Source organism: Triturus cristatus, chromosome 5_2 (assembly GCF_964204655.1).
Source record: "Triturus cristatus chromosome 5_2, aTriCri1.1, whole genome shotgun sequence".
In the NCBI taxonomy this organism is placed as follows: domain Eukaryota; kingdom Metazoa; phylum Chordata; class Amphibia; order Caudata; family Salamandridae; genus Triturus; species Triturus cristatus.
In genome coordinates, this window is record NC_140588.1 from 458,667,051 (window position 1) to 459,243,766 (window position 576,716).

Genomic DNA, 576,716 nt, shown 5'->3' on the forward strand with positions numbered 1-576,716 from the left:
GCGAGTATCTGCCCCATTCGCGCTGGGGCGGGGCACGCGACAGGGTTGTCCCCTGTCGCCTCTCCTGTTCGCCCTGGCCATGGAGCCCCTGGCGGAGTGGTTGCGGTGGCACCCTTCTATCCGTGGTCTCCGCTGGACCCCCGAGCATGAGGACCGCGTGTCCCTCTATGCTGACGATATCCTTTTGTATCTCGCCTCCCCGCGCAAGTCACTGATCGTCCTGGTTGATGTTTTGCGCTCCTTCGGTCGCAACTCAGGCCTGGTCATCAACTGGGCGAAATCCTGTGTCTATGTGCTTTCCGGGGAGGCCCCGGTCTTGCCACGGGACTGTCCGATCCAGATTGCCTCCCAGGGTTTCCGGTACCTGGGTATATATATCACTCTTGACCCGGAGGCCCGCTATGAGCGGAACTTGTTTCCCCCCCTCCAGCGTCTGAGGGAGGACGTGGTGCGCTGGCGGCGTCTGCCGCTCTCGCCGCTCGGCCGAGCGGCCTTATTTAAAATGATGTCCCTGCCGCGCTTCCTCTACGCCCTCCAGAATACCATGGACCTGGTCCCGGCACGCTACTTTCGCGAGGTGGAGGGCCTCCAGCGGCGCCTGTTCTGGGACGGGAGGCCGCGTATTGCTCTGGCTAAATTGACGCTCCCGTGGTACGATGGAGGGGTCGCCCTCCCGGACATCAAACGGTATTACTGGGCCTCCCAACTAGCTGCAATTAATCATGGCCTTTACGGGCCCGCCTTGAACCCGGCATTTGAGATGGACAGGACGCTTCTGCCCGGTGGCGATTATAATCGAGCGCTCTACTCTGGCGCGCCCGACTCCCGTTTGACGGGACCGACGCGTGTCATGGTGCGTGTCTGGCACGCGGCTAATGCAGCTATGGGGTGGAAGGACCGTTTGACCCGAGCGTCTCCGCTGTATGCATCTGAGAGGTTGGGCTCCCTGTGGACGTCGAAGGGCTTCGAGAAGTGGGACACGATCGGAATCAGCACGGTGGGAGATCTCTGGACGAGGGGGGGATTCAAAACTTTTGAGACGCTGCAGGCGGAGTTTCAGCTGCAGGGCAGTGAGTACTTTCGGTACCTACAGGTCCGCCATGCGCTGGGCTCCGTCTTCCCGGATGTTGCATCCATTCCGGAGTCTTCCCCCCTGGAGGACAGAGTGCTAGATGGCCATGTCCCGGACAGCACGATCTCCCTCATATACAAAAAATTGATTAACGATAGATCGTGCCTGCTGACTAGTCTCCGCGAGGCTTGGGTTGCCGACGGGCTGGAGCTGGACGACGAGGATTGGATCTCCGCGGTGGCCTCTCCGAAAGAGGTGGCCATCCCGGCTCGCCTTCGTTTCGTCCAGCTCAAGATCCTTCACCGGGTCTACGTGACGGGGCCAAGGCTTTTACGTATGGGTTTTGCCGGTGATGGAATGTGTAAGCGTGGCTGTGGTGCGTTGGCGACTTTCATGCATATACTGTGGGAGTGCCCGAAGGTGGAGCGATTCTGGCGTGGTGTGCATGAGGTTCTACGAATGGTTACGCGTGTCGCGCTGCTGCCTGAAGCGAGGAGATGCTTGCTGAATGTCTGGGAACCAAATGACTACTCGGTCCCGCAGGCGCGGTGGGTGACTCTGGGATACATGATAGCCAAGCGTGATATTGCCCAATTGTGGGGATCCCAGAGGCCCCCTGCGGTGTCGGCCTGGAAAGAGCATATGGATTGGTGTATGTTTCGTGAAAAGGTGGTGTATGTGGCGAGGGGTAAGCCTGGGGCGTGGATGAAACTCTGGGGCCCCTGGAACGCCTACCGCGGGGGTATTTGTGAGCCGCCGCTGCTACCGGCGGCCTCGCCGGCTCCGTCTCCCTAGATGGCGCCCCTCCCTTGGCCGCGGGCGCGCGGTCCCCCAGTCCCTGATCTACTCCCGTCCCCCTCTTCAGAATTTTGCTGCTGGTTTGGATCCCCCACTTATGGAGCACGTGTTGTCACTTTGGATCGAGGGTTGCCTTGCGGTTGTGGTTTGTTTACGTTGTTTTGCGTTAAGAAAATGGAACCGTACTGTGGGCATGGAGCTGTGAGGCCTGCACCATTGATCACTCCTGTCTTCCTACTGTGCACCGCTGAGAAAGCTTTTTGCTGTATGTATGTAATATGCTTTTGATGCGCTAGCGGCCGGCCGTGTGGTTGTAGGCCCATACCTGTAACTTCTATAAACTGCAATAAACGGTTTCAAAAAAAAAAAAAAAAAAAAAAAACAAGGTCAAACATATTAACCTGATTGATCTTCTCGAAAAAATGATGAGGTTATCAGGCCCCGTTTTAAATTGGTTTGCCTCATTCCTACACAATAGATCACAGAGAATCAAAGTCAACCATGCCCTTTTTAACAATACCCCGGTTTCAATACGGGTGCGTTGAGGATCTGCACTATCACCCACGCTCTTCAACCTGTACATGGAACCGCTTACTGAAATTCTGTACTGTTCAAACATATATTATCACATGTACGCAGACGACACTCAAACATAGCTAAACATTTCCTCACCTGACAATATCAAACTCTTAATTCTGCACTTGTGAAAACTCAACATTGGCTAACTCACAATCACCTTGTGCTAAATACCTTCAAGACGGAATTCCTACTGATTGCCCCCCCCCCACAATCATCCTTCCCCTATTCAAATTCAAGACTGGTTCAAACAACTGGCGGCTTTCAATTGCACTCCACATGTTGTGGATTCCGATTCCACCAGATCTTTAGGCATAACGCTAGACAAACACCTGAGCATGAAAGACCACATCAGTGCAACAACTAGAGGAACCAATCACCAACTCAATACCTTAAGGAAAATCAAACCGTTCCTGCCTCCTGATGACATGCAAATTGCAGTCCAGTCCCTTCTTATCTCCCACTTAGATTGTGGAATTGTGACCTTGGCTGGACTTCCCAAAGCTAGTCTGGCCCCTTTAAGGGCTACCCTGAACTCTGCTGTCATAATCATCACAGGTTCGAGAAAAACGTGATCACATCACACCAGACCTAATTGAACTCAAGTGGCTCCCTTTCGGAGCAATGATTAGTTTCAAGAGAGCCTGCCTGACACACAAAGCGCTACACTATAGCACTCCAGTCTATCTGGCAAAAAGACTTGAACTATCTGGTTTGAACCGAGCCCTAAGAAGTTATAATAAGCTACTGCTGTAGCCTCAAAAATTCATCAAAAAGAGAACTTACAGCCGATCCTTCTGTGGTCTTGCTCCAAGAATATGGAACTCTCTTCCTCCCAACCGAAATCAGAACTACCCCCTCGATCGCCACATTCAAAAATGAAGTCAATGGGCTGCTCCTGAATAGCTACTTACATTTATAGTCCTGAAGCCACCTAAACATACTGTACTTCCTGTTTACTGCACTGTTTATAATGTCCTACAATGCATTTTATAATGCTATTTACCTCCCATGACCTGGGCTATTCTTTATCTTCTCCTGCTTGCTTTCATGTTCAGCGCTCTAATACCCTGATGGTTTATGTTTGCGCTATATAAAACCTTTTAAATAAAAAATAAATAAATAGCCTTGGATTGACCCAGGTCATCCACGACCCTACACACTCCTCAGGACACATGCTGGGTAGCATTTTTACCTCCAGTAACCGTATCAAATACAGCCACATAACAAAACTCACATGGCCCATTCATGCCATTGTCTACTTCAGCATCTGAAGCTCCTGTACCGTCACCCCCAAGATGACTAGCCCCAGAGGTGGAACACAATCTCAGAGACCAGCTGGACAGATGCCCTAAACACCTCCAACCCTGCAACCGGATCACCAATTGTGTCAACAGCATTATCCCCATCAAGAACAACATCCAGAGAAAATCCTCAAAAAGGTCATCTGGTACACCCAAGAACTCAGAGCAGCAAAACAAGACAGCAAACTGCTGGAGAAGAGATTGTGCATCAGTAGGGACACCTCCGACAGGGCAGCCTTCAAGACCTTCCTCAACCTCTACCACCACCTGCTGAGAGCAACAAAGAAGACAGCCCTAGCTGCACACATCAATACTAGTGCCAACTACTCTAAGGAACTATTCAACATTGTTAAGGAATTCTCAAACCCAGCTATCAGCAAAAACAACATCACACACCCCAGGAGCTGTGCGACAACCTCACCGGCTTCTTTCATGACAAGATCACAACCATATACAGAAACTTTGAGCCCCAATCACACCTACGGACTTCCTCAAGAAATATGCCACCACTGCAACCAACGTGAGCCACAGACACCTGGAACCTTCTCTCCACCCAAGACACCACCTCCACCTTGAACTTCATCCACTCGGGAACTCCCACAGACCCATGCTCGTACCACATCTTCAAACTCGGAAACCAAAGGATCAGCCAGGAATTCATAACCCTGCTCAACAACTTTATCACCACCGCAACATTTTCGGAAGCCTGGAAACATGCTGAAGTCGGACACTACTCAAAAAACCCTCCGTCGATCCCAGCGAACTCAAAAGCGACCTCCCAATCTCCCTGCTCATATTCCCAGCAAAGGTACTGGAAAAGATCATCAACTAGCAACTCATGACACACATGGAGCAAACCTAGCTGCTCGATGCCTTCCAATCCAGCTTCTGCCCTGTTCGCAGCCACCGACATCCGAACCTTCCTCGACTGAGGAGAAACCACAGCTTTGATCCGCCTTGACCTCTCAGCATCTTCAACACCGTATCCCACCACACACTGATCAAAAGACTCTACCACATCTGTATCCAAAGGGATGCGCTCAGAAGGATCATCTCCATCCTCACCGAAAGAACACCGAGGATTCACCTTTCACCTCCAAACCCAAGGAGATCAACTGAGGTGTCCCCCTGGGCTCAGCCCCAACATCTTCAACGCATATATGGCCTCGCTGGCCAACATCGTCAGAGCCCACGGTTCCAACAGAATTGCAGAGGACAAGCAGCTCATCTGCTCACTCACTGACGATCCCACCACCACCACCAGAACCAACTACCACAGATGCATGACAAGCATCGCTGACTGAATGTACTGATCTTTGAAAACAGCAGGAACACAAGGAATGACTCCTGAAGGCCATAAGACCTATGACTCCCTCCCTCCCACTCCCTCCCATCACAACAGAAATCTCTGACTCATCATTGACAACAAGCTCACCATGAAATCACAGATCAACATTGGCTGCTCCACCTGCTTCCTCAGTCTATGCATGCTACATAAGGTCTTCAAGTGGCTGACCCTGTACACGACACTCACTGTGACACAGGCCCTCATCATCATCTGAATGGACTACAGCAGCACCCTCTATGTAGGAATCACGGCGCAACTTCGACAGAGACTTCAGACCATACAGAACGCCACAGCCAGACTCCTCTTCAGCCTTCCCCGACAAACCCACAACACACCCCACCTCAGGCAACTCCACTGGCTCCCCGTGCAGAAGAGAGGCCAATTCATGCTGCTGGTCCATGCACACAAGGCTCTACACAACCAAGGACCCACCTAAATTAACCATCACCTGAACTTCCACCAACTGTTGAGAAGACTACGCTCCACCTCCCTCTCAATTGCCCATACTCCGCATATCTACTAAAGTAGAAGTGGAGGAAGCTCCTTGTCCCACATCGCAGCAAAGACCTGGAACAGCCTCTTCATGCCACTCCAGACCATAACCTCAATTCTAGAATTCCGAATGGCCCTCAAGACCTTGCTGCTTGAATAATCGTTTGGGACCTGCAAGCCCCTGGATACCCTATCGGATGATTAGATGCGCTTTATAAATCCTGATTTGATTGATTGATTGATGTTATTTGAGCAACCACACCCTTGAATAGGTCTCTTTGCTCTGTAAGAGAAAAGAGTAAAGGCTGAAAAAGCAGCAGAAAAGTCTTGTGACGTAAAAGGCCATGTGTCAATCAAATGAGCACCTACAGCTGCCAAGTGCCTCATGTGATATAAGAAACCTTGAGTCAGTTGGCTCCTTTTAGCCAAAAGCACTCTACATTTTAGAAATGATAAGAAGAGAAGTGGGAAGTTTTGTAATAGTTGTGTTTGGCCAAAATGATAGATCCTATCATACTTTGTAAAGTGGCATTATATATTAATATATACCCAGGACCTGTAAGTCAATTGCTACTGGTAGACCTGTAGACTTATTGTGCCACCCACACAAGTAGTCCTTCAAACCTGTTTCAGGCTTGCCATTGCTGTGCTTGTGTGTGCAGATTATGCCATTTCGACTTGACATTTAAAACCACTTGCCAAGCCTTAAACTCCCCTTTAGACCAGGATGATTGTTCCTATCATACTTTATTATTCTGAAGCTTCATCTTTCCTCATTTAGATCCATCTGGGCTGACCTGGATTTGTCTTACAATGCTAAAAACTGTGAAATATTTTTAGGAACTGTATCTCTATTATAACTAGGAATTATTTTAGGGAAAGAGAATGTTGTGTGTCAGTGACACTTTTTGTTATTCTGTGCCGGGAGCTGTCTACCATCAAACCTTGTAAGCTTGGGAATCTGAGAAGTCTGTTATATGGCAATATTTTTATTTATCACTGCCCTCTGTTTCCACAAGGGGCAGTACCTGCTTTTAAATAAAGTCAGTGCTAGACCTGTCATCCTTAGGGGGGGTCTTTTCCCAGATGTTTTGCCTTTTACCTCCTATTTTCGCTGATTCTTTTTGTTTGCCTTAGGACTTTGAGCACTTTACCACTGCTAACCAGCGCTAAAGTGCATGTGTTTTTCTCCTCTAAACATGGTTACATTAGTGTATACCTAATTGGTATATTTGATTTACTAGTAAGTCCCTTGTAAAGTGGTACAACATATACCCAGGGCCTGTAAGTCAAATGCTAGTAGTAGGCCTGCACACTGATTGTCCCACCCACATAAGTACCAATTCAAACCTGTCACAGGCTTCAGTGGTGGCTGCCAGCCATGGGGGTGGGCAAATGAGGCAAAAATATATAAACTAAATTCACGCCGACATGCATCACATTATCATTTTAAAGTTAAAATGTTAAACTTTAAAACAGTAATGTAATGCATGTCAATGATTTAGGGCATAATAAACATAAAGTACATTTTTAAATTGAATTAAAAACACTTACCTTGCTGCGCGTCCTCGCTACATCCTGGTGTTCTTCTCTCCTCGGGCCAAGCAATTCACCTAACCAATCCTGATGCTGCTCTCATTCTGTTAGCCAGCATGATAGCAGTGCCTGGATTGGATGGAGCAGGCTCTCTCAGTGCTCCAAAGAGCACTGGAGACCGTTGTTCAGTCTCAACCCAGCTGTTCAAGACAGCTGGGGTGAGAGTTTAATGTACAAGTCTGGCTAAGCGTTGTAAGATGGCAGGCCAAAGAGACATGCACACTTTGAAGTGCCCAACCCATCACTCCTCTGCAGCTGCCTGTCAGCAGTGGACCGCACCCATTCTGAGACTCGGCTCGGAACAGGGGTTTTCAGAGTCAATGAAAAATAAAATCGTAATAATGTCTATTACCATTTTATTTTTTAATCTGGGGGCATTTTAACTAGTGGGGTAAAGCTCCTCTGCTTTAACAGAGGAGCTGCCCCTGCCAGGCTTAAAATTGGCGTGCCTGTATGTACAGTTTACTGTCACTTTGGCTTTGCATTTAAAGCTACTTGTCAAGCCTTAAACTCCCCTTTATTTCATATAAGTCGCCCTAAGGTAGGCCCTACATTACCCTATGGGCAGGGTGCTATGTAAGTAAAAGATATAAGACGTACTTTTATGTTTTGCATGTCCTGGTAGTGACTAACAGCCTATTTCAATTTTCACTATGTGAGACCTACCCCTTGCATAGGCGAGCATTGGGAATTCCTTAATACACTTTTAAGCCGTAACTCCTGATCAGAGAGGACTAGCTTTTTCATGTTTCGCAACTTTGGAATGGTAATGATAAATCCTCCTTACTGATGAAGTTGTGTTAGAACAGTCATCCTTAGGGTGGTCTTCCCACAACTTTTTTCCTGCTTTCCTCCACTTTTTGCTGTATCTGTTTGTTGGCATTAGGACTCTGAGCATGTTACCACTGCTGACTAGTGCTAAAGTGCATGTGCTTCTCCCCTAAAACATGGTGACATTGGTATATACCTGATTGGCATATTTAATTAAGCTATAAGGCCAAGTGGCATACCATATACCCAGGGCCTGTAAACCAGTAAGCCTGCAGCAATGATTGACCCACCGCCACAAATAGCCTTTCAAACCTGTCTCAGGCCTGCCATTGCAAGGCCTGTGTATGCAGTTTACTGCCACTTTGACTTGGCATTTAAAACTACTTGTGCATTCCCTCTAGACAGCCACACACACAGGAATGTGAGGCTCATCTGCATTCTGAGCACTCATCTGCATTTTGATGGACCTTCCTGGGCAGGGAGGAATGGGAGGAGCTGACACTTATACTTCAATAGGTAGTGTCCTGCCCACTCACAAAGCACTAATTCACCCTCCACAGTTAGCCTGGCTGACAGGACTGGGTTGAAAGGGATATTTGTGCACTTCAGATATCAGCTTCGAAGTCACCACCTACATAAAAGGCACTTTGGGGTATAAGTACTGAGTCTCAGACCCCCTTAAAGAAGACACTTCTGGATCTTGAACAGAACCTTTTGGCAGGGCAGTACTCAAGGTTGGCAGAGTCCAGCAGTGGAAGCAAGGTTGAAAGAAGTCTTTGATGGCCCTGAGGCTTCAAAACAGGAGGCAAGTCATCAAGCCCTTGGAGTGACTTAGGTGCTCGGAGGATGTAGAAATGCAGGTCAAGTCTTTCTCACTCCCAGGCAAGAGGCAGCAGGCCAACAGGGAAAAGCAGTTCAGCAGGGTGCCAGTCCCTCCTGGCAGCACATCAGTCCTTCTTCCTGGCAGAAGGTCTTCAGATCCGGAAGTGCACTGAAGTCAAGATGTCAAAGAGGTCCAGTACTTATACCCCTTTGAGTCTTTGAAGTGGGGGGGACTTCAAAGAGAGGCCCTTAAAGTGCACAAAGGCCCTTTCTTAACTGCCCTAGCCCCATACTAACTACACAGGGTATTCAGCTCTTTGTGTGGGGACAGGCACAGATCTATTCAGTTGCAAGTATCAACTCCTCCCTTCCATTCTTCCCAGGATGACCCATCAGGATGTTAAGGCCCATCAGGATGTGACTGGCCCATCAGGCACATCTGAACTCCCTTTGTATGTGGCTGTCTAGAGGGAATACACAAGGCCCAGCTATCACCCGCCCAGACGTGTATTGAGAGATCGGGAGAGGCATAGAATGGTTTCAGTAAGAAAAAGCCAACTTTCTGAAAGTGTATATAAAAAAGAGGGATTTGGGCCCCTTATTCACCAGCTTGCGTAGGCCTCTTTTATAGAACAAAGATGATAGACCTAGCAGTAATCTTTCAATTATAAATAACTCAAAAGTGATGGGACAAGAAACTGAATCACATTGGCCTTTTTTTTATTCCTGTTCTTTTAGAAATTCATTTAATCTGTATTGCAACGTTGTATCTTGTCATCAAAGGGCCAATATATGCTCTTTATTTAAAGATGGGCATATAACTGTACTTTTTTTCTGTACATGAACAATAAACGCAGAGCTATAACATCACATTTCAACATAGATAACATTAACATGCTAGACTCAGACATACGTTACAAAAATCATATTGAAATAAATAAATGCAAGATATGAGAAACAATTAGATGCAAATTAATAACATTTGTGTAGAAATGAATACACAAAACTTGTGAAATTACTTGAAGTACCAGTCACCTTTTCTTACCTGAACCCAGAGGTAATAAATCACTATTATTCAAAGGTTATAGATCACTCTTGTGGGCTGTTGCAGAGATATAGTTTCCGGTGGAATAGTCCTGGTGTGTGAAATTGTCCACTTAAATGTCTTATTCATGCAGGCTGTATCCTAAGGGAATATGTCAATGCATTTTGAACCTCCTATGATTCAAAAAGTTATCCTCAGGACTTGGGCTGGTTGTGTTATCTGAAAAAAAGCATAAATAAAATATTTTATTTGTGCTCTCCTTGCTAACCTGTTTCCTCATTGTTGTGAAAAGCAAAAATAATATAGATACCTTCTCCATTCCATGCTTTGATACTCGTGCAGGCTTTCGAAAGAAATCAACATTTGTCCTCTACCCCACACTATCCCCAAAGAAATTGTTGCATTTGGGCAAGCAGATTTGTCATCTTCGAAAAACAAGAAGGATTTTTGCAAGTATAACAAAACCAAAAATCAAGCACATTCTATTAAAGGTCTTAAAAATGATGACTCAATAGTGATTAAACAAGCCAACAAAGGCGGACCAGTTGTTGTGTGGGCTAAAGATGCATATTTGTATGAGGGTAAAGGACATGTTTCCAACCAGACATGGTACCGGGGAATTCCCAATGATCCCACAAAGGAGATACAAGAGGAAATTTCTAAGATTTTAGAGGACGGTTTAAAGGCAGACATCCAAGAGCCTAGAGAATTTGAACACTTGAAGATAAAGCACCCTAGGATCCCAGTGATCTACGTTTTGCCTAAAATTCACAAGGATGATAAGAACCCCGCAGGGCGCTCAATCTTCTACAGTTGCCACTCATTCTTTGAGCCCATCTTGCAATACATTGACATATTTTTAAAACCTTTCCCTACAGATGTTCCCTCCTATTTAAGAGCCACAATGGACTTTATAAATAGAGTGGAAGGACAGCAATTTTATCCTCAATAACAGTGGTTAGTGTTATTAGATGTCGTTTCACTTTACACACAAATTCCCCACGATGACGCACTAGAAGCAATTGAGTTTTATCTTGAAAAATGACCATGGCCACATCAAGTCTGACAAAATTTATGGTTAGCTTGGCATCGTTAGCTTTAAAAAAAAAAACTACTTTAAATTTGAGGAAGACTTCTTTTTGCAAACAAAACAGACTGCTCTGGGATGTCCCTTTGCGCCGTCAATGGCAGTATTATTCATGGCTGTGTTTGAAGAAAGTTTAATTTATAATAACAATCCATTTTCAGGGGCCACTAAACAATGCCTACAGTACATAGAAGACATCTGTTGCATATGGAGTAGCAATGAGCAGGTTGTGATGGCCTTCTATGATTGGCTCAACAACAGAAGTCCCAACACTAAATTCAGCCTTTCAAAGAGTAAAAAGAGTCTTACATTTCTAGATGTTATGTTATGTTAGTTGCATTTTAATGCGCACAGCTGCTCCAGCGAAGGAGCGTCCTGGCGCAGGGAAAGGTAAACGCAACACAACACTGGGTCCGGTAACAAAAAGCAAACAATAAAAGCTAGAAACAATTAAAACAGGAAGGTTTTCAGGGCCCTGCGGAAAGATATTAGGTCATTCGAAAGGCGGATTTCCAAGGGGAGCGCATTCCAGAGGGTTGCGGCTTTCACGCGGAAGGAGCACCCCCCATCCGGCTAAGTCTGAAACGGGGGACGACCACCAAGGACTGTCCAAGGGATCGTAGTGAGCGGGTAGGAACATAGGGAGAGATCAGTGTATTGAGTATTCCGGGTGCCAACTCTCTCAGAATTTTAAAAACCAGGCAGAGAGCCTTGAATTGGATACGCTTGCATATCGGGAGCCAGTGCAAGGACCGCAGGGTGTTAGAGGTAGGGCAGGTTCGAGGCAGACCAACCACCGCCCTAGCCGCCGCATTCTGGACTCGTTGTAAACGAAGAATCTCGGCTTGGTTCGCTCCTAGTAGGAGAGAACTGGCGTAATCCAACCGCGAGATGATCATTGCTTGAATGACCAGCTGTCTTGTAGGAGCATCGAAGAATCGCAGCAGGGGTCTTAGCCCGCGTAGTACTCCAAAACAGCAGGCCGCCACTCTCTTTGTATGAGTCACAAAGCTTAGCGTGTGGTCAAGCCATACTCCGAGATTCCTGAGTTCCAGGACAGGGGCCGGCACTGATCCCAGCTCTGGAGGCCACCATTCGTCCCCCCAGTGGTCCGCTTCCCTTCCAACGATCATCACCTCTGTTTTTGACGCGTTCAGCTGGAGACAGTTGTTATTCATCCAGCTGGCCACCTCTCTCAGTCCACTTCGGAACCTGAAGGCATCCTGCTTGGCATCCCCGCTGATCGTAACCGCCAACTGAGTGTCGTCAGCATAGGAGACCATGGTAAGGCCCCATTGCCTGACGACCTCAGCCAGCGGCTGCACGTACAGATTAAAAAGCGTGGGACTCAGCGAGGAGCCCTGAGGGACCCCCAGGTCCAAAGGATGGTACTTGGACTGAAAAGGAGGGGTGGCAACGCAGAAGGAGCGATCACTGAGGAAGGAGCGGAACCACTGCAGAGCTGAACCACAAATGCCAATATCCTGCAGGCGGTGTAGCAAGATGCGATGGGAAACAGTGTCAAAGGCAGCGCTCAGGTCTAATAAAATAAGCGCTGCCGTTTGACCTGCATCGAGCACACTTCGCAAATGCTCAACCATTGCCAGAAGGGCCGTCTCAGTGCTGTGGCCAGCACGAAACCCATTCTGCGTGGGATCCAGGACATTCACAAGGGTCATATGCTCCGTGAGGGCCCGATTTACATGGGCCTCCATAACCTTGGCCGGCCAAGGGAGCAAAGATATAGGGCGGTAGTTTTCAGGTCTCGATGGATCCAAAGATGGTTTTTTTAGGATCGGGGAAACCACCGCTTGCTTCCATTTGGCAGGGACCAGGCCAGAGGTTAGGGAGAGGTTAATCAGGGAGCACACTGCTGTGCGTCCCTGAAAAGCAACGTCCCTGAAAAGAGCAGATCTTACCGGGTCTGCAGGCGATCCAGACTTAACTCGCAGGGCCCACTTTGCGAACTCCTCATTGGAGATGGTAGGAAGGGAGTGCAGCGATGGACAGCTGCTAGAGCCGCTCCAGGGAATCACAGGAGACAGTGTGCTTGGAAACGCCAGATAGATCTTCCTGACTTTATCCAAAAAGAAGGTGGCTAGGGCTTCACAGTGGGCGGTGGAACTGTCCAACTGTGGGGGAACTCTCTTTGCCATTAAGTCTTTTATGGTTTTAAAGATGGTTTTAGTCGGGTTAAGGCTATTTCGGAATTCGGCTGCGTAAAACGCCGCCCGGGCCCTGCATATAGCTCGATGGTAAAGCTTAACTAAGGCCAGGTAGATGGATTTCTTGTCGGCATCGTACGACTTACGCCACACCCTTTCCGCCCGTCTGCAAGAGGACTTCATTGCACGCAGCGCACTGTCATACCAGGGGCTAGCCTGCCGGGGACTGGACTTGCTGGTGATGATAGGTACCAGGACGTCCAGCGCCCTGGTAATCCAGTTACAGAACCGGTCATAGCCCGAGGTGGCATTCAGCAGGGGACCTAATGGCTCAGCACCCATAATGCGGTGGAGGTCCTCTAACCTAAGTTTGTTCCAGTGGCGCCGGGGTATCCGCAAAGGAGGCGGTATAGTGGGATTGGCAGGGAGGGGAAGCCAAGCAGACACCAGATAGTGGTCAGACCATATCACAGGATCAACCGCCACAATCCGAACATCAGAGAGAGTGGTAAAAAACGGATCAAGGGTGTGGCCGGCCACGTGTGTAGGCTGAGAAATAAGCTGGGTCAACTGCAAAGCCTCTAAATCGGCCAAAAAACCACTGATGGCCAGAGACTCTAACCTATCAAAGTGGAGATTTAGGTCGCCCAAGATAGAAAAGTTTGCACAGCCGCTAGCCAATAGGCTCACAGCCTCCGGAAAGGCACCTCTGAAAGCTACATCGCTGTCTGGAGGGCGATAGACAACCATCCCTGACAGCGAGAACTGAGGGCTGATGGAAACCTTAAACAGCGCACTCTCACATCCAGCAATCTGCAAGACCGTCCAGGTACATGTAAAGGCGGATCTGATAAATAAGGCGATCCCTCCACCTCTAGAATGGCGGTTAGATCTGAAGCATAAATAGCCCGGAGGACAGGCAAGATTGACTATAGCGTCATCAGTATCTTGTAGCCAGGTTTCAGTTACAGCCAACAGATCTGGTGTCTTATCCAAAATGAGATCAGCCACAGACAGATGGTGTTTCACTAGAGATCTGGTGTTCAGATTTAAAAATCGTAGACCAGATCCCAAGCTACCAGGCAACGGAGAGAGACCAGGAGGAGCTCGTGGGGCGGGAGAAGTGGCGAGCTCGCGAATACCTACAGGCTGGTCCAATGACCATCTGTTACAAGCACACTGAAACGGGCCACACAGCGGATGGTGGGGTGTGGCAGAGCAGCGTGGGAGAGTATCTCTGATGGCAAGAAGCGAGGCACCGGAATACATAATCATCCTGACAGGGCGACAGCTACGGGCACACAAATATACACAAAGTAAAGATAAAAGATAAAGTCCCCCGCGTACCGCGCGTACTTAGCGCGGACGGGCGCAGACGGGCAGACTCTAGCTCGACTCCGGCGCGAGTCAGGCGCTACCGCTGCGCGTCACCGCTGCGCTAGCAGAGTGAGCTTTAAATACCAGCTCACCTGGGCTACATGAAGCGCTAGAGCGCTGCAGCAAGTGGCACAGGAGGCAGAGACCACCCCAAGATGGCGGCCAAGCGCCACGAAGAAACTACAAAACCGGTGAAATTCCGCGAAAAAACGCGGTGGGGGCACAATTTAAAATGCAGGTATGAGGCCAGAAACAGTTATACAAATAAAACGAGGCTCCAAACAAAAATAGTGAAAATGTCAGAAACGAGCTTTAAAATCAATAATAAGCGCAGCGCGCTTAAATGCGACTAGTATAGCGCATGCAGGCACCTTTCCCAAGGGAGGACAGTGGGAGAGCTCGCCTTAAATACCAGCTCACCTGGGCTACATGAAGCGCTAGAGCACTGCAGCAAGTGGCACAGGAGGCAGAGACCACCCCAAGATGGCGGCCAAGCGCCACGAAGAAACTACAAAACCGGTGAAATTCCGCGAAAAAACGCGGTGGGGGCACAATTTAAAATGCAGGTATGAGGCCAGAAACAGTTATACAAATAAAACGAGGCTCCAAACAAAAATAGTGAAAATGTCAGAAACGAGCTTTAAAATCAATAATAAGCGCAGCACGCTTAAATGCGACTAGTATAGCGCATGCAGGCACCTTTCCCAAGGGAGGACAGTGGGAGAGCTCGCCTTAAATACCAGCTCACCTGGGCTACATGAAGCGCTAGAGCGCTGCAGCAAGTGGCACAGGAGGCAGAGACCACCCCAAGATGGCGGCCAAGCGCCACGAAGAAACTACAAAACCGGTGAAATTCCGCGAAAAAACGCGGTGGGGGCACAATTTAAAATGCAGGTATGAGGCCAGAAACAGTTATACAAATAAAACGAGGCTCCAAACAAAAATAGTGAAAATGTCAGAAACGAGCTTTAAAATCAATAATAAGCGCAGCGCGCTTAAATGCGACTAGTATAGCGCATGCAGGCACCTTTCCCAAGCTGAGGATGTGGAAGTACAACCAGTTAAAAACGAATCATAACAACATTATATAAGAATGTAATAAAAAGGAAGGTTTGGGCCTGGCAAGTAGGTTAACTTGCCAGGTTGAAATGGCAGTTTAAAACTGCACACACAAGCTCTGCAGTGGCAGACCTGAGACATGTTTAAAGGGTTACTGAAGTGAGAGGCACAATCAGTGCTGCAGGCCCACAAGTAACATTTTATTTCCAGGCCGAGGGCAAATATAGTGCACTTAACTAGGGATTTATAAGTACATTAAATATGGCTAATGTGGATAAGCCAATGTTACCATGTTTTAAATAGAGAGCACATTAATTTTAGCACTGGTTAGCAGTGGTAAAGTGCCCAGAGTAATACAGCCAACAAAAGCAAATTCATCAAAAAGGGGAAGAGGAAGGCAAAAAGCTGGGGGTGATCCTGTAGAAAGGCCCAGGTCCAACACAACCCCCTCTAGCCTAAATCCAGGGTAGAATAATCAACACCTTGCTGGCCCACTGCTGCAGGGGCACTTGTCAGTTCTACGACTTACTGAACTCAGTTGGATCCCTCTGTCTCTACTCTCCTGACCCACTGAACCAATCCATGGGGAACCCTTCTCTTCATCTGTGGACCCCATCCGTGCTTTGTTATAAAGACAAATGGGGTGACCCTGTGTCCCTCAGAACCTGGGTATAAATGATAAGGAAGACAATGGTTCTGTCGGATATAACCAAACAATCACTTTGTTTACAGTAATTAATGAAAAACGTTTTTTTGAGGATGATTACAATCACAGGACCACATAAAGCTAACAACAAAAATACGGTATAAATCACAAAGACCTCCAATTGGCAGGGTGGAAAAATGTTCTTTTATATATAAATTACTTCATTTATATGAACACCCATAACAGTCTTCTTGCAAATTAAGGCTGCCAAAGTTATAAACATTGAGGTGAATTGGTGAACAAGTGACAAAGTGATCAAAGTGACAGGATTGATGTGCAATATATACAAAGTGAGTACATATTTTTTTTTTTTTTATATACAAAAATAAAAGTCGGCCAGTATTTGAAAGGGTACAATGACGCCGTTTCCCGGGGATTTCTGATTCTATGGGAAAGCGAGTCTTGGACTGGTCCTAGGTACTGTCGACGTTTTGACCTTTCATGTGCGATCTTGTATCGTCACCTGGGTCTTCATCAGGACTTAAATGTTAACAGTGGCAACCTAGCCAAAAGGTCTAGGATGACCCAATATTCAAATTTGGTAGATCCGGTGTATACATCCAGCGGAGTATCTGAAAATTCAATTATGAGCGGAAATGTTTAAAGGTACGTCAACCGGTGATTCGGTTGGGAGCGAAGACAGTTGGGAGACTCAAACTGCGTTTGGGAGGAGAGTAACATACTTCTATCCACAGCGCGGTGCTTGTTCCCGCGTCTCAGTCCACCTTTCGTTGCTAATGGAAACCCCATCCGTGCAGCACCTAACCTTAATTTGCTCACAGATAGATCCGATTAGGCAGACAGTACCGTTATGGCCAACAAAGTTATGTGGCCCATTCCATACCTTGGGTCTGACTTTTGTCCCCAACCCAGGGAAAACTCTATCCACAAGGACAACAGAGAGCACTGCCAGCTGTCAGTGTCCAGAGCCAGGTCAACCAGGAGTTGTCATAGCCCTGGGAAACAGTATCTGGACATGTGCTCCATGGCAATCAAATTTCACAGCCCCTCCATAAAGATTTTACCATGATACTCTTCACCCAACCATCCAGTGCATTATAAATGTAACCCACAAAATCCCCGCAGGACTGGTGAGACAGCTTCTGGCTACCCCTGAATCTCAAGCAGCACTCTTTTGGGGTGAATACATATCTCTTGATAAGAGTCTCCTTCACGGTAGGGTAACTCAGCCTGCACCCCTTTTCTAGGGCCAGTAGGGCAGTCCTACCATCACAACGTATATGCCTCTATAGTACAGCTCCCCAGTCATCCTCAGGGATCCTGTGTGCTTATAGAATGGCCTCATATGCCTCAACATGCCTGCCTATGTCATCCCCCTCCTTAAAGTTAGGTGCCAAGTCTCTGGGTGTGTGGACTCTTCTTTCAGCACTGGACATTGTACTTTCGCTACCACCATTCATGCCAGACTCTACTAGCTGTTTGACGTTCAAGTCCAGATCCTTCAGACTCTGTTCATTAGTCAGCAAGATCATTTTCTCGGACAAGGACCTCTTAGCCCCAGCTACCTCCATGGCAAATTTCTCCTTGGCTGGGTCTCTCTCACCCTCAGCCCTCCTCTCCTCCGCCAAGACTTTATCAGTATCAGCTCTTCTCTCCTCGGCAACTAGTTGGGCCAGCTGCAGCATCAGGTCCCTCTCAGCCTGTCTGTCTTTTAACTACTCAGCAGACAGCAGACAGGGTGTGTAAGGAGACACCGCTCCTGCAGGTGATGCAGCAGGAGACTCTTTCTCTGTGGGCTCTCCTCTCTCCTCTGGAGCCTCTACCAAGTCATTTGCCCTCCTTCTCAAAGCCAATGCCCTCTTGGGCATCTGGTTTAAGATCATCCAGGAAGTACGAAGGCTTTGTATTTTTCAGAATTCCAAAGGGGTCCTTCTTCTCCTCAGTGTCCTCCCCAGTGTTCTCTGTTATTGCCCAACCCCAGCGCTTGACCTCAAATGCATGAGGGGCCAGAAACATTGGAAAAGAAAAGCTCTGGGCAAAATTAAAATTGAAAGACTTGGGGAAAAACAAGTGAGGAAAAAAGAGTGGGTTGGCAAAACGTAAAGAAAGAACAACTATATAGACAAGACTAAAATGTGAACAAGATAACCTCAATTTATAAAATGTGTAAGAATAAAAGGAATATTTAAGAAGTTTTTAAATATAACTAGAAGCAGTTGTTTGTCCTGTGGATCATAAATAGTGCATCTGTTTTGCAAATAATACCTTGATCGTGCAACTCAATCAATCAATCAGGAACCGGTGAGCGCACTACACACCCATGAGGGTCTCAAGGCGCTGTGGGGAGGGGGGTTTCGGGCAGCTCCAGTCATCCGAAGAGCCAGGTCTTGAGGCTCTTTCTGAATGTTTGAAGTGTGGGGCTTCATCTGATGCTGAGGGGGACTGCGTTCCAAGTTTTGGCTGTGATGTAGTAGAAGGATCTGCCTCCTGTTCTGTCTTTGTGGATGCTGAGGACTTAGGCCAAGTCTAGGTCAGCGGAGCAGAGGTTCCTTTTGGGGCGTAGAAGGAGATTCTTTCATTGAGGTATTGGGGTCTGCTGTTGTGAAGGGCTCTTTTTTGACGGGGAGCCAGTGGAGGTCTCGTACGTGCTGGGTGATGTGGTCTTGTCGTGGGATGCTGAGTACCAGTCTGGCTGCAGCGTTCTGAATGAGATGTTGATTCTGGTGTAGAGAGCATTCCCATAGTCCAGCCTGCTGGTGATGAGTGCGTGGGTGACAGTCTTCCTGAATTCGGGGGGGGGGGGGTCCATTTCAAGGCCTTGCAGAGTATGCAGAGGGTGTTGAAACATGTGGAGGATACGGCGTAGATCTGTCAGTTCATGGTGAAGGAGGAGTCGAGTATGATGCTGAGGTTGTGGGTGTGGTCCATGGGTATGGGAGGGTTGCCGAGGGCGGGGGGCCACCAGGTTTCATCTCACGCAGAGGGGGTGGATCGAGGATGAGGACTTCTGTTTACTCCAAGTTGAGCTTCAGGCAGCTGCTGCTCATTCAGGATGCAACGTCTTTCATTCCTTCCTGGAAATTGTGTCTGGTGATGTTGGGTTCCTTGGGGGGGGGGGAGGATGAGCTGGGTGTCGTTGGCATAGGATACTATGCTGAGTCCGTGTTTTCTGATGATGGCTGCGAGGGGGACCATGTAGATGTTGAATAGCGTGGAGCAGAGGGAGGATCCTTGGGGTACTCCGTATTTGATCTCTGTGGGTACGGAGAGGAAGAGCGGGAGTCTTATTCTTTGAGTTCGGGAGGGGTGAAAGGAGCGGATCCAGTCTAGGGCAGTTCCCTGTATGCTGGCGTCGTGGAGTCTGGCAGCTGAATTGCGGTGGGAGATGGTGTCGAAGGCTGTTGAGAGGTGTAGTAGAATGAGAGCTGCAGTGTGGCCTTGGTCAAGGAGAGTGCGGCTGTCGTCCGACTAGGAGGGCGGTCTCTGTGCTGTGATTGCTGCGGAATATGGATTAAGATGCATCGAGGATGTCATTGGATTCGATGAAGTTTGTTAGCTGGATGTTGACGATCTTCTTGTTGACTTTGGTGGCGAAGGGAAGGAGAAAGATGGGCCTGTAGTTCTGGAGGTCTGTGGTGTCTGTGGAGGGCTTCTTGAGGAGGGGTCTGACTACTGCGTGTTTCCAGTCATCGGGGATCATGCCTGTTTCAAGGGTGCAGTTGATTGTCCGTCGTAGTTCTGGTGCAATGGCGGACGCGGTCCTGCGGAAGATGTGCAGCGGGCAGGAGTCTGTGGGGGCTCCAGAGCATATGGTCCTCATGGTCTTTGCAGTGTCTTCTCCAGTGATGGGTGTCCAGGCGAGCATGGTCAGCTGAGTGGTGTTGCTGGTGGGAGGTGTTGGGTCGGTGCCTTGGTCATTTCGTTGAAGTTGTTGAAGTGTCCTGATCTTGTGGGTGATAAGGAGTCGAATTTGTTGCAGAGGTCCAGGGAAGGAGGGAGTTAAGTTTAGAATTCTTACCATTTCTAAGTAGTGGGAGATAAGACTCTGTTGTGGTAAATGGTGCTTGCTGACAGAGAAGAGTGCAGAATATCAAACCTATGATTAGGACTCTGTTTGAATAGAAATTCAGGATTATAAGGCTGCAATGAACAAAATATCCGAACATGCCTTTGCAAAGCATATAGGTGTTGCCTGCAAGACTGTAGGCCATTGCCAATGTTCTAGCCATGCTGTGCAGTATCGTGGATGCTGTGAAGCATGGCTAAAACAATAAGTTGCTGCCTTGTAATTTTGTAGCCATGTGCATCTACAAAAGCACTCAGGCTTTGTTTTATTACCAAATCAAAGTGGTTTTGTACATGAGAAATAAGCAGAGCAAAAATGCTCTTTTCAAACGTAGCATGAGATGGCATAAAAAAATTATAACATGAATGAGCAGGCTGTAGGAGAGGGTGGAGCTGAAGCCACACAGTGGACAGGGGAGAAACAGCAAGGCGGTGGGGGAAAACCAGCACAAGGGAGAAACACAGGCAACAGAAAGCAACGTGGAGCCTGGGGGGTGGGGGGAGAAGCACATGGGTGGGTTAGAGGAATACGAGTGTGGATGGAGGGAGAAAAGTACATGGGTTAGACAATGCTATGGAAGGAGGAGTAAACCACATGTGGAAGACATCTGGAAAAAACATACACTTTCATGGAATACTTAAACAAAAAGAAAAAAGTAGATCGCTAAGAGCGAGCAGAGGAAGCATAGAAGCCAGCCAATCAAAGAGATGATAAAGAAGCTGTGCTTCATGGGGGTACAACACAAGATGGACCGGCGGAAACAAGGAAAGCCATCCAGTAGAAAGCAAGCAAATAAGAGTAACAGTAAATCCAAACTATGGTAAGCAATCAGTGGGCTTCAGCCCCTGCATGTTCTTGGTAAACCCACAATATGTCTTTCACAACCAATTCAACCTAAAAGCAGTAATGCCACATAAAATATTGTATGCAAGAATTGACAAAGAGTTTTCATGGCTAATTAGTATCCAAGGATTTTGATATCACAAAAAGTTTGATTGTGACAGGCTCACATTTTCATCTCATTACGGAGCATTGGTTATCTGGACTCATGTACATAAGGTTCTTGAAAATTCTCTTATTTGTGGCAGACGTGCACAAACAAGATGAGAATCCAACATTAGGATTTCCTCCACAATGCAATCCCTGTGGTGTGGAAAGTTCAACTGGTGAATTCACATCCAGATTTAGCAAATCCCTCATTAAGGATGTTTTCATTACAACCCAACCATAACTTTTATTTTTCCCCTCATTGGCCTTCTTCTTCTCCTTCATCTTATCGTTCACCTTCTCCTCCTCCTTCTTCTTCTTCTTTTTCTTCCTCTTCTCCTCCTAACTCTCCTCTGTCTTCTTTTTCTTCTTCTTCTTCCTCCTCTTCCTCCAGTTCCTACTACCACCTGACGGGCTTCGGTGCTTGAAAAATTTTCTTCATTCATGACCATGATCTGACTCCATCCTTATTTACCATGTCGGACCACTCCATTTCTGCTTCTTGATACAATGGAAACTCCCTTTGTTTAGAGAATAGGGGATACAGAATAGTTTGGTGAAGGTTCTTTGCAGAATGATCACTCATGGCTATATTTTTCCGGGACCATAGACACATTACTCTCTTTCCATCATCAAATTCACATAGCAGAGATTCATCAAGCCTTATAGACCTTATCGTGTTTCTAATATATATCCCCTCCAGTCTATAGTGCCTTCGCTGCACTACATATACTACATACACTACGTTCTTCCCCACTCACTCAGCCGGTCATACGCTTGATGGGCTCTTCACCAGCAACACGCAAATATCGCTAATAAAAACCATACCCCTGGCATGGACTGACCATTGGGTAGTCCTGTTCGATATTCAGATTAAAAAAACAGTCTTCCACGTACTATCCCTACCCCACCTACACAATTTAAAGCGAGGAGTTGCATGGATCAGCAGCTCCTTAAAACACATCGGTCATGCACTAACTACGACTCTACACCAGAACCTGTACTTGACTCATCCAATTATTCCGAATAGCATAATAATACCTTCAACTACTTAGTACCACTGAAAAATGTCTCCAAAAACAGAATTGCCCCATCGGCCCCCTGGTTTTCCGAGTCTCTCAGACTTGAAAAACAACGTTGTAGGAACCTCAAGAGATGCTGGCGCAGAGACTATAATATCACTGACAAAACCCTTTATAAGGAAGCAATCTCCAAGTATAAGCATCTCATTATCTTGGAGAAGAACAAATATTACCTCAATCAGATAGAATCAGCCCAAGATTCCACCAAGCAGCTTTTTCAGGCAGTCACTAATCTATCAGGGTCTGTGACAAACCCTCCAATAGCTCCCACCCATGACCTTTGCAATGCACTGGCCAGCTCCTTCCTAGACAAAGTCAGCAATATATACTTCAACTTCACCGCCCAACCTAAAATTGACTATCTGACAGCTACCCCTGACAATGAAGAAAATACCTCTTCTTTTTCGAATTTTAGCCAAGTCTCACCAAAACAGATCACGGACCTCATTTTAACCATTAAGTCAGGCTCCCCCACCGACTCTTGCCCTTCTGCTGTTTTAAAAATTGATTCCTGATAAACTAGCCCCAAATCTAACAAACATCTGCAATGCCATGTTTAACACAGGTACTTACCCTGCTACATGGATAAAGGCTATTATCAAGCCGCTGTGAAGAAGCAGCACCTTGATCCTTTAGACACAAAAAATTACAGACCTATCACAATCCTTCCTCCCCCCCCCCTCCTTAATAAGAGAAGAGGAGGCAGTGACTTCAATGCTGAAAGTCTTATGTACATATGTCTTACATAGTGTAGAAAACTATTGGCTGTAAGTGCAGGTTTTACCTGCATAAAAATGCTCAGATGGCTTGGATGTTTACATTGTTACAATATTGTAATTGACAATGCATATGAAATCATGCAGTCCCCTGTTCCAGATAGATTATTTGCTAAAAAATGTTGATATCTACCACAGTGAACTTTCGTAAAGTTGGTTACATTCTTGGGAGACCGACCTTTGCTGCACAATTTACTTGATGTATTATTCTGCATGTCTGACAGGCTCTTTATCTTTCAACAGTGCGACTGTGATAAGACCTCCCGACCAAAATAAGTAGCACATTAGAAAAAATCTGAAGAATGTAAATAAGACACACAGGGAGAAGAAAGAACAGCAGCACATTCTCCTGACTGCTACTGTGATCTTTAGTCAGGCTTGTAATGTCTAAAAACAAAGACTGTGAGCTTGATTCACAAAGGTGAACTCACATTTTTGGTAAGTTCACTCTTTTTCGGCATTCACAAACCATGATTTAAATGCTAACTTGAAGACTGCCGAGACTCAGATGGGGTGGAGAACTCAGCACATAAAAAGGTAGGCCTGCCCTATCTTTTTATGTTACAGTGGTACCACATTGCCACTACCAAAGTACCAGATGGGGGCATTGTACTGAGAACTGTGATGCCTGTCTTTTTACGTTTGGAGTTTTCTGCTACAAGTATGGAGTCTCCACAGTGATAAAGTTACTATTAAATCGGAGTTTGTGAATAACCAAAAAGAGTAGATTACACAAAAGTGTAAGTTTACCTTTGTGAATCAGGCCCTTATCATCGCAAAAAAAGAGAAAGGCCTGGTAGTTCAATTTTAAGCCCAGGGGCAGATTTACTGAGAGCTTGCGTTGTGCTTGCGTCACCAAGGCGACACAGGCCATTAACTAGGATTTACTAAGTCATACAAAGCCACCTTGTGCGGCTCTGCGTGGCTTAGTAAATCCAAAGTAAAACAAAACAGTGTATTTTGAAACCTTGCATTACCTTCTGCGAGGGTGGCATTCCATGTGTGAAGTGTGGGCGTTCCCAAGTATACACCCATGCTTTTTAACACAATCCCAGATTTGCACAGGCCTATAAACCTGGGACTGCAACAAAATGGTGCACTCCTCACCTCGGTGTACTGAGGAGAAATATCTTTATATTCCCTCATTATCTCTTCTTTGTAAATGTGCATTGAGCAGCACACATACAACGAGGAAATGCCTTTCAGGAATGTTTTTGTGGAGGAATGTGTCCCTTCCTGCACAAAAACAATCCCGATCATAACTATAGTTTACTCATAGTACCTGTTTTGGCACTAGCCAGCCTTAAGTGTGTCAGGGCTAGAAGACAGAAGAAATGCGTCATACCTTAGTACATATGGTGCATTACTGCTCTCTGCCTTTCATGCAATGCAGCGCAGTAAGTTGTCTTGCTGTGTTGCATTGCAAGAAATAAATCTGCCACCCAGCATGCAAAGATCTCTTAACAGGAGTTTAATTGAAATGACAATTTCAGTTACAATGAACTATATGTGTTCATCCTTAAAACAGGTAAATTCCACCTAATGGGTAAAGTTACATGTTTGCTATTAAATAGAGTCCAATTCACAAAGCCCTTTTCAGACTTACTCATGGCCAAGGTAGGAGAAGACGATTATTTGTCAGAGCGTTTCTCATGCCTAAATCTGACATAGATACTTAAAATGTATTCAACTCTGCATGTAACAGGCTGGTGATTCTCAACTCACTATAATGCGTAGAGGTATCACTTATGCAGAAGGATGCCTGCAGAGCTTTCCGTAGTTGTAAGTGGCCTCTTTGAGGGTAGAGTTAGACATTACCAGAGGAATATGAAGTGATGGACAGAGAAATACAATACAAATACATATACACTCAAGCAAGGGCAACGGTTGTATGACATTACCACAGGTGGTTTTACCACGCGCATCTTTACATTGCATGTTTAACCACACATGCCATTACCATGCTTCTACATTCATGAACATTAAAAGTACACTTACCACACTAATAACTCCCATGCAAACTTTCACCACACATATTATTATTTTGGATTTCTTTTACTTAAATGTTGTTTAGAGCATTCAGTTTTTTAAACGCTTTTAGTAAAATTAAAATACATGTTAAATGTTTCTTTTTACATATTCTCAAAAAAATGCCACCACCAAGATGGCAGATCTTGTACACAATGTAGGTTAGATAAGTGATGTGGAAAAAAAACCTCACCATCTCCTATACTAATGGTACCCTATGCACCAAGCCGGAAGAGTGGAAGCGGAGTCAGGCTATCCGAGACTCAAACCCTTGCCGGCAGACCATGCATGATGCCAGCGGAGCGAGTTTGGGACTACGACAGACGCTGCATAGGCTGTGAGAGCAGGGACCTTGCCGCTGCACTTGGTGAAGCCATTCTGGTCTCTGGCAAGTATTTTTTAATTAATACATTTTCTTATTAATACTCACCGACCCGCAGCACCTGAACACATTCCACTCCTCACAGTAGTATATTGTGTAGACTGCCAGTGTATTGACATGCTTGGTAATGTTTTGTGTATTTACAGTCATGTGTGAGATCGGCAGAGCAAGTTTGGGGCTACAAACAAACGCTGCATGGGCTGTGGTGGCAGGGACCTCGCTGCCACATGTGGTGTAGCTGCTCTCGTATCTGTCAAGTATTCATTAATTAATACTCACTCGCCTCACAGAGACAGGCTGCACCGACACCCTGTAAAGTTGTAACTCCACCACAAGAAAGCTTCATCAAACGCGTGGTCAGTAATGAGTAAGGATTTAATCACCTCAGCCATCAACTCATAGATTACAACTGCCAAACAGAATTCTGACATGTTTCACAAATAACATTCTACTTAGAACTTATACAGGCTGATAATTCTTAAACCTTAAAGTGACAATGTCACACATCTTCCCCCCTTTACAATAATAAACAGTAAACATCTCTACATAAACAGGATGATATACAAAGCAAAGAAAAGAATCACACATAGTCTTTCATGTATTCTGGAAGTCTCCGCAACCTCTGACTCCTTTCTCTAACGCCAGTAACTGTCCTAGGAGACCTAACTGAGGTGGAAACAGACGAACTCGCCAAAGAACATGACGAGTTGTTAGAAACCCCCTGCTCATTGAAAGAAGACAAATTGTGATTAACAGTCACAACACGATTTTTGTTCCAAATCCGGCCATCATCAGTTTTAACAGCATTTTTGAACAATTTGACTATTGACTTGCACCTAGAAAACTTAGAATCAGGTTGGCATCCAACCGGAGCTCTTATTTTCACCAAGTCCCCCACTTTTACCTCTTTAGACTGTACAGATTTCCTCCTATCAAAATAAACTTTCCTCTCTACCTGTTTATCTAGTTCCCTCTCTCTCCAGGAACCAATTTGGTTATCAACCAAACCTTTGTTAAACTTCATCCAACCTGGACACAACTTAGAATTAGGCGCCCTACCTCTGAAAAGTTCAAAAGGTGATCTCCCAGTAGTCATGTGAGGAGACATGCGGTAAGCTGTTATTCTTTCTTGCAACAACTCCTTCCAGTTTAGATTGTTTACCCTCGCAAGCTGTATACTCTCCTTTAAAGTTTTGTTTACTCGTTCCACAGCCCCATTAGTTTCTGGATGATAAATTGCACTTCTTTTTTGAACAATCCCACACTCACCCAATAAACTTATAAACTCTCTAGAGCAAAATTGAGGTCCATTATCAGAAAGAATACTATTGGGAAAACTCTCCCTTTTAAAAATCCCTTCCAAAAATTTGATGACACACCCCGATGAGATTTCTCTCACAGCACCCACTTCAATCCATCTAGAATACAGATCTAACACAACAATTAGATAGGGAGTGTCACTCACATCTTGTAAAGGGCCCACAATATCAATGGCTATCTCATCCCAAGGGTATTTCGGTAGTTTTCTACATACCATAGGAATATGCCTAGTCTTCAACACCTTATCACTCGCACAGCACTCCAGACAATCTCTAACCATTCTTTCGATTTCTAGATCCATGCCTGGCCACCAAAATTGTAACCTTATAAACTCTTTCGTTTTAACAATCCCAAGATGTCCAGAGTGAGCTAACCCAAGGAGTTTGCCCCTCATGCCCACAGGAGGAACAAGTCTAGTACCACGAGTAAGTAGACCCTCATTAACTGAGAGCTCATCTCCAACCAGAGCCCATGGTTTCTCCAACCGACCATTGCATCTCAAAGTTTCCATCACCTTCTTTATCTCTTCATCTTTCTCCAATTCCTCTTTCCAATCAGATTCACTTACGGCCCCTGATGTCACCTCACAAACATTAACAGAGTCCTCTTCTTTACTGACATCATCACTAACAACAGACTCATTAGGATCAACTAGCCTAGACAGACAGTCTGCACACTTATTGACCACTCCAGGAATATAGTCAACTTCAAAATTAAATTCTTGGAGAGCAATGATCCATCTCCTAATTCTCGAGGAGATAGCATCCAAACCTTTCTTTGAAAATACCTCTTTAAGTGGTTTGTGATCCGACAAGACCTTCACCCTGGTTCCCCAGATTAAATTCTTAAATTTCCTCAACGCCCAAAAAATGGCCAATGACTCTTTTTCAATCACCGAATAATTTAACTCAGGACCTCTCAAACACCTCGAAGCACACGCAATTAACCTCTCTGCACCATCATGCTTTTGGACCACCACAGCACCTAGGCCCTTCATACTAGCATCAGTGAAAATATACGTATCCTGTCCCGGAACAAATGCCTGTAGCGAAGGTGCTTTCATTAACTTCTTTTTTAACAAACAGAACTCATTCCCACACTCTACAGACCACCGAAAAATAACACTCTTGCCCGTAAGACTCCTTAAACTCTGAGTCTTGTCAGCGTAACCAGGAATAAATTTACTATAGAATTCTACCATACCAAGAAAAGATAACAATTCCTCCTTGTTGGTAGGCTCCTTCATATTCACAATAGTATCCACCAACTCCTTCTTCGGGAACACACCATGACCAGTAATGCAATGTCCCAGATAATTCACCTCCTCGACACCAAACCTGCATTTCTCTCTCTTTAATGTCAAACCTGATTCCTTCAATCGTTTTAACACGGCACACACCCTCGAGTAATGTTCCACCTTTGATCTTCCATAAATCAGCAAATCATCCTGATAGCACCTGACCCCTCCAATGCCTTTCAAAATCCCATTCATGATTCGTTGAAAAACTGCAGCCGCAGAAACTAAACCAAAAGGCATCCTACAAAATTTATATGTGCCCATTGGTGTCACAAAAGCCGTTAATTCCTGTGAAGACTCTTCCAGTTCAACCTGGTGATAGGCCGATGCTAAATCCAGCGTGGTAAAAAACTTTGCACCCTCCAAAGTCCCAATCATCTCATCTATATTAGGTAACGGAAAATGATCTACTATCACCTCCTTATTTAGAGAGCGTAAATCAATGCAAAGCCTAAGCTCTCCATTGGCCTTCTTGGCCACAACAATGGGAGCCAACCACTCTGTTGCTTCCACTGGCACAATGACACCCGACTCGACCAACCGTTCAATCTCTTTTTGCACACCGGCTTGCTCATTAATGGGTATCCTTCTACACCTAGCCACAACCGGAATCGCTCCTTTTCTCAAACGAATGCAATGTCTGTATCCCTTGAGACGACCTAGCTTGTCTTCAAACACCTCGGGAAATTGTTCAGCAAACATTGAGCCAACATCATCCACCTGTTGTACTTGAACTTGAGGAACCATGTTAGGATTCAGAGTAACCCCCAAAAGACGTTGATGAGGCCAACCCAAAAGCGCATCACCAGATTTGGCTACATACACCTTTCCAGCAATCATTCGTCCACACAACTCAATAGTTGCCAAAAAATATCCTAACATTTTAATGGTCGCCCCACCGTATCCTTGTGGAGATACATCACTTTTGAAAAGCTTCACAGAGCTAACAAAATGCTTAATGAAAACATCTTCATTCATCATCGTCAAATGAGAACACGAGTCGAATTTGAATTCTAATTCCACACCTTCAATACTTACTGGGTGTGAGGGATGAACAGCTTCCATAACATCAACTTGAAAGGTTACCACCTTGACCTGAGGCTGCACTTTTACTTGATCCCCTTTCCTTACTTTACTTCTGCAACACTTTGCAACATGTCCTTTCCTACCACACGTAGAACACGTTATCTTTAAAGCAGGACAAAAGGGTGCATTAGCTAGATGACCTAGCCTCCCACACCTATAGCACGTTGCCTTACTAAAACTCCCTTGTGTACTCTCATTACCCTGTATAGAGCTATCTTTCTCTTTTACATCTAAATCTTTTTTTACCACTTGACATACCACCTCTTCAACACTAGTACTATTTGCATTCGGTTTGTTTTTCTCCCCACTCAACTCATCAACACATTTCATCATATGTTCCACTTGTTTTGCAATAGTAATCACTTCCTCTAATGGTGGTTCATCTTTCAGCCAAAGTTCTTTCCTTATATTATCATGAGCACATTTCAAAACAAACTGGTCTCTTATCCTTTCTTCCGTAGCACCCCCAAACTTGCATGAGGATGCTAACTTCCTTAAAGCAGAAAGAAATTCCTCCACAGACTCATCCTTTTTTTGTTCACGCAGTCCAAAATGATACCTCTCCATGATAGTACTTAGACGTGGAAGATAATGCCGATCTAACTGTTCCATACAAATCTCATTTTCATTCAAGTTTCTCTGTTCTGCAACAGTAAGATCAGGTAAGTGTTCCAGAACCTCCTGACCTTCTCCTCCTAAACAATGCAGTAAGAGCGAATGCTTACGTTCCGCACTTAAATTAGTTCCACAAACTCTGGCGTAGTTCACGAATATTTTCTTCCACTTTTGCCATTTAATACTTGGTTCACCCGGACTTGACCAAAAAAATGGAGGTTGTGTAACGTTCTGCATATTAAATTACCTTGTTGCCAGTGCCTAAAAACTTTAAACCACTAATAACAGTTACCAGCGTTGAAAAAAATAATTAATTAAGATGCTGAAATCCGCAAATGGCCAATAAAATATAAATAAAGTATGTTTTTAAAGTGGTATGTATAACGCACCTTTCAATTATAAAAAAAATGAAAGAAAGTGCCACACTGAAATGTCTTGCCCACACGATTTCCAACCTGCTCAAACCTGTGCAGACAGAGACTGTGAAACGTCTTTTGTTTCCTCTCCGCTCACGCGTGAGAGACAGCCAACACCTATCTTGGATGATGCAGTACACGCACCTCTCACTTCGCGCATGTGTGAAAAACAGTCTATCTTTATTGAAGCATGCGCAAACACTGCGTGATTGGCCCTTCACAACACGCCTCCAACACAGTGTAAACACTGCGTGATTGGAACGTAGGAGAAACTCTTCACAACACTGGACATGCGCAAATGGTACGATGAACGTCACTGGAACGCAGAAGAAAAACGACTCCGTTTATTTGCTCTTTGGGCATGCGCAAATAGTACGATAAGCGTCACTGGAACGCAGATGAAACCATTCGCAAGTCTCCTTGAAAGAATGCCGTCACTGGTTGCCGCGCCCCCTTGAAAGACGCTGGTATATCGTCACTGGAACGCAAACCAGACCGTTACCATTCCGTCACTGAAACGCTTGCCTCTCGACCTTCGCCCGCTCTTCACACCCCTAATCCTTTAAGATTAGTCCTCAGCGTATCGTCAAAAGGCGTCGGACAAGAAGTCTTCTCACCACGATGATCAAAGAAGATGCGAGGCAAAAGTTCACTGCAATGAGACACACGAATCTGCAGGTAAGAATCTGATGCTCTGGATGTTGAGGTGATGTTCCCACGATCGTCGCCAATGTAAAGTTGTAACTCCACCACAAGAAAGCTTCATCAAACGCGTGGTCAGTAATGAGTAAGGATTTAATCACCTCAGCCATCAACTCATAGATTACAACTGCCAAACAGAATTCTGACATGTTTCACAAATAACATTCTACTTAGAACTTATACAGGCTGATAATTCTTAAACCTTAAAGTGACAATGTCACACACCCATCATATTTTCATTTATGCTTTTTTATACAGCTCATACTTTACCTGAAGGTGTCAGAGCGGTTTACAATAGATCCAGTTACATTAGATAAGGACTTCAGAGTACATAAGTTACATAAACGATACAAACAGAAAAAAACTCTAAACTCATATAAGAATGGTAGTAAGTACATATGTCTACTACAGATACTAGTGATTAGAGTTACATATGTACAAGATGCATATTCGCTCAAGATTACATTTTAAGAAAAGTTGAAGCGATTAGGGTTAGACAAATATATATTACATATTTTCACAGCATGGCCTTCTCGCCATTGCTGGGATTCTAGCGGTGCTCGTTCAGCAAGGTCTTCAGGGTGGTGTTGCACTCACAGGTGGTTGTCTTGGCTGTGGAGGGATCCCAGAGCTGGTGCTGGCCGTAGGGGAAAAGGCCGGGTGGTGGTAGCCGAAGGCGGCGTGCTGGATCCTGGGATGTCAAAGTGGGCCCTCACGTTCTACCACGGATCATCTGGGGAATGATCACTGGCCCCCAGGTGAGCGCACTAACCTCCTCTTTGCGCATGGGGCCCTCCTTTACTGGCTCCCTACATACAGTGTGCTCATGGTGTCTGAGGTCACACCACAGACACCATGGCTTTAGAGGGGAACCCACACCAGATGTACTAACTCACTGAGATACTTTTTGCAGACAAAAGCAACCACACATCACACCCCATAGTGTTACTCATTGTCCCTCTGATTCTATCACCATTTTATTATTTTAAAGAATATCTGGCTTGCCATTGGAACCCCCCCCCCGTACAATGAACCTGAATGTAAGGCTCAGAAGGACAGCATTTCAGGATCTGTGGCCCTTGTTCTTTCACCTGGTACCCGCTATGGTGAGTACAAAAGGAAACACTATTCATCCTGTCCTGGTGATATTTTGTGTAAAATGCCATTGTTTATTTCCATTGTAAAGTCATGCATGGTAATGACTCGCATTTATTTCTGTTGCAAAAACTTGCGTGGTGATGACTCATGTTGTAACTGTTATTCTGTGTAAAAAATGCTTGGTTATGTAGGTCAAAGTAAAAACCTTGTTGTGAATGTTGTTTCCCATGGGCAATGCATGCACACACATTCTCAATGTAGACCCATTGTCTTCGGATGCAAAAACCACTGGGGCCAACCACTCAGAAGAATCAATTTCTTCAATCACATCTAATCTCAATAGTTTATTCAGCTCCTTCTTCATAAGGCCCAACATAAGGTTTGAAAACATCCTCACTTATTAACTAAGGTTTGGTCTTGCTTTTGAGGATAATTTTGTGTTCAGATCCACTTAACAGCCCAAGTTCTTCCCTAAATACATCAGGAAAATCCCTCATCACATCATCATCCTCACTGATGTTCTCTATGAGCATGACTTGGTCTGTAGCATTAGGATTAGGGTAAATCCAATATTCTTTTGATGTCCCCAGTTTAGGAGGTTATCCCCATGTCTGAGTGCATAAACATTGCCTACAGTTTCATGCTCCCTAAAATGGATACTCATTATGGTGTAACCAATGATGTACATTTTGGTAACCCTGTATCCCCCGGGAGAGATGTCAGTGGACCACAGGATTATGTCATCCCTGCTAAATATATTTTCCCAATTTTTGTTCCCAGTAAGGGTAAAAGGAGAACTAGAATCAGCTAACACAGTAACCTCTTTGTCATCAACAGTAATCTGACATTCAGGCATTACTATTCGTCCTACATCTATTTCAACATTAGTTTGGCTTACAACATGCAACTGGCTCTCTGAAACGCACGAGATGACATGTTGATGCAAGTCTGGCTGTTCATCCCCACATTGCACTATAGTATTCCTACAAACTTTAGCCGGGTGTGCCTTTTTCCCCACACCCTCCACATATCATGTTCCTGGCATAATAATTGAGACTGCTGGTTAAGTGGTTGGGGCTGCCACAATGGAAACATTTCATTTTTTGAATATCTTTAGTATCTTTGGCTCCACTTCATTTACTCTTGGTACCATTCGCCCTGCTCTTAGAATTACAAGTACCCACTTTGTAAACTGGAGTGTCAAATTTGTCATCATCCTCACAGTAAATGTTAAGGTTGGCCACCTGCATCTCCTTAACCCACCCTGTTGTGTGCTCCATTCCTTCGACAATATCCACTGCATCATTAAGAGTGGGATTTTTAGTGAGTAACTTCTCATGCACTATAGCGTTGTTGGTGCAACGCAACAATTGATCTCTAATTAGCGACTCCATTAACTCTCCAAACTGACATGTACGCGCCAAACTTTTGAGTGAAGCTACATAGTTCCCTACCTTCTCTGTTTTACCTTGGACCCTAGAAAAAAAAATGTCTTTCCATGACAAAATTAATCCTGTTGCAGGGATTCTGCACATGCACAGAACTATGCGCAGGAAACCAGGACCTCGGTGTATTGCTGTGTATAAAAAAAAGCCCAGAAACCCGATCCGACTAGCAATAGTGTCTCATTCGTTCTCCGTGCTACAGCAAAGCTACCAATGATCAGACAACCTAGAACATGCAACTTAGTAAACTCTCAGGAATAGTGGGAAACAAGAACACTCTTTCATTCACACTCATACTTGTCCACAATGTGAGTAATCAGAGACACTGTATAGTTTAAAATGTTTATTTTTAACTAACATGCTCTGAAGGTGCAGTACTCTAGCCAATACGAGCAGCATAATGCATAAGTACAATATAATCAGCACTGTTACAATTCTACAAAGCACAAAAGGAGAAATCATATTATAATGACAGTGGAAACAGGAATATAGCGCCTTTTACCACCCTCCCTGTGTTCATGAGCTAGTTTAGAATATTTAAAGAAGACCGCTGGGCTTTGTCAGCGACACCCCATACCTACGAGATCAGATGCAATGAAGTACATCCCAGGATCGGAACAACCAGGGTTTGGACTCTCAATCAGCAAGGCAATCAATCAATCAATCAATCAATCAATCAATCAATCAATCAAATAATTTGTAGAGCGCACTACATAACCACAATGGTTCCAAGGCGCTGAGGGAGGGAAGAGGGGGTGCTGTAGCTACTGATCGAACAGCCAGGTCTTGAGTTGTCTCCAGAAGGTTAGTAGGTTATCGGTTTGTCGTAGGATGAGGGGGAGGGTGTTCCAGGTTGTGGCAGCGTGGTGGGAGAAGGATCTGCCTCTGGCTGTGGTTCTACGGATGTGTGGGATGGTGGCCACGGAGAGGTCTGTGGAGCGGAGTTTCCTGTTGGGTACATAGAAGGAGAGTCAGCTGTTGAGGTAGGCTGGGCACGTCTTGTGGAGTGCCTTGTGTGCGTGGATCAGGAGCTTGAAGGAGATTTTTTTGTCGGCAGTGAGCCAGTGCAGGTTCCTGAGGTGGGGGTGATGTGGTCGTGGCGCGGGACGTTGATGATCAGGCGTGCAGAGGCATTCTGGATTCTTTGCAGTCTGTTGATGAGCTTGGTCGGGGCACCGGCGTAGAGGGCGTTTCCGTAGTCGAGTCTGCTGCTGACTAGGGCTTGGGTGACTGTTTTTCTTGTGTCTGTCGGGATCCATCTGTAGATCTTGCGGAGCATACGAAGGGTGTTGAAGCAGGTGGAGGAGACAGCGTTGACTTGTTTGGTCATGGTGAGTTTCGAGTCGAGGATGACTCCCAGGTTTCGTGCATGGTTGGTGGGTGTGGGGGGTGTTCCCAGTGATGCGGGCCACCAGGAGTCGTCCCATGCTGAGGGGTTGGGCCCGAGGATGAGCATCTCTGTCTTATCTGTGTTCAGCTTAAGGTGGCTATCCTCCATCCATTCGGCAATGGCCTTCATTCCCTGGTGGAGGTTGGACTTGGCAGTGAGAGGGTCCTTGGTGAGGGAGAGGATGAGTTGCGTGTCATCGGCGTAGGAGATTATGTTGAGGTTGTGATGTTGGGCGATGCGTGCGAGGGGCTCCATGTAGACGTTGAACAGCGTCTAGCTGAGGGAGGACCCCTGCGGGACGCCGCAGATGATCTCGGAGGCTTTGGATCGGAACGGGGGGAGGCGGACTCTCTGGGTTCTGCTGGAGAGGATCCTGTCTCGGATCCCCGCGTCGTGGAGTCGTGCGCGTAGTGTGCAGTGACAGACGGTATTGAAGGCGGCAAAGAGTTCCAGAAGGATGAGGGCCGCCGTCACGCTGCTGTCCAGTAGAAGCCTGATGTCGTCTGTGGCGGCGATGAGGGCGGTCTTGGTGCTGTGATTGCTGCGTAATCCTGATTGGGAAGACTCCAGGATGCCGTTGTCTTCGAGATAGCGGGTGAGCTGGATGTTGACTATCTTCTTGATGACCTTAGCTGGGAACGGAAGCAGGGAGATGGGCCGGAAGTTTTTGAGTTCACTTCGGTCCGCCTTGGGTTTCTTTAATAGGGCGTTGATCTCGGCGTGCTTCCAGCTCTCAGGGAAGGTCGCGGTCTCAAAAGAGAGGTTGATGATGTTGCGCAGGTGGGGTTGTGATGGAGCTGCTGGCTTTGTTGTAGATGTGGTGTGGAAAGGGGTCAGACGGCGAGCCGGAGTGGATTGTGCTCATGGTCTTGCATGTGTCTTCAATGCTCACGTTGGCCCAGGTTGTCAGGGGGTCGTGGTTGGTGGGGTGCGGTGGGTTCAGCGTGTTGGGGCCTGATGGATGTTGGTGATTTTTTGGTGGAAGAAGGTGGTGAGGGAGTCGCACAGGGCTTGCGATGGCGGGATGTCATTTGCGTTGGAGCTGGGGTTGGAGAGTTCTTTAACGACGTTGAAGAGCTCCTTGCTGTTGTGTGCGTTGTTGTCGAGGCGGTCTTTGAAGTAGGTTCCCTTGGCGGTCCTGATGAGGTGGTGGTGACTTCTTGCTGAGCCATATGTTCTCCAGATTCCTGAAGGTGCGTTTAGACGCTAGGAGTTCTAGGGTGAAGCAATTGGCTCTCTTGCTGGTGTCTTTGAGGGTTTGTTTTTTCAATGGGGCTAGGGTGTTGGCGCAGTCGTTCATCCATCGTCTAAGGGTGCGCGCACCATCGTTGGGGTTGGCGGGGTTGGTCGGTGGGTTGAGTGCAAGGTTTGTCTGTAGTTGTACTTCGGTGATTTTGCCCCAGCAGTGACGGGGGATCTGTGGGGTGAGGTGATGTGTAACGGGTTTCCAAAAGGTGAAGTGGATGCAGTGGTGGTCGGTCCAGGTGGGTTCAGAGACGTGGCTGAAGGAGATGTGGGGGGCTTGAGGAGAAGATGGCGTCGAGCGTGTGTCCGGCGATGTGGGTCGGCATCGTGACGAGCTGTTCCAGTCCGAGGTTGGCGAGGTTGTCTATTAGGGTGGAGGAGTTGCTGTCATTGTTGTTCTCCAGATGGAAGTTCAGGTCTCCAAGGAGGATGTAGTCGCTGAAGGTCAGTGTATGTGTGCTGATGAAGTCGGCGATGGCGTCGCAGAATTGTGGTCGGGGTCCGGGTGGTCTGTTGATGAGGGTGCCTCTTAAGGTGGTCTTGGGGTCCGTGTGGATCTGGAAGTGCATGTGTTCGGCGGAGCTGAGGGTGTCGTCGGTGTTTGTTGAGACCCTGATGGTCTTTTTGTGGACGATGGCGATTCCTCCTCCAACTCCGTTGGTGCGGTCTCTGCGTGCGATCTTGTAACCGTCGGGGATGGCTATGGCGATGTCCGGAGAGGAGGCTTCGTTCATCCAGGTCTCGGTCAGGAAGGTGACGTCTGGTGATGCGGTGTCGAGTAGGTCCCAGAGCTCGACGGCGTGTTTGCGTGCGGAGCGGGTGTTGATCAGGATGCATAGGAGCTTGTTGCGTTCTGTCATTGCGGGAGTCTCTGTATCTTCGATGCAGGAGAAGCTGCAGTTCTGGCAGGTGAAGGGACCGTGGGTGCGCTTCGGGGTGGCCCTGCAGCAGGTGGGTGTCCGTCCTGGGTTGAGAGTGATGAGGGTGCTGGCGTCATATCGGAGACAGTCTTCATGGCTGGTGCGGGGGCCAGGGGTTCTGGCGCTGGGCGCGGTCCAGGCGCGGACGGGCGCAGATGGGCTTGCCTTAGTCACGCCTTGGGCGTGCCAGCGGCATGTCCGCTGCGCACGGCCACGCAGCGGCCGCCATTATAAGGGCAGGTGGGAGGGAGGAGCAGCTGGGAGGCGGGTGGTAGGCGGCAGCGAATGGGCACGTGGGGGCGGGCCGCAGGGGCAGCAGCGGCGGGAACTGCGGGGAATGGGCACGGAGGAACAAGAGGCAAAAGGTTTACACAATGCAAAAGATGGTTACACAAGGCAAAAGAGGGTTACACAAGGCAAAAAATGGTTACACAAGGCAAAAGAAGGTTACACAAGAGGGGGATAAGAATACAATGGTCAGTGAGCACAAAACACCAAGAGCGCTGGTGGAGCTGCAGCGGGGGGGAGCGACCTACCGAGCAAGGTCAAGGGTCGCAGAGCCCCAATACACAATAAACAACAAAATGCCAATACAGATGACTTCTTCTACCGTATTTTTCAATACATCACAATGAACCAAACAAAGTGACCACTAGAAATTTTTCTCCTCAGTTTTTGAATCTATCCAAATTTATTAAACCACAAAATCAATTAATGAGCTATTCAAAATCATTACAATAGTTTTGCATATCAACCAAATCTCACACATCACTATTTAACAGCTTTCTCATACTAACAGTCATACATTGGACACATTTCCTAATTTGATTCACACTCAACATTCCCACTTTCTCTCATTCACTCCAGCAGCCAAACAACCATTCTTCCTTTCACATCCCCAAACCATACAAAAACAGCAATTTCTTACACATAACAATATTTTTTAGAAAACATAAGACCTAAGGTGCATACATTTCCCAATAACTACCAGAACCACAAATAATTCCAACATAGATAAACACTCAATAGGTCAAAAAAAGACAGATCGACGCGTTTCGAACACCCCAATCCAATTGTTGGTGTTCTCCTCAGGACCAACAAGCTGCAACAAAAAATTCAAAATCACTCTATGCACTACAGTGAGGCCTCCTACCACCCTCTCTCGTCCCTACCCGGAGTCTCAGGCTTACCTTGATTTCTTTAAATAGATCAGCCGATCTATTTATCTGCTGGAAGTATGACTCATTCTCTGAAACAACAAATTAAATACCAACTGCTGAGAAAACCACTTTGCGGTAATATAATGCCAACATGCAGTGTGTTAAAAAGCAACAAGGTCACTTACTCTTGGCAATACAAGGCGCGATTTATTTTGAAACAGGAGAAGATATACGACGACGGCTTGCTCAAAAAGTGTAGCAGCCCGAGACAACTACCTAAGGGAAAGAATTATATATAGGCCACTTAGTCTTTGAGCTTGTTGTTTAGCAGAATAAAGCCCTTGTTACCAATATAGCAAGATGTTTGCACTTACTTGTCACAATCCTCTGAACGAGCACTCTTTACACACTCCCTTTCACGGTAAACAACCCATTAGTTGCACGTCTACTCTGCAATGGAACACGAGGAAAGAGACCGTGAGCTTCCAAAATAACCCACTAACATGGAAAACGAGTCACTCTTCCTCTTTACCCTCTGTGTTCAAAAACCGGCAGGACACCACGGGCAACCGCTTCCGGGTGGATGCAGGATGTAAGCTGTTTTATTTGCTTATTAGCATCACATGACCGCCATATTCTTCCGGAGAAGCGCAGCAGCGCTTTTGCTCATAGGAAATGTAGTCAATATACTTGTGAATATTCCAGTAGGTATAAACACTGGTGATGGTATGATAACACTCATTTAGTGGAAAAGAGCATATTCAGTGGCAAAAAGATCGTGTGTATGCTTCACTTTGATGGCCCATTTTAAGGAATGTATTTGACAATGAAAACCCATTTTGTGAGATAACATTGTCTCCCAGACGTCTTACCAAAATGAACGGCATGAGTGTGCTGGTGTGACAGCTGATGGCACTGTAAAAAGCCACACGCGATCGTATTAATACTTAGACTTTGTTCGGCCAAATGTACTAATAACATCTACAGTTGCTTTTGCATCATGGCGTTACTGTGGTCAGTTGTGAAAAATATGCAGGACATACTATCCCAACTTATAAATCTCAGATAATTTGTTTAGTCCATTTATTGCTGAATTGTATTTAACAATCAGCATTGCTTTCCTGCAAGTCAATTTTAATTCCAGATCGCCACCTCTTGTGTCTAGTTCAACTTTTGGCATCACAGCCCATTTGAGATCCTTTTCAGCGTGATTGTTTAGCTTCCAATGGTTCACCAATGGTGCTGTTTGCACATTTTTCCAGATTCGTGATTTATGTTGTGAGATTCTAAATCTCACTTCCTGGTTAGTTTTACCAATGTAAAGTTTCCTGCATGGGCAAGTTATCCCGTACACCACATTTTTTGATTTACAATTCCTAAAGGATTCTTGTTTCCAATAAATGGAGTTATGTGAGAACACTGCTCCTTCTTTTGTAGATTCAAAGCATGAACAAGTACCACATTTATGATGTCCTGTTACAAGAGGCAGACCTACATAATCTCGTACCGTATTTGCCTTTGGTTGAAAAACTGCTGCTCTTACGATTTGATTAGAGATACTCCTGTCCTTTTTAAATGCAAAAAGTGGTTTTAAAGCCAAGGACTTATCCACATGTTTAACTAGATGCCAATTCTGATGGATAACTTTCTTTAGATGGTTCGAGTTTTGACAAAAGGTTGACACACAAACAATTCTTTCCATGGGTGTTTTCTGTCTTCTCTCTAGCAATACCTCTCGTGGGGTAAACCAAGCCCTTTTCATCGCTCTTTTCAGCAATTTTTTTGGATATCCTCGATTCATCAAGTTGCCTATTAAGTTAGTAGCATGAAAGGTGTATTCATCTTTATAGGTATAGTTTCTTTTTATCCTTAAATATTGTCCATAGGGCAGGTTATCTTTTAGCCTTTTAGGATGATTACTTGAGAAATGTAGGGCTTTGTTCCTGTCTGTAAGTTTTTTAAACAATGTAGTAACTAGTCTGCCTTCTTCTGCATATATCTCTACATCAAGGAAAGTCATTTTAGTGTAAGAATGGTTCAAACTGAACTTAATATCCGCAGACCTGTTGTTCAACCATTCATGGAATTTAATAAGATCCTCAACTGTACTTGTCAAAACCATAAAAATATCATCAATGAATCGTACCCAACTCCCAATAAATTGGTAGAAGGGATTGTTGTTATATACAAATTGTTCTTCATATTTCGCCATGTAAAGGACAGCTAGCTCTGGGGCGAATGGACACCCCATAGCTACTCCTTTCACTTGGAAATAAAAGTCACCGTTTAAATTGAAATTGTTTTTTTGAGAGCAAAGCTAGCCAGTTGTATTATAAAATCTGTTGGTACTTGTGTTGGTTTTTCTCTACCATTCAGAAAGGCATGAATTACTGCTAACCCTTCATCCTGGGGAATTTGAGTATACAAAGACACCACATTTAATGTGACCAAAAGATGAGTGCCTTGAAAAAATTGTATTGCATCCAGCTTGTCGATAAAATCAGTAGTGTCTTGTAAGAAAGAAGGAACTTCAGACATAAATGGTCATAGAAAAAAATCAACAAACTTTGAAATTTGCTCCATCAATGATTCACAGCCAGAAACGATCGGCCTTCCTGGGGGTGCGGTCTCATTTTTATGTACCTTGGGTAGTACATAAAAAAGTGGAATCCTGGGGTGTTTGTTCTGCAAATCTTCAAATTCTTTTTTGCCCAGGAACCCCTGGTCAAACCCTTTTTGTAGAATTTCAAAGAGTGCTCCCTGTAATTTATGGGTTGGATCTTTACCGATTTTTCTACAACATTCTGCATCACCTAGTTGTATCATGACTTCCAACGTGTATTCTGTTGTTCCCCAGACCACAATTGAGCCCCCTTTGTACGCCTGCTTTATCGTTATGGATTGATCGTTCTTCTTTCTCTAATTTTGATGTATTATGTTTCACGAATATTTTTTTCTTTTCCATTTCTGCGATAGCTGATAGAACAGTTCTTTCGAATGTAACTACCTCCTTTGTGATCTTTGTTGAAGGGGAACAAAAAGACGATTTATTCCTTAGGCCTGTAACTTCCATACTTGGAGTGAAAGAATTTGCCGCAAAAAATGATTTTAACCATATTTTCCTGCAGAATATTGAGTGTGAATCAACTCAGGAAATGTGTCCAATGCATGACTGTTAGTATGAGAGAGCTGTTAAATAGTGATGTGTGAGATTTAATTGATATGCAAAACTATTGTAATGATTTTGAATAACTCAATAATTGATTTTGTGGTTTAATAAATTTTGATAGATTCAAAAACTGAGGAGAAAAATTTCTAGTGGTCACTTTGTTTGGTTCATTGTGATGTATTGAAAAATAAGGTAGAAGAAGTCATCAGTATTGGCATTTGGTTGTTTATTGTACATCCCAGGATCAGCACAGCTCTTCTATGTTGGAAAGGTTTTCTCCAAGTGCCTTCTCATGCACGTAATGCCATATTAATAAGCACCCGAGTTTCAGGTTGGCCGCTGTGCCTCATGTTATGTCTATGTGCGTGGGACTGACCAAAGTGACTCAACAGCATACATTGTTATTCGACCTTGAACACGCTGTGCAGACAGAGAGCACGTTGCCCAGCTAGATATGTGAAAGGTAGACAGTTCTCATGTGAAGCAGCATCAGCAAAGTATTTCACGAGAACAAAGCCATGTAGTGTCGTGTGCAAAAGCGGCAGAATGGCAGCCAAGCATATACTACTTATGCTAACTTAGCAATGTCTGCAGTTAACCCCATTTCCTAACTAAAATCCTTGGACCAAAATGTTTTTCTAGCATTGACATTGACATTTCAAAAATGTCTCTAGGATCTCCTTTGGCATGCCCTATGGTGATTTCGTCGAAACTCTCATATATATTATGGCCTTCAGTTCTCATGTTGTGTAGCAAAACACTTTGAATCCTTGCAGGCAATCATTTTTCACCTCAGATCATTACCAAATAGGAATCAAATAGTTTCTTCCATTTATTTCATGGCAAAATCGGGTTGCCTGCTTCTAAGAGGAACTGTGGGGGTGGAAGCATACTTGCTGCTGCCATAATGCAATCTGCTGTTATACAATATGTAAAAAATGTAATAGTCTGTAATTTCACAGTAAAAATGAAAAATTTGTTTATGAACACAAACAAACACATATTCACTGAAACAGTAAAGGTCAGCATGATTTTGTAGTTAGGTCTTGAAATGTGATACGCACTAACATTTAAAAGATGAAAAACCACTCAAATTCCACAACTATAGTTTAGTGAGTTCACTGTAACTTCTGCATCTGTATTGCACTGCTTATGACCTCACATATTACATGTGGCATGATTAATGACATAATCACTGATGCCATCGCAAATAATATCACTTTAAAAAAAATCTTTTTATTAGCATTTGATGTATAAAAACAATACGAGACGACAGCCTCAAACAGCAGTAGGCAGGTAGAAATGTGGGGGGTAGGGGAGGAAGAGAGGACGGGAAAAGGAAGCCACAGCCAGCATATAGTGTCATCACAATAGTTTATCAGAATACGGGCTTCATATTAAAAGTAATGCTCCAAAGTTCAGGCTTAATACAGACAAGGAATAATGTCAGAGGGTGTGATAGAGAAAGACATTCCATACAAAGCATGTCAGTGCAGACGGGGAATAGACAACAGAACACTGGTCAGCGTCACCCAGACAGGCCCCCCCAACACTGTTCGATTTGTAAATAGACAGTAGTAAGTATTAGCATGCACGTGAGATGGGGAAGTGTTTTGCAGCCAGGATGTGACTCTGGGTACAGATTTCCTCCCCAGTGCTTTGGAGCTTAGCCAAGAGCAGGAGCATAGCAGTCAGGCATCGATGTGCAAGTGGTATGTCTTTAACATAGCCTAGTAGGCTAATCATCACCGTTTGTGGCACGGGGTGACCTGTGATCTTTTGGAGAGTGTAGTGTACAGTATGCCAATAGACAGCCAAATATAGAAACTAAGCCTGAGGTTCCAAGCACCTCTCACAGCGTGCCTCCTCTTTAAAGACCATGTGTTGCAGTAGTACTGGTGTACAATATAGTCAGTGGAGGAACTTGAAATGTATGAGTCGCAGTATATAATAATATGTGAGAGATCTGCAGTTTGTTCCCAGCAGTATGTCCTCTGCTCAGTAGTTAGAGGTGGGTCTGTGTCCAGTGACCAGTTAGTGTGCGCAGTGGAAGTGCAAATTGATGCGTTATCTTGCATAACAGTGTAGAGGCGTGTGATCAGCTTGCAATGTGAGGTATTTTTCAGCATATGCTCCTATGCCTGTAGCATAGGCAGGGGCTATGGCATGTTGTGCTCAGCATGTGGCTCAGTACTGATGATATAGGAGGACGTCCAGTGCATGGGTATCTGTCATTGCGAACAGGGGGAGAAATTGTCCATCCAGGTACAAATCAGCATATTTAAACAGGTTTCGCCTATGTGATCGCGTCTTTGCGCCTTCGTCTGTAGGTTTGTATGTTTGATATACTGTGGTGAACCACTGTACCGGGGAAGCCAGGTCTGCCTCTACCACCAAGTGTGGCTGGAATTTGGTGGGGTACAACTAAAAATGTAGGTATTGGCCTGGGCACACCGTGCATATAACGGTCCGGTCCGGTGTGATGAGACTGCCCTGGCATAGAGGAAGTATAAGTATTTCCAACCATTTGTCGGCTGTTTATCGGCCCATGAGTGTGAAATCAGATTCAGTCACAGACATTGGAAAAATTGTGTAGATAGTGGAAGGGGGAAATTAAAAAAGATACAGCACTTTGGGTAATACCACCATTTTGGCTATCGCCAGGCATCCAGACAATGATGAGGGAAGATGGTTCCACACTGGGATTCTGGCTCCTAGCCAGGGCATTGCCTTGCCATAATTAGCACACCACAGTTCGTCCATGTCCTGGCTGAGCCAAATGCCAAGTTATCGCACTGTCTCCGTTGACCATCCCATTTCGGAAGTCCAATAGGAATATTCCCCATGTTTTTTAGGGGTATTGATATAGATTTGGACCAGGTGATATTTATGGCAGACAGCCCGCCATACTAAATGACTTCCCAAATAATGGGTTCCAATTTTTCTTGGGGTTTTTGAATATATAGTGCATTATCATCTGCATACATAGAGATTAATATCTTCCTCAGTTTAAAATTAAGCCCCTAATGGCTAATAAATTTAGAATACCAATAATGGTATTGGGCAGCCAGCCTCTGAGGGGCTTCATAACAATAGCAAATAAAGGACAACCTTGTCTGGTGCCCCGTGAGATAGCGAATGGATCCGATATCATCCCGTTTAAGTGCAGCCTAGCAGTTGGGGAAGTATGGAGCAATTTAACAAGGCTCACAAATAGAGGGCTTCAACCTAGGCGATGAAGAAGGACAAATAAAAGGGGTAGTTCTAAAGAATCTAACGCCTTTGTGGCATCTAGGAGGGCAGCGGCCATTCTATACATGACAGCAAACAATGTGCGAAGTTTGTGTGCTGTGGAACAGTAATGAATGAAGCCCGACTGGTTGGGACAAATTATATCTGGCAGGAGGAGATTGGTGATAAGTTTGGCAAGCATTTTGTTGTCTACATAGATAATGGTCTGTGGGAGTCACACTGGTTTGCTGGCTTGTCAGGTTTAAGTATTGTGACAATAACCACATCACAAAGTGACATTGGGAATTCAGTTAAGTTCAGTGAAGCCTGGAACATTGATAAAAGGTGGGGGATCAGTAGTGTGATGTATTCTTTGTATATGGAAGTCGTGAGTCCGTGTAGGCCAGGTGCTTTGTCATTTTGGAGGCTAAGTATCACTTGTAAAACCTCCTCTTCCATGAAGGGTGAATCTAAATGCAAAAGGATGTCATCTTGGTGAGTTTGGAAGTAGGGGTAGATTGGCATTCTGAACTGTCATCCAGGAGCTGCAAAATGTAGTCGTGACACTGGGTGTACAGAGCACATTAGCCAGTGTCTTACCGGGCTGAGCTCCCTCATCATACCAGCAAACCGTAGTCTCGTAGGAAAGGTAGTGCAGTGCACATCCTGCTTCCTCATTGAACACTTTGAGTTTTTCACATATAAGTGACATGCTGGCAGGAGCTTTTGAGGTGTAATAGGTTAGTTTGATCATTCGGAATTCATTTTCGAATTGAGCTAGATGCAATATTATCACCTTGAGGACACTTGCTTGTTTCGCAATACATGCCCCCCTGAACACGACCTTGAATACCTCCCAGAGGACCAGTGGGGAAGTGACTGAGGGGCATATGTATCAAGCGAATTTTTAATCGCAAACGCTGCGATTCGCAAAATACAGCGTTTGCGATTAAAAATTCGCAAAACGGGATGTATTATGCAAATTCCCAACGCAAAATTTAGGAATTGCTAATTTAGCGATTTCTTAATTTTGCGTAAGCATTTAAGAAATCGCAAATTGCGATTTCTTAAATGACATGTAAAAAGCACCCAAGTTGTGCGAATTATCCTTAAGAAATCGCAAATTACCATCAACTTCCAGTTGGTGGTAATTTGCGATTTCCTTTCAAAAAGCACTTTTTTGAATTTTACAAAGTGCCACGTGGCGCTCATACATGCCCTTAGGGCATGTATGTGCGCCATATGCACACACATGCTAATTTCAGGGGTGCATCAGGGTGTCATCATGACACCCTTGCACCTTTGAAATTATTCTCAAATAGCGATTAGCAAATTGCGATTCGCTATTTGAGAATTACTTCCCATTCATTCCTATGGGTCTCCTGGGCCATAGAAATGAATGGGCAGGTATTCCTTAATTGCGATTTCGCAATTTGCTAATCGCAATTAAGGAATTTTAAAAAATCGCAAAAAGTTTGCAATTTTTTAAATACATCCCGTTTTGCAATTCTCAAATAGCGATTCTTTAAAAATCGCTATTTGAGAATCGCAAATGGTGATGTTGATACATATGCCCCCTGAGTCCTTATTAGTTGAAAAATATTCAATGATAGCAGTGCGTATATCGGTGTGAAATACCTGGTCCCAGAGTGCACCAGGGGGCAGGTGCCAGGAGAATGCATGCGAGGTAGCTAGTGATAAGGAGACTTCTTGGAGTACCGGGGCATGGTCTGATAATGTAAGGGGACTTGCATCCCCGTTAGGACATCCTGGGATGTCATCTAATAGTCAATGCATGACCAGGTCTCATGAGTCAATGTGACACACGTTCCCACCTTCTGATTACTATTTAGGTATCTCCAAATGTCAACCAAGCTGTAATCGTTATTCACTGTATGAATTTGCGCAGCTGCATCGGGATGGAGTCGACGAGGGGCATCCCACCTGTCCAGCCTCGGCTCGAGGACTACATTAAAGTCTCCTCCCCTTATCACAATGGCAGGCCCCATGTCTGCTATCTGTTGCCACTCTTTTGCAGAGACTTCCAGGCAATCTGTATTTGGCGTGTACACAGAGGTGAATATGATTGATTGTTGATGAAGAAGGCCAGCTAGAAGGACATATCGTCCTTCTGATTCGCTCTTGACTTGAGTAAGTTGCCACAGGAGGCCCTTCCATATTTCATGGCGGTCCCTGGAGCATAATCTGAATAAAACGAGGATTGCATTTCTGCACACCAGCGTGCATGAAGGTAGGAGGAGGTCAAGGGGGTAAGGTGGAGTTCTTGCAAAAAGCAGATATCAATATGGTGTCTGGTAAGATAAGTGTGTATGAGACGGGCCTTACGTGGATTATTCATCACTCGGATATTCCAGGTCAGACATTTAATAACTAATATCATGGCTTCTGGTCTGTGATATCATGAGGTCAGAGATAAAAGTGTCGGAGTATGGAAGGCACTGTGAGCGATGTCATCAGTGATGTCACTGACCATGTCATGAGTGATGTAATATGTGACGTCATCAGCAGTGCATTGTGGGGGCGCGAGTTATAGTTATATCAACTAACTATAACTGCAGAATTTCTCTGATTTTGTACGAGTGAAATGTCCAACTAACTATAACGTCCCTGAAACCTATGTTTATTTCAGTGAATTTCTAAGGTTTTTTAAATGCTAATTCCTAACTATATAACATCTGTAAAACCTATGGTTTTTTCAGTGAATTTCGAAGGTTTTTTAAATGCTAATTTCTAAGTATAACGTCTCTGAAACCTATGGTTTTTTCAATGAATTTCAAAGGTTTTTTTAAATATCGAACTACTATTGTGTATTTGTCCTTAATACTATTTCTTCTAATTTTTCAACTACATAAAATAAACTGCAAAAGTACTATGTAACGTAATACATTTCACAAATTACAATGAGTTTTTAAATAATACAAAACAATTTAACATTCAGATAACAATTTTTCTCCCTTTTTTTGCTGTAATCAGTTACTACTATAGTTTCATCATAAACAGCAGGGGGAAAAAACAATCAACTACATTGTTAAAAAAAAAACCCTTATTCTCTCAAATATAATACAAAATCAACACAAATAACACATCCAATAGTACTTCAAATGTTCAAAGCTTACCTTTACTTCGTAGATTGCCTGCAAATTTACCCAATACGCCAGTTAATGTATCAAAAACTTCGCTTTGAAAGCATCCAGTATGAATTCCTTCAAGATCTTACGTAGTTTCTCTGCACAATTTTTCCAATACACCACATAATGTATCAACAATTTCGCTTTGAAAGCATCCAGCATGAATTCCTTAAAGATCTTACGTAGTTTCTCTGCACGTTTTCCCAATACGCCAGATAATGTAGCAAAAATTTCGCTTTGAAAGCATCCAGTATGACTTCCTTAAAGATCTATACACCTTCCCATTAAAGCCGAATAGTGTATCTAAAATCTTTGTTTCAGAAAAATTAGGTATCAGTTGGGTAATTCATAAGGCAATTTCGGCTTCATTTCCACGTGTGTATCATTACAGTGACTCCAACCATTATTACACTTTAAATAAACTGTATAATGTCCACTTGTAGTGGTACTTTCAGCATGGAAAACAATAGCAACTGTTGCAAAAGTTCTTTCAGAAATACATACTTGATCAGCAACAAAACTTTAAATTTTGGTTTCCACTTTTCTTCAATTTGGTCAACAGCGTTGAAACATTATAATCAAATATTTTCATATCTTTGTAGGCATAATGCTGATAGCATTCTTGATTTACAACGAGAACACATCATCTCATGATCAGCTTCTTTTTACTAATTTTGAAAATGGTACAGATTTGCAGTCAGGTTTTGTTAAATATAAAAATCATTCTCTATCAACTATAGTCCTTGAAGATAATAAACATTCTTCGCATTTATGTTCCCATTTGTAACTGAGTCCAAATAAACTCTCAATCTGAATTCTTTGATCTTCTAGTAATCCAAGCATAACCATCAGAAATTCTTGTGCATCTTGCTGTGTATTAGCACTGAACGTTAAAGATCCAGTACATGTATCCAACAGTTGGCGAATACCAGAAGCAGAATGAATCTTACTTCTATCAGTTCTCAATTCTTGAAATAAAGTGTAGAGTGCAGAACATAAAGTTTTTTCCTGACTTTCCATAATTTCACCACAAACATCTTCAAGATAAAATATAACATTTAGAATGACATTGCCATAGCAGTTGACAGCAGAAGCATTTTCTAATTGGTATCCAACAACATCATCACTTGTTTGTATTTTCTGCTTCTTTCTCATCTTTTATTTTCTGTTGATTTTCTTTCTGCTTTTCAACCATAGTTAACTCTTCAACATATTTGTGTTTTGAACACAAAACACGTTTCTCATAAAAAGGATATTCACCTAAATGGGGAGCATAAAGCCTTCTCAAACGATTATATTCTCTTACACAATTAACATTAGCACTAACCTTGTTCTCATCAAAATCAATTAAATATAAACCAGACAATGTTCTAGCTCGAGATAATGCAACATATACCATTCCCTCTTTAAACACAGTTTTTCCAACATTTACCAAAGCATTATCTACACTTAAACCTTGTGATTTGTGAATAGTTATTGCATATGCTAAATAGAAGGGAAACTGTTTTCTACAAACATACAAGTCTTTTACAAGCAAAAACGGTGCGGCAGAACGTGCAATCTGTCTTACCTCTGCAATCTGATCAAATTTAACTTTCAAAAATTCAATTCCATTTCTATTTTGATATTTCACAAAATCAACAACTTTCCCCATTGCTCCATTCACTAAACCTTCTTCTACATTCAGATTACGCTTCAAAATTACCTGACAGTTTAAACATAAATCTATTTTTTTTTCTAAGCCAGCAGTTTTTGAAAAGCTTATTTACCATGTTTGCTTAGAACACCAATTCTTACATCTTCTAGAATATTTCCATAATCTTCATCTCTTGCTTGTCGCATATTCTGAGTGAGTTCTTTATATTAAAAATGTAACCACAGATTCACATTTCCAATACTTCCCAAAGATTTCTTAGTGTCTTCATGTAGAATATATTTAAACACTGGTTCTCCTTTTACAGGGGTTAGTTGTAGCAGATCTCCAAATGCAATTAAATGTTTTTCCCCAAAGAGAACGTCGTAATCTGTTTTTAATACCTGTTGCATTCTTAAGTGTACAAAAGCAAGCATTAAGTTTGAGACCATGATCACATCATCACTAATTAAAAGTTTCATTTTCTTCAGCACTCTTGACACTTCATAATAAGCTTCTCCAGACAACTTCTGATATTCTAATTTATTATAATGCTCCACTGGTAACATCAATAATCTATGCAAAGTAACTCCTTTAACATTGTGTGCCGCTAATCCAGTTGGAGCTGTTACCACACAACATAAATTTGAACCAGTAGCTTTTTTAAGATAACTGGTCAAAACTTTAATTAAAAAACTTTTACCTGTCCCAGCTTGACCACTAATGTACATCAGAAGAGGTTTAAAAGATGAACACAGACATTCTTTTTTTTCATGCAACAAACCATGTTCTATCCGTTCTCTCACTTGCACATATATTTATTTCTGTTCAACATTTACTTGTTCTTCTAACTTTTCCAATGTTATATTCTCCTTGTGTGCTTGTTGCATTGCAATTTCGACTTCATGCATAGCAATTGCTGCTTCATTTTCCAGCATTGGTTGTCCAAGAGGATCTTGACTACATGGACCACTACTTTGACTATCTTGAGAACGTTCATGAGCTATTTCAGCTATAAGTCTGTTCAACTTCATCATTCGACATTTTTAAATATGTAGGGAAAATTGTACATTGAATGCTATCTTTACAAGCATTAAAAAAATCTTCGTAGCAGTCAAACTCTCCAAGTAATTCACTTTCGCTACACCATGGTTTAAACAGCTGCAGAAGTGCTAAATAGTAAAATTCTCTCTTATCTTGAGTTCCACAACTAAGTTTCTTGTGGTTTATAAGATTACCCTTTGCATGTTTTACTAAACAACCATGACATCCAACTACAGCAATCTTTCCTTCTTTTAAATTCTCTTTAACATTTCATTTGAAGCTGTAATGTTTAAGTACTTCAGACAGATATAGCTGTTCCAGATGTTGACTCCTTTTCGGATAGTATGTGTCCAACATATTAGTTTTAAGAATATCTGTACTATCTGGCTCATTTTCTGCTAATTGTTCAATTTCTTCCAATGATTTCAACACTCTATTTCATTTGCAGGCAAGATCTAAACTTACCAAAATGATTCCTCGTGCTTTTGAATATATATGTGAAGAACACAAGCGGTCTGAACATTCATACGATCCAATTTCTTGGTGGGAAAGCATTTTCAAACTATAGCTGTACAATGTTTTGCTAAGACTATTCTCTTGTGCAATTTCTTCCCACATTTGTTTCATCTCTGTTTTTTCAGATTTTGTTATGTACGATGTAACATAACGTGCAACAGCAATTGGGTTATCAGCAACATACTGGATGTCCATGTTCGCATTCCACATTTTTAAAATGACTGCATTGTAGTCATTGATATACTTTGACACTTCTGTTCTTTTTAAGTTGTAGGTATTCTTTGCAGATTTCCGAGTTATTGTGTGCCTCACAGAAGAAAAAAAAGAATTTACTCTTCCTTTACAAATGACTGGACGGGAAAACCAAACCAACATTTGGTGTAAAATTTTCCTCTAGACTTGTATTTTCTTCTGCAATACTTTCCACAACGGTGACTTTGGAAACGTAAAACTTGCTGTCTCAAGCTTCTATCTCCTCCTGCTCTTGGAATCTCACATGTCACATACTGTTCGATGAAAGACAATACTGTTTCATCAGAATCATTTCCAAATTTAGGTGCATCCTTGATCCATACTAGCATATGTATATGAGGTGCACCTCTTGCTTGATACTTCTTTCTCCAAAAGAAATCGGTAACTTCTCCAAGAGGTGGATTCTTTTTAATACAGATAAAAGACATCATACCTTGAAACTTATGATTAAAATATCTGCACACATTTACAGGATCCAATGAACACAGTTCACCAGGAGTCTTTATTTCAACATTTTTTACATTAGAATATTAGAATGTGCTTCTCTTAAAAACTCAAACAAATCTCCCCATGCATACTCTGCACAGCTAAGTGTGACAAACCATGTTGGTGTACCTAAGTTCCATAACATACACTTGAGTTTTCCATGACGACGATACCAATACTCATTTGTTCCACGTGGACATGCCATCAAATTGATTAACTGTGTTTCTAAATTTTCATCTGTTTCTTGAACTTTCTCCACAAATTCTTTCGCAGAAAGAAGTGATTCATGCACTCCAGTTTTAAGTATATGATTCACTGCATACGAGAGAGAAGACAGATCACTTTCAAACAAAAGGTGAAATATCTATGGAATGCACTGTCGAAATCTAGAATCTTCAGAATATAATCTTGTTGACCGATATTCTGAAGCTGGAATCGGTACAGGTCGGTCAGCATATCGTCCACCTTCTCCAGTAGGAAACAACTGTGGAAAACAACCAGCTTCCAAGCTTTTCTCCCATACACTCATTGGAGTTCCTTGTGCTTTTTTCATTCGAAATAGCTCAATGCTACTTCCTATCACTTCTTTTGAATGCAAAGGACATATTGTATAATGTTCATAAATCTCTTTCTCTATTTGACCACTTCATTTTTCAAAATCATCTTCTAAACGTATTACCTGTTCATCCACATTTACATTTTTGTAATAAATATTGTTCTCTATAAGATATAAGCTAGCCTTTTCAAATTTATTAACATCCTCAAATTCTTGCCATATTTTCCGACTCTTTGTGGGTACACCATTCACTAAAATAACTACTGCCTCATCTTCCTCCTTCTCTCCAACAATAGTTTCAATGTTTTTCTTAAAATCCAAAGGTAAGTACACCACTCTTCCTTTCAGCCCTCTTTGCAAGTCTGTTGGTGGCAGTTTACCTGTTTTAGGCTCCATCCAAATTATAGTTTGAAAAGGATGAACAGATTGAATTAGAACCGACTCATATGTATTCAATTTGGCCAGCTCCTGCGGAATAGCTACTAACTCCAACTTATAATGCAATGCTCTAGTAGGCATTTTGTTCTCTTCTAATTTGTTGTAACAATATTTACATATGCGTTGATCACTACCTAACTCAAATTGACCTTCAACAAACAAGTAAGTTGCAAATTCTTCCCACTTTCCATTGTTCTCCTTTTCAGTTCTCAAATACAAATCAACATTCCTACTTTGACTTTTATAATGAGTACGTCGACAACAAACACAAACATGGTTTGATATTTCAGAGCACATTCAATAAACTTTCCAATTTCTTCTTCAAACTGATCAGTGCTAATCACTTTCTCATCTCCTCCAACGTCTGTAATTGTCAAACTTTCACTTTCTATGAACTGCTCTTCTGAACCAAAATATTGCATTTCAATATCATCACACTTTTTTTGAACATCTGATAAAGAACCATATAAAAGACTTCCATTCAGTTCACTTAAACTTAATGCAGGACTTTTTACATAGTACAGTTTCTTTACAAAGTTCCGCATTTGGTGTACTGCTAACATCCTCAAATGATGAAAAACACTTTTACAAACTTTTCTTGAAAGACAAGCCAGAGAATGCCCTTACTTCTCAGTATATTCTCTTACATTACATGGATCTAGTCTTTGTAACAACTTAATCTTCTGTTTTATACTTTTCTGAGTATATTTTCGTAGCAAAATTCGCATTGTATCAATGGATTCCTGTCGAATACTACAAATGCTACTACAACTCCACTTATACACAGGAGCTCGTGGACGTCCCCCTTGCACTTCTTCAGCTATTAACTCTTCTGCACTTTTACCAACCATTTCCTCCTTTGGAAGAGGAACACCATCCTGAACTTCGTAGCAACGACCTCCAGTATCAACTGCAAATGATAAACTATTTTCCTGGAAGTAACTTTCCTCATTAAAAAAAGGCTCAGTACTAGAAGTATGTCTCCAATGTCCACTAAAGATTTTACAAAAGTTGGTTCTGTTCACAAGTCTTTTTTTTCTACTTTTGTCTTTCAATACTTTGACTATTTTATCCAATACTTTCATTCTCTTTAAAATCAAAATGAACAACTTCTGTTTCAAATTGAAAGCAGTATCCACTATACTTTCAATACGCTGCTTCTCTTTGAATTGGAACATTTTTCTTTTATATTTGCAGCATGTTTTCAATAAATTCTGAATGACTCCAGATCGAAAAATTCTCTGAGGAATTTCTTAAAATAGTTTTTGTCTCCGAGTACCAGATACTATTTCTTTATCATCTTTCCTTTTCCTCGTATTTGAAATTGAACTCTGCTGCATCTTACTTGAAAAAGTCTTCTTTTTGCTTTCTGTGATGTTTTTCTCATTAAATGTTCGTAATATTTTTTTCAAAAATTGTCTTTTGCTTTTACTCAAACAAACAGTTTCTCTACTACTCACATTTTTTTCCAATTCAAGATCTTTCCTTTTCTTCAAATATATATGTTTCTTCTCTTTTCTTTTTTTTTCACTTCTTCTAGGCATTTCCAAATTTCAATCCAAACAAAATAATTTTCAGAAAAACAAAAAATAGATTCAATCATTTTTCACATTTCTTCACTATGTTAAAATAATAGCATACAGGTGCAGATTCCGATCCGGGTAAAATTGTTTGCGTATGACTCGTATCCGTATAGTACCGTACAAACTGCGAAGTACGATTCATACGTGAAAAATACATACGAATTGCGTCGGGAAAATGGTCCGAGAGGGAGCCGTACATTTTTACGTCCGAATAGCGTCGGGAAAAGTGTCTGATAGGGAGCCGGACATTTTTACGTGCAAATCGTAAAACAGAAGTCTGAGCGCGCAAGTACGATCCGTACCGCCCGTCCGAATACACAACCGCATGTAAAAGGCCCTGTACGGAGCGAACGCCGTAGCACACATGTACACGGGTAAACTTGTGCCCGGATACGAGTCATACAGCCCCCCTCACCCCGCAAATGTCTGCACCGTACCCCCGTATGTCAGCACCGTACCCCCCTCCCCGCACCATACCCCAACACCGTAGCACAGCCCCGCACCTGTACGCACCGTACCCCCACCCTGCATGTACGCGCCATACCCCCAGCCCCCCCGCATGTACGTGCCATTTCCCCACCCCCATATGTATGCACCGTACCCCCAGCCCCCCCGCATGTATGCACCGTACCCCCACCCCCGTATGTACACGCCGTACCACCACCCCACATGTACGTGCCGTACCCCCACCCCGCATGTACACACCGTACCCCCACCCCGCATGTACGCACCGTACCCCCACCCTGCATGTACGCGCCATACCCCCAGCCCCCCCGCATGTACGTGCCGTACCCCCACCCCCCGTATGTACGCGCCGTACCATCAGCCCCCCGCATGTACGCGCCGTACTCCCAGCCCCCCCGCATGTACGCGGCATACCCCCACCCCGTATATACGTGCCATACCCCACCCCCGTATGTACGCGCCGTTCCCCCAGTGCTATGCGCTGGGGGTACAGCGCATACATACGGGGTTGGGGTTTTGGCGCGTATATGCAGGGGGACTGGAGGTATGGCACGTACATAAGGGGGTGGGGGTATGGTGCGTAGATGCGGGGGGGCTGGGGGTACGGCACGTACATACGGGGGTGGGGGTACGGCGCATACCAAGCCCCCTTTTCCTCGTGCATCGCAGCGTACTTAGCTTTTCCGGCACTTTTTGGCTCCCGTAAAAATATAGCCGTGTGGATTGCTGTGGGTACAAATCGTACTTGCTGATCCGTAAAATGCTGCATGACTCCGTGCGGACGTCGCGTACGCGCTGTCCAGGATCGGAATTGTATGTATTTTTTAGCCGCACGGTGTTTTTTACGATTCGTACGGAAATTGTATTTCTGTACGAATCGTACTTGCTGGTTTGTACGGTGGAATTCCCGGGTACGAGTCGTACGGAGAAAACGCTCCGTACGACCATTTGTACCCGGGTTTTACAGGATCGGAATCGGCACCACAATTGCAAGAGTTCCACTAACAACTTCCAGACCCAGTGCTGCAACGTGATGGAGCACGACAGATGAGCACTAGGATGACAAGTAGTTCCATAGAACATACAGCAAGTATTTATTTAATTATTTACATACTCCTTTTACAATTTATATATAACTGCACTACCTCATACTTTTCACCTCTCCGCCACACTGCACCACCCCACACCACTTTCTCTGCAACCCACCGCACACAACTTTACAAATAGTATTTTTTTAAATTTTAATCTATGTGCTTAGAATGATATTATCAACCAAACAGCACACATAAAAATGTCCATTATTACCTAACAATTTTATCAACAACTTTGCAAACATAACAATGCACCCAGGGCTTTAACTGGAGGGGGTGTCTGTGGGGATGTGACCATCAGCACTTTATTTTTGGGGGCCTCGAAACGGGTCTTTATTGGGCTCTATTTTCCGACCTCACAAACGTAATCCATTTTTTTTTCTTTATTGGTGACACTGTGAGAGCATGCACATTGCTCACTTCTTAGAAGTGCAGACAACATGCCAAGTGACTTACATTGTAGGAGAAGGGAAATCCTTTAAAGAGAGCCATTTCTCTCAGTATTTCCCTTCTCTTTTTGCAATGCACCAGCAACATCATCGTGGGGTGATTAGCAGACAGACCACCAGGTATGCAACGCCGATTGCCCCGGAATTTCTGACACAGCTTCCCGGGCGCACACACAGAGCCGCACCCGAGTACTTCACCGGTCTTCAAAACATCATTTTTTTGTAAAGGAGACTCTGTTCTTTTTCACCCCTTTTTACAACCCCTACATGCCCACTCTGCCTATTGCTGAACGAATTAGGCTACCCTGAAATTTCCCTCTGGTTGCGCCTCTGCAAATGACCACAACAAGGCAACTCCAGCACGAACCTGCTCTCACCTTACACACGGTCTTGTTTTAGTGCTACGAAAACACACACTTTGCCTGCCTCACTAGGTTCTCACACCCCCTCTTTAATATGAACATAAAAGCTTTCCAATTACTTTTTCATTCCTATACTGTACTTCACATGGAAATATAGAACTCAAGGTTCTCACCACCCCAAATTAGCTCTCTGGTATACTTTCTCAAATATAAGAAGTACAGGTATTCAGTATCTGTCAGTCACGGCCACTTTAAAACAGTGTACCTATAAACAACTCGACAAAACGTTATGTTTCTAAATTAATGTATTACACTTAAAAGCTCCTTTACATTTCTTTCACTAGATGTACCTTTGTTGAAAACACCACCAGAGAAGGGTGTTGAAGTACGCTCCACAAAGAGTTACTCAAAGCTTTGTTATTCTTTACTAAAAAATCTGCCTGTCAATGCTTTTCGCAAGCCTTTTCAACGCCTTAAGAGGGTAGCTGGATGAATATAATACGTCGTTTTTAAGATCGGGGGCGGACGATGCACGGAACTAAGAACGTATAGTTGAATAAAGGGCTAGTGGATGCATGGCCAGATGCATCAATCGATAGATACATAGATCAATGTATCAATGTATGGATGGATGGAAGGATGAATGAATGCAAAGACCAATACTTACGATAGACGGGTGGGCTGATAAATGCTTAGGATTGATTCTGGGACAGATATATCTATGCATATATCGGCGTATCGCTGCCTGAATGGTACAGTGCTTACTATAGGCGAGTGCGCTCATAGATGCTTAAGATAAGCGGACAAACAGATTTATGTATATATCTAAGTAGGAATATATGCATCAATTAAAAGATGGTTGAATGGCGCAGTGCTTAGGATGCATCGATACTGCGCTTTAATTGGGCCGGATCTGGGGACCGGCACTTATTTTCAGGCAGCCTCCAAACGACTGTCTACCAGGCTCTATTTTCGGCCCTCTCAAAGATAGTAATTTTTTTTTTTTATTACACTGCGGTGACAGCATGCACATCGATGTACGCATGCTTATTTTGCTCACTACTGAGAACTGAAGACATCACGCTAGGTTACCCACGTTGTAGAAGAAAGGGAAATCCTTTAAACAATGTTTTTTTCCGAACCTACGATAATTGGAGAGGATTTTCTAAAGCACACAATGATACTTATCTTGATTTAGACCACGCCCCAACTTGCATAGCCCACACCCCTTTAAGAGCTTTGCCCCCCCTTTTTAGAGCACCCCCACTTTGTTTCTCCCACTTAGAACCCTAACTACACCATAGTAACAAACAAACAGTGTAACCTTCCATTAAAACCTACAATGGCACCAAGTTTCATAATTTTCCATCAACGCTATCAGCCTTCTACCACAGTACAAGAGTGTCAATCAGCATGAAGATGTCTTATCCACAGAAATGTTGTGTAATTTCTGTACCTGTCTGCTGGAACACTCATCACCAAAATGTATTAAAACATTGGAATTTGCCAGAAAAACATATACCATACCATAAACCGATTCATAAATGGGCACACTGCCACTGTACCACCCTCTTCCCCATCCTTCCTTAACTTCACAAAATTAAAAAAAGAGCCACACCAAACCTAGTAAACACACTATACCAATACAAGAACTTAATTTCAACAATCCTCTACTGGAACGCTCATGAGCAAAGCGTATTAAAACATACAAATTTGCGGGTAAAACATATACCATGCCATAGGTAGGGCACTTTATATAAGTACTCCCAGTGGTACTACATCACCTTCAGTAGCTCGATATCTGCACGTTACTAAATTCTGTGTTTTAATCAGAAACATACCCACCTCCCCCACACCCACCCCCGCCCTTCCTTAACCGTACAAAATCAAACAGAAACCCCCACCATTCGTAGTAGCGCCACTATACTCATACACAGGCTTAATTTTAACAGGTGTGTGCCGGAACACTTATCAACAAAAAGTATTCAAACATGCAAATTTGCGGGAAAAACATAAACAATACCATAGCACGGTTAATAAATAAGCTCACTCAAACTACATTACCTTTACTAACTACACATGCCCACGTTACAAATGTCCGTCTTATAATCAGCAACTTACACACATCCCCCACCCCCACCCATACCCATGCTTAACCTTACGAAATCAACCAACGAGCCCTTGCACTCCCGTTACCGCCACTATAGACATAGATAGACTTAATGTCAACAGGTGTCTGCCGGAACGCTCATCAGCAAAAGCTATTAAAACTTACAATTTTGCAACTCAAACATACACCATACCATAAGACGGTTTATAAATAGTCACAGTACCACTACACCACCTCAACACCCGCCCTTGCTTAACTTTACGCAATAAAAAAAAGAGCCCAAGCAAACGTAGAAGCGCCACTATAGCCATACACAGCCTTAACTTCAACAGATGTCTCCTGAAAAGCTCATCAGCAAACCGTATTAAAACATGCAAATTTGCGGGTAAAACATATACCATGCCGTAAGGCGCTTTATAAGTGCTCCCACATCTCCACCTTACAATATTCTGTATTTCAAACAGCAACATAACTACCTCCCCCACATCCACCCCCACCCTTGGTTAACAGTACGAAATCAAACAGAAACCCCCCATTCCTAGTAGCGCCACTATACCCATACACAGGCTTAATTTTATCATGTGTCTACTGGACCACTTATCAGCAAAAACTATTCAAACATGTAAATTGGCGGGTAAAACATAAACCATCCCATAGCACTGTTTATAAATGGGCCCAGTGAAACTACATTACTTTTAGTATATACACATGCCCACGTTACAAATATCCGTCTTATAATCAGCAACATAGGCACCTCCCCCACAACCCACCAATCCTTTGCTTAATCATTACAAAAGCAAACAACGAGCCCCAGCACTCCCGTTACCGCCACCATAGCCATACATAGACTTAATGTTAACAGATGTCTGCCGAAACACTCATCAGCAAAACCAATTAAAACCTGCAGTTTTGCCACTCAAACATACACCATACCATAAGACAGTTTATAAATAGTCACAGTACCACAACACCACCTCAACACCTGCCCTTGCTTAACTTTACGCAATAAAAGAAAGAGCCCCAGCAAACGTAGAAGCTCCACTATAGCCAAACAGAGGCTTAATTTCAACAGATTTCTCCCGAAATGCTTAACAGCAAAACGTATTAACACATGCAAATTTACCACTAAAACATATCCCATGCCATAGGGCGCTTTATAAGTGCTCCCAATGGTACTAGATCACCTTTATTAGCTCGACATCTGCACGTTACTATATTCTGTGTTTTAATCAGCAACATAACCACCTCCCCCACACCTACCCCCGCCCTTGCTTAACTGTACGAAATCAAACAGAAACCCCCACCATTCCCAGTAGTGCCACTATACCCATATACAACGTTAATTTTAAACGGTGTCTGCTGGAACACTTATCAGCAAAAAGTATTCAAACATGCAAATTGGCGGGTAAAACATAAACCATCCCATAGCACGGTTTATAAATGGGCCTAGTCGAACTACACCACCTTTACTAGCTAGACATCTATATGTTACGAAAGTCGTTTAAACACTCTGTATAGTGTATAGCAGGGCATGGGGAGAGTAAACAAAGTTCTAATTCCCAAACTTTTGATATACAGTCCCTTTACTGTATCTATATTAAAGATATTAAATGGAATGAATACATTGACGAGTGTCTCAAAAGGGATAGTGAAGCTCACCATCAGTAAAACACGAACCACTTCAACTCCTACATATATCCACCACAGCGACACAGCCTGACAAATAGTATCACTTATAATCACATGTAGTTCTCTAATGTCAACAGTCATACAGAAAATATACCGCACATTTACATTTTTTTATCTCTCACACATTTATAAAACATCTCTTCTAAAGAAGCACTCCCCATCTACTTCTATTCCATAAGAACAGACAATAATTAATAAGTTTACTACCATATATTTTAGTATATCAACCTTTTTATTATTCACTAGTCAGAAACTACAAACACTATTCACTATACCCAAATGCAAACCAGAAACAATATTCATATTTATCTCAACTTAGGATCACATGATTCAAACTATGCGTACATATAAAAGGAACGTATCACTTTTCCTATCTCTATCTCCTCTCCATGTAATCTCCAAACACTGTACACGGCCCCACTGTACAACAACCTACCCTGACTTACATTCAAACCTACCTCTCAGTGTCAAAAATAAGACCACAACCTGTCCACATTACATTTCTGCATTTCGTTTTACTTAATAACACATACGTCTCCTACCACCACCCCCTCCACCCCACTATTGCCACAAAAAGTATCAGTTGCAAACGTGCGACATTTTCTTTATCTCCCCAAATACATTACAAACTCAAATTAACTCTGTACCTCATTTTCAAAACAATACAGTCCTATAAAGATGACAAACTACACTGCTCTGTGAAAAATTCTTAAACATATATAAAATACTTATATTACAACAGCTCAAATGTTATGCATATTTCATAACCAATATCAAACACCACACTTTACTAACACTATATACTTTCAAAATTAAAAACATCACCTCAAATACTTAATCAATACTATAAACACATAACATGCCTTTTTCATTTCTAACTCACCTTTGTAGTTGTTATCCAGATTTCAAATGACACACGCATACAATTCTCTCTTTCTCACATAGTACATGTAAAGCTCCGACTTCATCAAGAATGAAACCAAGAATGGCACAATTTCTCTGTCAGAATTCTTCATTCCTTCAACGACATTCCAAAACTTACCTCCATTGGTTAATTTTGAATTTTCCTTCAGAAAAACTACTTATTATCCCGCGCCACATACAGGTCACAAGTGCAACCTATTTTATCACCACACTTTCTGGAACCTTCTACGACACCTGCATGTTAAAAGTTCCTCATTTTTTTTAAACCTACCGATATACTTTTGCAACATTTTATTGAACATTTAACGGCACGTGCATGTTAAAAGTTCACAATAGGGGTCAGTAGTTCATCAGCCTTATTCCCAACCCCAGCAGCACCTCACCTTATGCCCCCAGCACCATCAGACCCGTAGAAGTCAGTGCTTTTCACTTTCCAAATACCAAATTCATTTCATACATTCGAATTTACCTGCACACTCCCTATATAACACCCCCTAAGCACCATACACAAATTACAATGTTCAAAACAAAAGTTCCTGTAAGAAGCTATAACTACATGCTGACACTACTTGCACAGATGTGGCACATCAGCCAGAGCACATGACTTCACAGCATATGATACACAGTTTGGATTCACGCTTTCATCCCCGAGTACGGCAGTAGTTCAGCTTAGCAGCATGAGACTCTACACACTACCGCACATATTTTCTGTACCGCAGAACTTTCAGACCAGTACGGGTCAGTAGTTCGTCCTAGTAGTTATAAACACATGCTGACACTACTTCCACAGCTGTTCTGCAGTGGCCACGGCACATGACTTCAAAGCATAAGACACACAATTTAGACTCACGCTCTAATCCCCGAGTCCCGCACCACCTCACCTTAGCAGCATCACACTCTAGGCAATACCTCACTTAATTTTCATAGCCTAGCACTTTCACACCGGTAGGTATGATTAGTTCACTTCGCACCCCCTCTATAGCACACCCTAAACACCCCACAAAGTTACAGTACTCCTACTTTCCTATTTCCCACTTTTTTTCGCCCTTTTTCCCCTTACTCGCTTCAACGGAATAACAAAATGGCGGCCAACACTTCCTCCTTCCATGAGACTCTAGACAATACCTCACATACTTTCCGTACCCAGGACTTTCACACCACTATGGGTCAGTAGTTCATCCTAGTAGGTATAAACACATGCTGACACTACTTCCACAACTGTACTGCATATGCCAGGGCACATGACTTCACAGAATAAGAAACACAGTCTGGGCTCACGCTGTAATCCTCAAGTCGCGCACAAGCTCACCTTAGAAACATCACACACTAGCTAATACCTCACTTAATTTTCGTAGCCTAGAACTTTCACACCGGTAGGTATGATTAGTTCACTTCGCACTCCCTCTACTGCACACCCTAAACACCCCACAAAGGTTACAGTGCTCCTACCCTCCTCTTTCCCACATTTTTCACCCTTTTTCCCCCTTACTCGCTTCAACGGAATCACAACATGGCGGCCAACACTTCCTAGTTGCAAACGCTCGCAGCGCTCGCAGCCAATCAGCAGCAAGCTCGTGCTCGTAACGCCTAAGCCAATCAGATGGCAAAATTCCCAAATATCGATATCTGTAAATTTCGATATTTCTCAAAAACTACTGAACGGATTTACACCAAATAAACAAAAGCATGCTTTCTAGACCAATACCCTTCTCCCTGCCAAATGTGGGGTAATTCCATTCACTCTTTCGACCTGTAGCCTTGTCTAAAGTTTCCTATGGAAATTAACATTGAAAAAACACATTTTGCAACCCTCCTTTTTTCTCGGCCCCCCTGTTGCAGGGATTCTGCTCATGCACAGACCTATGCGCAGGAAACCAAGACCTCAGTGAATTGTGGTGTACCAGAAACTCACCTCAGTTCCCAGAACCCCTATCTGCCTAGCATCAGAACAAGCGACTTAGCGTACTCTCAGGAATGGTGGGAATCAGAAACACCTTTTCGTTATTATTTTCATATCAGTCCACAACGAGTAATCAGAGACACAGTAAAGTTTAAAATGTTTATTTTTAACTACGTGCCCTAAGATGCAGTACTTTGGCTAACATAAGCAGACAAATGATTAAAATTAAAACCATCAGCATTGTTACAATACCATAGAAAATGAAGGGAGCAATCATGTTATAAATGATAGTGGAATAAAGCCACCCTCCCTTCACAAGTAAGCTAGTATTATGAAACTAATAGAAGGTCTCTAGGTTTGAATGGGGAACCCCATACCGTAAATATCAGCTTAGGAGAATCACATCACAGGATCAGCTCTGCGTCTGGAAAAGGTCTTCTCCAAAGTGTCTGAATCATGCATGCAAAATGCAATATTAAAGGCACCCGAGTTTCAGATATTTGTAGCTGTGTGCGTGTTATGGTTAGAGCGTGGCCGATCAACATGAATTCAAAAGCACACATTGTTATTTGACCGTGACAGCTTCTGCACGCAGTGTTCAGACTGAGGTTGCGGTGCACGTCTAGGGATGTGAACAACAGACCGTTCTCATGTGAAGAAAAAGCAAGCAAGCAGTTTTTGCATAATAACAGCTACCTGCGGTGTCGTGTGCAAAAGCTGCAAAAGTGACAAGATGGCGTTTTACATCTAAGACACTTATGCTAACATAGCAATGTGTGTACATGGAACTCCGTCTCCACTACACCCCCTTGATGAATCACCCCCAAACTTTCAACATAAGAGCTGATCTCGACAAAGAATTCATTTTGAAAATTTCATGAAGATTCATCAATCGGCGCCAAAGTTATTGGGAATAGAATGTTGCTATAGTAACTAGGCCCTAACTATAACTACCTACTGGTGACCGCTATAGTTATCTGGACATTTCACTCTTACAAATCCATAGAAATTCGGCCGTTATAGTTAGTTCAGCTAACTATAACTCATGCACCCGCAATGCACTGCTCATGACATCACATATTACATCATTCATGACATGGTCAGTGACAACACTGATGACATCACTAATGACATCTCAAATGACATCACTGATGACATCACCACGTGAAAATCTGATGCACCTCCTCACATTCTAATAAGACCTTTGATACACTCACTGTAATATACAGACTACCATTTTCTAAATCATTGACACACCATTACCAGTTACTACATACGCACTCACCAAGTAGCCCACCAGGTACATCCAGTAAGTGCCACAGACCTTTCTTTCAGAGAGGTGTCCTGAGGCCTCGCCCCTTTTTACACCATGCTGCAAGCGCAGCTTCTGGCGCACTGCTGCTCAGAGGATGAAGTCCACTTGTGTCTTGAGGTCCTCATGACACACGAGGACCTCATCGCCCCACCAGCAGTGCACCAGAAGCTGCATTTGTAGAGTGCTGTAAAAAAGGGCGTGGCCTCGGAGCACCTCTCTGCAACACAGCCCTGTGGCATTTACAAAAGGTACCTGGTGGACTAGTTGGCCCCCAGGGACCCTCAGGATTGAAGGGGAATTAATTCCTCAACTTAAAACGCACCACAGGGCGTGTTTGCACTGTGGTGCAGGGAGGGGGCGGGGCCTGATATGACAAGTGTACAAATGCGCCCTGTGGAGCGTTTTAAGTTGGGTGATTAAGTCTCCTTGAATCCTGAGGGTTCCTGTGAGCCAACTAGCCCACCAGCTACCTCCAGTAAATGCCACAGAGCTGCATTGCAGAGTGGTATAAAAAGGAGGCGTGGCCTTGGACCACCAATCTGCAACTCAGCTCCCTGGCGCTTACTGGAGGTACCTGGTGGGCTACTTGGCCCCCAAGGACCCTTAGGATTGAAGGGGACTTAATCCTCCAACTTAAAACGCGCCATAGGGCGTGTTTGCACACTTCTCAAATCAGGCCACTCCCTCTCCCTGCACCACTGTGCAAACGCGCCCCCTGGCGCAGTGTAAATTGGGGAAATAAATCCCCTTGAGCCCTGAGAGTCCCTGAGGTCCAACTAGCCCACCAGGTACCTCCACTAAGTGCCACAGAGCTGCGTTGCAGAGAGGTGTAAAAAGGGGCATGGCCTCGGACCACCTCTCTGCAAGGCAGCCCTGTGGCACATACTGGAGGTACCTGGTGGGCTAGTTGGCCCCTAGGGACCCCCAGTATTGAAGGGGAATTATTTCCCCAACTTAAAACGCGCCACAGGGTTCGTTTGCAGAGTATTGCTGGGAGGGGGCAGGGCCTCCGGCACAATGCCGGTCTTTTTTCTTTTTTTTAGAAGGGGAACGGTCTGGCCTCCCTTCTTTTTCATTTTTTTGGGCCCTGGGGACCCCATCCCCCAGGGCCTGACCCCTTTCTTTTTTAACGTTTAATTTTTTAACAAGGGGGGCTGCGTGGTCCCCCTCCTGAGGCCTCTATTGACACCGGGGATCCCATCCCCCAGGGCCGGCCTTTATTTTTTTTTATTTTGGGGGGAGGGGGCGCCATGTGGCCCCCCTCCTGGGCCACTTCTAGCCCCGGGCACCCCATTTCCCAGGGCTGGCCCTATCCATTGGGGACCGTGGGGAGAGCCCAAATGCCCCCACGGTCCCACCAGTCGCTCGCGTCCTGCGGGAGCCGGCATTGCTTTTCCACACAGGGAGCTGCTTACATGCAGCTCCCCGTGTGGAAAAGCAATCTGCTTTGGATTTTGGAACAGAGAGCAGGTTTCCCTCCTCTCGCTTCCAAAATCCAAATCAAGTTTGCTATGAAAGGGCGGGAGCAGCATGGCTCCCGCCCTGCCATAGCAAACAGCAGTGTCCCGGGGGTGGGCACCCCGGGACACTGCAGGAGCCAGCCCTGGGGGTGGCAGTCCCCAGGGCCATTGAGGGCTCCTGGAGGGGGGCTGCATGGCCCCTCTCCCTTTGTGAAAATAACCCCGGGGAGCTGGGGGTCCCCAGGACCCCCCATTTTACATGTTTAGTGCCCTGGGGAGGTGGCGGTCCCTGGGGAATGTGGGGGGGCTCGAGCCCCCCGACACAGGTCTAATATTTTTTTAAATACAAGCCCCGGGGGGTGCCGGTCCCTGGGGCTGCGGGGGTGGCTGTGTGCCTCCCCGCGAATATTTCAGAAAAGCCCCGAGGGGTGGCAGACCCTGGGGCTTGGGGGGCCTTGGAGACTCCCCACAAATTGAACAAGCCCTGGGGGTTGGCAGTCCCCGGGGCTGCAGGAGAGCCCCGTGCCCTCCCGCATATTACACACATAGCCCTGGGGAGGTGGCGGTCCTCGGGGTGACGGGTGCCCCGCAGCCCCCGCTAATATTTGTTGACAAGGCTCCCGGGACCTGGCCCACAAGGGGGCCTTAATTAAGTGAAGCGCGGGAGCCCACGCTTCATTTTTTAAAAATATTACATCGGGATTCGTGACCCCAGCGCGACCCTGATTGTACGGCTGCTCTTTTTAAGAGCAGCAGTAAAATCAGGGGTAAACCATGTTTGAGCTGTGGGTTTATTGATTGTGTTTTTTCTGGTCAACATATGTGAAACTGTGCTACAGACAGCTACAAAACTATTTAGGATTTTAAGTGGGTCAGCTTCAACAGACAGGCAGCAGATTGTGTTCTTATATGTATCAGTCATCAGGTTCATGAAGAATTTGTTCGGCTCAATGCTATGCCACTTCATATGGACACCCTTATTTACAAAATATTGTAAAGGGGGGTCTCTTCCACATCTTAGGGGTTGTTTGAAGAGAAAAAGAAAAAACAACACTAATAGGACTGTGATTGCTAAATATGGAAGAGCAAGTTTCATGCCTGACTAGTTTACGAACCAATTCTACCGAAAGTAAGGAAAATCTATTGTGCTACCTCTGCTCCTCCCAACAAATGTAGAAGTGTTAGAGGGGCCCAGACCATGCATTTGTAGTGAAAAGTGTGAATTCTATGTCAAGACTATTGGATTCAAGGCTTCCCCATATGATGTGTGTAAGAAGTGGCTAATGTTATCACCATGCCCATCCGTCATCCCACAAGTGTGATTTCCACTAAAGGGACATCTTGCAATATTAAAATCACCCGACCAAATAAGAGATTCATGGGTGCTTTCGCTATGCACTAGATCTCATATAGGTCTATCCACCTTGTTTATGATAAAAAAATGGTTGTGCTGAAAAATAGTGAAGAAATAGTTAATTAACAAAATATTTACCAAGTCTTACTATGACAACTTTAAAATCTGATAGCATGAGGGGGAGGCTATTTCCTTAACACTCGAGTTACTAGCGGACTAATACAGCTAAAACCCCCTTTGCCTTTCCTGATACTGAAGGGATGGCTGGAGTTCAAAAGGATTGGAAACTTTCTACACAAAAGTGTTCCAATGCCCAAGTCACTTGACAATATGTAATGTCAAAATTCTTGATGAAGAGTAACCAGTTGTCATTTTTTATTTCTGGTGAATCTAGGCTATATTCCATGATAGTAGCTGGGAGACAGGAGATATCTCAACAAGCCTCTGTGCCAGTCTATGATTGAATGAAACCTGGGGATGGCTTGGAGACACAGGCACAATTGCAGGCAAAATATCAGCATCAGGGTAAATAGAAGACATTGGCAGTCAATCTATTTCAGAGAGGCCGGATAGTGGAGCAAAATAATTGCTGGTGAGGATCGAAGACATAGACACATATATGTTTTTGGGACCTAGTCTGTACCAGAAGGTATCTGCAGCTGTATTAGGTAGTGGGCAGTAAAAAAAGACGAATGGGAGGACACGCGATTTGACTTGCTGGGTAGTTAAATAATCCAGACACGACAGCAGGGAGCATACAATATTTGGATCTTTAAAATGAACACCACGCAGTCCCCCTCAGAGGTTTTAATCAATGGGCCCTGCCAGTTCACTCTACAGGCCATGATGATACTGTCCGCAATGTCTGTCGACCACCCTGCATTTTCCTTACACCAGTGCGCGGCTTTGTGTATACGACTTAGGCTGTCCTCTACAGCTCCTTCATTCAGGCGAGAGACCCCCCTACAAAACAATCACTTAAGGGTACACTCCAGCAGGAGGTTTGAGTGAGACAACTGACTGCCTGCCGCTGATGCCACTGTGTGCTAGAAATGTTGCCTTTTAAAAGGGTTTGGGCAACAAGGATCCTGTACTCAGTCCAGTATATTTTTAGTTGGCTCTGTAATGTTAGTACTGTGTAGGACTACCCTGATTTGGTGGATATGAGGATGCAGCAGTAGCTGCATGTTGGATTGCTTGACTTGGGGGAAAGATTCCCATGTGCCCCCGAATTACCTGACAGAGTTTTGTTGTGCTTCTCGGCGGGAGCCTGAACTCTGTCAACCAGGTATGCGATCTGCCCCAACATGTCCAGTTAGAAATTTTTCAATATGGCCTCCACGCTTGCAAAAAATGGTGTACAGCAATTTTTTAAAGCAGTGGCTCTGTAATATTAGTACTGTATAGGACTACTCTGATTTGGTGGATATGAGGATGCAACAGTAGCTGCATGTGGATTGCTTGACTTGGTGGAAAAATTTCCCATGTGTCCCAAAATTACCTACAGAGTTTTGTTATGCTCCTCGGCTGGAGCCTGAACTCTGCCGGCCAGGTATCCGAGCTGCCCAAACATGTCCTGTTGGAAAATCTTCAATATGGCCTCCATGCTTGCAAAAAAGTGCTTACAGCTATTTTTTAAAGCAGTGGCTCTGTAATATTAGTACTGTATAGGACTACTCTGATTTGGTGGATATGAGGATGAAACAGTAGCTGGATGTTGGATTGCTTGACTTGGCAAAAATATTTCCCATGTGCCCACAAATTACCTGACAGAGTTTTGTTATGCTTCTTGTCCGGAGCCTGAACTCTGTCAGCCAGGTATCCATATAGCTGGGTCTGAACTGAGGTGGCGAAGTGAGCTAAAGAAGGATGATGGATTCGGCCCAGATCTGTGACTTGGGGTGAGTGTCTGATAAATTTCAGCACTCCGTCCATCATCTCTTTGTGTTTGCTTTGTTTGCCCTAAGTTGACAGGGTATGTCCAGACGTGGGTCCCTTGCTCACTTTGCCACTAGATTCAAGCTAGCCTGGCTGATGAAGGGTGTTACCCAGAAACCGGTCCCAGGATGCTTGTTTCCGGTTCAGGGAAGACCTGGCTTGGCAGTTCGGGCTGGACTGTTCCCATGAGGCACAGGGTCAAGACTGAATTGCATATAGCTGGGTCTGAACTGAGGTGGCGAAGTGAGCTAAGGAATGATGATGGAGTCAACCCAGACCTGTGACTGGGGGTGAGTGTCTGAAAAGTTTCAGCGCTCCGTCCATCATCTCTTTGTGTTTGCTTTGTTCGCCTTAAGTTGGCAGGGTATGCCCAGACGTGGGTTCCTTGCTCACTTTGCCACTGGATTCAAGCTAGCCTGGCTGATGAAGGGTGTTACCCAGAAACCGGTCCCAGGATGCTTGTTTCCGGTTCAGGGAAGACCTGGCTTGGCAGTTTGGGCTGGACTGTTCCCATGAAGCACAGGGTCAAGACTGATTTGCATATCGCTGGGTCTGAACTGAGGTGGCGAAGTGAGCTAAAAAATGATGATGGATTCAACCCAGATCTATGACTGGGGGTTAGTGTCTGAAAAGTTTCAGCACTCCGGCCATCATCTCTTTGTGTTTGCTTTATCCGATCTGCCCCAACATGTCCTGTTGGAAATTCTTCAATATGGCCTCCACACTTGCAAAAAAGGGTAAACAGCAATTTTTTAAAGCAGTGCTAAGATTGGCCTTTGTGATAGAATAGTTCCATACTGGCTAAGAGGGGCCAGGGTGGATAGTTCTACCTTCCTTGTCTGCATTGGCGGGATCCAATGCAGTATGATCAGCTGGGGGCACCTTTGATGGTTTCCCTTCACCCCACGTCCTTTTAGTGGTTGGTGGCTTATTGACTCCAAGTGTAGAAGGACCAGGGGAGACAGATAAGGTGTTGTCCAGATCATCATGCACAATACCAGGGCTTTTGGGTTGGGCCCTTTTTCGACTAGAGTAATAGATTTGGTGAGCAAAGTAATCCTCTGGGCATTTTCTTCCAAGACCAACTCTGACCCTATTATGACCCCTGGGAATTAACTCATTGATAACTTTGGTGGGTATGTCATCAACTTTTGCATAGCATCTATGCAGTCCTCAACCAAATTAAGCTCAGTGGAAATAGCCCTCATCGCAGTTTTAAGATATGAAGTAATAGAGGGCGAGAGAGAGAACCTTTGTCCCCTCAACTTTTGCATACGGATAGCCTCTTCTTCCCCATGATTGAAGAGGGTTAAAAAAACAGATAAACAGTTGTATAACTTCACTCAACCTATAGCTCCACAAATAACAAGGAAAGGGAAAGTAGCAGAAGAAACACAATCACAGTCAGCAACCTTTCGTTTCCTGACTTCAAGAGGGATAGAGTCAGTCCCAAGTGTCCAAATAGCAGAGAGCCAACAGTTGTGGCCCTGTCCAGCCTCTCCAGGCACAGACAGGCACAGATGGTCCTGCTCTTAGCTGAGTCTCAACCATGGCATGCGCCCTGCGCGTCTTGTCCTTCAGGTGCTGACGCAGCCTTAAGAAGTGCCCACCGGTACTAGACTGCTGTTTCCGCTCCTGCCGGTTCCCCCAGAGCTTCAGCTGCAAAAATCTGGCTCAATAAATATCAATCAAATCTGGCAGCTATGAAATCACAGCATTTTTTAAGAACAGCTTGATGAACAATCAAAACTGATTTAAAAACTTTCCTCTGCTGCACTGGAAGGCAGTGTATTTGCTTCAAAAAAGGCGGAAATATGTGTTTTTTAGGTATTTTGCATACTAAGCGAGAAGCCACTTTATGAGTCAAAGGTTTAAAAGAACTGTTAACAGTATGGAAATCTCATAATGTGGGATTGAATAAGAGCATCAATAACCAGAATGAGGTGACTTCTCTCAAGGAATGGAAGTATCTTCCAAATAGTTTTAAGAGGGAGGAAGCAAATGCTTGAAATTGTTTTTTATGATAGAGCAAAATGAATGATTAGCATCAAGATAAATTAAGTACAGTGACAGAAAGAGCTGGACAAGGGTTGATGACAAGGGGGCAGTACAGTGAATCAGAAGTTAAAATGCCAGCTTGCACCATCAGTAGTTCGGTCTTCGATCGATTCAACTTTATGAAGTTCTGGGATGTCCCAGTGCATAACAAATGTAAGGTGTAAAAAAGAGACAGAGTGATGGTGGAATCCTGCATGGTCCCAAGATCTACTGAGTGTCATCCATTTACTTGTAAAATTTGAAGTCGGCTAGGGTTAGAAGCTGAGCGATGTAGATGCTTAACTAAAAGGGGAGATACATCAAATCCTGAGGTGCACCACAATTGAGATCTTTGAGATCAGACTCTTATAGAGGAAGGGCCACAATCTAGTGTCATTCTGTTAGTGTTGCAGTTCTGGTCTGCAGAGTGCCATGAAGCTAACCCTATTCACCTCCACAGAGAGACTATGACTTCTAATTGAAATAAAAATCAAACCCGCACACGCAGAGGGGAAAAAAGTAACCGGAAGAGAGAGAAAACACTAGTGCAAGACTTGTCTCACTTCCTTCAGAACTGCTATGGAAGTCTGCAATTAAACTATACAGGATACAGAAAGAACCCTGTAATATTCATATCACATGTAATCCTTTTACCTAATTTCTCCAAATAAAAGGTCCTTAAATTCAGCCCTTTCTTCTTTAAATCTTAATGTGGTTCTCTCACTGGAAATGTAAGAAAACAATGGTTATTATTTGTCCTCTCGAAAAACGTTTCGGTGTAGTTTTTACATATGACTCTTATGAACTTATTACAGTGCTCAATGCACATAAGTTCAAAACAAGTTCAAGTGTTTAAATTCAGGAAAAAATGCTCTACGAACAATGTCGATGATGACAGATGACAGCCATAGTGCAAAATAAGAATGTACCATCAAAAATAATAATAACGGTGATGGCAAATAGTGAGCACACAAAATAGGTACAAATATATCTTGAAAATGGTAATGATCGTGAGAACGATTTGAGAAGACAAGATGGTAAAAAAGTAGGAAGTCAAAGTTCCAGTTTAACGTTCCTACCACAAGACACTGGCTTCACGATGATCCTCAGATGACTGCCAAACACAAACTGCTTTTTGGAGCGATGAGATTCTGAATTCTCTTTCCTTGTATGAGATGAAAATCCCAGATGGATGCTGTCTCCAAAATGCCTCTTCCCACTGGATTCAAGCTAGTTTAGTTTTTGTCTTTGCATTCATCACCGTTAACTTTCCTTTGATCCCGAACATCCTCATATCTAACTGCCAAATTAGGGTAAACATATAAGAAACACCATATTGACTTTTTATTTAATGTAACTTCACTATTATTAACACTGCTATATCGTGTAATAATGGCAGTTAGATAGGAACTAATGCAGTTAAAAGCCTGTGTCCGAAATACCAATTGCACTAAGCCTGTAGGTCAAAATTGAATGGTCGATGACATCAAATGTGACTGAAAATAAATAAATAAATAAATACATGTGACTGGATGTTCCAAAAGGATCATAGCCGCAACTATGCCCTCTGTCTTGCCCAAAAAATCAACCATTATCTGCGTCGAGTTCGTGGTACGTATTACATTAGATGGGCTGTCAAATCAAAAATAATAATTCATTAAATCTAATTCCAGTCCCATTAATAATAATACAATTTTGTTTTTCTAAACAGTTCTAAAACAAATCATGTCCATCCATATTTTAGCCCTTGGGTTCTCGCTATCTCTCCTCTCGTACCAACCCATAAATTGGCTGAAGTACAAGGTAACAAACCCTTAACGGAGGGTCCCATCTGCCATAGCAAGTGTTTTAAAGTAAAAAAAAAATGTCAGAAGAATGAGAAGGAGCATATGTTTATGTTCAAAAGAGAAAGCGATTAGAAGACAAAATGCGACTTTTTTTTATACAAATGTACAGGGTACGCACACCCAGGGTAATAAACATTACCGTCCGATCATCCCACACTATTTTATGGGGAATGCCTTTATTATCCTGTCTGTTAGAAGAACGATTGTAGACAATTGGTTGTAGAAAACAATTTATACATTCTGACTAGTATTTTGTTGTTAGTCTGTCCCGATATAATCGGTCTACCTTGTAGACGGGTTGCTTGTTTATGAAAGAACGTGATGAAGAATATATTTGCATGTCTGTCTGAGTGAGGACACAGGAAGATACTTGTATTCTGTGTACGATATTAGTCCCCTGTCTTAAAAATAATTTAATTAGTTAATAAGAAGGACCTCCTGCTTCATAGAGTTTTTGAATATGTTTTGCTAATATGATGTAGCGCCAAATTGTCTGTCAATTTCTGCATTGCAATCCTTTCAATTCATTGGGACACTGTTCCTACCCCCAGCTCATATTCCTCCAAACATGCTCTTTGCCCTTCTGAAGAATTCATAAGAATGAAATTCTGGTGTCAAAGGCTAACAACACTGGCTGCGCTTCAACACTCAAGTGACCACAAGCAGAATTGCATTTTATGGGCTTCCTTGAACTGCATTTACCATGACGCACTGGGGCGGACTGGGGTAGACCTGTGTCCAGTGTGTGACACCACTCTTAAGCAAAAGTAGAGATGCACTTGCCCAGCAAGCATGCCCGTCTCATAACAGGCCAATCATTGATATCTCACAGTTTGGAGAAGTGTAGTCGGTTTGATGCCCGAGTAGGCACTACTGTTTGTAAAGTTTGTCTCAACCTGTTCCCACTCAGTTACCAACAAAGGCATATGGGGCAGGGGTTGAAATCAAAATATTGCAAAGTGGACCTCAGCAGCATAGTAATATGTCTCAAAGTCTGAGACTGAAAAAACTCCTCTGTCATTATGCACAGTTAAAAATGTCATGGTTGAAATCAATGTGGACAGTATCAACCTTAGTTTGGAGAAAAAAAACTATCTGGTGCATGAGAGTATTAACCAAAAGGTCTCAAAATGTATGATTTACCACCATTTTATTTAAGGCCACTCTGGCAGTCAGCTCATTAGGAGAAAAATCTTGACTCCTCAGTATATTCATCGCATTACCAGACCGTAATTATCCACCAGGACTGTATCACAATCTCTATGTATCATAATGACCAAGCAACACACCGACTCTGTGCAACAGCATATCACATATTCCAATCCACTCTAACAGTGTCTCTGGTAAGCAAATTTACCCATAATTTCTCCTAGATAACTTTATCACCCAAGTGTTGCCAAAACCAGATAATCTCTCTGATGATGGTCACGGGATTTGCCTCAGGGTACTTTTAAAGATAAAGAAATATTGTTTGCGTATAGTAATAGTAAAAGTCTGTTGGCTGTGTCAGTTATACCTTTGGAGAATGAAGCTGCCACAGCCAGCATGCAAGCATTTCCAGCATGGTCACAAACAGAAATAGAGATCTGTCACGTACCGCTACATATTGAAAATGTCATTGATTGAAAGTATGGTTAAGTGGAGCTCCACCAGAAGTTATCACTGTACTAAAGCAGATAGCTAAAGCTTCAGTTGGTTTAACTGTGTTCAGGGAAAAATGAGCACCTTTGCTGACTTTTAGATGCTTGCCCGATTAAAGAAATATTAAATACCTTCCATAATGTGGAGTACTGACTCACTCAGCCCTCATTGATGTCAAAAGACTGTATTTGCTTCAGAGTGAAACATCATAAACATATGAGAAGGCTGAATTGTGAGCCTAATTAGCACTACGGTCAATGGGGAATGGGCTGTGTTTAGCAAAAGTTAACTCAGACACCCATGGAATGATAGTCATAGGCAGTAACCAGTGTTCTTGGAATCATGGTGTACCAAGGACTAAGAGGAGAAAGATCATGTTGAGCCTCCCAGGTAGATGGATTACACTTTATGTATTTCACATAAGTTCAGCACCTCGTAAGGCAAGTCAGTTTTGGGATGTAGACATTTATGAGTGTAAATGGGCGTACCCTGCACAAACAGAAGTATACCCTTGAGATCACCACATGTGGCATCATACTTAAAGTCAAGTGACTTATGGAAAATAGAACAGTCACCCGTAAAGAATTGCACAAGGTAAAAGGCAAAATACCTCTACGGCTCAAACAGCAGCAAAAATGTGATTGTTAGCGTGGGCCTAGTTGTCTCCTGCAGAAAGGCCACATCTATACCATGCCTGTCTAAATATGCAACAATCTGTTTCAGGGCTATTAAGACCTGGGAAGTTTCCCAGATATTAATTTAAGCATGTGGAATGTGTTCTATGCTGACTAATGACAATATATAATGGGTGCATGCCATTTAAGTGCATGCTGGACTTCTGCAATTCAGCCGACAGCCAAACATCCTGCCTGCAACAAATAGGATATAGACCACAAGCATACTCCACACTCACCTAAAGTGATCCCCCCAATCATCTCTGAAACACCTGACACAATAAATCCTTCCAATCAGTATTTAATTACTAGTTACTAGGCAGTACACACATGGTGGTGAAATTCAGTGTTATCTACCTAAAACCAGACATGGGCATGTAAGAGCTTGCACAGTGTAAAACTTAACATAACTTATAAAGAGCTAGTTCAAATGCCAACTGTAGAATCTATATTTTTTATGTAGAAACATCTAATAATGCAATGTGTTGGGTATGCACTACTCTTTGAAACTTCAGAGGCACTGAGTTCCTGGGTCTTCCCGTCTTAAGATTAAGAGTCATGCCAGGAGCTACAACACTAAATTTCAATGCACCTGTAACTCAATGTCAGTTGTGTCCTCTTGTGCATCTGGGGCAGCCCATCCCCCCCACCCCAACGTGCAAGTAATCAATTCCTCTTCTCCTTGTCAATACAGATTTTGATGATTCTGGCATCTTCAGTTGTGACCGCAATTCATTTTCCACTATAAGTAATTTTAAGTCAATGCAAGTACAACAGGGTATATTTATAGCACATACTTATATCCTGAATTTTGACAAAAGTGCTACTAGCTTCTTGTACTCCTGTGGAGAAATCTGTAGAGACAATGTAGCACCATTCTTGTGATTTAACAACATCAAAATGACAGGTTGAGGAGGAACCCCGAGTGCGGTTTCGGGGCAAGAACCAATGAGCTATTGCCATTATATATCAGGCAACATGTCAGGGAAGGGGGAGTGCCAGAGAAAGTCAGTGAGCAAGATTTTCACAAACACTTTAGGTTCCTTTATAGCAGCGTACCGGAGCAGTCCTATAATTCTAATGTTATTGCCATGGGAACAAATCTTGAGTTCTACATGTTTGGCTCAATGGTGTCAAGGACTTTTCACTAGGCCTGGGTGGAGTTCACGGAGTTCTGCTACTTGGAACTCTGTGAAGTGACCCAAAAACTCTGCCGCGCTACGCAGAGTTATGCAAGCGTGTAGAGTGCATTAGGTCATGCCGTCGCACTAATTTTTGCCGTTGGGTGTTTGTCCCATGCTGGAAAATCAGTGCGAACAGGACCATGCGCAACGCAAGAGAGCGCTGCTTCTTTCTGCAGCTCGAGTAGATATTCTACTTGAGCAGCAGCTTCCTCAATGCGAACGAAGGTTTCTCAATATGATCAGTAACAACTATCTGCAACCGCCCACTCTGAGTAATCTTGCTGAGAGTTGGTCTAGCTTTGAATTTTCCTCGCTTGCCAACTTGAAGTTGACGTGGGCGAGGAAACTCCAAGACTCCACATTCTCCACAGAGCGCAGAGTGCAGAAACCTGTGCGACCTCCTCGAACGAGGCGAAGTTCACCACCCAGGCCTACTTTCTACAACTGCAGGAGCTTCTCTTTACTGATATTGATGCCATCCTCTACTTCAGAAATGTGACAATCCACAATGCTGTGTTTATCTAGGCGGCCTTCATACGGTACAGTTGCAACATGGTAGTATATGTTTTATTGTTGATAGTTTTATGGTTATACTTCATCTCTAGCAAAAAGGAATATATTAGAGGGGCCAATATCAAACATCGTATCCGCAGTAGAGAGTAAGGTTAGCATTCACCCTAGAAGGCCTCCTGGAGTCAAAAGATGATCTTAGGTTATTTCTGAGCTATTTACTGATGATCTCAGTAGCTTAGTGCACAGTCGGGCACCGTCAGCAGGGAGGAGCCAGAATCAATTTCACTCAGCTAAGGTTTTTTACTGACCACAACATGCAGGGACCTGAAACCAGCAATATGCATCACACCCACTGTGGCAGGTACAGCAAATGTCCATCACTGCAGCTTCAGAAGCATCAGACATGGTGATGAAGCTGGGTGGATGCATGGTGGCAGGCACTGAGCTCCGTATTTAGGTGTCCATTCAGGTCAGCAGTTTAATCGTGCCCCTCTCATGGCATTCTTGTTGTGTCCTGTGAAAGGGCTTTGGAAAATTGACAATCCTACGCGGATGTCCAAAGCTCATGCAACAAATTAATCTGCCTATTTAGAGGCATCCCTTCATAAGGATTGTGCTGTTACTTACTCTTTTCATGCTCCTGAGTTATTCCTGAAATCCAGGAGTAAAATATAAATCAGGTAAGATTATTTTTGCTCAATTGTGAAATTCAGAAGTAAGCAAAGAGGAATACAGGAGTAATTCTCACCTATTCGTATCAAACCCTTTATGAATTAGGCAAACATTTTGAAGATCACCTGGAGCTGAACCCCCTCTCTTGAGCCCGATTCTTCAGTGTATCTTCAAGTCTTCTAATGTCTCTTGAACTGCCAAATCAGCACCATTATGTAATACCAATTGACGATTCTCAGGGGGGGTCTCTTTGAATTTTGCCAATGCGTAACTTTTGCCAAAAAACCATACATATCCAGCTGCCAAAGCCATCATTTGCAAATAATTTAGAAGTGGTTGAAGTGCCATGGTTCCACCAACAGAGACTCACTCTGCTGTATCAGACTTCAGAAATCTTTGACAGACCACCCACTTGCCCTGCCAACTTTGGGCAATTTATTGCAGTCCTTCCAAAGTACATTTTTCCCGCCCTGGACCTCCAGGAAAAGCCTGGTGGTGCTCAGGAAGATAAGCCACCAATGACCCTTATGTTCTGTGTTCAAACTCAGTGCCATACTTATGACTTGAGAGTTTGTCATTGACAAATTAAATGCTGTGCAAAGTGAAAGAAATAAAAACTGTACCTTCTAGACAACATTTTTTGGGGCATATTAACAAGGGCTTTATCTCCGCTTTTTTGGCTTTAAAAGCCAAAGAAGCGGAGATAAAAACATCGCCCTTTCAACAACAGGGTGCTAACATTCAAAATCGCATGTTAGCACCCTTTTTCACTACGTCTCCCTTTGCATCTCTAATGAGATGCAAAGTGGGCATTCCAGAGCAAAATAATAGGAGAAATGTCGCTAAGCGACGTTTCTCCTATTATCAAGCTTCACGCTAACCCTGTTAGAGACAAAGAAAGCAGAGCTAACCACGGTTAACGCTACTTTTTTACGTCTGCTAATTTTCAGACTTAGCCATGTAATCCAATGGGAGGTGGATTACATGGCTAAATCCACCATGGGCTATCAACAAGGATATCCCTATCCTTGTAGTTTTATCGCTGCATTACCAGCGATAACCTCCTAAAATGCCGCTATCGCTAGATTTTTTATCGCCTAGGCGGTTAGCGTTTGTAATAACGCGATAACCAGGCGATATTATCCAGCGATAGCGGGCGTTAAAAAAATTAACGCTAAGCGCCCTTAGCGTTATTTTCCCTGTTCCTTGTTAATATGCCCCATTGTCTTCAATGGACCGCCGCAGTAGTGAAAGCACAGAAGGGAGTGAGATGAAAGCCTGGGAGGCAGAGATTCAAATGATGGTGGGTGGTCTTTCGCTGGGAGAGTCGGTGCCACAGGCCGATCTGGTGGGCTGATGGACTTCCCTTCAATAACTAAATCAAGCTCTAAATATGTTAAAAAAATTCAATGCAATATACATATTAGTTAAGAAAGAGAAAACAGAGGAAGACAAGTGCAAACGCTTTTGTAGATGAACAGCCTTCCATTCTGTTCCCGAATGTAAGAGCCTGCTTTCTGAGAAGAACCACAAGGAATACATGTATTCCTGTGTTATGATCCGATAAGAAAGTGGACTGAGGAGAGGTGCGATAGGAGAGTATTGGTGTTTCCTCTCCAGCATTTCAGAGTTCCATTGCAAAAAGGGCTGGGGCTTTTCTCATGCAGTATCTCTCCCTGAGGGACGTCCATGCAAACACCATAAAAGTAGAATCTCAGTTTATAGATCCGTGGAGATAGATAAAACGTCCAACAAAGTCGACTATGTTGTTGGAACTTTTTCCAGTAGGTTTATGTTTCCTCACGTATGAAACCTCCGGAAGGGCTGCCAGATCTGTCAGACCACGTGTACAACTAGTGCCATCTCAGATGATTTTATGGAAGTACATTTAAGTCTCCTTACTTCATAAATCTGCATAAAGTAGTAGTTTTGACTCGAAATCGTAAATCAAATTTTCAATATATTTTTAAGCGCATTTAACTAAATAACACTAAAGAAGGTAGAAATTATTAAATAATTTTTTTAAAGTAGGATGGAAACGACAGAAATGCATTTTTCAAAAGAAAACAAACTAGATGATTTTCAAAGTGAGCTTTTAATGAGTTTCTTTCCTGACACATTGAGAACACAGCGAAACTGTAAGAAAGTGACTGTAACAGAACCAGTTTTTCACTGAAACCCATCCTACAACCCAGTAACAACAGTGAACTTCAAAAACTCAAGTCACCTAGTATAGAAGTGAAAAGCCAGAAAGCAGATACATTCAGGGTGAAGACCCACTCCATAACATCAGTGCACACTACCATACATAATGTTCCATGACCGCGCAGCTCATCTTATAACATTACATAACATGACATAACATAACTGTTGGAAAGTGGATTATTAGTAGGTGCAAATGTTATCTGCCACTAGCAATATGGCCACTAACACAGTATAGGGCTCAGAATAGGTCTTTAGAAAATTATTCCCATGCTCAACCCTTGGTAGCTTGGCTGCGAGCAGGCATGCTTAACTTCAAAGACAGGTATGTAAATATTTAGAAACACTAATTCAGTAAATAATTAAGACACAATGCACAATAAAAATCCAATACCAATTTATAAAAATAGTAAAAAAAGTATCTTTAAAATAGCCCCAAAACGACAAAAATCCAATGTAGGTTAACTGGAGATATGAATTTTAGAAGATTTAGCATTATCTAGCACATAGAAACCTATAGCACCTTATTGGGACATCTGGTCGCGATAGACCGGGTCAAAGTCAAATTTTCAGGTTGACCACGATTGAGCACTGGGTGGCTACCCCTCATGGTAGGTCTTGGTCAAAGTTTTTACCTTCTGGCTTAGAAACGTTTCCAGAGGGTACGACCCAAGGATCCAATCAGACACGCGGTTGAAGGCAGGCGGCTTGGCTTTCGCAGTTGCTCCCGGTCAGCTTTTCTTCCTTCTGACTTAAAAACTTTTACAGAGCTTTTTCTCGCAGAGTCCCTCGATGCTCTTCACCAGCCCAGATTCGGTGAGGGTACACCAGCCTCGCATTTCGACTACTCCTGGTCAAACACTGGAAGTAGGGTCTACGGAGCTTTTCAGCGGGACTAACCTGGACGGCAGGCCGACTCACGGTTGAAGGCAGGCGGCTTGGCTGGCCAGGTTGAGTCAGTCCCCTTGGAGCTTTTTTACAAAGTTGCTCCAAAGTTCTCCAAACTTCTGGGACTTCTTCTTGAAGTTCCCCAAAGGGTCCCAAAGGGTCCCAAACTCACTCCAAGGGTCTGGAAGCTCCGAGATGGTCCTTGAAAGTTGGAGACTTCAGATCCTACAATCCACTTGGACAAAACCCTTATAATTCCACTGGTAGTTCTCCAGGTTGAGGATTCTTGGTGGAGATGTTCCATGTGAGCTCTGTTAACCTGTAGCTTGCAGGGAGTCCACTCTTTAGTCCTTTTACAGCAAGGTAGTCCACAGGGTTGTAGCTCTAGATGGTGCAGAAGGTGCAATCTTCAGAGTGCAGGCCTTAGGAAATGTACATCAAACTTTTCAGCATAGCCCGTCTTGCTTTCTTAAGTTTCAAGCAGCAGATCTGAGAGCCTCTGCCCCTCTTAGATACTTATTACAAGTTCTGTGAGTCAAGCAGAAGGTCACTCCTGTCCAATGGGGTCTAGGGTACCACCCCAAGGCATGACCACTTCCTGCAGAATGTGGGACTAATTTGTCCCAGAGTGCACCAATTCTTCCAAATTTATAATGGCTGATTTTCCAGCAGGGAGAGAAGAGCTGAGTAAACCCACCCCTAGGATGGCTAATCTCTATAGTCTCTCCCCCTTGCATATGCTCATTCCTTCCTTAAGCTTAGCATCTGGCTGGAATCAAAAGAGTGGAGTTGTAAATTACACTGCTGTCTGTCCCTTCCCTTGAAGTCCATTACTTTAGCCTCCTCCCCTGCTCTGGCGTTCCAGTGTAACAGAACACTGCCCTCCCAGCAGAGCTGGTCAACCCCAGGGACTCTTTATCACCTCTTCAAAGGAGCCTGGCTAATCCACTTAACTCTGACCAATCAGGACAGACCACTAGAAGGCTGAATCTGGGCTTACAGACAAGATAGTCTTATAACGTCTTGCCTGTACATTTTAGGAGAAATTCAACAATATCATATTGTTGAGTTTATTAATACCACTCTGGGAAGTCTTTAAATGGTATTTTTAGCCTTCTCCTTCTAAGAGTTAGTAGTTAGTAACATCTTGCCATGTTAACCTATTTGGTAGGGGATGTGCAATGGGAAAAATGACTTGGGCCATTTTTCCAGCACGATGGCTTACAAAAACATATTTTATAAGTACTCTGCCTATATCTTCAGAACCTCTCACCCCTGGAACACCTAGGGGAGACTTTAGGAGTTCTAAATACGTAGAAATATTGCAGATCCTCCCTCCAAAGCACCAAAGTCGAATTTGTGCAGCACTTTATAACAATGTGGGGAGTGACATGTGCAATTTCACATACTCAGGGAATATAAATTCATTTTATAAGAGCCTGCCTTATAAATACGTGACCCCCACCCCTGGGACACCTAGGGGAGACCCTGGGGGTACCTAATATGCCCAAACATTGTAGTTTATCAATTTTTAAGTGCCCCAAACACCAAAGTCGAGTTTGGGAAAATTTACATTTTAAAAGCAGTCCCTACAACACAGGGCTACTTTTAAACTGACCTCAGGCTCAGCAGTGCACACATGCAAGTGCAGAAAGGGCTGCTGGCCTCTAAACTGCCATTCCTATCATATACTAGGGACTGAGAGGTAGCTTCAATGCCCCTACCCTCTTATGTACTAGGGCTTTATAGAGTAGGTCATGCCAATCACAGAGGTACCCCAACCCATAGTGTACCCTGGTGTATGTGGGTGTTTTCACTGTATTCTAAGTGTCTCTATCAGCACAGTACAGGCCCTGGGCCTGGTTAGGCAGAGCCCAAGGTCAGTTAGAGTGAGTTACCAGCAGTACCAGTCAGCAAAAAGTCAGGGGTGCCCAGGGCACATGATGACTTTGCAACAATAACATGCCATAGCATCTCTCCATCAGTCTCTTTTCTTACCATTACCCTCTCTCTAAGAGCAAACACTTCCTCATCCCACATTCTGCCTCCTCGAGCCTATGTCATCCGCTGCTCTTAAGACCTACATTTGAAAAACATGAGGGTCTTATTTGAAGACAAGTGGTGATCGGGAGAGGTAAACAAAAGGATTGCACCAGGCGTGTGGTGTTACTGGAAAATAGTTGGGGAATAGGCATGGGGGGCTTTAGCAGCACATCAGGGTCAGGCACATACATTTCGGGCCAGGAGAAGTATCAGCACTATATGCAGGCTTCACACAGTAGGCATGGTGTTTTGCAACATTTGTGTATGCTGATTCATACAACTTTGCACACGTATCTTGAGTCTCCTCACTTTCTTATTTTCTTCCTTTTCCATGTTCCCATGTATTTAGGATTTTTGGGTATATTGTTCCTTTACTTTTCAGTTGAAAAAGAGACTTACTTCCCAGTTGATGTTCAAAAGGGTTTTGAGAAGGTATCCAGGTGCCCTTGAGGGCTAGTCACGACAATATCTTGTGAGATACTGTAAACCATATTTCAGTTCCCTTTATTTGGGTGCTGCCCCTCTGTTCCTACGGCACAATGACTACCCCTTTTACTTTTAAAATACTTCATTAAGACATTCAAGTCCATTAAAGTAACAAGTGGAAAATATGAAGGAGTGTACAAGCATAAACTTTTTTTAATGTAAAATGTGCCCTACTAAACAACAACAAATTGTGCAGAGCACTCAATGCATATAAGACATACGATAAAGTGAGCTCATATTAATATATCATTACACTTAAATAAGCTAGTGCCATAGACTTTTATCATTTAGATTGCAACAAATGATAGTAACAGGCTTTACGCCTTAATTGTATGTATATATGCATCAAAGATTTTGACAGACTCATAGAAATTTTATGTCCTAAACTGGTCTTTTCTGTTTACAATATTTATCTTGGTGGCAATTTACAAAGGTTTAGAGCTTCCTGAGTAAAAAACGTAATGGCCTAGAATTGGCATAGATACATCTGCATCGTTGACACCCAAGTATAACGGAGGGTACGAGCTAAAGTGTTAATAAATATTAAAATGCCAAATTCAATAAATATTTAAATACCTATTGATTGCTAAAAGTACTGTGCAGATTATATCTTAGACTGAGTATCAAAATTGGTAGGATAGGTAATGGTTCTTGCAGATTTAAGTCATTATCTCATGTTGGCCCAAATTAAAATATCTGCGATTACCTAGCAGCCTCCCATTTATTTCTGTGAATTATTCGAGTTTATGCTAAACCAGGAACAATGAGATAACCTAACAGTGTCTATTCAACTCCCTAGAAGCCCCAAGGTGCAATCACAATTAGTTACTAACACTACTCAGAAGACCAAAAGTTAAAATACCAAACAATGAAGAGTCTTTAATAGTTATATTCCTTTGAGCTATCAGACAGTTTATATTGCTGTTTTGAATATAAATGTACATAGGGACATAAGTCAGTTCATGTGAAACATTTATTTCCACAAAATAGAATTCAGGTGCTCACACAATAAATGAAAGAGGTGTGACGTGCAGAGTGATGGTGAAGTTTAAAATAGCGGCATCGCATTGACAACAATAGTGTAAAACTCCTCAAGCAACTTTATAGAATAGGAAGAGTTTTGTTGTAAAGGGTCAACGGCGTTTCGATCTCAACTGTTCGAGATCATCATCAGGACATATAATGGGTGAGCAAGCTGAATTGATGCAATTATTCGTAGCGCAAGGAAGAGCAATTGAGGGCTTCAGATGAGGGTAGACGAGTTCACCCAGATTAATTCGCTGAAGGTACGAGCGTGAGAATATCACGTGTGTATAAACTTGAAAGGCAGGGTCAGCTGTATGAGTTGCGCTTAACGATTTGCTGCCAATATGTTTAGTTAAAGTCACTCCCAGTTCATATTTGGAAAGACTTGGGAGAGGATCTCAGCGCGTCATGCTGCTTGGGCGGTTCACATTTAGTGCGAGTTTTTTGCTCCTTTAAAATAGTTAATCTTCAACTCTCGAACCATAAGTGCTCTCCTTAGGATCACTTTATTATTGGACCTTTTGGCCACACACGAACCATTGTTTTTTTACCGCATATTTCACCCCAGGTTCACGTATTGTGGTACCCTTGTTTTTCTTAAAACTTGTTTTGAATATAAAGGCTGATAATTTGGAAGCCCACTGTGGAGTTGGCAATCGACTGTTTTTTTGCATAGCCCCATTTTTGTATCCAGGCAGTTTACAATAAGGCAGCCACACTCAAGGGGCCTGGAACAAAGGCTGAGAGTTTTCTATCCGCTCCGTCCTGGAATTTTATGAGACTAGCAATTGCTTGAGGATAAGCTTTTTTCAAAAGAATGGATGCTGTGCCCTGGTTCTGGAACCAAGTCAACCTGCAACTCCTGTCACTCTCTTTCACTCCTTTTTTCCCCATGGGCTTTTCTCTTGACCAAAAGTATAGTTACTGGTCTTGCCTAGGGTAACAATAAGGACTTGGATTATCTCAAGGTTTTTCTTCTTTCCTCCATTGCAAATCTGACAGTCCTTACAATACCATTTTGTCATTGACACCAAGTTATCATGATTGGATCTGGGCAGAATGATTTGCAGAAAAGGGAATCATGCAACACCCATCATTTTTTTAGTTCACCCATCAAATGAATTTGGGAGAAAATGTCGCCAACATCTCAGAACTAGAACCAGAAAGATTCTGCCAGCCAAACAGACTGTCTAGTGCATGAACTACCTACAAATTGTGAGAGCTGTTTTTTCATGGCAATACTTGGATTTCTGTAATATTACCACACACATGTTTAATCTGTGAGTTTTTCGTCTCTGGTAGGTAGATGTGGGCCACTTGGAATTTGAAAAATTAAACGACGAAACACATCCAAATACTTTGCGAAAAAATTGTCAAGCCCTTATCAAGACACTCACATTTAGTGAGTAATGCTTGAGTGGTCTCCCCCTGCAATCCCCTGTGTCTTGAAAAGCATATCCTTGCTTATCCTGATGACTCTGGGCCAGCACTACTGCATAACTCTTCAGGTGCCCCATGGACAAAGACATTGGAGAGTTTTAACCATTGGAGAGAAGCACAGACAGAAGGTAACACTGTTTGCATGTATGCCTGCGCTCCTCAATGTAGTGGTGGCCCAAGTACTAAACTCTGATAGCTTGTTGCTTCTGTCACCTCTCTTTTCCCAGAGTGACACAGGAAGAGGTTTACGCTGTGTGACCTCTATCACATTCCTAACACATTTCATCCTGGATAGTCAGAGCCTTGTAGGATCTAGATAACTGCTGTTTGACAAGAGCAGTCACACTGGCATGCCGGGGTCTTGGGAAGAGCTCTGGCAATTTGCAGAATGCTAGGGCCTGTCTCTTAAGAAACAAACAATGACCTGTATCTTCTCCTACAAGGTCAAACAGCTTAAGGAAATGGACAATGGGCACCACCTTTACTTCCCCTTCCTTCAACTCTGTCTGAAACTTATGGCTCAACAGATGAATGTATTAATGAGCGGAAGAAGCATAAATGATAAATGCAGTGCTAAAGCTAATGACAAGAAACTGCTCAAAAACCATCAATGGCATACATCTACAGACATTGTAATCACCTACTTTTCCCCTTCCTCTCAGGTGTACGAAATCTCTGCTACCTCCCACAACCATGCAACGATTTCTTCATCATGGAAATTTTAGAATGACTTGTAAATTTGACAACCTAACAATCATTTCCAGAATGTCCTAATGTTTTTTAAAAAAAGATATTTGGTCTTTTTGTAGCCCGTTGCTTTTATATAGTAAGTAAGTAATAGTTTATTAGCATAGTTAATTAAAACCATTGCAATTCATCCTTAAAAAAACACAAATATGCACACAATACATTATTCATCATTTAGGTAAAATTACATTCACATAAAATCTATATTTATAGTTCCTTTCAAAGATTCATGGGATTTGCTATGTTAATAAAGTTAAAAAATAGTAAACATATTGTTCTAAGTGTCCTCTGTATTTTTTGGAAAGGGATCAAATTCCAGTATTCACTCTTCGTCCACCTTCCTTAATTTCATACTTTATAAACTGCCAGTAAAATATTCAGCTTTTTTAGTAATATCTAAAAACATGACAGTGGTTCAATTTTCTGCATCTTTGTTTCTACCTCCTTCAAGAACTTCACCAGGCTACAGTTCAACTGTGGGTCGCTAGGTGTAAAGCAGGCAAGAACTGCCTGTCTTCGTGAGCGTATTCCACGCTGGTTGAAGTGGTGTTTCAATAGTCGTTTCCTTTCCACCAACAATTTCTCGCAGGAGCACAACAAATGTTCCATGTCTTCAGACGCCATGCCACATAAACGACAGAGGGGATCCCCATTGACCCTCAGCCACTGCGGAAAATGGCGTGTGCATGGTAACACACCCAGTCTGTATTTAAGGAACTTCAATTTTATATAACGTGAGTACCCGAGATCAAGATAACTCTGGTGGCCTTGTTTGGAGTAGGAGTTTAGTATAATCCACCCATGAGACCTCTTTGCAACACACGCTTTATCTTCAATTCATGAAAGGCGTTTTATTGTGCTCTTTACTAATTTTTTGATCGTAGAATGATTAGTAGGGGTGTTCCACAGCTCCTGTAACCCTAGATTCACTAGGCTATTTTTCAAATATTTGGCGGCTGGCGATGCCGGGTTCCGTTCTAATTCTAACCATAAATAGCTATTTAGGGTTCCTTTATTTGCCTTACGGACTTTATCCCAAGTCATTATGTATACACCTTGTCTTGCCAGAAACTGCTTCTGGCCTCCAAATTCCAGCCTAAGTTGAGCCGGAGAGGTTTGTTTTGGCAGGCTGAATATGGTTCTATATGCTGCTGCCACTGTTGCTTTTATTTACAGGGGCTGAATCATTCAGAGGAGGTTCACAGTACAATGCTTAGCAGAGATGTTGCTAGGCAGAGGATTCATGAGTCGTGTTGGGCAATCATCTCAGTGCTGTCTGGTCTTCACAGAATCATTCATGGTAAAAGGATGGGAATGGTGGCAAGTGTTGGATAATGCTCAAATTAGCCAAAGCTCCAATCTAAGCCTGATATAAAAGGCCAAAAGACTTTTGTTTAACTATTGCAGAGTTTGTGATAATAGTGAGTGATTGTGCAATTAAACCATCAGGCAGAGTAGCCTGAGCCACAGTAGGAACTTCACATATTTTTTGTCCGATACAAACAAAGGTAACAGTGTAACGATTATGGCACAGGGCATTGTGTGGGCAGAACTAGTCAAACCAGGAGGGAGACCTCGCCTGGGCCCCAGATGCCCCTTCCACAAGCAAAAGTTGTACAGTACTTGCTGCCATTCATTACTGATGAAACTAAAATATGGGTTGTTGAAGTTATGCTGGAGCGGAAGCCACAAAGGGGGAAGTCCTTAAAGTCATTAAAACTGAAATGGCATATTCACCAGACTGGCAATTAACTTCAAAAGATATACTCAAATCTGTTGTGATTTGGTGTATTTTGGTATAGCTACCCAAGGCAAGACATTAATTCCTTGTAATGAAATTTTAAAATGGTGGGTTTTTATACCAGGGCTTATTAAAAACATGTATCTCTGCTCATTTTCAATACATTATGTTTTACTTACCTTTTTTATTTGTGCTGACCGATGATGAGTTACTGCTGCAAGTATTTTAGTCTGGAATAAATAGTATTTTTGTTTGTTGTTTTTGTAGCCAGGCACTCTTGTTTACAGTGCCGCAGAACAGAATGTCAGCATTTATCTACAAAAGATGGCATCACAAAGGAGGTACTGCTTTTTTGAAACTGCAAGTGTTACAGTTGCAGGAATTTGTTCTCATACTGTACCAGAAATTTCATTTATGATTTCTTAGCTACAGTGGTGCCAGTAATTTTAGGAGGGAGGGGAGTATATACAGTACACAAACACACATACACCCACTCTCACACCCATGCATTCACACATGTGTGCACAACACACATGCACACATATACACACTCTCACAACCATGCATTCACACACGCGTGCACACACACATCCATTCACAACACTCATTACCAAATACTCAAATATACATGCAAGCACCCACCAAACAATAATTTTAGAAAAAATGACACTTACATGCAGCTGTGCCTCGTAGGTCCCTAGACGGTTGGGACTGTTGCCTTCCCTCACTGGAGGGAATGCAGCAGTCCCAACGTGCGATGGGGTCAGTGAGACTGCTGACCCCACCCCACTCTGTGACAAAGTGTCACTGATTGACACTAGGCCTAGACATTTCAGGGCTTAAAACTGAAGCACCCATGTCTGAAGCAATGAGGGACGCTACCCCTCACCATCGAGGGGGAGGGCCTCAAGGACATTTGCTGAGCTGAGGAGGTCACGCCCACAGGAGCTGTGATATCCTCATCCCAGCAAATTCCAGCTGAGGCAGAGACAAGCCTGCGCATTTAGCACATGTCTACGTCCTGTCTTCCTGACCTGAAAATGTTGAGTATCTGTAAGGGTGACCTTTGATCAGACTAACAGTCACTCTTCTTGAGGGGCAAAAGGTGATGGGGCATGGCCCCTCAGCCCCTAGAGACTGGTTGCAGCTGCTTAGCAATCTAAAATATTGTAAGCTTCTGACTTCTTGTCCACTTCTGTTTGGGTGGCTCTAGTAATGTAGCACCAAATGCAGTGTTCTGTGCTGCTACTGGCAGTTGAAGGCACCAAAAGTGTATGACGCGTGAAGTACAAAGGGTGCTGGTCTCTCAAGAAAAATATTGCCCTTTGTAACTTTGGGCTTGAGTTAGATATTGGAAGACATGTTACTCCATCACAACAGGGACGGATATCCCGTCCACCGAACTATAATCCCATAATATCCTATCAATATGAGCCCTTAATTTTTTTCATAAATGCAGCACTGGATGAAGACATTAGATCACCCTCACAACATTCAATTTCCTAATGTGCCAGGAAACTCCAATTGCAGGCCATTTCCAGTAGAAAAACAAAAATGGTCTTCATAAGTGCATGTGCATGATGGCTGTACATCCATTATTGTTCTACAGCACAGAGTTTTCTTGGCATGGAATGACATTGACATTACTGTAATGAGGAGATGATCATGTTCTCCTGCACTTGCACTACATAACTTTCCTGTAACTGGCAATTTCCCACAGCTTGTCCATATATGGTCTAAAGAGGTAAGTATTTGAAGTCTGAAAATGCCAGTCACTAAACAGAGATGCTGAAGTGGCCTCCAAAGGAGAGTGGGTTTTGCTTCCCTGGTGCACTCACATCTTCTGGAGTTGTGGGGATAAGACAGAAGGTTTGAGGGTTACTGCTGTCTATGAGACAAGTCTGTGTTAAATAAATGAACTTGCCACCCTATTATGAGGATGTTGCAAAATGGTTGTGAGTTATAAATAGAATTACTGAATATGCAAATATATACAATTTACATTACAAGGTTACAAGGATGAGATTTCCATTGCATAATTATAAAAAAAAACATATCAACAATACAAATATTACTTTATTAAAGGAAAATTACAAAATGTTAAAAGTGGGCATCGGGGATTGGTTATTCGATCTATTGCATATTTATTAATTTATCTATTTAGTTAATCTATTGGGCTATAGAGCACTTTACAAGTAACAAATGAACTATGAACAGTTACAAATGAAACTGGGAGGAGGTAGCATGGAGTTAATTGGGAAGGTATAGCCCAAAGAGATATGTTTAAATGTCTTTCTTGAAATCAAAACATTTGGAATTTAGAGTCTGATTTAGAGTGTTGGGCACAGGGTCCTCCATTGAAAATGCAACAGAGTGCTATGTCCACCAAACTGACAGTCCATCTGGAGGAGGACTGTCAGCTTTCTGGCAACAGCCTCTATTGGCCATTGCAGAAAGGACATTACACCACCCGCCCATCCTATTTAGGGTGGACGATGTAATGTTCTTTATTTTCTGTTCATCCTGGCAGCAAATAAATAATGACCCCCAAACCCAGGAAAACAACTTGCTGTTTTTTTCTAAAACAAAAACTGTGTTAAAAGTTTGTGGAATGGTTGTAAAACTGTTGGTTTTACACCCATCAAACCTTTTGTACCTTGACTGGAACTGCGCTGATGGAGTCTAAACTTGGTGGATGGTAGTCTATAATGGTGGCGGACGTAATGTCCTCCACCACCCTAATGAATGGTGTCTTGTCCAAACTCTCATTTGGGCTCTTAGGGGCTGATTACGATCTTGCTAGGAAAGCCCTACGCATGACTCCGATCTGGAGGGCTTTCCTAGTGAATATTGCTCCACGAGTCCGAGCGACCGATTACGATGCACCTGTAGGGTGACGGACTTGGTTCGCTTGGACTCCCAATGAACTCTATTGAAGCCTGTATACCGAACACAGGCTCCCACAGCAAAAAGGGGTGGGTGGGGAAAAGCGTCCACCCTGTGGCGGGCACTCCATCGTGCCCACCACACTGTGTTTAAATGGAAAGGGGGACCCATAGGTACCCCCACGGGACTGATTCGGAGAGCCTCGGGTGAAGGGGGGCCTGCTCAAGCCCCTGAAGTCCGATTCCCACAGCTGTTTCATCTTGCTGAGACCGAGTCGATACGGCTGTCTGTATTGTGCATCATACTCGCTCGTTCAGAAGCCAGCTCCATTGCGCGGCACGATTCGGCTACGAACGAGTCGGACTGACAGGATCGGGTTCGGAAATGATTCGGTCGACGTGGACGTGATCTTTGCATCGTACTTGGTCATTCGGAACGGGGGAAGATTCGGTCGGAAACATAGGCTCCGATTCAGATTTGCTCATTCCGGAATCCGTCTGGAGGCCCTTCTAACAAGATCGTAATCGGCCCCTTAGTCTTATGCAGTCTGCAAAAGCATCCCACAATCTAAGGGCTGGGCATGAGAGTGCCTATTTTACTGTTTTGGTTTCTTTAGTCGTGGAGATTTTGGGAATCAAATAATCTCCTCCTCTTGTTTTTCATTGACCTTCCATGAGTTTATGTTTAATGTTCATATATAGATGTGGATTAATTTATGTGTGATCTTAAAGCTACATTTTGGAGTTAACCTTTGGTTCAACAGATGAAGGTGCTGTAGGATTTGAAATATGTTATTAAGGCTCAAATTTGCAAGTGTTTGCATCGGGGTAAAGACAGCCCGAAGCAAAATCCTTTTGGGCATTTACACAGCCACTCAAAGTTCGATTTGAACCCAGATCAATCCAGATTCATAGCAAACAGGCATGCTGAGACAACACTAAAAGATGCTTCATACCTTAGGTAATATTCATTGGACATGAAAGGCTGCACTCTTATCACTCTTATTATTGTTCAATGCTGCTCCCTTTAAGACTCTAAGAGGAACTGAATAGGGGTCCCCACGATAACCCTTACTGTTTGTCGTAACCATGTAACTGTTTGAAGAGCAGATTCAGAGAAGAGTAGAGATCAGAAGGGTCCATATTGGGAGAGACAACATAACCGTGCAATTTTTGAAGATAATGTCCTAATGACAGTGACAAACCCCGACGGATCAGCTCCATTCATTCAACTGGAGGAATACATCTATGTGTCTGCTTTTAAAGACAATCTAAAAAAATCACAGGTGTTAAATATCTTACTTCTTGCAGTTACTTTACATAATTTCTATGCCAATGGGATGGTGCATAATATCGGAAATCAAATCACCCCGTCTTTTAAGAAACATACCTAGGTAATTATGGGCCACAATTAAAGTTTTGATATTCATGTTCATTTGATGCTCTCACTAACCTGTGGTTGTAGGCATTAATTTATCCATCAAGTTTATGCTCACCTATTTTTCCCAAAGAGATAAACTATATTTTGCTGGACTTGCACAACTATAGCCGTGAGGAGGCTCTAAGGATCATTAGTCAGACAATGGAAGAAATATCCTGTATTACATGTTTTAATGAAGTAATGCCAGCATTTTCACACTGACATAAAAACTGAGCACATTGTTCATCCACTGATGCCATTTTTGAGGTTAAACAGAAATCCAAATGAATATACGATTGCGGTGTGTACTAAGGTAAAATTAAAAGTTGATGAGTCAGGCTCATAACTATTAAATCCAAATTAGAACTATGATTACCAAATTGTACCACTGCAGTGGGGAAGGCCTCGGAACAACTTTCAACTTAAAGGCTGTTATAGTTTCACTAAATGATCTACCACCATATGAAGATGTAAATCTTTGCAGCGCATCTGCTCTTTGCAAAACTCTTAGGTGTAATGCAGATGGCATTTGCCAGATATGTTTCCCAAACCAAAGGTATAAGGAACGATGCTCATATGCTTGACAAACTGTAGTTCTATTTAGATGCCCACTAAATTTCTGTTTATTGCAGGGAAATCAGAATTTCATAGTTGTCACCTGCTAGACCTGACATCCTTGGCGTGTTATTCCCCAAAGCCTTTTGCCTTCACCATTTCCGTTTTGCTGACACTTTTTTTGTTGGTTTTAGGACTGTGCACTTTTCCATACTCAATAGTGGTAAAGTGCCTGTGCTCTCCCCCTAAAACATGGTATAGTAGACATCTACCTGAATTGTGCATTTAATTTACTTAAAAGAGATGGCACTACATGCACCCAGACCCTGTAAATTAAATTCTACCAGTGGGCTGCAGCACTCATTGTGCCACCAACGAAAGTAGCATTTTAACACATGTCTTAGGCCTGCCTGTACATCTTTTAGTGCAGTTTTAAACTGCCATTTTGACGAGACAAAATAAACCATTTGATAGACATAAACCTTAATTTTTAATACTTATAAATTACCCCTAAAGTAGACCCTAAAGGCTCATAAGACAGGGTACATTGTGTTTAACAAGTAGGACAAGTGCACTTAAATTTTACGTGTCCTAGAAGTGAAAAACTCTTGAAGTGTTTTCTACTGTTGCAAAGTCTATCTGTTTCATTGACTAACATTGAGCTATTACACTTAATAAGTGCTAACATTTGTTTGAGAGCAGATATAGATAGGCTGTTTACACTCAAATGAATTATAATTCAAAGTCCATTAAAAAAATTATATGGGGAGCTTTTTCACAATGTCACTTTTCAATTGCTTCAGATGTTAATGTAAACATTTTTCAAAGGAACAAATCAACATTCTACAGCAAAAATAATATTCAAGACATATCGGATTGATTTATGAATTAGTCATATTTGCCACTTTAAATACTTTGATCCTTATCAGAATCATAATACACTGAAAACAATATTGGATGCACATGAAAGTAAACAGTTATATCACATTTAGATTGCATTTTTCAAAAATAATTAACAACCACTAGTCAACAATAAATATTGTGTGTCCAGGATACTTGTATCACATCTAAATAGCATTTTTCAAAATGTTTAACACATTTCCTGTTTTGACACTCCCCTATCTATTCACAATAGTTCTCATTTAGGGTAAAACAGCTCATAAGAAAAGTACCCAGCCCCAGTGCCACATGGTGCCTTTAAACATAAAAAGGTTAAGTCTCTAAGGGGTATTATCACAAGAACGTGTGATAACTACCGCAAGAGTAGTTTAACCCAATCTCAACATCGCAGCCCATCCCGGGAAAATAACCTTGTATCAACGTGGAATTCACAACAAGGCGGTACCATGCGATAGTCTGCCGAAACCGCGGACAATGTCCGTGACACAACCACCTCGATGGAGATAAAAGCACAAACCACAACACCAAAAAACCTGCGATGGGCCAAAGCGCGATGAGGAAATCAGCAATAAGCAGTGCCCGGCCTGCAACACACTCCTGGCCGGAGGGAAAAATCTCCATAAAAGTAGAAAAAAACACCCAAAGACAAACTGACCAACACCATGGAGGCAGCCGGAGCAGGCGCAGAGGACAAGCGCAACCCCACAAGCACCCCGGACGACCAGCCCGGGACCTCGGGGACAAGGAAGGGAAAGGACAAGAAAAAGAGGAAGACGAAGCTCAGTCCGCAGGCGAACAGGATCATAGTCACGGAGTTGATGGAACACCAGCAACAACTGTTCATCACCTCCAACGTGTCATTGGGCACCAAAACTGGAATATGGCGGGACATCGTGGACAAGGTGAATCCCGTCGGAGAGCACAAGAGGACAATGGACGAGGTCAAGAGGCGATGGAATGACATCAAGCGGAAGACCAAGGAGAAACTCGCAGCCAACCACACAACCGCAACAGGTAAGTGACCACCAGGTACTGGGGGGACAGGTGGAGATGGCCACGATGACACACATGCACAATCAAGCATAGCACAGTGCACACCCTCAATGACTCTGGGTCATCGCCCAGATTCACAGACTGTCACAATTTACAATGCCATGCTGTTTGAATGTCGACATGTACCATACGGCTACATACATGTGGACACATTGCAACACACCATCTCCCCTTCACATTGCAGGGCCACCATCAACACCCCCTGCAGAGTAGTCCCAGCCACTCTTCACTGATGACGAGGAGGAAAACTCCAGCATCGGCACCCAAGCCCTCCTAGACATCATTGACATCATCCGCGACTCACCTCCAGGATCAGGGCTGACCAGCTGCATCGAGGAGACCCCACACACCACCCTAACCACCCAGCAGGAGGCACCCATGGCCCGCCAGTCTCCCAAGACCCCCAGGAACAACCCATGGCCTTCCAACGCCGTGTGCTAGAGGCCCAGAGGGAGACAGCTGAGCCGGTGCGTGTGGGGTTCGACCTCATGACTACCAAACTGGATGCCATCCATGGGTGTCTAGTCCCACTCCATGGCCTCCAACGAACCCTGACTGGCATTGCTGGAGTCCTGACGCGGAGAAAAGAACACCTGTCTGCTCAGAGGGGCTCCAGTGATAGCAGCGGGGAGTTGGCACACCTGCGGAGGCTCATGGAGGACATGGTGCAGATGGAGGCAGAAAGGATGGCAGCCACAGCTGTACATCAGCGAAATGCAGCTGGGATCCATCATGCCCTGCAGACCATCATCATAGCATTGCTGCCACAAGGCGTGGCGCTGATGAATGCTGCTGACCCCACACCATCAACATCTCCGACCCCTGGTGTGTCAGTGCCCCAGAGTGCATCAGGTGTATCCACTCCGGCACCTGATGTGTCACTGCCACACAGTGTGGCCAACAACCCTCCTCCAGCCCCTGATGTGTCAGTGGCACACAGTGCCCCAGCCGGTACTGCAACACCCACAGGTGAGGCAGAGCACACATCAGGGGATGAGGACGTGGATGGTTCATGATCAGGAGGCACTAGCATTCATTTCCGCCACTCGGCCTGTTCCTGCTTGATGCCGCACATGGCCCCATGACCTACCACTGACCCCGATACACTCCGATGCACTCACCTTGGACAGCGACATGGACTGCCATATCCTGTTTGATGACCAATGACACGGCGACCACACTGCGGACTGTACCCTACCTCTTCCACAGTACTTGTCCTCCCCGGATGGACTCTGGCGGGCTCTCCACGGGCCCATATTGTGTAGTGTGCTCGGCATTGCCCTGTACCGCTCCAGCTACTGGACTGCACTGGATGTGCAATAAACATCCAGTGACGCACTGCTGTGTTATGTCATTCATCATCCATGTATGAATGTGTGGGTGAATGTAGGGACAGTGATGTCCCTTGCGTCAATGATGCTCATCCTGTGGGATGCCATTCAGAGGGTGCTACATAGCATATTGTGTACCGGGTCCCATGAGCACTACAACGGGGACAAACGCATCAGTCACTTCCATGTCCGGACATGGACTGAACCACGCCCAGATCCCATGTGTCATTGTTGCAAGCCCTGCGCTGGTCCGGTGTACGGCAGGCCAGACCACTCCTCTTATGCTCGGAAGGGGGCCCTCATTGCTACCCTTCGCAGGCGTACTGGCTGGTGGTGTGCAGGTCACTGGTCTAGTTGTCAGCATGTCACAGCCACTCCCTGAGGGCAGGTTTGCACGCACACCACACCCATCTGGCACAGGCATCACAGGCCATGTGACTCCACCAACATAAGGGGCCGACAACGTCACATTCCCCTCTGCCCGTGGTGACTGCATGACGGACGCTCCACGGTTCTCAATCATAAAGGGCCCATGAGTTGTTGCGCACAGGGTCAGTGGCACACGAGGCCTTGTGGCTGTCATGGGCCTGCCACCACTTGGTGCTGACTGGGCTTGCACAGGGTTAGTGGCACCCGAGGCCTTGCGGCCGTCACGGGCCTGCCACCATGTGGCGCTGACTGGGCTAGCACAGGGTTAGTGGCACCCAGAGCATTGCAACCAGCACAGGCACCCCGCCACGGGACGGTGACTTTGGGTGCACTGAGTCAGTGGCACCTTAAGCTGCTGAGTGGGTGTGCAGCCTGCGATGATGCCCCGTCCCAGCAGTCCGGACAGCTCAGTTTCAGTGTGCCCTGCTGGACCACAGTGGAGGCCAGAGCCAGCGGGCAGCGCGGGCCTACCGCCACATGGCGTCACTTCCGGGATCGCAGAGTTGGTGGCACCTATTGGGCTGAGCAGGTGTGCTGCCTGCGATGAGGCCGGGTGCCCTGGTATGTCCTCTGCCATGAAGTAATCAAGATCCAGCACCAATTGTGAGACCTGGTGGCCTACGGAGCTGGGTGGCATGGTTTGGAGTGTGCCATGTCTGCGAGCCCGGACTTGTGGCCTACAGGGGCACGTGGTGGGACCTCCTGTCTGCACGCCGGTGGCGGAAGGTGAGCAGTGCGGCCTGGGTGTGCATGGGTGGGCATACTCCGATGGGCGGTGGGAGGGGTTGGGGTGCCTCTGTCTGGGTGTGCATGGGCGGGCAGGTGATGTTGTCTTGTGCGATTGTGTGTACTGTGCCAAACATGTATCTGGACTCTGTTTCAGATGATGGGTCTGTCTCAGATGTGTGACCTAATGGACTGCACTACATGCCGGCAAGTGGTTGGAAACACACCGGTGGCAGCAGGTGAGCAGTGTGGGCTGGGTGCACAGGGGCGGCACTCTCCCTCTCTCTCCACCTCTCTTCCTCTCTCGCTCTCTCTCTCTCCCTCTCTTCTTCCCTCTCTCTCTCTCCCACTTTCTTCCTCTCTCTCTCCCCCTCTTTTCTTCTTCTCTCTCTCTCTCTCTCCCTCTCTTCCCCTCTCTCTCTCTCCTCCTCTCTTCTTCTCTCTCTCTCTCTCCCTCCCACTCTCTTCCTCTCTCTCTCTCTCTCTCTCTCTCTCTCCCTCTCTTCCTCTCTCTCTCCTTTGCCCTCTCTCTGTCCTTTGATGTGCATAGGACACACCTTCTCATCGTGATTTTTGTCTTGCAGTCTTTGACCTACAGATTGGCCCGAGGGGAGCCGCAATGTGTCTTCATTTAATTTCTGTGTTCATTTTAATCAAGTTTGATTTGTTGCTTCGGAAATGAATAAGTGATGCTCATTTTTGTGACGACACATGCATGTCACCAGTTGTGATTCTGCGACATCATGCGGATAATTTTGTACGTGATTGGGTGTAGCTGATGTGGCATGTCTTTGGTTGGGGGGCCGGGAAGGGGGGTCCTAGGGGTGGTTGCGGCGGGTGTTGTTTCCCTTTTGTCCCTCCAGGCTGCATGTTCAGTTGCCCGGGTGCATCTGTTGCCCTTCTGATGTGGCTGTGGGCTGGTCTCCCTTTTGTGGTGCAGGCTGTGGTCCGACTTAGCACCAGGTCGGAGCAGGTGCTATTTTCCTGCTTATAAGGTGCCTTATAGCCTGTTTCGTGTTCTTATCCCAGGTCTGTCTGGTCGTTGTGAATGTTGTGGAGTGGTGTTGTCGTGGCTTTGGGAATGGGAACGCCTACTCTGCATTTCATTAGCGATAGTTGTGGGGGTAATCCATGGTGATGTTTTTTGCGGCTGCTATCGCAGGTAAACTGGTGCTGTGGGCTGTTAACATCAGCTTGTGAATGGGGCGATAAATGTATCGCAACATTGGCTGCGATAAAGTGCCGTTAACTCTGTGCTAGTTCCTTGTGAATATGCCCCTGAGTATTAAAGCCCCTAAGCATTCTTTGAGCCAAACCAACATGTTTCAATCTCCATGAGAACAATTAATCTGTGGTATCTTCATCCGGGCTGATACATATCTAACTCAGAACAGTTGGGTATGCCTAAAAAGGACCAATACACAGGCATTAATGGGAATAATTTGTGTGGAAAGACATCAACTTGGAATTACTGTTTGCAACAACATGCACCTACCAGTTCCTTTTAATATAGGTCTTGATATACTGTGAACACAAAAACAAAACTCAAGTCACTAACTAATGGATTACACATGCTCTGTTAAATCCCTTTACAAAAAACATCCAATGATCACAGTTAAAATAGGGCTCTCACCCAATTAGCAGAATCATTTTCGCTGTGGAAAAACAAAAGGTGAAAAAGTGGCATTTAAAAACATATTTAATCATTTCTGAATGCATTGGAGCATTTGTTATTCATGAAATTTATATATATATCTTACCTACTGCTGGTCACCAGTAGATACGTATAGCTAGTATTTAGTTTCCATAAGAAGACTTTTTTTTATTTTGCTAATAACTTTGACGCTGTGGGACAAATCTTCACAAACTTTTCAAAACTATCTTGCCAGTCACTTAAGCTACTGTCTGGAATGTTTCAGGATGATCTGTCAAGTAGGGGCCGAGAAAAGGGGGGGCAAAACATGTTTTCCACACACAATTTCCCATAGGGATGTTTGACATGGCTAAAGCCTGAACTGCTCAATGGAATTACACCAAATTCAGCAGAAACCTAGATCTTGGTCCAGAAAGAGTGATTTTTGTAATTTGGTGTAAATATGTTAAATAGTTTTGAAGTTATTGAACTAAAAAGATGTATGTATATTTAGAGACATGGATCCGCTGCTAATCCATATGCTAACAGCAATGCCATGATTGGATGGCCCCAAACTGAGAGGAGTAATGGCCGCCATTTTGTGCTTTGGGACTCAGCTCCTAGGGGTGATAATAACATTTTAAAGTGTAAGAAGGGGTCAAGTTGAGTTAGCCTGAACCTAGGGGACTAACGGAGGGGTCACTGTGGAACCCCTCATGGCCAAGAAATTGTCCAAAAATGTTTTTGGAGGGTCCACGGATCCAACACAGTGCTCAGTGTGACCCACTGTTTGCTCCACGGCAGAACTGTGGATCCAAACCCCAATTAAAAAAACATAAACCCACTCACAGACCATACACTTACTCACACACACACACACACACACACACACACACACACACACTCATTCATACACTCACATACTCACTCACAGACCCACAAAACCACTCACACATCTATTCTAATACTCATACACCTCCTTTCACACTCACACAACCATTCACACACCCACTCAAACACCCACTTACAGACCCACAAATCCACACACACACCTACTCACAGACCCACATAAGCATCACATACCCACCCACACAGTCACACACCCACTTACACACCCACCCAACCACTCACACACCCACCCACATACCCACACTGCCACTCACACACTCACTCACACACACATCCAGTTACACACCCATACAACCACACACACCCACTCACATATCTATACAGCCAATCACATACCAATTCGCAGACCCAAACAGCCACTCACATACTCACTCACAAACTCAAACAACTACTTACACACCCACATTGCAACTCACACACCCACTCACATCCTATAAAGCCACTCACAGACCCATGAAACCACTCACACACCCATACAGTCACTCACACACCCAATCACAGACCTACAAAACCACTCAGACACCCGCTTACACACCCACACAGCCACTCACACACAGACACACACACTCACACACCCACTTACACAAAACCCCTTACACACCAACTTACACTCATAAAGCCACTCACATACCCACTCACATACTCACACACCCACTTACACACCCATACATCCACTTACACCCCCATGCAGCCACTCACACACCTGCTGACAGAACTACAAAGCCACTCACACACCCACTCACACACCCACTCACACACCCACTCACACACCTAGTTACACATGCACACAACCACTCACATACCCACTCACACATCCATACAGCCAATCACATACCTACTCACAGACCCACACAGCCACTCACATACCCACTCACAAACTCACACAACTACTTACACACCCACATTTCAACTCACACACCCACTCACATCCTATACAGTCACTCACAGACCCATGAAACCACTCACGCAGCCAGTCATACACCCACACAGCCACTCCCACACCCACACACAGACCCATAAAACCATTCACACACCCACACACACCCACTCACACACCCACTCTCACACCCACTTATACACCCACACAGCCACTCATACACCCATAGAGCCATTCACACACCCACACTGCCACTCACACAGCCACTCACACACAGGCAGTGATATACTTAAAGAAATGCAATAACATATGTCAACACATAGACCTGGACAGTGGACCAATTCACCTGCAAGGGCACCAACTTCAGAGGTAAAACCAGTGTTTTGTAAATTGCCAAACAAATCCGTGTGCAAGCTTTTTTTTCTGTTTGTTTGAACTACAGGCGGGAACAAGAATGCCGGTAACGGAGTTGGGCTTATCTGACCACAACTCTAGGTACGGTGTATGTCCCAACACATATCTTTGTTGGGATCTCCTCGCGTGACAATCATATTGTTTTTTTGATATCCATTTTCCAAATAAAAAAGAACACCACCTGATTAGACAAGAAGAGAGACCCAATACTACATGATACTTTTTGATGGATTGAATAGCAACGTGATATACGATAGAGAAATTTGAGTACCATCTCCAAGAAATACTTCAAAGTGCGGTTACCTTTTCATGCAATTGTCAATGTAAATTGCTGACACTATAAATGTCCTGAAGAAAATCTGTTTATAGAATGAAACGTGTTGGCTGTGGTCCCTTAAAGGAATCAATAAAGAAGCAACATTATATATTTTGCAATACGGACTGAGTACTTTGACTTGTTCTGATTACAATTGGATATGTGGTGCAGCTTTGATATTGTTTGAAAATGCAATAACATATGTTTGTATTAAATGTGTTGTTGTTTTGGTATTAAATGTGTCCTTTTGGTTGAGAACGGATCAGTGGATCCATAAAATGAATTAAAAAAAAGAAAGACTGGGTGCATTCATTTATAGAAATGCTACATATGTTACCTTAAATTAATTTTCAGTTTTAAAATATATAATATGAATGAATGTGTGAATAAAATGTATTTGCAAACTTGTGAAAATGTATATTAGTAACTAGAACGTATGGGTCAAATTGTAGTACAATTTATATTTAAAAAACCTGTGAAATTCACTAAACAAACAAAGGTTACAGGAACATTATAGTTAGGAAATAGCATTAAAAAACCATAGAATTTCGCTGGGAAAAAAACAAAGGTTACAGGGACCTTTTAGAATATTTTCTTAAATAAGAAAAGGAGACAGGCAAGAGACATAGAGCAAAGAGCTCAGTGTAAACTTAGCAACTACTACACTCACTTTTCACCCAGGAGAAAGCTCTCAGCGGATAGTCCTGCCTCTTCTTAACCACTATTCTAAACACTAATTATCTACGTAAGATGTCCAACAGTGCAGGCTAGTCTATCTCAAACCAAAAAACTATTTGTCAACCCAGAAAGAGGTTTTAAGGCAGATGACAGCTTTACACAAACCACTACAACACACACCCAGTAGATAGGTCTTAGCATGCCACTGTGTGACAAACCACTAGCAAAATTATTCTTCATCCTGGAGAAAGGTTTCATCACAGAGATCAGTCTGTTGCAAACCACCACTACACTGAGCCACCACACTAGAGAGACATCTTAGTGAACTAAATGAATTAATTACAAACTACTACAACAATCGTTCATCACAATAGAAAGAGGTCTAAGCAAAGTGGTCAGTATGTCATAAAATACAGCTGTACTCAGCCATCACAGTGGAGTGAAGTCTACATGAGCAGCTTAGACTATCACAAAGCACTACCAAACACATACATCAGCAGGGGACATGAGTCAGCATAAATAGCACACCTATAGATCAGCGGATTGGCCAAATAAAATATATCTGGACATTTTTTGGGTCCATCATAAACCCCTCCATGTGTCGTATGAGGTTAGGATACCTGTTTCCTGACCCCCTTATGTAAGTTTTAATTCATGTTTTATCCCCGGGGCCCACATGAGAAACAAAATGGTAGCCGCAACTTTCTTTTCAAGTTGCAGTCAGCCAATCAGAGTCTTGCTTTGGCCTCTGGATCTCCGGATCGCCCGCTGATGGGTCCATGAAGAATCCATGTCCCTAGACGTGCACATTCTTTCTTTAATAACTCCTAAACTACTGAACAGATTTCCACACATTTGCAAACAGTGCTCTTTGTACACCAAGAGCTACCTTTCTGCAAAATGTGGTGTAATTCCATTCAGCGTTTCGGGATGTAGTCGTGTCTAAAAACAGCAAAATCCTGCAGACATTGCATTGGAAAAAAAACGTATTGGACCCTCCCTTTTTTTCGCACCCCCCGCTTGACAATTCACCCCAAGTCTTTCCATACAGCAGCTAAAGTAAGTTGTACATTAGTATTGATTTTTTTTTTAAAGATTTGTCATACGGCACCAAAGTTATTAGCAAAACAAATATATATATCTATATATCTACATATATATATATATATATATATATATTCACTGAAAAAAACATAGGTTTCAGGGGCGTTATAGTTAGCTGGACATTTCCCTCGTACAAAACCCTAGAAATTCCCCCGTTATAGTTAGTTCAGCTAACTATAACTCGCGCCCCCGCAATGCACTGCTGATGACGTCACATATTACATCACTCATGACATGGTCAGTGACATCACTGATGACATCACTGATGACATCTGAAATGACATCACTCATGACATCACTGATGACGTCATCCAGTGAGTGTGTGTTTCCATACATTTTAAATATGTTTAATATATATATAGGGAAGAACCTATGGAAGAATGAGTGGGTGTATAAGTGTGTGAATGGATGATTTAGTAGGTGCGTGACTGACTCTATAAGTGAGTCATTAAACGTATCTTACTGCAGACTAGTCACTAAACTGTGTGAATGTCTGTATCTGTCTGTCTGTTGGTGTATAAGCAGCTGCATGGTTTTGTGAATAGCTATATGAGTGTCTCTATGGGTTATTGATTGGTTGTCTGAGTATCTGTTTGGGTGCCTGAGTGTTTATGTGGGTGGGGTGTGTGTGACTCTGTGCATACATGTGTGAGTGGGTGATTCTATGGGTGCATGGTTTTAGGAGTGCATCTGTGATGGACTTTATGGTTGGGTGACTGTATGTATGGGTGTGTTAGTGATTGAATGTATATCTCAGTGGTACATGTGTGAGTAACTACATATGTGAAAGGCAGTATATATGTGTGTAAGAGTATATAAGTGGGTATATCTGAGAGTGTGTGATTGTGAGAGTGGCTGTATGGATGAGTGTGTGCTTGTATCAGTGATTGTATAAGAGCGTAAGAATGTGGTACTATTTTTATGAGTAAGTGAACTTGTGTGTGTATAACTGCATAGGTGAGTAAATGGGAGTGTGATTAATTATTTGCATGACTGAATAAGTGTGAGAGTACCTCTATGGATGATTGGTGGTGTGTGAGTGTCTATGTAGGTGCCAATTCCTAACTATAACACCCCTGAAACCTATGGTTTTTTCAGTGAATTTCAAAGGTTTTTTAAATGCTAATTCCTAACTACATCAGGCCTGAAACCTATGTTTTTTTCAGTGAATTTCAAAGGTTTTGTAAATGACAATTTTGAATGTATGAATTGTTATACTGATTTTTTTGATACTGATTTACTACATTTTTTAAACTATTTATTTTTAGATATATTTTTTTATTACATTATAATTATATTATACATTACAATACAAAATATACTTTCTCAGAATGAATTACTTTAGTTTAAATACTTGGCAAATAGGCAACAGACTTTTAAGTACAGTAGTTACAGTTGTTGCAATGGGCAACACAATTTCAAACACAAAGCAACATTGAGCTCAATGTTAATTTCTACTTAAATGCAATTAGTTACTTTATGGACTACTTTTCTAACCACAGGACTGGATCCTAGATTCAGTCCTTGTACATCTCCTGTAAACAGTTGAGTAAAAGCGCTTTGGTTACAGTAGTAATTTTTAAGGAATATTATTGAATTTTAAAAGTTGACACTTAGAAACTTTTTCCCATAGAATCACCAATGTTATCCTATGGCAGAAAATTCACTTAGCAGGTAAGTAGTATTATCGTGACTTTTTCTTACTTAGTGGTGGATCCTGGATCCAGCACTGGCCAACCTCCTGTAAACAGTTGAAAGAATGTGTTTAAGTCATACAGACAATTTTTTAGGAATATTTTTCGTTTGTGAAAATAGACACTTTAGAAACTTTTCTGGTGAAAACCACACAATGGATTCCTATGGAAGGAAATACAAGTTACTGGTAAGTACGCTTAGAATTACTTTTCAGGGTCAGTGCTGGGCTAAAAGATGAAGCACTGGTTTCTCTCCTGATAACAGGTGAGTAAATCGGAATTCGTAGTTCGGCTGATTTTAGAGGAATATTTGTACGTTTCAAAAATGGACACTGAAAATTTTCTGGTGAAAACCACACAATGGATTCCTATGGAAGGAAATACAAGTTACTGGTAAATATGCTTAAAATTACTTTTCAGGGTCAGTGCTGGGCTAAAAGATGCAGCCCTTGGTTCTCTCCTGATAACAGGTGAGTAAATCGGAATTCGTAGTTCGGCTGATTTTAGAGGAATATTTGTACGTTTCAAAAATGGACACTTTGAACATTTTCTGGTGAAAACCACACAATGGATTCCTATGGAAGGAAATGCAAGTTACTGGTAAGTACGCTTAGAATTACTTTTCAGGGTCAGTGCTGGGCTAAAAGATGAAGCAGTGGTTTCTCTCCTGATAACAGGTGAGTAAATCGGAATTCGTAGTTCGGCTGATTTTAGAGGAATATTTGTACGTTTCAAAAATGGACACTGAAAATTTTCTGGTGAAAACCACACAATGGATTCCTATGGAAGGAAATACAAGTTACTGGTAAGTACGCTTAGAATTACTTTTCAGGGTCAGTGCTGGGCTAAAAGATGCAGCCCTGGGTTCTCTCCTGATAACAGGTGAGTAAATCAGAATTCGTAGTTCGGCTGATTTTAGACGAATATTTGTACGTTTCATAAATGGACACTTAGAAAATTTTCTGCTGAAAACCACACAATGGATTCCTATGGAAGGAAATACAAGTTACTGGTAAGTACGCTTAGAATTACTTTTCAGGGTCAGTGCTGGGCTAAAAGATGCAGCCCTGCGTTCTCTCCTAATAACAGTTGAGTAAATCAGAATTCGGAGTTCGGCTGATTTTAGAGGAATATTTGTACGTTTCAAAAATGGACACTTAGAAAATTTTCTGGTGAAAACCACACACTGGATTCCTATGGAAGGAAATACAAGTTACTGGTAAGTACGCTTAGAATTACTTTTCAGGGTCAGTGCTGGGCTAAAAGATGCAGCACTTGCTTCTGTCCTGTTTACAGGTGAGTAAATCGGAATTCGTAGTTCGGCTGATTTTAGAGGAATATTTGTACAATGGTGAAGGAAGGGGGAGGGGCCTGAGGTGACCTGTGCAAACACGCCCTGTGGCACGTTTTAAGTTGGGGAATTAATTCTTCTTCAATCCTGTGGTCCCCTGGGGGCCAACTAGCCCACCAGGTACCTCCAGTATGCGCAAGGGAGCTGCATTGCAGAGAGGTATTCAGAGGCCACGCCCCTTTTTACAACACTCTGCAACACAGCTCCGTGGTGCTTACTGGAGGTACCTGGTGGGCTAGTTGGTCCCCAGGGACCCTCAGGATTGAAGAAGAATTAATTCCCCAACGAAGCGAGGGAGCCTGCGCTTTGTTTTTTTTTTCATTAGCGGGATGCGCGGACCCTGCGCGCATCCCGCGATTTAAAAAAAATAAAAAATAAATGTTTGGGCCTTGGGGGTCCTTGTGGGACCCCCTGAGCAGGCCCAGGGGTCAAGGTGTTTCTACCTTGCCCCCTTGTCGCGTTTTGTGTCTTTGTTTATGTGCTTTCTTGTGCCCGTCCATCATTTGTTTGTTGTAACGCTTTTCGCCCTAAGTGGGATGGGTATTCCCAGACGTGGGACCCGTGCTCACTACACCACTGGAGTCAAGCTATCCTGGCTGATGACGGCTGATAGCCAGAAACCGGTCCTAGGATGCTTGATTCCGGTCCAGGGAAGACATGGCTTGGCAGTTCGGGCTGGACTGTTCCCATGAGGCACAGGGTCAAGACTGATTTGCATATGGCCATGTCTAAACTGGGGTGGTGTAGTGGGCAAAAGAACGATGGATTTAACCCAGATCTCTTGACTGGGGGAGAATGTCTGCATTGTCAGCATTCCGTCCATCATTTGTTTGTTGTAACGCTTTTCGCCCTAAGTGGGATGGGTATTCCCAGACGTGGGACCCGTGCTCACTACACCACTGGAGTCAAGCTATCCTGGCTGATGACGGCTGATAGCCAGAAACCGGTCCTAGGATGCTTGATTCCGGTCCAGGGAAGACATGGCTTGGCAGTTCGGGCTGGACTGTTCCCATGAGGCACAGGGTCAAGACTGATTTGCATATGGCCATGTCTAAACTGGGGTGGTGTAGTGGGCAAAAGAACGATGGATTTAACCCAGATCTCTTGACTGGGGGAGAATGTCTGCATTGTCAGCATTCCGTCCATCATTTGCTTGTTGTAACGCTTTTCGCCCTAAGTGGGATGGGTATTCCCAGACGTGGGACCCGTGCTCACTACACCACTGGAGTCAAGCTATCCTGGCTGATGACGGCTGATAGCCAGAAACCGGTCCTAGGATGCTTGATTCCGGTCCAGGGAAGACATGGCTTGGCAGTTCGGGCTGGACTGTTCCCATGAGGCACAGGGTCAAGACTGATTTGCATATGGCCATGTCTAAACTGGGGTGGTGTAGTGGGCAAAAGAACGATGGATTTAACCCAGATCTCTTGACTGGGGGAGAATGTCTGCATTGTCAGCATTCCGTCCATCATTTGTTTGTTGTATCGGTTCTACCGAGGCACAAGATGGCTGCCAACACTTCCTGATTCAGAGTGTTGGCAGCCAATTAGCATTCAGCTCGTGCTCGGGAAGCTTCCGGGAAGGTGCGGGGAGGGTGCGCGGATCCTCCCCGGCCATAGATATCACTAACTTTTAACTCTAATTTTCTCAGGAACTACTGAACGGATTTACACCATTTAAGCAAAAGGCATGAGTCTGAACTGAGGACTACCTCTTTGCCAAATTTGGTGTAATTCCGTTAAGCAGTTCGGGCTGTAGCTGCGACAACAGATCCTATGGGAAATTGCATGGGGAAAACGCGTTTTGGGACCCCCCTTTTTTCTCGGCGCCTGCTTGACGAATCACCGTGAAACATTCAGGGTGGGAGCGGAGCGGAGCTGGGCAAAAGTTTGGAAAAATTTGCGAAGATTCGTCAATCGGCGCCAACGTTATTCCAAACAGAATGTTGCAGATTTCCAATGGAAAATAGGTCCTAACTATAACTATCTACTGGCGGCCGCCAGTAGATAATATATATATATATATATATATATCTATATATATGCAACTCAGCCAAGATGGCATGGCGCCGGGTGTAGTACCTGGTAAAGCAAACAGTAAGGAACTCAAAAAAGAGTCACACGCACTCGGGAATAATCAAGTATTAAGTTATTTAATTCATGCTGCTTGTAGCCCCTGCACGCGTTTCGGCGTCATGCATCGACAAGGTCATCAGCGGAAAAGCTTTGCAAGGGCTACAAGCACCATGAATTAAACATCTTTATACTTGATTACTCCCGAGTGCACATGACTCTTTTATGAGTTCCTTATTTTATATTTATTTATATATATTTTGAACAGGAGTTGGCAGAACAGGAGAATTTAGAGAGTTGGGCAAAGTTGCATAGCCTTTTAAACCTTGGTTGAAATTTGTACCTATTTCACCACAGCTTGCCATCGATGTTTTCAGCAATCTCCTCATCAAGGAAATCAACATAATGGCCCAAAGAAATGACAAAAAATAAAAAAAATAAAAACCGGCAACAGCAGAGATATTTTAATTTGATCAACAAACTAAAAAAGCAACGTGACATTATCATAACCAACTCCAATAAGGGAGGGAACATTGTTCTGCGGACAGCTGTAGCATATAAGGAGGAAGTCCAACGCCAATTAAAGGATAGCTATTGCTATATTAGGGCAAATAAGGAGGAATGGATTCTAGTTAAAATCAAAATGTAGGAACAACTAAAGGAGTGGCATAACAATGGACTTTTAACACAGGAGGAATACAATGTCCTACGTAATGACCACCCTAGGATGCACGTCCTACATGTAAACTCAAATATTCACAAGGACCACATTAAACCACTGGGAAGATCCATCGTTTCTGCCATAGGTGGATTACATGAAAATCTGTCTAAACATATTGATTATTTTTTGCAGCCCTATGTCCAGAGTCTACCATCTTTCATCAAGGACACTGACGATTTCTAAAAGTCATTTACAACATGCCATGGGAGGACAACATCATCTTGATGTCTTTAGATGTTTTATCCATAGATATGAGGATTCGACATAGTGATGCTTTAAGAGCTACAGAACACTATTTAAGCAATCGACAACTTGCATTGCACAAACATGCTCAGATGTTGATTAGGAGGATTAAGGAGTGTCTATTTAATATTTTTTTTCTATTTGACAACTGTATGTACCATCAGATACGGGGGACCACCATGGGCACCTGCTTCTCTCCCAGCTACGTGTGTTTACACATGGGCTGATGGGAGGAGCAGGTGCTCGGGGTTTAGCACTCCAAAGAATGGGAGCCAAAATTGTGGTCTGCTGGCATTATATTTATGATCTATTTGCTATTTGGAGGGGGTCAGAAAAAAGTGCTCAGAGCAAAGACTAATGTCAACAATCTGAAACGTCACTTCACAAGGGAAGTCAGAACACTTTTTAGATCTCAAGGTTTTTGTCTCTGAAGGCAAATTGGAGACCCAACTATACAGAAAGAGCACTGCGGGTAATTCACTCTTGCATGCATCCAGTTTCCATCCCAGACACCTCATTGCTAGCATCCCCTTAGGCAAATTAATATGCGCCAAAATAAATTGTAGTCTACCCCAACACATTGCATCTTGTCAAACTGACACAGTTCAGAGATTCAGGCAACGAGGCTATGATATGAAAATGAACCCAACTGCACCAGATAAAGTCAACAATCTAACCAGGGAACATATCCTGGTTAGCCAACTAAGAAAAACTGACACTGAGGGCATAGTGAGGTTAATAGCCACATATAGCAATAAGAAAAAAAACTGGAAAGGGCAGTCAGGAAAAACTGTCATGTAATTTGCTCTGACTCCATGATAGGGACATTAGTCCCAGATAAGCCTCAAATTACCCACTGAAGAGCCAGTTGAATGAGGAACAGTTTGATTAGAACCAGCCCGGAAATTTGCAGCACAGCCAGTTGGCTAATAGGTACCACTGCTTTCCATAAGTGTTCCAGGTGCAGAGTCGGTTCAATAGGAATTAACACAAAGGAGTATCTTTCCCCTTTTAACAAGACACTTATTCCTATTAAAGGTAATTTCAGCTGCAAGATTGATCATGCTGTAAATGATCTCATCTGTAGTCTCAATTTAAGATATGTAGGTAGCACGGTGCTGAAGGTACATAGACATATACTGCAACACATGACCGCCATCAAGAACAGCGACTTGACCTACCCAGTTGCCAGGCACTGTGCCAAAATCCATGAAAGCGATGACTCACAAATGCCGGTTTACATCATAGACTGTGTGCCATATAATAACAGAGGGGGTGACAGGATGAAAGCTTTAAAGAGGCTGGAAAGCATGTAAATTCTAAATCTGTATTCCAAACCCCCAAATGGACTGATTAATGAGGAAGATTTATTTAGCTTTCTGTAACCCAAACTTTGTAAATTTGAAATTTAAATGTTGTCCCAGATTAGCGAGTGGCACCTAAATAGTGGTCATGCTTCCCTAAGTGAGAGGAGAAGAAAACCCACAGAGTACTATTAACTCATAAAGCAGATGAGCATAGGACCATTATGGGTGTTCACAATATTTGTTTATCTTGAACGCACTTTTTGTTTATATTGTCTATTATTTCAGCTGGAAGCACAAAATTAACTGCTCTGTATTAGTAGAAGATTACACATCACATCATTATGAAGTTCTCACTGGTATAGTAATGTCATTACAAAAATAGTTTCAAGTATGTCTTTGAAAGCTTAATTAAGCACATTCCAGTGTCTTATTTCATTTCATTGCATTTTAGATACATAATTCTATTTGAATATTCATGTTTTTCGTGATGCAAAGTATTTTGTTTATGTCTGTGCTTGCCCACTAGTTATATTCCCTTTACAATGGTGCCACCGCGTTAGTGTGATCCAGGCTGTGGCTGCGACCGAAAAGCTTAACAGCAACAGTGAACAAAGGCAATAAATGAATAAGAGCTAACGCGCTAACCTTGGCTTTCTGGGCACCCTTGAAGTCACCACATACCTCGACAGCCGTGAGGGGAACGGCTCTCCTACCCGGAGCTTCAGGGCAGCCTGCTGCAGTGCCGTGAGGGGAACGGCGGTTCACGAGAAAACTACCATCCCCAGCATTCCCTCTCCCGGGCGCCTGCCTACAGCGTCATCAGGCTGCGCCGGGGAGGGTTAAAGGCTGGGACGAAGAGCCGCTGCGCGGGACGCGCTAACCTTGGCTTTCTGGGCACCCTTGAAGTCACCACATACCTCGACAGCCGTGAGGGGAACGGCTCTCCTACCCGGAGCTTCAGGGCAGCCTGCTGCAGTGCCGTGAGGGGAACGGCGGTTCACGAGAAAACTACCATCCCCAGCATTCCCTCTCCCGGGCGCCTGCCTACAGCGTCATCAGGCTGCGCCGGGGAGGGTTAAAGGCTGGGACGAAGAGCCGCTGCGCGGGACGCGCTAACCTTGGCTTTCTGGGCACCCTTGAAGTCACCACATACCTCGACAGCCGTGAGGGGAACGGCTCTCCTACCCGGAGCTTCAGGGCAGCCTGCTGCAGTGCCGTGAGGGGAACGGCGGTTCACGAGAAAACTACCATCCCCTCTCCCGGGCGCCTGCCTACAGCGTCATCAGGCTGCGCCGGGGAGGGTTAAAGGCTGGGACGAAGAGCCGCTGCACGGGACGCGCGCGGGCCGCGCTAACCTTGGCTTTCTGGGCACCCTTGAAGTCACCACATACCTCGACAGCCGTGAGGGGAACGGCTCTCCTACCCGGAGCTTCAGGGCAGCCTGCTGCAGTGCCGTGAGGGGAACGGCGGTTCACGAGAAAACTACCATCCCCAGCATTCCCTCTCCCGGGCGCCTGCCTACAGCGTCATCAGGCTGCGCCGGGGAGGGTTAAAGGCTGGGACGAAGAGCCGCTGCGCGGGACGCGCTAACCTTGGCTTTCTGGGCACCCTTGAAGTCACCACATACCTCGACAGCCGTGAGGGGAACGGCTCTCCTACCCGGAGCTTCAGGGCAGCCTGCTGCAGTGCCGTGAGGGGAACGGCGGTTCACGAGAAAACTACCATCCCCTCTCCCGGGCGCCTGCCTACAGCGTCATCAGGCTGCGCCGGGGAGGGTTAAAGGCTGGGACGAAGAGCCGCTGCGCGGGACGCGCTAACCTTGGCTTTCTGGGCACCCTTGAAGTCACCACATACCTCGACAGCCGTGAGGGGAACGGCTCTCCTACCCGGAGCTTCAGGGCAGCCTGCTGCAGTGCCGTGAGGGGAACGGCGGTTCACGAGAAAACTACCATCCCCAGCATTCCCTCTCCCGGGCGCCTGCCTACAGCGTCATCAGGCTGCGCCGGGGAGGGTTAAAGGCTGGGACGAAGAGCCGCTGCGCGGGACGCGCTAACCTTGGCTTTCTGGGCACCCTTGAAGTCACCACATACCTCGACAGCCGTGAGGGGAACGGCTCTCCTACCCGGAGCTTCAGGGCAGCCTGCTGCAGTGCCGTGAGGGGAACGGCGGTTCACGAGAAAACTACCATCCCCTCTCCCGGGCGCCTGCCTACAGCGTCATCAGGCTGCGCCGGGGAGGGTTAAAGGCTGGGACGAAGAGCCGCTGCACGGGACGCGCGCGGGCCGCGCCCGGGCGAAGCCCGGGCCAAGGGCGAGCCCGTCCTTGCCCGTCAAGGACCGATCAAGGCCGGGCTGGGCAACGTCCCTGACATCAGCTGTAGATCATCAAACTCGTAAGTGTTGCCGGTGGGCCCATGGTCATTTTACGCTTGTATGTTTCCCCTCATTAACGACGTGTAGGTATTTGTGCATCGTGGCCGTACCATCTGCCCTACTCTGCCCTGCTCACATCATCAGGATTCTAACTTTAGGTACTAACACAGTGGAAGGCGGACACTGAGACTGTATGAGACACTTAGTTGACGCACCTGGAAGTCTATTAATTCTCTGGTTGATTTGTGTGGGTAGTTGGAACAGAGTGGCCCATGTGAGATTAAACTTGTTTGGATTGGGCTTGAGCTCCCAGTTGTTGCGCCCATCTCAGACACTAGACCCACAAATCCCTTGATTCTCTATCGCCTTATTTACACTATGTAAGGGACGTCTATATTAAGTAGGAATAATATGAGTAAGATTAAAAATACTCCAATGGCAACTCGCTCAATCTCTAGGAAAAAGGCCCAGGCCAATATACCACTCCCTAGCATCACTGCCATAGACAGGATGCTACAAAGAACTATAGGAGTTGTGGCCAACGCAATTGAGAATACGGAAAGGCGCCTCTCACTACCCCCAAGCATACGCCCACGGATGCAACCAACTGAAGACTTAAATATCGATGCAAATAATTCTATTACTACTGCATACTCTCAGGACTCTATTCTCATGGCCTCTTTTGCCGGCTTCCCAGTAAGAGAGACAAACCAAATTATACTCTCCCAACAAACTTTCCCACCTGATTTTATAACCCAACAAACTTTCCCACCTGATTTTATAACCCAGGAAAGCAGGCTGTCAGTATCACCAAACATCCAAACAAATACAGAATCTCCATCACTCATCAACATCTCAGAAGGCGAAGTGGGGACGAATGACTGTATTATTAATGATGATATCAACATACCTGACACAGTCATCCCATGTAACCCTTCGAGGGAGAAAGGGTGTACAGACAAACTGGAACCCAAAAGAAAGGCGAAGGCTGTCAACAAACCAAGGGCAAAATCAAAAAATACAAGGCTCAAACATGGATTAGGGCAGGGCAGAAATAGTACCTCTGCGCCAAGAACATCCAATAAGGCAGTACAACTTATAATACACACAGATCAATTACAGAAAGTACCAACTCTGGGAAACACACGCCAAGAAACTGTTGCCAGCATCCCTTGTAATCAGGAAAGTCCTAACAACCTTTGTATGAAGAATTTAATGCCTGGAATGGAACAGTTAATGAAGTCACTCATGCTCCCCGTTATTGAAAGGATAAAAACAATAGGGGAAAGGCTGGAGAAGATCGAACAGCAAAACAATGAAATTATGACGATACTTGTTAAGTTTTCTTCATCACAGAACCAAAATAATGCCAATGACAAACGGATCAATGAGGAAATCCCGTCAGACGTGATGGACACTAGTAAATATAAGCAATTAGCTCCGCAAGTTACACTATCAAATAATGGCAATGAGATACCGCAAATAGCTCCCCAAAAAAGTTTGGTCGGAGCAATTGAGGTACAACCCCATTCCGGGGCACAGGCTGGAATAGTTGGCACAGAGCACACTATTGGGAAAGACGGGATCTGTATCAACAGTAATACCAGTAATAGAAATATCACTGAGGAACAATCTGAGAGATTGAGGTTAATTAGTAAGAACGCATGTATTGACCTGCCACCAGAATCGTACCCTTTCACAGCAGTCATGATAGGAGTACCCACTTTAAGAGAGGGCAAGTTGGAGAATTATATTGAATTAAAAAATAAGGTAAGCCATTGGCTATCCCAACATAGACCTATTCCCCCATATCTAAATGGCCAAATACTTAATGTCAGGAGACTGAACTGGGTGGGCAAGAGACAAAAGGATTATGAAGGAGACTGCATTATTGTAAATTTTAAAGACAGACGCTTGGCAGGTTATATTAGTGGGTGGAGGGAGCATGGTTTGGAAAGTAGAATTCAAATAGTGGATCTCACCTATTTTTACCCACCCTCCCAGCACCCCCAAAGTAACTTGCCATGGAACTTTACTCAAGAAAATAGGCACTTCGATCATTATGACAATCGTCACATGGTTCGATGTCACCCCCGTTTTGCACCCTTATACGAGGATAGACACCCTAACTATATTGACTACTACGACAGGCAATCCAGGATACCCATTTATAACCGCTTTGACGCCCTCAACTCTCAAGGCTTAGAGGGCGTGGATTGACCGTTTGTAGAGATTTTGATACCATCAACTATCAACCCATTTGAATTAAAAAGCAGCGTAACAACTAAAGAGCACACTCCTGTAATTCTGAGCCTAGTAGACGAGTGGCAAACTGTCAACCCACTTGAACCAAAAAACAGTGTAATAAACAAAGAGCAGACCCCTGCAACCCTGAGTTTAGCAGACGAGTGGCCAGTCAGCCCTAACTCATTTTTTGTAAATACCTTTGGGAACCAGGGTAAGACTAATGTAAATCCAGAGCAGTTGGTGGTCTTTAGCGAACCATTGACCACTAAAAAACCACTTACAGCCTTGCCCTCTTTTAAGAGTAATCTTATAAAACCCCCAAAATTAGGTCAGAATAAAGCATATGACCTAAAAATACTTAGCTGGAACGTCGCAGGCCTTGAACCCAGATTAAAAAATAACGACTGGGTGGAGTTAATTACAAGGTACGACATAATTATGTTCCAAGAAACTTGGGCACCACATAATCTGCATATTGATGGGTTTCATTGTTATAACACCCCAGCGCATAAATCGCTACATGGTCGGGCTGTTGGTGGGTTGTTCGTTGGCCTCAGTATAATGGCCGGGGGAAACCACAGGGCCATTAAGACTGATAATGTCAACATACAGGCTATTGAGTATAAGCAAAAAAAAAATCCTTTTGTTCTGATAAATTTTTACAATAATGATTTTTTATCAGTTCCAAACAAGAATTTTACAGCACTGTCTGATTTCATTTCCAAGTTAGTAGATAGTCAGGGAGAAATCGGTGGGCCTGAAATTGTCGTGGCTGGGGATTTTAACGCGCAGCTCCCAATAATTTCATCGGCGCAACAGCAAAATGGATATCTTGCTAATCAAAGGGGTCGGGAATTGAGAGCTCTCCTAGATGATCATATTCTTAGTAACACAAAGGATCATGGACCAAAATTAACGCAGGATCAGGTACCTACACATAGAGGACCAGCTAGTACCTCCACTATTGATTTTATTTTTGTTTCCCCTGGTATGGCTGATTGCATAGTAGAAACTGATACGGTGGATACTGACTTTGGGGATCATAACCCCGTAACTGTAACACTTAAATTAGCCCCCAAACCGGTTTATAGATCGATGCAGGGAGCAAAGGATCTAAGCGTATCCACTGATAAATTGCGGCTAAAATGGAGAGGCATAGATAGAGCAAAAATTATGGCATCTTTGTTAGGGGATAATCAGCAGAGCATAGATCTCTGCCTAGACCAAACAACTGGTGGCCAGCTAATCATAACACATTTTAGCAAAATATGTGCCTCAGTCAGGTCTTTGCTGACGGTCCAGGCCCCTCAGAGCCCTAAAGACCCCAGGTGGTTTGATCATAGTTGCTCAACTGCAAATAGGAACCTACGTAAGACTCTCATAGAAATTCCTAGAGTCAGGGCAAAAGTTAGTGAAGCAAGGAAGATTTATAAATTAGCCCTAGAGAAAAGGAAATCTATGCTCCTGGGCGAACGCTGGGAAGCCCTGGCTCTGACCGCAGGAAGTAAATTGAGCAATCTATTTTGGCCAGCAGTAAAAGAACTTCGGAATATGGGCCAACAACTTACACCAATCAGCTGTACTATCTCTGCTAGTTCCTGGGAACTACATTTTGCAAAAATGTATGCTGCCCCGGGAAAAGACCCACTTATCAATATTCCTGAAATACCTGTTAATTTAAAAATAACCGAAGGAGAAGTAGAGGAGGCAATTGCACAGAGCCTTGGTAACAAGGCCCCCGGCCCAGATGGTCTCCCAATAGATCTTATTAAATGGCAACCTGATCTCTGGGCACCCATACTAGTGAATGTTTTTAACAGTCTTCCTGAATCCCCAATGCCTGAAACATGGAGTACTAGTATAATAGTCCCAATTTATAAGAAAGGGGATAGGTCGGATCCTGTAAACTACAGACCAATCTCATTGTTAGATAACACACTGAAGATATTAGGTCGTGTCATCTACAATAGATTGATTACATGGTCAGAGGAAACTGGGATATTATCCCCCTGCCAACTAGGATTCAGATCAAGGGTCGGCACAGTGGAACAATGCCTCAACCTCAAACTAATTATTGATAAATATAATATTGCCCGCTCTGTCCCTATTTATTTAGCTTTTATGGATTTGTCATCCGCCTTTGATTTGGTTAATCGGTCTAAACTCTGGACTATTTTATTAGAGTATGGGATGGACACGACCCTGGTCCACTTTTTAGCTTTTTTACATACGGACCTAAAATCTAGAGTGAGAATAGGCGTAGGCGGGGAATTGTCTGGACCCATTGAAATTGGAAGAGGAGTTAGACAGGGGTGCGTTTTAGCACCCCTGCTTTTTATTATTTATATAAACAGGCTTAGTAACTACCTTGCAAAGTCCAAACCAGACGTACCCCTAATAAATGGCAAAGCAATACCTACTCTTCTGTACGCAGACGATGCGGTGCTAATGGGCCGCACACCGAACTCGCTCCGTTCTCTGGTTCTTAATTTTACTGTATTTATGGATAATTTGGACTTAAGAGTCAATTTTAAAAAATCTTTCATAATGGCATGTGGGCCAGGGAAACGGCGACTGAGCCCCATACAAGTCGGGGGAGAAAAACTTATCGCAACCAATACTTTCCCGTATTTGGGTGTGACCTTTGCTGCGAATGGCTCGTGGTCTGGGCATTTGGCCCAGGCCACGAGCAAATTCTCAAAGGCCGCAAACTCAATTTTAAGCATCCCGAAACCTAAGAGGTCGGGAGTAACAAAGGCAATTGCTAAGATCTTCAAACTCCAATGTGTGCCAGTGGCAACTTATGGAGCTGAAGTCTGGGGCATCGGGAACAGCATCTCCATCCAGCGGGTAGAGAACCGGTTTTGCAGGAGATTATTAAATGTGCCAATTTTCACATCCAATCTCATCACACATAATGAATTAGATTTCAATTTTATCTCAGATTTTGTTAGTTCACGACCAGTACTATTTTGGCACTCGGTCTGGACAAACAAATCCGCGCTACTCACACAAGAGATAATAACTGATTGTTTAAATTGTGATAGGGGGCTGAAGATCCCGTGGATATCTTACATAAACACAAACCTGCGAGAAATAGGCATGGATAATATTTTTATTAACCCTACACATGCCAGTAAAATTAAAAAATCTGAATTAAAAGAGGCACTAAGCGCACTGTTCTGCCAAAAAAGACTTAGGAGGGAAAAAGAGAAACCAACAGTTATAAGGTATATGGAAATAGCAGCCACCAGAAATCCCTTCCCATTATATCTTACTATACAATTGACAAACTGGGAAAGAAGTCTTCTATGTCGCCTGAGGGCTGGGACTATTAGGTATCTTTTAAATTTCCCTTTGGGGTACCAAGAAACTGCACTTATGACGAGCTGTCCCTGTAATGGGCAAAGTAAACAAAGCGATTTGCACTTCTTTTTTCTCTGTAATTTTTACTTAATGTATACAAAGCGGTTCTTAATCCCTTATTTTAAAAAATTTAGACCAATTAGTTTAACCAAATCTTATGAGGTATTGTTAGCACTTGGAAACGAGGAAATAATCTTCCGTGTTTGTAGTTTTTTAAAAACAGCTGTCTATGCGCGCAGAACTATGGAAATGTAAATAATGATGTATTTTAACTCATATGTATTATTGGGGAATTTGTTTTTTCTTTGATGTGAATATATGATGTGCTTTTATGAATTGTTATAATTCGAATAAAGATTCTTTGAATTGAATTGAATTGAATAAGAGCATAAAGTGCAGTCTGTTGTCAATTTAACGTGAGGAAGCGCATATGCTGGAATTGATCAAAAGCAAAATGAACAGATGATGTATTCTGTCCATCATTTGTTCTTTTTGCATTTGTTGCCCTAAGTGGGAATGGTATGCCCAGACGTGGGACCCGTGCTCATCATGCCACTGGAGTCAAGCTATCCTGGCTGATAAGAGGTGATACCCCATAACTGGTCCCAGTATGCTTGTTTCTGGTCCGGGGAAGAACTGGCATGGCCGTTCAGGCTGAGCGGTTCCCATGGGGAGTAGGGTCGAGACTGATTTGCATTTGGCTGTGTACAAACTGGAATGATGTGGTGAGTAAAAAAACAATGAATATAGGCCCAGATCTCAATACTGGGGTGAGTGTTTGACATTGTTTAGCATTCTATCCATCATTTGTTCTTTTTGCATTTGTCGCCCTAAGTGGGACGGGTATGCCCAGACGTGTGTCCCGTGCTCACAATGCCACTGGAGTCAAGCTATCCTGGCTGATAAGAGGTGATACCCCATAACTGGTCCCAGTATGCTTGTTTCTGGTCCGGGGAAGAACTGGCATGGCCGTTCAGGTTGGGCGGTTCCCATGGGGAGTAGGGTCGAGACTGATTTGCATTTGGCTGTGTACAAACTGGAATGATGTGGTGAGTAAAAAAACAATGAATATAGGCCCAGATCTCAATACTGGGGTGAGTGTTTGACATTGTTTAGCATTCTATCCATCATTTGTTCTTTTTGCATTTGTCGCCCTAAGTGGGACGGGTATGCCCAGACGTGGGTCCCGTGCTCACAATGCCACTGGAGTCAAGCTATCCTGGCTGATAAGAGGTGATACCCCATAACTGGTCCCAGTATGCTTGTTTCTGGTCCGGGGAAGAACTGGCATGGCCGTTCAGGCTGGGCGGTTCCCATGGGGAGTAGGGTCGAGACTGATTTGCATTTGGCTGTGTACAAACTGGAATGATGTGGTGAGTAAAAAAACAATGAATATAGGCCCAGATCTCAATACTGGGGTGAGTGTTTGACATTGTTTAGCATTCTATCCATCATTTGTTCTTTTTGCATTTGTCGCCCTAAGTGGGACGGGTATGCCCAGACGTGGGTCCCGTGCTCACAATGCCACTGGAGTCAAGCTATCCTGGCTGAAGAGGGGTGATACCCCAAAAACGATTCCCGGAGGCTTGTTTCCGATCCTGGGAGGAAGCTGGCCTGGCAGTTCAGGCTTGACTGTTCCCATGGGGAGCAGGGTCGAGATTGATTTGCAGGTGGCTAAGCATAAACTGGAATGGCATGGTGAGCAGAAAACTGATGGATTAAGATCCAGATTTCTATGCTGGGGGTGAGTGTTTGACATTATTCAGCATCCATCCATCATTTGTTCTATTTGCACCTTGAACTCAAAAGCTTCAAAATAAGGTTCATGTAGCTAACAAAAATGGGAATGTACCAATGCCCAAAAAGACACTGAGGGCATAGAGATCAGGCAAAAGACATGATCAAAGGCCATATCCTATACACAGATCCTAATGCACATAACTGAAAGCCATGCACAATGGATCCAAGCAGAGCCCACTGTGCTCAGCAAGTTTTGAAGTTATGATAGCCGAGTGTGGGATGTGCCCAAAGTGATTCACCAGTGTATAGTTAAGGAGGTACACAATTAGATATGAAAATCTGTATTATCAACTGAGAAATGGCTTTACCACTGATAACTACCTCAACATCCCTTGACCTTTAGCCTTATAGAATCTCTTTTAGAAAACAACATAATGGTTTAAAGAAAAAAGATTTTTAAAAAGTTTCAATTGGAAGGTACTGGTTCAAGAGAGTGCGAGACATGGGGTCCTCCTGGGACCCTGAATCTTCCTTGGTGGCATTTATGAAGTTTTAATCTGACTATAGGCAAATCCATCATTTGCTCTTCCTAGTCGCTTTGTATCCAACAGGACACAGAGAGCTAACATAGAAGGAAACATAGAAGGAAAAATTGGGGAAGGAGTGAACTCAACCAGCAATAATCTGAGTTTAGGAGGGTGGGATGAATGGCATGACAGGGTATAGACTTGTGATGTTGCAAAACTCAAGTCCAAGTCTAAAAATATTCCATGGGTACCTCAGAGACTTTGAGCATAAAGTATTTGTAATGATTCCCTCATTCCTTGACTAGATCAAAGGCCACTAATTTGTCAATAGAATTTCCTAAGTCTTCTTGTTGTCAACACATTGGCTTAATACTGCAGCTATATTTCTAGGATGAAAGGATGATTATAGTTTGTTCAGACAGAATTTCATCGTAAATATATTGTGATACCCAAATATTGCGTCTTAAATTTCATGAGTCAAAAATATCATGACTCAGAATAGAGCAGGTAAGATTATTTAAATATCGTTGTTAAAAATATCATTGTGTTTTATATTGTTGTAATATGAAAAGATGTTTTTAGTGTAGGTTGTGTTTTTTTTCATTTTGATATATTGTATTTGTTTTTAAATAGTTTGTATTTTTGGTAAAATAATTTTAGGAGCTGGATGTTGACTTAATAGAGGAATACGGTGGGGAGTAATTTAAAAGCCCCTCCTCAATTCCTGTGTGAGTAATTTAACCATTTAGGGCCTTATGTAGGTAAATTACATTTACCACTTCATAAATACCGAATGTTACCGATTCGGTATTTATGAATCGGTAAATGTAATGTAGGAAAAAAAATACCGAATCGGTAAGTGTCGGTATTTTAGAGTCGGTATTTACCGATTCGGTAATGGCAACCTGTATCTCATTGATTCCTATGGGCCAGGAAGCCCATAGGAATCAATAGGAAGCCAGTTACCATTACCGAATCGGTAAATACCGAATCGGTAATGGGGGGAGCTTAATCAAGGGTGGCAGGGTGTCACATTGACACCCTGTTGCACCCCTGATTTCTGCATGTGTGCACATGTGGTACACATACATGCCCTGAGGGCATGTGTGTCTGCCACATTGCACACATCTAAGGGCTAAAAAATGCATTTACTGAGTCATTTGTCATTTACTACCAACTTACAGTTGGTGGTAAATAACGACTCCTCACACCCACCACACACTCCCCCTACATCTCATTTCTGTATTCGGTATTTACCGAATCGGTAAAATTACCGATTCGGTAATTTTACCGATTCGGTAAATTACCGAATACAGAAATGAGCCCCCTACATGTCAAAAGCCTAAATACCGGTCGGTAACGGTATAATTACCGAAAATCGGCCGTTACCGACCGGTATTCGGCTACGTACATTTGGCCCTTAATGTTTTAAGTTTCCTATGTTTAAAATTGTTGTTCTGTTATTTTTAATAACATTTTAATATTTTATCACAATTTTATTTTTCATATAACATTTTGACATTTCTGTTTATAATATTTGAAAAAAATATATGTTTTACTATTGTGATATATTTCAATATTTTTAATTAACCTATTTTTAGTATATTTGATTCACATTTTTTGTTCCTTGTTAAATTAAACTATTTCTATATAACTTTAATTGTTTACATTTGATTAATTTTTGTAATTTTGGTTTTTATAACAGAATTTTTAAAATGATATTTAGTTTATATTTTATAATTCATGTTTTTTAGGTGTTTTTGTACAAACTCATTTAGCTACTAATGTCATATTCATATGAAGCCATTGGTATTATTTTAATATTTTGGTCATAATTTCAATTACATCTTCTAATTTTGTGTCTTTTTTGGGATATTGTAAAAATATTTTTTATGTATCTTACACATTTGTTGGTATCAGTTAATTTTTACTTTTAAAAGTATGCCATTTTCCTTAATGTCTTGAAACTTGTCAGGAGTTTGAATTGAGAAATTTGTACCCCTCCCTCGAAGCCCAACACTTTCCCAAATGTGGTTGCATTTGGCATGAGACTAGTGAATCTGTACCCCTTAAAGCCTGATACTTTTCCCAATGTGGTTAAGTTTGGATGGAGAATAGTAAACCTGAACCCTGCCACTTCCTCACAAACTCCAACACTTTTTCCAATGCTAAGTTTGGAGTGGAAATAGTAAATCTGAATATCCAAAAGTCCAACACTTTCCACAATGAGATTATATTTGGAGTGGGAATAGTAAATCAGAATCCTCCAATGTCCAACAAATTCCCCAATGTGGTTAGATCTCGAGTGCGAATAGTAAAGCTGAACACCTAAAAGTCAGACACTGTTAGAAATGAGGTCTCTAGTTGGCAGAGGAATGCACCCTGTCCAAGTCTGGACCACCGCTGTAGTCAGGGTAAGTCAGACACCCACCCTCAATTTAACTGTGCTCCCCCTCTGGTAGCTTGGCAAAGAGCAGGTAGACTTAATTTAAGAGGCAATGTGTAAAGTATTTGTGCAATTAGAGAATATTTATCTGAGTAAAACAAGACCAAAAAGACAAAAATTAAATAAGTAGAACTGAAGTTATGAATTTTTGAAGAATAAACCAAAAGTAGTGCTCAGAAGTCAATAGCGCTAAAAGGTTACCTGAGGTCGCAGGCCAATTGGGATGGAGGGCAGGCCTGCTACCGAACTCAAACAGGTCCCACTGACAAAGTACCTTGGATGGAGCAAAGCGCAGCCGTCGAGAGTACGATGCGTTGGGTCCGATTCACACAGTCGGGTCAATGCGTTGAAAGCAAGCCTCGCAGTCAGGACCTCAGATCGCGCTGAGTAGTCATCAAACCTCGCAGATTTGGGACCTCATATCAGTGCAGCGTAGTCGTCCAGTCATCCAGCAGTCAGTTCCCACGTCGTCGTCGAGCCACCCAGGGATGTCTTCAGATCGGCACTGCCTCGGTGTCAAAGGGCACTGAATCAGTTCCGATCTGTGCAGTGGTGACAATGCGTTGATTTTGGAGGAAAGCAGGAGCAGAACCACTTCTGAGGCCCAGAACTGGAGAGGGCACCTTAGGCAAGGGTAGGACTAACAGATGCAGCAGCATCAGGATGGTTGTAGGAAGTCTTTGATGATCCTGAGACTTCAGAAAAACAAGCATTTGCAATGCAATAGGTCTCGCATTATTAAAGATTAAGCTATTGGTGTTCCATTATTTAGCAATGCCAAAAGCTCAAACTTTAATAATGCGAGACCTATTGCATTGCAAATGCTTGTTATTCCTGGCTCCGGAACAATTCCTACTTTTGTCTGTGGTGGAAGTTAGAGGGGACGGGGACCGAATGTGACCACCGGGAGCCAGGCCCGTGATGGATGCGGCAAGGAACATTGCGTTCCGTGGATCTGGGTGCTGGCGAAGGATGGCTCTGAGGCGGGGGTCTAGTTCCCACACAAGGGCCTCCGAGCCCCGATCCGACGGAATTATGAAATGATTGGCCGGCTCCCAAGAGCGGCGTCTCTGACTCACGTGCTATTTTGGGACTTTCGGCGTGTGTTCGGATCCGGTGGCTGTAGCTAAGATTGTACTTCTCACTTGATGTGGGGAGCAGTGAGGGGGCCCCCGATATGCCTCGTATCTCCCCAAGGTGATTTCCCAACTTCCTATAATAAGCATTCACGGGGCTGGACTGGTCACACGCAACACTTGGGATACCTCCGGTAAGCTGGGGTGCTCCCCTCTATAGAGCCAGTCAAACAACTTTTAGGGAATGCACACTCATTTTTGGCAGACACGTATAACATTTCAACCCCTTGCCCTATGAAATCCTCATGGAAATGTTCGGACTCAGTGCCTTTTGGGAATGGGACGAAGACATTTTCCACAGGTGCTTTTAGCACCCAGTCCACCACTGACCATGGGTACAGGGAAACCTGATTCCAAACACCGCTCCAATTACCGCCACCTGAGAAAACTAGTTAGCATGCATGCATTCTAAGCGAGGCTGACAGCGGGAGGCAGGGCTGCCTCAGAATGAGATGTCAAAAGTCTGTTCTGAACCAGCAATGAACGCAGGGAAGCTTTGAAAAAAGCACTCACAGTAAAAAAAAGAAACACGCCCGCGAGTGGTGTGCGTGGGGTAGTAGAGGGGTAGTAGAGGGGTAGTAGAGGTGTAGTGGGGTGGTAGTGGGGTAGTAGAGGGGTAGTGGGGTAGTAGAGGGGTAAGAAGGGTAGTTGGGTAGTGGGGTAGTAGAGGGGTAGTACAGGGGTAGTAGAGGGATAGTAGAGGGGTAGCAGGGTAGTTGAGGGATAGAGGGGTAGTAGAGGGGTAGTGGGGTAGTAGAGGGGTAGTAGGGTGGTGGGGTAGTAGGGTAGTGGGGGTAGTAGGGTAATAGGGTAGGAGGGTAGTAGGGGGTAGTGGGGTTGTAGGGTAGTGGGGTAGAGGGATAGTAGAGGGGTAGTAGGGCAGTAGAGGGGTAGTAGGGTAGTGGGGTAATGGGGTAATGTGGTAGTGTGTTAGTACAGGGGTAGTGGGGTAGTAGAGGGGTAGTGGGGTAATGGGGTAGTGGGGTAGTAGAAGGGTAGTGGGGTAGTAGAGGGGTAGTGGGGTAGTAGGGTAGTAGAGGGGTAGTAGGGTAGTAGGACAGTGAGGTAGTAGAGGGGTAGTAGGGCCGTAGGGTAGTGGGGCAGTAGAGAGGTAGTAGAGTAGTAGGGTAGTGGGGTAGAAGAGGGGTAGTAGGGTAGTGGGGTAGTAGAAGGGTAGTAGGACAGTAGGGTAGAGGGGTAGTAGAGGGGTGGGGTAGAGGGGTAGTAGATGGGTTGTAGGGTAGTGGGGTAGTAAAGTAGTAGGGGGTAGTGGGGTAGTAGAGGGGTAGTGGGGTAGTGGGGTAGTGGAGTAGTAGAGGGGTAGTGGGGTAGTAGAGGGGTAGTAGGTAGTGGGGTAGTATAGGGGTAGTAGGGTAATGGGTAGTAGATGGGTGGGGTAGGAGAGTAGAGGGGTAGTAGAGGGGTAGAGGGGTAGTAGGGTAGTAGGGTAGTAGTGGGGTAGTGGGATAGTAGGGTAGTAGGGTAGTGGGGTAGTAGGGTAATGGGGTAGTATGGTAGTAGTGTAGTGGGGTAGTAGAGGGGTAGTAGAGGGATAGTAGTGGGATAGTGAGGTAGTAGGGTAGTGGGGTAGTAGTAGGGGGGTAGTAGGGGGTAGTAGGTCTCGCTTTTGGGACCTTATAAGTATTTAGTTATGCAGCAAAATATCCTTGGTGCAACAACACCAACTGTTGCATGGCTAAACACTTATAAGGTCCCAAATGCGAGACCTATTGGCTATGCCAATGCTTGTTTTGGGTGAGCCCGGGCCAATTTTTGATCCCAATCCAACCCTGATCGGCAGTGACTATTTTTTACATGCTGTTCTTTTACCTCCTCTTCCTATTGGAGAATGGTGTTATGTCCTCGGTAGGACTGGGCTGAAAACTACGCTACGCTTGCGTAGTTTGTGCAACTACGTGTTACGCGATTTGCACGTAGCACAGTGTAAAAACGTGTAGCATAGCGTAGCGGGTATTTTTTGCTTGCTCACGGTCCTCAACGTCAAGTTGGCGACCACGAGCGAGCAAAATGACAAACCAGCGACACTTTTTCCTCGTTCACGATCAGCAACATCAAGTTGCCGATCTCGAGCGTGGAAAATAAACCTCCCGGCGAGATTCTCAATGCGGGGAGGTCAGGTTTCTCATTTTTTTTTTTTGCATCTTTTATATAGCGCGAACTCGACCCGAAGGTATTGGAGCGCTTTACATGAGCACCGTATTTACATTACATATTCAGACACGGGGAGATTAAGTGATTTGCCCAGAATCACAGGATGTGGACGAGACCTCGAGGCTCGAATCCTGGTTTCCTGCACCAAAGTCGGCAGTTTAAGCCGATGTAAGCTCGCGACCGCTCGCGATGAGAAACTACCAGTCTGCGTTGAGAAAGCTGCAGCTCGAGTAAGAATCTACTTGAGCGGCAGAAAACGACCGCTTGCACTGTGCAATATGCCGTTTGCAATGATTGCACGGTGTGGACAAGCATCTGGCACTGTGCAATCATTGCAAACAGCAAACTACGCAGTTCGCGTAGTGCTACGCGTAGCTCGCGTAGTGCAAAGGGCACTTTGCGTAGCTATGCGTAGCGCTACTACGCTAACTACGCCCAGGGTGAGTCCACGGGCCACGCTCCGGCCGTGGATGCAAGCCCACTGACTATTAATAAACCCCTGAGCAGGCACACTTTAGTGGATTAAAGCCCGAGTTCCTTTATTTAAATTATCACATACCTACGTCACGGTCGTGACTATCGCGACCGACACATGAAGGGGGAGCCACAAAACACCCCTCTCTTGGGTAAGCACATGAGCCTGGCTCACCAGGGCTCACGTAACAAATGGGCTCTCTTAATATGTGATACATGAGTGCAACATTCACTTGTAACCAGGAGGTGCATGATAAGTGGGCTTGTTCACCCCCTCTGTTCTGCATCTAGTGTAGCAGCAGTGTGTTCCTGGCTGCCCTCAGATCTCTTTTTCCTCTTGGACTGCATAAAATAAAGAAGTATTTTACGTACATCATATCTACTTTGAGTTCTTCCTGGGACCAAGATGCCATTGAGCGTCCATTGAGCTTTTTTAAGTACTAACTCACTCAGTCTCTCACTCGCTCGCTCACACTCACTCACTCACTTGTCACGTTCACTAGATATGGTCACATTGGGCCTTGCAGCTAAGGCTCTCCAGAGACACGGACTCCACAGCCTTGGGTGTGTACCTTGTTGTCAGCTGTGGAGTTTGTGTTTAACTCTAGGCTCAGATGGTTCCTAGGGAGAGGGAAGACTTGCCATGTGATTGGCAGGTTTCCAATCCCTCTGCACTGCATGCATATTCCTTCTCAGAGCTCACAACCCAGGCTTCCACACATGATCCTGACTCATCGCTGACACACTGTGCACTCTTGGCCAGAGGAAGGTTCCCAGACATCTTGTTACTCACCACCATGCGTTCTCTACTAAAGGAGGACGGGATTACAGTGAGGGTGAGTGAGATTGCTCAGGGCATCTCCGGGTACATTGTGCTGCATTGAGACCACTTTTTCTCACACACACCACAAGGAGCAAGCATTGGCAAAGCAAACAGGTCTCACCTTTTCGACCTATCGGCTTTCCCGGTGCTGTGAAGAATCGGCTACAAAAACCCAGAGAGGAATAGGGCATGATGCTGTGAAAGCCCACATATGTGTCAAAGCACTACTGATGAGCATCTCCTTTTGTATGCACATGCTTGTGTGATGACATGCCTGCACAAACATGTGTCGTATGCACAATACGGAATGACAGGTGTCATTTTCTTTTTTTAATTTTCCGTTATAAGATGGGGGACGCCATTAGGAGTGGAAATAAAACATTACTTTGGCGAAAACGATGATGTGGCAAAAGGCAGCTGCAGGGCACTTAAATAAAAATTAACCCCAAAAAATGCTTGGGAGTGCTGGGGGTGCAACGGAGGAGCAGTCGTGAATAAGTCAATATGGGGTGGTAGCAAATAAAGGGAGCAACAGTGCAGCTTGATATGAGAGACTCATTTTGGGGGGTGAGAAAAAAAGTGGGTGACACAATAGAGTAACTGGTGGTGTGAGAAGCAGAGAGCAGCATAGAGCATGCGAGGAAGGGTGAAGTGGGTATTACATGGGGGAGCAGCACATGAGGCAGAGAGCAACAAAACAGAACCACTGTCAGACTGGTGAAAGCAAAAGAAACCAGCAAACAAAACGTCAGCGGTTCTTTGATTTAGTTGCTTCGCTGCGAAATGGATCCAAAAAAAAAACAAGAAGCTCGCGAGTGGTGTGCGCGTGCGCCACAGCGAGACATGTGCTTTCAATGATCTTGCCCGTGCCTGGGCACAGTAACCACATGGCCTTTGGTGCGCGTAATAGACACCAATAGGCCATGGGCGGAGCAATGCACCTGCCTTGGCCAAATGTGTTCCGTCTTTCAGAAAAACACGCACCAAAGGCCAATGGCTGAAGCCAAAAGGAAAAGCACACGAAAAGGCTCCGTTTCTAAACCCCCTACAAAAGGGCTCTCGCTCTTCAACGCAGGGCGCCAGCCCTACAAAGGCAAACCCTTGGAGTCACTCTGGGTTCAAGTGAGATGGGTCAAGTCCTTCTCCTCAACAGGGCAGAGATCAGCAGGCAGCAGGGCAGCTCAGCAGGCAGCTCAGCGCAGCAGTGAAGCAGTTCCTTAGAAGTCAAGCAGAGTGGCAATCCTGGTAACACGGCTGTCCTTACTCCTGGCAGAGTTCTTCACAGCTCCAGCAGTGTAGTGATCTGGTAGGGTCAGAGCCCTAGTACTTAAACACCACAATGTGCCTTTGAAGTGGGGGTTCAATTTAAAGCAGTTCCTTGAAGTGTACAGGTCCCCATTAATCCCAGTCCGGTCTGCCAGGCTAGCTGTGTGTGGTAATCGGTCATTTGTAAGTCTAGCAGAATGCAGATGAATGCAGATGAAATTCTCTGTTACACCCACCCTTCCTGCGTTTGTGTCTGTCTAGAGAGAATGCACAAAGTGTAACTGTCACCCAACCCAGATGTGTATTGGAGACAGGCTGCAGGCACACAGAGCAAAGATAAGAGCAGAGAAATGTCCATTTTCTAAAAGTGGCATTTCTAAAATAGTAATGTTAAATCCAACTTTACCAATAAAGAGGAGTTATCGTTACCATTCCAAAGATATGAAACATGGTGCAGCTACTCCTTTCTAATCGGGAATTACAGATTTAAAGTATTTTAAGGAATTCCCAAGGCTAGCATATGAGAGGAGTAGGCGTCACAGTAGTGAAAAATTAAGATAGATGTTTGTCACTACCAGAACATGTAGAACTTAAAAGTACATGTCCTAACTTTTAGTTACACAGCATCCTCACCTCAGTGCTGAGAACGAAGGCAAATGTGTAGAAACTGGTGAAAAAACATGGATTTTCTGCAGCGGTCTCTCGATTTGAGGACTAAAATTGATAATTGGGTGGGGTTTCTGCACCATATAAATATCACGCCACAAACTCTCTGCATTTAGCCAGGTGTGGTACTTACAAACCAATTACCGGAAAACTCTGAATAATGGCCTTAGTCAACTACCTTACCTGTTGATTCTCCATGGTATTCCAATAGCACCAAGAGACCTCTGTGCGAGTGTGAACATTGTGATTAAGAAATAACCTTTTAAATTGGATGGATGTAGATGTGCTATTCTTTGTACATGATTATGTGTGTGTTTGCTGTCTGCATAAGTGCATGTATGCACAATGTGTCTCTTTGTGTGCATGAGTTCTGTGTCTCTTTGTGTGTGCACAATACCAAAATCGATCCTATTAGCTTTGGCTTCACTTATGCTTGTTTAACTGGAATTTATCACATTAGGCTTATTGGTTGCACACAAGTTGCAGGATATTTCCCCCATAAATGTATCTGAAATACACATGCCTCTTGCAGCCGAGTCTTTTATGGCAACTTGTTTGACAACCTTAATATTTAGAACATTTCAGCAGAATTCTGCTAGTAAAACAGTTTGCCCTTTTACAATTGGTTTAATTTGTTGAGGTGGTTTATGTGCACTTAAAGCGATGAGTGTATATTTGGCCTTCTGTAATCTGACTCTGGTGAGTCTACTTGGCATAAAGTAACAAGGCAAGATTAAATAAGATGATACTATTCAGAAGACGACATCTCGCAAACCCGGTAATTCATCAGAAAAAAAGTTCGTTGCTCAACTTTTTTTTAAATTAAGCATGCTAAACATGGGAATACAATTTTTGTTTTCGCCTGGGATGGTTTCCAGAGAGAACAATTATTCATTTGCTTTCTTTCATTTCTTGAGAGGAGGATGTTGAAAAATGTAGCAGAATGAGAAAAGAGCAGCTGGATAAAGTACAGAGAAACATCTACAAATATTGATTTCGAAGAGCTGCTCTAACATACTTGTGGTAGAGAAGTCATGTAGAGACGGTTTAGCCTTTATACCTAATGTAAAAACAGGTTGTGTTATATAGGAGACAATGGTGTGTATGTTGCAATGTAACAGGTTTTGTCTTGTGTTTTTAAAGTTTAAAAATGCCTTAATGAAAAATTAAAAAAATTTGGATAAATTTAAGAATGAGACAAGTTATATAGAAAGCAGTATCAGTAATGGAGGAAAAATAAAGTATGCATAAAATGTAAATACAGAGCCTATATAAAATAAAACAAATCTTATAAAGAAAATAAGGAAGCAATATTGCATCCGAGCACTAATGGCGTTTTATAAATACTGCGTATTTTATAAATAGAAATGAAAAAAAGAGGGTAGGAAGAAAAAAGAGGCCGAGAAACAATATAATATAGAACCTAATAAAGAAATAGGAAGAAAACGGAGGATGGCAAGGGATTGGAAGTAATGTAAAAACAAGGGATGTGCTGAAGGCTATGTAGTGAGATAGGTAACATCGGAAAGAGAAATCCAGAAAAAATATAATTCAAGGAGGTTTTGAGGCTTCAACAGTTTTAATATTAGTAGAGAAAGGGTGTGAAAGGTATAAAGTCAAGGGAAGCCATATCAAATCTCTCTTAATGACTCTCTGTAATGAGGAAGAGTGAGAGGTGTCCAATCTTTGATTATGGCATATTAAGTTCCACCATGCTAAATAAGAAAACATGTTTACATTTTTCCAATTGGAAGTAAAAACCTGGAAGTTTCGTCAGGAGAAGATCCACTTGGTCTTGGTGTCTGACCATGTGTCTGAACAACTGCCAAGAAAAAGACTAACTATGTGGAAAGGAGATGTGACGGCTAATAATGTAAACATATACATTAAATAAACTTTGAAAACGAATAAAATTTGATAAATGTGTTACATGTCTTTATTCTTTAAAAATATGTAATTTATAATGTTATTTATTACAAACATACAACTATTTATTTTTTATAAATCTTAACACCAACAATTCTAACTCAAACTATTTCTACAACATACAAGTACAATTTAAACAAAATATTTCACAATAAACTTATAAATCTAAAGAATTACACTCCAAAGTAAACCATTTTCAAGAAAGTGTCAGACATTAAAGTGTGGCATTTGCTATTCCAACTCCAATCTAAACCAATTTGGGAAAGATGTTGGACACTGAAAACGGTGACATGTACTATTTCCACTCCAATCTATACCAATTTGTGGATGATGTTGGACACTAATAGGGTGACATTTGCTAGTCCCACTCCAATCTATACCATTTTTGAGAAGGTGTTGGACACTAAAGGGTTCCATTTACTATTCCCACTCCAATCTAAACCACTTTTTGGAAGGTGTTGATCACTAAAGGGGTGGTATTTACTATCCCCACTCAAATCTAAACCAAGTTGGGGACATTGTTGAACACTAAAAGGGTGACATTTATCATTCCCACTTCAAAGTGAACTGTTTTAAAGAAGGAGTTGGACACTAAAGGGGTGGCATTTAATATTCGCACTGCAAAGTAAACTATTTTGAAGAAAATGTTAAACACTAAAGGGGTCATGTTTACTCTTCCCACTCCAACCTAACCAAATTGGGGAAGGCGTTGGACACAAAAAAAGGTGACATTTACTATTTCCACTCCAGTCTAACACTTTTGGGGGAAGGTGTTGGTCATGGAAGGGGTGAAATAGACTATTTATACTGCAACCTAAAACAGTTTATGAAAGGTGCTACAGACTAAAATTTAGGGGTGGGCAGTAAACTCTGCTATGCTGGTAGAGTTTTGCCATTCCTCCCTCCTCTTGGAACGCGGAGCTCAGCAAAAACTCTGCCAACCCGCTGGCAGAGCAATGTTTACTGGCGCGCTCACCCCAAAGTCTTAGCAGTCTTGCTGTGGGAGACTTACTTGTGGCAACAATAGGAGTACTTGGCTCCCAGCAAACCTCAGCAGTCAAGGGGACTTCATCCCCAACCAGTAGTCAGCCTAGTGGCCCCTTTGTTGAGTTGTTGAGAAAGGGGATGGGCCTCTGATGACTTCTCACAATCCCCGTTGTTGGGGCCTTACTTCTGGCAACAATAGGGGTCATATGCCCCCACCGACCCTCAGCAGCCAAGGGGACTTCATCCCTCAACTAGCAGTGCAATAGGAGGCCCCTTTGCAGAGTTGTTCAGAAAGGGGGCAGGACCTATGACGACGTCTCAGCAATCCTGCTCAGGGATCTACTTGAGGCAACAATAGGGGTTCTTGGACCCGAACAACTCAGAGGAGCCAAGGGGACTTCATTAGTGGTGGCTGACCAATACTCTGCCCACTCACGGAGCACAATGGAATTTGGCTAATTTTTTCAGCAATGCTGCGGTGTTCCACGGAGTTAAACTCTGCAAGTTCCACCCAAGCCTACTAAAAATGTTATACAATCAATTATACTCCATACTCACACATATTTTATGATCTACAAAATGAACTAAAATGTAATTAAAAGACAGACTAACCCAAACTGCAAACCTATATATACGTATATGAAAACATGCAAATACTTGGCGCATTCTTGGCACTTTGATTTTGTCACCTAATTCATCAGAACTCCTGTTCTGATTCTTGGGAGAAGCTAGGTGGGCCCCCTATTTCAAACCAGGGGTCATGGGGCCAAACACAGACTCCTACCGTGGATACAGCTGTCCAGTGTATCTTTATTCATAATAATTAATATATTTTTACAAATATTTACTACCATTGCAGAACTTACAAAATATATAAAAAACAGTTTTTAAAATAATAATTTTTAAACATGTATTTTACAATGACGTTACAATTTTCAACAAAAAACACTTTTAAATATTGTAATTATGATAATTTTTTTCACAAGAATTATAAAATGTACTATTTTTATTTCACAAATTGTGAACGAACTTTACTTTATTCACTTTAATTTCCCTATACTTGTAATTATTAAATTTACTTTATAATTTGAATATGTATTTCAATATTTTAAAAAAAATACATATTTTATTTTATTAAATTTTAATTAATTTAAAATTATAATTTATAAAAAGGATTACTGTAACAAAATAAATGTAAAGATGTTACAATATTAATTTGCACATCATTAAAATATTCAACATTACATTTGCTTTAAAACAACCATTTTTTTAAAACATCCCCACTCTTACCCCCTAAAAATCCAATATGCTGTTGTTGAAAAAAACAAATCCATTATTTTTATTTGTTAATATACTTAAAAAGTCAATTTTCAACAATATCATAATTAATAAATTATCTTAATAAAAACACAAATAAAAATATTAATACCCATATAGAATCAAACATACTACAATACATTACACACAGAATAACACAAAAGATACCACATACAACAATATTTTCCAAATCGATAATTTTTACAGTGACATTAAAAACATTTAAAACTAAATTTCTGTCAATTGTATTTTTGACATCCCGATATTCTTGACACAATATTTTTGTATCACAATATTGTTTATTCAATATTTTGTCCAAACATCCAGAGGAGGGTGGACAGGGGAGTAGACCACCTCCCAAAACAGCATCATTCCACTATTACGGCAGTAATGATGCACTGTTACCCCACATGAGCATAAGCATAGAAAAATCCTAATGCAGGATTACATTTATTTATTTATTCATTCCTTTATTTATTTATTTTTAATGCTCTAACGTAATCACCCCATGGCCTCATTGGAAGGCAGGTAGAACTGTGGCCATACTTCAACAATATAGTTAAGAGGCACAGCAAATGGTAGGTTGAGTTCAACTGCATGAGAGGAACCAATACTCAGTATTTTTCAGTGCACTTAACTGAAGGCAGGTAAAAGAACCTCAGTGTTAAGGAGGATTCTGTAACAAGGTGATCCCCCCTGTCCAAAGCTTGGGTCTTTGAATTTAGAGGAATCTTCTCTCGTGTTTTAGTCAATTGATACCTCTTTGTTGAATGAGACAGGAGGTGGTTGAGACAATGTACCATAACAAATGTAGTCTTGTCTGTCCTATGACCCATTGTCCTGCAAGAGCATCAGCACCATCTTTACAGCTCAGTCAACCTGAGCTTTACTGTCTCTTATCTCATACCTGCTTAACAGTCAGAGCAGATTAACAGATATCAGCGAACATTTTTTTTATGTGTATATTTTCGTCTTCAAATGTCTTATGGGTGTAACGAAAAGATCAGCACAGCTGATTATTTCATAATTGATAATATGGAATGGAGATCTGGAGGGTTGCAAAGACAATTTATTAATCTTTTTTATATAGCATGAACCTGGCCAAAAGGGCACCATAGTGATGCACAAAGTTTGGCAGATTGCATTATGAGAATCGGATAGTCTTTAGGTGGTGATATGTATAGGTACAGTAACACCGTAAATCATAGTCATCTCTGATAGGTAATATATGGGATAAAGAACCCCCTACAGTAATTTATAATGATATTGCAAGTCACCAAGAAGTTCTGTGGCCATGTAGAGAAACGAGGCCAAAGGACAAGTTCTTTATAAGGTCGTGGAACTCCAAGGTGACTCCAAATGTCCTTATAATGCACTGCAGGGTGTACATCATTCCTTATGATATGTGGTTACACCATCACCTGTACCGTATACCACTTAAATCCTTGGTCTCTTGCTCCTTCATATGAAAGAGATAGTATGTTCACAATCATGAAGATTAAAAGTAGAACGTCTACCTCAAAATTAAATACGCAAAAAATAAGTTAGATATATGTTTCAAAAAGGTATTAACATCAATTTGATAAAAGTGAATTTTAATACCTAAAATATGCAAGAAAAAGAAAGTGAGATTAATACCTAAAATATGCAAAAAAACATGTGGCCATTAATATCTCCTTCCTGCGTATCACTGTTATTCTAAAAAAAAACTGAGCAAAAGAAGGAAAAGCCACATTTCATTTTCATTCCTCTAAACTGGAAGTTTAATTATGACCCATGCCCTGCTTTCCTCCTTGATCGCTAACTCTGGCACCAGGCATTGTGATGCCAGAATGTATCTGTAATAAAATATTACAGTTGAGTGGCTATGTCATACCTTTATTGCAGGTGACTAGTTTTATCACATTTTGCAAGTAATAAGGATATTATAGACAGTTCTTTTACAGGGATTGCAGGATTTCATATATTATGTATGGTATAAAGTACCCCGTGCCGTGCATTATAAGGATATTGCAAGACGCTGAGAAGTTCCCTGACCATGTAGCGGAACAAGGCAGAAGGCTGAGTTCCTTTATAAGGTCATGGAACTATGAGGTGACTTACAATATCTCTATCATGTATGGCACAGGGTACTTTATTCCTTATAATACATGGTTACACCATCACCTTTCCCACAAACCAATTAAATCCTTGGTGCATAGGCCATTCATTTGAAATAGAAAGCATGTTTCCAAACGTGAAGAATAAAAATAGCGGGGCTTATTTACATGAAACTTATGCATCTGTAAAGTTGCGTCAGTTTCCGTGCGCCTACATGTGAAACCTTTGCGCCACCATGAATACAAAGTATTTACAATACGGCGCACCATGACGCAAGGATTGACAGATGCGTCAGAAATTTTGACGTATCTGTCAGTGCAAATGTTGTGCATTGCTAGAGTCATGTCACAAGCACGATACAACTCCAGCAATACATGAGGAGGCCTTTTCCTAATACACTGCGCCACTTCTTACGCCTGCTCCAAGCAGGCGTAGTGTTTTGAAGCAGTGGCATCCTAGAAGATGGCGCAGTAAAATCTTGTAGATTTCACTGTGTCACTTCTACAAGGCTTTCCTGCATGGGAACGCCCACCCTGCATACATTATACCTGATGCAGGTATAATGTGGCGCAGGGCTTTACAAGGTGACAAATCTCCCTAGATGCGTCACACTGTAAATAGGCTGCAATGTGGCGCATTGTTTACGCCGCCGCTGTGTCACAAAAAGTGACGCAATGGCTGCACAAAAGTGTTGCAAAGGCCTTAAAAATCCGTCCCGGAATCTGTAATGCAAATGTAAACACACCAAAAAAGCTGTTAGATATTTGTTTCAATAAGATATTAGAGTCAGTTTAATACAAGCAATCTTTTTTTCGTTCTTTAAACAGCAGCTTCATTTACACTCCATGACTTGTCCTGCCTTTGCCCTTGTCTGCTAGAAGCAGGCATTGTGATGTCAGAACTCAACTGTAATAACTTATTATGGTTAAGCAGCTAAGTTCTTTCTTTGTAACAGCTGACTGGGTGTGTCGCAAGTCACCTATTTTAAAGACATTAGAGATGATTTACAGGGAGTGCAAAATCACATGTATTATTCAGATATTTACCTCGCTATTAGTGCAATGGGGGGAGAGGTGTGGCGCAGCGGCCAGGGAGGCTGACTACGAAGCGCGGGGCTAACGGTTCGGTCCCCAGTGTCGGAGGCAGATCAGCTCAGCATCATGTGACTTTGGGCAATAGCTACCTTAATCTCCCCAATCGCCCCCAGTGCCTTGAGACCCTTACGGGTGATTCGTTTGCGCTTTACAAATACCAGGTTATAGGTTACAAAGAGTATAGTTTAGAAACAATGGATAGATAGTGATATCCAAGGTCTGTGACTCAGAGAAATTATAGATTTAAAACATGTAGCGGATAATGGGTAAAGTAGTTTTGTATCGAGGAGTCGCAAGAGTCAGTTTGTTTGGGCTACATGGGTATGTTGGTATCCTTGTGGTTTTTCTAAAGACAGGGAAGGAAGGAGAATTTTCATGTGTGTGGGATGGGAGCTCCATATTCTTCAAGGATTGCCAGATCTGGGCTTGGTAAGGATGCTTTTGAAGCTATGGAATGCCAAGATTTAGTTTTTCTCTTGGTTTTTCCAATGTTCTAGAAGCCAACATAGACATTTTGGTTCTGGAAGTGGTAGGCAGGTGTTTTCAGTATTCCAGCTTTTAGCTTGTTTTGAAGACATTGAATAGATAAGAAGCAGGATTGATAAGGCCGGCCATGTTAGAGTTTGTCACACACTCCCTCCAGGGCATTGCATTTCTTTAGGAGGGTCTAAATGGGTTGTTGAGAGTCAGGATTGAAGCACACTGTTAAATTATAGACAACATATCATTATGGCTTCTACTACTAAAGTGATCTTTCTATGCCATGATATATTTATGGTTTGTAAGAATATGTAGTGGAAATCTGGTAGCTTAAGCCATTTGCCTGGCTGTAGTCATTCATGAGGAGGTTTTGATTTAGGAGGAATTCAAGGGGGCTAGCTAGCTAGGAGTTTATTCCTTAGTGATTTCTGAATTAGACCACTGATACATCACATGATGTTTCGTCTGGGGTCACATGTAGGAGCTTAGTTTCTAAGGCACAGGGTATATTGTGGCTAACATTTGACAAACGCAGAGGTACAGTCTTGGTATTTTTCAGAGTTTTGCAAGTATATCAATGGTGGAGGAGCATCGAGTAAGTGAAAATCAAAGCTAAAATCTAAAAACACAAGACAAAGGACATGACCTAGAGTTTGGCCCAACATAAGGGGGTATCCTGTCCACCTTGTGGCTATCCTGTGGCACTTGCAATAAGACTGACAGGATATCCATCATGTTTGGAACGGAGTTAAACTCACACAGGTTTCTGGAATGCCTGTGCTTTTACCTGGCTTGGTGCCTTTCTATATGGTGCACAATGATAGTTGTCCGCACATAACCACCGATGTGTGGTCATTAAGGCAGCCTCCCTTTCCCTTACGAATCGTGATTTTGCCTTAAATGTGCTTGTCAGTCAATTCATGGACTTGTGGACTGGTACTTTACAGTAAGGTAACGGAGTCTGTTGTTTTAAAAAAATAGTGTTAACATTTTATTGTCTTTATGTATTGTATCTGTGTAACTTTTATGGTTTTACAAACAAAAACCGAATAAAGTTTATTGATTGATTGATTGATTGATTGACTGGTACACCAAAACCAATACCCAAACTGAGGCGAATTTCCATGCAAGCACATTTTGCGAATGTTCCCTCTTGAAATTACCATTGTACATTGTGGGAACAGAAGTGGGAACTTTGTTGTGATGTCAAAGTCGAATTCAGACATGCAAAGAAAACAGCAGCAGACAATTTTCACAATTTACATTTCAGTGTACTTCTCGAGCGAACCATAGTGTTGTGGGCTTTTCGTAACAGTGGGCAACCAATGAGCTCATTTGTAGACAGACAACGGCTTCAGAAGTAGCCTGAAGGCAAGACGTTTAAGCACTAAACAAACACACAAAAACAAAGGTGATGGAAATCAAAGGCAAGTTAACAGGATTTAGGATTGCAGATAACTACAAATGTGCATATATACCCGTTCCCACATATATTGTCTGTCCCCGTAAGTAGAAACGAAAATGAAGTTTGGATGAAAAATTAACAAAACAAAAATCGAACGAAAGGTTGAAACCTCAAGCGGCCTAACACAACGTGCAGTCAAAATCAAGATCAGTTTCCAACGAGTATATGATTCTAGAGAGATAAATACAGGCATTATGGGGCTTATTTACAAGCCCCTTGCGCCACCGGTGGGTCACTTTTAATATGGGAAAAAGTGACCTGAATTTGCACAATTGGCGAACTAATCATTTGCACGCATAAACATGATTAATGTACATCTAAATGCTTAGTTGAGGTAGCAGTCAGCTGCAGTGACATAAAAATAAGCACAATTAAATTATACATTATAAAATTGAACAGCACATCCATTGTGCATGAAGATTGCTAATCGGTACATGCAATACAAACTGAGGAACACCACAAAATGCTAATGAATATTACTGAACAAGTATTTAGTACTTGTGCGCAGAGATTCTAACAATGAAGACTAAACTTATTCCAGGAAAGAGGGAGACCCGTGAACAGTTCGAGCTTTACACGCCTCTTTGTGGATGGCACACATCTTGTCGGTGAAAGAGACATCTGCATGATGTTACTCATGGTGCAGAGTGATCAAGTACACTTTGTGACAACAAAGGGGCTAATAATGATGAATCGATGTCATGGGTTAGATGAGGCCAGGCTGGCAAAGAGAGTCTGTTAAGTGAAAGAAAGTGCGCTCACAACTTGTGAACATTATCGAGTGTGAAACTCAAGAAGACTTTTAAAGAATGTCTGTCTTCATCTGTGCTGCACACGGGTTTAGGCAGAGGAATGCATGCTGAGGTGAGATGTGAAATACATGTGAGCTAAACGAGGCTACTATACAAAGCACAGCACAGTAGGAAGTTACAAATCACCATCATCAAATGGAGCCAGTTGAAAGATATGTTCAAAGTACTTAATGAAGTGACAACGGGGCCCATTTGGTACATCTGCGAAAATGCTCTACCTATTTCACTTCTGAATAACACTTTATCCATCACCGGGCACGTGCCAAAGATGTCTATAATTTGTTTTTCACATTTATAGTATATGTGTATGTTTTCCCTTTCACTCCCTAAAAAATATGCATACTCATTTTTATTTTAAACTTTTAGCTCTGCTCTTAAAATAGTCGAAAGCTATTGGAGTGGCAGTAGATTATTATTTGAAACTACTTATAGTAGGAAGAACCTAAGGCCAGAGTGTGTGTACGCTTGCCAGGCAGAGTACTTTTCCAGACACAGACACATCAGTGACAAATCGTGCTCCAAATCACCAGCCGATCACCAAGTGCCGCCTGGCACAAAGGAATCCAGAACGCAGGTGCTTAGAAATTCCGAATGCAAATCTAAGCTCTTTTTCAACAGCCACTGGAACCCTGGCATTTCATTTATAACTTGCGGGGACATTAAAAGCTGACAAGTAGTTCCATATACCTTACTGATTCTTACTTTGTTTCTTTGCACTCTGATACTTTTGCTTCTCCGGTTACAAATGCATGACTACAATTCTCAAAATACATAGCTAAAAAAATCGAAGGACTGCATGAGCTACAGTGTGAGGACCTGGCGAAGTTCAATACTGCCCTAGAAAATGTATTTACACAGGTACTGTCTATTAAAGCTGATGTGCCATCTTTTTGTGCCATCTTTTTGGACCAATCCAAATGGTGGCATGAAATCTGACAAATCCTTAATAATGCATTATGGTTCAGTCCAATTACTGGTGTTCTGGATCCCTATAGAGTTACAAAATGATTACTCAATGGTCCCCACAAATCACCGGGCACACCTATCTCTATAAAGGAGTTTGCATCCATTCTGATCCTTTGAAGTCGTCCAGCATCTGGAGGATACAAGAGTCACAAACCAATTTCCTTCTAACATATTTTCCCACCGGCTCATCCATCCTGACTCTAAGCATAAGCAGGTCTTTAGCCACATATAAATCTCCCATGTCTCTACATGATCCATCAATTAGGGCCCAGTAACTTACATCCAATATATGCAATTATGCAGCTGGGCATTACCATATAGAAAGTGTCAACTTTTGTGGGCTTGCAATGTATTTTCAAAATGCAATGATCCACCCTTTTATCAACCAATCTATGTACCAAAGTTTCGGCCAGCACCAATTCCCAATAATCTGAAATCATCAAACACTTCCATACCATAACAATAAACTCAACCATTGCCTCATTACAATTCATACAAGCATGTAAGTGCTCAGTTGAGATCTTAGGATTACTGCAGGAGCCACCTGTGTCCTGTGCAGAGAGATAAACTGTGTAATTTTAAATCTTGCATTACCAGTGATTTCCTTGTCCCTCAGGCATGCAGTACACCATCATATGTCCAATCTAGGCATCTCACAATTCTCTCTCCATTACACAAGCACTGCAACTGCAAACGCTGGTCAGTATTTATACAGTGCCCTATATAACAGGGATATAGCATGTCTCCCCAACATTGGGGGCGTGTGAAATCGACGCAATTTGTTTTTGCATGATTACGCAACTATTCACAAAAATGTGGCGACATCGCGTATATTTATTTCAAAAGCAAATTTGTCAGTTAACGCTATACTTTTAGCTCAAAGTACATCCTTGCTTCAATTTTTGAAGTGATGCGCAATAACAGACTAGGACCGTCAACAACAGCAACTCGTATTCACATTTCCTGTGAATTCAGGGTAAATGTTTACTGTAAATTATACATAATTAAGCAAAGTGGTAAAATAGTGTAATTTGCAGTAACAAGCATAATGCTAAATTCCTCAAATTACGTAAATTAATTTACTCCAGCGTAATTTTAATTTTACCCAGACCTACCCAACACCCCATTAACCAATTCATTTAGGCATCAATTATGAATTTGGTGGTAAAAAAAAAACCACACACACATTCAGTAGATACAGATTCCACAGGATTCAGTAAATAAGGCGTGCACTGAAAACACTGATTACTGGTTTTTACCATGTCACACGGAAACATCACTTACAGCATGTTTTATATACTTAGGGCCTGATTACGATATTGGGCGGACACGTCTCGTAACAGGACCAACCGACCTCCGGTCGGCAGTTCCGACTATCTGATTATGATGCGACCGAACACTGTTCGGTCACATTCTGACATTTCCCTTTGGGAATATGTGTTACGGCTGTACACCGGCCATAGTACATGCTCCCATAGGGAAATCACACACAAGACACACAAAACACACAGGGTCAAGACTCATTTGCATATGGCCATGTCTGAACTGGGGTGGCGTGGTGAGTTAAATAACGATGGATTAAACCCAGATCTGTGACTGGGGGTGAATGTTTTGCCAATGTGCAACATTCCGTCCATCATCTTGTGTGTTTTGCTGTTCGCCCTATGTGGGAAGGGTATGCCCAGATGTGGGTCCCGTGCTCACTTCGCCACTGGAGTCAAGCTATCCTGGCTGAAGAGGGGTAAAACCCCGAAACCGGTCCTAGGATGCTTGATTCCGGTCCAGGAAGACATGGCTTGGCAGTTCGGGCTGGACTGTTCCCATGAGGCACAGGGTCAAGACTGATTTGCATATGGCCATGTCTGAACTGGGGTGGCGTGGTGAGCAAAATAACGATGGATTAAACCCAGATCTGTGACCGGGGGTGAATGTTTTGCCAATGTGCAACATTCCGTCGATCATCTTGTGTGTTTTCCCATAGGGAAATGGCAGGTGGTGATAATCCCTGCACTCCGTGGCAGGCACCACAAGGTGAGTAACAGGGGGTCCCCCAAACCCACTTTCCGACAGGATTTCTATGTCAGAAAGGACGGCATAGAAACCCTGCCAGAAACTGTGCATCATATTCCCAAGGGCAAAAAGGCCGCCCTTCGGGATCACTTGCAAAGCCAGCCGGAATGACCGGCCCATTTCAATTCCGACGGGCTGATTCAAATTCAGTCGGTCGGAATTGAAACTGATGATGGCGGCTAGAAAGCTTCCGACTTTGGTCGGAGACTTTCCGACCACCATCGTAATAAACCCCTTAATGTGTACTATTTACTGGGTGTCATAAATATAGCTTTCGAAAAATAGCACATGCATAAAACATCAGGAAGTGTAATTTTCAGGCACTGAAAGTTCATGAACTGAGAACATTAATCCCTGAAAGCAGAAACAGCCAAAGCACAACATAGAAGGACCTTAGGGCACCCCCAAAGCACACCAATTGTAATAGTATTTATATAGTGCTTACAACCGTTGACGAGGCGTCAAAGTACTTTTCATCGAGTAGTAAACTACTCTGCAACACAAAAAGGATTAGTGATGAATTATTGTAAGGAAATATGAGTTCATTTGAACGGGGGACATGCAAGTCTAGTAGTTGGATTGAAAAAGGTAATAGAGGGATAGAAGACGAAAGAGCTTAGAAAGTGTTTATTGGGAGATTATAGCAGTAGGAGGAGGTATGGAATGAGTAAAGGAGCGATGGAGGAGGGAAGAGTCTCTAAAACTGGATTAGGGAGATTATAATAGTAAAACGAGTTTTCGGATTAGTCTAAGGAGGGATACATGAAGGAAGATTTTAGAAAGAGTTGTTTGGGAGATCATAATAGTGAAAAGAGGTTTGGGGTGATCCAAGGAGGGATAGAAGAGGGAAGAGTCTAGAAAGGGTTTTTTGGAGATCAGAGTAGAAGAAAGTGGGTTAAGATGAGCCAGAGAGTGGAGGTAGAGGATACATTTAGAGAGGTATCGGGTGAAACATAGGGTAGTGCATTAGAGAGACTCAACATTTTAATATTTTATTGTACTTTGCAGTAGGAGTAAAATAATAAATATATAGATATGCAAGTACATGGTGGGTATACATTTAAAAGGAAAGTAATATATCAAGATTAAGTTTTTCAATATTTCAATAGTGAAGTGATTGTAAATAAATAGCTATAATAATATTTGCATTTTGTGATAGATAAATAAGTGGAGAATTATAAGAATCAAATCAAATACCTTCTATGAAAAGTCTGCAGTGACCTATATACACGTTAAGCATAGAATAATATATATATAGAATTTAATAATGAGTAATATGTACATTTGTTAAGCAGATCTAAAGAAAATCTATATATTTAAATATATAATTATTTCACATATTTATACAAAGAAATAAACACAGCTAGATAAACACATAATCAAATTGAAGGTTTATATATACACAGGGACATGCTGTACATTTGTGTTGGAGTATGGTGGTGAGAAGGTAAGAGGCAATTCTTGAATAGTCTTCTGAAGATAAGATAATTATCCATGGATCGTATGTTGGGGGTAATGAGTTCCATAGTTAGGCTGCTTGAGCAGAGAAGGATGGGCCACCTAAGTTTTTTTTCTTGGATGTTGGGATCTTGAGGCGAGATGCAAATCTGGAGCGGGGGTTCCTTTGTTGAAAGTATTTGCTGATTTTATTCCTGGTAAAAAGCCCTGTTCCATGTATTTCTTTGTGGGTGATACAAAGCTGCTTGAATGTGGATGTTCTGGCTACCAGTAAACAATGTAGGGCCCTCAAGGCAGGGGAGATGTGGGCTTGTGGTGTTATGAGCTGTCTGGCAGCAGAGTTCTGAATCCATTGTAGTCTTTTCATAGATGATAAAGATAATCTGTGGTAGAGGCCTTTGGCCTAGCCAGGTTTAGACAGTACAAAAGAGATAGTAGCCTGGACCTTGTGTGTAAATCCCAGGTGGGGAAAGATGCGTCTTAGAGTTTTCATTGTAATGAAACTTGAGCTTGCTCATTCGTCCACCTGGACATTCACTGATAGCTTTAGAGTCCACTGTAATTCCCACGTTTCTTACTTCCTTACATACTTTAGGAGGTGGTCCCAGATCTTCAGGCCACGCGCCAAAAGGGTCATAATGTTTCCAGTCGCCACATGTGAGTATTTCCATTTTTGAAGCATTCATTTTAAGATGGTTCCATGTCATCAACTGATCAATGGCTCTGAGGCAACTGAAGATTTGTGAGTTTCCAATGTCTTTGGGGTTTCAGGTTTAAGGAGTACTTGTGTGTCATTTGCCTAGTTAGAGCATGTGAGCTGAAATTAATTGATCCTTGCCGGTAATGACTTCATGTAGATATTGAAAAGCATTGGTGAGAAGATACAGCCTTGAGGGACCACTGCTTTTGTGAAGTACTGTTTGGATGAGAAAGGGGGAGAATGGATGACATTTGTTCTGTTTTGAAGGTAGGATGTGATCCAGTGGAGAGCTGTCACCTCTAAAGTCTTTGTATTAGAGTGTCATTGGAAACTGTGACAAAGGCAGATAAGATTTAAGAGAAGTAGCGTAGCCACCCTATTCTGGTCTACTGTGTTTGTGAGGTTATCCCAGATGACGACGAGGACAGATTCTGTGCTTCTTCCTGGATGGAATTCTATTTGGAAGTTTGAAAGTACGGAGTTTTCTTCAATGAACTGCGACATCTGGGCGAATGCAGCTTTTTCTATCAGTTTGTCCAGGAAAGGTCCATTTGTAATTGGACTGTAGTTGTTGGGGTCAAGTGGGTCCAGGTTAATGTTCTTTGATAATGGGAGTATGTATGCCTTTTTAAGGTCTTCTGGAAAGATTCCTGTAGTTAAAGAATTATTGATGATTCTTCTTACTGGTTCGGCAGCAAAGGTAGTTAAAAGAATGTTCTTGAAGATTTGTGGTGGACAAGGGTCATAAGGGCTGTGGCTAGCCGTCTTGCTTTAGCCAGATCCATAAATTCACTTTGTGATATTTGTTTGAAGGAATGCAGAGGCTGGCTTAGCTTACTCTCTGTGGGGATTTTTGAAACTGGGTTGGTGCTGGTGGTTTTCCTTTGTTTTAACTAGGAGTTAAACGGGTCTACTTTTGTTGTGTAATGATTTGCCAGTTTATAAGTGAATTATTTAGTAATGGGATAAGTTCCTTCTGTGCATTTAGGTTTACAAACTGCGGTGAGAATTTTATGAAATTCTCTATTTGCACATTTAGCATTTTAAATTCTGTCTGAATAGTGCCTTTTTTTAAACCTTTTTTGATTGTTTATTGCCGCTTTCTAATTTGCTGTTTCATCTCTTTTAGTCCAGTATTTCTCCAAGGTGCCAGTTTTCTTTTGTCCTGTTTTGTTTTTCAGAGTGTTATTAGGATATCAAAAGCTTCCTGTAGCCCCTCATATATATGAATATGTTGTGTCTAGATCTGTGTTGGATGATAGATGCCTTTTTAAGTATTCAAAATTGAGTTTGTTTCACAGTCAATATGTGGATGCATGTAAGGTAGTTTTAGGTGTTTTGCTTTTTGGTATTTTACGTTGGAAAGCTGGCAAATGGTGGTCTGAATATGTGACTGGAGTAATCATTTGAAAGGTTGCTAGTTCTGGATTTGCAAAATTGACATTTAGGATGTGTCCAGTGATGCATGTGGGTTTGTGGATGATCTGATGTAGGTTCAGTGTGACTAGACCAGTGATAAGGTCGGCTTTAGTTCTGGTGGCATCTAGTGCAGCAATGTTTGTTGCCACCCCCCCAATGACCAGCTCCCCCGCAGATTTCCTCACTACAACCCTTTAATAGTGCCCCTCAAGTCTCCATAACCACTTTCTCTCAGATGCATTTAATTAGTTTTGTAGCACCACTCATACCAGTGAAGGGTGCCAAACCACTTTACCTTACATACACATTAAATAGGTGCACTCAATCATACATGTGCATAGGAAATGTTACTTAAGACAGATGACTACAAGAAGTAGGAGCCACACGTCATCCACACTGGAAGGCAGAACAGTTTAAGAGTGCTTGATATCGGGAAGCAGAAACTCAGTATTTAAAACATAACATCATGGTTGATGGTTCTCTGTAATAATAAGAATTGGAGAAAAAATCATAACGCCCTAATCTATACTTCGCAGTTTGCATTCAGCTCTTTGATTACAATTAATTGCTCACTGTTCTGTACTAAGGTTTTAACTTAGAAACTGCAAGAAACAAAAGGATCTCTCTGACAAAAAAATTAACCCACCGATTTATTTACATTATAGGCACTTCTGTGATCTGCATGGTACACATTCTTGGCAGCAGGCATATTATTATTAACCCTCTGCTCGATGAGTCAAAACTTCCACTAGACAAATCTCTGATCTCTCTCCCTGAAGCACATTAATCACCAGCGTTATCGTGACATTTTTATTGTTGTATGAAAATTTCTGGAGGCCAGGACGCAGCAGCAGGTGTTTTAATACCATAATGTACTTGCAAACTCGGCACCCCACCCCAGTCAGTGCCCGGTGCGATAGCACAGATCGTACCGCTCTAGAGCCGGCCCTAGTCACCAAGAATGCCTAGGTTGGAGTGTAGTGTTATCAGGTTGGAAACTGTTTCTATAAATGTGTTTGGGAATGTTGCTAGGTGGAGGTCTGTAAAGGAGAAGGTAGTTACAGAAGGAAGATTATGAAGAGGTGAAGAGGGCCTTACAATCTTGTATGGAAATGTTGTCAGCTTTAGTGAGATTTATTGTTTGTTTTAATATAACAGCTAGTTCACCTCCTCTTTTTGCCTATACGATTTTGTGTGATAGTTTGAAAACCTAGAAGAACGCCTCCATGCAACACTGGAGCCATGTCACCTCCCAACCATGATTCAGATATGAAGAGTAGGTCAGGTTGTGTGTCAGTGAGTTGTCATGTCCTTTAGGCTAGACCTGTCATGCATACCTCTATGACATACATTTGTCCCATCCACACGCAAATAACTATTCAAAACAGGGGACCTTTTACCTAGTAGCTTGCTCCTGTCTCTTCAACACCAAGCTCTTAGTATTCTATCATAATCCCTGTACCTCACGTATATAAACATGTCCCCAGGCATGGCAGAATTATTCTGTATAAGGGTCGCCACTTTTTTCATCCTTGGCCAACATCCAGCTGTGCATGATCACACTTATTTAGAAGAGCATTGGTGATTGTTTTCAAAACATTTATGATTGTTTTCAAAACATCCATGATTTGTTTTAAAAACATATTGAATATAGAAAAAAACCCTGGAGTGACCACTTTAGTATAAAAGACCCTCACTCCCCCCCTACAAATTTGAGGATAATTCCTTCCAACCAGTCACGGGGCCCTGCATGCTGAATCTTCGACATGCAACGATCTGACATCCCTTGCGGGCTGTCATCCTCGAAACAGAGATGGGGTCCTTCATTCTCAACCATCAGGTGAGGGGGTTGGTGCTTCCCTAGGGGTTTCTTGGCTACAGATACACATAGTAACACACATATATACCTACACATCCAGGCTAGGCAGTTACATTTAGGCAAATTGCTTAGGGCCGCATTTTAGGAATATGCAAGTGCTACTGCTTTTAGCTGAACTGCTTATGTTCATCTTATTAGCACTATGGTAGAAATGAATCTACTATTTACTATATTGATATTAGCGATCTCTTTGTATGCTTCTGTCTCCTGACTATCGCAGCACATATGTTTTACCCGAGGTTGTCGCTGTACCAATAAATACTTATTGAAATGTCCTAATCACCATACTGTGTATTTTCTGAGCGTAAGCAAGAACAAGTGTCTGAACGAAACGTACTGCACTGTTTTCCACGATCCCAAAGGAATCAGGGTTGTCATGTTCAGTGGTTGCCAAAGACTACCAACACCACTGTAAGATACAGGGGCGTGGTAGTGGCACTGTGGAGCTAGCTGGTCTAATGGCTAGCATTTCCTGTGGAGGTGTCCGGAAGCAGTCGGGACACCAAGCCCTCAGTTTAGGTCATCCAAAACACGCAAGTCTTGGGAGACTCCTAGAAAATACAGGACAGAGTAAGTCGTAGATGCAGTGCTTGTTTTTCAAGAGTGATCGAAAATGTATTAGTAGGCAGGCTAGAGATCATGTTTTGGTGGTGGTGTGACTTTATTTTGTAAAAGAGTAAGCAGTATTTCTTGATCTTGTAGCAGGTGTCTCATCAGGATGTGTCATCATTACTGGTGTTTGAATATAACAGGTAGTCCACCTCCCCTTTTGCCTATATAATTTGGTGAGATAGTTTGACAGCCTAGAGGAGCCAGTTTTAGTCAAAGCCCATCAAGATCTCCTTCAGGATAAGCCTGCAATGCCCTATATAAATGCATAATGGCTTTTGGGCCCTTTCCTGTTGCCAGTATAGCGTGCAATGTATAAGTTGAGTCACTTTTCAATATGATTATAGAACCCCATTGTTTATGCAGCATGCACACCTGCTTGCCATATGCCAGAAACCTACCTGACGGCAGTTTGTATGCCTTCATAATCTTTTCAAATGTTTATATGTTCATTGCGTGTTGTTCTCAACCAGGTGTTCCATTTCCTGTCCATCCAAAGAGTACTCTTATCAGTAACTTTAAACAAACTGGAGGTAGAACCTAAAGGAGGGACTAACCACCTGGAAGGGAGGGGTAGACCTTGCAAAAGCTAAGGAAGACTAGGATATATTCTTCCAGAATACGGACTATAAAACAAATAAAGTATCAGTCTGCCGACACAAAAACACACCCAGTGCACATGTAAGATTATTGTCATCTGGGATGACTCGAGTTACGTGGGAGTCTTTCCTTTATTTATATGTAACCCTCACTCACTCTAATAGTGACATGTTTTATCATTGGGTTCATCCCCGCTCCTAAAGGCCAGGATGGGCTCGACCACAAGCCGAATCAGTGTGGTACTAAGTAGTTACATGGGTGGCTTTGGGACCCTTGAGGATTATTTGACTACATGGTCCATCATCCCTGATGGTAATCATCTTACATGGGCACTGAATTTGTTTGGGCGGACACATGGATACTTTATTTGTTTTGTAGTACTCTCAAAGGCATACTGGGAAAGTAAATCAGGTGACACTCACATGAATACCTGAACTTTCCCAGTTTTGAACCATCGCTGATACAATTATGGGCAGAACTTCCCCACACCCCTTGTCCAAGGTGGTAGATAGCCCAGAACTTCCTCCTCCTTCCTCCCATGTCAAACTTATGTTGGGGCACCTCAGCCATCCCTTTCACCGCCAATTTGAGTTGTGGTGCCATCTAATATTATTCAAGGTTTTTGGTGGTCACACCCCCTTTCTCCACCACTCAGAAAACGCACCTTGTGGCACATTACTAGTAGGGGGATGAAGTCCCCTTCGCTCTTGATGGTCCTTGGGGGCCAACTAGCCTGCCTGTTACCTCCAGTAAGACCCACACCGCTGGATTGCTGAGAGGTCATCAGAGGCCACGCCCCTTTCTCCACCACTCTGCAAACATGCCTTCTGATGCACTGCTGTTTGGGGGATTAAATCCACTTTATTTCTGAGTCCCTTGGGAGGCAAGGGGACCTTATCGATGCAGCTCCAGTTCTGGTAAGTTTCCTTGGTTCCTCCCCACAAGTGGTGGTGAGGGAATTTGGTGCTCCTGGTGTTTGTCCTCAGTCGAGGCTTAGGCATGCACAAGTTACGACCTCACCACCCTCTTCCTCTCAACAATGGTCTTGATCAGAGCAGGGTTCTTGTCTTTTACCGGTGGTTCCACCTGGCATACACAGTCACCGTTCTTACACCGCACATGGGCTATGGCCTGATCAGCAGGGCAGTAATAATAACAGCTTCCCTACCTGGCATATGGGGTCATTGACTTCACTCTGTAAATGGGCTATGGCCTGATTGGCAAGGAAGCAATCTTCACAGCAGCCCCACCTAACATACAGGTTCGCCAATGCCTCTCTTCACACAGGCTGTGGCCTGATTGGCTGGGCAGCAATATTCTCAGAAGCCCCACCTGGTCTACGGGTCATTCACTCTGCACATGGGCGACGATCAATTGGTCCAGCAGTAATCTTCATGGTGACCCTGTATGCCCCACCTGGCATACCTGGTCACCGACTTTCTTTGTCACATGGACTATGAACTGGTCGGTGCAAAAGCCTGTCGCCTCACACCTCTCTTCAGAGATCCAATCGCTAGGATCTTCCACTGGATCATGCTCCCTGTTCTTCACAGGGCACACTATCTTGGCAAGTAGGGAGGCACTATGTCTCCAAGCTTCAGGGGCAGGTGGTCTTGGATTTAGCCTTAGCAGCCAGTCCTGGTCACACACAGAAGTCTGGCAGAACTTCCCCTCCTTGCACACCCTACTGGCTGCTTAACAGTTATCATTTTTATGGGGGCCACAAGCTCCTCTTCTTGTAGTCCATTTCTAGACACCAAATGTAATTTAGAGTTTGAGTCTTTGAAGTTTATGTTGGGGTCTGTTTCCTTTTGAAGTTCCCTCTCTCCTGCTCCGTCCTTCTAAAAGAAAGAAGTCTGTCAAGCAGGAGTGACTACTAATCTGATAGCAACACACCACAGGTCATTGGGGTGAATAGAGGTTCACACCTGAATGTCAGCCACAGTATTTGTGTATTAAAAGGTTACCACTGGGCCTCGGCCCTACTCCTTATGATTCTCTTATCACCCAACATATCATTCCTGACATGCACCCAGGCCTCTTCCCAGTGACCTCTCTCTGATTCAAAGAGCATCCTAAGAAGTATACTAAAGAGCCTGGCTCTCCCTTGCTCCAGTGTGTCACATCCAGCTCACAGGAATGCAGCAATCCGCAAGTCTGTCTAGGGGGGATTCCTTTACCTTTTCATGCTCTTTCTGTTAGTCTTGTGTCCCAAAACCAAGAACTTCCATGTATTGTACCATTTACAGGAACACATAAACCCAGCATATGTATATAACACAAACGCACTGCACAGCACTACAACTTTCATGTATTGTACCATACACAGGCACACATACAACTGACACGTGAATAGCCCAGCACTGCATCATCCATATATTTTGCTATTCACAGGCACACATACACCCAGCCCATGTATAAAACGCATGCGCACTAAGCAGCCCTACATACCCAGCTGATGTTGGCCAAGAGGGAGTTAGGCACATAGAAGCAGAATTTACATGATTGAGCCTATAGGTCTCGCTCCAGTGACACAAGTTAAAAGGCCTGTTCACTAGTACTGACCTATACACAGCATGCTGCCACCACCACGCTCTTGCTTAGCTCCTGGAAAAGGCAGTTGCCTTCACCATTATAAGGGTAGCAATTGGGCACCCCTCCTAGTCCAAATGACTACATTCCATGAGGCAGCAGTCCACTGTCACAGCGCACAAGCATGATCCATGATCGCCCATGACAACAAAGATCAGCAGCAGGGACCCAGACATTATGTAGTTGGTGCATTCAGGGGAGGGGGTCACATCTATCACCAAGTGAGGGTCTTTTCCATCCCAACACAGGTTTATGCCTCCATGTCGAGATTACAAAAGAGTGAGTGCTGCGATGGAGCCTTGTAGAACTCCAAAGCACGTATTTAAAGTGGAGGAGCATTGGTCTGTAATCTTCACCACTTGAGATCTGCGAGTTAGAAAAAGATTCAGACCGACTTAGAACTTTGCCACAAAATCCTATGCAATGTCTGACTAATCCAATGAGTCTTTTTGTGGTTGTTTTTTGTGGTAAAGGAAAAAGGGGATTCTAAGAGAGAACAATTAAGCAGGTGACATCCTCACTTCAGAATATGGTGGACACTCTCAAGAATCTTTGGTGTTGCTACTTCAATGCGGTAGCCAGCCCTGAAACCGTGTTGGTCACCAGTTAGCAGATGGCTGTCTAACATGACGCCACTGAGATGGCCTGCAGCAGTCTTCTGGATGATACTACAGAGCCATAGTAGATTGAATATTGATTGGACACTGCTAAGTCTTGGTCTAGCTATTTCATGATGGAATCATTTTGCCAGTAGAAAAACGTCATTATGAAGCAAAGAGTTTATTAGATCACTCCATACATCTTTGAACATGGAGAAATTACCTTTCCTCTTTGTTCAATTCAAGCAAGTTGGACCTGCCGAAATGTATTTGGGTGTTGTGGAATTTACAGCACCTGGTTATTACCTCCCGGTCCCTCCAGTCCTCGTCCCATTCCTTAACAAAGTGGATATGACCATCTCCACAACAGAAAAAAAGAGCAGGAGAATGATGAGATACCTAAACCCACCCTCTCCCACTGGGAGTACATAAGCTGTACCATCCCAGCATTCAGCCTGTTCTTTTTTTCTGTCTTCCGACAGAATGAATTGGAGTCGTGCTGGTTCTTACCTGTTTGCAGTCTTTGTTTGACTCGTCGGGCTGCTGGGATGTCCTCAACGTTCTTCTGCGCTGTCTCCTGGCCTGCTGGGCTTGCCTGGAGCTGTGTTGTTTGCGGCTGGCCTTTGCGGCTGGGGCGCTGTTCCTTTCGGTCTCTTCCGGGTTCCTGGGCGCGTCTTCCTCTGGCTTGCCCGGATAAAGACGCGCTGCTGCAGCTGTTTGGTGTGTCCCGGGGCGGGTTCTGGTGGTGCCCCTGGGCTTCCTGGCTAGCTGTTGGGATCCTGCTGGAGTCCTTTCCTCCATGGTGCCCCTGCTGTTCTTCGTGGTGGACGGGGGCAGACCTGGCTATGGCCTTGGATTGCTGGTTTCTGCAGTCTTCTCCCTTCTGCCCGGTGCTGGTTTGCTGGAGGGCGCCTGGGCTGGCTGATGGGGGTGGTCAGTGAGTGGTGCTGTCTCCCTGCCCCTGTGGTGAGTACTGCGTAGCGGTTCTTTTGCCGGTCCTGTTTTTCCATGTGTCTCTGTGGCCTTATGGTTCTGGTTGCTGGCTATTCTTCCACAGGATGTGTGTTCACGTACCACCCTGGTACCGCCTGACCTGCAGGGTTGGGCCTGGTTGGTGCCTGGTACGGAGGCCTCCTGGGATATTCTCCTGGGCCTTTGGCCTTACCTCTCTGTCTCTCGTCGGCATACCAGGTGCTGTTGCCTTCACTTTTTGTGCGGTCGGGCCTGGTTGGGGGTCTGCCTGGTCCTGTGGGCTTTTTAGACGTGCAGTTGTTCTGCAAGGTCGTGCCTTGTTGGTTCCTGGTTGGGGTTCGGACTGGGTTTTCTGGGTGTTGTGGTCCTGTGTCCTATCTGCTCTCTGTTCTTCTGCTGCGTTGGCCCTGGTTGGTGACTGCCCTCTGACCCTTCCTCCCTGTCTGCACCTGTTCTCATGTGCCCTCCGTGGTTCCTCAGGGTCGAGCTCGGTTGGTTCCTGGTTGGGAGTCTGCCTGGGAATGGCTGGTGCTGTGGCCTTTCTGCTGGGTGCCTATTGTGGGTTTCCAGGTGCTGTGTGCTTTGCAGTCTGCTCTGGTGGGGGCCTGGTTGTAGCCTTGCCTGGGTGACCGCCTGGGGTGCCAGTCTTGTTTTCTGGCATTTCTGTTCCCCTGCTCAGGTCTTCTCTTGGAGGTCACTCTTCCCTTGCCCTCCCTGGCGGCAGGTGCAGTGCTGGTGTCCCCCTGGATGCTCCCTGGTGTTGTTGCCTGTTGGACTTTTGTGTTCCCGGCTCCTTGTTGTTTGGTCAGTGTTTGTGTCCACTGTTTTTTTCTCTTTTATTCTGGGGGTGTTTCGGATTGGCCATCTGTCTGGCGCGGCACTTGTTGCCGGTTCCTACACTGGCTGGTGGGGGCTGGCGGTGTCTTGTGCTGTCTGTTTGCCCAGGAGTTGGGTGCCGCATCATGGCGGTTTGTCTCCTGAACTGGCTCTCTGGCCTTTCCTTTGGGGTCCCCGGCCTCCAGGGTGTGTTTTTTTCTTCTAGTTGCCTGTCTTTGCGTTCCTCCCTGGTCGTGTCCAATGTCGATCCTTGGTCACGCCGGGGGGGGGGGGGGGGGGGTTGGTGTTGTACCCACTCCCTGGCCTGGCTTTGCCCTTGGTGCTGGGGTTGGCTGGTGCGATATGCTTCTGCTGCCTCTCGCTGGTCGGCTCGTTGGTTTCGGGTCTGCGCTGCTGGTGCCCCTGGTGCGCCTTGTTCTTGGTCTTTGTCTTCTGCCTGGTGCTGGGTTGTGGTTCAAACCTGGGTTGGCTTTTCGGGGTTTGGTGCCATTTTGCGGCTTACTTCTCCCCTGTTGGGTTCCTTTGAGGGAGCTTGTACCGCTTTTGGGGGTCCTCTGTCTCTCTACTGCCGGTTCCTTTGCCCTCCTTTGCCTGTTGTTCTGCCTCTCTTTTGGGGGTGTTGGTGGGCGGCCGGTTGGTCTGGTGTGTGCCTGCCCTGGGGTTTATGCTGGGTTTGTGGCTTTCCCTTCCGCTTCTGCTTGGTGTCCCTGTGCTGTGTCTTTTTCTCTGGTCTCGCTTTCCCTCTGCCCTGGTCAGCCTTGTGGCCGTCAGCCCACTCTTGTGGGATTGCGATGGGTTGGTTTGGTCCTGTCTCATACCCCTTGGGTCTGGTCTTTTGGGCCTGGTCCTTTGGATCTCGGGTGTGGAGGCTCCTTGGGGCCTGTGGTGTCTCTGCTCCCTGTGCTTGTTGGCTCTGTGGTTTTCGGGTCTGCTGAGGTTCGATTTTCTTCCTTAGCTTCTTCCAGTTCCTCACCCTTGGTGGGTGGTGCGCCTCTGGCGGGGCCTTATCCTGCTAGGTTGTGTCCGGATCTGGCGGTGGGGGCCTTGGTCCCTTGAGGGTCGCCTTGGGGTGTCTGCCTTCTCCTCGCTTTGGCCTTGGTCTGCCTCCCCCTTCTGGTTTGTCGCCTGGGCCCGCCGGTGCTCTTGTGTCGTCTCCCGTCCCCCCTGTGTGTGCTCCGCCCTGAAGTTGCAGTGGTGTCGGTTGGAGGTTGAGCGCCCGGCTCATTGCCCTCCCTGTCTGCGGGTGCAGTGCTTTGTTTGACCCCTTTGTGGTGGGTGGTCCGGTGCCTGGTGTTGAGGGGGCTTGGGAAGGCCTTATGTTCTTTCCTCTGAGCTCTTCTCTGTACCTCCCTGGTGCGGGCTGGGCTTTGGCGTTGGCTAGCTGTGTGGGCTGCTTGGCTCCCTCCCTGTCTTCCTGTCACTTTGGGTGCCCTGGGTGGTCTGGTTTTGGCTGGTTCCTGTGTCGTTCCCTGATGCCCCTGGTGGTTTAGGGCTTATGGGGTTGGGGCAGTTGTCCCTGTGGCTCTCCTTCCGGGCCTGTGTGGGCGCTGGGTTGATGGCCTCCTGTTTGCTGGTGTGTCTGTGGTTCAGTATGCTGGCTTCTTGGGTTTTTCTGGGGGCGTCTGCCAGTTTGGGCATCCATGTTTTCTCTCCTGTTTTGTCTGTCTGCGGCTGCTCTTATGTCAGCTGCTGGTTAGGGTTTTCCCCTTCCCTGTTCCGAATTCTTGTCCTGTGCACGGTGGCTTCCTCTTCCCCGGTCCTGTGTTTTCCCCCTGTGGTTGGCCCCTTGCTTTTTGGTTGGGGGAGTGTCCCTTGCTGGGGGTTGTTTGTGGCGCTGTGGCGTTTGGGGTTTTGCCTCTCCCTTTTCTTTGGTTTGTGCCTTGTCTGGTTCGGGGTCTACTGGGGTCCGTCCCTGGCTTTCCTTGGGCGGGGTCCTGTTGTTGGCCTCGTTTTGGGGATGGGGGTGCACTTCTGGCCTCCCCCGTGATTTCTTTTGGCAGGGGGCTGGGTTTGTGTCCCGATGTCTCCTGTTTTCGGAGTGGTTGCCCCTGTCCTGGCCTGTTGGCCTGTCCCTGTGCCCTGGGTTCTTCTCCGGGTGTGGCGGCGTTTCTGCGGCTGTCCAGTGTCTCCACTGGTGTTGGCTGCTGGACGTTCCTGCCCCATGGCCTGGGCCGCCTCTGGGGTTCTGGGCCTCTGGGCTCTCTGTTGCCGGTGCTGTCGGGGTTGCAGGGGAAGGAGGGGGCTTGCTTGTGTTCACTGCCCCCTCTCTTCCTGGTTTGCTCGGTTTGCGCCTGTCCTTGGTTGGTCATCTGGTTCGATGCCTGAGTTCTTTCGGGCTCCATCCTCTTCGGTCTCTGTGGCTCTACTGGGGGCTTCCCCTGGTGTGTTGGGGTTGGTCCTGTGGTTGGTCGCATCGTTCCTTGTCTCTTGTTTTGGTGGGGCTTGTTCAGTCTCTACTTCCTTCCCCTCTGCTTTTTTGCTGCTGTCATTGTGTGTTTGTTTGATGATGGGTCACTTTCTTCCCTTGTCTATGGGGGGGTCGCTCTCTGTCGTTGCTCCTGCTGTGTTCTCATCGGCGGGTGGTGTTTCTGTGCCTACGACCATCCACTCTGACTGCGCCTGTTCTCGATGGCTCTCTGATGTTCGGCAGGGTTTGGCCTGGTTAGTGCCTGGCTAGGTACCTGCCTGGTCCTACCGGGTGCTGTTGACCTCCGCCTTGGCTGTTTTCTCGCTGGCCGGTTGCCCTTCCTGGCTCTTGTTTTGCTGTGTGGGCTCTTCTGGGCTCCCTTCTGCTGGTTGTTCTGGGGGAGAGGGGTTGTTTTGGCCCCTCTGGGGGTTCCCTTGGAGCTTGGCTCTGGGTGCTGGGCCTCCTTCTGGACTCACCTGGGGTTCTTGTGTCCCTCTTGCTGTGCCCAGGCTCCATGCTCGGTTGGGTTGCTCTGGGTCTTCTTCTGTGTTGGCCTCATCCCTGTTCTTGCGGTCTGTTCCTGGTCCTTTCTTGTTGGGTTCTCCGCCTCAGTGGCTGGTTGGGAGGTTCCCGGTGTCGGTTGTCTGCCCTTTGGGTGGCGGCTCCTTGGCTTGGCTCCTAGTTTTGGGGGTTTTCCAGGTCGTCCCCTGCTCCTTTTGGGGTTTCGGCTCTGTTGGCTTGGTTGGGGACGTTGCTGGTTGTGTGCTCCTTTAAACAAAGGAGAGGGGGCTCTCACACCAAAGGGATGGAGCACCCAGTAACTGATAAGTTGAAAAAAGTTTTCCCTTTGGATGAATCAAACATTGACCATTTCTCATTCATACATACATATCCAACTGTGGACCATATAGTTTGCACAGACAATTGATAATTGAGGCACATATAGACCAACCACACTTTCGTAAAAATGTCAATATTTTTTAATCAAAAATCCATCAATATACAATACTCATATGAGTTCAATCACATTTAAAATCATCAAGATAAACAAGCATTAACTAAATTAAAACATATATTGCAGAGAAGGGATTTTTTCCACATATACAAGCAATATAAACAAAAAAATATAAAACAATATAAAATGAGGAAGAATACAACAAAAGAGACAATATACTATGTCATTTACAGCGTTAATTTGGACATTTGCATAGGCAGCAACAAGCATGGGTCTGAATTCCCTGTCTCAACCTGTTTGCTGACTTCACCAAATTTAATCGCGCATGTAGGCGTCGACGCGTTTCGATGGTGTAGTATCAATTAAGACCACCTTCTTCAGGACAATATTTTTAGTCTTCCTCAATGATTAAAATGACCACATCACATATTGGCCTAAATAAAAATTACATGAATTAGAACAAAATCAACAATTTATAATTCTAGTATGCTTGTTATCTGAACCCAAACGAATTCTTAGTCAAAAAAAACCTTCACTTGACTGGTTTGGAAGCCATAAGTGCGACAATCATCTATATTTGCCTTATCAATGGGTACCATTCATTCAGATCATTCACTCATTCATACTATCAACGTTTAGTTTAAGAAAGGACTTATAAAAGTCTCAAAGGTGCGGCTGCACTAATTTGGAGTGTGTTTTTATCACTCTCTTAGCCATGATTCAATAGTCATCTACGTTATATCTACACCATCAAGCAATCTATACTAACTTTGTGTTCCCCAAATAAAAATGAAAATGAACACCTTAATATGTACTTAATAAAAAAAGTACCTTATGAATTCATTCCTTATATAGGTACCAGAATATTGGTGTCAATTTCACAGTGGGCCACTTCTTATACAGGCCGTTATTCTAAAAACAAAGGGGAGAAGTATAATGCTCAATCGTTGTTTCGCTAAACTCGATTTTCTAGGGTATGGCAGAAATCAGCATTCTCACCTGTGCTTTATGTCCAAAGCTTGAACCGCACTGCAGTTTAGTTTATTTGGATCACGTCCTCCGACCCTTTAACGAATAATACGTTTCAGGCGTGGATCTTTTCTATTTGCTCATTTACTCGTGGCTAATGCAATATAGACAAAAGACAATAATGCCTATTTAGACCAGTATAGATTTATTACCATGGCCCAATGGTTATCCTGCTTGCATACATCCTGTTATAGCTTTTCAAACTTGGTTATGAATTCGTGCAATGGGCATTTTTTAACTACCATTTTGTCTTAGAGCGCGTAATCGCATATAAAATGCCTAATATTTATATTGTTTGTAACGATATAGATTAACGGAAAGACAACCATATCTCTAGCCCCTTCACAAAATATATTTTTTGTATTTTACTACTCCTAGTATGATTCGAACTTTACATTGAGCTTGTTAAAACTTCATTAGTTAGTCTCACATTACATCGGTCTTGAATTACTCACTTTTTTATCCGACGAGGTCAGCTCTTCAAAAATGTTCGCCGCGTCTACCGTCCACGTCCTGAACAATGGGTTGTGTGGTAACGGTTCTTTTTATACCCACTCTAAGTCGGTAGATCAATTACGCTTTTTTTTTTTTTTTAAAAAGCCGAACTTTATTCAGTTTTTAAGCAAGTTTTAAACAGCGTTCACATCGTCAGTATGGTCGCCATCTTGGACTGGTTCGTATATTATTATCGAACTGGCCCATACGTTCTCTTCCATTCACATAGTTTCTTTACAGTGAATCCAAACTGATATATCATTCAAACTTAGCCTATTATTAATTAAGAGGTAATTTCTCTTTTTCTAAAAACTTTTTAATGAAAAGATCTATCTCGTTATGTACTAACCACAGTCGTCATTTAGGGTTGGGTTATCTCTTTCTTCTCTCCAAGCCGCTGGCCTCGATGTATTAGGCCATGGGTGCACACCCTTCTTTGATTCTTTGAGTATAATTCTGAATTATATTTGAAAAAGGTTCATTTTGTGTATAAATTCCTTATTACCTGAATATATTAAAAGGATACCGTATATCTTCTCTTAATATACAATTGGCTGTCAAGGGCTGTCAAAGGTCTCTCTTAGTGAGACCCATGTATCTATCCACTAGTTATCAGGTATATCATGGAAACTTATGCTACGATTCTCATCCAGTCCTCTTTTGTGTTAAGGCCTTTTGCTATCGTATCCAATGTGGAAATGTACCATTGTTCCCTGTTTTTTCTCTTCCTTTCTGAGTTTCCACCCCTTTTGTTCAGAGTTATTTTCTCTACTACAAACCATTCGAAATCAGTATGGCCATGTTTCATCTTGTTGTAATGATCAACCAAAGGGGCATTAATTTTGCCCGTCTTCAAGGCCGACCTATGTTCTAAAAGTCTAACCCTTAGTTCGCGTCCAGTTTCGCCCACGTACGCTAATCCACATGGGCAGCGTAGTACATAGACGACATTACAACTCCTGCAGTTGTTCAAACTCTTTGCCTCAATAGTATAGCCGTTGTATGTTAATGATTTAGCCACAATGCAATTCTTACAGATTGAGCAATGGCTACATATGTTGTTACCTCGCGCTCTCTCGCCCTCTAGATTTCTTTGTCTCATGGGATTACTATCCCTGTCTGTATGGACAATATTGTTTCGAATATTATCATTTCGCTTGAAGGCGAACACCGGTTTAGGAAGTTTTATGTCATCATCATCATTAAGAATACTCCAATTGGAGATAATTACATTTTTGAGCCTATTGCTGATATTTGAGAATTGACTGACAAAGACTAGTTTATTTTTAGTAGTGTCTTTCCTTTCTTGTGTTCTAGTCGGATCTGGGATCAACATACTTTCACGGTTGTAAAACCGGGCCCGCTTAAAGGACCGTTTAATTAATTTTCTCGGGTAACCCCTGTCTCGTAATTTGTTTGTCAATGATTCAGAGTGTTTATAGAAATCCTCAATATCTGAACAGTTCCTGCGCAACCGCAGGAACTGTCCGAAAGGTATATCGTCTCTCTGGGACTGTGGATGATAACTCTGATAATGGAGTAGTGTATTTTTGTCCGTCGGTTTTGTATATAATTCTACTGCCAATGTTCCTTCCCTGTTCTGTATTGATATATCAAGGAAGTTCACTGAAGTTTTAGCGTATGATGCAGTGAATTTTAGATTAGGATCACCCAAATTTAGCCACTCGAGGAATTCCATGAGGATAGATTCTTCACCTTCCCAGATGAAGAAGATGTCATCAATGAAGCGACGCCATAACAAAATGTTTTCAGTAAATGGCGCCGCCTCATTGAAAACATGTCTATTTTCAAATTCACCCACGTAAAGGCAAGCCAGACTAGGAGCACAGGTGGCCCCCATGCTGGTGCCCTTACATTGGAGATATAAATCTTCCTTAAATAGAAACATGTTGTTTTTAAGCACTAGGGAGATACATTCCAAAACAAAATCTTTATTAGCGCCTCTCAGGTCCTCTTCACAAATACTATCCTGGATGACCTTAATTGTGTCGTCTTGAGGTATATTTGTATACAACGCCTCAATGTCGAGTGTCACCATTATTTGGTTACATGTATTAAAGGCGACACCCTCTATCATTGAGATGATATGAGCTGAGTCCCTCACATATGAGGCTAGCTTCTGGACTAGTGGTTTGAGGAAAGTGTCCGCATACTGGCTTAATGGTTCCAGACGGGACCCTATACAGCTCACTATCGGTCTCATGGGGGGATTATCTACGTTCTTGTGTATCTTTGGTAAGCCGTATATCGCTGGGATAATCGCATTTTGGTTATTTAAAAATGTATATTCCTCTCTACAAATCCACCCTTTGTCCAAGGCCCTAGTGATGGTTGTCTGTACTTCTTTATCAAGTTTGTCTAATCTTGAGTGGGGAACTTTGATGTAATGATCCCTAACTTCCAATAGTTTCAACATCCTACTATTATAGTCCTCAGTGTCTAACACAACAAGTCCGCCACCCTTATCGGCGGGTTTGATTGTTAGGTTAAGGTTGTTTTTTAGTGCCACCATCGCTATCCTGTGATCACGGGACAGGTTGTTGGTGTCTGGATGTGCTTCACTAATAATCTTTTTTATTTTAGATTCTATCACTTGTTCAAAAACATCAAAGCTTTTATTGACTTGAGATATAGTCGGGGTGAATGTAGATTTATCTTTCAGACCCGAAATGTTTTCTGGCCCTCTATATTCATTATTTTGGAAAAATCTCCTAAGTCTTATTTTTCGAAAGAACGCTTTTAGATCCTTTTCTAAATTAAACTTGTTCACATTGGCAGTAGGTGCAAATGTGAGCCCCTTCTCTAAGACCTCAACTTCCATTTTAGTCAGTGTATGTGTGGACAAGTTGATTATAGGGAATTTGTCACTGCATGTGTCTATCTCCAGTACTTCTTGTTCCTTGTGTTGAGATATTCCTGAGGTTGAGGCCGTTGGTATTGGCCCCTGCCTTGGTTCTGATTTGGATTTGTCCTCATCCCTCTCCTCGGGCGCTGATCTAAAAAACCATTATACATGCTATTATGTGAGGGACCACTCTGTTCATTATTTGCTTGGCCTTCTTCATCGCTACTCGTCCCGGAGGTATCCGAGAATGTAACTCCCTTCCTTCCTCCTCGAGAGTATACGGGTCTTTCAGACCTCTGATCTCTGGGTTGTTGAAAATAATCCTTAGTTGTATAGGGATAAACTAAGTCAAGATTAAATTTGTTAATATCTTTCTTTAATTTTATTGTTTTTTTATTTGTTAAGTAGTCTCTATAACCACTCACCTCTTGGTTAAGTTCATCTAATCTTTTTTTAGCGTCCTCCAAAGCTGACATCTCTTTTAATGCTAATTCTAGTTCCTCTATCTCTTGTTTCTCTAGGATTACCATCTCCTGTGCAGTTTCTATAATTAGTAAAATCCAATCCCTGCTACATCTATTTGCGATATGGGTCCATAGTTCTAAGAATTTTTTGTTTTCCACAAATAGACCTGGTTCATTGCGGACTTGCAGGCCTATTGGAATTACACCTGCTTTAACATATTCAATGAGGAACTCCGCATGTAGTTCAGTGCGGATCAGCTTTTTCTTTAGGTTTAACGCTTTCCCCCTTTTGTCATTGTTCCCTGTTATTACCATAATTTTGTTGCCATTTTTAGATGAGGTACCAATGATTTTATTAAATTGGTCCTCTGTAAACCCAAAAGTTTTAAATGGGTCCATCTGGTGTTCTCTATTTTTTATGTATCTCTGTTTTCCTAGAAGTGTGATAATATTCAACTTATTTAGGCCGTTTACAGATTATCGGTCCTTCTAAAGCAACACTCTCCAGCCACGTGGCTGTGCAAACAACCTTTAAACAAAGGAGAGGGGGCTCTCACACCAAAGGGATGGAGCACCCAGTAACTGATAAGTTGAAAAAAGTTTTCCCTTTGGATGAATCAAACATTGACCATTTCTCATTCATACATACATATCCAACTGTGGACCATATAGTTTGCACAGACAATTGATAATTGAGGCACTTATAGACCAACCACACTTTCGTAAAAATGTCAATATTTTTTCATCAAAAATCCATCAATATACAATACTCATATGAGTTCAATCACATTTAAAATCATCAAGATAAACAAGCATTAACTAAATTAAAACATATATTGCAGAGAAGGGATTTTTTCCACATATACAAGCAATATAAACAAAAAAATATAAAACAATATAAAATGAGGAAGAATACAACAAAAGAGACAATATACTATGTCATTTACAGCGTTAATTTGGACATTTGCATAGGCAGCAACAAGCATGGGTCTGAATTCCCTGTCTCAACCTGTTTGCTGACTTCACCAAATTTAATCGCGTATGTAGGCGTCGACGCGTTTCGATGGTGTAGTATCAATTAAGACCACCTTCTTCAGGACAATATTTTTAGTCTTCCTCAATGATTAAAATGACCACATCACATATTGGCCTAAATAAAAATTACATGAATTAGAACAAAATCAACAATTTATAATTCTAGTATGCTTGTTATCTGAACCCAAACGAATTCTTAGTCAAAAAAAAAACCTTCACTTGACTGGTTTGGAAGCCATAAGTGCGACAATCATCTATATTTGCCTTATCAATGGGTACCATTCATTCAGATCATTCACTCATTCATACTATCAACGTTTAGTTTAAGAAAGGACTTATAAAAGTCTCAAAGGTGCGGCTGCACTAATTTGGAGTGTGTTTTTATCACTCTCTTAGCCATGATTCAATAGTCATCTACGTTATATCTACACCATCAAGCAATCTATACTAACTTTGTGTTCCCCAAATAAAAATGAAAATGAACACCTTAATATGTACTTAATAAAAAAAGTACCTTATGAATTCATTCCTTATATAGGTGCCAGAATATTGGTGTCAATTTCACAGTGGGCCACTTCTTATACAGGCCGTTATTCTAAAAACAAAGGGGAGAAGTATAATGCTCAATCGTTGTTTCGCTAAACTCGATTTTCTAGGGTATGGCAGAAATCAGCATTCTCACCTGTGCTTTATGTCCAAAGCTTGAACCGCACTGCAGTTTAGTTTATTTGGATCACGTCCTCCGACCCTTTAACGAATAATACTTTTCAGGCGTGGATCTTTTCTATTTGCTCATTTACTCGTGGCTAATGCAATATAGACAAAAGACAAGAATGCCTATGTGTGCTCCTGCCTGTGTTTTTTTTTCTTGTGGTTCTCTCTTTTGCTTTTGCTGGGTGCCGCTTTCGGTGTGGTGTCCCTGGTGTTGGTGGGAGTTCGGAAGGCTGGGTTGTTTGCTGTGGTATTCTCCACTTTGTTATGAAATGGGACGAGGACCGGAGGGACCGGGAGGTTATGACCTATTACTTACCGGTAATCTTCATTACTCCTGGTTCCGTTGCCTCGTCCCATTCCTCACACCCCTCCCTCCCTCCCGGCCGGCCTTTCGGTTGGTGGCTTGGTATTTCAGGCTGAATGCTGGGATGGTACAGCTTATGTACTCCCAGTGGGAAGGGGTGGGTTTAAGTATCCCAGCATTCTCCTGCTCATTTTTTTCTGTCGTGGAGATGGTCATCTCCACTCTGTTAAGGAATGGGACGAGGACAACGGGGCCAGGAGTAATGAAGATTACAGGTAACTAATAGGGCATCATTACTGGCCCTCTTGTCACTGGGGCTTCATTGGCTGTATTACTTTGGGTGAGGTAAGTGGGCTTGTAAAACGTGCTGTTGGAACTACATCTGAAAATATATCTAGCAAGATGATTCTAAAGCAACATTTTGGTGGTTAGGGCATCCACAATAAATCACGTTATAAATAATTATATTTGAAGCGCTTCAAATTAATGCAACCTCCACATATGATTCACAACAACTGTAGGGGATCTCTTGATACATAAGCATAAATGGGCAAGGTCCCCTATATCTGGAAAATAAATGTATTCCTTATACCCCTACCAGGACCCTTAGATCCAGCAATGGTCATTTGTTGGTAGTGCCTCGTGCCAAGAAGGCTAGACATGGTGGCAAAGCATTATCAGTGGTGGGACCTACATTGTGGAACAGTCTCCCGCTAACTTTAAGACTATGTCCCGAACATTTGAAGTTCAGGAAACAACTTAAAACCTTTCTGTTTAAAAATGAAATGTAGGCCAGCCCTCCCCTGTTTGCTACTGACCAGCTGATAATCGGACCCAAAGCGCAGAGATACTCCATTGGAGTCGATTCTAGCGCTATATAAACCCGCAAATAAATAAAATAAGGCCTGTCGTTCAGGGTCTAAATGAGCGAAAACATTTTTTCAGAGCATATAAATGTAGGAAACCACATTTTGTGATTGGACTCTGAAGAATAAAATCGCTGTATGTGCATATGTCAGACTTACAAAAGTAAACAGCCTTTTATATTTCAGTAAAGTTCGTCCTGTGCTTGTAAAATAAGTTCCTCTCATAGATTATTGAGCCATTAACGCCCTCTTTACGAGTTGTCTCTTACCGATGATGAGGCCGGTAAATGTAGCATCGATGTTTACACTGATCTGTTTAGTTTCATAGAGATTCAGCTGTCGAATTCTCCATTTGAAAATTCAGGGGTAAATAAGGAATGACCTGGGGAACGAGAGCTGAATTACTGATTCCCCCTGAAACTCCTAAGCATGTAGTCGTCTAGATTCCACCGACCTACGGTGTTTCCGATTCGCACGTTATCGGTAATTCTTATTGGTGGGAAGAATTCAGGCAATTTTCTTGGCCACTTATAATAAGATCCTCGATGTGCAAGATTTTACTGTGAGTATTACCTATTTTTGTAGTAATTCGGAATTCCACTATTTACCCATGAATACTCCTGAGTTAGTCCTGGAATACAGGAATTAGTCAGGAGATTTCCAAAGTAATGAGTGCTATATCAAAAAATCTTTTGGGCAGATTTACAAGAAAGTGACGAATCTGTAGAGATGCATCACTTTCCCTGTTCCAACATGCCAAATCCTTGTGTCACCATGGATGCGCCGTATTTACAATACGGCGCACTATGGCGCAAGGATTGACAGATGCGTCAGAAATTCTGATGCATCTGTTGGCGGAAAAGTCACGCATTTGCTGGAGTCGTGTCGCAAGCACGACGCAACTCCAGCAATGCGTGTTGAGGCCTATTCCCACTACACTGCATCACTACTTACGCCTGCTTGGAGCAGGCGTAAGGTTTTGACGCAGTGGCGTCCTAAAAGTGGCGCAGTGAAATCTTGTAGATTTCACTGAGTCACTTTTACGAGGCCTTCCCGCGTGGGAAAGCCCACCCTGCATACATTACACCTGACGCAGGTATAATGTGACGCAGGGCTTTACAACATGACGCATCTTCCTAGATGCGTCACGTTGTAAATAGGCCGCATTGTTTGCGCCGCTGTTGCGTCAAAAAAGTGACGCAACTGCAGCGCAAAAGTCACGCAAGGGGCTTGTAAATCTGCCCCTATGGGGGCTAGGACGATGTAAACTGATTAAGCAGATGGCCCTGCACATAACTATTAGGCTTGCCAAGGAAGCACTTTATTTCACAAATAAGTCATAAATGCAAGGTTTTTAACTTTCTGCACAAGTGGCTGTAATCACAGCCCCCAAATCCCCACCCACTGTTTTCATTCAAAATGAAAAGGATACCACGAATGCAAAAGAAATGGTTGAGCCATTTGATTTATAAAACGAGAAACTGTTAAACAACCTTTTTTGTTTGAGTGAAAAATGTTTTTAAGATCGCCGGCTTGTTTTCAGAAAGTGCTCTCTATAAAAGTATGTTATGGTGACAGATGCGGGTTGGGAATATTTGAGAGCTTGTTCATTACTGTAAAAGATGGCGTTTTACATCCTTCACACTCCCATTGGAATTTCATACACGCAGAGTATCGTGTGAGAGACCAGTTACAGAACAAAAACATTATGGTACGGCACAGATGCTACCAGTGCCATTAGAGTTATAGACCTGCAAACCTCATCTAACTCCCCTAAGAAAGGAAGTAACTCTGTGATTAAGTGACTTTTTTGACTCAAAAAGGAAGCTTTGCACCTTCCTGAGAGATCACAGAGACGACATAAAACGAGCAACGCACACGTATAAAATGTCTAGTGTTCCTTAATAGAGAACAAGTTACGTCATTTTAAGGTACAATAGACAGCAAATATTCACGGTCAGATGTAAAAAATATCGCCCGGACGTTTGCCAATGATTCCGGATGTAAACTGAATTTTCCATGTCACAAATGTCAAGAGTTCATCATGTATTATATAGAAAAGGAACTAAACTCTCTGATAGTTGAATGAAGAAACCCATAGAAATATGCTTGCTTCTAATAAAGGCCTTTAATCATTCACTTGGGAATTTCCAGTTCCTGTCGGTCTGTAGAAGGTGTTCTTGAAATATGGGCACTGAAGAGATGCAACAGCCTGTGGCAACACAGTTCTGCTTGCCATACCTTGTAACACTTGTGTTAGTTCAAAGATCAAGTCTCTAGTACCTCAATTCCAATTGTAGGTACATCGATATTGCTTATCCAACACTTTCTCTACTGTTGCACTCACTGGAGTAGGAATAGTAATTTTTACCCCTACGCTATCCAACACTTTCCCTACTGTTGCACTCACTGGAGTAGGAATAGTAATTTTTACCCCTACGCTATCCAACACTTTCCCTACTGTTGCACTCACTGGAGTGGGAATAGTAATTTTTACCCTCCTGCTATCCAACACTTACCACACTGTTGCAGTAATCGGAGTGGGAATAGTAATGTTGACCCCTTTGCTATCCAATACTTTCCCTATTGTTGCAGTAATTGGAGTGGGAATAGTAATTTTTACCCCTCTGCTATCCAACAATTTCCCTACTGTTGCACTCTCTGGAATGGGAATAGTAATTTTTACCCCTACGCTATCCAACACTTTCTCTACTGTTGCACTCACTGGAGTAGGAATAGTAATTTTAACCCCTACGCTATCCAACACTTTCCCTACTGTTGCACTCACTGGAGTGGGAATAGTAATTTTTACCCCTCCGCTATCCAACACTTTCCACACTGTTGCACTCTCTGGAATGGGAATAGTAATTTTTACCCTTACGCTATCCAACACTTTCCCTACTATTGTACTCAATGTAGTGCAAAATGTAAGTTTGAAAATTATTAAATATTTTCATCTATAATATGTTTTTTTAATTAGATTTTATGTTATAGGTGTATGTACATATATATATATATATATATCCACCTCAGGCTGTTTAAATTATATAATCGTTTTAGCAGCCCCCTCAAGCCTTTCGGCACGATAACCTCACTAACTAACTTCCTTGATACAACTAGGAAAGAGTACCATCTCATAGTCGCTGGCGATTTTAACACAACATTTGAGCCAGTCGACTATGTACAAGAGAGTGTGCAGGATGAAGACCAAGCTAGAGGGGTCAACAAGCTCCTGATTCCTGCGATTAGGAAATGCACTAAGTTGGGGCAACAGGTGCTATCTTTTACCCTTGCCCATGGAGTACGAGCTTGTAATGGCCCGACATGCTTGGACGCAGAAGCTTGCTTTATGTTTAAGAGGGGGAAAGCTAAGAGCAGGATTGATTACATTTTGGTTGACCTCGACCTCTGGCCAAACGTTAACGACATGATCATTCTAAATCGGTAGGATAGCGATCACAATGCTTTGTCACTGAAGGTATCTGGTTTAGCAATTTTGCATGGCCAATCTCGACAGATGGTGGTCCCTGTTGTTACTACTAATAACAACAAAAGAGTAAAATGGCCTCAGATATTGGCCGATGGGAATCTCCTCCCAAACATCTATGCTGAGGTAGCACAGATCCTCCCTGTCATGAGCAATCCTGATATTAGTGATGAGGACATTATGTCCACTTTTCAGCAACTAACTACTACCCTAAAACCCATTTTTAACAAACAGTGCAATCTTAATCTAATCCAAGGGAGCACTGTCCCATGGTATAATGAGGCTTGTAGGCAAGCCAGAGATGAACTAATTGTGGCAGTTAAGATGGGGAACGCGGATAGATATTGAATCCAGAAGGAAATTGTATAAAAAGGCACAGGGTGAGGCTAAAAGGGACTGGGAGTCAGAAAACTGGTGCACACTTGTAGAAGCCTCAAGGCTGAAGGATTGTCAATTATTTTGGCACCTCTTGTCGAAAAGGATGCCCAAGCTGAAAACTGAAGCAGACTTTTACATACAGCCCCATGTCTGGGAGGAGTATTTCACAAATCTTTATTCTGGCAAAATGGACGATCATTGTCTAGACATACAGGTCAGCAGCGTAGATCTAGTACAAGTTGATGAAATTAGTTTCTCAACAGGGGAAACTGTTAAAGCTATTAGCTCCTTGCAGAATGGGAAAGCTCCGGGGCTGGACAATCTACCGGGAGATTTGTTCAAAGCAGAGCCGACTGTATGGGGACCGCTGCTGCAAACAGTTTTTAATGCCATCCTGCGAGGTGGAGATATTCCGGAGACCTGGAGAGGTGCAGAAATTATCCCTACATTTAAAAAGGGAGTCAAGGGGACACTGGCGAATTATAGGCCTATTAGCCTCATGGATGTGTCTAAAAAAGTTTTGAGCAAAATTATTTTAACTCAGATCCAAGATTGGATTGAGGAGAATAATATATTATCTAATCTGCAGGTTTCAGGGCTTCCACGAGCACTTTAGACCAGGTATTTCGATTCCTCCTGCTTATATGGAGAGAAGTGACAATTAGGAGGGGTCACTTATATGTTGTGTTTGTTGATCTCAAAATGGCTTTTGACTCTATAGACCGTACGTACCTCTGGACTGCCCTTCGAGACTTAGGACTTCCTATGAACCAAATTAAAATCTTGATTTGTTTACAAGATAAATGTGCAAGAGTAAGGTGGAATCTAAACGGTAGTTTACCCAATGACATTCTGGTTTCTAAGGGAGTATGACAGGGCTGTGTTCTTGCCCCAACCCTATTCACCCTGTACATAACTGGGCTCATAGGAGAGTTGTTACATTGTGGAGGTGACCCGCGGTAACTAGCAGGTAGCCCTGTGCCCTCCTTGATATTCGCAGATGACACGCTGCTAATATCAAAGACGCCAATGGGGATCCAGAACGTCCTTAATAAATTTGAAAAAGCATGTAGGGACAGGGGCCTAGAAATCAATTGCTCTAAAACTAAATATATGGCGTTTAATCCCTACAAATCCATCAAGGGTACACCGAGGTTGGGCACTCAAGTTCTGGAGCAGGTTAAGGTTTTTTCTTACTTGGTAGTCCGAATAAGTGATAGCCTAGCTTGGACACCCCAAATAGAAAAGAGCGTCCTAAACCTTCAATCTTCAACATGTTGGCTGTGCAATAGCTGGGAGGGTCAGGGGCTCTGCTTTTCGACCCACTTCTCCTGTTTTGGAACTACATAGGGCAAAAGGGCTAGGTGCAGCCTTATATGGGGCCGAGCTATGGGGGCTGTAAAGCCTAAAGCATTTAGAACTTGCTGAGAATAAATTCTTAAGGGCAATCCTTAACTTACCAGTGAACACCACCCTCATGCCATTAAGACTTGACCTTGGTCTTAAACCCATAAATTATTATGCTATTCTCAAGGCCACGAGAACAAAGGTCCCGACAAAGGAGGATTTGGAAGTGCTCCTGATTTTACAAAAACAATCAAATAACCTTGCTTGGTTTAAAAAGGTCAAGGACTGGCTTACAAAATTGGGGGTGGCGTTCATGTGGGAGGAACCAAAGTCCATTATGAAAAAAATGGTTCCCTTGCTTAAAACAAGGTACTGGGAGTATGTTGATTTGCAATGCACTGATGTTAATGCACATGGCATTTTAACCTCTAGTTTTATTAATGTTAAGGGATGGTTTGCTTTTGAAATGTTTATGGATGATATTGAAGCCCCGCAGGCATGTGCACTTTATATCCAATTTTGGTATGGAGTTTTCCCATTAAAATCTAGGCAAATTCTTCTGTAACATCTTTGTGCCCGTCCTGTCACTCTTCTCCTGAGACCCTAGAACATTTTGTTTTCTTTTGTTCCTCCTATGTTAATCTCAGGAAAATTTAGATAATTCCTGCCTGTCATCAGCTCTCTTTTTCACACCCCTCTGATGCTTTACGTATCTTCAGTTCCGACATAACAAGGTGGCTCTTATTTACAATCTTGAGATACCTGATTTATGCCTGGTGGACAAGATCAAAAATGATAAAAAATTACTCTGAGAAAGACAAATGAGGCCGCAAGCAACCCGGTCCTAGGACCACCAGTGGATTCCTGAAGCTCAGAAACCTTGAATTCTGATATTTTAGATTTGATGTAAATGTGGAATTCTCCTTTTTTAATCATGTATGAAATTTCAAATTTTAATAGTTTTTATACTGTTGGAGGGATGTGAAACTCTATCTTATTTTAAATTTGATTTTTAAGTCATAATGAATTTGTATATTGGATGTGATTTTTTTTTTTTTTTTGAAAACCTTTATTTCAAAATTCAGGACACAGCTATTCAGCCGACAGCCCGGAGGTTCGGCAGCATCGAGAGTTAGATACAGTGATGTGTCCCCAATACAGTTCAAAGAGTAATGCAAAGGTCCAATTTTAAGTAAACACAGAAAAACTCACAACAAACCCCAGCAAGGCAAGGACATTGAAAGCCCATGGCGAAAGCCCCCAGGGGAGGCCGGACCCCACTCATCTACTAGTTACAAGACTGTGTACGGAGGAAGAAGGGGGACAGCAGAGGCCCAAAACGGTTCCTAAAACCAACCTGTGCTGGAGAGTAGGTCAGGTGGAAAGCTGTTCCTCGGGAGGTTCCAGATCCGGGGCAAGACATATTCCTCCCCTGTATTGGTTCCACCGCCCCCAGATGGCATGCCACTTCCGGGGGCGACCTCTAGAGCAGTAGACCGTCTTCTCCCTAAACATACTCCAGTCCATGTTCTCCTTCCACGCGGTCAGTGTAGGGGGTCCCGAGGAGCCCCACAATCGCGCGATATCCCTTTTAGCAACCATGTTACCCAGAGTCACCCATTGGGTCTGCGCCTCATCGAGGTCAGTGGGCCCCCAGACGTTCAGGAGGCAACACCGCGCCTCCGGCTGTACCGCAGTGCCCGTCACCTCCCCCATAACTGCATGGACTCTCCTCCAGAACTCCACAATGACACCACATTCCCAAATGATTTGCAGGAAAGTACCCACCATACCACATCCCCTTCTGCACAGGCCGTCCTCCGAGAATCCCATGTGGACCAGCCTTGGCCTCGTCACATACACCCGGTGCAGTATTTTAAGCTGCACCAGCCTCAGACGCGACGGGATCGCAACCTCCTTAGGAGAAGAAACCGCTGACTGCCAGTCCTCATTATCCAACTCAAGGCCATCCCTAGTCCACTGTTCTCTCAGCCCCAAAAGCATGTCTGCCCGGACGTTTATCAACTTCTTATATATGAGGGAGATCGTGCTCTCGGGCATATGACCATCAAGGACTCGGTCCTCAAGGGGAGAGGACTCCGGCACCTTCTCACCCTCCACAAGGACTGATCGGAGGGCGTGACGCAGCTGGATATACCTGAAATACTCTGAGGGCCCTAGCTCGTACTCAGTCTGCAACTCCTCGAAGGACTTCACCCTCCCCTTATGCAGCACATCTCCCACCTTGGATATACCTATCAGGTCCCACTTATCAAAGCCCTTCGTATGCCAGAGTCTTCCCAATCTTTCCGATTCAAACAATGGGGTAGCGAGGGTGAGCCTATCCTTCCAGCCCAACGAGTCAGTCGCCATCTTCCATACACGCACCGCCACACCTGTGGGCCCCGTGAGGGACGAGTCTAAGGACCGCGAATACAACGCCCTGTAGTAGTTGCCGCCACGCAGCAGCCACCTATCCATGGCATACCCAGGGCTGAGGGCAGGGCCATAAAACCCATGGTTGATCGCGCTCAGCTGCGTGGCCCAATAGTACCGTCGGATGTCTGGGAGCGCAATGCCCCCATCGTACCATGGGAGCGTCAACTTTGAAATAGCTATTCGCGGCCGCCCATCCCACAGCAACGTCCGTTGGAGGCCTTCGACCTCCCGAATGTATTTGGCCGGTACCCAGTCCAAGGTGTTCTGGAGGGCGTAGAGGAAGCGGGGAAGAGACATCATTTTGAACAGGGCCGCACGCCCAACAAGGGAGAGCGGCAGCCTCCGCCAACCTTCAACATCTCGCCTCAAGCGTGCCAAGGGGGGGGAGCAGATTCCTCTCATAGCGCACAGCAGGATCCATGGATATAAAAATCCCCAAATACACGAAACCCTGCTGGGCAACCTGTATCGGACATGTTCTAGGGATCGGTGGGACCTCGCCACTAAGAACGTACAAGTACGATTTGCCCCAATTAATCACAAGCCCCGAGTTCCTACCGAACGATGCGAGTACGTCACAGACCACTATAAGTGACTTCTTAGGTGAGGCAAGATACAGCAGGATATCATCGGCATAAAGCGAAATACGGTCCTCGTGATCAGGCGACCACCGAAGGCCCCGTATATCCGGGTGCCAACGTATCCACGCAGCCAACGGTTCAAGGGCGAGGGCGAACAACAAAGGCCATCGTGGCATCAAGAGATGCCACAATAGCCGGTTCACGCAGCGTGCCCGCCCTGGCGATGACGCCATGAAGACGCCTAAGGTTCAATGCTGTGTTTCGGTGCGGGATGAAGCCAGATTGATCCGGGTGGACCAAATCGCCAGTACCCTAATCAAACGGGTAGCCAGGAGTTTGGCCAGAATTTTCGGCTCAGCGTTGAGGAGTGAAATGGGCCGATAGGAGGCGCACCTATCTCGGAGTTTACCCTCTTTATGTATGACCACGATCGACGCTAGCCGCTGATCCAACGGAAGGATCCCATCCCCCCGCGCCTCCAAAAACATGGCGCGCAGGTGAGGGGCGACCCTATCCGGGAACAGTTTGTACAGGTCGATCGGCAGTCCATTCGGTCCAGAGGCCTTACCCGAGTTTAAAGCGCGAATCGCCCCCGCCACCTCGTCAACCGTTATGTCACCATCCAAATCGTCCCTATCTATGTCAGAGAGGCAGGGCAACTCGATATCACGGAGGAGATCAGACGAGTCCTCGGGCGGCCTGTCCGACACCGAGGAATAAACCCTACGAAAATACTCCGCGAAACACTTCACAATCCCCTCAGGTTCCACAATCGCCTCGCCCCACTCTCCCGTCAACTCTGGCACCACTCTATTGACCCGTTCTTTCCTGTCCAACCACGCCAGGAGTTTCCCTGCCTTATCCCCAACGTCATACAGGCGGCCCTGTTGTTCCCTACTGAGGGTCTTAGCGGCGTTCATCACCAGGTCCCTATACTCCGCCTGCTTCAAGCAAAGCTCATGCAGTGAGGACTCTGTAACCTCCTCCTCCATAGCCCCCTCAAGGGCCGCGATCTCCTCCTCCACTTGCCGCACCTCGCCATCCCTCCGATTCTTGGCAGCCGCCACCAGGGAGAGGGCTTCCCCCCGAAGCACGGTCTTAAAAGCTTCCCACAGCGACACCGCCAAGTCCACGGTTCCCAGATTGTCCTTAAAGTAATTATCCACCTTCTTTACCAGGGCGCTGCGCATCTTGGGGTCTCGGAAATACCATGGGTTGATGGGGGCCACCCTCCCTCCTCCCTCCCGACCTAGATCCAACCGGATCCACACTGGCGAATGGTCAGAGATACCGCGTGCCATGTGCCTCGCCTCGGATATCAACGAGGCATGTGCGGCCAGAGTGAGCAGGTAATCAATCCTGGAGAGGCTACCATGCGCCCCGGAGTGAAACGTGTATTGACTCTGTGTGGGGTGCCGGAGCCTCCAGCAGTCTATCAGACCAAACGTATCCAGGAAGTCTGGAAGCCATTTCTGAGCCCCCCCTGTGTCCCTGGGCGGGTATCTATCCAACAGTCCGGAGCCCACAGCGTTGAAATCCCCTCCCACTACATGCATTCCCCCCGGGAGAGTCAGCAAAGCCCTGCCCAGTTCAGCAAATGTGGAGGCCTGCAGGGCCGGCGGGACATAAACCGAAACCAAAACCAAAGTCCTTCCTTCCCACCGCCCCGCCACCGCCACAAACCTCCCCCTATCGTCAACAATGGTGGAGTCCACCTCAAAAGGCAACGATGCTCTAACGAGGATGCCCACACCCCTGGACCCAGAAGAGAATCCCGAGTGTGCAATGAATTTATACCCCTTCCTATTCAGGGCATAGCACGTATTACCTATGAGATGCGTTTCCTGCAGCAGGACAACATCTGGCATTGAGCGTTTCAAACATTGCAAAACAATCCCCCTCTTGATGCGATCCCCCAAACCATTAACATTCCAGCTTATAACACTTAAGCCTCTACCCCCCATCCTCAAACGGAAAGAGGCCCACCCCACACCCGAGGAGCCACCATGGAACAGCCCTGAGGATAATCATCATGCCTTGCAGAAATAAACCCCCCAACAACAAACTCAAAATCCCCAAAACTCCCCCCACCCTGCACCCCTGCTGCAGCTTACAAAGCCCCCCCAACTTGCAGTGTGCCTGTCGCCCTACAAAAACAAAAAATCTACAAAAAGTACCCTAAGGGAGGAAAAGAGCACCCCTCGTCCTCCCGCAACCCTCCACAGTTACTGCACTCTGTTCAAATCTTCAAGTATGGTCAAATCAAGTCAGGCCGGCTCTGAGATATCAGCCCTGTCCATCCCGGCCACTGTCTCCATGCTCGGCTGTGTCATCCCCCGTCCGTCGCCGGGGCAAAGCGTCCAGCCATTCGTCGGCCATAACAGGAGAGTCAAAAAAGAATGTCCGATCTTCATGCACCACCCGTAGTCTGGCAGGGAAAAGCATGGCATACTTCAGATCCAGTTCCCGAAGTCTCCGCTTCACCCCCAGGAAGCTCTGTCTCTGTCTCTGCACCTGCTGGGTGAAGTCCGGATAGAAATTCACCGACGCATTCTGGAAGGGGACTGGGCCCGTCACCCTCGAAGCTTGCAGGATAGCGTCCCGATCTCGAAAATGAAAGAGCCGGGCGACAATCGGCCGCGGCGGGGCACCCGCCTTGGGCCGCCCGCCCGGCACCCTATGGGCCCTTTCCACCGCAAAAAACTTCCCAAGGCCCTTAGGCTTCAGATGATTGAGGACCAAATCCTCCACCAGCAGGTCCGCCGAAGCCTCATCCGAGGATTCCGGGACCCCGATGACGCGCACGTTGTTGCGCCTGGCCCGGCTCTCGAAGTCCTCCAGCCGGCGGGCGGCGAGGTCACTCTCGGCCCTCAGCTTCCGAACCTCGGTCTGCAGATCCACAACATCATCAGTGAGGCCCGTGGTCTTGTGGTCCAGGATCTTAACGCGTTCGTTCGTCTTGCCCAGGTCCGAGCGGATCAGATTGACATCTACCAGGATGGCATCCACCTTATGTGCCAGGGCCTCGAACTGTCTCCCCATTGAGGTCTGCATCCCGTCGAGCGCGCCCATGACATCCTGTAGGGAGAGCTCCGGTGTCCCAGGCGAGTCCTCCTTCTGGGCATCCGGCGCCTGGCTCGATCCACTCGGCGATGCTTTCAGGAGGGCGTAGCGGTCCATACTGTTGACTTGGGAATACGTTCCCCGCCTGGTGGACTTAGTCTTCAGCCGATCTCCTTCTGCTTTGCCCGACATAATGGACTCCAGGCAGTCCAATGCAGTTAAGACTGTTCCCTCTCGGAGAGAGGAATAAGGAGTGAGCAGGTCTGCCTTGAGCTGCCAGAGTAGCCCGCCGAGCGTCCTTGGGGTAATAAAGCCACCCAGAGCTCTACAGTGTCCGGGCAGACAAAGGGAACGAAATCGAAAGTGAAAGAGCGAGGACCTCCGTCCGACAGTTCACACCTCGCCAGGCCGTTGTTGATCAACTAGGAGTCGGGCATCCTGCCAACTATAGCCCCTGGCATCCCCGGGAGTTAGGCCGCAATCTTCCGCCAGTCCTAAGTCCGGTTCCCGATGGGCGATCCGACCGCGGGTAGCATCAATCGCCTCCCTGACAACTCAGCAACACGGTGCCATGCATACCATCAGGATTAAAGACAGGATAGTCGACGGAGGGCGCGAGGGTCTCGGGAGCTCTAAGCTCACGCGGCCATCTTGGTCAAGCGCTAGGCTCCTCCCCCTTGGATGTGATTTTTAATGATGCAAATGATCATGCTATTGATTGATATGTTTATTTGTAAATTTTAATATATTTATAACATTTTAAAATAAATTCCAATTTTTAGTTTATTCATATTTTTAAAGTTAATGTTATTATTCAATTTATTTAACATTATTTTTATATATAGAAACGATTTTTTTGTACATCAATATTATTTTTTCAATATTTTTATGCTTACAATTATAAAGATAGGATGTCGATATTTATGACATCAATATTTATGTCTCAATATTACTGTATGGGGATATTTTGGTAATCGATATTTTGTCAGTGATCCCTGCATTTCATGACAACCTTGGGAAATCTGCCCTTTGGAGTCAAGCTATCTCTTGCAATGAACACCACAGCAAAGTGATATGGTGCACCAAGTCTTCCTTAGTCGACATAAGGGAGGAGTGTCATGCCATGGGAAAAAGAGAACTTATACTCCTCAATCTGTCTGCGATTAGCTGCATACCCCGACAGATTCTGCAAACGTATGCCGTGTCATGGGAACCACAAGCTCAGCCATGCTAGCCTCTATGAAGAGCCATTCCCAGATGTGTAGCTGTACCCAAAGCCAGCCACACTAGAGTTGAATAAACATCTGTTCATCAGTATACAAGAGACATTTACATTATGCATGTTACTTTGTAATATTCCAATTCCAAACCTTTTTTCCTTTCTCTCAATTTTCTACATTTTCAATGTATTTTCTGAGTAGGTTGTTTTTATTTCTTTTGTTTTCACTGCAAAACTGTGGGGGGAGTTCACCTGCTCCTTTGCCCATCAATGGTGTCAGGGTTAGGAATCAGCGGCCCCTCCTCAATGGACAAACAAGCATTGGCATAGCCAATAGGTCTCGCCTTTGGGACCCTATGTAGGCTGTTTTCTGAGGTTTTTACTGGTCACTCGCACCAAACTTCAAAACACCTCTGGCAAAACACTTATAAGGTCCCATAGGAGCTTTGGGATGAATAATGGCGAGGTGGATGGGGAAGAATCAGAGGGAAGGGTTTAGAAAGACTTGTTTGGGAGATCTGAATAGTAAAAGAGGTATGAGATGATGCAAGGAGGGGTAGAGGAGGGAAGAGTCATGTAGGTAAATCAAAAGAATGACTATTATTTAGATGCCTCTCTGTTAGTTTTGTTATAGCATCTACAGGTATCACTCAACAATGAACATATACCAAATACAATTCAGGTCTGTTGATGCTGCCACTGCTAGTTAGCAGTGTCAGCCTGTGGTTGCAGCGTCTCAAGTGTCATTGCATTGCTAGCAGGCTGTGATTTCTCTCTCTTGGCCAGTGAACTGAAGGCTGCCCTCTACCTCGAAGGAGTCCTGGCAGGTGAGGGCAGGCTGGCAGGCTCATGCACATTTAAAGTTTCAGTCCTTCACCTCCAGGTGCTCTGTTCGACGGTTGCCACGAACGAGACAGAGAAGGCTGACAGTAAACTGTCTTAGCCAGCAGTTCTTGAGGTGTCAGTGCTGGCAGGGTTGCAGCAGTTCGTAGCCCAAATTACCCCAACTAGCAGTCCTGCCCACGCCGGAAGATCCAGCAGCCACCGTGTGTCTCAGCAAGGCCGGTGGGTCTGGCAGAGGAAACACCATCTTTTGTTTACGCCTGGGAAAGATACAATGTTTACCCGTGTGCCCTGCCACCATGATAATTAGTCCTCTTGGCCCGGTGCCCGCAGGCTAAATTCCTTCCCATGCGTAGTGCATTGCAGATATTCATTGCTGCACACAAAGTAATTTTGGAGTGACACGCGATCTGCATATTGTCTCAGGTAGCTTTGTAGGCGTGACCAATGCATTTTAATGCGGTGATGAGAACACTGTAATTAAAATGCGTAAGTCTAATTCCTGATATGTGGTACTTGGCAGGGCTGCCTTAGTTTTGGGCCCTGCTGGATGTTAAAATAAGAAAGACTCCTTACTCCCTGCAGTTTAATTCTCCAAACAGATTGCAGACATAGTGCAGGCACTGCTACGTCCTGGTTTTGAAAAATTACACTATGAAAAATTCAGTATGTTTCCCTGGGGCGGCCTGATTCAGCGGGGATAGCTGCCAGAACCGACGGCAGGTTCACCCAACTTTCTAGCACTAGAAGTGATCATGTTAACCATCAAAATGGCCTACACGAAAAATGTATTTCCCCACAGATGAACGTAAGTTTTATTTACTTTTCATTTGAGGTGTGTGTATTATGTTTTATATACAGTTACCTGTAGCTCAAGGCTAGTCACATATTTACAGCATATTAATATTTTGTTATTTCAGTTGAGTCTCTGACTCCGCCCCCACATTCAATGACACGCCCCCACTGTACTCGGGAATAGTTCCCATACTTTTCTTTATCGACTTCGACGCTGCTTTTAATGAAGTGTTCAATGCGTCAAGCAAGAGACTTGAAAAGGTCATACATAGATATTCTTCAAAACAGAAATGTCACATATGCATACAGATAAATGGTCAGCCGTATCATGGGGTGTGAAGTGCAACCTAGCCTAAACCAAATACTTTGGCCAGAGCTACCGACTTTGGAGATGGGGAACGAGGTTCGAGCCTTGGCTCAACATCCTGTGATTCCGGGCAATTCGCTTAATCTCCCCGTGCCTACCAAAAATGAAGGTGTCCTTCCTTGTGCACCATAATTAGTGCTCATGTAAAGCGCTCCAGTACCTTCGGGTCGAGTTCCCACTATGTAAAACTGAAAAGAAAAAACACAGAGTCAATCTGTCAAGCGCTTGGGACGACAAACAAGCATAGCCACGAAGTGGCCAAAGGCCATCTGCGATCTTTCTCTATCGGAGCAGCGTTACCAACGTACTGCTCTTCTACCAGTCACGGGCCCACGCGTTGATCTGTTAGTCTAGCCCTTATAGCACGACCAGATTGCCCTATAAGCCAGTCCCACCCTATATGTGCAGTATTTAGGACTGGTGCATCAGGGAGGAACACATAACTTGACACGTTCAATCACGAAAGCCAACCCACATCAATGTGTTACATTTTTATCAAGCTTTTCATGCAAAAGAAATATGGGGGAACACTAACAGCCAAACGAAAAGCCTCTGTCAAACAAGAAGAGCAAGAGGCAGCATGGAGGAACCATACTGGAAGAACAGAGGTGTGGAACTACAACACGTTTAAAACAAGGAGTAGGGGTGCTCAACGCGGCTGTGCAGCGCCAGGGAAACAGCGGGACTCACTTGTGCCACAGAGGCAGACCTTGAGGACACTGGGAAATGGCGGTCCATGAAAGATGCCTCCTCTAAAACTCAATGTGAAACACAGCCCTGAGACGGCCAATCAGACCAGTTGAAGCTCTGCTTATGGAGTGGCACCACGGCCCGTGAGCGTGTTGGCTACACACAAAAGCGTTACGTGGCAATGGCCCTCTGCTTTTAATTAAATCTGATGGACTCCAAATCTCGGTTCCATTTTAGCTCCGAGGCATCAGATTTCTGACCACCAGTTTGCGGTGGAATGTTTGCAAGCTGGCGCACGTTCAGGGATTTCGGACTAAAATGCTCGGCATTCGTTGCTGTCATTTGAAATGAAACTTGATTTCCGCGGCCATCTCCAACTGCCTTTCTTATGCATATTTGCATGTTAAGGTCACAGAACAGCTTCTGCCTGTCTGCACCAAATACGTTAATACGGGTCAGCTGAACGGTCAAGGTGCTACTGAACATGGTTTTTAGCACAGCCAGAAAGACTGGCATCGGAACCTTCCAAGCTGAAATCGCAGCAGCTTTTTTGTTTCTTTCTTTCGCTATTAACCCCTAAAACAAACACGCGTAATACAAATCAACATAGTTAACGCGTTTCCAAAAATATTCTAACTTCCTCTGAAAATGTCAGAATCTGTCAAGATTCAACTGCAAAGCAAAAACAAAGGAGCGTGCCTCGCGCTGAAAGGAGGCAGCAGGGGGAGGGGGCCTGCGCCTGTTTCCCTTGTGGGAGCGAGCAGGAACCGTATGTTTGTACTTAACACATGGTTTGAAAGCTCGCTCCCGCAAGGGAATTTCCAGACGTGCACGCGTTGCCATTGGAAGCAATGCAACGCGTGCACGTTTTTGCCCGCAAAGCTGTGCCGATAGCCAATGGTCTTTTTCTTATACAGCGCATGCGCACTGCGTAGGCGAGACCTAAAAATGACATGCAGTTTACTCTCTCCCTGATCTCTGCTATAACTAATGGTGTGGAATTCATGGTTCAATGAGCAGACAGGTAGAGAAATGATAGCAAAGGTTATAGCACAACTAACCTATGTTCGACTTCTGAGAATTTGTCTTGAGTGCTTTAACACTTGAAATGTAATCTCCCGGGAAGAGTGGGATTGGAATGACATTACCTCCACCTGCCTCCCCCCCAGGGATTTTCTGTCAGTGGCACTGGTCTGACAAACCAGTCTAGGTTAAGGCACTAGAAACAAAGGCATTTAGCTGCGCAGTGCTGGGTCATTTTCAAAGTACAAGGACGCGTCATATTAACAACAATACGATGCATCCCTATGCTTTCCCCTGCATTGGCCCATGATTGGCTGCCATGGGCCAGTGCAGGCATCCATGCGTCATTTTGCATGGGTGCCTTTCGGTGGGGATGATTGTTTTTGTGCAAGAAGGGACACCTTCCTGCACAAAAACAATCATTAATTACATTTTCCTATTTCCATGCATGCTATAGAAAGAGAAACAAACAAGGAGAAATAAAAGTATTTCTCCTTGTTGCACCATTCCCACAGCTCCTCTAGGGAGGGCGCAGGATTCTGACATATTCCATTTTTACTAAATGTTTAAATCTGAGAATGCGTCAAGTTCCATAGATGTTGCGTGGGAACACAGACAGCAACACCGATGGAACACCCCGTTAACACAGAATTTTGCAGAAAGTGACTGTAGTGAAAAGCCAGGCAGGAGCGGCTTGTTGAACGAAGTTTATTCGATAGTTCTACACAGCGGAGGCAACACACCAGACAGAAGACCTCCACCTTGACAAAACGTCTCCGCAGCATTCAAAACATAGAATGCTCTGGCAGCGTCACCCAGCAACCTCATGAACATTCTTTATCAAAGCCATGCTACATAGTCTTACATTGTAAACAGTAACTGTGAGATATAACATATCCCCCTTTCTCATTTTAAAAAAAAACAAAAAAACAATAAAAGAAACAAAAAACACATAGTAGTTGAAAAGAATACTGAAGCAAAAAAACATAGTAAAGCATATAAACTGGCACACTAATTCAAACACAAAAACGTTTGGGAGTTCTTCTCGTCCTAGTACTCCTTCTCAGAGAAGAATGAGCATCAACAATCTTACGAGAAGAAGACTCAATGCAATTACCACCAATCCCTCTATCACCAGAAATTTCTCTAACTTTAACAATCTTACCTACATTCCACCAATTTTCCCCTTCGACTTGAACTGCATTTTTACCAATATGGGTGACACGGACAGGTGGTCCAAACTTGCTCTCCCCTTTTTAGGTCGAGGACTACCGGTCTGCCGAAGGCAGAACCAGAAGTCGGAGATTTAATGTTTCCTAGAGTGGCTATTTAGCCCGCCTCTCTTTTTGCTTCTCCTCCATTGGCTGGATTCCTAAACGGAGGCCAGCCATTGGAGGAGAGAGCCGTCCCTCCAAATAGGCTCCGTCTTTTTCAGATTCGGGGGCGGGTTTCTTGCTGTTCTTTCCACTTTTTAGCAACGCCCTTTTTTAGGCGTGTTTTTCTCTCCTTCTGCCAATGGCAAGAGGAGAGAAAAAGAAACACGCCCCTGAATCTGAAACCGCCGCTGCGTTTCTCCGAGGTATTTCTGCTTCGCCTCGGAGAAAGGCGGCGGTGTTCATGGTGTCCTCTACCCCTGCTCTTGGTAGGGGTGCACGAGTTAACTGTAAGTAAACAGTACTACAATACTAAAAGATGCTTGGTTGGGACTGTAGCATCTCGTGAACGATTTAACATAACATGCTTTTAAACTGCCCGAATGCTTACACTTTAACGCACTCAAACTTCTTCTATCCCCAATGTCCTCATTCTTCAAGTGAACACATGTTCGCTACTCACACGGAGTTCAGCTTTACAGCTGCTGTTGATGTTTTAACGGATTCATTTGGCCATAACTTTAGAACTTCCGAGTCGTTAATCTCTAGGCGGAACATATTCTATGAGTCGGTTTGGAATTGGAGCGGGAGGCTCCGCAAATCTGTAAAATGACCTCAGATTGGAGGATCGGGGGGCACCTCACCCAATCCTAGTGCGCTACACAGAATTCTAAAGTGCTATTGGCTGTGCGTTCTGCACGGGAGTCTGTCTGCACTTTTTGGTGCTGCCTGCCGGTGTTTTGGCTTGGCTGGAGGTCTTCCTAAGATGGGTGGTTACGGACCGGGCAGGGGCAGTTTGTTTCGTTATCCTCTGTCCTTCCTGACGGGAGGAATGTTATGGGCGGAGGGGTTATATCTTGACTGTATCACGTCTGTTAATAATTGATAGGGAGGCCCTCCTAGCTTCTGCTCAAGTAGGTTGTGACAGCCATACCTGGCGTAACCGGAGCCTGGAAAGATGCGGTAACCGTTCTCTAAGATCCATGTGGGTATTGTTTTCACGACACTTGCTAGATTCGCACCCTGCTGTGCCCATAGGACTCAAAGGGCTTAAGGCTGCGACAGCTTTCCGACCTGACACACAGTCAGGTTTTGAGCTTATCGCAGCCGCACCCGAGTACTTCACAGGTCTTTAAAAGACCATTTACGTGTTAACGAGGCTTTGATGTTTTTTCACCCCTTCATCTCCACACTCCACTCTGCCTATTGCTGGAAGAATAAGCCCCTCCCCCCCACCGAAATGTGACTCTAGTTGTGCCTCCGACCTATATGCAAATCTCATTCAGCATAGCACCCGTACCCCTAAGGGGCTTCATGGTAGCTGACACTAAGGAGCATGTGTGCAATGGTAAACAATGCCTATTATTCATCGCTGTCTTTAGTAGTTTCAGTGATAAAGGACGTTTCTTTCGGTGGAAAACAATGATATAAAAGCCCTATTTCTTATCCCGCCATGCTCTTTAATTTTAGGATAAAATAAGTCCTAATGGTATTGTAATGATATTTTGACATTCTTCCGTCTTTTAATTTTGACTGGCGGTGAACCGTGAATTTCAGCAACCAAGAATCTGGCACCCTTGCTTTCTTTCTGTCCATGAAATCCTGTGTATACCCTTGGGCCCAAACGCGATATTGATCATGAGAGCTTGGCTCCCAGGCCAAGGAGAGATGTGTATGGTGAGCAGTGGTGGCAGTATACCATTTATTAAGTCGATGGTGTTTGGATTGGATTCTTTACCTGTTCCGAGTTACAGTGCGATGCCTAAAAGAGTGTTTGTGTAAATGTTGCTTGTGTTTGATGCCAAGACCTAGCACTGGAATGGCATGTGGAGCAAAAAAAAAACTATGGCTTTAGGCGCAGATCTCTGTACTGGGGTGAATGTTTGACATTGTGCAACATTCTGTCCGTCAGTTGTTCTTTTTGCATCCGTCACCGCAAGTCACTCTCTCTCTGCTAATGCAATAGGTATCACATATGCAAAAAAAAAAAGCTAATGCCAATAGAAATGACAATGCCATTTATAAAAAAAAAAGAGCAATACCAATAGCTCTACCTATAATATTGCCGAGACCATTGCATTGTAAAGGCTTGTTTTACATGAGTAGAAGATTTGTGTCGAATAAAATCCCCCACATGCACTTCTACCAACTTCGTAGAATTCTTCTGATCATACCACTGCTTTTACCTAAATTGAGCATCATGAACATTTTTCTTTACAATATCCATTAGACTATTCATGTCATGTATCGATTTGATCCATTTGTTCGTCCACCCTGGTCTAAAGCATGTATTAGCTTTACGTCCCCTTAAAAGCTCAAAAGGAGAGATCTTAGTCGTGGAGTGGGGAGTCGTTCTGTAAAACCAAAGCATACTATCGATGGAACCTTGTACGTTAACATTAGAACATTTTGCCCATCTAACACATTCTCCCACCACCCTATTCATGCGCTCCACTTGACCATTTGACTGTGGGTGATACAGTGAACTTCGTACATGTTTAATATTGCAAGAACTCAAAAATGACTCAAATTCCGAACTAACAAACTGGGTGCCATTATCTGTGACGAGTGTTTCTGGAAGCCCTTCTCGGATAAACACCTCTTTCAAAAACACTATAACACTGGAAGAGGAAATGTTCTTAACAACTTTCACCTCGGGCCATTTTGAAATGTAATCGATCAACACCAAAACAAAACGACACCCATTTTGCAAACCTTCCATTGGACCCATGATGTCTAAACCCAGCTTTACTCCACGGAGAAGACGGGCAATCGATCGGTAGCAGTGGCGGAGTCTTAATATTCAAACCTTTATCTGAGTTTCTACAGATGGTGCAGACATCTACTACTTCAGCAACATCAACATCCATCGATGGCCACCAAAAACAATCACGCACTCTTCGCTTAGTAAGAGTTGAACCCAGATGACCCTCGTGAGCCCTGAGGATGATATTCTTCCTCAGGCTAAAAGGAGGAATAAGCCTTTCTGCACGAACCAACACACCACCCTCAATGGAAATTTCAGACTGCACCTTCCAAAAAGGTTGTAAATATTGTGGCAAGGTACTCTCCCTTGGCTAACCATTCTTCACATACTCACTTACTTGTTGGAGGACTTCATCTTGGGCGATGGCTTCTAACCAACTTTCCTCATTGCCAACACTATGTTGAGAAAGATCAATCGCAGCAATGAAACAATCTTCTGAATAATCATCATCACCCTCATAGTCATTTAAACAATCCTTCTGATTTGGACCAATAGGAAATCTAGAAAAAAAAATCTGCCCTTATATTCTTTCCACCAGAAACATGGACCACATCGAATTGGTATTGCATAAGTCGTGAAACCATCCTCACAATCCTTGGTGAACAACATTTGCTTGTCCCTGCGCTAAGAATATTGACCAACGGCTTATGATCAGTCCTCAAAACAAAACGCCTACCCCAGACGTACGAACGAAACTTATCAACCGCCCAAAGACAAGACAATAGCTCCTTTTCAATCACAGAGTACTGCATTTCAGCATCCCTTAAAACTCTAGACGCAAACGCAATAGTGTTCTCACCATCTCGGGTGTCTTGAGTAACCACACACCCCAAACCAACTTGACTCGCATCCACCGTGATGCAAGTGGACAGGGTAGGATCATAAGGTTTAAATGCCTCACTGTTCCCGAGAAGGACCTTCACAGTGCTCAAAGCTGCATCACAATGATCTGACCAATTAAAAAAAACACCCTTTCTCAACAAATAACTGATTGGTCTAACTAATGAGGCATAGTTCGGGATACATTTTGAATAGTATTCTAGCAAACCTAACAGTGATTTTACACCTGTTTTGTCTACAGGAACAGGAGCATTAACAATAACATCTAGTAAACCTTTCCTAGGCCAGATACCTTCACCCGAGATATGGTGTCCCAGGTACTCAACTTCATCACACAGAAATTTACACTTTTCAGGTTTCACAACAACACCATGATCTTTGAAAATCTCAAAAACCCTTCTCAACAAAATATGATGTGAACTGATGTTTCTAGAATGAACAAGAACATCGTCTTGAAAGACAAGAACTCCTTTGATCTCACCCAACATTCTTTGCATGACACGTTGGAATACCGACGCCGCTGAGGCTAAACCAAACGGCATACGTCTATATCAAAAAGTGCCCAACGGTGAAATGAACGAAGTAAAATGGCGAGACTCCTCTTCCAATTCTATTTGGTGATAAGCATTGGCTATATCTAGTTTAGAAAAATACCTCGAACCCCTGACACATGAAAACAAATCATCAATTTTTGGCAGAGGATGTGAGTCCACCCAAATTTCTTTATTGAGTAACCTGAGGTCCACACAGACATGTAACTTCCCCCACCTCTTGCGTGCTACAACAAGAGGAGAAAGCCATAGAGAAGACTCTGTTGCTTCTATAATTCCCTCTTGACACAGGAGTTTTATTTCCACCTCAAGGTCTTCCCTAGCACTAAAAGGCACACCCTTTAATTTGTGTTTCACAGGTAAGGAACCTTCCTTCACTATGATTCGGTGTTTGAACCCTCGAATAGTCCCTTGTTCACTTGAAAAAACTGTGGGGAAAAGCTGCTCCCATTTAACTCTACTTTCAAAAACAGAATCCGAAACAGTTAATACTTGCTCCCGGCATCCCGGTTTCAGGATCATCCCAAATAAGCCTTGGTGATACCATCCCAAGATATTCAGTCCTTTAACCGCAACATAGACCTTTCCTCTGATCACCCTTCCATTGAACACGAGATCATCTTCAAAGAATCCCAACAGTTCTATCTTACGACCCTCATAAGATACTGGTGACCAGTCGGGAGGTAACAAACTCCTCCCTCCCCATGTTTCTTCAAACAGTTCCTTGGTTAACATGGTTATTCTAGCTCCCGAATCTACCAGTAAATTCAATGGCTTGTCCCCCACAAATATCTCAACTACAGGATCTATGCACTCCATTTCATCAGAGATATGTGAAATATGATCTGGTTTATCAAGAACAACAGAAGCAATTTCGGAATCAGATTCACAATCAGACTCCTGAACACACGCAACGGACCTTTTCTGATCATTAAATTTCTTTTTAAAACAAACTTTCGCAAAGTGTCCTGTTTTCTTGCAATAACTACATACAACATTCGCTCCTGGACACCTAGTCCCTCTCTGATGTTGTCTGTTGCCACATCTGTTACACATCTGTCTGACACCTTGTGCCTGAAAGTTGTTTTTCTTTGAAAGAATTTTCTTTGCATCCAGATCTTTAACTTCAGATTTAGCTTCATTTTGTTTTGGTCTAGAGCTAGACAAAACAGAGTTCACCGAGTCAGGTAGTTTATCTTCCAACTCTTTTAAGGATATTTGAGAAGTCTCGATACTTTTGGCAATTTTTATGGTTTCATCCAAATCGGGATTTGAAAGAGAAAGAAGTTTCTGACGCATTTGTTTGTCACTGCAATGACAGACAAATTGATCTCTAATCAGCTGCTCTAAAAATGTCTCAAACTGACATTCCGAAGCGAGTTTCCTCAAAGCAGAAATATATGTGTCAACATCTTCTCCGTCTTTTTGTTGCCTCTTGAAAAATTTATGTCGAAGTACCATTAAACTAGGTTGCTTATGAAACCTTGTTCTAAGTTTAGCCACAGCATCTTGAAACACATCAATGTCCTCCCCCGGAACATGTGTAATTTCAGGAAGATGTTTGAAGATGGACCTTCCTTCAAAACCAAGGGAATGGAGCAGTAAAAATCTTTTGCGTTCATCACTGAATCTAGATGCTCCAATGGCACCGAGATAGGTTTGGAATGCATCAAACCAGAGTTCCCACCTAACAGGAGGATCACCAGCTGATTCCAGGAAGGCAGGCGGAGGACTGACGGATTGCATATTTTTCTTAAAATTGTAATATAGGGGTAAGAACACAAAAAGAAACTTATGGAGACTAAGTAATATGTTTTTGCTTATAAAAAAACGATTTAACGAAACAAGTAATTAAATAAGTTCTATCAATGTTTAAAAAATCTGCCAAAATTCGCACCAGGAGCCAGTTTGTGTGCAGATCACAGAAAGAATCTGCTAAAATTAGCGCTAGGAACCAGTTTGTGTGCAGATCACAGGAAGATTCTGCCAAAATTAGCGCCAGGAATTATTTTGTGTGCAGATCACCGGAAGAACCTGCCAAAACTAGTGCCAGGAGATTTGAGCATATGGCCCCTTTAAAGAAAGTGTGAGCGAATCACAGTGATGATCCGCTAAGAACAACTTGAATGACCATAAGGTGTGCGCGAATCACAGAGAGAATTCGCTCATAATATGAATCGAAGACGCTGTGTTGCTTGGCAACCAGAGATGCAGGAAGAAACTCCAAAATGGAGAAAGACACGTCACAGTTGCGCGGAGGAAACATTCATCGCAGGTTCGCGCATGTGCATTGGAGGGGAGAAACGGCACCTACTCCGCGCATGCACGCTAGGTGCAAAGCGAAGAAAAAATCACGGAAAACGAGTGAGAAGAAAACACCAGACTCCGTAACGGATGAACCACCACAGCAGATGAGGAACCGCTGAGAACTGAGACGATGCAGGGTATGTTTTTCGCTTCGTTATTTTCTTTCCTCCGTTAAAAGACATGCAGGATACGATTGACACAGACGCAGACACCCTTACCTCTTAACGTTTTCTTCGTAAGGGTACCTTTGGGACGAAGTGCCAAATTAAAATTGGTCAAAGTCACCACATCTGTTTATCTTGAAAGATCGTGGCTCGACGAATGCCTTGCATCTTGCGTGGAGTTCGTAAAACAGCTGTGTAGAAAGTAGATCGTCGCCAATCAAATTGTAGTGAAAAGCCAGGCAGGAGCGGCTTGTTGAACGAAGTTTATTCGATAGTTCTACACAGCGGAGGCAACACACCAGACAGAAGACCTCCACCTTGACAAAACGTCTCCGCAGCATTCAAAACATAGAATGCTCTGGCAGCGTCACCCAGCAACCTCATGAACATTCTTTATCAAAGCCATGCTACATAGGCTTACATTGTAAACAGTAACTGTGAGATATAACAGTGACCCATACTTACAAGGCCATGAAAAGTCATGCAGGTGACTTTACGTGGCCTTGAAAATATGGGCAAGGTCATTGTGCCGCTGGTGAGTCAAAGAAAGTGATGAACCAGCGGAGCAATGGGCTTGTAAATATGCCACAAAAAGCCACAGGTTAGCTGAGGTTTAATGATTAAGCTGGAATGAAATTTAGTCTTTTCTAACTATCTTTTGCTCCTGGTGGTTGGGACTGTTAGCAATCTCATGTGAGTTTTGGTTGGGCATGAGGGCAGGTGAGCAGTGATAGGGAGTTTTCATGGGTGAGGGGCCTGGGTGTGTTTGTGTTTTTATGGGTAAGCTACCTTGGTGTGTTTTTGTGCATACTTGGTGGCCTAGCTTATGGTGGAGTTACCTAAGTTGATACCGATGTTCTTGGCTACTTGTCCTGTCTCGCCCGATAAGTAACTGTTGGTCTCTGTAGTTGCATGGGCTGTGTTGACTTCTCTTCCCATCTAACCAAAGCCAGTGTTTTCAGAAAGCAGCTGTTACCTTACAGTCAGTGCAGCGTGGGCCTGAAGTTCAGCAGACCCATCTCAGTTACAGAGACCAGCCCTGCTGATAAAACAAACACATTCTTTCTTTTCCCATCAATGTAGCACACACTGTAATTTAAAAGGATTGCTGGACGATTTAAAGTAACTGAGAGCACACGGATGAAGCTGTATTAAGTTTTATATCCTCGAGCTGTAAATATGGAGAAATTAAAAGTGAAATAGTTGAGCCAGTTTTCCAGAGCAAAAACATATAGCTACCACATACACGCAGCTCGGTGAAAAAAATAATAAACCCTGGGTTCACAGAAAGATATTTATACTGCAAAGAGCAGACACAAATGCTTAGGCGCAAGAGCGATGCGAGTCACCACGAAAATATTTCTGTTCGCTGTCGAAATCGGCAGTCTAATCCATATTGCTTAAGCAGCAGGAATGTACACCGCACATAAGTGCTCAGATTTATTAACAAGCTCGTGCTGTGCAGAACAAGGATTTGAGCATTAGGAGAAACGCTTACATGGCTCTACGATATATTTAAGCAAGAGAAAAGTAAAACGAATAATCAACATCAAAATTAATCTTAATTGTTAATAGAAAAAAATGCGCGATCAAAAACAACTACAATAAAAAATATATAAAAGATAGTGGGGGCAGAGTGGCTTAGCCCTACATTTCAGCTGCGTTCAACCACATTCTAACCTTGAGTGGAGTGGAGGGCCAAACTGTGTGAGAGTGCTTCACAGAACAGCAGTGTCACATAAAGCCCATTGACTTCTTGTAGATCCTTGCTCGATGTTTTGTTTACCTTCATGACATTTTAAGACAATCTACACAGAATATGATGCATGAGGGTAACTGGACAATATGAAGTAATGTCACACTAAATGAGAGTCCTGTGACGTCACAGAAAGCCATGTCTCTGTGATGTGGCAATACTCTAAGACAACTCTATATAATCCTCGAATAGATTAGCCTTTAGGAAACTAGAAACTGAAACACTTTTCTTTGTGAGGATGTGTGTAGCAGTCTTTCATTTGAACAAACTTTGCAGAGTTTAGTGATGGAAAGCGTGGCTGATTAGAGGTAATGCCGAAAACTAGTCCCAGAGTTCTTTTTTCTGGTCCAGGGAGGGCATGGCTTGGCAGTTCGGGCTGGATGGTTCACATGAGGAACAGGGTCAAGACGGATTTGCATGTGGCTGCGTCCAAACTAGGGTGGCATGGTGAGAAAAAGAATGATGGATTAAACCCAGATCTTTGTTACTGGGTTTGAATGTTTGCATTGTTCAGCATTCCGTCCATCATTTGTTCCTTTTGGTTTTGTTGCCCTAGGTGCAAGGGTATGCCCAGACGTGGGTACCGTGTTCACTGTGCCACTGGATTCAAGCTAGCCTGGCTGATGAGGGGTGATGCCCCGAAACTGGTCCCAGGATGCTTGTTTCTGGTCCAGGCAGGGCCTGGCTTGGCAGTTCGGGATAGGACTGTTCCCATTAGGTGCAGTATCAAGACTGATTTGAACATGGCTGGGTCCAAACTGGGGTGGCATGGTGAGCAAAATAAGGATCTTGCTTTTATTAATATCCAGCGTTTAGAGAAATCGATGCAAAAAAAAGAAACAATGAAATATAAAATTGATATTTTACAGAATGATATTAGAGATGATATAGAGTATGAAAAAATTCAAATGAGATTAGAATTTTGAACTTTGATTTGTGGTAGTTGGATATTGTTTAACATTAGACATTTTCATGTAGTAATATGTATGAAAGTCTATAAGTTATATTTGAATTGATTTAAATTAATTTCAAATAAGCTAGAGGTAAAGCTCATTTCATTTAACTATGCGATGCTATTTTAAAGACCTTCTTTTTAAGATGCTATTCACTGGTATTGACCTTTTCCCTGACTGAATACAGAGGAGCATTCTTTGAAAAGATGCAATGTAACTTGCTTGTTCAGTACACTAAAGTCCCTTGACATAGTTCATTTCTTTTTCAAATGTTCACAGCAAAATGTTCCTGTGGGAATAGAATTCTAGGTATGACCATAAACTGCAACTTTGCATTTCGTTTTAACAACGTTAAGCATATACACGCAAAGTTTAGTTTCTCATGACAAGCATGGGAAATTAGCTCAATGTTTCAATCATTTTAGGTGACATGATGTGACCACAAGCCATGTGATGGGCTTGTGTTGGTGGTTTGATGTTACGCCACTTGGACTTTACCAAAGAACTTACAAAAGAAGAAACCGCAAAGGAGGGGCAACGTAGACATCATTTGCCTTTTTTTCCGCAACTCCAAACACAGACATTTCTTTTTTATGCACGCTGTCTATAGATTTTCCTTTTGAGATGCTTTTTGAAGCATACTACATTGCATTATGGATTAGGATGCTATTCGATTTTTGAGGTTTTCATAACTCTGGTCTGCCTAATATATGGTAAAGTTGTGGCATATGGACTGAATTCTATGCCAATCCTTTCCTTAGATCCTATTCATGCTTTGTTTATGTACTTGCCCTTCATGGACTCTAACTGAATCCTTTCCATTCCCTTAGAATTTGAGCTGTCTACAATTTATACTTCTGACTTTTGAAAGTTGGACTCCTTAATTCTGTGGCTTTTTTTTTTAACTCAAAATGCCTGCTTAAATGCTTGGCATTGCCATTAAAGCTATTTATTTCAAAGTAAGCTGTTTAATTAATTGCTGGTTATGATGAATTTTGAATCTATAATACAATATTCAATTTATTCCAAGTCTACTATTGAGTCTTGCTGATTCGTCATTGATTGAATTGATGGTTTAAATGCATTGTAGAAAGAATCAGCAAGCCCTGACGGAACATCAGATGTTGGTGCTCTTATTCTGTGTAGTGACTGCAGAGTTATTGGTATGGTATAATTCTTGGCTTAACTTCTTCAGGTGGTTGGGAATTCCAGTTGCTGTTCTTTATATTTACAGTATGGTCATGAGAGTGATGTATTTAAATTTGACTTCTAATTTGTGAGTTAGCTGTCACTTAATGGTCCTCATTGGACAGCTAACAGTGAGTTTATACATCCTTATTTCCACCCCTCCTATCAGTGGAGAAAGATTGATTAGGGGATCATTGCCTCTATGGTAAATTAATTTGAATTGTGCATCTAATCGTAAAGGGCTCAGTATGTTTGGAGGAGTAAATGAGTGTACAATAATTAAAAAACAGAACCAAAATTTTAAGTAAGTTTAAAAAATGCTTTCACTAGATCAATGGCATGGAACGCCATGCATGTGAAAACTCCTTGTCATGGGGTTCCACGCGAATGGGTTGGAATGTACCAGAGGAGACATTTGGAAGAGAGGAGTTGGTAGGGACGTGGAAAGAGAAGTACAAATGAACAATGCAATCTACCTACTAATCTGGAGTTTTTCCTACATATTTTGCCAACGTGCGGTGGGGAGACCGAATCGTTGATGTTTCCAACTGACAGACTGGCAGTGTGGATAGTCTTCATCGGTGCCACTGTTAAGTAGTAGGGCACTGTGACTATAGTGCATGGACAAGTGGTGGAAGGCTAGCACCACCTTGCGTTGCTGCTCACTTTATGTGCTATATATAATTTCATGCCTTTTTGGTTTCATTTGCTGCTCCGTGGAAATAATGTGAAGGACAGCAATAACAGTTCTGATGGGCCCGCAAAGAAAGATGTGAAACCGCTAGTAAGTTTGAACTGTACTGCGCTCATTGCATCTTCAAAGTTTTGTCCTGCCATAGGGAAGGATTGTAAAATTTGTGGAAGGTGGGACATTTTGCTAGAGTAAATAGGGAAAGTAAACAAAAAGTAGAGAAAAATAAATGTAAGATTTGATATGTAAGTGAAGCAGGTGGAAATGATGTCTAAGATGAGAGAAACAATGGAGAGAATCAAAGAAGGGTAGTTCTGGTATTGATGGAATTGGTTAGTACAGTTATGAAAGTCGATTCCATAAGCAAATCACCTGCACCCCCACACTGTATTGCTGAAGTTCCAGGTAAAGAACTTAAACTAATGGCCAACTCTGGTTCTCCTTAGAGCATTTATTACTAAAGATGTGTCCCATACAGAGTTAGCAGGTCAAGCAGAACGATAATTTGGAACCTCCTAATGCCATTGCTGAAATATTTGAAGGGGAAGGATTGATATGGTTCACAGAGAGTTTGCAGGTCAAGTAGAATGATGATCTGGAACTTTCCGATGTCATTGCTGAAACATTTGATGGGGGAAGGATTGCTATGGTAGGGTTTTTACATTTCAGTTTGTGTTTTAAAGGGAGGAGTGAGGATATTAAAGTGAATTTTGCACATAAGGCCAGGAATTCACAATCCTGCTCAACACCTCGATCAACATCGCAACATTTCCCAATGCCTGAAAACATGCCAAAGTCAGACCGATACTCAAAAAAGCCTCCGCCAACCCCAGCAAACTCAAATACTACCGGACAATCTCCTTACTCCCATTCCCAGCCAAGGTATTGGAAAAGTCCAATAACGGGCAACTCTCTACACTCCTGGAGCAGAGCCAGCTACTGGACGCCTCCCAATCCAGTTTCTGCAGCAACCACAGCACAGAGACTGCCCTGATTGCAAGCACAGATGGCGTTCAAACCCTCCTCGACTGAGGAGAAAAAGCAGCTCTGATCCTCCTCAACCTATCAGCAGTCTTCGACACCATATCCCACAACACGGTGATCGAAAGACTCCACCACATCGGCATCCAAGGCAGGGCGCTCAGATGGATCACCTTGTTCCTCACCAGAATGACACAGATGGTCCCCCTCCCACCTTTTACCTCTAAACCCAAGGATATTGTTTGCGGTGCCTCTCATGGCTCATTCCTAAGCCCTACATTCTTCAACATATACATGACCCCACTGGCCAGCATTGTCAGAACACACGGTCTCAACATAATATCCTAAGCAGATGACACCCAACTCATCCTCTCCCTCACTGTTGACCCTACCATCACAAGGACCAACTTCCACAGATGCATGACAAGTGTTACTGACTGGTTAAAAAATAACTGCCATAAGGTGAACATGGACAAGGTGGAAGTACTGATATTCAGCAAAAACAGCAACTCCTGGAATGGCTCCTTTTGGCTCTCAGGCCCGGGACCCGCACCCATACTCGCAGACCATACTAGAAACCTCAGAATCTTCATTGGCAACAAGCTCACCATGGATGGAATCACAGATCAATGCTGTCTCCTCCACCTGGTTCCTCACTCTGCATATGCTACGGAAGATCCTCAAGTGTCTACCCATGCACAGGAGACCGACTGTGACACAGGCAGTCTTTAGGAATCACCACACACCTCCTGTAGAGACTTCAAACCATACAGAAAATCACAGCCAGACTTGTTAACAACCTCCCCTGATGAATCCACATGTCATCCCACCGTACTCAACTCCATTGGCTCCCCATAGAGAAGATATGCCAATTCAAACTGCTAACCCACTTGCGCAAGGCTCTACACAACCAAGGACCCACCTGCATTAACCACCTCCTGAACTTCCTCCAACAGTCGAGAACATTACTCTCTGGCTCCCTATCACTTGCCCACACACCCCACAAACACTGAAGCAGAAGTGGAGGACGGTTCTACTCCTACCTGGAACAGTCTCCCCTTGCAGCTCCCAGATGTTCACCTCACTTCCGGAATTCTGAAGGGCCCTCAAGAGCTGACTGTTCGATTGAGCCTTCCCAGACCCGCAAGTGCCTGGATTCCCTATTAGGTGATTAGTAGCGCTAGAGAAATCCTGGTTGATTGATTGATGAGCGTGTGGATGTGATTGGTTGGAGGGATGTATGGAAATTGGGGATTAAGCTGGACCCGAGAGCCAAAGAGCAAGTAGTGTTGGCAGCCGAAGCAGGCAAGGGTAAAGAGTTGACAAGAATGTTTTTTTAAAAGTTTATTTCAATAAATTGGGATTACTGAAGGGGTTTTTCCACATTTACCTGCTACTCTAGAGTGTTTCCTCAATATTATGTGGCAGTTTGAATTAGACAAGTTAATGAGTTAACATTCAGGTCATCCAGTGGCAGCCACTGCCAGACCTAATCTGTATTTCTACCTGATTTGCCATCAGACACATTTAATAGCTATTGTTAGTACCGAACCATTTTTGTGATTCACCCCACTTCTGCACCCCGTACCCTTGGAAAATAAAGCACCAGCACAAGGCAGAGCCATACCGGCACAGCCCCAGATGCACATGGTTACAACAGTTCATAGGAACAATGGTTTACAATTGCTTTCATCTTAGAACCCTGCCATAAGGACATCTGGTTATTTGGTTAAAGCACCCAGTAGGATCTTTATTGTGGTTGCTTTCTGCACCAAAGTCCTTGGATTGCTCAGGCTCTGCAAAGACTCAGGGATGGCAATTACTGGCACCAAGAACCTCCATTACCTGTGGTATTTTATGGCTTTTTTTTAACCTATAACATGCCAATTCCAGTTCCTGTAAGACTACACAAATATATATGTACCCACTTTCTATAGCCTGCCCTTCATCATCAGCAAAATAGCATTTCATTGAGTGGGTTAATGAAACTGTGTCTTCTTGAATCCAAAATCCAGCTGAATGTAAACTTTTACATGACATTTGTCACCCATATTCAAGACCTCTCAATAACTGTCTCTGACCAATCACAGTCTAATTTTTTACCCCATGAATGGCACAAAATGCAATTTTTGCACTAGTCCGTCAAGACAAAAGTAATTTTTGCACTGGCGATTGGTGATGATGTCTCTGCAAAATTACTTAGAACCGCTGTAAAATTGCCTGGCACCGATGTAATTTATCTGATGTGGCTAATGGTCCACAAAGCAAACTTTAAGTTTCCTTTTACAAAGTAGTGTTTTTCTCGATTTACTTCCTAACAAGTATCTTAGGCATGCATGAGAACTTTTTTTCCTTTGATATCTTCTAGTACCTGGATGGACAGTTATTGCCCTATTACTTACTGGTAATCTTCATTAATCCTGGTCCCATTGTCCTAGTCTCATTCATAAACAAGTGAGATCATCCTATCTCACCAACAGAAAAAAAAACAAAGGCATACTGGAGCCATACCCCACCACCTCCCACCCGGAGTGCATACGCGTAAATATCTAGCATTCCTTCTGAACTACCAAGCCCCAGATGAAGGCCGGCACGTCTGGGAGGGAGGGAGGGTAGTAATGAATGGGACGAGGATAACAGGACCAGGAGTAATGAAGATTACTGGTAAGTAATAGGGCATTACTTCCAGGTCCCTCTTGTCCTCGTCCCATTCATAAACAAGTGAGAATGCCTAATCAACAAACCAGCATTCATTAACAAACCACCAGGACACAAAGAAGACAGCAAAACCCAGTGATTTATTGGAACACTGAAGTCCTGAGCTCCCAGCCAGCAGCACTCCCACCCAAAATAAGCAGCATCACCCGGCAATTTCTTGATCCAATAATGCCATACAAAAGTATTAGTGGATGCCCAAGTAGCAGCCCTTACAGAGCTCAGACAGGGAAAACCCCCAAAACTCACCCCAGGAGGCCACCATCCCACAAGTAGAATGCCCCTGCACAGCAGCTGGAGGAGAGGAAACAGAAAGGAAGTAAGTCAACTCAATGACCTGCTTCAACCAATGGCAAATGGAAGAAGAAGAGGCCTTCCCCCCACAAGAGGAAACCCAAAAAGACAGAAACAGGGAGTCTGACTTCCAGAAATGAGGAGTCAGATCCAGAAAGACAAGCAAAGCACAACTAACATCCAGCAACGACCAAGAAAGATCGTCCCCAGACTCCTGACCTGTGCTCAAAGTACACAAAACAACCTCCTGGGAACAATGGAACTGCGAAGGTACTTTCGGGATAAAAGAGGAATCCAAACAGAGGACCAACCCATCCTCAGAAAAGACAGGAAGGTCTCCCGAGTGATTAGAGCCCCTAACTCACCAAGACGCCTGGCTGAAGTGCGTGCCACCCAAAAAACCACCTTCAATATGGCAGACTTGATGTCCACCTCAGCCAAAGGTTCAAGTGGATCTGCCACCAGAGCATGCAACACCAGGGGAAGGTCCGACAAGGAGAACAAAGGCCGAATCAAAGGACAGGACAATGAAAAACTCTGCAGCAACCGGGAGACCAAGTCAACAACATCCGACAAATTTCCCCAAGGAAAACAAAATGCCATATTCGCAGCCCACTGAGCCCGCAAGGTGGAAACAGCCAAATGCTTCTAGAAACCTCTGCCAGAGAAACTGCAGCACCTCATCCGGAAACACTCCAGGGGGGACAGCTCAAGAGTACGACACCAGTGCTGGAAATTTCCCCAATGTCGCCCATAGGACTTGAGGGTCGAAGGCTTCTGAGACTGCTGGAGAGCCAAAGCAAAATGCTTTTGGATACCCCAACACCACCACCCCTGCCTTTTAACCTCCACACCGACAACCATAGCTGCATTAGAGGCAACATCAGAGCCGACCGCAAGAAATACAGAAAGCAGGTGATCAACCATGGTCCCTGAACAGCCAACAGCCTCAGAGTGGGGAACCAAGACTGACGAGGCCAAAAGGGCACCATCACCACCTCCCGAAACTCCTGCACCATGGAACAAGAAACGGGGGGATCACAGCAATGGGTGGGAAGGCATACAACAGGCGCGAAGGCCAAGGAATGGTCAGAGCACCCACCCCCCCAGACCCTCACCTGATGAACCCGGGAACAAAACTGGAAGCTGAGCATTGTGCCAGGAAGCAAACAGATTGAGAAAGAGAAGACCAAGCCTCCTGCACACTTGCTGAAAGACCTCCGGAGTCAGAGACAACTCCTGGGAGTGGTGGAAAAAAAGACTGAGGGCATCTACCACCCCATTGTCCACCCCCGGATATGAACATCCACTAGAGACAACAGGTGCTCATCCACCCAACAAAACAAGGGAACCACCGCAGCATTCAGAGACTGGGACCTGATCCCACTTGATGATTCAGGTAGGCCACTGTCATCATGTTGTCGGACCACACAACCCCATTCTGCCCCAACAACAGCTTCTGGCACCCCTTAACTGCCCTGGAAACAGCTGTCAACTCTCTCCAATTGGAGGAACGACTTCCCTCCGGGAGAGACCAATGCCCCTGCAGTGAGCTTACCTCCAGTGTTGCCCCCACCTGAAAGCACTGGCATCCTTCATCAGGACCACCGGAGAAGAGGGTTGCAACGGCTGCCGATTGGAAAGATTGGTTGACACAGTCCACCAGCGCAGGGCAATGAGGAGGGATGGAGACACCGGAACCAGAAGTCCTGGATTCTAAGACAAAGGATCCCAACAGTCCAACAGATGCACCCACAGAGGATGGAGATGAAATTGCGCCCAAGGCACCATGAATGCAGCTGCTGCCATGAGCCACAGAACCCACAATCAGAGCTGAACTGTAAAGGAGATCCCCCTCAAGAACTGAAGAGCAAGGAAACCCAGGGTGACAGCAGGGTAGTCTGGCAAGACCACCCTGTTCACATCTGTGCGAAAGGGGGCCAGAGGAACATCAAGTCCTGAGAGGGCATGCCCCTTGGAAAGATTGGTTGACACAGTCCATCAGCGCAGGGCAAGGAGGAGGGATGGAAACACGGAACCAGAAGTCCTAGATTCCAAGACAAAGGATCCCAACAGACCTACAGATACACCCACAGAGGACGGAGATGAAATCGCGCCCAAGGCACCATGAATGCAGCTGCTGTCATGAGTCACAGAGCCCGCAATCAGAGCTGAACTGGAAAGGAGATCCCCCTCAAGAACTGAAGAGCAAGAAAGCCCAAGGTGACAGCACAGGAGTCCGGCAAGAACACCCTGTTCAGATCTGTGTGAAAGTGGGCCTGAGACACATCAAGTCCTGAGAGGGCACCAGTTGACACTCGGGAAGGGTCAGCAGAAACCCATGAGCCCGCAAAGTTGAACACACGAACCCCTGATCGACCAGCACCCTATCCCGAGACGGGGCATGGATCATCCTGTCGTCAAGGTAGGGGAAGAGGAGGACACCCTGGAGATGTAATAAAGCCACCAACTGAGCCACCACCTTGGTGAACACTCTCAGAGCAGAGCGAAAGCTAAAGGGTAGGACATGAAATTGAAAATGACAGCCGTGAAGGCAAAACCTCAGGACCCGGCAACAGCTGGGAGGAACAGGAACATGATAGTAAGTGTCCTGCAGATCCAGGGTGCACAAGAAATGTCTCGGGATATCAATGGGATCACCCTCTTCAGAGTCTCCATCTTGAGGGCAGACAAACAACAAACATGTTCAGAGCCTTCAAGTCCAGAAGCAGACATACCCCCCCCCCCCAGTCAATTTGGGCACAAGAAGGATCAGAGAATAAAACCCTCTCTCTAGAGGAGGCACCACCTGAATCGCCCCTTTCTTCATGAGTGACCCGATTCCAAGGGACAAGTCATCTCTCTTGGTCAAACAGGAGGGCCACGGAGTTGGAAAAAAACCCTGAATCTGGAGGAGGCTTCATGAACTCGATGTGGTACCCCTGGCCCACAATGTCCAACACCCACCTGAAGTAAAGAGGTACCCTGGGTTGATTAACGAGTACATATATTCATAACCTAAGCAGCCACAATGCATGCAGGTGTGCTCCTCATCCCGTATTCCTTAACTGTGTCCCCCTGAACCTTCCTCCCATTCCAAACCCTAAGTTCCATTATACATTCTAATCACCCAGGTCAGATGTGAAACACAACTCACTTTCCCCCTTTAGAAAGCAATTAATCTAAACACAATAAAAGAAAACATATATACAATGACTACCAAGAAAGCTGGAAAATGCAACGGAAATAATGAGTTCATACAAATGTATAAAAATCAGTACTTAACAAAATCAGAATACTTTGGCGGACAGCTTTTAACATTAGAACTTCTTCTCACAACCTCCTCCATCCTGCTTTCCTGTGGTTCCTCCTGCACACCACTCACCACACCACTTGGTACTTGAGATATTGTCACTGGCACACCACTTGACACACCTACATCTGCATACGCTCGTACATCCCAAAACACATTTCCACCATCATCCCTCCTAGGCCATCTATCCTGATTTACAGATTTTTTACTGACCAAACTCCTGAAAATAGAAACACAACTCATATTCCAAATTTTTCCACCATGACCTTGCACAGCCTTATCATAAACTTGCCCTACCTCAATAGGTTCTGTCCATTTGGGCAACTCTTTACCACTAGTAACAGGCTTCTCGATGCGGACCCAATCACCCACCTGAACTTCACCACTCATATTCCTACTCTTGTTTTTATTCATACTCTTTCATTTTCCCTCGGTAAATTTCCACACACTCCCTAATCTTCTTGTAATCAATGCATGGCTCTGGCACACCACAACATTCCTTCTACCACCATGGAGTCAGTTTCAAACCTGGTTTCCTACTCATAACAACTCAAAAGGTGACAGAGTTGGGCATGATGCGATATGTAGCTTGCAAACCCTCTTCGAAAACAAACCTCCTTTGGAAGCCAACTGAATGGATTTTCTTACCGCACGATTGAACCTCTCAGTTTGACTATTGGACTGGGGATAATAGTTACCTTTTTTTGTGTTTCACACCACACCTAACCAAACAATATTCAAACGGCTTACTAACAAACTGTATAAAATTGTCAGACACTAATTCTGATAAACCCTCTCTACAAAATACACGCCCCCAAACATTCTATGATGCATCAGACGTTACTTTCTCTGTCATTTTGACCTTAGGACAATTCAAAAAAACTGTCTACTTAGTCAATAGCAAATGCTTCCCTTCTTGGAGCAGTACAATACAAACCCAAAATATCTATGCCCAGCTTCCTCCATGGACCAATGGCCAACTCAATAGGAGATGACTTAGTACTCAAAGGCTTTACCATCTTATCACTATTGCTCACAAACTACATTCCTTCACCAATATTTCAATCATGTTATCCATACCCGTCCACCAGTAAAATACCTGAACAGATCTCTTGGTAGCAGACATCCCGATACGACCTTCATGTCCCAACAGAAAAATAGTTTTCCTTATTCTGACAGGTGGGACCACTTTATCACCCCGAAACAAACAGAACCCATCATACATTAATTTGTTCTACATTTTTTTAAAAACCTGCAGTTTCACCATTCGACTTTCATTCTCATGGCCAACCTTCAACCATATAATCACACACCAATGACAAATCCACATCTTTTTTACATTTATCCATCCATGTTTCTTTGGAAATGTATTCCTCGTTGTCCAGTTTTAGACTCTGGACTCTGAACATTAATGTCTTTCATTGTATACGCGACCTCACATTCACTCTCCCCCTCATTCGCCTCCATCTTGGAATTTACAGGTAAACATGACAGAAAGTCCACATGAACACTCAACCTTCCAGGTATATGCTCAATCCTAAATTGAGAAGCCTTCAACTTTGCTGCCAATCTCGCCAATCTAGCAGTCAAGTTACTGCCACCACCACTTGATAACACATAAACTAAAGGTTTATGATCTGTTCCTAACACGATTTGTGTACCCCAGAAGAATTGCCTGAAATGATCTGCATGCTAAGTACAAGCTAATAACTCTTTTTCTATAACAGAATAGTTTCTCTCAGATACTCTCACCACCTGTGATGAATATGACACCACATACTCCTCTAAGTTATTCTTTTGCAGCAGAGTGGCCCCCAAACCACAGTTACAGGCATCCACGGCAACAGTGCATTCTCTTTCAGTATCGAATGACTTAAGGAAAGGTGCATTCACCAATTCCTTCTTGAGATCAAAAAAAGGTAGATCTTGCTCCACATGCCATAAAAACTCACTGTTTTTCCTCAATAACGTACGCAAGGATTTAACTTTAGCTGCATAGTTGTCAATGAATCTAGAATAAAATTCTGTAAGTCCTAAGAATTATAACAATTGCTCTATGGTCTTTGGAACGGGAGAATCTACAACAGCTTGCACATGATTTTGTTTAGGTTTAATCCTATCTTTAAATATACTGTGCCCTAAATATTCCACCTTATTGCAATTAAACTTGCATTTAGAAACCTTCAGTGTCAACCCTTTTTGTCACAGCCTTTGAAGAACAGCTCATAAATTCGCACTATGATCTTCCTCATTCTTCCATAGATTAGAATGTCATCCTAAAAAGCTACAGCTCCTGGAACTCCTTCTAATGTTTCTTTCATCAGTCTCTGGAAGACGGACGCAGCACTAGCCAATCTAAATGGCATCCTGCAAAACTCATACATTCCCTCCCTCATGTGTTACAAATGCAGTCAAATAACGTGATTCTTCCTGTAGTTCAATCTGTTGATATGCGCTAGCTAATGTAGAGAACATTTTTCACCTGCTAAAGTGGAAACTAGCTCATGCAAGTTTGGTAACAGATGTTTGTCTACCCATATTTCATTGTTGAGACTCCTAAGATCAACACATAGTCTCAGATCTCATGAAGGCTTCAATGTAATAACAACTGGAGACAACCATGGAGAAGACTCTATTGGTTAAATTGCCTTTTTGTCACACAAATCATTTAACATTTCTTTCAATTTCACTCTGAACATTAGAGGAACATTATGTACTTTGTGCCTAACAGGTACTGCATTTTCTGATAACATGGTTTTGTGTCTAAAGCCAATACACCTTCCCAGCTTCTTGGAGAACACTTCAGGGAACTCTGACTGTAGCTCAACCACTCCCACACTTTCCTTCATTTCTTCTACTGCATAAACTTCTGGCACCACATTATGGTCTAACTTCATATTAAATTTTTGTTGATGGGGCCATCCCAAAATAGGATCCTCTTTAGAGGCTACATAGACTTTTCCTCTGGTTTTACTTTCTCTGAGACTGATATTTGCCCAGAAGTAACCCATTAAATCAATTTTGTGTCCCGTATACCCCCCTGGATGCACATCTGGATCAATTAATTTCAAATTTTTCCAATTAGCTTCCCACAGAACCTCACTAATAATACTATACCATGCATATGAATCCACCATGACCTCCACACATTTCTCATTAATGTGCACTTCACACCTTGGAAAATTATTCACTAATCCATCTCGCACACAAAGTATAGCATGAGGGTGTAAAAGTCCTCTTCCCCCACACTATTGAAATTCATTTCTGGGTTGCTCTTGCACACCCTTCCAAAATGCCTTTTTTACTACAATGACTACACGTTTTGTCTATTGCCGGGCTACCCTTAAAATTTCCCATGTGAAAATTACTGGCAATTGTACGCACCACAATAAATGCCTCAAATTCCCGCCGACCACTGGAGGCACAGCAAAATGACTAGTCCACACGAGCACGATGTCACTTGCCAGAAACTAGAAACAAATCATGGTTTGCCGCCATCAGGTGCAGTTACGCCCACCAACACGCCCACAGGAAAGTATTTCTGGATTATCAGATGTAGCTGCTGCTTCACTCATGGTCGTCGCCAACAAGATGAAGTAAAGAGGTATGCTGGATTGATTAAAGAGTAAATATACTCATAACCTAAGTAGCCACAACGCATGCCAGCACGTTCATAGTCCTGTATTCCTTAACTGTCTCCCCCGAACTTTCCTCTCATTTCAAACTTTAAGTTGCATTATACATTCTAACCACCTTGGTCAGATGTGAAACACAACAGTACCCATCTGAAGAAGACTGCAATGAGGCCTTAAGAAAGTGCTGAATCCATCCTCCTACCAACAATTCTGGACCACCCATCATATAGTCAGGAACGAGGCCTCGATTAGAGAGCCTTTGCCTTCCTGAATCAGTCTTCTAATCCTTCAAAACCAGATTGTGGCGAGCCTCCACGCAGGCATCACTCTAAAGAGCTGAGGCTCTCACCACATCAAAGCACACATCCGAAAGAAACTTCACTTGGCGTTCGATATGATGTAAAAGCCCAGAACAGTCCGAAGTATCATCCAGGGACTGATACAGAGCTTTGATATTGGAAATGAGGGATTAAGCAACATAAGTCCTATACATCCCAGTATGCAGAGCTAGATGCGAACCCAAGTAAATCTTCCTGAGGGAAGCATTAACTTTCTTATACCAGGATCCCTAATAACAGCATCCTCTGCCAATGAGGTGTGGCCCACCAGACTAGCAATAAAGGAATCTATTGGAATAGAGTCTGGCAAGTCCTTGGACATGTCCTGGAGAGAATAGAGTTTGGCCATGAAACCTGGGCAGCATAATACAATCAGGTTCCTTCCACTGCTGCTTCAACACCTCCTGGATGTAGGGATGGACAGGCACATCCACCCTGGGCCACACTCTGAAACTGGTGAAGCAATGAACCGCTGGACGTGCTGGGAGCTTCATTATCAGGAAAGCCCATGTTGGATTTTAACATACCTTAGCAACTCAAGCAACATGTCTTTTTCTACATACTTTCCTGCGTGATCCTCCCCCCATCCACTCCTCATCTGAACTTGAAGAATGAAAGGGCAGAACAGGGTCTAAGCGCTTGGGCCGGGCATCCCCACCCATCTCCTGTAAAGTCTTCTTAATAAGGTGTTTTATCTGGGAAACATCCATTACAACGCAGTCATTACAACGATCTACCTTTACAATGCAACTGCCTTTACAATGCATGCCATTACAACGCATGTCACTACAACGCATGCCATTACAACGCATACCATTACAACGCATGCAATTACAACACATTATATGGTAAGTAATGGGATTTTTTTAGTATTAGAGTGGGTATGGCTTTTGGGGTACATGGGAGTAGTAATTTTTACCCCTACACTATCCAACACTTTCCCTACTGTTGCACTCACTAGAGTGGGAATAGTAATTTTATCCCTAAGCTATACAACACTTAGCAATTTTTACCCCTACACTATCCAACACTTACCCCACTGTTGCCCTCACTGGAGTGGGAATAGTAATGTTTACCCCTACACCATCCAACACTTACCCTACTGTTGCCCTAAAAGTATTATGCATTGCAATGGTATGCGTTCTAATGGTATGCGTTGTAATGGAAAGCGCTGTAATGGTATGCGTTGTAATGGAAAGCGTTGTAATGGTAGTTTCTAAAAATGCGTTGTAATGGCATGCATTGAACAAGCATTTGCAATGCAATAGGTCTCGCAGTTACATAAGTTTAAGCTATTGGCATTGTAAATGACCATGCCTTTTATTTATGTTTTAAAAACGAAAACAAAAAATAAAAGGCATTGTTATTTGCAATGTCAATAGCTCAAACTCGCGTAAATGTGAGACCTATTGCATTGCAAATGCTTGTTAGTTTATCTACAGGTCTAGGGGTGCTGCGGTACCTGCTGGACCCATTGTTCAAATGCCACTGCTGTATACCACAGTGAGATCCCCATGTGAAGTGTGTTCCAAAAGCTAGTCACCTGCAACTCACACCTCTACTTTTGTCACAATGCATAGGAACAGCAGCTGACCTTGTCTGAAGACATAGGGAAAATAAATGGTCCTTTTTGGCTGCTGTGTTCCAGAGCCGAGTTTTGGTGCACTTTGAAGTTCTTCACCCGCTGCACTTGTGTGTAATGTCCTTAGTTCAGGTACTGCACTTTGAAAGTCGCCAGTGTTGACTTTGCAAAAGGTGTGCTACTTAGCTGAAATATTGCTGTATCTTGAGACCCTCTGCCCTGCGGAAGCTAGCACCCCTGTTGAAGAGTAGTCCAGGTTGTGGCACACCCAAAAGCCAGATGCTGAGCATCTCTGGTCCGCACGGCAGGTAGGGAAATGGCACTTATCTGTTCTCTTGTCCTGAACTGAAAACGTTTTCACCCCTGCTAATTTGCAGGTGAAAACCGCTGCGTCGTGTGAAGCTCTGAAAACACAGCTTCACTCCAACATGGCAAAGGGATGATTTTATTTAAAACCTTGGATATAGAATATAATTTTCTTGCTCTGCCACTTGCTGCACAGAACGGTTTTGCAGTCCAGTTTGGTTGCCATATGCATTTAGCTGAAGAAAGTGCAAATTAATTTCAGCCTGTATTGTAGCTGCTAGGGAATCGTAAGAGCCGTGTAGCAAAGTGGGCTTAACAATGGCAGTAAAGCCAATTGCTGCTGTATTTTTATCTCCTGTCTGTAGCGCTTCTGGACCAGAATTGTAGGGTAGGTTTAGATGCCGCTTGTAAAGTAGCATCCATTTATTAGAAATGTGGCATTTCTTAGTGTTCTAAAATGGCTCTCCCAATAATAGTGATTCACTGTAGGTACTTTACTGCCGCTGCAAAATTATGTATTTTGTATTTTCGAACATGGATTGAATGGGTGGCGAAGTTGCATGAGGTGAGAAAGAGAAGTGTGACTCGTGTACGTTGGTTGGAGATGGGTGCAGTTAGAGGGTTAGGATGTGTGCACAGTGAAGCCTGGTAGTTAAGGACTTCTGTATCGGACCAGAGAAAATTGTGCTCCCTCTCACTTGAACTCCTGTGTAAGGAAGGAAGACAAGCGTTGGCCGCGCGCGAGCGGCCGGAGACGCAAAATGTGGTGGGGGAGGGGGAGAAGCGGGAGTTGTGTGTGCGCGTGCGTCATCGCGATCGCTCTGAAAGCGAAAGTGATCGCGATGATGCACACGAGTTTTCAAAGTGCTGCTGGCGGCCGGCTGCGCGCGTGCACGATCGCGTGAACGCAAGCGTTAGGCCAGCCAGCAGCACTTTGAAAATCCCACATACAAAATGTCTCTTCGAGCCAGCGCAAGCGCTGGGGCTCAGCGAGACCTAAAAATCATGCAATGTAATGGTAGTTGTGATGTAAAGATTGTGTTGTTAAAGCATGCATTGTAATTGCATGCATTGTAACATCATATATTTCTTTTATCCATGCATCATTTCCCTCCCGGCAGTGTTTGGACCACGTTGGAGAAGAAGAGGACCCAGAAGAGGAAGACTGCTCCACATGCTTGCACTACTTAGAGTACTGTCCCATCCTGACAATCACCAGCACCCAGGAGATGCACATCCCAGCAGATGATCTCCAGTAACAGGGGCACTACATAATCCAAGCAATTAACCCATTGAAAAAGCACAGCACAGAACACACCAAAAAAAAACCTATCTGATACTCACCCATCGGTTGCCAGATAAAGAATCCCAAACGCCCGCGGGCAGCTGACCGTCATCGTCACGCCTGACTTCCTGGACTGCCAGAACACAGGAAGTTAGGCAACTCGACCCGGAAGTCCACAGCACTCCCCGGGAGCATAGCGCCAGCTCCCCCAGGAAACCCCTGCCTCCCGTTGAGCCCAGCAACGCAATATGGAAACAACCGAACTCACCAGAGGCCCTGAAGAGGAACCGCGCACGTCTCCCTCCATGCCCGGCAGAGAGGGAGACATGACAGCCAGCAACACGCCCATCACTCAGCATCTGAGATGCAATCCAGCCAGAAGCCCTAGCTCCTGACTCATTGCATTCTATTGGAAGACAGGAAAAAAAGAAAGGAAATAATGTTGGGTAAGTACTCTTATGTACTCCCAGTGGGAGGGGGTGGGATAGGTGTCCAGCATTCCTTTTTCCTTTTTTTCTGTTGGTGAGATAGGATTATCTAATTTGTTTATGAATGGGAAGAGAACAGGAGGGACCTGAGGGTAATTGTCTCCCAACTTGTTTCTCTCTCGAGTTTCATCATTTTATGACAAGACTAGAAGCTCCTATTAAACTTCAATGTTGTCAATTTATTTATAGCAACATGCAAGTTAAAACATATGAATTATATTTGAAGAAGTTCTGAGAAAAATCAAACAATCCTTTCTGGTCCTTAACTAACCTTCTTGGTTACAGCTGAACGTGCTTGTCACAGCCAATTAAGTTCACTACTGCTGCTCTCGAAATGGGTATGCCCCATGAATGCCGAACCCACAATATCCATGGAACAGAATTTTAAGGACATAATATTGAAAACAAATATGAACAGGTAAGTAACTCTAAATTTCCTATACCTAAGTCCACATTCATATACCACAGTACATATATCTTCAAAGTACTTAGATGTGGAGTTTGGAATAGTAAATCTATACTTCAATAAATTCAATTACCCGTCGATATTTTGTCCGTCAATTTTCTGTCCTCGATATTCTCATATCACAATATTGTTGGTGTTGATATTCAGTAGTACAATCCTCAAAATATATAATTTCCAATTTTTTAAAGTCTTCTTATTTACAAAATTGTTACACTACAATTTGAAACTTATCTATATTTCTCAGGTGAGGTGAGTTTCCATAGTGTGGTAACGCCTTCTGTAAGTCCTTACAGATTCTCCTGTCTATTAACAGAGCCATTGCTCAGACCTCGGGTCATTGCCTCATTTCCCTTCAATGCAGGCATTGCTTGGGTAGGGCTGTGTGGACTCATTCTCCTTCATGCTGCTTTCAGATGGTTTGTTTGAAAGTGCCAGAGTTTACATAAGGGCATTTAATCGCATTGTGACTCTAGCTGTCTCTTTTTCCTGGTTCATGATCACTGCTTCTTAACTCATACAGAAAGACAGAGCGCCCATTGCTTGCTACATAAAGCAAAGGGACAGCACAGATTCTTCTCTATAGCGCAGAAATAATTTGAGAAAAGAATTGCATATGTTTGGTTGAAGATTTTATGCAGTCAGTTAGTTAGGTCGAAGGAGGAGAGGTATGAAAAGAATGTGCTAAATATTTGCCTATCTGGCATTTTGAAGAGTATAGGAGTTGAGAGATGGTGGCAATCAATTGCCGAGTGGGACGGGTATGCTCAGATGTGAGTCCCGTGCTCTCCATGCCACTGGAATCAAGCTATCCTGGCTGAAGAGGGGTGAAACCCCGAAACCGGTCCCAGGATGCTTGGTTCCAGTCCAGGGAGGACCTGACTTGGCAGTTCGGGCTGGACTGTTCCCATGAGGCAAAGGGTCAAGACAGATTAGCATATGGCTGGGTTCAAACTGGAATGGCATGGTGAGCAATAAAATGATAGATTTAGGCCCAGATCTCTGTACTGGGGTGAATGTATGAATTTCTTCTGCATTCTGTCCATCAACTGTTGCTTTTGCATTTGTCATTCCGAGTGGGACGGGTATGCTCAGACGTGAGTCCCGTGCTCTCCATGCCACTGAAATCAAGCTATCCTGGCTGAAGAGGGGTGAAACCCCGAAACCGGTCCTAGGATGCTTGGTTCCAGTCCAGGGAGGACCTGGCTTGGCAGTTCGGACTGGAGAGTTCCCATGAGGCACAGGGTCAAGACTGATTTGCATATGGCTGGGTTCAAACTGGAATGGCATGGTGAGCAAAAAAACGATGGATTTAGGCCCAGATCTCTGTACTGTGTTGAATGTATGACATTGTTCTGCATTCTGTCCATCAACTGTTGATTTTGCATTTGTCACCCCAAGTGGGACGGGTATGCTCAGACGAGAGTCCCGTGCTCTCCATGCCACTGGAATCAAGCTATCCTGGCTGAAGAGGGGTGAAACCCCGAAACCGGTTCTAGGATGCTTGGGTCCAGTCCAGGGAGGACCTGGCTTGGCAGTTCGGGCTGGACTGTTCCCATGAGGCACAGGGTCAAAACTGATTTGCATATGGCTGGGTTCAAGCTGGAAAGGCATGGTGAGCAATAAAACGATAGATTTAGGCCCAGATCTCTGTACTGGGGTGAATGTATGAATTTCTTCTGCATTCTGTCCATCAACTGTTGTTTTTGCATTTGTCATTCCGAGTGGGACGGGTATGCTCAGACGTGAGTCCCGTGCTCTCCATGGCACTGAAATCAAGCTATCCTGGCTGAAGAGGGGTGAAACCCCGAAACCGGTCCTAGGATGCTTGGTTCCAGTCCAGGGAGGACCTGGCTTGGCAGTTCGGACTGGAGAGTTCCCATGAGGCACAGGGTCAAGACTGATTTGCATATGGCTGGGTTCAAACTGGAATGGCATGGTGAGCAAAAAAACGATGGATTTAGGCCCAGATCTCTGTACTGGGGTGAATGTATGACATTGTTCTGCATTCTGTCCATCAACTGTTGTTTTTGCAATTCCAAAATATGAACTTGTTAAAAATGGTGGCCTAGATTTGCTAAGGCTTTGCTCCATTAAAGAGTGACTCAAAGCGATGGAAGGCATTCAATCTTCGAAGGTGCACTTTTCTCCACTGCTTTGCATTAAGGGGCCATTACTGGGGTGTTAGTTGGGTGGATTAGTGCGAACACCCATAGGTTTTGACACAAAGCCGGTTCTACTAATACACCCAGCCTGGACTGCATGAAAAAATCACCTCCTTGATGCCAGTATTAACAAGGGGAACTGTGTTCATTTCCCCCCTTAAATAACAAACACTGCACATGTGCTTAAGTGCACAGCTCATATCCAATGTGTGGGATCATTGTGATTTTGTGTATGTATAGGAATTTGTATTGGAAGGGTTTGCTTCCAGTACAAATCCTGTGCTTAACAGAGCACTCTCACCTCTGCACCATAGTGCAAGGTTATGCTTCACTTAAGGTAGCCTTATTAGAGCACCAGCACAGGGGATGATAGGCACAGCAGGAAACTCTTAGTAAATATGATTCTGTTCTGCATGTATTTCCCTTCCTGCACAATACAGCACAGTAAATTTGGTTGTATTATGTGACCAAGACACAGAATGTGTCTTTCATCATTATATACCTACAAGAATGTCATATTTCATGGGCAAAAAGTGGGGAATGCTGAAGTCACCACAAATAAAGTCTGTCCCTCTTGCAGCTATGGAGGGGGGCATGTGTGCCTGAGTATGAATTGTGTGTTTCGGAATGTGTGCCCTAGAATGTCATCTTCCTACACAGGTAATGTGTATATCTAGATACTTAAGATGTGCTATCTACCCAGAAATAGCATTTGGACCCCATAAACATGCAACACAGATACTTTCCAAAGAAAGGCTAGCAATATCTACCTTCAGCCTCCAATAAGTCAGTATGAATAGCTTATCCAATCTCAATTCTGAAATTTGTAGTAATTTATTCATACAAAACAGTGAAAGCCCCAAATTCAAAGGAAGAAACCCGACTGGTTGAGCTGCTCATGCTTAACATTGAACAACTTGAGAACTCTCTTGAATCACCCCTCAATTTGTGTGTTCTTTCCACATAACATGTCCCCTCAATGCATGTCACACTTTGCTTCCTACTGTGGATCACCATTAGCCAAGATAATGCACACAGTTATTTATCACTTAAGAAAATAATACCCATTGTTTACCCGAACCCCCTAAAAAATGCTGCACCTCCCCAGTTGAGGAATAACAAGGAGAAATATCTTTGTTTCTCCTTGTTTTTTCTTTTTCTACATCTGCTTGATTCTGCAGCACACGTAGAATGAGGAAAAAGCCTCTGAGGATTGTTTTTGTGCGGGACGCTGCTACTTTCCGCACAAAAACAACTCTCTCCATATCGCAGGCGCCCTTACACCATGATGCAAGGGCGCCTGCATTGGTGCTAGGTGGCCAAAGTGCAGCCGCACTAGGAAATTATGTGCATTCCTGCCCTTTCCTTTTGATGCTTGGCAGCATAGCATAGTCACTTACTGTGCTGCCCCGAGTCAAAACCTTGTAAATGAGGCCCTTAGGGCCTTTGAATAGACCATTTGAGCAATTGACTACTTTGGTTTGACTTGCTTTAGTCATTGTCTCAGAGGGCTCTTTTTTCAGCATATGTATTAGTCCACAACATTTTGTGGATAGGAACATCTGTAAAATGGTGCTTCCCCTCATAGTGACCCTCCCCCTGGGCTGATCATTTAATTGATGACTAGAGGGTTAATTTATTTTCTGCAGTTTAGGCTTCTCACGTTCTTGTTGACAAGCCATTCCTTTCAGGAGCGCCCAGCTGCTTCATTTATTTGTGCAGCTACAATTGCTTATGCTTTTCCCACCAGGCTGCTTTTTTCGCGTGCACCCGGCAGGGAGATTTTGCTTCTATTGCAGCTGCAGCGCCATTGCTGGTTGCTGCTGTACTGCCAGCATCTGAGAACTGGCTTCCACTATGCACACTTTTTCAGCAATGCTCACTCAGAGAACAGGTCATCTACCCGACCTTGTATCCATCACAGCACCGCTCACTCTTAGAACATAAAATATAACTGGGACAGCAAGTTAGCAGTCAACAGTGCCGTGTCTTTGCCAGATGCCACCATCATTTTACACCACAAGGAAGTGCAGCCAGTGGTAACGAGTGAGCCCTCTTCGGCTTCCAGGCCATGAGGCGTTTACAATGGTCACAGGAACCTACTGACATGGCGCGGTGTGCTGAGCACAGAGTTTGAATCTCTTCCATATGCTATTAAAGCCTCTTTTGGATCCCTTCTCCACCGGCCCTAGACCTATACTAGACCAGTTGTCCCTGACACCTGACACCTACCCCGCCACCGCCAGTCACCGGCTCCAGGATGCTCTGTGGTGCAGTCCATTGCCTCCACGCTACCCCAAGAGCCCTTCTTGTTGCATCACCCCACCCGGAATCAGAAGAGAAGAGAGGGAAAAAATGCAAGGACAGCCAAGCAGAACAGGGACAGAGACACCCATACTCTTCACCCTTCGCAACCCTTCACATAGGTAAGCTGAGAAGCCAGACGCCATCTTATGATTTATTATGTTACCCTTTCTTTACGTTGTGGAGAAGACATGCCATAGTGGAGACAGGTCAACAAGATACATTGATGAAGGTTTTGACAGGGGGTTAGAGGATCTGCTAAGCAAGGTATGAAAAGGGACACACTTATTTACCTGAATTCTGGTATGTCTTATTCCCAATGTAATATTTTTTTTTAGATATATAGAACTAACACATTTATGCAGCTACAGATATTAATAGCAGAGCCAATGGATCAGATCCATCCTGGTGACTATGAGACCTATTGGCTTTGCCAATGCTTGTTTTATATGCAAGTAACTATCAATTGTTTTCAGAGGAAGACGAATAAATATTAGAGGCATTATGGGCATCTCCTGAACTTGAAGAATTATTCAAAATCCCTTGTGTACGATGCTTAAATTAAGGAACGTGCATGTAGTTAAAGGTTGGTGTTTCTCAAAGAGGGTGCACACCTCAAATAAAAGTATTGTCTCCAGCAATAGTTTTATCAAGGGCTGCCACCAAATCACATTGTATAACACATATGTTTTAATCTGTTTCACAACTTATTCATATTCATTCTTTTACAAGACTTTTTTCCATGGAAACCCAAACATTTGCTGTTTACAGCTCGGTGATTGTTGTGACTCCCAGGAATGCTTGGGTTTTCCCAGCAGCTTCTGTTTTCATTGAAAACCGCAGTGGTACATAGTTGAGGCTGTCTGGGACATGCATGGGGGTATTAACAAGCACTGAGCCGGAAATCTGTTCAGAAGCATGTGCAACTCATACGAATTTATACTCCTAAAATATCAGGTTTTCTCTCACAAAGTAAACAAAAAATGCACAAATGTCTGGTTTTCAAAGGGATGCTCGGGTTAACGTAATGATGTACTTTCTGGATAGGAGCATACTGCAAACGCTGTCTGAGCTCGCATAAAAATGTGTATGAAACATTGTGCTATATGGGGGTTTACCGCTAAAATGTTTTATGAGGGCACCTATCCAAATTGATAAAAACCTACAACTACCAATTGCAGCAGATCAGCAGCACAACAGTATGTAAACACATAGGGACTCATTATGATGCCAGTCCGACCAGCTTCTACGGTCCTGTCGGTGGCAGTCAGACCTCCGTAGTACTGTCAGAAGCGGTCGGCCCGCCCTGCGTGTTACAATGCATGCGCATAGGCAGTTTTCTGACCGCCGCGGTTTCTTCAACTCCAACAGGAAATTACGACCACGGTGGTGTAGTAAAGGACCACTGGAGGCCGTCGGAGAGTGGAACGCTTCACAATCCGACTGCCAAATTACAATGCGCCATTCTGATGACATATTGTTGGCGATCCAACCGGATCATCAGAACTGACGGAAAAGGAGGGAGAGGAGGGTCAAACTCATCTGTACACAGCTCTGCACGTCCTGTGCTGCCATGGAGCCCATCGCACACGTTCTGCTGCTGCTCTACCTGCTCGATGCCCATGACAATACACACCGTGCTGGATGCAACCACCAGTAAGTATGACACTACCCCTGTGAAGTCAGTCCACAACCAAGAGATGCACCGCCCTGGACGAGCCGGGGCGGAGCTTGCTCAGTATGAGCGAGGAGGTGGTGTGAGCAACATGTTCCAAAGTGATAATGTTGGGAAATCTTTCAAATACATATTGTATGATAAGCAGGACAGGAGGGGCCTGAATGGACAATGGACAGAGCGAGTAGTGACAGTAGAATAGCAGGGCTTGAAGTGGATGGGGGTCTGGCAGTGATTAGCAACTTTATTTATTTATTTGAGGTATTTGTAGAGCGCAGCATTCATCCCAAGGGATATCAAGGCGCTTAATGAGAAAGGGCTGCTGAGGTTTGGACCGGGGGTTTATTATTTGGGGAAGAGATGAGTTTTGAGTTTTTGCCTGAATACAAGGAGGTTCGTGGTGTGTCTCAGATCCGCCGGTAGTTCATTCCAGCGTTTGGCCGCCAAATGCGAGAAGGCTCGTCCTCCTGTTCTTGTTTTGTAGATACGCCTGGGTTTTGCTAGGGCTGAATTAGTGGATCTTAAGTTTCGGTTTGGAATGTAAAATTCAATTTTCCCTTGCAGGATAGTAGGGCCTGTTTTATGGAGGGTTTTGTGCGCATGACAGAGTAGTTTGAATGTGGCGCGCTGGCGCATCGGCAGCCAGTGGAGTTGTTTTAAGCATGCCGATGCTGAGTCCCTTTTGCCTTTGTTACATACCAGCTTGGCAGCCTGGTTTTGCAGGACCTGGAGGCGAGAGAACAACTGCTCGTTCATTCCTTCGAATAGAGCATTGCCGTAATCCAGGCGGCTAACTAGGAGGGCCTGTGTGATTGTGCGACGACAGTCCAGTGGGATCCATTTGAAGATCTTGGCGAGGAGTTTCAGGATTGCAAATCCCTTACCCCAAAGTGTGCGTACGTGGTCCTTCATGGATAGTGCGTCATCCATCATGACACCCAGATTCCTGGCGTGTTGTTTCGGGGCGGGGGCTGTCCCTAGAGCCGGTGGCCACCAAGAATCATTCCATGATAGTTTAGCTCCTCCGAACAGTAGAATTTCGGATTTTCCGGCGTTGAGCTTAAGACAATGATTACGCATCCAGTCGGCCATTTCGGAGAGGCAACTGTGGAGTTTATTTTTAGTTGTTTCTAATTTCTCCGATCTTTCATCCAAGGTCACCATCAGCTGCGTGTCGTCGGCATATGAGCAAATGCCGATGCCCCACTTTCTCCCGATGTCGGCCAGAGATGATACATAGGCATTGAAGAGAGTGGGGCTTAGGGAAGCCCCTTGTGGGACTCCGCAACTGATGGGGCGGGGTTCAGAATGGAATTGGCCCATGTGCACTGCCTGGGTGCGGTTGCACAGGAAGGATTCGATCCATTGCAACGCTGTGCCTTGTATACCTTTGCACCGGAGGATGTTCAGTAGGCATTTGTGTGAAACAGTGTCGAACGCTGCCGACAGGTCTAACAGTATCAGAGCCACCGAACCCCCTTGGTCAGTGATGCATCTGACGCTGTCCGACACTGCCAGCAGCGTGGCCTCGGTGCTATTGTTGGATCTGAAGCCGGTTTGGGTAGGGTCCAGAAGCAAGTTGTCCTCAAGATATTTGGATAACTGTGAGTTAACCATCTTCTCCAATGCTTTGGAGAGGTAGGGGAGTTGTGAAATTGGCCTATAGTTCTCTGGGTTGAGAATATCGGCTCCAGCTTTTTTCAGGAGGGGGGTTACAGATGCGTGTTTCCAGCAGTCTGGAAAAGACGCAGAGGTGAGGGATTGATTAAAAAGTTTGGTGATGATTGGGCATAAGGTTGGTGCAATTTCCGAGAATACAAAGTGTGGACAGGGGTCTGTGGGGGAGCCAGATTTTATTGCTCTAAGGACTGTTAGTACTTCCTTTTCAGAGAGCGGTTGGAAGTTGGATAAGCGAGGGGAGTTACCCAGGTCTGTGCGATCATTATCATTGTCGGATGTAGGTGGTCTTGCGTCAGAATTATCATGAGGAGGGACGGTTTGGGGGAGAGTAAAAGTTGAGTAAATTTTATTGATTTTTTCAGAAAAGAAGCAGCTTATCCGTTCGCATGCTTCTGTCGAGGGGGTAAGGTTTTGCGAGGTGCAGGATGGATTGCTAAGCTCCTTCACAATTTTAAACAACTCTTTTGCCGAGTTGTGGTTTTCGTTGATTCGTTGCACGAAAAATGCCTTTTTTGCCACTCGGATGGCAAGGATGTATTGTTTCCTTTTGGCAGTGTAATTGACTCTGGTTGTGGGGTTTTTCGCTTGTCTCCATTGGTGTTCCATCTTTTGGCATTCCCTTTTAAGGCTCTTGAGGGAGGGGGTGTACCATTTTTCGTTGATGGTTGTTTTTTTTCTGACGTCTCGCAGGGGTGCAATTTTGTCTAATGTTTGGCGGATGCTGGTTTCTAGCCGGATGGCGTTATTCCCAGTAGGTTCGTTATCTGGAAGGGAGACATCTGTCACGTGAAAATGATTTTGGAAATTGGAGTCTTTGATTAGTTTCCAGACTCTGTTGGAGGTGAGGGGGGAGTATTTGATTTTTACGGGTTTGCCAGGAAGTTCAAGTAGAAATGAAAGCATGAAGTGATCAGACCATGACAGGGGGAGAATTTCCTTGAGAGTGGTCCGCTCGATGTTTGTAAAGAGGAGATCCAAGGTGTGCCCTGCTGTATGAGTAGGGTTGTCGATCAGTTGTTTCAGTTGGAGGATTTCCATGTCGTATTTAAGCTGGGCGACTCCAGGGGCATTGGAATTTTCGTAGTGGACGTTAAAATCTCCGATGATCATGTAGTGTTTGTGTTTTAGGCACAAAGGGAGTACTTGGTTCACTAGTTTCGCACTGAGGTTAGTTTGTTGTCCAGGTGGATTATAGATGACTGCACCCGCTAGCATGACATGATTCTCGGCGAGGATTCTAAATGGTAATAGCTCATGCTCAGGCTCCGCATTAGTTGTATCCGTTAGGCAAGTTAGGTGGTCCCTAAAGATTACGGCTACTCCACCTCCTTTTTTGTTATTTTGTCTGTTTTGTGTTATTATTTTATAATTGGGGGGGAGAGCGTTAGCTAGATCCGGGGCACTGGCATCTGATAGCCACGTTTCGGTGACTGTAGGTCAAAAAAGATTATGTAGAGACGAATCCCATGGGACTCTCCATATTTTCCCTCATCCTCAGGGTGCTAGATTAAGTTAGCTCTGCAGCAGAACATCTCCGGTAGATGAAACTGCAAAGACACTGGCAGTACTCCATTTCCAGTGTTGGCAGCTCAGTACCGAGGCACTATCATAATCCAATGCTATGATGCCACAGTTGTCATTCATAATAACTAATGCTACTAACACTCATTGGCAAATCCAGAGGTCCTGGCTGCACGTATGTGCAATCCAACTCCTAGTATCACATACCTGGATGTTGTGCAATGACAGAAGGAGGCCGAATTAGTGCTCATCTTTGAAGCTTGTGTACTGATGCGTGCAATAACTATTGTCACAAAACAGCCCCTACTCATTAATGATATAGGGGCCGATTCACAGAACTAATGTGAGATAAAATCCTGAACTTACTACTTTTGGTATTCACAGAAGGCATTTAGCAGTAGTAAAGTTAGGAGTTCTAACTTTACTGCTACTAAATGCCTTCTGTGAAAACCAAAAGTCGTAAGTTTAGGATTTTTTCTCACATTAGTTCTGCAAATCGGCCCCAGAGCAATTTACTTCAGTAACACTCTCACATTGCTCATAAGGTAGGTCCTTTTGTCACATCAAACAGACTTCAGTGTGTATATCTCAGGCATATAAAACACCCCTCTACTGCTCAAAGCACTGCAATGGGCCTTCAAACATCACCCACATGAAAAAGGAAAGGCACGTAATAGGGATTTCCAAACCCCCCATGGCAGGTCGAAGGGCCAAGGCCACAGGCCATACTGCATCTGCCTCACAGTCTTCATGTGCACAGAGCCTGCGACATAAGGTTAAGCAGGGATAAACAATATTCTCACAAAGTGGCATGCACATGTGGCTATTGTGTAAGTGCAAGTCCGTAGAAAAATATATGTAGCAGCAAAAGCAATTGTTAGACATCTACTACAAATATTATGTGCATCCAAAGTACCAAATAGGTATTACAATATAACTCCCCCCCCCCCCATTGTGTGGAGATACAGCTATCAACTTGGCACACATCAAGCACATATCCACCCTACATCCCAGGTGTTACTGCAAGCCCAAACACTTGTAAAATGGTCAAGGCAAGCTGTAATACTTCACATAGCAGATACCACACAATGCAGTGTCTGCCCCAATAGAAATCCTTCCCACATATACATCTATTGAAACTGGATCCTCGGCCTCTGTAACTCCATAAATTGTCCCAAGGCCTGACTATACTTACCTCTGCAAATGGATCAGCTATCATGATGAAACAAACACGACTGTAGACAAACATCCCAAAATATCCGGTGACAACAATTTGTATCAGAAGCAATGGCAGGACAAAGGTCATCATCAACAAGAAAGTCTTTATTACAGGTGGATGACAGCATGTCTTTAATATTTTTGCTGCGAGTGTACGCAAATAATGGATCTATGGAAAACAGACCATTGAAATCCGGTTCATGTTTTAAAATGTCCCATCTGTTTTTGATGATTTGACGAATGCGTCGGGAACTGGTGGAAAATGTTGATACAAAAACTTGACGGTTCTGAAAATTTTTAACTGAAGGAGATAGAACTTTTACCGTTTCTCCTCAGCATGCAGCCTTTGGTAAACACGTCCATTTCATTCCATTTCTCTCGCATTTTTTTACACATTCTTGTTACTTTTTTAGAGTAGCGGCATCTTAGCCACGCTGGTTCCCAGTGTCCTACAATTTTCTGACCAGCAACCTTTGGACATTTTTCTCAGTAAGTCCTATTCAATACTCTCCATTTCACTTTCTGGAGCCTCCTTGCCTCCCCTTTCTGGGTGTCAACCGTGCGCTTTCTGTGTTTTAGAGTTTTAACTTTGAAGCTTCTCATTTACCTGACTGACACTGCGGACTTCATGTTCAAAGGAAGTGTTTCTTTCGTCTCTTCATTTGTAGTAAGAGTCTATTGAGTTTTTTGGGAGTCATTTTTCTGTGTTTTTCAGAATTTATGCATGCTTGACCATTATTATCGCACGTTAGATATCTTTCACGCACATTTTTACACAACATACTCTTTCAGTCATTGTTGTCACTTTTTGCACTGACGTAACCACTTATGCACTTTCTATCAGTTTGTGCGTGTTCGTTTTTTATACATACGCTTTATGTGTGTTCCCATTCCTTTTCATTTCTATGCACTGTGCATGTTGAATTGTCTTGGCTTGATACAGACCAGCTGTTCCTCTCTGTTGTCCCACCCACGATGCATCTTGTACCGGTGTTTGCAATTTTGACCAAGATATTTTCACATTGTTATTTGTCACAATGAAATTTCTTTTTTCCACAGCCGCCCCTGAAGAAGGGATGTTCTTCATCCCGAAATGCATTGGGCACTCCTTCATGAATTGACGACTAACTTTATTGCTACTTGTGTAGTTTTCAAAATTGAATGTATTCTTATTTTCAATATAATTTCAACATTGATGCAATGTGCAATTCTTTTGTTCTTTTTGACCGGATTATAAAAATTGTTTGGTTCAAAAACCTTCGGTTTATTGTCTAATAGATTTTTGCTCTGTTGAGTCAATGCTTATGCTGTTCCTTTTTATTATGAGATTGTGAATTTGATACATCAGTTCTCTTTAGATTTTCAGCTGTGCACTCAGTACACTGGTGACAGTTCACCAGCAGTTCACATGTCATTTTGCGAGGCGGGCTTCCTCGTCTCTGAGTTGCACGCTTCATGCCTTTAATTGTATAAATTGTTATCTTTTTATCACACAGTTGGTGTGCGCTAACTTACATAAACACGTTCCTCCAGGGTAGTGCCACCACTCTCCGTGTCACTGGTTCCTTCCGTGTCACTGGTGAGACGGGAACCAATCTGGCCAGCTGCTTCCCCAACAGTCACTGACCTGGGTTGAAGCTGCAAGAATAGTAGACATTTGTTAATTGCTATTGCATGAACACACTGGGCAAATTCATTGTAATGCAACACATTTCACATTTGCACAGATCAGATCACCTACAAGGATGAGTGCATTGCCTCAAACATTGGCATGAGCATATGCATGATTGCTACATGACCTATGCACAGTTACACATAATGGTGTCATTACCACTGTCAGCTCCAGCTGCATGTGTGGCCTCTTCCTAATCAAGCAACATGTGTGTAGCAGGAAATGTCATCAGCCTGTAAGTCTAAGCCCTTGTAGCATACCATAGTTACCTGATGTAATCAAATGGAATGTCCACATGGAATCCATTTCTGCCTATCCACACAAGGCCTTGCATTCAGTAAATGGTCAGATGTCTTTAACCTGGAGAAATACTGGTCACATGCTACAGCTCTGTCACAGCAATGTGTGACAACCAAGAATGAGGTGACATGGAAGTACACACTTGTTAGACCTGCCATCCTTGGCGTGAGTTTCCCCTCTATTTTTGCCTCTGCATCCTGTGTTTTTACTGTGGGTTGGACTTTGTTTTTGCTGGTCTAGATGCTTTTGGCACTTTGCCACTGCTGTTCAGTGCCAAATTGCAATGTTCCCTCTGTAAATTGTTGTCATTGATTAGTGTTTCCACATGTGGCTTATTTGATTTACTGATAAGTCCCTAGTACAGTGCACTGTGTGTGCCCAGGGCCTGTTAACCAAATGCTGAAAGTGGGCTTGCAGCACAAATTGTGTCACCAACACAAGCAGCCTTGCAAAAGGGTCTCAGGCCTGCCATTGCAGTGCCTGTGTGCAGTTCATTACCTAGCAAGTGCACCCACTTGTCAGGCCCTAGCCTTCCCTTTTCTTACATGAGAGGCACCCCTAAGGTAGGCCCAAGGTACCCCTGTGGGGAGGGTGCAGTGTATATGAAAGGTAGGACATGCCCTGATGGGGGTGGCACACCCTGAAAGTGAAATACTGCCAATTTCGTTTTTCACTATTGAAAGGCTATCTGTCCCATAGAATAGAATGGGGAGTTTACTTATAACATCTTATATGTATAACTGCCCCTGGGAACAAGATAGATAATGGATTTTAGTATGCCTGATTTTTATAGCCTGGGTTTGAAAATACCACTTTTAGAAAGTGGGTGTTTTCTTGCTAAGCTATCCAGTGTGCCTCTGCTAGGGTTGAGTATTGACTGTCTGGCTTTGGAGTGACAGGGGCTGGGGATGTGCATTCTGTTCAGACAGCCACTTAGGGGTGGGGGGGGTGTCCTGCCTTTCTAGGATGAGTCAGGGCTGGGCTGGGCTGAATAGACCGGGGATACATTCAGAGTAGGCGAAGGAGATTTCTTTCCCACCTAAATGGGCCTGGCCTACCTTGGACAATGCTGTCTCCTCCTCCTGCCGGGCAGCTGCACCAGAAAGGACAGAACTGGTTTTGGCTGGGCAAAGGGTTTCTCTGCGATCTTGTATATGTGGCTGTCTCTAATGGTGGTCAGCTTCATTACCCAGCTTATTGCTTTTTATTCTTGTCGCTAGGTAGCTAAATAAAGGTTGTAGTCAGCTAGACTCGCAGGCAGTTTTAAATTCACAATCACCTCCGATGTAGCACTGCACATTTTGTATGATTTTTTCATACACCACGCTCACATAGGGCTTTAGTATAACCCAGCTGCCCATACCAAAAACATCCCTGAGCTCCTCCCTCGTAGAGAGGGTGTTGTAGCCCGCGTTAGGACTAGGTCTTGATGCGAGGAGGCACCCCTATGATGAAGCATGACACCTATGGTGTGTGAGGGGAACCGTCCTGTTAAGGGATATCCCCCGCATTGTGCTTGGTTTTCTTAGTCCACTTTTCTCTTAGGCATTCATTCTGGACCCGTGGGCTCATTGTGTGTGGTTGTTGACAAGTGGGGAGTGTGCCCACGCAGGTCCTTAAATCTCCTCTAGGCCCTCTTTGTGTGTGCAACTTCTCTGCCACCAAACAACAAAGGAATTTGTGTTATAAAAAGTGGGGACCAGACCCCAGACTTTTGGATCACTTTTGGACTTCAAGAGAAACCTCAGCCAAGGAGAAGAGCTGGAAGAACCTGGAGGAGAAGGACCGCCCCTTTGATGTGTGCTGTCTGGGGCTGGCCTGCAGCAGCTGTCTCTGTCAAGGAGAGGAATTGTGTATGTATCCTGCTTGACAAGATATCTCCAAGGGCTTGAGGTAGAGCTTGTACCCTGTTCAAGGAGTCTCAGGAACAGCAAAGACTTCACCATCCTTCTGGGCACCGTCTCTGGAACCCCTGGTCTCAGTCACCGCAGAAGAAAAGAGCAGCCAACTCAATCACTGGGTCTGTCATTGGGTCCTTGTTCTGAAGGCACAGCTGAAGGCACTGCCACACTTCACACTGCATCCCTGGTCTCACTGACGCTGTTGGGCGACTGTCACCGAGCCGCTGTTTGCACCACGCCCTATGGGCACCGCACTCAGCACCGCTGTGCTTCGCTTCACTTTGCCTGGACATCAGTGACACTGTTGCTGCCCGACCAGAATATCGACCGGTTCTGTCGCCAGCACTGTGACCTGCCAGCACTGCCTCGAGCACCATCCCACTCCCCATTGTAGCCTTGGTCTCACCGATGCCATTGGACGACTGTCACCGAGCCGCTGCCTGCAACGCGCCATGAGAGCACCACACGCTGCACCACTTCACTTCACAATGCAACCACGATAGTTGCCCCGACTGACTAACACCAACAGGATAGGCCGCAACAAGAAAGGTACAGTCTACGAGTCTGTCAACGCTTTAGCTGGCCCGTACTGATGCAGTCGGTTGGAACTGTTAGACTCTGTAATGTTCAGCATTGCGGTAGTCCCAGATGAAGCTACCAACTCGGAAGAACTGTGTTTTTCAGCAATTTTTGCAAATTGAAGGGTATCTTTCAAAGTAACTATTTTTACCGTATTGTGTGTTGGATTTTGTCGTATTTGGTCTTGTTGGATTGGATAAAGGTTTGCTTATGTTTCTAAACTGGTGTGGTGTTCATATGAGGTGTTTTCACTGTGTTACTATATGTGTGCACAAATGCTTTACACACTGCCTCTGAGCTAAGCCTGTCTGCTTGTGCTAAGCTACCAAGGGGGTGAGCAGGGGTTATTTTAGAAGTGTATCCCCCTTACCCTGACTAGGAAGAAGGGTCCCTACTTGGAAAAAGGTGCAAACCATTGCCAACTAGAGACCTCCATTTCTAACAACACTCAGCACTGTTCACACTTACCAAGTGACACTTACACATCTGTCCACTGCCAGATGACGCTGTTGAAAGCTGCACATGAGTGGTTTAGCTAGGTGTCACATGTAGTCCCAAAGAGTAGGATGGGGACATTGTGGCTCCAAGTTGTGTGAGATATCAGCACAATTAAGCATTTACATGAGTCTGGCTAGGAACATCCCCAAGCTATGATGTCCCATGTCAGCACAACATTTTAATATTCTAAATGTCAGTTCCATTACAACACTGGAAATACATGAGGGTTAGGAAATATCCAGTCCAGAATATTGTTTCAATTGTGTCCAAAAGGGAAATGATTTCCCTGTTCTTTTGTAGTCTTACGAACACTCATACCAATGTTGTCCTCAGTGCTGACACACTCATATGGCCCCAACATGTAAGCATGTCTATCCCTGATGCATGTAACCAGCCAGTGTATCAGCCTCCACAACTGCGCATGTCCATCACATCTCACTCAATTCACCCATCAAACTGGCATGCAAACTCACATTACCAGATCGTACAGCAAGTCTTTCCACCATGTGTGTCACTGTTACAATAGTTTGTCCTGCCTAATGTCATCCAACAATATCATTGTTTATGTGTGATCCACCCACCCATGTCTACACACCCCTGCATGTGGTGATACCTACTCTGTACATCCAGCATGCAAAACCTATTTTCATGAACACATTGACCAACAGATACCCATATGATGAAATCAGAATGAAATGCATATAGGCCCTCAGCTCATGCATGGAACAGTTGTACATATGACAGAAAATCACCTTAAAGAAAACATGCCAGGACGTAGGAACAATGTTGTCAGCCATATCACGATACTGTACTTTCCCCACTTACCAAGGGGAAGTAGTACACAGAGGATGCATTCAGAGTGCATTGTATGCCATGATACAAGTCTGTGGACTACCTTCACGTGACACACAGTTGTAAGGAAGCATCACTTCACACACAATGATGACAACTGGGCAGTTTAGGACCACTGTCACTCATCACATCTACTGATAATGTAGGCAATCTGAGACATTGGCCAGCCATGTGGCTGGTAAACTATGGTAGCTGTCATTTTAATGGAGCCTGCTTAGTACCTGCTCACATGACCAATAGTCTGCAGGTGTCAGCATGCACCTACTGCAAGACCTATACCTGCAAAAACTCTCCCTTTGCGTGGGCCATGAGTCAATTTCAAGCTTGATGGGGAAATAGCTGCCTGAAACAGAAGGTAGACGGATAAGCTGAAATTTTCAATTATTTTTATTTATTTATTTATTTGCAGAGTTTTATATAGCACTGGCTAGACCCGGAGGTATCAGAGCATAAGGACAAAAGTAATGCAGTGGTAAAATAAAAGCAGTAAAACGGTGTACAAAGGGGTGGAGGGGGATGGGGAATGAGGCTGAGGAAGGCATTCATTCAAAAAGAGTCCCGCAATACCTGTAATTAAAAAGGAGAATTTCAGGGTCACAATCAGGTCATGTGCGTAGAGCTTGATCAGGTCAGGATCATGGCAGCGTAGCATCAGGGGCCGGCCACCCTCACCAAGTAGGAGAGACCAGGCTGCAGAGAGGGACAGTAGATGGAGACGAAATGGCTGTCACATACCAAACGATCCCCACCGATAAGATGTCTGTGCGATGTTCAAGATGGGAGAGTTCACCATAAGGCGCAAAATTAGGTTGATGAGCGAGTCTGAAACCAGGTTGCATGCGGTGAATCCAGAGAATGCTCGCCGTCGCCGAGATGGAGGACGTCCTGAGGAGGGTCGACGTGATGCGAGAGACGGGCTGGTGACCCCAGGACATAAACCGGCCGCGAGCGGCGATCTTTGTAACTGGTCGGCACCATCAGGATGGAGGACTCCGGGCTCGGTTCCAAAAATTCTCCAGCACAAGAAGCAGGAAAATTGCAGATCCACTAGCATTCACAGGGTCAGAAGGGCAGAAGAACAAGAAAAGCCGCCGCTCACGCTCAGATCGTCGAGGGAGACACCTAGGACACAGGGCAGCAGCGTCTCTGTAGATAACATGCGGCTAAGTCAGGGGAAGGCGATTCAGGCATACACGCAGCAGCCCCGGAAGGGGGGGGGTCAGCCACAGGGTCAGGGAGGGCGAAAAACAGGAAAAACGCTGCACTGTCATGACAATACTAACCCCCTCCTAGCTGCTGATGGGCTTGCACCTGCCCATCAAGGTCCGAGAACGCCACCGCTGGGATGCAGGCCATTAGGGGGTCAGGGTCCAGAGCGTGCCCCTTTTGCCTGGGGAGGAAAGCCCCGGCTGGATCTCTACGATCTTCCGGGTCCAGTGTCTCAGGTCCTCCCACCATTTTCTGCAGTGGACACTGCACGGCTGAGCGACCTCCAGGGTCCGCACCTTCTGGGAGATGGCTTATAACATGAACACCTTCTAATGGGCGTTGACCTGTATGAATGCAAGAGATGAGGAGACTGAGCTGGCACGAAAGAAATAGTTAATCTTCTAGGGTGAGATAGAGGTTGTACACAGATAGCACACCCACCAATCAAATACGCACACGCCACATGTGTACTGGACACTAGCTGAGCACTACAAAAACTGTACTGCACACTGCTTACATAATCTGAGAAGTAGGCTCATTCATGATCATGTCAATACCAACTAGGTCAGCCACCTGGGCCACACCAATTTACTCTGAAATGAGTTACCAACTTACATAGCACACCATTGTGTTCTCCTCAAGGGTGCAGTACTAATGCATCACTGGACAGACACCTGACCAGTCTGGACAAATTGATTCATACAGTCAGATACATCACTGCTATCATTGTAAGTACTGTATTTCAAAATGTGGGTCACAATGAAAGGGCTGGCATGTATGTCACTGAGAGCTCCCATCCTGTGGATCATTGGACATGTGATGTACTCATCGGGACATCATACTACGTTAAAGTTTGTATGTGTGGCAAGTCCTGCCATCCCGTGACATATGGTATGACAAATGTGGAAGTGTCTAATGGACGACACAAGCATTCTATTGTACATACTAAATGCTAGTTCATTCTGATTCAGCTGGTGATGCACTTCTGAACTGCACTGCAGATGTAACCAACTATCTGCAGTGTACATGTGTCAAATTAGCAAAGTTCATATACAATGCCACCATTACTCATATGATAGTAATATTCCAGACATGTCAGAATAAGGCACCTGTCTTAAGGCAAGGACACACAGTGACCTTATGGGACCATGAACAGCAGTATAGTATCTGGCCTTCTCACCATGCACAAAACCAAATGAGCTTATACTAGCTGCAAATAGGCCAACTCATTCCTGTTACACTGATTTATGCCACATCTTAGAATCAGCGTATCTACAGGTAATGTACTCTGTTTAACAGCTACATTAGCACTCCAATGCCACAGCCTGGGCCAGGGACCATACAGGGCACACATCAGTGTCGATGTTTGCTCTTTGCATGATGAGCATACTGCTTCTATATGACCATTATATACCCACATATACCATAACTAACAGTGTACCTTGTTGCCAACAAATATGTGACATAACCATTGTGGGTTACTATGGAGGGGGCTGTGAGGTGATGGTATCTCCCTGCCAGCAGGTTGGAGAGGCCTCATGTGTGTAGCTGGATATGTGGAAATTTACATCTATCTACCATCATTCTCACATGCTACTCACAGGACACATACAATCATTAGGGTGTAATGCCTACACATTTGTTAGCACCTCTGCCATTCACAGATAATCTGTGTAATCATAGTCAACAATAGGTCTATACACATCACCATTATGATGTGATGTCCACAAAGTACAGTGCAACATGAACCATTACATCATAGTAATTTGTTTCGCCCGCAATTTCTGATATAAACAACACTGGGACAATGAGGCACAATGTGGGCTAAGGGTTTTGACAGTAACATTTTAGCAGACCACAAACTGTATTAACAGTACACTCCTGCTCCTGGTGAGCCATAGAGCTGGCGGTACAGAGTAAGGCCCTCGGACACCAGTATCTCCAGCTCCTCTGGAGTAAAGGTAGGGGCCCTGCTCCCTGTATAGCATGCCATTACTTCTCCCAAAGGTGGCAAACAGCACCTGATGATGAGTATGTTTGTTAAGCAGCAGTGTCTGAAGGCAAGTGATTTGATGATAAAACACCCACTTATAAGCACATAAGCCACATAGGCGTACTTCTGTGCAGACGGACACAGCTATTGGCCCGTGACGTTCGCTTTTTTCAATGCTGGCCAATGCATGTCCCATTCTATGCTCAAGGCATCCACATAGGCACTGTCATCTGGATGCAGACATGGGCCTTGTATTGCGATGGATGGCATTTTTCAACGTTGGCCAATGGTTGCCAGTATCGTTACTGCCCACCACTGTTTCAAATAGGCAGTGGTCTGTGATTCACAATCTCCCATTCTATGCCCTAGGCATCCACAAAAGCGGTGTCATCTGGAGGCAGACATAGGCCTCTTACCACAACGGATGGCATTTTTCAATGCTGGCCTATGGCTCTGACCGCCATAATAGGTATCGCCTACTGCATGTTTTAAATAGGCAGCGGTCTGCGATTCAGCATGTCCCATTAGTGAGGTCAGGCATTTACCATGTCAGTGTTGAAGGCCTCATTGGCAAACAAACTCCTGAGTGCACCTCTATCATTACATATATGTTGGAACATATCTAATGAAGTATGACACTATTCTTCTGCATATACCAATCCCCACACATGAAGGTTGTACATGACTTTGCATGAACACATGTTTACCGCAAGACACCTGCAGTGACGGTAGGTATGTGTACAATGCAGACTCCTCAACATGACGGTGCATAGCTGCCAATATTTCATTTTTCTTGTGTGTGACATATTCATGTTTCCAGTATATTTTAATGTGACATTTCAATTTTTATGTGTAACACGTTTTGTAACACCTTATTGTGAATAGATCAAAACAGGTACATCAATATACTGAGGTAGATTTCACAAATGATCCTGCTTTACACAATACAAGTGCCTGGAGATAACCTTAAAACAGCTGCATTGGTCCTGAAGTGTCTATACAAGTTCAGTAACTAGCTTCCCATTTCTAAAACGACCATCCTGTAAACTACAGTGGCATCATAATAAATGATTTGGACCTATTTGAGTAATAAATATATTATGCCCGTTTATTTAATCTTAGTATGGGAACACTCAGGAGAAGTGAAGTGGGATGTCGCAAAAGACTGGGGAAGTGTGTTGTTATTGTGCAGTGGTGTAACACAACATGATGTTGCCTCCTTGCGAAGGTGGCGCCGGGCCATGAGACTCCATTGATATCTGAGAGATATTCAAAGTTCTTGGAATTAATTGGGGCCCCCTGAAATCCGACCCCCACTCACAGATGCTCAGGACCATGCACTAAGTCCCTGATCACAGACTGTGAGAGAGCACCACACCAGCAGGTGGCCTGCTACACCTCAGAACAGTTAATGCTCACACATTTAGTCCTGCACGGGTGATGGCTAGTCCGTTCCTGGTGCAACTACAGGTCCCAGATTGCTAAGCCTTTTTTTGTTAAAAGGCCAGAAGTGGTCAAAGGTTTCTGTTGGACTTGACCCTTTTTGCAGGGTCATACCAGAACTTTTTGCCTTCCTCCGGTATTTTTTCTGACCTGTTGTTGTTGGTTTTAGGACTCTGGGCACTTTATCACTGCCGTTCAGTGTTAAAGTGCATGTGCTCTCCATGGTAAACTTGGTAAGATTGGTCTACACCTGTTTGGCGTATTTAATTTACCTATCAGTCCCTTGTAAAGTGGTATCTCATATACCCAGGGCCAGTAAATTAAAAGCTACTGGTGGTCTTGCAGTGCTGCTTGTGCCACCCACAAAGTAGCCTTTAAAACCTTTCTCAGGCCTCAGTTTACTGCCGCTGTGTCGTGGCACATGAAGTGGTTGCCACGTCCGTGACTCCCTTTTTACTACATATCAGTCACCCATAAAGTAGGCCCTAACTAGACCTATGGGCAGGGTGCGGTGTAGGTAAAAGGTAGGACATGTGCCCTAACTGTGTGGCATGTCCTGGTAGTGACAAACAGCCTATTTGGGATCTCACTGCTGTGAAGCTGCCCTCTGATAGGAATGCATTGGAGATTCCCTGATATGTGCTTCAGTGGTAATTCCTGACATCAAAGGATTTGTTGAGAACTAAGTTGTACAACTTGCCTATAGGATAAACATATACCTATAGATGAGATCAATCTTGTAATATAGATTTCAACCAGTTATATAATATGCATTAGTCATATATATATATACGGATCTTTTTTATGCAAATTTGTAAGACCATCTTCAGGACTGGTAATAAAAAGTTGACCCCACAACTCCCTGCTCCTGCACCCTGCTCCTCATAAATGCCAGCTCCCCGCCTGTATCTCCGGTGTCGATCACTCTTCCTAATGGACTCAGGTGGTAGCCAAAGGCAATCGTACCAGTTTCCCACAGTTTCCGGGGCTGCGTTTCCCTCAACTGCAAGTCCCCCACCGGGACAGTCCGTTGCCGTTAATATACCTGAGTCCTGAGATACGAACAGAAAAACTCCTTACAAAATTGCATTTAAAGACCGAAACGTCGACAGTCACACTTCTTTCTAGATAAATGTTTAAATATCTCTGAAAAAGTGTTCGATACATTGTGAAGTGGAGTAATCATTGAATGTAGAACCTCCTCCCTTTTGTTATATAACTGTCTCAATTTTAGGTACCCTTATTACCATTTGCTGATATAAATGAATTTCGTTTCTCACACACCTTTTGTCTGTTTTTCTTTTTTGATTATTCAACTGCTTTAACAATCAACATAAAAAAGATCCGTATATATATATATGACTAATGCATATTATATAACTGGTTGAAATCTATATTACAAGATTGATCTCATCTATAGGTATATGTTTATCCTATAGGCAAGTTGTACAACTTAGTTCTCAACAAATCCCTTGAAGGCACAACTTACCCATACATATTATCTGCCCAAGCCCTCAAGGGTATATTGGGTCATCCATTACACAGATCGTGACATCAAAGGAGTCGCTTGATCAAGTTTGGTATGTTTGGATAGTGGTGATAAATGCTGCGTACTGGTGTTAACAGATTTATTATCACTATTTTAGAAATGCCACTTTTAGAAGTAGGCATTTCTGTGTGCTATGTGCCTTTGTGCCTGCCTGTTGTGTATTGACTGTCTGGCTTTGGAGTGACAGGATCTGGGGAGGTGCAGTGGCTCCAGGGGGTCTGGGTGAGTCAGTGCTAGGCTGAATGGGCATGATCTGCATTTGGAGTGGTGGGAGGAATAGCACCTGAACCTGACTAGGGCTGTGCCTACCTTTGATGGTTCCGCCCCCCTGTGTTGTGTCTGGGGCCAGAGCCTACACTAACAATAAAGGTGTTTGTGCAATTGAAAAGATGTATGTAAATACCCCCCAGAACTGGTTTTGACTGGGCACAGAGCCCTGTAACAGGGGGAAGAACAAAGACACTTGGCATATAACTATTGGGGCTTTGACCCCATGTGCTGTGCTTACTAGGAACTGGACTGCTGGAAGGAGGAACCGCCGGGGGACCACTGCACTGGGCAGAGGGCCCTTCGTGCTGGCCTGCCTGCACCAGCCATCTGCATACAGTGCATGGTGAGCGATATTCTTTTGTTGTGGCCCCTGGGTGAGCACAGCTAGCAACCTTGCTGCCCACGAGCAGCCAGATAGGAGTGCTTTCCCCTGTAATTCGGGCTGTGCCACGCTCTGGCTACATGGACAGGACGAAGTGCTCCCTCGAAAGAGGCCAACAAGTGGTGTGCACTCTACTACGGGTAGAGCAGCGCTGTGCCATGTGCCTTTGAGCCCCCTGACAGAGACACTGCCGATCCCCAAGGCGAGGCGGGAGCCTACCCCGAACTTGGTCTCAAGAAGGAGTTACGGCTCGTTGCCACAGCCGCCAGAAGTCAGGCATGACGGCGCCTGGTTGTGGATGGGGCTGGCAGGACGACGGAGCCAGAGCCTCGCTGGCTGTTGTTTCCTCAGGAAGGAAGTCAGGCCGCTGTAGCCTGGTTGTGGACGTGGCTAGCGGCAAGCTCGAGTTGGAGCTGGAGCCTCGCGGGCTCCTTGTACAGCCGAGGAGGGGCTCAGAGAGATACCTCAACGGAGGCCACTGACAGGCCTTATTGTTTTCCCTGGCATTATCACAGCTGTGTCGCTGGGTCGTAGGCAGCTGCAACATCGGGGGCATTCTCCAGTAAAGGAGACAGGGTGAGTTTCACCCCCGCCCCCGTGCATTGTAGGGTGTTGGGCAATCTGCGGTAAACCTTGATGGAGGCCCCCCTACTTCTCACTAAGGAAGAGGAAGAGTAATAGTAGTCCACAAGTGGGAAGGAACTACTCCAAACTACCCCACAATCCAGGTGGTGAGCACAGAGGTGCTGGGGCTGCCGATTGGGGGCCAGTGGGCTCTCAGGGATATGGTGGCATATTGTGCATTATGGTTATGCCTAAGACGGGCATGATGTGTTGTGATGTTGCACTGAATTACTGCTGATTAGATTTTGCATAATATGCTAGATAATGCTATGATGTCCACGTATAATGTATTTAGGCTGCTGTGGTAATGTGTGCACCCTATGAGCAATTATGTTAGGTGTTCATGGGATGTGTACTGTGACCAGTGTTTACTATGATGCACTGAGGCTGTATAGGTGTAATATGCTATTCTATCTAATGCTATGATGTTAAAGGCTCATGCTTGGTGCTAAGGGTGCCCTCACCGGTGGTTACTGGTTGTCTTCACTAATTGTGCGTTCTGAGGGCTATGACAGTGGCCCGATTGGCCCTGTGGTGTATATAATCCCTGTAAAGTCATACCAAGTGACAGGTGGCACAGTGTATATATGTGATTATGTTCTAATGTGTTTTATGGATAATACAAATGCTATTTTTTTTACATCACCTTCTGTGGAGTTTCTTTTGTGGTGTGCCTAGTGTGTCGCTGCTGTGTGAGTGTGTTGCGCAAACGCTTTACACATTGCCTCTGGGATAAGCCTGACTGCTCTGCCAAGCTACCAAGGGGGTGAGCAGGGGTTATCTTCAGCGTGTAACTCCCTTGCCTTGTCTACAGTGGTGGTTTCTGTTTGGCTTAGGCGCATGCCCTAGCCAACCAGAAATCGCATTTCTAACTTTTTCAGATGCACAACACAAGGTCACTTGATCATTATGCTCAGTACGTCTCCGCCATCCCATTCCATCACACGGGCTACACTAGGTAAATATTTGCTTAGGGAGAGTAAATTGATGAAGGGCCACTTAGTTTGAGGTCAGAAATGTTTATGAAAATGTATGAGTCCTTTGATCGCTTGTACAAATTACATAAATATCTTCTACTAAAGGGCCACAAACCATTTTGCTTTCTCAGTCGTGTGTCCGATGTGTATGTTCATCATGCACATAATGTAATGGAAAACACTCATATGCAAATGACATATGTATGAACATGCGTGAGTGATGCAATGTGGAAATGTACACGAGGCAGATTTGTTCTGGGAAGGACTCATAAACTATCTAGCTAAGACCGAATATGAGAGTAAGCAACATTGGACTAGGCAAGACAAGGAACATCTCTGGTAGAAGAGAAGAGAAAAGCAGGAACTGGCCTGGGAAGAAAGATAAACACTATAAAGAAGCCAGACTAGTCTGGGAAGGACTGATGACTCTTTGTGGAAAAGGAAAAGGAAAAGCGAAGAGCATGGCTATGCTGGGCAGGTCTACCAAACTCTCTGGACGAGCAGACTCAGGACTGATCTATACAAAACTGCTTAATGAGTATTGTTTGGAAATAAAGATGCTGGCACAGTAGTACAGCCAAGCTCGAACCAGCTTAGCTCTAGCATGATACAGCCCATGCCACCCACATCAAGGAAATAAACCCAGTGCACTAAGCCCAGTTTCACCAAATCAGGCACACAAATCCTGCCTGCCCTTTTCACTCCCAACCAGCACCCCAGCCTCCTCTGCATTGATGCTCTCATCCATCTAGCTCTATTTAACAACTTCAGTGTTGTTCAGTATCAATGACCTTGAAGGTGTTCTGAGTCTGCGGGCAGCATCTCTGTAATGATAAGTTCACTTGCTGCGTGAATGTTTTGATTTGTTCTGCATTCTACCCATCAATTGGGTGTCTTTTGCTTTCTCACCGTAAGTGCGCCAAGTATGTCCAGATGTGGGTCCTGGGATCACTGTGCCTCTGGAATCAAGCTATCCTGGCTGAAGAGGGGTGAAACCCTTTAAACCGGTCCTAGGATGCTTGTTTCCGGTCCAGGAAGGGCCTGTCTTGGCAGTTCGGGCTGGAGTGTTCCCATTAAGCACAGGGTCAAGACTGATTTGCATGTGGCCAGGTCTAAACTAGGGTGGCATGGTGAGCAAAAGAATGATGGATTTAACCCAGATCTCTTGACTGGGGGTGAATGTTTTGATTTGTTCTGCATTCCGTCCCTCAATTGTGTGTCTTTTGCTTTCTCGCCCTAAGTGCGCCCCTGTTCTGCTTGGGTTTTCGGATCAGATAGAACCTGCTCATTAGAGCCTCACTAACCCAGCCAGAACGTTACCCCCTCCCTAGACCCTATTTACAATCCTGCAACCACATATATATCTATCACCTAAGGACAGGGGATTCCTACTATACATACCAAGACCTCTTACAATCGGCGGCCTCGCGATCCCATACGGATCCAGACCTCTCTGCCCATACGACAGTATCACAAGTGGCGGCCTCGCGGTCCCATACGAACCCAGACCTCTCTACCTAGATGGCAGTCTCAGCACAGTCGGCGGCCTCGCGATCCCATACGGATCCAGACCTCTCTGCCCATACGACAGTATCACAGGTGGCGGCCTCGCGGTCCCATACGAACCCAGACCTCTCTGCCCATACGACAGTATCACAAGTGGCGGCCTCACGGTCCCATACGAACCCAGACCTCTCTACCCAGACGGCAGTCTCAGCACAATCGGCGGCCTCGCGATCCCATACGGATCCAGACCTCTCTGCCCATACGACAGTATCACAGGTGGCGGCCTCGCGGTCCCATACGAACCCAGACCTCTCTGCCCATACGACAGTATCACAAGTGGCGGCCTCACGGTCCCATACGAACCCAGACCTCTCTACCCAGACGGCAGTCTCAGCACAATCGGCGGCCTCGCGATCCCATACGGATCCAGACCTCTCTGCCCATACGACAGTATCACAGGTGGCGGCCTCGCGGTCCCATACAAACCCAGACCTCTCTGCCCATACAACAGTATCACAAGTGGCGGCCTCACGGTCCCATACGAACCCAGACCTCTCTACCCAGACGGCAGTCTCAGCACAATCGGCGGCCTCGCGATCCCATACGGATCCAGACCTCTCTGCCCATACGACAGTATCACAGGTGGCGGCCTCGCGGTCCCATACGAACCCAGACCTCTCTGCCCATACGACAGTATCAGCACAATCGGCGGCCTCGCGATCCCCTACGAATCCAGACCTCTCTACCTAGACGGCAGTCTCATACGACAGTTCATCCTATGATCACCATAACATACAAAAAGGGAATCAGTCTCACTATTCATCAGATCACACAAGGATTGCCAGTTCGGGCATAGCCTGTTCTCAGGTTCGAGGGGCTCCTCTTTCCTTTATTCAGTTACCACTTACCTGATCAGGGTTAACATCTGTTCATGTAGCCACAGCTGACTAGAAGAATAGGCTACCCTCTTATACAAGAACACGCATCACATATTGGTTCACTACAAACTGGATACTTTATTACTCATTACATACACAATCACATAACATTACGATATAACACATAACCTGCAAAGAAAAGTGAAAGATTAAGTTATACACTCTAATAAGAAAGGGTCGACATCACCTTAGTAGTATGTAGCCTGCACTCAGTGGTCATCTAGGTTCCCTTCTCGTCTGTGCCTCGGCTCGCCTGGAATCACCCTTCTCCGAGTCACTGGGACCTCTTCCTTATCGGCTACTCTCTCCTCTCTGGCTATTCTGTTAGGAAAGCATCTGTCTCTCAGTTCTTCTCCGCCTTCAAGATGGCGTCTGTCTTCCCTGGAATAAGTAGTAGCTTTACTGCTAACGGCTAGATGCCGCCTACAGACTGAACATGTAACTGCCTCAGACTTTCACTAATATAGAGGTGCATTTCCTCATGGAAAATTCCGGCCCGTAACCTGCCGCCCACCAAATTCTTGTACCTCCCCGTACCAAGGACACGTTCCCAGCCGGCCGGCCTGATGTAGTGTCTTCGGCATGAAGAAAAATACAATCCTTCGATAAGGGCCGGCCTGAACCGGTTCTCTCCAAGCGAATAACACCTCATAACTAAAATATTACTCTTGACCTAGAAGCATCCCAAGCTGCCGAAGCAGAAAGAAAGATGGAGTCTCTCCCGTTTGAGGCCTACCAGGCCTGAATTCAGCACAGCTCCATGAAATACCCTCACTACAGGACAGGTTACCCCTAATACTAACAAATCTATCCCCTAGGCTATATGTGCAAGCCCTGATCTATGGGGAAGAGCACAGAATCATGTCGAAGTGCCTAGTAAATAGGCTCCATTCACTACTCTAACCCTTAGGCTTGAATGGTAAGAGACTGAAGTCACATTTAATCACCTGTTAATACAAGAAGACCGGGAAAATCAAGCAGAACATTTCACCCTTGACTTCAGTCTATTATACATTCATTAAACAGAACTAACATCTGTGGAAGAATAATATGAAACAAGACTAACTGATCTATGTCTAGTACCAGGTGTGCAAAATTGAAGTAGTGAAGGAATACACTGAATAAAGCAACAGATAGAAATCAAAATGCCGATAGTAATCAGAATACCTCCTAATATTTGACGTAACATATGTAAATCAGGTAACCAATTAAAGAGCCAGTCAAACCAGCCCTGGTCAATGTGTTTTCTAACTTCTTCTGTCAAGTCATGTAATTTGTCAATGTGAACCTGAATGGATTTTGTATGAGCCGACAAGTTAAAACAACAAAGACCCTCAAAATCAGAACAATCGTGTCCATGTTTAAGCAAAAGATAATCAATAGCCGCTCTATTTTGTAAGATAGCCCTTCGTTCACCCTGGGCGTCTAATAGCATGTCAGACAGGATTGTAGAAGTATGATTGATGGATTTTACCATCCAGCAGGCCATTTTCCCAATAGATTTGGCATTATAAACTGCCAAAGCAGGAACACCAACAATTGCTCAGTCTAGTAATGGCACAAGGGCCTCCAGAAATATTTGAATATAAATGCAAAGATGAGTCACAATCCTCCTGTAACCTCACTGTACGGGGGTAACTACCATACTCTTGCAAGTCATGTTATTCTGAACAGAAGTACATGTTTCCGGTGTCCTTTGAAAGCACAAAGTTCGTTCACGAGCGGTGAATGAAGTGGAACCTTTCAATTTTAAACGCATACATTAAATGAGGGGTCTTCGTCACTTGCTTGGCCAATGTAACCCAAAAGTTTGGCGACAAATCCCACGCAGCGAAGGAACGCGACACTCGGGTTCTCAACTCAGCCCGGGTTGATGGGATCCCTCCTCTCTCGTCGTACCATCCCAAAAGGAGTCCAACACCGACACATCCTGCAGCAACAGTCCAAAGAATGATCTGAAAGAGAATCAAATACAGGCATTATTCATTCTCGTAAGTAACATTTATCAGCCGGGACTGCTTCCCAGCTATCTTTCCCTGGTCTCATAACTAAAATGGTGTTGTCTTGACCGGTTGCAATCACTTCTGCTTGTTCAGGGGGATTCTTAGGCGACTGCACCCAAACTCTGGCCCCAGGATTATCTGTGGAGCCAAAACCTTTCTGGCCTCGTACCGTTAGCAACGTTGGGGCAGTGCCTTTTGTGATCTCACCGCTGAACACAGGCATTATTAGCAATTGAGCCACTCGGTCAGTTTTATGTATCAGTAAGTCAACCTCACTGCTATTCAGCAGGAGCACCTTAATCTCTCCCTGATAATCACTATCAAGGATTCCTCCAAGCACCTGAATGCCTTTTACAGCCAGCCCCGATCTAGGGGCAATTAATCCGAAATTTCCAGGTGGTATCTGAACACCAACACCTGTTTCAATGATGACTCGATCTTTACTTTTTATAATGGTGTCATCCATGGCATGCAAGTCTAAACCTGCCGACCCTGGGGTCGCTCTGCATGGAGCCAAAGCTCCGGGAGTAATCTCCCAGTACATCACAGTCTCTCTGATCTCATTGGGTTTAGCATTAACATTCGGAGGAAACAAACGCATAAGTGGGGATTCAGCATTTAGAAAAGGACGGTTATTCAAAATCAATAGCGCTTGAGGCAAAAAATCTCGCCAATTCTTATACTTGTCATCTGTTAATTTGCGCAGTTGGTCTTTTAGCAGGCCATTCAACCTCTCCACAAGACCCGAGGCCTGTGGATAATATGGTATATGAAACACCCATTCAATATTGTTTTCCACACAGAATTCCTGTACCAATCTTCCACGAAAATGGGATGCATTATCAGATTGAATTTGGAATGGCACACCATAATACATCATAATCAATTCCAATGTTTTAATAGTATTCAATTGGGTAGCTTGCTTACAGGGAAGGGCCACCAACAGGCCACTGTATGTATCAACAATGGTGCAAACATATTGACAATTCCTACTCATAGGAAGTGGACCAATGTAATCAATCTGCCAAATTTGAGCGGGCAATTTCCCGCGATGTAAATGACCTTTAACAATTTGGGGCACTTTGCGCTGCCTGATATGCTGACAAATGGGACAACGTAGAATAACATTTTTAATTAAATCTAGGGGAATATAAATTCCTCGATCAGCAGCCCACCTGCTAGTGGCTTTCTCTCCAAAGTGTCCTGCTTTCTGGTGGGCCCATTTCGCCAATCCCGCAATATCAGAATCTTGCGTGTCCACCACTGCCTCAGCAATTTTAGATTTCTCATCTGCAATGTTATGAAAGAATTTGTCAAGAGAGTCTATCGGGGTATGAGCATCCACATGGAAGATTGTAACAGTACTCTGTGGGAGCATTTCCCAAATCTCCTGCCATAATTCTTTTCCCCACAATTCTTTGGAATGGATTTTCCAACTATGGGAATGCCAAGTCGGTAACCAAACTGCCAGTCCATTGGCAGTAGACCAAGAATCGGTAAAAATATGACATGTGCCAGGTAACTCTTGTTTCAGAACTTGATAAACAGCATAGAGTTCAGCAAATTGACTGCTCTTACCCTCACCAGTCGTACTCAGCAATTTTTGTGTGATCGGATTATAGGACACTGCCTTCCAATGCCGTTTCGTCCCTATGAACCTTGCTGAACCATCCGTAAACCAGACATGGTTTCTGTCCTCTGCGGACAAATCATCAAAAGGTTTACCCCATTTAACAGGAGATTCCTGTACTAAAGGTACGGAACATTCACTCTCAGTTTCAGTTGATGGCGCCCGTGCCACCTGCTCATGCAAAGATGCAGCTCCTTTTTGTCCCACACGTGCCCTGTCTTGTATATACCATTTCCATTTAATCACACTCGCCTCTTGAGCGTGTCCAATTCGGTGAGTTTTCGGCGAACTCATAACCCACTGCATGATAGGAATTTCAGGTCGCAAAACTATATCATGTCCCAAAGTCAATTGCTCGGTATCCACCAGAGCCCAATAACATGCAAGTAGCTGTTTCTCAAAAGGTGTATAACGCTCACCAGCATCAGGTAACTTTTTGGTCCAGAAACCTAACGGTACTCGACTCTTGCCTTGTTTCTGCCACAAACTCCAATTCGCATAAAGGCCTTGTACAGACACATTCAAATCCACATCACCATCACATACAGGCCATAAATCCAGAGCATGCTGAATTGCTTCTTTTGCCAGACTGAACGCATCTTGCTGTGGTTTACCCCATTCAAATGCATTCTTTTTACGAGTGACCTGGTACAAAGGGGCCAATATTTGACTCAAATGAGAAATATGCTGGCGCCAAAATCCAAACAAACCAATGAAGCTTTGGGCTTCTTTCCTATTTCTCGGAACTGCAAAATCAAGAATTTTCTGTTTAACCTGAGGGATCACTTCTCGGTGCCCTTCATGCCAATTAATACCCAAAAATTTCACAGCCTGGGACGGACCTTGTAATTTATCCGGGTTGATTTCCCAACCTTTCTCACGCAAGCACTCAATGACTCTATCCAATTGGGTCTGAACTTCCTCTTGTGATTCACCTTGGATCAAAATATCATCAATATAGTGACATATCTGAATTTGTGGATGAACTGGTACCTCAGCCAGATGCTCTGCCACCAGCCGGTGACATATCGTAGGACTATGCACATAGCCCTGAGGAAGACTTCTAAACGTCATCTGACGCCCGTTCCACGTAAAACTGAATTGTTCCTGACACTCAGGGGCAATCGGAATCGAGAAGAAAGCATTAGCAATATCAATGGACGCATACCATGTACCTGGATGTTTCTGGATTCTTTCAATTAGGGTAATAACATCCGGTACTGCAACAGTCAAAGAGGGTGTGTGTCTATTCAATTCTCGATAATCAACAGTCATGCGCCAAGAATTATCACTCTTACGTACAGGCCAAACAGGATTATTCCACGCAGAAGTAACTGGGGTTATAACTCCTGCATCCACCAACTCCTGAATAGTGGTACTAATCTCTTCATGACCACCTGGAATACGATACTGTTTCTGACGAACCACTTTTGTCGCCTGGGGAACTTTTATGGGGGGCATTCTTAAACGACCAACCCGTACAGGCCTGGACGATATATAATGTTTAGTTCCAAATTGGTAACATCCATCATCTAAGTGCAAAGTCATTCCTTTCAAAATATCAATTCCAATTATGAATTCTAAGAGTGGCACCACTAATACAGAGTATTCTTTTCTAGGAATTCTACCTATTCTCATTTCAAGTAAGGTTTGAACTGCGGGAGTTTCCTTTCCACCTAATCCGGTAATTGTAAAAGGCTGACCTTTAAACTTCTTTGATTTTCCATGAATAAGAGTGGCCTCCGCTCCTGTATCTACCAATGCTCGGGCCCTTTGGATATTACGATGTCTCCAATAAATATCAATATCTACATAGGGTCTATTATCTCTGTGAGCCCATCTGTGTACTGGAGCTTGACCTATTTCCTAGTCCTTTTTATTGTGTTCTGTGTACCAGGATAAATCAGGATAAAGACTCTCACGGTTCCTAGGTATCGATACCTCCTGTTCATATCCATCTCCATTACGAAATGGATTACTGTTCCCTGCATTGTACTGCGGGTTTCGATCGGCCAATATGTGTCGATCCTCTCTCCTTCTCAACTCAGGGGATTGATCCCTATCATCTCTACGTCTGCTGTCAACATAATCATCTCTCCCCCTCTCTCTTTCCCTCTCTCTCTCCCTGTCTCTCTCACGACGGGGGGACAAATCACGCGCATAACGTCAATCATCACGACGATCAGAGCGCCCACGGCGGTCGTCATCACCGCTACCGTCAGAAAAACCACGATCATACTCAGTTGTCCGAACACGCCGGGCACCCTCCTTTCGATCCAAGCCACGTTTGCGAAACATTTCCCACAAACGAGAAGTAGTCTCACCATCAATGTCCTCCTTCCGCACACCATCGGCCATAAGACCAAAAAACATATCACGTCTAGTAAGTTTATTGTCACCAGGAGTACGAGTGTCAGGCCGGGACTGCCGTTCAGGTTTAAACCACTCACCCAACTCACCGAGTTGGCGTACCGATTCCAGCACCACAGATAACATGTTACCAGTCTGATTAATCAATAAAGTCATCATGACCTGCTTATAAGCAACAGGGGAAGAACGAATAATACGATTCCGCACAGAAGATGTTAAGAAACCATCAAGCAACCGGTCAGCAGTATTCAGAAAAATTGCCGTTTTCATCACCTCCTCTTTGAGACGGTGCGCAGCATCGCGCAAAGTATACCACGGTTTGTCATTCAGAGGCCAGTCAGACTCAGTAGGATATTTTTGATTACAACCCTCAGTCGCCAATTGAAGCAAAGAAATTTGACCACCACCATTAAAGTTACGAAAATGATCCTGTACAGTAGAATCCGAACTCAAGGAATAAAACTTCAAACAATCGCCAGCATCCAGCATAATGCCAGCAGCGCCCAGTTCATAAAGGCGCACCATCCATGTGAGCAAGGGCTCACCAACTCGCTGTCGAAATCGCTGCAAAATATCACTAATTTCCTGTTGAGTAAAATCCTCCAAAGAGTCTAAAGCAATACCATTCGGAGCACCGGGAGCCTGCTGCACCTTCCGTCGAAAAACTGGATGCGCCGAGACCGCGGGATGAGCATCACAAGGAGCTCGACCAGTACACGTAGAGGAACAAGCAGTGGAAGAAGCATCGACCCCGCTCGAAGGACGAGCGCAATCACGGGGTGCACCATCAGAGGCGCAAGAAGCAGACTTACAATCACGGCCGGAGCGAGAGGACTCGCGCTTGGCAGACTCCTCACCCGAGGAAGGAGAATCACTCGAGTTCCAGATATTACCATCCCATTCATCAGGATTCCAATCCAGTCCGGCTTTCGCCACGACCAGACGCACCTTCCGCGTCGAAACCCGACCACGCCGATTCTTGTATTTATAACGAGCAATTCGCACAGCCGCCCTCTCGGCAATAGTTTGGTACGTCTCAAGTTTGTCAGCAAGCAACTTATTTTGACACCGCAACAAAGTATGAGCATTCTGAATCTCAACAAAGTTCGCTTCCACATCCTTATGCACATTCTGTAACTTCAACAACCTCTCATGCAGGATCCTGTACGCAGACAGAACAATCCAACCTCTGCGCCCCAAAACGGGAAGCTCATCACCCTTAGATACCGGCGCCTTCTGTAAACAAGTAATCACATTAGCCGGCTCCGCCAGCTCCAAAAAAGAATTCCAATTCTCACTCAAACCAGTAGAATCAGCCCACTCACGGGCTAAGGCTTCATAAGGCATTGAATCCCAGCCGGGAATATCAACGGGCAACTTAAAAGTAGATTTCGACTTTCTAGAAAACATCTTTGAAAAGAAAGAAAAAGAGAAAAAGAAAAAGAAGAAAGAGAAAAGAAAACTACACGCAGGTATATACAAATAATATAGAAACAAAACCACGCACGCGCCGAAGGCAAACACGATACAACCACAACGCACACAGGTTTCGTAAACGGTTCGTGACGCCAAATGTTCTGCTTGGGTTTTCGGATCAGATAGAACCTGCTCATTAGAGCCTCACTAACCCAGCCAGAACGTTACCCCCTCCCTAGACCCTATTTACAATCCTGCAACCACATATATATCTATCACCTAAGGACAGGGGATTCCTACTATACATACCAAGACCTCTTACAATCGGCAGCCTCGCGATCCCATACGGATCCAGACCTCTCTGCCCATACGACAGTATCACAAGTGGAGGCCTCGCGGTCCCATACGAACCCAGACCTCTCTACCTAGACGGCAGTCTCAGCACAGTCGGCGGCCTCGCGATCCCATACGGATCCAGACCTCTCTGCCCATACGACAGTATCACAGGTGGTGGCCTCGCGGTCCCATACGAACCCAGACCTCTCTGCCCATACAACAGTATCACAAGTGGCGGCCTCACGGTCCCATACGAACACAGACCTCTCTACCCAGACGGCAGTCTCAGCACAATCGGCGGCCTCGCGATCCCATACGGATCCAGACCTCTCTGCCCATACGACAGTATCACAGGTGGCGGCCTCGCGGTCCCATACGAACCCAGACCTCTCTGCCCATACGACAGTATCACAAGTGGCGGCCTCACAGTCCCATACGAACCCAGACCTCTCTACCCAGACGGCAGTCTCAGCACAATCGGCGGCCTCGCGATCCCATACGGATCCAGACCTCTCTGCCCATACGACAGTATCACAGGTGGCGGCCTCGCGGTCCCATACGAACCCAGACCTCTCTGCCCATACGACAGTATCACAAGTGGCGGCCTCACGGTCCCATACGAACCCAGACCTCTCTACCCAGACGGCAGTCTCAGCACAATCGGCGGCCTCGCGATCCCATACGGATCCAGACCTCTCTGCCCATACGACAGTATCACAGGTGGCGGCCTCGCGGTCCCATACGAACCCAGACCTCTCTGCCCATACGACAGTATCAGCACAATCGGCGGCCTCGCGATCCCCTACGAATCCAGACCTCTCTACCTAGACGGCAGTCTCATACGACAGTTCATCCTATGATCACCATAACATACAAAAAGGGAATCAGTCTCACTATTCATCAGATCACACAAGGATTGCCAGTTCGGGCATAGCCTGTTCTCAGGTTCGAGGGGCTCCTCTTTCCTTTATTCAGTTACCACTTACCTGATCAGGGTTAACATCTGTTCATGTAGCCACAGCTGACTAGAAGAATAGGCTACCCTCTTATACAAGAACACGCATCACATATTGGTTCACTACAAACTGGATACTTTATTACTCATTACATACACAATCACATAATATTACGATATAACACATAACCTGCAAAGAAAAGTGAAAGATTAAGTTATACACTCTAATAAGAAAGGGTCGACATCACCTTAGTAGTATGTAGCCTGCACTCAGTGGTCATCTAGGTTCCCTTCTCGTCTGTGCCTCGGCTCGCCTGGAATCACCCTTCTCCGAGTCACTGGGACCTCTTCCTTATCGGCTACTCTCTCCTCTCTGGCTATTCTGTTAGGAAAGCATCTGTCTCTCAGTTCTTCTCCGCCTTCAAGATGGCGTCTGTCTTCCCTGGAATAAGTAGTAGCTTTACTGCTAACGGCTAGATGCCGCCTACAGACTGAACATGTAACTGCCTCAGACTTTCACTAATATAGAGGTGCATTTCCTCATGGAAAATTCCGGCCCGTAACCTGCCGCCCACCAAATTCTTGTACCTCCCCGTACCAAGGACACGTTCCCCGCCGGCCGGCCTGATGTAGTGTCTTCGGCATGAAGAAAAATACAATCCTTCGATAAGGGCCGGCCTGAACCAGTTCTCTCCAAGCGAATAACACCTCATAACTAAAATATTACTCTTGACCTAGAAGCATCCCAAGCTGCCGAAGCAGAAAGAAAGATGGAGTCTCTCCCGTTTGAGGCCTACCAGGCCTGAATTCAGCACAGCTCCATGAAATACCCTCACTACAGGACAGGTTACCCCTAATACTAACAAATCTATCCCCTAGGCTATATGTGCAAGCCCTGATCTATGGGGAAGAGCACAGAATCATGTCGAAGTGCCTAGTAAATAGGCTCCATTCACTACTCTAACCCTTAGGCTTGAATGGTAAGAGACTGAAGTCACATTTAATCACCTGTTAATACAAGAAGACCGGGAAAATCAAGCAGAACAGCCCCCTATGCCCAAACGTGGTTTCTGGGCTCACTGTGCCACTGGAATCAAGTTATCCTGGCTGCAGAGGGGTGAAACCCCGAAACTAGTCCTAGGATGCTTGTATCTGGTCCAGGGAGGACCTGGCTTGGCAGTTCGGGCTGGACTGTTCCCATGAGGCACAGGGTCATGACTGATTTGCATGTGGCCAGGTCAAAACTGGGGTGACATGGTGAGCAAAAGAATGATGAATTTAACCAATATCTCTTGACTGGGGGTGAATGTTTTGGTTTGTGCTGCATTCCGTCCATCAATTGTGTGTCTTTTACTTTCCCAGGATCAGCAAATGACTCCTTCATACTGCTGAACAGCATCATTCCCCAGCTGATGTCACAACCACTATGGGAGAGGACCTGGCTTGTTGGTGAGTATGATATGCCCAATCCTTTGTGTATGTGATGTCAGGTTGTATGTTCTACAAATGTGTGACTGATAAATTCACATAAATGTGTCTTCCATCTGGGGGACTCAGCGTATCTCAACCGCTCATGGTTGTTGACACCGCTGAGGAATCCAACATCAGCAGGGGAAGTCCACTTCAATGAGGCACAGGGGAGTTCCATGCGGCCAGTGGAGCAGGCTTATAGGCTCCTGAAGGCCAGATGGGAACCAGCAGGAGCCACCGGGTGAAGATCCTGATATGGCAAATGATGATGAAAGTGGGGAAAAGGAAGAGTTGATATGCGACAAAAGCTCATCAACAACTTCTTCTCTTGAGTGTAAGTATGCTGTGAGAAGTCATTACTTTGACTGTTACATTGACTGTTGTTGTGATGCTGTGAGGCAAACGTTAATGTATACATGTTAGGCATGTACAGCTGTGTCAAAGTCTGTGCACAACTTTTTGTTTAGTCAGGTTTGGAGACATGAATAAATAGTTTATGTAGCTTTGTGCATGTGACATGTTTAAATGTACTGTGTACTCCAGAAGTTGACTGTGATTGGTGTCTGATGTATGGCTTCCTGCGTAGTCTGTAGGTCATCTTCATCTGGACATTTTGGAGCTGTGACATCAGCAGGGATATGATGCTGTTTTCAAGTATATAGTTGACATGGATTGTTCCTGGGAATGTCTGGCACAGACTTTGTGTGTACTACTTCGGTACCAAGTCAGCTTGCACAGCGATTGGATGGAAGTTGCTAAGACTCCATTGGACTTGTTCCTTGTTGTGTGGTGGTCCTATTGCAATATGTGTGCCATCATGTTTTCCATCACAATGATATTGTTGGGCCAAATCATGCTAGCCTCCCTTCACATTGGCAAAGTCCTCAATGTGTATGAACTGGATGTAGCTGTTGATGTGCCCCATCATTGTATGACACAGTGCTTGTGGCACATGTTTTTGACATTCTCCAGATGCAACAAAACTAACTCTGGGCGTAGTTCGGGTAGTAGCTCTACGTGTAGCTATGCGAAGTGCACTTCGCACTATGCGAATGACGCGTAGCGCTACGTGAACTGCGTAGTACGCTGTTCGCGATGATTGCACAGTGCCGTTTGCTTGTCCGCACTGTGCAATCATTGCAAACGGCACCTTGCACAGTGCGAGCAGTCGTTTTCTGCCGCTCGAGAAGATTTTTACTAGAGCTGCAGCTTTCTCAACGCGGACTGGTAGTTTCACATCACACGAGCGGTCGCGAGCATACGCGACCACTCGCAATGTGAGACCTGACCTCCCCGCGTTGAGAATCTCGCCGGGAGGTTTATTTTCCACACTCGCGATCGGCAATTTGATGTTGCTGATCGGAAAAAGTCTCGCTGGGATGTCATTTTGCTCACTCGCGGTCCCCAACTTGACGTTGAGGACCGCGAGCGAGCAAAAAATGCCAACTACACTACGCTATGCGATTTTGCACTGTGCTACGTGCAATTCGAGTAGCACAAACTACGCAAACTTCGCGGGCGTAGCGTAGTTTGCCGCCCAGGGTTAAACAAAACTGGATTGGAATGAACCAGTGCTCAGAAACTGTTGTACTGCAATAGTTTGGTTTTATTTTATGAAATGATATGGGATTCCTTTTGTGAGGTTGTTGATGTGATTCCAGCTGATGACACAAACCAATTGCCTGTTGCCTGTTCTATTTGGCATTGTCAGTTGTGTCTCCTCGTACCATATATTTTGAAGTATGCACATGACATTGTTGGTCACTGACCCAGATAGCTTTTGTGATGTATTGTTTTGGTCTTTTTTTACATCATTTCAGCCTAAGGTTGGGAGTATGGAATAAAATTGTCCTGAGATTGTACACTTGTATATCTGTCTTTTGGTGGCATGGATGAGATAGTCTGTAACACAATGTTGAAAATACACATGCGCATGCTTACCTAAGTAGCTTACACTTTCATCTGAGGGATCACATGGAAATAACAAAATACATTGGTAGCTGAAATGATAATACATGAGCTAGTGCTGTTGTGAGAAGTGAATTTATTGCAGTTCACATGGTGACAACAAGATATGTAAGAAAAACAGAAATAAAATAACCACAATGGAGTGCAGTTGTCAGTGGTGGTGGATGAAACCATTGTTGTAGGAGACACATTGCCTGGAATCCAAAGCCCAACACACTCCTCCATCAGAAGTGGTAAAGTGTACAGGAATAGTCAACAAAGTGAACGGATTGAACACAAAGGAGGAAATAAGGGGCACCGTTTCTTACTGCCGGTGGTGGGTGTCTTGCCATCTGACTCTCCTGGATATTTCCTTGGATGTCTTACTCTACATCGGGTACAGGGGATCCACAACTGCATGGTCCGGGTGTCTGAGGAGTATCCCCCTGACATGGCGTTCCTCCCTGTGGCTGCCACAGATGATGAAATGACAGTTGTAATTGTGCAACACGGAGGGGTAAGTGTAGGTGTTAAACCCCTGCAGAGGGTCATATTAATGTCCCACAGCAACCCAATGACCTGGTCCATTTGTTTGTTATGCTCATCCAGTCCCTGGTCTATGGACCTCTGTGGTTACTTAATTTCCAGAAGTTCCTCAAGTACCTGGCCCATCACTTCTTGATATCCCTCATTTACGCCCATTACACTTCAAGGCTGGCCTGGGCGTCAGTGGCACCCGAATCCTCATGTTGTGGGCCCACAGTTGTCCTCCCACCACCCCTGACCCCATGGGCATGTTTCGGTGGCCCTGCCTGCCCCCTTCCACTGGCATCCCCATCCTCAGTGAGTGTGTTGTCGCTCCTCACATCCGAATTTGGGAGGGGGTGGTAGGAGATGTTGCTGCCCATGCTAGATTGTCCGGGTGTTGGGGTAGGGGTCAGCTGTGATGTTGAAGATGGGGTGGAAGATGCTGCTGTGGGTGCAGTTGGACTCACTGGTGCAGTCTGCCCAGGCTGACCAGATGGGCCAGGTTGGTCGTCCATGTCCATGTGTACAGGAGAGTCTGTATCTCCGGAGGCTTGATTGCGGGGGGAGTTTGAGCCTGGGGTGTATCCTCACTCTGACTGGATGTTGTACCAGATTGACCTGTTAGAACAGAGATTACATTGTCATTAATATAAGCGTGGTATCTACAGTCACATCATTTTGGTCACAGTGAGTTTTTGTCTGGGAGAAAAATCAATCAATCAATCAGGGTTTTTGAAGCAATCTACTCACCCACGAGGGTCTCAAGGCACTGGAGGGGTATCAAGCAGCACCGTGGTCATCCGAAGAGCCAGGTCTTGTGATCCTTTCTGAATAGGTGCAGTGTCGGGCTTCATCTGATGCACGGGGGGAGTTCGTTCCAGGTCTTGGTCGTGATGCAGGAGAAGGAGCTGCCACCCGCTATGGCCTTGTGGATGCGGGAGATCGTGGCTAGGGCTAGGTCGGCAGAGCAGAGGTTTCTCTTAGGGGCATGGAAGGAGATTCTTTTGTTGAGGTCCAGTGTTGTGGAGGGCTTGGTAGCCATGTGTGAGCAGTTTGAAGGTTATTCTCTTTTGAATGGCGAGCAAGTGGACGTCGCGGAGGTGTTGCGTGATGTGGTCATGTAGTGGGATGTCAAGGACAATTCTGGCTGCGGCATTCTGAATGGTCTGGAGTTTATGGAGGAGTGTTTTGTTGATTCCAGCATAGAGCATGTTTCCGTAGTCCAGTCTGCTGGTGATGAGTGCATGGGTGACGGTATTCCTGGAGTCAGGGGGATCCATTTGAAGCGGAGAGTGTTGAAGCATGTGGAGGATACGGTGTTGATCTGGCAGTTCATGGTAAGCAGAGTCAAGTATGATGCCAAGGTTGTGAGTGTGGTCCATCAGGGTGGGTGGGTTTCTGAGGGTAGAGGGCCACCAGGTGTTGTCCTATGTGGAGGGGATGGAGTCGAGGATGAGGACTTCTGTTTTCTCCGAGTTGAGCTTCAGGCAGCTGCTGCTCATCCAGGTGCGACGTCTTTCATCCCTTCTTGTAAACAGTGCCTGGTGATGTCGGGTTACTTGGTGATGGAGAGGAGGAGCTGGGTGTCTTCGGCGAATGAGACTATGTTGAGTCCCTGTTTTCTGACTATGGTTGAGAGGGGTGCCATGTAGAAGCTGAAGAGCGTGGGGCTGAGGGAGAATCCTTGGCATACTCTGCATCTGATCTCTGTAGGTTCGGAGAGGTATGGCGAGAGTCCTATTCTTTATGTTCAGCCTGAGAGAAAAGATCGAATCCAGTCTGTTGGACTTGGCCCTTTTTGCAGGGTCATCCCTAAACTTTTTGCCTTCCTCCAGTATTTTTTCTGACCTGTTGTTGGCTGTTTTATGACTCTGGGCACTTTACCACTGCTGATCAGTGCTAAGGTGCCTATGCTCTCCCTATGGTAAAATGTATACATTGATTGGTGTCCATGTTTGGCTTATTCGGTTTACTATCAGCCCCTAGTAAAGTGCACCAGGAGTGCCAGGGCTTGTAAATGCGAATGCTGCTGTTGGGCCTGCAGCACTGGTTGTGCCACCCACAGAAGCGGCCTTGTAAAATGTGTCTAAGGTCTGCCACTGCAGAACCTGCGTGCAGTCTAGTACTGTCATGCTGGCTGGGCAAGTGCACACACTTGCCAGCCTCCAAACCTTCCCTTACCTACATATTAGCCACCCCTCTGGTAGGCCCAAGGGCAGGGTGCATTGTAGGCATAAGGTAGGACATGCCCTGATGTGTGTGGCATGTCTTAGTAGTGAATTACAGCCATGTTCGTTTTTCACTATTGAAGGCTACCTGCTCTCCATAGGCCAGAATGGGCTGCTGGAGTCACTACACGCTGTGACCCCAGTGGACTCAGAGAGCATGGTAGAATGTCAAGTTTGGTATGCCTGAACTCAGGATAATAAAATACTTCTTGTAGTCAAGTTTATTTTAATATCCTGGGTTTGTAAATACTACTTTTAGAAAGCTAGTATTTACTGACCTGACCATCTCAGTCCGCCTCTGCTGTGTGTATGTGTTCTGCCTGGCAACAGTAAGGAGCAGGGTGGGGGGATCCCCAGAGACAGGTTGGCTGCCAGGTGGTGGGTAGAGAGATTACACCTGGATGGGTGGGAGGAGTACACCTTGACTCTTGAATAGACCTGTGCTCTGCCACCACAAAGCCGGCGCCACCCCCTGTGGGGCGGCTGATGTCTCTGCCCTGCTGCTGAAAGGAAAGAGCAGAGTCACCATAACAAAGTGCTCCAGAACTGGACTGAGCCAGGCCTAGGCCCCCTGGCGCTAAAGAACAAAAGAACCATGGTATAAAAGTAGGAGCCTGGCTCCTAAGAAATCAGAATCCTGTTTACCACAAAGAACCTCTGCCCGACTAGAAGGAGAAGAAGACGCCGGAGGAGCTGGCCTGCTGCTTGCCTTGCTGAGAGAGGAGAGGAAGAGACTTACTGAAAAGACTTTGCTACTTTGTGCTTGAACATTCTCCAAGGGCTTGATCTGAGCTTGCCCCCTGAACTGAACCCCAGGAACAGTGGGTTCTCTGTGCTCTTGCTCGTCCTCCAATTCGAGCCGTGTGTGCATCCCGCTGGAAAAGAGACTGCGCCCCTCATCGCCCCTCCTAGGGCCGTGACACCCAGAAGCTCGCCTGCCTCCAACCCGTGAGAGCCCCGCTCCATCCCGAGCCGCTCTCTGTTCCCGGGCCAGGCCGCCTGCATCCCTGTCACCGCCTGCTACTGGAGCGCGCTGACCGCGCTATCACCCCTCCTGCCGGAAGCCGTCCGACGACTGTGATCTACGCCGGGTCATCCAGCTGCACTGACCGTGCCCTGTGACCCCGCTTCGCTATCCCCGGACATCTCAGGCCGCGCCGCCCCCGCTGTGGAGACCCTCCTGCACCGCCGTGCTAAAGGGTCGCTGGCCGCGCCTGCCTACGTGCCCACACCTGCTGATTGAGGACCCAAGAACACTTCCAAGCTGAGAGTCGCACCGACCTGTGCCGACTCTCCACATCACGAAAGAAGCTCCAGTATCGGGCTCGGGGCCCGCAACGCCTTATTTCCCCGTTCGCAGGAACCGATCTCTGTGAGTACTGGAACTACAAGTAAAAGAGACTACAAAGCATCCATGTGAAACACCGAACCAAGAACATTTGCCTGCTGTATAATCTGGTGGCCTAGCGAAAACGTTATTGGTCTTGTGATAAGTCTGCTGAGATATATATACCTATTTTTACATAAAGAATCGTATTTTTATATATATCCAAGTCTGGTGTCCGTTTCTGGGGGGATTGATGTATTTACTGTGTGTATGATTGTAAGTGCTTAACCAACAACGCCTGAGGAATCGCCTTGGCTGCTCACGCCACGCACCTAGAGGGTGAGCAAGGGTCATTCGCGAGGGGTTATCCTGCGCCCTGACGTGGAGGAGAGGGTTCCTGCTTGACACAAGGGCAACCTTGCGCCAACCAGAGATCCCCGACTCTAACACAGTCTAAGGCAGTTCCCTGGATGCTGGCGTCTTGGAGTCTGGCGGCTAGTATGTGGTGGATGATGGTGTCGAAGACTGCGGAGAGGTCGAAGGAGGATGAGGGCTGCTGTGTGATCTTGGTTGAGTTGGGAGTGGATGTCGTCAGTGGCGGCTATGAGGGCGGTCTCGGTGCTGTGGTTGCTGTGGAATCCGATTAAGAGGTGTTGTTGGTTTCTATGAAGTGCACTAGCTGGGTGTTGACTTTCTCAATGACTTTGGAGGCAAAAGAGAGAAGAGAGATGGGCCTGAAGTTGTTGAGGTCAGTCTGGCCTGCGGAGAGCTTAGTTTGTAGAGGTTTGACTTTGGCACGTTTTCAGTCATCGGGTAATGTGGCTGCCTCAAGGGAGCAGTTGATTGTTTGTCGTAGTTCGGGTTCAATATCCTTGGTGGCCCTGTGGAAGATGTGCGGTGGGCAGGGGTCAGTGGTTGCTCCGGAGTGGATGCTTTTCATAATCTTTGCGGTGTCTTCTGTGGTGAGAGGGATCCAGGTGAGGAGGGTCAGCTGGATGGCATCACTGGTGGGGGGTTTTGGGTCGGTGCCATGGTCTTGGTCATCGAAGTTGTCGTCGAGCATCTTGAGCTTGTGGTGGAAGAAGGAGCTGAGTTTGTTGCAGAGGTCTTGGGAAGGAGGGACGTCAGTGTTCTACAGTGATTTAGCTTCAGTTTCTGCGTGGGAAGCATGGCGTGACGTGCACTTGTGTGCGGTGGGTTTCGAGAAGGAGAAATGGACGCAGTGGTGGTCCGTCCAGAGCGGTGTGACTGAAGCAAATGTTGTTTCCTCCGGCAAAGACGGCGTCAAGAGTGAGTGCCGTGTGAGTGGGGGTGGAGACGAGTTGCTTCAGTCCAAGTTGGTGAGGTTCTCTAGGAGGGCAGTGGTGTTGGGATCGCTGGGGTTGTCTAGGTGGAAGTTCAGTTCTGCGAGCAGTATGTGGTCCACGGAGGTGAGGTCATGGGGAGCGATGTAGTCTGTGATGGCATTGGAGAACGGGGAGCGGGGTCCAGGTGGTCTGTAGGCGAGTGTTCCGCAGAGCTTTTTTCTGGGGTTGGGATGGATCTGGAAGTAGATGTGTTCCATGAGGGGTGAGACGTCGTTCGAGTTGGTGGTTGTTAGTCAGAGGGAGCTTTTGTGGACGATGGCGAGACTGCCTCTGGGGAGGTTGGGGTGGTCTTTCATCAGGATCTTGTATCCATGAGGGATGGTGGTTGTGATGTCGGGTGCAGAGCTGGCATTGGTCTAGGTCTCTGTGAGGAAGGTGACATCAGGCGAGTGAGTGTTGAGGAGGTCCCAGAGTTCTACAACGTGTCTGTGCAGGGAGCACATGTTTAGGAGGATGCAGCTCAGGGGCTTGTGTACAGTGGCATCCAGTTGGTTGGGGTGGCTGTATGGGTCTGGAGGTGGGTGAAGATGCGGTGGCATTGTCGGCAGGAGAACAGGCCTTGAGAGTTGCTCAGCGTCGAGAGCTGGCAATTGTTGTCGCATCCAGGGTTGAGAGCATGGAGAGTGCTGGAGTGGTAGCGTGGGGGGACCAAGGTCCATGGCGCTGGTCGCGTACGAGCGAAGACGGGCTTGCCTTTGGTATGCCTTCGGTGCACCAGTGGCGCGGCCACACAGCGACAGCCATTAAGTAGGGAGTCAGAAGAGGGAGAGCAGCTGGGAGGTGGGAGGCAGGAGCGGGAACACACTGGGGGTGGGGGTTGCCGGTGCAGCAGCGGCAGGAAAAGAAGGCAAGAAAACAGAGGCAAACAGAGAAAATGGCAACAAAGGGGAAACAAGGCACAAGAAAAAAGGGAAAAATAGAAAAATACAGAAAAGGCTGACACCCACATAGTGGACCAGCTGAAGAGCAGGCTCTTCCACTGGACCACCAGGGATGAGGTGCAGGCAGGAGCCTGTGGACGGAGGAGGACCTCAAACACATTCCTGGGTCACCAGAAGGCGCTGGGGGCAATGCCTTAACGACGGAGCTGCGTGAGGGTAGACCAATTACCCTGAGCAGGAGGAATGGAGGTAAACATTGTCAACTGTCCCCGTTATGATTTACTCAGTTTATTGACATTAGTATACCTCCATTACACAAAGTGGTATGGGCCTACTCTTTAGCTGTGCTGATATGGTTTATTTTGCAATGAGGGATGGAAATGCCAAATCCCAGTGATTTGCACCAAACAAAATGTAGAAGTTACCTGAGCATTAGTACATTCCAAGCCAGATTTGTGTTCAATGAACACACAGCTTGGTAGTAGATTTGTAATTGCTAATCAGGTGTGCTGTGCAGTGTCAATGTATCACCAGGCAAATTAAACTAGCGGGATTCCCTACATGCGTTACAGATATTTCATCGACACACTTAGCATGGTGTAGCTGATGAAGTCATTATTTCTTGCTCTGGAGATCAGCGGAAGTTCAGGCTAAGTAGGAGAGACATGTGTCTGAGAAGACCATTTGGTGTGCAGTTCTCAATCAATAAGACCTGACCCTCTGTAGCGACATGGCTGACAAGTGAGTTTGGAAAAACAACACAGGTACCTCTTGTTCAGAGGTCGCGGTAAAGTGTCTGATGGTAGTTGTAGCCATTTCAAACACTCCTCCCCCCACTTGACCAATGGGTAACTACCTGTGAGGTGAACCTCAGTAGTGACATGGCTGACAAGTGAGTATGGAGACATAAGACAGGTGCCTCTTGTTCAGAGGTCGAGGCAGAGGGCCTGGTGGTACTGTATTGTATTGTAATTGCATTTATATAGCGCTTACTACCCCTGAGGAGGCAAGTTATTTGCTCTGATTGTGCCACTTTTTGACATGGGGCCATTACATGAATCTAAATTGGGCAGATCACTGGAAACACCCATAGTTTTTTACTCAAAGCCTGATTCACTAAGATAGTCAGATCATGCTTTGCATACCTGAAGCAGGCACTAACAACTTAGAGAAATCTTATTCAAAGATTTTCACACATTACATGTGTGCTGCACTGTACAGAGCACACCCAACATGCTGAATGTTTTAAAATATGTCTAGGCATAGAAATGTGTCCTAGGAGGGTAGGTTTTCAGTAAAAATTCTATGCAAGACTACACACACAAACGTTTGCACCATGGTACAAAGGATGTGTGTCACCTTAGGGTGCTGGTGCAGGGGGTTACAGTAGTAGCAGGCCATTTTCAATAATTATGGACCATCACTGCTTATCCCTCATGCAAAACGCAGCACATCACCTTTCATTGCTGCACTAATAATTAATAAACCTGCCCCATATGTTGTAGTTATTTGCATTGTGACAGATTTTACATAGTCTAAATGAGTATGTGCTGCTGTGAATAATGATTAACCCTGGGCGTAGTTTGCGTAGTTGAGCTACGCGAAGCTACGCAAAGTTGCAAAAGCGCTACGCATAGCTACGCGAGTGTACGTAGTTTTTGCTTGTTCCACCCGTTTGCGATGTGTTCGTATTGTGTGTTCGGGACGCTGTTTGCGTGCTCGGGGGATAGTATCTCGCGAACTTGCCCATGCGTCGCCTATGGGCGTGGCCATCTTGTTTTTCACTTGTCCCGCCCGTTCGTGATGCCTTATTTCCTGTTCCGGATCAGCGCAGACGCCTTGCCCTTGGAGCCGGTAGTACCCTTAGCCATGGTTCTGGTTCTGGGGTGTGCGGGAGGCTGAAAAGAAAATAAATTTAGAAGGAAATAATAAAGTTAGGGGAAGAAGTAGGAGCTTAAAGAAGTAACTAATATAAGACAGTAGAAAAGTGAAAAAAAAGTAGTAAAAGTAGAAATAAAATGCAAAATATAGACTTAGGGACAGAGATAATAAATAAAAAAGATATGAAAAACAGTGTAAAAACCTAAGGATTGCAAAGATAGAGGGAGGATAGAAAAGCAGGTCCAGAACCATAGCAGAGAGTGAAAAACAAGATGGCCGTGCCCATCGTGACCGCGTGGGTAAGTTCGCGCGATATTTCTCCCGAACACGCAAAAAGCGTCCCGAACACGTAAAACGCATTTCCGAACATGAAATGTGCATTCAAAAGCTGCCTGCCTTGCGGCAGACTGCGCCCTACAGGGGTGCAGACCCGGGAGCTTTTCGGCGAGGCGGAGGTGGCTGCCCTTTTGTTTTTGTGCAGCAACACCTCCCCTTGACCTTGGCAGCAGGCCTGGCTCCGGGTACCCTACCCAGGAGCGTCACCGCCGGTGGGCAAAGGTGCGCCGGGTAGTGTTTCGCTGCTCTGGGGTCCGCCGCACCCATAACCAGCTAGCCCACCGGTGGTCAGACATCTTGGACCGGGAGCAGGACCTGCTGGACCTGCTAGGTGTCAAGGTCATGGGGCTTGGTGAGTAGCTAATATACTATATAAGGATTGTGTATAATTTTTTTCTGAATAGCAAGAATACTGCTGCTTACATTGCAGGTAATCAAAATTAAGTTTCAAAATCTTCTGTGATTGTAGGACACAGCTGCTCGGCGCTACTCTTACTTGTTTGCAACTTTGCGCTCGCTTGGGCTGATTATGTAAGAGTTTACATAGAGAACCTAAGTTATGTAATGCTATTCCTAGAGAGACTCTAGTCCTTCCTTTGTCCTCCTGTCACTAAGAAGAGATAGTGGTGGATGGATTGATAGGTTTAGTTAGTATTAGTTGGTAATTTTTTAGAGGTCTGCATGACGCATCCTCTGTCACTGAGTGCTGCTTACCCCGGTCCTTAGTAGAACCTTTTGTAGTTAGTTAAGTGAGTGGTAAGGCTTCGCAGTGTCACTAGCAGAACATCAGACACAACCAACCAACAATTTGATGTATGCACAAATTTATGCATGTGTCCTCCATCTATGCATTTTGAGGGCTAAAATTGAAATGCAGACTTAGTGAACAATTGGCCCGTCTGGAATATGTGGACTACATCAGGTGGTACTTAGGCTTAGTTAGTATTCTGGAATCAGAATGGAACACTGGATTAGTGTCTATAATAAAGTATCTCAATGATGAGTAGGGGTCGAAGGGATAAGGTTTAAAGACTCTAATAGTTTCCAAAATCCCCAAATCAATATTATAATACACAAAGAAAACTATGAGTCTAGTAACGTTGAAGACCTAAACACTAATGTGAGGGTAATGCTGAATGGAATGAAGTTGCAAATTCATATGTATGGATATCTATATATGAATATGGTTCCCATCATCCACAAGATGTGGTTCGCTTCATCATCTGGGAAACCGGGACTTAGTTGAGAACCATCTTCTACTTGGAAATTGTAGATATTGGTCTCATAAATGTCCCAGATCTCTAAATGGTATCGTGTTATTTTTGGTGATGAAGGAAGGGTGTTATAATGGTAGTTAAGGATGATGGCTGCAGTGCTAGTGAAAGGTGCTAGTGAGCAGGTGCTGTTTAAAAATTGTCTATCAGGGCACGAAATAGACTTTAATAGAACGCTACCTTGATGACAATGGGTAAAAACAGTGCTACAACAGTTTCAACAAATAACTGTGCTAGAGATGGTCTACATGTTTCAGCTGTCGGATGGGGTTCATCCAAGCTTTCGTCAGGACCAAGGAAGCTACTGCATGAGTGATTTGTGCCAAAGTGACAAAAAAATTATTGAAAAATTATATACAACCTGAACCCAATTAATGGGTCAAGGGGCTCCGTGGGGAGTGATTTCACTTCATTGACCTGCACGGATAAAGACAAAATGAAAACACAACACAGCATAACCATTGACATCGTGATCTTGTGAGGTCAAAAACAATGCATCCAGAGAGATATATCTAGTATGCTAGTACTCATAAATGTATCTCGACTGCAATAAGTCTGTCCAAATTAGCGCATTTAAAAAAAATTCTCGGCACTTACCCAATTAGTAGTGGGTGTGCGCCTCGCCTCACCTGGCAACTGCTCAGGTTATGGAGGCACCGCTCTGTGAAATAATAAGAGGGTTCAACATTATTAAAACCCGTTTACTGGGTTATTGTATATAAAAACCGCTGTCATCCACACTGCGTGAAGTCTAAAAATAGCCGGAGGTTCACCGTAAGCCTTCTGATTGTGAGAAAGTTGGTTAAAACTCTGAACTGACATCAGTTGGATTACCAAAGTTATGAAAGATGGGTAACCTGTTAGTAGAAGTAAGTCTGCAAAGTACGTATTGTTTGGTAAATGCGTTCAAATGCGTTTAAAAAGGGCTCGTTTTTTCACCCGGTTTCAGTCAAAACGGAAAAGAATGAGTATTTCCCTCTAAACTCATGATCCCAAACATAGGAATCGGGTAGAATGATAATAATTCCGCTCACCTATCCGTCGGAACCTCTTGCCGTTGCTGAGCTAGAAGGGGAGGTAACCGGCGTGTTGTGAGCTCTTAGTTTAAGTAAAGAAAGATCTTGGTTGCCCGGGATACCAAGTGCGCGTTGATCTTAGGACGCGGACGGATTTCGTCATGCCGTCACGTTAGTGAGTCTGGGAAATGTAGTCTTCCCACACAACCAAACAAGACTCCAGGACGGATTTGCGGAGTCTGTCTAGATCTAGTTGTGATCGATGTAATCCTACTTCTAAATCTCAGGATTTATTGCGGAGTAGGTTTCAATAGATATTGTACTAAATATTATTGTTTGCCCCCAGTATGTGATGTCTTAATTCGGCAGGCGATCTTAGCCCTCAGTTTGTGATATTTTAATTATATTTTAATTCGGCGGGCAATCTGGTCATTGTTCCTCGTATAATTACGTGTGATGTAGGCAGTATCAGTGCAATTAGCATATCACTCAACATACATTAATGAGTACCTAATGATACAGGCTATCGCTATGTATGGATATTTGAGAAGAAGACGTGATGTCTCTTAAAGCGCGGACCATGGAATATCATCATTTAACCCATGGCAGTCACTTTTGAGTTTAAATACCCATTTTTGTTCCTTAAGAAAAAGGAACCTAGTGACATCTGTAACATGTGGAGGAATGAATGGTTGTTCCAAAATGAGCCATTTAAGATCTTCTGGCTTGTGATTTAGTGTCACAAAATGGTTAGTCATTCTGGTAGCTTGTTTTTTACGCCTAATGGTGCTCTTGTGTTCACTGATTCTCACTTTAATTTTCCGTGTGGTCATCCCTACATATTTAAGTGAGCAAGGACATGTAATCAGATAGATGACTTTCTCTGAATTACAGTTGGTGTGTTTTCGCAAAATCCAGGGTTTTGAGGAACCAATGTCTACCGATTTTGTAGGTTCAGTCTGTGAGCATACCGAACAGGAACCGCAAGGGTAATGGCCTTGTACCGGTGGCAAGTCCCACAGTGTTGGTGTTTTAGTGTTGGCTTTGACTTTAGGTCTTGTGTGTATGAGATTGTCCCTTAGACTGGTCCCTCTCTTGAAAGAGAACAGGGGAGGAGGAATCTTCTCGTCGCCCAGATTCAAAATGCGCCAATGTTTGCGTACCATTTTTTGCACACTATTAGATAGTGTGCTAAAGGTGTTGACAAAGGTCAATCTAGTGAGTGGTGGTTTGGGTGTAGAAGGCGCAAGGAGAGCGCCTCTGTTATTGTTGGACGCCCTTTTGCGAGCTTGTCTGACCAAAGGTGTCGGGTATTTCTTCGCTTTCATTTGTTGGGATAAATCTTTAGCGTGTATTTCAAAAGCCTCTTTTGTGGATTTCCATGCCTGGCTTAGTTCCCATAATAATTTTTTGAGGTTCACAGTGACACATGACAAATCTAGATTGCCTTTCCTGGACATTGTCATCTACCCTACACATGGTACTCTCGGGAGCGAACTGTACAAGAAACCCCAGGCTAAGAACTCTCTTTTAAGTTTCCAAAGTCACCACCCCAAGTCTCTAAGACAGAATCTACCAGTCGGACAGTTCTTACGCATCCGTAGGAACTGCTCCACAAAAGATGCTTTTGAAATACACGCTAAAGATTTATCCCAACAACTGAAAGCGAAGAAATACCCGACACCTTTGGTCAGACAAGCTCGCAAAAGGGTGTCCAACAATAACAGAGACGCTCTCCTTGCGCCTTCTACACCCAAACCATCACTCACTAGATTGACCTTTGTCAACACCTTTAGCACACTATCTAATAGTGTGCAAACAATGGTACGCAAACATTGGCGCATTTTGAATCTGGGCGACGAGAAGATTCCTCCTCCCCTGTTCTCTTTCAAGAGAGGGACCAGTCTAAGGGACAATCTCATACACACAAGACCTAAAGTCAAAGCCAACACTAAAACACCAACACTGTGGGACTTGCCACCAGTACAAGGCTTCCCTTGCGGTTCCTGTTCGGTATGCTCACAGACTGAACCTACAAAATCGGTAGACATTGGTTCCTCAAAACCCTGGATTTTGCAAAAACACACCAACTGTAATTCAGAGAAAGTCATCTATCTGATTACATGTCCTTGCTCACTTAAATATGTAGGGATGACCACACAGAAAATTAAAGTGAGAATCAGTGAACACAAGAGCACCATTAGGCGTAAAAAACAAGCTACCAGAATGACTAACCATTTTGAGACACTAAATCACAAGCCAGAAGATCTTAAATGGCTCATTTTGGAACAACCATTCATTCCTCCACATGTTACAGATGTCACTAGGTTCCTTTTTCTTAAGGAACAAAAATGGGTATTTAAACTCAAAAGTGACTGCTATGGGTTAAATGATGATATTCCATGGTCCGCGCTTTAAGAGACATCACGTCTTCTTCTCAAATATCCATACATAGCGACAGCCTGTATCGTTAGGTACTCATTAATGTATGTTGAGTGATATGCTAATTGCACTGATACTGCCTACATCACACGTAATTATACGAGGAGCAATGACCAGATTGCCCGCCGAATTAAAATATAATTAAAATATCACAAACTGAGGGCTAAGATCGCCTGCCGAATTAAGACATCACATACTGGGGGCAAACAATAATATTTAGTACAATATCTATTGAAACCTACTCCGCAATAAATCCTGAGATTTAGAAGTAGGATTACATCGATCACAACTAGATCTAGACAGACTACGCAAATCCGTCCTGGAGTCTTATTTGGTTGTGTGGGAAGACTACATTTCCCAGACTCACTAACGTGACGGCATGACGAAATCCGTCCGCGTCCTAAGATCGACGTGCACTTGGTATCCCGGGCAACCAAGATCTTTCTTTACTTAAACTAAGAGCTCAGAACACGCCGGTTACCTCCCCTTCTAGCTCAGCATCGGCAAGAGGTACCGACGGATAGGTGAGCGGAATTATTATCATTCTACCCGATTCCTATGTTTGGGATCATGAGTTTAGAGGGAAATACTAATTCTTTTCCGTTTTGACTGAAACCGGGTGAAAAAACGAGCCCTTTTTAAATGCATTTGAACGCATTTACCAAACAATACGTAGTTTGCAGACTTACTTCTACTAACAGGTTACCCATCTTTAATAACTTTGGTAATCCAACTGATGTCAGTTCAGAGTTTTAACCAACTTTCTCACAATCAGAAGGCTTACGGTGAACCTCCGGCTATTTTTAGACTTCACGCGGTGTGGATGACAGCGGTTTTTATATACAATAACCCAGTAAACGGGTTTTAATAATGTTGAACCCTCTTATTATTTCACAGAGCGGTGCCTCCATAACCTGAGCAGTTGCCAGGTGAGGCGAGGCGCACACCCACTACTAATTGGGTAAGTGCCGAGAATTTTTTCTAAATGCGCTAATTTGGACAGACTTATTGCAGTCGAGATACATTTATGAGTACTAGCATACTAGATATATCTCTCTGGATGCATTGTTTTTGACCTCACAAGATCACGATGTCAATGGTTATGCTGTGTTGTGTTTTCATTTTGTCTTTATCCGTGCAGGTCAATGAAATAAAATCACTCCCCACGGAGCCTCTTGACCCATTAATTGGGTTCAGGTTGTATATAATTTTTCAATAATTTTTTTGTCACTTTGGCACAAATCACTCATGCAGTAGCTTCCTTGGTCCTGACGAAAGCTTGGATGAACCCCATCCGACAGCTGAAACATGTAGACCATCTCTAGCACAGTTATTTGTTGAAACTGTTGTAGCACTGTTTTTACCCATTGTCATCAAGGTAGCGTTCTAATAAAGTCTATTTCGTGCCCTGATAGACAATTTTTAAACAGCACCTGCTCACTATCACCTTTCACTAGCACTGCAGCCATCATCCTTAACTACCATTATAACACCCTTCCTTCATCAACAAAAATAACACAATACCATTTAGAGATCTGGGACATTTATGAGACCAATATCTACAATTTCCAAGTAGAAGATGGTTCTCAACTAAGTCCCGGTTTCCCAGATGATGAAGCGAACCACATCTTGTGGATGATGGGAACCATATTCATATATAGATATACATACATATGAATTCGCAACTTCATTCCATTCAGCATTACCCTCACATTAGTGTTTAGGTCTTCAACGTTACTAGACTCATAGTTTTCTTTGTGTATTATAACACTGGATTAGTGTTCATAAATAATAAGTAGATGGTACGTGAATCCCACAATAATACTACTAGTCGATCTGATTAGATAGGTCAATTTTATTGCAATTGTTGTTTCCTAAAATGTTTTTTGAGCGTTTTTTAAAATATTTTATTTGTTTCACACCAATCATTGATGTTTGTATCTTTCTTTATTATATCTTACATGATCAGCACCCAGGGGCAAGAAGACGGGATAAGAGTCGACGGGACAAGATCCAGATGCCTCCCAGGGCCAGGACAGCTCCTCTGCCGAGAGCTCTGCTGCTGGCCCCAGTAAGTCCTCCAGTGGTTAATAGTAATAATTATATTTCCCTAACTTTTACTGCACCTCATTTTTTCCGAACTATTATTTCTGTTTCCTAATTCTATTTTTTTCAAAATGTTCTTTGATCTAGACTATATGTTTCTATATTCTTGTTATCCCTGCCTCTAACTGCCTCTGCTATGACTCTATGTACTACTACTATTAGTCTATCTGTAGCTAAGCTTGCCCAGTTGGCCACGCTTTATGTAAAAGGTTTTAAATAAAACTCTGATTCACCAATAGCTCTAGCCACTGAATCCAGTCCTTTGGGTTGTCCTCTTCTAGGGCCCGATTTACAGAACTAACTTAAGACAAAATCCTAAACTTACTACCATTTTGGTATTCACAGAAGGCACTTACTCATTTTGGTATTCACAGAAGGCACTTACACATTTCGGTATTCACAGAAGTTAGGACTCCTAAGTTTAGGACTCCTAAATGCCTTCTGTGAATACCGAAAGTCTTAAAATTAGGATTTGTCTCAGTTTAGTAGTAGTATAGTTAGGACTCCTAACTTTAGGACTCCTAAATGCCTTCTGTGAATACCGAAAGTCTTAAAATTAGGATTTTTCTCAATTTAGTAGTCCTAAATTTAGGACTCCTAAGTTTAGGACTCCTAAATGCCTTCTGTGATTACCGAAAGTCTTAAAATTAGGATTTTTCTCAGTTTAGTAGTAGTATAGTTAGGACTCCTAACTTTAGGACTCCTGAATGCCTTCTGTGAATACCGAAAGTCTTAAAATTCGGATTTTTCTCAATTTAGTAGTCCTAAATTTAGGACTCCTAAGTTTAGGACTCCTAAATGCCTTCTGTGAATACCGAAAGTCTTAAAATTAGGATTTTTCTCAGTTTAGTAGTAGTATAGTTAGGACTCCTAACTTTAGGACTCCTAAATGCCTTCTGTGAATACCGAAAGTCTTAAAATTAGGATTTTTCTCAATTTAGTAGTCCTAAGTTTAGACTTAGGACTACTCAATCGAGAAAAATCCTAATTTTAAGACTTTCGGTATTCACAGAAGGCATTTAGGAGTCCTAAAGTTAGGAGCCCTAACTATACTACTACTACTAAACTGAGAAAAATCCTAATTTTAAGACTTTCGGTATTCACAGAAGGCATTTCGGAGTCCTAAACTTAGGACTCCTAACTTCTGTGAATACCGAAATGAGTAAGTGCCTTCTGTGAATACCAAAATGAGTAAGTGCCTTCTGTGAATACCAAAATGGTAGTAAGTTTAGGATTTTGTCTTAAGTTAGTTCTGTGAATCGGGCCCCTAGTCTTCATAATCTTGAGGCTTTTCGACAATTCCCACCAACAAAATGCCCAACCAGATATTGGACTATTTTTGATAGGATATAGTAGATACTACTACTGTTGTGGGGATTCTGCACAGCCACATACAAACTATGCACAAGAAAATAGGAAGTTGGTGATGGGAGGTTGGACCTTCCTGACTCGTCAGTCTGAACCCACAATCCCCTGACCAACTAGCTATAGTGTCTCATTAGGTCCCCGAACCCCCCGAAGAAACCCAATGATTAGACAACCCAGAACATAATAACACCCTTTCGCTCACTCACTCGTGTAAGACCACCACACCAAATACCACAGAGTCTATGTGTAAGTTCAAAAGGTTTATTTTCAACAAACAAGCTCTGTACGTTGTTCTACAGTTCAGTATACTATACGAGCCAGCTCCAACAGCAAAATGTATAAGATTAAAACAATAAAGATTGTTATAAGTCCATCGAAGACAAAAGATCTCTGTGCGAATTCTGGGGGACCCCTAACCTTAGAACGTAGAAGTACTGCATCATAAGCTCTGCAAAGCTCTGGTTCGTAGAAGCGAATCTTCCGCCTGTTATGAGAAAAATGGTGTGCGTTAGATAGTATAATGCAAGCATTTCTCAGTCATGCCAGAACGTGTAGCATGTTATGGCTAAGCAATACGGACTGACCAGAACTCCATAACAAAGTGGCTTGTTTTTTGGCTCTTGTACGCAACGCTCAGACAGTAGCTGTATGAGCTCATGTGGGATCAAAGGCATCTTACAAATCAAGCTGTGAGGTAACGTCACGTGCACAAAAGACATGAAGCTAAAATGGTTGCATGACTCAGGCTACCTTTGCAAAGAGTAGAGTAGACTAGAATGACCCTAGGGACCATAACACTACTAGTGTTTACTCTACTCTAGTACCCGATTTGGACTAGTGATGTATGTTGTATATGTATGTAATGTATGAACTTTTTTTTCAATCTTGCTAGTGAAAAAGAATAAATGAGGGGAGGTGTATATATGGCATCTAAAATTGTGTAATGTTTTTTCTAGGTGTACTACTGACCACCAGTGCCGGGGCCAGCGGCGATGGCGATGGGGCCATTTTGGAGGGAACAAAAGATGCGGCACCTGCAGGAGCTACAGGGGGTGAGCCAGCAGCAGTGGCGGGCGGTGGTAAGTTATATTCTTTACTTATTGACATTACACTAGCGGGAATGGTGTACACTCACTGTACTGTTGAGACTTAGTATGTATGAAGTTGTAGTGAACATTAGACAACGGTTGAAGAAGACACCCTTTACTTAGCAAAAGCAATAGCATTAGCAGCTTGAGTTGAGTAACCAATGGCCTCTTCTATCTGACTCCAACTCAGCTGTGAAAGTTTTTTGGAGAGGACTAAAAGTCAGATCAGATGACCTTGATGGATGTGTTGAACAAAAAGGGAAAGAAGGGTGGAAGGAGGAAGGACGGGCGAGATGTAATATGACTGGCAGAGAAGGATACGTTGGAAGAATGCATAGGTGTCTGATAGGAATAAGATGCATGAGTTGTTGAAGGATGGGTGGAAGGTGAAAGAAAAGATGCCTGCCTGGGTGGGCGACACCGTATGGGTGGATAGGATAGCAAGAATCGTCAGCGGTGTTTGGGTCAAACTCAAAGCCAAGGCAAGCAAGGAGGGATGCATGGGTGGTTGTTGGTGAAACAAACTAAGGTTTGTTGAGAGATTAAGAAGAATGATAGACGTTTACTTTAAATGGATGGATGCCTGGATGTATTCATCATAGATAGCATAGGTGGAGACTGTGACTGGATGCAGTCCAGAGTCTTAGTTTGAAGAGAATGTAAAAGAAACCGCGCCAGAGTAGCAAAGCCGAGGGGAATTTAAGTTGTATTTTCAGAATACTCCCTTGACTCACAGTAGTTTGCAAGCACATCATATATATATATTGTGTATGTATGTAGTTATCAAGCGCCTTCCTCTGACTCCGAGGACCACTCCCTACCTATGTTAATTTATTTTCGTGTTTGTCAGCCAGCCTGCCTGGGGGGTGGCCTATCTGTTGGTTACACAATCAATCAAAACAAAGTACCTCATGTCATCCCATATATAAGCAATGATCATTGGATCAGATATATAATCTGCATTTTTGTAGTAGTCAGGGCAGGGTGAAAGTGAAATTGAGCAATTGCCCTTGATGTAACAGAGAGAGTATGGCCAGTGCCACCCGTAATAGAAAAATACGAGCTTCCCCACCTGGAGACAGTAGTAAATAAAACTAACGTAAGTCTGCGTCATGACTCAAGTATGTTTGTCTTGGGCGCAAGCTGACTGAGCTGGCATGCCGGCTACAACAAGGTCATGTAATTTTGCTAAACTAGAGAGAAGAAGAAGACTGGTGTACTGTGTTCTGGAGTCCATAGTGCTAGTATAATGCCTGAAACTCCCACAAATGTTAGAGGCCGAGGAAGTGGGAGGCTAGATACATACCACAAATGTTATGTACTGTGCTTGCTAGTGCTACTGCTACTATGCCACTATGTGTTGAATTAATTTTGTGTTACAGTTTTGCTAAGAGTATTGGTAATAGTCTTTTTTTCTTTCTTGATATAGCTCCTGGACAATTGGACATTTACTTTGTTGGACTCTTTCGTTTTGGACATTGGTTTGGGTTAGGGAGAGGGGTGGGTCAGGTGTTGTTGTGGGATTTTTTACATAGTTTATTTTTGTTAGGGGATTAACCCCTTCCATGCGGGGCGGATTCCCCCGCGGTGCTGACCGTTACCTGCGCTGGCGTGGTCATGACGGAACGGTTCCGTCATGAGCACAGCTCAACCGACGCTCATGACGGAACCGTTCCGTCATGAGCGTCGAAGGGGTTAAATGATATATTTATACTTTGCATAAGATGTGGTTAATGTTTTGTGGGTGAGGTTACTGTTTTACGTCACACTGTTTCCTTGCGGCTGCAGGGCCACAGCCAGTGTTTTATTTAATAATTGGCTGACTTTGTAAGACACAAACAGATATATGCGGCACCCCTCACAGAGTGACTTGTCCTACTAGTACTGTCAGTCTCTCCTCCTAGTCCATTATTATACCTCCCCCAAACATCTTATCTTACCTGTGATTGATGTTTAAGTTAGGCACAGCGATGGCTGCATGACGATGCAGGTTGGGTTTCTGAAGAGAATGGAAATGCCATGGTTGTGGTGGTAGTAGTAGACACAGGCAGTAGCATTTACAAAAAAAAGAAAATGAGACAGTCAGTCGCCTGAGAGATACTCTGGGAGGAGTAGTAGAGCGAAGTAAATAAAACATAATGGAGAGAATAGCCTAGTAAAACAAGTTACAAACAGTAGTTGGGTCGAGTCACTCAACTAGGCCTACACTCAACACAAGCGTAACCTTTAGTGCTGTGTGTAATAGGATGACAAATCCAATCGCTGCTGGCAATTAATGATGATGAATTAGGTTCCTTTGTTTAAAATCTTACCTCGCAAATATATTGATCAGGGGTGGGCAAGCAGAAGAAGATCCCCCCCTGCCTTGAAATTTAATTAGTGTTGCTTTTGCCACATCCGCCCCAGCAAGCGTGTGATCAATTATTGGTGTACATTTAATTTAGTCACACCTCAACAAATCACACAGCCCGGGGGAAGAGGGTTAGGGTTTGATGAATGGTTGGGAAGAGGGGTTTGGGGAATGGTTTGACAAAGAAAAACAGTACGCATGGACAAACAACAAAACACAATCTTTGTGGACTACCATATCCATAAATCTGTTAAGGGTGAAAAAGGAAATGCATGCATGATGAAGATAACTTGATGGTTAATGATAAGTAGTACTTACTAACTACTACTAGACAATTAGACAGTACAGGGCAGCAGTATATTAATATTATGCAATTTGCCTTGCCTGTCTGCCCTCATAGAGACCCGGATTACATACAGTTTGTGTTCTGTTGTACCAGGCTTACTTTTAAAGATAGGAAAGAAAATTTAAAAAATAGCTGTAGGGATGAATTATGAACAGAGAGCAAACATAATTAATATTAACAACAACACACAGTAGTAATGATTGAAGACAAAAAATGAATCAAATAATCTAAAAGATGATGAAAGTTGATACTGTTACTATGTATATAAATAACCTAGAGTCTACCTTGGTAAAGGAGTGCAGGGATTTAGCATCAGCCGCCACCCGCCCTATCCCTGCGCTCCTTTACGCAGATGACGCAGTTCTCATGTCACGTACGCCTCTTGGCTTACAAAGGGTAGTCACCTCTTTTACAAACCTTATGTCTAAATTGGGCCTTATCATTAATTGCTCAAAAACATTCGCTATGAACTGTGGTAAAGGATCCAATAAAAAGAGTAACCCTATTTTTATTAACAAAAAGGTAATTGAACGCACCAAAACATTTTCTTATCTAGGGCTTGTATTTGAGCGATCAGGATCCTGGACTAGTGCAGTTAAATCCAGAAGGCTTCTCATTTTTAAGTCTTTGATGGCTTTAGCTAATTTTAGCAGAAAATTAGGGAAACGCCCTCCAGGAGAATTACTGCACATATACAAGGCAAAATGTATTACGGTCGCTACCTATGGGGCAGGAAATTGGGGTTTCTCTAACGTCAACTCACTACAAACGGCTGAAAATATGTTTCTAAAATACCTTTTGTCGGTACCTGAAAGCACGTCTAACTTCATCTGTCTTGCTGAACTTGGCTTACCCAATCTGGAGGACGTGATCAAGATCCAGCCCGTCCTCCTTTGGTATAGAGTTTGGACCACAGATGAGTCCGTTTTTAATCGCCTTATATTAAAAGACGCTATGGGGCTTGACGGTGTAAAAAGCATGGGTTGGCTAGTATACATTAAATTATTCTTAAGCCAGTTAGGCCACCAGGAATACTATAATGATCCCTACACCTTATGCAATGTTTCTGGAAAGGATTTAAAAACCGGTTGCATGAGATATTTGAGTGAAAAGAGAATTATGATTGAAATGGATAAATCCACGGTCCAATCACACCATCTTACCTTGGCCTTTGAGCATATCCAGCCATATATCCTGATGGTCCTCAGCGACTATGAAAGATTTGTGCTGCCGCGCTTCAGGTTAAACATTATTTTCAGGTCACTGAGTTTTCCAGAACTGGATGATTGGTCGATAACGTTAAGCAAATGCCCGTGCGATGATCTTTCCGCACAATCCCCCATACACATTATGTTCTTTTGTAAATTTTATCTTGACCCTAGAAAAAGATGGATTGTACCAGTGCTTAAAAAACTAGGATTGAGGCAATGCCGCCCAGCATATTTGGTACTACAATTCCTGGACAGTGAATTTATAATTGCCTCCATTATTGCCTTTTTAAAGACTGTTTTTAAATTGTGTAAATCAATTGTGACATGATCTGACTGTGCTATAAACTGCTTTCTTTTTATCATTTTTAAATTGTATAATTTATGAACTGTGCTTTTATGGAATGCTTTATCAAGTATCCGAATCAATTCATTTGATTGATTGATTGATACTGTTACTGTATTATCCTGGTCAAAATGAGGAGTTGCATCTCGGCATTCCTCTTGGTCCTCCCTTCCATGGATGCTCCGTCCATCAATCTTGGGTGACGCCACTGCCTACCTGGCAGATGTAGATTCATTGGTAAGGTAAGTGTGCGTTGTTTTTCCAAGTATAGCACAGGGTAAAAGCTGGCCTGTAAGTGTAAATGGAAAAACAAAAGGGATATTGAAAAATCAATAAATAAAAAAAATGCATAAATTATGGTGAAGTGCAACAAGAGAAGAGAACACTTTCAGACTGAGGCGGCACGGATACATAATGTCTACTCTATTTACAGCATTTAAGCTACAACAACAACAGGATACAGGACAGAGCAGGCCCACGGCACAGGGCAGTGACCAAACCTACATTTAGCTTAAATGTTGACAGAGCCAGACAAAGCACATATACAGCAACCTAGCATTTTCAAAATTAAGTGACTAAATCAATGCACCGCTGTCAGTCATACCACTACACTTGACTCCACCACTACACGGACATGTAGGTCTGCTGTGGTTCTTATTGACTTGTGTTTACCTTTTATGCCACTTCATGAAACGCAATTATTCCATCAGTCATCTCCGATCCTGAAACAGTTACAGGAGGACACGTATACAGCAACATAGCATTTTCCAAAGTAAGTAACTAAATCAATACACAGCTGTCAGTCATACCTCCACTACTACACTTGTGACTACACAGACATGTAGGTCTGCTGTGGTTGTTGACTTATTTACCTGTTATGACACTTGATTTGAAATGTCCGAGTTATTCCATCAATCATCTCCTATCCAACTGACTGACTGCGAAGATAGTATGGCCATCATCATGGTGTTGTACGTGTTGTCCAACTCCAACTCAGTCTGTAGTGTACCGACTCCGAGTAAGTCCATATTCCATATTAAAAAATGCAACGGATATTGGCCTGCAGTAGTAGGAGTACAATTTCGTTATTAAACAATAAGAAGGGACACATTGACTGTCACTTGAGTCACTTTTAGTTGGTAGATTAATTACTAGTACAGTTCAACTTCATGCACAACGTCATCAACACAAAAAACAGCAATCACTCTGAGTCTGCATCCAACGCATACCATCATTACCTGTCTTGCTCTTCTCTTTGGCTGTCAAATGCCTATTTCTGACAGGTGTGTGTTTTTTTTACCAAGGCAGTGGCCTCATTATTACTCCACATTCATTTTGAGTGTTAGTCGCTGTTTCGGTTTTCTTATTCATCTGTGGCACTTTATCGCAGTTGAAGTTGGTTCTCATGGTCAGCACTGTGAGATGGGCCGCGGCCTGGGTAGCGGTCATTGGTCAATTGAATTTTCAGAAATGTGACATGTCATTGTCAGCAAGTTTCTTCAAAGAGTCTTGTCTTTCTCTGCCAAGTACATTCTGTTCTGACATTGATGAGCTTTTGATGCCTGCCAAGGTGGTAGCCTTCTGACAGTGATGTGTTTACTTTTCGATGCCTGCCAAATGGGAAAAGCCTTCTAACAGTGATGAGTTTACTTTTGGATGCCTGCCGAATGGGGAAAGCCTTCTGACAGTGAAGAGTTTTGGATGCCTGCAGAGGCGGTAGCTTTCTGGCAGTGATGAGTTTCGGCTCGGAAATAAAAGGAGAATAGCTATAGTCATGTTCCACTTCTTCTGGAGGGACTGTTAAAGGCATCATTTCTTGTACTATTCTCCATCCAATGTCTGACTTGAGGGAAATTTGTTTAGGGCGAGTCAGGAAAATAGAGCAGGACTCTGAGGAGTGGACAGTTAAATGCACAGAGGTGCAACTCCAATATGGAAATAAAAAGTGAAGACGGTGGTGATGGATTTGTTGTGATTCGAACCAGAAAGACAGAGACACACACAAATAAAGGAAGGAAGAAAGTAACAATTTGAAAGCCTAGTTGTCAGGGAAGAGGAGCTCGTCCTCAAACTCTGGTGGTTCGATCAGAAGTAGGTCATCTAACACAGTACTTCCGTCACCTAAGTTGCTCTCCTCTTCCTGCTGTGATTCAGGTATTTTGTACTGCGGTGGTATAAAGTGCTGATTCATTTTGATCATGGTTAACCTCTCCACGCTTTTGGGTGAGAGACTGGTCCTTTTCACCGTTACAATGGCACCAGCAGCACTGAAAACATGCTCAGGAGAAACACTTGCAACAGGGGAAGCCAGATACTTTATCGCCAGCCTGCTGAGCACTGTCCATTGGCTTCTTTTCCCATACCAATACACCAATGGGTTTCGATCCATGAAGACCTCTGTTGTGTCATCCAGATAGGCCTGGACCGTACACTCAATGCTCAGGGGAGCTCCGATTTGCTTGGCCTCTTTTACCTGTGCAGCAGCACTGGACTTACCTTACCCATGCCGTAGAAACCAATCAGTTGCCGATTGTACTGTGGCTGATGATCCTGTTCTTGCTGTTCTTGATGCTAGTGGTGTTGTTGGTGACTGCTGGAAGGCAAATGCACTGCCCTCAGGCTCTGAAGTAGAACTTGACTCTGGATGACCTGTAGTACTTGTTCTGGCCTGGGGTGGCAGGCCTCTAATTACCAGCCGTTCATTTTCGAAGTCAGTGGCTTCCTCAGCTATCAAAGTTTTGTACTTAGCAATATCCACTTCTGAAAAAGGCATTACTGCCTTACTGTTCAGAAATACTTTGTACCGTGGATCCAAAATTGTGGCAGTAATGAAATGTTGATGTGACACCATGTTATTTTGAATCCTTGTATTTTCAGATAAGCGAACGGCTAAGGAGTCCACCAAATAATATGTGTCTTGTTTGTCATCCACACCTGCATACGTTTCAGACACCTCCTTCAGTTGTTGCTCTAGCATGTGCAACAATGGGATAGCTTGGCCCATAGTGCAGTCCTCCCTGCTGACTTCACGTGTGAAGACCTCAAAAGGAAGTACCATCTCTGTCTGGCATTTAACGGGGTCCCATTGGCCCATCTCAATGGTCATGCCTCTCACAGTAGGATCCCCTAATCTTTGCATGACATAAGCATTGAGTGGTATGTACTGCTCAAACAGACGATCAAGCATGTAATAAGTTGAGTTCCAATGTGTAGGTACCTCCTGGATGAGTGCTTTGACTGGCATTTTATGCTCACGTTGAATGACCCTCATCTGCTTCCGGGCTTTTAAATAATGGCTGAAGTGTGTGCATATTCTGATGCAGGCGGCCAGGAAGTTGCTGACTTTGTATTCATTTTTCAGAAAGTCTTGAACACAATGTTAATGCAGTGTGCCAAACACGGGACCCTGAAATAGCCACCATCTTTCATGGCCCTAACTACATTACTGCCATTGTCCATGGCAACAAAACCAATGTTAAGCCCTCTTGGGCACAGCCACTCAAAGACCTTGCTGTTAAACTCATCCAAAATGTTTGCAGCAGTATGAGATTTCTCCAAGGCAAACATGGCCACAGTTGCATGTTTGCGAGTGACATGAAAAATCCCAGCAGCGTCAACACTAGCAGATATCTTTTCTCTAACCCCCACAAAAGAGATCCAGTGTGCAGTGATGCACATGTAATCAGTGGCTAGCAAGTGGTCCACATGTCTGTTGTCAGGTGGATACTCTGACAGCACTCTGCTTCAAGGCTTTTCCAAGCAATTCCAGCATGTCGTGATGTAGTGCCGGAACAGCAACTGTGGCAAAATAGTAGTGGCTGGGAACCTTCCATTTTGGGCTAATGGCTGTCACAAATTCCAGAAAACCCACCCCTTCAACAAAAGAAAAGGGGAGAAGGTCCAGTGCTAACATTTTAGCCAGCTTCGCATTGTACAAACATGCTATTGGGTGGTTGCGTTTGTACTGCCCCTCCGCCCTAAACATGCTGATAATGGTAGGCTGCATGTTTTTCCTTTCTGTTAGGCTCAACGACGCACTTTTATTCATTGCGGTACTCCTTGCTGTCTCAGGCTGACTCTTACTCTTGTGCCACTGAGATGTTGCTGAGGATGTGTGCAATACCACTGCTCTGCTGGGGACAGGGCCACTTTGTGTACCACTACCAGAGAGAATGTCTCCCTCTCCTTCCTCTTCCACCGTGATCGGATCTTCTACTCGTTTATCCCCACCAACAGCGATGGTTGCAGTTTATATGCGACAAAGGTGGTCCTCCCAGTCGATCAAGTGGTGTTTTTTCAGATGGGTTATTTGGCCTCCGGTACCATAGTTTGTACCAAGCTTACGCCGACTAACAGAGGTATTACCAATGGAGCATATAGCAATGTTCTCCTCCTTTTCGCTAACCGTAAAGAAGTCCCAAACTACAGACCACCCACAACAATACAATTTAATAAAAACAATCAAAATCCCCCAAAAATGTAGGTACAAACAATGCCCCAATCAAACAAACAAGTACACCAATTCTCCAACTTACTCGTAAAATCTCAAATCCAAAAGTCCTCAAATCCAATCCAATGAGATGATGCAGCAGACAGACACAAAAAGTGATCCTTCCAGCTCCAAATCGAAGTGAAAGTGAACAGCATATGGACAAAGCACTGGGAGGAGCCTGCTGGACAGTAACAGGAAGTTGGAGATTCAGGGGCACTTCCTTCCTCTTGAAAAAAAAAGTAAAAAAAGAAAAAGGACTCCTTGCACAAAAAACTACAGCCAAATCACAATCTGAGGAGTTTTTTTGAGCAAAATGATCATTTTCGAGAAGGTTTGATAATGCTCGAGAGATATTCTTCGCCAGATTGCAATCTCTGCATATTCGGGATCGCGATCTTACCAACACTGCCGCCGGAAGTCAGATGGCGTGTTCGAATGATGTGTTCGCATTCGCACACTCTCGCGGGATCGTGCGGCCGGATACCAAATCTCATGGCGCACGCGAACAGATAGGAAATCTCGTCGGCAAACGCAGAATCCCGGTAAGTCGTTACCATGCGCGCGAGAACGCATATTGAGGGTGCGACGAAGAAAAACAACTATGCTACATTGCAGATTGCGTAGTGTTCGGTAACTACATGTTCTACGCGAACCGTGAAGTTACCGAAACTACACAAACTCCGCGATCGTAGCGTAGTTCACGGCCCAGGGTTAATAATGATACTGGGAAGTTTGGATCCAGCATAAATGCATATAAGATCCACTCCTAGTAGTGATCAAAGGGCGCCGTTAAGTGTCCAGGTTCCCAGGGCCGATCCCAAAAGGTTTGCATGTTGTGGGTACTACAGATCGTTTGTGACAGAAAGTGAAGGGAAAAACATTTACCTTTTAAAAGGAGAAGGCAACTCATGGAAGAAACCTCGGGCAGGCCGATAAACCATTTCAGTGCTCTTGGCTTTTCATCATTGGTATATTCATATGAATGCATGTAAGGGAGTAAATACCACTTGTATCTGGTGTGTTTGGCATCAATGTAAATTGTCTTTCCTTCATGAATCAGGGTTCTCAACCTAAAGACACAGTCTGAAATAAAATCAAATGTGTTTGAGTCAGTCCAGACTATAGTATAGAAGTGGCTTACAGATGTTTAAAAATATCTGTCATGTTAAAGACCTTTTTGAATGACTGAGTTCACTGTAGCTTGGTGCCTGGGATATGTTACTGAAAAAGCACTTTTTTCCATAAAAAGAAAACACTATGGCATATTTTAAGTGGTTTGCTTTCAGCTGAATATATGAAGCCTACGAAGCACCTGTCTGACAGGAATGAATGACTTGGTGTAGAAAATCATATCATTTTTAAAAACTGACGGCAAACTCTTGAAAGGTAGCAAATGTGTTAAAGAGACCTAAAAGTTTGATGCAATACTCAAACAGACAAATTACTTTCTAAAGTCTGCCTTCATGTGTCTGCGTTGTGCACCAAATGGTATGCATCCCTTAAGCCCTGAATAGTATTGTTTTATGCTGCCTTAGCTTTATCTATAATGACAGGTGTAAAAGTCAATGGCTATTGATTTTTTATTCTAACACAATTTGTTACCTGCTATTCTATTAATGTTCTTAACCTACCCATTATTTTGGTACAAAAGAGGGGTCAAGATGCCAGAGAATGAATCTGATGTACAAAGCAATTTTCAAAATCTTGTTCATTTTCTGGTATTTGTAGGATTACAAATTATGCTACACAGGAGTTTGAATCCTGGCTGAAACTCATGTTTTCAGTTGAACCCCAGATGAATAGACAATGTCTTTCCTTGTTACTGAAAACATTTGAATATTCACTCTGTTCTGTAACCCCGGGCGTAAAACTCCACTCTGCTTGTGGAGTTTACAGATTTTTGGCAACTCCACGTTTCGCGTAGAACGCGGAGTTGCTGCAAAACTCTGCACTCCGCAACAGAGCAGAATTCCTTTGTCGTCGTGCGCCCAAAATGCATATTTGCGCGTGCGGGAGTGACTTACCCAGTGCCTGCGATCGCCGACGAGATTTCCCATCCGTTCATGAGCTTCAAGAGATTTGGTAGGCGACCACATACTCCTGCGAGAGTTTGCGATTGCGAACACGGCCTTCGGGCGCGCCAGCGGACTTCCGGCGGAAGTTTTGTGAAGAACGCGATCCCGAACACACAGAATCTGCAATCTGGAGAAGGTTCTCTCCCAAGCAGCATCAAAACCTTCTCGAAATGATGCTTTGGATTAAAAAAACTCCTCAGAGTGACATTTGGCTGTACTTTTTTGTGCAGATTCCTTTTTCTTTTTTTTACTTTTAGTTTAAGACGAAAGAAGTGCCCCAGAGTCTCCAACTTCTCATTACTGTCCAGCAGGCTCCTCCCAGGTATTTTTCCATCTCCTGTTCACTTTTGGTTTGGATTTCCAGCTGGAAGGATCACTCTTTGTGTCTGCTGCATCATATATCATTGGATTTGAGGACTTTTGAATTTGAGATTTCACAAGTAAGCTTGAAAATTGGTATTGTTTGTGTGATTGTTTCTTTGTAAGAATTTTTTCTTCTTTTATAAAGGAAACATGTTGCACAGTTCCCTACATTTTCTCCATCTTTTGAAATCAATTTGCAATATTTATTTTATTCACTAGCCCAGTAGTCTGCGAATAGGCCTTTCAGCTAGTAGGCCCAGAGCTAGGTGCATGAAACAAATGTTTCTGTGATGTCTGATGAACTTAACCATCATTTAGGGCACGGATGGCATTGGATTGAAATGCAAAATGTGTTCTTTGTTGGTATTTTACTTTTTTTCATGTGTGTTAAATAAATGCCTTTGTTGGATGTGTGTGTTGAAAACCTTTTCCAGCCCTGTGGATTTTCGTTTTTGGCATTGTTGCATTAAAGCTGTGTTGTTTAGCATGCCTCTTTTGTCTGGGCAGTGTGTGAGTGTATTTGTAATAGTGGGCCAACATTTGCCTTGGCTGAGCCTCCCAGTGTGGCCAGGGGCCATTTTGTAAAGTCTGTGTCCATATAGGCCTGCTTGAGTTCATTTTTTTCCAGGTCTCCTGCTTGTTGTGAGTGAACATGTGGCAGGTGGCCATTTTGTGGTGGTAGTCAGTGTGCTTTTGCCATAGGCCTGCATTTTTTTCCTTTGCTGCTCTTGGCTTATTGCTTCCATCCATTGTCAGCTGCAGCTCCCTGAATGCTACATCCCACGTGATGCACAATGCCAACCTGGATTTGTTACATTTGTATTTTTGTTGTTGTTCTTCTTCTTTCCGATCCTTACTGAGTGTACTGTACAATACCCAAACCATGAAAGCCCTTGCTTTTGTCAAAGTCTCACAAATGGCTACACTGTACTGTTATGTTTTTTTAATAACTGAGGTAATAAATGTAATATTATTAGTAACACTAAGAAGTGTGACCACACACTAAGTTATATATTATATTTGTTTGTTTGTATTAGTAGTAATTGAACCACACAAATGAATGCCATGTGTCACTGATGTTCTTCTTGCTTCTTTGCTTTTAGGTGCACAAAAGAGGAGGAGACAACATCACCCATTGTACTGCCAGACAGAAGTCCTGCTGCGCATGACGTCACGTGACGTGTGACCACATACACCTCATCAACTTGTGCCACTACGTGCTGCTGACATCTTCAAGATGGCCCCAATGAAAGGTACCAGGTCCAGTACCAAGAAAGTTGTCAGTGAGAAGAAAACACTGCCACTTACCAAGACCAGTATGTCGCCCAAGACCTTTTTTGGGAAACCAAAAGGTGCGCCTGCAGCAGTGGTGACCGGTGTGCAAGCTGGGAGCAGTACCCCTGCATCAGTGGACCCACCCCACCAACCTAGGTCCAAGCCCATGTCTGTCGCAGAGGCACCCAGTCTAATCACGATTCCAACGCCGATGAGCAGTGAAGTTGAAATTGACTTATTGTTATTGCAAAGTAGTACCCAGTCAATGCAGGAAACTCAGATAAGTGGGCAACAACAGCTACAACCACCCCCAATAGTAGTTGTTTCTCCCGAAGTAGGGGCAGTTCAGGAGATTGAGCTTCCTGCAGAGAAAGAAGAAGAGCAAGGCACTCTTTTACTACCTCCATTGTCTTCCAGATTCCCAGCAAGGAAAAGGAGGGTTAGACAACTTCTTCTGCAAGCCCCCTTCTGATGATCTAGACGCCACTTGGAAGCCACCTCAGTCTGAGAGTGAGACATGCCACAAGACAAGGCTAGGGAAAAGGAAGGTTCCAGAAAGCCTTAGAGTTATGGAGGTAGATGTAGAAGAGGAGGATGATGACAAGCCAGTCATCATGGACATTAGTCTCGCCCCAGTGGAGACCGACAATACCCCATTCCAAATTGCTGTGAGGAAAGTGGCACAGATACCACCAACACAGATGATACCACCACCACCTCCAGCTTCCATATTTCATCGGCCGCGACCTACATCCACCACAGCCACCTCAGTAAAAGTAGGTAATGCAGAAAGTCAAACGTCACACCCACCTACCAGTTCATCCAATGTTGCAATTGACACCAGCAGTGCCAGAAATTTGACCTCCCCAGTTTGGGAAATTTTTTCGGTTAGCAAGAAGGAGGTAAACATTTCTATATGCTCCATTTGTGGACAAGGTGTTAGTCGGGGTAGGCTTGGTACAAACGATGGTACCGGAGGCCAAACAACCCATATGAGAGAACACCACTTGTTAGAATGGGAGGCGCACCTTAGTGGCTAAAAAACTGCACGGGTTGTTGGTGGAGGGGATGAAGAAGAAGAACATATAACAGTGAAAGGAGAACAAGAGGGAGACATTTCCTCTGTTACACAAAGCAGCCCTGTCCCCAGCAGTGCAGTGTTACTGCCCAGATCATAATCAGCAACATCGCAGTGGCACTAGAGTCAGGAAGAGATATCAAGGGGTCCACGGCAAGAGAGTACCGCAACAAACAAAACATACATTGAGCCTAACATCTGGTGTCAAGAAGTCACCTGCATCAGTGGCACCAGAAAAGAAGAAAAATCTATGCTACCATTCTCGGCATGTTTAGGTGAGAGAGGCAGTACAAATGCAACTACCCAACGGCACGCTTGTACAACGCAAAGCTGGCTAAAATGTTAGTGCTGGACCTCTTCCCTATTTCTTTTGTGGAATTGGTGGGTTTTCTTGAATTTGTAGCAGCTATCTGCCCGAAATGTAAAGGTTCCCAGCCGATCCTATTTCGAAAGAGATGTTGTTCCAGCACCACATCACGACGTGCTGGAATTGCTTGGACAAGCTTTGCAGCAGAGTGCTGTTCACACTATCCACCTGATAACAGACATGTGGACCAGTTGCCAAGCCACTGATTATATGTGCATCACTGCACACTGGATCTCTTTTGAGGGGGTTAGAGAAAACATATCTGGAGCAGGTGTTGTTGACACAGCTGAGATTTCTAATGCCGGTCGGAAGCATGCAACTGTAGCCATGTTCGCCATGGAGAAATCTGATACTGCTGCAAACATTTTGGAAGACTTTGACAGCAAGGTCTTTGAAAGGCTGTGAACAAGAGGGCTTAACATTGGGTTTGTTTCCACAGACAATGGCAGTAATATAGTTAAGACCATGGCCGAAGGTGGCTATTTCAGGGTCCTGTGTTTGGTGCACTGCATTAACATCATTGTTCAAGACTTTCTGAAAAAAGAAGACTGAGTCAGCAACTTACTGACCACCTGCAGAAGAATCTGCACACATTTCAGCCATTCTTTTAAAGCCCGGAAGCAGCTGAGGATCATTTAACGTGATAATAGAACGCTAGTTAAAGCACTCATCCAGGAGGTTCCACCAAGTCGGAACTCAACTTATTACTTGCTTGAACGTCTGTTCAAGCAGAACAGACCAATCTATGAATATGTTATGCAAAGAGGGGATGTCGTTGTGAAAGGCATGATCATTGATGGACCAATGGGGCCTAGTTAAATGCCTGACAGAGATGCTACTTCCTTTTGCGGACTTCACACGTGAAGTCAGCAAGGAGGACTGCACTATGGCCAAGCTATCCCATTGTTGAACATGCTACAGGAACAGCTGAAGGGGATGTCTGCAATGTACGCAGGTGTGGTTGAGCAAAAAGAAGCATATGAGTTGGTGGAGAGCTTAACCCTTCGCTTATCTGAAAATACAAGGGTGCAAAGAGGCATTGTGTCATCCAACCATTACATTTGTGCCACAAATCTTAATCCACAGTACAAACCATTAATGCACACTTTTATTCCTTATCAGACGCTGATGTTGCCAACTACACAACTTGGATAGCTGTGGAAGCCAGTCAGCTAGAAAAAGAACGGACGGAAATTAGAGGTCTGCTCCTCCAGGGCACAACAAGTATTGCAGGGCAGCCGGCTTCAAGTTCAACTTCAGAGCCTGAGGGCAGAGCGGTTGGCTCACAGCAGCCAAAACCACCAACAACACCAAGAACAACATCAACAACAACAGCAAGAACAGGAGCATCAGCTCCAAAACCGGCACAGGAATGGTTTCTACAGCAAGGGCTTAAGATCAGTGCTGAGGCAAAGGCAAACGAGGCCAAGCAAAGTGGAGCACCCATGAGCATTGAGCGGATGGTCCAGGCCTATCTGGAAGACCTAACAGAGGTCTACTTTGATCAAAACCCATTGCTGTATTGGTATGGGAAAAGGCATCAATGGCCAGTGCTCAGCAGGCTGGTGATAAACTATCTGGTTTGCCCTGTCACAAGTGTCTCTTTTGAGCATGTTTTCAGTGCTGCTGGTACCATTCTGACAGTGAGAAGGACCAGTTTCTCACCCCAAAACGTGGAGAGGTTAACCATGGTCAAAATGAATCAACACTTTATACCACCATATTACATCATACCTGAAGTAGCACAGCAGGAAGATGATGACAGCGACACAGGTCATGGAAGTAGTGTGTTAGGTGACCTACTTCTGGGTGAACCGCCAGAGTTTGAGGACAAGCTCTACTTCCCTGACAACTGGACTTTCAAGTTACTTTCTTTCTTCCTGTGGCAACCAAAAAAAAGCCCCCAAAAAGATATTGCTAAGGAATATTATTTACTTTTAATATTTGTGTGTGTCACTGTCTTTCTGGTTAGAAATCACTACAAATCCATCACCACCATCTTACTCTTCTATTTCTGGATTGGAGTTGCAACTGTGTGCAGTCAGTGAAGAAGTAAGTCCACTCCGATTCCTGACTTGCCCTAAATCCATTTCCCTCAAGCCAGACATTGGATGGAGAATAGTACAACAAATGTGAAATGTATGCCTGCCTCGAGTCCCTCCAAAGAACCTGACTATATTTCTATCCTCCTTTCCGAGCCTAGAGGGACTGCCCTGGAAGAACAGTTAAATGATGGCATGCATTGCACGCTGACTCTGAGTGATTGGTGTTTGTGTTGTTGTGCATGATGTCTACTAGTATTTAATCTTCTACACGCAAAAAAGTGACTTAAGTAAATGTTTCCCTTCTTGTTGTTCAATAACACAATTCTTGAACTATTGCAGGCCGATCCATTGCATTTTTGATTCTGGACTCAATCGAGACACTACAGAGTTGAACACCATGACCATACCATACTCGCAGTCAGTCAGTAGGATCGGAGATGATTGATGGAATAACTCGGTGCGTTTCATGAAGTGGTCTAAAAGGTAAACAACAACAACACCAGGCCTATATGTCTGTGTAGTGGTGGAGGCGCGTGTGGTGGTGTGACTGACAGCGGTCCATTGATTTTGTTACTTAATTTGGAAAATGCTGTATTGCTCTGTGTGTATGTGTGCTCAGTGCTATCTGGCTCAAAATCTAAGCTAAGAGGAGGTTGGGTGGGCGGGCCTGCTCCTGTTGGTGGAGGTAACTGCTGGAAATAGAGTAGACATGCTTTAGCTATGCCGCCTCTGAAAGTTTTCCTGTTGCACTCCTGAAGGACTGGGCAATTCTAAGACCCAGCGGTGCCAGGGGACAACACCTGAAACCTTCGTGGGTTACCTGTTTCGGCGTACAAAACACAGAGACACGGGACACTTCCGGTGGCGTCAAAGATCAGCATTTATTTACTGCAGGGATACAGAAATCGCAAGAAGTACACAACGTGTAGGTTCTGAGAGACTGCTTCAAATTGCAAAAGTGGATCGCTCCTTTTATACACATTTTCGTCATTGAACAACATGGCGAACAAAAGGTTACAACTCAGTTCCCACAGTAAACTTCAAAAGGGTCGCATTCATGTTTTCAGAAACCCGGAACATAATTACAGCAGCATTGCCGGTTCCCAACTGTAAAAACACATCATCCCCACATTAAGCACATTCCATTCTGACTGTAAACGAATTAGGAGAAGGGACAGAAACAGATGCAAAGGAAGAACAAGGATGAACAACAGCTTGAAAAAGAGTGTAGGGATCAATATCGGAAGCACGATTGCAGGATCAAAGGATCCGTGCCTAATGCATGCACGACTGAAACAATAGACTAGCACGGCAAGATGAGCCTCGAGCGGAGCCATCTGCCCTTACAGTGTCATCCCCCTCATCATAAAAACACCCTCAAAGGAACACGTGTCCTTCGCAAAGGTTTGGGAATCCCAGGGTCACGAAGCGGACAGCGTCCGTTCGCTGGCTACTTGAGGGCAAGAGACAAAATGGATGCCGTATCTAAAATGGAACCCGAGGGTTCAGATGGACATACCCACGAATGAGATGAACCATACATAGTAGCGTAGCGAAAACGCGTACACCCACTAAACTCGTCATTTGCGGTTCGTAGATACCAAACTCGTCCATATTCGAACACACCCAAAATGTCATTACGATTCTCACGGAACCTCACTCCTCCTTAATTTATGCAGTTTAACTTTACTTTTCTCCTTGATTTTTCAATATCCTTTTTTTTCCATCTACACTTACAAGCCAGCCTTTACCTTGAGCTATACTGGGAAAAACAACTCACACTTACCTTACCAAACCGCCTCCGCCAGGCAGGCACCCAAGATAGAAGGACGGAAAGTCCAAGGAAGGACCAAGAGGAATGCTGAGATGCAACTCCCAATTTGACAATAATTATAGTATAATTTAATTTGATTTATTTTTTCTCTTCAATCATTATGACAGTGTGTGTTGTTGTTTATGTTTGCTTATATTTGACTACTACAGATATTTTTTAATTTTTTTTGCTAGCTTTAAAAGGAAGCCCTGTGCAACAGAACATAAAATGTATGTAACTTGGGTCTCTCTGGAGTCAGACAGGCATAGCAATTGCATAATAATAATTAATAATATACTGTTGCCCTGTACTACTAGTCTAGTACTACTCATCAAGTCATCAATCATCATGCATGCATTTCCTTTTTCTCCCTTAACAAATTTATGATGGTTGGCTGCCAAGATTGTGTGTTGTCCATGTGTAGTGTTTGTTTTTGTCAAACCTTTCCCTCAAATCCCCCTTCCAAACCATTCATCAAACCCTAACCCTCTTCCCCTGGGCTGTGTGATTTATATTGAGGTATGTCTAAATAAATTTACACCAATTATTGATCACACACTTGCTGGGGCAGATGTGGTGAAAGCAACACTAACTCAAGGCAGGGCGAGGATCTTTCTCTGCTCTAAGTATATATACTTTAGCCCACACTGGCAATATTAGATTGCCCACCATTGCACAGTATTCAATATTCAAACTGATTTTTCAGAGGAACATAATCCATCAAAATAATATAATTGGTTGCCAGCATTGAGTCATCAATCATCCTAGTTCCAGCACTAAAGGTTACGAACCTGCTTGTCCACTTCATCATCATAGCTCCAGTCGACTTCAGTTTGTACTAGCTTAGCCCTCCAGGCATTCTGGTTTATTTGACTTTAGCATTGCTTATCACCATCACGATTTCTTGTTTGGCAGTCTTCTTGTGTACTGTACTTCTACTACTCGTTGCCGAGTCTCCCTCAGGTGACTGACTGTCTCATTTTATTTGTTTCCAAATGCTACTGTCAGTGTCTACTACTAATACCACCACCATGGCACCTTAGGAAATCAAACCATCACCATGCAGCCATCGCTTCGCCTAAGTATAAATAAACATCAGTCATAGGTAAGAGAAGAAGTTTGGGGGAGGCATAATAATATAGAATTTAATTCATTAATTGACGCACCCAAACACTTGCGAGTCTATAGGGGTTTTAGTTGCAGACTGCATAGACTGTTGGTGTGTTACACCATCGGCAGATTATTTCATTCAAAAACTGGCTGTGGCCCTGCTGCAGAAAAGGAAACCATGTGAAGCAGAAGAGTAACCCCCCACAAAACATTTATATCATATGTAAACTATAATATAATTTATTTCCCTAACAAATAAACTAATGAAAAAACCCACAACACCTGACACACCACTCTCCCTAACCCCAACCAATGTCCAGCATAAGAACCCAATGTCCATAAACCCCAACTTTTCCCCAACGCCTAATTCCCACCCACCAAAACAAAGATTAAAAAAGGGGCAAAGCGAAGGAGTTCTAGCGGTGGGCTTGCCGGATTTTCCTCTCCAGGGTGTTTATCCGCTCCTCTAGGGGCGCAATCCAGAGGAGCATGCAGTCCTTAAATGGCTTGCAGTTGCATGAACAGGGGTGGGCAGGAGTGTTCAAAGAAGTGCAGTTGGGGTCTGCCAGACCACAGCGCCCTACCACTGGAAGCACTGTGGGGGCCTGGCTGGGGTCCGGGGCATTGGGGGAGGCTGGAGGAGGCTGCAGCTGCTGCCGCCTCCTCCTCCTCCTCCGCCAGAACCACCAGCCACCAATATTCCACACGAATGGCCTCCAGCTTCCATTGCCAGGCCATGGCTGCTATCTCCTTTGTGTTTGGTTGTTTCAGTTGAGAAGGAGTAGCTATATCAAGAAAGAAAAAACACAATTGTAATCAATACTCTTAGCAAAACAGTAACATAAAATTAATTATACACATAAAATTATAGTGGCACAGTAGCACTAGCAAGCACAGTACATAACATTTGTGGTATCCTCCCACTTCCTCAGCCTCTAACATTTGTGGGAGTTTCAGGCATTACTTAGCACTTTGTAGTAGACAAAACGTCTTCTTCTCTCTCTTGTTTAGCTAAATTAACCTTGTAGGTATGTCAGCTCAGTCAGCTTGCGCCCAAGACAGACATACTCATGTTGCAAACTTGCGTTATTTACTACTGTCTGCAGGGGGGGGGGGGGCAGGTGTAGTCTGCAACTACACAATTATCTTATTTTTCTATTATGGCCATACTCTTTTACATCAATTGCAACTGCTCAATTTCACTTTCACCCTGACTACTACAATAAGGCAGATAATATCTGATCTGAATGATTATATATGGGACGACGTGAGACACTATTGATTGATTGTGTAACCATGCAGCCGATAGGCACCCATGGCTGACACGGTCAAAATGACATAGGTAGGGGGTGGGCCTCGGAGTCGGAGGGAGGTGATTGATAATGGGTGGGTATGGGTACATACATACATAATATATATGTTGTGCTTGCAAACTACTGTGAGTCAAGGGAGTATTCTGAAATACAACCTTGAATCAAAAACCTTGAAAAAAAATAGTCCTTGTTTCTCTTCGCATTGATTTTTCCATTTAACATTACATTGCTCTTTATCATTATATATTTTTAATTTTAATCTTATTCTTATCTTCACCTTGGCTTTGCTACTCTGGCACAGTGTATTTTTCTTTTACATTGTCTTTATCCAGTGACAGTCTCCACCTATGCTATGAGTGAATACCATCCAGGCATCCATCCATTTAAAGTAAACATGGCTATCATTCTTCTTAATCTCTCAACACACCTTTCACCAACAACATAGATTTGTAATTTGTTTTTTAAACCACCACCCATGCGTCCTTGCTTTCCTTTTACTTTGACCCATTGAACCCCTGGAGGATTCCTATCACCCACACAGTTTCACCCACCCAGGATGGCATCCTTTCTTTCACCTTTCACCCATCCTTCAACCACCCATGCATCCTATCAGCCACCTAGACATCCTCTTAGTCTTCTTCATAAAACTTTCCCAGCTGAGTTGAAGTCAGATAGAAGAGGCCATTAGTTACTCAACTCCCACCGCTAATACTATTGCTAATGCTAAGTAATGGCCTGGGTGTCTTCTTCAACCGTTGTTCACAACAACTTAGTCTCTCTCAACACTACAGTGTACACCCTTGCAGGGAGTATGTATTGTCATTAAGTAAAGAATATAACTTACCACCACCCGCCACTGCTCACCCAATTCCTGCAGCTGCCGCATCTGCTCGCTCCTAGCTGGTGTTGCCTTCCCCGCTGGCCTTGGCACTGGTGGTCGGTACGCCTAGAAAAAACATTATACATTTTTTAGATGTCATATACGCCTCCCCCTATTTTCTTTTCACTAGCAAGTTTGAAAATACAATACATACATACAGCACACACATCACTAGTACAAATCGGGTACTAGAATAGAGTCGACAGTAGTATGTCCTCCTATTCTATCAAAAATAATACAATATCTTGCTGGGCATTTTGTTGGTGGCAATTTTCAAAAAGCCTCTCAAGAAGAGGACAACCAAAGGAGTGGAATCAGTGGCTAGAAAAAGAGTGGTCAACCAGGTAGACAACTGGACATGAGGTCTCTCGAGTCTCGAATTGAGTCCTCTCTCTTCGTTGGAAAATGTCATTGTGTCCTCCTCCTCCTCATACTTCCCTACAGCCATGGTGCACGGTAATCAGTTGTTTACAATCAACTGCTGCTGCTAAAGTAATAATAATAGTACTAGGCCTAGACAAAAAGTTAAAATACACCACTTTGGGGTGTCCAACGTGACCATCATTTTATTTACTGATTGAGCATGAAAAGAAAGTACAAGAAAGCCGTCTAATCTCAAGAAACATGTGTAGAATACCTTAGTTGGGCATGAAATCTTCACAGCAGAGTAGTAGCACTAGTTGTAGTAAAGGACCAATGTGTTCTCTGAGCCTTGCAGTGGTACCACCACTAGGCAGTCTACAAAATATAAGGAGAGAGGGAAAGCTGACTGAAAAATCAGAATATATTATAAAGCAAGCCCCAGACAGACTAATAATAGTAGTAGTACAAAGTCAGAGGCAGTGAGATTGATGTAAAAAAAAAAACAGACACTAGAAATATAACAACTAAGTAGGTAGGTAATACAGCGATAACAAGAATTCAGAAACAAATAAATTGAAGAAGATTTAGTAAAAATTTGAATTAGGAAACAGAAATAAATAGTTTGAAAAAATAAGGTGCAGTAAAAGTTAGGGAAATATAATTATTATTAACAGGAGGACTTACTGGGGCCAGCAGCAGAGCCATCTGTAGAGGAGCGATCCTGGCCCTGTGAGGTACCTACAGCACCCGCCTCAGCAGACCCTGTTCTCTTCTTGCCCCTGGATGCTGATCATGTAAGACATAATAAAGATACAAAAATTGATTGGTGTAAAACAAATAATAAATATTTTTTAAAACGCTCAAAAAAGATTTGTTGACAGGGGACGACAATTGGAATAAAATTGACCTATCTAATCAGATCGACTAGTAGTATCGCGGTCGTGGACCATCGTGTCTCTTTATTATTCCAGTGTTCCATGCCGATTCCAAAATCCTAAACCTAAGTACCACGCAGCCGCCTATTCCAAAGACTTTGGAATGAATTGCCAAAAATTATATTTGCTTCTTCAAAGTTCCGAACTCATTCGCAATCATCAATGAATCAACCCCCTTTGATGGGCCAATTGTTCACTAAGTCTGCATTTTCATTTGTTTTAGTCCTCAAAAATGCATAGATGGACAAATGCATATTGCATACGCCAAATTGTTGGTTGGTTGCTGATGTGCTGAGTTGCTATATTATTCACTCACTAACGAACTACAAAAGGTTCTACTACGGATTGGAGTCAGCAGCACGTGATGGAGGACGCGTCCCACGGACCACTAAAAAAGTACCAACTAATACTAAGGGGCATATCAGCAAGCAGGCGTTAAAAAATTATCGCCGCTTTTCCGTCTGTTTTCGGACGAAAAGCGGCGATAATTTTATCGCCTTATCTGCAAGGTCACGCTATCGCCTGAAACCTTGCCTTATCTCCATTTCCCTTAACGCCCATCTTTGCATCTCTAATGAGATGCAAAGTGGGCGTTCCTCCCCAGGATAACGGGAGAAATGTCGCTAAGCGACATTTCTCCTATTATCAAGCCTCACGCAAAGCAGCATAGCGACAGGAAAAGTAGCGTTAACCTCTGTTGTCGCTACTTTCCTTACGCCTGCTTTGAAACTGACTTAGCCATGATATCCTTTGGAAGGCGGATATCATGGCTAAGTATGTGAGGACCTATCAGCAAGCTATCGCCAAACTTCGTGGGATTATCGCTGGGTTTCCAGTGATAATCACACGTTTGGCAGTTAGCGCTAGGATTTTTATCGCTTTTGAGATAAGCGTTGCTAATAGCACGCTATCTCAGCAATAAAAATCCACGCTAGCCGGCGATAATTATCCTAGTGCTAAGTGCGCTTAGCGATAATTATCGCCGGTTGTTGCTGATATGCCCCTAAGTAACTAACTATAATAACTACCTACCACCACTATCTTAGTGACAGGACAAAGGAAAGGAGTCTCTCTAGCATTACCTAACTTAAATTCTCTAACCTCTCTTATGTAATCAGCCCAAGCAAGCACAAAGTTGCAAACGAGTAGGAATAGTAGTGCAGAGGACCTGTCTAGAAGAATAACAATCACATAATATAAGATGTTTAAACATAACTTACCTGCATGTACGCAGCAGCAGCATTCTTGCTATTTGGGAAAATAATTATATTCGCAATAACACAGAACAGAACACACAATAGTAATATAATTAGCTACTCACCAAGCCCCACGACCTCAACACCTAGCAGGGTCAGCAGGTCCTGCTCCTGGTCCAGGATGTAGGACCACCGGTGAGTCTGCTGGTTGTGGGTGCGCTGGACCTCAGAGCAGAGAAACACTGCCCGGCGCACCCTCCAGAACCAGGCCTGCCACCTGCTGCCAAGGATAAGGAGAGGTGGTGCTGCACACAAAAATCTAGGGCGGCCACCTCCACCTCTGAGAATAAGGCCCTTCTGGGCACCCCCTTAAGGCGGCTCCTGGTCGTACTACCCTTAGCCATGGTTCTGGGGGTGTGGGTGGGGGGCGGAAAAGAAAATGTAGAAGTAAAAAATAAAGTCAGGAGAAGGAGTAGGGAAGTAGAAAAAAATAAAAAGCAAGTAATAGAAAAACAGTACAAAAACCCAGTAAAAGTAGAAATAAAATGCAAAATATACACTTAGGAAGAGAGAGGGATAGATAATAAATAATAAAGATCAGAAAAAAAGTTTTAGAAACAAAGGATTGAAAAGATTTGAGAGGATTCAAAAACAGGCTCCAGAACCATACAAAGAGTAGAAAAACAAGATGGCCGTGCCCATTGGCGACCGCGTAGTGAAATTCGCATATTTCCCCCCGAACATGCAATCCGCGTTGTCGAACATTAGAAACGTCTCGCGAGCATGTGGAACAAGCAACTCCGCGTGCTTGCGGAACTCCGTGTAGAGTTGCAGAGTATTTTTACCGCTTTGCAGAGTTTCGCGTAGCGCTGCTACGCGAAGTCCGCCCGGGCTACCTATTCTAGCAACTGCATATTAGCTATAACTTGGCAGAGGGGTATACTCTGTCACAAACGGGGTGGATATCCTGTCCCCCGTATTACTATCCCATTATATCCTATGGAGATAGTAATACGGCGGATGGGATATCCATCACGTTTGTGACGGCGTATTCCATCTGTCGAGATCTAAATAAGGCCCTTCATTTTTAAATGTATTTTCAACATCTTGAACTGGCACCTCTTCTGGATCGGGAGCCAGTATAGCATGTTGAGGTGCAGTGTGATGTGGGTCGGTCTGGGGAGGTCGCGGCAAGACTCATCCTCAATCTCCCGAGACAGACCCACATCACACCTCACCTCAAGTAGCTACACTGGTTAACGATCAAGATGTTGACCCATGCATACAAAACCCTGCACAATGAAGGACCTGCATACATCAACAAACGTATGACCATCCACCAACACCCACGATCAGCCTCCCTCTTCCTCGCAGACACCTCCTGGATTCACCTAAGCGACAGCAGAGGATGCTCCTTCACACACCTGGAGGCCAGAGCTTTGAAGGACCTTTTCCTGCAGCTCAGGACTGCCTCAATGCTCCGGTAATTCAGGAAAGGACTCAAGACCTGGCTGTTCAAAGGAACAGATCACCACGAAGCAGATAGCAACTCCAGCACCTTGAGACCCTTGTGGGTGATTTGCCAAACTTTATAAATTCTTGATTGATTGATTGAAATGTATGCTGGGATTGTGTTAATAAGTGACGGCTACACCATGATCTAAACTCTGATTCTTCCATTAAGTTACAATGGGTATGCTAAGGATATTTCTAATTTAGTGGCCTCTGTGTGCTAAAAATGTGCTCCACCTATTTAGTCTGCCAGGATATTTTGATCTCCCGGTTTGAGCCATTTACTGTGTACGAGTCTCACTACCTGAATCTCACTCACAGTATTTTCATGGTAATTGAACAGAGTGTGTTTACCGGCAGTGTCCAACTTATTAGATAAGGCTGATTTGGTGCTGCTAGGGTAAGGGGCACTGAGCTGGTTAAACATGAACACGTGTGCAGACATGTGCGGGCTGCTCATAAGAGACTACAATGTAGAGAGGCCCCAGAGGGCCATTAGTGCCACCTCACACACCAACATCTGCTACAGAGGTGGGCACAATCAAGCCCTTCTCCAACCCATGCCTATATCTAGTGGGCGCCCAACAGCCTACACCCTGCCCGCACTCCAGGAACAAGGACAAAGAAGAGTGGCTGGTTTCTTCACCAGCCATTGGCATTGGCTGGGCACGAGGGACTCAGCCGGAGTCACAGGGGTCCTGAGGCTCGCAGCGCTACCCACACCGTGCATAAAAGCATCTAGGTGCTGTGTGTGGCACCGTGAAAATATAAAACAAAGGAAAACACACCATGCAGCAGCACCACTGCAAAAATAAAAAAGCAGCAGGAGCTGCTAATTTAATATGCACTTCTCTGTGGAAAGAGTTCGTCATAATATTGTGCAAATGCTTGGTTTGTGTTGTTTGCTCCTTTGTGGTTCCTCAAGAAGTGACAAGGGCACCACCAACTTGCTCTTGCAGTGTTGTGGTGGCTGCAGAGAGTCCAGCAGCTCTGAGAATACTTGACCTGGGGAGCCCTTTTGCCTCATATTCAAATGCTCCTTTAGAGTGGGTGGTTTTACTTTTCAGCTTCAGAATGCAGGAACCTTTAGTTGTTGGTCAGATGGCTGCATTTTTCTTGGCTTAATGAGTGTTAAGAAAAACTTGGGGGCATATGTATCAACATCTCCATTTGCGATTCTCAAATAGCGATTTTTTGAGAATCGCTATTTGAGAATTGCAAAACGGGACGTATTTAAAAAATCGCACAAATTTTGCGATTTCTTAAAATTCCTTAATTTCGATTAGCAAATTGCGAAATCGCAATTAAGGAATACCTTCCCATTCATTCCTATGGGCCAGGAGGTCCATAGCAATGAATGGGAAGTCCTTCTCAATTTGCGAATCGCTATTTGCTAATCGCAAATTGAGAATATTTTCAAAGGTGCAAGGGTGTCATGATGACACCCTGATGCACCCCTGAAATCAGCATGTGTGCACATATGGCGCACATACATGCCCTAAGGGCATGTATGTGCACCACATGGCACTTTGAAATATGCAAAAAAGTGCATATTTCAAAGAAATCGCAACTTACCACCAACTTGAAGTCGGTGGTAATTTGCGATTTCTTAAGGAGAAATCGCACAACTTGGGTGCGTGTTACATTGCATTTAAGAAATCGCAATTTGCGATTTCTTAAATGCTTACGCAAACTTAAGAAATTGCAAATTTAGCGATTCCTTAAGATTATGAGGCTGAAATGCCTCATACATCTCCTTTTGCGATTTTGTATTCGCAAACGCTGTTTTTTTGCGATTCGCAGCGTTTGCGAATACAAAATCCTTTGATACATATGCCCCTTGGACACGTTAGTTTGATATGCAATGCTTTGTTCAAAATACTTTTTTGATAATGACTATTGAGAAACATTGAATTAATGATTGCACTGGCACCATTGTGATTCCTGACGTGTTCATTGTTCTTATAATATATGACCCCTTGACATAGCCAACAGGCTTGCGTTATATTTGAATATGGAGACTTTCCTGACAAAAGCCAATAGGTTTGTCTTAGATTTTGATTAAGTTACCCCTTTACAAAGCCAATAGGTCAACTTTTATAAAATGATACCCCCTTATCATGTGATATCACATCTAGTAAAGGTGCAGGGAATTGTGATTGAGGCGTCATGACTGTGATTCAAGAATGTCATCCAAGGTATTACCATCTGCATGATGAATATGTTTATAAATTAATTAATAGTATTTAGAAGTCTGTTTATAATTCTGCTTTCCTTAAAAAAAAAAAACACAGACTGGACAAAGATTTATCGAGTGTTGTTGTTGAGTGCCAGCTGATAGAGATTAGTAGCCCACACCACTTCCCCTGAGTAGGCCTTGGACTCTTCTGTGCTGCTACTCTGAGAGAGTCAAGCGCTACAATGGGGTACTTGGATCCCAGTAAGGAGAAAATTGTGGACCTATTACTTGTGCAGGCCTCACATGTTGCACAGCTAATAACCCAATTTCTTACATGTTTCATGCTATGCAGTTCAACTCCAATTACTTTCAGTCATGAGAATTTTCATTTTTGGTGACCTTGGGTTTTCTTGGATAACGTGATCGGTTGAGCCAAAGTAAAGACAGAGGTTTGTTTGGCGCCTCTTTTAATTTTCTCCATTAGTAGAGGAATCCCTGGCATACACTGTTGTTTGTTATCCTACTTAGCATAGTATTCATTTTTGGGCGTTTTCTAAACAAGCACTATCACAGAAAGCTACGGTATGGCAGAAGTTCCATCTTTTCTCTACTTTATTTTCAGGAACCTCTTTATCAATATAGCACACTAGCCCGCTCTGTGACGTGGCATACACTAAAGTTAGTGCGCAAGTGCAATTTGGAGCAGTGTGATGTCTCACTGCAAATGTGAGTACAGGGTTGAACCCATGCCTGCACTGAGGACTCTGCATTGTGAAAAACAGACTAGTTGTTTCCAACCACCTTTGAGTGTGCAGGTGGCAACCATTCTGTATTTCAAAGAGAGGCAGAGATCCCTCTTCAGGCAGGTACATTAAGTGAACCTGGGATCCCTGCCCCACCTTTTAGGAGGTGCCATTGTGGGGTACACTGACTTTGCACCACCTCTATATGCAAATGAGTTAATTCCCACTTGATATTGTACTGGCGCAAATTTAGCACTGGCTCAATGGGTATTACTGAAGAGATCACACAATCATCTGTCACCCTTTGTGGACTACAAACATTTCACACACAAGTAGGCACAAACCATCTGTTGTGCTCCTGGGGCACTTTCTATAATATGGGGCCCAGATATACTGTGATCTCGGATTTGTAGAGCGTGGCGTATCACCTGTGAGAGGGTATGCAGGTGCTGTCCATAGGCACAGGGAGATTAAGTGATTTTCCCAGAATCACAGGATGTTGAGCCGACAACGAGACTCGAATCTGGATCCCCAGCCCCGAAGTCGGCAGCTCTGGCCGTTATGCCACTCCCTCTTCCATGTATGAATACAATGTAGGACTTTGGGGTACTTGAAACATAGTGCTATTAATTTTGTCACTGAAACCTCTGCAAACTAGCAATACACTTTAATATTTGATCCACTGTGTTTTGCCTGTTGGTTTCTTGAACTACATTAAGGCCCTGATAACAAGTGGGTCATTGTTTTCTGACCCTTGTTTAAACCCCTGTTTGCACAAGGGTTTGAATTACGAGTTTGATAATATTTAACACATCCAGTAAATACAGGGTTCATTATTTACCTAAATCTTTGTTAAATGTTGGCAGATTGAACCTGCTGAAATTTAACAGCGGACAGTGTACAGTAGCTACTGTACCATGCCAATTTTGGTGTGCCAAGCACTAAAATCCGCATGTTATTCTGCAATTACTCTTAACCTGATAAATAACGTATCAAGGGGTATCGCTATTAATGAGTGATGAAAAATAGCACCGTGTTATTGACAAAACTCGTGATCAGGGCGTAAATATGTTAACAAATTCCTACTGCCTTGCTTTTGTTCTACGAGCAGAGTGTTGACCGATAACAGAGCCCCCCTCTGACCAGATATCTGCAAACATTCAACATTCAGCAAATTAAAACCATACAAAATGTGATTGGTTCTATTTACTGCGAGGATCAACCAGGCAGCTACATACTTCTGCCTGGGTGTCAAGAAATGCTGCAGGATGGTAAAGATAATGGAATATGAATTAGGTAAGGGAAATTTGCATGTTCTGAAGATCTCATGTGAAGTATTTGGCTTGACACAGAAACATTGACACAGATTGTTTTGAAGAGGGTGGATGGGCTGAATAGTCTGCATTGGCCGCTCTATACTTTGTAAAGTCCCCTCTATGTCAAAGGCATTCCCAGAGATTTTGCGATTGCTTGGGTCTTTTTGACACTAAAGTCAAATTAAGTTAATGAGAAGCAGTCAGTTTTTGACGCAGGATTTAGTTTTCAATCCAACAAGCTTGAATTTATAGTTTTCAATTAGAATTTTAGCAGAGATATCTTAGAAAAGGGTTTAACTGTAAAGTCCAGGTGAAACGTTTTTGAGCTTTTAAAACTTTCACATACATTGAATCTTGGTACTTCACAAGAATGACATGGCACCACAATTCCCTTTTCCTTAAGTAAGGATTATTCAGTTTAGGGAAATGGTGAATGGGAATACTTAAGCAGTGGGTTCTTGCTATGTTAACCAGTGTCCTCTTATAAAGTATGGAGGTGACAAATGGGGCACTGGTGAATTTCTCTATCATGACATATCCAGAAAATTCAAATATAAACAACACATTACTAGTATTTTAAGTATGGTCTCTATGGAACAATGCAGTTGGGAATGATTTACTGGATACAGATGTGTGGAATCCATGCTTGTTTGTGTCCTCCTTTTCTCTCTTTGTGTTAGTTTTTATGTTCTGGCTTCACACTGCAGATATCAACAGCCAATAAAGTGAGAATCACCAGGAGGGGGGCTTTGGGTCCGCCATGTGTTGAGAGCCAGGGGTACATGTTTGATTGGTCAGAAATGGTGTGCTTCTACAAAAAAGTGCTTGTCCTCGCAACTGTGATCATTTTTTTATTTATCCAGCTGCCTGAGCTTGAACCTTCAGGGACACACACATTACATTGTAATGCTGTTACATTGGTTGGGATAACTAGATAATTTATAGTGTTTTTCTCTGGCAGCAGCACTCATTAATCTACATGGATTTGTAGGTCTGATATGACAGTGCAACTTTCACGTAATTGAAACTAAGCAACAAAAAAGAGCTTTCACAGTCCTTCCTTACAGAGGGGCTTAGGCTCCATTCACATGTTGGTCTCCTTAAGTACTGGATTTGATTGGGCCAAATGTATGTGTTGCCTTTAGATAGACTGCATGCATTACACTTGTTGGCTTGTGGCAAAGTGTATTGTTAATGTAGCCGGGCAGAGTTGGTTATGTTGTCAAAGCAATGATTATGTCTATAGGCCAGATCTGTTTATCATGAAATGTTGAGCACTAGGCCTGCCGCATTTATTGTGAAATGCATATTTAAACTGCTTGGACATTTTAGAGTGAATTTCTACTAAAGCCCTCAGATAAGTATTTTGTTGCATGGAATCTCACATATTACCATAGTAGGCAAGCAGTTTGACATTAGCCACCCACTCTGACAGAGATTTCACTGTGATGATTCTTGTTAGGCCCTGTTCAGAGAGGTTGTATATTGTTTTGTAAGCTGTATTTTTCTACATATTTTGTATTTTATGACTGTATGCATGATGGTTTGCTAGTTTATGTGCACTTAATTAGACTGGTGTTGGGTAAAGTGTAAAGCTCATGTTAAAGGGTAAAGGTGTCATCGGTTAGTTGGGAAAACATGCCAGCTTTCATAGGTTTGAACAGTTTATTATGAAATGTTATGACAAACCCAGTAGGCCTGACCTACTTCTTGTGAAAAGCATGTGTAAAGACAATATGATTTAAAGGATGGATATTATAACACCGTGCTAAAGCCTGTGGACAGGTACTTTGTAACATGGAATTTCACTGATTGCTTTAAATAGGGAAGTGTTTTGGTGTGGTAATCTACCCGAACAAACTGTGGGGATAGAGATATGCACTACAATAATCTTTATTTAGCTGTTTTAGGAGAGGTAATATTTTCTTTGCCAACTGTAATTCGGCATACATTTGTACTTTTATGACTGTATGCTGGATGGTGGCTTGTGGAAATCTACCATTCAGTGCAATGGGCTTAAATTGGTTATGGAGACAAGCTAATGATAAAGGCTATTTGCCTGATTGCTTATTATGAAAAGTTGCAGTAAAGGCAGTAGCCATGACATAATGATTTTGAAATGCAATGTGAAAATTAATAGGCATTTAGGAGTGGATTCTTATTACTCTGATTTAAAGCCTACAGATAGGTTTATTGTTATATGGAATCTCATGGATTACCTTAGTAGGCAAGTGCCTTGTTGCTGGTTACCCACCTAATACAAATGATGAGCATAAAAAAATTGCACTGTGAAAATCCTTGTAAAGCCCTCTTAGATACTATTTTGCTTAGCCAACTATATTTCTTATATTTGTAGTTCCTCATATCACCCCACAAAGGTCCAGAGGTCGGAAAGCATCCCACTTCCATGCCCAGGAGCTCCAGTATCGCAATAGATGTTTTGATTCTAGAACAGCCATTCCTGGAAGGGCCAGATGAACTCATAGGACAATGGTATCTAATATCTGTACACAAAGGCAAGTCTCTAGCAGGGCCCACAGTCCATCCAAACCGCTAACTTGCCCTGTTATTTCTATAACATACAGCTGCCATCTTGCAACTCTGTCTTTTTGGATCCGTCAACACAGTCTGTCAGTGAAGCACTCTGGGGCCCCAGGGGAGTGTCCAAATAGGAGCTAGTGCATTGAGATATGAAATGCCATGAATGTTTCTAATTCCAAACCACAACCTCGTGGCTTCCTGTAAGACCTTCAGCCTCACTTTTTTTAAATGTTCTTGCTCCAAACTTGTACATAAACCCAAACTCTGAGACGTTCTTTGTCATTCAGTGGCATATCCCACCAGTCCCATAGGGGTCTACTACCCCAATGAGCTTTCTACAGTTCTTCAGTTGGAAGGCCCAGCAATAAAGTTGCGTATCCGGTAGGCCAATGTTCCCCTCAGTCATATTGTAATGTGGAATGGAGAGATCAAGGCACTGAAGCCCGTAAATGTAACAGAATGCAGATAATGCCCAAAGGCCCAGGGGGCCATGGAGCGTTAAAGTCAACAACCCAGAGGAATACATAGACACCAATAGAAATAAGGGAAAATACATTGGAAGCGATACAATACAAGAACACTCCCTCTCCCGGGAAACAATATCACCAGTCAGTAAGCGTCCATCTGCCAGGCAGCCAACCATCTGTGGACTGCAACATAGAAGCCCCACCGTGCGAGGACCCTCTCTTCCTGAACTTCGGATCTGTTCAATTAGGCCAAGCTTAAGGGACACTTCGCTGATTAGAATTGACCCTCATCGAAAAAGAGACTTCCTCTGCTCCTGTCATCAATCCTTTTCAACATCTGATGTATCATCTCGGCGTTGAAACTGACGCAGAAGGGCCTACCTTTCTTTGTGAATTTCAGATGCAGATGTTTTCTCTTGTGAATCATTCACATTACGACGTTGGCGTCTCGATTTGAGCCAAGGCTGTTGAGTCTCTTCTCCTGATGGGAGCTCGAAGCCCAGCACTGTGTGTGTCTCTTCCAGGGTGCAGTGTGCCTGCTTTTCCTTGTTCCAAATGAACAGTAGGCAATAGGGATGGCCCCATCTGTAGCGAATGCCCTTCGGCGCAGAAAGCCCGTTGCTGGTTTCAGTGTTTTGGAGTGGAGGGCGAGAGGTGAGAGATTCTGAAAAATGAAGACCTTAGTGCTATCAAAGGTTATAATGGGCATGTGTCTGACAGCAAACATGATCAAGTCTTCCAATTTACAAGAGTAGAAGCAAGTGAGAATGTCCTGTGGCATCCCTGGAGTCTTCAACGGGCGACCCGCTCTGTGAATTTGGTCAAGTGTAATGTCTTTATCCCCCAACTCTGGCGCCACAGTCTTATCCCGATATCCATTAGCTTCCCAGCATCTGGTTGAAGACGCCCTCCCCTAATACTAATATTGGGTCTATGACGAGGCCTCTCTTCCAAGTCTTCCAGGAGGTCATCCAGTTATTCATTCTTTTCTCACAATTGTAAAAGTTCTTGAGTATGGCCGTGGACTTCTTCATCATGCCTGTTACCAGAGCATTTTAAGGAGTCGACCCCGTCTCCCAACTTGTTCAGATCCTCTTTGATACCTTTAATATCTGCATTCACATCTCGTCATAATGTTGCAATATCGTCGCATATAGGTCAAAGAGTGGCTCCAAAAACGTGCGATTCACTGGTTCCTCTGAGAGGTGGGCATCTGCTTCAGCACCTCCCTCAGGGGCAAAAGTCACCGGTGGAATGTCGGGACGATTATCAGCTTTTTTGGTTGAGGTTTTATTGAAAAAGTCTTTAATGGATGAATCTTTTTTGGAACAGTTGGTGGCCATTTTGAACAATAGCGATGACTCTCAATATCGTGTCCAATCACCCAGGGGCCGATCTACAGCACCCCAGGAGCCCAGACATTCCACTCCAGCCAAGTATTTCCAGACCTGGGACCAAACGTTACCTCAAATTGCAGCAAGGGCCCTCCAGCCAGTGCCAAAGTCTCTTTACGACTGGGACAAGTTGCTGCACAATATGAGCTAGAGCCACCTCACAGGCCCCAGCCTCTAACACTCAGGCCCATAGGTAGAGACTCCACTAAAAAGTATTGGCACTTCTCACATCAAACGTTGCACCATCCAGAGTGTGTTATGTAGCGCCCGGTGGGGGCTATAGCAGGCGCGGTGCGTCCATTGGGGCGTTGGGGCATTGCCCCCCCCCCGTGCACCCGCCCGCGCCCGCAGCTCCCTCGGAGTCTCTGAACTTAGTTTACTTAAGTTCAGAGACGCCGAGGGTGGGGAGAACTGACAATGCATGTCAGTGAGCATGACGTCGGACCGTGGGCGGTCCGGCGTCATGTTGACTGACATGCATTGTCAGACCAGGCAGCAATGCAGCACAAGTGCGCATGAGTGGGCATGGTGAGCTAATTTTTAGCCCGTGCCCAGTCATGCGCACTTGTGTTTTCACGGACTTGCGCATGCCCATTAGGAGCCTCTCGGTCTCCTAATGGGCAGGCAGCGGGCGAGGAGTAGGCTGTGCCCTCAGCCAATCCTGGCGCTGCAGCAGCGCCAGGATTGGCTGAGGGGTTGCCACTGCAGTGCTGACGTGCTGTTCCATCCAGTTTGAAGAGGGCAGAGAGGCGCCAACGCGGACCAGGAGCAGAGGCGGTCAGGTAAGTTTTCCTTTTAATTTTATTATAGTATTCTCCCGTGCGACCCCCCCGCGCGTGAGCATAAAAAAATGTCTCTAGCTCACACAGATCAAAAGTTACTAAAAATGTCCCTAAGAGTTCGTGCGCAGTAGGAGGCCATTCGCAAACTGCCCATCTTTCATCTGCTTATTTCTGTATTTGGTTGTTAACCTGAAACTAAAAGGTGAAATCTGTGCCCAGACAGTATTGCCATTGTAAAAATGACACAATAATGAAGTGAAGCTATCAGCAGATGTGCCGCTTATGCTGCATAATTTGCATAATTTGCGTTTTAGTGCTGAATAATCTAGTCTAATGTGCCACATAATTGGGTGCTACCCTGGCGCATAATTTGAGCGGCCGAGTATAAGAAAAATATAACCAAAAATTAAAAGGCCCCTCGCACGACTGGTGTCACTGCACCTGCTATACTTTTGATTCCTACATCGGCTGCTATTATGCTGTAGTATTCGTGTTCTGTGCGTGCGCCCCAACAGTACTACATAAATATATTCTGCAAGACGTATGCGCGTGCTAACCACGTACATAAACATGCGACCACCCCGCATGTGAATCCCCCCCGCGACTGCTCACACGTTCGTTTGCTTCCTTTGCAATCATTTTACGCCCCGCCACTTTCAAATGTCACCAGCCACCCCTGGGCTATAGCACAGAAGACAGGCAGCAATTTAATGCCACAAGCTGAGAGCAACAAAGTCTGCATAGGCCTCTCCCATGGTGAGCAGTGATGGGGGAGAGCGTGCATCAGCCAAAGGTCCACAGGTAGTTATTTGCATGCCTCCGAAGGAACGGCAGTCCAAGGCGCAGCGCTGCATGCCTGACTCACTTGTAGAAGGCTCCCTGCTGCATGGAAGGATCACCTACAGTCGGCTGGGGATCGCTCCAGGACCCATCTGGTTGGTAAGCCTCCGGGCCTCTGGCAGCTGCAGTTCCCGGGCCGCTACGATGTCATCACTGCACTTCTCTGCCCCGCCAGTACCGCATGGGGCCCCACTCCAGCCCAGCATGTACCGATTAGCTTCAGGTGCAGTCTAAGCTACTCACCACACCCTCCACACAGTGGCTTCTGGCCTGAGGCTGCGCAAGCCGTTCCCATGCCGCATCTGTCAGTAGCCAACATCTCTAGTCTCAGCCTCACGGGAGCTAATCTCGCTGCATTTTCTCTAGTCTGCTGCAATATTCAAGCTAACAGGGAATGCTCAATGTCTCGGTCCACATTTCGATTGAGGTGCCCCCCCAGTGTCAGCCCAAATGATGCTTCATGGGCCACTCATGGCGGAGCTCCACCAAAAGGCCGCTACTCCGCCGCCATCTTGGGCATGCCCCCTGCAATCTCCTCTTAGATGTCTTCCAGGATGTTGTATTAAAAAGCATGAAATAATACATGCATCAATATATATAGATAGATATAAATATATATCCATGGAGATACATAGAGGGGCTTTGGGTCCAATCTGTTCTGCCACTGCCCTGTCAAGGTGTCATTTACACTCAGCTTCCATCCGTGACATCAAACTGCATAGTGCATCAGTCATTGGATCGTTTGATCTATAAATAACGCTATTTTCGGATCACATGTGTACATGTGCGCATCCATCTGAAAATGGAGGTGTTTCTGTGTCAGCGCTATTTGGCAGTCCCTCAGTTTAGAATTGTCTTTTTCTATAGTTCCACTTTCTTCACTTCTCCTTTTTTTATTTTAATGTTTCTTAAGACGGCACTGCAGCCCTACAGGCAGTGCTACCAGGCTGCTTGACACTTAATTCATCTGCTGTGCACGGCATCCTATGTGGCACAATATTCTTACAACCATCAATGACACAAAAGGTATTTTCATTCATAAGGTTACCTATTGGCTTTGCCGATGCTTGTTGAGTTCTGGAATACATTTTCTACTATAATAATGAAGTCTCTGTTGGCCTAACACAGTTCCGATATTTAGTTCTTTCATACATTTAAATATTTACACATTGAAACATGTTAATTTGTCATAATTTTCTAATTGCACACTTTCCCTTTCTTGTACAATCCAGAAATGAAACAGATTTAAAATAATCATTTTACCATATTCAGATGAGGAGTTGGAGAATCATCTAGGATATGTCTACATTACAAATTGATGCGAGCAGGGAAAAAGAACAACAGATTGCTCCCACCCAGAGGGAACAGAATAAATAGCTGCTCACTTCGGGCGGGAGCAATGACTGCTCCCGTGCCATGTGTTGAGCAGTCAGGGGTGGCAGTGTCCTGGGGTTACCCCTGTGACCCCAAATGTGTGCACCCACCATCAGATGATGCGTACCTTAAGGGATGGGGCCCCTAGGGCCATAACAGGCTCAGGGAGCCTGGCCCCCTCCCAGGCCATATACGGCCCCAGGGACCACCACCTACCTGGGCCTACCCATGAAAATAGAAGGAGAGGGGCCGCACAGCCTCCCTCCCGGAGCCATTAATGGCCCTGGGCAGCCCCACCACCCCGGGCCAGCTCCTGCTATGTCCCGGGGTGCCCACCCCCGGACATAGGTGTTTGTTTTTGCTTGGCGGCAGCTGACAGCTCCCGCCAAGCAAAAGCAAACACTCCTCTTCCAGCAAGCAAGAGCTGTCAAACTGTTCCCACTTGCTGGAAGCAGAGTTTTCATCTCATGCCTTGCCTGCAGAGATGTGGGCAGGGAAAAAGATGAAAGTATTGCTCTCATTTGCAGGGTGCTGCATTTTCAGCAGCTCCTTGTGTGTGAGAGCAATGCCGGCTCCTATAGAAGGCGGGGGGCTGGCTGGGACCGCAGGGGCCTTGGGGCTCCCCCCACTGTATCCAACATGCAGATTGGGTGCCCTGGGTGGGACCAGGGCACCCACTGAGACATGGCCTGGATCAGGGAGTTGGGGTCCCCAGTACCAAAATCAACACAGGGAGGGGGCAGTGTGGCCCGGATCTCCCATTTCATTGAGGTAGGACCCCAGGGGATGGGGTCCCAGGGGCCAAAGTTGTCCTGGTGAAGAGGCCCATCTTCCCCATTGAAGATTGGCTGAGCCCAGAGGGATGGAGTCCCTGGGGCCAAAATCAGCCTGAGAGGGCTCCCCCTCCTAAAAATTGGATGGGCATCCCCACCTACCTTAGTAGTATGCTAAGGTGTTCTTGCCTTTTGCCAGGATGATGGACAGCTTACCAAAAAGCCCCCCAGGGTGTTTCCTGCCGATATTAGTGATGCGTTCTTCATGCCAAGAAATATAAGGACATCTTAACCAAAAAAAAAGAACCACTTACTTCATTTAGCTAAAAGGAAGTATGTTGAAGATTTGTCTCTTTGTAGTCTTGTGGTCCTCTCTATAGGAGGATTCATGTAATCACAGATTTCTGGATAAAGCCCCAGAAGGAACAATCACATTGCCAAAATGCACACAAGGTCACTGGAGACAGTTCCTCTTAGTCCATTATACAGATGTAGTATAGAATACACACTGGACATTTATCCAACAAGGTAGCAGTTAATAATTAACAAGAAGAAAGTACTCCACTTGAGGAGATATTTTGTGTAAAACTGTAAACTCTTGCTGGATAAGCAGGCAGGTGTGGTTCCGTTATTGCCCAGTCACTCACACACCCACTCACAGACCCACTCAGACACTCACACATCCACTCACACACCTACTCAGACAATCTTACATGAACTCATAGAACCACTCAGACACTCATGCACCCACTCACAAACCCACTCAGACATTTTCACATCCACTCATGAAACCCCCTCAGACACTCATGCAACCACTCACAGACCGACTCAGATATTCTCACAGCCACTCACAGACCCATTCAGACCCTCATGCACCTACTCACAGACCCACTCAGACACAAACTCCCACGCACAGACCCACTCAGGCACTCATGCACCCACTTACAGAACCACTCAAATTCTCTCACGCCCACGCACAGACCTACACAGAGACTCACACACTGACTCACTGACCCACTCAAAGATTCACATGCCCACTCACAGACCCACTCACAGACCCATGCACCTACTCCCAGACCCACTCAGAGACACATGCACCCACTCACAGATTCATTCAAACACTCATGCACTCACTCAAAGACTGACTCACAGAGTCATGGAAGTACTTGCAAGCCCATTCAGACACTTTCTCACCCACTGATAGACCCACTCAGACATTCAGTCATGCACCCACTGACACACCCACTCAGACACTTACACACCCAGTCAGACACTCACATACCAATGCACAGACCCATTCAGACACTCACACACCCACTCATAGACCCATACAGCTACTGCTATCCACAAAACCACTCACACACCCAGTCACAGATCCATACAGCCACACACACACCAACTCACCAACCTATACAGCCACTCACACACACTCTCTCAAATATTTTAGGTTACAGTAAGGAAATAGAATTAAAAAAACTTTGAACTTCTCTAAAAAGACCAAAGGTTACAGGGATGCTATAGTTAGGAAATAGAATTAAAAAAACCTTAGAAAGTCACTGAAAAAAACAAAGGGTGCAGGGATGTTATAGTTAGGTTAAGATTTCAATCATAGAAAACCATACAAATCAGCAGTTATAGTTACCTCAGCTGACTATAAGTTTTGCCCCCGCAATGCACTGCTTATGACTTCACATATTACATCACTCATAACGTGGTCAGTGACATAATTGATGACATCACAGATTGTAAAGAGATTCATGTGAAATTTTTAATAAAGAAGAATGAGAAAAGTTTAGAGGTAATTAAGGGAGGCATAGCCGGGACAAGCATGTGGGACTGCTTAGCTGGTGGGTGGGTTCTGGCAATCTTCAGAATCGACCTTGGAGGAAGATTGAGTGGTGGTTGTGTGTGATGAATTCTATATGGGATGAACAATGTCCTTCTTCTCATCCCCTTCCTCATCATCTTCCTCAATCATCTTCTGTTCCTGCTCTTCCTCCTTTTCTTCTGCAGTGTTGGCTGCCAAAATAGAAACTTTGTGCCTGAATTGACCCTATCCTCCATTTGTGGATGGTACAGCATCATTGTGAGTCTCCGTCTCCACAGACCCTCCAAGAGGAAAATGCTAAAAGTTGAAATCCAGAAAGCAAAGATTTTGAACAATGCATCTATAGTACTATAGATAATGATTTCTAGTGATGTAAGAGCATAAATAAATACAGAAAAGTTCATTATTTTATGTAATTACTGCAAATATACTATGTCAACTCACCTGCTCCAGCCATGAGTCATTAAAAGCTGTTAAGCTTGTTTGCAGACAACTGGAAATTAGATGGTGCCGGCATTATACAAAAGAAAACAAAGAAAATCATGAGACTGCCTTGAATAATTAGAAAAAGGAGGTGCGTAAAGCAAAGGAGAGTTCTATTTGAATTCAATTTTAGCTGCATCCAGTAGTTCCAAAAATAATTTGGGATATTTTCTGCAACCTTTCGATTTCTCACTTCCTAAAAAACAAGACAGGCTGCCCTGTAGTGATAGGTCGAATGTGGTCAGTGTCTCCCAACTTAACAACAATGGCACAGAGATGATCAGTCGAATAAATGGTTCTAGATAGGATCTGATTAATTGCCAGTCTGACTCTTTCAATGCTATTTCTGAGGAAAATTATTTCTGCATTTCTATGACCACTATATCTGGATCTCCTTTAGCTCTCCTCCCCTCTAAACAATGGAAAAAATGGGCTGATAAGCTACTGCTGCCCTTGAGATTACTATGCAATCAATCGCTGGATTTGGAGGTGGTACCTCGTTGTTAGGAGAAAAAAAAAACATAGGGGCCGATTATGATGGCAGAAGTACCACCACTAACGTGGTGGTGGTCCTTCCGCCATCACACAGCAATATTCCCACCGCCGAATTAGGATGGTGGTGGGAATCACAATCTGTCCGCGGCGGACGGAAAGCCAGTCCTCCACCGGTCCGCCACAAGCAATCAGTCTGATTGCTTGGCAGGCGGACAAGGGGTCATGAAATGGCGGCGGTGCCTATCAGGCACCGCATGCCAGATTACAATGCTGGTGTCAGCTAGCTAGGCTGGCAGAGGCTGGATTTGGGGGCCTGTTGCGGGGCCCCTCTATGTTGGGGGGTGCACTGGGGGGTACCCATGGTACCCCCCTGCATTTCCATGTATTAAGTGGCAGGCACCACGTGGTACCTGCCACGTAGTGCAGGGAAATGTGGTGCATGCCCATTATAACATTGCGTATGGTGCTGCAGCGTGCAGCACCGTCCACATGGTTAACTGCCCTGGATGTGCCCGCCAGTATGGCGGGTGCATCCTATTTGCAGTGCTGGGACCGCCGCATGTCTGGCGGGCAGTCCCGAACACCGCAATGATGGCGGGTGGACTCATGTCCGTTCGCCATCGTAATAAACCCCATAATTATGTCTTTACTGAAAAAGCCTTCTGCGGACCTGTCTGGTTAAAGCAACTTTAAGCCAATTTCTGTGCTTCCTTTTCCTGTAAAGATTTTGAAATGCTATGTTAGTAAGACTGGTCCTCTTACCTGGATATGCACTCATTGTTGGAAGAAGAACACTTTGGCTTTAGGCCTGGCCATGGCACAGAAACAGCCCTATGAGTGCCTTGGATGAAATACACCTGAGGGCAGAGAACAGGCAGTTGATTCTGCTTGGTTTATCAGCAGCTTTTGACACAGTTAACCACCACATCCTGCTGGCAAGACTTGCTTCTTCGAGTGTTGGTGGGTCCATGTTAGAATGGTTAAAATCTTACCTGCATGACCGGGACCACTGTGAGTTGGTTGCATTGCCACCTTCTCAATCGGACTTCAGATGCATCCAACACGGAGTGCCACATGGTTTGGCACTCAGTCCGATATTGTTCAACGTGTATCTGAAGCCAATAATCTCTTTATTACATTACATCATGTTACGGTCATTAACTATGACAATGATACACAATTGATGCTGTCTTTTATTAATAATCAGCAGGATGTGGTTAACACCTTTCGGTCCTACATGACAGATATTGTGAAGTAGATGAATGCAATCTTCCTGGAACTGAACAGGAGTAAGAGAGAATTCCTTTTCTGTTCGGCAAACAAAGTTCCGATGTCCCTTCCTTTCAAATTTTGGCCACTACTTTCAGAGCCAGAGATGTGTCCCTCTGAGGCAGTTCATAACCTCAGCGTTAGCTTTAATTATCATCTCTCTCTCTCTCTCTCTCTCTCTCTCTCTCTCTCAGCACGTCAAAAAGATAGCGAGTCTCTGCTCTGCCCTACTTTGTGACCTCAGGAAAGTATTTGCGGTGCTACCTATGCACCAAAGAACTTCAATTGCATGGAGTGTTTACTTAGTTGACTACACTATTGTAATGCGCTGCTTCTTGGTTACTAAACTATTTGATTAAGAGACTGAAAGGAGTACAGACAGCGGCACCAAGCTAACATTAAACAGACCTGGAATATACTCCACTTCTTCGGCTTTGAGAGAACTTCCTCGGCTCCCCGGTGAGCAGAGGATTTTCTTTAAGTCCATGTGGATTGTTTTCAAGGCCCTTCAAGATAGGGGCCCTGTGTTGCTGCAACATAGATTCAAAGGCTATGTTCCGGGAAAGTCTTTGTGATCTGCCATGGCTAACCTTATCTAGGTAACTAGATTTCAAAAAGTTTGACAAGGCAGATGAGCCTTCTCAATCAAAGCTGCTCAAATGTGGAATAAGCTTCCGTCCAGTCTGAAAGCATACACAGACCAATTATAATTTAGGAAAGCCTTAAAGACCTGGCTGTTTCCCAAGTAGTAGGTGCCCACAGCAATTTACCATTCCTGTTGTTTCCTTAGGCAGCGTATGCCTCAGCACCAAGATACCAGTCTGGTCACAGTGCACTCTACAAATACCCTAAATAAAAAAATAAAATAAAAAACTAGATTCTTGCTTTATGGATCAACCTATTGACATCAGCTGCTGAGAGATAAAGTGTTATCAAGTAAGGTATAACAGTGGTCAACATATCTATTGACTCCAAATTTGCTCACACCGCACTCGGGTCAAAATGCAAAGGATACTCCAATATCACAATAAGTCCATAAAATGTTGGTCCTATTACATATTACAGAAAGTGCATTAATGTAGTTCATTTCTAAATCATATCCCTCAGCTGACAGGGTATACCCCTTTTCAGGGTGTGCAGACAAAAAATCGAGTAAAAAATATTGAGTTGCACAAATATCAAGTAATAAATATCGTGGTTCAGAGATATCGACAGCAAGAATATCATGGTTAAGAATATCGACTTAAGGTATGTAATATTGATTTTAAAAATATCGAAGTGTTTTATATCGTTTGCAAAAATATAGTTGTTAAAAATATAATTTTTTTAATTATTGTTAGGTAGTTTAGTATATGTTATATATGTATGTGATGTTTTTTCTATAAGAATTGTTTGTATTTTGAATATATTTGTTACATTTTTAGTAATTATTAAAAGAAATTATTTGAATTATGCGTTTTTAGTTCTGTAGTGGGTTTATAGGGGAATAGGGTGGGAAGTAATTTTATTATATTAAATTATTAGATTTTTTAAAATGTATTATTATTTGTTTAATTGAGATTTTATAGTTTTAAATGTCTAAAGTAATTTATTATGAATTAATTAATATTTAGGTGCCGATTCCGATCCGTTAAAAAAAATTACCGTACGACTTGCATCCGTATTTCTTTACGTACAAATCGTACAAGTCCCGTACAAACGGCGAAGTACGATTCGTATGTGAAAAATCCATACGAATGACTTCGGGCAAAGTCTACGAGACCCCCCTGGACAGTTTTACATGCAAATCGTAAAACTGAAGTCCGAGCACGCAAGTACGATCCGTACCGGCCGTCCGAAAACACAAGCGCATGGAAAAGGCTCCGTACGGATTGAACGCCGTACCACTCGTATCCGGGTAAACTTGTGCCCGGGCTACGAGTCGTACAGCCCCCCCATATGTCTGCATCATACCCCCCCATGTCCCCACTGTACCCCAGCCCCATACGTGTACGCACCGTACCCCGCCACCGTACCCCAGCCCCGTACTTGTACGCACCGTACCCCAGCACCGTACCCCAACACCGTACCCCAGCCCCGTACTTGGATGCACCGTACCCCACCACCGTACCCCACCACCGTACACCAGCCCCGTACATGTATGCACCGTACCCCACCACCCTACCCTAGCACCTTACTTGTACGAACCGTACCCCACCACCGTCCCCCAGCCCCTTACTTGTACGCGCCGTACCCCACCACCGTCCCCCAGCCCCTTACTTGTACGCACCATACCCCACCACCGTACCCCAGCCCCATACTTGGATGCACCGTACCCCAGCGCTGTACCCCATGCCCCTACTTGGACGCACCATACCCCACCACCGTACCACAGCCCCTTACTTGTACGCACTGTACCCCACCACCATACCCCAGCCCAGTACTTGAACGCACCATACCCCAGTGCCCTACCCCAGCCCCGTACCCCAGCGCCGTACCCCAGCCCCTTACTTGTATGCACCGTACCCCACCACCGTACCCCAGCCCCGTACTTGGCCGCACCGTACCCCAGCACCGTATCCCATGCCCCTACCCCAGCGCTCTACCCCAGCACCGTACTCCAACACCGTCCCCCAGCCCCTTACTTGTACGCACCGTACCCCACCACTGTACCCCAGCCCCATACTTGAACGCACCGTACCCCACCACCGTACCCCAGCATCGCGTATGTACGAACCGTACAACAACATTGCATATGTGAGCACTGTACAACAACATCGCGTATGTACGCACCTTACATACGCTAAAACGACTCGTACAGAACCAGGACACTGCAAAACAGCACAAGGAGGGTCAATTTGAATCACACAACTCCACAAAACACGTCTACAGTACAAAAAACATCTAAAAGACTGACCTGGCACATCCAAACAGGCAAACAGAGGCCCACACTCACAACCACCTCTTATAACACACCCACCAAAATTTCAAACCCAGTCACACCCACAAATGGACCAATAAAAAGGGCCCACACTCACAAACCATGAGCCTTTGCAACAGACCCACTGCTGACAGACACCACACACAAACAACTGCACCCATACACCTTAACTGACACACCATCACACAACCTCCTTCACACATACCCCCTCTACACATTCACACACACACCTACACAATCACACCCACACACCCACAACCATCCACACCCACACCCCACACCATGCCCACAGACAAGAATCCAAAGTTCACAAGGGAGGAGCTGGACATCCTTGTCAACGAAGTCATCAGAGTCGAGCCACAGCTCTTTGGAACATTGGTCAGACAGACCAGCATAGCCGAAAAATCACGCCTGTGGCAGAGGATCGTCGATCGGGTGAATGCTGTTGCGCCCATCAGAAGGACCAGGAATGAATGCCAAGCCAGGTGGTTCGATCTGCGGAGGGCAGTCAAGCGCAAAATGAACAAGGACTACGCCCAGAGTAACATCACAGGAGGTAGGCTGCCCCACAGACCGGTGCATTACCATCCCTGGGAGGAGAAGGTGATGGCCCTGCTTCCGCTGGTGGGAGTACAAGGAGTCGAAGGAGTTGCCGAGCCTGGTGAGTGCACAGACAACTTATGTAACATGGGGGTAATGACATCCACACCCCAACTACAACAAATGCACTCACCTACCCCCAAGCCCTCACCGGACACAACCACACTCAAAAACAACGCTCATGCCACTAACATGTGTATGCCCCATTCACAAAGCAAGGCCATGCCATGTCCCAGGCTACACGAACCACAAACCCAAGACTGGATGTCCGGGATTCTGGGAGGGTGGGGATCACTAAACATATTGTACAACTCATAAACAGATACCATTGCCCTCAGCCCATATGGCCCAGGTACATACCCATGCACCATGCGCAATGCACAGGGACTGGCAAAGTACTGACAAGGTAGCTGACACTTGGCCCTGCTGTAGGCAGCACAAGGCCCTCCTGTGACAACTGCAAAATCTAACACAAACACAACCAGCTCAGATATCTAGGACAGGAACTCACACTCACTGACATGGCAGCATGCTCCATGGGGGAGAGATACATCACCTGGGAGACCCACTGCCAAATCACACTACACCCACCAGCAGGCACCGTCAATCAATCAACAATCGATCAGGGTACTTGTAAGGCGCGCTACTTACCTGTGAGGGTCTCAAGGTGCTGAGGGGGGGGTTCCACTACTGCTCGAAGAGCCAGGTCTTGAGGAGTCATCTGAAGGCAAGTAGGTCTTGGGTCAGTCGTAGGTGGGTTGGGAGGGTGTTCCAGGTCTTGGCGGCAAGGTAGGAGAAGGATCTCCCGCAGGCGGTCGCACGTTGGATGCGGGGGATAGCTGCGAGGGCGAGGCTGCCGGAGTGGAGCTGGCAGGTGGGGGTGTAGAAGCTGAGACTGATGTTCAGGTAGGCTTGTCCGGCGTTGTGGAGTGCCTTGTGTGCGTGGGTGAGGAGCTTGAAGGTGATCCTCTTGTCGATGTGGAGCCAGTGCAGGTCACTCAGGAGGGGGGTGATGTGGCTGTGGCGGGGGGTGTTGACGATCAGTCGTGCGGAGGTGTTTCGGAAGCGTTGTATCTGCCGTTGGTGTTTGGATGGGAGTCCTGCGTAGAGTGCATTGCCGTAGTCCAGTCAGCTGCTGACGAGGGCCTGTGTCACTGTTCTACTTGTTTTGGTCAGGATCCACCAGTAGATCCGGCGGAGCATGCGTAGGGTGTCGTAGCAGGAGGAGGAGACTGCGTTGACCTGCTTGGACATAGAGAGGGAGGATGCGAGGATCAATCCTAGATTGCGTGCATGGTGGGTGGGTGTCGGTGCTGTCCCCAGAGCGATCAGACACCAGGAGACGTCCCAGGCTGAGGGTGTGTGTCCCAGGATGAGGACCTCCGTCTTGTCCGAGTTCTGTTTCAGATGGCCGCTCCGCAGCCAGTCGGCGATGGACCTCAGCCCTTGTGGATGTTTGTTTTGGCGGTGTGAGGATCCTTGGTGAGGGAGAGGATGAGCTGGGTGTCGTCGGCGTAGGAGATGTTTTTGAGGTTGTGGTGGCGGGCCACTTGAGTGAGTGGGGCCATGTGGATGTTGAACAGCTTCGGGCTGAGGGATGATCACACACCCCTTACACAAGCACACACCCCCGGGGCAGCCAATGGAGTTACCCACTCTCACAATGGACATGTGACACAACAAGATCAAGCCACAGCCAAAGAAGCATCCAAGCCCAAATTCGACATGTCAAACACCCTGGAGAACATTTCAATCAGTCCCCTGCAACATACCCATCCACAAGTGAACATTGATGTGAATGCTAGGCACATACAACTACCTGGAGGAACTGTGGCAAATAGAATATGTATGAAACGTGGATGTCGCATTAAACAGCATTAACATTGTCTCTCTCTCACACACAGGGCAACATCATGGATCTCCCCCCAACAATGGGGTGGAAGAACCACAGTCCCAGGCTTGGGAGCAACCAGATCCCACCGGCAGTGACACCTCACAACGCTCCATGGATGACCCCAACCCACCTTGCCCCTCTGGTGTCCAAGCCCCTGCAGCACCTGCTTCAGGTACATCTCTGCCAACCACCACCCCCATTCCTGCCACATTCCAGGAGACACCCAGCAGCCCTGCCCACACTGAACAACTGAGCCAGTCTGACCTGGAGGGACAAGGTTCGCAGGGCACCCAGGAGGAGGCAGCCGACACCGACACTGCCATCCCGTATACCCGATGTGCCCACAACGGCAGGTCAGGCTCGTGTGGGCAGGGGTGGTGGGAGTGGAGGCAGGCGGAGGCGAGAACCTGACCAGACAGCTGAAGGGACCGGTATGTCTCACGTCCGCAACATCATGGAGGCATACCGGCGTGACACCAGGGCCATCAGTCAGGTAGTGGCGACCCTCACAGACATTAAGAATCAGCAGGCCGAGCAACACGCCAGTCAACAACACCAAGGACGGATAGAGGCAAGACTGGCTGAGCTCCTGGCGGTGCAAAGGGACATAAGCCATTCACTCCGTCGGATCGCCGACAACATGGGCAACCCTCCCTGTGACACCAGGCGCTGACCAGCACCAGCCACAGGGAGGGAGGAGGAGGAGGATTCGTCCGACGGAGCGTCCCAAGCATCGTCAAGGCCTACATCTGAGGGTCCCCGGAGGAAGGTGGGTCGTCCACGGAAAAGACCGTGAGAGGCAGCGGACCATCCATATCTCCCATGTCACCTGGCCTGGCACCTGGTCTTCATGCGCAACAGCAGCACATCATTCACTGACATTCTCTGCCACATGGACTTGCTGGTCACAGTCTGACCAATGATGACCAACACTGTGGTATGGACTCTGATGACTTCAAATGCCAAGGATATCATTTCCCCCTGTGAACTTTGGATTCTATGCACCCGGTAGAGCACCTTATTTTATCTACCAAAACACACACCCCACCGAGAATAAAACTATTTTTTTTCATGAGATGTTGCAGTCATTTTGCATTAGTCCACAACATACGTGTGTGTTAATGTCAAACTATGCCTGAGTGTTGAACTAACTCCAGCCATCCATACCCTGGGACCTGAGTCCAGTACAGGACACACATGGGTCACAATGTATCATCCGATACAGCATGGGAGCCCAATACTCACCCATGATGGCCTCAAGCTGCTGAGGGGGGGCTTGAAATACTGTGCGGACACACCAATCAGGAAGAGGATGATGAAGGCCTAGAGGTCATGGCTCATGTGGAGGTTCCCGGGGATGGAGTCCCAGGTATGTTTGGCCAGGTGGGAGAACCATCTCCTTCATGCTGGAGTGTTGTGGATGTGAAGAATGGTGGCCAGGCCAAGTTCGGATGCATTGAGTTGGGCCAACGGGGTCTTGGATGACAGACGTACAAGGTTGATTTTGGGGTCTGGGGTTGTTGACTGCCTCCTGAGTGTGTGTGAGGAGTGTGAAGGTCATCCTTCAGTACACAGTGATCCCTTGCAGCTATCTCAGGTGGACGGTGATGTTGATGGGGTGTGGGATGTTGAAGCTGAGTTGTGCAGATGCACCCTGGATGTGGACAAGTTTCACATGAGTTTGGATGTACTTGCTCCGTAGAGGGCGGGGCAGTAGTTGACGCGGCTGGTGTCGTGGACCTGGGGGATAGTCTGTCTTTCCTTGGAGTGGATCTATCTGAGGATCATGTGCATCATGCAGAGGGTGTTGCAGAATGAGGTACAGATGCTGGTGATTTGCATGGCAATTGTGAGTGACAAATCCATGATGCACACCATCTTGTGTGCGTGGCCACTGGGTGCTTGTGTAGGGCCCCTGCGGGTGGGACACAAGGAGTTGAGCCAGCTGTAAGGGAACAATCCTCAGATGCTTACCTCAGTCCTGTACAAGTCCAGCCTCAGGTGGCTGATGTTCAGCCATTCATCCACGGACCTCATGCCTTCTTGAATGTTGGAACTGGCAATGGCTGGGTCTTTGGTGAGGGTGAGGAGCACCTGGGTGTCAATGGCATACGACATGATGATGATGTTGTGTGCGCATGTGATGGTGGAGAGGGGGGTCCTGGACACATTGAAGATTGACACGCTGAGAGATGATCACTGGGCCATGTGCCAGATGACGCCACTATACCACATGCTGACGGCTTGAGTCCCACTCCCATGGCCTTGCTGGTGGACGGAGCCGGTGTGGAGCAGGAGGGACATGATCTGGTTGGTGTGACAGGGCCTGGAAGGCGAGGCAGCGCTGTGTAGGCAGTTGGAGTTGCACACTCAGCATGCAAAGGTGTCATGTGTGCGCTTAGGGTATGCCTGAGAGCAGGCGGTTGAGTTTTGGATAGACATTGCTTGGAGGGTGGCTACAACATCAGACTGTAGTGTGATGTGGGTCATGCAAGGACATGAGGGTCGTGCAATGTGCACGTTGCATGTGCTGACGGTCCTGCCTTTGGCACCGCGTGGACCCAACAGTGGCACAGACAAGATGATGACAGCCAAATGAATGGGTGGAGGGAGGCAGGGAGGAGCATCTTTGAGGCGTGTGTGTTGCTGAATCCCACCACTTTGTGGGCCCTTGCTGCAGGGGCCGCAGCAGCAGGCGGCATGTCCTTGAAACTATGCCAAAAGTAGCACACAAAGACAAGGATGTCAGAAAGGACAACTGCAACAGGCATATGTAAAGTAAGGAGTGTCCCGTTACCCATGGAACACCCAGAGAAAATGGATGCACAATCACCAAAGATGACTGACACAGGATCAGGAAACCGAAGGCCGAGCCGCGCACAGGAGACACACCCTCAGCAGGCGTGGACGGCGCGTCGTGGGAACCAACATGCCCAAATACATACACAATCATGGAATTCAGGCACAATCGAGATTCTAACCCATGAAGAACTGCATGCATGTAGCCAAACTACACATAGACTCATATGCACAATCTTTGACAACTATGCCAGAGATGACGCATGCAAAGTGGCAAGAGACCTGCATTGACAGAGATGAGGCACCTTGGAGGGTGAGGAACCCCTTTATTACTCAGGCTCACACTAAGGGAGAAGCATCAGTATGAACAGACACATAGGTCATTTGGCTGAACATGTGGGACCTACACTGGACACCCCCTTCACAACACAGATGTAGTTTATCCAAATGGCCTGGCACACAAGTTAAGGGGCTGAGCCAAACACCCCCTTCTGCACACAGAGAGGCTGCAATTCCCCATTGAGCCTGTTATGGGGATGTACCACACCATGTCCACCCGTACCATCCCATATGTTTCTGAGGGAAGTTATACATACATTGATGCCTTCATCAGAATCCACAAACCATTAGAGATGACTGTCACGAAGGTTGACTATCAACTCATGGGAGTCATGCTACATGTCATGTGCCCCATGGTGAGTCGACATTCCAAACACCTAACAACCCCAAAATGCCTTGCTGCAATCCTCACCCAAAATGACTTTTCCACATGTCCGTGCATGGAACGCTGATTCAGCACACATTGCAATACTCATGAGGAATAGCAGGAGGCCAACGATGACACGACCAGACAACATGCGCAAGAACCTGTGGATGACAGACACACAAGCAGTCAGCTAAAAGATTGTTATCCGCATACATGGTCATTTACTCTACAGGAATAATGTTGTCACCATGCGATTAGAAAAATTAGGGTCACAGCTAAAATGAGTGGAATGACATCATCACTCAAGTGACACATTGCAACACATGCCACACAAGGCTCCAAGCGTGCACACTCAGACCCAGTGACTCACCATTATGAGAAGAAGTTGCATATGAGCTGACTCCGGATATCCTCCTCCTCCTCCTCACTTGCCTCCTGACCAAGGCCTTCATCCTCCACGGGTGGATTTTCCTGCTCATGCTGCTCCAGGATGAGTGGCACTGCCTTCTCCACTGCCATGTTGTCAGCATGCAGCACATGAGGAAGATTTTGCAGACCTTCACCGGTGCATATGGGAGGGACCCGCCTGTCTTGTGAAGGCACCGGAATCGGCTCTTCAGGAGGCCAAACATCCTCTCAATCACTCGCCTGGTCTGCCCGTGTCCATCGTTGTAACGGCGATCTGCAGCTGATCTTGGGTTGCGGAGAGGCGTCATCAGCCATGGCATGTTGGGATAGCCAGAGTCCCCTACATGGAAACATCATGTAAAAAGTGGGTCAGGAGTTGCCGTAAGATACAAAGATACCGCAAAACACAGGACAAACCGAGTATACCCACCAACAAGACATGCTCATTCGTTGTGCAGCCGCAGCATCATTTGTGTCACCCTGCTACGCCTCATGATGTAGGCATCGTGTGCTGACCCTGGAAAACGTGCACAGACATGGGAAATCAGCATGTTAGCAAGACACACCACAAGGTCATTTATAGAGTGGTAATGTTTACGGTTCCGATAGGCGACCTCCTGTGCCTGTGGTGGTACAAAAGCCACATGTTTTCCATCAATGGACCCAATGACATGGGGCATCCCTCCCAGAGCATAGAAATCACCCTTGACACCTGTCAACTCCTCAGGAGTCGGAAAATAGATGAACTCATCCAGGTGCTCCAACATGGCTGCCAAAACATCATTCAGGACACGGCTGAACATCGTCTGGGACATGCCACCAACATCAGCTATGGTGAATTGAAACGTACCTGTGGCAAAAAAATGTAGGGCTGCCATCACCTTCATCTTGGGGGTCAGCGCAGTAGGATAACTGTGTCGCGGTTGGAGGTGTGGTGCCAGCCTGTTTGTCAGGTCCTCAATCAACTGTTGGGTGAATCTGTAACGGCGTATGCAGTCACGTTCCCTCATGGCACCCAAATCTGGCATTGGTCTGGGGACAGGCGGTGCCCTGCAGAAATTGGGAATGAATAACGAAGAGTGAGAACATAACAACATCAATGTCAATGAACTGAGCACATGCTCAACTGCTAAAACACATCTGCTAAATACAGAGTCTGGTCTGTGCAATACATCCAGGACACGGATGCCAGCCAGGTGATACTCCTACGAAAAGCCAGCTACACCCGCTGATTGTCAAGTCTACATGACATGCCCTGAAACGAGCTGTGGGCCAGTGTCAGTGAATAGCCAGAGACATAACAAGAGTGACATACATCCACATCTCAGCATTTTAAGGATGTCATCTCATACAGACAGCTGACGGCAAGCTAGACGCACAGATCACATGGAATGTCAAATGTACAGATCACACACATTGCGATGAAGGGGTACACGTGAAAACAGAAAACACAGACATTGAGACGACGCAGATATGTCCTCATGTCAAAATATCAAGTTCGATGCATACAGACACACGTTACGTGGAAATCCACATGTGGCATGGTGTGCGTAGATGTGTGCCATGCCCTTCTAGACACAGACACATGTTGGATGCAGCAACAGCAGATGCAGTTGACGGGACACCAACAGCAAGCTCATGGGAACACATGACACACACATGACATAGTCACATCGTTGCACGCTGGTCGTTAAATGTCAGTTGTTAGTGTCCCTGTCCCTGGCATCAGGGGACAGTTGCGGGTGGTTGTGACTGTGCCATACCAGTGATGCTGTGCTTGACACGTTTGTACTACATGCACACATGTGCAAAGTGTGAAGGGGAAGTGTGCCACATAGTGCCCCATCACACATGACATGTGTACACAGGTCATCACACATCAATTGTGCAAATACATGAGGAGACATGTGCAATATCACTGCCTGACACACCTAGGCCCTGCACATGTAGGACAGCAATGACAATGACTTGATGTACATCCTTCGGCGAGTCTGAGACCTCCATTCCTTTCGTGTGCGCATCCTCTCAACAGTGTAAGCGTGTGAAACGCACCATACACACGCTCTGACGGCGTGTGTATGGTCCGTATCACTAGAGTTGTGTGGCCGTAGGAGCACTCGTGGTACGGACCGTACACACGCACGTGTACTACCAGTGCCTACACGTACATGTAGGCACTGGTAGTACATGTATGGGTACGTGTACTACCAGTGCGTACACGTACGTGTAGGCACTGGTAGTACACGTACGTGTAGGCACTGGTAGTACACGTACGGGTAAGTGTTCTACCATTGCGGACACGTACGTGTAGGCACTGGTAGTACACGTACCTGTACGTGTACTACCAGTGCGTACACGTACGTGTAGGCACTGGTAGTACAGGTACGTGTAGGCACTGGTAGTACACATATGTGTAGGCACTGGTAGTACACATACGTGTAGGCACTGGTAGTACACATACCCCTACGTGTTATACCATTGCGTACACGTACATGTAGGCACTGGTAGAACACGTACGTGTAGGCACTGGTAGTACACGTACGTGTACTACTAGTGCGTACACGTACGTGTAGGCACTGGTAGTACACGTACGGGTACGTGTACTACCATTGCGGACACGTACGTGTAGGCACTGGTAGTACACGTACGTGTACTACTAGTGCGTACACGTACGTGTAGGCACTGGTAGTACACGTACGGGTACGTGTACTACCATTGCGGACACGTACGTGTAGGCACTGGTAGTACACATACCCGTACGTGTACTACCAGTGCGTACACGTACGTGTAGGCACTGGTAGTACAGGTACGTGTAGGCACTGGTAGTACACATACGTGTAGGCACTGGTAGTACAAATACGTGTAGGCACTGGTAGTACACATACCCCTACGTGTTATACCATTGTGTACACGTACGTGTAGGCACTGGTAGTACATGTACCCGTACGTGTACTACCAGTGCGTACATGTACATGTAGGCACTGGTAGTACACGTACGTGTAGGCACTGGTAGTACACGTACGTGTAGGCACTGGTAGTACATGTACCCGTACGTCTACTACCATTGTGTACACGTACGTGTCAAAGGCACTGTGCAACTGGTGCCGTAGGGGTATGTGTGAAACGCACCGTACCTGTGTGTGGATTTGAAAATTACATAGGGGACACATAAGGGACAACCAGTGCGTACACGTATGTGTAGGCACTGGTAGTACACATACGTGTAGGCACTGGTAGTACACGTACCCATACGTGTACTACCAGTGCGTACACGTACGTGTAGGCACTGGTAGTACACGTACGTGTAGGCACTGGTAGTACACGTACCCGTACGTGTACTACCAGTGCATACACGTACGTGTCAAAGGCACTGTGCAACTGGTGCCGTAGGGGTATGTGTGAAACGCACCGTACCTGTGTGTGGATTTGAAAATTACATAGGGGACACATAAGGGACAAGTATTAGGCATTAAATGCATGCTGGTTGTCATGGATACAGAGTTTTCAGTTCAAATTTTCCATCAGGTGGCCTGGAAAAGTCAGTTGGCCACAGAATACAATGTTGCAAAGTGGTTGTTGACTTGATATGATGCTCAAATTTTGAACGATGCAAATGCTTTCACTGGTGTATGTGGAAAGGGATTGGAGTAAGATGCGAATGAATCTGACCAATCACTATGTAATCCTCCAAATGAATGCCCCTCAGCAAGACAGATATAAGTCAGCCAGAACCCATGAGAGGGCACTTGCCTGCACAACTTTCCTGTCGACAACACTGCTGCTGTCTGTGCTTCCTCTGGCACCATGTCCAGGTCTGTGGAGAGGGCCCAGCCATTCACCCAGGAGGAGAATGAGGCATTGCTGGATGTCATCCTCCCACAGTACCCCAGCCTGTATGGGAGACCAGGGGAGCAGGTGAGTGCTGACTCCACTAGCTTTGACTGTGCACCTTTTTTGTGACTGTCACTTCTGGCATTGTGTCAAGGTGTGACAGACATGCAATGTTGTTTAGACTGGGTCCCGGGGGGGGGGGGCATATGTCTCTCATGCAGAGCATGATGTAGTTCATGTGTGCACTCCTCACTGGCATTATGCTTACTGTGACATTCACTGCATAGTTCATGACACATTCAGCCTGGCTAATCCTTTGTGGCATTTTTTGTCTATAGTCCTGAGGTGATTCAGTGGTTCTCCCGGTGTGACAGGTGACTGTACCCACAGATGTGTGTGAGTTGAGTGGAGCTGTGGTGAGAGTGTCCAAGTGATGTGTACGCCCCCTGGACATTGATGTGTGTGAATGTTCCTTGTCATGTGGGTGAGTGTCTATGTGAAGTGTTGCACCACAGCTGCATGGAGGAGGCAAAAGCTCTACCCATCTGATGTGAGAAGTAAGCCGTGCTGTGTGTCTGACTTGCTGAGCTAGCCCCACACCTGTGACACCCCACAGGCAAGTGGCACATGTGCAGAGTGAGGTTTGTATCCGCTGTTGCCAATGGCATGTGATTGGTCTGTGCCTGTGTATGTCTGTGTACTCTGCTGAGGTTGCGTCAGTGGCCTTGGGCATGTAACTGCTTGGAGGTGCTGTCCATCAGCCTGGTGTTGCTTGTGATGCACAGTGTGTGCCATGTTCATGGAGTGTGTCGCACCCCTCATGCCACCTGTGTACTTTATATGCCATGTAGTGCATTGGGGCTTCCACAGAGGCCAATGTCCATATGACTAAGATGCTATTCCTTGGCAGCATCCTATGCCCTGTTCAACATATCAAAGATGTTCAAATGTGTGTCTCTCTGGTGTAGTGATGTTGTCTCACTTTGTCATCCTCACAGGTAACTGCCTACGCGAAGGGGGAGATCTGAAAGCAGGCCGTCAGGGCCGTGAGATCGGCAGAGGGTCGCAGTCGGCGCCTAGCCCAAGTAAGAAAACGGTGGCTGGACCCGAAGGATCGCCCGGGTCCTGCTGAAGGACTCACCTCCATGCCCCCACGGCGGGCACCGATGCCTGACCCACCAGATGAAGCGTGTCCTGGCGGTGGTCTTCCCTGACATGGATAGGCGGTTACAGGAGATGCAGCAGCAAGGAGGGGTAGGTACATGTGTGTTTGTTGTGTGTCACCAGCTTTTGGAAGTGCTCAGTCGCCTGGATACACTGCCAGGGTTTATATGTGCAGTGAATATTCTTTTCCCCCAAGTCAACCGGTGCTGTTCTTCCTCTCTTCCCCTCCTTGACATGTGTTCCCTGGTCTGTATGTAAACACTATTGCACATGGTCATCTAGGCTGCCAGTTAATCCAAGTGCACATTGCTTTCTGCATCATGTGTGGGGGTGGTCTGTGACATGTGTTGGTACCTTGCCTGTGCCCTGTCCTGTTGAGTCATTTGGGGGTCCATATTTGTTGGCACTGATGCTGAGTCTCAACATAGGAGTGTGAGGTTTCAAATTAACAGACTTGCAGCATGCATGACCGATGTTGTGGCCTCAGACATGATGTGCATGAGTGGGAGAAATGCATAGTGCCGGGACGGTTGCTCATGTTACAGTCAGATCATTCCAGGACCATGGAGCAGTGTGCCCACTACAGTCCCCTGAGACACCCTTGCCTCAGAATCATGTGTGTCATCCAACACTGTGCCCATTCTCTGTGTGTTCAGCATAGGTTGGCCTCTCTGGCATTGTTCCCTGGCCTCATTTGTATTTATCTAAAGTGTGCTACATGTGTCCACTGGACAGGGTGACCCCATTTGGCGTGTGCATCCTCACACTGGGCAGTGCCTGTGTGTCTATTCACAACTATCTGTGGATGGTTGTTTGTCACAAATATGTGTTGGCAGCCTCACGAGGTGATGTGGAGTACATTTAGGAATTCTTGATGCACATTTTAGCAAACCCAGAGTAAGTGGTGTAACTTCTTGATCTGTCTCAATCACATTGTCTCAGGTATGGGGGGTTTGTGCTGGCAAGGCCTACATGTCCAAACCTTATGTCTCCTTGCCAGGTCTGACCTGTGTGTGATAATTGTCTGGACAGACACTCAACATGCAGTGACCCGGTCATGTTGTGCAGGGTTTAATGTTTGTGCTTTGCAGCATGTGTCAAAAGTTTAAATACATGATTCCTGCTCATCCATTTTTGGCACCAGTGTGTGGACCAGATGCTACGTAGTTTGGTCTTTGTGTGCTGACATCTGTGTGGACATTCTTGGTTGCCATGAGTGTGTTTCCTCAGTGCAGGTGCTCCTTATTCCGACACAATTGCCGGCCCATTAGCTTACGCATTGTCCTGTGTTTGGACATGTGTGCCACTCCACATGACAGGCAGTGGGTCAGATGTGTTGCCAACTGTGTCATCATGGTACGGATGGCCATGTGACAGGTGGCATGATTCAAGTTGTTAGTCAAGAAGTCTTGTACATTGGCACTCACTACACTTGTCAACATGTCTTACTTTTTTCAATGCTTGACTTTGATGTTTTGTTGTGAAGGACAATAATGTGCCTGCATGACAGATGTCTCCCAAGGAAGTGCACAAGAAACCACCTTTACACTTTCAGGGGACACGCTGGCACATTTTAAAGAAAGGCACAGTTCGAATAACACTTTTTTTCAGATTATACATATACATGTTCCCACAGTGTGGTGGCATTTGGGTAAGTCCTTGGTTGTTGGTGATACCAACGTACGAGTGTCAAGTCATCCAGACCGCCGTGGGGCCATGTATATGTACTTACTGAAACTCCATTTCTTTCTAACAGTGGCTTATTTGAATAAGGCTGGCAGCTCATACAATGACTGTGTAAATGTAGTTTTGTATGCACCTCCTTGTGTGACTTCTTTTATACAGGCACATGTGTGTTCTGTTGACAAGGTGGCACATTCACACATTCTAAACATGTAGATTGTGTAAAGTGTTGTGATTCCCAAGGGATCACAATGTATTTCGTTTGGGTTTCCAAAGTACTCACAGGTCTCTGATTGTGGGGACACCTTCAGCATTGCGGTCTGTTATTTAGCCTTGGGTGCACCAATACTGTTTCGTTCACAGTAAACAAGAGGTGGCATGCCTTCATAGTATTGCTGTGCTCAACTGTTCCCAGACACTAGCTTCTCAGTATAATTTGAAATCAAGTTATTTGCTGTTGTGTCCTATTTTTCCTTGTTTCCAAGTGGCATGGTGGGTCAACCAACTGTGGAGTGCAGGGCTTACATATGTGTGTAGTAATCTAGATGTTACTCATGATGCATTTTCTGATATGCACTGTGACCTATTTTGTTTGGACTCATGTGTCAGATGTATACAGGTGACTGATTATTTTCTGTATCTTCACCTTGTCCACTGCATCATCGGAGGACACCGAGGGAGACACCTGCACGAACCTGGAGGAGATATCCAACACCGGTGCCACCACTGCTGGCGAGTCTGCGGGAGCAAGTGGCACGGAGGGCGAGGGGAGTCAGGCGGAGGACCTGTCTGGTGGCGACACAGACTACGACGCTGATGGGTCAGAGGCTGAACTCCTCGAGGGGGCGGAGGCTGCTACAACACCTGGCAGCAGCACAACATCTCTCACCGCCTCCTCTATTCCCATCACCGCCCTCCCAGTTGCTCCGGTCCCTTCGGTCTGTGCAGGGCACCACCATGTCTCCTTTGTGCCAGGCACCGCACCCCCTGCCCCTGTCACCCCTGCTGCCCTCACTGCAGAGTCTGTGGACATTCAGCGGCAGTTGCAGGTTGGCCAGACATCGATGCTGAATGTCCTCCATGGCCACACCACACTGCTGACACAGATGGTGTCGTTCATGGAGGGCATGTCAGCAGCGATGTCTGACCAACGGATGTTGCTGAGGTCCATGGACTCTTCACTGACGGCAGCAGTGAGTCTCCTGCAGCGCTTCATCCCCCCCCGAACCCCTGCACCATCCACACTTCCCACTCCCATGCCTGTCCCATGCACATCCAGACATTCCCAAGCACACACCCCACCAGACACAGGCAGCACACAAACACGTAAGGGCAAGCACACACCTCCTGGCACTCACACTCAGGGGCATAAAGGCACACCCACTGGATCTGGGGCACACAGGCATACACGCAACCACAGTCTGAGTCCGCATGCCTCACTACCCAGTCCCTCCAAAGGCACTCCCCTTGGCTCCCCTGCCACACAGTCAGACAAGGAGAGCTACTTGGCTGTGCTGGGCCTCAGCCCCACTGGGTCACCAGCCCGCAAACGGGCAAGGCACTCCTGGGTAGGGGAGTTGATTCCCCCCCGTCCACCCCCTCCCCCAGAAGCGCTGCACCCCATCCCTCTGACCCCCCCCTCCTTTGTGCCTGTGGTTTCTTCCGGTGCAGGGGATACTCTGGACGCCCTGGCAGAAGTGTGCAGTGCCGAGCTCACCGCCACCTTTGGCGCTGCCCCACCCCTTGTGGTGGAGGCGTCCAGCCCTTCACCCACCACACCTACCCTTACACCTCCTGTCCCTGCGGTGCCTGGTCCTTCCCCACATGATGCCCCCCCCAGTCAACGAACCTGAGGGTTCTAATGTGCAGGCAAGCTAGGGGAGACACGTGCCCATGTGTACCCCCAAGGACTTCTTTTCTGGACTGGCCATTGGCCTTTGTATATAGTGTTGTTGAAAAATATATTATCTTATGCTGATTAAAGCATTTTCTTTTGACTTTGAACACTATTGCATTTCAGGTATTGATGTTGGTGCTGATGCTCCAGGAGTTGGGGTTGTGGTAATGTGTTATGTTTCGGGCAAAGGTTCGAGTCTGATGGTCATGAGGTGGCCCATGGGATCTGCGTGCCATCACAAGGTCTCTGCAAAGGATCTTTGGTCGTGTGTGTTATTTGGTTTTTGAGACATTGTACCAAGGAGTGTCCCTTCCTCCGTGGCACCTGACATCTTCCCTGCAGAGAGTTGCACAATTGTTGTGCTGACCTGTGTATACATTCCCTTTGTTGGTGACGGATCCCTTCAACTATGGCCATGCCTGCTCAGCAATGTCTCCGGCTGCATCGTCTGTGCCATCCTTGCTAGTCACTGTACTTGTGTATTGAGTATGTTGCCATGCCTTCAGGGAGAAATTCTCCCTTTTCCGCACTATGCATGTGTGTAATCCCAGCCTAGCAAACATATGGTACTTGTTCTGCAGGGTATTTGGGCACCTGACTGACAATTGTGGGCATTGTATCTGTGGGAACTGCACTATTTCTTCCATGAGAGACAACATCTTGGTGGCCGTCCCAGCACCTGTACATTCCTATCAGTCCTGGGATGTGCGTGACAGTGTGTGTTCCCTTTGGCTCTCTTAGTTTAGTAGGCATTGACATGACTATACAGTCTTGTGGCATGATCTCTGTGTGTGTATGGTGCTGCATCCGCCAGGGGGGGTTATGCATGTGTCATTTGTCCTCACACCCACATGTGGTGTGTCATGCAGTGGGGGAAAGACATCCATCCTCATGGGAGTGGGACACTGCTGTCAGTGATGTGTTGTTATGGCACTATCAACATAGTCGAAAATTAGGGATGCGTACATACACCCATGGAGTTGTGGTCATCTGATAATGATGTACACACCCCCATGTCTCTGTCCACTGCTGGGAGTGATAAGCACCCACCCCCATGTCTCTGTCCACTGCTGGGAGTGATAGGCACCCACCCCTCACATGGCTCTGTCCACTGCTGGGAGTGATAGGCACCCACCCCGATGTCTCTGTCCACTGCTGGGAGTCCTCTGCACCCACCCCATGTCTCTGTACACTGCTGGGAGTCCTCTGCACCCACCCCCATGTCTCTGTCCACTGCTGGGAGTCCTCTGCACCCACCCCAATGTCTCTGTCCACTGCTGGGAGTCCTCTGCACCCACCCCTCACATGTCTTTGTCCACTGCTGGGAGTGATAGGCACCCACCCCTCACATGACTCTGTCCACTGCTGGGAGTGATAGGCACCCACCCCTCACATGACTCTGTCCACTGCTGGGAGTGATAGGCACCCACCCCTCACATGTCTCTGTCCACTGCTGGCAGTGATAGGCACCCACCCCTCACATGTCTCTGTCCACTGCTGGTATTCCTCTGCACCCACCCCTCACATGTCTCTGTCCACTGCTGGGAGGGATAGGCACCCACCCCTCACATGTCTCTGTCCACTGCTGGGAGTGATAGGCACCCACCCCCATGTCTCTGTCCACTGCTGGGAGTCCTCTGCACCCACCCCCATGTCTCTGTCCACTGCTGGGAGTCCTCTGCACCCACCCCCATGTCTCCGTCCACTGCTGGGAGAGATAGGCACCCACCCACCACATGTCTCTGTCCACTGCTGGGAATCCTAGGCAGCCACCCACCCTAAGCCAACATTCGTGGCGTGTGTACGCCTTGTATCACAAATGTACTGGTGCCCTAGGGGTACGGGTGATGCGGTCCGTACCCCTGCATTCATAGGTTGGGTACGTTCCGTACCACGCGTACCCCTACATCACCACTACAATGGTGGTACGGACCGTACCCACAGACTCAGAGCTTGGGTACGGTCTGTACCACCATTGTAGTGGTGATGTAGGGGTACACGTGGTACAGACCATACCCACGCTCTGAGGGCGTGGGTACGGTCTGTACCACCATTGTAGTGGTGATGTAGGGGTACGTGTGGTACGGACCGTACCCACGGACTCAGAGAGTGGGTACGGTCCGTACCACCATTGTAGTGGTGATGTAGAGGTACGCGTGGTACGGACTGTACCCACGCCCTCAGAGCGTGGGTACGGTCCGTACCACGCGTACCCCTACATCACCACTACAATGGTGGTACAGACCGTACCCACGCTCTGAGGGCGTGGATACGGTCCGTACCACGCGTACCCCTACATCACCACTACAATGGTGGTACAGACCGTACCCACGCTCTGAGGGCGTGGGTACAGTCCGTACCACGCATACCCCTACATCACCACTACAATGGTGGAACGGACCGTACCCACGCCCTCAGAGCGTGGGTACGGTCCGTCCCACCATTGTAGTGGTGACGGGTACACGTAGACGTCCACTTCCATTGTGGCGGTACGCAGAGATTGGTGGACACGCCCCCCGAAGTGACCAGACCCTGGAGGTAATGTATGTACAGGATATATTTTTTGTAAATTGGGTAGGGGTTATGTTTCCTGCCCCTCGCCCCCCCCCCCCTTTGCCCCTGGGTGTTGTTCTGACCTTCTGCGGCGTGCACGGCAGTTTCGGTGCACCAGGTCGTAGGCTAGGAGGACCGGGATGAAATGTAGGATGGGGTCCATGGTTGTCCGTCGCGTACCAATGCTCCTTCTTCGCGTCGTCCTCAATTTCCCGGGAGTTTTTGGCTGCCGTAAAAAATGAGCCGTGCGGAGTGACGTAGGCACGAATCGTACTTTCTGGTCCGTAAAACTCTGCCTGACTCCGTCCGGACGTCCCGTACATGATGTCCCGGATCAGAATTGTGGGTATTTTTTCGCCGCACGTAGTTTTTTACGAATCGTACGGAAATGGTATTTCTGTACGAATCGTACTTGCTGCTTTGTAAGGAGGATTTCCCGGGTACGAGTCGTATGGAGAATACGCTCCGTACAACCATTCGTACCCGGGTTTTACAGGATCGGAATCGACCCCTTAGTTGTTGAATATTTTTTATTAATTAATTGGTAATTAATAATGATAACTGTGCCATTATCTGCCTCAGTCTGTCTCTGTCTGTCTATGTCTGTCTGTCTCTGTCTTTCTCTATCTGTTTCTGTCTCTATCTGTCTCTGTCTGTATCTCTGTCTTTGTCTCTATCTGTCTCTGTCTCTGTCTCTATCTGTCTGTCTCTATCTGTCTCTGTCTGTCTCTAGCTGTCTCTATCTATTTCTTTCTCTACCTGTCTCTTTCAGTATCTCTGTCTTTGTCTCTATCAGTCTCTGTCTTTATCTGTCTGTGCCTCTATCCATCTGTCTCTATCTGTCTCTGTCTGTCTCTGTCTGTATCTGTTTCTGTCTCTGTCTGTATTTATATCTTTGTCTCTATCCGTCTCTATCTGTCTCTATCTGTCTCTGTCTCTATCCATCTCTATCTCTATCTGTCTGTCTCTATCTGTCTCTGTCAGTCTCTGTCTGTCTCTGTCTGTCTCTGTCTGTCTCTATCTGTCTCTATCTGTCTCTGTCTGTATCTCTGTCTTTGTCTCTATCTGTCTCTGTCTCTATCTGTCTCTGCCTTCATCTGTCTCTGTCCAAACAGGAAGCTTCCCAAAAGGCCCTTTAAAGGTCAGCTGTGAAAGCGCTTACAGCTGACTTTCTAAAGGGCCTTTTGGGAAGCTTTACGATGGTGCCCTGATGTCAAAGAGGCCGGCAGTAAACACAGAAGATGGCCACAGGTGCATACGTAGTGAATACCTATTTAATACATATTCACTGTATATGCTCCTGGGGTCATCTTCTGTGTTTACTGCCGGCCTCACTGGAAAGCAGAAACGGCAAGGTAAGGACCGCGGGCTGCCAGTAAAGGGCCCGCTGGGCCGCTGGTGGCCCACGGGCCGTACTATGAGTACCACGGTATAAAGGGTGGAAAGTAATTTATTTTTAAATTATGAATTAATACACGGTTGTTAATTAATCTTCATCCATTATGGTAGTTGTGTAGTTCATTTTAGGTGTGTGTTTTGGGGCTTATAGGGGTGAAGGGTGTTAAGTAGTTTATTTATTTTTTATTGTAAATGTTTTGCTAATTGATATTAATTAAATTATTTAAAATGTTATTATGGTAATTGTGTAATTCGTTTTAGGTGTGTGTTGTGGTGTTTATAGGAGTAAAGGGTGGGAAGTAATTTGTGTTTAATTAATTAATATATAGTTGTCAAATAGTGTTAATTATCTGGATATTTATTTGGGGTAATTGTTTTTTTTGTGTGTTGTTTTTACTATTAAAGGGGTAAAGACTGGGTATTAAATACATTTTAATTACTTTATTATTAGTTGTTAATAGTAATAGATTTCATTTAATGTAAAAATATGTTTTAATTGTGTTTTAATATTTTATAGTTTAATTTAGGTGTGTGTGTTGTGTATATTGTAGTGTTAAAGTGTGTGTAGTCAATATTTATTCGTTTTTTTATTAATAGTTTTTTAATTGATTATTAATTATGTTAATTATGGAAGTAAATTTAATTAAAAATAATGAAGTTTTTTGTTTTTGTGGTATAGCGTGGGAAATAAAATAAATAAATGTATGTATTAATAAAAAAAAAATTACAATATTTTCTATTTATTTATTATTTTATTTGATATAATATTTATTTTAGTTTTTGATATATTTAATTAATATTATAATATGTTTTCTTTTTATATATTTAATATATTAGATTTTTCACTTTTTGAATATTGTGTATTTATTTTTATGATTTCTTTAAATGTTTAATATTTTTGTTGTTATAACTGAGTGTGAAAAGTATTTTTTGTCACTCCACTACCCAACACTTTCCCTAATGTTGCACTCTCTGGAGTGGGAATAGTAATTTTTACCCCTCCGCTATCAAGCACTTTCCCTACTGTTACACTCACTGGAGTGGGAATAGTTAATTTTAGCCCTCCGCTATCAAGCACATTCCCTACTGTTGCACTCACTGGAGTGGGAATAGTTAATTTTAGCCCTCCGCTATCCAACACTTTCCCTACTGTTGCACTCACTCGAGTTGGAATAGTAATTTTTACCCCTTTGCTCTCCAACACTTTCCCTACTGTTGCACTCACCGAAGTGGAAATACATTTTTTTCCCTTCCACTATCCAACACTTATCCTACCGTTGCTTTCCGTGGAGTGGGAATGTTAATTTTTACCCCTCCGCTATCCAACATTTTCTCTACTGTTCCACTCTTTGGAGTGGTAGTAGTAAATTTTAACCCTCTGCTATCCAACACTTTCCCTACTGTTGCACTCACTGGAGTCGGAATAGTAATTTTTACCCCTCCGCTATCCAACACTTTCCCTACTGTTGCACTCACTGGAGTGAGAATAGTAATTTTTACCCCTTCGCTATCCAGCACTTTCCCTACTGTTGCACTCAGAGGAGTGGGAATAGTAAAGATAACCCTTCCACTATCCAACACTTATCCTACTGTTGCATGCAGTGGATTGGGGATAGTATTTTTTACCCTTCCGCTATCCAACACTTTTCCTACTGTTGTACTTTTTGGAGTGGGAATAGTAATTTTTACCCCTCCGCTATCCAACACTTTCCCTACAGTTGCACTCTTTGGAGTGGGGAAAGTAATTTCTGCCCCTCCGCTATCTAATACTTTCCGTACCGTTGCTCTCACTGGAGTGGGAATATAAATTTTTACCCCTCTGCTATCCAACACTTTCCCCATTGTTGCATTCACTGGAGTTGGAATAGGAAATTTAATTTCTCCGCTATCCACGACTTACTCTACTTTTGCAGTCACTGGAGTGGGAAGTTATTTTTACCCCTCTGCTATCCAACACTATCCCCATTTTTGCATTCACTGGAGTTGGAATAATAATTTTAATTTACCCGCTATCCAACACTTTCTCTACTGTTGCACTGATTGCATTGTGAAATGTAAGTTTCAATATTTTTTAATAGTTTGATGTTATCATTTTTTTATAGATTTTTATTTTTTATATTTTAAATCATTAATATATATTTTAATTCTTTATATTATTTTAAACTTTTAACATAAATGAAAAATAATAGTTTATTACTTGTTTTAAAGTAAATATATATGTATAAATTATTGTGTTTTTGTGTTTTTTTAATTACTGTTTATTTGTTATATTGTATTAAAATGTATATTACACTTATTTTATTTTGTTAAAAATATATTTAATATATATTATTTTATTTTATATTTATATAAAAGTCGATATTTTAAACATCTATATTTTATACATCGATATTTTGTAGTCAATATTTTTGTACTTACCTGTTTAAGTATAGGAGTCGATATTTTTGTTGTCTATATTTTTTACTCGATATTGTTAACATCCATTTGTTTTACATCGATGTGTCAGCGAACCACTTTTGACCATCTTAAAGTGGAATGCATTTTTTTTAAATGTATATTTGCATTACCCCATAAGACCCTGGTGAAATAGCTCAATGTACTTTGCAGGATTCTATTTTAATGTTTAAAAGTGTGGAATAAAGTCAGAAGGTTTATGGACTCATTATGAAATTAGAGTATCCTTTACTTTTTGAACCAAGTGTGCCACAAGCAATTTTGAAGTCAAGGGATACGTTGACTGCTGTTATGCTTTATTTCAAACCGGTTTATCTCACATTTCAGTAATTTGCACAAAACATATTCTGGTAGAGGCCATAAGCAAAACTGTTTAACAATTCTCTCTAGTTTTCAACAATTACTCATATATTATTTGGGGTACAGCAACCTGACCCTCAGTTGCTGTCAATGATTCTGGTCAAGTGTGTTTTACAATCCACCATTTGCCACTTATCTTTTCCAACTTTCCTTCCAGGAAAGAACATAAATCACATAAATCTGATTTATTATGCTTGAAGATCTTCTTTTCACCACAAGTTTTACAATATTTTTAGAATACAATAATACAATTAATAATAAAAAATACATCATGCAATCTAAAACCTCACTATATCATAACTATATTCTTTCCTCCCCTGGATTATGCCTTGGCTTGATTTAATTACATTGGTGTAACTACAGTATTTCGGTAATTTTGCAGTACTCTTGTGATGCGTAATTACTGCCATAATGCTATGCTGTGTAACCAATTTTCGCATTAGGGGAAATCAAAAACAAAGAAGCACTGAAATAACATGGTCCCACTAGCACTCACAATTTTCTTCTTTTGGCGAACGCGATCAGAGTGGCTGTTCTGAATGGGAGCTGTTTTCCTTAACAAGGGTAGTCCCACTCAGCATTTCAGGTAGATTTTTTACTCGAGTGGCTGGAATGTCAACTTGAAATGCATTAGCGAGTTGATATTTTAGCTGAACAGACCGTTTGGGTATTTTTTTTAGCATGAAATGCACTTTTTTTTTAATGCTTTTTTTAAACACATAGGAAGTGCCATAGAGACTTTGAGGCTGCGTTACATACAGTAGCAAATTCCTCTTTCTGTCCTGAAGACTCATGCCTCTACTTTTTCCAGCTCTCAGTCACTTTGAATTTGAATTTAGGGCAGAAAGCATCACTCTTTTTGTCGGCCACACTCTTGGAATATGACAGTTTTGGGAAAAATCAAGTAAATCCAATGCATCACTTTGGAAAATGTTTGTTGTTTGAGGGAGGGCCTACATCAGTATTTTTTGTTCCATTGCATGGTTTTTTTTTTGTATCTTTATTGGTCAGTGACCTGCAGTTTGGACTGGAGTAGAGGGGGCCCTTGTGCAACTGAATTTGTTTCAATAGGAAGTATTTGCGCTTTTTTGATGTTGGAGAACTGAGTCTGAATATATTTTTCTCCATTTTCTTGTGTGTGGTTTGTGAATTTTTTACTGATTTGTTTATCCTTTTACTGTGACTTTGTTTTACGGTTTGGTGCCTCATTTGCCCTCCACTAGGCCTTTGATGTATTTTTTGATATATTTTCCACATTCTGACTGCTTCTGTGCTACATTTTAAACAAACCTTTATGGGGTTGTGGTGGATGGCCTTGGATTAAATGCAAAATATATGTTATTTTTGTGTGTTGGGGTTGAGGTGGTTCATGAAGTCCAAAACCATGTAACCAGGCATATTCCATTATTTTCCCCTACCTTTTTTTTTCTTCATGTGCTTGTCCACTATTTTTGTGATTTTTTGTATGTGTGGCATGGTTGCTATTGTGGTTGGGGAATTATCAAACATAATTTAATTATTGTTTTTGCCATTGCTGAAATAATGCTGGTGGGTAAACGGCAGCTTCATGTGTAGGCCCAGACATTTTGGGTAAAACATATCTTCACTATCCTTTCACTGCAATGCTACAAGATGTTTTTGGGTGCTAGGTGGAAGGTGCCCCAAGCAGAACAGTACAACTGTCTTCTTTATTCTCCATGTCTCCTTCGCTGGCCATGAGGTGGTGATCATTTTGCATAGCCAGTGTGTGTGTTTGCCATAGGCTGTCATGTGTTAATTATTCTCCATGTCTTCTTTATTGCTGCCTAGGTGATGGTGACCATTTTTTGTAGCAAATGTGTGTATTTGCCTTAGGTTTCCATGTGGTTTTTGTTCTCCATGCCTCCTTCTTTTCTAGTCATGCGGCCATTTTGTGCAGCCAGTGTGTATGTTTGCCTCATGTCTTCTTTGTTCTCCATGCCTCCTTCTTTGCTTGCTATTCAGCTATAGACATTTTTTGTACCCAATGTGTACTGAGTTTGTCATAGGCCACTATTTTTTCTTTCTTCTCTATGCATCCTTCTTTGCTGGTAATGCGGTGATCACTATCTTAGGGAGCCAATGAGATAGGTGTGTGTATGTCTGTGCGTGTGTGCATGTGTGTGTTTGTTTTCCATGCCTCCATGAGCTGCATACCACCATTGTGTGCAACCAGTATGCATTTTAATACTTCTTCTACTTTTAAAAGCTATTTTCCAGGAACCTTGATAGAAGAAGCATATGACAATTGTCTTCATTTTTTTTATTTTTCCCTGAGATATTTATTTGTACTTGTAACTGGTTGTAGTAGTCTTGTTGTTTTTTATTCATTTTTTCAATGTTTGCCTGCCTTCTCCTGCCTTCCACATAGTTCTTATGGGTTCTGTAGGGGCATCAACAATTATTTAATGTTTTAAGCAGTTTTTGCATCCTCTGCCTCCCCTTGAGTTCCCCTGGGCTTTGGAGCGGTACCAGCAATTATTTATTTTATTTATATGGTTTTTGCCTGCCCCTCTAGCCACCCTTATGGCTTCTCTTCTCATGGCCCTAGATAGACACTAGCAAATAATTAATTTATTTAATAATTTTTTTTCCTGCAACCGTGCTCTGGAGTAACAAAGTCTAATGTTTTCTGTGTAATGTTGTCATGTGAAAAATAGTTTATACATGTTTTGAGGAACAGTTTTTTCCAGCATTTGAGGTGATGATGATGATGACTTAATTTCTGTTAGATTTATTAGATTCTGATTGCCACCTTTCACTGGCTTGCAGGTGCACACAACATCATGCACGGTACTGACATGGAGAGTTCTCTGCTAAGTGCTTCCGCTCCTAGTGCTTAGCGCCAACAGCTAGTGCTAAGAAGATGGCCCCAAAGAAGGATACTCCTGCCAATAAAGTGTCCAGTGGGGAGGAGAAGAGGAACCCACTGGAATGAAGCCCCCATCTTTTTTTGTAAACATAACATACCTGCTGCACCCTGCTCTGCGCAGAAAGAAGCTGGGAGAATCACTTCTGCATAAATGTCACCACCGCCATCAAAGTCTAATACCAAGACTCTCAGTGCTGCAATGACTACAGCCATGGAGAGCAGTGAATCTGAAATGGAATTGTGTCAGGCTCAAACCCAATCATCAGAGGAAAGTCAACAACAGGAGCCACATTCAATAAAGATCTTCCAGAAGTAGGAGCAGAACAGGATGTTGAGGTTCCCGCTGAGCAAGTTGTTGTTGAGGAGACTGCTCTTCCACCATCAGCTTCACGATCTCCAGCACGGAAAAGAACGAGTACTCCCCAATCTTCTCTAAGCCCCCTTCCTGATGATATAGACATGGATTGGACCTCAAACGAGTCCGAGAGACAAGGGAAAATTATGGTTCTTGAAAGCCTTGCAAGAGAGTAAGGTGATGATGATGATGAGCTAGTGATTATCAGTGTTGAGAGTTGCACAGAGGAAAAACAGCTCACTTCTAATCAACCTGCTCAGATGCAAGTGGTTCCACCCAAACCACCAGCTACCATATTCGCAAAACCCCAGAAACCTGGAGCTACCACCGCTATCACAGTCACATCGTACCCCAGAGAAAGGCAAACAGCACAGCTACCTATCTTTATCTCCAGGTTTTCCGGCTTTGGCACTATAAGAAAGCTCTCCTCCCCAGTTAGGGGTTTCTTTATGCTTAGCCAGCTTTGAGATACCATCGCCATATGCTCTGTTTACTGCAGAAAAGTTTATTGTGATAAGCTGGGTGGATACTAAGGTACCCAAGACCAGCTATCCCATTTGTAAAAGTAACACTCATTCATGTGAGAAGAGCACCATAAACATATAGCTGCTGGTGGTGAGAGAGAACCAGCAGCTGTAGTGATACAAAAAGGTGGTGAGGAAGAAGAAGAAGAGGAGTCCAGAAGCAGGGTTATGCAATGCAGCCTAGTAAGTCTTCTCCATAGTGTATGATTCACACCCACAGCATCCTCTGCATGGTATAAAGCACAATGGGATACAGCAACTTCCACCTCAAAGCATACAGGCAGACGGAAGGCTGCTGGTATCCATATGTCGCTTCTGGAGGTAATACCACAACAGAATCAGCCTACTATTGGGGCTATGTTTACCAAGGGCTTGGGGCACCATCAGAACTATGAACAAGTCTGTCTCTACAATGGGAAGCTGGCTAAAATGTTCACGCTTGACCTCCTCCTTTTTTTGGGGAAGGAGTGGGCTGTCTGGAATTTGTGGAAGGTTCCTAGCCAGACTAATTTTACCAATGTGGCTATGCTACCTCTGCATCATGGAGTGCTGCAGTTGGCTGGTAACACTATGAAGCAGACAGCTGTTCAGTCAATCCACCAAACGACAGACATGTGGACCCATTATCAAGAAAAAGATTACATGAGCATCACTGCACACTAGATCTCGCTCTAGAAAGTTAAACAAATGCTGACTTCTGGTCTCATAGCTCATGATGCTTTTCAGGGCATTCGGCGGCATGTCACAGTTGCAATGTTGACCATGGAGAAATTACATACAGTTGGCAAAATCTTGGATGAGTTTATGAATGCCTTAAACTCAGAGTTCTCATAATTGGATTTGTTGCCACTGACAATGGTAGTAATATAGTCAAAGCCATGGCGGATGGAGGATATTTCAGAGTTCTGTGTTTAGTGCATTGAATCATCCTAATTGTGCAGGACCTTCTAAAAAACAGAAGAGAGGTTCAGCAACATACTGACCACCTGCCACAGAATATGCAGTCATTCATTTGAGGGCCTGAAGCAGTTGAGGATCATTCATTTCCAATAAAATACTTGTAAAAGCCATTGTACAGGAGTTCCTTACATGTTGGAATTCAATCTACAACCAGCTGCAGCCCTTGTTTGAGCAGTACACATCCACCAACGATTACATAATTCAAAGTAGAGGTAATGCACCTGCCAAAGCCATAATAATAGAGGTTGACAAATGGGGGGCTAGCGGAGAGCCTCATTCAAATGCAACTTCCTTTCGAGATTTTGACACAGGAAGTCAGCAAGGAGGACAAGTAACATGAGCCATGCAATCCTGCTATTGCATCTGCTACAGGATCATTTGAAAAAGGTGGAAAAAACAGTCACCAATGACACCGGAAAAGCAGTTTCTTTATTTGATAACTTAATCCTTAATTAGAAGACAAATCAATGAATGCAAAAAGAGATTGCATCCTCCAAAGACTGCTTCCGAAATTGATTTCTTAGCTTACACATCTATTTTTTAGATGCCCAATATTCTATATTTGTTTACACTGATATCCTTTCATATACATTTGATAATGGTGATGTTAATGATGACACTGATGATTATTATTATAATTTTTGACACATCTAATTGCTACATAAAACTTTGTTTCTAATTTCCTTACAACAGTTGAGTTGTGATGTCTGTAGTCACCTGTAACAGCAAAATGATTTAGTTGCTGTACAGTAATAAGTAATTACCGTTGAGTTGTGACATCATGTTGCCTCCTGCCAGAGCCAGCGGCCAAGGTGAAAGGCTGGTCATTGAGTTTTATTATAGCTGCAGTTTAAACTTCGAAAATGAGAACTGGCTTTTCATTCTTACGATCCATTTTACTAAAATGTGCAGTCATCAGCAGAAAGGGGACACTTATGGAAACAAGTTTATTTTTTAAACGCTACTGTTCATTAGATGAAAGATAATATATTTATGTATGTCACAACTCATTTTGAGCTACAAACAATTTGGGGGCCGATTCCGATCCTGGAAAAACCAGGTACGAACCGTCGGACGGAGCGTTTTCTCCGTCCGACTCGTACCCGGGAAAAACACCTTACAAACCCGCAAGTACGATTTGTACAGAAACACCATTTCCGTACGAATCGTAAAAAACACCGACCGGCTAAAATATACCCACAATTCCGGGACACCGCGTACGCGACATTCGCACGGAGTCGGGCAGCGTTTTACAGATCAGCAAGTACGATTCGTACCCACAGCACTTCGCACTGCAATATTTTAATGGGACCTAAAAAGTGCCGGAAAAGCTAAGTACGCCGCAATGCACGACGAAAAGGGGGCCCGGTGCGCACCGTACCCCCATCCCTACACGTCCGCACCGTACCCCCAGCCCCCCATGTACGTGCCGTACCCCCAGCCCCCCCATGTACGTGCCGTACACCCACCCCACCCCCATGTATGCACCGTACCCCCAGCCCCCCCATGTATGCGCCGTACCCCCAGCCCCCCCATGTATGCGCCGTACCCCCACCCCACCCCCATGTACGTGCCGTACCCCCACCCCACCCCCATGTACGCATCGTACCCCCACCCCACCCCACCCCTGTATGTACGGTGCGTACCCCCACCCCCGCATGTACAGTGCGTACCCCCACCCCTGTAGGTACGGTGCGTACCCACACCCCCGCATGTACGGTGCGTACCCCCACCCCCGTATGTACGGTGCATACCCCCACCCCCGCATGTCCAGTGCGTACCCCCACCCCCGTATGTACAGTGCATACCCCCACCCCCGTATGTACGGTGCATACTCCCACCCCCGCATGTACGGTGCATACCCCCAACCCCGCATGTACGGTGCATACCCCCACCCCCGTAGGTACGGAGCATACCCCCAGCGCTATGCACCATACCTACGGGGGTGGGGGTATGCACCATACATACGGGGGTGGGGGTGCGCACCGTACATACAGGGGTGGGGTGGGGGTATGCTCCGTACCTACGGGGGTGGGGGTATGCACCGTACATACGGGGGTGGGGTGGGGGTACGCTCCGTACCTACGGGGGTGGGGGACGCACCGTACCTACGGGGGTGGGGTGGGGGTACGCTCCGTACCTACAGGGGTGGGGATACGCACCGTACATATGGGGGTGGGGGTACGGCACGTACATGGGGGGGGCTGGGGATACGGCACGTACATGGGGGGGCTGGGAGTACGGCACGTACATGGGGGGGCTGGGGGTACGGTGCGTACTTGGGGGGGTGGGCTGGGGGGGTGTTCGGCGCGTATGCAGGCACATGTTTGGACGTCTCCATGGTTGCTATGGGAGTTCGCTCTGTACGGTGTTTTTTCCATACGGTTGTGCATTCGGATGGACGGGACGGATCGTACTTGTGCGCTCGGACTTCAGTTTACCGATTCGTACGTAAAACTGTCCGGGGACGAGTCGGACACTTTTTCCGACCCGAGGACGTGTCGGGGAATTTTCCCAATGCGATTCGTATGGATTTTTTAACATACGAATCGTACTTGCCAGTTTGTACGGGACTTGTACGATTCGTACGTAAAAAATCCGGATACGATTCGTACGGGGAATATTTTTAACGGATCAGAATCGGCACCTTAATATGCTTAACAACAAATTACTAACCGTTATTTGATGGGTTTAATTTGGGACCACAGATTTCGCTTTTATTTTTTATTCATACAACCATATTTCTTTTGAAAAAACAGTGTTATATTCCCAAGTTAGGACCATGTAGCGAAGCAGCTTATTTCTTACATTGTCCTCACAAATAACATTTCCAGCTGTGACCTTTTTTACATCTAGCTTTGCACAACATTAGCACAACACCCTGAACATCATGTAGAAGGTCATGTTTCACACTGCGTACAAATGTCATCACTATCTACATCCACGGGGCAACAGGGCTATCTATAAATCCATAACATCACTAATCTATGCGCACATCGCAAGGCTGATTTCAATTAGAAAAGATGAGCATCTCGGTAGATTAGCAGAGGAGGTACTTCTGCTGACACCGAGGGTCCTTCCATGCTTATATAATCACCATGCAGCAGTCTGACATCTTGTGAGGGGTGACCATTTTGTGACCAAGACAGGGTCCATCACTCTTTCCCATGGGGGGATTCTTGGTTCTACACCTACACACACTCTAGGTGCATTACAGTAGGATTTGCATAGTAGGAGTACTCTTGATTACTGCCTTGTTTCTATGCTTGCATATATACATTATTTATCACCATGGTAGAACTATATCTTCTATTTACGCGTATGGTGCTTGTAATCATGTTTATCTGTTTCTGTCTACTAATCATTACAGCTTATGTATTTTATGCAAGAATATTGTTGGTTCAATAAATATTATTGAAAACGTCCCACTATGTATTCTATGTATATTTCTCTGAGAATAAGTGAGCAAGAGTGACTGAGCGAAAAGTTTGGTACTGATTTCATGATCCCTGAGGGATCAGGGTTGTCATGTTCAGTGGTTGCCAGAAAACCATTCGCTGCCTGGTAGGTTACGGGGGCTCACGGTGGCACTGTGAGATAGCCGGTTAGTAGGCCAACATATACTGCAGGGATGTCCGGAGCCAGTCTTGACACCCAGCCCTTAGTTTATGTTGTCAAAACAATGTGCAGATCCCTATGGATTGGTAGGAACTACAAGACATGGTGCCGCCAACATTGGTTAGGCTTTTATTTAACAGTCAAATCTGAGTAGTTCAGTCATGCTGTCTCAGAGACCCCTACTCACATTTAAACCAGAGACATCCATAGCGGGAAGGGAAATAATCTGCCTCAGCTGAGTAGGTTTAGCTTATGTATTGGCTGTAGGTTAATCAAGCTTGGACGATTAGAAGTTCCCACATTGTGCATACCATATCTCTGTAAGATTTTAGCTAAATTACTCAGTGGCAGCCTGAAAGTTGTGGAGGGCAGATGGGACACACTCTCACGCACACGCACACATAACACTCAAAGCATGCATTCACACACATGCATGCACGCACACAAACACATCAATTCACAACACTCTTCACCAAACATTCGTACATACACGCACACAAACACACCCATTCACAACACTCTTCACCAAATATTCATACATACACGTACGCATGCACCAAACAGTTTAAAACACTTACCTGCAGCCAGCTCTGCCTCAGAGGTTCCAGGACTGCTGACTTCCCTCCTATGGTCAGCCAATGAGGGAAGGCAGCAGTCCCAACGTCATCACAGAGTGGATGGGGTCAGTGAGACTGCTGACCCCACCCCACTCTGTGATGAGGTGTCACTGACACTCGACCCTGGGCGCTTCAGGGCTTAAAACAGAAGCATCCAGGTGCGAGGCAATCAGTGACACTACCCCTCATCACTGAGGGGAGGGCCTCAGGGGCCTTTGCTGAGCTGAGGACGTCATGCCCACAGGAGCTGTGACTTCCTCAGCCCAGCAAAGTTCAGCTCAGGCAGCCAGGAGCCTGTGCTAAATGTGCATGTCTGGCTCCTGGCTGACTGACCTGAAAGTGAACAGTGTCTGTCAGACTGATCTTTGTTTAGCCTGACAGACACTGTTCACGAGGGGCCAAAGGTGGAGGGGCGTGGCCCCTCAGCCCCAATGGACCGGCCGCTCCTGAAAATACTACTGCTCTAACAATGACCGTACAAGATGAGGACGTTCTAGAACGGATAGTCTGATTAAATATTTCAGAAAACTGCAGACAGGCAGTTACCATGAAATTATTACAACATGGCCTCCTGGCAATGGGTGGAGAGGTTACCTTTGTGTTAAAGGCACCCGAAGCATTCAGAACAGAGGTATTCTATTCTAGGGTTAAATTTCCACCTGCAGATGCACACACATGGTTATTTCATGAATACATTGAAGATGAACCCCCTGATGTGTATTCCCCATACATGGACTTAGAAGTCCCATTAACTTACCAAGAGCACGTTAATTGGTTTAAAGGCATGCTTCCCCATACCACAGAACATGTGAGACTCAGTCCGCTCAGCAGAGAAGGAGCGAATTGGCCGGTCTTAGCGTTACATACACACAACATCCAGACATTGCTGCCTTAAAAGCAGCAGGAATGCACAAACGTTACAAAGATCTAGTAAACATGTACAGAAATCTTACTCAATACGTAATGAGAACATTTACACTCCAACCTGCAGGGGCTGCTCAGTCTACACAACCACACATAGCTACTACAGGTATTAGCACACAAACACTAAACGCCGTTATGGGAAAAGTTCTCACCAGCCAGGGGCAAATCCAGTTCTGGGTAGTACAAAAAACAGTACAGCTTGAAGCAGTTTTTCCCCATATGGACCCGCAGGAAAAACACAGAATACAGACAATTTGCTTGCCAATGGGGATGAGTACAATCTTCACTGCTGTGTATACCAGAACACATGGTACCCCTTTGATAGCGGTCATACCAGATGTACTGAAGGAAATACAGAACTAGAACGGGGCAGACCCTGCCTTAGATCTGGGGATCAAACTGATGGGCAATTTTGCCCAGGTATCAGTCATTATGTTGAGTAACATAAAAAGGGGAGGCAGCAGACTCCTGGGGAATTCACTCCTGTGCAACAGGAGAAAGAATTCCCTAAGATTATAGAAGATAAATATGCCTCACTTGGCAGTGATAATCTGGGAGCCTGACCTGGGAAACCAATAGTTAAGAGTAGTTCTGAAAAGGATAACTCTAAACAAACACCCGATTCTTCAAAGACAAAATGGGATAATAAACAAAAAAATAAACAAAGCAAAACACAGTCAAGGGGTGGGTCTCCTCAACAGGAACGCACCAAAAGAAAATGCAAGGATTTAAGTGATTTCTGGAAAGAGAGATGATGTATTCATGTATTATAAGGAATAAAATACCCTTTGCCTCACATTAAAAGGATATTGCAAGTCACCCCAGAGTTCCATGACTTTATAAAGAAATTCAACCTTCAGTCTCATTCCTCTATAGGATCACAGAACTCCTCAGTGACTTCCAATAGCCTCATAATGTACAGAAGGGGGGGACTTTATTACATATATCATAATAATAAAAAAATAACTTCTTCATACATTAGTAATATGCATACAAAATGCATCCTTTCTTTTGATTTACTCTTTTGTGTCTCACTTCAAACAGGTGTAACTATCTGCCAGCTATTCTGGAGTGTATCTTGCTTACATTATTCTTGTGGCTGTTTTAGTATCATTGTGCCTCTTATTGAGTGCTTGAATTTTAATTCATGAGAGACTAATTTACATATAAAATATGCACTAAGCCATTAGACTATTAATACCACCACCAGTAATACGAATGCAAATACCAGCACCTAAAATACTATCACTAACAGCACCTCAGATACAAATACCAACAATATCAGCACCAGCAATAGCCGTACTAAACAGCACTACCTAGTGCACCACCAATACCACTACCAACAAAAGTATAACAATAAAACACCACCCCACCACCACCATCAACCAGTTCCACACCACCACCAATTCCAACCCACTAACAATACCACATCACCACCACCAAGCAAACATAACTAACAATACCAGACCAAATTGCCACCACAGCCACCAAAAAACCCACCAATATCACCCCCGAGACCACACACATTAAATATCACCAATACCACCCCAGTACAAACCATATCACTACCACCTATACCACAACACTGACAATGCCACCAAAACCAACAGTATTAATACTGACAACACAAACAATTACCATAAATGCAACACTAATACAGCCATCACCAATATCAATCATTGGCAATACAATGGATCTATTTTTTATTTAATGTGCTAGCACATAGAGTCAACCTTTTGCCTGCCTGTATTTACGTGCGTTGTCACATTAAATCCACTCCTACTAACTTTGCCAGTGCTTGTAATTCTTCTTTTGGTTACTTCTTAGTTATCTCTTCGTCCCCATCCATTGTCAATCTCCTAAACATTAGTTCGTCGTTTTGGGAGAATTTATTGTTAATCTTAATGCAGTGCTTTTAAAGCCCTAAAAGTTGGGAATAATATACGACAGGTAACTGGCGATAGCAATTACCTAAATCAGTTTACGGATGCCCAACTCACGGATGTGGTCATCCTAATGTACCAATGAAATGACAAACTCACTAGAGTGCGTGTTTGTGTGAATAAATATATATAAATATACACATACTCGTTCTTGCAAAGATACATTTAAATATTTTAATCAAACGTGTGGACTTGTGTATTGCATCAAACAATCCCTCGTTTGGAGTGAAGTTGCGTTGACCTTGTGTGTGTTTTATTTGTGAGTGTTGCCACCTGACATGGGGCTGCTTCCAGCAGCAATGGTGGTGGGGAGCAAGGGTGTGAGGGAGACGAGGACAAATGGAGATGGGCTCGGACCCCAGCCACCTTGAGGGGCGCCGGTGCTGAAAATGTCACTTCAAAACCATGATTCTGAAGACATTGGAAGCGTATTAAAGGATTAATACAGTGATTGGCTAATTGGGATGTTTTAGGCTAATCTCACCCATATCGGCATGACTCATTGCTCATGACGACCACTGGAATGGGATTAAGTGGACGTAGACAAAGCCTGGACCACTGCTTCCCACATAGCGGACCTTCCGTTGCGCTGAGCGGGCTGGGAAGGCACCGAGACGATGTTGCTGCTAATTAGGATATAATAGCAAGCACTGGAGGCATATGACTCAGTGGAATTTTAAAACAGGAAAGAGAGACTTGAGTGGAGATTTACAATTATGAAAACAGCACGAAGGTAATATGGCCGAAGGATATACTCCGCCTAAGAGCAATTAGTATTTGTGAAATGAAGCAGCGGCTCCCCAAAGCTGAAAGGCTCGCCGCATGAGGCGCGCGGGGCTCTACCTTGATTCTGAGCATCCTGTTACGCAATGCTTTGTGGTCTCTGGGAAGCCGGCCCTGGAGTTGCACCACACAGAGACAGAAGCAGCGTTTAAGACAGGAACTGCAGATGTGCATTAAACAGAAAAGAGAAGAGCGAGAATACAGTACTTCAGGAAGTGATACTTTAAAATTTGTATTTACAAAAATAAATATGCTAACAAAAATAAGAATACATCAATGACTTTAAACCACAAAAGTCCCCTGCACTGGTGGCGGATGCCCAGCAGTCGCGGCAGGGGCCCTGTACTCATGGCATGACCTCTGCACTGCAGTTACTTTTTGGGTGGGACCATAAGTGCGAGGCCCCTTGTGAATTGGAGCCAGAGATTCTTCAAAGGGTTAGACGATGTTTGACTTATTTTGAATGGCACATTCTGTATCACTGGTTTAGCATTCAATTATATTTTATCATTTATCTCTTTCGAACTTTATTGTCTCTGGGTGCTTCTTGCTTTCAATCAACCAGTTTCTCACAGGTCCAAGTTCTAGCGCCTCTTTTCTTCTCTCTCAATGCCTTTCAGAAAAATCATAATGTGATTCCGCTCTTCCTCTTGTTTCTTTGCAGATGATTCCTGTAAGAAACTGGGTGACTGGTTGAGGGAAAAGAAACCCTACTCAAGCAGCTACCACAATCCTTGTCATGGTGAGTCACACGCAAACCCTAAATTAACCTGTGCTGAACCCTTTGGTAGCTTGGCACAGAGCAGCCAGGCATAACTTAGAGGCAATGTGTAAAGTGTGCATGCAGTATTTCAAACAGTAATAAAGTGAAAACACAAAACAAGAAAATCCTACACCAATTCTGAAAAATATAGTGAATTTCAATAAATAAGATCAAAATGGCAAAAACAATTTCAGTGGACATAGCACCAAAAAGCACCTTTGCCAATTTTATTGGCTGATTATCCAAAAGAAAATTTTATTTATAGCCCAATGTATAATGAACAAAATTCTTTATGGTTAGGGCACCACCTTTATATATGTACATTTGAGAAATACTCTCCCTTATTGACCTTGAGATCAAGGCATTAGATGCAAGAAATTGAGAGGCAGAAACTTCCTGACACATGGCTGGAACACCCTGCAACTGGAAAGCAGCTTCAAACCTCCTCAATAAAGTTAAAACAGGGCTCACTAAGAGCAAGGAATAACAGTTCACTTAAAGGTTTTGGACTGAAGGTATCATCTGTATTTGTTTCTTCATCATTCTTCATAAGATAGATAACCAATCAGGGCCAATTGTCACTGCCATCCCAACATAATGTAGCAAACTTTGTTCAATCTTTAAAGATGGAAACTGGTACAAACATGTATTCAATAGGACACACTTGAGATCTCTTACACAGAAGGACTGGTGAGCTGGGGAATCGAATATGCTGTTCCAATTTTTGCCAGACAGTTAAACACACAGTTGACATGATGAAATAGTATGTGGCTGTAAGAAATTGGGTTATTAGTTGCAACCGATGGGAATCCTTCACAACTAATAGATCTGCCATTGTCCTATTACTGGGACTGAAGTACACCATTGTAGCGCTTGATTCTCACAGGCTGGCGAAGCAGAGCAGTCTAAGGCATACTCTGAGGAGGTGGTGTAGACTAGAAATAAATCACTGGCACACAACAATACCACTCAATAAATGATTCTCCAGTCAGTACCGGATCTTTTACAAATTGGAAAGCACTTTTATTACACACATCCCACTAAATACTATGCAATAAATCAAAAATATTTATACCAGGTAGACAGAAATGCCTTGGGTGAAATTCTCATATCAAATTACTCCCCTACTGGGTCCTGAACCCTATAATCACATTTCCCTCCACTTATACCAGATGCAACATCACAAATTATGGTAGTGTTATTTTACATAACCACTCTAATAACAATAACGGCATATTATGAATCACTAGTATTTTACCATTAAAAGAAATATGAACAATAAGCATAATCAAAAGCAACTATTTGAAGCATAAGCTTTGGAGTGTTCATCAGACATATAGTAAACAGAGCATTAATGTTCAACACAATCATCACATAGGTGTCAGAGTCCTTTGTCACTGTGTACAGACTGCAGAATTGAGCCATAGGACAAACTACAAGGTGGCCCAGCCCACTTGAGCTCTAGAAAGAAAGCGTCAGCTCTAGAAATGTTTAAAAACATTCTGAACCTTTTCTGGGGTCATCCTTGCAAGGCCCCTGAGAGACTTAGGGTCAGTTTTTTCTAGATCGCTTCTCTTGTGCTGCTGCACTCCCTGCAGTATAACAAAAACGGAGCGCAATACTTTGTTACTGTACTCTAGTTATCATCCTCGGGGTTTACATGATGGCCTGCCATATGGACAATTCCTCTATATTAGGAGGAATTGCAAATGGCGTAAAGATTTTTTTCGTGAGGCAGCCATCTTGTCTGGAAAATTGACCAATAGAGGTTATCACATACACCTTGTCAGAAGGGCCCTTAAGCGTGCATGGTACAGCCATAGGCAAATACTCTGGACACGATCAACCTAACACAACAATCTACGCATTCCATTTGTCTCTACCTACAGCCCTTCCAGCAACAAGATCGGCAAGATAATTTTAAAAAACTGCTCCGTACTTTTCAATGCTTTAAGGAACCCCCCTTGCTTTCATACAAAAGAGGCAACAACCTCTCGGACAAACTTGTCCATGCCATCATGTGGACACACATGCAGCGTATGTGACCTTACCAGTAACACCAAAGTATTTGTCACTGTGGAGCAAACCTAGAAAGCTCAAACAATTTTCCAACTGTCGCACAACCAACGTTATCTATACGATCCGCTGCCCATGTAATTTACTTTATATTGGCCAAACCACTCAAATGGTGAAGCAACATACTGCCCAACATAAGAGCCGCATCAGATGCAACGTCACAACCGCAACTTTAGTTGCCCATTTCAAAGAACACAACCACGCTGAGACAGACATGACACGGCAGGTCATAGATCGTCCGTTACTACCCATCCGCGGCGGCAATCTTCAACGACTACTGAATAAATGTGAATGTAGGTTGATCTCACGCTGCAACTCTGTTGCCCATGGGCTCAACTCTCTCAATGAGTGGAACACAGTTATCACAACATGTTAGGACCCATACTCTCTGTTCAAGCTTGATGTAACCTATTATAAGCCACTAGGCTCATCTATGCTTGCCAATTAGTTCATATCACCCTATGCGTTCTGTACTTAACCCAACCCTCCATGTACCTCTAATAGACCTCCTTGGTTTAACCACACCTTATATTACTTTTGTCCCCCTTTAGAGCCCTGATATAAATGTACCTATAGTTTTTAACTTACAAGTCTTACCTGTATATGCCCTTAATTTATGCAGGCCAACTTGAATTTCCGTTATTTTTACTGACTTTCATGTACCTGCCAATCTGATTTCGTTTTTCCGTTATTATTACTGTCATTCTTGTACATGCCAATTTGCTTGAAATTGTATAATTTGCTCTACTCCTACCCAATTGGGTACATGTTTCATACCTTTGTCTTTACCTTACATTTATAGATATGTATAATTTACTACACCTATTATATACATTATATGCTTGCCAGTCAGTATATATTGTTTGAACCAATCGTTTTATATTTTTGACAAGATACCATATTGTTGAAATTGGCCTCAATTGCTGTTTTTTCTTTCTATGATGTAATTTAGAATTTCACACTATTTCGGTGTCTCTACTACGACGGCCATCTTGCTTCCACCATCAATCCTTTCTCGGTCCTCCCGGGGCACGCAGTACGGTCTCCAACCCATACTAGCTCCCAAAATGCCTCCAGTCTCACGTGATCGGCTTGTCTTCCGACACTTATACCTGACTTAAGCCTGACAGGGTAGACGCTTAACTCGTGCTACCCGATTGATTCATTCACCTCCTCAAACCACAAGCCTGACCGGTCGCGCAGGCTAAGACAGCACTGACCACTTAATTTTTCCCTTCAGGCCGTAACTTCTGCGCGCCAAGGTAAGATTGCTTTGATCATTGTCCCTGACCAAACTCTCACTGTTTTCCGGTCATTACCCCTAATAACACCACTTCTTGTCCCCTTCCTTTTCTCTTAGACCTCAAGTCCTTCCCCCCGGCGTTCATTCAATTGATGCCCTACAGGTACCTCCTACACAGGCACCTGCCATTCATCTACTCCAACCAGCCACCCGTGACCAATTAACCCTGACTGCATGTCCCCTTCCTTTCTGTTTCCACAGCGGTTTCTGCAACCGGATTTCTACTTCCCTGGATTATCTCTTCTTCTTTGTGCTACCAGGTATCCTCCATTCACTTACCTGGCACTGCTCTTACTTTTTATTCGTTTCTTTGTGGCCAACTTATTCTGATTATTCTTTCCTTACTTATCCTATACAGCACTATTCCAATAATAAGTAACCTTCGTCCTGATGATGACCTTTATTTGAATAGGTCGATTCCCCGTCGACTCCACAATGCTATTTGCAGTTGTCAGAGGGTCATTTGCAAATATGAAAATGTACTTGCATTTGTTTAAATCATATGTTTGACCCTTACAAATGATTGTTTTTACTGTTTTTTTCACCGCCTCACGTTGTTCTCTAATCACTTGTGTCACTGCACCGTTCACCCACACCAACACTTCCAGTGCCCAATTGGTTGTTATGGTTACTGCAATCTAATTGTATCATAGTGCTGTTATAACTATGTGCAAATACCATCCCTTCTACTCTACCTTGGTCTCCCTCCCCCTTTCTTTCCCCTCCTGTGTAATTGAGACAACTTTTTACAAACAGTGGCCTGCAACTCTTAATAACCATGTTGGTGATGCCACTGCCCCTCCTTGGGGACCCGCGAGAGAGGATATATGCAAATAACAGCCCTTTCAGGGCATTTTGGGGGCTCTCCTGGGCCGATGGATATGCATATTCAATGAGAGGGTTCGCTCTGTGCTGACCTCAGACCGTGTCAGTTGCTTTGCTTTTAATTTCAGTTTGGGTGCCCTGATACCAACCAGGACTGCAACAGGCGCCTGTAACTTTAGGAGCCACAGGGGAAGCCCCAAGGCCTCCGCAATCTCTGTTGGCTCCCCCATGTACAGCTCCTGTGTACGCAACAGCTGGCACCTTCACTTCTGATTTGGCCACAGTGGGAACATATTCCTTTGTTGCTCCAACCCATTGGCGGGTTGTGCATGTAGTCCTGCAGTGTGGGCAGGATATTACAAGACCAGCATGACCCGTCTCGCAGACATGAGTACAGGCGCTGGCAATGCATTTGCCTCTAGACTCTTCTTAGTCCCATTGAGTTGGGGTCCCTTGGGACATTTTTTGATGCATTGGGACCTGGAAGATATGGTCCCCAGGGCCAAAAGTTGGCTTAGTAAAGGGGCCTCATGCATGCCCCCACCCCAAAGGGAAAAAATATCTACATATGTGCCAACCATCAGGCCCTGCCCAAATCGGTGGAAAATCTTGAGAATGCAACAAATTATAGGTGGTTAATTTCTTGAAGTTTATTTTACAAATCAGCAAATCTTCGATGCAACATAATCTGGCCCATTGCACCAATTTCCTTCACCTCAGCTTGATTTGTTCATAGTGACCAACCCTAGTCACAAGGATTATTTTCATTAGGCCTCTAAAGCAGCACATTTTGTGTGACACTGGGTGTTCTGATTCGCTTTGCTAGGCTTTCTCTGCTGCCTAGCTCTTGGTGGTCCTCTCCTGCTGGTGGGGACATCTTGCTCAGACCCTATGTTACTAATCTGCAGAACACCCACCTGCCTGCACTCCCCTGACCCACCTCAAGGCTGTCTTGCAGGGCACCTGTGGTGGTCAGTGGAGTCCAGGCCTCTCCTCCAACCGGTCTTCAGATAAAAGTAGGCCAGCATCACTGGCCATCCTAGTCCTGGGGATCAGCTGGTAACCAAGTCCTTAGTCTATTTTGGCAGGGCATCAGATGGCTTCTCTTTGCAGCATGGCATTCTCTCTGTCATCTTTGCCCCCCAGGTCTAGGGTCTTTTCAGGTGTCCGGTCCTTTTATATGAGTTTCTGAGTGGGAATGGAAAGTTCTAGATGGCAGGCACCCCTGGTCAATCAAACAATGCTGATGCATTCCTCTACCTCGTCCCAACCCTCCTGCACAGTATTCTGAGACAATCTAACATGGTGACTTCAACTTTTCTCTGAAAAAACTCCTCTGAAGCCCTCAACTCTGCCTCCTGCTGACATCACTGCCTGCGCCCTTCCACCATTCCATCCCAGGTGCAGTGTGACAAGCTAATTATCAGATGCTGATTTCCCCCATACCTCTTTCCTCTACCTGGAACTGGGAAAATCACTGAGACTTGCTCCTTTTGTGTGCAAAGGACTTTGTTCTCTCCACTAGGGAGCAGAGTAAATAACATTGGCTCAACAGGGGGGCAAAGGCCTGGAATTTGATTATAAACTGAGCCAGAGAAATATTATAATTCCTGGAGTCTCATAAGATTTATATGTAGTGTGTTGGGGACTGCAAATTCAAGCTCAGCATCCATGTTTTGCCCCAGTTGTACACCATGCAGGATCCTGTAGGCCTAAGTAGAGTGAAGCTGTACTCCACAGAAGATCTATACTATCTGTATAATACAGTGAAAGTATGACAGATTATCCGGTGAGTCATACAGACCTACACTATTAATGTCCACTAATATTATAAGGCCTACCCCGGGTCTGCAACAATCCTTGCAGAGCCTCTTCTGTGACAGTGTCCCTATGCCCAGATACTGGGCTGCACACAACCGTAATCTCACATGTGCAGTCACCACATATACACACATGCATGTGCACACGTGTTTACATGTAACCAGCCTAGGGCCTCTTACCCCAGCTGCGCAGCAGCAGCCTTACCTTAAAAGGCAGACACTGATGTAAACACGATCAGTCCAATTACAGCAACTTTACAGTGGGGCTCAGGTGGTGAGACTCACCCACAGTAAAGGTCCAAAAATCACTTTGCCAAAATTGAAAACTTCTAGTGGACTAAATGGGTGGAACCCATTTACTAGACTAGAGGAAATATAGGGGGTGGCACTGTGCATAATTCAAATAGATTGCTTAATGCCAAGTCAGGTTTAGTGAGCCCTAACTTGATGTTGAAATCATCTGCAAGTCTTATGAGTGCAAATCAGCTGCGGCCCGTGCAGGTAACAGCGGTGGGGCCGTGTAAGGGGGGATTTCGAGGGACGATGCAGAGGGAAACTTAATTATTTATTTAATTTTCCCTCTGCATCGTCCCTCGAAATCCCCCCTTATATGGCCCCACCGCCCCACCGCTGTTACATGCACAGACCGCGGCTGGTGAAAATGGACAATCTAATTTTATCTTATGAAGATCATCCTCCATATTTGAAATATAGATATCAATTTAAAGAATAGTAAGTTTATGCATGTAAACATTAATCAGAACCAAGAATCATACACTTTAGTTATTATTTACCAAATTCACAACACAGATCAGTAACCATGGACATTTGGTTTCAAACATTCTGAAACGATTTAAAAACGTTGTTGAAATCAGTGTTAGAATTTCACATGTGAGATACCTTCTTCCTAGTGATGGGCACGTTTACATACAGAGGTAAATAATTTAGTTTTAGGAGATTACCACTACCATATTACTTGCATAAAAAAATGTAATTCTCATCTAATATTGGTTTAAGCAAGTGTGATTTTTCTATATGTACAAATCCATGGCTATGTTAATCCAGTAATTTTGTTTTTTTACCTTCATGTCATGAAATAGGAAGATTCAAATGCATCTGATTGTGAATGGGACAGAATATTATAACGATTCTCACACGACACAGGTTCAGTATCGCTATGGCCTATGTTCCCTGTTGGCTGCACGTGTGCGCGCATGCTCATCCTTGCTTCTTACAGCCCCAGACACTTTCTGGGAGTGCACTTGTCCCTCTGAGGACCTAAATACATAAGAAAAGGCAGCCATGAAAACTTCCCTTTTTGTGGCAGTCAGCACACCAGGAGGTCCACTAAATCAATTAAATGGCAAAGGGGCTGCTTCTTTTAAGAGCAAAGTGTTTCAAGAGGCGCAAAGCAGGCAGTGTGAAACAAAACACATGTGATTGTGTTTCACACTGCAATGAGAGGGTGTGGTTGTGGCATTAAGGCCAGTGCTGCTGACTTTGGAACTGGAGAAACAGGTTCCAGTCTTGATGCTCAAGGTAAGCCCTGCAATATTCTCTGTAAAACTGCAAAAAATGAAACTTTCACCTTAAACAATAGGCAAATACTTTTTAACCGATTTTCCTTTTTGTTCATCACATATGAATGTGGATACAGGGTTTGCCCAGTACAAAACAACTCTTGTGTTTGATTTAATAGCCTGTAAAGTTGCTATAATTATAAATAGGGCTCCCTGTTTTATGGTATTTTTTTTTAACATTTTCATTTATATTTATCAATATGTATTTTTTAGCCATCTAATTGCTATTTTTCCATATCTATTTTGTGTTCTGGCACATTTACACGTATTTAATTTATAAACATGTTATTTATCTGATCAACATGCACTTATACTTGGATGCCTGTTGCAATTTAGCAAATAAAGTAACCGTATACAACAAAACACTGCACCCACAAGTAAATATTAACATTAAATACAGATAGATGTAAATATATGCCGGTATTTAAGGAAATCTCAGCCTGCTTTTTACCTCCCCATGCTGTCTAGCTGCTGAGCTGTTAGCCTGGAATGTCAAAGGTCAGCGTTGAAAGTCAATCACAAGAAGCACAATTTTCTGTATATTTCCACTTTTAAAAATAAATACAGATAGGATAAACATTGTTTTCTGTCTGTCTTTATATGAAAAATCATTGAAATGGAAAACTGGGAGTCTTAATTCTGTGCATATAGGATACACATAACCTCTGACTTACCTATTTATTCAATATTGGCATTGCCATCAGAGGGGGGCAGGAACATTTCATAGTTCATGTTTAAAAACACTTATTTTTAAGAAATACTTCAAACATAATCTGATTTACTGAGGTGATTAATTTCTACATTTCAATTTTTTGAATTTTTAAGACACCTTACAATATTCTAACATGATCTGTGCTGCATGATTGACATGCCACATATTTTAAGACTCTTGGCTTAGTTTTCCCTGTTAATTTGTTAGCTCGCCCACCTCTGCCTTGCACCATAGTCAGGGCCACTGAAATTACGCTTCAGGAGAGGTACAAATTATGCGACAGGGTTGAATTATGCAGCAAGAAAAGGAAAGTTATGCAGCTTAACACTCAAATTTTGTGATATTATCAATTTTTTATTTTGACATTTTCACACATGATAACATTCTCTGGGCAAATGTCTCACCTTATTAGTACCAATTTAACACCAAATGCAACTATTGGCAACAGAACGGTGATCAGACAACCTTTGCAAAGGGTCTTGCACTTCACAGAATTACTGGTAGTTCTGGTTTTAGTGCCTTTGAATCCATTCAGAAACAATGTTTGGGGGTTATAATCTTCAAATCACACTGCAGATAATGGATTATGTGGCACAAGTGGCAAATTGATAGTACTGCAGAAAAGGCAGCTGCAAAATCTTATAATTCACATTGTTGCTCCACTGTTACCCCTGCCTCGAGGAGACATAGTTTTTTGGCTCAAATCCCGGTGTATAAATTTTACTACACAGGGATTGCCTGAAAATCCATAGGTGGTTGCATGGGAACATGGTACGCCCGCCTTGAAGCAAAGTAGAGTAATTTAGGGCATAGTGCTACTTTGCGTTTATGTGGCCAACTTACCCACACAAATCACGATTTGCGTTGGAAATTAAATCTCACACCAACACTGTGTGCTGGGTTTGTGTCACTTTTGTGATCCAAACTCGGCGCAAAGTGTTAAAAATCTGGATCAGAATCCCTAAGCAAGTACTTGTCAATATTATGAGAATGATTTGTGCTCTAACTGTAAGCTAATGTAAGGTTACCAAATGAGAGAAAATGTTGCTGTACTGTGCAAAATCAGAAGGCAATGAAGATGCCAAAGAGAACGAACCCCTGAAACATGAGAGAAAAATGTTTTGCACCTGGCATTGAGCATGCCAAATTTCTATAGACATGTTCCAGAATGTAAAGAAGTCCCAAACTTTAAGGGTGGGCGGAATTTGCGAAAGTGCCTTTCGACAACATTTTGCGAAAAGGCAAATAATCTCTCCGAACACGCAAAGTTTTGCGTGCTCGCGGAGATTTTGTGCTGATTAATGCGTTACTGAATTTGACCTTCAACTCGGGCACCTGCTTTATTTATATCTGTAAGTGCTTCCTGTTGAGGTTTAATTTTTGTGACAGGAGCATCGTGCCAGAAGGAATCCTGCCCAACATATTTATCCAAGAAGATGCCACCGTTTTGTGCAATACTAAACTCGAGTACTTTCTACTGGCTAATCAGTAAGTGCTACCTTTGTGGGTAAATGTATAGTGCTTTTCCTACACTACAGCTGCGTAAAGGGCCAGAAGAGTTGTCCAGCGACCATGTGTGTCTGTAACTTTTGCCACCGCGCTGATGGGCGCCGGGGTCCCTCGAGTGAGCTGTGCATCATAGTGGGGAAAGGGCGGGAAGACATTGCACACCGCTAGTGTGTGGGCTGGGGCCAAACGGCCGGGCTTCTATGCAGTTCACATCCCTCTTCTTTATAAAGGGTCAAAGACCGACCAGCGCAGCAGATGAGGTGACAGAACCTCCTGGTGTCAGGAACTACACAGGGATTGCGCTCGAGAAACTCATGGATGCACAGACCTCCATCAAGGATTACAGCAAATTGTTGACGGTAGATATGGGGAGAAAGCACACCTGCCTTGCCTCCACCGTGCTCACGAATCTTTTGTGCTGATTAATGCGTTACTGAATTTGACCTTCAACTCGGGCACCTGCTTTATTTAAATCTGTAAGTGCTTCCTGAGGTTTAAAATGACAGGAGCATCATGCCAGAATGAATCCTGTCCTGCATATTTCTGTACCGCCACGGATCGCGGAAGTTTCGACATTTTCACGTTCCGTGCGGAACACAAAAATGTCGAAATTTTGCAATTTCCGCGAGCCAAACTTGCTCCAACAGCTTGCTCCAACAGCTATCATTTAGTTATGTCTTGAAGAGTGCTAAATCATAAAATTTACAAAAATCTAGCATTTCAGGGGTGACTAAAAATGCAGCTGTGGCCATTCACCTACCTGCACATAAGTGTTTTTTTTATCAAAATGATGGGTCAATTTTCACTCTCTCTGCGGCACCTCGTTTTTATCTGCAGCGATCTATCACAGCTTTGTCAAGACTATTAAGCAGTATATAAATTGAGGAGGACAGAACAACCAAATCAGTGTTCCTGTTTTATAGCCATCACAAGTGATGAAGTGTGGATGCGGGCCTCTAAGTGGTAGCAAGGGTGGTGGCACCTGGCTCGGCAAAGGCCACCTGTCCCATTACCTTTTGAGGCTAATAGAGGTTAGACAAGTAGGGCAGAGGCGATAGCGAGTCCCACATGTGCAGCCAGTGCAAAGGCATCATGGCTCAGACATGAGAGAGACAGAGGGCCCAATTCACAAGTGTAATCTGAGATAAAATCGTAACATTATGACTTTTGGTATTCAAAAAAGGCATTTAGTAGCAGTAAAGTTAGGATTCCTAACTTTTCTACTACTAAACGGAGACAAAATCCTAACTTTATGACTTTTGGTATTCACAAAAGACATTTAGTAGTAGTAAAGTTAGGAATCCTAACTTTACTACCACTAAATGATTTTTGTGAATACCGAAAGTCGTAAAGTTAGGATTTTTGTCTCAGATTACGTTTGTGAATCGGGTCCCCAGTCTTCTTTGCACTGGTTGGTGTTTTTTTAATATCATGCACACAAAAGGTGATGGGAGGAATGCTTGCAATACGTCTAACCACTGGCAGTCACTGTGGGTAGCATTTCAATCCATTGTTATTTTGCCCAACATTCCACCTCAGTTTGGACCTAGCCATATGCCAATTAGTCTTAACCCTGCTCCATTAGAAACAGTCCACTCTGAACTGCCAAGCCAGGTCCTTCATAAACTGGAACACAAGCAACTCAAGACTGGTTTCACTCTAATTGGGGCTCCTCAGTCTTGGGTGTAGCTTGTTTCCAGTGGCACAGTTAGCAAGTGGTTCTCATCTAGGCATACCCTTGGCCACTCAGTGCGTTACATCAAACACACAAAAGGTGATGGGAGGAATGCTTGCAGTAGATCAATCAATCGGTGTAGCATCCCAAACCATTGTTCTTTTGCCCACCATGCCAACTCAGTTTGGACTCAGCTATATGCAAATCAGTCTTGACCCTACTCCAATAGGAGCATTCCAGCCCGAACTGCCAGGCCGGATCCTCCCTGAGCCAGATACAAGCAACCCAGGAACGATTTTACCCTATTTTTTTTTTGATAACCAATTTTATTGATTTTAGATTGCAACAAAGAGCACAACACCATTCAGGAGCACATCGTGAAAGGTAAAGCAAGGTTACAAACATATCACAGCGGCATGAAAGAATTAACATACATAGGGCCGATAGCAGCGTACCATTCCCACATTAGACCGCAGATCAGTCCATTTTAGTCTTCTATCACTCCAACCCACTTTCCCCACATTCGATGAAATTTCTTGGGAAAACCTCTGGCCACATAGAGAGGCTATTCCTGTGCAGCACACCAGTCCACCCCCCTGCGCCAGCGCGCCAATGTAGGTGCAGCAGTGTTCAGCCAGTGCGCTGCAATGTACCTCTTAGCCACTACCAGTGCTGTGTTGAGGAAGAGCTTCTCAGCCCTGGTGCCATCTAATCCCTCAGTAATGCCCAGGATAACATGTGTAGGATCAAGGGGAACCTCCCAGCCCAAGACCTCTGTGAGCTCCCCGGTTACGGATTCCCAGTACCCCTGAATCACCGGACACATCCACACCATATGGTAAAAATCTGCCCGGCGGTGAGGACAGCGGGGGCAGGAAGCATCAGGTCGAAGCCTCGCACGGTGGAGACGCAGCGGTGTAAGATAAGCAGTGTGCAGGAAATATACTTGGACTAGTCGAAGCCCTGCTGAGACTGCAATTATTTTAGGAGCCATCAAGGCATCTCTCCAGTCAGCGTCCTCCAGGGCCCAAAGCCAACCCTCCCATTTGTCCCGGAGTTGAGATAGGGAGTTGGGGGTGTTATTTGTAAGGGAACGATAAATAAGAGAGATCCCTCCTCTCCCCAGGTCGCCGGTCATGAACTGCGCTTCGGGTGGGCTATATTCGGGCAAGCGAGTGCCATCCGATATATAGGAGCGGAGGGCATGGCGTAGCTGAAGATTTCGGAAGAAATGAGAAGAGTGGAGGGAATGCCGGACCTGTAAATCTTGGAAGGAGTGCAAATGAGTCCCACTCCAAACATCACCCAGCAGGGAAATCCCAATGAGGTCCCAGGGCCGGAATCCCGAGAGAGAGAAGCAACCTCCCGGAGCCTGGTGCCGCACTACAACGGAGCATACTGAGTCAATTTGCCCATCCAGCAGGTATGGCAGAGGGAGGCCCGCCAGGCCAGGAGCACTCCGCGTGTGACCTCAGGGAGAGCTTGGGAACAGCGTCCCCATACAGCATCCCCTGGATAGTAGAAAAGCCAAGGTGTGCAGTTCCAAACGGTACGCCGGGTCGGACCAGCCGCCATTAAACCAATCGTGCACCGTAAGGAGCCGAGTCGCTAAATAGTAGAGATACAGGCTCGTCATCCCAAGGCCCCCATTGAAGGGCGGGATTCGGCATTGGGCCAGTGCCAGCCTGGGCCTCCACCCACCCCAGAGAAACTTAGTGGCCAAACTGTCTCTCTCACGAAACCAAGACATGGCGAACAAGATATGCGTATTCTGGAGCATGTATAGAAAGTGAGGTAAAATCATCATTTTAAATGGGGCTCTCATGCCCAGAGGGTTCAGGGGTAGCGTTCACCATTTAAGGAGGTCAGCACGGACCCGCTTAACCAGCGGGGTGATGTTAAGTGACCAGGCAAGGTCGGGGAGAAAGGCCACCCAGATCCCCAGGTGTTTGAAGGACAGCCGCCGAAGGGGGATCGTCGACTGCCAGTCAAAGCACTCATGTGATAAATGAAGGGGAACCAGAATGGATTTGGCCGGGTTTAGCCGAAGGCCTGAGGTGCTTTCAAAGAGGTACAAGGCGCAGAGTCAAGGGGGTCCCGAGTGAGCACGGTCTGCCAGAAATAGCAGCATATTGTCCGCATAGAGCGCAATCTTATCTTCTGCCAAACCGAGCCACTTCCATCCAGTGAGAGACTGGTCCGATCGAATAAGGCAAGCAAGGGGCTCCATCGCCAGAACAAACAAAAGCGGTGAGAGGGGCACCCTGCCTCGTACCTCTTCTAATATGGAAGGGACGGGACAGGGCACCATTGACGAGGACCTGCGCCAGGGGCCGACAATACAACGTCTTCACCAGGCTGCAGAAAGGGACTCCAAAGCCCATCTCCTCCAACACCGCCATCAAATAACCTCAACCAACCGAGTCAAAAGCCTTCTCAAAATCTACGAGGAGAGATAAATAGTGGGAGAGTAAGTGCCGGTTCGCGAGGGCAAGGTGAAGGTGTCTAATGCAGTGTCTGGTTCCTCGGAGAGGCATAAAGCCGCATTGATCTGGATGGACCAGACTGGCCAGGTGCGGTCTTATGCGGTATCACGTTGGAAGAGTCTCGACTCACCGGTCAGCCGGGTACAGCAGGAACGATGCATTGCTAATAGACCCTCTCCCCATAGGGGTGACACCCCTGCGTGCTCAAGAAACACCACATGTATGTCACGCCTCTAGGGGGAAGGGAAAAAGGGGATAAAAGAACCAAAACGAAAATAATCTACTGCTGGCAGGCTCTGGCACGGGAGGTCCCTGCTAGATACACAATCTCTGGTAAGGTCCACCCCAAAGGCCCTGCAAGTGGGACAGAAGCACAGAACACATCAGACGCGCACTCTGCACCTACCTCCCCTTCTCTGAGCTCCCCCCCCGCTTGTACACTTACACTGACCAGTCTTTGCTTTCCTCATAGGTCGGCAGGTAGGTAAACACACTTAAGAATTCAGTACTGTTCTGTAGAAATGTTAATAGTACTTATCTGCGGGGGTTGCTGATGCTGTTAGAGAAGACGGAATCCTTCCTTGGTTACTTCACCATGAAGTCTAGATAGGGTATCTCTGCGAGCGCGACTACCGGCTTATCCCGGGTGTCCTTGGGGAGTCGGCACGGTAGGCAGGTTGCGCCCAAGAGAAAGGTCTGGGCGGAAGGAACAGAGAGCAGAGCGCTCGCTGTCTGTTGGGGGCTTGCGGTCATCACCGCAAAGCAAAGGGGGGTAGTCGTTGGTAGTCCGGGAGAGAAGCGAGAGAAAACGCGCAATGCGCAGCGCACGTCTCCACCGGATAGGCGAGTGCATACCACGCACTAGCCTCTAACACAGGGACTGGGGGCTGCGCTCGCAACGGAATGTCTCGGGGTTTATCCGCTCCGTGCAGCGCGCGTGGAGAGCGGCAGCTGCGAACACGGGCCAGACGCCCGCGGTGTCTCCTGGAAGTGGAGAGGTTCGTCTCGGTGCTGAACGTCCCGCTTCGGTAGTTGTAGGCAAGTCCAAGGGATCTCCGTCTGAGACCCGGAAGTACACAGAGTGACAAGTCCCGTGTTTCAGGTAGGCGGAGCTTATGTAGGCCACGCGCAGCTTGCACGAGGAGTCTGGGAAATGTAGTTCTTGCCTCCGTGACCTGGGAGGTGTAGTTCTCAGTCTTCACGTCGGTTCTATGCCTACGCTGCGCCTCTACTAGCTCCTCCGTCCCCGAGCCCTGACAGTACCCCCTCCCCAGGTCCGGCATCTCGACGGCCTGCCTGGCTTCAGAGGGTAACGGGAATGAAACTGCTGTAACAATAAGGGGCAGTGGAGATTGGTCTTGGGTTCCTATGACCGCTCCTCTGGGCCGTACCCCTTCCATTCAACTAAGTAGTATACCCGTCCCCTGATGACCTTGGAATCTAGGATACACTGTACTTCGTACTCCTCTTCCCCTTCTACCTGTATGACTGAAGGGCGGACCGGAACCCGTGTGTCGGGGTGACAGGGTTTGAGTAAGGAGACGTGGAACACTGGGTGGATTTGCCACTGTGGTGGCAGTGTGAGTTTCATTGCTACAGGGTTAATGATTTTGGCAATCAGATATGGGCCTATGTATTTGGGCTGTAAGCGAGTGCTGCCCTTGAGTCTTAAATGTTTGGTACTAAGCCACACCCGGTCTCCTACTTGATAAGCTGGTTCAGGATTTGTCTTTTTATCTGCCTGTTTCTTGTCCCGCTCTTGAGCCTCTTTTAACTGTTCTTTGGCTGCGTCTAAGGTCTGTTTGAGGTGTGCATGATGTTCTTGTATAGAAGGGTGCAAGGAGGTTCCAGGACGTGCGAAAGGCAACATGTTGGGATGAAACCCTTGGAGACAGTAAAACGGGGAACACCCCAAGGAGGAATGGGACGTGTTATTGTATGCAAACTCGGCGGACCACAGTAAGCTGCTCCATTCATCCTGATGTTGAAGGGTGAAGCACCAAAGGTATTGTTCCAGAGTCTGGTTAAGCCTCTCCGTTTTCCCATCAGTCTGGGGATGATAGCTGGAAGAGAGGCGGGCATCGATCTTCATGCTGTCACACAGATGTCTCCAAAATATTGACGTAAATTGGTTTCCCTTGTCGGTGATGAGGACTGATGGTACTCCGTGTAATTTAACAATGTTCTGCAGGAAGACCATGGCTGTGGTGCTGGAATTTGGTAATTTAGTAAGAGCCAAGAAGTGCCCCATCTTGGTTAAATGGTCAATCACCACTAGAATGGTGTCATACCCCTGACTGAGTGGCATCTCTTCTATAAAATCCATTGACACGGTGTGCCACGGGGCTGGAGGAGTGGGTATAGGTCGCAGTAATCCACTGGGTCTTTGATGTTGTGCCTTAGCTTGTGAACAAATGGAGCATCGGGACACATATGTGGCTACATCTTTCTGTAGTGATGCCCACCAAAAATATCTGGATAGGGTCAGTCCCGTTTTCTGTGTTCCAGGATGTCCCCCCAAGGGGGAGTCGTGAATCCATTGTAACGCCTGTTGTTGGAGATTCTTGGTAGGCAACAGGATTTTGTTTTCATGGAACAGGTATCCCTCCTTCATATGTCGTTGTTGGGGGGCTTCTTGGATCCAGGTAATGGGATCGACTGAGGAGGAGTGGTCCCTTAGTTCAGTACAGAAGTCGTGAGACGAAAGTATTGCCACCGTCTCTGGTGGAAAGGACGCCCTTTGCATGATCATTGGAGGTTCTTCTTCTTCTTCTTCTTGGGGTGCCAGGGGTTCTGCCGCCGGGGGTCGCGACAAGGCGTCTGCCTTTCCATTCTGGGGGCCGGGCCGGTACTTAATAATGAAATCAAAGTCCGCAAAGAATAGCGACCATCGGAGTTGTCGTGGTGTCAGGGCTCGGGCACTTTTCAGAAAGAGCAGGTTTCGATGGTCCGTGTATATTTCCACGGTGTGTCTGGCTCCCAACAGATGATGACGCCACTCTTCGCAGGCTCTTTTGATGGCCAACAGCTCCTTGCCCGAAATTGTATAGTTGATTTCGCACGGAGTTAGCTTCTTTGAATAGAATGCAACTGGATGGAGTTGTCCGGTTCTTGGGTGGCGTTGTGACAAAATACCTCCTACGGCGTAATACGAGGCATCCGTTTCGAGAATGAATGGTAGTGAGGCGTCCGGATGTCGTAAGACCGGGGCGCTGACAAAGCGCTGTTTGAGCTCTTGAAAGGCATCTTCTGCTAAAGGAGACCAGTGGAACGCCGCCCCTTTTTTCAAAAGAAGAGTCATGGGCTGAATGATTTTCGAGAAGTCCTGAATAAAGCGACGATAAAAGTTTGCAAACCCCAAGAAGCTTTGCAGGGCCTTTACACAAGACGGCGAAACCCATTCCCGAATGGCCATTGTCTTCTTAGTATCCATACAGAGCCCCTTAGGACCTATGACATACCCCAGAAACTCCTCTTCTGGGGAATGAAACAGGCATTTTTCTAGTTTCGCATAGAGAGAATGTTGTTGGAGTCTTTCTAATACCGCAGAAACATGAGTAACGTGGTCCGTCAAGGAGGTGGAATACACTAAAATGTCGTCAATGTAGATGATACAAAAAACGTCCAATAAGCCTCTCAATACCTCATCCATGAAATACTGGAAGGCGGCGGGGGCGTTACAGAGACCAAATGGCATCACCTGATATTCATAAAGGCCAAATTTGGTTCTGAAGGCCGTCTTCCATTCATCCCCCTGCCGTATTCGTACCAAGTGATACGCTCCCCGGAGGTCCAATTTAGTGAACACCGTAGCCCCTTTTAATTGATCCAACAGGACCGGGATCAAAGGGAGAGGATATCTGTTCTTCTTTGTAATGCGGTTGAGGGCTCTATAATCGATACACGCCCTCAAACCTCCCTCACGCTTCGGTATAAAAAAAAGAGGGGATGACGCCGGGGATGTAGAATGTCTTATAAATCCACTGGCCATGAGGGTTTTCAGATATTGCTGCAGATATTCCGTTTCGGCTTCGGTGAGGGCGTATATGCGACTACAGGGAATGCTGGCTCCTGGTTCAAGGTCAATGACACAATCGTATTCCCGATGAGGTGGGAGAGTGTTCGCCTCCTGTTCACTGAATACATTCTGGTATTTGAGGTATACGTTGGGTAGAGTTGTCGTACAATTCACGCTGGCGGGTACCTCACTGTTGGCCAGGAACCCCGCGGGGTTGATTGTGTGTGGCGGTGTTTGTCCTGTTTCTAGGGTGCAATGCTCCTTACAATAGGGAGAGTTCAAAGTAACCGTCCTTGCTGTCCACTGCACTAAGGGGTCGTGGAGCGTGAGCCAAGGCATGCCTAATATCAGGGTAAACTGGGGTGCGTCAATAAAATCAAAGCGGATGGCTTCTTGGTGGTTTACTCCGATTCTCATCTGAATTGCAGGAGTATGATATCGTATGGGTCCGGATGTTAGCTCAGACCCGTCCACCGCCTTGACCATCTCTGGTATTTTCTTCTTCACACCTTGTAGACCTATGGCTCTTGCATATGTTTGGTCGATAAAGTTGCCTGTTGCTCCAGAGTCCAGCAACGCGTGCACCGATCTCAGGCCGATATCAGGAACTTCCAAGGTAACGTAGATGTTGATATGGGCAACCGCGTTCTGGACGGTGTTGACCGCCGCATGGCAGACCTCCTTCTCTTGGGGCCTCAAACAAGGGGTCTGAATCGTGTTTGGGCACTCTAGTTTTCCGGAAAATCGGGGGAGTAGGCCATCGCAGGCACTTTCTGTTCTCCCTTGCTGTCTCGGTACGGAAGCCGTGCCTTTGCTTTACATTCCTTTATGAAATGACCAGGCTTCCCACAATATAGACAGAGCCGTTGTTTCCTCCTCTTCTCTCTTTCATCTGGGGTAAGAGGTCCTCTGATCCCACCTATCTGCATGGGTTCACTTCCGTCTGTGCCAGGGTTAGTGCTCTCGTTGGGAGTGCGGGAGCGGGGCGTTGGGAATCGAACCTCTGGGCGCTGTTTATCTCCCTTCCTCTCTAGGAGTCGATGATCGAGCTGTACGGTGAGATCGATTAGTTCGTCACAGTCTGAGGGCAACTGTACCACCTGGGCCAAAACGTCCTTTAGCTCACTTCTCAATCCTTGGTAGTACAGTGAGGACCGTTTTCCATAGGCCAATCTGTTTCGGACACAAGTCTGTTGAAAGTCGTTATATAGGTAAGCAAGTCTTGACTTCCTTGCTTGAAGGTGAGCAATTCTCTGTCCAAGGAAAGGAGATGCGCCTTCCTATCAAATAGTTTACGCATCTCGTCACAGAAGGTGTCGAAATCTCGCAAGATTGGGTTGTTTCTTTCAATGAGGGGAAAGGACCAACTAGCAGCATTCCCACCCAGATAGGACATGACGAATGCGGTCTTGGTTTGATCATTGTGGAAGATCTCGGGCTTACATAGAAAGTGTAATTTGCACTGCCCCAGGAAAATGCCGAATTTCTTTGGGTCGCCATAATATCTTTCGGGAGGTGCCAGAGGCAGGTGTGGGGGATGGAGGACCTGGACCGTCGAGGGACTAGCACCACCCCCTGTCGCTCCTCCTCCCATCCCTTGTTGAGTGGGTGGTGGTAGCGTCCACGGTTTGATGTATTGGGACCCACGCTTGTCTCTAACCCCCTGACGAGATATCCCTGCAACCTCTCTCCTCATCGTACTCATCTCATTACGGAGTTCTATGTTCTCTCCGCGAAAGGCGTCTACTTCCAGTCTTAAGGCTGTTAATGTTTCCAACACCGAACTAAGTACGGTGTTAGTATCCATCGTTCGGGCTGTACGTAAACGTGGGCTTGTCACTCTATCACGTTGGAAGAGTCTCGACTCACCGGTCAGCCGGGTACAGCAGGAACGATGCGTTGCTAATAGACCCTCTCCCCATAGGGGTGACACCCCTGCGTGCTCAAGAAACACCACATGTATGTCACGCCTCTAGGGGGAAGGGAAAAAGGGGATAAAAGAACCAAAACGAAAATAATCTACTGCTGGCAGGCTCTGGCACGGGAGGTCCCTGCTAGATACACAATCTCTGGTAAGGTCCACCCCAAAGGCCCTGCAAGTGGGACAGAAGCACAGAACACATCAGACGCGCGCTCTGCACCTACCTCCCCTTCTCTGAGCTCCCCCCCCCGCTTGTACACTTACACTGACCAGTCTTTGCTTTCCTCATAGGTCGGCAGGTAGGTAAACACACTTAAGAATTCAGTACTGTTCTGTAGAAATGTTAATAGTACTTATCTGCGGGGGTTGCTGATGCCGTTAGAGAAGACGGAATCCTTCCTTGGTTACTTCACCATGAAGTCTAGATAGGGTATCTCTGCGAGCGCGACTACCGGCTTATCCCGGGTGTCCTTGGGTAGTCGGTACGGTAGGCAGGTTGCGCCCAAGAGAAAGGTCTGGGCGGAAGGGAACAGAGAGCAGAGCGCTCGCTGTCTGTTGGGGGCTTGCGGTCGTCACCGCGATGCAAAGGGGGGTAGTCATTGGTAGTCCGGGAGAGAAGCGAGAGAAAACGCGCAATGCGCAGCGCACGTCTCCACCGGATAGGCGAGTGCGTACCACGCACTAGCCTCTAACACAGGGACTGGGGGCTGCGCTCGCAACGGAATGTCTCGGGGTTTATCCGCTCCGTGCAGCGCGCGTGGAGAGCGGCAGCTGCGAACACGGGCCAGACGCCCGCGGTGTCTCCTGGAAGTGGAGAGGTTCGTCTCGGTGCTGAACGTCCTGCTTCGGTAGTTGTAGGCAAGTCCAAGGGATCTCCGTCTGAGACCCGGAAGTACACAGAGTGACAAGCCCCGTGTTTCAGGTAGGCGGAGCTTATGTAGGCCACACGCGGCTTGCACGAGGAGTCTGGGAAATGTAGTTCTTGCCTCCGTGACCTGGGAGGTGTAGTTCTCAGTCTTCACGTCGGTTCTATGCCTACGCTGCGCCTCTACTAGCTCCTCCGTCCCCGAGCCCTGACAGTACCCCCTCCCCAGGTCCGGCGTCTCGACGGCCTGCCTGGCTTCAGAGGGTAACGGGAATGAAACTGCCGTAACAATAAGGGGCAGTGGAGATTGGTCTTGGGTTCCCATGACCGCTCCTCTGGGCCGTACCCCTTCCATTCAACTAAGTAGTATACCCGTCCCCTGATGACCTTGGAATCTAGGATACACTGTACTTCGTACTCCTCTTCCCCTTCTACCTCTATGACTGAAGGGCGGACCGGAACCCGTGTGTCGGGGTGACAGGGTTTGAGTAAGGAGACGTGGAACACTGGGTGGATTCGCCACTGTGGTGGCAGTGTGAGTTTCATTGCGACAGGGTTAATGATTTTGGCAATCAGATATGGGCCTATGTATTTGGGCTGTAAGCGAGTGCTGCCCTTGAGTCTTAAATGTTTGGTACTAAGCCACACCCGGTCTCCTACTTGATAAGCTGGTTCAGGATTTGTCTTTTTATCTGCCTGTTTCTTGTCCCGCTCTTGAGCCTCTTTTAACTGTTCTTTGGCTGCGTCTAAGGTCTGTTTGAGGTGTGCATGATGTTCTTGTATAGAAGGGTGCGAGGAGGTTCCAGGACGTGCGAAAGGCAACATGTTGGGATGAAACCCTTGGAGACAGTAAAACGGGGAACACCCCAAGGAGGAATGGGACGTGTTATTGTATGCAAACTCGGCGGACCACAGTAAGCTGCTCCATTCATCTTGATGTTGAAGGGTGAAGCACCGAAGGTATTGTTCCAGAGTCTGGTTAAGCCTCTCCGTTTTCCCATCAGTCTGGGGATGATAGCTGGAAGAGAGGCGGGCATCGATCTTCATGCTGTCACACAGATGTCTCCAAAATTTTGACGTAAATTGGGTTCCCCTGTCGGTGATGAGGACTGATGGTACTCCGTGTAATTTAACAATGTTCTGCAGGAAGACCATGGCTGTGGTGCTGTTCTCAGTCTTCACGTCGGTTCTATGCCTACGCTGCGCCTCTACTAGCTCCTCCGTCCCCGAGCCCTGACATGCGGTTGGGCAGGACAGAGGTGAAGATCTTAAGCTCAGTATTAATAAGGGAGATGGGACGGTAGTCTGAACAGCAGCTTGAGGGGGGTTGAGACTTAGGGATCACTACAATGGTGGCTAGCTCCGCCTCTGGGCGGAATGAACCACAGTCCACCGCTTCACTGTACATCGCCACTAGAGGTGAGACCAAGGTGTCACGGTAGGAGGCGTAAAATTCTTGGGGGAGCCCATCCGGTCCTGGCGTCATACCAGCTGCCATGCGCGATATGGCATCCAAGACCTCCTCGGGGGTGAGCGGGAGGTGCAGTGCCTTTGCCTCAGCTTCACTAAGGTGCGGAAGAGAGAACCGTTCTCGCCGGAGGAGCTCAGGGAGTGAGAGGCTAGGTGTCCGTGCCGAATAGAGAGTGGCATAGTAAGCGGCAAAGCATTGGGCCACTGCTGTCGGAGCGCAGTGGATCTCACCACTCCTACCCATCACCTCTGGTATTATATGTTTGGCAATAGGGTAAGTGGCGAGGGGATGAAGGACCTTCCAGTTTTTATCTCCCCAGCCATGTGCACGGGCCACAGAAGACCGCCATAGCAATTTGGCAGCCTCCAGGAAGGTCTGTCTGATTTCATTCCTCAAGAACGTGAGCCTCCTGTCCTGAGCCTCAGATCTGTCCTCAGGGGGCAGGGTCTCGAGCTGGGCGGCATGCGCCTCTAGAAGTGTGAGCTGAGAGTCACGTGCCACAGGGGTATGTTTGAGTTGGCCTTTGGCAAAACCCCGAACGGTGGCCTTCCCGGCCTCCCAAAGGGTGCGAGAGGAGGACACTGAACCTTGATTAGTGGTGAAGTAGAGGCGAGGCTCGGCACCGACTTGGTCTGTGAACTCTTCATCCTGGAGAAACCAGGTGTTGAGTCACCAGATTGGGCGTGAGGATGGAGGGAGACAGCCTATGTGCAACATCATCGGAGAATGGTCCAACAAGCCCCTGGGGAGGATCGTAATAGCTTGAGTCGCTCGGCAATCCTGGGCCAGCAGAAAAACATAGTCTATGCGGGTGTGCGTGTGGTGAGAGGCTGAGGTATGAGTGTATTGTTGCGTCGTTGGATGCCAAAGTCTCCATGCATCCCCAAGACCCAGGCTAGCAGCCCAAGCCGAGAGGAGGCTGGATTGGGAAATCCTAGAGGCAGAGGGGGGCGAGGTAGTATCAAAGCCGGGGTCCATAACTGCGTTAAAATCCCCCCCATGATGGTCAGTCCCAGGGGCAGGGCATCGATCTCTGAGGTGAGTCTCTGAAGTGTGGGGGCCAACAAGGTGGGAGGGGATTAGATAGCCAATAAGTTAAGGGGGCAATCTCCAAGGGTCCCTTCCAGGAGGATAAAGCATCCCTGGGGTTCGTGTGCCACTGGAGGAAGAGCTCAACGCACCAGAATAGCCACTCCTCTTGACGTTCTACTGAAGCCAGAATGCCAGACCCCGCTATAGCCATGTTGCGCCAGGAAGGGGCAGTGGTTGCACATCAGGTGGGTCTCCTGAAGGAGGATTATGTCTGCGGCACGACGATGGGCATATTGCAGGACCTTATCCAGCAGGCCGTTAACATTCCAGGACAGTATATGGAGCGACGACCCCCATCATAAGCGCCAGGCAGGGGAAAGTCATGGAAGGGACCGAGCAGTCGGCCAATATGGCAGAGGCCGTCGGAGTAGGATCATGCCTAAAGCTAAGGAATATGGTGCCGTAGTGTTGAGTAGTATGCGCTCGCCTAAATGTGGAAATGGTGTAGTAGTGCAAAGAACAAAAGGAACAAAAAACAGAACAAACAGGGACCGCAGCCCCAACCCCTTCCAACCCCCCCCAACCCCCACACTATACTTCAGGAACAGAAGCATCTGTCGCCCGAACAATAAACAGTGAAGTGAAAGGACCAAAATAAAACGCTTGGAAGCAGGAAAGCATGGAGGACCCCTCCTCATAGTAGGATGTTCATATCTGTAGCCATTGGAAAGCAAAGCCACCGCTCCGCAATAGGGCGAAGGCCTCCACAGGATCGTCGCAGCAAGGCCTACGGCCTGGGACAGCCAATAGGGCGGCGCCTCAAGAGTCCGGGCAGGAGATGTGGGCAGCAGCTCCGCTCCACCCGATCAGCAGCCGAACAGTCCCAGAACCACACAGATCACAGGAGCCCCGCGCCGGATCAGGCCAGGCGGATCAGGCCAGGCGGCTCCTGCAGGCCGCCAAGGCACCAGAGCCACTCCACGAAGGCCAGTATCCAGAAGGCTGGCACACGGGGTCTTCCGGACAGCACCGGATGGTCACCAGTGCCAACACCTCGCAGCCAGAGCGCTCAGGTCCGGAGGCCGGGCGGGGATCAGGAAAGCTTGCCGGACGCCACCATTTTGGAAAGGCCGCGCGGCAGACCCAGAGACTCGAGGCCGCCGGCCTCGTCCAAAATTGTCAGACAGCACTTCAAAGAACCCCCAGGGCTCCCAGGTAAGGAGACAGGCGTTAGGAGGGTCGCTGGGGTCCCGATGGTGAGTGATCACTGAGCGGAGGACGGAGTGGTCCGGAGCACTCCTAAGGTGCAACCGCAATCTTGACGCTCTTGGCAATGCCCCCTTTACCCTAGTTTTGCTAAGAATATTTTTTAGTGCCCCCCTAGTTTTAGCTGGGTGTGGATTATTCCTCTCGGAGGGGTTGAGGAAGAGTCATTGCCACAAAGAGTGAATCTGGCTCCAGACAGGCACTGATAAAACTCAGAACAGAGGCTATAGCGGAGCATAGGCCTAACATTCATTCAATGGGTTTGTGCAGGAGCTTGTCATGAGGTTAAAAAGAAGACAAGGAGACTGTGTTTATGGTGATGGATGGGGCAAAAAGACAGCAAAACTGAAGGAAAAAAAAGGGTGGAATAAAATAGAGGTAATTGCAATGAGGTAGCTATGTTAGGTTATATAGAATTAATATAGTGTTGTGAATCACCCCCCGAAAGCATATCTTGATGCTTAGGAGGAGTGCAGCTATGGAAGCGAAATATTATATTAAGGAGGGAAATAATGGAGGAGTGAGACAGGGATATGAAGTAGAGGGAATAAAGGAAGAGGAGAGGCAGGGTAATAAAGTAAACAAGGACATAGGAAAGACAGATTGGAAAGAAAGATTGGAGAGTAGAAAAAAGGAGAAAAGGTAAGAAGGGAGAATGGAAAGAAAGAAAAGATGCTGGATAGGAAAGGAGAAAAGTAGAAAGGACAGAAATAATAGTAAGATGCAGAGGAAGTAAGATTTGGAAGTGTGAGAAAGAGGGGAGATTTGAGTGTTCAGAAAAAAGAGGCATTTATGGAGAGGATGAGCTATGAAGGTGAGACATAAAAAATAAGTGAATAAGCAAGAAAGGGAAAGGAAATTAAAGAGAGGAGAGGGAAACATAGAGAGGAGAGGAGAGAGGGAGGGAAAAAAGAAGGTAGGAAAGGGTGATAAACCAACCAAAAGGGTATAGGTACACAAAGAGTTGACAAGGACGGGAACGAGATGAGTGAGAGAGAAACATAGTCAAGACATAGATTTGAAAGAGTAAAGGTGGAATGAGAAACAACAGGGAGATTAGAGTGGCTTTGTGGGAGAGAGAAGAGTAGGATGTAGACTGAAGAGAAAAGACAAAATGAGGGAGGAGTGGAGTTGAGCAAAAATAGAGAAAGAAAAGTGGGGGGGTGTAAAAATCAATGAAAGAAAAATCTATTTCAAGATAGCCATTAAATGGTCGTGCCTGTAAGAGGCTTTGGGCATGGGATCCCCTAGAGATCCCCTTGTGGACAACGGAATCCGGGGTGAGACCTAGACGGTTACCCAGTGGCTGTGAACGGATCTTGCCTGCCCTGCTTGTACCAGCAATGAGCCCCGGCATATCGGGGCTGGCTGCGAACCCATTGGCTGGCAAGTGCTGCACTCCCTTGCTGGTCCGAGAGCCGGAGCTGCTTGGCATATCATGAAGGTGCCCGCCATCTTCCCCGAGGTTGTTGAGGCCTCCAGTTGCGCTAGTTTTCTGCAGCAGTTTTCCTCCCCACTATCCACGAGACCACAAGGCCCCTGCCCTGGCACTCGCTAGTCGAGGTGAGAGCTACAGCAAAAAATAGTGGAAAGCGACCAAACACAAATAGAGACTGTGATGTCCATAGGCTGTCCAGCGACCTGGACACTGCAACAGGAGCTGGCCCATGCACCACACACCTGGCTCCAGGGTTGCCACCATCTGGGGAGCGGACTAGGCAGAAAATACAAGGAAACCATTTTGAGCTAGCTCTTTCTGTTAAACTCACGTGGACCGAGTCACAAGATGGCACTCCTCTCACACTCCATCTAAAAGGTAGGACTGAGGCCACAAAGTCTATAGAAAGCATAAAAGGACTAAGCTCCATAGTATGTTTACCCCCAGTTGCTAAAATAGCACCCCTTTTGTAATTATTTTGGTGCTGATCCCCTATTCTACATATTCAACCGCTACAATCCTTTATGGTGCAAGGTCTTTTGCACATTTTTATAATTTGCTGTGAAATACATGTTCATCACCCCCCTCACTCTTACCATATTTGTCTGTGAACACTTAGATGCATTTCGTGAGGACCTTAACGCCTATTGGCATTTGGGTCAGTCCCTCATAATCCTCACCCCCTATTTCACACACCATATAAGTAGGGGAGATCATATTTGCATTTCCATATGCTCAGGCAACGGTTTGCTACTTTCACCCACCAGGTCCATTCTTAAACCATTACTTGAGATGCATATGGCACGCAGAGTACTATGCATCGGTACCATCTTCACCATGAAATCCAGGTGGACTCTGCTTTGTCACTAGGAAAACTACAGAACACAATATCAACAGTTATAAATTGGTCCCGATTTAGTGTTTCTTATTCTGTTCACCCAGACATGGAAACTGAACACACTAGAATTCCCGACATTATTTATGGAACAGGTAGGCTACAATGCCTTTAGACTTATTTATCCTCCTAATCAATCAAAAACTGCATCAAAATCTCTAAAACACATATTTCTCAAATTACATCCAGAAACGCTATTTTCGGGCCCTTATTTCTGCAATAAAAAAGGAGCTATAATTACAAATCTCATACTATACACGAAAAGAAGAGCCCAATGATGGAAAGCCTTGCTCTCTCAGCAAAGGTTTGCAACATCTAGGAAAACTCCACATGGGCTTGGTAGCTCCCTCATCGACTTACAAAGCTGATGCAACCATCACCCTATACAATATTGGGATTATCCTCATGCAATCCTCAGACCACAACCTAGAAATGTTTGATGAAACCTTCTCTATCATCAAAAACTCCATAAATAGCAATGATCAGGATAGTGCTGGAGGCTCACTTGTCCCTGAACTAAAATAGTTAAAGTCTCGTTACTTAACGCATCAATACCTGACTGCCTTAAAACTTTGCAGGTTACTATTTTTAAAAAACAGCAGACCTCTCAGACCTAAACTTCTTCTGCCCAATCTCTACGATTCCGACACTAGAAAAACTCCTTGAGAATTGTGTACATGCTCAACTGTGCAACCACATTGACCAATTCATTCTCTTTGATCAATTCTAATCTGGCTTCTGCCATGGCCATAGCACTGAATCGGCGCACACACACATTGCTGATGAAACACTAAAAATGTTGGATCATACCGAATCCTGCCATCCTATCCTCCTTAAGCTCTCGTCAGCCTTTGATACCATCAAACATGAAAGCCTTCTGGACCTACTTAAAAAGTAGGAAGGAACTGTGGGGGACTGTTCTTACTTGGTTTGCCTTTTTTCTCCAGAACAGAACTCAAAGATTCAAGGTCAATATGTCCCTATCCAACACATTACAGGTCACTTTATTGGTCCCTCAGGGACCTGCGATCTCGCCCACTCTCTTTAATTTATTCATGGAACCTTTAACTGATTTGCTGAATTTATCTAACATCTACTATCACAGGTACGCAGATGACGCCCCACTGTACTTTAAAAATCTCTTCCCCAGAAGATATAAGGTCTCTAAACTATACCCTACAAAAAACACAAAACTGGCTGACTGGTAGCCACCTCAAGCTAAACTCTCTCAAAACAAAATTCCTTCTAATTGCCTCATCCAAACATTCTCCAGACATTGCAGAATGGAAAAACAACTAACAGCACTGAATTGTGTCCCACACATTATAGAGTCAACAAGATCTCTGTGAATAATTCTGGACAAGATTCTGAACATGTAGGTCTGCCACCAAATGAGCGAACTTCCACATGAGCATCTTACGAAAAATAAAACTCTTCTTTCCCCAGATGAAGTCTGCTGTTGAAGGTCTAGTAATTCCCAGGTTGGACTAAGGGAGTGCAACCCTATGGGGCCTTGCCAGAGCTAAGCTGGCGCCACTAAGGTTCTTTCTTAACTCTTCGTCTAGACTCATTCCAGGATCAAAAAGGAACAATCACATCACTTCAGACCTGAAATCACTTAAGGGGCTTTAATATAAGGCTAGAATTCATTCGAAAATAGCCTGCATGACACATACAGACCTACATTTCAGTACTGCAAGATACCTTGCACAAAAACTAGAGCTGTCTGGTGGTGTCAGAGCATCTAGAATAACTAGTTCCCTACTGCTGAAACCACCAAAATTTCCCAAAATGAGAACTTACAATCAGACCTTCTCAGTCATGGCCCGAGAATCTGGAATGCCCTTCTACTGGAAATCAGAATGAAATCAAAAAGATACTGATAAACAAATCTATGCCGGTGAATGCATGTACTACACTCCAGTACATGATTTATCCCATGCCTGCACGCATGCATATTTCTCGTAAACTATGATTTTTCTCGGTTTTAATAGTTGCTGTCTGCCTGGAACCTTTGATTATCTCACTGGTAGATTCTCCCATACCTTGGCCATCCTTGATTATGTTGTTATTTTCATACCTTTCACCTTGATCATTGTAAAGCACTCAGATACCTGCAATGGTCATGTTCAGGCTATATAAAACTTTATAAATAATTAAATAGGAAGGATAAGCAGAGAGGAAAAACTTAAAAAAGGGAGGAAAGAGATAAGGACAAGCAAGGAGATCAAGTGGAAGTGGACAGCGATAGGAAAAGGTGTGAGAGGGAGATAAGGGTGGTATGGCCATAGCAAATAGAGAATAATTATAATCAGAATGATTAGGGCACAAGATGTAGTGGCACCCATACCCAAGGCTGCAAAGGGCCCTCCCTTCCCCAGTAATGGATGTCTTTTAATACCAATCCAGAGGTGCTGTGGGTCAGTTTTTATGGTTTATGGTTTTTATAATTTGCTAATGACATGGAGCCCTAATTCTCCCTTACTATGTGACTGATTTTATTAACTTGCACACTGCACATGCTCGCATATTAAGTTGTTGCTTGTCTTCAGTGCACGCTGCCTTGGTTGCTGTGCACAAATCACCTTTATTGCTACTCATAGAGGCAACAAATTAGAGGGAACATTGGCTACAACTGCACTTAAATTCTTCATTTGATCACTCTAGTCTTATTTTGCAACTTAGGTATAATTTTCAACGGCCTTCCTTCCTTTCAATAACTCTAGGATCATGACTGTAAACAACCCAACTGTTGGGTTGTGAAATCTGCATGACAACCTAGTAATTGGGAGAATTTCGAACCATAGAATAAGAAATATGATCATGTGCACCCACTGCTGCTTCACCTGCAACACATCACCCACCACCCCTACACCACCCACACAAAACATAATCAGCACACCTGACACAGTATGTCACCGGATCCACACATTCCATGGGACTCACTCTTGACCATGTCTTCACCACCTTCAACAGCATTGAAATCATTGCAACCACATGGCTCACCTGGACCGACCATACCATTGTCTAATTCCAAATCAACATCCCAGCCTAACTGACCCTGCTACCAAAAGCATTGCCAAACCCAGGTGGAGCAGCATCCAGGATTTCAAATGGGAATACGCCCTGCACCTGAATCAACCAACTTCTACTGATGACCTGATCAGCCACATCAACTATCCAAACAAGGGGATCACAAAATGTAGAGACTCCCGAGCACCTCATGAAACATAATGCAGAGGACAATACAGACGCAGGCCAGCTGGTACACTGAGAAACTCCACTCAACAAAACACCAATGCCAATAATTAGAAAGAAAATGGAGAACGAACCACCTATTAAATGACAAAGAAATAAAAGGCAGCCCTGAGATGCTACCAAAAACAAATCAAAGAAACCACAAAAAAAACCCTAACTGAGTACATAGACAACAAGTTCAACAGCGGCAAGGAAATATTCACGATCATCAAAGACTTCACTTCATGAGCCACCAGCTCTAACAGTATCATAACCTCACAAAAACTATTTAGTAACCTCTTGGAATTCTCCAGCAACAGAATTAAAACAATATACGACAATTTCAACCCCCAACTGAACCCCTGAACCCTCACGACTAGCCTTCCCACAAACACCCACGGAAAAACCCTGAATGCCTGGGAAGCACTCATCATGGAAGAAACAACCAACATAAGGAGGACCATCCATCCTAGGCCACCAACAGACCACTGCCCCCACCACCTCAACAATATGGGTGCTGCCACAATCAGCAAAGTCCTCACCCAAATCCTCAACAGCTCCATTACTTCTGAGATGTTCCTGGATGCCTGGAAACATGTGATCGTCAATGCATTGCTATAGAAAACCTCCGTAGACTGCACGCAAATGGCAAACTACCGCCTGATCTCCCTTTTAACGTACCCGGCTAAAGTAATTGAAAAAGCCATAAACAAGCAACTCTCTCACTACCACAATACACATCAGCTCTAGATACCATGCAATTTGGTTTCTAGCCAAACCACAGCAGCAAGACTGCCCTTTCTGCTACATTGAACACGATCTTCCACTCCACAGCGATAAGAAAACTATATGAAACAGGCATACAGGGAACCACTCTCATCTGGATCTTTTCCTTCTTCACAGGAAGAGCATAAAGAATCAACCTGTCCCCTACACATCTGAGGCCTAGAATCGCACATGGGCAGTACTCTGAGGATCATCTCTCAGTCCAATGTTATTCAGCATATATGTGACTCCGCTGGAGGACCTCATAAGATCATATAACATCAACAAAACCTCCTATGTAGATGGCACCCAACTAATATAGTCCATGTCAGACAAGATCCCTACTACAAATAGGAACTTTGCCAGATGCATGACTGCAGTAGCCACATGGATGAAATCCAACTGCCTGAAACTAAACACAGACAAAACTGAAATGGTGATCTTTTGAAGGAAAGCCACTGCTTGGGTTCCCACCTGGTATACAATTGACCTCAGCCCCTCACCTACCCCGACTACCCAAGCAAAAGAATCTTGGAATCATTCTGAATGAAAAGCCTAACATGATAGTCTAAGTAAACGCAGTGACCTTCACTTGCTTCCACATCCTTAGGATGCTTTGAAAGATCTTGAAATAGCCACCAGAAAGCACCAGGAAAAGGGTTATCTAGGCCCTGATCCCCAGCAGACTCGACAATGGCAACACACTCTACACAGGAATCACTAACAAGCTCCTGGTCAGGCTCCAGACCATTCAAAATACTACAGCCATACTCATCCTCAACCCACCTTGTCACACTCACGTCCCACATCTCAGAGAACTGCACTGGCTCCCAATGCAAAAACACTCCCAGTTCAAATTGCTCACACATACAAGGCACTGCACAACACTAGCACTGCATACCTTAACAACCGCATACACTTCAACACAACTTCTAGGCACCTCTGTTCAGCCAGATTCTCACTGGCATGTATAACCCGCATCTGCAAAGCCACAACTGAAGTCTGCGCCTTCTCCTATATCACCCCCAAAGCTTGGAACGATCTCCCTCACCACAACAGAGCCTCCTCATCGCTTCTCGATTTCCTCAAGAAGCTGAAGCTCTTTCTTTTCAATTATCCTCACCAAGGACACAAGCTGCCTAACCCACCAGCAATGCTCCTGGACACCCTCAGATGTTATTAGCGTGCTATACAAATACACACATAACATAACACAAAATTATTAATATGCCTACTTCATTTAATAATGTTGCAGCATTTAAAACAGATGTTTTTATAAATGAAGAAAAATGTTTTACCTTTCCTACTTCTCTTCTGTTTTTTAACATTTCAAGCCTTATTTGTTCAAATGTCTGCCAACTGGGGTATTTGCTTAAAAAGATGCAAAAGTGTGACACATTTTTTTTGCTCTTTTAACTTTTTGACGTATAAAAAATATAATGCCACATCCTCTCTTTTAGTTTTTCTCGGATCTTCAAATGGAGATGAGCTTATTTTCTATCAGGAATTTGCAATTTCCTAATCTCCTTACGATTATTACAACTCCAAAAAGGTTTTACTATCATGTTTTCTTTATTTGGAGAAAAAATACGTAACTTCTCTGTTTGGAAATTGTAATGTAGATTGTATGGAAATGCCTCTTTATGTATTGTCACCCCCAAGTTTTTTGACTGATGTTGCTGGTTTTTCAGCTCTGAGACTGCACTGAAACCTGCTAACCAGACCTCAGTACAATTGCCCTTATCCTAAAAGTGTATGTTGAAGTGGCTATACCCAATTGGAAGTGGCTAACTTACCTGTAAGTCCCTGGGAAATGCTACCCTGGTACCCAGGGCATGTAAGTTAGAGGCGCATCCCGTGGCTTGTAACACTGATCATGCCACCCTGCAGGTCTCCCAAGTGAAGCAAGTCCCCAAGTCTGCCACTGAAAACTGGTTGAGCAGTCATGCACTTCTAGCCCAACATTGTCATTGAAAGCAATGGCAAAGCCACCATTTCCCCATAACATTTGTTTAAGTCACCTCTCTGGCAGGCCTACCCAGCCCTAAAGGCAGGGTGCAACATATAACACAGGCAGGACATGTACTTTACACATTCTGACAGTAAAACACTTAAGACAACCGTTTTACTATGGAGAGACATGGTCGCCCAATCCCTCAGCTGTGCTATCTCTAGAATGGTGCAACCAAAGTGAAAATTCCAAGGTATCAAACAATGTTAAGCCAGACTTGCATCTCAAGTCGAAATTAAAGTACACAAACACTAAGTTGTTCCCGAGCAGACAGGAGTAATAATGATTAATTCAAGGTATAATAGTTGACAAAAAGGAGAGTCCCATCCATAAGTAAGTGGATTGTCTTCTTTATTGTTTCCGCTGTTGTAGATGTTAAAAGTAAATCGTAATGGTAAGTTGTTTCATAGATGTTTGCAGCCAACACATGTTTCGTCAAAGGGCGGAAAGCCCAAAAGACTTCCTCAGGGCTACAAAGTGATGAAAAAGAACTGATCATACAACTTTGTTACAATTATATCATGAGTATATCTCAGTCAGAATAACATCTCAAAACAAATAACCATAATGAAAGCCGCAACATAGATCAAAGAGCAACCCAGAAGAAAAAGGGAGAATGGTGAAGGTGGATTGTTGATTAAAATCAAGAACAGTTGTGTCACACTAAGGACGCTGAGGTCCATATAGAGGACATACCACCAAAACGACAGGGAAATATAAGTAAGTAGCGAAAATACCATAGAGTAAGTGATCAGTGTGGTAATAAGATCAATGTACGTGTGAATAAAGGAGAAAAAGGTGAAATTAATAATAAGAGGAGTGCATTAGGACCAAGTTATAAGTACGCGGAAAAGAATTTAACGAATATAACTCACACCTCAGGGATTAAGATACACTATAACTAACGTAGCGAACACGATGATTCAACAAATAACAGCTTAGAGTCCCCTCGGTCAACATGCTAGGATCTACATATGTACAAACATACACACAAGAAGAATATAAGCAAGCGAACTTGTCTAAAAATAGGCGAAAGATAACACTCACCATTAACAATATATTTTCGATCTGGTAACGTGTATGACAGGAAATCAGTGTCACAAATGGAGACAAATAATTCAATCAGAGATTCCTCAAATTGTTGTCTGGTAAAGCTGAGAATAATCTGCAAGGTCATTATAAAACAATATAGGTAAGTATAATCTCAAGTCCTATTTATAATATAACAGGCTTATCACAATCTCGTTAAAGAGTACGGTAATTATGTATCGTTAACTGCTAATATATAAAAATTGCTTCCAGGAAAATAACCTCTATGACACTAATCCTTAAGACATGCACCATCGGATAAACGAAAAAAGTGGTTGAGTTACCTCTAGTATGGTTCCGGAAATATATCACAATCAAATTAAAAGGTCAGCAGTAATGGAAATTCTGTAAACAAACAATAAATAGAATATTCAGAGAAATCTAGACTCAAACCGTGGACCACACATCAAAATTCCTGTCGGTAAACTCCTATGCACGCAGGTAATGTGTGTAACGATTCAGCATAAGCAAAACCAAAAAAGGGGGGGCTCAAGCGGAAATATGAGCACACACACAGGGTTACGGAGCCAAATGGTAAAGTCCAACGCTGTTATGCTACTTCGGATTCAAATGCTTATAATATAAGGCAACAATAAACAGTAACACCAAAAGCCCGAAGGCTCCAAAATACGAGTTAGCTCTATACGAACATTATGGTCGGACAGAAATACCATACCCGTAGTGCGGAGAGTACTCCGATCAGTATCCAAGCTCAGGTGCATATAAACGAGCAGGCGCCATAGTAGCCCTCAATATATACGAGGCCCGGTCCTCGGAATAACGTCATTCGTAAGAGGTTCAAAGAAGGACTATCAGGTAACGCGTATATTATCAAGGTCGCCATCTTAAAAAGGTATAAGATATCACGTACTAAACTAGAATAATATTATCTCATATGTGTGTTTGTCAAGATATACACTGACTATCAAGTTGCTAAAAGTCCATAATATATCACAAAATTAAATTAAGCCCAAATACGATTAAAAACGATCTAATAACCATAAAGTCTCCATTACCAATGTAATATTGGAGTCGCCATCTTAAAGAGGTGTAAAATGTAAATACTAAAGTTTTAATAATTTTACCGCATATATGCGTTCGTCAGTTTTTAACCCCTTGTATGCCCATGACGAGCTGGACTCGTCATGGAGCACAGTCACACTGTGCCCATGACGAGTCCAGCTCGTCTTGAGGCATACCCTAGGGAATCCCTCTGGTGCGGGCACCAGAGGGATTCCCTTTCTGCACAAATAGCCTCGAGAGCTGGGGAAGAGCTTCCCCAGCACCAGAGGCCTCCCCCCTTTCACTGCAATGACGATCGGCGCGCACGTCGCGCCGACGTCATTACAGTGAAAGTGAAACTGAAATGAGCCAAGAGGCTCATTTCAGGTTTCACTTTGTACGTGCTCAGGGGGCTATCTCAGCCCCCTGAGCACGTACAAAGACGGGAGAGGTATCGTTGGAAAGGGGAGAATCTCCCCTTTCCAATGGTACCCCTCCCCAGTGGATCCCTGCTTGGGGATCCCCACAGGAGGGCGATCCCCAAGCAGGGATCCACCCACTAGACACCAGGGAGGGGGGAGCGGCCCCTTGGGCAAGGGCCTTTGCTCCCCCCTGTGTATTTTTGGGCATTTTAGTCTTTTTGCCCCCCGGGGGTAAAAAGCCCACTAGACACCAGGGAAGTTACATAAATAAATAAATAGGGGTGGGGGCTGCCCAAAACGGGCAGGCCCATGCCCCCCCCCCCCATTACTACAGTCTTTCTGCCCCCCTAGGGGGCAGATGGGGCATCGGCCCCTAATTTGCCCCTCCGGGGGGGGGCAGAAAGCCCACTAAACACCAGGGATTAGTTTTTAGTTTTATTTTTAGGGTGGGGGCTGCCCGCAATGGGCAAGCCAATGCCCCCACCCACCACCATTACAGCCTTTCTGCCCCCCCTGGGGGGCAGATGGGGCATCGGCCCCCAATCTGCCCCCCCGGGGGGGAAAGCCCGCTAGACACCAGGGAATTGTAAAAAAAAAAAATAGGGGTGGGGGATGCCCAAAACGGGCAGGCCCATACCCCCAATTATTACAGTCTTTCTGCATTGGCCCCTAATCTGCCCCTTTGGGGGGGGGGGGGCAGAAAGCCCACTAAACACCAGGGATTCGTTTTTAGTTTTATTTTTAGGGTGGGGGCTGCCCGCAACGGGCACGCCAATGCCCCCACCCACCCGCCACCATTACAGCCTTTCTGCCCTCCCTGAAGGGCAGATGGGGCATCGGCCCCCAATCTGCCCCCCGGGGGGGGCAAAAAGCCCACTAGACACCAGGGAATTGTTAAAAAAAAAATAGGGGTGGGGGCTGCCCAAAACGGGCAGGCCCATACCCCCACCCCACCCCCCAATTATTACAGTCTTTCTGCATTGGCTCCTAATCTGCCCCTTCGGGGGGGGGCAGAAAGCCCACTAAACACCAGGGATTATTTTGGCGCAATTGTTTTTAGGGTGTGGGCTGCCCGAAACGGGCACGCCAATGCCCCCACTCTCCCCCCCACAAAAATATCAGTCTTTCTGCCCCCCAGGAGCCAGATGGGAGCTGTAGCCCCCAATCTGGCCCCCCCTGGGGGCGCAGAATGCCGACTAGAAACCATGGATTTTTTTGTTTTATTAGTGTAGGGGTAGGGGCTCCCCAAAATGGGCATGACAATACCCCACCCCACCCCCAGAGAAATTCCAGTCTTTCTGCCCCCCGGGAGGGCAGATGGTGGCAGTGGCCTCTGTACTTGGGCCTTCCACACGAGTGAGGCACCATTTTTTCGAGAGACCCGGGGGAACGCTGGGTGGTAGGAAATTTGTGTCAGCCCAGTGATGCCTCAACTTTCCCACACAAAAATGTGTGAAAAAGGTGATTTTTTTCAGCTAAATTTGAGGTTTGCAGGGCATTCTGGGTAAGGAAACGTTGGGGGATCCATGCAAGCCATACCTCCCTGGAATCCCCCAGGTGTCTAGTTTTCAGAAATGTGAGGGTTTGGTAGGTTCCCCTAGGTGGCCGCCAAGCACCGTCCAAAAACCCAGGTGACCCCCTTGCAAAACCAGGTCGTTTTGAGGTAGGCAATTTTCATGTCGCCTCAATACGTTTTGGGGCCTTGCCTGTCGCGGGAACTTGGGTCTCCCACACGAGTGAGGCACCGTTTTTATCGGGAGACCCGGGGGAACGCTGGTTGTAGGAAATTTGTGTCAGCCCGGTGATGCCTCAACTTTCCCACACAAAAATGTGTGAAAAAGGTGATGTTTTCAGCTAAATTTGAGGTTTGCAGGGCATTCTGGGTAAGGAAACGTTGGTGGATCCACGCAAGCCATACCTCCCTGGAATCCCCCGGGTGTCTAGTTTTCAGAAATGTGTGGGTTTGGTAGGTTCCCCTAGGTGGCCGCTGAGCACCGGGCCAAAAACCCAGGTGACCCCCCTTGCAAAACCAGGTCGTTTTGAGGTAGGCAATTTTCATGTCGCCTCAATACGTTTTGGGGCCTTGCCTGTCGCGGGTACTTGGGCCTCCCACGCGAGTGAGGCACCGTTTTTATCGGGAGACCTAGGGGAACGCTGGGTGGTAGGAAATTTGTGTCAACCCAGTGATGCCTCAACTTTCCCACACAAAAATGTGTGAAAAAGGTGATGTTTTCAGCTAAATTTGAGGTTTGCAGGGCATTCTGGGTAAGGAAACGTTGGGGGATCCACGCAAGCCATACCTCCCTGGAATCCCCCGGGTGTCTAGTTCTCAGAAATGTGTGGGTTTAGTAGGTTCCCGTAGGTGGCCGCTGAGCACCGGGCCGAAAACCCAGGTGACCCCCCTTGCAAAACCAGGTAGTTTTGAGGTAGGCAATTTTCATGTCGCCTCAATACGTTTTGGGCCCTTGCCTGTCGCGGGTACTTGGGCCTCCCACACGAGTGAGGCACCGTTTTTATGGTGGTCGGAAATTTGTGTCAGCCCGGTGATGCCTCAACTTTCCCACATAAAAATGTGTGAAAAAGGTGATGTTTTCAGCTAAATTTGAGGTTTGCAGGGCATTCTGGGTAAGGAAACGTTGGTGGATCCACGCAAGCCATACCTCCCTGGAATCCCCCGGGTGTCTAGTTTTCAGAAGTGTGTGGGTTTGGTAGGTTCCCCTAGGTGGCCGCTGAGCACCGGGCCAAAAACCCTGGTGACCCCCCTTGCAAAACCAGGTCGTTTTGAGGTAGGCAATTTTCATGTCGCCTCAATACGTTTTGGGCCCTTGCCTGTCGCGGGTACTTGGGCCTCCCACACGAGTGAGGCACCATTTTTATCGGGAGACCCGGGGGAACGCTGGGTGGTAGGAAATTTGTGTCAGCCCGGTGATGCCTCAACTCTCCCACACAAAAATATGTGAAAAAGGTGGTTTTCAGCTAAATTTGAGGTTTGCAGGGCATTTTGGGTAAGGAAACGTTGGTGGATCCACGCAAGCCATACCTCCCTGGAATCCCCCGGGTGTCTAGTTTTCAGAAGTGTGTGGGTTTGGTAGGTTCCCCTAGGTGGCTGCTGAGCACCGGGCCAAAAACCCTGGTGACCCCCCTTGCAAAACCAGGTCGTTTTGAGGTAGGCAATTTTCATGTCGCCTCAATACGTTTTGGGCCCTTGCCTGTCGCGGGTACTTGGGCCTCCCACACGAGTGAGGCACCATTTTTATCGGGAGACCCGGGGGAACGCTGGGTGGTAGGAAATTTGTGTCAGCCCGGTGATGCCTCAACTCTCCCACACAAAAATATGTGAAAAAGGTGGTTTTCAGCTAAATTTGAGGTTTGCAGGGCATTCTGGGTAAGGAAACGTTGGGGGATCCATGCAAGCCATACCTCCCTGGAATCCCCCGGGTGTCTAGTTTTCAGAAATGTGTGGGTTTGGTAGGGTCCCCTAGGTGGCCGCTGAGCACCGGGCCAAAAACCCAGGTGACCCCCCCTTGCAAAACCAGGTCGTTTTGAGGTAGGCAATTTTCATGTCGCCTCAATACGTTTTGGGGCCTTGCCTGTCGCGGGTACTTGGGCCTCCCACGCGAGTGAGGCACCGTTTTTATCGGGAGACCTAGGGGAATGCTGGGTGGTAGGAAATTTGTGTCAACCCAGTGATGCCTCAACTTTCCCACACAAAAATGTGTGAAAAAGGTGATGTTTTCAGCTAAATTTGAGGTTTGCAGGGCATTCTGGGTAAGGAAACGTTGGGGGATCCACGCAAGCCATACCTCCCTGGAATCCCCCGGGTGTCTAGTTTTCAGAAATGTGTGGGTTTGGTAGGTTCCCATAGGTGGCCGCTGAGCACCGGGCCCAAAACCCAGGTGACCCCCCTTGCAAAACCAGGTCGTTTTGAGGTAGGCAATTTTCATGTCGCCTCAATACGTTTTGGGCCCTTGCCTGTCGCGGGTACTTGGGCCTCCCACACGAGTGAGGCACCGTTTTTATCGGGAGACCCGGGGGAACGCTGGGTGGTCGGAAATTTGTGTCAGCCCGGTGATGCCTCAACTTTCCCACATAAAAATGTGTGAAAAAGGTGATGTTTTCAGCTAAATTTGAGGTTTGCAGGGCATTCTGGGTAAGGAAACGTTGGGGGATCCATGCAAGCCATACCTCCATATAATCCCTCGGGTGTCTAGTTTTCAGAAATGTGTGGGTTTGGTAGGTTCCCCTAGGTGGCCGCCGAGCACCGGGCCAAAAACCCAGGTGACCCCTCTTGCAAAACCAGGTCGTTTTGAGGTAGGCAATTTTCATGTCGCCTCAATACGTTTTGGGGCCTTGCCTGTCGTGGGTACTTGGGCCTCCCACACGAATGAGGCACCGTTTTTATCGGGAGACCCGGGGGAACGCTGGGTGGTCGGAAATTTGTGTCAGCCCGGTGATGCCTCAACTTTCCCACACAAAAATGTGTGAAAAAGGTGATGTTTTCAGCTAAATTTGAGGTTTGCAGGGCATTCTGGGTAAGGAAACGTTGGGGGATCCACGCAAGCCATACCTCCCTGGAATCCCCCGGGTGTCTAGAAATCTGTGGGTTTGGTAGGATCCCCTAGGTGGCCGCTGAGCACCGGGCCAAAAACCCAGGTGACCCCTCTTGCAAAACCAGGTCGTTTTGGGGTAGGCAATATTCATGTCGCCTCAATACGTTTTGGGGCCTTGCCTGTCGCGGGTACTTGGGCCTCCCACACGAGTGAGGCACCGTTTTTATCGGGAGACCCGGGGGAACGCTGGGTGGTAGGAAATTTGTGTCAGCCTGGTGATGCCACAACTTTCCCACACAAAAATGTGCGAAAAAGGTGATTTTTTTCAGCTAAATTTGAGGTTTGCAGGGCATTCTGGGTAAGCAAACTTTGGGGGATCCATGCAAGCCATACCTCCCTGGAATCCCCCGGGTGTCTAGTTTTCAGAAATGTGTGGGTTTGGTAGGTTCCCCTAGGTGGCCGCCGAACACGGGGCCAAAAACCCAGGTGACCCCCCTTGCAAAACCAGGTCGTTTTGAGGTAGGCAATTTTCATGTCGCCTCAATACGTTTTGGGGCCTTGCCTGTCGCGGGTACTTGGGCCTCCCACACGAGTGAGGCACCGTTTTTATCGGGAGACCCGGGGGAACACTGGGTGGTAGGAAATTTGTGTCAGCTCGTTGATGCAACAACTTTCCCACACAAAAATGTGTGAAAAAAGTGATGTTTTCAGCTAAATTTGAGGTTTGCAGGGGATTCTGGGTAAGGAAACGTTGGGGGATCCACGCAAGCCATGCCTCCCTGGAAGCACACGGGTGTCTAGATTTCAAAAATGTATAGGTTTGCTAGGTTTCCCAAGGTGCCCGCAGAGCTAGGGTTCAAAAACTACAGCTAGACATTTTGCCAAAAAAGGGTCATTTTTCACTGCGAAATTGAGGTGTGACCATGTTGCGTTTTGCGCCGTTTCCTGTCGCGGGCACTAGGCCGACCCACACAAGTGAGGTACCGTTTTTCTCATAAGACTTTGGGGAACGCAAGGTGGGTGGATCCACGCAGATTCCGGAACTTTCCACCACAGAAATGTGGGGAAAATGTGTTTTTATTGTCAATTATTTAGGTTTGCAAGGGATTCTGGGTAACAGACCCTGGTGGGAGGCCGTCAAGTCACCCCATTCTGGATTCCCCTGGGTGTCTGGTTTTCAAAAATGTATAGGTTTGCTAGGTTTCCCAAGGTGCCCGTAGAGCTAGGGTTCAAAAACTAGAGCTCGGCACTTTGCCAAAAAAGGGTAAATTTTACACTGCGATATTGAGTTGTGACCACGTTGCGTTTTGCGCCATTTCCTGTCACGGGCACTAGGCCGACCCACACAAGTGAGGTACCGTTTTTCTCGTAAGACTTTGGGGAACGCAAGGTGGGTGGAAATTTGTGGATCCACGCAGATTTCGGAACTTTCCACCACAGAAATGTGTGGAAAATGTGTTTTTTTTGGACAATTTTTTAGGTTTGCAAGGGATTCTGGGTAACAGACCCTGGTGGGAGGCAGTCAAGTCACCCCATCCTGGATTTCCCTGGGTGTATAGTTTTCAAAAATGTATAGGTGCGCTAGGTTTCCCAAGGTGCCCGCAGAGCTAGGGTTCAAAAACTAGAGCTAGGCACTTTGCCAAAAAAGGGTACATTTTCACTGCGATATTGAGTTGTGACCACGTTGCGTTTTGCGCCGTTTCCTGTCGGGGGCACTATGCCTACCCACACAAGTGAGGTACCATTTTTATCGGGAGACTTAGGGTAATTCAGTTTTGTAAAGGAACTGTTATTATCTATTGACTTTCGATGCATTTCTGCCTTCCAAATGAAAGATATTGTGTAAAAAAGAAGTCATTCTAAAAAATGACTGATAATTCTCATGCTAGTATGAGTATTCGCAATTTCAGAAATGTGCAAATATCTACTGTTTCTAAACTCTATATTTTGTTCCCATTTCAGAAATACATAGGTGTCTTTCATACCGATTTTTCCATGTACACATTTTTACAGAATAATTACTATATACCCGGTACATAATAAAAAACCATTGCAAGTTGCTGCTCAGTTTTTGTCTCTGGGTTCGTCGGGTTCTTGGTGAAATTACAAGTCCTATATATCCCCACAACCAGTAATGTCCAGCGGATGTAATGGTATATTGCTTTCAAAGAGCTGTCATAATTAGAAGAAGTTACAGGTGAAAACGTTGACACAAAAGGCTTTTTTTTTCAACTCGTTTTCAATTTATCCTATATTTAACTGTTAGTTTCTATAAAAAAACCTTGATGGATCTACACAAATGACCCCTTGCTGAATTCAGAATTTTGTCTTCTTCTCGAAAATGTATAGCTTTCCAGGATCCATTATTGCTTTTGTACCCATTTCTGCCATTAACTGGAAGGAGGTCAAAAGCACAAAAAATAGCAAAATTAGGCTATGTCCCAGAAAAATGCCAAAACTGTGTAAAAAATGTTGGGTTTCTGACAAATGTCTGGTATCCCCGAAAAGCTGGGAAAATTGTGATTTCAACCCCACAAACCCTTTTTTGATAACATTTTCAGGGAAAGACCCAGATGCTTTCATTTGCAGCCCGTTTTTCCAATTTTTGCGAAAAAAAACAAAATGTTGCTGTATTTTGGCTCATTTCTGTGACCCCTCTGGGAGAATCCACAAACCCTGAGTACCTTTAGAATCCCCATGATGTTGGAAGAAAAGGACGCAAATTTGGCGTGGATACCTTATGTGGTCAAAAGGTTACAGGGGTCAAAGCGCGCACTACCCCAAATAGCCAAAAAAGGGCGTGACACAGGAGGGAAAAAGGCCTGGCAGCGAAGGGGTTAAAGTAGATCTAGAATTCATGGAAGGCCGAATTCCTAGAAGACCATAATGTGTCGCAAATATAACATAGATATATTGATCGAAATTAGAAACGATACAATAACCATGACGCCTTCATCATAAGGCAATACACAGATTGAGTATAACAAATATCCAGTCCAAGTCAAGAAGGTCACAAAGGCAGACATATAGAAGACAAATTAGGAAGGAGAGATATTAATTGGTCAGGAGGAGAAACATCTGTGTTCAGATTTAATAGTAAGGACCAAATGTACCAGAGGAGGAGAGGGCAGACTTGTCATCTGAATAAATCCACAAAAAGCACAGAAGATAAGAGGATGTTTACAGTGCAGCATGTAAATATAAATGAAAATCAGGCTACACCATTAAGGCCAATAAGGCTTGAAGGGTAATCAATTATAACAGCATCAATGATAAGTGCATATGGAGACAAGAATCAAGAGAAAATAATTTTGCATATCCTCCGTATTTTGCAAAACCAACTAGTTGCAAGTAGATGATACTAACATGAGATATATAATTGCAATCAAATATAATTAATGATAAGTTCAAGTAACCACACTGATCACTTACTCTCTGGTATTTTCGCTACTTACTTACATACCACGTTTTAGTGGTATGTCCTCTATATGCACCTCAGCGTCCTTAGTGTGACACAACTGTTCTTGATTTTAATCAACTATCCACCTTCACCATTCTCCCTTTTTCTTCTGGGTTGCTCTTTGATCTATGTTGCGGCTTTCATTATGGTTATTTGTTTTGAGATGTTATTCTGACTGAGATATACTCATGATATAATTGTAACAAAGTTGTATGATCAGTTCTTTTTAATCACTTTGTAGCCCTGAGGAAGTCTTTTGGGCTTTCCGCCCTTTGACGAAACACGTGTTGGCTGCAAACATCTATGAATCAACTTACCATTACGATTTACTTTTAACATCTACAACAAAGGAAACAATAAAGAAGACAATCCACTTACTTATGGATGGGCCTCTCCTTTTTGTCAACTATTATACCTTGAATTATCATTATTACTCCTGTCTGCTTGGGAACAACTCAGTGTTTGTGTACTTATCTCTGGTTACTTTGTAACAGAGATTTCTGGGACTCAAAGTGGCTGTCTCCCGTTTTCCCTTGAGCATCTTGTTGATTTATTTTTTTCCTTAATGAATATTGATTTTGCGCAACATATAACCTAGCCATGGTCGAAAGTTTCTTATGTATTTAAGGTTGTGCGGCATATCAATAGTACTTCACTTATAATAACCATAATATAATGAGTTCAAGATCAGAACGAGAAAGGGTCGCAGAAGACCTTTTCAAAAATATCCATGCAGGGGTGCCCATCAATAAAGCAGTTACCCAAGGGGCCCCTAGACCTAGTGAAGGCCTTAGAGCAAAATTTGTGAGATTAGAACGACTCAGAAAATTCGAAACCTCCAAATGGTGGGATGGTGCTACCCTTAAACAATATATTAAATTAAATAGGGTACCACGTGGGTTACGATCACAAATCTTCCCAACCTACGATGACTTAGAGGTTGACTTACTCCTAATTTGGGAAAAAGAATTGAATGATAACAGTATGAGATTAATGAATATCCTGATTGAAAATGCTGACCGTAAAGTCACAAAGACAGCTTTGGAAATTGACTTATTGGAGAAGGCGATAACTGATCTCAACTTAACAGAACCAACTAAGAAAAATTTGCAATTTTGGAAGAGATAATGGTTAAGTTTGAGGAGGATATTAAACAACGTAAAGCACGCAAATTAAGGAGAGATGAGATTGACTATGCCACTGGTAGAATTTTTACCTTTGCTAAAAAATTTGATGATATTATTAAACACGACCAACCCAAAACAGGTACTAATACACCAGTGGCTAGTGTTGCCAGTGTTAGTTCTTCTGATAATATATCCAGCAGTGGAGATGAGGGTCCTAGCTGTGGACCAATGGTGACACTCCCTGATAATTCTTTTTTAAAGGAGGTACAATGCATCAGAATGGGCAACAAAGGGAACGAGATGAGACCAAGACAGGATACAAAAGGAAAACTAGGAGGGGAAAAAGGGGAGGGAGAAGAAACATCTGAAAGAGAGAGGATGCAGACCAGGTCTTGGAACAACAACAGATAACTGACACAGAACACACAAAGAATGTACAGGTAGTCAACTTATCAAGTAAAACTTTATCTAAAGACCTTATCACAGCACTTCAAAAGGGAATGAATTACTGTCCGACTTATGATGTTACAGATGTCAAAATTGATGTATTTAAATTTGTACGACAACTCAAATTAAAGAAGTTTTTCGAGCAACACCCTAAGCTTCCTGTCCATGAAGTGGGTGATTTGACTATGGGGGATGTCTCGACTCATGATGTTCGTAATGTGACCACCCTTTTATCTTTTAATGAGGACATGGATGCTCCAGTTAACATTCATGGAGTAGCCTCTGATTTAGATTATTCAACTAATCTTAGTATTGATAGTGGCCTCAAGAATAAGTCCCGCTGGACACCTCTACTCACTAGTGGGAACAATATTGATTTTTTTCACACCCAAGTTAACCTTGAGATTGACAAGTGGGACAAACGTATGACTGTCACTAAATACACATCAAAATTTCAGAATATGACCTACAATGAACGTAAGGCATTACAAGACTTATCCAAAGATACAGACCTTATAGTGAGAGAAGCAGATAAGGGTGGCAATATGGTTGTTATGGACAAATTGAAATACGATATGGAGATATTATCCCAACTTAATAATGATACATGGTATAAAAGAATCAATAAAAATCCGATGTTGGACATAACTAGACTCCTCAATTCCAATTTACTTAAATGGCATCAGCACGGTCTTTTATCGTCTGATGAATTCGCCTTTCTTAGGACGGATAGACCAGGATTCCCATGTATGTACTCTCTCCCAAAAATCCACAAAAATCTTGATAATCCTCCAGGTAGGCCAATAATATCTGGCATTGGAGGTCCGACTGAAAGGATGGCTGAGTTTGTGGACACTTTTCTACAAATATATGTACACAATCTTCCCTCATATATTAGGGATACTAAACATGTCCTTAATATATTAAACAACCTTAATTGGGATCATGAGATGAGATTTGTCACAATGGACGTCGTCTCACTGTATGCAAACATCTTACACGGACACGGTATCCAGGCACTTCGACATTTTCTGTCTCGACGTCCGTTTGAACTTCTTGAACACTCTGAGATGTTGATTGACATGTCATCATTTATCCGCAGAAACAATGCCTTCATTTTTAATGATGAATGGTATCTGCAAATGTGCGGTGTGGCGATGGGTTGCAGATTTGCTCCATCTTTGGCATGTCTCTTTATGGGATGGTTCGAGGCGGAGCATATCTGGGGCCCTTCGGGTGCTAAATGGCATGATTACATTTTATACTATGGACGTTATATTGATGACTGTTTGATTATTTGGACTGGCAGTAATGAAAATCTTACAGAATTCTTCCAACATATGAACAATAATATCTACAATATGACCTTCACTATAACATCTGATTTTGACAACATTATCTTTCTTGATCTAGAATTATTCCATCAAGATGGTAAAATACAGAGTAAAATGTATCGAAAAACCACAGCACGTAACTCTTTACTCCATGCTAATAGTGCCCACCCAAAGAGTCAAATCAATGCCATACCATTTGGTGAAATGCTGCGGGCTCGCAGAAAATGCAGTAGAAATGAGGACTTTCATGGACAGGTGAAGGATGTCGCGTGCAGATTCCTTGCTAGGGGGTACTCACCTAAAACCATTGGTAGGGCGAAGAATAGGGCTATGCAACTTACCAGGTCCGATACCCTAAAGAGCACCCCTTATAAAGACAGAAAAGAAACCAAATCCCTAGTAAGATTAGTGACTAATTACCACTCTTGGTCACATAAATTGTATGCGATTTTTAAAGACAACTGGCACTTACTAACTGCGGACAAGGGATTGGAACGCTATATCTCTAGATCTCCTAATATAACCTATAGAAGAGGGAAGACTATTCAGAGTATCATTAGTCCAAGCTATCCCAAACAGATGCCAACTAAACCAACATGGCTTTGCCAATTCAACATTGGGTCTCACACATGCGGTAACTGTAGCATGTGTAAGTTTACTAAAAAGGGAATAAAAGATTTTGAATACAATGGATCACGTAGATTTCAAATCTACGATCACATTGATTGTTTGACCAAGTATGTTGTATACGTGATCCTGTGTAAGTGCAGCATGATTTACGTAGGTAGTACCATCCGTCCTCTTAACGAACGGATGGCAGAACACTTTCGTGCTCTGAAAAATCTGGACATTAGGTACCCTATAGGCAACCATGCTTCTATGTGCCGAGAAAGAGGATCCTCATTGGGATTTCTCTTTCATGGTATTGAAATTGTAAAAATTGATCCCAGAGGTGGCAACAGGGAATTAAGGTTACGCCAGTGTGAGGCACGATGGATTCTGAAACTTCGTGCAGTCGAACTGGGTATTAATTCTGATCACGAATTACATTATTTTTTGGATACATGATTTGTCTTGTGATATGTCTGACTACTTTTATGTTAATGACTATACTACCTATTTTCCTTTTTATATGATTGTTATCATATATTGCATCACATGGAATTGTTTAATGATCATGTCTGAACTGCTCTTCTGAATAGATAACTTTATACTGTTTATTCAGTTTGCCATTTACTTGAACTTATCATTAATTATATTTGATTGCAATTATATATCTCATGTTAGTATCATCTACTTGCAACTAGTTGGTTTTGCAAAATACGGAGGATATGCAAAATTATTTTCTCTTGATTCTTGTCTCCATATGCACTTATCATTGATGCTGTTATAATTGATTACCCTTCAAGCCTTATTGGCCTTAATGGTGTAGCCTGATTTTCATTTATATTTACATGCTGCACTGTAAACATCCTCTTATCTTCTGTGCTTTTTGTGGATTTATTCAGATGACAAGTCTGCCCTCTCCTCCTCTGGTACATTTGGTCCTTACTATTAAATCTGAACACAGATGTTTCTCCTCCTGACCAATTAATATCTCTCCTTCCTAATTTGTCTTCTATATGTCTGCCTTTGTGACCTTCTTGACTTGGACTGGATATTTGTTATACTCAATCTGTGTATTGCCTTATGATGAAGGCGTCATGGTTATTGTATCGTTTCTAATTTCGATCAATATATCTATGTTATATTTGCGACACATTATGGTCTTCTAGGAATTCGGCCTTCCATGAATTCTAGATCTACTTTAACCCCTTCGCTGCCAGGCCTTTTTCCCTCCTGTGCCACGCCCTTTTTTGGCTATTTGGGGTAGTGCGCGCTTTGACCCCTGTAACCTTTTGACCACATAAGGTATCCACGCCAAATTTGCGTCCTTTTCTTCCAACATCATGGGGATTCTGAAGGTACTCAGCGTTTGTGGATTCTCCCAGAGGGGTCACAGAAATGAGCCAAAATACAGCAACATTTTGGGTTTTTTCGCAAAAATTGGAAAAACGGGCTGCAAATGAAAGCATCTGGGTCTTTCCCTGAAAATGTTATCAAAAAAGGGTTTGTGGGGTTGAAATCACAATTTTCCCAGCTTTTCGGGGATACCAGACATTTGTCAGAAACCCAACATTTTTTACACAGTTTTGGCATTTTTCTGGGACATAGCCTAATTTTGCTATTTTTTGTGCTTTTGACCTCCTTCCAGTTAATGGCAGAAATGGGTACAAAAGCAATAATGGATCCTGGAAAGCTATACATTTTCGAGAAGAAGACAAAATTCTGAATTCAGCAAGGGGTCATTTGTGTAGATCCATCAAGGTTTTTTTATAGAGACTAACAGTTAAATATAGGATAAATTGAAAATGAGTTGAAAAAAAAAGCCTTTCGTGTCAACGTTTTCACCTGTAACTTCTTCTAATTATGACAGCTCTTTGAAAGCAATATACCATTACCTCCGCTGGACATTACTGGTTGTGGGGATATATAGGACTTGTAAGTTCACCAAGAACCCGACGAACCCAGAGCCAATAACTGAGCAGCAACTTGCAATGGTTTTTTATTATGTACCGGGTATATAGTAATTATTCTGTAAAAATGTGTACATGGAAAAATCGGTATGAAAGACACCTATGTATTTCTGAAATGGGAACAAAATATAGAGTTTAGAAACAGTAGATATTTGCACATTTCTGAAATTGGGAATACTCATACTAGCATGAGAATTATCAGTCATTTTTTAGAATGACTTCTTTTTTACACAATATCTTTCATTTGGAAGGCAGAAATGCATCGAAAGTCAATAGATAATAACAGTTCCTTTACAAAACTGAATTACCCTAAGTCTCCCGATAAAAATGGTACCTCACTTGTGTGGGTAGGCATAGTGCCCCCGACAAAAATGGATCCCAGAGGTGGCAACAGGGAATTAAGGTTACGCCAGTGTGAGGCACGATGGATTCTGAAACTTCGTGCAGTCGAACTGGGTATTAATTCCGATCACGAATTACATTATTTTTTGGATACTTGATTTGTCTTGTGATATGTCTGACAACTTTTATGTTAATGACTATACTACCTATTTTCCCTTTTATATGATTGTTATCATATATTGCATCACATGGGATTGTTTACTGATCATGTCTGAACTGCTCTTCTGAATAGATAACTTTATACTGTTTATTCAGTTTGCCATTTACTTGAACTTATCATTAATTATATTTGATTGCAATTATATATCTCATGTTAGTATCATCTACTTGCAACTAGTTGGTTTTGCAAAATACGGAGGATATGCAAAATTATTTTCTCTTGATTCTTGTCTCCATATGCACTTATCATTGTTGCTGTTATAATTGATTACCCTTCAAGCCTTTTTGGCCTTAATGGTGTAGCCTGATTTTTATTTATATTTACATGCTGCACTGTAAACATCCTCTTATCTTCTGTGCTTTTTGTGGATTTATTCAGATGACAAGTCTGCCCTCTCCTCCTCTGGTACATTTGGTCCTTACTATTAAATCTGAACACAGATGTTTCTCCTCCTGACCAATTAATATCTCTCCTTCCTAATTTGTCTTCGATATGTCTGCCTTTGTGACCTTCTTGACTTGGACTGGATTTTTGTTATACTCAATCTGTGTATTGCCTTATGATGAAGGCGTCATGGTTATTGTATCGTTTCTAATTTCGATCAATATATCTATTTTATATTTGCGACACATTATGGTCTTCTAGGAATTCGGCCTTCCATGAATTCTAGATCTACTTTAAAAACTGACGAACGCATATATGTGGTAAAATTATTAAAACTTTAGTATTTACATTTTACACCTCTTTAAGATGGCGGCTCCAATATTACATTGGTAATGGAGACTTTATGGTTATTAGATCGTTTTTTATCGTATTTGGGCTTAATTTAATTTTGTGATACATTATGGACTTTTAGCAACTTGATAGTCAGTGTATATCTTGACAAACACACATATGAGATAATATTATTCTAGTTTAGTACGTGATATCTTATACCTTTTTAAGATGGCGACCTTGATAATGTACGCGTTACCTGATAGTCCTTCTTTGAACCTCTTACGAATGACATTATTGCCGAGGACCGGGCCTCGTATATATTGAGGGCTACTATGGCGCCTGCTCGTTTATATGCACCTGAGCTTGGATACTGATCGGAGTACTCTCCGCACTACGGGTATGTTATTTCTGTCCGACCATAATGTTCGTATAGAGCTAACTCGTATTTTGGAGCCTTCGGGCTTTTGGTGTTATTGTTTATTGTTGCCTCATATTATAAGCATTTGAATCCGAAGTAGCATAACAGCTTTGGACTTTACCATTTGGCTCCGTAGCCCTGTGTGTGTGCTCGTATTTCCGCTTGAGCCCCCCTTTTTTTGGTTTTCTTATGCTGAATCGTTACACACATTACCTGCATAGGAGTTTACCGACAGGAATTTTTATGTGTGGTCCACGGTTTGAGTCTAGATTTCTCTGAATATTCTATTTATTGTTTGTTTACAGAATTTCCATTACTGCTGACCTTTTAATTTGATTGTGATATATTTCCGGAACCATACTAGAGGTAACTCAACCACTTTTTTCGTTTATCCGATGGTGCATGTCTTAAGGATTAGTGTCATAGAGGTTATTTTCCTGGAAGCAATTTTTATATATTAGGAGTTAACGATACATAATTACCGTACTCTTTAACGAGATTGTGATAAGCCTGTTATATTATAAATAGGTCTTGAGATTATACTTACCTATATTGTTTTATAATGACCTTGCAGATTATTCTCAGCTTTACCAGACAACAATTTGAGGAATCTCTGATTGAATTATTTGTCTCCATTTGTGACACTTATTTCCTGTCATACACGTTACCAGATCGAAAATATTATTTTCGATCTGTTTTTAGACAAGTTTGCTTGCTGATATTCTTCTTGTGTGTATGTTTGTACATATGTAGATCGTAGCATGTTGACCGAGGGGACTCTAAGCTGTTATTTGTTGAATCTTCGTGTTCGCTACGTTAGTTATAGTGTATCTTAATCCCTGAGGTGTGATTTCAATGGCTTATCTCGGTATGAGTTATATTCGTCAAATTCTTTTCCGCGTACTTATAACTTGGTCCTAATACACTCCTCTTATTATTAATTTCACCTTTTTCTCCTTCTTTATTCACACGTACAATGATCTTATTACCACACTGATCGCTTACTCTATGGTATTTTCGCTACTTACTTATATTTCCCTGTCGTTTTGGTGGTATGTCCTCTATATGCACCTCAGCGTCCTTAGTGTGACACAACTGTTCTTGATTTTAATCAACAATCCACCTTCACCATTCTCCCTTTTTCTTCTGGGTTGCTCTTTGATCTATGTGGCGGCTTTCATTAAGGTTATTTGTTTTGAGATGTTATTCTGACTGAGATATACTCATGATATAATTGTAACAAAGTTGTATGATCAGTTCTTTTTAATCACTTTGTAGCCCTGAGGAAGTCTTTTGGGCTTTCCGCCCTTTGACGAAACACGTGTTGGCTGCAAACATCTATGAATCAACTTACCATTACGATTTAATTTTAACATCTACAACAACGGAAACAATAAAGAAGACAATCCACTTACTTATGGATGGGACTCTCCTTTTTGTCAACTATTATACCTTGAATTAATCATTATTACTCCTGTCTGCTCGGGAACAACTCAGTGTTTGTGTACTTATCTCTGGTTACTTTGTAACAGAGATTTCTGGGGCTCAAAGTGGCTGTCCCTTGAGCATCTTGTTGATTTATTTTTTTCCTTAATGAATATTGATTTTGCGCAACATATAACCTAGCCATGGTTGAAAGTTTTTCGAAATTATAGTACCTTGTTGCAGTGTGCAGCTTAAGCAAAGCTGCCACTTTGTTGCCTTTAAAACTCCTATTCCTTCCTGGGCACACATGAAGCCTGATCCATGAGACAGCCTTCTGCCATCCTGGAGAGACATGCTAACGACTCTTAGAAAGGAGAACAATGAGGGATTGCAGTCCAGAGAGGTGTCACCTCCATCCTGCAGGAAGCCTCTAAGGTGCTAGCCCCAAAAGGCAGGCTTCAAAGGTAAAGTTGCCTTTGAAGCGCAGATCTGGGACATCAGGGGGAGGGCTGCCCCATTGTTGACCTAGACAGATTGGGACAGGGAGCAGAGAGGGCAACAAGCTGCCAAACTATTTTTCCAGGGTTGTGTAGCCCTGAGATAGTCACAACCTGGGGTGAACTAGGGCAGTCAGTACACAAGGAGAGGGGTCTTGCCATCTTGGGAGTGGGCAGAATGGTGCACCCTGGGATAGCCAGATGCCACAGGAAATGGTCACTAGGTGGGAGGCAGCCTGTTAGCCCATTGACTACCAACAGCATCCTGCCCTGGGAGCTCTTTCCGAGCATAAAGGAAGCACCCCTGGCACGCAAACATCAGATCTCAACCAACTTCGAAAAAGGGCTGATGAAGGATGGCCCTGCTGCACTGAAGGACCAGCAAAAAGAGACTGCAATGAGGAGTACTGCACCTGCTGCACCTGGTGACTAGCGAAGAAACGGACTGTGCCCACCATGTCCTGCTCAGGGAGAGGCCGACTCCAGAGCCCAATCAAGCTGAATGGCCTTCTGTTTGCAGCAAAGGGACACAACAGCTGAAAAAGCCTGCTGGGGCAAGCTGGTAGCCCAAAATATTCAAGCTGCTTCCAACGTTGCTGTACAACACCAAGGATTAAATCCCCATGCACAGAGTTGCACCAATTTTGCTAAACCCTGGAGTGCCAAAGTGCCTTCGGAGAGTTGCTGGGGCCCTCAGAAGGTAAGTTTTTGATGCAGGAAGGATTGGCCTGTGACGGCGACAACGGTTGACTGGTAGTCCAGTGGCGACTACACTCTGGCCAGACCGGAGAGGACTTCAGGGCACATTGACCCTGCAACCAGTAAACCCTCACCCTCTTCATGGACCTGCAGGAAGACCCCCATTGACCGTGTCGTACCCACTGCATTCTTAGAGCATCTTCAGCATCCTTCATCTCTTACATCAGAACCACCCCAGAGGAATCCATTCCATTTGCAGATAAAATGCCTGGAACTGTTGAAGGACTGCTCCTGCTGTGAAAGTAACTGTTCTTGAGGACCTTTGGTCTCCCTGATTGGTTCCCTGCTGTAGTTGGTTTCCCCAAGTTTTTTCAACCGACTCCATTGACACTTACCTAAATTTTCTTTGAAAAATGTCGAGTCAATTTCCTTTTCAATTGTTTTAGTGCTCTTTATATTCTTAACACTTGTTCCTCTGTGTAAGCCTTGCTGCTCAGTGCCACTGCTACCCAGGATTGAGCTTAGGGTTTGACAGACAAAACCCAAGTATCCTAAAGGAGTTGGTAAGTCTATTACTTTGTTAGGTTGCCCAACCACACCATATATACCCAATTTCCTTATGCAGGTGTTTGGCCATTGTGATCAATCTGCTAAGGTTTACTTACTATATTTTGTTTAATTAGGATTGTTATCAATTTTCCAGTTTGAACTAGATAGGTTAATTTGTTTGATTTAATATTTGTATATTGCCTCTAATTTCTTGCAATATCTATTCCAACAGTCTTTTGTGGGTATAAGTATAATGATTTTTTATAAAAAGGGCCATACAGTAGACTAAAGTTGCAAGAACTTATTAATCAAGGTTTCTTAACAGCAGGCAATAGGAGACATAAACTGAGGAGGTGCATAATGGAATCTGATCTAGACTATCTCCCAAAGCTGACTTGCACCTTTTTGGGACTCGTGAAGTGTAGGTAAATCTGCATTTACTTTCTGAAGTTCTCGAACAATACATTTTAGGTACTTAATTTGATTATCCTCATTTGATTGGCAGATACCAAGGCTTCTAAAATCCCTTGTAATGTCCCTTGCATTAATAATAGCTCAAGCACTGAAGATGCCGAAGAGGGGCTGCGTTTTTTATTCGTTTCTGAAATTGCAACAATTTTGCCTTCCAAGGGGCATATTAACAAGAGCCGGCGATAAATATCGCAAAGCGCGCTTAGCGCTTGCATATTTATCGCCGGCTATCTCTGGAATTTATCACCCGGTTAGCGCGTTATCAACAGTGCGCATCGCCGAGGCGATAAAAATTCCAGAGATAGTGTGGATATCGCCGTTTTCCATGGTGGAAAACGGCGATATCCTAGATGATAGGGCCTGTGGTCTTAGCCACAGAATCCACCCCCCATGTTAAGTATGCCTTAGTCAGGAATTTAACAGACGTTAAATTCCTGCGTTAAGGCATACTTAACACGATTTAAACAATCGCTACCCTTCCTTGTTAATATCGCAAAGCTGCCTTCGTGATATTTTCCTTGGTTGGTTTCACAACCACGCCTACTTTGCATCTATTTAGCGATGCAAAGTTAGGCGTGCTGGAAAAATGGGCGCTAAGTCAGCAAAACATGCGATAGCGTGTCTTTGCTGATAAGGCAATAAAATTATCCACCTTGTTAATATGCCCCCCAATTCCTCTTTTCTCTTTACTGATGTACTGCTAGGTAAGTAGGATTCACTGTGGCCAAAATATAAAGATTTATGATCTTCTAATGTTGAGGTTGTTCTTCCTGCACTAGCCAAACAAGGACATGAAGGAAACCAAAGTTCAACAGTCTGAAGATAATGAGGAGCATTACATAAATTATACTTATTGTCCATGTCATTAGTATAAACCTGTTGTTTGATTGATTTTGAGTCAAAACATTAATTTTCATTTAAATTGGAATTGTGGACTTCATAATGCTTGTTTATTACAAATGAATTAGATTTAAAGTGTCTTTCAACACAATTAATTATAGATTTTGCAAGCAGCGACACAGAAATGTCTTTTATTGGGAAGGCAGCTGAGAGGGTAAGGAACGGATTCACTAGTTGCTATCATTGAACTAATTTGATTTTGTTTTTCCTCTCACTCCTTCTTACACTCCTTCTGGACCCTGGTATTTCCTGATCTTAACAGGTAAATTGGAGGACACTTTAGTGAAGATTAGATTTCTCCTTTTTTTTCTCTCTTCCTTTTCTCCTCTTACCCCTTTCTCAGAAACAAATAATACCATGGGGACCATGCTAAGTCCGAGGTAGATTATTGTCTTTCTTCAGTCCATAACAGACCATAAACTCACATAAACTCTCATACAGTTAACCCTGCTCAAGCTACTGCAGGAATTTGCAATCCATACAATAATTTGCTATGATCAAAAACCATTGTTGATATTTAAATACATCATTCACCAGCTTCCAGTAGCATGGGCATTACTATTGGTGAGCATGTGTGCTGTTTCCGCATTACTCACTCCATGTGTGGACTATACAAAAATTCATAGAGATTTATAAAGTTATTATCTCTGTTGTGGCTCCTTCTGCTAGTGTCCAACCAGGAGCAGGCTCAGCCTTTACTAAAGACAATCTCTGCAGCTAAGCACCTTCCTTCCCTTGGCCACTGGAAGTTTTGCTTAATATTTATGTTCTTAAAAATATGATTCCTTTAATTGATAACCATATTTCAGAAGTGTAGGCCTATCTTCATAAGCTAAAATCAGACTACCCATCTGCACTCATAATGGCTTGGGAGATAAAGAAGCTGGCTTAATTCATAGAGCACTTCACTGCACTCTGCCACACATCTGGTGCCCCCCGCCTGCCTATTTTCTTCCTAAATCATGTTTCTTTGGACACACTCATTATTGGATTCCTTGCAACAGTTTACTTTATATATCTCATAGTATCATAGTGCTCACACATACAGCATGTATAATTAATACTTTGCCAATCTTCCAACCGGTCGCCTAGTGTCCTTTTGTTGGCTATGGTCTGAATATAAAAAACAAAAAAACAGTAAGAAACCCTGAGGTCTAAACAAACAAAATTAATAAGGTGAAGTATAAAACACGGACTAGGCCCAGTTGAGTAAGTCAAAGGGCAATCCCTTTGGAGGACGTAATCCCTCACTCACCCTAGGTGACATGCGTCATCATATGGGATTCTCCTCCCAGAGAAAAATCCTAGTTTCTCTGGGGGCTACAACCCCCTCTCTGAGAGGGAGGAGCTCAGGGATGTTTTATTAGTACACTAGAGGATGAACTAAATCCACATATGATGAGCTAGTTTGTATGAGTGAGGGGTGCAGTGCATTTTTGAAATTCACCTGTGACTACTCTAAGACCCAACTCCCCTTTTTGGACATTTTGATAACTCCTTTTGAAGGTGGTTTAAGTACTGAATTGTACAGAAAACCAATGGCCGTGAATGCTCTTTTAAAATATGACAGCTTTCACCCACAAGCACTGCGGGACAACCTGCCTTTTGGTCAATTTTTACGCCTGAAAAGGAATTGCTCCTCCAGTGAGAAATACCAGGAGCATGCACAAAATTTATCCAAACAACTGCAGGCTAGACAGTACCCAAAAAAATTGATCAGAAGAGCTTTGAAACATGCCTCTAACAATAACCGGGAGGCTCTACTTGAACCCAAGTTTTCCAAACCCACTGAAAACAGGTTGACCTGTGTACACACCTTCTGTAAGTTTTCTAACCAAATCAAGAAAACTATTTTGACCAACTGGAAAATTCTGAACATAGGCGAAGTTAAGTTACCGAAACCTCTCTTTGCCTTCAAACGTAGCAGCAATATCAGAGACCAGCTGGTACACACCCGACCTCTGATTCACAAAACAGACACACAACACACCCTGTGGGGTTTGATGCCAGTGTTGGGACATTTCCCTTGCGGCTCTTGTGCAGCTTGTGGATATACATCTGTGACTAAAGAGATCGATATAGGGTCCGTCAAACCTTGGACGCTTAGAAGTCACACCAACTGCAATAGTTCCAATTTGATATATCTAATAACTTGTCCGTGCCAGTTGCGGTATGTTGGAATGACCACCCGTCGGGTTAAAACCCGCATTTTGGAACACAAAAGCACCATTCGGTGTGGTCGTTCTTCAACCAAACTGACCAATCATTTTCTATCAGCTAATCATGCCCCGAATGACCTGCAATGGACAGTTCTTGAAAAACCTTGCATACCTCCCCATCTCACTGATTGCTCTCCTTTTCTGTTTAAACGTGAGCAATGGTGGGTTTATAAACTCAAGACGCATACTAGTGGGTTGAATGATGAAATACCGTGGCTGCTACTATGAATTCTCTAGAGACAGGCTCTGTTCATACCCTATCGGACTTGGTCTGTACATTACCTTTACTTGTCTGTTTTATCTGAGCGTCTGGATCTTTATTCTCTGCAATAAGTGGCATAGTAGTTCACTCAGGTATCCCTATACCAGTGTATGCCTTAACTAGACACCTTCCAATTTGCCTACATAATCATTAGTTATTTTGGTTTGGCACAGTTGTGTCACAAGGTGTTCATTTTTCCATGTAACTTGCCCATCACGTTGTCTTCAATACATAATTGATTGTTTTTCTCCAATGTGTTGGCTGCAAACACATTTTATAAGGGGGTTTCATTTGTTTTGTTTTTTGTTTTAATAGTGCATGCGCATCAATTTTTGGGCCGGCGCTTGCTTGCTTACATACCTGATTACTCCATCTGCATGTTACGCGAGTAATTCACTAGCTGTGCTTTTGAGCTCCTCTCGCCATTAAGCACGTTGTTTTGATGTTTATTTCATTTCCATTACCTGCGAAAATTCAATTTTGTTTATCCGAGTGACGCTTTACCCGTTGTCATGGGTAACAGTGATTCGGGAATTAGAGCCACTTGGATTGGTCTATCTACAACGAGCCCTTTGATTGGACGATCCTTCTAGCAATGGACGGCTCATATCTCACACGCCAACAGCCCCGCGGGACCTGCGGCTTCAGGCTCATTCAAGCCTTGGTTCCCCGACGGAAAGGTAGGCGTGATGTTTTGGTCAGTGAACGGTTTGGTTCACTAATTAATTTTTTCAGTTTCTTTGCAGTTTGGGCAATTACATGTTGGGCGGTTTTGTGCCCTGTTAACCTATTATCGTGGTGATGCGAATCTAGTTAGTACTTACTTTAACTAAATCTAGAGGCAAGCATTTTTTCCACGTCCTACTAGCAAGGAATGTGGATCCTTAGCGGATTATACCTTGGTTGTTTTATTATTTATTTTTTCACTGTGTTATGTCAATTAAATGTACATGGACACACATTGGTGTGTCTTGTAGTAAGAGTCCGTTCTGATCAAGTACTTTGGATTCTTTTTCTAGCTTGTTAAGTTGTCAGTCTCCCTTTGAGAGGGTTTTTATGTCTCACAGAAAGTTGATTATTCAATATCATTAGCATTGAACCCACGTTCATGATATGTAGGATCCATATTTTGAGTTTCTTGCATCGTTTTTTCAGAGCGGTGTTCCCTTCCTGAGCGGCTGCCAGGTGGAGGTTATGGTCCCACCCATTTTTCACGGGTGAGTGGCTCTGTAGTTGACACGTAACTACACTGTGTGTTTCTGTAGTACTTTGCACAGAGTACCACTATTTTCTGATGTACTTACATTCAGATTTTGATTTTCTTTGTTTAGGTGAAGTTGAGACGCTATGCTGACGCACACCTATCAAGCATCTCGTGTGTGTTCGCAGTATCCTTTTTCTGTGTAGGAGTCACACAGTTTTCGATTTGTGCAGTAGCTCGAGTGGTCCAGATGAAAGCCTAGCCTTGTTAGGCGCTGTGGCTGAAACATGTCGACCATCATTTTTTGTTGATTCACAATAGTCTACATCGTTGACTGTTGGTGTACACTATTTTAATCCTGGTCATGTACGGCTGTGTAATACTTCCAGTAATTTTCTTTATATTTCATCTGCCGTCCCTGAACTAGTTTTAACACACTTTCCTCACTGCATCATTTGTCTAACAGCACTGCACCCCTCACTCATACAAACTAGCTCATCATATGTGGATTTAGTTCATCCTCTAGTGTACTAATAAAACATCCCTGAGCTCCTCCCTCTCAGAGAGGGGGTTGCAGCCCCCAGAGAAACTAGGATTTTTCTCTGGGAGGATAATCCCATATGATGAAGCATGTCACCTAGGGTGAGTGAGGGATTACGTCCTCAAAAGGGATTGCCATTTGACTTACTCAACTGGGCCTAGTCCGTGTTTTATACTTCACCTTATTAATTTTGTTTGTTTAGACCTCAGGGTTTCATACTGTTTTTTAGGTACTTTGGTTGGGGATTCAACCCTGTGTGGTCTTAAAATGTTCCCTATGACCCCCTGGCTTTGAACCGTCTCATTGTATGGTCTGAATATGCCAGCAGCCTCCCTCATGTATGTCATTGTGTAGAATATTGTGAACCCTAGTTGAAGCCTACAGAGTTGTTAAAGTTTCAATACTATTTTCTATTCACTTTAAATAACTGCTAAAGTTAATAGATGTCTCCGTGTTCCTTTGGATAATTTATTTATTTATTTTATCAATTTGTAGGGCGCAACAGCTACCCAAAAAGGGTTTCCCGGCGCCTTGTCACAGCTAGAAATTGAGGGCAGAAAAAAGAGGGAGGTGGCTGTTGAGTGAATTATTTTTCAAACAGCCAGGTCTTGACAAGCTTTCTAAACCTAAGATAGTTTCCTTCCTTTCGGATACAGGGGGGGAGCGTGTTCCAGAGGGAGGGTCCCAGGTAGGCAAAAGATCTGCCACCTGTTCTTGCTCGTTTAACCCTTGGTATGCAGAAACAGGCTGCCGTCTGCGACCGGAGGTTTCTCTTTGGCGTATAGAGGGAGGCAAGAGATTGGAGGTACTTTGGTGCGGTACCCGCTTTAATCCTGAACATATAGTTTAGGGCTTTGAAGCGGATTCTGCTTTCGATCCTGAGCCAATGAAGATTCTTACGATGGTTCGAAACTCCGGCGTTTTTCGGAATATTACAGAGTAGCCTGACCGCTGCATTTTGCGCTACCTGTAGTCGTCCGATCACAGATTTGTTTGCGCCCAGGTACAGGATGTTGCCGTAGTCAAGCCTAGATGTGATAAGGGCATTGACTACGGTCTTTTGTGTTGACACAGGCAGCATCCAGAGGATCTTCCTCAACCATTTCACTATGGTGAGACATAGGCTGGTTACTTTACTGGCCTGTTTGTTCATGGATAAGGAATTGTCCAGAATAAACCCCAGGTTTCGGGCGTGGGCCACCGGGGTAGGAAGTGCGCCCATCTGATCAGGCCAATGTACTGGTTTCCAGAGATCTTGATCTTTTCCCAGAATCAGTATTTCCGTCTTGTCACCGTTTAGTTTTAACTGGTTTTTTGTCATCCAGTTCAAGATTTTTAATAGTCCTTCCTTAAGTAACGAAGGGGACACCACACAAAGAAACTTTTCAGAATAGTCAAGGAATTCTCCAATCCGACACCCATAGAGAACAACCTCCACTCCTCACAAAAACTCTGTGACATGCTTTTGGACTACTTCCACAGCAAGACTGCCAGAATCTACAACAATTTCAACCCCCAACCCACTGCTCTCAACCTCAATAGCCTCAACCGCCCAGCACACACCAGCCTATTACTACCTGGCCTCCTCTCACCACTCAGTCCACCACGGCCATCATATCTTCCAACACTCTGGGGCACCTAATGACCCCTGCCACCATTGTCTATTCAACCTCAGAACTAACCCTATCAGCACATGGAATTCATAAGCATCATCAAGACCTCCATCTCCACAGCAGCCTTCCTGGATGAATGCAAAAATGCAGAGGCCAGACCCCTCCTAAAGAAACTCTCTGCTGACCCAAGTGATCTAAAAAAGTATTAATAATCTAGGGAGATCATCCTCTACCCAGTCAAAGAACTCGAGAAAGCCCTTCAAGACATATTGTTAAGAGTCTAGTCATTATTCTAATGCATTTTGTGCTAGTCCATGAATTCTGGTGGCACTGGCATAGAGTGTGGTGCACAAGGAACTAGGAAAAATAAAATAGATGTGGGTGCACTACAAGTGTTTGGACGAGAACTCTCACTCACCCGAGGGTGACATGCTTCATCATTGGGTCCCTCCACACTCTGGGACCGCAAGGTACCGAGTGTGAACTACGACTTCCCCTCAGGAAAGGAGCAGGAGTGTTTTAAAGTAGCATGTCAATGTTTTAATACTTTCTAGGGTAGGGGTGAGGGGCAGAGTGCAACACAAAATTGTTTTAAAACTGTCTCACTAGGGACACGTCAACTTTATTATATGTCCTAATGGATAGGAGTTAAAAACATAGTGATACAGGGCTATGGATATTAACCCTGTTTTACTGTCAACATCTTTCTGCCCTATATGACTTTAGATGTTCCAGGAATTCTTCAGTACCATAATGTAGTCTCACCCTGCTACAATAACGTGTACAAATGATAAAAGTAAGGAAGAATATATGCTCAGGCCCACTCTCTTGACCAACCATGCACAGTGGCGAGTAGGTCAGATGGCCCAAGGGGTAATGTGTAAGGTCCAACTCTACCATCAACAGGGTCCCTTTACACGTATATTCCTCTTGTGTATCAGGATGCTTCCTCTTCCGAGACCGTGGAGACCGTGGAAGTAGTATAGGATAGATATTTCTATTTTTGCAGCCTACACTTCCCAGTGACCCTTTTTGTGAGATAGAATACTGGCATAGAGTGACCATCGATGGTAGATTGTAAACAATCTACATAATATAGAAGCCTGAGAGAATGTCACTGTTCTTTGCATATTGTGGGAATTTGGGTCACTTTGGTGACCCTGGTTTAAAGGGGTCCTTCATTTTAATATTTGAGGCAGTCTAGGCCCTGGTATAAAGTGATTTTCATTGCATAGTGTGAGAATCCTTAGCATCATGTTGGCCATTAATGTGTAAAGGTTACAGTGGCATCGGATGACTATAGTTAGCAGATTATCAGCATCCTTGCCATTTTTGCCAGAATATTAGGCATATGGGTGACATCACCAGCCTGTGGTGGCCACACATTCACATGCTGGCATAAGTTGGGCAAATCTGTGATTTGGTGGTTACCACTACCATACGACTGGCATATCTGACATTTGATTGTGATACCTGGGCGTGTGAGTCAGAGTCTGTCCACAGATAGCAAGCTGCAATAGTACACATTATTGATGAAAATACAAGGTGTCATTTGGGAAAAATGTTATGATTTACTGAAAATTAGCAGCTGATATGTTGGTAACTGAATTACTTAAAAGTGTTCAAGCATTCAGTCAGGAGATTTGGGTTTATTTTTCCAAAGGAAAAACTGGGATTTGGAACACTTCAATCTGATCTTTGGAGACAAAACATTGAGCTTCCATATATATATTTCAGTCAGGTATTCCAGGGCATATTTCCTGGTGGACAGAGAAGACATATTGTTAAATCCATTTTCTTGGTGACAAAAGGCACTTGTTTCTGCTGATGGTATTTCATGATAAATGGGGAGGGATTTCATGTATCTTGATAAAGCTTTTTTATGACACTATTATCTGTAAGCTTGTGAGAATATTTTGAGCTTATGAATATGTTTGTTCACTGCATTTGCTGGTAGCTCTGGTTTCTGAGCCTGAGAGATCTGCCTACACTGAGGGATAGCACTGACACACACTGGTCTGTGTAATTTCAATTTCCCAAACCTTCTATTGAACATACAGTATCACAGCGTCAGCCGATACATAATGATAGTGATAGGACGGGTGAAGGGAGAGAGGCTGCTTCGGCTGCCTCTCGCCTCAGAGCTCCTCTGCTTCCTGGACCATGCAGAAACTGGGACAGCAGCTGCTCTCATGGGGATTGGCCTGAGTGGGCTGCTTTGAAGCTCCGCTCAGGTCAAGGAGTTTGTGCTGTTTCTCTAGCCTGGCTGTATAATACAGCCAGGTTGGAGAAACCTAACTGGAAATACTGGTTTGACCGACCTAAAATGGCTGGCCAAACAGACATGCAGTTAGTAGTGCAAATCACTCTGCCCCCCTCCCATTGCCCAGCCCCACCCCGCCCATCCCCACACACACTGGCTCATCAAGCATCCGAAAAATAAAACAATATTGCCATATTTTTCGGCTGCTGGCTGACACTGTGGGGCGACACACCATTGCGGAGGAGCCGCCTCTGCATTATCAGTTAAAAAATATGCTTGAAAATTTACTAGGAATAGGCCATGAAATGAGCTGGAAGCAGAAAGGAATATAATTTTTTTTAGAAGGGCATGTGAAACTGTATTAAAAAAGGATTTGTTTTGCTTCAATTTCGTATTAGGCTTATTAGCAGGTCACCCCATCCAATATGCCCGGGAGAATAAGACTTGTTTGTTAAACCACAATAGTGCTGAAATATTTCACGAATGCCTCTTCTGAACTATTAATAAAATTGATGGCTTTTTTAGTCAATTTTGTTTTTATTTTGAACTTTTTATTGGAGAAAGCAATATTGACATATACATCGATTAGCTGCATGAAATCAAAGATATACCAATTGAAGATATAGGTATATATTAAGCCCCTTAAAGCAAAGTAGAGATGAGAGGGAGAAGTATGGAAGAGAAAGCTAGAGTCTAGGGTGGGATAGAAAAAGGGGAGGAAGGAGTTCTGCGAATTGTTTTTTTTGTGCAAAATCGTAAATTGGCAATTCAATAAAGAATAGTCATAGCTCTAGGGGGGTGATCTTTTGTTAATACAGGTCTAGTTTCAGCCACAGGAAACATGAGGATTTGTTGTTGAAGTCAGGACTTTAGGACTCATAAACTGAGAAAAATCCTAATTTTAAGGCTTTCGGTATTCACAGAAGGCATTTAGGAGTCCTAAAGTTAGGACTCCTAACTTCTGTGAATACCGAAGTGAGTAAGTGTCTTCTGTGAATACCAAAATGAGTAAGTGCCTTCTGTGAATACGAAAATGGTAGTAAGTTTAGGATTTTGTCTTAAGTTAGTTCTGTGAATCGGGCCCAATATATTTTAACCTGACCAACTGCCATTTTAAATTAGTTTTGATGGCTAGACATGGCATATGTAAGTGGGACATTTCAATTGTTTCTTTGTTTAAGGAGTACCCAGAGACAGAAGCGTGGAGAAGTGTGGCTCACTGGTTAGAGGAGGCATACCCTGAAGCAGAGGTCAGACCCGGGACCAGGGTTCAATTCCCGACGCGACAGGGTCTGAGCCCAAGTGTCCACGGACTCGATAATTCTCACTTCGGTGCCTACTCGAATCATGGGTTCACACTCTGCAACTCTGGACAATAGCTTGCTTAATCTCCACTACAGCCACCCCCCCCCCCCGCGGCGGGATGCCTGGCTTTCACCTTGGGGATGCCCAGTACGGGTTATCTCACAGGGAAAAGCCAGGACGGGTTCCCACTGCAAGCACTGAGATGCCCAAGGGTAAAGTCGAGCGCTATAGAAGAACATACATACATACATTCATATTGAGACGATGCTAAGAATTTCCGGAACAGCTGTGTCAGCTTCGATTGAGAAAACTAAAACCTCATCAGCATAAGCCTCACATTTTAAGGGCCACCCTTTACTTTTTCATTAATCCTAATGGAGTGTAGGAACAGTTCAATTGAGAGCAGAAAAAGAAGGGGAGACAAAGGGCAACCAACCTTACCTTGTACCCTGCGACAGAACACATTTACCTGATAATAGCCCATCAAGCTTTATGCGCACCAATGGTTTGTGGTAGACTGACATGGCCATGCATATAAAAACGGTTAACAGTTTAAACTTCTTCAAAGCTGCTCTGAGGAAGGTCCAATAGACCTTATCAAAAGCTTTCTTTTCATCTAAGGCCATAGCCATAGTGGGAGAAGGAATCTGTTTAACTGTTTCAATCATGTGACACAAAGTTCTAATACTATCTGCTGCCAGTCTACCTTTCACCAATCCCATCTGTGAAGGATGAATATGAGATTTAAGAACCGTTTCTAATATGAGAGCCAGTAGTTTATTTATATATGTTTTAGTCAGTGTTGAGTAAAGATATGAGGTGGAAGTTCTTCATCTCTAACAGGTCTTTACTCTCTTTTAGTATCACAACTATATGAGCCTTCAAGGTAGATCCTGAAATTTTACCTCTTGTTTAAAAGGTGTTAAACAGATCAAACAAATGTGATAGTAGTATGTGTTGGAAGCTTTGGTAAAAGTTGGCTGCGAAACCATCCAGTTCCAGAGCCTTTTTTGTTTTAACAGCTTTAGTAATCTCATCCTGTATAATTGGTTTGTTAGGAACATCTGAATCTTTATCTGCAAGTATAGGAAACTGGAGAGAGTCTACGTAAGCTCTACATGCCTCCATACTGTCTGTTTTCCTAAGCTGGGGGGGTATTTAAATCAGTATAAAAAGCTTGGAAAGCGCCCACTATAATAAATTGATCTGTTTGTATCAGACCATTACCATCTCTAATGGCTGGGATATTAATAGATGTTTGAGTCCTTAAATGTTAGCATGAGAAATCTACCCACTTTATTACGTTCCAGGAAATGTTTGGCTTTAGTTTTGGATGACCAAATGTGAGCCCTTTAACTTAAGATCATATTATATTCTTATTTAAATAGTTTAATTTTGGATGTAATTAAAGGATCTGGAGTTAATTTTCTGTCTTTTTACAAGTTGGCAATCTATTTCTCTAAACGATTCAGATTTGCATTTAAACCTTTATTTTTAGTTGCCTTATTGGCAGTCATCTCCTCTCTAATAGTCGCTTTCATAGTAGCCAGATCGTTTGTGTATCCATAGCTTTATTCTCTTAAAAAATGTGGGATGATGAGCAATCCATTAAGGGGTATATTCACAAGAACGTGTGATAACTACCGCAAGAGTAGCGTAACGCAACTTTCAATATCGCAGCCCATCACGGGAAAATAACCCCGTGTCAACGTGGAATTCACAACAGGCGGGACCATGCGATAGACACCAGATAACGCGTCAAATGACAGCGTCAAACTCAACACCATGCCGCAAAAATGTAAAACGCGGAAATTCATGCGATGAGGCCAATCGCAGCACAAAAAGTAGCGAAAACCAGCCACAGGCCTGCAAATCCCATGCGTCTCGTGGAAAAATGCACCATAAAAACCACAGAAACAACACACCAGAAACAAGCCTAAGCACAGAGCAATATGAATACACTCTGACCCAGCGCAGAGGACAACGTGAACCCCACAACCCCCACAGACCACCAGCAAGGAACAACAGGCACAGGGAAGGCCAAGGAAAAAAGGGAGAGGAAGACGTGGTGCAGACCGCAGGAAAACAAAACCAGCGTCACGGAGGTGACAGAACACTACCAGCAACTGACCCACAAGCAGACTTCCATAAATGCAGCCGGAGTGTCAAGGAGGCCAACGGAGGAGGCCATGAGGTGCCAGCAGGATGTGACAACCTAAACCAGGTACAACCCCCCTGCCAACAGGAAGGCAGCAATGGCGACAGGAGGTGGCAGTCCAGTGCCACAGGAGGAGCTGGAGGAAACCCAGGCCACAGTCATCAGTGTGGAGACGGTGCAAGGAGTAGGGAGTATGGACACAGCTCGAGAGGACAACAGCAACAGGGAAAGTAACGGACAGGGACTGGGTGGCCGTGGGGAGATGGGCACAATGACAAACATGCACAACGAGGCATAGCACACTGCACACCCACAATTACCCAGGCTCATGTACCACATCCCCTTAGCACACTGCAGCACACACACATAGCAAGAACAGCACACCCACATCGACAACAACGTGGTACAATGCGCATAGACGACACTGCAGAACAGAGGACACAACTGGCTCCCCACATGCACAGACACATGCCTACCACATCTGACAGAGCAGGAAACTGTGAAATGGAAATGTACACGGACGACGTCACATCCGTCATGTAGTCCAAATGTACACTGTCCCGCAGAAGAATCCAGCACCTCACAAACAGTCACAATGTACATTGCCAAACAGTCTGCATGTAAACCAGAACAATGCGCCAACATACATGTCAACACAATGTCAACATGCATCTCCCCTTCACATTGCAGAGGGGCACACAACTCCTCCAGCAGAGCACAGAAGACAAAACATCTGTGATTCCAGAGAGGACCACCACACCTTCGAAACCGATGCCCTACAACAGCTCATGGATATCCCACGCAAACCACCACCAGGACCAGGGCAGCCAAGCTACTCAGAGGAGGACAGAGAGCCTGCAACAAACCACACAGCAGGAAGCACACGCAAGCACAGCTGGCCCATGACACTTCACCCACCCACACATGGCACCCCAATGCCATATGTCAGCATGCCAAAAGGAGGTGGCCGAACAGGTGTGGGTGGGGTCCCAACCCATGGAAGGCGAACTAGATCACATACATTGGTATCTTCAGGGACCACCTACACCCCACAAAGGAGACCCACACTGCCATTGAGACACATGCAGATGCACATTCACAGTACACAACCATGCTCAGGGGCACGCACATATCAGTCACACACCCACGTTGGCCCTGCATTCGATGGCCCTGGCACTCCCCTTACGAATTGAGTGGGTGATGACATAGCTACATGTCCAAGCTCCAACCCGCTGCCTGCGGTGACATGTCTGCATCCGATGTACACAGCACACTGTAATGTCCTAGGGCCCAGGGCCCTCATGCATACTACAAGACCACAGGGACACATGTAGATATCATGTTGAACTGGCTACGGGCACGTGCGCCCATCCCCTTTATTGGCAGGGCCACATGTACAGTGACGCCTGTGCTGGACGTGTGTGGGGTGAGTGTAAGCCAGTCCGCATGGAATGCTTGGTGCTGGCAACAACTTGAATATTGGACACCAGTGCAACGGAAACAGAAAACACATTCATAATAGAGTCAACAGCACAGCAACATGGTGGGACCCGGAGTAAGAACAGAGGTCCCCCAATATTCAGTCAGGAGAGTCCGTGAGTTGCAGTGCACTGAGGTGGGGGCACTAGAGATGAGCGCTCTCATGTGAAGGAATTGCTAGGATTGTGCCCCTTCAGGTTAGTCCTGATGCAGATGCAATGGGGTGTGTTACACCTGCATCAACTTCCTCATCAACGTCCCAGGTCTCCCACACTGCCTGAGGTGACAGTTGCGTTCGCAATCCACAGTCAATACCCAGTAATGGTTCCGGGTGTGTGGCTTGACTACCACCTCCAGTCTGCATTCCTGCCTTGGGGATGTTGCCTCCTGCCCTCCCATTGTCTGTGCCATCTCCCGTACACACACTTGACACATCTTCTCCATCATATTCTCAGGTCTTCCCCACTGCATGAGGTGACATAGCTGCCCAACTTCTCCACAGCACAAAACTCAATCCGTAATGGACAATGGCTTGCGGTGCACTGAGTCACTGGCACCTGGAGTACTGAGCAGGGTATCAGGTCGATGATGGCATCCACGACAGGTCTGAGCAACTCCGTAGGTCTGTCAGTAGCACTGTATCAACTCTGGCAGATGGCGGTTGGAGGTGGTCCTTGCGGTGGTGGCGTGTGCCTCCTGCAGTGATGCCACGTCCGGGCCAGTCAGGACTCGATTTGGTGTGTGAGCCCTGGTGGGACGCTGTTGGGCCCGGAGGCTGCGTACAGCGCAGGGCCACAGAGAAATGGCGTTGATGACCACAAGGCCAATGCTTAGGGGCCATCCAATACCTCAGAAGAAGGGGTCCCGGACCTGACAAATACAGAGTTAGTGGCCCCGGATGATCAGCGGCCGGCACAGGCACCCAGCCACGGGACGGTGACTTGTGGTGCAGTCAGATGGGCCATGCGACCTGAGCGGGTCACCATCAATGTCCGAGGTGTATGTTGCGGAGGGTTTCTGGGGACAGTGGAAGGTGTCCTCCAGGGCATGATGCCGAAAGGTTTGATTTTATGCGGAAGCAGCAAATGGAGGAGTGGAATGCGACAGCCTCGTTGCCACCACCAATTCGGTATCAGCTACATGAGGATGAAAACTGCCCCCCTAGTCCATAGACTCAGATGCCACCAAAGTTCGACCAGAAAGTGTCCATGATTGTCTGGGAACAGACTTAGTGGCATGGGGCTGAGAGGGGATGCTGTCTGCGATGATACCGGTACACTGATATGAACTCAGCCATTGCAAAATGAAGAGTCTGTGACCTACTAGTCCGCAGTGTAGGCCTGAGGTAGCGGTCAACAGTGGCCCACAGCCACGTGTCGTTGGCTGGCAAGACACAGAGTTAGTGACACAAGGGCAGTTGTCGGTAGTGCTCAATCACCTCCGTAACGATGATCTTGTTACCTCCGGACTGCAACTTGTCATCCTCATACGCCTCTCGTGCGTGCGATGACATATTCTGGCTTTTGAATAACCGATGTTCAGTTCCAAATCTATGACCCACTCTTGAACAGCGTAGGCCGAGGGCAGTAGTCCGCGTAGGGCCAAAGACATGTGTGGTTGTGATGCCATGCACAAACTTGTTGGCACCACATCGAAGTTAGTATAGTGACTTGTCCTATGCCTTAAATGGTGTTCACTGCCATGGTGTAATCAAGACTCAGTTCCAAATGTGTGACCTACCCTGACGTGGTGTAGGCCTGAGGCAGCGGTCAGCACGGGTCCGTCACCGAGTGTCGCCGGCATAGGTTGGATGGCCCCACCGGCCTGCGTAGTTCAGGTTCAGTGGCACCAGGTGTCGCCGGCTGGCGTTGAACAGGGTTAGTGGCACCAGGTGTCGCCGGCTGCCGTTGAACAGGGTTAGTGGCACCAGGTGTCACCAGCTGGCGTTGAACAGGGTTAGTGGCACCACATGTCGCCGGCTGGCGCTGAACAGGGTTAGTGGCACCACGTGTCGCAAGAAGCCCATATGGACATATGCCTCACTGATCGGGTGGGGCCTGTTGCTGTTGCCGCTGGTCTGGATTTGGGCTCACTGCCATTCATGACTCAGGGCACAGTTTCACACATGGGACCTACTGGGCCGAGGAGTAGGCCTGAGGTGGCAGTAGAGTACGTCAACGAAAAAGGACTAAAGCGAGTCCGTGTCGTGGAGGCCGTGATGGTCTGAGGATGCTGCCAAGGTCGCGGGACTCGGGCCTGGAGCTTTCACCAGACCATGTTGGGTCCTCCTTGACACACGCCGGTGTCGGCAGGTGATCAGCGAGGCCTGGCTGTGCAGGGGCTGCCTGACGGGTTTGTAGTCCAGCGTGCTGGGGTCCGGCAGCCGCACAGCGTCACAGGCAACTCCGCTCTAGAGGACGGTGTCGGCCTCATGGCGGGGTGAGAGGCGCCGTCCTGGCAGAGACGTTGGCCTTTTCGGAAGAGGACCACACCCAGAGCTACGTGCTTTTTATTTACACCCCTACGCTGGCATGGCGTACGCCGGGCCATCCCACTCCGGTCACGATTAGGGGGGGCGTAACAGGCAAGATTTCTGCGAGGTCCCCCACTGGCTGTGGTGACATGGTTGCGTCCACTGTCCGCTACATTCCATTCACCAGAGGTGTATGTCGCCATGGATATGGGTGTGTGCTGCATACTGCGGTCTGTCCAGCACATCTCCGCCACTCTTGGCATTGTGCACTTTCCCAATCATGGTACTACTGCATCCTTCACACATGCCTGTTTGCCACCTCTCCCCACATTCAGCTGTTGTGTGCCATTCCATTGATGGCTCATGTTCACGGCTTGGCCAGGTAACCATTGTGAGTTGTTCTGTCTTGTTTGGTGAGTCGGCACATTATTGTGCATGTTGTGATTTTGTGACGTGTGCATTGCCAGAGTTGTGATTTGCATGGTTGCCGAGTTGAGATGAGTGGTGTGTTCATTTGGAACTTGCCAAGGGGATGTGCATCTCCCTTGGTGCCATCCTGGGGACGCTGGTTGCTGATGGACTGCCGGAGGATGGAGGAATCATGCACACTGGCTGTGCATTTGAAGGCGACATTGTTGAAGGTTCCACGGTGTTCTGTTGTTGCCTGCACATTGGGGTGGGACGTGTGCTTTCTGTTGCGGGGATTGTGTGCTTTGTCACCAGGGGGTGCAGGTGGGACATGTGTGCTGTGGATTGACCCCAACATGTGCGTGCATCCTGCTATGGTCCTTTCTTGGTCTCCAGCATAACCTGAGCATTGTGTTGGACATATGGGGACTGTGGTATAAGGGTAATGGTGATATCCAGGACAGGTGTGAGGGACTTGGATGTGGCTGGCAGTGAGGCTCCTCCACCTCTGGAGGGTGACGTTTGGGGGGTGCCAGGGACCAATAGGTGCAGCCAGCAGCTAGGTGTGGGGTGTCTGCTGTGTTGGTGCTGTAGGCCTGTTGGGGGATGATGGTTGGGATGCATGGGATGGTTGTTCCTTTCAGCCTGTGGTGGATGGTGACATTGTCAGAGGTTGGGTCTGTGAGGCTGGTGCGCTTCCTGGGGGTCCGTTGTCTTTGTCTGCGCTGCGTCTGTGGTGGTCTGGGGGGGGGGGGAGATGTTCCGGATGTGGGTTATGGTCCTGGGGTGGTGTCGGTGGGTGTTGTGACCCTCTTGGGTGTCCGGGCCGCATCCATGGCATCTGTTGCCCTTCTGATGTGGCCCTGGGCTGTGCTCCCTTTTGTTGTGCAATTTTTTGAACATGGGGGGTTGGGCCTGTATTTACGTCCAGGCTAGGCCACCAGTAACTAGTATCAAAAAAGAGGATTGGACGTATTATTAACTCAAATTACTTTAGAAAAAACCCATCCTTTAATCAAATAAGCTGGGTTTGGTGTTTTTATTTCACCTTTTTACTTTCACTGTTTAGTTTTGAACATACAAAAAGACATTAAGTTCATGCCATAGAAGAGGAACAGACAAATGCATTCAACAGTACATCAAAGAGTGACAATGCTTAACATTTGATAATTCCAAAACATAAAACATCAATAACAGCAAATGACTAACAATGACCAGTCCTTAAGTTGGAAAAAGAGAAATATAGCGGTGCAGACTTATTTACAATTTACATTACTGACACCTGCTACACACAGCTAGTCGATAATGGGGGTACAACAGGCGTACTGCCTTGTTTGTCCACTGTATCAGTCAGTGAGATGCTAATTATTTCGTCTAGCTATACAAGGTCGACGCGTTTCGGAACCCTATTGTCATTGGAAGGTTCTCATCAGGACTCGGTCGAGCTCTAAAATGTAATGGAATATTACACAGATGTAAAAAAGGGTATTGGGCTTATATACCTTATTTCTGAATTCTCCACTGCTACACTTGTTCTTACCTTTCGTATAAGGAAGGTGAGTGCAAAGACCTGTGTTGGATTCTTCAATATATTTATCTAGAAAAAGTGATGTAGATGGCCATATATTAGGGTGCACTTGCATGAATCTCACCACAGAGTGGTAACAGTTAAAAAGTGCTTGACAGGTAACTAACCAACAATGTCTTAAAATAGATAGTGCGTGAACTTGCATGTGATCTTTCACAAATAGTACTGGATCGGCGATGATCCAAATTCCTACTTTCTTTGCTCTAGAGTAGCTTGCAACGTAAGACACATAAATGAAAACACCAACGGGTACATCAGTAACCGGTATTCCTCTATGCATTGCTAGGCAACGCCATGGCGCCAATGCTGACCGAACCGGAGTCAGTTACAACACGCAATTGTAGAAAATTGGATCATTGCGATCCAGTACTATTTGTGAAAGATCACAGGCAAGTTTGCGCACTATTTATTTTAAGGCATTGTTGCTTAGCTACCTGTCAAGCACTTTTTAACTGTTACCACTCTGTGGTGAGATTCATGCGAGTTCATCCTAATATATGGCCATCTACATCACTTTTTCTAGATAAATATATGGAAGAATCCAATACAAGTCTTTGCACTCACCTTCCTTATACGAAAGGTAAGAACAAGTGTAGCAGTGGAGAATTCAGAAATAAGGTATATAAGCCCAATACCCTTTTTTACCTCTGTGTAATATTCCATTACATTTTAGAGCTCGACCGAGTCCTGATGAGAACCCCCCAATGACAATAGGGTTAAGAAACGCGTCGACCTTGTATAGCTAGACGAAATAATTAGCATCTCACTGACTGATACAGTGGACAAACAAGGCAGTACGCCTGTTGTACCCCCATTACCGACCAGCTGTGTGTAGCAGGTGTGAGTAATGTAAATTGTAAATAAGTCTGCACCGCTATATTTCTCTTTTTCCAACTTAAGGACTGGTCATTGTTAGTCATTTATGTTATGTAATTATCAAATATTAAGCATTGTCACTCTTTGATGTACTGTTGAACGCATTCGTCTGTTCCTCTTCTATGGCATGAACTTAATGTCTTTTTGTATGTTCAAAACTAAGCAATGAAAGTAAAAAGGTGAAATAAAAACACCAAACCCAGCTTATTTGATTAAAGGATGGGTTTTTTCTAAAGTAATTTGAGTTAATAATAGGTCCAATCCTCTTTTTTGATACAACCCTTTTGTTGTGCAGGCTGCAGTCCAACTTTACACCAGGTCAGAGCATGTGTAGATTTCCTGGTGCTAACGCGCCTTATCTCGTGTTTTGTGTTTTTATCGCAGTTTTGACTGGTCGTTGAGAATGTTGAGGTGTGATATTGTCGCGGCTTTTGGCACGGGAATGCCCACTCTGCATCTCATTAGCGATAGTTGTGGGGGGCCTCTCTGGCGATTTTTTTTTGCGGCTTCTATCGCGGGTAAACTGGTGCTGTTGGCTGTTAACACCAGCTTGTTAGTAGGGCGATACATTTATCGCAACTTTAGCTGCAATAAAGTATTGTTGTCGGCGATTGTTCCTTGTGAATATGTCTCTAAGTCTTTCGAATTTTGTTCAGAAAGTATGTCATCTCCATGAGCCGGATTTATGGATAGATTCATGGTTAGTGTAATATATGGATGGTCCGAAATGAGCATCTGCTCTACAGTGGGTCAGTGGCTATGTGGACCAAATTGTTCTAACAAAAATGTAGTCACTTCTACTCAGGGTGTTGCGAGTGTGGGAATAAAAGGTGAAATTGCTACCTGTGGGATTGTGAAGTCTACTGCATGAAAGCGATTGGGTCAGTAGCGACATGCATGGCTAGAGTAGTGTTGTATTGAAGATTATAATCCCCCGCTAGAGCGATTCTACTATCTTTGGTAAGTTTGTGTAACTTGTATTTCAGAGAAGACCAAAAAGAGGGGCCATCTGTCATTGGAGCATAAATGGTTATGGCCATCTTTAGGGATTTTAGATAGAAGCTATCTTCCCTGATCATTATGTACTAAAGTGTCAGCTGAGAACCTGGCTTTTTTGTAAATCAGGGTAAATACCCCGTTTTTCCTGTTGAGCACTATCTCTAATCCAGGTGTGTTACATGATACAAGCCTCCACAGGCCCAGCCCTGGTGTCCTGGAGGAGAATAATATCACTCTTCAGCATCCAACAATAATCTAGCACCTTTTTAAGCTTGATTGGATCACTGAGACTTTTTGAATCTCAGGGCCAGAGCGGCAAAGGGCAATAGGAACATCAGGGAAATGCTGAAATACAAGATGAACAAGCAGCCAAGCATCATACCCATTCGGAAAGAGGAAGATATTTATCATAACAGCGGCTATCAGATGTCCTGTCTAGAGTTAGAGTTAAAGGTAAACTATGCAGAAACTGAAATTGGCTGCACAAGGGACCACGACAACCCATACAGGTTGAGAAACTTATAATAGAATACATCTCAACCTAAGAAGGAATTGTCCCTAGTGTGATAGTGTGAACATGAGTTTACATCAGCACATCACATCATTGTGTATGGTTGATAACTTATCTAAATTATCTAAACAAAGGTAACAAGCAATATTTGTGGGAAAAGGATACTTTTCAAAATTCATTAATGGCAGTGCAGATCAGAGTAAGGCATCTATATTAGAACAATAAAGTGATGGAAAGGTTCAGTGAGTCATACTAGAGTCCAACAAGTTCTTCAGAAAAGCCTCAATATCTCTGTTATTATCATGAATGCGGGAGTGGCCCTCATGAGTGATCTTCATCCTTGCCAGGCCAACAAAGGGTAATGCGATATTTAGAAACCTAAGATCAGTATGTAATGCAATGAATGTCTTTCTGCAATCCCCCGAAGGCTTGACATAGTCTTGGGAGATTCTCACTTTGTGATCCAGCCAATCAATTACTTTTATCCATCTCATGCGGTCCAGAATCAGTTCAGTGTGTTGATACCTCAGAGGTCTGAAGATGAATACTATTGGGTTAGTAGAAGAAGCAGATCTTGCTTTTTGGGGGATTCTGTGGGCTCTTTCTATTTCAAAACTACCCTCAAATGATATTTTCAGGACACACAAGAGCTAAGATTCTCGAAAGGTCACATATCATTTTTCATTGTTTTCTGTGTTTTCCAGAAAGCCAAAAACTCTTAAATTGCCGTTCGTATTGCTCTCTTTAAAATCACAATGTTCTCCTTCCAAGAACATCACCTTTCATGACATTATGTCTGATCTTTTCATCAGTCAACTCTGAGTGTCTTCTACCTTACTATTCCGAGATTTTGCCTCCTCCATATGATTGACTAGGGCTTTAATATCTTGCCTTAAGGCCACGATTTGAATGTGTAGGTTATCTGTATTGGGTTTTCGTTGATTGTGTCAGGTTGTATATGAATTGAGTCGCTATAGTGTGGTTTTGTCCAGGTTTCTGTTCTCTTTGTTCTTTGCAACCTCTGTGCTCCCCCTTAGGTCTTTATCTTTCATGTCACCTATGATAGAAAATTCTTTCAATAAGGAAGACCTGTCAGTGACAAAAGAAGACTACAGGGAACAATTTCAGTCATGTAATGTCAGAGAAGGTACTCTCCAGAACCTAATGTGGAAAATGTAGAAGACAATACTGTCATGGTTGCATTTGCATTATCCCAAATATTGAAGACAGGAGGACAGCGCATGAATCAGAATATGCCTATTCCTGATCTCGTGGCACTCCCGGCACACCAGAGAAACTAGGTGTTGTTTGCCACCTGCAGACCGTTCTGGGGATACATATCAATAGCCAAAATATATTGGCTCAAAAGAGTTACAGTGTGCCTCTTCTGTATAAGGGTCTTGCATAAGAGCCTGCCTCCAATCGACTTTGAGATGATTTGAGGAGAGGGCTTCTCCGCACATGTTCGATAAATTAGGGCAGCAGAGTGAACAGTAGGAGGCTGACGCTGTGGAATTTCACTCTCCTACCTCTGAGAGAACCAGCATTTTTTCAATCTCGGATAAAATTCTAGCCACCCATCCCATTACTACGCAAAGTACCTCATACAAGTTACGCACGCCATCTTAGGTCGGGATCATCTGGCGTCATATTTGCCAGCAGGCCTCAGCATCAAATTTAAGGTAAATTGAGGTGAGGGCACCTTTGCCTGTGTGCGAAGGAGTAGCAGGGTAGGAACAGCAGGTTGGGGAGGGATACACAACGTCAGACTGGGGCAAAGGTATTGCGGTCTCCTACCTCTGGTTGAACCAAATGTTTGTGTTCTCAGGATATGCTCAACTTTTTAATGAGCTGGCTATGGAGTAGCGTTCATCGCCGCTACCTTAGGTTCAGAAACGTCCTTCGTTGGAGCAGCAGGGTAGAGTCAGCAGGTATTAGCGGTGTACATAGTGTTAGACTGGCACAATGGTATTGAGCTCTCCTATCTCTCGTAGAACCGACATGTGCGTGTTCTCAGGAGCAGCTTAACTTTTTAGTAAATCAGGCGCAGCGTAGCGATCATGGACATCATCTTGGGTTCAGCAATGGCCTTTATCCTGGCACTCACTTTGGCGATCAAATTGGGGGATATGATAGATTAGAGCCTTTATTTCAGGGCCCTTTGAAAGGTAAGATGTCCACGGTAGCAGGTCTACGTGGTTCAAAGTGAAATCATTCCCCAATTGTGTAGAGTTTCGGGGTCAGGAGCCACTAGGGTCCGGAGCTCCGGTCTCAAGCATCTGTCCTCGTCGCGAGTTATCTAGGGGTGGGCGGAATTTGCGAAATCCACTTTCGCAAATTATTGCGAAAATGTTTAAAATTATCGCAAACAAGCGGAAATATCGTAAAGATGCGGAAGGTTTTTTCCCGCATGTTCGCGAGATTTTCTGCATGGTTGCGGGTCGCCAACTTACCCATCTGGTTGCTCGCGGGCGCGGCCATCTTGTTTTGAGTTGTCTCGCGGTGCATGATCGCGAGAAGAAAGACGTGATCGCGCGACGCATGACGTCACTGCGGGCGCGAACTGTCGCGAGACAGCGCAAATGGCTTAAAACAATACAACATCTCATGGAGAACGCGACCGGATCAAGAAAACTTGTCGGCGAACGCAGGGATTCAGGTAAGGCGATCGCGCGCGCGCGAGAATGTATTATTTTACAGCGCGAGCAAGAAACAAATTATCGCCAAGCTGCGGAAAGTGGAAATTTTGACATTTTCGCGCTCTCCGCGGAACGCGAAAATGTCAAATTATCAAAATTTCCGCGAAAGGAACAAAATTTTAGCCCAGGCCTAGTGTTATCCACACCCCCTAGTCAATATATTTTTTAATGGTGCTGTAGAGTGTCTAGGTTGGCCCAATCTTTTCAGAAATTTCTCTAGGGCTCATCTTTCATACACTTCCATAGTAGCCTCAGCAGACTTTCCTTAATTTGTTGGATTATTTCAGAACTGATGTTTATGAACGATCTAAAATGTTTTAGTATTGTGGCTAAACTGCCTGAAAATTGTGCTGTTAAATGCATAATTTTACCTCAATGGTTTTCATATATGCTTAGTAGACGATTTATTTCCTTGACCCTTTCCTAGAAAGGACTAGGCTCACTCACTCTGTTCCATTTGGAATATGGTTCAAGTATGTTTATTTTATTTTTCTGGCTCTGTAAATCATCATCTCATCCGAGCTCTGCTGGCAAAGTTAATACTATATGATGCCTACTTTAGTTCTATGAGTGGTATAATCTGATATTCAGTTTGAACTCATGAATAGTTCCAAAGAAGGTATTTACAAGAACAATAACATGAACAACAGGACCACATTGTTCTAATATAACAATTAAGTTCTTATTACGATGCATGCAGCTAGTCAATACATAACAAATTAATATGAAGCTACAGAGTTTAGTTCCTAAGATGGTCATACAGTGCTCAATAAAATTAAAGGTGAAAGTGTTTATAAGAGACGGGTGAAAACCAATACAGTACAGGATGTGGAAGAACTGGCTAAAGTCAGCATGTCAACTCCAGCTATATTATTAAACACATTTCTTGTTTATTAGTCACACTGCTTGACTGCTTTTTGAACGCTTTATGGCTAGAGTGGCACCTAAAGGACCAAACACTAATTCAAGAATGAGCTCCCAAATTTTTAGGACAGTAAAAGTACAGAAAAAATATTTGGGGCCATATGTAGGTAGCTAAATACCGGTCGGTAACGGCCGAAATTCGGTAAATATCCCGTTACGGACCGGTATTTAGTCAAGTGAGATGTAGGAGGCCAAAAAACAGTTTTCGGTAAATATGAATCGGTAAATACCGATTCATAATTACCGAATTCTAAAATACCGATTCATATTTACCGAATACATATTTACCGAATCGGTAAATAAGAAGTGGTAAAAAAGAGAAAAGACATGTAGGTAAATTCGGTATTTAAGAAATCCATGAAATTCGGTAATTAAGAGTCGGTAATTAACACAGATTGAAAGCAGGTGGTAAGCAGCAACAGTGCATATAAGCAATCCCAAAATGCAACAGCATGGACAACATGGCCGCTCTGTATGTCATTGCAAGGCGCCTACGTCTACAGGCAGCAGGTCTGAGGATTTGGAGACGGGAGGAACGCATTTACAGACAGCGCATCACACTCTTTCAGCAGACTGAGGCTGAGATACATGAAAGGTACAGGCTACACCCACAAACCATCATGGACCTGATAAGGGACCTGCACCCACTCCTGGACCAGCCAACAAGAAGGGCGCATGCCATACCACCACATGTGCAGGTGCTCTGCAGCCTACATCTACTCGCATCTGGCAGTTACCAGGGGTGATAGCTGCGGTGGGCAGTGTATCCCAGAGTTGCCTGTCCCGTTTCATCAGGAAGTTCCTGGATGCCATGATGCAGAGAATGCACCACTACATCAGCTTCCCAAACACACAGGCTGAACTGCAGAAAACCAAAACAGACTTTTATCACATGGCACAGTTCCCCCATGTCATAGGCTGTATTGATGGCACACACATTCCAATCTGCCCACCAGCTGCCACTGAGCACATCTACAGGAACAGAAAGTCCACCCACTCCATAAATGTGCAGGTGATCTGCGATGCAGGGAACATCATCACTGATATCGTAGCTAAGTTTCCTGGGAGCACCCACGACTCCTTCATCTTCCAGAACAGTGGGATCTACACACGACTGCTTGCGGGAGAATTTGGAGAAGGATACCTGCTAGGTAAGTAATAGTGACGCTCCATTCTACTAAGTGCAAATCATCGTGTATTGAGGCATGTGACTGATGGTTCTCTCATACTCACCTAGGCGACAGTGCATATGCCGTGCGGTCATTCATCCTCACTCCCTACCTACACCCATCAACCCAGAGTGAGAGACGATATAACGTGGTACACAAATCTACACGCAACGTGGTGGAGCGCACGTTTGGACTATTGAAAAGCAGGTTCCGCTGCCTCCACAAAAGCGGAGGCGCACGCCAGTACACACCCATCATCTGTTGCAAGATCATTGCCACTTGTGCAATGCTGCACAACCTTGCCACGAAGAGAGGTACAGAGGTGGAACTAACAGATTTTGAGGACAATGAGGATGAGTCAGGACAGCCAGAGGCCAACGCAGCTGGAGTGCCAACAGCAACAGATGGGAGAGAGAGACGGGCAGAGATCACATGCAACTATTTCTGAGTAAGTAAGGGGACACAGCCAGTTGTTGGATGTCATGACGTAGTTTAATAATGCGGCACTACGCCACAACACCAAGAAAAAGCCATTCTGTCAACATTGTGTAATGACTACTAGCAAGTCCAGGGTTACGTCACCCAATTGTCTTAGGCTATGCCGTGCAGCATTACTGTTTGCGGCCACGCACTACAGTGTGGGATGCCACGGATTGTGCATCCTCACTAGTGGCAGCCCCATGCCGCCTGCTGCTCCTGCGTGTATCTGGGACCGGGGGGGTTAAGCTGCTCCTGCTGCTGGTTTCGATGCTTTCCGCAGCATCCCCAGCACCAGTTTTGGCCGCCTGGCTTGTCAGTAGCACTTCCAGTGCACTGGTGATCTGCACCATCCCCCTCGAAACGTCGCTGCTGCAGTGTGTCAGGCCCTCCTGCATAGCCACAGAGCGCCTGCAGAGCAGTGAAGTGGCAGTTGCCAGCCGGTTGAGTGCCCTCGTATGACTATCTCTCCTCTGCCGTTCCCGGCGCCGTGCAGCTCTGTCTGCATCATACTTGCTGCACAACAGCATGACGGACTGGGACATGTCCCGCATGCCCGCAGCCATCTCACTCATCCCCACCGCCATAGCGCTGATGCCCCTGTCCATGTTGTCAAATGTAGCTTTCAGTCCCCGCATTTGGCGCTGAACTGACATCACTGCCTTTGTTTGTAGGCGCTGTATCTTCAACATGTTGCCCTCGAGCCCCGAGAACACCCCATGGCTCTCATCGTGTGCTGGTGGACTCTGCACCCGAGACCTGCAGCGCCGTCTGGCACCTGTGTGTGCTCCCTCTGAGGTGGAGGGCACAGTGGCATGGCTCCCATCCTGGGGCACAGTGGTTGGCTCCGGGCCCCTGCTGTCGTCAGATGAGGACTCTAACACTCGCAACCTGGCAGCAGCACGCCTCCTCGACCTCACCAATGCAGGTGGTGATGTGGCCGGTGACTCAAGCATGAGTGGTGATGCTGGCTGTGGTGCTGATTCTGGCTGTGGTGGTGATGCTGGCTGTGGTGGTGATGCTGGCTGTGGCACTGATCTCTGGGCAGAACTTGTGCTGGCCAGCCCTGAACTGTCTTGCCTGTGTGCCCTCTCTCCTGTTGCATGTGCAGTCCTGCGCAATGTATCATCTGTGGACAGAAATGCAACATCAGCTCAGTGTACCTGAAGCCCTGCATTGCAAGCATCACAATACATTTCTGTTACACTCTCACATTGTCCTCTGCCTGCTTTTCGCTAATGTGTGTACCATGCCTTGTTGTTCTGTGCTATTAAGTTCATGGTTGGGGTTTCCCAGACTACATCTCCCATAATGCATTGCCAGTATGCACTAACACATGGACTGGAGTGGGATACTCATTTCACAATTGGGGATGTGGGATAGGGGTAAGGGGGCCAACATTGCTGTGCATGCGTCTTACCATGTTGGGTGGCGGCTCTGGCAGAGCTGTCGGCATCCCCAAGCCCCACGACACTCTCGGGCTCTATTGTGGACTCCACCAGCTCCTCCAGTTCGGTAAGGGCAGGTGCCCTGTTCCTTCCACCTCCTGTCCGGCTGGCCTCCTTCTGCAGTTCCCCCATCTTCCTCTTCGTGACGATCCTTAGGTCGTACCAGCGCTTTTTCAGTACCTCAATGTACCTGGGGGTCACTCCAATAGCATTGACCTGCGCCTGGATTCCCAGCCATATGTTACGCTTCTCCGACTCAGGCACTTGCAGGGACTGCCTCCCAAACAGCTTCTGGTGCTGCTTCACCACCTCCTCCACTAGTACCTGCAGTTCCTTGGGCTAAATTTCTGCTTTCTCCTCCTTTCCCCTCCATCTCTCTGTGTCTCCTGGCTGGACATTGTGAGTTTGAGCTGCACAATCAGGCACTGGCTCCCTGCCTCTCCTCTGCACTCCCAGCCTCTCCAGAGTCTGATGATTGTGTACAGCTGCCTGGGTGTGGCCACTTCCTGGTTGGGTGGGGTTTGGTTGCACAGGATTGGCTGATTCATCCAGTCATGTGTTTTTGTATTTCCGATTCGGTAACTACCGATTCGGTATTTACCGATTCAGTAAATACCACCTCGGTATTTACCGATTCGGTAAATTCCGATTCTTGAATACCGATTGTTACCGATTCGGTAATTATTACCGAATGATTACCTACATATAACTTACCGATTCATAAATACCGATTCGGTAAAATTCGGTATTTATGAATCAGTAAAATAAATTTACCTACATATGGCCCTTAGTAGGGACTGAATTAAGAAATCTAAACATTAAGGAGAATGCTGCTGGTCCCAGCTACTTACAACATGACACCAAGATAAAAGGTAAATGCAATTATTCAAGGGTCTCAAGTCGTTGGGGGTTGCAGCTCCATTGGGGTCATTCGAAGAGCCAGGTCTTGTGGTCTTTTCTGAATTGGTGCACTGTCGGGTCAGGTTCAATAAGAGACAATGTGTCCCATATCCAGGGAAAAATAAAATAATTAAATTGAGGGGGGGCAAGCAGTCCCAAATGTCCCTGAAAAATCATAACATGGTAAAAAAAAGGGCTTGTTCCAAAAAATGAACCAGAAATGGGAGTAGTGATACACGTATGAGTCGTACTTACTCATAATTTAGAAAGGAGGGATAAATAGTTTTGAGAAAAATGCAAAAAAGAGACAACAGTACGAGGGCTCCAATTGTCACCATTTGCATGCAAGGAACAAACATTACTAGTATGAGGGTTTGACTAAAATTGTCATTGATCTTCAAAACGAATAGAGAAGTAGGCATTATTTCATACTCATCTGAATTAGACCACTACCCACATACATAATGGCTCTGTCAGTGTTTATGGGCCTCATGTAGGAAGCCAAATACCGGTCGGTAACGGACGAAATTCGGTAAATATCCCGTTACCGACCGGTATTTAGGCATTTGCTATGTAGGGGGCTGATTTCTGGATTCGGTATTTACCGAATCGGAAATTAAGAAATCGGTAAAATACCGATTCGGTAAATACTGAATCCAGAAATCAGATGTAGGGAGCACTCTAAAGAGTGAAAATTAGTATTAGAAATTCGTTATTTACCACCAAATACAGGTTGGTGATAAATAACGAATACCTTGCAAAAAGCAATATTTTGCAGATTTAAGAGTGCCATGTGGCAGACATACATGCCCTTAGGGCATGTATGTGCGCCACATGTGCACACATGCAAGATTCAGGGGTGCAACAGGGTGTCAATGTGACACCCTGCCACCCTTGAATATGCTCCCCCCATTACCGAATCGGTATTTACCGATTCGGTAATGAGGCATACCTTCCCATTGATTCCTATGGGCCTCCAGGCCCATAGGAATCAATGGGAAGGTATGCCTCATTGCCGAATCGGTAAATACCAATTCATAATTACCGAATTTTTCCAATTCAGTAAACATCACATTTACCGATTCATAAATACCGAATCGGTAAAATTCGGTATTTATTAATCGGTAAATGTGAGGCTACCTACATATGGCCCTATATCCTTAGCCATTAGCATGAATATGCTGCATGCAAAAGACCTCTGGGCCTATTAGACGGGCATGGTGGTTCCAGAATGCATACGCGAGCATAACCTTGACCTGGTGTAGCCAGGAAAGGAATCACAGCTAGCCCAAACAACAAGGAAAACGAAACACAAAATTTACCAAAAATGCCTTACATTAATATAACAAAAACCTACACATTTAACACATTTAACTCATCGATAGGAAAGATGAAACATGTATATAAAGATGATAAGTAACATATTAATAGAATGTAACATTAGGCAATCATTGTGTGTCCCTAAACTAGCATATAGGGCAGAAGACTAATCATGTAGCCCAATTAGAATCAAGGTCTTCAACTTCCAAGGCTGGTAATTAGTCAGTAAACCACATAACCACCTCTATATAGTATTTACTAGTGGCATCTGATTCATTTCCACTTGGCCAAGACTTATTTTATCTCCAATGGCTGGTTCTATAAGTCTGTAGTTTCCAGTTGTAGAACTGTCTTTTCCTTATGGTTTCCTCTCCTACCCTTACATTTACTTCTCTACATAATGTAAAGTGCAAGGAGGCACCTTAGGAAATTTTCAGACCATCCTTCAGGTGACATGTGAAGACTTATGGGTTTCTTTTAAGTTTGGCTGCTTAACTTCCATCAGACTTTTTTTCTTCAGAAGCACCCCATCATTCAGTCACACAGGCAGCAGCCAGTCTTCTAAATTTGAATATGTCCCCTAAAAAATGCTCCTGTATGCATATTAGAAAGCACTCCACAGTGAAACGACCATACCAGTAAGTCCTTAATGCCAAGTAGACATGGAGGAATTGTCATCACTTATGCATGTCCTACAGGTAGACCTCCACATTGGGAGTTCATTTCCATGCTTCTTACTTGCTAGAAGAGCAGGACATTTAAAATGATGTTTTGTGCCTTGGTCCAACATGATTTCTGGATAGAATGGCCACCAAATGGAATGACTTAAGACAACTTCTGATATTTTTCATAGCTGTCCCATTGCTACCCAGTTCTAAATAGACAACGATAATGATCTCCTTAGTCCTTATAATACCACCACAAGACTTGTCATTGCATGATTGTTGATGGGTCTGGTCACCATTTGCATTGCTTGCCGGTTACATAGAGCTTTTCTCTCATAATCAAATTATTGTCTAGTTATTTCTCTGATGACATGATGAGTTTATTAAGAGGTAAATCCCACTGTTGATCACCAATGCAAATCACAACCTCAGGCAGATATTTCAGGGTACAAAATGAGACAAGGGTGACAAAATTTTTTGAGTCATGATATTTTGGTAATTAATTATTTTTTAAAGTTGATACTGATGATTTTGTTTTAATTCATTATTTTGGTACATTTATTCTATTGTACCAGTATTTGGTATTTTATTGCACTGTCAAGTAGATTTTATAATTATTTGATATGTCACAAATGCCTACATCCCCCACATTGTTGCCTTGTCCAGGCTTACCTGACACCCCATGAAAGCAAAGAATGGATGCTTTCAAAATGCATATGCTAGCATCAGGAGGAATTTTATTTGAAAAAAACAGACCACTTTATTAAATCAGCAAGGAGGTGAAAATATAATGATATTTGGCAAAACATTGAAACAATTAAAATTGTAGTTTAGTGCTAGAACCAATGTTACTTTAGAACGATATACGTTTTTGTCAAGACTGCAAAGAAATAATGTATCAATTGATAGGTGTATCACCAGCCTAAGAGCCCTCATAGCAAATTGTGTATTCACAGGTGTTCACTATGAATACATACATGATCAATTAATGATGTATACAGTTAATAAACATATTCAGGAAAAAATATCAAATTGACTTAATCCAACACTTAAAGAAGTGTTAGGTATCGTTAGGGAATAAAGGGGAGAAGCATTAGCGTCAGAGTGTGTAAAAATGATGGGTGAAAACAATTGGTGGATATAAGGGTGGTAGATGTACAAAAAAGATAGTGACATAATGGGCAAGTTAGTGTGATAGGTAAGAATTAATGGAACCAATGTATAAAAAAGAAACGAAAAACTGAAGAAAGTAAAGAATGATACAAAAAGGCATGCTTGAAATGTGGTGGCCACAAACCATTGGACAGCTGAATATTATGCCCAGCAAGAAATGTAACGTGCTTAAAGTGAAAAAACATGGGTCGTTATACCAGATTATGCAAAAGTAGTCTTTAAAAGCAGTCAGTGATAACTTCCATTAAAACTATTGATGATGAATATGACAACAGTTCTTGTACAAGCAAGTATGCTTTCTATATTTTTAATGTTTATGAAGATGACCGTGGTAATTCATAACAATAGAAGAAAACATTGTAAAATACAGTGATAGAGCATCGAAAAAAATGTCAAAGATCTCAAATGTGTGAATAATTATATGATATGACATTTGCAAGATAAAGCAATGTGTCTGAGAAGCAGTGCCAAGAACGTTTAAATCTTAGGGGTAGGGAAATATATTCCACATATTTTAAATTAAAGGAAAATGGTGGTGAAAGAAAAGACCTAGCTTATCAGCAGAATAGTATTCATGAATAGAATATAAAAAGGAGAATGTAAGTTCCATAAAAGGGAGTGTCACTTTTGGGTTGGGTTCACCAATCGGTGTTCGGTATGCTCTTAAAACCAGGATCAAGGGGAAAGATAATATTGGTGAATGCTGAAAAATAAAGAATGAATGAGACAAAGAATTCTAAGACAGTGGCATCGATTCCGATTCCGGCCGTAAAATGTACCGACCGACACAGACCTGGAACGGAGACCGACCAACACGGACCGGCTCTGTACGACCCGCACAGTACGATGCAACGCATGTGAATTACAACCCACTTGCACGGAAAACGAGCTGCATGACCGAACCGCACGCAAATCAGTAAGTTGCCCATAAAATGACTGGGAATCGTACCGACCGACACGCATCAGGAATTAATGCGACCGAAACTTACCCACGATGCGTGAGCCGCACAGTACGATGCAATACGTGTGATTTGAGACTGACTCGCACGGAGCACGAGCAGGAAAACCGAGACGCACGACAAATAGTGACTAGCAAACAACAGACCCCTCTGCGTACGATACGTATGCCAATGTCGAAAAACAGCAGAATGTCAGTCTGACAGATTCGGGTTTAGCCCGTGCGAGCCACTGGCAGCGTCCAACATGGTCAAACGAACGTCTCCATCATGCCCAACAACAGCAACGGAAATGTTACAAAAAAAGCACACAAAAAAAATTACAAAGTCAAAAATAGAAAAAAATAAAAAAAGTAAAAAAAATAAACAAAGACACACCCACAACTTCACCTATATAAAGACAAGAAATCCCTACCATGAGCCTTTGCAAATTACAGGCATAGGACAGCAGACACCACCACCACACTGCAGAGACACAGCACAACTCACACAACACACAACCACTACACCACTTGCACCACTCAAAAACTAAATCACATATCCACGACAAACTCACACCCACCACACACAAATATACCCCCACACACATCAATCCCCACAACCACCTAGCACCATGCCCCCAAGAAGAATCCAAAGTTCACAGATAGTGAGTTGGAAGTCATGATAGCAGAAATACTCAGGGTAGAGCCACAGTTGTTTGGCACATTGGTCCAACAGACCCCCATGTCAAAGAAAACCAAGATGTGGGAGAGGATTGTCGACAAGGTCAACGCACAATCACCTTGTTTGTGCACAAAGGACGATATAGAGAATAGGTATTACGATGTGCGCAGGAGGGTCAAAAAGTTCAGCGACCAGAAACACACCCTGACCAGGCAGACTGGCGGTGGCCCTCCTGCAAAACCATCGCACTTCAGGTCCTGGGAGGAGAAGGTGCGGGCCATCTTACCTCCAAACACAGGGGATGCTGGGGACACAGCAGGACCTGAGGAAGAGTCCCAGTCCCAGACTCTGGAGGACCCTGAGCTCCCCGGCGTGGATCACTCTCCGTCCTCTTCGGACGAAGACCTTGACCGACCTGGCACCTAAGGCGTGAGCCATCATGCAGCCCCAGCAGCAGTAATATCAGCACTCCCAGCAACCACTCTTGCCACATCTGACACCAGTCAGAGTACCCATGCTGACACGATCAGGCCCAGGCCACAGAACAACAATGGAACAGGTACACAGGGCACCCCAGAAGCAAGGGACAACACCTCCGGCGAAAACACTCACGGGGCCCAGTGTCGCCTGTGCCGGCCACGGTAGGTCCTGCCCGTGTGGGTCGGGTGGTGGGAGGGTGGGCAGGCAGAGGACACGACCTGCAGAGGGGGCTGGACTGCATGATGAGCCACACCTGGAACGTATTATAGATGCGTACCAGGAAAGCACCGGAGGGTTTGGACAGGTCATGGGGATCCTCAAGGAACTCAAAGAACAGCAGGCTGCCCATCATGCCCGCTTGGACTCCCACATGGCCCAGGTGGAGTCCAAGTGGGACAAGTTGGATGAACTAACAGCGGTGCATAGGGACATACTGACATGCCTCCGCCAGATCAGCACCAACCTGATCACACCTCCCTGTGTGCCCACAACATCTGTTGCCACAACATCCGCAACAGCCACAGGGAGGGAGGAGGACTCTGCCGGAGAGTCCTCGGCACCGCAGGAGCCTGCACCTGAGGGTCCCCCAAGAAAGAAGAGGGGTCATCTGAAGAAGGGCAATTGAGACGCAGATGGTCATGCATATCCCCCAGGCACCCAACACCTGCTCATGATATCGTCCTTTGTGTGCAAACCAGTTGACCTTGTCGACCTACATCCAAATCACCCACTTGACATGGAGGGTCAAAGTTGTGACAATGCACCAAATGACTGTGGATTCTACTCTGGACATTTCAACTCCCGAGACTACCAACTCACCTGTGAACTTTTGATTACCATCACATTGTACAGCACTTCAAATTCCGTTCACCATCCTTACACATGTTTGGAAATAAAATCACAATGACACAATACTTGCCTCTGTCGTGATTCCTACTTGGTTTGTGCCATGGCGATGATGATCTGCTAAGGAACACTGTGAATGCAAACTAATACAGCAATTCGATCACTGGTATGCGAGTCATGTGGATGTGACACATATGAGGGAGACACACCACTAGGACAACACATACTCACCAGGGCCCCTAAGTCATTGTCAACACTGATGTCAACAGGAAATATAGTGGAATGCACACACACAACACCCATCCTGGGTCAGTGGCAAGCAGCCCACAGGTACAGGATGCAAATTACTGTCAGATGTGTGGACACACACGGAGCACATCCAAAAGTGAAAGGCAGGTTTATTAAATATTCACAATGAGAGAATTCCACAACTGATGCACCTTAACCTCACGTGACAGTGATCCGAAAATTAAACATATGGTGAACGATGGAAGTCCAGGGGTGTGTGGCACATCATTGTTTGGGACAATGAGTACTTGCACTCAGGAACAAGGATCTGGGTCTTGCGGTTCAGATCAAACCATATAGCATCCAAAGTACCCTGTGAAGGGAAGACAGAAAACACAATCAAAAACACAGATATACAGCAGACAACAACAATATACATGCCCAAAACAAAACACTAACTACCCAGACACAACCTAACAATCAGGTGAACACTGTTTGGGAGTACAGACTACCAGAAAGTATACATCACAGCAAGCATCCTGACAAGTAGCATACTACCACACTCAATCAGCAGCAGTGCACCACCAACATAGGTCAGGCTGACACAAGACTTGGACAACACATACCTGTATACTGACATTCATGTGAAGAAGTTCTGGATCAGCTGGCTCCGAACATCACCATCACCCTCATCATCACTGGCGTCATGCCCCAGGGCAGGATCCTCCATGGCTGGTGGAGGTTGGTCATCATCATCCTGGATGAGAGGCAACTGCTTCCACACTGCCAGGTTGTGTAGCATGCAGCACACTATGATGATCCTGCACACCTTCGCAGGAGCATATGGGAGGGCCCCTCCTGTTTTGTCCAGGCAGCGGAATCTGCTTTTCAGGAGGCCAAATGTCTGCTCGATCACCCTCCTGGTCCGGCCATGTGCCTCATTGTAGCAAATCTCCGCCGGTGTCACAGGGTTCCTGAGGGGTGTCAGCAACCACGGCATGTTGGGGTATCTGGAGTCATCTACAGTGAGACAATTGCACATTAGTTGAGTGTGAAAATAGGGTGCTAATCAACTCTGGCAAGCACACACAATGCGGAACAGTCAGTACCCACCGACAAGCCAGGAACGCTGGTACTGCATCTGTGCCATCATCGTTGGGATGCGACTACTCCTCATTATGTAGGCGTCGTGCAATCAGCCTGGGAACCTTGCACACACATGGGAAATGGTCATGTCTGCCAAACAAACCACCAGAGCATTTATAGAGTGGAAATGCTTCCTGTTCCCGTACGTCTGCTCATGAGCCTGCGGTGGTACCAAAGCCACATGTGTCCCATCGATGGAGCCAATGACATGTGGCATCCTGCCCAGGGCATAAAAGTCCCCCTTGATGTTAGCAAGTTGTTGTGCTTTGGGGAAATGGATGCACTGGTTGAGGAAATACAACATAGCCTCCAACACATCCCGAAGCACACGGCTGAACATAGTGTGTGACATCACACCAGCAGTAGCAACAGTGTGCTGGAAAGTACCGGTGGCAAAAAAGTGTAGGGCTGCCATCACCTTCACCTTGGGGGTCAGCGCTGTAGGGTATGTCTGGCCAGGTTGCAGATGTGGGGCCAACTGCTCCCCCAAGTCTTCGATCAGTGGCCTGGTGAAGCGGTACCGTCGCATACGTTCAACCATGGTTTTCATGTCAGTTTGTCATTCCCCCTATCCATGTGACAGTGTACATGACAAATGGCACATGAAACCACATAACATGGCACAATAACTTGATGTGTGTGATGTTGGGTATGGGCACACATGTCGGATACATGTCCATCATCTGACATCTCAGCTCTACATGTCTACACAACAAGGTCTCTGTTGTGCTGTGAGCAATCAATGGGCTCTGTCACAGTACATCAGTACGAGTGTCACATACCAGACACATACCACAGTGACTAGTGAGGACAGATGTCTGCCCACACATCACAGGTCTGTGAAAAACACATACAGGGACCTTGTGTCGCAGCATGGACACCATCATGATGTAGTGTCCCAATGCACACATAACACACACATGAAGTGACCCATGATTGCTTGCCAGATCACACATGGATGTCTGTGACACACAGACGCAACATCAACTCACATTGACAATATACATGGATTTTGTGACCGTTTGACATTGAGCACATTGAATCTGAGTCGTCTCTGCATGGAAATGCACACATACTCTAGATGAATATCACATATGTGGCACTGTGACACCCTGTGAGACACATGCCATTCCACTGAAGAGTCAGGGTGTATGTTACATGACATACACAATGTACACCGTGAACTGTGTACATGCCTCATGCACTGAAATGTACTCTTGACACCCACAGTGGTTATTTGTCCAGCCCACAATTGTATCTGTCCCCATGACACCCTGCCCTGCCTTGGAGTGGGTGCCACTAAGTGAAACATACAAAATCACATGTCCACACACAGGTAATGCAGCCTAACATGCACTTTGAGATACTGTGTCACAGACTGTATTGTTGTTGGTGTGCCCATGGGTCAATGGCAAGCTATGGTGTGTGGCACTCCTTGCACAGTGACTTCAATGGGGACTGACGCGGGTGACCAATTTGAAAGACGCGTCGGTCACCTAGGAAAGGATCCGCACGCACGCCTTGCACGCACACCTTGCACAGTGACTTCAATGGGGACTGACGGGATGACCGCTTCGAAAGACGCGTCAGTCCTCTAGGGAAGGAGCTGCACGCACGCCTTGCAAGCAAACCTTGCATAGTGACTTCAATAGGAACTGATGCGGGTGACCGATCCGAAAGACGCGTCGGTCACCTAGGGAAGGAGCCGCACGCACACCTTGCACGCACGCCTTGCACAGTGACTTCAATGGAGACTGACGCAGGTGACTGTTAGACCTGGGATTTCTGGTTGGCTAAGGCTTGCGCCAAAGTCAGGCAGAAACCACCACTCTAGTCAGGGCAAGGAAGTTACACGCCAAAGATAACCCCTGCTCACCCCCTTGGTAGCTTGGCACAAGCAGTCAGGCTTATCTCTGAGGCGATGTGTAAAGCGTTTGCGCGCGCACCCAGCAACAACACCCAAGGCCCACCACAAAGGAAACTCCACACAAGGTATTCTATAAAAATAACCTTTGTATTATACACAACACATTAGATAAAAACACACACTTTACAATGTGCCAACAGGCACGGGCAGAATTTACAAGGGATTATATATATATACAGGGGACAGGGCCGCATGGACCACTGTCAAGAACCAGCACTTTTAGAGTATAAAATTACTGTAGCACAAAATACACATATAACACACAACCAGTAACTACTGGTGACAAGAAAGTATCACCTACGCAACCCTAACCAATTTTAGGAGAATACTGCGCAGGGAACTAGGACCTCACTAGCACCACCTGTACTAGTAGGAAACAAACAACCACCTAAGTATCACCATACCTATAGGGGTAAACACACATTACACATGATGCCTAAAACATTCAGAGGTGTAGGGAACGAAAACACATGATGCATAAGACATTCAGAGGTGTAAGGAAGGAGAACACATGATGCATGACAACACATTCAGAGGTGTAAAGCAAGGCACATGACGCATCGAAATACATTCAGAGGTGCAGGTAAGGGAAACACATGATGCATAAAAATACATTCAGCGGTGAAAAGCAAGGAGACTCACATAGGCCACCACCTGTGGCAGTTCCTAGGCCAACTGGCCTCGTTGGGGCTAGGACACCCTGTGTCCAGTCAGGCTGCGCCAGCTGCGCAGACTAAAGCAAAAATACCCCCAACCTAAACGTTGCAGCTGCCCACTAAGTGCTGGGCAGCTGTAGAACTGAGCATGGGCACCACCAATGTGCCCTGGGACACGTAGGAGCGGCCCGCTGCCTTCCGGGGTCGCTCCACTCACTAAGAAATGCCCCCTAGAGCCTTCGTGGCCCTAAACGATCAATGCCCCGTCGTTGGAGTCCCTCCGGACTCTGCACCAATCAAAATGCCCCCCTAGAGCCTCATGGGGCTCGAGAACCAATCGTGCTCCCCTTCGTTGGAGCGCTCCGGGCGCTCTGACCACCAGACAATGCCCCCAACCGTTGGAGCGTCCAGCGCTCTACACACGCCTGCCCCCTTTGAGCCTCGCAGGGCTCGTAAGCAATGCGGCGTTGTTGGAGCGCCACGCGCTCAGACCTTGACCAGGTCTCTGGGCCGTCAGAGTCCCACACCTACGGAGTCCCCCAGCCCTTCACCACTTACCGGGCTCTTCCCTGGGGACTCCGGCGTCAGGACGGCTCTCTCTCGCGGCGGGGCAGGCACCGACAATGTGCCTTGGGGCCCCGCCGCCTCAGCAGTACTTCTCTCCTGGGGGAAGCGCGGGGTAGGCTCCCGCCCGCTTCCTCCCACGACGTCCTCGCTTCACCCGGGCACTACGCAGGAGCGCGGGGTAGGCTCCCGCCTGCTTCCTGCTTCGAAGCCCCGCCCCCGTCCTCCACGAAGGCTGCCTGACTTCCGGGTTTCCTCGGACCGGGCTGCAGCGGTGATCGGAACCCTCCGCAATAAGAGGGGTAGGCTCCCTCGTAAATGCAATCCTCGGCGGGGTAGGCACCCGCCGCAACAATAAGCAAATAAGCGGGGTGGGCACCCGTAAGCTGAATCACAGCGCACACAGCGCTATAAAGGGAGCCAGCGCTCGCAGTGCTACACAGATCAGAAAAGCATCCCAGGCGCTGAGAAACAGCGGGTCCAGGAAAACAGCGCGCACAGCGCTACAAAGTCCAGGAAGCGCTCCCAGGCGCTATGGATCACCAAAAAGGTCCAGCAAAGAGTCCTCAAAGAACAGGGGGCACAGGCTGGGCCCAGAGCCAGCACACAGGGCCCTCCAGCAGGGAGGCAGTCCCCAGTGGCGGTCTCTCCTGGCGCCCAGCAGCAGCAGGCCCCCCCTCAGATGATCCTGCAAGAGAACAACATGTAAGGGGACACAGCCCCTTTTTATACAGTATAAGGCTTTGTCTAAGGTGCAGGGAAGGGGCGAACCAGTTCCAACAGGTTCCTGAGCACTTTGTTTTGCTCAGCCCCTCTCCCTATTCACTGGCAGGGCTAGGGTCATTAGATGCACCACAGGGGCCGGCGCCAGCATTGTGTGGGGGAAGCCCTGTCCTATTCAGGACCCAGGTACACTCCTCCCCAGCCATCAACATGCTAACTCCCCATTCACCACTGGGTGACTCCTCCTGACTCTGGGGAATTCCCTAGTCCGTCACCTGACCTCACCAGCCAATCGCCAGACAAGCCACACATTTCAGACTGCACACTGAAGTGCCCACTTCTAGAAGTGGCACTTCCACACCAGGTACATGCACGCCGCACACATCAACGCGCAGCATTCACTCACACGAGTCCGCACATACCAAACACGGGCCTGCACACCCCACGCATCAGGAACTGCCAGGACACATACATTCCCCCATGCATTCCTATGGGAGGGCAGGCCAACCTCACAACACGCACGCACTTTACCCTGGGACACAGCGGTAAAGTGCGCAGAAACCCAAGAATCACTAAACCAAGTCACCCATAAAAAGCAAAAAGTTTCGGGGTGAACCTGCCAGAAGGGCAGGGTCCAACACAACCCCCTTCCAGCCAAAACGCAGGGTAGACCAATCACCACCGTGAAGGTCTTCCCTGCTTTGGGCGACAAAACACGGACACAGGCCCGCAACGGCAGGGACACTCTCCGGTTTTACGCCACTCCAAACCCCTGGAGTTCCTTCTAAAAGAACTCGGCGGACACACTGGGCTACCCCACTGGCACTCCTCAGCTGTCCGCGGCCAGGACCAGGCCCTAGGCCATCTAGGCGCCACTGGTCCTTGCCTAACCACAGAGTGGGGGGTAGTAACCCCTGGCACGTAGTGACCATTTTCCACTCTTCCCCTCATCAGGGCTGTTCTAAACATCCACTGATCTTCCAGCCCAGGGTCCGTACCCTCAAGCTGACCACAAGGCACGGGCGAGGCTCTCCTCCCCCTACCTCTCCTTCTAGGGTTCCGTCCTCTCCTCCTCTGAGAGGCACCCTCAGAAATCAACTTTCCCACCAGCTCAGGACACCTCCCTGAGAACTGGTCTCCCAACCTAGGGTTTAACCCCTCAGGTTGCACCGGAGTCAGAGATGGGCTCTCCCACCCTCTGCACCCCCTTCCAGAGTCCTGCTCCCTACCAACTGGGGCGGTACATCCGGAAGAAGAACCGGTCAGGACACTGGTTACAGTAGTCCTACCCTTCAGGTCAGGCTGATCCTGAACCTGGCCTCCCAACCTCTGGTCTAAAACCTTCGGTTGCAGACTTGCCTGGCACTCCAGGACTTCTGGGGACTCACACAGTATCCCCCCAAGAGTAACATATGCCTCATATGTTGCATGACAGCCTGCCTGGCGCAGATCTCCCGCCCCCTGTCCACCTGACAGTGCGCGAAGATCCCCCAGGACAGACGTGTAGTCGCCATGGTCACCTCTAGGAGACTCAGCCCTACCGGCTGGTCCCTGACCCACTGGCTCCTCCACCGGGGAACACAGCCCCATGCCACTCCTCTCGCTGGACTTCCGCACCCTCCCTACTGGAGCGGTACTGCCTGACACCAGAACCACTGGAGCTCTATTTACAGAGACTCCAGGTTCTCCATACTCTGGGCGATCCTCCTCAAGTGGCCTAACAGGACAGCCTAGGCCCCCAACCTGGTGTTCCCTGAAGAAACCATCCAGGTTCTGAGACTGGGTTTCGGGCCTCTGGGGACTCAAAGTCACCCGCTCACTCCTACTCCGCTGAGATAGGCCGTGAACCCCTACACCCCTCTCACTACTCTGGGACCTAGCTGGGCTACTCTGAACCTCTACCCCCATCCAGGATGGGAAGATACCTGAGCCACTACTGTTGGAAGTACTCTCCCATACCTCCTCAGAACCTGGGGCACTTTCCCAGCGCTCTGCTTCCTTGGCCAGGTCCCATGGACTAGCAAACCCACACCCCAACAGGTGTTGGCGCAACTCGGGACAACAACCACTGAGCACTTGCTCTTTGATAATCAGATTGAACATTTCATCCAAATCTTCTACCGCGTTAACCGTCACCCAATCGCACAGTGCATCATAACAGTCATCCACAAAATTCCCCCAATCCTGGTGAGACAGCTTCTTACTGCCCCTGAACTTCAACCTATACTCCTCCTCTTGGGAAACAGGTACCAGACTGGGTGAACTGGGACTCTCTGCACTGGGCTCTCTATCGCTGCCACCACTGGACTCTACCCTCACTGGTGAATCCAGAAAACTACCACTGCGCTCTGGGGACAACTTACCCTCCAGAGCTAATCTCTCCCTGGCGAAGGCCCTCTCAGCCTCCGCCATCCTCTCCTCCACACCCAGCTGCGCCATCTCCTTGGCATGCTCTAACCTGAGCTTCTCCATGGCCAGCTGATGCTCCCTCTCTTCCCTCCTATCTATCCACTCCTCTGGGGACAGGTAAAGGGATGGGGTGCTGCTCCTGACACTGGACCCAGCAAGGGACTCCCTATCTATGGGGTCTTCACTTTCTACTGGCGTCCCTGTCAGGTAACCTTCCTCCTCCTCTGAATCTTCAGGGCTCCCCTCCGACCCACCACTCTCTCGGCGTGCGGCCCGGGCCCTATCTTCCTCACTGCGCTCTCGCTCCCACTCAACCTTTTGCCAAGTGATCAGGTTGTCCCTCAGTTTGGACTGGGTATCTAACTCACCCACCTCTATGTCCCTCTCCTCACAGAACCTTACCAGCTCCAACCTACTGTACCTAAACAGACTACAGAAGTTAAAAGCAGGCTCCATTTTGGCGGACGTTCCTGAGAAGAGTTTAACACAAGGAACCTGAGTGTCTGAGCTAACGCAGGAGTACATGATTCAAAAAGGACACCTTTAGGAGAGGAAATAATGGAACTCAAAAACAATAATCCCTAAAATGTGATTTATCTAATGCAGAGTTTTGTGGTGTAGCCAGTCGCTGATGCGGTACAGCGCAAACGCAAGTCCAAATCCCACCGCTGCCACCAATGTTAGACCTGGGATTTCTGGTTGGCTAAGGCTTGCGCCAAAGTCAGGCAGAAACCACCACTCTAGTCAGGGCAAGGAAGTTACACGCCAAAGATAACCCCTGCTCACCCCCTTGGTAGCTTGGCACGAGCAGTCAGGCTTATCTCTGAGGCGATGTGTAAAGCGTTTGCGCGCGCACCCAGCAACAACACCCAAGGCCCACCACAAAGGAAACTCCACACAAGGTATTCTATAAAAATGACCTTTGTATTATACACAACACATTAGATAAAAACACACACTTTACAATGTGCCAACAGGCACGGGCAGAATTTACAAGGGATTATATATATATACAGGGGACAGGGCCGCATGGACCACTGTCAAGAACCAGCACTTTTAGAGTATAAAATTACTGTAGCACAAAATACACATATAACACACAACCAGTAACTACTGGTGACAAGAAAGTATCACCTACGCAACCCTAACCACTTTTAGGAGAATACTGCGCAGGGAACTAGGACCTCACTAGCACCACCTGTACTAGTAGGAAACAAACAACCACCTAAGTATCACCATACCTATAGGGGTAAACACACATTACACATGATGCCTAAAACATTCAGAGGTGTAGGGAACGAAAACACATGATGCATAAGACATTCAGAGGTGTAAGGAAGGAGAACACATGATGCATGACAACACATTCAGAGGTGTAAAGCAAGGCACATGACGCATCGAAATACATTCAGAGGTGCAGGTAAGGGAAACACATGATGCATAAAAATACATTCAGCGGTGAAAAGCAAGGAGACTCACATAGGCCACCACCTGTGGCAGTTCCTAGGCCAACTGGCCTCGTTGGGGCTAGGACACCCTGTGTCCAGTCAGGCTGCGCCAGCTGCGCAGACTAAAGCAAAAATACCCCCAACCTAAACGTTGCAGCTGCCCACTAAGTGCTGGGCAGCTGTAGAACTGAGCATGGGCACCACCAATGTGCCCTGGGACACGTAGGAGCGGCCCGCTGCCTTCCGGGGTCGCTCCACTCACTAAGAAATGCCCCCTAGAGCCTTCGTGGCCCTAAACGATCAATGCCCCGTCGTTGGAGTCCCTCCGGACTCTGCACCAATCAAAATGCCCCCCTAGAGCCTCACGGGGCTCGAGAAACAATCGTGCTCCCCTTCGTTGGAGCGCTCCGGGCGCTCTGACCACCAGACAATGCCCCCAACCGTTGGAGCGTCCAGCGCTCTACACACGCCTGCCCCCTTTGAGCCTCGCAGGGCTCGTAAGCAATGCGGCGTTGTTGGAGCGCCACGCGCTCAGACCTTGACCAGGTCTCTGGGACGTCAGAGTCCCACACCTACGGAGTCCCCCAGCCCTTCACCACTTACCGGGCTCTTCCCTGGGGACTCCGGCGTCAGGACGGCTCTCTCTCGCGGCGGGGCAGGCACCGACAATGTGCCTTGGGGCCCCGCCGCCTCAGCAGTACTTCTCTCCTGGGGGAAGCGCGGGGTAGGCTCCCGCCCGCTTCCTCCCACGACGTCCTCGCTTCACCCGGGCACTACGCAGGAGCGCGGGGTAGGCTCCCGCCTGCTTCCTGCTTCGAAGCCCCGCCCCCGTCCTCCACGAAGGCTGCCTGACTTCCGGGTTTCCTCGGACCGGGCTGCAGCGGTGATCTGAACCCTCCGCAATAAGAGGGGTAGGCTCCCTCGTAAATGCAATCCTCGGCGGGGTAGGCACCCGCCGCAACAATAAGCAAATAAGCGGGGTGGGCACCCGTAAGCTGAATCACAGCGCACACAGCGCTATAAAGGGAGCCAGCGCTCGCAGCGCTACACAGATCAGAAAAGCATCCCAGGCGCTGAGAAACAGCGGGTCCAGGAAAACAGCGCGCACAGCGCTACAAAGTCCAGGAAGCGCTCCCAGGCGCTATGGATCACCAAAAAGGTCCAGCAAAGAGTCCTCAAAGAACAGGGGGCACAGGCTGGGCCCAGAGCCAGCACACAGGCCCCTCCAGCAGGGAGGCAGTCCCCAGTGGCGGTCTCTCCTGGCGCCCAGCAGCAGCAGGCCCCCCCTCAGATGATCCTGCAAGAGAACAACATGTAAGGGGACACAGCCCCCTTTTATACAGTATAAGGCTTTGTCTAAGGTGCAGGGAAGGGGCGAACCAGTTCCAACAGGTTCCTGAGCACTTTGTTTTGCTCAGCCCCTCTCCCTATTCACTGGCAGGGCTAGGGTCATTAGACGCACCACAGGGGCCGGCGCCAGCATTGTGTGGGGGAAGCCCTGTCCTATTCAGGACCCAGGTACACTCCTCCCCAGCCATCAACATGCTAACTCCCCATTCACCACTGGGTGACTCCTCCTGACTCTGGGGAATTCCCTAGTCCGTCACCTGACCTCACCAGCCAATCGCCAGACAAGCCACACATTTCAGACTGCACACTGAAGTGCCCACTTCTAGAAGTGGCACTTCCACACCAGGTACATGCACGCCGCACACATCAACGCGCAGCATTCACTCACACGAGTCCGCACATACCAAACACGGGCCTGCACACCCCACGCATCAGGAACTGCCAGGACACATACATTCCCCCATGCATTCCTATGGGAGGGCAGGCCAACCTCACAACACGCACGCACTTTGCCCTGGGACACAGCGGTAAAGTGCGCAAAAACCCAAGAATCACTAAACCAAGTCACCCATAAAAAGCAAAAAGTTTCGGGGTGAACCTGCCAGAAGGGCCGGGTCCAACAGTGACCGATTCGAAAGACGTGTCGATCACCTAGGGAAGGAGCCGCACGCACGCCTTGCAAGCACGCCTTGCACAGTGACTTCAATGGGTACTAACGCGGGTGACCGATTCGAAAGATGCGTCGGTCACCTAAGGAAGGAGCCGCACGCATGCCTTGCACATTGACTTCTATTTGGACTAATGCGATTCGAGCCTGGTACGAATCGGTTTCTTGAAAATCCGTTGGCTGCCTGCAACAATGTATCAGACTCATCAGTGCAATGCTTTTTCATATTTCAAACAATGTGGAAGGAGTGTACGAGGCGTGCAATGCGATGGATTGGCCAGATTCATAGGATGCAAACGTGTCGGACCTATTGCTTTTGACACATGGGACTGAATCTGCCTCTGCAGCACAGATATAAGGCCGTCTGCTCCCCTGGAGCTTACTTGCCTGCACTACATGCACCAGAGTGACATCTCTGCTACCGCTGCTGCTGTCTCTGCATCCCTTGCTCCAAGAACGGCACGTACTGTGGAGACGGCCGCAGCTTTCACAGAGGAGGAGAACAAGGCCCTGCTGGACAGCCTCCTTCCACAGTACAGCAAGCTGTATGGGGGCGCAGGTGAGTGTGCACTCCACATCCCTTTTTCATTGTGTATGTCGTCTGACTGGCACCAATTACATTGTGTTCACCAGTGTCTGGCATGCTCACTGAGTAGTTGTTACCCCCAAGGTGTGTAGGTACCTGTACTGGACAGGTACTGTGCATGAAAAGAGCACTTTTCACATGGTTGTAATACTAGGCAATGTTTCCATTTTGAACAATGCAGGACAACTTTCAATCACCATATTTGCACTACCTGTGTCCATCATATGCCGGTGCAAGAAAGACATGTATATCCAAATGTGTGATGCACAAACATGTGGCATGTGTGGTAATGGACTTTTTTATCCTTGTCATCCTCACAGGTTGATGCCCATCAGAAGCAGGAGATCTGGCTGACCATTGTCTGGGCTGTTCGTTCTGTGGAGGTCTCCAGACGCTGCATCCGCAACTGGCAGAAGAGGTGGCAGGACCTTCGTGGCTGGACCCGGAGGATTGCCAGAGTCCAGCTGAAGCTGTCGCCTCCTCGCAGAAGGGGTGGACGAAGTACACTGACCCCCCACATGCTCCGGATTCTGGTGTTGGTCTTCCCAGACCTGGATGGACAGTTGAAGGCCAGACAGCAGCAAGAAGCGGGTAAGTGCATGCATTCTCTGTGTACTATGTCTCACATGCTCTTTGCACTCTTTCATCCTGGTTACACTTCCACAGATCTCCTGTCTGCTTGTACAGGATTCATGTGCCCAAATTAGGTCATGGCTCATCCTCATCTGATACACAGGTGTGCCCCTTTCAGTCTGTGACTTGTGTAACTTGGGGTTGTGTGTCCCTGCTGTTGTCCAAACTTAAAGGTGTGACCAGCATCTGCTACCGGTGCTTTGTTTTGTCTTCATGAGTGAGGCTAATGATTCACATGTGACTGCACATTGCCAACAAACTGACATGTACTCTGTGTGGGCAATTGATATGTGTTCCAATTGATGTTTTGGCACACCATATGTGCCAGGGGTATTTGCCACACAGCCATGCAGCGTGTACAACATTTAAGGGGCATCAGAAGAATGTACATCATGTGTTTTACACATGCAGGAACTCATACCTGGTGTCCAGGGTAATTCCATGTTGCACGTGTTCCTGGTCAGGTATGCCTACTCTGGACATGAAGTACACTCTGTTCTTCTACTCTTGTGTGTCAGCCTACATATTGGGCATTGTGAAATGTGCAATATGGTGTCTTCCTCGGTGTCATACTGGAGTGGCCTACCTTCTTAGACTCCTGTGGTGTTGTTCATTTTGGTCTGAGCAGCTAGATGAGGTGTGGCTAATGGTTCATCACAATGGGTCAATGCATAGGTGTGTAATCACTTGACAGTGCATAATGTTGGATGATACATCACAGTGCGGGCAGCCTCAATTCGTTCTCATCATGCTGTGATGTCATCATGCTTACATATTGGCGCTTGCAGTCACTCAACTGTTGCATTTGTGTTACGTGTGATCATCAGATTCCTTAAGATGTGGGTAGCAGTGTGGGTACCTGTTCACTTGACAGCTGCAGGGCTTACATTCTCGTAAATGTAAATGATTGTGACACAGTGCAGACTGTTTAATTTTGGATGCACTGCCCCTGAGACTGAAGCCAGTGATGGCTGCTCAGCCATACTGTGCCGTAGCATGGTATCCCACTTGCTGATGTGTATCCCGCAGTAAGTTCAGTTGTACAGCATGCACTCTATTGTTGCATTGACCATCAAAACATGAGCACCTCATAGTGTCTTGTGAATGAAGCATATCCATTTCACTGACAATGATTTTGGCCCATCCCTAATCCTGATATATGTACTGAGTGAGTGGCAGGAGATGGAATGCGTGTGTACTGGCAGATCTGAATCACAATTTATGCAGTTCTGAGACATGTCTATGTGGTGCATGTGCCCACATATGGGAAGTGGCATACTGCATGCACCAGACAGATGGGAACATCGAGTGGCAGGATATGAGGGGCATGGTTGACTGGCAGACTGACAGGTGTCATTTCCAAGGAATGTCTGCCCATTTTGCAATATCTGCCACTTGATACAAAGGCGTCCTCTGTGATGTGCTGTACTAACTGTGATGTGTCAGGTGAAACAGGTGTCTGATGTGGATCTGTTTATCCCGATTGATTGCAGATACATCTACGGCTACTGGAGGAGACAACTCCACGGACCAAGAGGAGACGCAGAGCCAGACTGGGTCCACTTCAGAGGAGTTGGAGGGACCCAGTGGCACAGAGGGTGAGGGGAGCCACACGGAGGATAGCTCAGCTATGACCACCTCGCCTCAGGAACACAGCTTCTCCAGTGAGGACTCCCTTGTGGAGGCAGGTGTCAGCAGACCACAGCCAACACCTAGCGAGTCTGTCCCCGCCACCATCACCATCTCCACCCTTCCATCTGCTCCCATCCCAGATGTCCATGGAGGCCCCCGTGTGAGGGAACATGTTTTCTTTGGTCCAGGCACCGCACCCCCTGCCCCTGTCTCCCCTGCTGCCCTGAGTGTGGAGTCTGTGGACCTACTGAAGCAGATCCATGTAGGGCAGACAGCGATGCTGAGTGTCCTCCATTCCCACACCACTCTGTTGACTCAACTGGTGTCCTTCATGGAGGGCATCTCATCCAACATTCAGTCCATGGCCTCCACACAGACTGCAGCAGTGTCCCTCCTCCAACAGTCCCTCACCCCTCCTACCTCTGACACATCCACAGTCCCCACTACCCTACCTGTCCAACGCACACACACACCGGCACCGGCATACACCACGACAGACCCAAGCAGCACACAGCCACGCAAGTCAAAATCAAAAGCCACAGGCACGCACACTCCGGGGACTGATGGCACACACACAGGGGATGGGTCACAGACACACAAACAGGCATCCACAAGCACTCCGCAGACCTAAGATGCGTCTCCCTCCAAAAGCACTTCCCCTGCCTCACCTGCAACCCCCCCTTCCAAGCAGCTCTTCCTCTGTGACCTTGGCCTCTTTCCCACCGATCCAACTGCTCCGACACGCAAGGGGATGAAGAAGTCACCACACACAGGGGGGAGTTCCACTGCCACACAGACACCCTACACCAGGCGCACGGACACTGAGGCCCCCACCCACAAGTCCCCCCGGAGCAGGAAGAGCAAGACCCCCCCATCCCGCCGCTCAAAGTCACAGTCTCCGTCCTGCAGCCCCAAAGCCACCACTCTGTAGGTCCCCCCTGCCCCTGGTTCCCCCACACACCAATACCGCATCCCCAAAATGCTTAGGCCCTAACCTCCTACCACATGCACTTTCACCCCACCTCACACGCTCAGCCTGTTCCTGCCACTGATGTTGGGACTGTGCCCCCTGTCCTGCCCACCTCACCTGAGCCCCATGACACTCCTTTGGAGTTTGGCACTGCAGTGGAAACCCTATCCCAAACATCTGACCTGCCCACTGCGGTTGTGCCAGTAACAAGCACGTCTGACTTGGGCCCTGCAGTGGTGACAGCACCCACTCCATTGGATTTGGCCCCTGCAATGGTGACGGCACCCACTGCATCAGACACCTCCACTGTAGTTGCCAGTGACACTCCTGCACCCACCAGCCCTCCCCTACCCCATTCTGCTGTCCCCTGATCCTGTCCCTGCGGTGCCTGTCCTGCCACTGTCTATGCCCCTCCAAGGGGAGATTTCCCCTGCCCATAGTAGTGCATGCAAGCAATGGGTGACTACTTGTTACATCTCACCCTGGGTGGACTCCTGATAGGGACTGGCCTTTTGACATTGTGACTAAACGGTTTCAAGGAGTTATTTCCCCAATAAAGTCAATTGTTGTTATCCAGTGTTGTTGGTTCAAATGTACATGATGTTGATGATGAGTGTCATGGACTTGCAGTTGTACAGGTGTTTCAAAGGTATTACAGGATGATTTGCTAATGTGGTGTACTCCATGTGGTCCATGGAATATGTGTACTTTTCAGATATGTATCCATGACATCCTTAGCTGCAATTTCAGGTTGAGATGATGGCAACATGTTGTGACCAGGATTTTCTCTTTGGCTTTGCTACTTCACATCTTTTGCATACACTGTTGCACATAGGTTGTGCTTACATTTGGGCACATAGGAAGATTACCTGACTTGTACCATCTCCACTGGACAGGCATAGTTGTGCATCCATGTTACACAAGTCATCTGTGTCATCAGGCCTACTTGCTCAACACGTGTATTGCATAAGTGCATATGACTGAAGGAAGACTCCCGTACACAAGCTTCTGTGACCAGAGCTTTTCTTGTGTTGTGATTGTTGGATCACTAGGCAAGTGTTGTGCTGGCATGACAGAAGCCTGCACAGACAAAGTTTGGCACAGCTGACCTTCCCCAGGAGTGGAGTCCCCTCATGGCATTGTGTCATTCCGTGATATTGCCTGGGTACATGGTGTGTGTTGTGTGAGCAAGTCTGTGTGTGTTCACTTCCCTTTTGTGGACGCCGACTGGGTTCAAGACAGATGTACCTGTTTTGTGGACTTGCTGCATTGGTCTTTGTTTGTCTAACTTCTTTACCCTGCCTTTTCTGGGATGTAGATGCATGATACACTACTGGTCATTAGGGTGTCATCCCTGGCTGTTTTAGTTGTAAATTCCAGGGATGTTGTCCAACGCAGGTGGGACACATTCTGGATTCCCCTTGGCACTTATGTGTTAGCAACATCATGTTGTTTTCCCTATGTGGTATCTGTCAGTGAAAGGCTCACTTGTATGTGTGTGTGACTACTCCCTATCATCAGGCTCATTGCTGCTATTTTGGAATGTCTCTACATTTGTTTGTTTTAGCTCTCTTTTGGTTCAAACATTGGTGTAGGTATGTGACAGGTTTCCTGAAGAATTGTGTAATTTTCACGTAATGCCGATGTGTAATTGTAATTGTAATTGTAATTGTAATTGTAAAAATCACTTGTATAGCGCATGGCTACCCGTAGGCATCCCAGCGCTTTTGGCACAAAAGTGAGCCCGGGGTTAGTTCACATCACATTATTTTACTACATTAAATTCTGGGGAATAAAAAGGTTTTAAGTTTCTTCCTAAACTGAAGGAAGGTATGTTCCAGCCTCAAATAACCTGGGAGGGAATTTCATTCTCTTGCTGCTTGCAGAGAGAAGAGTCGGCCGCCTGAACGGGCTCGTTTTATCCTAGGGATAATTGCCAGATTATGTTCGCTTGAGCGAAGATTGCGTTGGGGCCTGTAACAGGTTTTCCAATATGGAAGGACTTTCTCCATGCTGCCGCATGCTGTGCAGTGTGGCAGACCTTCACAGGTGTTGTTGTCAGCCCACCCCTGGGATTGTCATGTGTGCATGGGCAAGATCACCAGTCCCTGTGTGCCTAGCTGATGCACATTGTTCCAGATCAAGGTGTGTGGTGTTGAGGGTGGCCAAATGGGAGTTGTTTCATGTCTATGCCCCTACCTACTTTTTACCCATGGTTTGCAGGCCATGGCCAGTGATTTGTGTTTATGGAGGTGTGATGTGAGTTTGTTGTCCCGGACACATGACCCAGGATGCATATCTGACTGTGCTACTCATTATGGGGGAAACCTAGCTTCATCATGACAGTGGGATTGGCGTACAGGCTAATGTCACCACAAATTAGGGTACTGGAGTGTTCTGCTGTGTTGGGTCAGTCTCTTTCTGTGTTGGTTGCTGTTCCACCCACCTTCTGTCACATGAATCATTTGTGATTCCACTCACCTGACAATGCATGCTTGCCCACAAAGATGTAAATGTAAATGTAAATGTATGCGTCTTGTAATGCGCACTGCTGCCCTGAGGCGTCGTGGCGCTGTAGACCGCTGGGGAACCCGTCCTGGCTATCCCTGTGAGATGGTCCCTCCTGGGTATCTCCAAGGTGAAACCAGGCATCCCCGGCGAATGTGGGGGGCCGTTGTGGAGATGAGGCAAGCTAATGCCCAGAGTTGCCGAGTGTGTTCCTGGTTAGAGTAGGTACCGAGGCGAGAATTATCGAGTCCGTTTTGACCCTGGTCCACGACCCTGCCGTGTCGGGAATTGAACCCTGGTCCCTGGCCGATTCTCTGCTTGCGGATCTGCCGCCTCTAACCAGTGAGCCACACCTCTCCAAGATGTCCCCAGTTAAAGAGTTACTCTTGTATAGCACTGTGTACACAGGTGTGTCATTGTAGTTCAGCCCACCGTCATGCGTTGTGTACTAGCGTGGGGACACTGAGACACACACATGTGTTGTGTATGAAATGCAGCGTGTGGCTGCCTGTCTATGTTTGTGCATCTGCGCCTCAGCATTGGTATGGCTTTAGCGTTCCATTGGGGGGATGTTGTTTAGGGGTTTGTCCCTGATGTCCATGCATCTTTTAGCTCATCATCCTGCACATAGATCATGTTTGGTATGTCCCATTGCTGTTGTGGCATGTGACTTTGTCACATAACATCGACAGTCTCCACAGGATTCCGCAGTTTGTGTGTCTGTTCGCAGAGATATGTGTTTATGCATCATGATGCGCACTTTTCACATAGTCTAAATGTGCGCTGTTGGCATGTCAGGGGTCATGGCCAATGCTTTTCTGCACATGGCAGAGAGAGTTATTGTGCTACACAGCATTATTTGCCTCTCGTACCTATGTTTGTATGTGACACAACCACCATACTGCCACTACATTGGTTGAGGTGTTGGGTCCAGTAGTCACAAATGCTGGTCTGGTGATGCTGCTCTTGTTATGTCCACACTCACCTTTTGGTCACTGTAGTGATGGGGGTTTTAGACCCCTTTACAACAATGATCCGGCAATGCAGGTTTTTTGGACCCCACACTCACCTTTGGCTCACTGTAGTGATGTGGGGTTTGGACCCCATTACCACAATGATCGTATGAATCGTGTTTTTGGAACCCCACAACAAGCATTTGTGAAGACATGTGATGTGAGTCACATTGTATGTTCACTGTCAGGATCTGGGTTGTGCCCATTTTGCACACACAAACATAAAATCTTGCCAAGATGTTAGGGGGATGGTTTGCTTGGTCAACCTATGGGTTGGGGGGTAGTGTAGGGTAGTGGTGCAGGGCACACAGCCCCCTATGAGGTGGAGGTAGTGGTGCAGGGCATAAAGCCCCCTATGAGTGGGGAGGGTAGTGGTGCAGGGCATAAAGCCCCCTATGAGTGGTGAGGGTAGTGGGACAGGACATACAGCCCCCTAGGAGTCGGGAGGGTATTGGTGTAAGGCATATAGCCCACTATGTGATGGGGTAGTGGTGCAGAACATACATCCCCCTCTGTGATGGGGGTAGTGATGCAGGACATACATCCCCCTATGAGTTGGAGGTAGTGGGGCAGGAAATACAGCCTCCTGTGAGTTGGGGTAGTGGTGCAGGGCATACAGCTCCCTATGAGTGGGGAGGGTAGTGGTGCAGGGCATACAGCCCCCTATGTGATGGGGTAGTGGTGTAGGCCATACAACCCCCTATGAGTGGGGAGGGTAGTGGTGCAGGGCATAAAGCCCTCTATGAGTGATGAGGGTAGTGGGGCAGGACATACAGCCCCCTCTGAGTGGGGAGGGTATTGGTGCAAGGCATATAGCCCCTATGTGATGGGGTAGTGGTGCAGAACACACATTCCCCTATGTGAAGGGGGGTAGTGATGCAGGACATACATCCCTCTATGAGTTGGGGGTAGTGGGGCAGAACATACAGCCCCCAATGAGTTGGGGTAGTGGTGCAGGGCATACAGCCCCCTATGAGTGGGGAGGGTAGTGGTGCAGGGCAGCCAGCCCCCTATGTGATGGGGGTAGTGGTGCAGGACATACATCCCCCTATGAGTTGGGGTAGTGGGGCAGGACATACAGCCCCCTATGAGTGGGGAGGGTAGTGGTGCAGGGCAAACAGCCCCCTATGAGTGGGGAGGATAGTGGTGCAGGGCATACAGCCCCCTATGTGATTGGGGGGTAGTGGTGCAGGACATACATCCCCTATGAGTTGGGGGTAGTGGGGCTGGACATACAGCCCCCTATGAGTGAGGAGGGTAGTGGTGCAGGGCACACAGTCCCCTATGTGATGGGGGTAGTGGTGCAGGACATACATCCCCCTATGAGTTGGGGTAGTGGGGCAGGACATACAGCCCCCTATGAGTTGGGGATAGTGGTGCAGAGCATACAGCCACCTATGTGATGGGGTAGTGGTGCAGGACCTACACCCCCTATGAGTTTGGGATAATGGTGCAGGGTATACAGTCCCCTATGTGAAAGGGGATAGTGGTGCAGGACATACATACCCCTATGAGTTGGGGGTAGTGGGGGCAGGACATTCAGCCCCTATGAGTTCGGGGTAGTGGTGCAGGGCATACAGCCCCCTATGAGTTGAGGGTAATGGTGCAGGGCATGCAGCCCCTATGAGTGGGGAGGGTAGTGGTGCAGGGCATACAGCACCCTATGTGATGGGAGGTAGTGGTGCAGGACATAAATCCCCCTATGAGTTGGGAGTAGTGGGGCAGGACATACAGCCCCTATGAGTTTGGGGTAGTGGTGCAGGGCATACAGCCCCCTATGAGTGGGGAGGGTAATGGTGCAGGGCATAGAGCCCCCCATGTGACAGGGGGATAGTGGTGCGGGACATACATACCCCTATGAGTTGGGGGTAGTGGGACAGGACATATAGCCCCCTATGAGTTGGGGGTAGTGGTGCAGGGCATACAGCCCCCTATGAGTGGGGAGGGTAGTGGTGCAGGGCATACAGCCCCCTTTGTGATGGGGTAGTGGTGCTGGACATACATCCCGCTATGAGTTGGGGGTAGTGGGGCAGGACATATAGCCCCCAATGAGTTGGGGGTAGTGGTGTGGGGCATACAGCCCCCTTTGAGTGGGGAGGGTAGTGGTGCAGGGCATACAGCCCCCTATGTGATAGGGGTAGTGGTGCAGGACATACATCCCCTATGATTTGGGGGTAGTGGTGCCGGACATACATCCCCCTATGAGTTGGAGGTAGTGGTGTAGGGCATACAGCCCCCTATGAGTGGGGAGGGTAGTGGTTCAGGGCATACAGCCCCCTATGAGTTGGGGGTAGTGGTACAGGGCATACAGCCCCCTATGAGTGGGGAGGGTAGTGGTGCAGGTCATACAGCTCCCTATGTGATCGGGTAGTGGTGTAGGACATACATCCCCCAATGAGTTGGGGGTAGTGGGGCAGGACATACAGCCCCCTATGAGTTGGGGTAGTGGTGCAGGGCATACAGCCCCCTATGAGTGGGGAGGGTAGTGGTGCAGGGCATACAGCCCCTATGTGATGGGGGTAGTGGTGCAGGACATACATCCCCCTATGAGTTGGGGTAGTGGGGCAGGACATACAGCCCCCTATGAGTTTGGGTAGTGGTGCAGGGCATACAGCCCCCTATGAGTGGGGAGGGTAGTGGTGCAGGGCATACAGCCCCCCATGTGACAGGGGGGTAGTGGTGTAAGAAATACATCCCCTATGAGTTTGGGGGTAGTGGGCAGGACATATAGCCCCCTATGAGTTGGGGGTAGTGGTTCAGGACATACAGCCCCCTATGAGTGGGAAGGGTAGTGGTGCAGGGCATACAGCCCCCTTTGTGATGGGGGTAGTGGTGCAGGACATATGTCCCCCTATGAGTGGGTAGGGTAGTAGTGCAGGGCATACAACCCCCTATGAGTGGGTAGGGTAGTGGTGCAGGGCATACAGCCTCCTATGTGATGGGGTAGTGGTGCAGGACATACATCCCCCTAGGAGTTTGGGGTAGTGGGGCAGGACATACATCCCCCTATAAGTTGGGGGTAGTGGGGCAGGACATACAGCCCCCTATGAGTGGTGAGGATCGTGGTGATGGGCACCCCCCCCTAGGTGTGGGGACGTCCGGTGTGTGAGGATCATGCTACCCCTGTGGTATTGCTGTTGCTGGTGGAAGGGATATCCCCCCCTATGTGTGTGTGGCATTTCATGTGTGCCTGACGTTGGTTTGTGGGGGAGTCGGACTTACCGTCTGTGATGTGCGCATCTATCCCTGATCCGGCCATAGATATACAGTACTGAGATGACCTGCGCGATGGGATTCATCGTTGGTTTGTCTCGTACTTGCTGATCATTGCTCCATCTCGTATACGTTGAAAGCTGGTCTGTCTCGTATCCGTGGATCGTGTTGTGGCGCGAATCGCACCTTATATGCAGCTCTACCGGATGCTGTGACGTGCCGTTAGTGGCGACCCCTCTGGCGCGTAGGATTTCCGTATCATACTTGTCTGGCTGGAAACTGCTGTGGGAACTGCTTCCGGGTGACTCGAATCGGTGTTCGGAGGTATGGCTCGTACAGGAAATACTGCTGGAATCGCTGCCTAAGTGTCGGACAGATTTGTGGCTGTTTTGCGCATCGTACTTCATCGTCCGCACGGACCGGCTCTCGGTACGAGTCGGTCGCGAGGTAAGGCTACTGACGGCTCTCGAAGGGCTGTCCGACCCAGATCAGAATCGACCCCTAAGTTGTAACCATTCAGGGAATTTAGGGTGATTCAAACAAAAATAACTTTACATAGAGGTGCCCAACCTTGAGTGCATTCAGTCAGAAATATTCAGTTAGCTATTGGACACAAACTAAAAGACGAATTAAACAAACTTAAAAATAGTGGTATCGTAGAAGAAAATGATTCTTCCGATTGGTTAGTGCCAATTGTGTAGTATGCAAACCTGACAATTCGATAAAGGTATGTCTATATATTTTTATTTTAACTGTTAGTTTCTATAGGAAAACCTTAAAGGATCTACAAAAGATCTACAAAAATGACACCTTGCTGAATTCAGACTGTTGTCTACTTTTTGAAAATGAATAGCTTTCTTTGATACATTTTTGATTTCACACCTGTTTCTACCACTAACTGGAAGGAGGTTGAAAGCACAATAAATAGGCTATGTCCCAGTAAAATGCTAAAACTGTGTAGAAAAATGTGGTTTTCTGACAAAGGACTGCCTTTTTTTCTGAAAACTGGGAAGATGGTGATTTTAGCACCACAACCCCTTTGTTAATACCATTTGCAGGGAAAAAACAGACGCTTTCTTCTGCATCACATTTTCCCAATTTTTCCCCAAAAACCCAAAAGTTAGTTGTATTTGGTCTCATTTCTCGGGCCCCTCCAGGGGTAGCCACAAGCCCTGGGTACCTTAAAAATACTCAGGATGCTAGAAGAAAAGGATGCAAATTTGGCATGAATAACTTACGTGGACAAAAAGTTACAGCGGCCTAAGCGCGATCTACCCCAAATAGCCACAAAAGGGTTTAGCACATGGGGGGAAAAGACCTAGCAGCGAAGGGGTTATGGTAAAATTGATTGATAATATTGTGGATGCCGTTGTGCAAGAAAGTAAGGATGAGTTATAATCATTCTTCAGTGTAACTGAATTCTATGCAAAGTTTGTAAAAAACGTTTCAGATACAACAATGACCATAAAAGATGTATTAAAAGAACAAAATAATGAATATAACAAGCTCCATCACTGGAAAGATTTGACTTGAAATGTGAGAATATTGTTACCAAAGAAGCAAGATGATTTGTTTTGGGGCAGGTTAAGTTAAATACAAAATAGAGAAGATTAGGTTTCAGCTCATGTCCTATGTAGCCTAGAAACATTGGAGAGAAGGTATTCTGTGAATGAAATAGAAGCTCTGGCTGTGTTTTTCATGGCTAAGCATTTTTGCACATACCTATGAGTTATGCCCTTCAAATGTATACTTATTACAACCCATTTAAACATGTAATTTCTGCAAAATAATCTAATGTAGAAGAGTACACTTTTGTTATTGCATTTGTTTTGGGAAAAAAACAACCAATTAGCTCTTGGCTTGTCAAGAATAAAATTAGAGAAGAGTTAAGAAAATGAATTGGTTTTGGATAAGGTTGAGAAAAAAGGATGGGCAGCAACACTTCGAGCAGCAGAGTCAGGCTATTTCTACTTTAGAAAGCAGTTGAAAGCTGTTGAAAGTGATGAAGAAAGCAATTGAAGAAAGTTATGAAGAATTAAATCTATTAAGAAGATGGATTTGTGAAGGGTGGCCAATGCAGTAAAATGGTTTAGAGAAGTTTACCTGTGAAAAGGGGAACTTGAGTGAAGATAAATGATATATAAAGAAAGGTTCTAAATTGGTCTCTCCAGAGAGTCTCGGAAGTAGGATCATTGATGCCACTCATCAAGGTCTTTTCAGAAAAATGAAAACAAAATCTAGAATAAGGGAGCATTTATAATAATTTATAATAGACAGCAATGCATGTTTGTCAATAGCCAGCCGTGGTCCGTGTAGGTAAGAGCGATGGAGTGGTGGTGCTCTGGGAGGAATTCGACAGAAGGCCACAAAGCAAAATCAATAACTAATTCATTTTCCCTCGTTGTCATCTTTCGAAATCCCCCCTCCCCCACCTGGCCCCACCACTCTTACCTGCACGGGCCACGGCTGTCAATAGTGATAAAGTGAACAAAACAATCATAAAAACATTGCAATTGATTGAATACCCTAGTGTTTGGACAGAACAAAGGGCCTCATTATGATGTTGGTGGGACCACCACTGACACGCCATCTGTGGCGGTCCTACTGACATCCTGGCCATCGGTCCAACTGCCGCATTACGATGCAGACAGTCAGACCGCAGCGGTCTGGGGACAGACCGCTCTGCCTTCAACAAGATCAAGGATCCCATCTGAGTGGTGGTTGGACTCCTATCCCTACTGTGAGGGCAGTGCATGCACAGGTACTATAGGGATATGGATGTCCCTTTCCTACTGCCTTTTCACGGTGGTCCCAACGCCATGGGAAGACAGCTGGAAAGGGAATTCAGTGGCCCCAAGGAGGACCCCATCCACCCTGGGCCACTGATAAGTGGCCTGGAGGACACATGTAGTACCCCCACACATCCATGCACCGTGTGCCAGGTACCACATAGTTCCTGGCACACGGTGCATGGATGTGCACTAAGTGCCTTTTAACACTGCTGCTTGTGCTACGGCCCTTTTCCTGGGCTGCAGTTGCAGTAGAAAAGGGCACTTTCCAAGCGCCTGCATGGAGGTCTTACCATAAAAGGGCAGGTGGGACTGCTGACTCATTGTCAGATAGTCACCTACCCCATAAACTTTATCATATTGTGGTATCAGAATATCATTGCAAGAGTATCGAGATGTGGAGAATATAATCAACAGAAATATTGCAGCTAGACATATTGATTTTAAGGTTGTTTTTAATATTGCTGTTAAATATATCATCGTTAAAAATATTGTTGTATGCATCTTTATTCTATATTTTTCCATGTTATAAGTGTTACTTATTGTTTACTGACTTTTATGTTGCAGTTTATTTTTTAATTTAGTAGTTATGTTTTTATAGACTAGTTTATAATTTTTAATTTGAGACTATTTTTACAAACACTTGGGTGCCGATTCGGATCCTGTTAAACCCGGGTACAAATGGTCGTACGGAGCGTTTTCTCCGTACGACTCGTACCCGGGAATTCCACCGTACAAACCAGCGAGTACGATTCGTACAGAAATACCATTTCCGTACGAATCGTAAAAAACACTATGCGGCAAAAAAATACATACAATTCCGAACCTGGACAGCGCGTCCGCGACGTCCGCACGGAGTCAGGAAGCGTTTTACGGACCAGCAAGTACGATTCGTACCCACAGCACTCTGCGCGGCTATATTTTTACGGGAGCCAAAAAGTGCCGGAAAAGCTAAGTACGCCACGATGCACGAGGAAAAGGGGGTCTGGTACACGCCGTACCCCCACCCCCGTATGTACGCGCCATACCCCCAGCCCCCCCCACATGTTCGCGCCATACCCCAACACCGTAGCACAGTCCGCACCTGTACGCACCATACCCCAACACCGTACCCCAGCCCCATACCTGTACGCACCATACCCCAACACCGTAGCCCAGCCCCGTACCTGTACGCACCGTACCCCAACACCGTAGCACAGCCCCGCACCTGTACGCACCGTACCCCCACCCCGTATGTATACACCGTACCCCCACCCCATATGTATGCACCGTACCCCCACCCCCCGTATGTACGCACCGCGCATAGCGCTGGGGGCGCGGCGCGTACATACGGGGGTGGGGGTACGGCATGTAGTCCATGCAGTGCAGGAAAGGTGGTGCATGCACACAGGGGGCACACCATGTGCCCCCCTGCATATATCTCCAGAGGCAGGGCCCCCTTAATTTCCTCACTGCCAGCATTTTCATGGCGTGAGCAACACCATGAGACCGCTGGGGGTAGGAAACTCATGATATGCTCTGGCAGTCTGACCGCCATAGTTGTAAGACTCATAATTAAGCCCTTAGATTAGAGTGGAATTGTAATTCCAACCCTTTGAATTTCTAACCCCTTCCCCAAAATAGCACAGATTGAAATGTGAATAGTAAACCAGACTCCTTTAATGTCCAACACCTTCCCCAAAATGGCTTTGGTTGTAATGGCAATAGTAAATGTGGTCCATTTAATGTCCTAATTACCCACAATAGCTTAGATTGGAATTGGAATAGTAAATCAGATCCCTTTCATGTAAAACAACCTCTCCAAATTGGTTTAGTTTGAAGTGTTAATGGTAAATGTGACCTCTTTAATGTCCAACACCTTCTCCAAAATGGCTTGGATTGGAGAGGCAAAAATAATCAGACGCCTTTTATTGTCCAACACCCTACCCAAAATGGCTCAGGTTTGAGTGACAATAGTAAATGGGGTCTCTTTAATGCCCAACACCTCTCCAGAATTGCTTAAATTGGAGTGGGATTAGGAAATAAGACCCCTTTTATGCCTTAGATCTTCCCCAGAATAGTTTAGATGAGAGCAAAAATAGTAAACAAGATCCCTTTATTGTCCCACACCTTCTGTAAAATGGCTTAGATTGGAATAGAATAGAAAGTCTGATACCATTTATGTCCAACACCTTCCCCACATATAGTTTTGATGACATTGGGAATAGCAAACCAGATCCTTTTAATGCAAAATACCCTTCCCAAATTTCTTAGGTTGGAGAAGGAATAGTAAATATGACCCCTTTAATGTCCAAAACCTTCTCCAAAATGGCCTAGGTTTCAGCTTGTATAGTAAGTGTAACCCAGCCAATGTCAAATACTTTCCCCAAATGGCTTAGTTTGGAGAGTCAATGATAAATCAAACCCCTTTAATGTCCAAGAGCTTCCCCAAAATTACATAGTTTAGAGAGGGAATAGTATCTGCTCCCCTTTAATGTTCAACGAAACAACAATGTCTCAACTGGATATCATTCAAAGGCAAATTTCAAAACAATAATGAAATCACAAGGGAAAGGACGGGAGACCACCATGAGAGTTGAAAAAGGGTATATATTGTAGGTAGTTATAACAGCACTACGGTACAATAAAGGTACAAATGACCAAAACCACACAAGTGAGCACTGGGCGTGCTAGTGATAGTGAACTGCGCAGTGAACACAGTAGGTGAAGACAGCGTGAACGGCGATAAAATGATAATAACAATATGGTCAAGAGATTATATGATTATGTACAATCACATTTGAACGAATTTATAAGTGACCACAGAAAAAGCCAAAGTTCTTTGCTGAGGGTTGTCGACGGCGTTTCAGCCTGATTGATTCCAGGCCATCATCAGGACAATGGTCATAAATAAACGTGTGCTGTGGAGAGAGAGGCGAAAAAGGGGGGTTTTGAGTTGTCTAAAAGAGAAAGGCCCGAAAAGGATAAATAACCCAAAAAATGAAAAGGAAGGGAGCGAATTACCTGGACGTAAAAATTCAGTGCAAGAATTCCAAGGATAGGGGTTGACCCGGGTGTGAATCAACGTACAATCTAAAGGAGGAAAAGAGGGACGAAGGGGTCCGAGTTATTGACCATGTAAACTCAAAAGGGGTGAAGAAAGGGGGGGAGGGGGGGAAAAGAGGGGGAGGAGGGGCGAACAAGTAATTACCAATGTGTCAATGAAGGATCAGCATCAAGGAGGTATGTAGCCAGAAAAACCGAAATCCGGGAGCCTGGCGTGAGCATCAATTCAAAAAGCCTGGGGAAGGGAAGAGAGGGAGAAATTAGGGAGAGGAATTATAAATTAAGGCCAAAGCGGAATCAAGGGGCGTCTTCTATATTGCGTGATCTTACCTCGGGGGGAATAACAGGGGGCTCAATCGCTGGGGGTCGCATAACTCGAAGGGCAGGAACAAATCCTCTGGACGGACGAATCAAACGTCCATGCCGGTAGCGGCAACCGCTATGGAACATCGTTATGAGTAACGTGTCACGTGATCGGGACAAACCAGAGAAGGGACTAGACCTGTGACTAGCATGGGTGGAATGGTGCCCCGGGGGAACAAGTTAGAAGGAAAGCGGAGTAGAAACGGAAGTGAAAAACACCGAGAGTGAGCGGTTCGAAACTAGAGTAAACCACAATGGAGGATAATAAATATTGTTTAGTAATATATCAAATCAAAATTAACTGAGGTGGGGTAAAAAGGAAAGGGGGGGGGAGTGGGGGAGAGGAGTGGGTAGAGAGCAAGAGGGGGGGGGGAGTTGTGTTGGGTTGGAAAAGGATTGAAAATCGAGTGTAAAACATGCTCAAAACAGGGCAAGGATTGGACAATGTAACATAATAACATACACAACAAACATATTATACGACAATACATATATAAATTAAAAATCATATTGAATAACGTCATATCCGCAGTAATCAAAAACAACTATATAATGAAGAAAGAAAATGGGAGGGGAGAACAATTGGATTACAATTAAAGCAAAAAGACCAAATTAAAATAATAGTGGGCAACAGGATTATATATGATGATAACATGTGTACCCAAGAGAACTCAAGATTATATCAATTAGATATAAAGAGAGAGACAAGGAGAAGGGAAGGGGGGGGGAGGAAGAAGGGGGGGAGGGGAGGGGGAAGGGGGGAGGAGGGGGGAAAAAAGGGGGGGGCGGGGGATTATGGGAAGGAGGGGGGAAAAAGGGCAAGGGATGGAAACACAAGGGGAGTAGGGATGGGAAGGAGGGGGGAAGAGGGCAAGGGATGGAAACACAAGGAAGGGAGAATGACAACATGAAAGAATCAAACATTATAAACCAGGTTCAGATTCAGCAGGAGAGAGTTAAGATGTATTGGTGACTGTATTCCATTCATCCAAAGTGTTCAATCCATGATTGACTGAGTCACAGCGTGCGATCCATCGGCATTCGCATTTGTTCAGCAAGAGTTGAAGATTACCCCCTCGTAGTGGGAGTGTTGGATGATCAATTACTTGCCAAATCAAATCAGTTTCTGAGTGGTTTTTTTCTTTGTAATGTACAACAAGAGGTGCAGTTTCAACATTACATCGTATGCGGCTTTGATGTTGAAAAATCCGTTGTTTTACCATCTGTGTTGTTTGGCCGATGTAAAGAAGATTGCACGGACAACGGATGGCATAAATGACATTGGTGGTTCGACAATTGGAGAAAGTTTTCAGTTGGTATGTTTGATCTGATGTTACAAAATCCTTGGTGTTAAACGTAAGATTACAGGCTGCACAGGTTTGGCATTTGTAATGGCCTACAACTGGGGGAAGGCCCCAGAGAGTAGTTACAGATTGAATCTTCTTCTCTTTTATGGGCCACGTGATGGCGTGGACCAATTTATCTGACAAATTAGGGCCCCTTTTGTATGAAAACAGAGGGGGTTCTTTGAATTGGACATGAGTCCGAAGAAGCAACCAGTTTCTCTTGATCACTTTGCTAATCAAATTGCTTGAAGGGCTGTAGTTAGAAACAAAGGGGATGCGCAGATTGCTTTTTTTCTCTGAGGGGGCAAGGAGGATCTCCCTGTGACAGTACCAGGCTCGTTTCTGGGCACGGGAAACAATGCGTTTCGGATAACCTCTTGAGATCAATTTTTCAGATAAAATAGCAGCTTCCCTGAAATAGTCCTTTCGCCATTTGCAATTTCTTCGAATTCGAAGGAACTGACCATAGGGTAAACCATCTCTTAGGCCTCTTGGGTGATAGCTGGAATACATTAAGAGGGTGTTACGTTCTGTGGGCTTGCGATAGAGATTAGTCCCTATGGATCCTTCTTCTGCATGCAAAGTAAGGTCAAGGAAAGGAAGGTCATTAATCCTAACATCACTGGTGAAAGTGAGATGTTTTTGAGAGTTGTTTAGCCAAGTCATAAAGGATACAAGGTGTTCATGTGTACCACGCCAAAGTAGGAGAATGTCGTCTATGTAACGACGCCATAGATTAATCCTATTGAGAAAAGGATTCAAGGGGTTGAGAAAAACAGTGGTTTCCAAATGATGGACATACAGTATTGCAAAATTTGGAGCGAAGCAAGCTCCCATTGCTACACCTTTAATCTGTAGAAAAAAGGTGTCTTTGTATAAAAAATAATTGTTGGTAAGTGCAATGCGTAGCAAGTCCATGAGGAATTCTGACGGGATGCGAGTGGGTCTAGGACGGGTGTCTAAAAGTGATCTTATGACAGTGAGGCCCTCTGAATGGGGTATGTTGGTGTATAAAGATTCAATATCTAAACCTACCATGAGATCATGGTTACTGTCAAAGGAAAGATTCTCAATAATGTTGATTAAGTATGTGCTGTCCTTGATGAAAGTGTCTGTCAAAGGAACAAAGGTTTTTAGAAAGGAATCAATATATTTCCCTAATGGCTCCAGTATGGAGCCGCAGCCAGATACTATTGGGCGTCCTGGGGGGTTGGCAGAGTCCTTGTGGACTTTGGGTAGGACATAAATGACTGGTGTGCGAGGGTGAGTATTATTTAGAAAAAGAAATTCTTTTTTGGAGATGATCTCCAAGTGTAAATCTTGGGTGGTGACTGTCTGTATTTGTTTACGGATGTCTGAAAGGGGATCTCCTGGTAAAGGGCGGTAGTGGGCAGTGTTGTTAAGCTGCCGTAAGATCTCGGCATCATATTTATCTATGTCCATAATCACGATGCCGCCATCCTTGTCTGCTGGTTTTATGACTATCTGTGAGTTTTCGCTAAGATTTTTAAGGGCGTGTTTCTCACAGATAGGTATATTATAAGGAACAAACTCATGTTGGGACTGTATTTCCTTGACTTCATGTAGGACCAATCTCTCAAAAGTCAAGATTTCAGGTGGCATGGCGGAAGCTGGGGGAAGAAAGGTAGACGGGGGATGAAATGATTTTTCATAGGTCTGGGGTTGATCAATTTCATCCCTGAAAAAATACTTTAGACGGATACGTCTAAAGAACAGTAGTAGATCTTCCTGCAATTTGAAAAAATTACTACGATCTGTTGGAACAAAGGAGAGGCCCTTACTCAGAATAGAAATTTCTTCGGTGGACAAAATGTGTTTGGACAAATTGAAAATAGGAATAGGGGAAACCATAGAAGGCGAGGAAGTTTGTTCCACTGCAGGTACAATAGTAGGGATAGATGATATAGAAGAATCCATTAGAGTTGTACAGTTCAAAGATCCTGTTGGTAGACCTGCTTGGGGATCTAAAAAATGGGTTGAAGATTGCATCTCAGTATTTTGTTCGATATCCATGAGAGTCATCATTGTGGGCCCCATTGATAGAATTTCCGACGCGTTTGTCTCTCGCCTGCGTACTGGTACTGATAGTTTGCTCGTGACTGCCCTCGTCCGCGGCCGCGGCGTTGCCCTAAAAAAAGGGAGGGTAGTAGAGGAGGTGGAGGTTGAAGTAGAGCTCTGTTTTGGGGGCGTTCACTACTAGTGCGTTCACCAGGGTCTGAGTCTTCAATTGAGGTGTTGGATGAGTCCGAAAAAGTAATGGCCTGGTTGTTTCTATATCTACCCCAATTTCGACATCTTGGAGGTTGGTAGGGTGTATTGAAAAAAGTATCCAGAAGATATGGGTAGGTATTGTCCTTGTTATAGTTCTTGATATCTCTTTGTATTTTGTTGATCTTCTTATTTTGTTCAAAAGTATGAAATGTGGCGATGGTGTTATTTATTTTATCTAATAATGCTTTTGCATCAGCGATGGAGGTATCTGATAGAATAAGTTTCTCCAATTCCGCAATTTCTTCAAGTTCTTTTTTGCTGTGCTCAATAGCTGTTTCGATACCTAGAACCATCCAATGTCGGGAACAGGTTGTGGCAAGATGGCTGAAGCCGTTACGGAATTTGGGATCTTGTGTAAAGATGGCAGGGATATTACGTATTTGGAGGCCCACTGGTATAGTGTCTGATTTGAGGTACTCAGTTAACATTCGCGCATGCAAATCTGTGCGTATCTGTTTCTTTTTGAGGTTCTCAAGTTTCTCTAACAGGACTCTCGAAGTGTTAGGTGCTGTTGTAAAGGGAGTGGAAGTATGTGAAAGAAGGGAAGGGCCACTAAGGATACGTTGGATATAGTCATCCGTGTATGTAGGGGTCTCCCTAAATGACATAATAGTGTAGATTAGTTACACATATATGAACCACATAAATCTGTGTGAGTATGAGTATAATACTCTCGCAACCCAGCGGTTGCTCAATTACAAAGAGACAAACAACAGGAGTGCACCCGTTATCCTAGCAGAGACCGGGCAATAATGTTTAACGAAACAACAATGTCTCAACTGGATATCATTCAAAGGCAAATTTCAAAACAATAATGAAATCACAAGGGAAAGGACGGGAGACCACCATGAGAGTTGAAAAAGGGTATATATTGTAGGTAGTTATAACAGCACTACGGTACAATAAAGGTACAAATAACCAAAACCACACAAGTGAGCACTGGGCGTGCTAGTGATAGTGAACGGCGCAGTGAACACAATAGGTGAAGACAGCGTGAACGGCGATAAAATGATAATAACAATATGGTCAAGAGATTATATGATTATGTACAATCAAATTTGAACGAATTTATAAGTGACCACAGAAAAAGCCAAAGTTCTTTGCTGAGGGTTGTCGACGGCGTTTCAGCCTGATTGATTCCAGGCCATCATCAGGACAATGGTCATAAATAAACGTGTGCTGTGGAGAGAGAGGCGAAAAAGGGGGGTTTTGAGTTGTCTAAAAGAGAAAGGCCCGAAAAGGATAAATAACCCAAAAAATGAAAAGGAAGGGAGCGAATTACCTGGGTGTAAAAATTCAGTGCAAGAATTCCAAGGATAGGGGTTGACCCGGGTGTGAATCAACGTACAATCTAAAGGAGGAAAAGAGGGACGAAGGGGTCCGAGTTATTGACCATGTAAACTCAAAAGGGGTGAAGAAAGGGGGGAGGGGGGGAAAAGAGGGGGAGGAGGGGCGAACAAGTAATTACCAATGTGTCAATGAAGGATCAGCATCAAGGAGGTATGTAGCCAGAAAAACCGAAATCCGGGAGCCTGGCGTGGGCATCAATTCAAAAAGCCTGGGGAAGGGAAGAGAGGGAGAAATTAGGGAGAGGAATTATAAATTAAGGCCAAAGCGGAATCAAGGGGCGTCTTCTATATTGCGTGATCTTACCTCGGGGGGAATAACAGGGGGCTCAATCGCTGGGGGTCGCATAACTCGAAGGGCAGGAACAAATCCTCTGGACGGACGAATCAAACGTCCATGCCGGTAGCGGCAACCGCTATGGAACATCGTTATGAGTAACGTGTCACGTGATCGGGACAAACCAGAGAAGGGACTAGACCTGTGACTAGCATGGGTGGAATGGTGCCCCGGGGGAACAAGTTAGAAGGAAAGCGGAGTAGAAACGGAAGTGAAAAACACCGAGAGTGAGCGGTTCGAAACTAGAGTAAACCACAATGGAGGATAATAAATATTGTTTAGTAATATATCAAATCAAAATTAACTGAGGTGGGGTAAAAAGGAAAGGGGGGGGGAGTGGGGGAGAGGAGTGGGTAGAGAGCAAGAGGGGAGGGGGGGAGTTGTGTTGGGTTGGAAAAGGATTGAAAATCGAGTGTAAAACATGCTCAAAACAGGGCAAGGATTGGACAATGTAACATAATAACATACACAACAAACATATTATACGACAATACATATATAAATTAAAAATCATATTGAATAACGTCATATCCGCAGTAATCAAAAACAACTATATAATGAAGAAAGAAAATGGGAGGGGAGAACAATTGGATTACAATTAAAGCAAAAAGACCAAATTAAAATAATAGTGGGCAACAGGATTATATATGATGATAACATGTGTACCCAAGAGAACTCAAGATTATATCAATTAGATATAAAGAGAGAGACAAGGAGAAGGGAAGGGGGGGGGAGGAAGAAGGGGGGGAGGGGAGGGGGAAGGGGGAGGAGGGGGAAAAAAGGGGGGGGGGGCGGGGGATTATGGGAAGGAGGGGGGAAAAAGGGCAAGGGATGGAAACACAAGGGGAGTAGGGATGGGAAGGAGGGGGGAAGAGGGCAAGGGATGGAAACACAAGGAAGGGAGAATGACAACATGAAAGAATCAAACATTATAAACCAGGTTCAGATTCAGCAGGAGAGAGTTAAGATGTATTGGTGACTGTATTCCATTCATCCAAAGTGTTCAATCCATATTTGACTGAGTCACAGCGTGCGATCCATCGGCATTCGCATTTGTTCAGCAAGAGTTGAAGATTACCCCCTCGTAGTGGGAGTGTTGGATGATCAATTACTTGCCAAATCAAATCGGTTTCTGAGTGGTTTTTTTCTTTGTAATGTACAACAAGAGGTGCAGTTTCAACATTACATCGTATGCGGCTTTGATGTTGAAAAATCCGTTGTTTTACCATCTGTGTTGTTTGGCTGATGTAAAGAAGATTGCACGGACAACGGATGGCATAAATGACATTGGTGGTTCGACAATTGGAGAAAGTTTTCAGTTGGTATGTTTGATCTGATGTTACAAAATCCTTGGTGTTAAACGTAAGATTACAGGCTGCACAGGTTTGGCATTTGTAATGGCCTACAACTGGGGGAAGGCCCCAGAGAGTAGTTACAGATTGAATCTTCTTCTCTTTTATGGGCCACGTGATGGCGTGGACCAATTTATCTGACAAATTAGGGCCCCTTTTGTATGAAAACAGGGGGGGTTCTTTGAATTGGACATGAGTCCGAAGAAGCAACCAGTTTCTCTTGATCACTTTGCTAATCAAATTGCTTGAAGGGCTGTAGTTAGAAACAAAGGGGATGCGCAGATTGCTTTTTTGCTCTGAGGGGGCAAGGAGGATCTCCCTGTGACAGTACCAGGCTCGTTTCTGGGCACGGGAAACGATGCGTTTCGGATAACCTCTTGAGATCAATTTTTCAGATAAAATAGCAGCTTCCCTGAAATAGTCCTTTCGCCATTTGCAATTTCTTCGAATTCGAAGGAACTGACCATAGGGTAAACCATCTCTTAGGCCTCTTGGGTGATAGCTGGAATACATTAAGAGGGTGTTACGTTCTGTGGGCTTGCGATAGAGATTAGTCCCTATGGATCCTTCTTCTGCATGCAACGTAAGGTCAAGGAAAGGAAGGTCATTAATCCTAACATCACTGGTGAAAGTGAGATGTTTTTGAGAGTTGTTTAGCCAAGTCATAAAGGATACAAGGTGTTCATGTGTACCACGCCAAAGTAGGAGAATGTCGTCTATGTAACGACGCCATAGATTAATCCTATTGAGAAAAGGATTCAAGGGGTTGAGAAAAACAGTGGTTTCCAAATGATGGACATACAGTATTGCAAAATGTTCAATACCTCCCACAAAATGGCTTAGATTGGAGTGGGAATAGCAAATCAAACACATTTTATGTTCAGAATCTTCCCCAAAATGGTTTACATTGGAGAGAGAATAGAGAATGTGATCCTTTTTATGTCTATTACCTTCCCCAAAGTAGTTTAGATGAAAGTGGGAATAGTAAATAATAACCATTTACTGTCCAACACCTTCTATAAAATGGCTTACATTAGAGGGAGATTAGTACATATTACCCTTTTAGTTTGTAGATTAGATATTATAAACCTCAGTGGATTTTGTCTTATAAAGAGATATAGGAATTCTGAAGGTAAATAATTGCATTATTGTGTGTTTTGCATTTTTAGATGATTTGTAGTGTTACTTTTTTACTACTTTCTACACATGAAATTCTTTACAATTAAACCCATATTATAATATTATTTATTAAATATCACACGCATGTATATATATATATTCAAAAAGGCAGGTGCTCCTTCCGGGTACCTTGTAACCCATGGGAGGTGACGCACAAACTGGCGGAGCCACCGGTAATTGTACATGAAAGCAAGTTCGTAATAAGCGCGCTCTCAGGAACCAAACTACAAGGAATGCGATACACAAGGATTTATTCCGTCATAAATCCAAACTTCGTGGCGCGTTTCAACCGTCAAGCGGTCTTGCTAACGCAAAATAAACATTGCACACAGAGCGTCATAAGTACACATTGAAAACACATGTTGGACTAGTGCCTTGCAAGCAAATGCAACTAGAAATTAAAAAAGGACTGTGCTCCACATAATGTGAGTGCCATCTTGAAAGAGTATAAAAAAAGAAGAACAAGCCATGTCATCTAGACAATTCTCTTCAGAAAAAACGGGCGGAAAACAACCTGCTTGCACATTTATTTGCTGCAAAGGTGCATATATATGGCAAGACAATTAGAGTTCGTCCAGCTCAAAGACAACATCTTGTAAACGGTGAAAATACAGTAGCATCTGTAAGAAGTTGTTTCAAATGACATGAAAGTAGTACAATGTAATGCATAATGCACAATGTAACCTTGCCAATGTAAACATGGCATGTCCTCGTTAACAAGCTTGCATTCCCCAAGTGGGTAAAAAGGCATGACAAACTTAAGGCGCTCTAGTAAATAATACAGTGCTACAAACAGAAAATTAAATAAAAAAATGTGAATTTCAAATCCTTATCTGTGATACAGTGGACATCAGATGAACAAATCCATTGAAGAAAAGGGTAGGGAACCCAGGAGTTCCCAAGTTGGATCCGAGGGCCCCTTCCTTTCCTCCTGCAAGAATAAAATACACAGTATGTCAGAGACACAAATACTTGACAGAGGGCAGACAGATATACAAAGGTAAAAGAAACGTGTTAATGTTACTCTAGTAGCGAAAATGAACATGCTTAGCATGCAAAGCATGTTCATTTTCGCTAAAACCCAAATTAATATGGATAAATGCAGAGAAAATTAGCAAAAAACAAATATGGATAAATACAGACAGAAATGCCCAAAAAATAAATTCCATAGAGCCGGGAGCCCTATGAATAATATATCTTTTTGCATAGAACATTTTCATATATATTTTACAAATAACATTTTGTTTATTAAATTTTTTAACTATAACAAAACATTATATTCATTTTTTATCATATACATTTTATCTATTTAATATTTATTTCTGCACACTTTATATATCGAAATAGTATTTTATAAATTTTCAATTAGCAGTGACATGTTTACCACTGTAGGCATGATTACAACTTTGGAGGTGTTAGCACCGAACCGTCACCGTGGTAGTCCCAAATAGACCGCTGAGTATTGCGATGCTACCATTGTTATGGCGGTGTTGTGGCTGCAATCTTCTGATGGAGGGGGACCTTCGTGCTAGGAATATAAATTATTTTTAGGTTTTTTGCCACAGTGCAAATACATATGTGTGTATTTTCATGAAGCAAGTCTGTAAATATGCATATGTATTACACCTATAGAAAACAAACCTTCTCTTACAGCACGGGTCCACAGCCATTGCAACAGGGGCCAAAAAGACAGGGAACTTACCTGTGATTCTGGTGACAATGGTGTGGATTTCCCTCGTAGGTAAGTGTCTGCAGCAATTGGGGTCCTACATGAGGGGTTCCCTGATGGTAAGAGCTGTGGAAACAGGAGACAAGGTAAGTTGTTTCATGAAATCTTTAGTTTTCGCCAGGTCGAGTGTGGAGGTCATCCCGCCACAGTCGGCTTGGCAGTAAGACATATTGTAATCATATTGTAATCTCAACGATAGGAACAGGGGCTCGACTCACTCCACTGTCGCATGTGACCGCCATCGAGGCGGGAAAAGAAATCCTAGTGGATCTATGGGACTGCCAACATCGTAATTCGGCTATCGGACCATGTAGTCGGCAGGCAGTCAATCCAATGCCACTGCAACGGCGATCCCAAAACCACTGAAGTAGAATCAGAGCCTTAGTGTATTTTTAGTATATTTATATCCTTGCTATCTGAGTTTGGCTCCAGGTGTTCATATTTCCATCTTGCTTTTTAATGGATCAGGTAAGACCACTGTAAGGTATTGTTAGACCTGGCACCATTGGCGTGGGTCTCCCTTCCATTTTCTGCTGTTGCCTCTTATGTTTTTGCTGGTTTTAGATGCTTTGGGCACTGTGCTACTGCTATTCAGTGCCACGGTGCAAGTGAGCCCTATGTTAAATTGATTTATAGATTAGTGACTCCATGATTGGCTAATTTGGTTTACCTGTCAGACCCTAGTGCAGTGCACTGCGTGTGCCCAGGATGTGTAAACCAAATGCTGCTAATGGGCTAGCAGCACTGATTGTGCCACCCACCGGAGCAGCTTGTAAAGGTTGTCTCAGGCCTGCCATTGCAGAGCCTGTGGGCAGTCTGGTACTGCCATGTTGACCTGGCAAGTGCACCCACTTGCCAGTCCCTAAACCTTCCCTTTTCTACATGTTAGCCACCCCTAAGGTAGGCCCAAGGGCAGGGTGCATTGTATGTAAAAGGTAGGACATGCCCTGATGTGTGTTGCATGTCCTGATAGTGAATTACCGCCATTTCCGTGTTTCACTATTGCAAGGCTACCTGTTCCCCATAGGCCAGAATGGACGGTTTGATTATAACACCCTATAATCCTAACTGACCCAGGGAACATGGTAGAAATTTGAGTTTTGGATGCCTGAACTCAGAATGATAAAATACAGCTTTTAGTGAAGTTGGTTTTAACATTTTGTGTTTGAAAATACCACTTTTGGAAAGCAGGTATTTTCTTACCTAACCATCCAGCCGGCCTCTGCTAGCTTGTGTATTGTGTGTCTGGTTTTGTGAGTGACAGGGGCTGGGGTGTTCCATGAGATAGGGTGAGTCCACACAGGGCTAAATAGACCTATCTGCATGTGGAGTGGTGGGAGGAGTCAGTACCTGGGTCTGAATAGGGCTGTGCCTGCCTTCCACAATGCTGGCTCCCTCTTCTGTGGTGCGTCTCATGTCCCTGGCCCACACTGTCAAAGGAAAGAAGGAGTCATGTAAACAAAGTGCTCCAGGACTGCACAGAACTGGTTTGGACTAGGTACAGGCCCCTCTGCCTTCAGAGGACAAAGTATTTAGTAGTATAAATATGGGGACCCAGACCCCAACACTTTAGATCACTTCCGGGAATCAAGACGAACCTTTGCTGAAGAGAAGAACCAGGAAGCTGAAAGAGGAGACTACCCCTGTGCTGTGTGTTTGGGGGTTGGCCTGCAGTGGTTGCTTCATTGCCAAAGAAAGGAGAAGAGGACTGAGTGTGCTTTCCATCAACTTACAGAAGATCTCCAAGGGCTTGAACTTGAGTTTGCCTCCTGCCTGAAGTCTCAGGGATACAAGACTTCACCAACCAGCTCCCCCCTGAATTCCCTGGCTGGGAATTGAAGTGCCTGCTGTTTTGCTGGGCCTTCTTAGAGCCTGTGTGTCGCTGGGAGCTGGAAGTGCAACTCAACAACGAGAAGAGTGTCGCTGCTGCAGCAGTTGCCGTCACATCGCCAAGGAAGCGTGGCACTGCTGTCGCCATCGCATCGCTGAAGCGCGGCGCATCACCAGAGAAGCGCGTCACAGGGCCTGTTGCGGCTCCAAAGATCATTGAGTCGCCGCACGCTCGTTGGGCATGCACGCTTCGCATCCACATTGTCGCATCGTGAGCAAGACGCCATTTAATAGCATTGCACCGGAGAAGAGTATCGCATCGAGGGGCCATTGTGTCACATCGTACCGGAGAGCAGTAAGAAACTGACGCATCACCTCTCCACACAGTAAGGAATCGAGCATCAACTCCCCTGCACAGCAGTAAGGAACCGACGCATCCACTCCCCTGAGTGTAAGGAACCGACGCATCACCTTCCCTGCGGCCCTTTTGTTGCTTTACGTTACGCATCCAAGGTACTTAAAGAGTAAAGTTTTGCATGTACAACTTGAGAGAACTGAGCTATTTTCTACTATTTTAGAGTCTATTTTTGCGTACAGTATTGTGGATTTTTGTCGCTTGGTCTTGAGATAAGTCTATATAAAAGATACTTATTTTTATAATACAACCTGTGTGGTGTCCATCTGTAGTGTTGTCACTGTATTACTGTATGTGTTCACAAATGCTTTACACACTGCCTCTGAGATAAGCCTGCCTGTTCGTGCCAAGCTACCAAGGGGTAGCAGGGGTTATTTTAGGAGTGTAGCCCCTTACCCTGACTAGACGCAAGGGTCCCTATTCTGCCAACTAGAGACCCCTAAATCTAACATTGATGGTCAGCGATGAGGATTCTGGAGTTGCATTTGTGAATCATATACAGTGATTGTGTGATGAGTGCAGACCATAACGCAACAACATACACTTTGGTAGAATTTTTTCCTTGGGACTATACCAGCATCTATTGCATCTGTAGACATTGAATTGGAAGAAGAGAGATTTGATGCTTACACCGTGCCTAATCACAAAGCTTTGTGCAAGAAATTTAAAATCTCTGTGAAAGGCCTCACCAGGAAAGAGAGGAATACCAAAAGGCACTGAGGGCCTGGTTGGAATTTAGGAATGCCAGTGAGCATCCTGAGAAGCCAGTGGTGGAGGCAGAGGATTTAGATGAGCAGCTTGAGAGGCCAGTTGGCATAAGCAGGGTGAAAGTACCTTCCAGGGCAGGCAGCAGTGTTTCTTCCAAGGGTCTGTCCCCAGGAGAGCTGGAGGACAGAGAGAGAGAGGGAGGGTGCACAAGTTCGAGCTAGCCAAGCTTAAAATGGATGGTCCGAAAGATATAGGAGCATATTATCAAGGGCCATATCACTGCTTTTGCTGCACTTTTTACCGAAAAAGCAGTGATATTTTTATCGCCCTATTATCAAGCCTGCGCTAACATGCGTTAGCGCAAGCTTTCAGGCGTTAGCTGTCGCTTTTTCTATCGCCTTGCATGTCAGCGATATTTATCGCTAATGACATCCAGACTGTGACGGCCCCTGTGGTAGGACGTTCCTAACCAAAATAACACTTTAAAAGTCGCTAACAGCACTTCGCTGTATTACCAATGTTGTCCCGCGATAAACAAAATTTGCGCTAAGCCACGATGAACGCAGGTTTTTAACACCTGATTAAAACCTGACTAAACGTGGTGATACAAGGGAGACTAGCCCTGATCTCCCTCACAGACACCAAAGAGGTAGAGCTCATGCTGCATCATTAGCCCCTACACATGTACAAAGGTGCCATTGTGCAGTAAAACGTAAGATCACAGCATCCGGCATGTCACATTACATTAATGGTAGCATTACATACATTTTAAAGTGTTTTTCATGCTCCATAGTGCTAGGTGGCAGCCAGGTTAATTGTGCCAGTGATCGTGTCAAACAGGGGGTTTTAAGGCATATTCTCACGTTAGCTGAGATGCCACCGTATCGCATGAATCACTACCGCATGTTAGCGGCAGTTACCGCGTACTTTCACTGCCAGTATCGCTTGCTCCCAAACTCCTAATAATACCACGGTAACAATGCGAAATTCCTCGGGGAAAGTATGCGATAAAAGAAAGCACAATATCTGCCGCAGGCGATGATTATCGCCCGTACTTGATAATATCCCCCTTAAAGAGCAAGAAAATAGAGCTTGGGATGGAATTAGAAATGAAGAAGCTAGCCTTACAGGAAAAGAGAATGAAAGAGGGTTGAGGAAATTGGAACTCAAGGCCAAAGGTTTAGAGGTTCCTCCCTCTGGTGACAGCTGCCTGAAGAAGCAAGAGCCTACATCCCCAAAGAAGTAGTTAAAGATTTCCACAAAAATGAGGATATTGGTCAATGGGTTAGGGCTCATGAAGCTGCAATGTTGGCCCACCGGGTCCCTAGGAAGGATTGGGGAGCGGGGTTGTGGGGCCGCTTTGTGAGTGATGGAAGGGACACTTTGTTGGATTTACCTACAGAGGAGCAGTTGTCCTATGCCCACATAAAGGGAGCCCTAATGTTCAGATATGGTTTGACCCCAGAGTTATACAGACAAAGGTTTAGGAAGTGTAGAAAACTGGAGTCTACCACTTGGGTGGAATATGTGTCTTTCTTTTGCAGAGCATTGGATGGTTGGGTGAAGCCTTGCAAAGTGGATAATTTTGCGGCGCTCTATGATTTGTTTGCATGGGAGCACTTGTCCAATAATTGTTTTCCAGAGCTGCACCAGCACCTTATTGATTGCAAGCTGACTAACCCTAGGAAGGTTGCTGAGGAGGCGGACCGCTGGGTGAGCACCTGGGTCCAGAAGGGTCAAGTGGGAGACTTCACCATAGGTGGGCAGGGTCCCCAGCAGAGAAGTAGGGGGGACAAGGGTAAATAGTGGGAGTTCCAGAAAGGGCCCCAAAGTAATTCCCAAGGGAAAGGTTCCCAGCCTCCCCCTGAGAGGAAGCCAGGGGCCTGACAGATAAGCCTATTCACAGGGGGCCCAAAACTTGCTTTAAGTGTGGTAAAGAGGGCCACTGCTCTTATGATGCTAGATGTCCCTTGCATGGGAAGACAGCACCCACTGGTGCCCCACCCCAGCATATGGCTGGTGTAGCCCTGGGGATGCCCAATGTGGGTGGGGTCCCACAGAGATGTCCTGAGTCTCTTTAGGAGACTGTGAGGTGGTACCCAGGACTCAGTTGCCTGATAACATTAAGAAGTACAGGCAGTGGATGACCATCAATGGCCAGAGGGTGGAAGCTCTTAGAGACACCGGAGCCAGTGTGCCAGCTGTCAGTTGTCGGCTGGTGTCTGAAGAGCAGGTAATCCCCAATGCATTTTACCCAGTTGATGCTGCTGACAACACAGGGAGCCACTGCCAGGTGGCTCAGGTTCTCTTTGAGTGGGGGTAGGGAGGTCTCAGGGACTCTTCAAGTAGCTGTGAGTCCCGCCATGCCTGTTGATTGTCTGTTGGTTAACGATTTGGAGAGCTCCCCTTGGGCTAAGGTGGAGCGAAGTGCTCATTTAGAGATGTTGCGTTTGCCTGAGTGGGCTTGCGTGACCACTCAGTCTATGGCAGCCAGTAAGGGTGTTCAAGAGGACCTGGAGCATGAAAGAGTGGCCCAGGTGCCTGCCTTAAAGAGAAGAGGCCGGGAGCGTGGGAAACCCACCCCCACAGTTCCCACAGTTCAGGAGGAGGCAGACCCTGAGGGGGATGACCTAGAACCTACAGGGGAACAGGTAGCTGAACTTGGGGACTTGCCTGAGCTGACCCATTGGCAGCAGGAAGGAAGACCCTCCAGGGAAGAGTTCTGCTAGGAGCAGAATAAGTGCCCTTCTCTTATGGGTTTGTGGCAGCAGGCTGTAAACCAGGCAGCATGTGATCAGTCTGGATCACAATGGATCTACTGGGAGAATGTTCTCCTGTATAGTGAGCCTAAGGTTGCTGAGCCTGGGTCAGCCCGTGTGCTGGTGGTACCCCAGCGCTTCAGAACCTTCCTACTGGGGCTGGCTCATGATGTACCTTTAGCAGGACATTTGGGGCAGGACAAGACTTTTGAAAGGCTTGTCACCCACATTTATTGGCCCCAAATGTGCAAGAGTTCAGACACTCATTGCAGGACCTGTCAGACTTGCCAGGCAAGTGGAAAGAGTGGGCGGAAGCAGAAGGCTCCTCTCCAGCCATTCCCTGTGGTCAGCACCCCATTTGAAAGGGTGGGGTTTGACATTGTGGGGCCTCTGGATCCCAAGACAGCCATGGGCAACAGGTTCCTCCTGGTCTTGGTGGACCATGCCACCCGGTACCCAGAAGCCATCCCTCTCCAGACTGTGACGGCCCCCGTGGTAGGACGTGCACTGAGGGGGATTTTCTCCTGTGTTGGTTTCCCCAGAGAGGTGGTGTCTGACCGAGGTACAAACTTCATTTCCAAGCATATGAAGTCCTTGTGGCAGGAGTGCGGTGTAGAACACAAGTTCACCACTCCTTACCACCCCCAAGGTAATGGGGTGGTTGAAAAATTCAACCGGACCCTCAAAAGCATGATTACAGGTCTTGAGGAACCTATGAGGCGTAAGTGGGACGTCCTGTTACCATGCATTCTCTTTGCTTACTGTGAGGTGCCACAGAAGTCCCTAGGGTTCATCCCCTTTGAACTTCTCTATGGTCACCCAGTGAGAGGACCTCTGAGTTTGGTCAAGGAAGGCTGGGAGCAATCTCCCAGGAAACCTCCCCAGGATGTATATAGCTAAATGCTGGCCTTCAGGAATCAGACTAGACAATTCAGACAACTCACTGAGGTGTATCTGGAAGCCAGCCAGGAGGAGATGAAGCGGTGGTACGACCAGAATGCCACTCTGGTTCAGCTTCAGCCTGGTCAGAAAGTGTGGGGCATGGCCCCGGTGGAGCCCTGTGCACTCCAGGATAAGTGGACCGGACCATTTGAGGTAGTGGAGCACAAGAGTCCTGTCACCTACTTGGTGGACTTGCGGTCTCCAAGGAACCCTTTGCGGGTCCCAAATGTCAACCACCTGAAGCCCCACTTAGAGAGGTCCTAAGTGGGCATGCTCCTAGCAACAGATGCTGGAATGGAGGAGGAGACTGAGCCTCTTCCTGTCCTCCTGTCTGCAACAGAGCAAGATGGGTCAGTGGATGGTGTGAACCTCTCTTCCACCCTGACCCCTGAGCAACGGAATGACTTTCACCAGTTGTTGGGACAGTTTTCTGATCTGTTCTCCCTGATTCCCAGTGTCACTGATTAGTGTGTCCATGATGGAGACAATAGGGACAGTGCACCTGTTAAGCACAAATCTTACAGAGTGACTGACAGGGTGAGAGCTTGCATCAAGGAGGAGGTCTCCAAGATGCTTGCGTTGGGGTGATTAAGTCCTCTCACAGTCCTTGGGCCAGCCCAGTGGTCTTGGTCCCAAAGGCTGCCGCACCGAGTGTCACGCCAGAACTGCAGTTCTGTGTGGACTACCGAGGGCTCAATTCAGTCACCAGGACTGACGCGCACCCCATCCCCAGAGCTGATGAGTTAAATTATTGGTTAGGGGCTGCCCTGTACCCCAGCACGCTTGACTTAACGTCTGGGTACTGGCAGATCGCCTTGACTGATGGGGCAAGAGAGAGGTCAGCATTCTCCACACCAGATGGGCACTACCAATTCCGGGTTAAGCCCTTTGGGATGAAGACTGCCCCTGCCACCTTTCAGAGGTTGATCAACCAGGTGTTGGCTGGACTGGAAGAGTTCAGTGCCGCCTACCTGGATGATATTGCAGTGTTCAGTGCCAGTTGGGAAGAACATCTGCACCACCTCTGGGAAGTGATGGCGCTGCGGAGGCCTCACCATCAAGGTGAGTAAGTGCCAGATCGGGCAGGGCCAGGGTTCCGTGGTGTACTTGGGACACCAGGTAGGGAGCGGCCAGGTGGCGCCCCTACAGTCCAAAATTGAGACCATCCTGGCTTGGGAACCCCCAAGACCCAGACAGAGGTGAGAGCCTTTTTAGGACTCACTGGGTATTACAGGAGGTTTGTCAAAGGATATGGCAGCAACGTTGCACCCTGGACTGACACCTGTAAAAAGTCTTTTAATGCCCTGAAGACTGCAATGTGCACGGCTCCTGTGCTCCTGGCACCCAACTTCTCAAAAGAGTCTTTTGTTCAGACAGACGCTTCAAGAGCATGGTGTGGGGGCTGTTTTGTCACATGAGAAGGACCTAGACCCTGTAGCCTTCATCAGTAGGAGGTTACTTCCACGGGAACAGAGGTGGAGTGCAGTTGAGCTTGAGGCATTTGCTGTGGTTTGAGCACTGAAGAAGTTGCGAACATACTTGTTTGGGTATCACTTCTGGGTTTAGACTGACCACAGGCCCCTCGGATGGTTGATGCAGATGAGGGGTGAGAATCCAAAGCTGTTGATGTGGTCCATTTTAGGGGTGGGCGGAATTTGCAAAATTGCCATTCGTAAAATTCCGCGAAACAGCAAAAATCTCCGCGAACAGCTGAATTTCGCATGCTCGCAGAGATTTCGGGGGCGGGGCTTCTTTGCGAGTTCACATGCCTCTTGATAGGGTCAGAGGCCGATCAGAGCAGCAGGTGAGGGGAAAGCAGCCTCTTGGTCACAGGAACTACACAGGGATTGCGCTCGAGAAACTCTTGGATGCAAAGACCTCCATGTCTATGCCTGTCACTGCTTCCTGTTGAGGATTAATTTTTGTGACAGGAGCCCCATGCCAGAATGAATCCTGCCCTGCATATTTATCCAGGAAGATGCCCCCGTTTTTTGCAATACCTCTGCTCAACTGGAGTACTTTCTACTGCCGTCATGCCCCCGAATTCCGTTCCGCCGCGGATCGCGGAAGTTTTGACATTTTTGCGTTCTGCGTGGAACGCGAAAATGCCGAAATTTCACAAGTTCCGTGAGCGGAACGGAATTTGCCGCCCACCCCTAGTCCTTTTCCCTAGAGAGGATGGACTTCACGGTGGAACTCCGCCCTGGTACAGAACATGCCAACTCCCAAGAGGTAGGGTAATTCTCCCCACATTTCACCTGAAGGGGATAAGTGTTAGACCTGACACCATTGGCGTGGGTCTCCCTTCCATTTTTTGCTGTTGCCTCTTATGTTTTTGCTGGTTTTAGATGCTTTGGGCACTGTGCCACTGCTATTCAGTGCCACAGTGCAAGTGCTCCCAATGTTAAATTGATGTATGGATTAGTGACTCCATGACTAGCTTATTTTGTTTACCTGTCAGACCCTAGTGCAGTGCACTGCATGTGCCCAGGGCATGTAAATCAAATGCTGCTGGTGTGCTTGCAGCACTTATTGTGCCACCCACTGGAGCAGCTTGTAAAGGTTGTCTCAGGTCTGCCATTACAGAGCCTGTGGGCAGTCTGGTACTGCCATGTTGACCTGGCAAGTGCACCCACTTGCCAGTCCCTAAACCTTCCCTTTTCTACATGTTAGCCAACCCTACGGTAGGCCCAAGGGCAGGGTGCATTGTATTTAAAAGGTAGGACATGCCCTGATGTGTGTGGCATGTCCTGATAGTGAATTACAGCCATTTTAGTTTTTCACTATTGCAAGGCTACCTCTTCCCCATATGCCAGAATGGGCAGTTTGACTATAACACCTTATAATCCTAACTGACCAAGGGAACATGGTAGAAATTCGAGTTTCGGATGCCTGAACTCAGAATGATAAAATACAGCTTTTAGTGAAGTTGATTTTAACATTCTGTGTTTGAAAATACCACTTTTAGAAAGTAGGTATTTTCTTACCGAACCATCCAGTCTGCCTCTGCTAGCTTGTGTATTGTGTGTCTGGTTTTGTGAGTGACAGGGGCTTGGGGATTCCAGGAGACAGGGTGAGTCAACACCTGGGTCTGAATAGGGCTGTGCCTACCTTCTACAATGTTGGCTCCACCTCCTGTGGTGCGTCTGATGTCCCTGGCCCACACTGTCAAAGGAAAGAAGGAGTGCTATAAACAAAGTGCTCCAGGACTGCACAGAACAGGTTTGGACTAGGTACAGGCCCCTCTGCCTTTATAGGACAAAGGATTTAGTAGTATAATATTGGACTTGGCCCTTTTTGCAGGGTCATCCCTGAACTTTTTGCCTTCCTCCTGTATTTTTTCTGACCTGTTGTTGGCTGTTTTATGACTCTGGGCACTTTACCACTGAATATGCTCTCCCTATTATAAATTGATGTATGGATTAGTGACTCCATGATTGGCTGATTTGGTTTACTTGTCAGACCCTAGTACAGTGCACTGCGTGTGCACCGGGCTCGTAAATCAAATGCTGCTGGTGGGCTTGCAGCACTGGTTGTGCCACCCACAGAAGCAGCCTGTAAAAGTGTGTCTAAGGCCTGCCATTGCAGAGCCTGCGTGCAGTCTGGTACTGTCATGCTGACTGGGACAAGTGCACCCACTTGCCAGTGCCAAAACCTTCCCTTTTCTTCATATCAGACACCCCTATGGTAGGCCCAAGGGCAGGGTGCATTGTAAGTATAAGGTAGGAAATGCCCTGGTGTGTGTGACATGTTCTAATAGTGACCTACAGCCATTTTCATTTTTCACTATTGCAAGGCTACCTGTTCTCCATAGGCCAGAATGGGTAGTTTGATTATTACATCTTATAATCCTAACTGGCCCAGTGAACATGGTAGAAATGTGAGTTTAGTATGCCTGAACTCGGAATGATAAAATACATCATTTAGTGAAGTTGGTTTTAACATTCTGGGTTTGAAATTGCCACTTTTCGAAAGTAGGAATTTTCTTGTCTAACCATCCAAACCTGCCTCTGCTAGGCTGTGTATTCCTTGTTTGGAGTTTGAGTGACAGGGGCTGGGGGATTCCAGGAGACAGGGTGAGTCAGCACAGGGCTGAATAGAGAGATATGTATCTAGATGGGTGGGAGGAGTTGCACCTGGGACCTGAATAGGGCTGTGCCTTCCCTCCACAATGCTGGCTGCACCTCCTGTGGTGCGTCTGATGTCTCTGTCCTGCTCTCTGAAAGGAAAGAAGGAGTCATGTAAACAAAGTGCTCTAGGACTGACCAGAACTGGTTTGGACTAGGCAAACAAAGAGAAACTTAGTATAAATATTGGAACCCAAACCAAAGAACTTTAGATCACTTTGGGAAACAAGAAGAAATCTTTGCTGAGAAGTGGAACCAGAGAGACTATCCCTAAGCTTGAGGGATTGGCCTGCAGTGGTTGCCTGACTGCCAAAGAGAGGAGAGAAGGAACTTTGTGTACTTTATTCAACTTATGAAGGATCTCCAAGGGCTTGAGAAAAGAGCTTGCCTCCTGCTGATGTCTCAGGGACAACAGACTTCACCCACCAGCTCCCCAAGAGTTCTGGAAGTGCCTGCTGTTTTGCGAGGTTTTCTGAGGGACTGCGTGTCGCAAGGAGCTGGAAGCGCGACTCACGAACAAGAAGCGTGTCGGCCAACTGCCGCTTCACAACACGAAGTGCCTCGCATCGCCGGAGAAGAGGATCAACGTCGCATCAGATGCCGCCGCATCATCGGGAAGCATGTCACAGAAGAATCGTTGAGTCATCGCAGGTCTACCGAAGCGCCTGGCTTCGCCAGAGAAGAGGATCGACGTCGAATCAGACGCCGCCGCATCTCTGGGAAGCGTGTCGCAGGGCCTGTCGCCGCTCATCGCCGGAGAAGAGGATCGACGTCGCATCAGATGCCGCTGCATCGCCGGGAAGAGTGTTGCAGGGCCTTTCATGGCTCGCATCATTGTGGAAGCAACTCTCATCGCCAGGAGAGAGGATCGATGTCTCATCAGACGCCTCCACATCACTGGGAAGCATGTCGCAGGGCCTGTTGCGGCTCGCATCGTGAGGAAACATCTCTCATCACCGGGGAAGAGGATCGACGTCGCATCATGTGCCGCCGCATCACCAGGAAGCGTGTCGCATCAAGAAGGAAGCGCCATCTTTGTTTCTTTGCACCGGAACTTCAACGCAACACCATCCTTGCAACACTTTCGTTGTCTTGCGTTACGCATCTTCAGGTACATTGAACTCTGAGTGTCGCATTTACCATCTTAAGAGAACTAAGCTAAATTTTACCATTTTAAAGTAACAGTATAGTTGATTTGTGTCATTTGTGGTCTTGTGATAAGTCTATATAAAGAATACTTATTTTTGATATAAAACTTGTGTGGTGTCCATCTCTAGTTTTGTCACCTGATTACTGTATGTGTTCACAAAGCTTTACACACTGCCTCTGAGATAAGCCTGCCTGCTCGTGCCAAGCTACCAAGGGAGCAGAGGTTATTTTAGGAGTGTACCCCCTTACCCTGACTAGATGCAAGGGTCCCTATTTGGACAAAGGTACCTACCTCTGCCAACTAGAGACCCCCAAATCTAACATATAAATATGGGGACCCCAAGACTTTAGATCACTTCTGGGAATCAAGATGAACCTTTGCTGAGGAGAAGAACCAGGAAGCTGAAGGAGGAGACTTCCCCTGTGCTGTGTGTTTGGGGGTTAGCCTGCAGTGGCTGCTTCATTGCCAAAGAAAGGACAAGAGGACTGATGGTGCTTTTCATGAACTTGCAGAAGATATCCAACGGCATAGACTTGAGCTTGCCCCCTGCCTGAAGTCTCAGGGATACAACACTTCACCAACCAGCTCCCACCTGAATTCCCTTGCTGGGAATTGAAGTGCCTGCTGTTGTGCTGGGCCTTCTGAGAGACTGCGTGTCGCTGGGAGCTGGAAGCACGACTCAACGATGAGAAGCATGTCACCGCCACAGCAGTTGCCGTCACATCGTCAAGGGAGCATGCCGCCTCTGTCACCTATCGCATCGCCAAAGTGCGGCGCATCCCCAGAGAAGCATGCCGCTGCCGCAGAGGTCGCCATCGCATCACCGGAGAAGCGCGTTGCAGGTTCTGTTGCGGCTCCAAAGATCATTGAGTCGCCGCACAGCCGTCGGGCATGCACGCATCGCATCAACGTTGTTGCATCGTTAGCAAGACGCCATTTTGTTGCATCGCACAGGAGAAGAGTATCGCATCGAGGTGCCATCGTGTCGCATCGTACCGGAGAGCAGTAAGAAACCGAAGCATCACCTCCCCACACAGTAAGGAAGCGAGCATCAACTCCCCTGCGCAGCAGTAAGGAAACAACGCATTCGCTCCCCTGAGTGTAAGGAACCTACACATCACCTTCGCTATGACCCTTTTGTTGCTTTGCATTACGCATCCAAGGTAATTTGAGAGTAAAGTGTTGCATTTACAACTTGAGAGAACTGAGCTATTTTCTACTATTTTAGAGTCTATTTTTGAGTACAGTATTGTGGATTTTTGTTGTTTGGTCTTGTGATAAGTCTATATAAAAGATACTTATTTTTATAATACAACCTGTGTGGTGTCCATCTGTAGTACTGTCACTGTATGTGTTCACAAATGCTTTACACATTGTCTCTGAGATAAGCCTGCCTGCTCGTTCCAAGCTACCAAGGGGGTGAGCAGGGGTTATTTTAGGAGTGTAGTCCCTTACCCTGACTAGATGCAAGGGTCCCTATTTGGTCAAAGGTACCTACATCTGCCAACTAGAGACCCCCAAATCTAATAGGTATTATTTCGGGGTTTGGTGGGGGACGATGTGGGGTAGTTGTAGTACGTGTAGAGCAGTGTATTAATGTATGGTAATTGTGCAGTTTAGTGTTAGGTTGTGTTTCAGAGATACGTAGTGTAGTAGGCCTTAACATAGTGTGTTTAGCTTAGTTACTTTTATTAGATATTTTTATTAGGTCAATATTGTTTGTAAAGTATTGTGATATTGTTTCTATTGTATTTGGGATGCTTGTGATGTTAGCGTGGGTATATTGTGTTATTTCCAAGGTGTTTTTTTTAGGTGGAAGACTTCTTTTATTTTTTTAGGAACGAAAAATATTTTGGCTATTTTCTAACCAAGATTCCTTTTTAATATACTGTTTTATAGTCAGTTAAAAAAAATCCATTAATTTTGATATGTTATAGTTGCCATAGATTACAGGTTACTTCTGTGGATTTATTTTTTGAGCATTTAATTTCTTCTTGTTTGTGTTATCTTTCGTCAATTTTTGTGGATTTGTTTTTGTAGACTGGAGGAGGATAATGGACATCAGCTACAAAACTGTGAGTTGAGATCATTTTTCAATGTGTATGGACAATGATTGCTAATCTGTGTATTTTGTACTGATATGTGATTTTCAAGAAATGCACTTCGCTGTGTGTTGGTATGAAATGGTTGTTGAGTTTGCATTTGTATCTGTCTTATTGTATTGTGTTTTATTTTTATTTTTAATACAGTCTGGTTAATAAAAGTAATTTAAGTAATATTTATAAATAAAAGACATGTTTCTATGTTTGTTGGTTCCTGATGGATTTTAGTGTTAGTTAGTTTTTGCCATGCTTTCTAGGAGAGTTGTCCTAGACTTGCAGGTTGCATTGTAACATTTATGCATTTATTTGGAATTTTTAGAAATATCAGGTTTAATATGGGGTAGCTTTTTTCTTTTTTGAGAATTGGTAGAGGGTAGGGTAGCTTTGGCCTAATGTGGCTTGGAAAGCATTGTGCCATTATCCACTGCAGTGTGTGTTTTGGCTCAACGAGCCACGGTGCTGTTGTATACATTCCACCATGGTATTGGTTTCTTGGGTTGGCATCTATGGCCAGAATAGTGCATTGTGCCAACCTACCTATCTTCAAAATAGTTAGTTTGGGGACTTTTTGGCAATAAGCTTGGCAGTAGGGACTCTATGAGGACTCTGTAATAATAAGCTATTTCTGTGATGGCTACATATGCTAGGGCTATTATTTTCTTTTATTTCGAGTGCAAATTGGCTGTTGCATACTCTACACTTAGGGCTCTAGTATGAGTCTGGTGGTCCGAGGACCACCAGACTAGTGGTGACGTGGCGGTGGTGGATCCAGCCACTGCCACACAGGCATTCCGACCACCTGATTAAGACTCGGGCAATCAGACTGCCCTGGGACTGCCAGCTCTGCCAGGGGACTGCCATTTCCTGGTGTAGGATCAGTGGTCAGAGGCCAAAATATACTTGCCGGGACAGCCATTGTCCTGCTAAGCATATTAAGAGTTTCCTCTCAGCCAAGCTTTTCATGATGGTTCCACCGCCTTGAAAATCCTGATAGAGAGGAAACAAAGGGGGCCCTACAGGTCCCCCATGTGCCTCAAACATATGTGTATGCACACAGGGGGGCTTAGCATGTGCCCCCTGTATGCATGCACATAGGTTCCTGCCCAGCATGGACTGTCAAGTCCATGCTGGGCAGGAACCTTGTAGTGCTGTCCCATTGCGGTGTGTTTTTTAATGGCACTGCCGCCTTTAAAAGAGGCACCTCCATGGGATCGCCATGCCGCCCACCTGCCAGACCACTAAAAAGTCTTAATCTGGTGGGCAGGCAGGGCCAGCTTTGGTGCGACCACTGCGCCTCTGGCCTGGTCGCTCCCACGCTCCTCACCTCTTCTGCTCCTGAGCCTCCTGCTGCCTGAGCACATCGCCGCTGCGAGCCGACGCCGATTGCAACGCCCCAGCCGCCGCTGGGCCGCCCGCTTAGCCTGCACCCGTTTTTTCCCGCCGCTGCCTGCCTGCGGCCCCGCCCCCACACCAGACGATTGGCTACCATGATCCCGCCTCCCAGCTGACCCGCCCTCCCGGCTCCCTTCTTATGACGCCCCCTGAGCGACCGCGCAGCGGACGTGTGCAGCGGGAGCACCGACTGCGCCAAAGGTAAGCCCGTCTGCGCCCGTCTGCGCCTGGACCGCGCCCAGTGCCAGGACCCCTGGCCCCCGCAGACTCCAGCCCTCACGCCGGCCGAACCCCGGGTTGCTACCGAGCCACCCCGAGACGCACCCACGGACCCTTCTGCTGCCACTCCTGCAAGTTCACCTGCATCCGGACCTGCACTACTCCTGCACCAACCAAGACCAAGACGAGCAACAGCAGCAGCCACCTAAAGTGCATCCTACTCAACACCCGCTCCGTCCACAGACACGCCATCGAGCTCTGGAACCTACTCGACACTACTTCACCAGACGTCGCCTTCCTCACGGAAACCTGGATGAATGCCTCTTCAGCGCCCGACATCGCCATCGCCATCCCAGACGGCTATAAGATCATCCGAAGGGACCGCATCAACCAGACCGGAGGAGGCATCGCCATCATCCACAGGAACACCATCCGCATCACGACCAACACCGACGACACCCTCGCACCCGCCGAGCACCTGCACTTCCAGGTCCACATCAACCCCAAGACCACCCTCAGAGGCACCCTCATCTACAGACCCCCGGGACCACGCACACAATTCAGCGAAGACATCGCTGACTTCATCAGCCCACAAGCCCTCCCCTCCGCTGACTACATCCTCCTCGGGGACCTCAACTTCCACCTGGAGAACAACAACGACCGCAACACCACCACCCTGCTGGACAACCTCGCAAACCTCGGACTCAAGCAGCTGGTGACCACCCCCACCCACTACGCCGGACACACACTCGACCCAGTCTTCTCATCCAGCAAGAACATCGCCTTCAGCCACGCCACCGGACACCACTGGACGGACCACAGCTGCGTCCACTTCAGCTTCAAAAGGACCACGATCCACTACCAACAGCAACAGGTTGCACGCAGAAGCTGGAACAAGATCACAGCCGACCAGCTCGCGACTTCCCTGAGCAAGGACCCACCCACCAGCACAACGAACCCCAGCCAAGCGGCCACCAACCTCACAAAATGGATCAGCGACTGCGCAGACGACCTCGGACCCCGCCTAGCAGACCCGGCAGCAAGAAAGCCCCATGGTTCACCGACGAACTCAAGAGCTCCAAGAAGGACTGCCGAGCCCTCGAGAGAACCTGGCGCAGAGACCCAACACCGGACAACATGACTGCCCTCAAGCTCGCCACCCGAAAACACCACCAACTCATCCACGCAACCAAGAAAACTGCATTCAAGGAACGACTGGACAAAAACGCACACAACAGCAAGGAACTCTTCAACATCGTCAAAGAGCTCTCCAACCCCAACGCCGGAAACAACGACATCACCCCTTCGCAAGACCTCTGCAACTCCCTCGCCTCCTACTTCCACAACAAGATCGCGGACATACACAACAGCTTCAGCACTCAACCGACGCACGCCACGACCGAACCACCGCCCCCCACCACCACCCTCCGCGCCTGGACCCCAATCAGCGCCGAAGATACCGCCCGCACGATGAACTCCATCCACTCCGGATCTCCGACCGACCCCTGCCCTCACCACGTCTTCAACAAGGCCGACGCTGTCATCGCACCCCACCTGCGGGACATCATCAACATCTCCTTCGACACCGCGACCTTCCCGGAGAGCTGGAAGCACGCCGAACTCAGCGCTCTACTAAAGAAGCCATCAGCCGACCCCACCGACCTCAAGAACTACCGCCCCATCTCGCTGCTCCCGTTCCCTGCAAAAGTCATCGAGAAGACCGTCAACAAGCAGCTGGCCGCCTTCCTCGAGACAAACGGATCCCTCGACCTCTCGCAGTCTGGCTTCCGAGCCAACCACAGCACCGAGACCGCCCTGATCGCAGCCACCGATGACATCCGAGCACTGCTTGACAACGGAGAAACAGCGGCCCTCATCCTCCTAGACCTCTCCGCGGCCTTCGACACTGTCTGCCACCGTACACTAGTGCAGCGACTCAGCAACGTCGGAATCCAGGAGAAGGCACTGGAATGGATCATCTCCTTCCTCGCCGGAAGGACACAGAGAGTCCGCCTCCCCCCGTTCAGATCTGAAGCCACCGAAGTCATATGCGGCGTTCCTCAAGGGTCCTCGCTCAGTCCAACCCTCTTCAACGTCTACATGAGCCCCCTCACAGACATCGCACGCCAGCACAACCTCAACATCATCTCCTACGCCGACGATACCCAGCTGATCCTCTCCCTCACCAACGACCCCGCCACCGCCAGAGCCAACCTTCACGAAGGGATGAAAGAGGTAGCCGAATGGATGAAGAACAGTCGCCTGAAACTGAACTCGGACAAGACGGAAGTCCTCATCCTGGGATCCTCACCCTCCACCTGGGACGACTCCTGGTGGCCCCCCGCCCTAGGCAGTGCACCCCAACCAACAGACCACGTACGCAACCTGGGCTTCATCCTGGACTCCTCCCTCTCCATGACCAGACAAGTCAACGCCGTCTCCTCGTCGTGCTTCAACATCCTGCGCATGCTACGTAAGATCTTGCGGTGGATCCCCACCGAGACCAGGAAGACGGTCGCCCAGGCCCTCGTCACCAGCCGTCTGGACTACGGCAACTCCCTTTACGCCGGAACCACCGCCAAACTCCAGAAGAGACTCCAGCGGATCCAGAACGCCTCAGCACGACTCATCCTGGACATACCCCGTCACTTGTGTTCTCCAATGTTACTTACAATATCATTTCTAGTTATAGCCCTCTCATAACAAGCATTAGCATAGTATTATGTACATTTTCAAGGTACGTTTTCGGTGCTTGTGCTCTACTGGTTGTATTTGCACATCATGTGCAAATGCAACTGATTGCCTTTCTGAGGGGTGATTTAAGTGACTCTATATTCTATTTCATCTGTGAAGGTTAGAGGTATAAAGCTATTTCTTTGTGAAAAATGTTATTTAATTTATTACGATAATTTTACCAAGCATTATTAGTTCTACATTTCATACTTACATATTTGTTGTCTTTTTAAAATGCTGCTGTTTTTTTCTTCACTTTCGGGCCGATTATGATGGCGGGAGGACTAGTCTCCGCCCGCCATCGTGGTAGGGATCGGGACCACCCGCCACACATGCGACAGTCCCGCACACCAAATTAGGATGTGACCGCCACCATGGCGGTCGCATCTTACAATTTAACATTGCGGCGGGTGCTGCTGACTGCAAAAATGCTGGTTATGCATTTCACTGCACTATGTGGCAGTCACCACACGGTGCCTACCACTTAGTGCAGTGAAATGTAGGTGCATCCACACCTCCCCCTAACACAAGGGGGGCCCACAACGGTCCCCCGAAACCAATCGCCGCCAGCCTTTCCATGGCGGTTTCGCCACCATGAAAAGGCTGGTTGTAGCCAGCATCGTAATTTGGCGGACGGTGCCTGCTAGTGTTTCGCCCAGGGGCCAGCAGGCAAGGGCTTTCTCAAGGTTGCAAATCCTCTGTTAATAGGTTGTATTTCGAATAGGGAAGAACCGTGGTACCAGCAAAAAGTGTCTTCTGTGCGTCAGGGACTTTCTGCGGTCTGACCTGCTGGCCCCTGGGCAAACATGTGTCTGCTGTTCCTTGTTTTTGCACATGTTTTCAAAAGAAGAAGAAAAGACTACCACAACAAAGTACACAACTTTCTCTATATATACGACGTCCAATCCAAAATTTGGGGATCTCTTCGCCTTTATAAATCTATTTGATCAAAAAAGAGCACAAACCAATCACATATGTGAATACTTACCTCGGAACAGGTGTCCTCTAGGTGAATCCACCATTTTGGTATGTGCTAGAGCCCAAATTGGGTCCTGACAAATTGTGTGTGAACCCTGGTAACACCCACCAGTTACAAAAATAAATAATGAGATGTATTTCAGTTGTTTATTTTGTGTTAAGGTGTAACTAATTAGTTCAGGGTCCTATTAGCTTAGTGGGCTTACATTGCTTACTGGAGTAAGGTTTCATCTTCATGTTCAGAGAAGGATACCGGGCTACGTGCATGTGTGTACGTGCATGAGGGTGGAGGGTGAAGCTATCGCAGAACTGCTTGCTGCATACCACTTATGTTCTTCCCGGTAGAGATCCAATAGCCCAAAGGGCCTACATGGGGGGCCCCCGGGCTGGTGCTGACAGCTGTCACCCTGTGACAGTCATGAAGTGAGCTAGCAGCATTGGAGGACGGAGTGGTGACAAAGCAGCAGCAGCACAGGCCGAGCAGGCAGACAGGTGGTGCAGAGTGGAGCAGACAGGGCAATGAGTGCACTAGGCAGTGGGCTCCGAGCAATCCGTGGTGGCGGCTAGCTTTAGGTCAGTGCATTTTGTGCTTGCATGAGGAGTTAGCCCACAAAACCATGCCAACCATATAAACCTTCACAAGTAACTGCATTCTTGCCATACTCTCACTGTCCTGCAGCCCTTGTACTGCATTGGCCACTGCCCGCTGCCCATTGCCACCTGCATACATTCCGCTATCCAGCTATCCAGCTATGAAGCGACTGGCAAGCATCAGGCAATCCCAAGTAAGCAAAGGCAGCCATAGCCTGGTCAAGGCGTGGTGGGCCAGGTGAGGGCATGAGCAGAACAAAATGCCTGGGAGTGCCCGATTGAAACACCCTGCCTGCAAAACACAGCACAATCCCTACAACAGTTTAAAAGTCAAGTGGTGAAGTGCACAGTAAAGCACGTCACAGCATGGGGTTTCTGCTCATCCTGCGCCGTCCTGACCAGTGTATCTCTGCCTACTTTTCTATGCATCTGCTGTCCCTGTAACCTATACAAAGGCTAACTTTGAAAACAGACAAAGCAGGTAACTTTTAACCACTTCTTAGAGGTAAGAGTGGCTGAACCAGTATACCACATGTAACGTCAAGAGATATTAAGAGCAACAAAAATCCAATAAAGAGCTGTAGCATGTTCACATAAGGCTTCAGCATGCACATGTACAGAACAGAACTCATAAGTCAATAAGGAGGCAAAACATAGGATGCATTATATTAGCAAGCCATCACAAGTGCTACATACAAGTGATAGTGAGACCAATGAAACAAGCAAGAATCAGGAATTCACTAATGGGGATACCCAACTGAGTCGGACAGATACTGAAGACACCTAAGGAATACGAGCATCAACCCCCCTCCAACCTCCACCAATGCAAAGTACTATATTAGGGTGTATTTCCTGGACAATCCAAAAAAGGTGCCAGCAGTCAAAGAATTTGCCAGAAACACCCCAAAGTGCTTATCCCTAAATAAAAATGATATGACATGGGTAAGCCCTGAAACCAGGGGCATCAACTCATGGCACTCAAGACATAGCAAAAATCAAGAGGGGTCATCTTGTGACAATCACTTGGTAGAACAATGGAAAAACTTGAAAGAAGAGTATCAGCAGACCCCACTACCACTGAGCCCAAAGATAATATAAAAGCACACAAGAACCAGGAAGGAAACGTCTAGGAGGAATGTCCAGAGGGTATCATTGAAGAGCCACAGCAATGGCCCAAATCACCACCAATCTCAACAGAGTCAACAGTCCCTACATACAGAGAAGAGGCAAATGAGAAAGGTAATTTAGAGAACTAACAAATCAGCATCTCAGAAGGATCATAAGAACCAGTTCTGCCAAGATCAACATCATGGTACAAAAGGGGGTGGTGATTGACGAAGCATCAGAACCAATCAAACACTCACACCCAGTCAACAGATCTGGGTTTGATCCATCACCATTCTTTAACCCACTCTGCCACCCCAGTTCAGACATGGCCATATGCAAATCAGTCTGACCCTGTGCCTCATGGGAACAGTCCAGCCCGAACTGCCAAGCCATGCCAAGCCATGCCTTCCCTGGACCGGAAACAAGCATCCTTGGACCGGTTTCTGGCATTTCAGCCATCTTCAGCCAGGCTTGCATTTGTCACCCCGAGTGGGACGGGTATGCTCAGACGTGAGTCCCGTGCTCTCCATGCCACTGGAATCAAGCTATCCTGGCTGAAGAGGGGTGACACCCCAAAACCGGTCCTAGGATGCTTGTTTCCAGTCCAGGGAGGATCTGGCTTGGCAGTTCGGGCTGGACTGTTCCCATGAGGCACAGGGTCAAGACTGATTTGCATATGGCTGGGTTCAAACTGGAATGGCATGGTGAGCAAAAAAAACGATGGATTTAGGCCCAGATCTCTGTACTGGGGTAAATGTATGACATTGTTCTGCATTCTGTCCATCAATTGTTGTTTTTGCATTTGTCACCCCTAGTGGGACGGGTATGCTCAGACGTGAGTCCCGTGCTCTCCATGCCACTGGAATCAAGCTATCCTGGCTGAAGAGGGGTGAAACCCCGAAACCGGTCTTAGGATGCTTGTTTCCAGTCCAGGGAGGACCTGGCTTGGCAGTTCGGGCTGGACTGTTCCCATGAGGCACAGGGTCAAGACTGATTTGCATATGGCTGGGTTCAAACTGGAATGGCATGGTGAGCAAAAAAAACGATGGATTTAGGCCCAGATCTCTGTACTGGGGTGAATGTATGACATTGTTCTGCATACTGTCCATCAATTGTTGTTTTTGCATTTGTCACCCCGAGTGGGACGGGTATACTCAGACGTGAGTCCCGTGCTCTCCATGCCACTGGAATCAAGCTATCCTGGCTGAAGAGGGGTGCAACCCTGAAACCGGTCCTAGGATGCTTGTTTCCAGTCCAGGGAGGACCTGGCTTGGCAGTTCGGGCTGGACTGTTCCCATGAGGCACAGGGTCAAGACTGATTTGCATATGGCTGGGTTCAAACTGGAATGGCATGGTGAGCAAAAAAAACGATGGATTTAGGCCCAGATCTCTGTACTGGGGTGAATGTATGACATTGTTCTGCATTCTGTCCATCAATTGTTGTTTTTGCATTTGTCACCCCGAGTGGGACGGGTATGCTCAGACGTGAGTCCCGTGCTCTCCATGCCACTGGAATCAAGCTATCCTGGTTGAAGAGGGGTGAAACCCCGAAACCGGTCCTAGGATGCTTGTTTCCAGTCCAGGGAGGACCTGGCTCGGCAGTTCGGGCTGGACTGTTCCCATGAGGCACAGGGTCAAGACTGATTTGTATATGGCTGGGTTCAAACTGGAATGGCATGGTGAGCAAAAAAAACGATGGATTTAGGCCCAGATCTCTGTACTGGGGTGAATGTATGACATTGTTCTGCATTCTGTCCATCAATTGTTGTTTTTGCAAAGATCAACATCATAGCAGTACAATTCCTATCTAGGAAAGAGAAACAATTTTAGATCTGAGTGACTGCAGTACTATTCCAAACTGTAAACCAAATCTCCAACCCTCCCAAGAGCAACAAGCCAATGTGCATCGCCATCCTCTATTACCATTTTGGACCCAAACTGAGGAAAAATCTAGGCAAACAGTATCATGAGTGGTGGGACACCGATTAATTGACAGAATTACCAGCCACAATACTGCATGCTGGCAAGCTAGATATACAAACTGCAGTTATACTTGCCATAGTTGCCGTAATCATGAAAATTGATGGAAAACCATACTACCTTAACCAATCAACAGTGAGAGCCCAGGAGTTGGCTACTATAAATACAGAGCATAAATCATGCCTATGTAGGTTTTTAATAGAGACGTTTTTGTCTCTCCCCCCAAGAATCATCCAAGGCCAGCGGCCGACTCTCATATGCTGGCATCATGGACCAGGACAACTGGCATAGACACCTATCGAAGTGAAATAAATACCCAGAAAAAAGTGGACCAAGAGCAGCCACTGTCAAGGAAGAAAAATAAAAGACTGAAGAAGTTGAACAAAAGTAGAGGGGAAAAGTGTGCCTTACACCATTGTGAGGGCAGAGAGCATGGGGATAAGCAATATGTAGCAGGAGCTCAACAACAAGTTAGGGCTTCGGCTCCTGAATGGAAGGTTTGAGACAGATTCACATGCTGCTTACACACATTTCTTGCATAGTAGGATGGCCACGCTTGATCGCATATGGGCATCAATAGCCCATTTCCATCAAATGTTCTCTGGCCAGCGACCATGCAGTGTTAAAAGTGTGAAGTAACTACTGCAGGAAAATGGCCTTTGGAAGAGCGTGCTGGTCTTAGGCTAATAATAGAGGAGTTCTTAGAAGACCTCCAAAGGAACAATGCAGGGCACACAATGAGTGAAGCCCTTTGGGAAAACCTAGCCTCTACTCTACAGGAGGCGAGGGGCCCAGTAAGAATCTGAACTATAATACAGGAACCATTGAACAGCTTTTGCTAATAATAAACCTATAATTGAGTTGGTCAACCAAATGCCATGGGCTTATACGACCAGTAGAACTAAAACCCCTGGCTATTCGCCTTTTAAATGCACAGCGGTAGAAAATCCACAATAGAGTTGTCTACATGAAAGATGTGAGATTGAGGACCTTGTTGAAGTTAACCAAGAACACATTGTAAACAAGGTAAAAAACAAACAAATGACAACAATGGAGGACAAAAGATTTGGAATCAGAAGAATGTTATTTGCGCAGATTAAACTTCTGCGTGGTGTATGTAAGGGTGAGTTAGATATTTGAAGCCCTAATTGTTAAGATAGCAAGGAGGAGGTATGTTGGAATAAATGATGGAACCATATTGAATAAAAACAGTTGTGGTTGTTGAGGGTTGCCCTTATTGACACAAGTGTAGGTAGTATTGAAGAGTCAGGTAACAAGAAGCATTTCAAACAGAAAAATGGTACAACAGAGATAACGGATAAGTTGCATTAAACAAAGGTATAGGTATAAAACATTGATACAACTGAGAAGGAAAAGAAACTACCAAATCCCTTTTACGATTTCAAATTGTACAGGTGCCAATTCCTGCTTAAAGGGATCATCCATTTTGTTTCTTTGTTCATTCATGTATTATTGAAAATACTTTGTGAGGACATGTTCACAATAAACATGTACATATGTATATAGTTTACACTTGTATTATTTCTGTCATGTAATGTTTTCTGCATAGCCATTTCAAGGCTTCAAAGAAAGGGATATGTTGTAGTTGGTATGTTAAGTAGGTAATGACTAGAAAGCAGAGAATTATTAGATTTTTTTAACTTTCAATTAGGAGAGTTGAAGCTGATCCATCTTCTGGAACTAGCTGTTCCAAGTGTTCCTCTGGGGAATGCTATAATAAATCACAGATAGGAAACAAATCCTGTTCTACGTGTCATTGGAACTGTAAACTTCCTTTAGATGCGTTTGCTGCCATTACATGAACTTTTGACAATGGACCTTAGAAAATACTCCTTGCTATACTTTTACAGAGACTCTTCATAGTTGCGATAGGAAGTAAAGAGGGAGTAAATGTTGCCCAGTACAAACATTTTAATACAAAATGTCAGCAATAAATAATGCACTGCTATGCCACTTTTATGTTCTTCCTCCTCAATAACCCTTCTACAGCCAAACCCCTATGCTGACAAGCTGTCCAAGAACATCTAAAAAAACACTATAAAGTTCAGTCGCTTTGCAGATGTAATAAACACCATTCTTTGTTCACAAATGGCCTCAAACATATATAAATACTCGGTTCCCACATTAACTTACCATTGACATGAAGTTCCATGTTATAAAAACTGGAGCGAAGCTGTGCTGGCCTTGTAAATTGTAACAAAAGATACGCTAGACTCCTAGTTTACAGGGGTTTGAAGCAAAAATGTTTCAATCTTACTTCACTTTTCCACAGATGTATTTTTATAGTTAGAGTTGGGATTTATTTCCATATTAAAAGAGAAAGTGAAGTTTTAATTCTACATAACTATTGTAAATCTATATAAACAATTTCTTTTAGAGAAATAAGTACATTCAGATTTGCTTGGATTCTTTGCTCCTGGCTATATACATAGGTTATTATATATGGATTAGAACTGGTAAAATCATATAGGAAGTGAGCATTAATATGTCCTCTCTAGATTCATTAAATATGGGAACAATTTTAAGCAACAAGTACAGCCCTCTTTCTCCTCAGCTATATCTTATATTTGGGTTTTGTCCCTTTTTCAAACAGTCTTTTGAAAATTTCTCTTAATCAACTGGCATATCTGACTCTAAAGGAAATAGAAATTCCCTTGTTATGTTATCTGGACACTGAGACCCTAATACATGTTCTCACAATCTATCCTGGGCTGGATTAGCGGAGTCTAATATTTTCAATGATTTTGAGATATACAGCTAAAATGGCATATATTATTGGTGTTTAACCGGAACAGCAAATAATGCAGTTCATAGGCTCAAACAGTTTAGGAATGATTCAGTAATATTTTTCAGTCAAAATACAACTGCGTTCTCTAATGCTACACGTAATTTCTGGGACGTACCTAGAACGTATGTGTACTGCTTCAGTGATTAACTGATTTTTAGATCTTGGTTGAAGGCCCATTGCAAGACTGTCTTAAATGCATTGTTTTATATAATCAGATATATTTTACATATATGAAGCTTTTTAATCTGATGTGTTTTAGGATGTATTATATTAAACATAATTGGGTTGTTAACTTAAATGCGGAACGCAATTTATTCATTCATTCTGGTCTTTATAGTTCCTTTTTTCTACTACACATTTCTATTTCTCTGCCACTCTCTTTCAATCAAATTTTTCTCCTTGTATCCCCCTTTCTAGATTTCCCTCTTTCTATAATTCTATCTCTTTCAATTCATCATTCCAGCTTCCTTTTCATTCTCTACTCAATTGCTTCTCCGTGTCTTCTGGTTTCAACTTCATTTGTATTTTCATCCACTTTACTTAACCTCACCTCCCTCACGCTAATTGCTCACTCTTGCTTCTCACCTGCCCTTTTTCCTTCAACAATTTCCATACAGATCCACTATCACGCTCTTCTTTACTCTCTCACCCCTTTTAGCTTTCACCTACACCCTCCTTTTCCCTTCCCCTCTTCTTCCCTCTTCACCACAAGGGCCATTGTAAGGATTTTTGTCACCTAGGGTGAAGACATCTTTTCCTTTAACACCCCCTCTAGAAACTGAGCTACGGTGAAGGCCAAATGCATCAAAAAGCCAGAATGGGTTGTCGCTCCTTTAACCATTTAGCAGGCACCCATTGGAATTCTCTGGATCTTGATTTCTGACTCACACGAGATCTTCTAACTTTACGCAAGAGACTGAAAACTTGGCTATTTCATCTATAGTGGTCCTCTGAGCAAGGTACCATGTCATGCTTTGATCCAGCACCGGGATATCCCTTCAGGGATGATTGTAGAGCTCTATCAATACAGTAAATAAATATATGAATGTTGTCAATTTTGCTTCCTGTTCTGCTAATATGAAATACTTTGTTAGTGGCAGCCCAGGCATCTGCCTAATAAACCCCGCCCTCCAAAATGACACTTCCTTATGTATGTCTCATACTGTCTTCTTTTTCTTATACCAACACTCTTGAACTCTTCTACTTTTCATCCTCCACCCTCTTCCTAAATGTATGTTCCCATACCTCTCCCTTTTTACTTTCTCACCTCCCATTCTCTATTTAACATTCCCTTCTTTTTCACTCTAATATCTGGGGCTTTTCATGGCCACATGTCAATTCTCTCCATTTTCTGGCATCCTACTCCTTCTCCCTCCTTGTATCTCTCTGCACGCACGCACACTCACACACACACACTATCCTCTTCCTGGGTGTCAATTCACTTTTGTCTCATGCCTACCTTTATCACACCTTCGTTTCATATATTGTATAGTCTTAGCTCCTTCACATTTCCCAAACCATGCTGTCTGAGATTACAATTCTTATGTCTGTCTCACTCACTACTCTTACTATCCTACTCTCAAACACGGTCACAGTTTCAGGTCACTGAAAGGCTCCATTCACACACACTTACCTTACCATCAAATCCTCCCTTCCACCACCAACCCATCTTGTTTGCCTTTTTTACACACACTATCCTCTCCTACACTCTGCTGTCTCTCACTAAGTACCCTCTTGTTCTCACCTTCTGTTTCTAACAGTCATCCTCACTTTAGCTTTTTCTCATTTACTCGGAAGCACACAATCCAAAATTGTTGTGTTTTATAATCCCTTTAACCAGTGCATATGTTGAGTGATATTTATTTTTTTAATTTAGGTTGGATCCACAATTTAGCAAAATTATCTTAGAGACTTTGCTGACTAGGTCTAAAGGGTAAATCTTATGTGGGATTGTCGAATTAAATCAGGATTATCTGAAGATAAAAGTTGGACAATTATTTTTGAAGATGAAGCACAGTTAAGGCTTGAGGCCAACTAGAAACTACTGAACCTTTTGCTCATTCTTTCTTTTTCCGCAATTGAGGGGCAGCTGTCACTGATTAGGTCAGTAATAGTTGCAGCAAACGAGAAACCTTCTAATTAACTATGCGCAAGCCAGTCACACATCTTTCAAATTCTCTAGAAAGGTTTGAATGTGAATGCACTATGTGCTGTGTGAGTTTAGCCTAGGTGGGCACCTGTTTGAAATGTTTAGGTCCACCACTACTAGTCCCTGAACATTAGTTTTGAAGGAATGGAATGTGCAGTTGTACCATGCATAGCTTTTGCAATAATAGTTTTTGGGGTTATTTTATTCTTGTACTTTACCTTATCATCCCAGTGCATTTCAAATATCATTTTGTAACAAATACCTGAGTTTTGTGGATTGCTTTTTTATGTCTGGCCTAGAGACAACTATAGTTGCCTTGCCAGCCACATGTAATCAAAACAGTTCATAAATAAATATGCATAAAGGGGTTTTAGGTCAGACCTCTGCATCTTTTGATCTGTTCAACTTTCAATCACATTTTAATTCCACCTGCCATAGTATACAGCAAATGGTCAGCCTACTTGACCAGGGACTTTCTGAAACTCTGAATTGAAGCATTTAATTTTATCATGCATATGCATTCACCTACATAGAAGTGTACTACAGTGCCAGTGCTTGTCGGTCAATACTTTCCTATGTCAATGTATTTTTCCTCCCATTCTATCTTTTTTTTGTCATCCTTATTGTTCACGGTATGGTTTCAGTTGACAGGATTTTAATGACAACAGTACATGCTCTTGGTGGCAATATGAATCATATTGTCCCGTGATGCACAGTAAACTGTAAGGGGTTTCTCTACCGGTTCTAAGTATTCCTGCCTGCTAGGGAGCCCAGGTACTGCTCTACTAAATTTATTTGTGATGGTTTATTTATTTTGTAAATTGCATATTTTATAAACACACGGCTACTTGATTAGGTAGAAGTGTGTGTTTTTTATGTTTCTTTTTGTGGCATAGGCTTGCAATCTAAAAAATTAATCATAGCACCACCTTGCTAAAGCAAGAGCTTTTGGCTTAACCAATGATTATTTAGCCTGAGTTCAGGGCTGTCAACTGTTGCTCACAGAAGGTATTACGGATTAAGGATATTCTTTTTCACTTTTTGAATCTTTAGTTTTTAGACCTTGTTTCTTGGGTTGTCAGCCATTTATATTGTCAGAAAAAGAAGTGCAATGGAGTAAACCCCCAGAATCATTTTGATATTTAAATCCATTTACATTAATGCCCAGGCTAACAAAGTGTTACAATTGGTGTGCTTTTGTGTGACCTTTCTACAACGAAATTATCCCTAGAGGCATCTAAGCTCCATCTGCACCACTTTTACCTGTGCTATTTTTTAAATATGTCCTCACGTAATCTGGTAAATTAAATCGTTTGTAATGTAGGAAAAACCACCCTCTTTATTAAGTGTTGTGCTAATGATGTGAATGGGAAATATCCTATTTGTGTTATTATCAATGATTGTACAGTGCCATTGCTCAAGCAAGGGTAAACAAGCGCTGCATGATTAGAACCCTAAAGAGATTCTAAGAGTTCAATTTTTTAGGTTTTTCCTAGAATGCTTTTGTAGGAGGTGCACATTTTTAACAGTAAAAATAGGAAGATGTGTGGTTATGAATAGTAGGCCTAAGTTTTATAGTTTTACACAACTATATGTTGCATAGTAAAAAGTAGACTCATGCATCCAGATGGCTATGGCCTCATTAGGTGTGGGTGATAAATACCACTCTGCCAAGAAAGTTGGCAGAGTTTTGGTCAGTCTGCATTCCGCATGTAACATGGAGTTCTGGACAAATTCTGTCAACCGCCGCGTAGAGTTTTTCTCGCACAAGGCTTGCCAACAAGTTGGCGAGTGTAAGCGAGATTTGGTGTCCTCCTGCATGATTTTTGGTTGGGTTGCTAGGATTGCACCTGGCACGATTTACCCAAAGCGGGCTGTTGCGGTCGGGCACAACCATTCGCAGTCAGAAAGCTGCCACTCGAGCATAAAATCCACTCGAGCGGCAGCAAAATCAACTCTAGAGGCAACGCCCTCTGTCATGCCACATGGTGCCATTTGTGCAGATTTTTCAGCACAGAACGAGCTCCTGGCACTAAAAATAAGCATGAGCAGCGCAACATGCCAAATTCCGGTTGTTCGCTGAACTCCAACAGAATCTCGCAGAGTTTCATGTAACGCCAAGGAATTCCATGGAGTGAAACTCTGCAAGTTCCACCCATCCCTAGTATTGATCTAGTAAGTCTTTAGGTGGAACATCCTAGAGTAGGAAATGGTAGATTATACAACTGCACCCTCCCACTATCATCACTGAGTTCTGGTTCTGGCAAGGGTCACAGCTGGGGGCAGTGTAGGGTGGGGTCATGCAGGTTGTAGGTGGGGGAGGGTGATCCATCCTTACAGCTTGTGAGAGGAAAAGTGAGGCACAGATGGCCAGGCCAACGGTGGATCTTTGTGTTTATGGAGCAAAGACTCAAAACAGAGGGAAAGGGAGACAGCTGCTGAGCAGGGCAGAAGCAGTTGCTGCTTTATTAGTGCATGCTGCTGACACCGTCTCTCATTGGACAGTTAACCTTGGTTTAAAATATGCGGACTTGGCAGACTTCTAACCACGCAAAACCTAATATTGACATACAATAGCAGTAATACTCTGCGCCACTGCCAGATTCCCAGGAGTCCTTCCACACTATTCCTAAACAAGAAGCTTTTTCACAGGGACAGTTTTCTTTACGAGAATCAGACATCACCCCCTTTAAGTTGTCAATATCTGATCAATGGTTTACTTTCTCAATTGCAGTCACAAACCATTGATACATTCCTCTTAAGAAACACAAACAGGAGATGGATACCGTTTTCTTCCCCCCCCCCTTTTTGCAGTACGGAAAGGGTCAAAAAAGACTTTTTAAGGAGATCTCTCCTCAGATCCCTCCAGAATCGGATGTCAAGATAAGGTAGAGGTTAAACAAGCACTATATGCACTCTTTGAAACAGAAAGGATGGAAAGGGAAATATCCAAATCTACCGTTGTCAGATACATGGAGAATGACCTGCCCAGGCAACCCCTCCCACTTTATCTTATTCTTCCTATGTCCAGCTGGGAGAGGTCTCTGTTATTTCGATTAAGGGCAGGCTCCATAAAATTTTTGTTGGGTTTCCCCTTGGGTTATAATCACACCACAGCATGTAACCCCTGCCCCTGTGATGGTACCAGCAAAAAGAATGATCTGCATTTTTTATTTTTCTGCAAAATTTATTTAAAATACATTAACTGGTTTTTAACACCTTATTTTAGAAAACAAAGACCCCTCTCCCTGGAGGAGTCCCGTTTGATGTTACTCTCCCTGGATACAGAGGAACTGACCTTTCGTACTAGTACCTTTTTAAGACTAATAATTCGTGTACGTAATATGATGGAAAACCCCTGAAAGATTGCTGTTTTAGTTCCCTTTTTAATTTTTAAAGTCACTGTATTTTGTATATTGTAATAATGAACTGTTTTTATGTCTGTACTTTTATGAATTCAAGTAATTCGAATAAAGGTCTTTTGATTGATTGATTGATTGATTGACTTTTTACAACTTTTCCAACTCATAAAAGAGATTTTAGAAATAGTAAAAAAAAGGTACTTTAAATTCTCTAACGAATTAAAGGATATGCGACCACAAATTGTCCTTGTACATCAGGCCCACAGTTCCTACATGAAACTGTCCATCCAGGGCCTCATCTCTGTACTGTTTTTTAAATGTATCTAACATGTAGTAGCTACATCTTAAAAACCCATCATGTGGCATCCTGGGGATCTGGTATGGAAACCCTCTATCGTTTGCCTTCCACGGTACTTAGTAAAATGTTTGCATCAGCATAACTCTTAAATAGCTGTTTGTGAGACGCATATTCCTCTTTAGATTCCCGTGACGAGTTCAGTGCCAATTGTGTTTTTTCACACAGTACAAATACTCAACCACACACAGTCATTGTATCATTGAGCTGTGCCCATCCGTAGGCTGTGCCCTCCTTACTGCCTGCCAGTCGCATGCTGCCACACTAACTCCTACGTCTTCTATGAAATGTGGGGATGGAGATGGTTTTAATCGATTAGCACGTATCACACAGAATGGGCATTCTTTGTCTACACAATTACATACACTGGGTGAAACTAAAAGAGAATAATGAGAAAGAATGTTGTTGTTTGTCACTCTTAATGTTCATTACTGATAAATAGAGGAAATACGAGCAGCACACTCGGCACAAAGGACTTCTGTGGAAGCATTTTGGAATCCAGCTTCAGGCGCATGCTACAGTAATGCAATACCATAGTGAACCAACAGTTTGCCCATAATTCTCACTGAAAATCTGCATCTCGGAAACATGATCTTACCATTCCAGTGAAACAATACATAGTGAAAAAAAATCATAAAAGTAAAACAGAGGCGTATTTGACTGAAATTCCTATAGCTGTTTGCTCTGAATTTTAAAAAAAGGGGCATTTGAAGTGGCTGCTTAATTCTTCCCTGCTTGTGCATTAATTTGACCAAAAAGTTGATTCAAATGTACTAATAGGGAAAGATATGTTCACCGAGACCTTGTTCTGTTATCAAAGAAGGCTGAACAATGTGTTGGGGAGTCGCACAATGTTAAATCTGCACTTCGACCCCTAATCATTGTTGTCTGTGGGTTCATTTGGAAACCTATATAATGCAAAATCGGATCAAAATGTGGTTATCAAGTACTGTGATGTCACACCACTGGTTATCCTCAGTGGTGTGATGTCACTTGGGGAAGTGCTCAGGGGGGGGGGGGGGTATTGGGTGGACAGGGTGTAGAACCAGATTTCTCTTTTTTAAAGTTTTTTATATGTATACATGCGCAGATGAGGTTCAGAGGAATGTGGCCCTAGGTATCAGGAGACCAGGCATTTATTTTTTTATATTTGAGGGAGGGAGAGGTTATGTGTGGAGGGTAGTGGGGCTGGGTGGCAGGAGGTCAGGTGTTTTAAAATAAAAATATTAATAGTATATGTAGCTCCCTCATTACTCCTATGCCTCGGTTTGCATGTTGGAAATAGGGGCTCTATACAACACATAATGTTAAATAGGTAAATGTGAATTACAGGGATGCAACAATTACCCCTCTGACCCTTTGGTGGGGTGGGCATGTCTTAAAAAGCTATACCTTCATTCTCTAGATATGTGTGGGGAATATGGCCCCATACCCTTGTGCAAGGTGAAGCGGGAAGGGGAAAATCCACAATTGCTTTAAATCACCACCCCACCCTACCTAAAGACATTTTGCCATCTTCCTTCTGGCTTTGTCCAAGGGAGAGAGGTGCTATATGTTTGGGAGAGGCAGCTTTTAGCCTTCACTATATCAGACAGCATTTTAAAAGGAGATAGGAGAGCAGGGCAGCACCCACATTCTGCCCCTGCACCTTGTTTGCAATCCAGAGGCGGGCACAGTGAAAACAGAAGTGAGGTGCCCCTTTCCCCCATGTCTGCCACATACTACAGGGATCACAGCTTTCTCTGCATCATGTTCACAGCTGTGAACAAGGCGGTGGGACAGAGGAGCACCTCTTCTCTGTGCCTTGCAACTTCTTTCAGGGCATGAAGGCGTGGTGTAGCTCACAGCAGCCCTGTCTCCCTCTTCTGAATTTACAAACGGAGTGAAAGGCAGCTGGCAACAGTACCTTCCTCTGCAGCCCTCGACGTTCTATGGAAGATGGGGAAGAGGGGCAGCTAGCAGCCTGGCAGAGGTACATACTATCCCCCACTCTGCCCTTGGGCTAAACAGAAGTTGTAGTAAATTCTCTCCCCATACTTGTGTGGGCATGGAGGAAGGAGAGGACTGCACACGCTTCCCCAGCACTTAGCAATGCAGATGATAAAAATACCCTTCCATAGGCAAGGGGAGGATGTAAGAAATACCTCCTGCCTTATGTAAAGTACGAAATTGTGCCGAACCAGAGAAGCTGGCAGTTGCGTCAGAGCAGCTATAATCTTGGCCTTGCACAGTTGGACAAAAGGGGAAGGCGCAATACCACCACGGCCACTCGCCAAAGCTGCAAAGTGCTAGTACTCCAGACTTTTATGGATGGGGGTATATGTAGCCCTGGACGATGGGCCTGTCCTGATTTACATCGTATATAGGCTGGGGAGAGATCTGCATGTGAATGGTGGCCAACGCCCCACCTCCTATGGATACTGCGCATCGGCTTCGGATTTGTGCGGCTTTCATTTTTCTCTTTTTTCCTTTTTCCCAATCTGTCCCTATGTCGACAGAGAGAGACGGTAGTAGTGCATGACTAGCTCCTGTGACTATTTTTTTTTGTTACGTTTAAGAATGATTTTCTGTTTTTTATCTGGAAATTACAAACACAAAATGAAACATGCACCGATGCGACATGAACAATAGACACATTTTGCCTTGTTTCTCAGGAATGCACTATGACAATTCACAAAAGCAAAAAGGCACCGAATGACAGAAAGGCTATGGTTCCAATACAACCTGGCGAACTTTGGTAAAGCGGTCTCAGATTTTTTTATGGACTTCTGCTACGATGCAAACCATGTCAAATTGCAAAGAGCGTTGGCTTCCTTTCTTAGACCTTTCGAATCATTCAATCAATCAGCTCTAAATTCGACATGCTTTCAGCTTCCATCGTGAACGCCATTACCTCCAATTTGGTGCAAGAGGAGCATTTACATCTGCTATTAATTAGATGGTGTACGTGCTTAGACCCCAAGGGAGGTCATATTGTTCATGTAAAATGAATAGAAGTAAGTGAATGTAAGCGCCTGGGGATACATTATCACAGATTTTTATAATTTTTGACCGAAATGTGACCTAAGTTTACATTTAGATACTGTTCATAGTCTTTAAACATCTTAACGTTACAAAGTGTTACATCCGGTTTCTGAAGTTGATAGACTAGACCAACTAGAAAATACAGACAGTAACATTGCTGCAAGATCAGGCAGACCCTGGCCTCCAGACCGAACTAGCTTACTGCTACTACATGAGGGAATGTTCCCCAATGTCAGCTCATAGCCTACCCTTCTCTTAAAATTATCCAAATCTGCCTTACCACCAGCAAGTCCTTCATAATTGGGGTCTTGTAGGCTGATCTTCCTTTGTCTATGTTATGTTATGTTATGTTACGAAATTTTCTATAGCGCGCGAATCACCCGGGGGATCTCGGCGTTTGCTTTGATCGTTACTGAGGACGGAAAAACAGGGGGAGGAGGGCATCCACGTTATCATTACGGGGCAAGGAATAGAAAGGTTTTCAGTTTTTTCTTAAATGCAGCAAAGGATGGGCATTTCCGGATGGCGATTGGAAGCGAATTCCAGTACCGTGGTGCAAGACAAGAGAACGACTTAGCCCCTGAACGGGCCCGGCGAATTCTAGGGGTTTTCAGCAGTTCCATGGCGTTGGAGCGTAAATTGAAGATTGGGGTCTTATTGATTAGTTTATTAGCCAAATATTTCGGACCCAAGTCGTTTAGGGCTTTGTACGTGAGACAACAGGTCTTGAATTGGGACCGCTTCCTAATAGGAAGCCAATGTAGTTCTGCTAAGATGGGGGCTGACGGTGAGCCGGCCGGGCGATGAAGGATCATTCGGGCCGCCGTGTTCTGGATGACTTGTAATTTCCTTAACAAGGAAGAGCTGAGTTCAGGCAGCATTGCATTTCCGTAATCAAGGCGGCTTATCACCATAGCCTGGACCAACGTTTTTCGGTGCTTAGTGGGTAGATACGGAGTATCTTTCTCAACAATCGCAGGCTGTAGTAGCAGGAGTTAGTGATTGTGGCAATATGGTCTTTCATAGAAAGTGCTTTGTCGAGTATGAACCCCAAGTTCTTCACGCTTTCCTTCGGGATCAAGGCCGGGCCCAGGTCCTCAGGCCACCATTCTGTAGACCAAGAGAGAGAGGCTTTGCCTACTAACAGGATCTCCGTCTTACTAGGGTTCAACTGGAGGAGGTTCTCTGTCATCCATTTGGAAATGGCAGACATTCCTGCTGCGAAACGTAGGTTTTCCGTAGGTGCATTAGGGTTGATTTTGAAAATAAGTTGTGTGTCGTCCACGTATGATATAATCTCGAATCCACAGGTTTCAACAATTTTGACCAGTGGAGATTAAACAGAGTAGGGATTAGGCAAGACCCTTGAGGGACCCCTTTATCAAGCCCATGTTTGCTTGATCTGAATGGCCCTAGCATGGTTGTTTGGTTTCTTTCTACCAGGTAGTTTTGGAGCCAATTCAAAGCTTGTCCTTGAATGCCACAGTGTCTCAGTCTTTCTATCAGCTTGGAATGTGATACCGTGTCGAATGCAGCAGAGAGATCTAGGAGAACCAGAATGGCTGATCCTCCTGCATCCATTTCTAGCCTCAAGGAATCTGTGACTGCAAGGATTGCCGTTTCAGTGCTGAAACCCGGTCTGAAGCCGGATTGCGAAGTATCTAGATGTTCATTCACTTCAAGATAATGACTCAGCTGTTTGTTTATGGCTGCTTCTAAGGATTTTGCCAGCAACGGGAGTAGAGATACAGGTCGGTAGTTTGCGAACGTAAGGGGATCTGCTGTGGGTTTTTTCAATAAGGGGCGGACGAAGGCTTCCTTCCAACTCGGAGGGATAGTGCCTGATTCGATGGAGCTATTAAAAATCGTTCTGACTTCCGAGGCACAACATGGTGCAATAAGGGCCATAACCCTAGGAGGGCAAAGATCAACGGGTGACCCAGACTTTGCCGATGCGAGAAGGGAGTGTACATCTGAATGCGTTAATGGTGTAAATTGTCTGAGCCTACTTGTAGGCTGAGATTCTGATTCAGTATAGCTAGTAAGAAGAGAATTGGAGTTAGATTGTGTGGTGGCAAGGTTGGAGTAGATCAGGTTAATTTTTTCCTCAAAATAGAATGCTAACGAGTCGCATAAGGATTGTGACTCTATTTGAGGCAGTTTACATGCCTGGGGATTAACGAAGTCTTTAACAATTGTAAACAGAGTTTTAGCGGAGTTTGACGCAAGGTCAATTTGTTTTAGAATAAATGCTTTTCTAGCTGATTTTATGTTCTGGTGGTAATTTGTCAGAGAGAGTTTGTACATCTTGCAGTCTGCAGGAGAGTGACTCCTTCGCCAGGACCTCTCCAAATCTTTGCATCTCGATTTTTCTAGCCTAAGTTCTTCAGGGTACCACGGGGCAGATTTTTGTTGTTTGGGAGGGCCAAACTTTTTTATAGGGATTAGCGTGTCGAATACTGTGGTGAGTTTGGTTAAAAAGGATTCCAACAGCTCTGACATGTCTGCGTCTGGGGTAGGGGGGGCCGGGGGTAGGGCGCTATAAGCGACTGAAAAGGCTTCTAATGATAAGTTATTCCATGGTCTTCGACATTGAGAAGAGCGAGGTTCAAGTTTGATAGAATTAGTGGGATTCTGTTGTCGAAGAGTGAAAGGGACCAAGAAATGGTCCGTCCATGTTAGGAGGAGGGGGTGGAGAGCAGAGAGCCCTGCCACCGAAGAGAAGATCAGATCAAGAGCATGTCCTTCTCTATGCGTGGGGGCGGTTGAAAGGAGGGAAAGGCCAACTTGTTTTAGACTTGTTAGTAGATTGTCGGTGTCTGGATTATCTGAGGCCTCTCCGTGAAAGTTAAAATCTCCGAGCAGGATAAAATTACTGGCTGCTAATGTGTGAGGCGCGATCAATTCTATTAGTTCATTAACACAATTGGTCCTTGGGCCTGAAGGGCAATAGATCAGAGCTCCATTCCAGGTCTCCGTAGGGGATAAGCTCAGTTTGAAGAAGCCGGCTTCAAGTATGGGTGAAAGATGGGTGGCTGTCCACTGGACTTTTAAGTGTTCTTTAAACCCAATTGCGATCCCTCCCCCCGTTTTCCCTTGCCTATCTAGATGGATACATTTATATCCTTCTGGGATCGCTAGACTAATCTGAGGGTGATTAGATGGATTCAACCAGGTTTCCGTGAGGAAGCACAGGTTGGGAGAGTATGAGTTAATCATGTCCCAAATTTCAATAGGGTGTTTTGATAGGGACCTAGTATTGCATAGTATAAACATTGGAGTTGGGCAGCTTGTGGGTCGCGCGACCTCGAGTTTTGGGCTGGTTATGGTATTTGTTATGCTGCTATAGGAACACTCTTTACAAGATACTGGTCCCTCCAGATAGTGTGGGAGGGATTCCCGACAGCCAGCTTTATATGAAGTCCGTGACATGTATGTGAGTCTATATTCCTTTAAAACCTTAGAGGAGTAGCTTCGGCGCTGAAGCATAAGGAGAGGGGTGTCAGCTTGGGCAGGGGTTTCAGGCCTGGGGCTGGACGGGGCGCGGACGGGCGCAGGCGGGCTTGCCTTGGGCTTGCCTTTGGCGCGCCCGTGGCGCGCCCGCTGCGCGCGTGCGCTGTTGGGTCGTCATTTTATACCAAATTTCTGAGAACTAGACCGCCTCCTCCTTGTAGCCCCAAGATGGCGGCTGTCCCAAGGAGGAGTCCGGTCAGCCCCGGGGAACCCGAGAGTAGCGGGACACCCAGCAGAGCTTCTAATGATGCGGTGAGTGATATGGAGCACCAAAGTTTTAAAAACACATAGAAATTCAACAGTTTAGCAGCAAAATGAGTTAAAACACGGTTTAAAACACTCGCATACCAGCTCAGCCCGTAAAGAGTTCCCAGCTTCCGCCTCAGGAACCAAAGCTGCGCGTGCGCTGTTGGGTCGTCAGTTTGTACCAAATTTACACCAAATTTCGGAGCACTAGACCGCCTCCTCCTTGTAGCCCCAAGATGGCGGCTATCCCAAGGAGGAGTCCGGTCAGCCCCGGGGAACCCGAGAGTAGCGGGACACCCAGCAGAGCTTCTAATGATGTGGTGAGTGATATGGAGCACCAAAGTTTTAAAAAACACATAGAAATTCAACAGTTTAGCAGCAAAATGAGTTAAAACACTGTTTAAAACACTCGCATACCAGCTCAGCCCGTAAAGAGTTCCCGGCTTCCACCTTAGGAACCAAAGCTGCGCGTGCGCTGTTGGGTCGTCAGTTTATACCAAATTTCTGAGCACTAGACCGCCTCCTCCTTGTAGCCTCAAGATGGCGGCTGTCCCAAGGAGGAGTCCGGTCAGCCCCGGGGAACCCAAGAGTAGCGGGACACCCAGCAGAGCTTCTAATGATGCGGTGAGTGATATGGAGCACCAAAGTTTTAAAAACACATAGAAATTCAACAGTTTAGCAGCAAAATGAGTTAAAACACTGTTTAAAACACTCGCATACCAGCTCAGCCCGTAAAGAGTTCCCGGCTTCCGCCTCAGGAACCAAAGCTTGTGTGCAAAGTTTCTACAATGGACACCTCCCGTTTTCACAAAAGGAATCTGAGTGAGTAGACAGGGGCCAGGGCATTGTCTAACCTACTGACCATGTACGGAAAATAGAGCAGTATTAGCCCTGGCATCCTTTGGTGTGGTTTCCCCCGACTTTTTGGTTTCTGACCACCTTCTTTTGCTGACTTCATTTTAGCTGGCTTTAGGATTCTGGGCACTTTACCACTGCTAACCAGTGCCAAAGTGCACATGCTCTGTACTCTAAAAATGGTAACATTGCCTTATCCACAATTAGCACAGTTAATTTATTTATAAGTCCCTAGTGAAGTGCACTACATGTGCCCAGGGTCTGTAAATTAAATGTTACTTCGGGTCGCAGCACTGATTTTGCCACCCACTCCAGCAGCCCTTTAAACATGGCTCAGACCTGCAACTGCAGAGCCTGTGTGTGAAGTTTAACCTGCCACTTTGACTCGGCAAGTTAACCCTATTGCAAGGCCCAAAACTCCTTTTTCAATACATAGAAGTCACCCTGAAGGTAGGCCCTGTGCAGCCCAAAGTGCAGGGTGCAGTGTATTTAAAAAGTTGGATATGTACTTTTAAGGTTTACATGTCCCGGTAGTGAAACATTCTTAAATCCTTTTTTCACTACTGGAAGGCCTATCCCTCCCATCGGTTAACATGGGGTCTGCCTTATAACATTTTTATAAGTCTAGTTTCCCATTGGGATGAGATAGGAATATCAAAATTGGTGTCTCTGGACTCACAATTTAAAAACACAACTTATACTGAAGTTGGTTTTTAAATTGGAGTTCTGAAAATGCCACTTTTAGAAAAATTGTATTTTCTTATGGAAACCATTTAGTGCTTTCTGCCTCTCCCTGGAAGGCACGTCTGGGGTGGGTGACAGCTGGCTTACTGCATTCCCTCTAGACAGCCACACAGAAAGGCAGAGTATGTGTTACTGAATACCCATCCGCATGTTGATCAGCCATCCTGAGTCAGAATGAGATGGAGGAGCTGACACTTGCACCTGAATAGGGCTATGCCTGTCCCCACACAAAGGGTTACATACCCCCGTAGTGAGTCTGTGGCCAGGGCAGGAAAGTCAAGGCCTTGTGCACATCAGAGCATCTCTTTGAAGTCTCCCTACTTGAAAGGCCAAATTGGGTTATTTACCGGACCTGTGACACCCTGATTTCAGAACGTTGCTGGAATAAGAACATTCTGTGAGGATGAAGAACTGCTGTGCTATAGGAGAGATTGCCACTTTGTTCCCTGCTTTGCTGTGTTGGCCTGCTGCCTCTTGCCTGGGAATGAGAATGACTGGACCTGATCTCTACCTCCTTGAACTCAAGTTTCTCCAAGGGCTTGCTGGCTTTCCACCTGTTTTGAAGTCTCAGGGCCATCAAAGCCTTCCTTCAACTCTGCTTCAGCCTATGAGTACTGCCTTGTCATGAGGTGCCTATCCAGCCCTAGGCCTTGAAAGTGAGTTCTACAGCAGTTTTTCTACAAAAAGTATGAAGTGATGACTTTGTGGTGATGGGAATCGATGCTGAGCCCTTCAACACCAACGCAGCTCTGATTCTAGAAACTCAGTGTGCAGCTCGACAACTACATGGGACCCGACTATGAGGCTTGACGATGATGCAGTGCCTACATCGTAAGTGGTTCGGGACCCGACTTTGAGGCTCGACAACGATGCAGCTCCCGCATCTTAAGGGATTCAACTACGATGGCGGACCCGACTGCGAGGTGTGACACCGATGCATCTACCTGACAGCGTGGGTCGGAACCACAGTACCAAGTCTTCGATGGTGCCACTTGCTCCATCCAAAGTATTTTTTCAGTGGGCCCTGCATGGGTCCTGTAGCCGGCCTGCCCTCCATCTCGGTCGACCAGAACATTGGATTTACCCCTGTGCCGTGTGACCTTAAGTATCCTCTAGGCTCTATTGGCTTTTAAGCTCTTTATTGCAGTTTAGACTTTGAAAATTCATATTTCAAGTACTACACATTAGATTTTTGTTTTTTGGTCTTGTTTTATTCACATAAATATTCTCTATTTACTTAAACTGGTGTGGAGTCTTTTGTGGGATTTTCATGGTGTTACTGTAATTAAAATGTTGCACAAATGCATTACACATTGACTCTTGAGTTAAGCCTGACTGCTCTGTGCCAAGCCACCAGAGGGTGTGCACAGTTTAATTTAGGTTGTGTATCTGACTTACCCTGAACTAGGATTGCGTTCCATACTTGGACAGGGTGTGTACCTCTGCCAACTAGAGACCCAAATTCTAACAAGCAGCATGTCATGTAGCAAGAAGCTAAATGGTCATTTTGCTAAATCTAGCAGTGCATGCAAATATGGAAGCTTTGACCGCACATCAGAATACAAATAACAAAAATATTGTGGCCTAAATATTGTTTACAAAAATAATGCTCAATTGCATGTAGGTTTTCTTTTATTAACTCCAACAGGGTCATATTATTGTTGGACGATACTTAGGTCACAATATTCTCGTACCATTCCTGGGTAGAAAACTTCTGCTCTTCTTCCTGTTTGACTAATTTTCTAAGGATGGGTCTAACATACTGGTCTTTTTTTTCACTACTGCACATACAAGTAGAAATTAGCAACAATCAAACCACGTGTGTTATGACTGATCCATACTCATTTTCATTAGCTTCGGTACATGTTAGCTCAGTGTGTGCAATGGCAGGTACGCATTTTATTAAGTGTGCACTTATTTTTAAACCTTTGGCTAATTAAGATCACATTTGTAATTGTAGTCAGGTTCTTTCCAACAGAGTATCTTAAAATGGACCGCAGAAATAATAACAAATTGCATCCGATAAAAGTATAATGCGAATATTTGACAAACTGGCAATTCTTTCTTTTTAAGTGTTCTGCGATGGATCTGAAATTCTGCAGTGGTCCATATAGACTGTACTGTTGTTAGATAGTTTTGCAATACCCTGATAACCTCTGCAAACATTCAGACCTAACTTAAGGAAAAGGGCAATGCAATCCCCTAAAATGTGGCAGATTCCTTCTCAGAAGAGTTACCAATATCATGCTACAACATAGCAGACCTGCCACCCTTCTCTAAATCAAACCACAAATGTTTTGGGGTACCCCATCATCTCCTGAAATGACCATTCACTGCAGCAAGGTGTTCAACCAAGCCACTCTATACTGGCACTCTACACTTACCTAGCTATATGCTGGGTGGAGATTGGTTTGCACGTGTATAACTTACTTTGTCAGTTTTAAAGAAGTATAGTGACTGGAATGTTATATAAACTGACATTTCACAAGTGTATCCACAAATCCAATACCAGGCTCAGAGCAGTAAGTTACATATGAATCACAGATGTAGTATACAAATGGTGAGGTGTGTACAACGTGCACGCAATTTATAGATGCAACTTAGATGAGAATAGATCACGTTTTCAGAAGAGTTTCAGAGAAGTGGTCATGAAAAACATGCAAATGAGGCAACAACCCAGACTTTTAACTCTGGATAGCCGCTAATATATCCCAATGCATTTGGTACATTTAGCTGTACATAGACTGTGTGCCAGAATGCACTTGGGTGACAGAGGCACAACACAGACCACTGACAACAACTTTTGTGTGAAAAATGCTGCTTTTATTGAAACAGGAGCACATCACACGCCTAGGCATGCTCCCTTACCAAGCGAATGCCTCGCTATAGAAAAAACGTCACCTATATATTTTCCCATCACAACCCCTAAATGTCCCCCACATAACTTAACCCTGTACCTATCTATATCCTACCGTACTGAACTTCTGCAATTTTGACCTGTAACTTCTTTTACAGCTTATTTCTGCATCTATTACATCTAACTAAAATAACTTCCTATAGTGTAATCTTTCTGCCTCATCAATGTGTGAGCTGGTTCACTCCTTCCCCATCAGCCTGGTTCGCCGATGTCAACAACAATAAAATTAGCTAAACCCATGCAAACTTCCCGTCCAACCACCAGCTGCACCTTCCTCAAAGTGACAATGACACAACCTATTGTCCTCTGCACACTTGTTTCAATTTAAAGCACCCTCTCGAGGACATGTATACACATCACAATGGATTGCCCACCAACTGTAGGAGAAAATTGGAGAGGGTGGGAGGGCCAACTTTTATCTCTACCCCAGTAACTTTACCAGCCACCAGGTCACCTACCAACAGAATGGTGTCAATTCAATAAGCTTTATTCGATTGCTACATAAGACAATCATAAAAGCACATTGAAACACACAACAATACATCATTTGTAACATTAATAATATCATACCAATATAAAAAACAACTCATTTCATAGCCTAAAAGAATATAAATATAATTTCAGTATAAATACATTATAGGATTAAAAACGTGATTAAACTCATGTGTGCTGTATCCAAAGAAGAGGTTAAGTAAACAAACAGTTCCTGTGTCTCAAGACTTGCTTCAAATAAATTACTATTCTAAAAGTAATGTGCGCATTATCAAGCTGTTGTAATGCAAGTAAAGCAGGTCGACATTGGCGGAGCCTAAACATTTTTAAAACTGGTACCAAATACAATTTCCTCAAGTGGATATAAAATTTACAAAATAACATTACATGGATCATAGATTGATTAGAGTTATTATCACAAGGGCAAGGAGTGAGATGTTGAGACCAATCGTTCTTTGTAGGCAAGGTAACTAGTCTATAAAATATTCCCAGCCTGAATCTAGTTAATAAAAATCTATCATAAACTCTGGGTACATAGATTAAATAGGGCTGAATGTTAAAAGTAGTTAAAACCATCTGGTTGTGAAGTACGGTAGGTTTTAAAATTTCGGACGACACTCTGTTAGAATCCAACAGCAAAAGACCCTCTTTTCTCAGATTTTTCCTTGTTATTTGTCGAATAGATAGAGGGTTCGTAAAATACTCTAAGTGGCCAAGATCTTTTAGAGTGTTACGGACATATTTTATCCATGGGATTTTCAATACCCCTTCCAATTTTAACACATCTAATAGAATATCCCTGTTTAACTTGGCCTCTTCTTTAGTCCATAGTCTATGCCAAAGAAGAAGGGGCTCTAGCTTTATTAAATCCGAAATGAAAGAGAGCCCCAACTCCGCATGGCATATATATGATGAAGTGCTATTCGGAACTGATAAAATATATCTTAAAAACAAATTTTCTATGCGTTGGATTGGGAGTGAATCGGTAAACCCCCAGACTCCTGCCCCATATAAAACATATGAGGCACACTTCGCCTTGTAGTTCTTGATAAGCTCCTCGGGTGGTCTCTTTCCCAGCTTTCTAGCAAAGGTAGTTAGGGCTGCTGTTGTGCGTAGGAGTACCATCTTTTTTGCTAAGACTGCTTGTCCCCAGGTATCGTTGTGTTCAAGAAGAATTCCCAAGTATGGGAACTCTTTAGTTGCCCCAATCTTCTGCCCTGCAACAAACATGTCTTTGGGTTTCTTAATGCTAGGGCCACAACACATAATAAATGTCTTAGAGGGGTTTACTCTCAAGCCAAGATTTTTCATAAAAAGAGAGAAGCTCTCTAACACTCTCTGAAGGCCAACCTGTGTGCGGGACATCAACACTGCATCGTCCTCCCACTTGTGGAAAATCTTTATTGTCTTTGAGAGGGGCGTTCCCCATAGAGGTATAATATAGAGGTTAAAAAGAAACGGGCCAGAACACAACCTTGTCTGACTCCGCTCTTAATTGGAAATGCAGCCGAACATTCGCCCTTCAATCCACATCGCACACGTGCCTTAGCATCACAATAAAAAAAAAAAAATCTGAACATCAACCCCCATATCCTCTAAAATAAACCAGAGTTTGCTGTGGACCACGCAGTCGAATGCAGCTGTGAGGTCCACAAAAGCTAAAAATAGATTTCCCTGCTTTGCCCTTGTGTATTTCCCCACCAGGATTGATAGATTTATACCCTGCTCTGTCTTTCCAAGCCCGGCGCGAAAACCGTACTGCAGGTCAGACAGAACAGAGTTTTCCTCGGCCCAATCCTGGAGGCGTTCTAATATTATTCTACCTGTTACTTTTGTAATGGCATCAAGTAAAGAAATGGGCCTATAGCATCCTGGGTCCTGCCTGTCCCCCTTTTTAAAAATAGGCACAATAGTAGATTCCACCCAGGTAGGTAGAAAAGAGGTACTACAGCTAGCTGTAATCACCTGGGCTATGATAGGCCCCCATAGAGAAATGTTAGTTTTAAACAAATCCACGGGAACCCCATCCGGCCCGGGGGCCTTCCCTCCCTGAGTTCTAGATAGAGCCCTCTCCACTTCATCTAGGGTAAACGACAAGCCAGAGTCGTGATGGGATACATTAAAGTTAAATCCTCCTGATCATTACTACCCGTCTTATCAGATATTCCCTCGCCATTGTCTACTCTTGAAAAATGCTCAATCCATTGATCCTCACTAATTGCTATTTCGATGGTAGGGCCAGCCTTAGGTAAAAGAAAAGGTGTTTTAACAGCTATCATTCGTCACAGAGGCCGTATGTAATGCCTTCCATGCCTCCTTCTTCAGGGTTTTTTCCTTGTCTTAATTGCTTGTTTGTATTCCCATCTAGCGATCCTCAAGTCAGCCAATTTCCTAGGAGATTTATGTAACTTCCTTTTTAGGTCACAGTGTGCTTGCGTACACCTAGAGTCAAACCATCCACTCACGTGTTTTTTACTATTTATAAGTCTGAGCAGGGATTCTTTTATGGTTTGGGATATCACCAGGAAAGAAGCAAGAATCTTGTCTGGGGCGGCTGTTTCGGACAAACAGGTCTCGATGGCAGATATACATCTGTTCACCACTGACTTAATTATTGCTGCTTGGTCTACCATGGACCAATGCAAAGAAAAACCATTTGTACTCCCAATAACTATATTTTCTAGCAACTGGTCGTTTGTGCTAGATTTAACAATTTTATCTGACATTAGCTTTATTGACAGGCACAAAGGGAAGTGGTCGCTAAGGGAGATGTCTGAGACGTGGAATGAGTGAAGGCTCTGCTCGTGGTTACTTGACATTAAAACATAGTCTATGGTGGAGAATAAACCCCTACTGTTGAAAGTCCAAGGCATAGAGACAGGTGTTGGACACAGATCATTTACAAATCCCAAGTCAAGAGAAAAAATCAATTCATTTAGTTTTTCCCCTAGGGCAGAATGCCGGAAATGAGATGAGCATACCCCCTCTTCAATTGGAAACCCGCATAGATTATGCTTAGCATTGGGACATAGCGCACAATTAAAATCACCTGCCAATAGCATTATCATTTCTTTCGCCTTACTTCTGCTAAGGGATTTCAATCGGGTTGTAATATTCTTAATAACAGTTCCTACATCGGCTTGGGGAATATTATTGTAAAAATTGGTTAAAACTAGGCAATGTTTTGCATCAATATCCAATGTAAGTATTTGGAAATAGTGGTCGTTAGCACACATCGGTATTTTCTTTATCTTCAAAGCACTCGATATATAAGTGCAAAGACCAGCCTTGGCTCTCCCGCTCAGACCGTCTATTGCTGGGATGTGATAAGTTCTAAACCCATTCATATGGACCACCTGTTTCGACCATGTTTCTTGGAAACATAAAATGTCAATTTTTAAGACAAAATCCCACCACAAATGATTACTTAGCTTTGACCGAATGCCGGACACATTCCATGATACAATATGACAGAGGGGAGATTTATCACCATCAGGGGCAGGTGTGGTGGTTACTAGCCCTAATAGGTCCTCGACTGGATCATGAGGTAGCTGTGGTACATTTAAGCTATCCGCAGAGTTAGGAAGTATATTCGTAATTAAAGCTATCTTCCCCAAATCCTCTTCCCTTTGACAACCATTATGGGGAGTAAGAGGGTATGTATTTCCTACCCTAATTAGTCCAAACTTGCTCTTACTTTTGAGGGAGTCAAGTTACAAGTTGGATTGAGGATAAAGCCCTGGAGCCAGTCAGTCAACATCTTCCAACTGGTTCAATGCATCAAATCGATTACTCACAGGAATCCGGAATCTAGACTCTCTATTCCATCTGTGATCACCTCCTACATCAAGTGGTGGCCAGCAAAAATTAAAGTGTTTTGGTGGTTGGTAAAAGTAGCCAAGGGGGAGAATATTGATGTCATTAGGGTTAAAAGTCCCAGTACTTCCCCTGTCCAGAATTGCGCACACCAAAGATGTCGAGCCAAAGGTTAACACAACGCAGTCGCCATTAAAAGTTTTTGCCGAGATGCCCACCCACCCTATTCTCCTTACCATTTTGAATTCAGAAAAAAGAAAGTTAGTAATTCCGGTCCTTAGGCCAAGGAAATATAAAGACTTATTCCTCAGAGTCGACCAATGTTCGAAGGCGTTATTTGGTTAGGGGGGTACGTTTGTCAGAATAATCGTATACAGGGTTGCTTCAGGGGGCAAGTTTAAGTTTTGTGGGGATTTCGTGGACATATCTTGGTGATCGGGTAATTTAGGACCTCTCTCAGAGTCATTAACTTCATTTTGCCCTGGCTGCCTAGCACCTAATGTGCCACTTACTAAATTTGCTACATTGCTAGGTTCTGGGATTGAGTGGCATGTTTTGGGAAGATGACCGGTTTGAGTAGAGTTGCGAGAAGTACTAGGAGTCATATTACCAGAAGGACTCCTAACTTGCATTTGTCTAGGCTCAGGGAAACTCACAATTTGGCCATACTCGCTACTTTTCGCCCTATTATTGGGCGGGACTGAATTGAACTTAGGGTTGGTGGCGGGGGGACCAATGGTTTACAGCTTACCAGCTCTTCCACCTTGGCAAGCCAGATTTCCACCATTGATATTTTTTATAAAATTGGATCCAGTAATACTGTTATCATTGTATCCAGTCTACCCCAAAAATTCTCTTCAAGATTGCTATCCACAATCTTTCCAGTCGTAGTAAGAGGGATGATGTTAATGGCGCTAGAGGGGCGTTCATTATCTCCACTTGGATCTACAGGGGTTCTCAATTTCTTCCCATTTGTTTTTTGCACAGGTTTATTCTGTTTACATGGACCACGACTCTTTCTATTTTTTGGGGAATCAGCCGTATGAGTTATACTTGCTTTGGCTTTCTGACCTCTAGTATTAACTTTGGGCCTAGCAGGACTTTGATCGATGCTGGGCGAGGGAATAGAAGAAGAGTCGTCTATCACATAGTCTGGGTCTTGTCGAAGTGATGAAGTAGCATGAAAAGAATCTGCCTCAAGAGTGGTCGTTAGATTAGATCCGACTAGTGATGGTGTCAGGGAAAGTCTATTTTGGGAAGGGAGGGGTTCAAGTGATAGCCTACGTTCTGTAAGTTGGAGCTCCTTAATTAGGACGGATTCTGCCCTCTGTAAAAAAGCATACAGAGTTCCTGCCGCACCCTGTCCTGGTTTCCTCTTACTCATGATGGACAAAGTATAGTTGCAGGAGTATAACGTAATATGACAATGTCAATACCACAGGTATTACCGTTAGCGACTTATGAAGAATCCGCAGCCAAGTTCTTAAGGGGGTGGCCCAGCCCGGCCTCCGACGGACCGGCCCTTGGCCCGGGCAAACCGCGCGCGTCCCGCGCTGTGGGAGCCCCGATGTCGCTTTGTGCGCCGGTTGGTGCGGAAGTGATGCGGCTCCTGTCGCTATGCCCCCTGGGTTGTGTAGTCTGGGCAGTCTGCGGGAGGAGAGAGTGTATCTGACCAGCAGGTAGGAGAAAACAAAACAGGCGTTCCGCGCCACGGGAGCCCCGATGTCGCTTTATGCGCTGGTTGGCGTGGAAGTGATGCGGCTCCTGTCGCTATGCCCCCTGGGTTGAGTACTCTGAGCAGTCCGCGGGAGGAGAGAGTGTATCTGTAGGGAGATATGTGAAAGTAAACTTTTGTCAATGGTCCTCGTGTGGCTCGCAGAAGGATCTTGTGCAAAATTTGTGCTGGCTTCTGTATAAATAATCCTGTCATTTGATTTCCGGTGCAGGGAGCAGGAACTTTAAAGGAAGATCCGAAAATCAGTAGAAGCTTCGAAAATCAGTAGATGCTTCTGGTGCCCATTGCTGTGAGGTTAAAGTCCTACCCCCAGGAAAGATGGGAGCTAAAATCTATAATCAGATTTCGCGGCCATCTTTCTTTGGGGTCGCATCAAGTTCCACTGTGGGGCAGTGGTTCAGTTCAAAGTTCTTAATTGCTTGCTTGAGACTGTCTTAAATAGAGGTTAGTTTAGGGATAACTTTTGTAAACTAGTGACGAACAAGCACTGTTTAAAGGAAAGGGGGATGTGTCCAGTTCAGCACAGAATGAAGCGATACCCCTGGTCAAGTTCACCGCAGGCTCACTGCTACCGTTGTGCGCCGCTTCGCTTCGCTCGCTAGCTCAAAATTCAAAAGTGCTCGCTGTCCAGGCTGCTGAAGCCCTCCTGCCACCCATGAGGTGAGAGGAGACACACTAGCTCAGGCCAGTGCAACGAACAGGCAGCTGACAACAGACAGAGAAAAGTGAGCGGGAATGAAAACGCAGACACCCCCAGGCAAGCGCTGAGCAGCAACAAGGAGCAGCTCCTCCTCCCACGCACAGCACAGGTGATCGGACCGAATGGTGTCAAATAACCCAAGTACATTGGGGCTATAACCCTATGCTCCTCCCCCTATTTATTGGACAGTCGTCCGGACTGTACCACCTCCCCCTCTGGTCGGCTACCTCCCAAATCCCTACTGGCATAAGTGGGGCAAAATATTTGGCAAAGTGGGCAAAATGTTGAGTTTTCACATGGTGTTTACAGGAAGGAGAAACATTCAAAATGGAAGCAATTGTCATTGTAGGAAAAGGTTAAAGAAATACAAGATGAAACTTTGATGTTCTGTAACGTTACAAACAGAAACGTCAGGTTATAATAACTGGTACAAGTCAGGAGCTCTGTCATGCCATGAACATACACCTACACTCAGAGCCAGCATTAGCAATAGTGGCGGCCAGTGTGACAATCTTTTTTGGCGCTCCACTCTTGACCTCCTTCTTCACGGATTCTCGCTCTACCCCCCTCCAACGATGCCCTACATCTCTCTATAGCCCTCATCTCACATGCATTTAATTTGTTTTATAGAGCTTCTCATACCGATGTAGGGCACTTTACATCAGACATACATTATACAGAAACAATCATACATGTGTAAGTCAGTCTATAGGGAATGTTACATAAATATTACATAATCAATGACTATAAGGTGTAGGAATCACATATCATCCATAGGCAAGAAATTTTAAGAATGTTTGGTCTGGAGAAGCACAACCTCAGAATTTAAAACCGACTACAGTGGTTGGGGGTTGATATTACTAATAAGAATCTATTTCTACTGAAACAAATTCTTTTTAGTAACATTAGAAAAATGAATGACTGGGTAAAACATAATGTTCTAGCCTATACTATGCAGTTTGCATGTAATTCTTTGATGACAGTTCATTGGTCACCGTGCTATATTAGGATTGTAACTTATGAACTGCTACTAATAAAAGGATTACTGTGACAAAAGCAGTACCCACTGAGCTATCCACATAAAATACAGTTGTGTTAAAGGGATGGAACATATTCTTTGCAGCAGGTATCCTAACCCTTTGTCCTACTTATGGTGAGTCAGGACTGCCACTAGGCAAAACTCAGATCTCACTCCAGCAGGAACATTAATCACCAGTTAGTTTAACACGTTTATTGTTGTCTGAAAACTGCTGGACACACAAGGAACTATGCAGCAGGTGCTTTTAAACCCATAAGTTATTTCTAAACACAGCGCCCCCTGAGCTCTGCACCAGGTGCACTGCCCTAAAGCCGAGCCTGCCTACCCGTATAGATTATATAGTTCGTAGCTGACCCATTTTTAGTTTGAAAATGTTTCCGAATAGATTAAGCACAATCTATATCATAATTTGTAAGTACCTTTGCGAATTGCCCTAAAGACTGTGGGACTTCAGAACTGCCTGTGCTTTTCTGGAAGGCAAGAACGGCGCGTAAAAAATGTAATTTATTTGCAAGTTGTCACCTAACTACTTGATAATACCGGTTACTTGAGCACCTGTTTTATTTTACTACTTATATTCTTTACATGAACCATGAAATGGATAATGCAGAATCAACACAGAAATATCAGATTAGTTTACAAAGAAAACATGGAAAGTTTCACTTTGCAAGGACACCTACTAGCTAGAATGTAAGGCATATAAACTGTCACAAGTGAAATGTACTTTGTTCCTACTACCTTTTGGCTATGTTCCAGTTACCTTCCCACTCGAGCTGAGAGGATTTATGTTAGTGTCTACCCACAGATCCTCCAAAATACCCATGTGTAGGTGGCTAAAATAACCTGCCAAAAATAGTACAGTGTATCAGTTGTTTATTATCTACCATAATTAAATAAGAGACGAGCGTGGAGAGGGACTAACGTTTAATGCACCGGAATCTCACACATATATTTACGCCATGTAGTCTTTAGACGCAATTGAAGGATGATTGCTTAAAAAGACTGAGATCATTCAAAAAAGTTATTGTACAGCAGAGTGCACCCCTCATCTCTCGAAAAGGTGAGTAAATGTTGTAAAAGTTGCATTCGAAAATTGCGAAGTTGTTTATCAAGAAAATCCCATAATCTTTGTTGGTTTTTATCTCTGATTCATAGCCACTTTTTTGTCTCTCACTATTAACCTCTTCCATACACCTACTTAACTTTTTCAGCTTTATCAACGAATAAGTTGTGCTTCTTCTTTAGACTAACATTTGTATCACTGTAACAGTATTAGGTGATGGAGATTGTAGATTGGAATATCGAGGTGGGTATACTGTCTTACCTTAATATCGTCACCAAAACATAGAATATGAAAAAAATCGAATGGTAAGTGCATATAGTAACTATAGATTTACTATCTTTAACTCCACATCTAAGGTGTATATCATCAAGGTATATATACATACACGAGGTGTTAGGCACAGAAAGACATACTTACCTCTCAATAGTTTCGTCCTCAATATTTTGGCTATTATATTCGGGTATAACAAACTTCCCTACTTGATATTCAAGACCTACACTGGCAATGGAGTTGTTTACACTGTCTCTGATGCCATCAGCAGGAAAAGGTAGGCATGTCAGAATATTTTGCGGGGCCTGGGACAAGAAAATGAAGCAGGTCCCCAAAAGGACAAGGCCTGTGTCAAAGTTTTAAAAAAGGTTAATCAAATAAATATAAAACAGGGCAGATTCAGCATTTGTCACCATCTAGTTCAGTTAAACATTTTAGCTGCCTCATCATTAATAAATAGGTCACACTCTAAAAGCTAAGAGCCAATGTGCCCATTTTGCCACTGCCTTTATTTGCATTGGCAGCCTTCCCACGTAGCCTCAGCATACTCCTACAGATATCTAAAGGTTCAAAATTTCTTGTCAATTTCAAGCACTTCTGGGGCATGCTGGTCCATGCCACGAATGACTGTGCCACAAATGCCAGATGTCCATACCAATGGCTCATTTGCCAGGCGCTCTAGCATCACCATAAAAATAACAACACTGATGGTTCCAGTAGTTTCTTTGTTCAAGCCTTGGTTCAGGTCTTCAGTCTTCAGAGAGTGACCACATTTACAGTTTTCATGAATTCCTTCCTTGACGCACCCTCTAAACTAGCTTCGTGCAACCACCCAACCACACTTTCTGGGGTTGCGATGGTTTGCTCCAAATGTGATATCGCTCTCTTTCCTTCCTCCTGTTGATGCTGTATTCCCAGGGTTTGAGAAGGGATCTAAGGATAGCACAAAGATGATGGATGGAATGGTTGCAAAAGTCTCAGCCAATTGCAATCATAGGGCTGCATTCCAGTCTGTCATTTGTCACCAACTGCTCCTACAGAAACAGCCCAGTCAAAACTGCCAGGGATCACAAACAACATCCAACTGGATTTGGCCTACATAGGCGTTTTTCGTGAGGTTAGCTGAGGCCATGCTGCACAGTGTGCATAGGACCCACATTTGGGTATTCACCCCTACAAAGATAATGGGTGGAATCCTCGTAAACGTTTCAGCCACTAGTATTACTTGGGCTATATTCTAGTCCTTTGTTTTTCAGCCACTAGCCACTTAGGACAAAGACTAGCCATATGCAATTTAGCTATCATCCGGCTCTAACATGAAAAGCCCAGACCAGACTGTCAGGCCACGTTCGCTCTGCATGGGAACACAAGCAGTCTCAGATTGGCTTCTCAGGGAGGTATAGCGGGATTCCTATGGCTAAACCTCATTGAAAAGGCATCTTGCAGCCCAGGTGGCTTCCTTTTCAGTGGAGATAAAATACAGAGCCCCTCTTAATTTACCAATCATTTGTTGCCCATGCATAAGAAGTATAAAGATTGCTGATTTATGAGGACATCCCAGAACGGGTAGCAAGACAACCACACTATATGCCCATTTTTACACTTAAATTTGATATAACATAACGAAGTACATGAAATGTCTGCCAAACACAACAATCACTGAAACCACTTTCCCACTTAAGGATAGAACGCCGCCCCTACTCCTTCAGGATCCAAAATGCTAGATGACATCCCTGACGTCCCTCCAGCCCCCTGAATCTGATTTAAGTGGCATTTAAATTCATCAAATGGGAAAAAGATGGATTAGGACAGCACACACTATACCTAATTAACTGTGTCAGAGTCCACCTTCCAACACACACAATACACAGACAACACACACAATACATTCTCACTCGCATGGCTACGTTTGCACTACAGAACTACCACATTCATACATACATACAGACACATTCTCCAATCAGACATTAAGCCATCACAGACTATTCATCTAACAGCAGCCACGTGCCGATCTCTCCATCTCAATTCAGTTTTGCAGTTCCTTGTCACAGCCGTTTAGCTCAATGACAACACTGCTCAGGCTTCCTGGGCAAGGTAACTTTTTGCCCACAGGTTCTTTTAAACATAAATTAACACCTATAGGAGTCCCACTCAACTTCTCTACAAATGACGATTCTGCTCAGAAAAGGCGCCTAAGTGTTCCTTACACAAAAGAATAGACTGTTCCCATATAGAAAACGGTCTCTTTGCCACGACATTTTCATGCAGGCAGTTTCTAAATGCAATAAGCCCTACAAGGAGAGGGTTACATTGCCAGAGAGATGGTAGGGTGAAACTTTGCATTGGCCACAACCAATCTAAAGTAGGCACTTCTAGTGTAAATGACTGAAGTAAACAGCTAGCAGCATTCCCGCACACACATTTGCAACTACGATGTCACCACTGCCATTGCTCTAGTGGGGTGCTCGGCTACCACTCATGGAAACCAATTGATACCCACAATTCTACTGCTATACACATAGCATACGCCCATGTCTTTTGGCATCTCTGTTGATTCTTCTGCTTGCTTTCAGCTGTATTTTGCATTTCTAAGTTCCCCGTAGTACACATTGTTTACTGTAAAAGGTCAGGAACGTAGATACACCTGGAAAGGTGAGTTCATCTCAAAGCAATGAGATTTTCACAAAATTCCAATTTCTATGAGAATGCCTTGATTAACTAAGATGGTTTACAGTGCTTTGGTATGGCCTCCTGCAGCCTCTTTGCAGCACAGTTACTGACGAAGGGGCAGATTTACAAGCTCCTTGCGCCTCTTTTACGCCGCCGTTGCGCCACTTTTGTGACGCAGCGGCGGCGCTAAGCCAGCGCCATGGTGCGGGGTCCTTACAACGTGACGCATCTGGGAGATGCGTCACGTTGTAAAGCCCTGCACCACATGTAGGCGTTCCAGCGCAGGGGGGGGGCGTTCCGGCGCAGGAACGCCTCCTAAAAGTGGCTGAGTGAAATCTACAAGATTTCACTAAGCCACTTTTAAGGCCATGCTGCGTCAAAACCCTGTGCCTGCTTGAAGCAGGCGTAAGGATTGACGCAGCATTTTAAAGATAGGGCACCCCCGAGCCTTGCTGGAGGTGCGTCACGCTTGCGACGCAACTCCAGCAATGCGCCGCCTTTACGGCAGCAGATGCGTCACGCATCTGTCCATTTTTGCCCCATGGTGCACCGCATTGTAAATGCAGCGCATCCCTGGTGGCGGAGCCGTGACGCACAATAACTGTCGCATCCCTGCTGATATGCAGGGATGCGCCAGTTATTGTAAATCTGCCCCTATTTTAAAACGGGGTGCAAATATTAGAAAGTAACTTATCACCAATGTCTCCTGGGTGTTATGAGTCCTCCAAGATGTAGGTTGGCATCATCAACTCTTGTGAGGCAGGTGGAACCACTTTTCAGGTTCATGCAGAACTCTCCTCAGAAAGGAAGGCTTGATTCCTCGAAGGGGACGGGATGGTTCAAACAAAAAGTTACAAGATTTTCCATAGAACTGCTTATGTTCTGATGTTTTCTCCATGTTTCTTTCCTGGAAAGTCATGGAGCATGTTTAGCTCTAACTGATCCTATGTTTACGTCAGAGTTTTTGGTTACTGTGTGTTCAGATCTTCATTAGTATCCAGCGGCTATGCTTTAGAGATATTGAGTAAAGTGGAAAAAGATTTACATGTTGATGCCTGGGGCACTGATTCAGTATTTACTTGAAATTTTGGATTATTTTCTGAAAATGTGATGCAAACTAAGCTGCAGCAATCTACCATGATAAAACTAGTGCCCTAGTGCTTTCCAGTTTCATTTTATAGACAGCTGCAGCATGACGCCCTGAGCAGTGTGAGTTAAAGTGTTTCTTTGCGCTATTGCTTAGCTATACTACGACTATGAGAAGGACAGGTCACCATGAAACCACACACCTAAGCCTTTAATGTGTTTCAATGGGTATTTGAGCCACCTCCAGTTTTTGGTGCCTAAATGGAAAGAGGGCTATCATGGAAAACGTTCAGGTCACCATGATCTCTGTATTGAACCAGTTAAATATAGGTTGCTCTCCCTCATTGATTTGACTGATACATTTTGAGATGTTCTTCTCATGTTTGAAGTCCATGGCTGTCCTGTAGACTGGTGTGTATATGTGTGTTATCTTCATGCATTTGGATCTGGAGGCTATGTTGAGCAATGACCTGTGCCCTTGATCTGACTTATATGATGATGACACAGTAACACTTTTAACTGGAGGCAGTATTCCCAAATCTTATATTATGGCTTCAGTCAGTAAAGATGTATCAGATCCAATGGACCTCTGTTTCTATTTGTGCTGTCCATTTCTCATGTCAAGGATAGATCAGATCCAATGGATATCTGTTCCCATTATTCCTGTCGATTTCTCATGTCAATCTTTGAGCATGTTATGATCAATTGCAACACATATTATAGACAAATCAAATGGAATGAGTTGTGACCTGTTCAATGTCCAAGGAAGTGAGACAATATTACCAGATGTCTGCTGATAGACCTGGCCTCATTGGTGTGGTTTCCCCTAACGTTTTACCTTCATACCTCCTGTTTTTTCTGACTTCGTTTTTGCTGACTTTGAGCACTTTACCTCTGATAACCAGTATTAAAGTGCATGTACTCTCTGCTTAAAACATGGTAACATTGTCTAATACCCAATTGGCATATTTCATGTACATATGCACTACATGTGCCCAGGGCCTGTAAATTGAATGCTACTAGTGGGCATGCACAGTGGCGTAACGAAACTTGAGGGGGCCCCCCTGCAAAGTACATGGAGGGGGCCCCCCATTCTCCTCGCCAGTCAAGAGCCCTCAGGCCAGCGACCCACCATACTGCAGGGGCTCACCCCAGCCATAAAAAAAGGATTCTGGTTCCTCTATTGGTCACATCCGCCCTCTCATCGAGCGATTTACATACATCAGTAAATGCTGCTGCGCCCTCCAGCAAAGTTACATAACACTGCCTCCAGCCGGCCCACCAAACACATCCTCCTACTTGATGACCCACCTTCAAGCGAAGCCCTCTCAGTTAACCACCTCCAAACTCAGATCACTTCCGTCGTGCCTGCTACTAACTCATCCATTACACTCTACCCTCACCCCTATGAAACCCGCAATTATGCTTTTCTGCCCGCCTTTAAAACCACCCCTCGGATGTCACTGCAAACCTGTGACCGCCGCCTACTGCTCTCCTGTCCATCACCCACAGAAAGACTGATGACTGGTCACCATCTAACCACTGCCTACCAGTAGAGACAGAGCCTTTCAGCTGGTGGCCCCCCCAATGCCACTGTGGAAGTTTTAAAAATGTTGAACAATCTCTGCAACTGACCACCTCAAAACATTTCTTCCTGCTAGCCTATACGGCATCAAAGCCGTTCCTGCTACTTTTCATCCTCTGCATGATGCACACAATAATATCAAATGTACAAAGGGTCAGATTTTTGTTTCCTCACGCCAACATTAATTTACACTATGTACCCCACTAAACCATACCTGCTGTCAAAGGTAAACCAGATCCCATATGTAGCACCAGTCAACAAGTACCCCAAGGACAAACACCAGAGAGAATGAGCGATTCATGAATTAAACCTACAATGACAACGTAGCATTTCCCCACCAACTGTCAGCCCAGCGAAGTCTGCAACCGCACAGTAGCCATCAACACCAGCAACGTCTAAAGCGCATTTCCACTTCCTTTCTTTGGCAGCTCCTGATACATATACGTATGCCTTCTGGGCGCCATCTACCACAGACCACAGCATTCTTTGTGTCCCTGAGACTAACCGAATGCTGTCGGTGAACGCTTCTCTTCCCCCTTCCTTACTAATAACTAATGGAGGATAACGAAAAAAAAATATAGTATTTTCTTATGCAAATAGCGTATCAAGAACTTGCTGCCCGCAGTCCTCGCCAGATCCACTCAAATCAATATTCTGCTATCGCACCATCCTGTCACCCCTATTATTATCTGAAGATATTTTTTTATCCCTTCCTTGAACTGGGAAAAGCAATACTTTGCACAAAAACAAGTCCCTTTAAAACCTTTGCTACTTACAGACTCGCAAAGCACTTCCTTGTTTTACTAACTGTTGTAAAGCAAAAGGATAACTCATTCTAGGATTGGGATTATTGTTTAGTGGTGTGGAAGTTAATACTGAGACATAGGATGATTTTTTGCATACACTCGTTCTTCCCTGCATGCGCACACAAAGCAACATTACAATTTAGCTAAACAAATTGTTCAGAAATGTACCGGAAGGTAAAGAAACAGCCCAAATTATTTTTACAAAGAAAAATAGACAATCGTCAACTTTATACCCCATGACATAAAAGCCTTAGCGTGCACAGCTTGCTCAAATCCACGCTACCTAATTCTACCAAACTCAGCACATTTGAACATCTCATAATTCCATGCCACACAATTAAACTATAAATAATTTAACCCTACATTCCATACCACATAATTACAATCCTAAAAATGAAAAAACATATATTTCTACTTCACTCCATACCACATAAGTCCACATCACATAATAACATTCCACACAACTTAATAGCACTCCAAACCACATAATTACACTCCACACAATAAAATTTAAGTATACATAATTCCACTTCAACCTATATAATTATACGTCACACAACATATTTACACTCAACTTTAAAACACAGAATTACCCTCCACAAAATACAACTCTGCAACATGCTACATAATTCCACTCCGCACAATTATACACCACACCATGCCACATAATTCCACACGTCTAACAATTCCAAAATTCATCCCCACACAATTCATCACACATAATTACTCCACATAATACCACTCAGCACCACATAATTAACCTCCACATAATTATGCTCTCATCCATATTGCATAAATACACTCCACATAAATCTAGTCTATGCCACGTTGCAACATTCCACATACACTCGTTCTTTCCTGCATACGCACAAAAAGAAACATTACAATTTAGCTTAACAAATTGTTCAGAAATGTACCGGAAGGTAAAGAAACAGCCCAAATTATTTTTACAAGGAAAAATAGACAATCGTCAACTTTATACCCCATGACATAAAAGCCTTAGCGTGCACAGCTTGCTCAAATCCACGCTACCTAATTCTACCAAACTCAGCACATTTGAACCTCTCATAATTCCATGCCACACCATTCAACTATAAATAATTTAACCCTACATTCCATACCACATAATTACAATCCTAAATATGAAAAAACATATATTTCTACTTCACTCCATACCTCATAATTCCACATCACATAATAACATTCCACACAATAGCACTCCAAACCACATAATTACACTCCACACTACACAATTCAAGTACACATAATTCCACTTCAACCTATATAATTATACGTCACACAACATATTTACACGCAACTCCAAAACACAGAATTACCCTCCACAAAATACAACTCTGCAAAATGCTACATAATTCCACTCCGCACAATTATACACCACACCATGCCACATAATTCCACACGTCACAATTCCACAATTCATCCCCACACAATTCATCACACATAATTACTCCACATAATACCACTCAGCACCACATAATTAACCTCCACATAATTATGCTCTCATCCATATTGCATAACTACACTCCACATAAATCCAGTCTGTCACATAGCAACATTCCACATAACTACACTTCACACCATGCCTCATAATACCACTCAACATAATTTTCACCCAGCAGCGAACACTTCCACGTCACACATTTCAACTCTACACATTTCCATTCCACACCACATAATTCAACAACAAACTACATAATTCAAACCAACAACAGAATTACATAACACACCACATACATCCAATCTACACCACAAAATTCCACATCATGCTATAATATTTAACAGCACACCACATAAGTAAACTCCACTACATACCACTCCACAACGCAAAATACCATTCCAGATAATCTCACTCCAAGACACACAATCCCACTCCATGACACACAATCCCACTCCACATAATTCCAGTACACTCAATACCACACAATTACTATCCACATAATTACATTATTTCGCTACACAGATCCAATCCACACAATACAATTCCACAACTAACAATTCCAATCCAAACCACATATGTCCACTTGACACCACACACATTCACTCCACTCCAAGCAGAAAACACATAGGTAAAATACACTGTCCTTTACAATGTCAATAGCTCTAACTCTCACAAATGCGAGACCAATTGCATTGCAAATGCTTGTTTACCTTCCAATGCGACTGAGCAGATCCTGTTCATTTTTTTTATTTTTATTTATTTTATGGAGTTTTATATAGCTCGAACTTGACCCGTATCGGGTATCATAGCGCTTTACATGAGCACCAGTTGCGTTACATGAGGACACATTCATATTTGTTAGGCACAGGGAGATTAAGTGATTTGCCCAGAATCACATGATGTTCAGCGTCATTGTTGAAACTCGAACCCAGTTCCCCAGATTCGAGGTCGACCGCCCTAGCCGTTAGGCCAACTCCTCTCCCAAGTATGAGTAAGAATAGGCATAAGAAGGGCTAAGCAGAAGAGCTGAAGTATTTAGATGTAAAAGTAGTGGAAGGTAGGTTCAAGTAGGAGTATGCAGGAGTAAGAGTGCAAGTAGGAGTAGGTAGGACTAAGTTAATGGTAATAAGGGCATTGGTAAATACGGTAGCAAAAGTAAGAATAGCAGTTAGAAGACGTAATAGGAGTAAGAGGAGAAATGAGTAAGAGCAGGAGGAAATAGGCGTAATAAATTGTAATTGGAAGCACGAGTATGTTGGAATAATAAAACGTAAGAGTGGGAACAAATATGAGGTGTAAGAGAAAGGTAAAATTAAGAGGTTACGTAGCACAGTAAGAGGAAGTATGCAACATATGAGTAGAAACAAAAATCAGCAGTAGGCATAAGTAGGAAAAGTTAGTAAATTAAGTGCAAGATTAATGAAAGTAAGATTGAAAGAGACCAAGATGAGAAAAGAAAGGCGAAGACAGCAAATCCTTCCATATTCTTCTACGATTCCAGTGCTAACAAAGCGTGACATGCTTTTAATTTTATGCACACATCAGATGAAGAGCAAGGACCTTCCATTAAGCGCTATTGTAACACGCTTCAGTTGGTAACTTGCGTGCAGCTGAAATAGGTACAATTTATGTGTTTTATAGTGCTCACAAACAGCATAAGCGTGTTTCTTGGCACTATTTCAACAAAAGTTAACACTATGCCACTGGCAGAGGTGCAATTTGTTTTATTAATGGGTTGCACACAGACCGGTCTCTGTGACGTGCTGTTCGACGAAAAAGTGCAAGAAAAGACTTCTTAATACCACGTGAGAAGCACTTCAGAACTGTTTGGATAATGCTTAGCCGATGCCCGGGAGCCGAATAGTGATTTTTGTGTGTCTCTGGGCCCAGTAGCAGTGCGTTTACCCCGAGGGCCACATTTGGCATGTTCTGATTTGAACTCACCATTATAGAGAGAATGTAATACTAGGTCATTTATTGTCACATGCAACAAGGGTTGTCAATCCCGGCCCCCTTTCACTGTAGTCCCCGGCACCTGTTTAGAGGTGGACAGGAAGGAGCCCTCTCTCCTTCCAGCACAGCAAGCAATACCACAGAACAGCGCCAAGACCAACACAAACAGCTCCCGGTAGCTCAGCTCATGTGCCCCGGTAGATGTGAGGCTGTGAGCTGATGAGTAAGAGGTTTAGGAGCAGGGTGAGGAGCTGGCAGCCTACACCAGGGTGGAGCAACAGCACCGAGGCGTCTACAGCAACAGGGGACGGGTCTCCTCAGCTCCGAAGTGTGAGGCCAGCACGTGGGAGCCATACAGCGGCAGCCAATGCTTGTGAAGCAAGTAATCAAGCATTGGCAAAGGTAAAATAAAACCAAGCTAGTGCCAACTAACACGAAGGGTGGGACGGGGAATGGTAAAATTGGGGGCAGGAGGCAGGCCCGGCTCCAGGAATTTTTATTTTGGGTGGGCCAAGGGTACATTCGGGTGGGCCACTGCTGGCCCAATTTATCGCTTATATATCTAGCCAGGCCTGCTTCTGGGCCCTCCTTTATCTCTCCTTACTCTTACAAGGCACAGTAAAACGCACTCTTTTCCAAGTCTCTTTCTAAATGTTTTCACTCTCAAAAAGTGCTTTTCTTCCATGTAATGTCCCTTTGATGGGAGGAGGAGGTTTCTAAGGTGGGAGTATCAAGCAAGTGACACTACCCGGGCTTCCTCTGTGCGAGCCTTCAGGGAGAAACCCTCTTCATTACTACCTCCACCTGACCCCTGACTCTGCAGCGCACTCTCTTACAGGCTTGATTATCCACTTTTCTACCACCCTTCTCCATCACACCTTATCTCACACCTGACCTTGGGCCCTAGCCCCATATCAGCCACCATTCAGTTCCACTTTCACTATTCCCAGTAAAAAACAATAGTAAAATCACCTTCAAACTTGAAACATTGAATATAGCAGTAAAAATAATTAGCATGCATGATAAAGTATGCTCCACAGTTGTCCTAATCACCTGACTGTTAATTAAATAAATGAAAACAGAAAGGCCATGACAGGGCCGGCTTTAGTGCTGGTGCAAACGTCTTTTTGACCTCTTTTTTGACCTCTTTCTCTGTAGATAGCTTAACTACCACCCTCCAACAGTACCCTTCATCTCGCCATAGCCACTCCCCCTCATGGCCTCCTCCTCAGACTCCCTAACTACCAGCCTCCACCAGTGTCCCCCATCTTTCTGTAGCTCCCCCACACCCCATGACCTCCTCCTCAGATTCCCTCACTGCCACCCTCCACCAGCGCCCCTCATAGCTTCGTATTTCCCCCTACTCCATGACCTCCTCCTCGGATTCCCTGCCACCCTCCACCAGTGCCCCTCATCTCTCTGTAGTTCCCCCCCAATGACCCCCTCATCAGATTCCTTCACTGCCACCCTCCACTAGTGACCCTCATCTCTCTATAGTTCCCCCCACCCCATGACCTCCTCCTCAGATTCCCTCACTGCTCCCTCAACCAGCGCCCCTCATCTCTCCGTAATTCCCCCCGAGCCCCATGACCTCCTCCTCGGATTACCTCACTGCCACCCTCCACCAGTGCCCCTCATCTCTCTGTAGTTCCCTCCCCACCCCTGACCTCCTCCTCAGATTCCCTCACTGCCACCCTCCACCAGTGCCCCTCATTTCTCCATAATTCCCCCCACCCCCATAACCTCCTCCTCAGATTCCTTCACTGCCACCCTCCACCAGCACCCCTCATCTCTCCGTAGATCCCCCCACCCGTGACCTCTTTGGATTCCCTCACTGCCACCCCCCACTAGTACCCCTCAGCTCTCTGTAGTTCCCCCACCTCATGACCTCCTCCTCCACTTCCCTCACTGCCAACCTCCACTAGTGCCCCTCATTTCTACATAGCCCCCCCACCCCATGACCTCCTCCTCAGATTCCCTCACTGCTCCCTCCACCAGCGCCCCTCATCTCTCTGTAGTTCCCCCCCACCCCATGACCTCCTCCTCAGATTTCTTCACTGCCGCCCTCCACCAGTACCCCTCATCTCTCTGTAGTTCCCCTCCACCCTGTGACCTCCTCCTCGGATTCCCTCACTGCCACCCTCCACTAGTGCCCCTCATCTTTCCGCAGCTCCACCCCCACTCTAGGACCTGCTCCTCGGCTTCCCTCACTGCCACTCTCCACTAGTGCCCCTCATCTCTCTGTAGTTCCACCCACCTCGTGACCTCCTCCTCTGACTCCCTCACTGCCACCCTCCACCAGCGCCCCTCATCTCTCCGTAGCTCCCCACCCCATGACCTCTTCCTCGGATTCCCTCACTGCCACCCTCCACTTGTGCCCCTCATCTCTCCGTTGCCCCTCTCTCATATCCATTCCATTTCTTGTACAGCACTACTCATATGAGTGTAGGGTGTCACAGTACTTTACATAACAGCACGCATTATACAGAGACAATAAATCAGTCTATGGGGAATGTCACATAAGCCAATGAGGATTACAAGGTGTAGAAATCACGTCATCCATACTGGTGGACAATATATTTTACGGGGGTTTGGACTGGAGAAGCACAAACTCAGGATTTAAAGAGTACTCCAGTGGTTGGGGGTCAGCTTTACTGATTAAAATGTATAACTGCCAAAACAAACTCTTTTTGGCAACATTAGAATAATGAAGGAATGGAGAAGTTCTAACTATATCACAATACAAAAAAGCAAAGTTTGTATGCAGCTCTTTAAAGACAGTTCATAGGTCACTGTCCTATGTTAGGATAGTAACTTCTGAACTGCAAGTAACACAAGGATATCTGTGACAGAGGTAGTAACCCACTGAGCTATTCCCATAAAATTCAGTTTATCAGCACTTAAAAACTACCAACAGACAAATGGTTACTCTGCAGCAGGATCGTAAATCACCAGTTATCTGCACAGTTTTTATTGTAGTTGTACATCGGTGGCAGATTCACTGGGAGGGCCATGGCTCATGTTTGGGTGGGCCAGGCTCATGTTTGGGTGGGCCTGGCCCACCCCACCCTCTAGAACCGGGCCTGGCAGGAGGTAACATATCCTGCACTTGTTAGTGGTGTGAGACAAAGAAAAGGATCAGCCACAGGAGGATATTTACAGCTGGGACTAATTAAAGTCCCAGATAACCTATCTGTAGAAATGTAAATGCTGCATTTTAAAACATATCAGGCATTTGTTATCAACCCACAACATAGCATGTTTTTTGAAGGAGCTCACAATGAAAACTCACAATTAAAACTGCTAGACTTACCGACAACACTGTAGAATGTTATCTGTCCTGCTCTTTACAAGTCTAACCTCTCTCCCTGAAAGCCCCGGTGTTTCTGAAGAGTGCGGGGCCCCATCCTTTGTCCGGCGGGCTCTGACTGAAGAGAAACAATGTAACTTGTTACTTTGTTTCTCTTCAGTCCTGCCCTGGGTCAGCGCGAGGAGCTCTGAGCAGGCTGCAGACTGCACCTGCTTTTTACAGCAAGCATTTCTCTACCGAAGAGCTGAGGGGGCCCCCTTCACCTAACCGAAGACTGGGGGCCCCCACGCACCGCGGGGGCTGCGGGGGTGTTTGTTACGCCCCTGGGCATGCAGCCACTGATTGTGCCATCCACTTAAGCAGCCCTTTAAACATGTCTCAGGCCTGCCATTGCTGAGCCTGTGTGTGCAGTTTAAACAGCTATTTCCACCTGGCAAAATAAACCTGTAGCCAGGCCCAAAATGTCTCTTTTGATATATATTGGTCACGTCTGGGGCAGCCCTTGAACAGCCAGGAGGGTAGGGTGCAGTTATTTAAAAAGTGGGACATGTACTCTTCGGCTTTACATGTCCTTGTATAAACAAACTCTTTAATTCATTTATCAATACTGCATAGCCTATCTCCCTAATAGGATAACATTGGAGTTGCCTTATTACATTTCTAAGTGTGATTTCCAAATTGGAAGAGATACCTGGGTCATGTTTGGAGTCTTGTTGGAGTGTTCGTAACTGAAACAGGGGCAGATTCAAATTCAGGCCCAGAAATTATTGCGGCTACGCCCCCTTGATACGCTGTCTATCGGCTTGACAGGCAAACAAAAAAGGGTGGTGGGCTGGCTATTTTTTATCGTGATCATCTTAAAGCTACTTTTGAGCCTTCATCATCTCCTGGTGGTTTTGAGGCTCTAGCATTCTTGGTGCAACTGTCTAACTTGCAGCCCTCTAAGGGCATGTTAATTTACCGCCCACCAGGACCTACATGCGGCTTTGTGGATAAGCTTAGTACGATCCTCCAATCATCCAGCCTCATTTCTAACTTCTTGGTTCTGGTTAATTTGAATTTCCATTTGAAAAATGAGACTGATTCAGACTCCACAAAGCTGATCAACACTATGAATGGGCTCGGATTATCCTTAATTTCCGGAGGTTCGACGCACAGGGCTGCACATATGCTAGATGGGGTTTTTTGCACTCATCCATCTATTAATATACTACCATCTCTTCTTCTTACCTGGTCTGTCCACTGGGCAGTAAATTGGCAGCTAAATATTCAGAAGACTCCTTTGCACAGACATGTAGTTCAACAAATCCCAGGTAGAGCCTGGCATTAAATTCAGCCGGCAGAACTGAAAGCCATCCTTACAACCACATTTCGGCAATCAGCTGATAACCTGGAGCAGAGTGTTGAAAACTTTTCGCTCAGGTTAAGTTCGGCTTTGGACATTTTAGGCCCGGTCAAATTAAAAACCACGACAAAGAAAGTCTTCCAGCCATGCTATAATGAGACCCTTAAGACATCAAGACAAGACTGTCAAAGGCAAGAACATTAGGGGAGGGAAAAACCATGAGTCTGAAGAAAGAATAATCTACAAAACTAAACTAGCGGAACATAAAAAACATATTTTTGCTACTGAAACTACTTATTACTCTGAGCAGATAAAATTAGCATATGGTGCAAGTAAAACTCTCTTTCAAGTCATAAAAAAATTGGTAGTACCAGCTAATTCCAACCGAGTAGTAACCAATCAAATTTTTTGTGATGCCCTTGCTGGCTTTTTTTCGAGAGAAAGTAGCAAATATCTATAACAAATTCTCCGCAGGCAGGACAGCCATAGAGCCGGAGAGGCAAATCTCGAATTTAGCGACATGTCTAGCTAGATTCTCAACTTTCAAGGTACCCTGTGAAGAACAGATTATTAATTTAGTTCCAGTAATGAAATCTGGTGCTCTGCAGGACCCTTGTCCTCCAAAAATGATCTATATGATTCCAGCACAAGTTGCACAACATCTAGGGCAAATTTTCAATATAATGTTCACGTAGGGTGCTTTCCCTGTGCATTGGAAATCTGCCTCTGTTTTGCCTCTTCTTAAAAAGGATAATCTTAATGCACTGGATCTGAATAATTATTGCCCTATCTCTAGACTTCCCAATCCGCCAAGTTGGTGGAGAAAGTAATGAATGAACAGCTATCGGAGTATATTGAAGAAAACTGTCTGTTGAATGACACCCAATATGGGTCGAGGAAAAACCATAGCACAGAATCTGCCTTGGTGGTAGCCACTGAGGAAATCCGTGAAACGCTTGATAGGTGAGGGACAGCGGCTCTGATTCTGTTGGACCTCTCTGCTACGTTTGATACAGTCAACCACAACATTCTGGTTGATCGTATGTGTAGTTTGGGGTTAGAAGATAAATCCTCCCATCCTTTCTAGCTGACAGGCAACAAAGAGAGGCGTTGGGCAAATTTATATACAGGCCCTTCTCTCTACCCTGTAAGGTCCCTGTAAAGTCCCACATGGCTCTGCATTGAGCCTGACATTGTTCAATCTTTATGTCACTCCGTTGGCTACTTTTATTAACAAATCTGGCCTTTCTTTAGCCCACAAACACTGATGAAACTCAAATTGTGGTGTCACTGATGAAACATGAGACCTACTCATGACTTACATTTAGAACCTGCATGAGCGATTTAAGTAACTGGATGGACAACAATTGTCTGCTGTGAAAACTGAGGTTATCATTTATGGCAATAATCCATCATTCTGGATGCCGGAATGGTGGCCTTCTGAGTTAGGCCTTCTCCCAGAATCAGTTTTTTTGCTGGATAACGAACTGAAGCTTAAAGATCAAGTGAATGAAGTTAAATCTGCCTCATTCTGCTCTCTGAGGCTAGTAAAAAAAAAATCGAAAATCTTTTGCCATCAGAGCTTTTGAAGACAGTAATCATCTCACTGGTACTTTCAAGGCTCGAATATTGCAATAGCCTATATCTGAATCTTGCATCAGGATCTCTGAATAAGCTTCAGACTTTGCAGAATGCGGCTGCTCGATTTCTTTTTAAAATACCTAAATTTGAATCAGTCAGAGGAACCATCAGGAATCTTCATTGGCTCCCAGTCAAACAATGTGCTAGGTTCAAGGCACTTTGCCTGGCCTACAAATCATTGCAGGGACCAGGGCCAGCTCGGTTCAAGGAAAAGCTTAGATGGTATTACCCAGGGAGGACACTAGGTTCAGGCTCAGCTATGAACCTTGTAGTCCCCACGCTTTAGGAGGACAGCCTGCGGTGGCAGGAGTTTTTTCAGGACCACAGCTCTGACCTGGGATAGTCAACCTTTGGAACTCAAAGCCGCTCCTTAGCTATTTACCTTTAGAAAGGCCTGGAAAACTTGGCTCTTCTCTCAGGATTAGGAGATATTGGAGTATCTGCAAGGATTACCTCTCTTTGTCGCAGTACCCGTCTTTAGCGCCTACTAGACACCCCTGGGCAGGAGTTGAACTTTATAAATCACTCTCATTCATTCATTCTGGAATACTAATTTAAAATCCTAACCTATGGTGAAGTCGGGTTTGAAATTATTTTTCTGCAAATGCCACTTTTAGAAAGTTGTTGTGCTGCTGAAAGGACTGACACTGTGCTGGACTACTAGTCTGAAGGAGCTGCAGCCTTGCTCTGCTGACCAGCTGCCCTTTTGCCTGGGGAAGAAGTTCTGGACCTGCAACTCCATCTTGCACCCAGGACCACAAAGTGACTCTAAGGCCTAGTCTACTGGCTTCCTGATCTGAGCACCAGGGACATAACTGTCTCCCCAACAGCTCCTGGACCCATCTTCAGTAAGTCCCTGACCCCCAAGAAGTGTCCCTCAGGTCCTGGACCATTGGTGTGATTCTTGAGCTCTTAAATTCAAGTGTTTGGACTCTTCACAACTGCGAATGGGCCCATTCATGCTGGAACCTCACCACTCGCTCTGAAAAATCAGTGCAAGCCGCTGCAAATTTATCTCTCCACAGAGCAAGAATCATTCGTCCACGTGAACTGCAAAAACAAAGCTCCAGCACACCATCCATGACACTCAGTCTGCTTTTCACGAGCCGCTGACCATCACCAGCAAAGCTCTCCTTGCTCCCGGCAACTTTCTTCCACGTGAACCGGACTCTTGGCTCAAAACTTGAGAAAGTAAAATTTCAGGTGAACTAATCAGAGACTGCATTCGCCCCACGCTCCATCTCGGTCGGTCTGAACTTTTGAGTTTGACCCGGTCCAATACGTCCAGATAGCTGAGGTTGGCACTTTATGCTTTCAGGTGTTATTTTAAAGTTTATTCTTCAAAACGTCATATCTCCAGTTCTACTGATTGGATTTTTGTCATTTTTTGTCTTGTTTTATTTTTTTAATTAAGCTCTATTTTTCTAACCTGGTGTTGGATCTTTTTGTGTGGGCTTTTCACTGTTTTACAGTGTTGCACAAATATTTCACACATTGCTTCTATTGCTTCTATGTTAAGCCTGACTGCTCTATGACAATCTACCAGAGGTTTGAGCACAGGTTAATTTGGGGTTTGTTTGTACCTTACCCTGTAGGATTGTAGTTGCTGCTTGACCAGGGTTCACACTCCAGTTAACCATTAACCCAATTTCTAACATCTGTCAGTGAGATGTTGGTTCTTCTAGAAGGAATGAGGTGATTGGGCTTGAATGAGTTAGTTTCCATGATTGAATAAAGTTGATTTGTGACAAATCATTTCATGCTATTGCTTGAGAGACGATGTTTCGACAAGAGGCTGCAACAAGTTATCTAATAGGGATCTAATAAAAGGGTTCATAGTCAGTGTGCGTTGTTTTAATGCCCTAAGGACCTCGGTTTCTGTGAGGTACACAGTCAATAATCACAGGATGTCTGGTGGAAGGGTCTCCATGTTTGTCTTGCAAAATTACAATAAATATTGATACACATGCAATTTGTGTATCTTCGTTTTCCATTTGCCAGGAGGGGTTGCCTGAATTTTATTAGTTCAAAGGCAGGGAAGGAGGCATATTTCATGGGTGGGCAGTACGGCTGCATAGGTACCTCTGGATAATCGACCACATTTTCTAGATCTTAGACTCGAGGAACACTTGCCGGTTTCCATGAAAGTAGAAATGTGAGACAAAGGCCAGTAATGAAGGACTTCTGCTCTGTTTTTTCAAAAAACATATTCCATAAAGTGACTTTACTAAGCCTGGGCGGAGTTCGCGGAGCATGTGGAACTCCGTGAAGTGCAATCAAAATGCTTCCACGCTACGCGGAGCTCCGCAAATGGCAGAGTGCATTCGAAAAATGCAGCTCGCTGTAACTTTCAGCACCGGGTATTTATCCATGCTGTGAAATTATTGCGAACAGCACCGCACACAGCGCAAGCAGGTTCTGCTTTCTTTCTGCCGCTCGAGTAGATTTTCTACTCGAGCAGCAGCTTTCTCATTGCGAACGGACGGTTTCTCAATGCGAGCACTGACAAATCCAACCGCCTGCATTGAGAAATCTCGCTGGGAATTTGTTTTCCCTTGCTCGAGCTCCCCAACTTGAAGTTGACGAGCGCGAGCGCGGAAAGAAACTCTGCTCAGCGGAGCGGACTTTTTTGGAACTCCGCAAACTACGCGAGCGGAGTTTACCACCCAGGCTTAGACTTTACTACAACATGTAAAAGGAGTGTTAGCAAGTTTTTCACACAGTATCACCGTATGTAAACCCTTCATATAGATGTGTTGCACTGGCAGTCTCTAATATGCCCTATTCTTCTCATGGTTACCCACTTCAGACTGAGTTACTTAGACTTCATCTTGGCTGGTGGTTTAGGCTTCTCTGGCTGAATAGGCACTGTGATTTCTATGGGTCTAGTGAAGTTGGCATATTTACTCTCTGGCAACAGCTTCAGAAATCACTTTTGGAGTAGAGTGAATGTGTACTATGGAAACATTTCTTAGAATATACATTCCACTTTCAAAAGGTTGTTGAACTAATTATACAGATTTGCTATTAGGAGCAGCGTGTCCACAAAAGAGGCAACAAACAGAGTCCAGATAGGATGAGATTCAAGGGTCAAGTGCGTGGCCCACTTTAGGAATCAGACCTTCAAATGATTGAGTGCTAGAGAATTCTGGTTCTTATTCACCTCATGGTTCATTTAATGTCTGGTGATTCCACCCATATGTTGAAGTCACTCAAGAAGAGCATATTTTGGTAAATATTGCCAGGCTTGTGATCTATTTCAAAAGGGCTGTGTTGTTTCATAGTTCCCTTTATTAAATGGCAATCTTGCCTTCTTGTAACACTGACATGTGAAGTTCATCTACCATAGCATTGCTAAGTATCTTTTCTTTATCATCAGTAGGGGCTGTCATTGCATTCTTTTCTTTACTGCACTTTGCATTCTTTGATGTCGATCCATACTTTTAGTGAAATAAGCACATAATCCATAAAAGACAATAGCTTCCATGCATTGCAGGCTGTAATGTTTTTGATGCAGAGTTCTGCACTGTTGAAGGCTGATACAAAAAAATATTTTGGCAATAGATCACCAGAGCTAGTCAATTTTTTGTCTTATCTTTGATAGACCCCTGAGTAATGGTGAAATGATACCTGCGGTTATAAGAATGATATTCTTAAGATTCCCTTGCACGTAGGCTACTCATGATATCACAATGAATCATTAAAATCAAGATTTTTTTTTTTTAATTTGGTTTTGCAGTGACTTGCCATTTTTGCAACATTTACAATCTAGTTCACAGTGTGAAAACCCGTGTAGTACATAGACATTATTGCTTTTTAATCTAAATTACCTATCATCTAAATCTCAACCATTGGATTGTAATGCTACAGGCAGTTATACATTGTGAGATCGTGTATTGACCATTGACTCAATCTTACTCTAACTACATTTTGTGATCACGGTTTCATCTTGTTTCTGTCTGACCATGCCTTTCAGCTGTGAATGCAGGCAGGCCCATGTTACTTGCGCACACAGATTGCTTATATTTCTCACTTACCGAGCGAGAGAGATAAGCTGCAAGAACAGATACTGTGGGATGCGTACAGTGTCCATGGATGAAAAACTGAAGAATTCTGTCTCAGATCTTCAGATCTTGTTGAAGCCTGGCCAGCTCTGTTGAGTGACCTCGACGCAGAGGGTGTAGTCAGCACCGATAGCACGGATAAAGGGAGGGGAAATTCTAAAAATCTCTCTACGTGTTAGTAAAGAATCTAAAGACTGAGACCTCTTAATGCTTTTACAGGAACTCTCCTGGGAGCCTACACGCTGCCCAGGGCTTTTATGCCCTGTTGAGAACGCCTGCCTGAGACTATCAACAGGTTCCCCAGTCGTGCTGTCAAGGATGATGCTAAACAGACAGCCAGTGAAGTATTTCAAGTTCTAACTACTTACTCTTGTGTACATGCAGTTATCTTTCTATGCATATATTTTTACCTGTGCATTATTGCCAATCGATCTATGGGAACATGCTGCAGTAAATACCCCCTTTTACTTGGCAAATGAGTATTGAGCTTTGTTTATGTTATATTTTGGTATTCTAAAGTGTGTAGAGTCCTTTTTTGAAGAGTGTTCACGTTATGGCTCAGGTGTTCTGGAGGAAAAGCAAGACATGTATGTAACTGGATCTTGTGTCTATTTATATCAAGACCTTAATGAGGGTGGATTGATGATTCAAAGGCAGTAGTTATCCAAACGTTTTTGTTGTCTTTTGTTGCTGAAATTGAAACAGATACATCACTATTTGTTTCCTACTGGCTAAGATATGGTGTATCACGGAGAGCAGGCACAGAAGAAGTTGCTAAAATGCTACTATTGCAGTGCTTCACAAAACTTTGGGATGGGGAATATACAGTGTCCACTTATTTGGGAATACTCATTAATTCAGTATTATACTCGAGGGGATAAATACAGGAGCTGTTAAACTCAATCATTAAGGGTATTATGTAGTCGCTATTCTCTCCTGTCTAAATATTACATCTCTGGGGCTGCAGCTCTTCACCCCACCATTCAGCTTTTTGGTACGGACAGAATCTACTGAGCGTCTAACCAACCTGATGCTTCTTTACCCTGCTCAGGGTTTAGCCAAGTGGTGAGAGAACTCATAAGGAGAATTTATCACTGCCCATTCTTCTGTTGTTCATTGGGAGACCATATTGATTAGGCCTTGGTTATTTCAAATTCTCCTTTAACTGCTACAATGGGCCAGTATAGAGTCCTAGCTACATGTGAATGGATTGTAAGCTTGCAAATGACTCATCTATAAGGAGGGGCTGTTCAGTGAGAAAGTGATTCCCATGTGGACTGTGATGTTACCTTTTCTGGTTGTTATTTCATTTCACACTGTTGTTGATCACTAATCATCATTTGTTTCATAGTTTCAGATCATTATTCCTATTTGCACTCAGTATAGTTGAAAGCCTAAGAACTTGTGTATCTTCTATGAATGTTAAATATTGGATATTTATGATGTCAAGATTTTTTGAATCATTTTGAGCTCCTGTGTCCTTAATTTAGGCAGAATAGGCTGGCTAACCTCCGGCTTCCTTTTTTCTTAACTCAGAAAAACTTTATTTATTTTATAATATACCAATAACACAAAAAGAGCGAAAAGCATATAGTAGGAAGTAAACTGTATACTAAATTTAAAGGATTTCCTAGGGTTTATGATTCAGAATAGAAATACAGTATGTCATTAGTGCAACCAGCAAACATTGAAAGCTGTAAAAGCCTGTAGGGAATGTGATTCTTATATCAGGGAAATAGAACCATGGAACAAAGTCTGAGAATTGTAACAATGTAGGGCCTAATTACGATGTTGGGTGACTTATGTCCGCCTGACACCGTTGCAGAAAGGAACTGCCCAACCTTAGGTCGGCAGTTCCGACCGCAGGATTAAAATGGTACCGTGAATATGGTGGCTGCAAACATCAAATGTCAATGGAAGCTTGTGCAGTGGGTGGGAAAGGCCCGCAGCGCAGGCTTTCATTGACAAATGGATGTTTGTAAACATCCCTGCATACAGTGCAGGGATGTTTAAGGGGTACCTAACCCAAGCCCCATTACGTAGGGCCAGAGGGGGAAAGGGGCCCTGCTAGGGACCCCCAAAGACACGTTCCGGCGGCCTTTTCATGACGCAAATGCTAACATGAAATCGCTGTCGGAAAGTGCCATCATAATCCCGATGGTCATTAGGGGATTATGCTGGCTTTCGACACTCCGACGGTCTCCTTGAGCCTGTTAAAACCATGTTGGATTCCCCCGATTGGTTTAATTGTGACCGCAGTCATCCTAATATTGCGGTCGGAATGAAACCTGCAATGTCGGCTGGAAAGACTCCGGCCACTGGTCGGAGGCTTTCTGCCCGACATCGTAATAGAACCCGTAGCATTTCTTAGTAGCCTACGTAGAACATTTGAACAGTACTGAAATACTCTAGCACCATGGATGCACATTCAGTGAAAAACCACTGCTGCAACAGCCGGCATAAAATCACAAAGGCTATCTATCATGACAGAACATTCGGTACTTTATTAAGCTATTTAACTAAACTAGATACAGATGGACAGGCACAAAACAAAGGCAGGCCCACACATACATAAACAGATGAACAGGCATGCACATGCATGCACCTACATGCACACCAGAAAGAAAAACACATGCACAAACATGTTTCATCTTCCAATTTATTTTACACAAAACTACACAGCGCCAAAACACCCTTAGTGGGTGAACACTAGTACAAAAACAAACTGTAAAGAAAAAAATAAATACAAACGCACACAGCTACACACATCAGCACCCAATCAGATAGACACATGTAACACTTCACTAACACAAGCAGGCATTTACAGATAAAGGTACACATACATAATTTGTACTATTCATGAGGTTTACATGCGATAGATGTGTTAGCAGGCTCTGCATTAGTGCTGGTCGAGCTGATGCGACAATCTCTATTGGTGCCTGCCCCCATGATTAACCCTGGGCAGAGCAAGCATAGTGCCACTACGCGAAGTTCCACAGAGTTGGAAAGCAACTCCGTGAAACTCTGCTCCGCGACCCCCCTCCCAAAATAATTAAAAGGCACTTACCTGCCCTGTGCCCGCCTCCTCCTTGACATCACCGCTCTCCTGCCTCCTCCTCGCTGTCCTTCTTCATTAATAACCCCTACATTGTACGTATTGCGCGTGGGCATGCGCACTCGCAAGACGTACAACGTAGGGGTTATCCGTGAAGCAGGACGGCAAGGAGGAGGCAGGAGAGTGGCCATGTTGAGGAGAAGGCAGCCACGGGGCAGTTAAGTGCCTTTTAATTACTTTTAATTATTTTGAGAGGATAGAGGGGCCGGCTAACTATGCTCTGCCACTGAGTCATAGTTTTGCCTGAACTCTGCATTCACAACGGAACGCTGAGTAGGCAAATCTACGTAAACTCCACTGGCGGAGCGTAGTTACCTGCTTGCTCTTACCCATGAGCTCTTTCTTCAATGATTTCTTCTATTCTACCCTCCAGCGAAGCTCCTCTTCTCTCCATAACGCCTCACTCACATGTATTTAATTCGTTTTACAGCTCTTCTCATGGCAATGTAGGTTTGGCAGAGTACTTTACATCCCACATACATATTTACAGAGAAAATAGATCATCCGAGTGTGCAAATCAATGTATAATTACACAAGACAATGAGAGCTACAAGGTTTAGACATCCCATATGATCCATAATGGCAGGCCATATATGTTAATTGTGCTTGGTCCGAAAAAACACAAACTCAGGACTTAAACCGTGACACAGTGGTTGGAGATGCCTTTACTGATAAAAAGATGTGCCTTAGAGTAATGAAAGAATAAGAAAAAAATCAATAGGGTTTTACACCTAAAGCCTTGCAGTTTGAATGCAGCTTTTTGTTATTGGTTCATAGCTCATTGTGCTATATTTGAAGGATCATAACTTATGAACTGCAAGCAACGAAAGGTTTCAGTGCCAAAACCAGTAACCCACTGAGTTATTATAAAATACAAATCTCTCATGTTACACTTTGTGCTTTGCAGCAGGCACATTATTCCTTTTCACTACTTTATGATGAGTCAGAACTGTGACTAGACAAAACACAGCTCCCTCCAGCAAGTACATTAACTGCTGGAGTTATCTTGCTGTTATTATTACCCCCCGAACATTGCTGGGCACACAAAGGTCTCTGCAGGCTGGTATTGTCTCGCCTGTTACATCTGACTGGTCTACTCTGTTCTTCCTTCCCATCAGAGCACAAACGTTGCACCCCAGCTTGGCGCCTGGCGTGGGAGCACCGGCTGTACCGCCCAAAAGCTGGCACTATGTGTTTACTTCACATATGTATCCTGAGAGGGCAATGCATGGCATTAAGGCAATACACTAAGCTAAGATAGTTAAAGACAGACATTGTCTCACACTAATAAATAGCATCTACACACTCACGTGTATAAGCAGACACACTGAGCCCTGGGCCTGCATGCGTAAACAGGCACATAGCTTCATACTGGCACCTAGATAGAAAAAATGCACACAGAGACATACAGAGAAACGCGCTTAGCAATCATATATGATACTTCCTGAATGGAAAGTATGTTTCAGACTTATTTTAAAGACGTACAGTATCGTGGAGGAGTGACTTAGAGACCTGGGGGCATATGTATCAAGTTCCGTTTTTGCAATTCTCAAATAGCGATTTTTAGGGAATCGCTATTTGAGAATTGCAAAACGGGATGTAATAAAAAATTCGCAAATGTTTTGCGATTCCTTGGCATTCCTTAATTGCGATTAGCAAATTGCTAATCGCAATTAAGGAAAACCTTCCCATTCATTCCTATGGGCTATGAGGCCCATAGGAATGAATGGGAAGACATTCTCATTTTGCGATTCGCAATTTGAGAATCGCAAAATGAGTCTGCAATTTCAAGGGTGCTAGGGTGTCAAAAGGACACCCTGATGCACCCCTGAAATATGTATGTATGCACATGTGGCACACATACATGCCCTAAGGGCATGTCTGTGCGTCACATGGCACTTTGAAAAATGCCAAAAAGTGCATTTTTCAATGAAATCGCAAATTAACACCAACTCGAAGTTGGTGGTAATTTGCGATTTCTTACGGCCAAATTGCAATATTTCTAGGCTTCATACATTGCATTTAAGGAATCGCAATTTGCGATTCCTTAAATGCAATTGCAAAATAGAGAATCAAAAATTTTGCGATTCTCTAATTTGCGATGTCCTTTTGGGATGATACATTCCAAAAGGCCTTTTCCCGTTCGCAAACGGGCCGATTCTGAGAATAGGCCCGTTTGCGATCGGGAAAAGGGTTTGATACATATGCCCCTTGATCACATGCAATGCACATGCAGACACATATTCAGAACTACTTCCAAGGGCCTCACGTCCAAAACACATGTGGGACCCCTTGAAACAGTACCTGGATTTTCAGGCTACAGACCGCTTGGGTGCGGAGACTCCCCGGACCATTGGCACAAATTGAAGGTGCCGGGGTAGGCAGGGTCTAATCCATGACGTGATCCCCTTTTCCCTTGCCAATTGCACCTCTTCTGTTACCCAAGGTTGTCTATGACTCTGAACAGAGTTAGCGCTAGCTCTTTAACGCGTATTATATATGCTATGTTACCTGCTTGCTACTTTGCTGTATACTCTGGTGCCGATTACGATCCGGTAAAAAAATAGCCCGTACGACTCGTATCCGGTCTTTTTACCGTACGAATCGTACAAGTGCCGTACAAACTGCCAATTACGATTCGCATGGTAAAAAGTCCATACGAATCGCATTGGGAAGTATTCCCCACACGTCCTCGGGTCAGAAAATGTGTCCGACACGTCCACGGACGATTTACCATACAAATGTGAAATGTGAAGTCCGACCGCGGAATCACGATCCATCCCGTGCGTCCGATGTTACAACCGTATGGAAAATGCACCGTACGGACCGAACTCCCATAGCAACCATGGAGACATGTGGCCGCATACGCGCCCAACACTCCTCCCAGCCCCCGTACATTTGAGTCGTACCCCCGTGTATGTACACCCCCCCGTGTATGTACACCCCTGTACGTGTCGTACCCCCGTGTATGTACACCCCTGTACGTGTCGTCCCCCCCGTATGTACACCCGTGTACGTGTCGTACCCCCCCCTGTATGAACACCCGTGTACGTGTCGTACCCCCGTGTATGTACACCCATGTACGTGTCGTACCCCCCCTGTATGTACACCCGTGTACGTGTCGTACCCCCGTGTATGTACACCCCTGTACGTGTCGTACCCCCCTGTATGTACACCCGTGTACGTGTCGTACCCCCCCTGTATGTACACCCGTGTACGTGTCGTACCCCCGTGTATGTACACCCGTGTACGTGTCGTACCCCCATGTATGTACACCCCTGTACGTGTCGTACCCCCCGTGTATGTACACCCCTGTACGTGTCGTACCCCCCCCTGTATGTACACCCATGTACGTGTCGTACCCCCGTGTATGTACACCCCTGTACGTGTCGTCCCCCCCCTGTATGTACACCCGTGTACGTGTCGTACCCCCCCCTGTATGAACACCCGTGTACGTGTCGTACCCCCGTGTATGTACACCCATGTACGTGTCGTACCCCCCCTGTATGTACACCCGTGTACGTGTTGTACCCCCGTGTATGTACACCCCTGTACGTGTCGTACCCCCCCTGTATGTACACCCGTGTACGTGTCGTACCCCCCCTGTATGTACACCCGTGTACGTGTCGTACCCCCGTGTATGTACACCCGTGTACGTGTCGTACCCCCGTGTATGTACACCCCTGTACGTGTCGTACCCCCTGTGTATGTACACCTGTGTACGTGTCGTACCCCCGTGTATGTACACCCGTGTACGTGTCGTACCCCCGTGTATGTACACCCCTGTACGTGTCGTACCCCCCCCTGTATGTACACCCATGTACGTGTCGTACCCCCGTGTATGTACACCCGTGTACGTGTCGTACCCCCCCTGTATGTACACCCGTGTACGTGTCGTACCCCCCCTGTATGTACACCCGTGTACGTGTTGTACCCCCGTGTATGTACACCCCTGTACGTGTCGTACCCCCCCCTGTATGTACACCCGTGTACGTGTCGTACCCCCGTGTATGTACACCCCTGTACGTGTCGTACCCCCCCCGTATGTACACCCGTGTACGTGTCGTACCCCCGTGTATGTACACCTGTGTATGTGTTGTACCCCCCGTGTATGTACACCCCTGTACGTGTCGTACCCCCCCCTGTATGTACACCCGTGTACGTGTCGCACCCCCGTGTGTGTACACCCGTGTACGTGTCGTACCCCCATGTATGTACACCCCTGTACGTGTCGTACCCCCCCTTTATGTACACCCGTGTACGTGTCGTACCCCCGTGTATGTACACCCGTGTCCGTGTCGTACCCACCCCTGTATGGACACCCGTGTACGTGTCGTACCCCCCGTGTATGTACACCCGTGAACGTGTTGTACCCCCGTGTATGTACACCCGTGTACGTGTCGTACCCCCCTGTATGTACACCCGTGTACGTGTCGTACCCCCCGTGTATGTACACCCGTGTACTTGTCGTACCCCCGTGTATGTACACCAGTGTACGTGTCCTACCCCCCCTACGTTCGTGTCGTACCCCCGTGTATCTACACCCGTGTACGTTAGAGTCCTACCCCCACCCGCGTATGCATGGAGCATACCCCCACCACAACATTCTAAGTACGGAGCGCACCCCAGGCCCCAACATCAAAACCGCATGTACGAGTCGTACCAAGCCACACACAAGGATAGCACTGTACAACAAAATGGCCCATGTACACTCCGTACACACGCAAAAAACGCACGTACACAACCAGGACAAACCAAAACGACACAAGAATACACCATTTGAATGGCACAAAGCCACAAAACATGTCCAACAACCACTAAAACAACACATTCACTGACCTGCAACTGCCAAAAACAAACAGAGGCCCAAAACACCACCACTCCTTACAACACACCCACCCAAAGTTCAAACACAGCCACACCCACCAATGGACCAATAAAAAGGGCCCACACACACAAACCATGAGCCTTTACAACAGACTCACTGCTGCCAGACCCCACAGACAACCTACAGCACCATACTAGAAGCTTTACCACACCTTACACTTGCACACCTTCACACACACACCTTCACAAACACCCCCTCATCACATTCACACACACACCTGCACAACCACACCCACACACCCACAACCATCCACACCCCCCCACACCATCCACACCCCTCACCATGCCCACTAACAAGACTCCAAAGTTCACTAGCCGAGAATTGGAGGTCCTTGTCGATGAAATCCTCAGAGTCGAGCCACACCTCTTTGGAACATTGGTCAGAGAGACCAGCACTTCAGCAAAAACAGCCATGTGGCAGACCATCGTCGATGCTGTGAATGCTGTTGCGGACACCAGAAGGAACAAGCAGGAATGCCAAGCCAGGTGGTACGATCTGCGGAGGAGGGTCCGAGCCAAGATGACGGATGAACACAACCAGGCCAACGTCACTGGAGGAGGGCCGTCCCGCAGACCCGTACACTACCATCCCTGGGAGGAGAGGGTGATGGCCATACTGCCGGTGGAGACAGTGGAGGGATTAGGAGGACTCCGAGACCCGGGTGAGTACACAAACAACGCACCTCACATGGGGGGAACGTCATCCACAACCAAACTCACAAACAGGCACGCAACCACCCCAAGCCATCGCATGACTCAACCACACTCCATGAACACGCACATGCCACTGCCGCCACCATGCCCCATGCACCCAGCTGGACAATGTCAAGTCACAGGCCACAGAAGACACCAACACATGACACGGTAAGCCGGATGGCGGGAGGGTAGGCCCCAAAAATCACATAGTGCAACTCAGAAGCAGACAACAATGCCCCCTGCCCATATGGCCTAGGTCACAGCCAGACAAACAGTGTGTCCCAACACAGGAATGACTTGCCAGCAAATTGCGGACGCCTTGCATCAACACATGGGGGTCACGGCACGTTCTTGCACATGACAGCAGCTAATGAACAGCCAACACTGTGAAAGAGTGGCAGCACACACCACCACAGCAGCAGTGCAGACACAGACACAACACCCAATGGGTGCCTGGAGATCAGAAACAAACTCACATCAACAATCCAAGGCCCACTCAAAGATCTGCTAACAGTGTGTGCACAGTAAGCTGGGCTGAGGTGACAGAGGGTGACACACAGAGGGAGGGAGAGGGGGACAGAGAGGGAGGGAGACACAGGGAGACGGACAGAGGGAGGAGGCCGACACACAGAGGGAGGGAGAGGGGGACAGAGAGGGAGGGAGACACAGGGAGACGGACAGAGGGAGGAGGCTGACACACAGAGGGAGGGAGAGGGGGACAGAGAGGGAGGGAGACACAGGGAGCCGGACAGAGGGAGGAGGCTGACACACAGAGGGAGGGAGAGGGGGACAGAGAGGGAGGGAGACACAGGGAGACGGACAGAGGGAGGAGGCTGACACACAGAGGGAGGGAGAGGGGGACAGAGAGGGAGGGAGACACAGGGACACGGACAGAGGGAGGAGGCCGACACACAGAGGGAGGGAGAGGGGGACAGAGAGGGAGGGAGACACAGGGACACGGACAGAGGGAGGAGGCTGACACACAGAGGGAGGGAGAGGGGGACAGAGAGGGAGGGAGACACAGGAAGATGGACAGAGGGAGGAGGCCGACACACAGAGGGAGGGAGAGGGGGACAGAGAGGGAGGGAGACACAGGAAGACGGACAGAGGGAGGAGGCCGACACACAGAGGGAGGGAGAGGGGGACAGAGAGGGAGGGAGACACAGGGAGAGCAAATCAGCCTTGTGGTGTGTGGGAATGTCTGCTCGTCAGCAGGTGGACTGCGTGCATGTAGACAAGGGTGGCCAGTGCCAGCACCCCCCCTCTCCTCCATGGCAAAACACAGGGCCATGTCACAACCTGTGCACGAGCACAACGACAGCTACCTGCATCATATAAGTGTGTGGAACAACTTCATGTGCCCACGTACAGTGCTACACGGAATGCGCCAATGCACGGCTCGCAACACCTGCCCACTCCACTGCTGACTGCAGTCACACTTGACGCAGCAAGTAAGACTGTGCCACACATAGGGAAAGTCGCCAAAGCTGTGCCCAAGGGACATACCCATGCACAAGTGCACTGTGAGTGGAATGCAAGACATATCCAAATTCCCAGAGGAAATGTTCCAACTTTGAAACTAATGAAACATGGATGTTGCATGGAACAAAATTAACATTGTCTCTCTCACACACAGGTCAACGTCGTGGATCACCCCCCAACACTGGGGGGGAACACTCACAGGACCCGGCTCGGCGGGATGAAGGAGCCACCGGCAGCGACGACTCTCACCACTCTGTGGACCAACCCGACCCCGACCAACCTGGCCCCTCTGGTGTCCAACGACCTGCAGCACCTGCGTCAGGTACAACGGGGCCAACCACCACCCCCACTCCTGCCACATCCCAGGAGACACCCAGGATCCCTGCCCCACCACCACAAAGCAGCCAGGCTGGCCAGGAGGGACATGGTGTCCCGGGCACCCAGGAGGAGGCAGGCGACAACGCCAATGCCACCCCTCAGGGGTCCCGGAGACCCGATGTGCCCACAAGGGCAGGCCAGGTGCAAGTGGGCAGGGGTGGTGGGAGTGGAGGACGGCGGAGGCACCAGCCTGACCAGTTGGCTGGGGAACCGGTATATTCCCATGTCCGAAACATCCTGGACACATACCGGCAGGACACCACGGGCATGGCATAGGTTGTGTCCATCCTCGAGGGGATCAAGACCCAGCAGGCCCAGCAACATGCGGAGCAACATGCCTGTCTACTGCAACACCAACGGAGGATGGAGGACATACAGGCTGAGCTCGTGACGGTGTTCACGGGAATTCACAGCACACTCCGTCAGATGGCCGACAACATGGGCAACCCTCCCTGTGCCAGAAGGCGTAGAACATCACCACCCACAGGGAGGGATCAGGAGGAGGAGGAGGAAGCATCCGATGGAGCATCCCAAACATCGTCACGGCCTGCTTCTGAGGGTCCCCGCAGGAGGGCGGGTCGTCCACGTAAAAGACCGTGAGGGTCGGCGCAACAGCACCATCTCCCAGGACACCTGGCCTGACACCTGGCCCACTGGAGCAACAGCGGCACAGCATCAAAAGACATTCTCTGCCACATGGCCTTGCTGGTCACTCTCTGACCAATGTTGACAAAGACTGTGCCATGGACTCTGAGGATTTCTAATGGCAAGGACACCAACTCCCCTTGTGAACTTTGGATTCCACACACCCGGAAAGCCCCTCATGTCAAACCCCCCCCCCCCCCCCACTAAAATAAAAAGTCACACCATGAAGAGAAGATGCCTGCTGGTTGCATTATTGCCTTACATGTGTCTTGTAAAGTCTAAACATGCCTGAGTTCTCATTTGACTTCAACCATCCACACCCTGGGGCCTGAGTCTGGCACAGGACACACGGGTCACAGTGTATTAGACAAGACAGACATGGAGCACCATACACACCCGTGATGGGCCCAACCAGCTGAGGGGGTGGCCGCACAACCGTGCCGACAGACATATTGAGTACAGCAACAGTCATGCGCAGAGGTCAGGGATCATGTCGAGTGTCCTGGGGGGCACCCAGGTATGTGTAGACAGGTGGCAGAACCATGTCCTGCAAGCTTGAGTCAGGTGGATGCAGAGAATGGTGGCCTTGCCAACGTTGGATGCATGGGGATGGCACATGTCACAATACCCACACAGTCATGGACATCATGCACAATACACAGTCTAATCCCACACAAACAGCCTGCATCTTGCTACTCGACACATAGACACATAGCCACTATCACGGAAAACCATGCCAGACATGCCGGATGCACCGTGGCAGCACACCAGCATTGACTGAGAAGAGGCACCTTGGAGGCATAGGGACACCTTTATTAGTCATGTATTCGGGATTGCAGAGGCAACTAGGAGTACACATGAACGTGTCATGTGGAGTTACATGTGGGTCCAACACTGGAACCCCCCTTCTGCTGCACAAATGCGTGATAGCCATGGAACTGGCACACAAGTGTCGGCTAACAGCTAAACACCCCCTGCTGCTCACAGAGAGACTGCCATACACCATTGATCCGCTGATGTGGAAGTCCCACAGCATGTCAAGCCAAGGCAAACCGTATGTGTCCGAGGGCAGTGTAACACACAATGATGCCATCATCACATTCCACAATCCCATCACTGATGACTGTCAACAAGTCAGACCATCTATTCAGGTGTACCCAGCTGCATGTAATGTGTACCATGGTGATGCGACATGTCTGCAGAGGAACCAAACATAGACAGGGGCAGTGTGCAGACATCGTGAACAACTGCCACACACAATACACCCCTGATGCATCCCTTACCCTAAGGAGACTTCCAAACTTGTCCGTGCGTGTAACGCTGAGTCAGCACACGATGACGTGTCCATGAGGAATAGCAGTGCCACAAAAATGCAACCAGCAGACGGCATGCGCAAGTACCTGGGGATGAGAGACACACAAGAAGTCAGCCACAAAAAGCACAGCCACTTACATGTGCATGTACTCGACACATGTAAGGATGACAACATGCCAGGTCACAATTATGACTGGGGAAATACACGTCACTGCCACCATCACTCCAGTGACACATCCACACACACCTTTGACTCACATGGCATACATGCAGATGGACACACACATGGCAACACATGCCACACGGGGACCAATGCGTGCACACACAGACACTGGTACTCACCACTAAGCAAAGAAGTCGCGTATGAGCCGACTCCGGATGTCCTCTTGCAGCTCCACATCCTCCACATCACTAGCCCCATTGCCAAGACCTTCGTCCTCCACGGGTGGATGGTCCTGATCATCTTGATCCAGGATAAGTGGCACAGCTTTCTCAACTGCCATGTTGTGCAGCATGCAGCAGACCATGAAGATTTTGCAGACCTTCGCCGGGGCATATGGGAGCGTGCCGCCGGTCTTGTGGAGGCATCAGAATCGGCTCTTCAGGAGGCCAAACGTCCTCTCTATCACTCGCCTTGTCCGGCCATGGGCGGTGTTGTAGCGGAGCTGGGCCGGGGTGATGGGGTTGCGGAGAGGTGTGATCAGCCATGGCATGTTGGGATAGCCAGCGTCCCCTACATGGAAAGCACATGGACATCGTTAGGACAGGAGAAGCGGTCGTGCTGGAAGTCTACGCAAAATACAGGACAGACAGACTGTACCCACCAACAACACATGCTCGTTCGTTGCGCAGCTGCGTCATCATTTCAGGCATCCTGCTACACCTCATGATGTAGGCATCGTGTGCTGATCCTGGAAAACGAGCACAGACATGTGAAATCACCATGTTGGACAGACACACCACAAGGGCATTGATGGAGTGGTAGTGTTTGCGATTCCTGTACGCTACCTCCTGTGCCTGTGGTGGTACCAAAGCCACATGTGTCCCATCTATGGACCCAATGACATGGGGCATCCCTCCCAGGGCATAGAATCCACGCTTGACCCCAGTCAACATTTCAGGGGTTGGGAAATGGATAAACTCATCCAGGTGAATCAACATGGCCTCTAAGAAATCATGCAGCAGATGGCAGAACATGCTCTGGGACATGCCACCAACATGAGCGATGGTATTTTGAAAGGTACCCGTGGCAAGAAAATGTAGGGCTGCCATTACCTTCAGCTTGGGTGTCAGTGCCGTAGGATACCTGTGCAGCGGTTGCAGGTGTGGTGCCAGTCTCGCCGTCAACTCCAGAATCAACCGTTGTGGGAAGCGGTAGCACCGGATACAGTCATTCTCCCGCATGGCAGCCAAGTCCGGAATTGGTCGGGGAAGAGGCGGCGCTCTGCAGTAATTTGGAAGTGACAAGGAAGAGTGAGTGCACCACAACAACAATTGATTTGTACTGAACACATGTTAATCTGTCTATACACATATGCTACATACGGAGTCAGGTATGTGCCACATGCCCTGGATACGTATGGCTGCCAGGTGACACTCCTACCAAGACCCAGCTACACACGGCGATTGTGAACCTCCACATGCCATGGCATGGGATTAGCTGTGTCCCAGTGTAAGTGAACAGCCAGACGCAAGACAGGAGTGACATACATCCACACATCAGCAGAAGTAGGATGTCGATTTCAGAGACTGGTAGCGGAACACTAGAGCCACAGGTCACATGACATTACACTAGGACAGCCCACACACCTTGCCATTAAGGTGTACATGTGATGACTCACCACACATTCATAGAGAGGATGCAGACATGTCCTTGTTACGCTACTCGGTGTCCCATGCATACATACGCACCTCACATCCGATACCACATGTGGCATGGTGTGCGGAACAGTGTGCAATGTCAATCTACACACAGACACATGTTGGATGCTGCAACAGCTGCAGCTTTTGAGGGAGCTCCAACATCAAGCTAATGCGAATCCCCCACACATACATGACAGAGTCACATCGTGCACCGTGGGTAGTGACATGTCAGGTGTGGTAACCCCTGTACCGGGCCTCAGGGGACACTTCCATGTGTTGGTGTCCGTGCCATGCCAGTGACGCTCATCCCAAGTGTGCAGTACGACATGCACACATGTCAAAGGAGTCAAGGGCATGCCTGGCACACATTGCACCGTCACACATTACATGTGTACACATCTCATCATACATCTGGTGGCTTCTCGACTCAGGAGTAATGTGCCACATCACAGCCTTTCACACCTGTGCCCCACACATGTAGTACTGGCCAGACAATGCCTTGATGTCCATCCATGGACATGTATGTCAGCCCTATTCCTTCCTGTGTGCTGCCTGTCACCACTGTGATGTGTGAAAACCACCGTACTTTTGCTAAGAGGGCCTGTGTACGTTCCCGTATCACTATGGGAGTGCTGCCGTATGTGTACCCATAGTGATGGTGAGCGTACAGGCGTGTGTACGGTCCGTACCACCATGAGTACGCATACGCGAGAACACCCATAGTGGTACGGCCCGTACACGCGTGCGTACGTTCACTATCACTATGGGTGTCCTCGCGTATGCGTACTCGTGGTGGTACGGCCCGTACACACGCCTGTACGTTCACTATCACTATGGGTGCCCTCGCGTATGCGTACTCGTACTGGTACGGCCCGTACACACGCCTGTACGCTCACTATCACTATGGGTGCCCTCGCGTATGCGTACTCGTAGTGGTACGGCCCGTACACACGCCTGTACGCTCACTATCACTACGAGTACCTATACGCGAGGGCACCCATAGTGATAGTGAACATACAGGCGTGTGTATGGGCCGTACCACTACGAGTACGCATACGCGAGGGCACCCATAGTGATAGTGAACGTACAGGCGTGTGTACGGGCCGTACCACCATGAGTACGCATACGCGAGGACACCCATAGTGATAGTGAACGTACGCACGCGTGTACGGGACGTACCACTATGGGTGTTCTCGCGTATGCGTACTCATAGTGGTACGGCCCGTACACACGCCGGTACGGGCCGTTGCTATGCATTTGGGGTGCCCTAGGGCCCCGGAACGCACCTTACCTGTGTGTGAAGCTCCAAATTACATAGGGGACACATGAGGGACAAGTATTAAGGCCTACATGCATGCTGGTTGTCATGGAGACCAAGTTTAAAGTTTGAATTTGTTCTGGAAGGTGCACAGCAGAAGTCAGTTGGAATGAATCTACTTTGTTGCAATGTGTTTGTGGGGTTGACATCATGCTGAAGAAAAAAACACAATAAGAACCCACTGACTGTGCTAGGTTTGAAGGGATTGGAGGAAACATAGGATGCAAATGTGAGTGACCAATCACTCTGTACTCCTGTGCATGAAACAGGCCAGCAAGGCAGATATAAGGCAGCCAGGTCCCATGAGGGAGCACTTGCCTGCACATCTCTGGATTCCACGACCCAGCTGCTGCTACTGATTCCCTGGAACCATGTCAAGGTCACAGCCCTTCACCCTGGAGGAGAACCTGGCTTTGCTGGATGTGATCCTCCCACAGTACCCCATGCTGTATGGGCGTTCAGGGTATCAGGTGAGTGCAGAGTCCACTGGCACAGACTGTGTCCCTTTTTGGTGACTGTGACTTCTGGCATTGTGTCCAGGTGTCTCACACATGCTATGTACTGTAGGGGGGGTCCCAGGGGGGGGAATGCCTGATGTCTCCCAGCCAGAGCATGCAGTGGTGCATGTCTGCCGTCCTCACTTGCATCGTGTTTACTGTGACAATCACTGCATGGTGCATGCCACATTCTGCCTGTCTTATCCTCCTGGGAATGTTGCCTCTACAGTCGTCATGTGATTATGTGGTCAGCCCAGTGTGACAGGTGACTGTACCCACAGATGTGTGTTAGTTCTGTGTACCTGTGCTGAGAGTGTCCACATGATGTGTTCGTACCCTGGACATCGGTGTGTGTGTAAGTCCCCTGTCATGTGGGTGGGTGCATATGTGGAGTGTAGCACCCCAGCTGCATGAGGGATGGATATACCCTGGCCATGTGATGTGAGCAGGGAGCAGTGCTGTATGTCTGACGTGCAGAGCCAGCCCCACACCTGTGAGCCCCCCCCAGTCTAGTGGCTCATGTGCAGAGTGAGGTTTGTCGCTGCATTTGGCAATGGCAGGTGAATGTACTGTGCCTGTGTGTGTCTGTGTACTCTGCTGCAGTAGCGTCAGTGGCCTGTGGCATGTGACTGCTTAGAGGTGCTGCACATTATCCTGGTGTAGCTTGTGATGCACAGTGTGAGCCTGGATCATTGATTGTGTAGTTGCCCTCATTCCACCTGTGTACTTTCAATGGCACGTACTGCTTTTGCCCTTCCCCAGAGGATCATGTCCCTATGACAAAGGTGCAATGCATTGGATGCATACTATGCCTTGTTGTAAACAGCAAATGTGTTCTAATATGTGTCTCTGTGACATGTGCCAGGTGTATTGATGTAGTGTCACTTGTTCATCCTCACAGGTAGGCGCCTCTGCCAAGGAGCAGATATGGCTGACCGCCGTCAGCGCCGTGAGGAGTGTGGATGGTCGGAAGCGGCGCCTGTCCCAGGTGAGGAAACGCTGGCAGGATATCCGGTGCTGGACGCGGAGGATCACACGGGTCCTGCTGGGGGACTCACCTGAGAGCCATAAGAACCGCGGGCGCCGCCGACTGAGCCACATCCACAAGCGTGTGCTGCCGGTGGTCTTTCCAGACTTGGAGAGGCGCTTACAGGAGATGCAGCAGCAGGAAGGGGGTAGGTACATGTGTGCTTGTTGTGTTTCACCAGCATTTGTAAGTGCACAGTTGCATGGATACACTGCCAGGGTTTAAAGGTGCTGTGCAGATCCAGTTACCCACTGTATAGCTGTGCTCTCCTGCCTCCCTTCCCCTCCTTGCAATGTGTTCCCTGGTCTGTTTGTAGTCACTCCTTCACAAGGTTATCTAGGCTGGCACTTTCTCCACGTGAACTATGCCTGTAGCATCATGTGTGGGGGTGGTGTGTAACAGGTTTTGGGACCTTGCCTGTGCCCTGTCCAGTTCAGTACATGTGGGTTCCATGTCAGTTGGCACTGATGCAGAGTCCAGACATGGGAGTTAGTCTCTCAAGTGTCATGCCTTACGGCACGCATGTCCTATGTTGTGCTCTGTGCCATTGTCCCCTGGCACCATGTATATTGACGTGAAATGTAGTACAAGTGTCCACTGTACAGCCTGACCTGATTTTCCTTGTTCATAGTCACAGTGGCCAGTGCCTGTGTGTCTTGTTACAATCATCTGATGCTGGCCATTTGTATATGATTATTTGGACAGGCGCTCCTCGGGTATTTGGCGTCCAATCTTGCATTTATGCATCCCCTGTGTATTTCACCCAGACTAAGAGATGTAAGTGCCACCTGTGTCTCAACAAATTGTCTCATGTAGGGGGTGGTTGGTGCGGGGCAAGCCTACATGTCAAAACCTGAAATCTCCTTGCTAGTTCTGGCCAGTGTGTGATGTTTGGCTGGACATACACTGAAGGTGCAGTGAGCCAGTCATGTTGGGCATGTTTTGAGTCTTACCTATGCAGCATGTGCCTCAAGCTCATGGATTTGGTCCCTCCTCATCCCTATTGTCGGCAACGCTGTGTGGTGCAGATGCAGTGCTGGATTGTCCCCAGGGCCTGGCTCCTATGTCAAACTCCATTTCATGTCATTTGCTTTTGTGTCATGCTCTCCATGGATTTTCATTGGCATGGTGGGTCAACCAACTGTGTGTTGCATGCCCTACATCTGTACCTTGTTTTGTAGATGTTACTGATCTTTCTTTTCAGGCTATGCACTGTAACCTATGTAGATTGGACTCATGTGACATATGTATACAGGTGTGTGATTAATTGCTGTCTCTTCACCTTGCCCACTGCATCGTCGGGGGACACGGAGGGAGACATGAGCACAGACGGAGCGGAGGGACCGAGCACCAGTGCCAGCGTTGACATCGTGGCTGGCACATTGAGTGGTACAGAGGCGGAGGAGAGTGAGGCCGAGGACCTGTCCACTGGCACCACCGAATATGAAGCCGACGGGTCCGAGGATGATCTCTCTGAGTGGGCAGATGCTGCACCACCAGCTGACAGCGGCACAACATCGCACCCCGCCCCCTCCATTGCCATCAGCCGCCTCCCACTTGCTCATGTCCATTCCCAACGTCCATGGTCACCACATGTCTCCTTCCTGCCAGGCACCGCACCCCCTGCCCCTGTCTCCACTGCTGCCGCCAATGCCGAGTCTGTGGACATCCAGCGGCAGTTGCAGGTTGGTCAGGCTGCGATCCTTAATGTCCTCCATGGCCACAGCCAAGTGCTGCACAACATGGAGGCATACTTGGAGGGCATTTTTTCATCGCAGGCTGACCAACGGCAGTTGCTGAGGTCCTTCGACTCGACACTGACTGCAGCAGTGGGTCTCCTGCAGCGCTACGTCCCACCCCCTACCCCTGCCCCATCCACACTTCCCACTCCCATGCCTGTCCCACGTACACCCAGACGTACGCATGCACACACCACAACAGACACAGGCACCACACCAGCAGGGAAGGTCATGCGCACACCTCCTGGCACGCACACACAGGGTGAAGTAGGCACACCCACTGGGTCGGGGGGCAAACATAAGACACGCAGCCAGAGTGGGAGTCCGCATTCCACCCAATCCACTCCCTCCAAATCCCCTCCCCTCAGCTCTCCTGGCCACATATCACACAAAGACTCCTTCATGGCCGCTCTGTCCCTGAGCCCCACAGTGACACCACCCCGCAAGCGGTCAAGGGAGTCCCCGGTCAGGGTCGTTGATTCCCCCCCCCTGTCTACACCCTCCCCCAGTGGCGCTGCGACCCATCCCCCTGACCCCCCCCCTCCTTGGGGCCTGTGGTTCCTTCGGGTGCAGGGGATTCCCTGGAGGACCTTGCTAAGGTGTGCAGCGAGATCCTGGCCTCCGCCTTTGGCCCTGCCCCACCCCCGGTGGTGGAGTCCTCCATCCCTGCACCCACGACGCCTACCCTTCGCCCTCCTGTCCCTGCGGTGCCTGGTTCTTCCCCCCCACATGATGCCCTCACCCCTGTGGAAGACGACGGAATCTAACTGTGCAGGCAAGCTAGGGGACACGCATCCCACTGTGTCCCCCATCCAGCTGTGACTTCTGGACTGCCCTATGGGCTTTGTAAATATTGAACTTCCTACAAACAAGATTTTTTGGTTCATGCTGAATAAAGCAATTTATTTTTTCCCTCTTGGAACACTACTGCTTTGCTGGTATTGCTGTTGGTGGGGCTGCTACATGGTTTTGGGTGGTGTTCATGTGTTGGGTGTGTGGGAAATGTAGTAGTGTGCTGGTCATAGGGGGGACCCTGGGATCTGTGTGCCATCACACGGTGTTAGCTAGGTTTCTCTGTTCATGTAAGCAGTTGCTGCATGGTGAAATTGTCCAAAGGTGTATTCCTTGCTCTGTGTACCCTGACATCTTCCCTGCAGGGTCTTCCCAATATTTAGCGCTGAGCTGTGTGTACATTAGCTGGGTGTGTGACGGACTCCTTCAACTTTGCACACGCATGCTGAGCAATGTCTCCACCTGCATCATTCGTGGCATCCTTGGTAGTCATTGTACTTGTGTATGTGGACTATTGACATGACTTCATGTGGACATGTTTTCTTTTCTGCGCTATGCATGCGTATACTCCCAGCCTCGCACACATGTGGTACATGTACTGCAGGGTCTTTGTGCACCTGACTGAAATTTGTGGACATGGTATCTGTGGCTACTCCACCCTTTGCGTTACATGGGCACTGCTGTGAGTGTTAGGCACACACCCCTCCTGCGTCTGGGCACTGCTGGGAGGACTCTGCACACACCCCTCCCGTGTCTGGGCACTGCTGGGGGGACTCTGCACCCACCCCTCCTGTGTCTGGGCCCTGCTGGGAGGACTCTGCACACACCCCTCCTGTCTCTGGGCACTGCTGGGAGGACTCTGCACACACCCCTCCTGTCTCTGGGCACTGCTGGGGGGACTCTACACCCACCCCTCCTGTCTCTGGGCACTGCTGGGAGGACTCTGCACACACCCCTCCTGTGTCTGGGCACTGCTGGGAGTGATAGGTACACACCCCTCCTGTGTCTGGGCACCGCTGGGAGTGATAGGCACACACCCCTCCTGTTTCTGGGCACTGCTGGGGGAACTCTACACCCACCCCTCCTGTGTCTGGCCACTGCTGGGAGGACTCTGCACACACCCCTCTTATGACTGGGCACTGCTGGGAGGACTCTGCACCCACCCCTCCTGTCTCTGGGCACTGCTGGGAGGACTCTGCACACACCCCTCCTGTCTCTGGGCACTGCTGGGGGGACTCTAAACCCACCCCTCCTGTGTCTGGGCACTGCTGGGAGGACTCTGCACACACCCCTCCTGTGTCTGGGCACTGCTGGGAGTGATAGCCACACACCCCTCCTGCGTCTGGGCACTGCTGGGAGTGATAGGCACACACCCCTCCTGTCTCTGGGCACTGCTGGGGGGACTCTACACCCACCCCTCCTGTGTCTGGGCACTGCTGGGAGGACTCTGCACACACCCCTCCTGTGTCTGGGCACTGCTGGGAGGACTCTGCACACACCCCTCCTGTGTCTGGGCACTGCTGGGAGTGATAGCCACACACCCCTCCTGCGTATGGGCACTGCTGGGAGTGATAGGCACACACCCCTCCTGTCTCTGGGCACTGCTGGGGGGACTCTACACCCACCCCTCCTGTGTCTGGGCACTGCTGGGAGGACTCTGCACACACCCCTCCTGTGTCTGGGCACTGCTGGGAGGACTCTGCACACACCCCTCCTGTGTCTGGGCACTGCTGGGGGGACTCTGCACCCACCCCTCCTGTGTCTGGGCACTGCTGGGAGGACTCTGCACACACCCCTCCTGTCTCTGGGCACTGCTGGGAGGACTCTGCACACACCCCTCCTGTCTCTGGGCACTGCTGGGGGGACTCTACACCCACCCCTCCTGTCTCTGGGCACTGCTGGGAGTGATAGGTACACACCCCTCCTGCATCTGGGCACTGCTGGGAGTGATAGGCACACACCCCTCCTGTCTCTGGGCACTGCTGGGAGTGATAGCCACACACCCCTCCTGCGTCTGGGCACTGCTGGGAGTGATAGGCACACACCCCTCCTGTGTATGGGCACTGCTGGGAGGACTCTGCACACACCCCTCCTGTCGCTGGGCACTGCTGGGAGTGATAGGCACACACCCCTCCTATTTAACAATATGTACGCTTAGAACATACACGTGTGTGGGTTCGCTCCATGGGGGTACGGTTCGTACTTACACTGTTGGGGTGGGAGTACGCTCCATGCATACGAGGTGGGGGTACGGGTCGTACATACACGGTTGGGGTGGGGGTACGGGTCGTACTTACACTGTTGGGGTGGGAGTACGCTCCATACGTACGCGGGTGGGGTACGGGTCGTACTTACACTGTTGGGGTGGTGGTACGGTACGTACATACACTGTTGGGGTACGCTCCATGCATACGAGGTGGGGGTACGGGTCGTACTTACACTGTTGGGGTTGGTGTACGCTCCATGCATACGCGGGTGGGGGTACGGTTCGTACTTACACTGTTGGGGTGGGAGTACGCTCCATACGTACGCGGGTGGGGTACGGGTCATACTTACACTGTTGGGGTGGTGGTATGGTACGTACATACACTGTTGGGGTACGCTCCATGCATACGAGGTGGGGGTACGGGTCGTACATACACGGTTGGGGTGGGGGTGCGGTTCGTATTTACACTGTTGGGGTGGGAGTACGCTCCATACGTACACGGGTGGGGTATGGGTCGTACTTACACTGTTGGGGTGGTGGTGGTACGGTACGTACATACACTGTTGGGGTTGGGGTACACTCCATGCATACGAGGTGGGGGTACGGGTCGTACATACACGGTTGGGGTGGGGGTACGGGTCGTACTTACACTGTTGGGGTGGGAGTACGCTCCATACGTACGCGGGTGGGGTACGGGTCGTACTTACACTGTTGGGGTGGGAGTATGCTCCATGCATACGAGGTGGGGGTACGGGTCGTACATACATGGTTCGGGTGGGGGTACGGGTCGTACTTACACTGTTGGGGTGGGGGTTACGCTCCATACGTATGCGGGTGAGGGTACGGCTCGTACATACACGGTTGGGGTGGGGGGTACGCTCCATGCATACGCGGGTGGGGGTACGGTCCGTACGTACCGTGCCCACGCTGTGGAATGCTTGTGCGGGCCGTACCCAGGCCTTTGCCACGTGGGTACAGCCGTCCCGCCATTGTTGGGGTGACGTAGGTGTGGGCGTGGTACGACTCGTGCCCACGCTCTTAAGGCGTGGGTACGGGACGTACCTGTATAGTTGTGTTGCCGGTTCGCGTCGTCAGGCACTTCCGTTGTGGCGGACGCTGGCTTTGCTGGACACGCCCCCACCCCCTCGTAGTGACCAGGGCCTGGGGGTCAGGTATGTCCAGGGCATGTGTGCTGTGTGACTTTGGTGGTGGTTTTGTGGCCTGCCCCTGGTCCTGCCCCCCCTTTCCCCCCTCCCTTAGTTGTTCTGACCTTCTGCGGCGTCTGCGTCCGAACCTGTAGAGGAGGTCGACTGCTATGAGGGCCGGGATGACACGTAGGTTCGGGTCCATGTCTGTCCGTCGCGTACAGGTCCTCCTTGTTCGCGTCGTCCTGATTTCCCGGCAGTTTTTGGCAGCCGGAAAATATTGTCCGTGCGGGATGACGTCGGTGCGAATCGTAATTCCTGGTTCGTGAATGGCAGGCTGCGTGCGTCCCGACGTCACGTCGGCGCTTTCCCGGATCGCATTTGTATGTTTATTTTGGTCGGTCGGGGTTTTGTACGAATCGTACGGAAATGGTGTTTCCGTGCGAATCGTAATTCCATGTTTGTATATTGTTACGACCGGGTACGCGTCGGACGGAGAATATGCTCCGTCCGACGGTTCGTACCCGGTTTTTACAGAATCGTGATCGGTGCTTCTGTCTTTTTTATGTTTTATACAGGTTGAAAGACAAATAAAAGTTTTGAACAAATAGAAGTACCGTATATTAGATTGGAGACAAGTCATTAACATTTTAATGGACATGAACTATCTTGATTTCACTTGTGCAATAGGACAGCTTTCATTAGCCATGAGCACTTTTCTAATGGCAGTTTAATTGTGTTTTTATATATTATTTTAAAGTGTTTTGATAATATATTCTTGCTGTTGTTGTTTGAAAGACTATGGTCTACCTACATATTGTTTTTGACCCAATGACAAACAGATGCACAAATACACAGGCCCACACACAAAGAACCATACTGCCATGTGCACACAGGTACTCATACTCATAAAAAAATAGAAAATACTGTCCACTCATCCTTGATACAGCCACACCAGAAAAGACTGCTCCTTTTGGCCACAAGGTAGACAATGTTCAGCTGAATGAGGGCTGATTCTATCCAAATATTGTGGATTAGATATTGTCTACTAAACATATTGCGTCCTAAACATTATTTACAAAAATATGGTCCGGTTAGAGTGAATATTAGGTAATCTCCACCCAATGGAGCTGTACTTTTGGAGAAAAAAAATTTAGGCCACAATATTTATATCAGATGATATTTCTGTTATTGGTATTCTGACATTCCGCCCTGTTCTGGCGCTTTGACCACTGCAGTCGAAGTAGCCCTAAGCAATACGTAGTGAAAGGCTATGCATGCCGGCAGATTGCACCTGGAGAAAGCACGACAATATCTGAGAGTATGTAAGTCTCTCGATGTAAGGTACAGAATCAGCGATGTTGTGACATAAGCATGTCAGGTTTATGGCAAGGGGCAGGAGCGGACAGTGACCTGCAAAACGTTGCTTTAGTATTGCAATGGCGTGTCAACAGACACGGTAGTAGAAATGGAAAAAACACTTGTTGTAAACAAACAAATGAGTAGTTCCAATGGGACTGAAAAGAAGCTGCTGGATATGTCCAGCCACAGCAGAGGCATAGTGAATCCACCAGCAGTGTAAAACAAGCATTTGCAATGCAATTAGTCTTGCATTTACGCGACTTTAAGCTATTGACATTGCAAATAACAATACCTTTTATTTATGTTTTGGTTTTTAAACATAAATAAAAGGCATTGTCATTTACAACGCTAATAGCTCAAACTCTCACAAGGGCGAGACCTATTGCATTGCAAATGCTTGTTTATTCTGGATCCAGGCACTTTAAGTAAAACGAGTGTTGGATGCCAGACATTGGTAACATGCTTGACCGTTTGCAGCTGATGTAAGTTGCCATGGTCTCTGTTCACTTTTAGTTCAGAAATGCACATCTTTTCTCCTAGGCAGTGCCGGATGGCGACATTTCAAAGTGATGAGACGAGCAAACAGGCTGTACAGAAACACTCAGGCTGGTGTTGATGCAGGCTTCCTTTCAGCACGCACAATGCTTCCAAACGTTCTCGGATGTTTTAAAACCCACACGTCTCCGGTGTAACACGCCCCAAGGATGACAATGACATAAAAAGCCTTACCTCTGAATCATCAAGTCATTATTTGGCTCAAGGAAGTCATGCCTGTCTTCTCTGGGTTGTGCTCCCTCTGTGCGGCACAGTGATGCAACAGCCTACGGTGTCCTCCCGGGTCAAACCTTGGTTTTGTACTGGTAGCACAAGCATGGCCTGGCTGACATCCCGAGAGCCAACTCCCCTAACCAATCTTGAAGCTGCTCTCATGCTGTTAATCAGCATGAAAGCAGTGCCATGATTGGTTGGAGCGGGCTGGATCAACGCTCATACTGGCACTAGGGGCCTGTCCTGTCTATCCACCTAGAGGTCTAACACAGCTTGGGTTGGAGAGGTTTAAAATGCGAATGTCAGGCAGGTCATGGCATGTCAGCGGCCAAAATGACGTACAGTTTAAGCTGGAGTAGCCAGGCACCCCTCCTTCCTGCTCCCAGTCTGCACTACAGCAATGGCTCCACTCCACAATGCCCTCACATGACTCAGCTCCGCAGCTGGCAGAACAAACAATAAAATGGTAATAAAGTCACTTTATTCCCATTTTATTATTCACTTTTTCTGTGCCCACAGAGGGTGTGGGGGGGGGGGGGTGACGCTTCTCTGCCCAAATGGAGTAGCCACTGCTAAAAATAATGTTGCATAGCTGAAGCATCTTACTGCCCTAAGAAGCTAGTGCCACCACTGTACATTAAACTGGTTTTCAAAGCAAATATCTGTAGTTTGCTAAAATGTCTACTTACTCATCCTAGTCTAAACATCTTCTCTACTTCACACAAATAGAGAAGAAAGGTGGTAAAGGTGTTTGTGAACTCAGTTGGTAATTAACCTGCAATATTACTTCGGGGGTGATATTCAAAAGTGCCCCAACTGCTAAAAACACCCAAAACCCAGGCAATTGTAGCTCCTCGGATCCAAATGTAGCTCAGGGGGCTCAGGGCACATGCAGCTGCTGAGGGGTACAAGAACAGTGGACACCAATGCAGTGCAGCGTTGGTTTCCAAAGCCATTTGAGCGCGGGAGAAAACCTACGGTACAGCCAACGTGCCACTAGTGCGTCATGACGCAGAGATGCCCGTGTGCGTATGTACAGTGTCAGATAGTTCAGGCTTATAGTCTGTACACAAACTGCACGTTCACTCGCACACTGACTAGAGGCAGCGTTAACACAATAAACAGATGGTAACTGCAAACACACACGCTATAAGCACACTGTGAGCAGATGCATGCCCAATCTAGACATACTTATAATGAATGCAAACAGAAGAACACCCAAGCTATAGGCAGGTTTTAAAATACAGATACAAAACTGACAACTCGCACAAGACTGCACCCTGGGGTCTACAGACAGGCAGTTCACACACAAACCAACATAAAAGAAGTGCTTGTGAAGTCCGTCTGTCCTGCCGCCTCTCCTCTAATAAGCAACCAAGGAAAGAGGGGTGCGCTTGGCAAACAAGTGCTCGTGAAGTCTGTCTGTCCTGCCGTCTCTCCTCTAATAAGCAACCAAGGAGAGAGGCGTGCGCGCGCTTGGAACAGCAGGCTGCTCTTTTTCGAAGCACATACTCGTGCTTGTGGCGCGCCCCTGCGCGCTCCCGCAAGGTGCATGCTGCCACAAACACGAGTATGTGCATCGAAAAAGAGCATAGCGACGGCTAAAGGTCCTCCTAAGCAACCCATGCGCGCTGCGTAGGCGAGACCTAAAAACATGTGATCAGGTAAAACTGAGGCAGCCATTTTAGGTTCAAACTGTGGCAAAGAGAAAAGGCAATTGGGAGGCCATGTTTATGTCAATCTCACACTCAAGCCTGAAGATTACATTAAGGATGCCTTTGTTTCTTGTACTGTAGTGAAACACCCTATTTTCTGTTTAGAATGCCGTGGTATAATCTTTTGGGCTACCCAGATTATAAAATAATCTCTCATGCATTTCAATTGAAGCTCTTCATAGGAGGAGACTGATAAACCAATAGCATGACCTAAAGTGTATTTACTCCTCTGCATCTCACTGCATGAAGATTTAGAAGAGTAATGATCAAAGCAATGATGAAGCTTTGGCAGACAGCTGTCCTGTCAATCCATACCTAAAAAGGGATTGCAGATGTATTTAATGCAGGTCATACCACAGCTAATATCGAATGCTGCGGGTATAACAAGAAGGATATCACCATCAAGATATTAAGGGCTTGAAATGAAACATGTCTCCAACCATGTCTGTGTCTACCCCATGCCTGCCAGGGACAAACACGGAGAACTCCTTCCTGATTTGCTATCTCTCAATTTCACCTTCACAGACTCGGTTTACTACAGATGGGTTTCATTGGTTGGCATTTGCATTTATCTGCGATGGCTAAAATGACTTTGTTAGTTGTTCTAGCATGAACTGCGATACATACATGTATGCTGTACTAAACCAATAAACAAATGGAATAATGACAAAAGCTTTAGAAAGGGATAGAACATTTACTCTACAAAGAAAATGTACAGTGATTCGGTTCCAAATTACAGATTTAGGACTAATGACACACTTCATCCAATGGGTTATGTAGAATTGCATAGCTTGATTTATGCAAAAAAAAAAAGAATCCATGCAAAAATCACGATCAAGATGTTTTGTGTGCATTGTAATTCTAAGGCAGGAGATTTCACATGAGACGGCAAGGGTACGAATAATCAATAACTTGTATGATTCGATGCTTGGTGCAGAGCATGGTTCCCTTAAATCCTGTACCGCCTAAGGGAAGTGCACAATTGTATGCAATGTTATTTTTTGCTGAATAGTAAACACTTTGTCAATAATCTGCAAACACGCACGTAAAGTGGAAGGAGGTGCTCCAGTTCTGCTTTCATTTACATTGTGATTGGAGTAGTTCTGCAGCCATAACGTAAATGCAAAACTACAAGTACCAGAAAGCATCGTGATTCTCCCGTTTAGAACATATAATTGCACCTAATGTAATCTAAAAGCAAAGGAGAATTCACAATTGTTTCGATTTGGCTGGAAGGACAGAGGGATTGCTAGCGAGAGATGGAGGGGGGAGAGTTCTTGGGATAGACATAATTTGTGGTCAACTATAGCCAGTCTTTAAAGGAATAGAGAAGGAAGGTGTTAGGGGCTGTTGGGTATTAAGGATGGAGGTTGGGTAACAGACATTGGAGTTAAGGAGAGTGGCTCGTGTACCAGGGAAGTGGTCATTTGGGCATGAGAAGGCGATGTTTAAGATGTTGTTGGCATTAGAGAGGATGGTAGGGTGTTAGATGCTGTAGTCGTTATGAAGGTGTGGTGCATAAACTGGTAGTTGTTGAGGGACAATCTGGGAAGAGCGGGGTTAGGGAACATGCGTTGTTGAGCATAGATATTGTTGCCATTTTATTAGAAGTTAGAGAGGGAGGTAGTTGGATGTTTACCTTGTAAAGAGACAGGATGTAAGAGATTGTTGCAATCTTAACTGTGCACGAGTAAGCCACCACATGTTGAGCTTCCAATGGGAGACTTTCAGGCGTTTCCAAGTCCATTTGCATTATGTGCAGTCATTGTTGCTGTGCATAAGAAACACAATGATGTGGTCTTCATGTCAATTTGCTTGAGTAAGCCATGTCTAGCTTTCTGGGCTGATGGGTATTGTTATCCAGTTATTCTCTACCTAAGGCCTGATTCACAAGGGTAAGTTAACATTTTGTGTAAATTCATGATTGTTTGCTATTCACAAAGGTACTTTATTATTTGTATCTTTATGACAACAGAGTCTCCGCACATAAAAAGATAGGACTGTCGTATCTGTAGGAAGCGGGCTCTTTATATAGTAGACCAAAATGAAGTATACTATGTAAAGAGTCCAGGCAAACCCCAATTGGTTGACAGAGGCACAAATGACTTCCCAAATCCTCTCTTTTGTGGTAGTGTGGGTGGTAGTGTGGGTGAGCAGTTAGGCGTATTAGAGGGTAGAGCTAAGCATTTCTTGTACTCACTGAGGCAATAAATGAGACACACACACTCAAGAATAAATCCAAGACCAATTTAGAAAAACAAGTTATATGTTTATACATATTTTGATACCAAGAACTTTGATTGCAAGTAAGTATTTTTTTTAATATTGAACTTTGCAGTTAAGTAAAACGGTTACTTAAACGTGTTTATGTGCAATGCTTCCTATGAGAGAAAAGGCATAATTAGCATACAGGTATTTACGGTTGGCTTCTGGGGGTCTCCTTCGGGTCTTAAGATGGTAGGGGGCCAAGGTCCAAAGTAATACCAGCAGTTACTCGTTACCTGCCCTGGGGCATCTTGGTGCAGAGGTGCTGGTCGCATAGGTAGCTGCATACGATATGCCGGTAAAGAGAAGAGGGGTCACCTAGAAATAGGCTGCAGAGGGCAATTTAGGGACAATTCCAGGAGCTCCCAATTGGGGCCTCAAGTCTCAAGGTTACAGGGAAAAAGGGAACGGTCCTTAGGCTAGGGGGCTCTGACACAGAGCAAAGTGGTAGGCTAGGCTCTGTGCATCATGGAGCCTTGCAGTGGTCTGTCTAGCCAGTTAAGGGTGCAAAATCAGGACAGCTGGGCCACTCTCAAAGTGGGTCTCTGCAGTGCTGATGTCCCTCGATGGCTGCTTGGTGTAGTTGGAGTCTGGATTAGACTCTCACAGTCTTTGTTTGATGCAAGGGGTCCGGTACGCCGGGTATTGTTCCTGTGCAGCTCTAATTGATCCTGGTGTCCTCTCACTCGGTGGGAGGACAGATCTGACCTTCAGGAGCACAGGTAGCTCTTCATGGGGGCCTGCTGCATCGGGCTGGCCAGTGAGCTGCAACTCACTGAACCAGACTTTGCTTTGTAAGTGCCTGCGGACTGCAGGGGAGTAGATCCTCTACTCCAAGAGAGATTGCTGACAATTTACAAAGGGCTGACAGTCTCCCAGGGTTTATGGAAGCTGGTCAGCTCCAGGACGAGTCTCTGGTTAAGATTGTTGAGACTTGGTGCAGGCAGGCGGGGTTTGGCTCCAAAGGTCCACAGTCAGTCTTCTGTTCTCACTTTTCTTCCAGTTCTTCGTTGTCCTCTCTTCTTGATCCATCAAATCTGAATTCCTGGCTTCAGGGGGGCCACCTAAATACTCAAATTAGGGGGTATTACCGGAAGTGACTGGTTAATAGCCAATGGGCTACTTACCTTTAGGGTACCTACACCCTATATTTTACCATTTACTGTGGGAAGTGGGCATAACCCTGACCCAGAAAGCCTAATTTCTACCAAAACTAAGATGGTGGAATTCTAAAAGCCATGTCCACTTCAGGTAGCCAACATTAGGGGTGGTACAAGCCTGACAGGTGGAAAAGCCTCCTGACTAGCTAATTTACCCACATTTTCTGATGCCAAATGGGACCAGGGCAGGGGGTGGCATTTTCCCTGTCTGGGTAAGCCATGGATAACATACCAAAGGTGGCAGATGCCTTTGAAGTTTCCTGCCTTGATATGCTTATCACTTAGCCATCCGACTTGGAGGAGGTGACAACACCTTCAGCTGTAGAATGCATCATTTCTGCCCGCAGAGAGTGCGGGCTTTCACCTGCAGGGGATCAGAAACGTGTCTGGGGAGGTGGGCTCGTCTGCACCAGTTAGCAGCACACTAGTAGTAGGTAGATTTTCAAGGGGCACCTCCAAGGTGCCCTCTGTGTGAATGTATAAATACATCTATCACTGGAATCAATGTGGGTTTATTAATTTGAGACGTTTGATACCAGACATCCCTGGTTTCAGTGAAGCAATCATATAGCTGGGGAACTCATGAATACCAGTGTCCAGCAAATGTACTCAAAAAGGCTTTACTGTTCATTTGTGATATCTATGAATTGTCTTAAACATCAGAGGGGCATATCTGCTCCTGCAGATATGTCCTCACATGTAGTATAGTGCACCCTGCCTTAG